We start from the raw sequence: 572,613 nt of genomic DNA, 5'->3' as shown, positions 1-572,613 counted from the left end.
TAATTCTTTTTGTTTTTTATTCTTTAGGTTAAAAATAGCAAGTTTAGAATGATTTATTATAGGTATTAATATAGCATAGGTGTGTTTTAGATTAGAAAGGTAAACATATTAATTAAAGAATATATAATTTTTAATAACAATGTAATTTAAAATGTCTAATAAAATTGAATAAAATTAAAACTAAATTTGGAAAAATCATCCACATTCAATCTAAAATTCAGACAAAATTCAGACAAAATTTGAAAAAAATCATCTAAAATTTGCCATAATTCAGACAAAATTCAAACTAAAATTGCTATAATTCAGACAAAATTTATCTTGATCAGAAAATATTTTTTAAACAATTCGGATCAAAAATTACTAAACAATTTGGATATAATTCTGACATTCTGATCGGCATCGATCGGCCTGCCAATCGGAACTTTTTTTGGATTGATAATTTGGCTATCTTTATCACCAAATTCAGCCTAAAATCGGACATCTGATTTCTAGCCGATTTGGACTATTTCGACCAGTGATGGCAAAGATCTTTAACTTGATCAGGGAAGTGCCAGGTAAGACCACGGTTTTTGAATGAGACAGTTAATTCTAGAGCTGAATCAAGTGTAGCTTGAGAATAAAAATTCATATAAATATAAGGTTTGGGTTTATAAGAAGTGAAAAATAAAGGAATGTTTATTGCTTTAGTAGAAACAACAGGGCGGACATGTATTATATCACAATGTCGATCACTTGCCGATCATGATATAAGTGATATCATGTTAAATTTGAAGCTTTATTCCAAGCAATAAATGTTCTGACAATTTATGTTAAATTATTTTATTTAATAGTTTCATTTATCAATAAATTAATATAAAAGTATTGTGGCAAAATAAGATGTGTTTCCAAAGTTAGATTTTACGTCAAATTTCAATAATTAATATATATGCTATATATATGCCGATCATCTGCTAACGTGACTTTGAAGCTTCGGGTGAAGCCACAGATCTTTGGGCGAAACTTGAAACTTTTACAGTATATTATTTAGGTATTCAAGAATCAATGGCTAAAATAAACCTGGATAATTTTTGATAACCCAAAAGTTATCATTAAATAAATGTTTACAATTATTGTAAAATTAATATATGTCTGATATTTGACAAATTTTTTATGAATTATTTTAAGAACTAATTTATTAACAATAAATAAAATAAAGTAAATAAAATTGAAATTTTTTACATTATTATGTAGAATTTGTGAAAAAACTAATTCAATGGTATTTTTTTATGTGATAATATTGGACAAGTGATCGGCAAAATAATCAGCAATTTCGTGATAATATGGGGATGTCCGCCCTGTTAACAGAAACTTGGTTAGCTTCTTTGATATTCTTAGGAATACCAGCTAAGACCGCAACAAATTGTCTTCGGGCATCTCGTTAGGTCTTTGAGTAGGCAGCTGGACTAATATTGCTTGCCAAAATCAAGTAGTTTAGGCCAAGACCGAAACTTTTTTAAAATTGAAAGTTTAGGCAATTAAAAGTAAATTTGCTGAAATTATACAATGCCGAAACTTTTACCAAAAAGCCGAAATTTGGTCGAAATTATTGGCCAACATTAATACTATAATTCTGGCCGGCATAATGATCGACATGTAAATTTCCTTTTATGGATATTTGTGTAACCTTTGTGCGACACATTTCTCCGATTTTACTGGAAAACAAAATTTCCTTTTTTGGAAATTTGTGTAACGTCATGTGACACAATGTCATAATTTCGGCCGAATTTTAATTTTGGCCAAAATTAAGACCGAGTTTTGGCCTAATTTCGGCATTTTCGGCATTTGATTTGATTGGCCAAAACCTTTCAGAATTGAGAATTGACTCTTTTTCGTTGCTTTTTTGACCAAAAGTGGAGCAAAAGTTTGAACTTTCTAAAACCTTTATACGTACTTTCTACCTTACTTTTTAGTAAATTTTTAGTCAAAGCTTCGGACTAGCGACTATGTCAAACAGCAAAACTTCAAAAAAAATGGCTCAATAGCCTGTCGTTATTATTGACAACCATAACTCAACTCTTCGTTCTGCTTCCTCCAGCAAGCATACGAACAAGAAATCCAAGGTCTCTTCTGAGCCTTACACTTTACAGAAACCAGCTCAGCCTACTTCGACTGAGATTGATAAAAGCATTATTAAAGACGCTTATGTTAAGGTTGCTTGCCGAAACCTAGGGGTTTAGGCAAGATGGCGTTTCGCCGAAAAGCGAAATTCTGCCGAAACTATATTAAAGTTATATTAAAAAACTGGCGAAACTTTGGAGAATAGCGAAACTGCTAAAACTTATTATAAATGCCGAAACTGCCGAAACTCTGCCGAAACTATAATAAATCTATAGTAAAATTTTGACGAAACTAATCGTAGGATTTTGAAGAGGTTTAGACAAGCAACCTTAGCTTATGTGCTTCCCCCTGGCACCAGCGATATTGCCAATACTCCTTTAACCTTGGACGTTTCGCTCAAAAATCCGCAGCAGCAAATTGAAACTGCAGACGCGTCATGTTCTACTGCCCAATCTGGTGGATCTGCACCTACCGATATGGAAATGGATCAACCCATTGATCTTGCATCTACATCTGTTCAACAAAGAACAATCCCCGTAGTACCAGTAGATCCTATTCTGATCTTGCCTAATCTGGTTATTGCAACTCCTGCAGATACGGTTAAAGACAAAAGTGCCTCTGACAAGAAAACTCACATTAGGAGATTTTTCAGAGTATATATATAAACTGTACAGTACGATCAGCTGAACTGTACTGTACATTTGTGGTTGTACGATCATTTATGTAACAATAAAATTTTAGTACAGTGTACAGTATAACACTTGTACAACATAACGATCTATGATCAGACTTTTTTTTTTTTCTCACTCTCCCAAAGAAACACGTTAAAGAAACACGTCTAAAAGTCAACAAAGACTTTATACATATAAATCTTACAACAAAAATGGCAGAAATTTCTACCGAAGTCAATAAAGAAATTATCGAAGAGGTATATAACCTGGGCTAAACATGCTGAAAAGGTCAAAATAGTTGTTTCAGCAGGTGGTCAATTTCGGAAAGTGCCACAATAAACCAATTTTAGTATTTATTTTTTGTATAACAGATATTTTACACGAATAAATTCCTTAGAAATATGTTTCTAATGCTAAAATTAGCATTTATCCTTGTATTTAGTACCATTAAAATTACCAAAATAATTTTTTAAATTAAACTTTATATTTATTAATTATTATTTCTATATTTTATATATTCAATAGTGGCCTACCCAAAATACTGCTAAATTTGGTAGAAATTTAACGGCATCTGAGGTTCACTATTATTTAGAATTTCAAGAATATCCTAATACATCTGAAACTGGTTTCGCAAGTATTTATAATGTATCAGGTTGGGATGAGAATGAAGCACAAAAAGCGTTTGCTATGAATAATATTCAATATTCATATGGAGGCAATGGTACAATTCGCAAAGTACAAAATTGTGATTTTTTTCCTGGAATCAGAGTATCCAAGGAACAACGTAATTGCCTTAGTATTAAAGTATGTGAATTTGCGTCCAAAGAATTAGATGTTGGTCATACATCTGTGGATTTTTCTAAATCCTTTTTCAAAAATATATTTGACGCCAATGAAAAATTTCATGAGAAAACAACTCTTTGGTTAGTAATTCATATATTTATTTTAATTTATAAATACTATATAATAATATATTAAAGTTCATAAAATAACCAATTTATTTTGTAGTGTGTTCGCTAAAGCATATGAATGTCATTGTGAATATATTGATCAAAATGGAGTAAAATGTAACGGTATACCAAAATTATGTGAATTTAATCAAGTACGTATAAATTATATAATAAGTTCTTTTAAAATTATAATTATTATTATTTAATTATCTAAAATTTATAATATTTTCAGGTGGCTGGTTTAATAACATCAAAAAAAAAGTTTATTGGATGTACTAATTGGAAACTAAAAGAAAAACACCAATATTTAACAATTCCAAATAATGTTGATCTGGAATTATTAGAAACGATGTTTAGTGAATATTCCTATCATCCTTATGGTATCGATTTTAAGGTAAAAATCTGGTGATCCGTTTCACTAAAAAGTAATTTTATACAAAAATGTTTTTAACTAAATTTGGCAATTAGCATAGTGGATTTTAATTCTAAATTCGATAGAAAATGATTTTTTATGTAATTTGATTTTTTTCGCACAAAAATTTTAGTTCAAATTTATTTTTATAAATATTTTTTTGCTGTGTTATACATATATTTTTAAAATAAATAAATTAATTTAATATTTAAATTGCAGAACGATGAAGTTAATACGGTAGATGAGTGTTTTATGGTACGACCTAATATTGCACGATCTGATGAATGTCGTAAGTAAATTAATTAATAACTGTATTCTTTTTGTTATCTAAAATAATTAATAATTATTGTTTCAATAGCATTTTTGCATAAAGTCAAAAATCGAATTGTTAAAGGATCTGTGAGTAAGAAGGCTAGTGCATGTCCAGTTACATTCTATCATATAATTCCAGAAAATTTAAAGGAATGCCCATTTATTGCAACTGTATCGGTGGGAAAACATAATCATCCACCTCCACCACCTTATAAAACCCCATATAATATTAAAAATCAACTTCAAAATATAATCAATAATGAACATACTCTTGATTTAACAAGAAGAAAGTTTTTAACTGGTAAGTTAAATTACACAAATATAAATCATAATTATTTATATAAGCTAATTAAAATAATATAAAATAAATAGGAACAATGATTCAAAACTACTTAAATGGAAAACAATTAAGTGAATTACATCCATCATTGAATAATCAATCTAAAATTGATTATTATATTGGCAAAACTCGACGTTCACAATATCCATATGGACAAAATATCTTGGGAGTTACACATGAATTTATGAAACATGAAAAAAGTGAAGATCTATATATTTGATCAATTCGTAAGTAAATTGTATTACGCGTAATACGTTTATATCACTTTTTTAATCGTAATTTAATTTTTTATATTTAATTTAATTTATTTTACAGGATTTCTTGATAGTGGCCAATATATTGTTGTATGTGCTACAAAGCAACAACTTAAAGCAATTCCTGAATTGACATATTTTGAAATTGATATGGCATTCAAAAGAATTCATGGTGTTACAAATGAATGAGAAGTATCAGCATATGTATCACGAATACAAAAAAGTGAGTTAAATTTTATTTACTTTAATTTATTTAATTTTTTATAATTTTAATTTAATTGCTTTAAAAATATATATAGCTTTAACTTTTGCACGAATATTTACAAATATTGAGACGGCTGATGCGTATCAAACCCTATTTGAAGACTTGTTTAATTGCATAGAAAAAGATACGGGTGATATATTTAATTTTTATCATATTCATGGAAGGGGTTTGGGATGTATTATCGCAGATCAACACAAAGGGCAAGCTTTAGGTAAGCTAAACTACAGTATAAATTCGAATTATTTGAGTATAGGTATTAATAAAATTTAATATTTAATTAGGTTTAGGTCGATATTTAAATTCAAAGTATCCAAATTTAACGCCAGTTGAGCATTTACAACATATATATAAACTTTGCCAAGTTCATTATAAGCGGTAATTAGATGCATTAATAATTTTTTATAATCTAATTGAATTAATTACTAATTTATAATCATATTTTATTTTTTTTTTATTTAGAAATATTGACAAAAATAAGCAGATATCAAGTGAAATTCGAAGTGCTATGTATTTAGTACCAACTTTAGATACACAAGAAGAAGTGTTAATAGTATTAGATAAAATACAATCTAGTGGCGAATTAAGAGCAGAAGGTAATCATTAAATTTAACTTTTCGTCAAAATTCAAACAAATATTAAAGTATTTTTTTTATAGCTTGGGTAAAAGATAAACGTGTTTCATGGGTACTATCGGGTATATCAATTGCATTTACCAAAATGGATCATATTATTTGGAATCAAACACCAAATAATACCAATGTGGGAGAAAGTGCACATGTAAACGTAAATCATGATGGACGTAATTTATCACTTCTTGCCAGAATTGTTAGGTAAAACTTTTTATTTGTTTGTATATAAAACTTATTAAATATTTATTAAAATTCCTTTTTTTTAGAGGATGTAACTTTGATAAACGACAGTGGGAAAGTGGAAATGTCTATGAAAAATATAATATTCCTGATTCTTATAGAGATAAATCTGAATTGGCACGATCAATTCAAGCTGAGAAAAGAGCGGGTAAGTATAATTAATTATTTTAATTATTTTTAAAATATATTTAACATAATAATTTGTATTTTAATTATTTTAGCAAAAAAGCGTAAATGTAAACAAACTTCATCCTTGAGTACAGTAAAAAAACAAAAAAGTAATTCTCATAATAAGGAAAATGATACTATTGAAATTATTGAATCAAACGGAGATCCATGTTTTGATCAACAAAGAAAAGTTAATACTTTGGCGCAAGAAACACTAGCTATTCGAAAGCAGGCAAATGATGAGCTTGAAAGGGAAATTGCACTGCTTGAGAAAAGAAACAAACTCTTAGGTTTATAATTTTTTTCAACATGATTTTCAATTACTTTTATAGAGAGTGCAGCATGTTCGAAGTAAAATAAAGTAATTTTCCAATGACAATAATAAAAATATTTGCGCACGTTAACAGTTAATATAACTATTTATTTATTTATAATTTTATTAATAAAGAACTTTTTTAATTGTGAATTTAATATAAGAATCACGTGATAATCATTTATTTTTACAATTGTACTGTACGAAATTTGTTACAATTTAACTGTACGGTACAATACAAGACTTATATGTATATATATATATATAAGTGCTGTACTGTACTGTATGGATTTTATTATAATTAATCGTACCGTACAGTTCAGCTGATCGTACTGTACAGTTTGTCTATCTACCTGATTTTTCAGTACCAATAGCGTTGCTACTGCTTCAGTACGTAACGTGGCCAGAAAATCCTACGTTTGCGTCCATTTCAGTGCACAGTCTGACGTTGATGATGCACTCAAAAGAGATACTGCGCCATTAACTAACTCGCAAAAAGAAGGTGCTTCTGCGCCTACCTTTACTTTATTTACTACTATCAAACCAGATAAAACTGAAGACAAAAAGGTCGCAGCAAAAAATTGTACCATCCAGGTCATTGATATTCCTTTATATAGAAAAGGTGCTGATGTTCGTGCTGCTTTCAGCAATTTCGGCAATATTGTAAAACTATCCTTGGTAACCAAAGGTTTATACCAGAATGCATATATTCAATTTGATTCGACTGCAGCATTAACTTATTTTACTGAAAATGCTTGGTCACATTTCATTTATGAGGACGCTGTTAGGGTTCTTCCCTTGACTTTACCCAAAAATGAACAAGAAAATAGACAACTACATTGTTTTAAATTAATAGGACTTTCCAGGAATACCAATGCTAGAGATTTAATGGAATATCTCAAATCTATTAATGCACGTTCTTGTTTTCTTCCAAGGAATGCCAAAAATTATCGCACCTTTAACTATGCTTATGTCAATTTTTTAACTGAAGAGGACATAATTAAGGCAGCTCAAACTCACCATTCATACAAAAGCAAACCACTTTATTGGACTTCTCCTGATGCCCAATGTTGTAATTTTTGTGGTAACCCTGACCATTTAGCAAAAAGCTGTAATGATCGTTTGCAACAAATTAATCAAAACAAGAAATATACAATTGTTTCAAACCTGCCTAACATAGAGGTAATCGTCAACAATCTAAAAAGAAATCCTTTGCTGATGCAGTCAAAGATAAAAATCAAGGTCGTCCTAGGAATAACAATGGATATAACCGTACGCCTAATCCCAATCTTCAAAATGGTACTGCTAGTGGTGGTTCTATGCATGATAATCAATTAGTCGATGCTCAACTTCACCAAGTTCGCCAAATGATGACTGAACTCCAATCAATGTTTAAAGGTCTCCAAGCTGAAGTGACCGCTCTTAACAGGAAAGTGGATGATAGAATTAAAAACAAATCTGTCTCTCACTCCCCTGTTAGTCAAAACCTGTTCTTTCTGTCCCTACTCCAGTTACCTTACAAACAATAAAACAAACTGCTCCGGCTCCTCACAATCCTATTTCCGTTGAAAACTCAACTTCTTCCGCCAAACGTACTTATACTGATGTTGAATTTTCTAGTTCTGGCTCTGATAATAATGACATTATCAAACAACAATCCGAAATCAACAGCTCGATGTCACTCATGTCCAGCAAACTCGATAAATTTATTAACTACATGGGCTTTGGATCTTTACCTGATCTCATCGATAGAGGTGATGATGATGAGGAACAAGAAATGGACTATGATCCATCTACTCATGACAACGAAACCGGTGGCGAATTTTAATTTGTCACTCCTTCCTTAACAATTCCTTTTTATGTATCTACTTTCTTTTATCAGTGTGTTATAATGAACGTTAATAATAATAATAATAATTCAACCCCTCTTCCTAATGTATCTACATTTTCTATCAATACTTCCTCTCTTAAAGTAGCAACAATAAATCTCAAATCACTAAAATCCGACAAACAACAATATTTGTTAGACATGTTGGAAAATCAAAATATTCACATTTGTGGTATTTCAGAAACTTGGCGCACTTAACGTGAATCTAATCTATTATATAAAAATGATAACAGATACCAAGCATTCTTTACCGCTCCTCCTAGCAACCAGGCTAAAGGTTCAGATACTGGGATTATAGTTTCCGCTGAATATGCTAGATTTATTCAAAATCACAAGGGTTTCAAAGGCCGTGTCATGAAAGTGGATTTTTTCCGTCATGCGTGGCAATATAAAGTTAAGGGTAATTCAAATTTGTGGCTATCCTGGCTACAACAAAAAAGATATCACTGAGTTATGGAATCACGTGATTAAACTTATTAAAGATGCTCAACAACAACATTATAAGCTTATTATAATGGGCGATTTTAATATCAACTACCACAAATTTTTGAAATCTCAACGGAAACCCAATTACAAACCTTCCTATAAACAAAAATTGTTACATTTTTTGACTTATTCAGATAATTTGGTGGATATTATTCTGCTCTATCATGATGTTACCAACAATAATCCATATAATACACATAAAAATAATTCAGGTCATCACACCAGGATCGATTATATCTGGATCTCCCAAAATTTAGTTAACGATACTTATACTAGTGATCAGTTTAATCCTCAATATTCCACAGATCATATGGTCATGTATGTGGAGTTCTGGACCAATAATTATTTTAAACTCCCTTCTCATGCCAAACAGCGACAACGTAATCGACAAAAAACTATTTATATGTATGATGATATGTCCCAAGATGACTGGTTAGAATTTTTTCAACATACTAAACGTTTATGTGAATTTCAACATCTTTTTAAAGACGAAGTTGATGATATCCACGATTTTAACAGGCTATGGGATGATACTCAGCGTTCTATTAAAGAGGCCGCGAAAACTTACATCAAATCTAGACAAACCACTTCCAAAAAAGATGGACATCCCCTAAGATCTTCATTGCTATATCGTAATATTTGTTTTCTACAAAAATTGGTAATTAGACTTACCAATAAAAAATTCTTGCATAATGAATTTCGCATCAAACTTCAAGATGATTGGTTTTATATTAAAGCTAAACTTTTTGAAATTGCTGGAACTTATGAATCTGATATCAATTTGGCCGCAAATCGCAAACAAATTAAAACGCTTTGCCGCTCTTTAATGGCATTATTTAGTATCAAAATGCAAGAATACAATGAAGAGCAAATGAAAAATTTTATTCGTAAACACTGCGAAGATTTTACTAACAACAAAAAAGCAATGATAATTCTATTGCTGAAAGAGAAATTCGTACTATCGTTTTAAACCGTATTGTACATGAAACTCCTACTGGAACTAGTGATCCGATCCTAAATCCATTTAATCCGGATAGATCCTCAATCCGGATTGAATTCGGATATCCGCATCCTATAATTTTTAAAAGGATGATCCGTTAAATAATCCGGATGACTATCATCTGGATGACCATCCGGATGTCCAATGTTTGATTTTTTCCCGAAGTTTTCCATTTTATCGTTTATAAAAAATTTCATGAAATAGGCGGTTATACAACCCCTTTTTATTTCCTTCTTTACTAATACTGAATTTTTTTTCTCCAATTCCTCAAATTTCTTTGAAATGTAATTACTCTAATAAATAAAATACAAAATATTAAAAATAAAATGGATGATTTTAACTATATTCAAAGTGATGATTTTAATATTGATATAATCGAACAAAACCTTTCAGAAAAAGATAAAGGTATCTAAATAAGCTTAAATTAAGAAATTTTTTTCAATAATAAAATTAATAATCATTCAAATTTTTATTAAAAAAAAAGAAACTGAAACAAGTTCCCTATTGAGTTCTATAAGCAGAAATCATGTAAATAAAAGAAAAAAATCATCGTTTACGAAAAATCACTTTGAAATAGGATATAATATAAAAGGAGAACAAACTCGTACTTGTATAATCTTAGATAAAATGGTAATCGATGTGGTAAAGTATATCAAAATACTGGAAGCTCAACCGAAAATCTTGTTGCACATTTACGAGATGTTCATCAAATTATCGATGAGGATAATGAAAATGCTCTGAAAAAGGTAAAATTTTTTGCTACAATTAAAAATTTATTAAAGATTTTTATTAATGTTTTAATTATATTTAAATTTAGCTACGAAATACAAAAATCACAGATTTTGCTCAATCTCGTCGACCTCATCCTAAGCATATTCAAAAACAACGAGAAGAATCAGTTCTTAAATGGATGTTGCTTACCGATCAACCTCTTGCTGCTATTACAAATCCAGCATATAAAGAAAAAATGTCCCATTTTGATCCTTCATTTGTAGTACCTGGAGAACAAAAAATTAAAACTATGATAGTTAAAAGTTATCAACATAATTATGAAAATTTAAAGAATATTCTAAACGAAACTGCTGCAACAGTAGTATCTCTTACCACAGACCTTTGGTCAAGTAGGGCTAAGCATGGATATATTGGTATTATGGCTGCATGGATTACGCCCAATTTTAAGGTCAAAGATGTAATGTTAGAGATAAAGTATGCACCATCTCCTCATACTGCAAATTTAGTTGCTAAATTACTTTATGATTGCATTTCAAGTTGGGATCTTAATGGGCGTGTAACAGCAATTATTACTGACAACAGTTCTAATATGAAGGCGGCATTTCCTATTTTAACTCAAAAAGATCAATGTGAAACTATTCAAAGACTTCCCTGTGTTGCACACACTAAGGTTGCTTGTCTAAACCTCTTCAAAATCCTACGATTAGTTTCGTCAAAATTTTACTATAGATTTATTATAGTTTCGGCAGAGTTTCAGCAGTTTCGGCATTTATAATAAGTTTCGGCAGTTTCGCCTTTCTCCAAAGTTTCGCCAGTTTTTTAATATAACTTTAATATAGTTTTGGCAGAATTTCGCTTTTCGGCAAAACGACATCTTGCCTAAACCCCTAGGTTTCGGCAAGCAATCTTAGCACACATACTTCAATTAGCAATTGGGAAAGGATTGGCACCTGTAGAAATTTTAGCTGCACGTACAAAATGTATAATCAATTTTTTTTCAAGACAAAAGCAGATAGAAAGATTGGAAGAAGTGCAGCGTAAGTTGGGATATGAGGATATAATGCGCTGTATACAAGATGTACAAATGTGTTGGAACTCTTCATACTATGCTTGGGATAGACTTTTTTATCTCAAAGATGCAATAATTCAACTTCAGACTGATTTATATACTAGTACAAATAGAGAGGATAAAAAGGATGGTACTAAACTAAAAAAAATCATGTTATCCGAAAAAGAATGGGAATTGTTAGACAAATTAATTGATCTTTTATCTCCATTTGAGGGAGCTACTCGATATTTTTCTGGAGGTACATATGTAACGCTTAGTAAAATGATGCTAACTATTAAGGAATTCACCTTTGATTTAGCTACTGACTCAGAAAACCTGCCATCAAATGATGCTGATTATCTTAATGAAGACACAATATTTGAAGAAGGTGATGTTGAAATCGATAATGAAGAGATTATAAGCAACATTACCAAAAAGAAAATCTCTATTAAAGATCAATTAAAGACTGAAGGAATTTTGGAAAAAGTAAAAAATAATGTTTACAATGCATTACTTTATTACTGGGATACCCCCAATGATACAGGATTAATGGCTACTTTATTAGATCCGCGTTATAAGGAGTTAGGTTTAGAACTAGAAGATAAAAAAATTGAAATAATTCAAAAACTTCGTGATGAGTTTAATGAGTTGAATTCTAATAACTCAAATAATACAACACCAATAGCACCTATAGCAGAGCCATCTAATCCAATCATACCTTTTTCAGATGCAGAATCTTCGTTGCGTTCACAAAAAGAATAACGCCAGCGCCGTAAAAGTAAGACTAAAAAACTGTTAACAACTGTAACTATTGATGAAGTTGATAGTTATTTGGCAATGCCAGCTGCATTGAAAGCAGAAGATCCATTAGATTGGTGGCAAGTTCGTGCAGAAAATTTCCCAAAGTTATCACAAATTGCCCGCAAATACCTTGGGATTCCAGCTACTTCTGTGTCAAGCGAAAGGTTATTTTCTCACGCTGGTTCTCTAATTTCAGCAAAAAGAAATCGTTTAGACACAAGTTTAGTGGGTCAGATATTGTTTTTAAAGAGGAATATCCGTTCAATGAAAGTTTTTGCAAAAGAGTGGGACGAAGTTGAATAATATTAACCTTGAATTCATGAATTGTTAAACCGTTTTTTTACTTTTTAGTATTTAAATTTGTAATAAATAACAAGAATATATGGAATAAATGAAATATTCATAAATATTAAAAATAAACTACTAATTTCTATAATAATATATTAGCGGACTAATTTTTTTTTTAAAAAAAAAAATAAATAAATTCTCCAAATGCGCAAGCTTCGAGTAAATGGACCAATAAAAATTTACGGATCACGGATGATCCGCTAAAATTCAGATTGGGATAGATCCGGATAGATCTTAAATTAATGCAAATAAGGATTAATCCGGATAGATCCTAAATTAAGGATCAATCCGTAAAATTTCAGATCTGGATGGAAATCCGGATCTGCTGAAGAGATTTGGGATTGGATCCGAATAACCATTTAGAAATAGGATCAGATCACTAACTGGAACAACCTTGGTTACTGATCCTATTGAAATTAAAAAACTTACAAATAATCATTTTCAACTTTGTCCTGGTGCTGTAAATCAAGATAAACCTATTCCTGATCAATGGAAAAATCAATATAATCCTCTATCTCATATCGATCAAGATATTTATAATAATATTATGGATCTGCCTTTTTGGGATGAATGGGTTCAAAGTGTATCTGAATTACCTAATGGAAAGGCTACCGGTCCCTCTGGCATTTCGAATGAAATGATTAAACATTTATCTGACATAATGCAACAAGTTTTGTTTAAGATAGTGTGTACGTGTTTTAAATTTCAAGAAATTCCTTCAGCTTGGAAATTAGCTAATGTATACCCTATTCCGAAGCCTAAACCTTGGGGGTGTAATTTAAACAATACTCGTCCTATTACACTTTTAGAAACTGTTCGGAAAACAATGGTTAAAATACTAAACAGACGTTTATCTACTGTTTTTATACAAAACAACATACTTCGAGGTAATCAATTTGCTAGTTTGCCTCATTCTTCAACTTTTGAGCCTATTTAGATTTTGAATGATGTAATTCAAAATGCTAAAGAAGAAAAGAAAGATCTTTGGATTTTGTCGCAAGATCTCTCCAAGGCTTACGATCGCGTTAATATTCATATTTTGCGGAAAGCAATGGCGCGCCTTAGTATACCTAAAAATTTTACTAAACTTGTGCTCTCTTTATTTACTAATAGAAAAAATTTAGTGTTTACTCCTGATGGTAATACTGATCCTTATGATGTAATTATTGGTATCGATCAAGGAGAGGTTATTTCACCGCTTTTATGGTGTATTTATTATGATCCTCTACTTTGTGAAGTCGAATCTAAATATTTGGGATATAATTTTCAGGCATCCTACAAAGATAATATATATGATTTACAATCTAATATTATTAATCAACACATTTTATCAATGGCTTATATGGATAACACTCAATGGTTATCAGAATCTAAAGATAACTTGGAAAAAATTTTAGAAATTGCGGATGATTTCTATAACTTTACTGATATACAAGTCAACAAACAAAAATCTGAACTTCTTTTACGAATTCAAAATCCCAATTTCAAATATAATGATGATATACAACTAAATTTCGAAAATCAACAAATTGCCATTAAACCAGTTCATCAATCTCAATCTGTTCGAATACTGGGTGTCTGGTTCAACATGAACTGTTCTCAACGTTACGTTATTGATCAGATTAAAGAAGAAATTCTTAAATTAGCTCTATGTATGAAATATAAACGTCTAACTGACAAACAGGTGCTGTATATATATAATAGCCTTATTATCCCAAGGATTGAATACCGCTCACAAATTACCATTTTTAACAAATCTGAATCTACTTCGGTAATGGCGCCGTTTAGAAAAATTTTTAAATACAAACTACATTTAGCGTCATCTATTCCTAACGCTATTTTGAATAATAATTTTATTTATGCTTTTCGTGATTTATATGAATTACAACTTCAATCAAAAATTTCAAATTATAATTTACAAATCAATTCATGAGGCCTTTTAGGTATTATTACTGATATTCGTATTAGTAAATTATAACACCTTTTATGGCTCCCTTCCTCTCCTTTATTAAATTTCCCCTTTGATAAATCCTTTTCTTTAGTTATTTATAATTTTTATTTTAGAATGATTTTACTTTGTAAACAATTTAATTTTTCTTTTAACATTAATCATTTGAAACATTATACAATTATGGGTGGTAATATTGAAATTCGCTTCCTTATTCCACTTCCTCTTTTTATTAAAAGTTTAAAGGTTTTGAAAAACCATTCCCTAATGTTTTTGGAATAGATTACTACTTTAGATGGTAAATCCTTAATTAACTGGAAAGATTTAAAATTTCGGCCTTATTCTCAATCGATGGCTTTGGCCTTATTCCTTCCTGGTTTAATTATATTAAAACTAATTCCCTTTTACCAAACTCATACTCTTTACCTCCTGAACTTCAAACTTCTTCAGCTCATAACTTTAAAGGTATACTTGTTACTCATCCATCTTTCGAAAATAATATTAAAGGATAGACCGTTTTTTGGGTAGATCATTTTAATTCCCCTTATTTTGGAAAAATTATTAAGAAAGATATTATAAAAAAGAAAATTTATGTTCAACATTTTTTATTATCTCGTCAAAATAACTCAACATTTTTTGATCCTTGTCATGGGTGTGTTCTAAATAATCACCAAAGTGGTGATTGTATTTTCATTATTCCTCATACAGATTTTAGTTTTAATTCCAAAAAACACGATTACACAGGCTACTATAAGACCTAGAACGTCTTTTGATCTTAGGGATCTTTTTCAACAAGCAAGATTTCTATTTCATTTTAATCGAAGATTAATTCCTTTTTATCAAGACTCGATTTTTGTCAAACAAACTAATAATATTATCACCAGATATATAGATTTTTCTGAATCATGAAATGATTTATTACGTATTCAACAACAATTATCAGATACTTTGACTCTTACTTTTTATACTGACAGATTACTTATAGATAGTGGTTCAGAGTCTTGTTCAATGAGCTTTGGTTTTGCTCAAGCATGCGACCTTTCTCCAAAGGTTTTATTTACTTTTACATGTCAACACTGGCCTTCTTCATATTGTCCAGAATCGTTAGCTATTCTTACCGCTATTATTGTAGCTCCTATTCACGCTGACATTACTATATATACAGACAGTCAAAGTGCTATCGATACTTAGTTAAAATTCAGGTCTACGAATTTTGATCCTCACTTACGATCTATTTTCAAATTACGAAGTAATCATATTGTTTGGAATCAAATTAATGAAGTTGTTACTTCTCTTAATCTGAAACTTCAACTTATATATGTCAAAGCACATTCTGGTGACCTTTGAAATGAATTTATTGACTCTAAATGTAGTGAAGTTCATAATAATAATAAGAGTTCTATCATTACGCTCTTAACAGAAAATATGAAAAATATTCATTATACCTTAAACTGGAACAATATTGAAGTTGAACAATCTCCTAGGAAATTCATATCTCAAGCGTCTAAAGTTAAAGGTTTTGAAGAATTTTTTAATCTTGCACGAAATGTCAAATATCGTCGTACTAATATTGATTGGAAATCAACATTTGAAGTTTTGTCTGATGATGATCCCTCCAATATTACCACTTTCAAATCTTCTCGAAGGAAAGCTGAAAAAATTAAATTTTTGATGGAAAAATTGCCTACCATCGAGCAAATAAAAAAATCTCTTCTGGACATATACGATAATTGGTTGTGTCCTATTTGTAGTGACGTTATTGAAGATTTTAATCATATATGGTTATGTGTTTGTCACGTGAATATACTTCAAAAAATTGTACGAGACTCTCAACATTTTATTTTGACGGTAATTAATAATAATATAAAGAGTGATTTTTGTCATGTCTCTCTCACAGATATTAATTCACTTGACAACTTTTGGAATTGGTCTATAGATAATAATTGTTTAACTTTTATTGATTTTATCAAAGGTTTTATTCCTATAACCTTGTCTAATTATCTTAAATCATTATTTTTTAATGATAAAGTCGTTTGTACTATTATTGGAGATCTACATGAATTTACATATAATGAGGTAATGAATAATATTTGGAAATCACGATGTGAGCTTCAAGTTGTGCTTGAGAAAAATCTTTCTATTACTAAAAAGAAAAAACTAGATAGTCGTTTAAATTTTTCTGCAAATTCTTCTTTTAACTTTATTAATAATACTAACTTTTCTAGTGTAGATTAGGCCATTCCAATTTAATAGTTTGTTTAATGTACCCCACCCCCCTCATTTTTGAAAATTTTTTAAAAATAAACAAACATATGTTATATCACGTGATTTATAACAATATTGCTGATCTGTCAATATTTAAAAGAATTTCTTTGAATCTCCCAGATCTATGTCTTTATAATAAAAATAAATAAAAATAAATAAAAAAATTTCTTATTCCTAGTGGTACAATTAATAATAGTAATATACATAAACTTATCAATTGCACTATCTGCAATAAACCAAGATGTATTTTTAGTAAAATTGCAGAGTGATAAAGAAAAAACTAATTTAGAAATTTTATTAAATAATATGATTTATATTTGTGGATCTCCTATAGCTCCTGAAATACAATCTTTATGAAAAAGTTTATGTTAGACAAAAAATCTATTGTAGTAGTCCAATTGAAGCTGTATATTATTCATGTCATCATTTAAAAACAGAAATTATTTGTTTTTATCATGGAGAAAAAAATGAGTTATTAGAGCCAGATGATAGCTTGAAGAAAAATTTACTACTATATATTCATTTTGCCAAACTAAAGGTTATTAATTTATATGTTTATTTTTAAATGTTTACTTAATTTGACCCTCCCTCAATTTTTATATAAAGTTAGGACGTTAAACAAACTATTAAATTGGAGCAGCCTTATATAGAGAATAGTTTAGAATCATTACGTAATAATATATATTTTGGTGGAGATATTTTGGGTTTTATGCTGCACGTTAACTACGTGTCGTTTATTAACTTTTATTATTAATTTTCAGTTCTTTAACAAATGGCCTCGTTAGCGAGCATTTGACACGGGGTTGGTCTGGGTAGTTGTAAAGCTTGGTTTAGTTAGTTTTACTTTGTGACGAAGACTATTTGGGCAGTGTATTTTACTTTAAATTCACCATATATTACTTTTTATTTATAATTAGTATATAGAATTTAATAAAGTTTAATAAACAACGTGCGGCTTTAATTTGAAGTCACTTTGCCGTAAAAAAAAAAAAGAAACCTTTCAGAATTTCCTTTTTAGTTTCGACAGGCAACCTTAAGCCAGACAAACATGTAGAAAATTACTGAGACAAAGGATAGCCCATATGTTGTCAAATTGGGCGATCGGATCAGCAGTGCTGAACTGAACTATGGCAGTATAATAATGTTTCTGAAGGGAAAATTTGCAACATACAATGGAACCATAACGGGAGAAGGCAGAATGTACTTGTGTCTCAGTGAGAAACAAGGGGATATCGGTGACAAACAAAAACTTTGCTTTCACGTTCTTTCTTGCATCTGCAGAAGAATAGGAAACAAAAACCAGATTAAGAAGATCGACACATGGGCCAGAAGTGGCGAAAGTGAGATTGTCAGGGTAAAAAATGAGACAAGGATTCTCTTGTCATCACCAGATCCTTCACAATATGCACGAGATCCACAAGAGGAAAATTTGGAGAAAGCGCGATTGATTTTGTCGCACATGAAACGGTTAGTGGTAAATTTCACTTTAAACGCATCAGGCGTGTTACGTAATAAATACGCAGTAGCGTGATAGCAAGAGAAAGTAGATTGTACAGAAGCCTTAGAGGCATCAGGAGAGGAAACACGGGTTGGTGCAGAGAAGTCAACAGCTTTGCCTTTTTCACTGGTATTGGAGGGAGCATGGATAGAAGCGTCAACAATTTCAACAGGTGTAGTGGTAGTTTGGAAAAAGTAACCACTTGGACTTTATTAACAGGAAGACCAAAAGGAATGCTGGAAATAAGGTTGGAAGTAGGAGTAGAGGGCGAAGTTATATTAACATTCATAGCATCATCAGAGACAGTACACAAACGTTTATTTGGCACGCCAGCAGTATTATTGGGAGACAAAGGTCAGTCTTCAGAAGGAGCTGAAGTATCAGGAGACGGTGACAGTGGAATATCTGGGTTAATAACAGAAGGAGCTGGAGGTGTAGTCATAGTATAAAGCTCAGTTAAGAGGAAAGCAACTGGGGAAATATTAGTATTTTGAACAAGCACTTAAAAATTTTCGAACGAAAATTTCAAAAATAATTTTTTGTTAGTAATTTCAAAAATCAGGGAAAGAGTTGCGTAGATCTTCACAATTCGCATAAAGTTTATATTAAAATTTTTCAAAAGTTGCGTATTACAGGGGTATTTTCAAAATTTCGTTATCCTACATTCCTCTGTTTTTAACATAACCAGTGATTCGATTTTAATAAAATTTATATCATTGGATTTGTCTCGATGAGAGGATTCTAATGATAGTAAAATCGAATCCCTAGCTTCAATATTGACAGAGTTATATCATAAAATGTATTTTTACTTTGGTATTTAAAGTTTACTTGTGAGTTATATTAGTATTATTCGGGGTCCTTGTGAACTATACATATATGGAAATATTAGTTTTGACAATAAAATAAAATTCAAATTTATTATTATTTATTTAACAATTATAAAATTACATTAATTTGAAATATTATATTTAATGGTTGCATTATTTTTGTGAGCTACTGTAAAATAAAAAAAAACGTTTATTACATTTTTTTAATAATTTCAAAAATTTTTTTTTGAAACTTACCTATGGGATTCAGTATTCCGATTTCCTATAATAAAATAAAAAAAAAAAATGTTTATTACTATTTTTTAATAGTTTCAAAATTTTTTTTTTGAAACTTACTTATAGGATTTAGTATTTTGATTCTCTACAATAAAATAAAAAAATTTCTTTTTTAATAGTTTCAAAAAAAAAATTTTCAAAACTTATCTATGGGATTCAGTATTCAACTTTGGACTTGATTTTCTACAATAATTGTTAAAAAAAATGTCAAAAACCATTTTTTTAATAGTTTTAAATAAATGTTTTTTTTTAATAAAGTTTGAAAGTAAAATGTTTAAAAAAAGTTTTTTTTTAAATTTATATTCAAAAATAATCCTTACAAAAAGTAAAAAAAAGGTTAAAAAAAAGTTAATTTTTGAAGTAAATTTCAATAGTATAAAATAGTCTAATTTAGTTTAAAAAAAATAGTTTATTGATAGTCTAATTGAAACAATAGAAATCAATTGGTAAATTTAAACTAAATGATAGTTATCAATCAGGTATTAACCTGATTGATACCTGATTGAAGTGTATACTAATTTCTAACTATTGAACAAATCAGTTGACTTTTTAAAAAAAAGTTACCAATCAGATATATACCCAATTGGTCAGCGTTTTACACTTTTACCTATGCAACTCTTTATAAATGCACCCTCTATAAATGCATACCCTCTATAAATGCATCTTTTATCTACAGTCAACTCTCTTTATAGTCACACATTTGGGACAAGCCATTTTTTGTGATTATAAAGAAGTGTGACTATATAAAAAACATATATAAAAATTAAATTTTTAATACATTTTATTATACTTTATTAAAAAATATATGTATATATTGTTAAATCAGCAACCAGTAATCGTGGAAAGATGAAACACAGCTTGTTAGAATCGTCTCATTGAGACGAATCGAATGGTGGTAGTTTCATCTTTTTACGATTACTGGCTGATGAGATATTTAGCGAAACGTCCAAAATTGGCATTTAATATTTCTTGATATATGTTTACTGTGCCACTAAACGTTTTGCTTAATTTCTCGGCATCTAGTGATTGTAAAAATATGATTAATAGCTCTTTAGAATTGTCTAATCGAGACGAATCGAATGACGATAAGATCATCTTTCTAGGTGCAATAGATCGAGACATACCTAATAATTTATCATTTTAACATTTTCTTGTATAACTTGCGTTCCATCTCATTTAGAAAGATGATCTTACCACAATTCGATTCGTCTCAATTAGATAATTCTAAAGAGCTATTAATCATATTTTTACAATCACTAGATGCCGAGAAATTAAGCAAAACGTTTAGCAGAGCAGTAAATGTAAATCAAGAAATATTAAAATGCTGATTTTGGACGTTTTGCTAAATATCTCGTCAGTCAGTGATCGTAGAAAGATGAAATTACCACCATTCAATTCGTCTCAATGAGACAATTCCAACATCTTTCTACGATCATTAAATGCCAAGCAATTTATTATATTCTTTACATAACTGTGACTATAAACAGTACTTATTAATATGAGATTTTTGAAAATAGGTGTGATAGTGACTATAGATAGATTGTGGCTATATAGGATAAATTTTAATAATAAAATGTTTTGAACATTCAACTGGTGTGACTATATAGTAGAATGTGACTATAACAAGAGTAACTATAAAGGGAGTTGACTGTAGTTCCAACTTGGATCTTAATGCTAAATGTATAGTTTTTATATATATGTATTCTGTAAATGCACCCTTTATAAAAAAATTTTATATAGTTTACTTATAAAATTTTTGTATTACCTTAATTTTAGATTAATATTATATAGATTTATATATATTCTATAAATGCACACTCTTTTTAAATGCATTCTTATACCTGATCCTAAGGAAAATGCATTTATAGAGAGTTGACTGTATTAGATATTTGCAAGTTATCAGAGAAAACAGAGAATATACAAGTTATTCATGTTAACAAATCTATCAAATTGAATCCTATAGCAGTTCTGAAAGCAAAAAAAGGTTAATTATTATTTAATATATCTTTTATTGTTTTAAATCTTTTATATTATAATCATTTATGATTTTTTCCTGCAGTCTCCTAAAAAAAAAACCACTTAAGATTACTTACATATATGCATGTGTAGCTATAGCATTTAACCAAAAATATGTAAAATTACATTGTAAAATATATTATACTTTGAAATAATAAAATTTGTAAAACACATTTATCAATAAAGCAATTTTAGAATTTTAAGTTTACTCAATAAGACTCAATTTTCAAAGATGCTTAGGAATAACTATATATGGGTCTTTGTAATACCAAATATACCTTAGTGCAATCAAATTCTCCTCACATAATTCTTTTTTAAGTTGATTATATATCAACTGCTTCTCAAAATCTTCCTTATTTTTGTAAAAATATTTTATATGTTGCTCATATTGTTTGCCCTGTACCTCTATAGCAAATCCATACTGCTGGAGTGTATTAGTAGCAAAAAATTGGTGTCACTTTGTAAAACAAGTTTATGTATTACCAAATCTTGTAATTTATTTTTTACATTAATAAATTAGTAATTCTGATTATGATGGTTTTTATATTATGGCATCAGCCAATTAATTATGGCTAACATCTTTACTTTCAGTTTTAGGATTTAGATATTCTAATATAGTAAATTTTGATTCAAAAATTCAAACCATTTTTTTTAATTTATTTTTTTTAATTTTTCTTTTCTTTTTGTAAATATTTGTTTTTTAACATTAAACTTTTAAACATTGACATCTTGAGCTTCTTAGTTAGATTTTTTAATATTGGACAGTACTTGAACATTTTTTTGTATCTTTTTTTTTGTAAGATAATTTTTATTTAATGTAAATCAATGTCTTAAAATAAATCAGTCCATTTCAATTCTTATAATATTTCATATTATTGTTACTAAAATTTTGGATATTTTCATTTATATAGCTTCAAATGTCATATAAATTCTTTAAGAACCTCTCATATTTCCTGACTAGAATTGTCAAAAATTATAATCTACATGATTTTTTTGGCATTCCAACACTTTACCTGGGCCTTTATCAAGAAATTTGATCAATTTCGAATAAAAAGTGTGGTTGTCACATGAACAACCCAATGCAGCACGTTAGTGTAACAATAACAAAAATGTTAATGACGTTTCTTTGGCAAAGTTGACGTAATACGTGACTACACAACCTTTTTAGAAGCACTTGAAGCATTATGTTCAATATTACCGCTCATTAATTTCAGTAGTTCGAGTAAAAATAATAATGGAGAATTACCAGCAAAAAATCAATGACCTTTTAAGAAAAGCTAGAGCTCAAGGTAAAACTATAACTAAATATTAGCAACAATTTCAAAGTTTCAACAGCAATTTGAAATATTTCTGATTGATTTACGTAATATAGGCGTTGCGAGAGCTGCAGGACCTAAAAAATCTTTTATTACTAATATTGTTGTTACACCGAAAGGGGAGGAACCAAAATCTTTAAAAGATATTTGGCGAAACACGGACTCAAAGAATCCTACAACTATTAAATCTCGCAAGAAAGGAAAGTCGACCAAAGATAAAAAATCAAAAACAAAAAAACCGAGTTCTGGTAATAGGAATCATCAAGAAGAATTTCAACGTACTAATGTGGTAGGAAAAATTATACATAATGTAATGTATTCAAAATGTTTTTACGATAATTCATTCATTTTTCAATATGTAGGAAAACATCCCGGTTCCTTTTGTAGGATTCCGTCGCAACAAAACATCATTCCGCTTAGAAAAGTATAAAGAAGATACACCACCTCGGTTTAATAAAAAATACACTTTACCAACTGATTCTCCTGGTTCGGACCAAAGTTCTGATACGAGCCCACTTAAAAATGTTAAAAAGCACGACATCACTAACTATTTCCAACGAATGGCAATTAAAACTGAGTATACTGATCACTCTGATACCATTTCTCCCAATTTCATTTCTCCCGATATCACTCGTTCTGATACCATTTCTCGTGAGATGGTTTCTTCGGCCTTTTCTGAAAATTCCAGTTTTATATCAGATGAAAACGGGGATGTATTAATGACGTCAGCTGTATCGAGTCCTGATAGGCAAGTAATGATTTTATCTGATGACGAAGAAATGGGTGTCAAAGAAGGTGAACTTCCGGTGTTTAAGGTAACCAAGAATACGACTACTACACACATTCATCTGCCTTTTTCTCCAAAAGTTACGCTCGACCAGACTTCAGAACAAAAACCGGATCATAGAATAACACCACCAAACAGAAACGCTTCAATGGTCGGTTATTTTCAAAAGGGCAAACGTAAACAGATATTTACAGAATTTGTTACTGGTGACAAATTAAACGGTACATCGCCCGATACTTTGCGAATTCTTGCAGCAGCACAATCTAATGAAGAACCTGATCGCAAGTTTGTGATGAAAAATGTATGTTTATTGGATCATTATGTTTTTATTACATTTCACGTGAATAACATTTATTTTATAAATTATAGCCATTTATCTAGGAACTTCATTATCTTATCACTAAATATTATTATAGGATAAATATATTTACCTTAAAATTTTGTCGAAAAGTGAAGTAAATTTGTGAAAGTTGATTATTTAAATTACATATAATAAATTAAAAAGTTATTACAATAGTAAAATGTGAAAATCTTGTCGGCAAAAGAAATATTTGTAACATAAAATAATACATTTTCAGCACGCAATATTATAAATAATAAATAAATAAATTTCATCGAATAAAATGAGAATATTTGAGAACGTGGGTTATGTGATTGATTTGATTGATATATATGCTAGTAATACAAAGAAGGGTAATTTTGCTACTGCGTATTACAAAAGTGATTGATGATGCATGCACGCATAGACTCATACATCAGTTACAGAAAAATAATAAATACAACGAAAACATAGATGAGATAAAATAGATAGCGGAAAAAATTAGACCTTAAAAGTAACAAAAGTGATTAAAAATAATATATATATTAAATATTGTATACTAAATATGGATCTACATTTCATTTTTATGTGTATATATAAAAGGGAATAATTCTATTAACATTATTTTTGACGACTCTTCCAAACTTTAATCCTTCAAGAACTTTTTCATTATGAAAAATACATCGAATACTTCATTATTATCATTGAAAAATGGATACGGAACATTTCCTGAATCCTCCGCTACCATTGCACTACAAAAAAATCTATCGAGAGCACTCGAGTGTGGTAAAAAATGTTATAGAAATCCTATATCTGGTTGTACATTTTGCAAAACTATACCTTTTCCAACAACATTAGTTGTAAAAAATGATGGATCCACTGCGCGTGATAATTGTTGTAAGTTATCCTTCTTTCAAATTGTAACTTACTTTTATTAACGTTTAAATTTCTTTAGCAATCGAAAGGAATTTTTTGTCATGGTTACGGCTTTCAGTGGCGCTAGGATTTATTGGAATATCTTATTACTTTCGTTTTGATATTATATCACCAGCATTACCATCTGAAAACGAGAAAGACCAATATTCTTATTCGATTTTGTTGGGTTCATTTTTCATATGTTTGGGAATTTTTGTATTGATATGGGCTTTATTTAATTATTTTCACTTTCAAAAAATGCTAGCAGAGAGGTATATTGCTGTTCAGCATGAAACCATTCATTTTTCTGTAGCTGCGCTTGTAGGATTGGCAATTTCAATGGCGTGCATTTTTAATATTGTACAAGAAGACGGTTAAGGTTAGGATATGACTATAATCTTGAAATACGGAGAATCAAGTTGTACTAGTTGTACTTGATTTTATCATTACGGAGAGTCCTTGTTTATTGATATACCGGGTATACCGGGATATACCGAGTAAATATCGGAGATCGTCGGATGACACAAAATTCGCCTTCGAAAGTGATAATATAGAATCTAGAAGAATAATAAAATTTAGTTTTAAAAAATTTGCATAATAAAAATTATTATGCTTTTTTATGGAAATTTTCAACAAAAATTACCTCTCGTGTTGTTACTGACCTACAATTTAGTGATCCGATAGTGGATATCCACAGATAGAGCTATATCACGAATCCGTTGTAGATATAAACTGTCTCTAAAAAGCGTAAAAAAAAAAATATTTCATTATTAGTTAATATTTAATAAAAACTTTAAAATATGAAAATATAATAACTATTTATTTTATAAAGATTACTTTAGTATTACTTTATAAATTTTCACAAAATAAGTATTTTATTTAAATTTTATATGAGTCAAAAAATATTATATATTAATTTAAAGTTAAAAACTTTAAATATTCTATTATAATTTAATATGACTACAATTAAACTCTAATAAAATTACTAAAATTTTAATTGCAAATTTTTCAAAAATACAGTCATCTTTAAAAATACAAATTTTTGATCCAAATGGATGAAATATAACTATTTTCAGATATATTTATTATTTAAATATATAGCAGATAAGATGAATGAATTTAAGGTCAATTATTATAATAATCAACATAATTTGAGTAAGCTGGTTTTTATTTTTACAAATATAATATTTGCAATTAATATAATATTTCTAATATACTTACTTAATAAATTTCTAGTTCTTATTTTTGCTTATATTTTTACTAATCATGCTATAATTATAGTATACCAAAGAATATTTAAAGCATTATTTAACCTTATTTATCAATTAACAGGTTTAATTCCCAAATTTAATCATATTCATAAAATTAGATAGAGTTGTATAATTGCAAATCTAGATATTGTGTAAGCAAAAGATCTTGAAATAATTCTAAATAATATAGACAAAACAAAAAGGTAAAAGAAGCATTTAATTCATATATTTAAATTTTGTAAAGTGCATTATCAAAGGCAAGTATTTTATTTTATTATTTAATAGTTAATTAGATTAATAAAACTTCTTTTTATATTTATTATATAGGAAGATTTAAGAAAAACATTATAATGATATAATAAAAAGTAATATGTTACTATGTTAGCACTTCTTATAGCAGAATCAGAAAATATAATTAATCAATTATTTGAAAATATCAAAACTGATAAAAATGGTATCAGGACATTTTGCCGAAAGCCATTTTGCCAAAAAATAATTTCTGGCCTGAGTTATTTATAATTCTGCATAATGTTAGCCCTATTTTTCAGCAAAACGTCCTTTTGGCAAAATGGCTTTTGGTAAAATGTACCGTAACTGATAAAAATATAGCTGAATAGTAAAATTTTTTAAGTATTTTACTATAACATTAAAAATTTTTAAAAAAATTTTTTATTATTCATTAGATTGGATTGTATGACTAGTCTGTTAGAAAATGGAAGTCAGTTATTTGGAGTGATGAGAGCCACTTTATAATATTTAAAAATGATAGTCCAGGTCGTGTTTGGAGAACTTCTAGAACAAGATTCAATATTAAAAACATGATTTCTTCAATAAAATACAGTGGTGAAGGCATAATGATGTGAGGTTATTTTTCAGAAAAAGGATTGGGACTACTGGTAAAAATTGATGAACCATCATAATTATATTCAAATATTTGAATCACATTTACTTCCATTAATTAACAATAATTTTAATGGAAAAAATTATTTATTTTAAGATGACAATGCTCCAGTTCACACTGCTAAAAATGTTAAAAAATAGATTGAAACAAAAAAAAAATAAAAATCTTGAAAAATTGGCCAAGTCAGTCATCTGACCTGAATCCTATCGAACACTTATAGTCAGAGCTGAAAAGGCATATTAGAGGACGTCTCAAACTAGTGTTTCGATGTGATAATTTTTCTTCTGAAATTTGATTCGATTGACTGATTCGACTTGATTTGACCTTTAAAAATTATTGTCTCAAAATCCAGTAATCCAATTTCAATGATCTTTTTTTTAATCGATAGGTCTCATTACCCTGATCAAAATAAAAAAAATCGTCAAAATTGGACTGCTAGATCAAAAGATATTCACAAAATACATTTTTATTATTCAGGAGCAATCAGAGTCACACTGTGTTATGAATCGATTCATGCGGAACACTATCTCAAACTTGCAAAAAATATGAGGGAATTGGAGTGTATTTTGTATGAAAAATGGAATAAAATTCTGAAGTACATTTTAACAAATTTAATTGAAAGCATGCCACGCTAGATAGAAGCGTATATTAAGAATAATAGCTGGCTAACTAAATATTAGTTTTATATATAGTTAACCTAATAATAGTTTAAATTTTAACTCCAATTATTATGTAGTACATTTTTGAGTAATTAGAGCTCTGAACGAGTTGAGTTGGCCTGTCAAACCGAATCGAGTCGAGTCGAATTAAATCACGTGATTTTATTCGGTTATGCTGATCATTTCCTTTTTTAGTAATAGCCATTCCACAAAATTCCATTTTTGTAATTTTCAAAAATTTTCGTCTCAGATTTTGTATAACATAATTTCCAAAAAAGGAAATTCCATAAATTTGGCCAGAATTATGTTTAATTCAGTTTAACTCGATTCGACTCAATTTTATTAAATTATTAACTCGACTCGAATCGATTCAATTTGATTGTAATTTTCAATTCGACTTGACTTGACTTGACTTGACCAACTCACGAGTCAACTTGACTCGTTTCGAGTACTATGAAGTAATTAATTAAAATAAAAATGGAAGGTTCGATTACTTTTTGTCCTAGGTGCAGTTGCATTATATTACATACATTTGCAAAAAGAATGATTTAGCGTGCCAATAGAATAATCAATTTTTCAAAAAATATTATAAAGGTGATAAAGCTGCAGCAATGTTAAAAGAAAAAGATTAAACAACATGAAATTAGTAGTGGTGATCTCAAAACATATGTTGAAACTAAGTGGACAACTGTATATAAATGTATACTTCTCCACTAATTAATTATGCCATATTTTGGTGAATAGACTAATTCACTATTTATTATAAAATTACTATGAATTAATTACGTCTGTCAAAATAAATTTAATTAGTATTTTGTCATTTTGACGAAAAGTATACATGAATGTGTTTTTTTGATTGTACAATTTAAAAATTGCTTAGACAATATTCAAGATAACCATTCTGAAGTTATTATAACTCCAGCTATTTTAACAATTCTTTATAATAAGGGATTTTTTAGTGATATGCAGCATCTTTCAGAAGTATTATTTCCAATAAAAAATGCAATATTAGCAGTTGAAGTGACTAATTCTACACTTACAGATACATACGTAAATCTAATGAAAATTGCAGCAGTAATTCAAAATCTTTTTACTGATGATGAATATAAGGGATTTTGTAATCATTGTATAAAAAAATTTAATCATAGGTTTAAAGAATTCAATAATCCTACTTACCAACTTGCATTTTTTCTTCATTCTGCATATAAGGGAGCAGAATTAAAATTTAGTGCATTTTTATTATTGCAAATTATGCTGGAGAATTATGGCAAAAAATGGGTAAATAAAAAAAAAGTTGTGAAAAACTATTACTGTACCATTCTGAAATTAAACAACCATTTTTTGAACTTAATTCCGGCCAATGTAATTATAATTCTGGTCAAAATCGCCATAATGCAGACTAGGGTTGCTTATTTTCGGAGGTTGTTTAATTTCAGAATAGTACGGTAGCTCAAATGCGCATTTATAAAGAGCAAATACGCATTGTAAATAGAAAGCTAAACCCTTATGTAGCTTCTTACACAATTGGTAATGATACACCATTAATATAGTGGAATATATATGAAGTTAAGCCAAATTATCTACAGTAATTAGCAATAAAATTATTTTCTATTACATCAAGTTCTGCAGCATGTGAACATATATTTTCATCTTTAGGATGGCTTTATGGAAAATATTGAACTTGATTAGAAATTGATAAGCTAGAAGGGTTGGCAAAGATTTATCAGTTTAATTTATTAACTGCTGCAGAAAAATTTCATAAAACTCAAACAGAAATATCTTCTGAAACAATGAAAAATGTTGCAGAGACAGTTTTTAATAAATTTGAGGAAGAAGCTTTTCTGGAAGAATCAGAGAATGCGGAACTGTCAACTGAAATCCAGCTGAACATCTTTATACAAATGAACATGACTTAAACTTAGATATTTCAAATATGATTAATTTTCAATCATCAATTTTTAATTCTAATGGTAATAATAATAAGCGCAAAGAATCAAGTAATGATGAATCCAGTGATGAAGATAATGAATATAATCACTGCACAGGTCGAAAAGTGAAAAATCAGGCATCAATCAGTCACCAATCGGTCACCAATCATAACCCTGATTGGTGACCGATTAGTTACTGGATTAACATTTTCGCCAAATATCGTAACCAATCAGGCAGTTTGCTAACTTTTGATCCAGCGATCAGAAAAGAATTAAATATAGTTCATTGGAATCGTCTCAGGCAAGACGAATCTAATGGTAGTAAAATCGTATTTCTAGGATTAATAGTTAATAAAAAATTAAATAAAATATAAATGATACATTTTTATTTTTATATTTTACTTAATTTCTCATCAAGTATTAATCCTAGAAATGAGATTTTACTACCATTAGATTCGTCATATTGAGACGATTCCAATGAGTTATATTTCATCCTTTTCTGATCACTGAATTAAATGTTAGCAAACTGCCTGATTACGACTGTGCTTTCGTAATCCAATCGGCATAACACATAATCCAGTACCAATCAGTTATCTGATTCTGACTGGATTGCTCCTGATTTTTCACTTTTTCGACCTGCGCTGTTTTATATTTGTATGTGCATTCATTTATTAGTTAATAAAGTTTTACATCATTAAATGCTAATAATCTTATTGTTTTTATTGAACGAATTTTTTTTTATTAAAAAATAATTACTCAAAATACAATTGTATGAAAAATTATTAAAATCATTAAAATTATTATTAATATTCTAAAATAATATTAATAAAATTTTGCACATAGCAGTTTGTTGTAAATTATTCAAAACAAATTATCAAAAAATTTATAATACTTGCAACAAGCTTAATAACATTTTTAAACCGAATATTAAAGAAAAAATGGCCTCCTCCTCAAATTTACCTTTCAGACATACAGTCAACTCTCTTTATAGTCACATATTTGGGACAGTCCATATTTGGTGATTATAAAGAGATGTGACTATATAAAAAATTTCTTATATTAGTATATCATAATTCTGGCCAAAAATTAACATAATTTTGGCCAAAATTATACTTAAAACTTTATTGTATCGTAACTCAGCCAATATTAATTGTAGAGAAATGATCTTACCGCCATTCGATTCGTCTCGATGAGACAGTTCTAATGGTATAAAATACATCAAAATCCAATCACTAGATTAATTTCTGAAGTTAAAAAATATTAATGGTTTTGTGTAATAACTCTGCCAATATTGATCCTAGAGAGACGATCTTATTACTATTCGATTCGTCGTGATGCGACGAATCTAATGGTATAAAATACATCGAAATCCAATCACTAGATTAATTTCTGAAATTAAAAAATATTAAATGGTTTTAAGTAGTAATTCCGTCAATATTGATTACAGAGAGATGATCTTACCACCATTCGATTCGTCTTGATAAGGGGATTCCAACGAGCTATTAATCATCTTTTTATAATTACTGGGTACCGAGAAATTCAGCAAAATGTTAAATGGCGCAGTAAACGTAAATCAAGAAATATAATAATGCCGATGCTTAACATTTTGTTGAATAACTTATCAGCCAGTAATTGGAAAAGGATAAAACTACCAATAGCGTGAAGGTACAGGGATTAGTGTAGTTGGACTGCATCATGGTGAATTAGTGTGTACGGTTAGGCCGCACATTTCAACTAAGCACACGTTCTTCAACGTTCCCTATGGTGCCATTGGCACGCGCGCAGTCCTGTCCTGAGGTCACTACTATACCTGGGGGGGACTTCCTATCTGGGTGGTCACTCTACGATACCGCTGGAAACAGTAACGGCTGATGGTCGTCCTCATGGTAAAGCTGAGGGTGCGGCAACGTCTTATGCGGTTAGCAGACCTTCTGCAGTGCCTAGACCAACCAAGCGTGTTCACGCACGTAACAGGTAGATGGCTATGGGGTTCGATTCCCTACTCCTTGGGTCCTGGTTGGTGATCCCTGGTGGTTGATACGCCCATAAGGGGTGATCCTGGACAGATGCCTGCTTTTCCTGTGAGTGGTCATACAGTATACCCCATGGGTAAACGACTGTACTATCGGTGCTAGGTAATCGCGGGCTGTAGTGGCGCTTTGAGTGAGACTTAGTACTAAAATGGTGGTATGGAAGGGTGCTTAGATGGTTGATGTTACCTGTCGAAAGTCCCATGTAAAGTAGATGCTCTCCCAAGGTCGTTAAATAAATTGAGTATCAGTATCATGCAATGGGTATAGGATGAGTAGGCGGCGTGTGCAGCTTCAGATCAACTAAAATGGCCCGATGGGGATGTCTTCTATAGTGGTGCTATTACTGAGGAATTAAGTCTTTCGGTATAATGGTTGCCCGTTGAAGATGATAGGAGCGAGGCCGAGATTAGATACATCGAAAAGGCAATGGGTGGTCTGGCCGTAAACGCTTGCAAAGGAAAAGGATAAAACTACCGCCATTCGGATTCCGATCACCGGATTGAGACGATTCTAACGAGCTATAGTACATCTTTGTACGATTATTAGATGCCAAGTTATTTAATATATTCTTTATATAACTGCGATTATAAACGGTGCTTTTTAATATAAGATTTTTGAGGATAGGTGCGATAGATCTATAGATAGATTGTGACTATATAGGATAGATTTTAATAATAAAGTGTTTTGAACATTCAACTGGTGTGACTATATAGTAGAATATAACTATAACGGGAGTGACTATAGAGGGAGTTGACTGTATTAAAGAAAAAATGACCTTTGCTTCAGATTTACCTTCCAAACATTTGTAAAGAAAGGTCCAAGAGGTTACTTCTATAAAAAAAATAATAATAAATGTTAATAACGTTCTTAAAATAAAACTAGTGTTCACCTGTTGTCTACAACAACGGTTAATAATGTATTAAAATGGCATAATTCCGGCCAGAATTAAAAGATCTGCAAAGAATTTCCTTTTTTGGAAATTTTGAGCAACACAATTTTTTACTTTCTCTGAAAAGTAACAGAATATAAAATTTCCTTTTTCGGAAATTCGCGTAACTGTCAATTTCCTTTTATGGAATTCTGTGTAACCCAAATTTCAGCTTTTCGCCAGAAATAAAATTTCCTTTTTTGGCTTTGTGTAACATTGGCGACAAATAGGAGTAGAGTTACACAATTCAAATGACTTATTTATATGGTTAATCTAAACATAACGCCCACCGGCCCACGTGATTGCAGTTTTTTAATATATAGATAGATATTAAAGAAAAAATGGCCTTCCCTTCAGATTTACCTTTCAAACGTTCATAAAAAAAGGTCTAAGAAGTTACTTCTATAAAAAAAATAATAAAGAACATTAATAACATTTTTAAACTGAAATATTAAAGAAAAAATGGCCTCTGCCTCAGATTTACCTTTCAAGCGCTTATGAAAAAAGATCCAAGAGGTTACTTCTACAAAAAAACAATAAAGAACGTTTAATAATGTTCTTAAAATAAAATATTAAAGAAAAAATAGCCCCCTCTCAGATTTACCTTTCAAATGCTTGTAAAGAAAGGTCTAAGAAGTTACTCCTACAAAAAAAAAATAAAGAACGTTAATAATATTCTTAAACTGAAATATTAAAGAAAAAATGGCCTCTGCTTCAGATTTACAAAAGAAGAGATGATGTACATAATAATAGAATATCAACCAACAAGACCAGCCTTAGTCAACATCAATGATATTATAATATATGATGTTCCTTTGACCTGAAAAAATGTAGAGTTACTTTACTACCTGGAAGCCTAGGATAAGGTTGTTTCCATCAAAGTTACTCAGTAAAAGAAGTACAGTACCATTAGGCTTAAATTGAAGATGAACCAACTTTGCATGCAAATATAGAATAATGGAATTTGGAGTCTTAAACAGCACTATTAGAGAACATTTCAGTAAGGTGGTTTTCTGCCACCTGGTTTCTTTACAAATGAAAAGAGAGGGAGAGATTCCAAGTGGTTTTCTATAATATTCTGGACTCAATGACAGCTGCATGCTATACTACTATTCTATTAAAAACAAATCCATCTGACTTTAACAGCAATTAACAGTTTTAAAGTTTTTAAAATTATTACTATAGAAGAAAGGAAGCGTAAACTCTAAGGTTGCTTGTCTAAACCTCTTCAAAATCCTACGATTAGTTTCGTCAAAATTTTACTATAGATTTATTATAGTTTCGGCAGAGTTTTGGCAGTTTCGGCATTTATAATAAGTTTTGGCAGTTTCGCCATTCTCCAAAGTTTCGCCAGTTTTTTAATATAACTTTAATATAGTTTCGGCAGAATTTCGCTTTTCGGCGAAACGCCATCTTGCCTAAACCCCTAGGTTTCGGCAAGCAACCTTAGTAAACTCGTAACTTATCTAGAAAAATAGGAAGATCTAAACAATCTTATAGAAAAAAGTTATGACATTGATGGCAAAACTTTAAATTAGTGCCGCCATACTTCTTTACACTTCACCAGAAAATCTAAAGATAAATCAAGTAATAAAGATAAATCTAAGGTTTTTAACAACTTTCAGAAGAAGAATCCCAATTTTAAGAATAAAGTCACAGGTACTAATAGGATTTTCCTGAATACTCGAACACAAAATAATCAAGAAAAGAAGAAAGATAACTCAAAGGGCACTTCGAACCAAAATTGCAAATCCAAGGACAAAAAGGATAAAGAAAAGAAGAGTCCTAGGATCTCCAAGCGAAAACTTTATAAGAAAATAATGGAATTGAAGGAGATGCTAAAAAAGCTAACGAACAGGATCTGAAATGGGTAACTTACTTTTAGTCTATATATGAGAAGTTAGTTTTTTATCTTACATACTGTGGAATAGTTTTAATTTTTTTTTTTTAGATAGAAATTTTGTTTCTTTCAGAAATTTTACTTACTCTATTTAGTTAGTATTTGGATTTAGAATAAAGTTTTTCTACTTTTACTGCTAACTACTAATTCCTTTTTTTTAACATAGTGTGTTATCTCATAGAATATATTTACCATTGCACTTCAGCAGGTAGTCAATTTTTTTTAATCATTTAAGGAATTTTAGAAACTTAGTCTCCCCTTTGTATTAATGTATTATAATTCCTTTGAATATAATAATAATAATAAAATATATACACCCACCTGCCAAAATATCGACACTTTCTAAAAAGTTTGACCTAATTAAATTAAATCACATTATTTTGACGTCCAGCGATCATAACTTTAACAATTTATGATTCATTGGATTTGTCTAATAGAGACGTATCTAACCGCAGTATTTTCAAGTCTGTAAGTTCAATAGAACAGAATTTATTGCTAAATGTCTAAAAATAGTAAAATGCAAATAACTTTTGATTCATCAATTCTAGAGATATGAAAATAATAGATACGATCCAATATCTTATGAACAAATCCCCAATAGAATATATTTCATCTTTCTAAGTTCATAGAAAAAAACGTTTTGAAATTTGTATATATCAAATTTTTAAAAGTGAATAATGAATTATTTGCATTTTTCTGTTAAGAATAACATTTGATCTATCAAATTTAGAGACATAAAAACACTGCAATTAGATGCATCTTGATAATATGAATTTATTGAATCATAAATAATTAAATTATGTTCACTGGTTATTGAAATAATGTGATTTAACTTTATGAAGTAATTTATTTTTTATCTTTAAAACTTTAGCAAATACAAATTTTACACCATTTTCTTCCCTATTAAATTTAGAATGATGAAATATGATTCATTAGATTTATCTTGTTAAGGTACATTGTATATATTATTTTCATGTCTCTAGAATTGATAGATCAAAAGTTATTTGCATTTTACTGTTTTTAGACATTCGGCAATAACATCTGATCTATTGAACTTATAGACTTGAAAATACTGCAGTTAGATGCATCACAATTAGACGAATCCAATGAATCATAAATCGTTAAATTCTGATCACTGGACATCAAAATAATGTGATTTAATGGTCACTTTTTAGAAGTCGTCCGAATACTTTTGGCAGGTGGGTGTATATACTATATATATATATTTAAAATATACTTAAAGTATACATGCCCAAATTAATTTGGGATGCCATAATTATAATTTGGAATACTGTAATTTATTCAGTTTATATGTAATTTACTATGTAAATTGTAAAGTGCCAAAATAATTTGGTATGCCATAATTGAATTTGGGATTTTATTTATAGTTATGGCAATTCAAAATAATATATATAATTTTAAGTATATTTTAAAGAGTGAATTTATTTACTGCACCCTGCGTTACAATGCATCCTTCCTTTTTTGTAAATTGTTTATATCGATCTTTAGTTTATACACCGCACCCCCCTTAAAATGGCAAATGATAAACATACAAATATATATAAATTTGTAATGCAGGGTGTGGTAAATACATTATTTCTATTTTAAATATATTAAAAATGTATTTTACAATTTTTAAATTAAGTATATTTTAAATATATTTTAGATATATTTTAAATATAATACTTTTTATAGGGATATAGTTTAACAAATTTTTTTAATTAAAATTATCAAAATTATCTTAATTCTAATCAGATTTATATAATTATTTACTTTTTTTTTAAGTATGTTAGAAATAGTTAAAAAAGATATAAATATATAAAAATACAAGTGTAAATTTACTCTAACTTAAAGGATACCAATAAACTATTTGTTATTCTATTTAAAATTTCACATAATATATACAGTCAGTAAATTACTAATATTTTACAAATAGGAATACATTTTAGTGACTTATCTTAGCAAAATACATCCTGTAATTTAAGCAAATAAACTTAGCAAAAACTATTCTACTATGACTAGTATTACCATATATTAGTAAACATCAAACAAAAATTTTATAATTATTTATATCTAATATAATTATTTATACACATTTATATATTTTCAAAAACCTATTATGAATTATATATTTATACAAATATAGGTTAAAAAGTTTTGATAAGATGTACTGTATTTAGAAAATGAAATAGTAATTTTATCAAGTATAACAGATTCTATTTGTCACGTGCTATATAAATTTGTGGCGGTCTTCTTTAATGAACCTTCCTAAAGAGACAAGTTCCCGACAAATTGATAAAAATAACAAAGTTAGTGTTACAGTAATTCATTCCCAGCGCGTGTAATCAATGCAGTGAAACACTTGCTTTTATGAAACAATGACCTAAACGAAATCCTACTTTCTTAGTCCTTCATGTTAAAATTTATTTTTTAAAATATATAAGTAAATCTTTTTTAATATGAATTCTCATTTTGAACCTCCTCGTGGGGTATTCACTTTACCTACACCTTGTGAGTTGGCTAATCCTTTTTGGGATGTAATAAAATCTTCTAAATATTTTACTTTACAAAGGACCAAAGCTTCAAATATAAACTCTTTTTATAGAGGTGTTATAGGTACGATTCAAAATGTGTAAGTGTTTGTATTCATTTATCTTCATAATCAAGTCTTTATAATACCATAAATTTACTAAATATGTGTTTTCAAAAAATCTTTTTTAGATTTGATACAAAACAACCACCTTTTCGAATTATCTTTAGAGCCGAGTTTACAAGTATTTCTTTACAAATTGCGGTTTCTCAAACTGAGAAAGGAATTAATGAAGCTTGGAAATGGGTTGAAGGTATGTTAATTCTATTTGTTAATCTTGTAAAATACTAAAATTATTATAAATATTATTGTAATTGTTATCAGATAATTTAGTCCTGGGATTAACTAAACTTGATGATCCCAGCGAGAAAGAAAATTACGTAGTAACAAAAATAAATTCATTGGTCACTCGCCAAGGTATGGCTTTCTTATATTTTTGTAATTATTATGATTTTTTTTTAATTTTTGCATTTGTAGATAAGGGAACTGATGAAGTATCCGAAGATGAAAGTGTCCGTTCTGCATCTAGGGCTTTTCGACAGACTTTTGATATTGCTCCTACGGAAAGGCTGGTTAACTGTAATAAATTTGGTTTTTTTCCTTGGGAAATAAAGTTGATCTGATCGGATTATAATTATAATTGAAATTCTGTTATTGTAGTTTATTCTTGTGCGTATCGCGGAATTATTCAGGGGTGGATGTATATCAGCGAAAATTATCTGTGTTTTTATGCGTTTATGTTGGGTCACGAAACAAAAATCTTTATAGAATTAAAGGATATTCAAGATTTATTAAAAGAAAGATCGAAACGAGGAATGGTTGCAGATTCTATCAAAGTTATCACAAAAGATGGTCAAGAGGTTTGTAATCAAAATTAATTACGATTCTATTAGTTACGTTCACAGCTAAAATAACCAGGCATTTAAACTATTTAGCATTTTTTTTCTAATCTTTTTCATCGGGATGAGGTAATTAAAATCGATTGAATTTTTTATTTTTTTTATTAACCATTAAATTAATTCTACTTGTTAAACGCAGACTTATGAGACTTTAATGCAGTTAATTACTCAGTCTATGCAGAGATTACTTAAAAATGCGGCCATAGAGCCAGCACCTGGAAAATTTATATTTGATTCCAATTTTGAACCTAGCCCTGAAAAAGAGAAATCCGAATTGAAATTTAATAATTCGGAATTACCACGTTCCCCAATGGTACCACCTTTAAGGAAAGACCTTGAGGAACGGAAAAGAGATATAGAATTTCAAACATTTTTTAATCTACCGGCAACAGAACATCTTATGGAAGAGTGTTCTTGTGATTTTTCAACTCCAGAGATGAAGGAATCTCTAAATGGAAAATTGCAGCTTTCTGAAGGTTATCTTGCCTTTGTGGCTGATGATGCAAAAAGTTGTAATTTTGTATTACCGTTATATACCGTGAGAAGAGTCGAAAGAATTAATAGCGGAACGCATAATTTTGCGCTTTCAATATTAAATTGGCACCAAATGAAATTAATTTTGCAAATTAATGGACATAAGGTTACTTTTGAAAAATTTTGTAACACAATACGCGACAACCTTAAAAACCAGGTACGCTATATGAAGAACTTAAGATCTTTTTTGAGTACATGTTTTTCGGAGGCTTTACTTGTAGATCCAAAAAAAGATATTTCAACTGGTGGATTAGGATTGATATTTGGATTTCCTGGTGATGTTAAAAAGTATGTGTAAAGGAAAAAAGTTACTTTGTAATGATTACTTAACTAATTCTTAACATATTTTTATTTATTTAGATTAAGAGATAGATACAAAACAAAGCTATGGATTGAATATTTACAGAGTACGCTACATATATTATGTTTCACTATTTATTTATAAAGCGGATGAGAAACAAACGCTTATATTTATAATTGTTATGTTTAGCAAATGGCAGGAATTTGACATTGGTAAAAGTTCCTTATTTTTCCAAACTTGTTCGTGTCGGATTACCAAACAAATTACGTGGAGAAATTTGGGAACTTTGTTCCGGAGCAATTTTTTTGCGATTTGTAAACGATGGGATGTATGAGAAATTACAGAAGGATAATGCTGGTAAAGTTTCTCTTTCAACAGAAGAGATCGAAAAGGACTTGAATAGGTAAATTTTTTTGAAAATGAATTATTATTAAATTTAAGTTAATATTTTGAGTTTTATATTTGAGAAATTAGATCTCTCCCTGAATATCCTGCTTATCAAACCAAAGAAGGGATAAATACTCTGAGAAGAGTATTAACAGCTTATTCTTGGAAAGATCCTGAATTAGGCTACTGCCAAGCCATGAATATTGTTGCTTCTGCTATCTTAATGTGAGTCACTATCATAAGCTAGACTTGAAAATTTTCTTATTAATGTCTAAGAATCATTGTTTCATTAGTTATATGAGTGAAGAACAAGCATTTTGGACTTTAAGTGTTTTATGTGACAGATTGATACCAGGATATTATAGGTTGGAAATCTTTTTTATGATTTTTTTTTATTTTAAAAAAAATCGGTATTTTAATATATCTATGTATATAGCACTTCAATGTATGGAGCTATTCTGGATCAAATAATATTTGAACATTATGTTCAAAATAAGATGCCTTTACTTTATGAACATTTTCAAAACGTTGATGTACAGCTATCTGTCGCTTGTCTTCCATGGTTTCTAAGTTTGTATATAAATTCCATGCCCCTTCTTTTTGCTTTTCGAGTGCTTGATTGTTTCTTTATGGAAGGTCCCCGAGTATTATTTCAAATTGGGTAAGTAGAATTTTTCATACCTTTGTGAAATTTAATTTGTATTACAATACCTGAAAAAATTAATTTTATTAATTTTTATTCTTAGACTGGGTAAGAAAACCTTATATATTTCGAAGATGAATATTGTCAATTAATAATTATGTTAAGTCTTGAAATTTTTTTGATCAATTCAGCTATCCTCAAAATAAATGGAGACGAACTTTTGACAATTACCGATGATGGGCAATTCATACATGTATTAAAAAAATACTTTAGCACATTAGATCAGCCAGCCCATCCTAATAATAAGAATCAAAAGATTCGAGAAATTACTAAATTTAATGAATTGATGATGGTTGCTTTCAAAGAATTTTCAAACATCACAACCGAAAGTGTGATAGAACTTCGTAAGACACATCAATTTAAAGTAATTCATAATATTGAAAGTTTCACAAAGCGAGGACAAATAAGAAATTTGAAAGATACTTCAAAATTTTCAAAAAATGACATTTCTATTATTTACGATAAGTTTTATAATGCGCAGTTTTATGGTAAACAAAAAAGCGTGCGAAATGATTCTCGAATGGACTTGAATACATTTTACCGATTTTTAGGAAGTATCTCCAGCTGGGCCAAATTAGACGATGAAAATCTTACAAAGGAAAATGGTTCACCAAGAGATAATCAAGGACGAAGATTGGTAGGATATGAATTTATCCATAAGCTATTTATTCATTTTGATCAAAGTCAATCTGGTGGACTTACACTTCAAGATGTTATATGTGGACTTGGAAAGATTATTTTTGGAGATCTTATGTCACGGATAGAACTATTTTTTAATTTACATGATAGTGATTTGGATGGATATCTTTTCAAGGAAGAGATATTGCAAATGTCGGAAAGTTTTTTATTCATATTTAGAAATCGAAATGACGATGGTCATTTAGGTTCTGTATCAAATTTTATAAGAAATGCTTTTGAATATACAGATTCTGTAGGAGATATTAATGATATATCAGATTCAAATTTACCTGAAAAAAATGAAGTAAATAATACATTGACGGAAAATGAGCATAATTTGAGAATGTCATTACCATCATTTCGTATGGTAGTATTAGCAGATGGTTACCTTGAAGAATTTTTTGATTCAGGATTTGCGTCGTCATTTCAATTTATTGAACCAACAGAAGAAAGATCAAAAGGACTTGGAAGAGAAATATTTAATGCATTAATGTCAGATGGTATGAGATTAGCAGAAAAATTTGGCAAAAGAATTAACCATGCAAAACCGAAATCACATATACCATCATCACCAGATCAGAATAATTCTTCAAATTCGAATAGAAATGATATGACTTCCCATGTTCAATCGTTAGAGAGTTCAAATAATAATGCAGAAAGTAATTATAATGATTCTTCATCATTAATGCCAAGAAATAATTCACAAGATTCGTTTATATCAGTTGAATCACAGAAATCATCAAAAATGCAAAGAAATGAGTCACCCGTTTCATTTGGTTCTGATGAAGAAGACGATGGACTTATGCAAGAAGTTGATAGATTACTAAGTGAATTTAGCATTGATGAAAATGGTAAAAAATTGACCTTTTTCTTATAGCATATATTATAATATAAGATCTAACTTTTGTTTCATTTAATTTATAGATGATAATAGCAATCCTTTGTCAATTGATATACAAGGTAATTGTATAAAATTACATTAATTTTAAAATAATTAATCTAATATCTTTATTTATTATATAGATAATACAAATATACTTGAAGACGAAGATGTTAATAAATTACTTGAAGATATAAATTAACTTGCTTTATTAATTCTGAATAATTTACTTTATATAAATGTTAATAGAATATAAAAAAAAAATTGTATTTAATTTTATTATAAATATTGTTTAATACATTATAATGTAAGTATTTTAATTTAAATATTATTATATTTATTTGTATTTTTTTTAGAGTAAAATAAATATAATATTTAAAATTATATAATCATAACCTTAAATCAGAATAAATTCACTCTAATTAATGTCCTTCGCTTTGCTTTGGAAAACGATTTAATGTGTATTAGATTTTTGAAGAAATAAATAAAGTGGGGCAGCAGCATCATGGGAAATTGTAAATTATGATAATTGTGTGGATTTTAAGTATTTAGTCCATCTTTTAATGAAAAATTACTTCAATCATCGTCATCAGGACATGCGAGGTAATATGAAGGGTATACGTTTGTTATGTTATCCCAATACCAAAACCCATTAGACAATTTATGAAAATCTGCAGTGATGAGAATTCCAGGTATTGCATAATTCGTTACATAAGAACATTCCCTGATATAAAAGGGTTCTATGTTGGCAACATTACGTTCACGTAACATTATTTTCTTAAGATTTGTTTCATCGATAACTTGCATGTTGTTATTGGGATCAGATGATTCACCATTAACTTTTTGGGTTTCGGAATTAGAGCTTTCAGCATTTGAAATGTTTGCTTGAAAAGGCTCAACCTCAATAATTTCACATGCCAAATTGTACCTAGAATCTTCTTTCACTTGTCTCAATTCTTTCAATTCGTTAACGTCAAATACTTTTTCAATAAGCTGTTTTCCCTCCTCTTTTGAAATTCCAATCATTGACGCTGCTAATTCTTCTTCACAAAAAGGATCGTCGAACGCTCCATACAACTCTCCCCCGAATAACAAAGAACATGCTTTGTTGAATTTTCCTGGCGCATTAAAGTCAAGTTCTTTACAGTTTGGTAATTCATATTTTGCTTTATGAGCGATTCGCAATGCCTCTTGTATATCATCTTCATATTCTGGACATACTTTATTTTCAAATAAATAATTTAAAAATAAAATAACAACTCGAGGTGCTTCCCTGAAAATATTCATTTGAACATAACCAGATTTGTCTATCAAAAAGCCAGACAAATAGACGCAGACATTATACGTAAAATCTACTTCTATGTCTTCTACATCTGCTATATCTATTCCATTGGCTTCGGATTGTTTTTTATTTATGTTGACTCCGCCAAAAGTTAGATATGAATTTAACAACTGATTTCGCAGAGTTTCGGATACATGCTCCTTTCTGAATTTCTTAACAGCCATTTCTACACGATGTGTTATTGGTCTAGACCTTTATTGGTAAAATACGTAGTAATATTTTGAAAAAATAAGTTCAACTATTTACATTCTAAATGTTTGAATAAAATTAATAAAATTAAAACTGTTCACATACGGATCATAGGGATCATCGCCGTTATCTTTCTTCGATCCAGTATTAGGATTAGGATTATTCTTTATCTTTTTTGTAGAAATTGCTACTTCAACAGTTTCACCTGTTGAAGCGAAAAAACTAGTCGTATCATTTTTGCTATCACTTTTATCTCCTTCCGAATTTTCGTCTTCTACCGTTACTCTCCTGTCATTTGACTTGTTTTGACTCATGTCATTCAGCTCTTTCTGTCGGGTTTGTTCTTCACTAACCTGTTCTGCCATTATCGAACCTCACTTGATGATCAATTTCATACTAAAAATAGGTGTGTCTAATGCTAACTAAGAAATTAACCGCAACAAATAAGGTTTTATTTTGTCTTTGCCGGGTTGATCATATTTCGATATGTTGATCATTTCTTTACCCTGGAATTGGACTTTTAATATAAATGTTTAGTAGATATAATAACCTCAAATTTTGCATTTAAAATTTTATCATAATTTAAAGTAAATTAAAGCTACTTTAGTAATACTGACAAAAACTTTATGATCATGTAATTTTTAGTCTATTTGGTAACAATACTACTGAGCTAATTAGTTAACAAAATTATATATTAATTATAAAATTTTAAGGTATTTTTCAAACATTTAAACTATATATTCCTGTTTTAACTAACTAATAATCCAAATTTAAAATTTATACTATTAACTAAAAGTTAGATAGACTATAATGTGAATTTCTTTTTTAAATATATTTTTGAAACATTCAGAATCTAATCTTAGACATCGGGTTTAACACTTGTCCATTATCACCATTTTCAATTTAGTACGACTTCCTAATTGTCCTGATTTTCTTTTATTTCTTCAATTACTTCTAATAAAGTTTCTTGTTAAGTTTATTCTTACAAATTTCCCATAATTTTATAAACTTTTTATGACAAACTATACACTTGCAAGGTTATAATTATGATATTTTACCAGGTAAAAGTTGTTTTTCAAATTATGAAGTTTTACTGATTTCTTTGATTTTCTTTTTATGCAAAAGTTATCTTAAAAGTTATACTTCCAAATAAAACATTACTTTTATTTAATTATATAAAGTTAAACAAGTGTTAATTAAGTATTTTTACATTTTATATAATTTATACTTTAATTAATATTATGTACTATATATTTAAATGGTTATAACTATGCATGTTACGTTAGATTAAGATAATTTAAAAGTATTAGACAAGCTTTTGCTTATTCTTTTAATATTAAAAAATATGGTACTATATATTTAAATGGTTAATAACTATGCGTAAGTTTATGTTAGATTAAGATAATTTAAAAGTATTAGGACAAGCTTTGTTTATTCTTTTAGAATATTAAAAAATATAGTTATTAAATTTTAAGATTATATCATTACATTTATTTAATTTCAAATAATATTCTGCTATTGAATCTTCACCTTAATGTAATAATCCATATCAGAAGTTCAGAACTTATCTACATTATCACCTATCTTGATCTCATCCCTATCAATAGTACCTATTTTCCAAAGAAGATGAATTATATCATACAATTCTATCAGACTTAAATTTACTTTTTTCTCATAAATATTTGAAAAAAGACTAGCAATATATTTTCCAAAAATTATTTTATTTTCCTATTCTGAAGATCTTTGATCAAAGGATGATTGTTTAAGTATTTTTTCTTGACTACCTTTGTTTTCCAATATGCTTTGATTTTGCCATTTCAGATATCCCCAATTTCAATATGCCAATGCAATTCCTTTATTGTATCTTTTAGCCATTTTGCTATCTACACTTTGCCAATAGATTGATTGATACACAATAGCCCTATGAAAAAAAATCATCCAATTTTTGTACAATATTTGTTCAAGTCTGTGTGGAAATTATACAATTATTGCAGATTTTTGGATAAAAATAGCTATGAAGTCTTTCAAAGCATATTAAAAGTATGCAATTTTTGTACAACTTAAATTTAGGATATAGAAAATGTTCAATTTTTGTGTGATCTTTATACAACTTAAATTTAGGATACAGAAAACATTCAATTTTTGTACAATAAAAATTGTGATTATTGTACAACTTGAAAATAGACTTAAATTTAGGATACGGAAAGCAATTTTTGGGTAATCCTACTATACTACTTTCCATCTTACCTGTATGGTTACATTTGACTACTTTTAGGGTCAAATAGACCACTTTTAACCATTACAAATAGATTTTCCTAAGTAAAGTGATTTATGCAGTAAGGTTACACAAAATTCAACTGCATATTTGCTTATAAACGGACATCTTCCGCACCTATTGGTGAAATTTTTGTATCATCTTGTAACTAAAAAAAAGTAAAAAACTTTTTATTAGGTTACATGATTAGTTCTGACTGGAATTATAATTTGGCCAGAATTATGCGGTAAAAATCAACTCTTAAAATTATATATATTGATCACGTGATCTGATCGTCAAAATAAATATGACAATGTGAAATGTTTTTGTTTATGTTTTTTTAACCTTTAACTTTTCTTCAACTTTCTTTTAAAATATCAGGTAAGAAAAACTTGTGTTCTTTATCTTTTTATTTTCCTAACTTTTTACATTTTAATGTTACTAACTTGCTTTCTTCACTAACTTCATACTTTTTTTTTTATTACTAACACTAATAATTTACTTTTTAACACTACTAATTTGCTTTCTTCACTAACTTCATACTTTTTTATTACTAACACTAATAATTTACTTTTTAACACTACTAATTTGCTTTCTTCACTAACTTCATACTTTTTTATTTAATACTAATAATTTACTTACACTAATAATTTACTTTCTTTCTTCGATACTACTAATTTACTTTCATGTTACTAACATACTTTATTTTATTTTATTTTCTTACAAATTTTTATATTTATGATTATATCAAATTTAGTATTTTATTTATGAAATATTGTGTATATTTTTTATATTTTAAGTCAATAAAAATTCATAATTTCACTTTATAAATTGCCTGTTATTACTGTAAAATTTAACCTATAATTCCTAAAATATGGCCTAAAATTTGGCTCAAAAATCACACAATAATTGTATAAATTCAGGTCAAAAATAGGATAATTATTGAATGAATTGCCATGCAATAATTGTGTGATTTATTGCAATTTTTAGCACAATTATTGTATGGTCAAATATACAGAAATCGTAGTGAATTTAATTGAATGATTTTTCAACAAAAATCACACAGACTTTTTTCATAAGGTAGTAAAGTAATAATTAGTATCACGTGATTTATTATATGTTTAACTGTTGTTCAAATGCACCCCTCTCTGATAAATCATAATTCTATTATGTTAGGACCCGCTTACTCCTAATAAAGGTCTCCAGGAAAAATTTCAAATTTACTAGTAATTTACCTTACTTTAATTTTTAATATTATTGGTTAATTGATTTAAAAGGAAAAAAATCATAATAATGCAGTATAACATTTCCTTTTTTAGATATAATTTATCTATTTATAGTAGGATCATCAAAATTTTTTTCTTAGTGATTTTATCTTAGAGTTACGGTAACCTTTATTATAAGTAAGTGGGGTCCTATTATGTTAAACAAAGTTTAGGTTTAATGCAGCCTTACCTGTAGTCTTGCATCAATTATTTCTAGATTTTTTAGCCATTACTGGCTAATTTATCCATTTAATTATCTTTTACTTTTACAATCTTAACATATCTTGATTATATTTTTCCTCTTTTTAGGATGATTGATTTTTTCATATTGTTAAAATAGAAATGTGGCGTAGTAATTTTATGTAGATCAATTTTGTAAATCATTTTGTAGATCCCTTGATTTTTTTGATTTTTTTGATTTATTTGATAAATCTGATAAATTTAATATATTTGATTTATTTATTTTATTAGTTTTATTTAATTTATTTTATTTATTTTATTTATTTATTTTATCAAATATTCTTCATTTTTATTTTATTATAAATAATGATAGGATTTTACCAAGTTGAAGGAGTAGTTAGTTAAATAGTTTCACAGATAATTAAGAATTGTATTGTAGTTTTTAAGTTATACAAAAAGAAAGGTAGTAGGATAATTGGTACGGTATGAATTTGCAAACCTGTACAGTACAGTTGATCACCTCATACAAAATTATAAAATTTGATTAACATGACCGTACTGTATCTATAATAAAAAGAAAATCAGTATGGTACATTTAGCATATAATTAATTGGACACTAATGTCCATTTTAATAATTGGACACCAATGTCCAAAATGTTCATTTTAATAATTTGGACACCAATATCCAAAATGTCCATTTTAATAATTTGGACATCAATATCCAAAATGTTCATTTTGATAATTTGGTCATCAATGTCCAAAATGTTCATTTTGATAATTTGGTCATCAATGTCCAAAATGTTCATTTTGATAATTTGGATACCAATATCCAAAATGTTCATTTTGATAATTTGGACACCAATATCCAAAATATTCATTTTAATAATTTGGACACTAATATCCAAAATGTCCATTTAAAATAATAACTGTACCGTACTGTACTGGTTCTATATATAGAGAGATTATTATAGAGCCAGTATGGTACAGTACAGTTGGTTAAATTTTATGGTTGATCATTTCGTACTGTACCGTACTGGTTCTATAATAATCTCTTTATATATAGAATCAGTACGGTACGGTACAGAATGATTATCACAAAATTTGATCAACTGTACCGTACAGGTTTGCAAATTCATACCGTACTGAATAAATATATATTCTGAAAAGAGTATTATTCTCAGTAGTATAATTCAAGATAGTTAATTTTGCAACCAAGAGATTATCTATATTTTTCGTTGTATTTAAAATCTTACATTATTTTAATAAAAACCTATTTTCTTTAACTAAACATCCAATATTATTTCACGTGATTATTTGTAATTAACTTAAGACTCTCCTATTAAGTTAAACTCCAGTTAACCTGTTAAAGCATTAAAGTTTTTTAGTCAGCTTTAATCGTTGACAGGATAACAATATATATCTGTACAATCATCAGATTCTTCGAATTTTTCAGATGATTTAGAGAATTTCATATAAATATATAATTATATACAATAAATAATAGATTTCTCATAAAATATTTTTAAGATTTTGATGTATTTTAATTATATTATATTTCAACTTTATAATGGACTCTTTGATTAAATTTGCTTGTTAAAATTAGTGAATTTTATCATATTGAAAATTTTTCTATTTTGTCATTTCATCATGTCAAAATGTTGAAATTATTTTTACAATTTTGGCAATAACCTTTTTATTTTCAAAAGTATTTTTATCCTTGATATTCTCAATAGTATATGATATATATATTTGATTTTTTCAAATTTGCGTAATATTTTTTTAGAAGGTATTTTCTATATCCAGAAAAAAATAACTAAATATTTATTGCACCAAAACAGAACTTATAATATTTATTTATGTTGATGTCTCTTTTCTGCTTACATATATGCGCTATTCACTAGTTTAGCTTATGGTGATGAACTAAATAAAAATATTGCTCTTTTTTAAATAAAATCTTCAATCTCTTGCATCAGTGTTGTCATGGGATACAAACATAGACTTTGGATGTCTGGAACAGGACAGTCTGTATCTATATCCAAAATTTTTATATTCCAGACATTTTGTTCAAAAATATAATCATATGATATTGAATTATTTTCTGATCTATTTTATAAATAATTAAATATTTACATTTTTACAACCCATTGTACTTCCTGCTTGACATAAAATAAAAATAAATATTTACACTTTTACAGTTCAGCTTAATCATATTTAGATAAAATTATATAAATTTTATTTTCACATTTTGACATCAAATTTTTCGTTAAAATGGCAAATTTATGTTATCTTTGAAAAGAGTTTCCATTTAGCATTAGCATCAATAGTAGGATGAATAATGTCATTTATATTTACTGTATTATTATCTGTACTATCGTTATCCTCATTAGAATTTCCATTAGATTTAGCATTTTTCTCTTTTTCTAATATTTCTATTTTCTACCCAACCCTAAAGATATTCACCAAATTCATTTTTAGGTTCATCAGATTCATTAGTTTTATTATCTGACTCTTCGGAATTATTTTTTTCTGTTAGTACTAAATTATCAGCCAGATTATTAATGTAGGATTTTAATCAACATTAATATCATCAATAGTAGGTTCAGTAATTAATAATGAATTATTATGAAGATGATGTCCATATGTAATTTCAGCTTTCAATTTACTTATTGAAAGAGCTTTAGTTGACTATATAATATAATAAAGAAAATATTAGAATACTATATTATGTAATAAATATAATAAATTAAAAAAATATATATTTAAACTTACCATCAATCGATTATGACATTTTGATTGTAATTTGTAAGAACCCCATATAGCTTCACAATCTTTCAACAGAAGCAATATTTATATAAATGCCAAAAACTTTACAAGCTACAAATTCCAGTTCATTTGTTAAAATACTAGCAAAATACTAATAACATTAAATATCATTGTTAAATTGTCTATATATATTAAGATCAAATGGATATTGAGCTAACTAAAAATCATTAAATTCATTAAGAATGCATTTTGGTTCTTTTTCAGACCATGCACAATAATAGCAGTCAGTGGAAATGTTCCCAAAAATTAGAAGGAGATTTTTTGTACTATGATATCTCAATATAAATTATTGGGACAGTATGGCTATATGGCATATAGTATATATATAAATTTAAGATTGGCCAAAGTTGGTACAAATGGCTAAAATTGACAATTTTCAGATTTTAATTCTGGCCAAAATTTTTTTAATTCTGGCCGAATTTGTAATGCCAGCCCAAATTACATTAAAATCGAAATTTTCAGGTCAAAAGTAACACCATATTTATGCAATGTAACATTTTTTCCAACAATAGTAAACATATTCGTTCAAGATTTGAAAAATATTTTTAAACCTTTTAAAAGTCAAAAACTTCACTTTATTCGGTTGCATCTGGCCAAAGAAAGTAGTCAATTATATGGTTATTTTAATACAACAAACTAATAAAAATTTAGAAAATTTATTTAATCTTATTCTTTTGCTTATTTTTTTTAAATATTTAATAAATATCTTTTATTTTAACACTACTTTAGATACTTTTTATATATATAAAAAAATATTTTACTTATTCATATTATACTATTTGTATTTATGACTTAACAAAGTAAATAGACCTAATAGTCAATAAGAATTTTTCTATGAATAAATAATTTTTGTTTTATTTTCTTGTTAAACGAATTAAAATTAAAAATTTTAAAGTTTTTTTTAATGTTATAATAATTTACATGATTACTATAATATTAAGAATTAAGTATTAAATGTCTAATTTAAATAAACAAATAAAAACATAATATTTAACTATTTTTGCGATTAAACCTCATTTATACCGTTCAAATAGACCTAATAATATTATTCTAATAAAAAAAAATTTTTTTTTTATTAACACTATAATTAAAAAATTCAACAAAATTTATAAATAACAAAACATCTAGCTTAATAATCACCATTCTAAGCTTAACAAAAGTTGTTCATTTCACCAAATTATACCTAAAAATAAAATAATTGCTGGTTAAGAAAGCTTTTATTAAGAGTTTTATTGAAATCAAGAAAAATTTTTTTTATTATAAAAATTGGTTTTTTGCAGTTTACACAAGATCTCCCTAAATAACTGCCCTTTTTAACTTAATAAATCTTTTTCTTCTCATAAAATTACATATATTTGTGTTATTTAAATTGTATTTTATACCCACTTTTAAGTTGCATTTTGAGGAAAACTTCATTTTTAAGACGAACTTTCTTGTAATATGTAAAGAAAAAAAAATATTACTAAAGAGGAAATGATGACAAATATTTATAGTACACATGATGAACTATTAATTTACTTAATTTGTATAAGCATTGTATTAAAAATTTCTTTTTTTAGCTACATGGTGATATATTCAATTATGGTTACACAAAATTATTTTAATTAATGATCGGCAAGAGAAATGACATTTCCACTGACTGATAGTACATGAGCTACTTTCCAAATTCTGAATAATTAATATTAGAAACTGAATTGTTGAATTGTTCCATCATATATTCAAAATATAGTAAATAAAAAAGTAAAAAGAGGGTTGTTCCCACTTTTTCTAATATTTTTCCAATCTATCAATCATTTTTGAAGCTAATATTGTCAGTGTTAGTTATTAGATTAGACCAGTCCAGTGGAATAGTACTGGACTGGATAGTCCAGTGCAGTAAACTTTTGTCAATTGGAACTGGACCGAGTAAATAAAATTTTTAAAAAAAAATTTTTTTTTTTAGTATCACTGTTCATGTAGTTTGTACCATTTATATTATTGTACATCTGCATACTTTTAAAATGGAAAAGTATTGACTAACAGTATATTTAAAAGTTCTTAATAAAAAAGCAAATACTTGTAATAAATATACTTTATGTAAGACATGTATAGTAGTGCTACGATCTGTAATTCAGTCAATTCAGATTGATTTGTTCATCTAAATTAACGTATCCAATTATTTTTGACGAATTAATCTGATTTTTAATTCTGACCAGCATTATAGTTAGCTTGGGCTAAAGTTGCTGAAACTCAATAGGCTAATGTCGAAATGTTGAAATTAAAATGTATCGAAATGCTGAAATGTTGAAATAGTTTCAACATGTCGAAATTGTCGAAATGTTGAAACTAGTTTTGGCATGTCGAAATTGCTGAAATTGTACGAAATTACTGAAATAGTTTTGACATATCAAAATTGTCGAAACTAAATTTACTAATAAATTAACTATATTTATGTTAAAAAAGATATTATATGACTAATACAAATTTAAAAATATAAAAATATACGAATTTTATTATATTATTAACTAATTATTATAGTTGTATCTGAAATTGTATTTAAGATTGGATTAATTAATTATTTATATTATTTATTGATGTTTAATATGTACAATGAATTGTTTTAAAATGATGTCTGACAACTTTATAAAAAAGAAAAGCCAAAAGAAATGTTTTAAAATAATGTTTCTTAAATAAAAAACACGAAAAATCCCTTTCCTGGTCCCTTTTTACCTAATTTAAAGTTTGGTTATAGTATTTGTCTAGCAACCCTACAAAAAGAAAAAGAAACGTTATTAACGTTTCTATACAATAAAAAAAAAACTTATAAAATACGTTCTCTAACCTACCATTTCGTTAAATTTCAAGACAGGAGCCATTGTAATTTTCTAGAGAAAAAAGAGGAATGTTAGAGGACCCCAAATAATACTAATATAACTCACAAATGATCGGCATGCATTTACTATTAACTCTACGCAACTTTTTTTTCATAGTAACGCTACGCAAATCCAAATCTTAGTTCAAAAAAATTTTTGTTACTAATATAATTCATTTCACATTTTTTCTATTAAAATATTAATAAAATCATGCCAACCTTATCATTTTATATTAAAATAGTGTGTTTCGCACTTTTTTCTATTAAAATATTAATAAAATGGTACGAAAATCACCATTTATTTGTTAAAATGGTGCGTTTCACACTTTTTCTATTAAAATATTAATAATATCATGCGAAACTCACCATTTATTTGTTAAAATAGTGCGTTTCGCACTTTTTTATAATAAAATATTAATAAAATGGTGCGAAACTCTCCATTTATTTGTCAAAATGGTGCGTTTCGCACTTTTTTATATTAAAATATTAATAAAATGGTGCGAAACTCTCCATTTATTTGTCAAAATGGTGCATTTCGCACTTTTTTATATTAAAATATTAATAAAATGGTGCGAAACTCTCCATTTTTTTGTTAAAATGTTGCGTTTCGCACTTTTTTATATTAAAATATTAATAAAATGTGCGAAACTCCCGATTTTTTTGTTAAAATGGTGTGTTTCGCACTTTTCTATTAAATTATTAATAAAATGGTGCGTTTCGCACTTTTTCTATTAAAATATTAATAAAATGGTACGTTTCGCACTTTTTTATATTAAAATATTAATTAAATGGTGCAAAACTCACCAATTATTTATTAAAATTGTGCGTTTCGCACTTTTTTCTATTAAAATGTTAATAAAATGGTGCGAAATTCACCATTTTTTGTTAAAGTAAGTGCATTTCGCACTTTTTTTTTATTAAAAAATATTAAAATAATGCGAAATGCATTACTTTTTATTACTATATACAATTAATTACCAAAATCCGTAATATTGCAAATTTCATAAATATATTACGGACCCATCCTTAATGGTTTTGCGCAACTTAATTTTTATCAATATTATACAATTGATTAACATATAATGCAATATATTTATAAACTCTACGCAAACGTGATATGTGAGTTATCCCAAAATTGACCGATCTACGCAAACTCAATTTATGGGTTTAAAAAGTAATTTCATATAAACTCTACGCAAACCCGTTTGTGAGTTATATCAGTATTATTCGGGGTCCTAATGTTAGTAATATTCCAAAAATAAAATAAAACACATTATCCCTCTCAACTTACATTTTCAGTATTTCAGTTCAAAATCTAAGTCTGGAAGCTTTATTTAACAAAGAATATTCGGTTTAAAAACTGTTTTCTTTAAACAAAAAAATTTTTAAAAATAAAAAACTAATGGTTTAAAAACTATTTTAAAAATAAAAAGTAATGGTTCAAAGAACTGGTCTTCTTTTTTAAAAAAATAAAATAATTTAACCATTTTATTAATGAAATAAAAATAATAAAATAATGGTTTTAAAAACCGTCTTTAAAAAAAAATTTTAAAAAATATCGATTATCAATTTTATCAATTGATCGGTAAATCTTTTTACTTCGTAGTACATTTTTTTAAGAATCAAAGAAATAAATAAAAAAAATTCAGTTTAAAAAAACTGAAAAAGAATTTATTTTTAATAAAAAAAAATGTTTTTTTTTTTTCAAAAAAAACTGAAAGATATCGATAATTAGAATTTTATCAGTAAATAGCAATGAATCTATTTATTATAGATTGCATCTTTACTACTGTAAGTGGCGATTTATTGTTGATTTATATTTTGTACAAAATTAATTTTGATGTTTAACAATTTCACAATTATTATTACTATTATTACTATTATTAGTGCTCTACATGAGTCGGCTCGAGCCGAGCTACAGTCTGGCTTGGCTCGGCTTGAAGATCTGTGCCAAGCCAAGCCTGAAATGAGCCGAGCCACAAAAAATCTTGGCTTAGTTCAGTTCGAGCCAAGCTGAGCCATAAAAATCCTGGCTTGAGCCAAGCTGGGCTCGAGCTGGCTCAAGCTTTATCATAAAAACGTTTTTGCACCGTTTTTACTTTAAATTATTAAAAAAAACGTTGCAAAACATTTTTTACTTTTATATTTATATAAAACGCCAAAACTATTTGTTTCAGCATTTTTCCTTTTGATTTTACATGTAAAAACGCTGAAACTGATAGTTTCGGCATTCTTTTTTTGATTTTACATGTAAAAGCACCGGAATAATTGGTTCCGGCGTATTTCCTTTTGGTTTTACATGTAAAAACGCCAAAACTGATAGTTTCGGCATTTTTCTTTTGATTTTACATGTAAAACGCCAAAACTGATAGTTTCGGCATTTTTTTTTTGATTTTACATGTAAAAGCACCAGAATAATTGGTTCTGGCGTATTTCTTTTTGGTTTTACATGTAAAAACGCCGAAACTGATAGTTTTGGCATTTTTCTTTTGATTTTACATGTAAAACGCTGAAACGGATAGTTTCGGCATTTTTTTTCGATTGTACATGTAAAAATGACAGAATAATTAGTTCCGGCATTTTTCTTTTTGATTTTACATGTAAAAACGCTGAAACTATTAGTTTTGGCATTTTTTTTTAATTTTACATGTAAAAATACCGAAATCATTAGTTCTGGTGTTTTTCTTTTTGATTTTACATGTAAAAACGCTGAAACTGATAGTTTCGGCATTTTTTTTTCAATTTTACATGTAAAAACGCCGGAATCATTAGTTCTGGCATTTTTTTCAATTTTACATGTAAAAACGCTGAAATTATTAGTTCCGGCAGTTTCTTTTTGATTTTACATGTAAAAACGCTGAAACTATTAGTTCTGGCGTTTTTTTTTCAATTTTATATGTAAAAACGCTGGAATCATTAGTTCCGGCATTTTTTTTCAATTTTACATGTAAAAATGCCAGAATTATTAGTTCTGGCATTTTTTTTTCAATTTTACATGTAAAAACGCCGGAATCATTAATTCCGGCATTTTTTTTCAATTTTGCATGTAAAAACGCTGGAATCATTAGTTCCAGCATTTTTTTTTCAATTTTACATGTAAAAACACCAGAATCATTAGTTCTGGCATTTTTTTTTTCAATTTTACATGTAAAAATGCCGGAATCATTAGTTCCGGCATTTTTTTTCAATTTTACATGTAAAAATGCTGGAATCATTAGTTCCAGCGTTTTTTTTTTCAATTTTACATGTAAAAACTTAAATAAATGTTTTCACAACGTTCTTTAATAAACAATGAAAAAAAGTTGCAAAAACATTTCGTTTATGCATGCATTATTATATAAAAACGTTTTGCAACATTTTTTGTATAATAGCTCATTTGGCTCATGAGCCAGCTCGAGCTTTTTGAGCTAAGTCTGTTACAGGCTCGAGCTTTTTGAGCTGAGCCTAATAACTGGCTCGAGCTCTTCCAAGCTGGCTCGTGAGCCACCAAGCCAATTTAATCATGGCTTGGCTTGGCTCAGCTTGAAAAGCTTGAGCCAGCTCATGAGCCAGTTTGGCTCGTGTAGAGCACTAACTATTATTACTATTAATAATATAATTATTGTTAATTCTCAAACTCTTTCACCAAATCATCAACATTATAATTTAATATATCCCTCCCCATTACTTCATTATCATCTTGATTATTTCCATTCACATTACCATTCATTTCATTTTCCTCTTCTTCTGGAAACTCTCCAAAATTTTCTAATCCATTTAAAATTTTTGGGTTAGACAGATCTAATGTATTTTCGATCCATACCATTACTTTATGATTTGGAATTATGTGTCCATCGGTTGTTCTTTATACATCTTGATCCTCTTTCAGTGTGGTTTCATCATCATCATCATTATCTTCAAACGCTGTTCTGCTAAGATTTTATTTATAATATTATTTAATTCGCTATCACTAAATTTCTGAGAATTTTTTTTAATACTTTTTCCATAAAAAGCTAGTTCGTGAGATACATTTGACCTATAATATGTTATTAATTTTAACATTGATTCTAATCGCTCTACACCAAGTTTGAGACGCCTTTTATTTGAGAGCCAACCACAAATTGAAAATCCACGCTCACAGCTGGCACTATTAGGGCAGATCGAAAATAAGTGAATTGCAAGTTGTTGTAAATAAGGTGGTTCTAATTCTATACTTGACCACCACTTAATTGGGTTATCTATTCCCTCTGTATATGGTTAATTAAAAGGACTTTCTTTATTTTTATATTTCAATAAATGAGAGCAAAGAGTATGAGCCTTAGTCAAATCCATCCCTAATTTTTGTGCTGTTACTTCAGCATATTTAACTATTCGCATCTAAATTCCATGTTTTAGGAGTTCAGCTAATTAAATATATTTAATTTTAGTATTATTTAATTATTATAGTGAGTCAAAATAATAATAAATAAAATAAATAAATCAATACCTCAGAAAAGAGGGTTAAAAAAAATGCCAGCAAGTAATCATTATCATCAAATTCATTGAAACGTGCATTAATTTTTTCAATACAATAATTACGAAATTCTGAATAAACTTGACGTGGTAATTTTTTTATTGCAAGAGAAATTTGAGCTAATTCTAAGTAACAATCGCTTAAATCCACTTCTCTCCTTTCTAACGCTAATACAGCTTTACACAATGGATTTAGAATAAATCCAAGAACCTTCAACTCATTAAAAAAATTCCACAAACAAATGATAGGTTTAATTTTATCATTTGTTAATAAATCTGAATGGTTGGCTGCCATCTATAGAAAAATTTATTATTCATATAATAATAGTATAAATAATAAAATTAGTTTTACTTACATTTTCTAGAACAGCTTTCACTCTCAAAATATTGTCAATGCTTTTATAAGTAGTCATCCACCTTGTTTTGCAGTAAAGCACGATCACACCACCTTTAATATTCATTGTGTTTAAAAGTTTTTGGAACTTAGCACCTACAGTAATTTTTTTTTGTAAAAAAAAAAAATTCAATTTAGCAATTATTAAAATAAATTATTACATTTGAGTTTAAAATATTTTTACCTACTCTAGCATTATTTCTAAAGAATGTTGCTAAAATATTCACTTTTTTTAGAAGCTTATCAGCAAATGAATGTTGAACTATGTCACATGACATTAAGTTTATATAGTGTAAAATGCATTGAACATTCATTATATTTGGAAATTTTTTTTCAATTAATTCATGTGCTTTTCAAATATTAGATCCGTTGTCACTAACAATAGCTGAAAATTTTGATACTCCAACTCGATTGATAACATCTTTAATCTTTTCTGCAATATATTCCCCAGTGTGTGAATCACTAGATGGATCAGAAAGTTGAAATATATATTCTTTTCTATTTGGAGTTAGTATAGTAAAATTCCATATAGATCAACAGGGCGGATATGCTAATTATCACCTTGCCGATCATTTGCCGATCATATATATTGATTATCACGTTTTTTTGAGGGCTTCAAGTAAAACTATATTTCTCAAAAAAATTTTATAATCATTTTGTTTGGTAATTTAGGTTATCAAAAATATACTATAAAATTATTGTGGCAAAAAAAAATGTAGTGCCAAAGTTAGATTTGGGCCGAAATATTCAATAATTAGTATTTACAAATCATATGCTGATCATCTGCTAATTTGACTTTGAAGCTTCGGGTGAAGCCACAGATGTTCAGGCGAAACTTGAAACTTTTATAATATATTATTTAAGTATTCAAAAATCTATGGTTAAAATAAACATGGATAATTTTTAATAAACAAAAAGTTATCATTAAAAGAATACTTGCAATTATTAAGGTTAATAAGGCTAATTTTTAGCCTAACTTTATGATCTGTTTTAAGAATTAATTTATTAACATTAAATAGAAAATTCAAATAAAATAATTAAAGTTTTAATATATTGTTCATTTTTTTATAAATAGTTTTAAAATTCACAAAATTTTTTTTATAAAAATAGCACCATTTTTAATACAAAATATTATTATTTAATTTAAATATAAAACAGTACTATTTTTTTATAATTTAATAAAAAACAACATTTTTTTTAATATAAATATTAAAGTTTTAAAAAAATTATTCAATAAAATGTCAACAGAATCTACTTGCACCTTTAATTCAACTGATTGCAAAGGAGTGATTAGGCAAATTACTAATAATATAAAAATTCCAATAACAAATAAAGAAATTATTTTAGTTGGAATGAAACTATGTCAAACTCACTTTAATAAATTTATTACTAATGAAGTACATAACCTTAAACTTAATGAAACTTGTTCTCATCCAAAGCATGATGAATATAAAAGCCAATCAAAAAATACAAATAAAAAATCAAAAAACCTTAATCTTGAAAAGGTTCCAAAGAGATTAATTTCAATTTTAAATTTAGATGAAACTGCTAAAATTTGTAGCTTATGCAGAAAAAGGACAGATAAGGATCCTGATTATAATAAGTTAGAAGAATATAATGCACCAATTTCTAAAAAAGAAAATGATGATAATATATTAAATATAGGAAATCATACTTATTCATTTAGAAAAGATGTTTTATACAGTGAAGAAGAATTAAAACAGTTTGAATCAGATTATCAAGAAATCATAACACAATTAACTATTTCAAATGAAATAAGTTTAAGTAATAAAATCAAAAAAATGTCTAGCATTCTTTACAAAAATCAAAGAGTATTAAAACAAAAAACAATTTATGATCCTGATGAATTTGAAATTATGTTAGAAGAAGCAGATGCAGATTTAATTGGTTTTTTTGATGAATTGTATAAAGGAACTAATCCTAATACAAAATCTGAAAAAACAAATAATAATAATAAAAAAAAGCTAGTTTCTTTATGTTATTTTTTAGCTAGTATTAATAACAAATATATAAATGGAATTAAAGCAGATATTGGATTATATTTAGAAACTTCTGGAGCATCAGCTTCTTCTATTGATACACTTGCAAATATAGGATTATCAGTATCCAGAAGAACAGTAAATTGACAAAAAACTCTTATTTCAGAAGATCATCAGTATACTCAGTGTTGTCATAGGGACGGGACATGTCCATGGACGGGACGGGATGGGACAGTCCAGGACACGTCCAAGGATTTTAGCAATGTCCGGGACATTGGGACATTAAAATCACGTGATCTTAATTATAAATTATAGCCCATTAGGTGCTGTCTTGATAAGACAAATTGTAAACTTGGACAATTTTTGGACGGGACATGGACGGGACATGGACGGGACAATGTCCGGGACATTAAAATTTTGGCGGGACATGTCCCATGTACAACACTGAGTATACTGTAAATGACTATTGTTTACAAAACATTGAAAATATGTTTATACTTAATATTGATGATTATCATAATATTCATAGAAGAAATCAACCAACTCTATTAAAAACACATGACATTAATCATTTTGTAACAATTTTATTAAACTCAAATCCTAATACTCCTAAAATACCTTATTACTCATTAAACAATATTCCAATTTATAATCCTAAAGGTGTTGATTTTAAATTAATTATAGATTATATTAATGTTAACTTTATGAGTAAATTAGGAAAAAGTTATTATCAACAAAATGAAATGTGGAAGCAGCATTTATCTGATGATTCTTATGAAAATAAATTGGAATTTCTTACTGTTCATAATTATGATGGACGTGTTCAAAATCAACAGGAATTAAGATCAATGAAAAATAGTAAGTTGGTAGATTTTATTTTACATCCTTTGCACAATACAAAAGATTATATTGAATCTGCAAATATTTTATTTAAGGTATTTGAAAAAATAGAACAAAAAGATTATTTTAATAACTTTGTAATACCTACAATTTGTGATTGGCCTGGTCAAGTCAATCTAAGAAGAGCTATTACATTAAAACTTAATAAAAAAGAAAATTCTGGAATTTCATCTCAAATACTAAGTATAATTCCTATGCATGATTGGACCACTACATATTTCTTTAAATAGTAGAGAAACATTATTTCAAAAATATCATTTTTTTTTTGAAATGATATATCATGATCTCTTTGGAGTTAACAAGATTTTAGCACAAAAACCAAAGCCAAGACTTATTAATCTTATATTAAATTTAACTTATTATGGATGGAAAAATATTCGTAATTTAATTGTTAACCGTTTTAAAAATATAAAAGATATTGAATATTTAATGATGATAGATTTATTAGACAATTCTTTACCACTTACTTTAGACATATATATTAAACTTTTCAGATGTGGATTTTTTGAAGGATATTTAGAAAGTATTGTAAAAATTTGGATTTTATTTCAAAGATTACATAGATATAATTATAATAAAGCACCACTTATATTTTTAAGTGATGTGTTTTATTGGACATTAAATAATCATCCAATACTAGATATTTTAAAAGATAATTTACCAATTTTTAATGATTATTTTGTTGAAAATTTTCATAGTTCTCTTAGATATCAAACAGCTGAATCAAATACTGATAAACAAATTATACAAAAAGCAAAAACCATTGATATTGAAAGAAATGATAATAGATTTAAAACCACTTTTGTTAATACAAGAAATGTTAATATTTCAAAGGTTAAATTAATATCTTTAGAGAAAAAGGTTTCATTATTCTTATTATCTCTTTTTGACAAAATTTATCATAATATTGGAAAATCAAATAATAGTAACAATAATATATTTGAACTTCCAAGTTTTAATAATAGAAATATAGATGTTATGCTTCTTCCTTTAGCTTGGAGTACTTCAAATTTACCTGATATTGATAAATTTTGTGATGCAGAAAATTGTTTATTATCAAATTCATCATCAAACATTATTTTAATATGTGGCCATAGTTATCATAAAGAATGTCTAAATCTACTTAATGAAAAATGCAAATATTGTTTTAATTATTTATCAGAAAGTATTAAAACAAATATTACTACTTTGAATAAAAGATTATCTAAACCATTAAAAGATAATGAAATACCTGAATTTTTAGAAGAAAAGGGTTTAGATGAAGATTATGATGATGAAAATATTGATAGTCTTTTAGAACAAAAAGAATATAATATAAATAATCAATATGAAATTCAATACAATATATGGCAAAACTATAATAATATGTAAATAATAGATAAAAATCCTTTATTTTATTTTAATTTTAATAAAAATACTTATTTTTTATTAAATTATAAAAAGTTGCCATTAGTAAAGTTGCTTAATAATATTCTGATTTAGGTGAAAATTAATATACTATAATTCCAAAGTAAAGTTAAGCTATTATTAAGATTTTAGTATAGATTATTATGTAAATTTTGCAAAAAAATAACTAATAATAGTATTTTTCTTATGTGATAAGATTGAATAAATAATCAACAAATAATCGGCAAAATAATCGGCAAAATCGTGATAAAATAGAGATGTCCGCCCTGTTATATAGATCTATGGTTAGAAGATGACCACCCGTCTAAAGCTAATATTAAAAATTAAATATAAATTAAATATATTAATAGATTTTTATCAAAAATTTTTTTTAAGTAACATACCTAGTGTTAAATTGTCTGACATTTGCAATTCTTTATGAATTTTAGAATTAACATTCCCTAATTCATCTTTAAATAAGCAATTGGCCAATAGTTCCTGAAATGGAGGGTCATATGCAACGTTAAGTTCATTGATAAAATCTGTAAAAAATGGTGATTCTACTACACGAAAAGATATTCCACAACATACAAAGAATTTTAACAAAGTTCTGTTGATTCTATCAATTCTTCTTTGAGAAAGTGGTTCATCAGCATCGTGATAATCATATAAAGATGTTTGATTAGAAAATTTTCTTTTTTTATTATTGTTGTTCGCTTTCTCTTCAAATACTTTTTGATAATTTTGAATTAAGTGAGGTAGGGCGTTTGGATAATGGTTTGCAATATGTCTCTGTAATGTAGACACATCACCTCTACTAAAAATTTTTTTACAAAATTTACAAGTCCCACTTGCATGCCCTTCTGAATTACGCTCGCCTTGCGTATAATGCTCCCATACTTCATTCTGCGGACGACCTTCTTTGCATTTATTAGTAGTCATTTTTATAGAGAATAAAAAAATTTTTTTTTATCAAAAAATGACACATTGTGAGGATTTTTTGGAATGATGACGATTTTTTAATCTAATTAACATTGCAGAATTTTCTTAATCGAGATAATTAAAATAAATTAAAATTACACAAATTTATCGTTAAAATTACACAGAACATCTCATGATAGACAACCCTCATTATCTTTATACTTATAAGTTAAAATATCACTCTCGTGATATATAAAATAAGATTATGACCTTTTTTTTTATAAAAACCCCTTAGTCAAGTGAAGGACACATTGTGACACAAGTGTTAATTTTATCTCCAAGAAATCGTCACTATAAAAAAAATAAGGAAAGAATGTTAGCAAATGTTCTGTAACTAAAGAAAAGTAAAACTCACATTTACATTTCACGTTCAAGTGCCGATTTCGTCTTCAAGAAGTTATTACTACAAAAAAATATATAGAACATTAGTAAATGTTCTATAACCAAAAATAATTAAAAAATCCTCCATTTCACTCACCTTTCACCAGATCTTTATTCCTAAAATACCAAAGACAAAGATCTAAAAAAAGAAAGAAAGACATTAGCAACGAGTTAGTATAGAAATGAAAGAAGCAACAAAAAAAGACTTAACCTTTCTTTTTCAGGTGCCATTTCGTCTTAAGTCCAATACCAAGAAGCCAGTATCCTTACAAACGAAAAAAAAGAAAAAAAGAAACGTTAAAAATGTTTCTTAAAACATTAAATTTTTTTTAAAAAACTTTCCTTTTACCTGTCCGTTTATATGTAAATTCCAGTTTCATCAATTCCAAGAAAGCTGGTATCCCTATAATATTTCATTTTTCGTTAGAAAATGTTTCTTAAAAGTTATAATAAATTTAAAAAAGAATACCTGCTTACCTTAATGTCCATGTTATCCATATCCAAATTTATTCATGTCCAAGTTTATCCAGTTTGGTGTCTTTACAAAAATAACAAAAATAAAAAAAAAATTTTTTTTTTTACATATTGATTATCAGATTGACCAATCCTAACCGAATAGAGTAATGCCAAACTATATGTATATCATATGATATACTATGTTAAAACGCCAAAATAGTTTCGACATGTTGAAACTATTACGGCATTTCAACAAATCGGAAGGCCATTGTCAAAATGTCGAAATAGTTTCGACAATTTTGACATGTCGAAACTCTTTAGTTTCGGCAAGTAACTTTAGCTTAGGCCAGTACTAAAAGTTTAGGCAGAGCTAACTCTTGTTATTGAAACTTTAATTCCGCCCAAAATTACAATTTTGGCCAAAATTAAGATTAGTTTGACAATCTGGATTGAATCTGGATGTGCTAATGAGCATCCAAATTCAATCCAGATGGTCTTTTAGAACTCAAATAGTACCTCTAGTGTATAGAATCCTGAAGAATACATATACAACTCAGATCCAAACTCAAAACTTTAATATAACTTTATACAGGACCCCAAACAATATATATAAAGGTAGGTTTTGAGTTTGCTTAACCAACATATAAAAATTTTTCCTATGTGAGATTTATTATTGCTTATTTGATAACATAATTTTTAAATAGTCAGATATAATTATGCATAGTTGAGTATTAAATTATTAATAGTCAGATATATATTTGCGTAGCAGGATAAATTTTTTTAATATATATATATAATATAATATATATTTACATTTTTCACAAAAAACTCTTCCCGCTGATTGTTCAGTCACAAATTTCACACTAGTAGTTTGAAGAAATATTTTTCGTTTATTACCGTTTAAGTCATAGAAAATATTGTTTTTTCGTTATAGAATTTGGAAAGAGTAATATGGAAGGAGTAGAATTTACCCAACCTTCAGAAAGTAGCACTTTGGCTGCTTTGACGAGCTCTTTGATAGCTCAGCAACCCATACAGACGAATAGTAATATGATAAGACAAATTGTAAACTTGGACAATTTTTGGACGGGACGTAGACGGGACATGGATGGGATAATGTCTGGGACATTAAAATTTTGGCGGGACATGTCCCATGTACAACACTGCCATAAGTCTTTAAATTTTTCTTCAACTTGTTTACCGTTGAATCTAACTACTACTTCATAGTATAAATTTTTAACATTAAATTTGAGGGTTTTAATTGGTTCAAAACTTTTCAAATATACTTTTAACATCTACTTGTTCACATCTAGTGGAACATCCCAGATTTTAATTTCATAATCATTAAGATTATCATTTTGCTGATTGTTGATTACTTCTAATTTAGCAAATCTTACATCATTATCATCTGCAATTTTCTTGGCACAAACTTCAGCTGCTTGTGCTTTTATTTCATATGTTGCTCGAATCACCTTAATACCTTTAATGGAAGTTGGTGTCAATGAAATTAGCCCAAGCACATCCGAAATTTTCCTATATGCAAAATTTTTTTTAGCAATAATATTATCGCCTGAAAGACTATCTCGCAGATGAAAATACTAAAATGTTGAGTCTTCTTAATAATAGTCCAACCATCATCTTTTTTCGCTTCTTTAAAAGTTGTATTCTGACTAGGGTGACTTGCGTTAGTTTGAGCATGTATAGAGGCATTTAGCCCTACGTTAGACTGTTAGAGACAGCAACTAATGGGCTATAATTTATAATTAAGATAACGTGATTTTAATGTCCAAATGTCCCAGACATTGCTAAAATCTTTGGACGTGTCCTGGACTGTCCCATCCCGTCCCGTCCATGGACATGTCCTGTCCCTATGACAACACTGCTTATAGTTATTGAGATTTGAGATTTTGCAAATATGCGTTTAGAATTTTTCCATCTAACTTAACGAAGGATGAAAGGAATTTACGTTTTAAATATGAGTTGAAATTAGCTAATTTACCTGTAGGTACATACGCTGCTGATTTGAAAGATATTATCATACAAATGAAGGCAAAATCATGTTTCGTACCTAAAAATAGGTTTTCAAAAAATTATGAGAAAGAAAGGTTCGCATTTGTCTTTTTGATAATGAGAACGACCTTAATAATGCTCTAGGTAAGAAATTCTCTTTCAACAATCGAGGCTTAGTTTTCGTTAATTATGATGCAGTCACATGCCACGTATGTGGTTCTCCTTATCATTGAGTCAGAACATGTCCGGAAAATTAGAGGAAAAGAAACATGTCATCAACACATGAAGTATATCAACAGATTTATAGTAGATATGGAGTAAAAGCATCCAGACCAAATATGGGGTTCAAACCATTATTCCCTAGAAACTCACAATATCAACCTGATAAGTCAGAAGGTATGCACAATTGGGATGAAGAAGTTGAACAAGAAATGCCATCATAAGGTCCTTCAAGTTATGCTGAAGCTGTAAAGAAAATTAAGACAGTACCCAATGTAAGAGCGAATGTTTTAACATCAAGTCAAGGCCATTTCAATCTTACAAAGGGAAAGGAAAATAACAAGAGACACAAGAGCCAGTAAGAAAACCTTGGAATCAACAGAATATTAATCCTACACCAGTTAATAATGAGGGTGATAGGCTGGATAGATTGGAACGACAAATGGAAAAATTCATGAATATGATACAAAGATTGAATGAGAGAGTTTCAAATTTAGAAATTAATCATATTAATCAAGCTGAGATTTTGAGTAATAGAAAAGTAGAATTATTGTTTGCTAATGATGATAATACGTTCATGAATAATAATAATAAAAGGGTAAAAGAATTTCAACAAACATGTAATGTGTATATCGATAAAAATGTTGCGCCAAATGTACAAACTCGTACATTATCTCCTATGGAAGAAGATAGTGAAGTAAATAAAACAGTTGAGACAGAAAAGTTCATATATGAACCATCAACCGCGTTGGGTACATCACCTTCGTCCCCAAATAGTCAAGAAGGAAATACATAACAATTAGACAATTTTGAAGTCAGAATGGGTCAGGCGTTTAGTATATTACAAGATATGTCTGGAAAATTTGACCACTTAATGAACAACCAAACACCATATGTCAATGAAGACAGGGCTATGGAATTCAATAACAGAATAACCAACCCCCAATATAATCAACAATGATAGTACAACTTATAGATATTCGACCATCTATTGATGGTATTATGGACATTAATAATACATTTAAGATAACAACAATTAATGTGTCAGGATTAAATACAATACTTAAGCAAGAACAAGTTTTAAATTATATGAAAATTAATAAGATTAGTTGTTTAATAGTCACAGAAACAAAACTTCAAACTGCTAGTGCGAAAATGATTTATAAAGATTATAAGGATATAACGACTTGATCGTCATGCGACGATGACAACCATTTTTTGACTGGAGTTGAGATTATAATGAATAATGATTATGCAAAATATGTTATTAAAAAAGATATCATTGAAGGTTGAGCTTTAAAACTTACGTTACTTTTGAAAGGAAAGATTCGTTTCACAATAATTGCAATTTATAACTTTTCGAATAATAGTTATAAAGATGAAATTTTGGAATTTTATACGAAATTAGAAGAAATTTTAACAGCTGAGAAAAAATTAAAAGCTAAAATAGTCTGTATTGGAGATTTTAATGCAAGTTATGATACAGCGATAGCTCAACAAAGAGCAAATCGAAAAATTTTCTGGAAAGATCATATTTTTCAGATATTAAAAAAGAACGTTATGATTGATATTAATTTAATTTACCATGATAAACCACTGAATACATGGAATAGATCAGATAAAAAATCTAGAATTGATTACATATGGGTCACAGAAAATTTAGTACTAGATACTATCTATGCGTCTACGAATAAAGTCCACATATTTGAAACCGATCATTCAGCCGTAACGGTATATTTCCAAATAGATGACCTGTTTCATACAAAACAATTATTTAAAAAGAAAAAACATAACAATAATAATTTGAAAGTGGATTATAAGAAAATAGATAGTCAATTATGGGAAACATATGCAGAAAAAATAGGAAAGTTATTGGATAAAGAAAAAGATATAATTGATAATGTAGAAATTTCGATCAATAATATAAATAGAATATGGAATACAATTCGAAATACGTTTAAAAAAGCTAATAATGAATTGCCGAAAAAGAAAGGTAACCCGAACAAATAAGTGTTACCAAAAACTATCGTGTTTTATAAGAGATTTTTACATAAATTATCATATATTTTAACAAATTTAACGGAAAAAAAGATCATGAGTTTGAACTTAACTAATTATAGAAAGTGTAAAAAATTTATAGAAAAGCATTATGAAACAATATCAGAAATATGTTTTAAATTTGCAATAGACATAGATGGACTGCTCAATAAAAATATAAAAGAGTTTAAAGAAATAGTCAAGATAGCCTTTAAATTAGTTCAGGTGAATTTTGCTGAAGAAAGTAAAATATATAAAGAAGAGAAAATGAAGTTTTATATCCAATGACAGTGTGAGGATCTACAAGATAATAAAAAAAGGTTCCTAGATTCTACGTTGAATAGAAAAAGAAGTAAAATTGTCCTGGATAAAATAGTAATAGAAAAAAATTCAGTAAAACAATTAATTTCAGATGAGGAATTGATAGAAAATGAGTTGATTGAACATTTCAAATCATTTGCAGGAAAAAAGTTGAATTCAAATGAAAAGTTAAAAGGAAGATGGATTCGTCAATATAGCCCTAAACAAGATATAAATTAATGTTGGTATAACGAGGTTATTCAACCTATTAGTGAGAGTGAATGGGACCATATGATTAGAAAGTTAGTAAATGATAACGCGCCAGGAATCTCCTAGATATCGAATGAAATGCTCAAACATATGGGAACTTCAATGAAAAGTATCACATTAAAATTAGCAAATTTATGTTTACAAGTTGGTGATATTCCTGAAGAATGGAGACATGCGTTATTGTATCCTATCCTGAAGACAATGGATTGGAAGTACTCATTAACAAAAACTAGACCAATAATACTCCTAGAAACTTTGAGAAAAATGTTAGTGAAAATTGTTACAAAAAGATTATCTAAAGTTATTGCAGAGCGTAATATATTAAAAGGAGGTAATCACACGGGACTATCTGGTGGATCTACAGAGGCGCCTCTAAGAATCATTAATACTTGTATCGAAGATGCAAAGAAGAATAATAAAGAGTTATGGTTGACTTTTCAGGACCTCTCTAAAGCTTACGATAGGGTAGATATTAAGATTATATATGAAGTTGAAATTAAAGCCCAAAAGTAGAAATATTTTGACTTGAGAAGGTCAAAAGTCGAAATTAAAGTCAAAATAGTCGAAATTACATCATAGTCATGTGATTTTTATAATTATAATTTAATATAAAGTTTTAAACGTGAATAACTCCGTCAATATTGATGCTACAGATATGAAATACATATCATTGGAATCCTCTTGATGAGCTGAATCTAACCGTGTAAAGATCATAACCATCGAATCACTGGATGCGGAGATCATTAACTTTGAATTTTAATATTATAAACTAGCCAGTATTTTTTTTGTTTCAGTACCCACCACAGAACATGGGACTGACGGGGACAAATTCGAGCGTATTAATTAATAGCATCACAGGATCAATAATCAGGGATCGGAGCATATTATTTTTTAATATTAAAATAATTAAAGATTATAAATTTTAGAAATGTAAGAATGCATTTGTTTATACGAGATTATCATAAATGTTGTAAATCATCATTAGAATAATGAAGAAAAATAAATTGTTTCATTTGATGTATTATTTTAATTTTATTTATTATTTAAAAAAAAAATACAATAAATTAAAAATTAATGTGAAAAATTTTATATATTTAATAAAGGAAAATAAGTTTAATGCAATCTCCGATACCTTTTTTGTTTATTATTAACTTTTTTATGCTCAGCAATTATATGGTTAAAAATATATATATATATATTTTTTTAAAAAAGAATAAGAAAATAAATTTTATTATTTAAGTTTCACTAGAGGTTTCGTTTTGGGTCGTGGTTGGAAGGGGGTTTTCTTGTAATGCGGATGCTAGTGATTGGCTTCGAGTCTTCCTGGTGGAAGATAGTTGTGAAAGTGTAACACGACCTCTTTTTAAACGTGGTGTAGATCCTCTTGGTGTACGAGGTGTGTTCCTTGAACTTGTTGATTCTTGGTTCAACCATGGTAGATTAATGGATTGAGCAGATGTATTAGGTCGGTTGCTAGAAATTAGTGATATATCATCTAATTTCAAGATATGTTTCCCAGGTATAGACTCTTCAGTTGTGCTGGTATCTATGATGGATTCTTGATAATAGAGTAGGCCTGATAAAATTGCCATCGTAGATCTCATGGTTTGATTGATAGAATTAGTTTTATTGGCCAAATAATTAATATTTGAATTATGTTTCATCTCTAACCAAAAATCCTTTGGTTCTCTATTTCCAAGATTTTCTTCCACGTAAAAGTTAAGAACAGATTCGTCACCTACATTTTTAACAGTTTGAGTGGTCAAACCCGTCACCATTATGTTTATGCCTACAGCTGGCATCATATCAAAATCAAGACTTGGCATAGGTTTAATTGATGTAGCGTTGACCTATTAATTCAATTTTTTCAAAATTAATAATTTGATACTAATTTTTATTTTATTTTAATTTTTGTTTTTTGAACTAAAAATAAGTAACATTACCGTGTACCATCCATTGCAGGCAATAAATTTACCTCTCAAGTAAATTACCTGGCCATTTTCAAATTCTTCAATTTGTGTATCAATTTCTTTATCCAATGGAACAAACGCTTTAATTTTTAGATATATGATTTTGGTTGGGTCTTCATCACTCAGTCTGGATATTCCAGTTATTTCTTTTATGCTATATTCCTTTGTTGACCTCTGGGCTGAATCGTGAATGTAGCATATCGTACTCAACTTTGCTGGCATTAGAGATATAGGAGGTAGAAAAGATATTGTAATTTTTTTTTTTTTAAGAATAAAACTGTATATTTGAAAAATATAAATATACGTTTTTTTTTTAAGTAAAAAAAAATATCAGAGTATTTATATACGAATATTCAATAGATGAAATGATAATCGGGTTTTAATTTGAAGAAAAAAAAATGCAAAATGTATGAATTTACGACATGAAATTTTTTTATTTTTATTTTAATTACATGAAATTTTTTTTTATTTAAAAAAATTAAAAAAAAAGACTTAAAAAAAATGTTTCAATTAAAATATAAGGAATTCTTTTATTAAAGTTTTTAAAAAAAATATGATAAAGAGTGGATTCTTGCACTCCAGAATAAAGATTCATTTTTTTTAAAAAAAATTTTTATTTGATTTGATTAACTAAAGATCTATTTTTTTTTTTTTTTCGATAATAAAATAAAGGAGTCTGATCGCCGCAAAAAAACCTATTTTAGGATTTTTTTTTTTAGAAGCACGAGTAATTTATGTAATATTGTAATTATTTAAGCCACATCATCCGAATCTTTCCTTTTTTTATATAGATAATATATAAAAATTTATATTATATCGTAAACAACTTATATATTTGGAAATAATTTATATTTTAATTAATGTAATATTTGTATTATAGCCACATCATCTGCCTTTTTGTAATTATTTATTTATTTATTTATACCTTTATGGAAATTAGAACAGTCAAATAAAAGTCACGAAAAAAAAATTTGTTTTTATACCAGTTTTTTTACATGAATTTATTCGATTTATTTATTTATGTAAATGTAAAAATTATGAAATTATGAAATTTGATTGAGTAAATGAGTAAAAAAAAAGAAATAGGAAACAAATAAAGATCAGTTTTTTTTCTTTGATTTAAATTATTTTTTTTATGAATAAATAAATTTTATACTGTAAAATACATTGATTGATTGAGTAATGTGTAAAATTTTTATGAAGAAAAAATAATTTTTACAAAATATATTTTTTGTAATAATTTTCGTAATAAGTTAATTTTGAAAAATTTTTATGAAAAAAATAAATTTTATATTGCAGTAATATATGGGTTTATTTATTTTTACATAAATTGACAAATTTTATATTATATAATACAGTATATATTGAGTAATACGTAAAATTTTCTTTATTTTATTTTTTGTAAATATTGCATAATACATTGAGTAATTTTTTATATATGAAGATAATGAAGAAAATTTTGAATAAATTGATAAATTATATTGGGTATAAAATAAAATTTTTTTTTTGCGTAAGTAAATATTGCGTAATATGTAGAGTAACCCGAAATTTATTTTTTTTTTTAAAATGAAAAAAAATGAAGGAAAAAAAATATATATAGCCCATCGGTTCATAAGGAGGGAGGGTGGGCGTTATACTCTTAGATTTAGGATTCATTATTCTTATTATTAAATCTATAATCTAAAATCTAAGATATTAAATTCGCAGGCAAACTTTTCGTGTTGATCACAACCAAAAAAGAGTATACTTTGCAAGTGTTTTGATGATCGTTTGACCGGGAGTCTATGTGGCACATTATTTTAAAAATATAAAAAAAAATTGTACCACTATATTTCAGAGAGTACGACAGATTACCGAATAGGAAAAGGCTATTGTCTGTTTTTTACTCTACGATAAAATTATAAGACTATTTAATACCAAATTTTAAACGTGAATAACTCCGTCAATATTGATGCTACAAATATGAAATACATGTCATTGGAATCCTCTCAATGAGCTGAATCCAACCGTGTAAAGATCATAAAAATCGAATCACTGGATGCGGAGTTCGTTAACTTTGAATTTTAATATTATTGTTTACTATAAAATCATATAACTATGATGTAATTTCAACCATTTTGACTTTTGGAGGGGCTCAAGTCGAAATCATTTCGACCATTTCGACCATTTTGGAGGTCAAAATTAACCAATTTTGGTTTCATGTATAATTAAGATGCTTAAATTAGCATTGCAAAGAATTAAGATCCCAGAGGTTTTGATCTGTTTGATGATTAACTTATTTACGAATAGTAAAAAAAGTGTTATAAAAGAAAAAGGAATAATGAAACAATATATGTCTATCATAGGAATAGATCAAGGTGAGGTCATTTCACCGCTGCTATGGACAATTTATTATGATCCATTGCTCGCAGAAATTAATTCATTAAAAATGGGATATGAAATTGAGCATTGCTTTAAAAGTAATGTACAATCAGACCAAGAAGAAAAACTCAGGATCAATATATCATCACAGTCATATATGGATGACGTCACGTGAATTACTAAAAGTAAAGCTCAGTTAGAGCAGATCTTGAAAATTGCAGATGAATTCAACACTATGAATAATATACAAACAAATTATGATAAGTTTGAAATGATAACGAACAAAAAGTTAAATAAAGATATTGTTGAAGTTAATTTTGGATCGTCAAAAAGAATGATTAAACCATTAACATCAAAAGAATCTGTGAAAATTTTAGGTGTTTGGATTAATTTAGATTTAAAAACTAATTATGTCTTTAATCAGTGCAAGGATATTATTAAAAGATATAATAAAACAATTAGCTTCAAACAAATAACGGATTTGCAGATGAAATATATATATAATCACGTGATCATTCTTTGTGTTGATTATAAAGCACAATTGTTAGTTTGGACAAATTCTCAAACAGAAAAATTAAATTCTACCTGTAGATATATGTTTAAAAGAAAAGCGTCATTGCCACTTACTACTTCTAATAGTATTATACATTCATCATTGTGCTACGCTATTAAAGATATTAATACGATTCAAGCTCAAAAACAGTTAAGTAGATTATATAATCAAGTGATATCAAAGGGTATGATGAAAGATATTTTTGAAATAGATTGTAAACAATTGCAAAGTGAATTATTGTCTAATAAATCTCCATTAGCAACATGGAATATCAGTCAGAAAGACTTACAAGTAAAACACTGTTTATTAGCTCGTGTTTTAGCACTTTTATATGACAATATGTTAACCATAAAATCAAGTGGTGTGAAAGTTAATCAGATTCAAGAGGGATTATTACTAATAGTAAAAATATGTACACATAAAGAAATATTTTCAAATGGAATTAGTAAGGGACTGAAAGGGAAAAATGTTTATTTCGTTAATCAGTTAATGTCGTCAGATGGTATACGTCTTCTGAGATATAAAGATTTGAAACACAGGACTAAGATAAATACACAGGGTAGAATCCCTAGTTGGTTCAAGTTTATAGAAACTAAACTTATTGAAGATCCTTTAAAATCTAAGAAAGTGAAAACTGATTATCAATTAGAATATAATATACATAGTGTAAATACAAAAATTAATAATTTAAAAACAAAAAATTGGATAACAACCTTTCATGATCAAATAGGTAAACCTATAATAGGGCGTGTTTTAGATAATCCAAATGAGGACAAATTCGTATAGAACATTGGATACAAAACCTAGAAAATGATCAAATATCACCATCAGTACAGTTACCAATCCTTAAAAAATGTGGAGGATGCGAAGTGAAAACGAATCAGATCAGAAATAAAAGAAGTAACACTAAAGTAAGGTGTATAGCAGATATTAATATAGAAAATTGTGTTAAAGTTAATGCAAATTCAATACAAAATGATCGTTATATAGCAGATATGGCTATTTATGAGACGTTAGTTCAAGCGGAATGTAAATACTGTGGAAAAACGTCTAAAAATGAATGTATTATTGAAAAAGTGAATGGCTTGTTCAAATATATACATCCAAGTGATTATCGTAATGCGTTAATAGAAATTGCAAATAGTTTAACGCAAAAAACTGATATAGAGATTTATACAGATGGGTTGATGAAAAATATAGCAACTAACAAAATAATGATGGGTTGTGCGTTCATAATTAGCGCTCCTATAAAGAAAAGTTTTAATTGTAAAATTGCAGATAATCCTTCCTCTAATAAGGCTGAATTAATGGCAGTGATATTAAGTTTAATGACCTGTCCTAAAGCTGCAAATATCGAAATATATAGTGATTCTCAATGGGTAGTTAATACATTTGATGATTTAAACTTTTTGACGATTAAAAATATAGAAAGATCAAAAGTTAATTATAAGGTTTTATGGTTATGTTTATTCAAGATAATTAGGATCTATAGTCTCAAAGTAAAGTTAAAGCGCATAGTGATTGTGATTATAATAAAGAAGCAGATAAGCTCGCTAAATCTGGTGCTGAGAAAAATGTATTAATAATAGAGGATAAATTGTTATTACACAATGGTACAGTTTGTTGGAGAGATATGCCTAAAGCTCCAAATGGGTCGGTTTGGTCCAGATTATAGACGGTTCGGATTAGAGCCAAAATCTGTAAGAACCGAACTGAAAAACCAGCAGTTCGGTTCAGTTTAATCTGATTTTTATAAAAATGCGAAAAATCAAATAGCCGGCCATCTAGTGATCGTACTAAGTCGAGCCATATATCATTGGATTCATCTCGACGAGACGCGTCGAATGGAGGTAAGATCATGTCTCTAGCATTGATAGATCACACGTTAATCCACGCTAAATGATTTATAAATAATTGGAATTAGCAAGCTATCTATCGGTGCTAGAGACATGATCTTAGTACCATTCGACGCGTCTCAGTGAGACGAATCCAATGAATATGAATTCGTTCGTGTACGACCACTGGATGGCGAATAATATCAAGTTTCGCATTTTTTAAAAATTTTCGAGCGTTAAAAATTAAAAATTCCGATACATAAATTTATTTGTCGTCCAATGGTCGTACAATTATGAAATATGACTCATTGGATTCGTCTCGATGAGACGAGTCGAATGGTGGTGAGATCATGTCTCTAGCATCAATAGATCGTAAGTTAATTCACGCTAAATGATTTATAAAAAATTGGCATTAGCAAGCTATCTATCGATGCTAGAGACATGATCTCACCACCATTCGACTCGTCTCATCGAGACGAATCCAATGAGTCCTAATTCATATTTGTGCGGCCATTGGACGACGAATAAATTCATGTATCGGAATTTTTAATTTTTAACGTTTGAAAATTTTAAAAAAATGCGAAACTTGATATTATTCGCCATCCAGTGGTCGTATATGAATGAATTCATATTCATTGGATTCATCTCACTGAGACACGTCGAATGGTGCTAAGATCATGTCTCTAGCACTGATAGATAGCTTGCTAATTCCAATTATTTATAAATCATTTAGCGTGGGTTAACGTGTGATCTATCGATGCTAGAGACATGATCTTACCGCAATTCAACGCGTCTCGTTGAGCCAAATCCAATGATATATGGTTCAACTTTGTACGATCACTAGATGGCCGGCTATTCGATTTTTCGCATTTTTATAAAAAATCAGATTAAACTGAACTGAACCGCCGGTTTTTCGGTTCTAATACCCGAACCGAACCGAACCGAATTTTGAGCCGGTTTCGGATCAGTTTTCCAGTTTAGCCCGAACTGTTCAGAGCTTTAGATATGCCTATAGAACGTAACCCTATTCTTATGATAAAAAGAATAAAGGACGCTCAATTTATAGAAGAATTCCTAATGCTACACTGTAATAAAGTTTATAGACAATCAGATCTATTAAGATTGATAGATTGGAAAATATCTTTAAAGTTAAATAACATAAATCAATATGATACATTGTTTGAGGATCATTATTTACAATCATTTATTAAGATTAAAATTTGTTGTAATGAATTACCAACTTGTACTAATTTAAAAAAGCGTAAGCCAGATCTATATGATGAAGATTGGAGATGTAATTTTTGTAAAATAGAAGAAGAAACCTTTGATTATTTTTGGAAATGTAGTAAGATTCAAAATATTGTGCAAGATATACTCAAACGATTAAAAATTTTTTTAGCTAAAATTATACAGAAGTATTCAAAAGATGATATAGATACACAAGAATTAAAAGGTAAAATTAATGAGCTTGGTATGTGGGATATTGGATGTTTATATGATTTTACATTTTTAATGAAGAATCAAGTCAGTTGTCAGTTAATAGAATTATTAAGGTGCTATAAAATAACTGAAGAAAAATTGTTGTATAAGGTACTGAAACAAATAACTGGGAGAGTTTTATTAGAATTCAAAGTGCTTATTTGGAAACCAAAGAACGAGTTACAAATAAAGGAAGAAAAGCGGTGCGGTATTAGCGGTAAAGATAAAAAAGCTAAATCACATAGTAAATGCACTGAAGTGGATGTTAAAAATGTTGACTGTAAGATGTTAGAAAGTAATTGGAATAAATGGAATGATTTGGCATTCCATCGAGGCGGTCATTGGGCAAATTTTTAGGTAGATCATGACAGTCACCTTTGAATTTGAGGTCGCATCATAGTTTTTAACAATGATGTGATTGTTTAGGTAACAGGTTGACTTGTTCTTTATGAAAAGTAGTCTTATTTCATAATGCTTAATTTTTATATGTATTTGTTTATCTTATATTTGTAAGTTTATATATGTAAGTATATGTAAGTAAGCGTGATTATAATGGGACATGATCGCATCTATAATAAAGTTTTAAAAATAAAAAAAAAAATATTTACATTTTTCACATTAAAAAAATCTAATAAAATATGTAAACAAAGTTATAAACATGTTTGTATAAAAAAAATTTAGTTATTAATTGTATACATAATACAGGAATCATTTTTAGACGTGATTGTGTAACGTGTTTTTGATAAAACAAATACGCGTCCGCATAACATTAAAATTATAATCATATACGTGTCTGTGTAACAGTAAAAAAATATATATTGAAAATGAGAGCAATGCGTGGATGGGAAGGAAAAATAAGTGTTTTTCTGTTTTTTTATAATTTTACACTATAATCTTTGTAATAATCAATAAAAGTTATTTCATTTTTACTTAGAAAATTTTTTAAAAATATTTTTTTTGACAAATTTTACAGTAAATTTTAAAAATAAAAATTCCGCGTATTGGTGGCGTTACAAAAACATGAATAAATCCATAAATATCTATTCAATCATGATAAAAATTTATATGTAAGTAGATTCGAACCTGCTAAACAACTTTACTTAAGAAGGTTTTGGATGTTTCCTTTGACTAAAGTGCCTAAATTACGCTCTGAAGTCACAGAACAGATATACGAAAATATTAATAAGAAACATTTATAAGTTGTAATATTACAAAAAAATAATAATAGCTTTATTTATACATTATTTCAAAAATTTTTGTTTTTTAGTTTTTTTTATATACATATTTTATAAAAAAAATTATATATAAATATATATGTCATAAAATAAATTGCTTAGCAGTGTAAAAAATTTATGGGTTAGATAAAAGTTTGCTTAGCAGACATGAAAAATATTTGCTTATTGATCTTAGTAAATTTTGAATTTTTTATCTGACTTATATATATATTGTTCGGGGTCCTCTTTATACGTCTAATTTTATTAGAAGTTTTATACAAAATCATTACATAAATTCAAATTTTATTATAAATTAAACAATTAATATAAATCTGAGTTTATATAAAAAAAAATTTTTAAAGAAAAATTTCAAATAAATTTTATTGAAAATTTTACTAAATATTATTAAAAATTATTTAAAAATTCTAACAGATACTTAAAAAATTTCTTAAAAAAAAATTATTAAAAAATGAATAAATGTATTTGTAACAGCCTGTTACATATCTTATTTGTAACATCCTTTTTTTATTTTTTTTTAATAATAAATTTAGTATGTAATTTACAAATAAAATTTTTATATGCAAAATTTAATTTGAAAAACTTTTACTTAATGTACTTAAGACAGTTTCATAGACAAAATTTCAAGTTATAAGCAGTTTCTTGAAATTTTTTAAAAAATTCTTTTGTCTTGGTTACATGACTGATCTTTTTGTTTTTGTTTACATTTCGCCTGATCTTAAATTTTAATTGGATAAAATTGGAGGTTGTTACAAATAAAATGCGTAACAGGCTGTTACAATTAGATTTATCCTTAAAAAATAATTTAAATAAAATTTTTAAACAAAATTGCATGTAGTATTTCAATCTGTTAAGATGTTATTCAGAAGATTTAACGAATATCTGTTATCTGGTAGATAAATGGATGATAGATACATTGATGGATTGAATATGTCAAATGACAGATAATAATGTATCAAATATGTCAGATAACGGATAATAATAGATTCATCTGACAGATACTTATCAGATTACACATAATCACGTGACATTACACAAATTTTTAAAAAAGGAAATTTTAATTTCTGTGAAAAATAGAAATTCATATTGCATGATATTTCCAAAAAAGGAAATTCCAGTGCTGATCAGTTAATTCCAGCCAGAATTATATCTTAATATAAATTTTAATGGTATTAATGGATAATTTAAGAATAATTCAGATAATCTGGATGATACTTATGCGTAGAGTTGGTAAAGTCCTTATTTCAGACTTAAAGACTCAGTCCTAAGACTGAGTCTGCAGATCTTTAAGTCCGATTTTTTGGACTAATAAGGAGTTAGTCTTAAATGAGTCCTAACCAATAAAAAGGGTTCTTATATTTGGTATATATATTACACGGTATTTTTAATTTTTGTTGTACAAACTTACACAATGAGTTTAGATGACGCGTTCGATTTTGTTGACTTGGAGAGTGATGACATTTTGGATAACATATTACGTACTGAAGGAAGTTCTCGAAAAACTTCACTTCTATGGAATTATGTAGATTGCAAAAGCTGGCGCTATTCAAGCGAGGTATCTGTATACAAAAGGTGCAATTATGTATTTTCTATTAAGTCAAGTAATACTACTATTGAATGGCATCTTTTAAATAAGCACAACATAATAATTCTAAAGGTCAGAAAGCAAACAACACTAAATTTCAAATGTACAGACCCTTGGCCTGCAAAAGAAAAATTGGAACAAGATAAAGCAGTTGTTATTTGGATTATTGATAACTAACAACCTTTTAGTGTTATGGAAAATGAAAAATTTATTGAAATGATGCATATTTTCGATCCTCGTTACAAAATTCCTGATCAACATCAAATAAAAGAAATGATTATTGATGAATTTAATGAACGTCGTTCTAATATTGGCTATGATTTACAAAAAATATCCAGCAAAGTTTCCTTCACTGCCGATATATGGACATCAACTATAAGTAGCGAAGCATACCTTGGCCTAACAATTAGTCACTATATTGACCAAAATTGAGGTTTTCAGCGTTTTTTACTTGATATTATTTCCTTTAAAGTTCGTCATACAGGAATCAATATGGCAGCAGCAATCACTAATGTTCTTAATGAATTCAACTTAGCAGGTAAAGCGTTAGCACTTACTACAGATAATGAATCTGCGATGTTAGTATGTAAACGAAAATTATCAGAAGAATTTGAAAAAGAATTAAATAATCTTACCTTCAGCCATTATCGTTGTTCAGCACATATACTTAACCTTGCAGTTAAGCAAGGAATGGAAATAGTTGATCAAGAAATTGTAGAAGTGCGACAACTAATGTCAAAAATTAAAAATTCAGTCTTATTATGTGATGAATTACGTGAATTATGTGTTATAGAGAAACTTGAGTACCTTCGGCCAGAAATAGACATAGAAATGAGAGGAACTCCACCTATTACATGCTTTGTAAGTTACAGCAAATGGAAACGGCATTGAAAATGCTTGCAGCTAAACATGATAGTGTGCGTGAATTAATGCCAGATGTTGAAGCATGGACGAAAATAAAGGTAAAAATGAAATAATATTTTTTTTTCAATAACAAATTTCTTTTTTTTTCGTTATTACTACTTACAAAATTAAATCCTTTTTAATTATTAATAAAGGAAACAGTGATCGTTTTAGAACCTCTTGAAAGAGCAACAAAAAATCTCTCAGGATCATTGTACCTAACTATTGCTGATGTTCGATTTTACTTTAATGAAATTTGTAATTATCTAAAGTATTGTGTGAAAAGGGAGGATAAATTCAGACAATACATGTTAGCGGCTTCAATAAATGAAAAACTTAAAGAATACTGGTTAATTATTGATAATAATACTACCATCTCATCAATATTAAACCCCCAAAATAAAATTTCTCTTTTTGAACCAGGTGAACCAACGACAAATGCTATTGCCGCTTTACGTGAACAATTTTCCTTCTATCTTTCCCAAAAGCCACAATCACAAACTTTCCTTCCTTCTACATCATCACGAGAATATTTTCGTCAACTAAAAAAACGTCGCATAGGAGTAACTGCTGAAACAATACTACCACCCTTACCTAGCCCTGATTTTGCTGAAATAGAAAGATATCTAGCTTTGTCATGTGATGAAAATGTGGAAGCGCTTCTTTGGTGGCAAACCCACTCCACTGAATTTCCGGTACTTTCACTAATGGCAAAAGACTACTTAGCACAATCCATAAGTGTAGCCTGTGAACAAGCATTTTCTGTTGCAGGCAATACAATCACCAAAGTTCGAAATTGTTTATGTCCTGAGACTGCAAGAGCATTGTTATGTACAAAAAGTTGGGTTGAGAATAATATTGGTGAACAAATTTGGTTGAAATAATATATGTTTTATTTGTTAAACGCAGTATTTAGTATTACGTTGTATAACATATTAACATATAATCAATTGATCATCATTTATACAAATAAAACTTTTAGTATATTTTTTTGGAGTTTTTGGAGTTTTTTTATAATGTTTTTATATTAATTTTAAGGAAAACGATAGAAAAAAAAGAAATTTTATACAGAATTTATAATAAATGATATACGTTAAACTGGTTTAAGACTGAGTCTTAGGATCTAGTCCAGAACCGGACTTGGTCGAACACAAGTCCTGGACTAATCATATATGGACTTAGTTTGTAGATCCATCAGATAGGACTTGCAAGTCTTAGAACTAAAACTGGACTAGGACCGACTTTACCAACCCTACTTATGCGGATATTCCAGATGATGAATTTCAATCAGATCAGATAAACAGATGACGGATATCTGTCAGATTGGAACATTAATTGCATATTAAAATTTTAAATACCTTATGCCCAATATGTATAATATAATAAGTTTTATGCAAAACTTTGGATGTATACTAGTACAAAATAAAAAAAACATATGGGCTGATTTGTCTACTCTGCATTAAAAAGAGTTATTGATTGATTTTTACAATTTTTGTTACTCAAAATTGTTTTGTAATACCAAAAAATCATCTGATTGATGATCACTTGACTAAATATTAAGTTGAACAAAAATTTACATTTGCGAAACTTAAATTATTAAATGTAAAAGAGCTGTGAAAAAACCCATTTCACTAATAAAAAACCCATTTCTCATATATATGGAATTTTTAACATATATTATTAAAAAGTAAGTATATTTTAATAAAATATATATAGCCTTAGTAGCTATAAATGTTTATAAAAGTATAATAAAAATATCATATAAAAGATGGTATCATAATAAATATTTTCAAACAATAAAAATAATTATTTTATGTCGAAGTTTGTATTACCATCTTTAAACGCAAATATATCAAGATTCACTGATCCGCTTTCTATAATTTTAGGCTCTTTGAAAAGCCCTTGTTCTGGACTTTATAGGCGAAAAAAGAGCTCACCGATTGAATTATTAGATCCAGAGATATTTACGTTTAAAGTTGACGTATGAACTTTTTAACATGCTTAAATGCAAATATCTTGGGATCCACTGATCCATTTTTTATAAATTTAGGCTCTTTGGAAAGCCTTTGATCTGGTCTATATGAACGAAAAAAGAGCTTGCCAATTGGATCACTGGATCTGGAGATATTTACGTTTTAAGTTGAGATACAAATTTTTAATATATATAGTAAGTGCTAAGAATTATATTAATTTAAAAGAAATATTTACCAAATTATAGTATAATAACATTAAATAAAAATTTTTTAATACTCATTTCCAATTTACTGTATATTATATAGTATTTTGTATAATAAAAATGTAATAAAATTAATATTTTAATTAAAGGTAGACAAATCAGCCTATATGATATGTATAGATAAAGTTTCTCGTAAATATACTTATAGTAGAGATCCTGGGCGAAACCAAAATATTTAGTCATTTGACTAAACTGATGTGAGCGGTTGAATACCTAGCATGAACAAATAATATACTAAATAGACAAATGTGAACATTAAGTATTAAGTACGAACGAACAAATCTTGAATCAGCGTGAATGGATAAATGATTAGCCGAAAAAGATAAACATTTAAGAAGAGAAATGATCTACATGATGTAATATTTATCGAATGATTAACAAGAAACCAATAGATTGAGTAGGGAGTCGATCAATTGTGACTTAGCAACCAGTTTATTGAATTCAACAATAAGAACAATTAGAAAGAATAATTATAAGCCACAAAAGGTAAATCATATAAAATGGAGGGATAGCGGATTAAAGGAACACGCATAATGAAAATACATAAAAACAATATTATAAAACATAATATAAAAGATAATATAGAAGATAAAAGATAATATAAAAGATGATACGAAAAGATATAAGCCACAAAAGATGGAATATAATATATTAAAGATAGAAACATATTGGAAGAAAGTATATTAAAAGATGGAACATAAAAGATAACATATTAAAAGATAGCATATTAAAGATAGCATATTAAAATAGCGTATTTAAAATATAGATAGCATATTAGAAAGATAGTTTAAAGATAATATCCCTATAAAAAGTATTTATATTTAAAATATAATTAAAAACTTTTTAAAATATATTTAAAATATACTTAAAATATATTTAATTTAAAAATTGCGAAATACTTATAATATACTTAAAATGTATTTAAAATTATCTTAAAATATATTTCTAATATATTTAATTTTTGCCCAAATACTTAAAATATACTTAAATTATATTTAAATTAAAATTTAAGTATATTATGATATATTTTTTACATACTTAAATATATAAATATTTTAAGTATATTTAGTAATATATATGTAAAAATATTTAATATTAAAATATCTTATAATATATTTCATAATATATTTTAAGTATATTTTAAGTATGTAAAAAATATACTTATAATAATCTTATAATATACTTAAATTTTAATTTAAATATAATTTAAATATATTTTAAGTATATGGGCAAAAATTAAATATATTAGACATATATTTTAAGATAATTTTAAGTATATTTTAGATATATTAAAAATATATTATAAGTATTTTGCAATTTTTAAATTAAGTATATTTTAAATATATTTTAAGTATATTTTAAGTATAATACTTTTTATAAAGTATGTAAAAAGAACATAAAAGATAGTATATAGATAGCACATATTAGAATAGAAAGTATCATAAAATTTGTATAAATAGAGGGCAGAATTCAAAGTAATTCCACAGTTCTCATCCACAGAACTCAATAAAAATATAAGTTTCATTTAATTATTTGTTAGTAAAGTTTAATATTAATTAAAGGTAATAGGTTCGCCCTAAACTTTAATTAATGTTTGCTTAATTAATTTTAATTGAATAAAATGAAAATTTTAAGATGAATTAAATGTACACTTTTGAAAAGTAATAGTTCATAGCGAGAGCTATCAAAATTTGAAATGAAAGGTAAAAGTGGATATAATTTGGGGAAAATTTAGAGAAGTTAAATTTTATTTTATATCGTTTGATGTTTTATATTACTAACGCTATTTATGTCGTGAACCAAGAATGTTGTTGTTATATGTTGTTGCATGTTGTTCATCGATTATGTTGTTTGTTAATTATGCTGTTGATTATTTGCTTGTTCGTTTATTTGTTCGTTCGTTCGATTATTCGTTTGTTCGACCATGAGAATGCCCATTCGATGTGGCAACTCTGTAAATTGATGACAGAGGGAATTGGGGGATCTCACCAAAATAGTTTAGACATTTAAAATTAAAAGACGAAATGCCGAAATTCAATATTCCATAGTATTTCCATGGATTTTTTATGGATTTCCATGGATTTTTAATTATAATAATTACTTATAAAAAAAAAAATAATAAATTTATATTAAAATATAATATTTTTTAAAGGAATTTATAAAACTATTTTATTTATAATATAATTTAATATATTTTTATAATAAAATTACAATTTTATATAAATAAAATTTAAACTTAAAAAATATTACTATATAGTTTAGTCAATGACGAAACCGAAACTAGTTGGTGACAAAACCGAAATTTTTGGCAAAAAGAGTTTAGCCAGGTATCACTAGCTTATAGTAATAAAATAGTTAATATAAAAAAATATGTTAAAAGTCATTTATCCAAATATGAAAATTTTTTTATAACCAACCCAATTTTTTTGTCATAATGTGACATTTTCAAAAAGATGTCATATTAGCAAAAAATAATATTTTAAAATTCTAACCGATAATTTTAATAAAGCATATCAAGAGCTTTTAAACTTATCAGGTTAGATTAAAAAATAATAAATTTTGCTAGTGTTACATAAGTTTGAAGTTCGTGTAATTTATTATGATGGGAAATAAGTGATTTTTGTGTAATATAAAAAAAAATAATCATTTGATAGTGCTTATTCAAATAAATCATTTTAGCTTATAAACTTACCCATGCTTTGTTAAAAAAATTTTGAAAAAAAATTAAAAAAACTTTGGTAGTTTTTATTTATTACAAATTATATTATGCCTATTTCTCAAAAAGGAATTGCAGGAAAACTTGCTAAAAAAATATAAATCCCATAGAAAAGTTCCTGATGATATACTTAATCAAATTACTTTTAAATAGTTATAATGAATAATAAATTATATATAAAAAATTATGCATAATTCTAATTAACATTAAGTATTACATTAGCCAATCAAATTTATTTTAAGTCATGTGATTTTGAACTACCCTAGCGTTACCCCAAAAAAAAGCACTGTGGCGTGTTCAAGCTGCAGTTTGTTTATGTAATAATATCACGTGCGATTAATTATTTTGCGATATATAGATTTGAAACATATTGTGAATATTATTATTATTTATTTTTTTTTAAAGAATTCAAACTACAGTCAGACCTATATGTACCGATATTTTATGTACCGATAATTGCCTGTACTGATAAATTTTCTATGTCCCATTTCACAATTAATAAAAAAATCTCGTTGTACTGATATTATATATGGTTTCATGATATAATATGTACCGATACTTTTCTTTGCCTCTTTATAATTAATACATAGTAAGATGTACTGATACTTTATGTTACACTGGTATTAATTTAGGTTAACACTATGAATTTGGCCAGAATTAACATAAAGGTTCCATCCAAATCACATAACATTTAATATATTAGCTATCTGGAGTTTACATAATGCTGGCAAGAATTGGATTTTGGCCCGCATTATGATTCACTGATGACGGTTATGTAATGATAATTTGATATACCGATATATTTTTTCCAAAACAACAGTATCGGTACATAGAGGTCTGACTGTAAATTTTTAATACTAACCTACATATAATAAACACTAAATTTAAATGGTAGTTTTTTATATTTTTATTTAATTTTTATGTTATATAATTATTAATACCACATTGTATTTGCAGGAAATAGAAATTTTAAGTGAAAGTAAAAAATGTTTGGGATGTCAACAGACCTGTTCATTTGAATTATTTTCAGGTTTAAATAAAACTTACAGTATATGTTCGATATGTCAAAATCAGAAAAAGGCAATTCATGATAATCAGAAGCGGGAAAGAAAAGAAATTGAATGCCAAATTGTTAATTTGATTGAATATGACGAACTTATAGAGAATTTAAAAATGGAGATGGAGAAAATAAAGAAAATGGGCTTGATTTTAAAAAGACTCTTAATATATGATGTTAAATGATAACTCATCCAAAAATATTGCAGAAGGTATAATAGAGCAAATAAGTGATGCAGATAATTTCAATTGGAGGTATGTGTTTTGTTCATGATACATTAATACTTATATGCTTATTAACTAAATAATAAATAAATATAGATTTCATGATGAGCGATATAGTGCAAAAAATAAGCAAGAAATTAATTTTCGATATAAATGTTCTCAAAGGTCTGATTGTGCAAAAAAACTCTGGAAATGTTTTAATCCAGAAAAGCAATGTGATACTCTTCCTATGAAACGATTTGATTGTCATGGAGAAATTAATATTGTCATTGATCTTGAAATGAAGATAACATCAGTAAATGTTATTCATAAAATATTGCATGAATTACCTAAAGAAATTGGTGTACCTAATTGTGTGAAAGATTTTATTAGTGAAAATATTGATCTACTGCCAAAAGAGATATATGCACGCCTTGTGGAAAATGGCCTAGATCCAGAAATTTGCTAAAATCAGATTTATTTTTGGTGGAGTAAATTGGGGGAAATTAGATATAAAAGAGATTCCAATACCTTTCTATCAGCCAAAGTTTTGTTAGAGGAATATAATTGTATGAAAATACTAGAAGTAGATTTTCCAGTACAAGCTATTGCCTTTGAAATAGGATTGTATCAAATGCTAATTAAAATAATATTTTAATTAAGGAATTTGGGATTGATGCTACATGTAAGTTATATATTATAAAATAAGTAATTATTTTATTATCTTATATATTATATGTACAAGTAACATTAAAACATTTCTAATATAGATAATACCAACAATTTGGGGTTTGAATTATATGTTATACATGTTGAAGTTGATGGAAGTGGACGGAACTGGACTTAATGTATTGGACTAGTCCAGTCCAATTAAATTTTTCTAAACTGGACTTAGTCCAGTAACCAACACTGAATATATCATCAAAACAGATAAGTAGGATATACTGAATTATTTACTTAAACTACTATCTAGCCTTCATTACCTGCTTTGCCAATTTGTCTTCAAAAGAACAAAATAATGAAAGTGATAAATAAAATAATAAAATAACGAATGTAGAAACTAACAATGAACATAACTAATGTTTACGGATTACCGTGATTACCAGTACCAAACGATTATCAGATTCACAAATATAATCGTAAATCAACAAGCCTAGAATTATTTTGAAAATCCTTGGTATATTGATTCCTTTCACAAAATTGAAATTTGTTTTCCAAATAAATAGTAAATAGTAAATATACTGTATATTTATTATTATTAGAATAAAAAGGCAAATTCTAATTCAGATGATTGGAATATTCCGAATGTTACACCGTTAAAATTGTACAATATTAAAAATATTTTTAATATTAAAATTGGATAAATAAAGAGTTTCTAACCAAATTAATATAATTAAAATAATACAAGTATATTCCAACTAATTAAATCCAGTGTAATTATTTACACGGATTGATAATTAATGCAACAAGGGGTGCAGGAAAAATTAAGTGATATATGTATGTACGTATGTATAATATTAAACTATATTATCACCTCCTTTAACAACTATATTATTATTAAAAAATTTTCTAGATTTTTCCAAAGCAGCAAGATAACGATGAGTCATATGGTTACGAATAAAAGGTAATAATAATCTTTCAATAGGTATTAAACTTGTATTATATCTAGGATCGAAAGAAGATTTAATATGATGTTTTTTATCATCAAGAGGATCATAAAGACCAAATAAACTTTTCCATTCATTCCAACCTAAACCATGTTCAAGGAATAATAATTCTTTATTATCACTAAAAATATCACGCATAGACGAAGGTCTAGTACCATCTTGATAAAACCTTATTTCATCACCAACATGAAAATAATTCATTATATGTATTTTTTGAGTATATCTTCGTAATTTTGGATTATTATGACCAATTGGAACACGTGGTACGATATCACTATCACATACAATTCTCCATAATGTTTTATATTCCTCAATTGAACGATTACATAATGATGAAAATTCTGCAGCGAAATCCGAATCTCCAATTGATGGACTTGCAAAAGTTGTACCATCTCTTAATATACAATGTTCACCTAAACATCGAGGATATTTTAATAATCTACCGTATAATAAATTGGCTAATGCACCACCTAATGAATGACCTGTGACATAAATATTTACTAAAGGGGTATCCTTAAGTTTTATATTATTTTTTTCCATGTTTTTATTTCTAATTTCTTCACTTTTTTGATTAACAGCTTTAATAATTCTTGTTGCAGGACAATTTCTATCAAGTTTTGCTGATTCATAATCGTTAATAGGGAAAAGTTGACTATAAAAACCTTGATGAACCTCACCAAATAAAAAAGCTCTTGCATCCGTACGTTGAAATGATGCATTTGTTAACCATTCACTAAAATTAGTTGGAGTTGTACCTTTACAAGCTATAGTTATAAAATTTCTTTCTTCAGACCAAAACATTCCAACATAAGGACCTCCAAGAGTATTTAATTCGGAAAGTGAAGTGAATTGAAGATCAAAATCTTTTATTTGATCTCTTATATTTTTTTCACTTTCTTTAAGAATTTTATAAACGGTTTGTAAATCTTCATCACTTTTATTATTAATATCCTTTTTCATTTTGGAAATCATTCGATAAGCTTTAATAACTTGTTTTTCGTTTCTCTCGTACATGATAGTTGAAAGAAATAACAAGAATTGTGTTCGATCTAAATTAAATCCTTTATGAATATCTGATGTAGGATGTTGATCTAAAGATTCCATTCCTGAACGAAGATTCGCCACTGCAAAAAAAAATAAAAATAATTAAGATTATAATCTTTTTTTTTGTTTTTTTTTTCAATATTATTATCATAATTTTATCACTTACATAATTCAGTTAAAGGTATTAATTTAGACCAAGATTGTAAAACGGTTTCATTATTAGAGTCCAAATTTAAAAAAGATATGAATCTTAAAATAATTTCAAGAAAGAATAATATTATAGCAGACGTAGGAAAAAATACAAAGGTTAATAAGAAATTTACGGGGTGAGTAATAATTGCGGTCCAATCAAATATTATTGTAAGAATTAAATGTTGTAAAACTTGTATAAAATAACTTAAATAATTTATAGAAGGGGAAATAAGAGGAACATTTTCTAAAGCTCTGGGTAAAACACTTTTTTTTGTTGAGCATAAATCTACTATATGTGGACGATCAACTTTAGAGATATCAAATATTTGAATTAATACATCATTTGATGATTCGCTATTATTATCTTTATCTTCAACGACGGAAGTTTTATCATTAGATGAGAATATATCAGCTTTATGTTTATCTTTTTTCGTAAAAATTTTTTCTGTATCAATTTTTTCTAGGAATTCTAATGTCATCTTTTTTTATGTTAAATAAGTTAAAAAAATGTATTTTTTGGAATTTTTTTTTTTTTGAAATATTTTAGAAATGATTTTTTAATCAAGTTATTCTTTTCTTTTTATCTATGAACGAAATTTTTATGAAAAGAATAATTTATTGAATTGCAATTTGTATAGTATAAATATGTGATTAATGGAGTACAAGGTCCTATTGAAAGCCGCATGAAAATACATACGGTATCAATTTTAATTCGATAATTTCCTTTTTTTTATTTTAAAAATAAAATAAATTAAACATTTTTGTTTTTGAATTCTTTAAAAGGATTTTGAGGGTATTTGTTTATTCTTTTGTTTATTCTTTTCATAAATATTAACGAAATTCGATTGGATATTTAATCATACAAGGTTCGCAAGTGATCGACATTCAACAATTTGCATCCCGATTCTAAAAGTAGATTATACTTATTTCAGTAATTATTACGAACAAAACAAACTGTGATCATTCATTCAATAACTGTGTAACTAATGAAATAAAAAATCTCGGCGACGGCCCGATTAGTAACTAATTTGCTTCTTAAATTCTTCTTTGCTGCGTCTTGCGGCTATCATATAACCCGATATTTCTATTAAAAACCTGTCATAATCTTATCCCATTCGAATGAATAAATAAATTAAAGTTAATCCCATTCCAATTATAAAAAAAATTGTTTAATAATAAATATTGATGAGGTTCTTAATTTAATCCAACAAAATAAATATAGATTGAAATTGCTTCTTGAGCTGAAATCTGAATTCTAAATATTGTGTACCACCTTTACTGCAAGTCCAATTCAAGAGTTCCCTACGGAGTTCCCAATCCGGCCAGAAGATCAACATATCCAATATACCGTATTTACGAAAACGTGTAACATTAATTCATTGAATTCAGTTTATTATATTTTGTTTACTATTTACATTTACAGTACAGTATATTATCTATTATATTATAATATTACCATCCTAGGAAAAAAATATAGAAATCAAAAATCTAAATATTCTTGTCGCATCTTTAGCATTCGTTTGAATGTTATCTATTGAATGGTAAATTGTAAAATGCTTCTCTGGTTGGTGTTACTTCGGGACTTGGATATTTCTTGACGTTGCCTATCATTTAAATATTGTATTATTATAATAAAAGTTTTATTATTTATGAAAAAAAAAGCAAAAGTAATTTAATTGTCGAGTTTTACAATAATTTTTATTTATTTATTTAAAATTATAGATATTCTTTGAATAATAAATAATTTTATTAAAAAAAATCTTTCCTCTCCCCAAAAAATGATAATTTAGGCTCTATTAATGAATATTACCTTGTAGACCGACATTTTCAGCTCCGATAAGATTATTAATAACATGCTCAATACTCTTGAAATATTTCACGGTTTTAACGTGCAATTCAAGTGTTGCATCTTCATCACAAACGATTAATGCTTTTGAGTGTAGTTGAATCGCCGAAACGGTAAACATGTGATTTACACCTGATTTGTCATTGTCGAGTTAATACAGATTTTTTTTAATCAGAAGATTTTACAACAAATTAAACACAATAAATCATAAATTACCTTCTTCAATACACTTGGCAAGAGCTAACGCCTTATGTGCTCCAGTTATAATAACTGCAACTTCGCGAGAATCCATAACAGTACTAGATTATATAAAAGAATTATGATAATTTAGTAAAAAGTTATTATTATTTGTTGGTTAAATGATAATCTATTAGACTACTGATGAATTAATAATCTTATAGTATTATAGTTCTACCCAATAATTCATTATTGTTAAATATGCATGAACTTATTTTGAATCATACCCAACACCAACGGTTAAAGCCATCCTTGGTACTTTGTTTATATCATTATCGAAGAACCTTGAATTCGCCAAGATAGTATCGTAAGCTAAAGTCTTAACACGAGTTCTTGACATTAAAGATGACCCAGGTTCATTGAAAGCAATATGTCCATCAGGTCCAATACCTAATATTAAGCGATCTCAATATTTGTTACATGAGAAATTTAAATATTTCATGTGTAAGGAAAACTAACCTCCAATGAACAATTCAACACCTCCAATGTCTTTTATTTTTTTCTCAAATCTAGCACATTCTTCACTAAGATTCTCGGCATTACCATCAAGAATGTTTACGTTTCTCGGTTCAATATCGATATGTTTGAATAGGTGATGCCACATAAAGGAATGATAACTTTCCGGATGATCCCTTGATGAACCAAGTGAAAAAAAAAATTTGAGATCAAACTTATTTAAATAATTTAGCGGATATTTAATTTAGAAAATTTTTACCTAGGCAGACCAACATATTCATCCATATTAAAGGTAACAACATGCTTAAAACTCAACTCTCCGTTTTTATGATACTTTACCAAGTTTTTATATAAACCAATCGGAGAAGAACCAGTTGGTAAGCCGAGGACAAAAGGACGCTCTTTAGTTGGTTTAAATTCGTTGATACGATTTTTGACATAAGTTGCTTAAGTTTTAGTATTTAATAAAAAAGAAAACATCTTAGAAAGTTATGACATTAAGAGAAAAATTCATGTAATAATGTAATAATCATTTATTTTATTTACATATATATTCTGATACTTCATTATAATCGGAACGAATGATTAGACGCATATTTTCTACTTTTTATTCCTAGCGGAAAATAAAAGTTTAGGATTTTCTTCGTAATAATTTTGAGAGAAATAAAAAATTTCACGCGAGACTTTTTTTTCGTGAATTAATTTGTATTTTTTTAAAGTTGATGTACATCTTTAAATGGTCAAATTTGAAAATTCACCTTGTGAGATCTGCATTCATATTACATCATAATTACACATTTGGAAAGATTAGGCCCGTGATTTATTTCCAAAATCTACGATAATTCATTTACGAATGATACATGTCGCGATTGTCGCGTGTCGTACAAATTGTACAAAGTCGCAAAGTCGCGTAAATTTAAATTACTGATCTTCGAATTACTCTCCTGACAATTAAAAAAATACTTTATTACGCAATTTCATTCGTACTAACTTTAGATAATTTGCCAAAATCTAGTGCTTTAATGGTAAACCCAATTTTTATTCATCCACATTCCACAGCTAAAAAATGCATATAAATTCATTGATGCATAATTAGTTTTTAATTAAATTTTCTTATATTCTGAATGCTTTAGCATATTTGAAATAGCATATTTTTCATAGATAGTCAAAAGTGACCAACCACCTAAAATTACAGTAAATAAAATCAGCTATTTTCATTAATAATTTATATTTATTTTAAATTTAGAAATGTTAAGACTTTTTTTACTTAATTAATAATATTTAATTTAATGTAACCTTTCAACCAAAGAAATAGATGCCAAAAATTGATTTTTCAACTAAAAATTAGCTTATTTTCAAAAAAATCAGCAGCAGCTGTAAAATTTTACAATTTTGCTAATTTCTAAAAATGGATTTTTTAGTAATTACTAATCAAATTTTTCTGATTTTTTGAAAATGAATTAGTTTTTAGTTAAAGAATTGATTTTTGGCATCTATTTCACTTTAGCTGCTTTGATTAAAAGGTCAAATTTTTTTTAGTTCAAATTAAATATTTATATTTTTATTATTAATTAAATAAAAATATTTCAAATAGATTTTTATTAAAATAAGTATAAAATTATTAATGAAAATATCATATATTATAGATTACAGTACTCTAGATATCTTGCAAATTTCAGAAGTTTGGTTTTGTATTCTTCTATTATATGAATTTTTACTATTAATAAAAGGTGTTTAAAACTTATAAAATAATCAGGGTATTATTAAATATTACATCTAAGATATTTAAATAAATAAAATCAATGAAAAATATAACTTCTTTTTAAAAGATACAATACATAAAAAAGTTTATAGTTTGTAATATATAATAACTGATTTTATTAATTTTTAGATAATTGGTTACTTTTGGCAACCTACTATACTGTATATATTAAAAATATAATAAAATAATATATAAATAAAAATCAGTAATGATTATTACTAGTATAATATATAAGAATAATAAATAGTTGTCTAAAGCAAAGCAAAGGATTATACATATTGAATTATACTGTTTATTTGCACATATCATGTTACTAAAATTTATATTATATTAATAAATAAATAAAATATAAATAAGTTAAAAATATAATAAAATTTGTGATATGTAATAAGCAATTAATTTATTTCTCATTCTAAATGAGATTTGATATTTCTCACTCCTTAATTATAAATTATCAAAAATGTTAAAAATGGTATTTATAATATTTTTTATTAAGTAAATTTGTAGAGTAAATATAAATTATAATTTTAAAAGTTATATAAAACTTATATGTATGGTACACTCAATTTAAAGTCAACCAATGTTTTATTTAGTAGTCAAATTTTTTTAGACTTATAAATTATAATCATATTATAAAAAATAAATTTTATTGGTTATTGGTTAATACTTAATATATATTTATAATTATGTTTTACAAAAATTTTAACATATACAGTGCGCAAAAAAAATAATTATAATAATATTTTATCTATTTGTGTAATGAATATTTATTGAAAATTCATAAAAATTTAAACATATATGCTTTATTACATTGCGAAAAAGTTTGACTATACATAATTAATAATTTATCTTATTGCCATTACCCTTAATTATTTGTTCTAATTTTGATGGCATACTTTTAATTAAATTAATAAAAATCTCCAGTTCAATTCCTTTCCACTCTTTTCAAATTATACTCTGAAAAATGTCTACAGTAATTGATTTTTTTTTTTACCACCATAGTGGTATATTGTAGGGAGTGGGATAGAGGTTAAAGAGTGTCATATGGGCTGATTTGATTACTCACCCAAAATTTAAATTTTTATTATTTTTTAATATTTAAGTATTACCAAAGCATCACATAATATGCAGAATTTTTATATTATTGACTTGAAAATAAAAATTAATACATGCTACTATAAAGTTAAGTTTTGGCTGAAATTATGTTAATACCGGCCAAAATTTACATTGTTTAGGCATTAGAAAGTGAAATTGATATAAAATTAATGCAAAGTAACATTTTGTTTTTTACTTTCATTTATTATTTATTTATTTAATTTACAATTATTTATATGTTGCTATAACTACAAGAAACCAACCAAAAATCCAACTAAAAATCCAACAAAGGATCCAATCCAAAAAAGAATGCATGTTTACTTTAGTCTTCTTACTTGTTGTTTATGGTGTGAATGTAATTCCAGCTGGCTTGACTCCATAGTTTTTTATTAAACTTTTAAATTCTTCACGACTCCAAATTGCAGAAATCCTTAGATCATTTTAATTTAGTCCAAATCTGAAAAATATGAAAAAGGTATTAATAATATTTATAATACAGTCATTACTCATCCGTTTACCCCCAAAAAACTTACTTTTATCACTTAATCTTCTAATCTTTCAGAAAATCTGAAACCTAAAATAAAAAAAAGACATTAATAAATGTCTTTAACACCATTATACCATCACATTTAGGAAACTTGTTTAATCTTCTAGAAAAGTCTGTTCAAAATCTAAAAAATAAAAAAAAGGGAGGATTAATGTCATTTATAATGCTATTACACCACATACTGCATATTCACTCCACTAAAAAAAACTTACAAGATTATTAATTATTTCTACAATTAACATCAACCGGTTTAAAGGTAAAACTAACCGTTCCTAAAAAAAGAAATTAAGTGTTATACTTCTTAAGTCAATATTGAATAAATGAAAACGTACTATAGTTCTTATTTGTTGTTCAAGGTGTGGACAAGTTCCAGTTGGTTCGACTCCAGCAAACAACAAAATACCTACTCGTATCCTTGGTACTCCCAACCTACCAATCCGGTAATATTTTCGCTGTCAAATCTTTCTTGATATCGCTACTTGTAATAGAGACACTTCAATCGCTCTTCTCTGTTTTTCATTTTCTGTCTAGCTAATATGGCAGTACCACTAACGGCTAACTTCTTAGGAGAGTTCCTTTCTTTTGCAGGTGCCTATCAACGAAACCCATTTATCACCATATTGGCCTCTTCCTCAGTAGCCTTAACTGTACCGTATACTATTTGGACTTACAACAATCGGCTTGCAGTAGAGTAGCCGTTACCTTTATCCTCGTTCTAGATATCTCTAAGAGAGTTCTTCATACTACTTCCTTTTCTTCTGTTAATTTTCGTACTAGGTATTGTTCCTTTCGTCATCCTAGATTTTTCTGTATCATCCCTTATTTATTCCAAAATCTCCCGTAGTTAGAACGGGCTAATCTAGGAAACTCCCTTTTTAACCAATACTTGCTAAGCAACGAAAAGGATAGCCAATAAGGAGAGTAGTTTAATAGTAAAATGGTAAGCTCCAAGCTTCTTGTTGGGGTTCGATTCCTCCCTCTCCTGATAGCATCTATTAACTTGATATTATTTGATTCCTAAGATAAAATCAAGGTATTCCTCTCACTGTTGCCAACCTTGGCTTGGTTACTTATAAAATAGTTACACTCTTCCTTATATCTACTCCCCTCACTAACTACCCAGTCTCTATCTGATGTACTTACTCCACTTTTATTATTGAAAATACCCCTTACTTATTGATTTATTTCCTACTTAGAAGTTAATCTTCCCAATCTGTTTAATATGCTATTCTTCTTACTGGAATCCTTCATAATTCTACTACCTTTGTTAGGGAGTATTGTTTTCATGACTCTTGCTGAACGGAAAGTAATGGCTTCTATGCAACGAAGGGTAGGACCTAATGTCGTAGGGTTTTACGGGATTCTTCAACCTTTTGCTGATGGGTTGAAACTTCTGTTTAAGGAAGCTGTAATCCCCAGTCACGCTAATAAGGTAATCTTCCTTTCATTACCCTGTCATTAGCCATTTTCATGAAGCCGCAGCGATTCCATTTGCGCGCGGGTTAACAGCCCTAGCGGATCTCCAAAAATCTAAGAAAAAACACATTAAGAACGATAGTAACGTTTCTTAAAGAAATAGTAAAAAAAGCAGTTTGTTTCACCTTCTACTACTATGTCATTTTTTGATGTTCATTTCCTAAGCATAATAATCATGTTCTTTTTTCGTTTTACTTGTATCAACCGGAAGATCTAATGAAAAAAGAATTTAGTGCAAGAAATGAAAAGTGAAACAAAATACAAAGCAGAAAAAAATACTTTACCGATCTACCTATTCAGTTTATCAGCCAACCTAGAGAAGAAAAGACCGGTAAATGCCGAAAATCTAAAATAAATAAATAAATAAATAAATAGAAAACGATCAGTGAGATATGATCAATCGATGATAGTCAAAAAAAAAAAATAGATACACTGCACATTAAAATCGCACTTTATCCTTACCTTGAAATGTTGTTAAATACTCCTCCCCCTTGCTAGTTACGTAGCTGACACCGCAAAATAGCTACGTAAAGTTTTCAGCACTCAAACTGAAACCCGAAAGATCTACAAAAACAAAAAAAAAGAAACGTTATTTTTATTAAAAAAAAAAAGAGAATAGTAAGGAAATTTACCATTTCCAAGTCCAGCGTTTCTAATCGTTACTCCGGAGGACCTACAAAAAAAAAAATAAAATTAAGAAACGTATAAAAACTGTTTCGCAACTGGATGCTGCGAAACTTAAATTTCAAGAGTCCCCAACCCGAATCTAAAACCTACGTAGAAAATCTCACGTGTCCAGTCAGCTGTCTAACAAAAAGAGAAAGTCGAAACGTTGGTAAGACGTTTCGTTATACAATTTCGCAAAGCTTACCACTATCACTTTCCCATTAACCTAAAAGTCCGAAACCTACAAAAAGGAAAAAAAAGAAACGTTAGATGACGTTTCTATTTAAAATAAAATAAAATAAAATTCCCAATTATTGCGAAACTTACCACTTCAATCTTGAACCTAAACTAAACTTATCTAACAAATTCTTTAGGCGTCATCAATTTCGTCGAGATCTATAAAAATAAATACATAAGAACGACGGAGAGGGTAATAATAATAATAGAACCGAAAATTTAGAAATGTTTTACCTGATTCACTCAATTGGCAATCAAAACATTCCGAAACTATAAAATTAAATAACCCGAAATCTAGAAAAAAAAAATAGAACGTTATAAATAAGCGTTTCACGATTTAAATAAAAAGAATATATATAACAGATAAGGCATTTAATAAGCCTAAAAATATGGATATTCGTACTACCAGATTTCCACACGTCCAAATACCTGAAGAGCAAACCGTCTAAGATCATCAATCCACCCAGAATATTGTTTTAATACGATTACGGATTGATATCTCAAACATTCCCGAGCCTTTCATTTATAAACTATATTTTTTTTACGAAACTAAAAAAAAAAGAACGCAGTAATTAGTTACAAAAAATGAAAGAAATAAAAAAATGCTCTTCTAGTTTTTACCAAGACTTACCCGTTGTTTAATAATATAGTCTAGTTGGCTTGATTCAACAAGATTTTTTTTTTTTAAAAAAAATTTATTTATTGTTATTGCATCACAACAAAAATTAGAAATTACTTACGTCTATACTGCCTTATAGGAAAGTTAAAAAATATAAAACAGTTTTCTTCAAAATGCTTCGGTACAATCTCACTCGCTTCGTTGGTATCTAAAAGTGATAAAAGAACATAGAAAAATAGTTAATGTCCTTTCAAAATGCAGTTATGTCACCATATATTACCAAACTATACTTGCCAGATGTTAGTTCCAGCATTAATACCAGTCTAAAAACGCTATGTGTCTACCCAAGTATATTTACCTCTCAAGAAACTAAGAAAATTGCGCTTTAAAAAAATAAACAGTATTAATATTAAAACTTTAAAAAAACAATAATAAATACTAACATTTACATACTTCGTTAAGTTTATTCCACTGAATAAAATATAGTTTAATGCTTTATATGTGCATTAAATTACTTAATTCTACAAGAAAAAAGGAAAGAAAAAACATTAAAATACATTAACTGAAAGTGTGGTTTCGTCAAATTCCAAAAAGCCGGTGTCCTTATAAATATAAGAAAAAGGAAAAGAGAATTGTTAGAATATTTCTTACTTAAAATACACGTCCTAACTATCCAAGCCATTTGTCAAAGAAAAACAAATATAACAAATTGTTACTAATATATCATTTATTTAATCAGTTCTATCACTTCTATGTAATACAAATAAATTAATTCTACCGCTCTAACCAAAAAATATTACTTTAAATTTATTTTTTTTGGTTTTGGTGTTGAAGTTTCAACATTATCAAATAAATAAAATAGAACCCTATTTTCATATTCAAGAATATCAGTTATTGCTGATTTTTTGTTTTTCCCTCCATCTTTCATTGTCTGTCTAAAAAAATGTGTTACTTGCTAGTGATTTTTTTTTCAACAGCCGCGCACGAAAATGCCTTTATGCCAAATTGTTTATGTCTTTCCATAAACTCGGACATATGGCAGACAAGAACATGCATATATGGAGTTATATCACTTGGCATGTATAATACCTTAAATAATTCCAACCAATCCTCGGCTTCGAATCGAAATTGTTGTGCATCAAAATTCTTCAATTTAAGATTGAGATAAATTTGATGAAAGTGATCCCATAATTCTCGGATTGCATTTGCACGTGAAGATGGTAATATACGCTTAAAGTTAAAATTTTTTAAAACTTTCTTTTTGTCATCACCCATCAATGATGTGTGGTTCCACGTATTGGATTTTTCTTGCCAAAACTGGAAATTAACACCAATCCTATTCATTTCTTTAACAATTTCATCACGACATATATCATCAAATTGATTAAATTCTTTTAATTCGGCTAAAACTAAACACTAGAGACGATCCCAAATACGAAGCAAAATATGAAGTTCATCTGGTACCTAATTATCCAGTGGAATCATATTAAAAAGTGGCTTCCTATTATGACCTGGATATTCATGAATGTTTTCCATTTTCTTACTTATTTTCCAATCATTACCTTGGTCATATTTTGATACTTGGCACCATGGGCAGAAAAATTTTGAATTTGCTGAATTGAATCCTAAACATATGGATAAAAATTTCCAGTCAGAACTGAAATAAAGTACAAAATTCCATATAATTTCGCCAATCATTAGCCCATTTTTTTTTATTTCATCTAGTTCTTTAATAAAAGATGCCATCATAATTTCTAAAACCTCATATTTCTCCACACCTGAAAAGAGAATGGTTGTATAGTGGTGGTCAGGTTTATGGATATTTTGTATGTCATTCAAAATTGCTATGGTTACCATTACATGCTTAATTTTTCTGCCTACATTCCGGCCATCGCCAGAAACTCTTAAGTGGATAATTGGATTATTAATATCCAATATTTCATTAGAAATAAGGGTGGGTACAATATACTTTAAAATGTCTTTAACGCTCCGAGTTCCACCTTTTTTGATATTTTGAACTATTTCAGAGTTTGAATATTCAGCAAAATCCAATGGAAGATTGATAAGAGTAATTGGTATTTTCTGATTCATTTCTGTTGTTAATTTAAGTCATTGTTTAGAGATGGCCCATTCACGTTGTAAATTAGATTCTACTGCAGCTAATGCTCGATAACCTTCACGAGGAATATAATTTAAATCAATAGCTTGTACTGCTGAAATAAGCTTTTTTTCTTTTATATCGTTTTTTTCCTCATAATCAATTTGGAAATCCATATCTCTAATGCTATAAGAAATTTGCTTAAGAACAACTTGATCTTTACCATAGATTTTGGATCCTTCAACTTGAACATGTTGTTTCAATTGATTTCCAAATTTATGCTGCCTTTTATTTAATGTTGATTTACTACAATGTTCAAGTGATATTAATTGAATATTATTTTCCTTTGTACTTCTTACGTTTTCTCTAGCTTGCTTTAATGTTATTAGATGAATGCCAAAAAGATGTACTCCAGAAATTAATGATTTTTCATTTAAGGGAAAAAGTTTCTAAAAAAAGATAATAAAATTTAATTATTAAATATATTTAATTCGATTTTAACACAAAAAAAATTCGATAAGCTAACCTTCAGAACTGCATTTGCTGCTGTTGTTGAAGATATATTTGATTGGACTTCTTCTGAGAAATTTATACCATACATAATTTTAAAAAGTGGCTTTCCTTCTACATAATTAATAAAGCACTTTACAGTTTTCTTTTTTTCCCCACGACCCCAAGTAGTTTCCACACAATATCCATTTGGAATTTTATATTTGTTTTTTCCTTGGGTATATGCCAATATTGGAGGTTGAGGATATAAACCTTCTTGCTTAATTTTGTAATTATAACTCCTTTTTCCATCTGTATATAATATAGAATCTGTTTTAGGATAGTCGGTAATTTCCTTAGGAACATTTTCAATTTTTTTACTTTTTACTTTTGGCATTGTATTTAAGAGTATTAAATACTACTTATAGGAATTTAAAGATTATTAAAAAAAAGTATTGACGAAGACTTGATAAAGATAAAAAAGTATTGATGAAACTTGATGAAGACAAAAGAGTATTGATGAAGACCTGACGAAAAGAATATTGACAAAGACTTGACGAAAATAAAGGAGTATTGGCAAAGATAAAAAATATTGATGACGATAACAAAAAAAATTATTTCTGCTAAATTTGGACTGAATTACATACTTTTTATATCATATAACTCTAATATAGCTGTATAAATAATCGTGTCAGATTCAATATTACCAAAAATAGAATATTTGTTTGTTTATAGACAGTACAGTATACATTATACGTAGTATTACAGTATAAGAAAATTTTATACTAGTTGAATATGACCAGTAAAAATAATCCAATTAAACCTGCATTTTTTGAAAGTCTAAAATAATAATAATAATAATAAATAATTACAATCTTTAAGAAGGTAATTTTAATTATCACAATATATTTTGTATTTACCACTTAATTTTTTTATTGCAAATAATGTTATTGGATAACATAACATAATACAGCATATTACGAGATGAATTTGTGGAGTATGCAAGGATATGAAAGCTGAGTTTGTCCAAAAAGAAACTTGTGCGTTTGTTATTTTGCTATCGAAATAGATGATGTTAGGTTTCGCATTTATTATTTTTGTTTCAAATTCTTAAAATTCTTATATGATTGAAAAAGTGTGAAGTAACAATCAGTATTTTTACTACAATTAAAATATTTACTAATCAGGTTTCAAAAACTCGGTATATAGAAAAGCAGGTTTTAAAACAAGTTTTCAATAAATAGTAATATGACACGTATAGATTATACATTTATACTTTATACGCTTTATACGTTGTTTATGCAAAAATTACCTTCTGACCCGTGTAACCAAATCATCACCCCTCTGCATAATATAAATAAATATTTTATAGCAAGGGGGTCAGTAGGGTGCGATGACTTATGCAGTGTTGATTCAAGAAGGTATTCTTCTGAAGAAATTTTCCCCAAGAACCCATTTTTGGATTAAGTTCAGACGTATCTATAGAAATTCAAAGTACCTACAATATCAGATATATCATTATATACAGTAATATTATAGAGTATCTCGTGAAATAAGAGTAATTCAACACATTATATTAGTTTTAATCAATCAATGGTATCTCGATTATATAACGGTGTTGATGTTCCTAAAACATTAACTGCGGTTAGAAATTGGATTAGTAAAGAGTCAGAAAAAATGAAAAAAACGAGAGAATTTAGGTTGGAATTATAATATAATGTTTGTTTACGTAAAATGAACAGGTTTGCACCTATTAACTCGGTAATCTTAGTATGGAACGAAAGAGTTGGAAATCCTAGTTTCGAATTTCACGGTAGTATGCAGGATATAAAATAATATAGTCTAATTTAATAACTAAATACTTGCAAAAAATTTTAAGTTCAATGTTTATTTATTAAGTCACGGGTTCAATCCAAGAATGGTAATTCTTAGGGTGAAATTTTTTCTTCAGCTTGTGTAGAATTAGGAAAATTTCTTCGGAAGAATACTGTACATGATTATAATTTTTGCCGCTGTCATGATGTCAGAGATTATTTAATTTTTTGATTGGCTGACTAAACTAAAAAGATTGATTATTGATTTATTCTAATTGTTTCAGATTTAACTTAATTATAAATCTGATAATTTAAATACATTAAATACATGAATCTTCGTTCGCACTTTAGATTGAATTCGTCATGTAAGGTGCGTAATGTGAATTATTGATAATCTGAGGTGCCTCAATTTCGATCTGAGGCAAAAAAATAAAATTTTAATAATTCCAGTTTTACGTTTTGTGGTAAGCTTCGAAGATTTTTTTTTACTTTTTTATTTTTTTTTTCTTTAGAAATGGTATTTAACTATACCTTTTCCTTTTCTTTTTAAATAGGAACGGGTATGTTTTTTTATGCCTTTAAGGTAAATTTTAGAATTTTTTTTCCATTTTTCTTTTAAGAACGGTATTTACCATTCCTTTTTATTTTTTTTAGATAGGGTCGGTTGGTAAACTTTTTATATACTTTCTTTAAGGTAGAGTTCAGATTTTTTCTTATTTTCTTTCTAGGAACGGTATTGACCATTCCTTTCTTTTTTTTTTAGCATTTCGTCCTGGACTCTTCCCAAGCGAACTTGTGGTGAGTAGTGGTGTTGGACTGTTGGCTCCTTTTCCTAAAATGATTACTAACCGTTTTTTTGTTTTTTAGAATTTCATTCTGGATTTTCTAAGCGGACTTGTGGTGAGTGGGTGGTGTTAAACTATTGAATTCTTTCTCACTTGAACGCTTACTAATTGTTTTCTTTCCTTTTTTTTTAGCATTTCATTCTGAACTTCTATATGGTGAGTAGGTTGGTTTTGGACTGTTAGTTCCTTTTCCTAGAACGGTTACTAACCGTTTTTTTATTTTATAGAATTTCATTCTGGATTTCCCAAGCGGACTGTGGTGAGTGGGTGTTTTTAGACTGTTGAATTCTTTCTCATTTGAACAATTACTAACCGTTTTCTTTCTTTTTTTAATAGGAACGGGTTAATACGTCGACTTAGGACTAATCTCAAGACTTTTTTAAAATTTTTCTTTGAAATAGTTAAATAAAAATTTTTATCTAATAAACATAGAAACGATATGGGAATTTTTAATTTAAGGTTAAATAATATAACACGAATTTACTTCAATATTGTCAGGTGATATGTATGATGCAAATACACATTTTTATAAAAACACGTTTATTACATTGCAGTTTACAGAAACAGATATAACTCTATTAAAAAAAAATTTGATGCTATTCATATGACTATATACATTATTTTTACTATACATAATAAAGTAATAACTAGCGGTAGGACTTCAAGGTAGTCATTTACACTGGTGATGCTAACCATAATATGCATACTTTGATTGAACCTACCAAGCGAGAGGTCCACACCTTCTATACAATCAGAAGTATGATATTCCTCCGTAGCAGGTCCTATTGACCCCTTCTCCTCGGACTGATGCTATTCACCACCTGTTAGACTTCATCGGAATATCATGTACTTCTATAATTCTGCTTCCCTAAAATGAAATGTTTATCCCCTTCCCACTTCTCTACCATTTAACTCAAAGTAACCTGAAAGATTGAAGTGTGAAATTTTGATAAATTGAACTTTATACGCCTATAAAATAGAAAGTAGGGATATTAATTGACTAGACTATATGGCTGTACTATAGTTATAGAACCGATTTTGGACTTTGTCTGTTCGTTCTTTTTCGTTCTTTAAAAAAAAGAAAAAAAATATTAATATATTCTTCATAATAAAAAGAAAAGTAAAAAAAAAATAAATGAAATGAACTAACTGTAGTTCGTTTGTTTGTTCAAAATTCCAGTCATTCTGAAAAATTAGAAAAAAAAATTTTATAAAAAAAAAATTGAGAAATAAAAAAAATTGGGTGGTGCCGAAAATAAATTTTTTTTTCTCAACTGAATATAATAGTGGCTAGTTAACGGCAAATTGCCTAATTAAGCGACAGTTTAAGTAATACACAAGGATTTTTATGGGAATACTATTCTAAATTTAGTAATATTATAGGGAATATTCAGTATTATATAACAAACATCATTACGTTATACCGAATGATTGAGTACGGTACTCTAGTAGTACACTGTACTCAGTAGTACGTACAGTTATAAAATTTTTGAAGTACACTAAAATATATAGCAAAATAGTACTGTACGTCTGAAAAAATTTTTTAATTTTTCCGTACTCAAACGGACTATTAAAAATAAATTTTGATTTACCGTACTAATAATTTTGCATCGTAGCATCATGAAATAGAACTTTCGATAATGAAAATGGTACAATTACATTTTGAATAACATAATTGATCTGATTAATTTATATATTTGTAATGTAATGATTTTAGCGTTTTATTTATTATATATTTGTCATAAACAATCTTTACTACTTTGAAGAAGAAAAATAATTGTAAATATGAATATTGATAATATATCCGACTTTATAATTGAATTGGTAAATCCTGAATTTGAACAGGTTTATATAATTATTATGACTTTATGAGTCAATTTATTATTATAGAACTGAATATTGTTAAAAAAAATGGAAATTTATGAGTATTATTGATATATTTATATTTTTTAACATAGTATTTTATTAAAAAACAAATCATGTATGAAAATTCAAAATTGTACGAAAATTCAAAGTCGTACGAAAATTTTTTAAAGCATTCGTACGTACTAAATTTATCTGTTAGAAACGTACGTACGAACAAAAAGGATTGAAGTCCGTCCGAATTTGTATTACCATACAGTACTACTTAACTTAATACCTGTGTACTTTTATTATTTAATTGTACATTATATATTCACAGTTAAAATATTCTATTTTCAATTCACGTTCTTTTTAAATGTTAGATAATTCTATAATACAAATTAAAAAGCAAAAATTGTTTAAAATTCAAAAACGAATTCATAGTATATTTTATGTACAATAGGTGTTTGTTATATAATATTACATAATAGTAGGTTTACAAATCCGGTAAGACAAAAAAGGAGTGGTATCGAGTTAACCAAAAAAGTATAGTATGGCGCGAAATCAATATTTGTGTATGATTTAGATAATAAAACTATACTCAACTGTAATAGTGTATATTATCAAACGAAAAAAATATTGTATATTTGTATTTATTTATACTCAACTGTGAATTTTTTTATTAAAATCTTTAATTAATACTAATTCTTAATTAGCCAATTTCAATTGACGCGCTTCTTTTAGCGAAATATTATTCTATATACACAAAAATAATATTTCTTTTACGTGGAATAAGAAAGACTTTTTTTTGACTTTATTATCGATTATCAAATCAGTTGCAGGAGAGTTTAATAAATTATACAATAATTATTTATTATACATACGCAATTTTACAAATCATATTGTTGAGTAGATTATTTCATGTGATATACTATACTTTTTTACACCACTCCTTTTCGTATTACTCTTACAAATCACATTTTCGTAATACTTCATATGACTGTACTCCACTCATTTGGTCAACCGGACTTCATAAAAAAATCAGAAAAATAGATATTCTTTTTAAATTACTGTTAAAAAGTTTCAAAAAACTGCTATGATGAATGAGAAAAGACTCTAAAAAATAAAAAAAAATAAACAGCTTTCCATAATCTGATATAAAAAAAAGCAGTGAAATTTCAAGCAGATTAGCTTAAAACGATTAATATTTTATTATATAAATATATAAAATAAGTTATGAATTGATCGTGATTTTCTATTTTTATTACAGTACCACATGGCGCATATGATACACATGACGTCTATGACGTCTCTTGTTTATTTTAGTTATTTGATCTGAACTAAAACTTTATTTTTTTAAACACACGGTAAGTTTAGTGATAAGTTTAAAGATATGCTGTAAGTATTTTTTCTTTTCTTATTTTTTTAACCGGTCCTTTTTTCTTCAACTTTTAGTTTCCGGGTTTATAATGAATAAAGAAGATGAAATTCCTCCTCTTCCATTTATAATTATTAATAACACTGAATGTATTGTTTGCAAAAAAAGTTTCAAGTCTAGTCGTGGTCTCTTTCAACATAAAAATATAATCCGTAAATACAATGAAATACCTGCAAGACAAGAAAAAATTCCAAGTTTTTTAATTAATAAATTTAAAGAAAATATTGTTTATTTGATTCATAGACGACTTGGAAAGAAAAATACTGGATTACAAACTGTATCTATGGATTGTCCAGTGGATTTATTTAAAGAAATTTTTAAAAATTATATTCACTATTATACGAAAAGAACTGGAGCATTAAAGTGTGTTTTTCGCGGATCTACAGGTTATCAAGAATTATCCAATATTTTTGATGATTCCAATTGGGGGGTGAAATATTATCAGCAAAATCAAAAAACATTTGTTCAATTAAGCAGTCAAAACCAAGAAGAGAGCCCATTAAGTAAACTTAGATTAAAAAAGGCAATCAAGAATCCAAAATATTCTTATGGAGAACTCATAGTTGAATGGAAGCAAAAAAAAGACATTGATGCTAAAAAAAATGTACATAATGGTGGATTTATGTACATACATTTTTTTGTATCAAGAGGATTGTATATTTGAAAAAAAAAAATAAAAAATAATTTAGATATAAAAATTTATATACATGTAATTAAACTTATTTTTTAAAGGTTCAACATTAAATTTATTAAATTTATATATCTTTCCCACAAAAAAAATTAACAAAAGACGCTCAGGAAAAGTTTCAATAAAAAGTGTTTTTACCAGTTTTTTTAATGTTAAATGAGAGTCTTTTTTAATCTAAAAATAAATGCACTTCTATATCTTCTTGAGAGGCAATACCCAATAAAAATCCATGAAGAACGATTCTATTATTGGTTTAAATATAAAAAAGTATTGAATGCGTTGTGAAGAGATCGGCTAAGTCACATATTGATCATATAAATAAAATAATATCCAATCAGATTTTCTAATCAAGTGATTATAAAATCCGTCACACCACCACCCGCTCTAATATAAAAAAAGTAATACAACTTATGAACGAGGACTACATGGCGAATTTTATTACCCTATCTGAAGACATGGGAAAAAAGTCTACCTATAGACATATTCTCCTTCATAAGAGGGAGTATAAATACTGAAGAATAAGGAGAAAGAATTATATATTTATTTATACTGATGAAATTATGGGATTTAAGTTTATGGAAATCCTCCACATTTTTTTTTTGATAAAAAAAAAAAATCTTTTTTAAATATCTGGTTCTTTATTTCTTTATTTTTTGTTTCCAATATGGGTAAACCTTCAAAGGCGTCACGAAGAAATGGAATCACTCGCCTACGACAACGACAAAAGTTAAAGAAAACGTCTCACATAAAACAAATAAAAGCCAAAGAGGAAGAAATAGGTGACTTGCAAATTGAAGTGCAGAAACTTAAAAAATTTATTGAAGAAGCTAAAGAAAAAGTAATTGATGAATATATGAAATCTGAACGTGAAAAACAAAATTTGTTGAAATGGATTGATTTCTATACTAAACAAATAAAAGATATGAAGGAAAAACAATATTTAAATAGTTTGAAAACATATATAAATACGTCACAACCATCTTCACAACAATCACAATCATCACAGTTTCCTCAACCATCATTTAAAAGTTTGGATGAGTATTTCAAGTGTGAAATGGAACAAAAGAACAAGGTAAATTTTTATTATTTATTTTTTGATAAAATTTTTTATTCATTCTATAAAATTCATATATAGGAAAGTAATACGAAATCTGATTAGACCACGTTACAAAGCAAGAGAAAGTTTGAAAAATTTTATCCTAGGTTTTGCTTTTGTTAGCTCTTTGTTGACCTCTTTTTTTTTCAATTCTATTTGATTAATTTGGTTGAGATTGGATCTCCTTTTTTATAATAAATAATAAATAAATCCATTTTAATTCACTTGTAGACTTCTGTATAGCTTAATGCAGTTATATTTTGTTAAAAGAGTAAATTCACTCATCATGCATGTAATGTTAGTGATGTTACTAAGTATACGATTATTAAAATTATTAATTATTTTCAAATAACGTCTACAAATTTCTGGGGTTTAGTTAAATAATCAAAATTCAAAGATGGAGTAAAAGATCAAAGTTAAAAATTCAAAAGCGGAATAAATAAGCTTAAAATGCCTTCTTCTCTTTTTCTGTCATTAAAAAACTTATTTTTAAAACCCTAGATCTCCTAAATACAATAACTTTCTTCAGTTATAAAATCACTTACCAACGAAATTAAAGAAAATTTAGGTTTTTTCTAATCTTTCATTAATACTTCTCATTCGGTTATTGGTGATCTTCATGAAAATCCCATCACAGTATATCAAAATCTACTTAAAATGGCTATCTATAATATGTTAGATCTCATTCGGCAAATATGTGTGTATTTTTTTAAAAAAAAATTCTTTTTTGTTTCCTTTTACTAACACTTCATTTTTTACTTTTTTAAGCGTCTTTGAGTATAGGATTTCGGGTAAGTAGTTTTTTCTTCATTTCTTTAACAAAACATTTACTAACTCTTCAGTTTTCTCTTTTTTAGACGGTCTCTAACGGGTATAGAAGATATAACAGGACTCATACTAAGGTAGAATTAAAAAATAGGTAAGACATTTAGGATTGGAGTTTATGTTATCATTAAGTGAGTATCCCAAGTAATCATTTTAATGGACCACTAACAAAGCAGAGGCAGCAATTGATAGACTTCTCACTTACTTTATCTTTACTATTTATTTTATAGGTAAATAAAGGCCACTTTTTAGTGAAAATTTATAGAAGGACATGATATTCCAATGAAGTCTAACAGGTGGTGAATAGCACCAGTCCGAGAAGAAGGGGTCAATAGGACTTGCTACGGAGGAGTATCATACTTCTGATTATATAGAAGGTGTGGACCTCTCGCTTGGTAGATTCAATCAAAGTATGCTTATTATGGTTAGCATCACCAGTGTAAAATGACTACCTCGAAGTCCTACCGCTAGTTATCATTTTTTATTTTTTATGTATAGTAAAGATAATGTATAGATGGTGAATAGCATCATATTTTTTATATTAAAATTTATGCCTTTGGACGAAAAGAAAATTTTACTTTATGTTTAGAACATATAATAAGTAATAATAAATAACAAATAATAATAAATAAATTAAATCTTAATTATAACAATCATTAGTGAATCAAAAAAATCAATTAATATATTGTTAATAGATTTTATTTCCAACGTTTAATAGTAATACGGCGAACTGTTAATTTAGATAATGAATGATCGCCACAATTAGTATCCAATCAGAATGTTGTTTATATGTTTATATTTCACAAATAATCACATGCCTGATTTTGACACTTCCGGGGATCCAATATGCTAATTGAACTTTGTGTCACGTATCAAGTAATCAACAGTTAAAACATCATCATCGATGCTTTTTTGAAAGCCTTCTCTTTTTCTTCGGGTCGACCTTCCATTTATTTCCTCTTGTTCTTCCTTCGTTTACCTTCTTCCCTCCCTAACTTTTCAGAAAATCCAGAAGTTAATAAGCAATTGAGCTGGAACATTCTTATATTGAAAAAAAAAATCTCAAATATATATACTCTTTCTCTTTCCCTTTCCCTTTCCTTCGTCTTCTCCCTCTTCAACGAGACATTAGGTTAGTGTTACTAAAGTTACGTTAGAGTCTTGTTGGGTGTGTGTAATTTCGGGTGGTTTCAGCAAATGATCCAGCTGTTAAAGCATTACAAAAGTTGCTCATTCACACAGTCAGTAACGTGATTTTCGGCGCAAGAAACTTGTCAACATCTTCAATTACCGCTCTATCATAGTAGCCGAAATTTTGTTAGTCTAAAACTTAACAAAGAGGCGAATCAACAGCTTCGTGATAGTAATGAAAAATGTTCCAAATAATGAGAACAATGGAATTATGTAAACGGATCCCTCACCTCTACAAAGATATTGTAATATACCTGCCGAACTTGAAGAACTTTCATTGTTCAAATTGGAGAGCAATATAAATTTAACTGGTAGAATGCTCTGGTGAAAACATTGTACGTATTTAGCCGCGTCCATCTCCCATTCGAAATGGTTCGTTATAGAGACCTTCTTAGCCTCACAGAAATCACACCTTTTCATGGATTAATTTATATAACCAATATCTTGTACAAATCAATGATGACCCTAATGATTTAATTGGACCTGTTGTGGATGATATTCAAGAAGTTGATGGTAACGATTCTGATGAAGAAGACGACGACACACCACAGGAAGCGTATGAACTTCGAACTGACTGGCTGAAATGATGCAAAATAGACAGACGCGTAGCTTAGATGACTTTAGTGCCCGTGATATTGATAGAATCACGACTGGGTTAACGAAAGTTTGTTATGATATCCTGAAATTGAAGAAGCAGAAAGCTTCATCCAGCAGGCAATTGGTAACAACGAAGTAACTCAAGTTGGAAATAATCCAAGAACAAGCCGTCTAAAAAAAAAGAGAAAAAAAAACGAAACATTAGCTTGTAAAAGTTTCGTCAAAGAATAAAAATAAAATAACACTTTCCTACCTCGAAGAACCGGCCAATGATGAACGAATTACTTATGTTATTTTATAGAACCATCGTGTGTGTCAACCTCATTTCGTGCAAGATGAACCATGTGTTTTAGAATTCAAAGAACTAAGACACCCTTACGTTACGCCTAGGTATGTTGTTTTTAATACTCCTAATCGCCTTTTTGAACGTGGATATCGGCATGGAGAGGGAGTTTTCTTTTTGGATATTTCTTTATTGGAAACTAAAATCAAGAATGGTATCAACATGTTTTTTAAACTTGGAACTTAGTTAATGAGAATAAGCTTTTTTAACGCAAAAATCTTAGTTTAAAGACAAATTATTTTCGAGTCTTTAAACACCGGTGGGTGGTTTTTATTCTTGAAATTATTTCTTTAAATGAAATGGTTGATTTTTCCTATTTAGAGTGGATTTGTTGGAAACTCGTGGGTTCTTTTTTACTTTAATATCTTAACCTTTAATATTTTAACAACCTGTTACTTACAGTTCATTTTTTTTTCATTTTTTTTTTTTTAGACGGCCGGTTCCGACTTTTGAAGGACAGAATCATAGTAAGTTTTCGTGATCTTTCGAAAACTTCTTTAGAAACTTACATCAATGCTTTTTTATTTCTATCTTGTAGGAACCCAGTCAAATTCCAATTTCGGACTCCTGAAGCGGAAAAGAAAGCAAAAGAAGAAGCTGATGGAAAGAAAGCTGAAGCAGTCCTTTGGCATTGGAACTTTGGATTTGGTAAGTTTCGTTCGAGACGAAATTTATTTTAAAAAAATTTTTTTAAAAAAATTTCTCTTTTTTGTAGGTATCGGACGTTTGTTTCTTGTTGGATTTCATGCCTTGCTGTAGATCGGATGGTAAGTTTCAAAGCATCTCGCTCTGTTCGAAACTTTTTTTCTTTTTTTAATTTTTTATTATTTTTTTTGCTAGTATCGCTTCCTGGATCCTGGGATGATAAGATCGTAAGTTTCGTAATGGTTTGTTTCGAAACGTTTTATTAATTTGTTTTGAAGAAACTAACCGTTTCTTCTTTTGTTTATTTTGTTAGCATGTCTTCGGCTTTTGGGTCAGTTCCTTGAGTAAGTTTCGAAGTAAACTTGATCTTTGAATGACTACTGAATTGTTTATTAAATAAGTTTTGTTCTTTTTTTAGGATTCGGCTTTAAATTTAGAGTTTATAATAAATAGAGGTAGATGTAATTTGTACATGCATAAAAGAATAAATGAAATGAAATAAAAATTACATAATAAATAGAATCAAACCACCTAAAAATCAGCGTTAAAATCTGATTTTTTTACTGCCAATTGCTATCTGATTTCTCACTGAACTGAAGTAGTTTGGTAAATTCGAATATCTATTGATTGTATAACCAGCATGGAGATGAAAAATACTATAAAAAATTTGGTCTTCGCTTATTATTCAATGTTTTTTTAAAGAATTTGTTATTAAGAAATGAAATTATTTAAATGCTCCTAGTATTTTCTTAGCGTCGTTCGTTCTAACTCCCTGATCGCTGCCTCGAATTAGTGCATGAATAGAACTGATGCGTTTAACAATCAAATAAAAAATTGAAATAATTAATAATCTGCTGGTTATTTTTAAAATACCATATGAAAAATCTATGAAATTATTCCCAATGCCAACGTTTAGGGCTGCATTATAATTGTCTCACTCCCATGTAATATTGATTCTGCTTCTAAACTATTTTGTTCCTTGTATTTCTAAGTTATTGTTTTAAACTCATTTATCTGGAGATCAAGTTTTTTGATAATATACTTCCAATTGCATTTTTTCTAAAATTCGATATAATATCATAGTGGAGAGAACAAATGCACATGCCGGGTATAATAAACATAAATTTACAGAGTTATATATTTAAGTTATGTTAATTTCTTTCTTTTTTATTAATATGTATTTAAAAAAAAACTTAAATGTTAAACTGACAGCTAACTACCTAAGCGAAGAGTGAGAAATGGGTTTTTCATAGGAGAAATGGGTTTTAAGCAACTATGTTTTGTCTGATTATTTTGGTTTCGAGATATAAAAATTTTTTATCTTAACTGATCATTAGTCAGATGATAAATCATCAGCTGGTTTTCTGTGCTACAGCATAATTTTGAGTCCGATTTATTCTGAAAATTGCCTACTTTAAACTTATTAATCCCAGATAGACAAATCCGCCGATATGTAAAGTTTTAGCGTCATGCTATTATGGGTATGATTTTCCTATAATATGGCTATCATTGTACAATATTGCACAAAAATTCTATATGCCATTTTACTATGGATAAAACATAACTAATTGTAAATGAACATGTAAACAAAAAATAATCAGCATATATATACTGTATATCGCGGGTCATAGTACCCCCCTATGCATAGTACCCCCCTTGAAAAATTTCATAGAATTGTATAATACCCGGGGGGATATTTTACAATTATTTCGTGATCTAGTAATCAGATTTGAGCCATCTTTTTTTGTTTGATAGCTCTCATTGAGCTCTTCAAAATAAAAAAAAAATCGTTCAAATTGGACTGGTAGATTGTGAAATATTTGCAAAAAACGTAATTTTTAAGCTTTGTTTAGTACCTGGGGGTACAGGGTCAAACCCCCGATTTTTGCAAGATACCTAGGGTACTGTGGCCCGCTATATACAATATATGTTTACTGTATAACCAGGTAAAATTATTTGCCGAATGGATGTATATTGCAGGAATTAAGGTTGCTTGCCGAAACCTAAGGGTTTAGGCAAGATGGCATTTCGTTGAAAAGCGAAATTCTGCCGAAACTATATTAAAGTTATATTAAAAAACTGGCGAAACTTTGGAGAAAGGCGAAACTGCCGAAACTTATTATAAATGCTGAAACTGCCAAAACTCTGCTGAAACTATAATAAATCTATAGTAAAATTTTGACGAAACTAATCGTAGGATTTTGAAGAGGTTTAGACAAGCAACCTTAGCAGGAATTATTAAAGTTTTTCAATATATAATTTTTATTATAATTATTTTTTCGCACACTGTAATATTAAATACAGATGGTATGATTTTATTTACAGTTTTTCTTATTCTAAATATCATCATCTTTAAAATTATTAAATATTTTATTATCAAACTTTTTTAGTAATTTGTATTTTTTTCTTAATTATTTACTTTTTGTAGTAGATTTACAAATTTTTTTTATTTTTAATATTAATCAATAAATAGAAAGATTACTTTTTAAGATTTATTGCAATTTAAGAATTTTTGGCTTAAATTATGTAATTTTTGTTTTTTTATTTTTTTATTTTTTTTGTAAAGATGTGATCATATTTATTTATAATAATGTTAAAGTAATACAATATATTTGCAAAAGTAAAATAAAATAAAGTATTCTAAATTAATTTAAACATTATTAATATACTGCTCCTTCTAAAGGAAAAGACTGATCTATCATCTTGAGACCAAAGGTAACTACTCATCATGATAAACATTTTATGTCAAAACCATATTTTTCTTTCTAACTAATGTTAGCTACTGACACATAAATACTATCAGATGTAGAATGATAAGATTTTTCCAAGATAAATTCTATATAAAAAAAAAGAAATTGTTATACTAATCATATTCTAAGAGCAAGCTAACAGTAAACTCTTAATTATTTACCAATTGAATTATTTACAATTATTACATTTATTACATTTAAATTGACGTTTAACTTCTATACGATTATGTAATTTTTGTAATTTTAAATTTCTTTATAATAATCAAATTTAATATATAATTAATAAAAATATCTGATTTTAATTTTATATATTTAATATTAATAATTATTTAACTAGAAAAAAACTCTATTATATAAAAGATAATAACCTGATTTATTATTTAATAAAGAATTTATTTAAAATAATTGATTTTTTGGTTATTTCTATTTTTTTGAAGTTATATAATAAAATGTGATTAACTTTAAACTATGGAAAATGATTGGTAAATAATCAGTATAATGTCATTTTTATATATTAAATTTAGAAAAGTGAAAAATCACTTTAATGAGAAATAAATTTTTTTATTAAATAATATATTTACAATATCTATAATTAAAATAAAATTTTGAATAACTTTAAAACAAGTTATAAATTATATTTTCAAAGTAAATATAGTATATAGCCTTTATCTTTATTAATAATATTTGAATTTACAATTAAAATAAAATAAAAGAAATAATAACAAAAAATAAAAATAAATATGAAAAACTAAATATCTTTTAAAAAATAGTATTATAGTAAATTAAATTAATAAAACTATTAATAACAGTTTACATTAATATTTTTTAAATTATTCTTCTGCAATATGTTTTAATTATAGTAGATGTAATTATACTAATAATTGAATAATTTTTTTTTTTATATGTTAAAGAATTGTTATATATTATTTATATATAGTAATAGAAATACAGCATACTAATTTAAAATAAAACTTCACGCCTTAAGACTACATCTTAAAATTAAATCAAATATCTTTTACTTTATTAAAGTATAATAATACTAAGAATAAAAAAGGAATACGAAATTAATAGTCCTTTAGTAAAAAAATTTTATAGAAAAAAAGGTCTAATTAATTAATAAGAAAATTCATCTATTTATATATAAATTAATAAAAATAAAGTAATATTAAAAAACAAAAAAATAATTATTTATATAGCAAAAAATTCCAGTTACTTGTATTCTTTAAATCCTGTTTATTATTTATTATTTTTTTAATATTTCCTTCAATTTGGTTATTTCCTGGTAAAGTTTTTACTTAAAGATCTTAAAAATCTTCTTTTTTTTCTTATACTTATGGTTGATAGATTCAAAATTGCAATTCTGATTAGAAAAACATCTTTTGTTATTTTTTTTAGTATTTCTATTCATCTACCATCAGGAATTCAAGAAATTTAATGTTCCAAACCATTAACAACATAGTTTAAAAAGATAAAATATTAGTATAATGCATATAATAAATAAAGAAATGATGTTTATTAATAAATAATATACAATACATAAAAATCAGGATATATCAGAATATAATTAATGAAACATCATATTTTGATAATATAAATATCATTGAAATATCAAGATACCAATATGATTATGAAATTTATACGATACGAGTATGATATACAACAACCCGAAATGTAACTTTTATGTAATCTATTTGTTTCAAATATAGATGAGACATCGGTATAGCAAATCATTGACATATCAGACCACTATACATGATATATTATACAGATATCAGGTATATGAAATCTGACTGATACCTCATCATTTGACCAGTGTTACTGTTGGAGATGGTCATATTACTTATGGAAAATAATTTATTGAACATTTAACTAAGGCTATATGGTATATAGACCCACACTTAGAAAAGTTACGCTCAAGAGGATGTCATCTTCCATCATTATTTAACTCTCTTCCAGTGTATCAGCAAAATGGCGTTTATAATGAATATTATCAAAGAATGAAGAAAAAAAAACCACAACTTACACGCCTAGAACTTTTTCAATTAGCTAATTCTATAGAGCTTTCTTTAGCTGAACCTTGGACATCTAAAAACTCTTGGCAAGAAGTTGTATTAAATGTCTTTGAATTCACATCCATGATGAAGAAATATCTTGATCATCTTGAAACTACTAATAATAATATGAGAACCCTTCATGAAAGTGAAAATCCAGCACGTGAACCATCTAATAACTGTAATATTCATCTGATTTCTAAATGTAATAAAGAAATTGATTCAAGATATTGTATATTAGATTTTGATCTTGCAAATAGAGAAGTATTTGATTTCGTTGATCTTAATCTCTATATATCAAATGATCCTATAAAGAAACATAATTTTATTCGTGATATTCAGTTATCTGTTCTTACGGGATTATACAGGTAAGATTCTTGTTTTATATTTGAAAATTTTAAAAGCATGCAATTACGCATTAACGCACATGATTACAAAAGCATTTTAATCTATAAAATTATTTATTTAGATATCCTTATGGTAATTATCTTGGAACACTTAATTTTATATGGAAAGCATCTAATACTGAAGAAACAAGTGAATATTATGAAACTCTTAAAGCACAGATGATTACTCGTATAAATGACACAATACCAATATATTGTATAAGACAAATGAGGGAAAATATGCTTCAAAAGGCAAGTTGTGAATATTATTTGTATTGTATATATTTTTTTTAATTAAAAATCTCATTAAAGTTTTGTTTATAGTACTCCCTAATTCGCAATCTTTCAAAACTGGTGCTTAGAATGTTGTATCATGATTTAACTGGTGATGCTTCATTATCAAATGATCAAATAAGTAAAGAGATAGAAGAAAGATTACGTCTTATGATGTTATTGGAAAATCCTTCTATAATAATTGATTTTAGGACTAATAATGGATTTCAAGGGTCAAAATTTGATATATTTTGGGATGAACTTGATGGATATTTTAACAAGGTATTAATTTGTATTAATTAAAAATTCTTAATTTCTTATAATAAATTTAAGAGTATTGCTAATCTTAACCAGGAGGATAATTCCCCCCCCCTAAAAATTTAAAAAAAATAAACTTTTTTTATGAAATATATAAAATAAATATAATTGGATATTAATCGCATAAAAATTTGGCAATTCTTGGTTTTAAAAAGAATTTTTATCATGAAAAATACAATTTAACTATAAAAATCAAAATTATGTACTTTTCTCAAAAATTATCTGAACAACTACCTTTTTTAACTTAATAAAACCTTTTCTTCTCATAAATTTACATATAATCTTATTCTTAGATTACTATGCAAGTCAATATTTTAATTAAAAATTGAAATAAAGGGAGAGAGGAGAAAAATTCCCCCAGGTTAAGTTTAGTAATTCTCTAAATTTAATATTTTATTTTTTTTAGCATAATAATACAGTTGTTAATGAACGCTGAACAGATGCTGTTTTATATATTCCATATGCTATATCTATTCGGAAATTGAGAGAAAGAATTATTACTCATTTATTGCCGTTTTCAGAAATGTTGACAATCTGAAATTTTGACCATTTTATACCGAACACACAGAACACACCGTGAACACATACAAAAAATTATGCAAACTTGAAGTATTCATGCATAACTTTATATAAAAACTATTTTTGTCACTTTTTAGATATGAATAAAATTGAAAATATGAAAATTTGTACCGAACACACACCGAACACAAACGAACACACCGAACACACCGAACATTGGCAAATACAAGCAAATACAAGTGAATACATATATGCAAATAATATAATTTTTATACATTTTTTTATGCACACTACCTAAAAATATATTACTAAAGTTTTAATTTTGCTTTTTTTAAAGGAAAATTTGTTTTTTTTTAATTTTAATTGCTGTGTTCGGTGTGTGTTCGGTGTGTTCGATTTATAGAAATGATCGACATTCTAATGTCAACATTTCTGAAAACGGCAATAAATACAAAATATCAAGGCTTACCTCTGCTAAGTGATGTTTCTATTCCATCAGAAGAATGGATAAGATTGAATTTTGCACCATCTAATGCATGTACTACCAAAGCCATGCAGTATACTGGGCATTTTAATGTGAAGTATAAGGTGCAATCCTGATTGTTATGAAAATCCAGTGAAGATGAATATTATTGTCGCACGATATTTAAGTATGAATGCGAATTTAACATCAAATATCAAGATTATGCATGTTTTATCTCGGCAGATGATAAGCACAAAGTGCCTATTAGTGAGGATGTACCAGTATCTACAGGCGTTCGCAATAAAAAGACTTTGGCACCAGCTGAAGGAGAAATTACAGCAGCCGATCACGACTTTACTAAGTTGTCATTAACACCATCTATTACTTTATTCATTAACATTCCAAATGATATATCTGAATCTTTCTATGATGAAAAAGTATATGCCTGCTTTAAAGATGCCATTTTTCAACCAAGTAGTACATTAAGGCATTCAACAGAATTTTTTAACCTGATGAATCGTCAGTATCCAATACAATTTTTACCCTCAATATTGTCACTCTATACTGATGGAGATCCCGATCACAGATGCACCTTTGGATCAGTTCAAGTAGCTTTAATATGTTTATTTTTAGCAGGTAATTTTGATATGTTAATCGCAGTTAGGACAGCTCCACATCATAGTTGGTGTAATCCTGCAGAAAGAATTATGAGCGTGATTAATTATGGACTTCAGGTGTTGCTATAGAAAGAGAAAAAATGCCTGAGGAATTTGAAGACGAATTTGAGGCTTTAAGGACATTAGAAGATATACGCGAAAAAGCAAAAGATAATCCATGCTTAAAGGTGGAATTAGAAAGAACTGCTTCACGAGCGTACAGAACATTTAGTTTGGAAAAATGAAGCATTCGAAACTGAAAATCCTGCATCTGATTTGAAAATTAATGAGATGTTTGAGGTAATACTTTAAAATGATTTATTTTTGTTATTGTTTTATTTTATTCTAATAATTTTATTTACTTAAATTTTGAAGAATATATTGCGAATTGATTCCACATTGACTAAAGATAAAACTACTCAACAACAATTGCGAAAATACAAACCCTTGGTAAAATTTATCAAAACTCATTGTCAAGAAAGAGTATACTCATTTCAGGTAATAAAATTGCTTTAATGTAGTAAAATTATTTTAATTCAAATAAATATTCATGTTTTTGTAAATTTTTTTAGATCAAAAAATGTAATCAAACTTTCTGTAAAGTTTGTTATCGAATTAGAATGCCAACAGATATCTTTCAAAACTTACATTTTTTACCTGATCCAATACCATCACGAGGTATTTTTTATATATTAGTTTTTATATAAAATGTTAAATATTATTAAATTGAAGTATTATTAACTTGAATAATTTTTCAAATAGATAATCCAGATCACTACGAAACATTTGCAAATTTATATAGCAAACCCACAACAGAAAAATTTCGTTCTTCTTTAATCAATTTAGAATCTAAAGCTGAATTGGTGCCAAGTAATATTCTCATTTCTGCTAAAATCAGAGAATATATAAAATGTAATTCTTGTAGAAAAATACGATGCCTTTATAGTAATTCCCATTTAATAGAACAACAAAAACAAGATTTAAAATTGGTGTTACAAACTTATACATATACGTGTGGATCACTAATTTTTTCAGATGATCATAATTTGGCTCAAGAGATTTTTGTTAGAGTTCAAATTTCTTGTGATTCCCCTATTGAATTGCTTTATTATTCTTCAAAAAAAATAGGAAATATTCCAATCTGCTATTGGTGTGGTGCAAATAGTGATTTTAAAATTGTGCCTTAAAATCTACAGGAAAAATTCAAGTTAATATATCTATTATGTAATATTTGTAATGAAAGTGGGAAATCATTTTATAAACGGTTGGAAAAGAAAGTTAATAGAAAAAAATAAAAAACAAATCATGTTAACTAGTTGATTTTTTGTAATAGTCTTAGTATGATTAACATTTAATATTTTTTTTCGTTAATAAAATTTCAAGTTTACATGTGACTTTATTATACAAAGTCACGGGATTTAAATTTTTTTTCTTTTTATTCGACCTCCCTCCCTCCTCTAAACTTTCATAAACAGTGTAATGTAAAACAGATAATTAATTTGGTTTAGCCTTATATAGGTTTTTTTTCCTTTATTAATATTAATTATTCTCTTTTTCTTCATTTTATTTTATTATTTTCACCTCCATTTTATTTTATTTTGTCATTTTTTGTAGATAATTCTTTTTACCTTTTAATGGCTTTAAAACTTTGTCTTAATAAATAATAAGTTATTTTAGATTTTTTGTTATTAGAAATTATTTTTTTTTAACTATTTTTTTTTTAGTTAGATTTTTCACTTCTTTTTGGATTTATAGTTTTTTGTTTTTTTCTTATTATGCTATACTATTCCTTTCTTTACCATTTTGTCTTTTATCATTTTTTTTATTACTGTTTCATCTCCTATCATTCTTTTTCTATTTTCATTTTATTCCATATATTTTTTTATTTTTATTCAATTCTATATCATTTTTTTTATTATTTGTTTATTCTATATTGCTTTTTTATTATTATTTCATTCTTTTAATCACTATTTCATCTCCTCACCACTATTTTTATTTTTTATTATTTTTTTATATTAATTTCAATTATATATATTTTTAAATATTCATATACAGTAAAATCATTTGAAAATGAATCTTCAACATTAAAAATTACAATATTAAAAAATGGGAGTTTAAAAATCAACTTCAAAATATATCATAATTTGACATATATATTATTTTATTAAAATTTGAATGATATTTAGGAATTAAAGTTTTATCAAAAGTAAGTAGTTTTTAAAACTGAATTAAAAATATTAAATATTTATTATGAAAAACTTTATTTTATCCAAAAAGTATTTGCTAATTTTGGTTTTATATTAGATAATTTGTCAGGTAATTAATATTGGAAAAGTTATACATGCTGCCCAAATTATTTTGGGATGTCATAATTATAATTTGGGATGCCGTAATTAGGACCCCGGATATCTAATATAAAGGTCATAATGGACTTTTGGCCAAAAACACCCCTTTTTGCTGAAACTCAAAAAATCGTTTTTTGTAAATATCTCAGCATCCAGTAATTCAATTTTAATGAACTTTTTTTTATTTTGTAGCCCTCATTTAGCTCTACAATTTAAAAAAAAGTTCATCAAAATTGGACCACTGGATGCCGAGATATTTACAAAAAACGATTTTTTGAGCCCCTGAAAAATGGGCCAATCTGCCGAAAGTGTGACTTATGACCTGTTTTGGAGATATCCGGGGTCCTCCGTAATTCATTCAGTTTATATATAATTTACTATGTAAAGTGCCAAAATAATTTGGGATGCTATAATTGAATTTGGGATTTTACTTATAATTATGGCAGCCCAAAATAATTTGGGTGGCATGTATAGGAAAAGTAATAAAAATATTTTCATTGTCAATTACTTTAAGGTTCCATATATTTTTTTTATATTGTGGGATAAACACTTCCTTTAAATTAGGATAAAATGCCATATCATTTGTCTTATACAAAGCAATATTAGTATTATATTAGTATAATATTAAAAACAAAATAATGATTTTCAATATTTTTCAAGTGATAATTTTATTCAAAATTAATATTTGAGTATTTATAAAACAAAAATCATTACACATAATATTAAACATTGTATATACTTATATGCCAGGAGTTTTCTTTTCAAAATTCCATTCCGGAACTTATTTTTAAAGTTCTCCTACACTTTTCATTTCTTCCCATCCTTCTGCATATTTTTAAGAAGACTAAACTTTCAAAACCTTAGAAAAATTTCAAAAATCCCAAAATTTGATCGCTACTGTGCATTCCTAATTTAGTTAGGCTAATTATTCTAAAAATAACTTTCTAAAATTCGATCTGCACTACCGTCTATTATACTTCTTTTAATCGTATCCTAGTAAATTTCTCATATTACAGCGTTGAATTCGGTCAGTTGAATCTACTAAAAGAGCACGAACTTTTCCAAATTTTGTTTATGTCTTTGAGAATGGCTTGTAATACTATTAATAGAACATGAAGTTGAAAAAAAAACTAGTAAAGTATATATATATATATATTTCATTAAGAATTTATCAGTACGTAAATAAGTTTAGAAATTTTAAAAGATTTAATGTACAAAGATAATTTAATAGCGAGATAATTTATATGTAAAAACGCATAATTATTATATATAACAAATATACTTAGTTGATTATAAAAATATTCGGTCATGTACAAAATTTTAAAAACTTTGTGCCCGCACACTCCGCACATTGATCAATTAATCTATGCTAAAAAAATTTTTTAATCAATTTGGTCGCCCTTGTTTTTAGCACTTATTCCATATAATAGTATATTCGTATATAAAAGAAGGATGTGATACTCGGAAATAATTAAATTTGTGAACTTATTTGTTTATCAATGTGCATCTAAGCACTTGCTCCTGCCCTTTTTATAACTTTGCGAATTTTGAATGAGATGGAAACCAAGATAAATTCTTCCGATCTACTGTAGCAAGACGAATCTAATATTCGCGGTCTTATTATTTCGACGAATAGGAGTCATCTTTTTTACATGATCAAAAATCACATGATTAAAATTCACACGCGATCATATGGGTTAGTTGGGTACGCGCATTGTAAATGACATTTGTTATTTTTTATCCAAAAAGTCAACTGTCTTGGTCTCATGAACTTCAGTTAGCGAATTATTGTCTTAAACCCGAAGACATACAGTAGATACAATTCCGCTATTTACCTATCTGTCCCAACATGAAATTCAAATATTCGAGAAATGTATTACAAAAGTTGAAAGATTATTACTTTATTTCTGGACAGCTTGGAAGCCAGAATATTCTTCATATTGATCACAAATAGGTTGAAAATATCACGCCTAGTTTTGGATGCGAAGTAAGTTCTTGACATGTCAATTATTCAATAAAGATACTAATCATTGGTATAATTCTTAGTTTTTATGCTAATACCTTATTTTTTTTCGTTTCGGGATTCTGAGAGTCTTATTATTTTACACTAAGTCTCTATGAGCTTCGTTCAGGTAGAAATATTCCAACAAAATCTCAGCAGCATTAAAAGTAACTCGTGAGTAATACTCTTTTTTTTCCTTATTTTTCTTAGAATATCGAACTGGGAAGTTCATACTAAACGAACGATGAAAACGAAAACAGGACGAGGCATTCAGTGATGATTATTAAGATTTTGATTATCTAGGGAAAGTCAGTCCGAGGATTGTTGAGTAGAGTGAAGGAAGGTTTATAAATAATTATAAAATCGTTAAAGGATAATGCGTATGAATTTATATTACTCGGAAAATATAAGATAGATTTTAGGATAGAAATGCTACTGAGTCCTGTTGATCAAGATATTCAGGCGAAATAGACCAATATTAGGATTGCAAACATTTCACCTGTTAAGACTACTACTATTTCATATGAATTTTGAGTGGCTACCCAGTTAATTTTCATGATTTATGTTAAACTACTATGGAGTAATATATTTTATGCAACATCACGTAAGGAAATAGCACAACTAATTCGAAGGATCAGACTAATGTAATAATATCTGGAATGATATCAGCATACCATTACGATACTCAAGTCAGTTCAAGAATCCACCAGAATATCAACAAAGAAGCGGGTTTGATCCGGACTTAAGAGTATCGTTATGCTGAAAGGTTTGAAATGTTAAGAATATTAGATATATCAACCAGCTAGGACGTGTGGATTATGAGAGAATACTATATATATATATTTTTATTCTTATTTTGCTAAATAAAATTATTTGTTATCTACAGAAAATTTTTTTTTTTTCAACTAAAAATTTTTTAATAATACCAAATTTTTTATATTTTTCAATTATTTTCATATTCTCATTATTTGTATCTAAACTACCACCAAAACCCTTAATAACAATAAAAGTAATTGATTTTGATGGTATACGATCTTTCCAACTAATGAAAAATGATTCTAAATCTTTTGAAAGTAAATCAGATTTTACATAATTATATAAATTTAATTCATGAAAATTTTTTGAAGAATTTTTAACAATAATTTCCAACATATCATTTTCTTTTAAATAATTACTACCACACCAAATTTTAATACTTTCTAATTGTTGACAATTAATAAGAATTAATTTTAATGTTTCTAATTCATTTTTCATAAATAAAGTAAATAAAGATTTTAAATTTGGACAAAATATAGCTATAGATAAGTTTAATAAATTATTACATTTATATAAATATAATTCTTTTAAATTATTTCCATTAATTTCTAAAAATGTAATTAAAGATTCAACTTTTGGACAAGCATAATCAAATTTTAAAATTTGTAATTGAGTAAATTTAATATAGTATTGTAATTCATTAAAATCTTTAATAATAGAATCATTATATTCAAAAGATAAATTTTAAAGTTGTTTTAAATTTTTGAATTTTGAAATAAACAATATTGATCTACAATCTTTTCCTTGTATAAATAATTTTGTTATTGTTTTGTTATTAAATATACAATATCAGTCCCATCTGTACATTTATAATAAGGTTGTATTAATGATAAATGTTTCAAACAATTTTGTGAAGAAATTAAATCTTTCAGATCTTTTGAAACATTACATTTAAATATTATATCTAGTGATTGAATATTATGACATATTGGAATTAATTGATTAAAAAGTTCTGTATGATTTGAATTACATTTTAATTCTGAAAGATTCATTAAACAATTTTTTGCTTTAGGAATATTATTAAATGATATAAAATTATTTGGTATATTTAAGGTTGCTTGCCGAAACCTAGGGGTTTAGGCAAGATGGCATTTTGCCGAAAAGCAAAATTCTGCCAAAACTATATTAAAGTTATATTAAAAAACTGGCAAAACTTTGGAGAAAGGCGAAACTGCCGAAACTTATTATAAATGCCAAAACTGCTAAAACTCTGCCGAAACTATAATAAATCTATAGTAAAATTTTGACAAAACTAATCATAGAATTTTGAAGAGGTTTAGACAAGCAACCTTAGGTATATTTATAATATTATTATTATTATTATCATTTAAACAATAATTTAATCTTTTTAAAGAAGAATTTTGATTTATAAATATTTTAATTATTTCTTTTGCTACCAAATAATTTTTATCTTTTAAATTTAATGAAATATTATTGGATTTTTGATTATTAAAAGAAATTTGATAGTTTTTAAGAACATCATTAATTAATGTATAAAGTTCAAGAATTGAAAGAACTTTGCAAAATGATGGATAATTAAAAAATGGAGGTTTTGAAATTGGAATTGAAATAAAAATACCATTTTTAATTAAAAGGTCTTTTGATATATTAGAAAGGCAAGCGATTAAGGTACCAAGAATTTTTAATTGATGTTTATAAGTAATAGAATTTTTAAAATTCCAAATATTCCTCCATAAAATTCTAACTGAAATTTCACTCCAAAAGTAATTAACTAATAAACATGAATATAAAGTGATTTTATCTTCTTCTAAATATTCAAATATTTCATTAAGACAATCAGCATGTAATTGATAAGCCATTTTGATAATAATAATAAAAAAATATATATATATATATACTATATACAGTATATACCGCTGTGAAAAATTCACTTTTTTTAAAGAAAATCATTTGTAACATTCAGAATATTCCTTAACGTATACATCATACAAATAATAACGTGCATATCATTTATTATGAAAATTATTGTTTATGTCTCAATGAAAAAAATATTTCCATTCTTAGTTTTTTTTTTCCTTCTTTTTAAATTTGAATTAAAAAAACAATTAAAATTATGGTCCTGCACATTGTTACAAATTTATCATTTCAAGTATAAAATTTGACCAATCAAGATTCATCATGACAAATTTGACGCTATATTTAATACATTGTAATGATTTGTCATTGTGCAAATCGTCATTTTGAAATGGTATTTACATTTTCTCATTTTTTGTGAAATTTGAATTTTTTTACGTTTCGATGTGTTTTCTGAATGTTTGCAATTTTTAAGACAATGTGGAATGCCAACGATTACTATTATGGTGCACCACATTTATAGTAATGTAACTAGAAAGAAATTTTGTTAAGTCCAGAGCTAAGTCTTACCGTAGAGAAGATTCTTGTGCAATGATGAGAACCAATCAACATTAACTCATTTATATCACAGTTCTAAGCTAAAAAAAAAAGAGCAAAAGAACAACTCATCAACCATCTCATATCTGGAATCTATAATATTACAAAGTTATATGATTTCTAACTAATATTATATGATTATATCGTCCAGGAGTCTTCTGTTAATGATGAGAAGAAGCGTAAGGGGACTACGCGATCAGAATGGCCACAACCAATGAGAAAGTTTTAGAGGAAATTTTAGTATTGCAAAAGTTGGTATATGGATCAGCAATGTGCTTCAAAGTTCAAATCTATTGAACTTCATAAATCGATTAGTTGGATAGATACAGCATCATTCATTAGGGTGATACAAAGCAGATATAAACATTAATATTCCAAACCTTAAGTGTAGTCAAGTTTTACTGCTCATCTTGTAACTAATTGTAGATAGCTACCTTTTTTACCCAGTGCGTTTTATTTTCATCTTTTTCTCTAGATAATTGTTATTTGCTAGCCTTTATTGAGTAGTTTAGTTAGGCCATGCTTTTTACGCTTAGTAAATAACAGGCGGAGTATTTTAAAGTTTTTTATGTTTTTATTGTAAGTCTTTTCTATCGCTATGTAATAAAAAATATTTCTGTATAAGATTAGGATCATAAATGCAAAACATATTCTAAAGAAGCTTTATCAGCGCCATCATTGATGTGTTAAACCGATCTAACTATACTAAGAAATGGAAACCGGTTAAGATTTTATTGTTGTACAGTACATCGTCACGTACAGGACGGACCTTGCGTAGAATTAAATAGTCCTTCGTTACACTTCGAACATGTCGAATATTCGGATATTGATAAATATAATCCCGATTATATTTTTTGCCAAAAATATTGAACTAATTATAGTATTCAGGTAGTTTTTGTAAAAATATTTATATTATATGACGCTCACCAACTTTATTAATTAACAAGATTAGTAATAGTAATATTCAATAATTAATAAAAGAAAAGGATTTCCTTAGATTTCCTTAAACAACAAGGTGTGTATTTTTTTTTATTTTGCAATGATAGGATAACCCCTAAGTTGATGCGTTGGCTTAAGGTAAAGCCGACAAGGGGTATCTCGTGTTACGTAATTTAACCGTGCCACTTATGTAAGATCGGTAATTATCTGGACCGATGATTTAGAGTTTTTACTTTAAATACAAATCATAATAAATAACAAATCATTTTAAATACAAATTATTTTCTTGATTTTTTTTTAAAATGATCACATTGTTATTTTTCGCCACCATTTTCGTTATCGTCATTTATCATGTTCGGAAATATAATAAAATACCAAAAGAAATCGAAAATATGCCATACATTTCTGCATTCCCCTTAATATGGGCATTATTAAGACAAAAACCTCATGATGAAATTCAAGATGTGCTTCACGAATCTTCAAAAGGCCGTGATATTTATTTAGTAAGTCATATTATGCGTATTCCAATTATTCTTTGAAATTTATTACAAATATTTATTATTCCAAAAACTTTAATCTTTTTAGAGTAGAATTGGTCCGGCTATGAATGTAAATATTTCAAGTCCTGAACATGTTAAAGATTTATTAATGGAATCAGGTAAAATATTATGTATATGTATATATATACTTATTTGTTTGATGTTTAATTTATAAAATTATTTTATAGAGGATATTGCACTAAAATTCGAATATGGACCCGGAAATATTCTTTATGACTTTTTTGGAAATGGATTAGTATTTTCTAATGGTGACGTATGTACAAAATATAATATTTTATTATTATTTTTTTGCAGTAGGAATATTACGCGTAATTTCTAAAATTAAAACAATTTCACAATTTTACAAGAAATGGAGAACTTATAGAAAATTAGCAACCCCTGCATTCAACAACGCTTTATCTCCAGAAATTGTGGGTGAAACTGTAATGGATCTTTTTTCTTTCATACAACAAAATTTGAACCGACCAATTGATATATTCGAAGTTATGCAACGTACCACAATTGAAGTATTGGGAAAATTGGCTTTTGGATATAGATTTGGTGTAAATATAAAAATTTATTATCGGGGGTTTTTTTTTTGACTAACATTTATTTATTACAGACATTTTCTAATAAAATAACTTTTGATTTAGTGTTTAGAGTCTGGGGAAACTCCTCATATTATAAACGTTTATAAATATCTTATTTCAACCGTTGAATCTGTTTATAATATTGTATTTCCATGGATTAATAAATTACCGACAGAACATAATAGAAAGTTTCGCCAAACTATTAAAGAATTTGATGGATTCATCTTTGATATTATAGAAGCAAAGAGAAATCAAATTAACAATAAGGAAATTTCTGATAATGATCGTGTTGATTTGTTAACCAGTATGTTAAAATCCAGTGAACAAGAAGGAATTCATGCTGACACAAAACAATTAAGAGATGAGATGGTGACTTTTTTTGTTGCAGGACATGATAGTAAGTTTAAATCAATTCTTATATAATTGGTTCTTGTGTCAATAAGCATAACTAATAATTTTTTTTTTAATTCAATTAGCTACCTCAATGTCATTAAGTACTTCACTTTATTATCTTGCAAAATACCCGGTAATTAGTTCACCAATAATTATATAAAATTATGGCTGGTTTTTGGTCCGCATTATAAGGCTCAATTACCAGACTTAAACTAAAAGAATCTTTTTTGTAAATAGGAAATGCAAGAGAAAGCACGAGCAGAAGTGATAAGGATTCTTGGTGATGAACCAGTCATCCCATCTTCAGTACAATTAAAAGTAATAGCCATTTAAATACATTTTACTTTTCATAATTTAAAAATCTTTAACTAAAATCTATTATACATTTAGGAAATGAAATATATTAACGCAATTATTAAAGAGTCTTTACGAGTATATCCACCAGCGCCAGTAGTAAGTCTTAGATCATTACAAAAACCAATTAAAATTGGCCCTTATATTGTGCCAAAAAATGTTTTATGCTCAGTAAATATTTGGCAAGTTCATTATGACACAAGGTATTGGGAAAATCCCAAACAATATAATCCTGAAAGATTTTTAAATAACGAAAAAAGACATCCATTCTCCTGGATTCCTTTTTCTGCTGGTCCAAGAAATTGGTATGTGACTATTGAAATTATTTAATTATTTAATATGTTATTTTTAAATTAATCCTTTTTCTTATTCCTTTTTTTACAGTATTGGACAAAATTTTTCTATAATGGAACAAAGAGTTATTCTCTCAATGATGTGTTAGTATTTACGTTTTATTATATGGTTGATTTATTAAAAGAAATTAATAAATTACTAATTTATATTTTTATTTAGTGCTAAAGTATAATTGGACTCTTCCTAAAAATAGTATTAATGAAGAAAAATTGTTATTAGATTCTCAATTTTTATTAAGGCCTGTTGATCTAAAACTTGTATTTACCGAAAGAAAATAAAATTATAAATTATCGATAATGTATTAAACCCCTATTACTTAGCCAAATAAAAATCAATACTCAATATCTGATATGTATTGTAAATAAATCTCAAATTTCTCCGGATTACAAAATATCTCTTATTGGTTAGATTTGTTATAACATAATTTAAAACCTGACTTGTTCTTTTGTTCCCGTGCAATTTTAACAATGCCTTTATGTAATTTAAAAAAATCAAAAACTTTTCAAGAGCTTAAGTAGCTCGGAAGTGGTTTATTGAAAATTGCTTGGTTTGAGTATCATTTTCTCTTATTATAATATTAGGTAAATCTCGTATAAATTATAATAATCTTTTAGTCAAGTTTAATTAATGAAGCTAAATGAAAAATCAATATTTTTAGTTGTTAGGAACCGGGTTCGAAACCGGTTCGGTTCTAAAATAGTTCAAAGCAATTGCACATTTTAGAGATCATTTTTTCTATCAATTTTTTAGGTAAAGTTACTTATTGGAGTAAAGTAATTCGACTCATCTGTATTTAATAATTTCAAAAATTGTTCAAATCACTTCCGAACTACTTAACATCCCTAAAAATAAAATGAGTAAAGGGACTAAAAAAAGAATATGATTATTTTAAATAATACTGTTTTGGCGGTAACGTCAAATGGTTGAATATAATAAAACTATGAAAAGAAAAAAAAATGATAAATATAATTTAAAATATAAATAATCTATTTTGTTTCGCTAAAAGTAAAATACATTCGTATCTAACGCAAAAAAAAATGCAACGCATTGATTGATACTTGTGAATTTGTGATATATTTATATATTAAAATGTAAAACTTTAATTTGACTACTTTGGATATTTTTATTTTATTAGCACGAAAATTATGTACTCGCCCAATCAAATATTGCGTACCCTAGAAAAATATCCGATTTTCCTTTTTCCAACTAGTAAAAAATAAGATTCTAAATCTTTTAATTCTGATTCAAATGTTTATGATTTTAGTTCATGAAAATTTTCTTTGGTAATATTTTCCAAAACATTTATTTTTTTTTTTAAATACTTATTAATAAATTGAAATCAAATATGTAATGATTTCAGGTTTGGGCAAATTTATTGTACTATAGTATTTATTATAGCATCCGCGAATCAGTCAGTAAAATCTAATTTCAAATACCGTATCTTAAGAACACTTTTTTTTTTATAAAAAATTACATTAAAATTCTGGATGGTGCTAAATTCGGAAGTCTTTTTAATATTTATATTATATCCTTTTTGAAAGTCAGGTGATTAAAATCGTGTGATGCTTAGAATCGGAAGAATACGATAACTTAATAGCAGAAATTTTTGAGTAATTCAAAATGGTTATTTCAACTTATGGATAGTAGTTTAGCGAAACTTACGCGAAAAAGACTAGCTAATGGTTGTACGATAGAATCGACCAATAGTATAAACGTTCAGAATAATATAAAATAACTACTTATTAGGAAAGATGTTTAAAATATTTTGGGAAGACATGTGATTAGAACATCTTTTGGTTCGATTGATACACATACAAATGGCGTGTTTAAATCCCGTTATACAACAAGTTTATTGCTATAATATTTCCAGGTCCTTACAGCATCCCCCTCTATTGACATTGCCTTCCAAAGAATTTGTAATAATTTTACTTATTAATTTAATTATCCAAAAAAAAAAAGATTAACGTAACCATAAATGTATTCAGAATTTTATAAACCAATTAGCTGGAAATTAACAAGGTTATTTTACTTTTTTAAGAAGGGGATCTAAAAATGAATGAAATTATTGAAGTCATATTACATGTTGCGTAGAAAATACCAAATCACGAATTTGCGATCATTCAGCTCGATAAACCCGATTCAAAATTTAGAAGTAATACATGTAAATTTTTAATTTATTAATTAATTTAATATATTATAATTATTTTCGCTGTAATGTTACATAATGTCTCTTTTTTCTATTTAAAACTTAAATATTACTTTTTTTTCTAATTTAATCATAATCTTTATAAATTTCTTTCACAATAAAGTTTACAGCATCACAATCAGACCAATAACTTAAATGTACTGTAATAGCATTAATATAACTAACATCCAATATTCCTTCCTAAATAAGAAAAAACAAATAATTTTAAGTTAATTTTCCTTTAAAAAATAAAATATTAAAATAATTGTATTGTTCAAATTATACAGACCTGTAAAACCCAATCAACTCTCCCAGATGAATTTAAACTTTTAATTCTAACAGCTCCATTAGGATCCTCAATATTCTCGGATTTGTCCGATTTTTCTAATAAACCAGGCGAAGAATAATTTGTTGGAGGGTAATTTGTTAATGCTGATCCGCTATTATTTTCGTTATTTTCTCCTGATGTATTATTAGGCATTGAAGTTGACCTTTTAAGTAATGAATTATTAATATTACTATTACTTTGTGGTATTATAGATTGGAATCCCTTTGTAAACATCAAGGAAGTTTTAACTGATGAAAGGATATTAGTAGCTTTGCTTGCAATCTCATTTCCAAATTCTTGAAAACCAAGATGCATTCCTTTTAATCCCCCTTTATGATATGGAATGAGAGCAGGTTTTAAACTACTACCATATTGTCTGGCAATGAGCGGCTCTAAAAAAACAACCTTATTACGATTAAATCTTTTTTTAAGAAAAAAAAACACAAAATTTTTTCTTACCCAATCTATAAGCAATTGGATCTAAAAGAAACCATACGAAATTAATTATATAGTATATTTTTATAAATGACAATCAACTATTCGTTACATACCTGCATTATGAAAAATGTTATATAGATTTTTAACAGCCGGGTAACATAACGGAATAGAATTATTTAAAGGTAAATCCATGCTAATTCCCATTTCCATCGCTGCGCCTGCTAATGTCTGACTAAAATTTTGTTTCATTTGATGGTTAATTCGATCTTTTCTAGAGGCTACTTTAAGACCTTTCAATAATAAAAACAATCCTACTGGCGATCCAGCTGCAAAAAAATTCGTAACTTCAAAGTCTAGTTTTACAGTATGTTGATGAAGTTTATCCATATCAGCTGACCCTTTTTCCTCAAAAATACCAGATGGAGCTGAAGGGATGATTGGAGGTTGATGACATAAAACATCAAATGCCAATACAGAACCAAGTGAATGTCCATATAAAGAAACCTTTCCTCTATTCTCAATAAATTTAGGATTCTTTTCAATAAATAACTTGTAAACTCTATTCATTTCTTTTGTAACAGTATTTATCATCATTTCCCTATATCTTGGTGTCATGTATAATAAAACTAAAAAAAAAAAAAAAGTTAAAAATTTTTAATTTATATTTAAAGAGAGAAGAAAAAACACTTATTACCATCCATTAGCACATCTGAAATCAACATTCTTAAAGTTGGTACACCCTCCAAAGTAATTTCATCTAAAGTGGTTTGACCTTCTTCAACTTCCGGCATGCCCAAATCTCTTTGAACATTCTCATCTTCAGATGCCATTCCAAACTTATTTTTAATAATGAAAAAAGAAAATTTAATATCATCTTTTACATAGTATCAAATAATAAAAAAATTAAATATTATTTACCTTGATTTCTTGTCTCCATTGAATAGGTAAAACTTGTATACCGCTTCCAAATTTACGAGAGTTATGGACGTTTCTTTCGGTTTTATCTGAAGTATTAGAACCACGACGATCCAGGCTAGAATCTGATTTATTTTTCACGTTCTTATTAAGAGTTTCGGAACTATGGGACATAGAATACGTGGTTTTTATAGTCTTCCTTAGCGTATTAACATCTATATATTAAAGAAAAATGTTATGGTCTTTGATGATATTAAATACTAAAAAGGTATTATATAATATTATACCATGAACAAAATTTATATATTCCATCCTCTCGCTTAGCTTTTGGCCAATACTAAATAAATTTGAATTAATTAATTAAAATTTACCAAAAAAAAAAATATCGCATATATATACAATTATATAATTTACTAACCCATGAATAACCAAAATTAAGTGATCAACGACTCTTTCTTCACCTTCGCTATCATCATCATAATCTTCACTTTCAATAATTTCTTTGACATCTCTCAGATTAGCTTCAGAATTTGGAGCACCTCTTTGACTAGAGTAAAGATTATCAAATTCATTCTTGTATTTTATTTCTTCATCAGTAGATTTTTTTGAAGTAAGTTTTTTAACTTCGTTATAACCTCGAATGAGTTTAGTTCCTCCCAAATGAACTCCATTAGTAAGTTTGGCGAAAACAGTTTTGGTTAATTTACCAGTCATATCATCACTATATAAAAAAGTAAATTAAATAAAATCATTATTATTTTAACAAACAAAATAAATGCTTACCTTAACAACCAAGCAGTCGCAGGATTTGTATAAACAACGTATTGAGAAAGATATTTTCCAAACAACTTTTCTTGAACATGTTCAGTCTGTTCCGTTGATTCTGTTTCAGGCGGTGGAATCCAAACATCATGTTTCCTATAACATATATTAATAAATAAGCGATGAAAGAAATATATATGAGACGCAGTCTAAACCGTAAGAAATAGAGAAGTCGAGACGTGGACTCAGGTTTCAATCTCAATTAATGTAATTACTTACTTGTATCCCGCTTCTATTTGAGAAGATAGGTTTTCATTACATGGGAGAAATTTTCCGTCACTTTGATAAAACCATGTTGCACGTATAACTTCATACGTCGCGCCTGACCAATATACGGGACAAATTTCACGATTAGGTATATCCACTTCAAATAGATAATCTTCATTACATAAAACTTTTGTATCGTCTCCAGATTTAAAGGCAGCTTCAAGAGCATTAGAGTCACGTTTAGAAAAGGGTTTCCAATTAGTTGGTTGTTTAGAGGAGTAAGTCTTATTATGAGAATTGGATAAAGTTATATTGGTTAAGCTAGTTAAAGAGCTGGATGATGACGTAGTTGTAGAAGAAGATGATGTTTGAGATCTTGAAGCTTGAGATTTTGGAGATTTTTTGTTTGGATCTTTTAAGGATACATCAATGGCATGAAACCTACATAAAACAATGAATTAAGTAAAAAAAAAATCTAATTTAAAATCGTTAATTAATATGTAACGTAACACAATACCAATGTGCAATTATTTCAGGATAATTCTGTTGCGAAGACATTTTTAGTTTAAAAAAAAAATTTTTTTTTTTTTTTTTTGATTTTTTCAAAGGTTATAAATTTATAGCTTTTTGTTAAAATGGCACTAGCTTATTCGGTAAATAGTTGGGTTTACCATAACGTCATAGTTACTACTTACTGTACGTCCTTGACGATCATATTTGGAAAATGAGACTAAATTTAATTACTGCGGTAAAACCTGTCATGGGAAGTTATGCGCATTATATGCATACGGTGATCAACGGGCGTAGTTACGATTAAATGTTCTCGACGTCATTATTACTTAATGAAATCCTTAAAAATTTTAAAAATTTAACATAAAACATAAATTCGTTATTTCCTTATTGACACGGATAATAAAATCTAATCATGATTGGATGAAGATAATCAGAAAAAAGATACGAGTCAATTATGAAATTATGAATTTCAGTTGGGTAAGTAATCTCGCTTAAACATTTAAAGTAAGAATTGATTTTTTTTATTAATGAAAATATATCAGAATTAATAATATTATTATTATCTATACAATCTTCTCTTTCTCTTCTTCATTTTCATTATAATCTTGATTATTAATTTGATTTTCTAACAAAATTTTTTCATTTTCAGCAAATAACTCAGCATCTTTTCTACCTTTATCTACATTTACAGTTAATATAATTAAAACAGGAATTAAAATTGAAAAAAACAAATACCAAAAAGAATTTCTAAGATCATGAGTTACATCACTAATAATACCAGTTATTAGAGGACCTAACCAACTTGAACCTTTATCAGTAATTTGATTTAAACTAAAAAATTCATTCTCATGACCTTTAGGTATCAAACTACTAAATAATACTGTACAAAAACTTTGTGTAGCACCAAGTAATCCACCATAATAAACAGCAAATAACCAAATTTCCCATGGATGTTTAAAACCAAATGGAGCAATAAATCCACATAATGCATAAGCTGGTGCTAAACAAAGTAATGAAGTTGTTATTATTACCATCTTTTTTGTACTCAAATTAAAGTATCTTTGTATCCTTAAAAAACCGTAAGCACCAAAAACAGCAGATAATGGTACAGTTATTGATACCAATAATAATTCAATTTGAGAAAGTTTTAGAACTTTCTTGGCAAATATAGTTCCCACAGTTCTAACAGTACCAAATCCATCTGATAATATAAACCAAGCAATTAAATATTTCACTATTTCTATTAATTCTCTTGCTGATTTTATAGTTCTTCCAACTCTTTTAAAAGATAATGTAAAATAACTTTGATTTCTAATAAATTTAGAGGGGTATGGGTTAATTCTCCAAGAGTGTAATTTTGAAAACTTTGGCCATAAATAAACTTACTTTGGTAAAGGGAAACCTGATCGGTTTTTCATCCATAAAACTGGAAAGGTTAAAAGTGCTATACACCAAATTCCAGATATTACACATCCAATTTTTAAGCTTAACATTTTATCTTCCATGAATATAGTAATTACAGAACAAATTGCCAAAATAAATATACCAGATGGAATACCCCAAAATAATGTCATGACAGATAATTGATTTGATATTTTTTCTTCAATATCATGAATTTCTTTTTCCGTACCACCATCTCGTTTAACTTGTAATACATCTGGATGAACATGTGCATATGATGGTATACATGCTAAAAAGAAAACTGAAGATGCACCAAAACAAACATTCCTAATAAAAAATTAATTAGTTAATTAATATGATTTAATTAAAAAAAAATTAATTAGTTGAATAACTTACGATAGTATAGCTAGTAATCCAGCTAACCAATACATGTTTGGATTAAGAACTAAAATATATCCTATGGTAAAAAAAGCTCCAGCATAAGCAAATCCTAACAACATTTTTTTTCTATTATTCCCAAAATCCGCCAATGATCCGCATCCAATATATACTAAACATTGTGCTAGAACTGATACTGCTATTATATAAAATGAGTAACTTGTTGAATCAACATACCACATTCCGAATTTTGTTACACATTTATAATCTTCTATTGTCTAAAATGTAAAGAAAGTGAGAATTATAGTCGCAACAGAAGACGCGTGAATTAATTCCATGATACGGCTTACGAACGACTTACGATATCACATGGAACATTTCTATCTTCTAATTTGAATCCTGCTTGACTTGAATAAGTTTCCAATATTACGGGAATAAAAACTAATATCAAAAAAAAAATGAAGAAATCCTATGGTTAATACAAATTTCCTCTCAAATATATCGTGTGTAAATATTTTAATCTCAATACCCGATAAAACTGCCACAATGTATGGCTCTGTCTATTAATAAATCATTCAGTAATTAATTGGTATTTAATTCTCTTTATATATATTAATAATAATAAAAAAATAAATAAATACCCCTGCAAAAGTTATATACCATGCTCTTAATTCTCTTGTAGTTAATTCTTCTTCTTCTTCATTAGCTGGATTGTGTGACGTCATAGTATAAAAAATTAAAAAATATAAATTTGTATTTTATTTATTTTATTTTATTTATTATTATTATTATTATTTTTTTTGAGAATGTGCCTGAAAAAGTATTTTCCTATCTTTAAATAATAAAAGTAAATAATTATATGCAAGTAAAATGCAAGCCTAATCGTTTCGCCTTTACGAGGAGCAAATTACTACATTTGTAATTCAAGTACTAATTATGGTGATTGACATTTTTTTATAATCCCAATAACCCAAATAGAGTTAATTATGAAACCTATTTATTTATTATTATTTATTAATGAGATTAATTTTAATTGACAAAAAACCAATGGATGACATTATGACAATGATGAGTTCGTACGACATATCACAAGTTTCAATGATTGTACATTTGTTTGTTTGGATTCTGACTAATAAATAAAAAAAATTATTAGAAAAAAAAGTAAATTATCTATACAAAGTACAAATAATGAAATCTTACAGCTGTTTCATTAATTGAATTCTTGACTCTTCGCTCTATTATAAGATATTAATTAATTTGTTAGTTTTAAAACTTTTCCACCTTGCAATAATATGATGATGGACTTACCATCTTTAAATTCGCATTCAATAATTCATTTTCAGTTTTCAAACAAAAATTTTGTTCTTCTAAACTTGCAATTCGTCCTTTTAGTTGGTTAATTAATAATTTTAATCTGTTATGTAAATATTCAATTTCATTTATATCAACTTGTAATTGTTGTGAATTATGAAATTCTTGAGCAAGTTTAGCTTTTAATTGAATATTCTCTTGTATTAATGATTGTTGACTTTGATCATCATTAGTATTAGTATCTAGAAGATTCTTTGTTTGATATCGATAATAATCATAAGTATTATTTGATTCTAAAAAAAATCTTGGTTGATTATTAATATAAGGAAGATTTTGATTAATGATATTAAAATTATTCAAAGAAGTTGAATTAAATTGTTGTTCTTGAATTCGATATTTTGATGTAATTGTCTGAGGGATACTATAATTTGGTAATATTGGTATTGGTTTAAATTCTGTTCCTATTTGAGATGATTTATTTTTATTTTCTCGAGTCGTCATATTTTTTTTTTTACTTGTCTTACTTGTCGCAAGGGGAAAAATAGAATTATATGGATCAAGTAGCGAGTCATAGTTTGTATATTTTTCCTATTTTGACAATCGTGAGTCATATGGATCGTATATTAAGCGGGGATCCCTGGATCCCTTTAATTATGATATGCACTGATCATCATGTCGTATTTTATTGTTACTTCGGAGTTCACAACTATTTATTATTAATATAATCGACATTATTATTGTAAATTATATTTTATTTATTTTATTTATAATTTTAATATGTCCAAACTTTAGAATATAAAGTACGTAATACTATCATGGCCTCGCGATGATATAATGGTCAAAAATATTGTTGTAACCATTTTTATAATTAATTTAATTAATTAGAAAAAAAAGTATATAAAAATTATTATTTTCTTTCCTAATAGTGAGAAAACACTTCAGATTAGTTATAGGATTTAATTAGGATTTCAAAACTGTCCGGTGAAATGGTTGTCGGTGAAACGTCTGCCGGTGAGATAATTGTCGGTGAAATAAGCCAGACCCTTAGACACAATTACGGATAATCACTTTATTCACCTTTTTCTAGATGATATAGGAAAACTTCGGTTTTCACGAATTTTTTGGAAATCGGCTATAAATAGAAAACGGCAATGACAAAAAACGTTTACCACTTTTGAGTACCATCGAACTAATTGAAAAGTTCGATATTCTACTTTACCGAGCGCACATGTAGAGAAGAATCCAAAAGTACCCAGACGTTTCATTGACAGAAATTTTGCCAAAAGTCATTTCATCGAAGTCTGCATTTCCTAAAATGGAAGAAATCCAATGACGCCATCCGCATTGCATGAGGCACTAAAGTTTCGTGGGCGCGGTTTGTGTCGATCATCACCATATAAGGAACAAGTGACATTTAAGTGTCACTGATCACGTGAAGCCACGAGTTCAAAAGCATTAAGCATCTGTGGGACTTAGTGTGTGTCAAAAATTTATTTGTCACCCCCGTGACACAAAAAACCACGCCCACAAAACTTGGGTGCTTGAATGAGATCGGCACTATCGCTATATAAACGTAGATTAACTTTTTTTAAAAAAAACAACGCGCATAATCCTATCAGTAAAATGAGAATTCGGTGAAATGGACTCAGTAAAACGTATAAATTTGAGGATTTAATTTGCTGTTCTTTATCACTAATTTCATAAGGTTGGATTATGAACTGTACAAATATGTATAATACTTATCTTTAAATATGTAATGTATATTATTTTATTTTAAAGGAAAAATATACAAGTATATATATAAATATTATTTATTGGATTGAAATTTACCTAGTCGTAAGATTTAAGCATACATAATATTCAGGCATAAATATAATTGAAATTTGTCTAGTCAGAAAATTTAAGCATACATAAGATTTAGGTATAAATATTCTAATCTAAAAATTGAAATTTTACTTAGTCATAAGATTTAAGCATATAAAATTTTTAAAAGTACATATAACAAGCGACCATAGGATTTACAGTATTTAATAATAATCAATTTAGGTATTCCAACTTGGAATACCAAAAACTATAGAGTTGACATTATTTTCCAATTCTATATTATAAACATTCATTGAAATGTCTTTTTGAATAGCTGTAGTCGCTTGTGATCGAGCCTTTTTCTTATTTATACGAAAATATTGAGACCTAATACATAAAATATTTGAATGAGTATCCCAAATAGTGGCGTGATATTTTAAAAGTAATAAAGCTTTCATTACTTTTCGGCTAGTATTTAACGTAAGGCCATTCTTTAAGAACATTTTCATGATGAGAATTTATAAATTGTTCAAATAAAAGATGTAATCAAATTAGCATATATAAAATGTTGGGTAAAGAGAATTTGGTGTTTAAAGTTTTATAAATAACGCCTATCATTTTATAAAAAAAAAATGTGTAGTAGGCTGAAAATGATCACGCAATGATCAACAATTAAAGAATTGTTCTAATGAGTTCATTCAATAGATATTCATTAGATCAATATATCAAAATGGTATTTCTATTAAACTTTAACTTCATGTAATTGTGCTACATCGAATTCAAAGTTTTCGTTAACAATATAAAGAAATACAATTGTCGCAATAGAACTAATTGTAATGAGGTATCGCTGATATTGCCTATATTCAATTTATTCAGTCATCAGTTATTTTAATACTGTAGATACGATCCTTTCTATTATTATTCGATTAATAGAATTATTTTCATAATCGAAGAATTATATTAGGAATTATAATAGATCATTTTTTCTTTTAAAGGATTTCAATGTCTTATTTTATAAAAGTAAATAAAGTTTTAACTATTCAATACCCCCTTTGATTAAATAAATTTAGGAACTGATTTAGGAACTCTCGTCGACACATCGTGAGACTCGAGCTGATTCTTCTTACTTGAATCAAGATGAAATATTTGACAAAACATCGGGCCTTAAATCCCAATTTTTAATCTCTGCCGTCAATTTTTCAAACATCGGGGCAGTCGTTTCTTTTTCATTTGTTTAAACTGGAGTCTGGCTGAAGTGACTTTTTTTTGCTAGGCCCGAAGATTCAAAAATCCTGAAACTTAATTATTCCCGACACTCATTCATTATTAAGTTTGAATTTTCGAGATTATGATTTGTCAGGATTGTGAATGTCTAGTTCCCCATTAGTTACACACAATTTCATGTGTCATTTTCAAGATCGTAGCCCCACAGAATTTAATAGACCCCTGAATACTTATGTTATCTCCGTATTCAGGGGTCCTGATTTAATAATAAGTTTACAATCACAAAAAAATCTAAAATATTTAATTAGTGCGTTCACATTGAGAATCTAAATGAATGACCCTAATAATTATTATTGATCTTTTCATATATCGTGTGAATATAACAGAATCAAGTTCATATTCCAAAATTTGGCTGTTTATTGTTCATATATAGCAAAAAAGTCTTTCATCTATCCTCTTTTTACATTAAACTCTCGCGATTTTAAATATTACGGATTACATTCATCATGAAATTTTAAATTTATAGCATATTATTACAAAGTAATATCAAAATCATTGAGATGATAAGTTGTATTCATTTGACGGTAATTTGCATTAAATTCAGTCCAATTTTTTTTTATGACTAGGGAACGGTGACCGTTGGGACCTTAATTAAACACGGATAAATTTAATTGAATCATGTCAGGGAGACTGTTTACGAACCCCAACACAATAGCTGATCTTAAACTATTTATTTATGTAATTACGTTAATAAGTCACGAGTTTCATATAGTAATAAAATATAAGCCACGAATTCGCATATTTCGCACAAATATAAAACTTTACGTTGATGAGCCACGAGTTTCACAAAAATAAAATTTCATTTGGTTTCGCACAAATATAGCATTTACGTTCGAAAAATTCAAAGTAATTAAAATTTAACGAGAGAAACTTTTACGAAAAATAGATAGTTTTTATTATGAATATAGAACAAAATTTCTTCAATGAATAAAATTTACATGCAATAAAGAAAACTATTACAATTGGTTATCTGCTAATGTTATATGTTGCTTAATAAATTACCTAACGACAATGTAAAGGATAACAATAAAGAATAACAATTTGTGTCGATTACTTAATCGAATTATTCTTGATTTAGTCATAACATCATTCATTTCCTCAATACCGCACGGATTGATTGTTCTTATATATATATATATATATATATAGCTTATAAATCAAAATTCTACAAAAATATAAAGATCGGATTTTTTTTAAAAAAAAATTAGATTTTGATTACAACGATATAAAGATCAAATATTTTAAAAAATGTCAGATTTCGATAATACGTACAAAAACGTTAGTCCAGAAACTATTCGAAAACGAAAAGCTAAAGCACAAGAGACGGCGGAACAACGGAAAGCTCGACTAAATCGAGAAAGCGAACGAAAACGTCAAAAACGTGCGCAAGAAAGTGAAAATAAACGTGAAGAACGTCTAGCAAGCCTTCGTAAAAGAAGAAACGATAAAAAAAAAATGGAAACCAACGAGGAACGTGTGCTTCGCTTGTCACAAGAAAGAAATCGTAAACGCGTGTTGCGAGCTCGTAATAAGAATCACCTACAAGATCAGCAAATAAACGAAACAAATGAGTGAAATGACAACGAACATTTTCAAAGAGAGGATGATAATCAAAACATACATATCAGGTGAAATTTTATAATTACTTCCAACTATTTTTGTTGTAAACCGGAATCTAAAGAGTAAAGACCACAATTTGTTCTTCAGTTAATATTTTGTAAATGTTAAATTGTCAATCATCTTTGTTAAATGTGTGTAGCTTACAGACTATTCGTTGTTTTTGATGATACTTTGCAATAATACAACGATAACTAATTTTATTTAAAATGAGCATAATACAAAATTTTATATTATATCCTACAGTGCTGGAGAAAAAATAGTCGGAAATATTTTAAAATTTTTTAAATTCCTAAATTCATGCATATATTCTATAAAATGAATGCATTATGGAAAAAATCTTTTTATTCTCATTAGTTCGGTACTCAAATTTTAGAGTTCCGACAACAAATTACAAAAATTATTAATTCGTGATCCACGAGTCAACTGCAAAGGATCTGCAGAAAATGGGAATCTTGCGGGCGTCAAATAAAAGTAAAAAATTATGTGAGAAATTTATTTTTAAAAAACAATTTGAGACTTTGGAATCACTTAAGGAATGAAATCGGGTATCCAGGAAAGAATACTAATGATCGACATAAATTTGCACCAAAATCATTACTAAAGCGATAATATGATATTAGGGTGAGACGTCGCCTAATTAATCAAAACTATGTCAGCAACATTGATTATATTACTATAATCAGATTTTATACTATGAAAACTATAAAATTTATTAAATAAACTTTTTTATAATAATTTATTATGAAATAAAACTCAAGACTCTAAAAGTTTCTTGCGAATATTGTGTACATTTTTCAACTTTCTTTTGATTGAAAACTGTTCTTAAGAACCATCTCAAAGTATTACGTTTTTTTATTTTACAAAGGTTTTAAAAATGATTTGATATATTTGCTTAAAAGAAAATTTGAACTAATAAAGCACCAAATCTCTAAAGTTTTATATGATAAAGAGAAATATTTGAACGTAACTTTGTTCTTAAACCATCTATAGACTTGTCATAAAAATTTGAAGGTAAACCCATGTTTTCATCATCATTTTAAAATGTGTCAATTGTAATATGATGCTATTCAGGAAAATATTGAAGGTAATGATCGTGAAAAAAAGCAAACATATTATTTGATAATTTATTTGGTCAAAAATAATTTAATTTTACGTTAAAAATGATCATTTAAAATTTGCTTAACGGACAAATTTAAAAATTTAAAAAATATTGATCCGTGTAACATGAAAAATCTGATTATAGTAAAATAATCAATGTTGCTGACATAGCTTTGATTAATTAGGCGACGTCTCACCCTAATATGATATGTTCTTGTGTGTTGATATCCAATAAAGGTGTTCATTTTTTTATTAAAGCTAAGTATCTTTTAATCTTACACTTGATACGACTAACCATTCTTTTACGGGAAATGGCTTTTATTTTGTATGTAAAAATTTTTTACATTTTACGTAATTTATTTTTCTAACCAATTTTTTTCAATGAATTTTACTTTCGCATTGTCTATTCCAACAATCATTGTATGTGCTGCATATAATTTTTAAACTAGAATTAAGTTTCTCATATAAAATTGTGAATTATATTATTAGGTGAAGAAAAGTATCTTCGTATTTAAAATTTCTTTCAATAAAAAATAGCGAAAAGGACCTTAACCGCCGTTAATTGTCTAAATTTCATATTTAATAATCGCTCTTAAATATCTGATATTATGATTCTCATGTACAATACTACTTGTTCATCTATGAAGTTATGCGTATTAAACTCAAACCCTGTAAAAAAAGTCGATCCGTTTTGAAAAGGCTCATATTTCCGGAATTAATAACCTTATAACTCGGAGTTTATCGAATTATTTACATTTTCCGTGAATGGATCCGCAAAAGGCTCATTTTTACGGAGTTTTACAGAAGTATAACGGATAAAATTTTTTTGTAGGAAAAAATACAATAGAATTGGTTAGCTGCGGTGCCTTCGTAGTACAAAAAAATCCTGAAACATAATCAATGAAGAGGACAACGAATAGAATTATCTAGTTTTATTACCGATTCCTAAATTTGGTGAATCAAATGGATAAAATCATATATAACGAACATTCGAACATATGGCTGAATAAACAAATAAATAAATCGCTTAATTTGTCAATATCATTTTTAAAATATTTTTTGGTTATATTTATACGTAACGATCGCCAATTATTTTTATTTCAAATTAATCTTTTAAACTAAGATATTTTAACTCGATTTAATAATCTCATAATGGTCTCTCCTAGTATGTTTAGTTAATTCAAATAAATTATGTCGAAGTCTCTATAATTAATAATTATCATTTTATGTTCTTTTAGACGAACTAGCAGCGCAAGCATCTTGTTATGGATTACCATACGGAATTTTCGGAATTTTTTGTTGGTGGTTCACATTTTTTAGTGCTTCTTTGGTTCATGCAAATTGTCCTATATTTGCTCCTTGGAGATGGGGTAAAAGTTATCGAGTACAAGGCCCATATCTTACGATCATGACGTCCATTCTTATACTAGGACCAGCCATCTATACATGTTTCAAATGTAAGTCGGATTGGATAATGATACTTGTAGCACTTGGCCAGCTCACACCTTGGGCCTTCAAATTAATGAATGATGGTTTCAAAGGCAGAAAAATGGATTCCGAAAAATTGAAGCTTGGTAACTCTTATAGAATTGCAGGTCTCATTTTTACCATCCCCCTTTCATCCGCGGGTTGGGTTGGAATGACAGCTCTAAGTATTTCGCTGATGAAAACAGAAAAAGCTGTTAGTATTTGGATATGGTCATTGTACGTGATAGCACTTATTGCAATGATATTAGCGTGTTGCATCAACAATACTACTTTTCGCCTTATAATGGCATACATTTTTTCATCCCTTCACATTATAGGGTCACATGTAATTTTTGCACTTATTTCTAATCATTGGAATGGATTTGCTACAACAGGCACTGGGATGGCATCATCGATCATTTTTTTTATCGGAAAGCGTCTTTTATTTATAGATACTAATAGTTAAAATTTGGATAGATTATTTTATTTTACTACTTTCTTATATAGACATAAATAAATTAATAGCTGTTTGAACTTCGATTGGTTAGCGATAAATATTTGTAAAACTGCCATTCACCGACCATAAAAAGAGCAAAACATTCTTGCTTTTTTTAATTTTTAATTTTTATGTACTGGGGGCGCTAAGATGCTGTGCAACTGCAAATTAATGGTATTATAATATTACCTTTTTTAGATGTCGATCAATTTTGCAGATGAACGAAAATTGATTTGCAAATTTTCTTATATAACTAAAAAAATATATTATTATTGTTGTTGTTGTCATTGAATTCGTTGTTATTATTATTGTCACTATTGTTATTATTGTCATCATTATTATTATTGTCATTATTATTATCGCCACCTTCATTATGACTTTCATTTTCGTCTTCGCTGTCCTCGCTGTCTTCACTAACTGGCGCCTACTGTAGGTGGAAGAAATGGCATTTCTTCTGTCAGTCTACTCTTATTATCAATGACATTATCTAAATGATGACGCATACGGATTAGACCAGTTCTGATACACTCCCCAATTTCATCCACTCTTCTTAGAATTCTCATAGCTAATCTAATTAAAAAAAAATTATTTATAAATGTTATATTGATAAAAAGAAATAACTTACATACTCTCGTAGATTTACATTTTTTTTTCATGTATTTTGATTACAGAATTCAATTTATCTAAACGTTCTGGTCTTTTCTCTGGATTTTTTTCTTTGTTAGCAGGATCTTCATCTTCTGATGACCACTCATCAGAATGAAGTTCCGAGATCACTACGACTTTTTCACAATCTTTCATTTACTCGTCCCAGGTAATTTCTTGAGGTTTTACGGTCATTTAAAACCTTGTCTTTTGTATTAATCATGTGTTGTAAACTGCATTTATGTCACGTCATTTTCTGTTAAAAAGTTAATTAATAGTTAATTAATAATGTTAATTGATTGCATAGACAATTAGAAATAATTGACAATTTTTGCATTTTATTAAATTTCGTATTTGGTCTTGCCAAAAAGTCATATGTTGACATCTACTGTGTACATCTAATTTGCCATCCTGGGTTATTTCTAGATATCTCAGTGAAACTTATGAAGCTGTTTGATTACATTAACAATCTCATATCGTATAAAATAGTAAGGATTCACGTAGATCCTGACTTCTAAAACATTACCGACGCACCGTTGCGTTCTTCAGAGTTAGGATCATTAGGTACCTACAAAAGAAAGAGACAAAAGAAATGAGAAATGCTAATAAAGTTTATTAACCTTCACTAACTCGCCTCTCCTTAATTCCTACCTTCCATTTAGCTCGATCCCAGGTTTTGAAGTCCAATATCCAAGGTGTCCGGTAGGTACCTAAGAAATTAAAAGAACATTAGTAAAATTGCACTAATGTTCCTTAAATCCGCTCTACACGCTCAATTCTCACCTAATTGTAAAATTTTGGCTTCAAAAGTGGCATTCTTATTCTGATTCTATTCTTCCAATGACTACTGACAGCTCACAAGTGAAGATGGCCTAAAGGTACTTTGCTTGGCATTATTAAACTGATCTACAGGTATATCAACAACCTTCTCAGGAGAAATATCTTGGATTAGCTATTTGTTCTCCACTACTTCAGTCTTTAGCTCAGCAAATTCAACATCACGTCTAACATTCTCAGCTGAAGAATCTGCCTTGTTTTTTTCTAACTCCTCAATTCTGGCCTTAAGTTCAACATTCTCAACATTACGTCTCTTACTCTCTTCCACAGCCTGTCTTAAAAGCTCAGCAATCCTGGTCTTAAGCTCAACTTTCTCGGACTCAATCTCAGCAAACTTCCTTTTAAGATCAGGGATCTCAGCATTCTTATCCTTAAGCTCAGCATTCTCCTTTTAAGTTCAGAAATCTCAGCATTCTCCTTCCTAAACTCGGCAATCTCAGCTAAGAGCTTGACATTTAATTCTCTCAATGAATCAATGGATTGCATGTTCGATAATAATTTTTTTATAAAAGATGGAATAATTCAAAAGCTCGTTAGCATAGTAATATCTTCATCGGAATTACTGATTTAATGTGATTTATTGATGTAAAAAATAAATTACAAGATTTGCATAAACTTGTTTATAAAGTGAAATAAAGTTTTTATGCTAATGCCTGCGGGTGTTTCTTTCGTCTAAGCTATCTATACTAAAACAATATCCTAGCATTAACTTTCATTTGTTTTAATCATCGATAGAAATAAATAAAAAATTGTCAGTTATATAAGACAAGCGATGCAAGCAATGCTAGAAATAAAGTAGCATGTAAAGCCTCGCTAAGAATTTATTTTGTTAGCACTTCCGTGATGCTAATAAGGTCCTCAGAATCTCACTGTACGAAAAGAAATAAGGCATTAGTTGGCAGACTTCAAAATCATTTTCTTGTGAATGTTCCGAAAAAAATATATTTCATTCATACCTGAACCTGAATTAGTATCCGATCAAAATCTCGACAGTCACTTGCACGACTAACACAAGATCGACAACAAAATCTCAACAATCCACAATCCAAACCCCTGACCAAGTCATTATGTTGACAATTTTGTGATGTGTGTTCTAAATAAAATAATTTGTTGCAATATTTGATATTTAATTTAAATGTGTTATAATTTTGTCAGGATTTTGACTTGTCAAGATATTGGATTGTCAAGATTTTGTTGTCGGTCTTGTGTCAGTCGCTCAAATGATTTTTGAGATTTCGTACCAAAACCACCTGAATCACGTATGTCTCGCCGGAGCTTCAATAATTCTTTCATCAACGCTTCTTTCAAACTGCCATTAGTTTTTTAAACACGGAGGAAATAATAATACGGCTTGGGTAGTCTGAGTAAAAAAGTTGATATAGAGTAAATTGTTCTGTAACACATACAGCTAAATAAGTTAAATAACAGAAATTGTTTGCTTTGATAAAAATTTTTTTCGTGTCAATATGATTGCACATTAAAAAAGATTTAATTATATTATAATTAGAATTACAAATAAAGAAAATACATCATATTTTAAAAACTACTTATCAAGAATAAAAAAAATAGAATAAATTTAATTTAAATATATTATATTATATGCTATTTTGTAGTTAATATTACTAAAAAAAATAAAAACAACGTAATATTAATGTCTACTATGTAGTGAAATATGAAGTTAGAAATAGAATATAAACTCGGCAATAGATAAAACTAGTATGTAGATAAGTTGGCACCTGAACAGCCAAAAATATCATGCAAATTACCATCTTCACCGAGGTTTTTCCCAACAGTAACAATAATAGCATAGAATAAAGGTAATTTATCTGGTGTTGAAACATTATCTACATCTATAGAAAATTTGGTTCCAGCTTTAAATGATTCAGTGAAATTCTTATTGTAGGGGGGTATTGCGGAAAGAAATTTCGAAGTATCATAAAAATCGATGTTTAGCAAAGTTTTATCTGCGGTAATATCATGCTTTAATGTTCCTGAAACAATAAAATGTTCAGGGTTTTGGCAACTGGAGGGTCAGGCGTAATTGTTATATCGACTCCGGGCCTTGGTTGGACTATTGTATAACATTGGTAAAATTCACTTTTATTAAATGGAATAGCATTGACTATAGAAAGTGTAGTCAATAAAATAAATACAAAAATAAAATTTCGGATCATGATTTTTTTGAGACTTGGAAACAAGAAATTTTAGATTTAATTTTAGCCAAAATTCGCCAAGATTTAGAAAAATGTGGAGTATACTTGCCACCCATATTAAATGGGATGGGAGAATCCCCTATCCCATCCCATCCCATATCCCATCCCTTTTGCCAAAATCCCCTCCCATTTGCCAAAATCCCATCCCAATCCCAAATCCCAATCCCACCCATATCCCATATCCCTTATCCCATCCCTTATCCCAAATAATCTCATTGGTCAATTATCACGTGACGTTACACAAATTTCCAAAAAAGGAAATTTTGCTTCCCGCAAAAATTGAGAGATTTTGGTTTCACAAGTATTCCAAAAAAGGAAATTTTTACGCCGATCATATAATTCTGGCCAGCATTGCATCCATTACCAGAATATGAGCAAAATTAAGATCCCGAACAGATTTACGAAGTTTATATTTTAACTCCGGCCGGAATTACAAATTATAAAGGTTTAAATCCTTATCCTACAAACCCAATTTTTAAGAGATTTACTGATCAGATTTTAATGAAATTTATATCTTTGGATTCGTCTTGATGCAAGGAATTAAATGGTAGTGAAATCATATTTCTAAAATTAATATTGACTGATTTATTATAAAAAATGTATTTTTATACTATATATTATTTGAAAGTAACATGTTAGCAGTTAGTATTCAGTAATATATTGATTATTTTATTTGAATTAATAATTTTGATGATATCTGCTGATATTGTTTTTTTAGATTAACAGTAAATTAATTCCTGGTTTGTAAATATTATTTTATTAAATATTTATGCAATAATAATAATATCTATCAAATTATATATATTAGAAATAAATAATCAAACTTTTTTTGATGAATTAATAGATAGGTTTAAGTTAATTCAAAGTTAAATTGTAATAAAAAATATAAAATAATAAATTGAATAAATATATTTTAAAAACTTTTTATATTAAAAGTAACCAATTATTGCTTGCTTTATACATGTTATTTAATAATATATATTATAAAATACATTTTTTATAATAACTTAGTCAATATTAATGTTGGGAATATAATTTCACTGCCATTAAATTCCTTGCATCGAGACAAATCCAATGATATAAATTTCATTAAAATCTGATCGGTAAATCTCTTGAAAATTGGGGTATGTAGGATAAGGATTTAAACTAAATTCTGACCTGAATTAACATTAGACTTCGAAAACCAAAATATTACGGCCGGAATTATGTGATCGGCATAGAAATTTCCTTTTTTGGAATACTTGTGAAACCAAATCCGCCCATTTTTTGCGGGAGGCAAAATTTCCTTTTTTGGAAGTTTGTGTAACGTCACGTGATAATTGGCCAATGGGAGAAATGTTACACAAGTATTTGGGATTTGGGATGGGATTTGGGATTTGGGATGGGATGGGATTTGGGATTGGGATTTGGGATGGGATGGGATATGGGATGGGATGGGAGGGGATGGGAGGGGATGGGAGGGGATTTTAAATGGGCGGCAAGTATAATGTGGAGTTCAATTTGATACCTTAATGAAAAAACTTTAGCAAAAATCTGCTTTTATAAAGATTAATTGTTAGTAATAAGTAACTTTTAATAACTTGACTTCAGAATTATTTTTTATAAGGGGAAAAAGTCTTTGGTCTCCATAAAATCCTTTTTGATTGAAGCATAATCGTTTTATATCGCAGATCGAAAAATGAATTCAATATTATTGATTCCGTTTGAATGAAATCTCATATGAAATTCAAGTTAAAGCCATTAGGAAATATCTCGACCTATCTAAATACTATCACTACATACAGTATCTGATATTCAGCTGCCGATTTACGCTTGCATCTTGGTGCCGATTACACTATGAATCTTTCATTTTGTAAATCCCCCTCCAAATCAAAAAAGATGGCCAAAAGATTAGCATACTGTACACATAACCCGATCATGCGAAATAATGTTTGCCAAAAATAGACGAAGACGCTTTGCATCTATATTCGAATATTGTTTTATTAATATGATAGTAACATGCCCGGAGACATGACACGCAAAAAATAAATACAAAGATTCGGGACTCTGCCCATATTATTTTTTGATAATTTTTTTTAATTCTAGCCCTGCTGGAACTATCTACACTAACCCAATCCTTCAACAACCAAACAATGATGCCGATTACACTTTTCACATTACTACGAATGTAATTCGGGATTTTCATTGACAGTCAGGTACTCAGGTACTCAGGTACTCACTATCCGCTTGTGGAGTAAATACCATGGGGGATGGTAAAAATGAGACCTGCAATACTATAAGATTTACTAAGCTCGGAATCACTTTTTTCAGAATTTATTTTACTGCCTTTGAAACCATCATTCATTATTTTGAAACTCCAGAGTGTGAGCTGGCCAAGTGCTACAACCCTATAAAAAAAGAAAATTCGGAATTTGTCCTGAAAAGTATGGAAAATGTCCAGAAATTTTCCGTGCGTCCGGAAAACATTCGGAAACGGTCATGTTTTGGAACATTTTCCGGACGCTCGATTCTGGACAAATTCTGGACAAATTCTGGAGTGTCAAGAAAATGTCTGGAATTTGTGCGTCCGGAAAGTGTTCCAAAACGTGACCGTTTCTGAATGTTTTCCGGACGCACGGAAAATTTCCGGACATTTTCCATACTTTTCAGGACAAATTCCAAATTTTCTTTTTTTATAGGGCAAGTATCATATCCAATCCGACTTACATTTGAAACATGTATAGATGGATGGTCCTAGCATGAGAATGGACGATATGTACTCGATATTTTTTACCCCATCTCCAAGGCATTAATATAGGACAATTTGCATGAACCAAAGAAGCACTAAAAAATGTGAACCACCAACAAAAATTCCAAAATTCCGTATGTTAATCCATAACAAGATGCTTGCGCTGCTAGTTCATCTAAAAGAACATAAAAATAAATATTAATTATAGAGATTTCGATATAGTAATTAATTTGAATTGACTAAACATACTAGGAGAAACCATTGTGAGATTCATCATGGCGGATTTATGAAATACCTCAAAATTTGTCCGTCATGTCAAATTAAATAAATATTTGACAGTCTTTTAGTCACCAAATTTCTATTTAAATCCCAGCTCTAAAAAATTTTTTTGTACCCCAAATCTTGCGTCTAACCAATTTTTCCGTTACCTAACCAATTTTTCCAGTGTTAAACTGTAAGTCAATTTTAATTCCAAGGCGCAGCAGGGTTTTTGCCAAATATCATAAATCCGCCGCAATGTATTAATTTCTTAGTTTAAAAGAAAATACACCAAATTTTAAAGTAATTTTACAAGATTGCACATATTTTTTATTGATATACTGTATATTAGATACTATTATTACTAAATAGGCTTTATTAAACGTGTACATATTAATAAAGAAGCTACTCTAAGAATATTGTATTCTCGTTATGATCCTTCCAAGTGCGTGGAAAAGTTATTCTTCTTGAATATAGTTTAATATCGTCAACTACCTCTTTCATTCCTGAAAAATTTTTAACTACCTAATTGGCCCAGCGCTAATTTTTTGCTTGGTATTGTATAACTATTTTTTAGCTTCATCTAAATAAATTTCCGGTTCAGCAAAAATTAATTCACCATCTTTTATTATTTCTTCATTATTTTGTATGCTGCCATTATTGATAATTAAATCATCTGTAACATCGTAATATTATAGTAATACGTCACATGTATTACAGGAACAAGTAATTGCGCGAAATAATTTATTCTCGCACATTCTCATTAAAAAAAAAGCTCTTGATGATCTTTACATTAAATTCTTTATTGTTAAATTAAGGGGAGTTAGTTGATCAGATGAGATCATTTCCCCCAAAAGCATATTCCGAAAAATTTTTTATTTAATATAAGTTCAATCCTTAACCAATATAAATATTTTGTTGTTACGTAACGTAATTTTGCAAAAGAAACAATTTTTACTAAGTCGATAGAGCTGGTTGTCTAATTCTTTAATATAAGTAATTTTTATTTACTCGTGAGAAGTAAGTTTATTAGGTGTATTTCGAGTAGCACACTTGTTTTAATCAAAAAAACACCAATTTCTCGATCGCTAATTTATAAAATTTTATTTTTATCTAATAATTAATATATATTAATTAATAAACACTTCCAAATATTCATTTGAAATATTTAAAAATACATTCTAATGTTAATTTCGTCTATTAAATCAACGTATTAATAATATAAATGTATTCTACTTTTTAACAATAAAATGATCGACAAATAAAAAAATCTTGTATAATTTACAAATAAGGTTAAGAAACTGGTAAAATATATGATGGCATTTAATTAGTATGGGCGTAGAATATTATTGGTTAGATTATGGTTACACAAATTTGTGCTTTTATTTGGTTTGTTGCCAATGTCTATCATCGCAAATGACATTTCATATCAGGTTATATCAGTCCAAATGATATTTCATATCGGTTTAAATGACGTTTTATATCAATCAAAATGATGTTTTATATCAGTCCAAATGATATTTCATATTCTTACGCCCACTATTCGGGCTTGTATTTTTTTTAGTGCATGATATTATTACAATTGACTAATAAAGAATTTTACTAAATTTTTCCTGGAAGGTGCGACTGACTAAAATTCTGATCCCAAGTATTGAAGCAGCTATCGAAAAGGAAGCGTGAAGAGATTATGAATGTATTGTAGATTATTTCAAGAAGTATTATACTTCAAATCTTCAATCTTAGACTTGAACTTTAGTATAAGTAAGGAAGGCGAGCATCGGATAGATGCCTAATTTATTTTATATTTCCACTATGCAGGAAAAACCATAATGTGAATGGTGGATCAATAAGCAAGGCAGTAAAAAATGCAATTATATCAAAGCCGGGGACTACTTGATAAGGTGTTAGAAGTGTATTCTGAGAATGCAGTCCTAAATCAGCTTACCACTTGGAGTTATGCCCTTAAGTTTCCAAATAAAACACAGAAGTGGAGGCGTAAATTGTCATTTGTATTGATTGAGCTTATCCATTTGTGTTTGGAATATTAAATATCGTATGATTCATATCAAGGCTGAAAAATAGATGTCATGATAACCTTCTATCTATTATTGGTAAGCAAAAAAAAAGTACGCCTGCTAAAAATGATATTTAAATCTCGAGTCTACTACAGTCAGAACTCAGATCTCAGCTCAAAACTCAGAACTCAGAAACTCGATATACTATAATTAATTTTATCATTTCATATAATCAAAACTCGTACACGATGAGGTAATGAAAATTTAGAGTTTTTTTTCTTACAAAATTTTATTATTATGAACATCTATTATTTTATAGTTATTGCAGTGCATGCGGTGGATGGAAAGGGACGGTTCATACATGTTCCGGGAATATGCAGGTGGATACTAGTTCGAACAGCTCGCAAAAGAATCAGACCAAAGGTGATAAGTATATGATTGATCCCAAATTCAAAACGGAATTAGATGGGGTCAATGATGTGAAGAAAAAGATAATTAAAACAACACCTTCAGGTTCCGATAATTCTAATCGTTCAGGTTCTAGATGATCCAAATCTCGTCTTATGGCAGTGACATTATCAGTTTAATATAACATGTAAGTTATAATGTAGCCAATTAAATTACAACGTGTAACGTAAGATTTTGCTAATTTCAATGATATTTATTACGTAATTTTTAGTAGTGCTCTTACCAATTTTATTTTTTTTTTCATATTTTATTTTCTCCTGAATTCTATTTTTTATATCAATTTTTACTCATTGTATCACTATCGGTATTTTATTAGTGAAAAATTATTTTCTGATAATTCTTCTATGTATTTTATAACATATATTAATAAAGCATTTGTATCGGGCTTTATTTTTTTACTCGTGTATAATATATGTGTGTTGTAATCGTTGCATTTGCTATTATGAATTTACGTACTTTGTTAGCATTTTTCTGCGGTGATATTAAATATCGGGTCTTTTCATCAAACATGTAAGCACAAATGACTAATGATATGTAACGAGTTATTAATTACATATTTAATTCAGCGTATAAATCTATTTGCGAAATTTACGAAGTGCAAAACTTACTTTCGATTTCTACAAGTTATAGCCCAATCTCAACAGTATAAAATTTATGCATTACTCAATAAGCAATCTATTGGAATTTTAGTCACTTGGACCTAATTATACATGATTCTAACTCATCCGATTTGACGCACCTCATTTGACTATATGAATTATGAAATACTTATAAATTGACGCATCTATACGATTATACCTGGGAAATTGGGTTAGACTTAATATATCTTCGCGCATATGCCAATTACATATATATGTTCATCTATATCTAATTACTATTATTATTCGAACTATTTTAGTAAATAAGATCCTAGATATATTGCAACTTTCACACCAGAAGACAAGGGCATTTGCTATGGTTTATCACGTTTCCAATCAGCCAAGGTCATCTACAGTTGCTTGTGGTCTACAAAGGAATCTCGATCGGAAATTTTTACTAATTTATTTGATTTAACTCATAAGAAATGCAAATATTCTTAATGTTGAGTGCGTAAAAATACAGAGAGGTTATGTAGATTATTCACTCTCCTATCTATTAAACCAACTAGCACTGCGGTTTAAAAATTCTCTGAGCATTTATTTTTATAAATACAAAAAACCAAATACAATTACAGTATATAAGGCTTTTAGATTTATATATTATACAATGCTAATGGTTGTCATAACCTATATTCTCTATATTCTAAAAAAAAATATTGAAAAAAACTAAACTGTGTTAAAACTTGAGAGCAAAATATATATGTTTCATAAATTGTAAAACTTTTGTTATTTAGTTATTGGCATTAATAGAAAAATCATGTCCGTTATCGTTATTACTCAATAACCTTTTTTTGAGAATGTACTTTTTTTGATTTCTGATTTCAAGGCTGAAATTCCCCTATGAAAAAAAATACTTAAAATGTACTTATACAGTATATTTTTAAAAATAGACTTAAAAAGACTTAAAAGTTTAAAATATACTTAAATTATATGTATTTTTAAGTATATAAATTTTTTTCGTGGAGGAATAGAGGATGGTTTAATTGTCAGAGAATTTTTTTATCGTATACCCCCTTGTTTAGAAGCAAGATTATCCTGAGAAAGAAAATATAAAATGTTGAATATTATTCCCGGTTGCATAAATCGCGTGAGTTATGATTGTCGGTGAAATTATATAGTATTTTTACGGTACTCTTTAATATATAACGCAAACGTTACGATTGACATTTTCAATTTATTGAATATTGTCATAAATTTGATTTGGTTATCAAGTTTCTTATAATGTTGAAAAATACTTAGCGGTAAAATATTTTTTAGTATCATACCATTATAGTGCATTATTTTTGCCACAAATATTTAAAATATTTCATGATATCAATTAGTAGTTTTTTTTTCTTGATTTTTAATTATTTATACGATAGATTTATTCATTTATTTGTAAAAAATCCAGAGTTTTATTTTTTCGTTATATAATTTCTTATGTCATTTTTAATTAAGTTTTAACGACGATTCTTTAATACCATTATTTTATATTAATTGAATAATCGAAAACTAGCTTTTTTTATTTTAAGTTCTGATAAAATTCAAGTTAAAAAAAATCACAATTTAGATGGGGATTATTTTTGCAGATTTGACACAACGAATATTACTAATAGCAAAATTGAACGCACACATTTAATGATAATTACATTTTTTTTTTTTTGAATAAAAAACCGTTAATTCAATTTCTTAAATATATTTATAAAAAATTTTTTAAAATAGTTATATATATTTGTAAGTAAAATTAGTATTTGTTTGATTTTCGTTATGTTCTACAAAATTGATCAACATCTAAAAAAGGTAATATTATAATACCATTTATTCGCAGTCGCACAGCATCTTAGCGCCTAGTCAATAATAAAATAAGCAACCCAACAGCTAATAATTTGATATAAAAAAGTAGTAAAATAAACAGTTCTATTGAAATTTTAACTATTAGTATCTAAAAATAAAAGACGCTTTCCGATAAAAAAAAAGATCGATGATGCCATCCCAGAGCCTGTAGTAGCAAATCCGTTCCAATTATTAGAAACAAGTGCAAAAATTACATGCGACCCTATAATGTGAAGGGATAAAAAAATGTATGCCATTGAAAGGCAAAAGGTAGTATTGCTGCTGCAGCAACACATTAAAATCATTGCAATAAGTGCTATCACGTACAATGACCATATCCAAATGCTAACAGCTTTTTCTGTTTTCATCAGCGAAATACTTAGTGCTGTCATTCCAACCCAACCCGCGAGTGAAAGGGGGATGGTAAAAATGAGACCTGCAATTCTATAAGATTTACTAAGCCCCCTTTTTTCGGAAATACTTTTTTTAGACTCCAAATCTTCGGAATCTATTTTACTGCTGCTTTTGCAACAACCATCATTCATTATTTTGAAACTCCAGGGTGTGAGCTGGCCAAGTGCTACAAGTATCATTATCCAATCCGACTTACATTTGAAACATGTATTGATGGCTGGTCCTAGTATGAGAATGGACGATATGATTAAAATATATCGACCTTGTACTCGATATTTTTTACCCCATCTCCAAGGCATTAATATAGGACAATTTGCATGAACCAAAGCGGCACTAAAAAATGTGAAACACCAACAAAAAATTCCGAAAATTCCGTATGGTAATCCATAACAAGATGCTTGCGCTGCTAGTTCGTCTAAAAGAACATAAAAATAAATATTAATTATTGAGATTTCGTTATAATTAATCTGAATTGACTAAACATACTAGGAGAGACCATTGTGAGATTATTAATTTCTTAGTTTAAAAGAATAATTGAAATTAGCGATTATTTATAAGAGATTACGCATAAATATAACACCAAAAAATATTGTCAAATTAAGTGATTTATTTATTTATTTATTACTCCTTATTAGCTATATCTTCGATTATACTCTATCTGAATTACCAAATTTAGGTATCGGTAATAGAACTCGAGTAATCGTGTATTGTGCCAGTTCATCGGTTTATTCTTTCTATTCGTTGTCCTCTTCATTCTAATTATTTATGTTTCAGGTTTTCATATCTTGAATTACTGTGCTACGGAGGCAATAGCGCAGCTAACTAATTTTCATTGTATTTTCCTTTCACTTTTTTTTGAGTTTAGTACAACTATTTATAATTCCTGGATATCTTCATAAATGAACAAGTAGTATTACCGTATATATGAGAATCATAATATCGGAATATGCAAATTAGGCAATTAACGGTTAAGCCGCACCTTGAAAAAAGAAATTTTAAATACAAGACCCTATGAAAAATTCTGAAAAAAACTCCGATAAATGATCATTTTTTTCTAGTTTTCATTCCGAACTCCGAAGAAACTCAGATGCGTGATCATTTTTCTGAAAATTTTTTTAGTAATATAATTTCCTAATTTAAGCACATAAAATGAAAAAAATTGTTTAAAAATAAATTACATAAAATGTAAAAAATTTTTACATAAATAAAATAAAAGCCATTTCCCGTAAAAGAGTTTAGAACTGATCTTCGCTCTTGGCGCTCCCGAATGAAGCGGAATTCTTTAAATAAGAGTTACAAAAAGCTAAAAATAAAATAAAATTAAGGGATATAATTTTAAAAAAAATAAATATTATGATGCTTAGTCTTTTAAATGGTCTAATATAGTAAATGTCCAAGAAAAATACCCGTAATACCAATTTTCTGTACAATATAAACTTTCGTAAACTTTCGTAATACTTAACAAAAACCACAAGTCTGAACTTTATTTTTTTAACTTAAAAAAAGATTTCTTATTTAAAAAAATTTTACGAATGTCTTGGCGAATGAGAAATAAAGAATATTATTGGTTCTTGTTTTTTGTTTAGTTTTGAGTCGACGTTGTAACAAATATTTTAAAGGCTTATTTTAAACATAATATTTAATATGTTTTTTTTTCAATTTTTTTTTTATAAAATTTTACATGTTAACTGTTAAGTTTTATTTCGTGGACAAAGTCTGTGAAGAATAAAGGTATAAATTAAGAATATTTTGGTATGTTTTGTATAATGATCTAACTGTATACATTTTCTTTCTTTTTTATGAAGTTTTTTAAAATATAACGCTTATTATATTTACTAAGAATAGATAAATCACTTTAAAGTACAGAATTTTAAATTTTTAAATACTAAAATAAATATATTTTAGCATTCGCGCTGGTTTTTTTTTAGTGTCACACAATTACTATTAACCAATCAATAACGTGACCTCATCTTTCGGTAAATTATTTAGCCAGTTGTCATGACCCAAATCCTGGTAGATAATAAAAATAGATTACTCTACCCTTAAAAAACGTAAAGTTAAAGAATGGTTAGTCGTATCAAGTGTTAGATTAAAAGATTCTTAGCTTTAATAAAAATGAACCAACACACAAGAACACATTCATATTATCGTTTAATATGTTAATTCGTGATCCGTGAGTCAACAGTGCATTCAACACTAACATATTTTAATAAATAATATTTGTTCCAAGGTCTCAAATAGTTTGTTTTTTAAAATAAATTTTTCATCATAATTTTTTTATTTGAATAATTTTTGTAAATTGTTGTTGGAACTCGGAAATATAACTAACCGAACTAATGAAATGAGAATAAAAAGTTTTTTCCCATAATGCATTTTATAGACTATATGCATAAATTTAGGAATTTAAAAAAAATAAAAAAATGCACTACAATTTGAACAAATTTATTGTCCGGAACATAGAGAAGTCTTTCTATTGTAGAGCACTAACGATTTTGGATTAACCCATGAAATTTCCTTCTGTCCATCCGCTGACGTCACCTCACTAATTACCCCTGCTTTTCCTTTCTTGATTTTGTATCACTTTTCTGGTGATTTTTCGTAAACAATTTTTTTTTATAAAAAAGATACAGAGCAAATAAGCGCGACGGACTTTAACGGTTTCCGTTTTCCTAGTTTATTTTTCTTCTATCGATATTTTCTAAATAGCATTACAAATAGATTTAATTGTCTGAACCTAATAATGTATAGATAATCCTAACCTTTTGACGCGATTTTTGATAGTAAAACTAAATTTATTAAACAAAATTTTATGTAAAGTAGCTGCAGGTTTCTAATGGAGGACACATATAAGAGTATACTGACAAATACCTGTGTTTTAGATTAACCATGATTATAATGACTCTATCAATTGATGGTTCTCTGTTCAATTGATGGTTAGGAAGCAGTATTTACTAATAATTGCATTGTTAATATATTGCAAATTAGCTATTAAAAAAATTTCCGCTGTGTTATTCTTAAAAAGAAAATTTTAACCTGCAGCATAATGGTTGGTGATATTTATATCTCAACTATGCAATTTAAAATTATATTAAAAAAAATAAAAAATACTTTAGGTTATTGATTAATATATGCAAGCAATACGTTCTTGACAACATTTGGTTTATAAAATCAAGTTATAATCACGAATGTCTGAATAATCTTTTATATTTTTTGCATTGCAAACCCTTTACATATTTAATCTACACAAGATTTGTATATAATTCAGCAAATATTTTTAGATGAATTACTGATGGACCTTTCCGTAAATTTTAGGCAAAAAGCATGCACATCATGTTGACTAGGACACAACATATATGCTGTAATTTAATGAAAATTTCTGCTGTTAAATAAACTTTGGCATAAAAAAAATTTTTTTTATTGAAAATAAACTCAAAAATTCGATTGTTACATCTAACTTAAATTCATGAGTGAATTTTCATCCTAATTATTATCCAAATATATATATATTTATATTTGATTAGGTGTAGTATAAAATATTTAAATTGTTTTATAATAATCATAATCTGTGATTTGATCAGATTTGTCAAAATTTTAAATTATAAATATTTTTTCAATTCATTTGGATCATTAAATATAAGTACGTCTTGTTTAAGATAGATACTAATTAATTATTCAAAATTATGCTAATTGAACCAAATCAAGAACACTTCCAAAATAATGATGCCATGCGAAAAATATGCAGGATGATGAAAACAGAAACCATGTGCGTCTTATGGCACAACATCCAGGAGTAAACCAAATAATGATAGCATTTATAACGGTAAGCCAATCGATAATTGTGGCTTTGTCAGTAATTAATGTCAATAAGAATGCAAATGGGCATGAAAGCATAACAAACAGAGAAATGCACTAAGGGCTAAACGTACACGATACCACCAGAGTCGAAATTGATTGAATTTCCCTTCGCGAGCTGCTCCTATCAAAGTTCCGATCGTACAATGCCACAAAAGATCACTCATACCAGGAAAGAAAAATGCATATAATGATAGGAGAATTGACCAACCCATAACTCCTTCGTATGCACCTATGAATATGACGGTTGACATACATACTAGTGTCATTATGACAGTTCCAGATAGTCCAATTGGTTCAAACTGTTGAAAACCATTTTCGAGCCAAGGGTCATCATTCCAAGATGACCAGTTTTCATAATGTATATCTCCCTCCCTATTAATTTCCCAACAAGCTGCAAGAGGTCCCGGAGCTCCTTTTTTTAATTTTCCCACCAAGAACCAGTTCTTCTTGGGAAGTCCAGCAGTACGATAAATATCTGTATCAATTTTATTATGATATATATGGTTTCTCAAAAGCTTTGGCGGTTTTCTCATATCATTTTCTGCTGGAATCCAATATTCTCTGTCAATGAGTGCGGAGAATAAACCCAAGTTTATACTATAAGCATTACTAAGCAAACGTATAAAAGGTATTTGCAATATAGCTTCATTTATGTTTTCCCAATAGAATACGCCTGGATAGGGAATTGAGTCGACCAATTCAAAATCGATCATGGTCGATCAAGTTAAGTGACTCGACTAATGATTTTGTGTATCGAGTACTCGAAAAATTAAAATCGATCAACGTATAATCGAAACACGTAAAATCGATTATATAATACTCGAATAAAATAAATCGATTAAAATAATTAACCATGCTTTAACGATAAATTGGTTAAATAAACATGATAAAATCTTAAAATAGCAACTTTGCTAATTTTTCTTTGTAACAAGAAAGTTTCTTTCTTTTACCCTCCCTGCTTATAGTATTAATAAACTCTTTTAACGTAAATAATGCCTCCAAAACGTGCAAATAGTTCCACTGAATCTTTACACACATCAAAACGTTTGGCAAGTGATATTACAGATGAACAAGAACCACAAATTATACCAAAAACTGCAAATAAAATGGGATTACTTTGTAGAGAAAACAGACGGGCGTGTGTATTATTAATATATATTATAAATAAATAATGCGAAAGTATAAAACTGCATAAAATTTATATAATCTATTATTTTTATTTTTATTAATTTTTAATTTACTAATAAAATACTAATTATTTATGACATTTAATCGATTAATTGTTCGATTAATTGTTCGATTTTATTAGATCGAGTGTACTTAATCGAACTTTAATCGATTACAGCTTGTTAGTCGATTTTGGTCGATCTTGCCTAAAAAATTTTAACCAATTAATCGAACAATGATTTTGGGTGTCGACTCAATTCCCTACGCCTGGAATATATTTAGAAAGAGCGGATACCCAGTAAAGCCAAAATATCGCTACGCTAAATTTTGATTCAGTCATCTTAAAAAGAAAAATTTTTTTTACGGAGTTATGTGTCCGTTCATTTAATTGATTTGCGATGTTAATGTAACACCCACCCTACTCTTACGGAAGATCTACTTGTTGAACGAATATATTTATAGCTACACTGTATTACTAATGAATCGATATCATGTGTTCGATGAGAAAAATAACATGTGATTATAATCAACAATTTTATTGCCAATATGAGTTGTTCATATTATAAGCAGTCTATTGGAACAAAAAAAAATTCGAATTTGAAGTTAGTAATTTTGCTTGATGATAGATTTGATTTTAGATAGTTTAATAATTTATTCATTTTTAGCTTAAATATAATTTGAAGATGAGATTATTGTACAGTATAATAACTTAAAATATCGGATTAGTGCGACCTTACCAGTTATCAGAGATTTGTTCGATTTCTCTGTTATAATTTTCTTTTCCCAATTTATTACAAATTATAATAAATTAACGCAAAGTGTTACTCATAGGATCTTATTTAATCTACGTTCTTTTTTTTAAAAAAAAAAATTTGTATAATTCTATTTTTTTTATTGTAAGAACCTTTAATATTCCGGAACAGATTTATATTACACAATATATAAATTAATTTCGATATATCGGTATATCAGATTCTTCTAATTGAACGGGTGAATCCGGTTTATCAAGCCTGCTTGTGTATATAGGTTCTAAATTAACGAAAAGAAATGATGAATTGAATTATGATGATTCTCTTTAATTATAAAGAGACTTAAAATAAAATGCGTTTGTGTGTTGTGCTTTTAAATTGTAATCTAATGCGTTATGCGTAATATGTACAGTGGTGAAATTTCTGTGCGTGAATCAAAAATGATATAATGATATGTTTACGGATTTGTTGTTGGCATATTTCTGATCAATTTAGTCCATTTATATGCGTAAATACATATAATTGTTAATAGAAAACAGTAATTGATGTTCCCATAATAGGACTTAATACTGCCGACGAGGGAAAGGGTCGTAATGATATTACTTCTTGTGTCGGTACTTGTGTCGGTAATGGAGAGGGTAAATGTGGCTCAAAATTTGTTGTCCATACATATTCTTGATCATTACTAATATCAAGTAATAAAATATCACTTTCAATTGATTGATCATAACAGCACCCTATTAATAATTAAAAAACATTTTTTTTATTAGTAAAAATCAAAAAAAAAAATTTCATCATATATTTATTACCAAATGATATAACCATGTATTTTCCAATAACATTCGCTTTATGCCAATACCTTGGATCTTGAATTTGTCCAGAAACTTTTGGAATATACCAATTAAAATTTGTTAAATCTAACTCATAAAGTGCTGTAAGATTTGTCGTCCACTTTCCTCCAAAAATGATTATTTTTTGGCCATCTAGCGCTTCAAATAAATAATAATGTTAACGTTAATATATTGACTAAAAATGCTTTAGTAACATCATATATAAAAATGCTCACAAAGTACAGCGGAAAAAGCAAATCTTCGAGAAGGTATGTATCCTGAAGTTGTCTGTAAATTAATAAATCATTGTATCATAAACTAATTCTTTGAGAAACCTAATTTTTTTAAAAATTCTAAGTCAACTATAATATAAAAAGACTTCATAAACTTACTTTTATACTCCAATTATCTTGGATTGTATCATATAAATATACCTGTTAAGAATTATTTTGATCAATTGTAATGTTACACAAACTTGCACGATAAACAAAAATAACGTAATCTTACCTCATTTAACGTTAAAGGTTCATTATTAATTATGGAGCCACCTGTTAATAAGTAAGTTTGTTGAATATATAAATATATAAAATAATTTTTAAAGTTACTTCTAACCAAAATCATAATTACCTAAATAAATAATGTTTTTATTTGGTAACAAAACAGCACCGTAATCAGTTCTCATAGAAGTGCGTTAACTAAGCTTCCGCTTGTGAAAGTTAAAGTTATGGTATCAAATATGAGCATATCATTTAATATTTCATCATTTAGCTTGTTTTTCCCACCAAATAAATACATTTTTCCATCATTATCAATAGAAGTTAAGAATGCTTTATTTGTTTTTCCGATTGCGTTTAAAGTGATCCATGAATTAGTTGAATTACCTCGCGTATCAAATATATAAACTAAATCTTTTTCATCATTATTAGTAGAAATTCCTCCATATAAGAACATATTTGCAACGCTTTGAGCGGATGCAGCACCTATATGTGGTGGAACCATATTAATATCTGTCAAGTTTTCCCACGATAATTCCCAAGTATTAAATGGGTTAGATACATCAAGACAAATGAATTCTTTTCCGATAATTTCAATAGAAGTATCAGTTAAATATTGACCTCCTATAATATATAAATTATTATCAATTAATGTGACAGTGTGTAAATATCTTTGTGAAGGTAATACTCCTCTACAATTTATTTTTTGAAATAATATGAATATGTAATATGTCGAAAATTTTTTCAACATAATTTTCGCTTTCAAATTATTTACAATAATAGAAATACCCAGGTTGCTTTTTGGGAAAAAGTAAAAACAGGAAAGTACTCATTTTTATTATGTTTTATCCTTTGTATTTATTCATTAGGCGAAGATAGATTTGTCGTACTAACTAAATTAAGAACAATTGTTTTTGCATATTTTTCCCAAAATAAAAAATAGTCCAATGATCTTGCGGTTCGTACCATGAATATTTTTATTACATTTTTATTTGTTTTTATAGCTATTTACGAGCTAGTTATGAAAATACAAAAAAAAACTAACATCATAACAGTTACACGAAAACGGAGTGACAAATTTGTTTACGGAAGAAACGGAAGAAAGTTCCATGATATGAACAATATGAACAGCTGATACTTATGAAAAAGAATTAAACAGGTTATATACTCAAAGTTTATTATTTAAATTATATGTCAGTTTTGACAGACATTAATCATTCAATTTTATTAGAGATTAACTAATTTTCATGATAAAAAATGTGTCATTATTGCATGACGGAAAACCTTTTCCGGAACACTTCTTTGATAAGTTTACTTATATATTCTCATTGCTTCCTAAATAAGCAGCATTCATGTTTTCTTATGATCCAAATTTAAACATCGCATGCCGATTGGCATATATTATTTGTTATGTATGCAGTAAGTGAGTAGTAAGTGTGACAAATAGACCTATCAGACAAGGTGCGTAACAAAAAGATTTGCAACATATGCCATACAAAAATGTTATTTAACGCAAGAGTCTTTCTTTTTATCCTTTGAGAACCCTTTAATAATTTGAAACGTGAATGTAATTTGAAACGTGAATGTCATTAAGCGCAGTGATTTTATGTCATAATTTAAAAATATTTTAGTAATTAAAAATCGGCATCCAAAAATAGGTTGGATATTTGCAATTACTAACTCCGAAGACATAATCTTCATAATTTTGTGTTAAAAATAATTTATTATGATTAAATAAGATATAATATTTATATATAGGCTCTAGAATAAATTAATTAATATCTAGGATAAACATGTCCTTTATAAACTACTTTAGGTTCAAGAGTTGTGGAATCAACATATTCATAGGTCATTACAGTATCATTTATAGTAGTATGTAAGAATCCCAATACTTTATCTGGTACACCCCAATCTTGTCCAGGACACCTTTCTTCCATTCTACTACCAGCTCCTGACAAGAAGTATGTAACAGGTTGACCAAGTTTTGCCAATTCTAATTGTAAAGTATGTGCATGTCCTGAGAAATAAGCCGCTACACGATATTTTTCGAAAAGCGGTCTCAACCTTACCATATAATATTGCATTGCACACAAACCAACAAGAGGATGATGACCTAAAAATAAATGTAATTTTTTTAAAAATATTATTGCATTAAAAGAAATTATTTCAATTATATATTTATTTACCAACAACGATTATCCATTTTGAATTTTGTTGTTCAACTAATCTATCTTCTATCCATTTTAATTTATCTTCCTTTGCTTGTAAACTATCCCATCCAAATTTTTTCAATTGTTGTTTCAAAGGTATTTTTTCTGTTTCTTCAAGATCTGTCGAATTATAATAGAAAATATCTGTATCAATATGAATCCATGCAATTTTCGTTTTATCTGGACCAATGTATGATTCACGAACATAATATGTTGATGGTAAAAAGAAACGAGAATCATAATTTAAACTATAATCAACTTGAGCCGTAATATTATTATACCTAAACGCATTTATATTTGTGAGTTAAATCCCATAAAGAAAAATAAATGAATAAAATTAATTCAATTACTTACCAATCATGGTTTCCTGCTATAGTATACCAAGGGATTTCAGCTAATCTTCCTTTATATACACCTTTCCATATTCTATTCCATTTTGGATCATCTACACTTGTAACCCCTTCGTGATCTCCAACATAACTAATATAAAAATTATCTAAATATATATACAAATAAAAAATATATTTTAAATCATATAATCCATAAATTCGCATTTAAAAACAATAATCTATTTACCACCGGTATTTAAAACAAAATCATCATGATAATATTGAGCCCATGCTTCCATAGCCTTAGCTACTTTATATTGATTTGTAACTGTTTGACCTGGTTCAGTCCCTTCATAACCCCAATCACCAACGGTTATGAAATTTAACTCTTTGTTTTCATAATTTTCTACAAAAGGTTTATCAATAGGTTCAACCAAATCACCCGTAAGAGAATTCGTATTGATCGGTAACGTCGTTAATAAGATATATAATATGACAAGAACTACATGTAATAAACACGGCTTCATTTTTTTTATCGGATTAAAAAAAGTAAAAAAAAAAAATTGTCATGATTAAATCCAAAATATTGGGTATCCTTTTATAATGTTTATTAAAGAATTAAACGGAGAAATGTTCCATAAATAGGTATAAAAATAAGCCAATCATTAATTTTTTTGAGATTGACGCCAACTATGAAAAAAAAATATTTCTTTACAACAAATGGTAATACCGTAATACAAGACATATCTCTTACATATTTGGTTGGGTTAATAGTTATTCTCATTGTTCCTTGAGCTTTTTTCTTTCTTTTTAAAAAAATCAGGGGTACTTTTCGAATATGATTCGCATAAAAAAAGTAAAGAGGAGAGGGAGATTTTCAAGCGGAATAAACTTGTACTGTACAACTTTCGAAATTTTTGTGTAACATTATGATTTTTTTTTAAGATTGCGTCTCGATTTTATTAAACGTAAAGACTACAACATAAAAAGAAAATTGGCTTCTTGATCTACGAATAGTAGAAAAACGTACCCAACCTTGCCTTTTTTCCCCATCGATGCTTACAAACTTGTTAATAAAATAGGTAATTATCGTCGAATTGTTTATACTAAACACAGCAATTGATAGGATAAACTTAAGGGAATACCTAAAAAGTTTTTCCGATCTTTCCAGCCTCTCTTGACTCAGCCAAATCTATCGATAATTAAAAGCGCACTAATATATTTACAGTACACTCAATATGATAGGTTTAAAATTTGTTGTGTTTTTTAATATATTAATTACAGTGAAAAAAATATTAGGATTTTTTTTTATTACAGTAATCAGGTGATATTATAGTACATCTGGTAAAATTATAATACAAAAAAAAAACAATACATTAATAATAAACTAAATAAAATATTTTTTTAAAAGAGTCCGTAATAATTTCTCTATTTCCCAACAACCCCAGATGTGATTTTTTTTACATTTGTGTTAATTTTTATCTACTCCCATAGTAGCTTTATTATAATTATTAATATAATCTTGTAATCTAGGTGATAATACAGATTTTGGTGGTTCTGTAATCTTTGCTGTTAATTTACCTTCTTCTTCCGTGTTTTCATTATTTCTTTTCTTTTTATTATTATTATTAGTGATTAAAAGTCTTTCTTCTAAATTGTTCTTTTCATTTGATGCTACAATTGGTTTAGCGATTGTAGTATTTATATAAGTTGTCGGAGCCGCTAATACTTTTTTAGGATCAATTGGAGAATTAGGAGGTGATAATTTTGTTTCGTTATTTTTATCATCAATAGGGATAGGGGAATTTGTTTCGTTATTCTTATTATCAATAGGAATAGAGGAATTTGTTTCATTATTCTTATTGTCAATAGGAATAGAGGAATTTGTTTCATTATTCTTATTGTCAATAGGAATAGAGGAATTTGTTTCATTATTCTTATTGTCAATAGGAATAGAGGAATTTGTTTCATTATTCTTATTGTCAATAGGAATAGAGGAATTTGTTTCATTATTCTTATTGTCAATAGGGATTGAGGAATTTGTTTCATTATTCTTATTGTCAATAGGGATAGGGGATGTAACTGATGTAGCCTTGGTAGATTTTGAAATAGATTTTTGTGGTACAGGCGGTGGAATAGCAAGTTTATATTTAGTAGGGGAAGTTACTTTATTAGTAGTTGGTAATTGAATATTTTCGTTACTATTTTCAATTTCATTTGAATTCTCGGATGTTTTTAACTCATTCTTAATCATTTCTATTTCAGGATTATTTTTTAGAAGAGAATTAAGTTCAACTGGTTTACGTTTAACGTTAAATTGTTTTGGTGGGCTAGTACTTAAAACTACCGGTGAAGCTTTCTTTGGAGATACTACCGGAGCAGGAGGTGGTGTTGATGACATTCCCAAAGGTTTTTGTCCTAAAGCAGCGAAAATCGATGCCTTATTTATTGGTATACCAGCAAGATATGAACGTTTCGGTGGACTTGATTGTTCAGGTGATGTAACTTTCAAAGGTGATTTCTGTTCTGTTGTTACGGGCGTAATTTTGTTTATTTGTTCAACATTTAATGGTTTGGTGATATCATTACGAGGTGGTGAATTTGAAATATAATTAGAAGTATTTTCCTCTTCCTCTATTATTGGATTATTAGGTGTTATTGGCTTCTGTGGAACAGAACTTGGAGGTGCAGGAAGGCTACGACGTGGTCTTGTTTTAGGAACTTGGTTTTCATCTTGCGTAGTAATAACTGATGCATTATCCGTAATGTTATTTGTAGCTGCTGCTGTTGTTGTAGTTGTTGTTGGTGGTGGTGGAAGTTGCCTACGTGGTCTATTCTTTGGATTTTCATTTGACGTATTCTCTTCGATATTTTGTAATAAAGTTTTCTCATTTGATTCAAAAGAAGTTTGAGATTGATTATTAGATCCACCATTTCCGTATCCAATCCAAGAAGTACCCCATTTAAATAATGATGATAAATTTCCCCCACCATTAACAGCATCATTAGTATTACTGGATTTAGATTTTTCTTGTTCAAGCCCAGGAACTTGAACAAAGTCTGGTTTTTTCTCATTATTAACCTCAGGTTCTTTAGGTTTTGGTGTTGGTGTTGGTGTTGGTAAAGGACGACCTTTAGGTACATTTTCGTAAGCACCATACGTATCATTGCTTGTTGTAGATACTATATCTTCAAACATATTATCTTGAATTCTAGGCATTTGTGCTTTTTGTTTCATTAATAATGTTAACCCCGAAGGACCAGGAGGTGAAGATGCTATATTGTCAGTTCGTTTAAATGATTCTGATGAGAAATCAAAATTTTGTGTTGGATCTTGACTATTTGCAATTTCCTGTGTTTGATTAATATGTGCCCAAGGAGATTTTCCACTAGGTGTAACAACAGGCTCACTACCTTCTGATAAAGCTGGACTTGATCCTTCAGATTGATTATCGTTCTGTTGTTTATCAAGCCATGTTTGAATATTTTTTGATGGTTCGGATGGTGCATTGATAAATTCATATTCCGAAGTAGGCGGTGATACTTGTGATACTTGTGATCCATTATGTTGTCCGATACCTCCCAATCCTGAAGTTGCAGCAAAAGGACGTTTTTGTATAGCACCTTGTTCTTGTGTTGAAAAAGAAAGATATCTAACACGTTCGATAGCTGGAATATATGCATAAGGTGATGCAGGAGCTAATGGGGGTGATTTTGCGATAAGTTTCGATGGATTCGGTGGTGACATTTGTTTGGGCCTTCCAAGCAAAGATGATGCAAAAGATCCAAGTTTCTTTGGACTTGCAGAACCAAATATATATGATCCAGCAGAACCTTTTGCAGGAGAATAATGTCCACGACTATCATCTTCTTCATTTGACCAAGGAAGTACTCTACCACCCTTTTTTGGAATATTTACTGGCGTTGAAACTAAACCTAAAACATCATCATCATCTTGTCTCGTATCTTCAACAAAAAATTCTGCATTTTCATCCATCATATTATAATGATTTGGAAATACGTTCAAGTCTGCATCAGCTATAGGAGCCGGTTGTAAAGACGCGGAATGTGCAATATATACGGGAAGATGAACAGTGAGATCCTTCCTATAAAATATAATAAATAAATTTAATAATTACGTTTTTTTTTTCACAATTAATTTGTATAATTACATACGTGAATGGTCCCAAATATAATGATACGACAATAAAACACACAACTTCAAATAGTGCAGTATTTCTTATCGTTCTTGCATTTCTCTGAGTAAAAAATAATCAAGAAAATCAAACATTATTAATTATAATTTTTTTTTAAACGACTTCAAAAAAAAAAAATCAATTATTTCACTTACGGGGACATTCATATGAATAGTAGTTGAACGATCCTCTCCACAATCAAATAAAAAGTCTTTATTTTTAAACCATTCTTCGGTAATTGTATCTCCAACGACTTTAACATCATCAATTTCTTTCTTATGTTTATTAGCTAAAATTAAAAGTTTGTGTGTAATGGCTACTTTTATTCCTTGAACCTAAAATTAATTGAAAATTTAGTTAAACAAAATTTTACAAATATTAAAATTAAGAAAAACAGGAAAATCATACATTACCCTTCTCTTAGTTTCATTTTTCACTCTCACTTGAACACTTACATTTCCACCACTTTGAAATAATGTTTCTGATAATGTTCCTTCTAAGGTAACAGCACCTGATCCACCCATCCATAACTGTTTCATATTAGTCTCATTTACGGGTTGTTTGTAAATTGGGTTTTGACCATCCCAAGCTTCAACGATAAGAGCTTCTTTTGATTTAAAAAGCGTATCTGCTTTATTATTGTTGAAGAATTGAACAACCCTGTTGTAATTAATTAATTTAAATTATTTTAATTTTATAAAAATAGACGATTAATTAAAAATAAAATAAAACATTACGATAAATTGCTTACCCAGTTACAACATATTTTAGAGATGCCAAACTTGCATATGTAACAGAACTTGGTGCATCAACAGGTATTTTAAAAGCAAAAGGAAAAGTTGTTTTCCCTTTTTTGGCCGTCCAATAACCATTATCTTTTGGACCATGTACAGCATTAGAAGGTGGTAAATTTTCACTTTGAAAAACTAATCTAGAAGACAAAAAAGATTGTGAAGCAGTATATTCTTTAACAGATAATTCTTCAAAAGCGGTTAATTCTACAGAAATTTCACCAAGTTTTATTGAGCGTGCAGTAGAACTTGTCAATGCCAATCTTCCAGTTAAAATACCACCAGCTGTATAAATTGTTGAATCCAATAAAACGTGTAATTTTAATTTAGATATTTTTGTTACTGCTGTTGTAGTAGGTTTAAAATTAATGTTCGCTTGTTCAGGTGGTAATATAGAATTTGCAGCTGTAACTGCAGAAGACATGACCGATTGAGCTCCTCCTGGATAATCCTGATTTATGGGATATGATACCACTGATGACGGACTACTACCAAAAGGAAGTCGATCGTAATCTGAGCCTCCGCTTATGACAGACATCTTGAATAAAAATGTTTATATCTTATAAAGCGTTCTTTGTGTAGTCAAAAGTCTTTCAAAGAAAATTAAAGTATTTGAATCACGTGTCGTGTATATAATATTCGTTAAATTAATGAAATCCTGAATTCGGATTTTTTTTATACTTTTTTTTAATTTCTAATTTATTTTTTTTTTAGTCGTTTCTTACTAAATTTATAAAGACAAAACAAAATATTAAAAATTCTTCGCTAAAAAAAAATTAATAATCATATAAAAGAAATTGAATAATACTAACAATACTTTTTTTTAATATATTTATTTTTAAAAATTTCATAGGGCTATTTATATTTTTTTTTTTGTAAATCAACTCCTTATTTGTGTGACCAATTTTTAACAATTTTATAATAATACATGCGGAGTTTGTATACGTAACATACATACGATTTTAAGGGGATTAATTTATTTTATTTAATTATTTTTAGTTATCCAAATGATTTGAATATGCTTAATACGGAATAAACCTGTTTTTAATGATATAAAGAAAAATCTTTTGATCGACAAAGGGTTAATTTAATCCATGAGGGTAATATATATGTCATTCTCAAATGTTAAAGTCTTCTCTCTAATACATGGTACGTGTGAAGATTAACATGGTTAGAATTACCTCCGCATTGTCAAGCATCAAACAAGGATTAAGTGATTAACGAGATTTACAAAAATCTTGTGTATAAGAAATCTTTTATTATGAAAAAAAAAGAATATGCAGTAGATGCATAGAATATTTTTGTTAATCATGAGATCATAATTTGTGCGTCATTTGTTAATTATATATAATTTATTTTTAGTGATATCGTGGATCATTTTAAAAAGAAAATTCCTTTATATACTGGTCTATTATTGATGGAAATTGGAGAGAATTTTTTGAAAAAATTTAAAATATACCGTTGGAATCGCTTAACTTTTATATAATGATAAGAAAACAAGAAATGGTACAAGTACTCGTAAACGTGATTTACATCAGCTGACCTAAAATTATTGGCCAATTTTTAAGGATGTAAGTTCATAACGATTTCTGATTATATTAGCGGATATCCGGTATAATTAGATATCCGGATATAGAATTTCGAGTTTCGGTATTTTGTACGGATCCCTTAGGAAGATATTGAAGGCGGGTTATTCGGGTTATTCGGATGTTCCGTTAAGTCTTCATAAATTCTAAGCTAATCATTTCTGCCAAAATTAACCGTAATTCTGGCAGAAATGTTATGATGTTAATTGTACATACTGGAATTTTGTATGCGAATCACTTGCAAATGACGGATTGGATCCGGATGCTCAAAATTCTTGACGGGGACGAAATTTTTTTTTATTCCGGAAACAATCACTAAATCCTATACGATTTGCAAACTGAAGTTATAAAAATATATTTTTTTTAATACATGATATGTTTAAGATTAAAGAACTGGAATTTATATTTGACGTATTATAATCACTATGATTTACAGTTATTTATCTGTCGTGACCCAATCTGAATTTTTCAAATTGTTTAACTTCTGACAAGAATTGCTTCAAAGAAATTTTGACGTTTGATAATATTTATATATCATGTTATCTATCGGTCCAAGAATTAGTAAATGATTTATGAAGTTAGTCATGAAAGAAATTATCATTTAGTACTAAACTATAAAGAATAGTTGTTTGAAATATACTCTATGGTTCTCATTCCTGTTTTTCTAATTAGATGAGAATTCTTAGTTCATATGGTAGTAGGAAATAATTTTCTTAAATTTAATATATTTGGATTTCATTTTTGATTGGTAAATAAATCTAGATTTAAAATATATAAATTATACTTTATTACATGCTATCATCCCCCAGATGGCCATCTATTTAAATCTCATGAATTATTTGTCACTTGGTTTCTATTTGTCACGAATCATATGGGTTACAGTACGATTTCCCGAATGCCTTTTCCTGAATATATCTTTTCCCGAAGTCATTTGCCTGAATGCCAATTTTTTGAACTGAACATTTTCCTGAAATATACAATTTCCCGAATCCTTATTTCCCGAATCCCATTTCCTGAAGTCTAATTTCCCGAATCCTAAATCCCAATATCCTGAATCCCAATATCCCGAATTCAAATATCCTTAATCCTAATATTCCGAATTCTAATATTCCGAATGAACAATTTCTTGAATTATATAATAAACTGTATATTTTCGTATGATTTATAAATAAACTATATACTAAATTTAAAAAATAAAGAACTATTGATAACTATAAGTTTTATTGTTCAAATACACAGTATTTATAAGCAGATATAATGTTAACAATTGTAAAAATTTTTTAAAGTACTGATTATTAACTGTTAAAATTCGATTTTCACAATCTATTAGATGCTTGCGTTTGTATGGTAAAGGTTCTCCACGAAGAATACTTTCTGCTAGCAAATGAGTTTGATGTTGCTCTTTGCGCATCTCTGCTATAATTGTATAAACGCCAACATGTTATATGTAATTTGGGGAGTGGCTTTTTCAAGCATCCCTTACCTGTACAAGTATTACGATCAATTGAAGTAAATAAGAAGTAAACATAAGGCAATATACAATCAATTAGGAAATATTACATTTTTAGCTAACAAAATTTTTCTCTGACCCACTGAGTTTAAGTGCTTGATAATATTTTCCTAAACATCAAGTAAATATAATTAATTTGCATTTTAGGAGAAAAAGATTTGGTACAGGTACAAATTTCAAACAGATACTTTGATTGATTTTGCATTATTTATTTTAAGTATTTGTTTTAATACAAGTTGTTTATTACATATTATATTATATGCATTATATATAATTTATTGATTAGTATAATAAATAAAATAAAGGTTGAGTTTATGAAATTAATAATTCTAATTCATGATGTAAAATTATACAAAATAATATTAAATTCAGTAAAATGTCCATTCAGAATATCAGGGTTCATGATATTGGAATTTGGGATAAAATAATTCAGGATAAAAGAATTCGGGAAATTGGATGTTTCATATAATTCCAGAAATTAAGATTCGGGAAATTGGCATCCGGTAAAATGGAGTTTCAGGAAATGATCAATTTCTGGAAATAGGCATTCAGAAAATTGGATTCGGGAAAAGGTATATTCAGGAAAATGGTATTCAGAAAATGGTCCGACAAGGGTACGATCTTAATGAAAAAGCTTATACTACAAATATTCGTTATGCAATTAATATATCAATAATGATAAATTAACACGAGAAACTGAAAAGATGTTGGACTGTTAATTTTGATCTAATGAGCAAAAAAAAATCCGTATTCGGATCTTGTTATATATATATTGGCTCCACATGTCAATATACTGGCAATACATACCACTATAATGATCACGGCGCAGAGTAAAAATGATCTCAGGAATTTATCAGCAGAGAATTTTTCACGTAAATTTCGGGGATAACCCGTCAAGCATGCTATTTGGTCATTTAGTTACATGCAGTAATCAAAAATTTTTTGTTCTTGTCTAGCTAGATTTGATGAATATTAATTGGATAAACATGTGAAATTGTAATACTTATTGTTCTTCGCACCCGTTAGGGTCTGTTCAATTCTGATTGATCGGATTTTTGATCGGTTTTGATTGTTGGATGATGTTAGCGGATTTTACGATCAAAAAACCCGAACAATTAGAATTAAACTGACCTATTGTTGGGTGCATTTATTTTTGCAGATTTCAAGATGGGCAATATAACAAGTAAACATAGAATGAAGCTCAAATATGAATCTCATAAGCTGAACGCTGAACTCCATAGTCGAGAATCGAGGTGTAATTATGAATTACAAATTAAGAAAGCCGATATCGAATTGATGATACAAATGAAAGATCAATCATCTGACAAAATGATTCCGCCTTTCAGACCGCCATTCCACTTTACATCAACTCAGTAATGACAAATTATCTGACTAAATTAAGAAAGCTACTGAAAGTGCTATTATTAAAATATATGAAGTACTATTTTATTTATATAGTGCTGTTTCCTACTAATTTACTTCGCCATTAACAATCTGTTGTTTAGGGTTATATGACTAAAGATCTTTTGGAATACTCATTAAAGAACTAATTGTGGCAATTCTCAAAGATTGCTTCTAGTATTTCTGTTCCATTTCTTGGAAATTTAGTATATAGTGATTTTAAGTTGGATTTAATGAATTATTACGTTCATACTCTTTCCATTATTTTCTAAAAACTTAAATTAACATATTAACTTCTGCTGGACAGTTAACTAATTTTAAAATTTATAAAAGTAATGAGTTGTATTTTATTAAAGTCGGTATTTTCGTAAATTTTTTGTTGTATTTGGATGTGTTTTTAATAAAGATACAATCTTTATCATTGAGAACTTACGACGGTGATCGTCATCAAAATAAATTTGAGTGGTCGATCATTTTTCATAGTGCCTAGTCTCCGGACAATCATAATTATTCTGGTAATATTTCTGGTAATATTTTATAAATCAAATTATTTGGGATAAGATTATATGATAGGGAAAGAATATTTTTTTCAAAATTCTAAATGTTCTTTCGTAAAATTTCAACAGAAATTCTGGATTTACTAGTAAGTATGAATATAAAGTACCTTCTAAACATTCAAAAATTTGGATAAGACATTCTGCTGTAGGCGTAGTTCAGTGATTTTTTAGTACTGTAATATCATCATTTATCATTTCCAATAATAATCGAAAATTACGATAATATCATCAACAAATAACATATATATAGTCCTAAGTAAATCGTTTAATATTATTACAGCATTTGTCAAAAAACACTTTTTTCATTTAAAAATTACAAACTTTTTCAAGTAGAATGACATCCTTTAAAAATCTTGTTTTTGATATGATAGGAAGAATGTGACGTAAAGGAATAATAATTTTCTGTTAAAAGATCAACCTGGATTAACGCATTAATTCCACATATCGGAAGTTGGCAAATTCAGAGAAACAATGAACATAACACCGATATATTTTTTAAATTTACGAAGTGAAGAAAATAAATATTTAAGATAGTAACTTAGAATAATATGACGTAACATTTGATTTGGCTACGCCATTTTATCACGTGATTTCGCAATAAATTATACAGTTTTCATAAAAAGCAAGGATATATGTCTTATTCACTTTGAAATAATAATTTTAAAAAATAAAATATTTCAATTCTGCTTTTTTATTATTGAAAACAAGACAAACCTAATTCATTATGAGTATCCATAAAAACGGTATTAGAACGGTACCTCAATATAATAAATACTATGTAATACGCGAATTAGAATCATAAGGAATTATAGCATAAATATAAGAGAATAACTTGATTTAGTCAATAATTAGAACCCAGTCAAAACAACTATCGATAAAATTTTCCGTGTTCATATCCTATAATATCAAAATTTATATGTAATCAATATACTATTTAAAACTTCAATAACCCTGAAATACTCGTGTAATAATTGAACGTACCAAAACATAAAAGTGTGTTTAGGATGCAAGATTCTCATTTACTATGGTAGAGTAAAAGAAAATTTTAACAACTCATGCAATTTCACATATAAAAGAAATTTTCTTACTGCTTTCAAAGAAATCGGACAATTATCAATTTACCGTATATACAAATGAATTAACAATTTAACGCATATACAAATTAAATCTATTTACTAGACAAGAAGTTCATATCGACGACAAACAGGTTTATATTGAAGAAGCGTTACATGATGAGTTTTATTTAATATCGGAGCTAGTATTAAATATATAAGATTTATCGGAAGTCATTGGTGAAGTAGCTCTGAGAGTCAAAAGATGTTTCGAACACATGATGCGGTGAGTTATTTCTTATGCCATATTATGCCCATATAAAAACAAAATGTGTTAAATTTGTAGCTCATGTGTAATAAATGTCTAAAAAAGCATCAGACATAAATCGGATAAAATGGTGCTTTTTCAGACGTTTTTACACGTGAACACAAATATAAAATGAATTTAACACATTTCATTTTATAGGAATGCTAAGAAAGGAAAGAATCTCTCTGTTATATTGTTCTACACAAGGTGCTCGGTCATTATAATTATCATCAATACTTTGCTTTTTACTAACTGTATGCCATAATGGAAAGCTACATATATTTACTTGATTGGATGTGAAGGAGCCTTTCATATTTGAGTCATTATTGTTCATATGACTCTGCAAGTTAGTTAGCATTAGTCATCTGAAGTGCAAGATATATCACCATACAATTTTTTTTACAACATTATTTTCTTTTAAAAAAATGATTTCAACACTTCCTATTGATTGTCTTAACCAAATTTTCGAGTGCTTAGAGGAAGACAAAGTTACTTTACATTCTTGCTTACTAGTAAATCGTCTTTTGTGCAGAATTTCCGTTGAAATATTATGGAGAAATATTCGAGAATTTGAAAAAATAAGGACTCTAATCGCTTGTCTTCCTAACGAATCAAAAGACTTTCTACTTAATAATGGAGTCACCTCAATTCCAATCTCAAAACCTCCATTGTTTAATTATGCATCATTTTGCAAAGTTCTTTCAATTCGATATCTATTAATTGAAGATAACGAAATTGAAATTTTATCTGATAATCCAAAAAACTATTTGATAACCAAAGAAATATTGAAAATGTTTATGAGACAAATTTCTTCTTTAGAAAAAATGGATTTTAGTTTTATGGAATATTATTATTATTATTATGGTTGCTATGATGATTTTTATAAAAATTATAATTTTTTAAATTTTATTAATTTTCCTGGAGCAAAAGATTGTTTAAAAAATCTTTCAGAATTGAAATGTTACTCATTCATGAATTCTGAATTTTTTCTTCAACTATCTAAAATATGTCACAATATAAATTATTTAGTTATAATATTTGAAGAAACTGCTTCAGTTGGAATAAAAGATTTGATTCTTATTCTTTCTCAAAATAATTTAGAATCCATATCATTCAGCAGGTATAATAGTTGTAATGAGAGTAATTTTGATGATATATTTAATTATTTCACATTAACAAAGCATTCAAATACTTTAACAAAATTATTTTTAAGTGGAATATCACCACCATCCATTTTTACTAAAATTATATTTTCAAACTTCCGAATTTTATTATTATATTTTTATCCAGTTAATATTGATGATATATTGACTAAATTTTTAGTAAATAATGGAAAGAATTTAGAAGAACTTGTACTACTAAGTGATAGTGTGAATTCAGTTATTAAAAATTCAATAAATTTAGCTATAGCTAAATATTGTCCAAAGTTAAAATCATTATATACAGAATTTAAAGGAATAGAAGAATTAATAATGATTTTTGATAATTGTCAACAATTAGAAAGTATTAGAAATTCTTGTCATAATTCATTAGGAGGAAAAAAACTGTTAGAAATTGTTGCTAAATATTCTCCTAAAAATTTTCATAAATTAAATTTACATCATGCAAAATTAAATTCAAAAGATTTGGAATCATTTTTTATTAGTTGGAAAGATCGCGTATCAAAAAGACCATTTTCATTTATCTTTGATGGTGATGGTATTGTAATTAATAACAAAATCAAGAAATTAATTAGAAAATACAAAGCCTTGGATGTTATTAATAAATTTGAAGAAGACGAAAACCCCGAACAATATATAAATAGGTCATAGGAAATTGGCAAAATTTTACTATTAGCTCTACGCATTTTTTCAGGGCCGGAATTATGATAATGTCAGTCAGTTACTAAATAAAGTAATATATTTCTTACCAACGTTATCAAAATTTATCTAAAAAAGGAAAGATTTTCATGATTATTTTAGCCTATTCTACGCGTTACCTATTTCAGTATTGCTCGGGGTCCTAGAAGACGTCTAAATTTTCTGAATAAAAGTGAATTAAGATTCAGTTATAATTATATGCTCCTATTAAATATATTAAATCATTTTAAAGTGATTATTATAAGTAAATTCGTGTATCCTATAGTACAAAGCAAAATTAAGAAATATACATCATATTTAACATTATTTTTGATACTGAGAGAAAATTTTATATGTGAATCATTCTCCCTATCTCACTTCTTTCTCTCTACCCTTTATACAGTCAAGCTTCGATATACCGATACTGGAACATCGGTACATATATATTATCTGTAGATTATAATGCGGGCCAAAATCTACGCACTATGCTTAATTCCGAAAAACCAAAAAAATATGATTTTGGCCAAACCTATAGGGCCAACCCAAATTAAAACCAGTGTGACCTAAATTACATCTTTATAACGCATGACTGATCGGCATAATTTATAATTCTGGCCAGAATTTAGTTTTTTTTTGTGGAATGGCTTTCGCAAATGATCGACATTCCCGTATGTGTTAAAATTATAACTTGGCCGGAATTACTGCCGATCAATTATGATCATGTGCGTATGACTGTGTATGACTTCGGAGTAAAAATGACGTGTTTTTTTTTGCAATAGCTGTAAAAATGACGCGACCTGAGAAAATGAATATTGTTACCTCTTTTATAGAGTAAGTTAGAATATGGTAAATTTAAATTCTCCGGCGGCTCGACCACGTAAATTTTTAAGTCTCCCGTCACTTCACACTTTGCGTCGGCATCGCCTAAAGGTGAAGGCAAAGACAATTTTGATATTGTGTCTTTCAACTCTGAATTTTCTGCTCAAAGGGAATCTATGACAGGTTCTTCACTCATATTTGTAAGCGACATATAGGCTTGCTCTAATAAAAAAAAACAGTTCACAAAACAAAACGTCCACATCTAGTACTAAAGTGGTAAGAAAGTTGAATACGGATTATTGCATTTTTTTTTGACCCACCAATGACCCGTCAAAAACAGATACATGAATATTTTGAACGAAGAGACTCCTTGGTGAGTACAATGTCGAACCATTTAGACGAAAGGTAAATTGCTACCTTTCCTTCCTTGAGAATATCGCAAATACAGAAGAAGGTCGAAGGTCGAAGACAGAAAAAAGCACAACAATTACTTAATAATTACAGGCAGGCAAGTATTTACTTATTTACTTTCTGCGTAAAAAAGAAGAATAAGTGGCATGAGGACCCTTCGAGCTTGTCTGTGTTCAAGTCTTTCAAGCCGACCCGCCAGAACACAGATTTGTCTGATGTTCAGTCGTTCAGTCTCGATCCTGCCTGGCGGGATGGAATCAAGCGAAATTCTGTATTCAATACTTTCAAGCCGACCTGACACTAGCCCCTCCAGAACACAGATGACCCATCGGGCTTGTCTGATGTTAAGCTTCGAGGCAACCGTGGACACAGATGACCCATCGAGCTTGTCTGATGTTCAGTCTCGATCCTGCCTGGCGGGACGGAATCAAGCGAAATTCTGTATTCAATACTTTCAAGCCGACCTGACACTAGCCCCTCCAGAACACAGATGACCCATCGAGCTTGTCTGATGTTAAGCTTCGAGGCAACCGTGAACACAGATGACCCATCGAGCTTGTCTGATGTTCAGTCTCGATCCTGCCTGGCGGGACGGAATCAAGCGAAATTCTGTATTCAATACTTTCAAGCCGACCTGACACTAGCCTCTCCAGAACACAGATGACCCATCGAGCTTGTCTGATGTTAAGCTTCGAGGCAACCGTGGACACAGATGACCCATCGAGCTTATCTGATGTTCAGTCTCGATCCTGCCTGGCGGGATGGAATCAAGCGAAATAAATGAATATGATATTTAAGAATAATAGTAACTTTCTAAATTTTTCTTTGAGGGAGCATAAACCGGCCGACATTTATCAACCGATACTCACGAATGGAGGGAATAACGTTAATATAAGCGGAACTACCGCCAGAACACAGATGACCCATCGAGCTTGTCTGATGTTAAGTTTCGAGGCAACCGTGAACACAGATGACCCATCGAGCTTATCTGATGTTCAGTCTCGATCCTGCCTGGCGGGATGGAATCAAGACCTTTATAAATTTTTCTTTAAACCGGACATTTATCAACCGATACTCAAGAGTGGAGGGAATAACATTATTATAAGCGGAACTACTGACGGTGGAACTTTCAATTTCGGACCATCTGAAAAAAAGGAGATCGGTATGTTCTTCTATCAACGTTTCTCATTCTTTGATTTTTTCCAATTCATAATTTCTAAATAATTCTTATTATAGCAGCTTGGAGTGTAGGATAACTTTAGAGCGAAGGCCACTTTTTTATCTAACAGTTCATAAGTAATCAAACTTTGTTTAAAAAATTATTGAAAAATGCGAGTGTGTGACTAAGAATAAATTTTGAAAAATTACTAACATTAGCCACAATCGTAATCTTTTTGTAGATAATATTTTCGCTTTCGTTCTCAGCATTTACGTGTAAGATTGTAGAAATACTAAGATAAATAAAAAAAAAGTTGCGTCAAAGAACATATTGTATACGATATTTAAATTTTTAAAGATTTATTCAGATACAAATTAAAATTAATCATAACAATTAATATATTTGTTCCTTTACATTCTTCTAATTTTATACAACTGAAGAAGTAAGAGATTTTTATATTACTTGTCTTTTCACTTTAAAGACCAATTCTGTCATTAGTATAACTGGTATTAGAACATATATCACATCTATGCTTGAATGTATTTAATAAGAATCCTACTCTTGATGATCAAAATCGCATTATATACGAAAAATTAAGATTATGTATTTAATATAATATAAAGGATATTTCACAATTAATTGTTTAATTATAAAACGAATATAATGTCATATAAAGTTTTTGGTATTAAAACAAGTAGCTATTTTTAAACTGAACCGATAGTTGTGGTTAGTCACAACAAATAACCCAATCTTTTTTTTTTTTTAAATTATTACATCTAACTTTTGATGGGATTGAATTCGAAAACGACCAGGATAACATAATGATGCTACAGGATAAAACTTTGATGGTAAATTATTATTACAATATAATACTTCAGGATATCTTGTACCATTGACTGTGAAAGCGCAAGTTTTTTTGTTCATATCTAAATGAACAGTAATTCTCGTGCCATCACCCAATGAAGGACAATAATCTTCTAAATAATTTCCAGAATTATAGTAACGACCTCCAGAACTCAATGCCCATCCAATAGGTTCATCATTATTAAAACTTCCTGGTGCACATACTCCAACCCAAAACCATTTACAAGCTTTCTCAATTATAAAATCCCATTCAAAAATACCTTTACTATCAATTAAAATTTTAGCTCTAACACCTTGATGTGTATGACAATCGTTTGATGCACTTACAACTTTTCCATTTTCTTCAATAATAAGTTTTGATCCACATGCTAACTCATCCCAAAACTGTGTTCCTCGAATTTCATTAAAATCCGTATTAAGTGATCTTGCTTTTTGTCGATAAACATCTAATATTGTCTTAGCTGGGATAATTCCTAATGGTTCGATAATATCGGTCAAAATTTTTCCTTTAATTTGATTAAAATCAATGAAATTAATTAAAGGTTCTAATTCCTTAGTAACTTTACAGTGATCGGTAATAGGTTCATTTTCTACTTGGATTGAATTCTTTATTTGTTCCAAAGTTGGCAAACATCTCATAAGAGTTTTAAAAGCACCATTAGATACTTGTTTTGCTGCTAGAATAGCACTATATCGAAAAACTTCATATTCAGGAGTTGCAAAGGACTTTGCTTTTTTATATGTAAATGATAAAAGACATTGAAGTCCGGCGATAGATAATCGATCAAATTCAATTGTATTTAAAGGAATAGTTGCTACTTTTTCAACCAATAAATTTTGAAGAATATTATCTTCTATAAATGGCATTATTTCTACAATATTAGATAATAATTCCGGTGAATAATTTTCTGATTCCAGTGTATTATTAACAACTCTTACAATATTTTCTTGAAGAGCAGTTAATTGAAAAAAATCTGCAGCATAAAATGCTTCAATTATATTATTTTTATTTAAAGATTCTTTTTTAATTAATCCTGTATAAATATATTCCAATATAATTTTCATTCCAGAGGAATTAATCTTTGGAAAAGAAATTTTATTTTCAAAACTTTCTTTCATTCCATTGTAAAGTAAACTGTCAAATAATTCGGATCTTGCAGCCAAAATTGCTCTACAACCATATAGTTTCTTTCCATCTTCACATAAAATTTCTATATCACTATATTTGGTATTATTTATTAACAAACTTAAATCTTGTTCTAATGAATATCCTCTCGTCATTTTTTTTTAACACCACGAATGATTAGATTGATTTATAATAAATTGGGTTGTACGCCGTAGTACCATGTGTACGGTGAAAAAATTTACTGTCACATGGATTTCCGATTGCCTAAAAAGAGTCTTTAAACGTTCATATTCAAACTATTTATACGTTACTATAAAGGGGCAAAGAAAGAGTATCGTTACGTGTTACATCGCGAAACTATATATAATATCGATACAACAAGGTTTTTTATTAATTATGAAATGGGATAATTGAAATTTATCGGTATAGATCATTTATCGGTATATAGAATATCGGTACATCGAGGTTTGACTGTACATGGGGGCGAAATATTACTGCACATTACACCAATTCGGCATTACACCGGTGTAATACTGGTGTAATACTATTTTAATAAATCTTTGAACAAAATTTGGTGTAATAAATATTCACCAATACGAATTATTTGAAATAATTACGCATGTATACCCTTTCTTTCTTTCGCATTTTCTCTTTTCTTTGCCTTTCCCTTCCTCTCTCACTTTCTCTCTTCACGCACCCTTTACCTCCTCACCCTTTTCTTCTTACTCTTTTCTCACATCATTTCCTCGCCTTTTCCCTTCCACTTCGCCCTTTACCCTTACTTTTCCTCTCTTGTCTTCCTCTTCTACTTTCCCTCTTACTTTTCCTTATCTCGTCCTTCCTTTCTGATTGACCTCATCAGGAGTTTTTAAAACAACATTTATTGAAATATTCAAATATTAACTATGTTCATAGCATAAGGTGTATAGCTCATGTTAAATTAGTAATTAGTAATTACTCACTTTTATTAATTTATTAAACTGCTTATTTGCAAAGACTTACATAGGATGTTGTTCTATTAAAACTAATAAATATGATTTATTAATTGATTTTATCCGATAATTTTAATTGCAAATTTTTAGTGAAAAGTAATGGTATTCGTTTTTAAAAATGTAATATACTGTATATGACTAATACAGTATATACCGTATTTAGAAAGAACAAGAAAGCTTTAAAAGAACCAAACATTTTTTATAATTTGCTAAAAATTGTATTGATTTTAATTCATAAAAAATAATCAAAGAAGGATTGATTGTTATAACGCAATAAAGTACTACTATTATAACGATTTCTACGAATTTTATTATAATTGATGTTGGTTAGGCGACAATTATTTAAATTTTCTTAACGAAATAGTTTGTTAATGATATTGATATAATATTTTGTGATAAGAATTTATTAATGAATTCAAATAATCAATTATTGGCGGCGATTCGATTTTATCATCATCCAAATTTGATCCGTTAATTCATATATATATTTAGGGGTACTGATATATATTGATACACTATATATTGTATATATTTTTCCGTTGCTTCGCACCGGGATTAATGAACTTGAACCATATAGTAAATTGTGCACACAAATAATATAAACTGAACTGTAGATGATCGACGTTCATCATACTAATTTATACAAGTATTTTAGCTATAAAAAACGCACTAAAGGAGAAACTGATATTCCCATTGGCAACGATAAAATAATCGGATGAATCGATTAATGTACAAATTAATTCTATAAATATGTACTGGAGAATTCACTGGAGATTATTTATCGATCGGTATTTCCGATAAACACGAAGATGAACAAAATTTTACCTCCAATTTAAATGAACAAAGAAAATTAAATGATAAATTTAACAGAAACATGTTACATTGTTACACAATTCAAATAATTCACTATTAATTTATATAAGGTAATCTAGATATGATCAAATTTTTTAATTATATATTATGGATTTGAATACTCTTATTCAAATTTTTTAATGATACCCAAATTTTTATATTTTCTAATTATTTTCTTATTTTTGCTATTTTTTATAAATTTACTATCATTAACAATAAAAGAAAGTGATTTTTGAGGTATACGGGTTTTCCAATTAATAAAAAACGATTCCAAATCATCTTTTCTTAATTTTACATAATTACATAATGTCAATTCATGAAAATTCTTGGGTGAATATTTAGCAACTATTTCCAATAATTTCTTTCCTTCAAAATATGGTTTATCACATAAAGTTTTAAAGCTTTCTAATTGTTGACAACTACTAAAGATAACTGCTAATGATTCTATTTCATCAAATTTGAATTGAGTATATAGTGATCTCAGATTCGGACAAAATTTTGCTATAGCTAAATTTAACGAATTATTACTATTACATCCATATACATTAAATTCCCTCAAATTCCTTCCATTATTTTCTAAAAATTTAATCAACATTTCAAATTCCGAATATCCATAATATAATTTTAAAATTTCTAAGTATGGAAAAATAACGTATTGTAATTCTTTAAAATCTTCAAATCCTGATGATAAATCAAGTTCTTGTAAATTTGTAAATTTTGGCAAAAATGATAATTTTGATATTCCTTGTAAAAATAATTTTGTCAGTGTGTTTGCATGTTTTGTTAATGAAGGTACGATCTTTGCGCAATCTATATCCTCTTTATCATCATAATCAATACACCGCATAACTGATAAAGATTTTAAACTATTTTGTGAAAAAATCAAATCATTTAATCCATCCAAATTAGTAATACTGAATTCTATAGTTAATGATTGAATATTATGGCATATTTTAGATAATTGATAAAAAAATTCAGAATTGATGTTCGAGCTACATCTCATTTCTGATAGATTTTTTAAACAATCTCTTGCACCGGAAAAATTAATAAAATTCGGAATTTTGCTGCCATAAATATCGGAGTAATAAACCAGTTTTTTTAAAGAAGGAATTTCTTTCATAAACATTTTTAACATTTCTTGTGCTATCAAATAGTTTCTTTCTCTTAGTAAAATAAAAGATTCATGATTTGTGGTAATTTTTTTAAATTCATCATCGATTATCATTAGATCAAGAATTGAAAGAACTTTGCAAAATGATGGATAATTAAATAATGGAAATTTCGAAGTTGGAGTTGGAATAAAAACACCTTTGTTAAATAAAAGTTCTTTTGATTCATTAGGAAGGCAAGCGATTAAAGTATTAAAAATTTTTGATAACGCGTCCAGTTGATATAATTGAAGTACAGTATCCCAAATGTTTCTCCATAATATTTCAACAGAGACTCTACACCAAAGACGACTAACTAATAAACATGAATGTAAAGCGACTTTATTATCATCTAAACATTCAAAAATTTTCTTGAGACAATCGATGGGAAGTACGGGAAGTTGGGAGGGCATTTTACTATTCATTTTTGAAAGATTTTATAAAAAGGGCTAAAAAAAAAAATTAAAAAAAATGAGTCATAAAGAGAGTAGTCCTTTTTATATTATTTATATTACTTATAATATTATAACAGTGTTGAAACAGAAGTCATGTGAATGTAAAATCATAATTAACAGATTAGTCAGATTATAGTTTAGTATTTATTAAAATCTATATATTAATATGACATATAATCTTGAATGATCTATACTTTGATATAATTTTAGATTAATTGATTTTTTTCTGTAGATAAGAAGATAGTAATTAATGTCATCAAATATTAAATCATTACAAAGATCATGATCTTTGATAGCAGCTGTAAAGTAAATTTGAATTTTCCGGCAATTTCTGTAAAGTACTGATTAATATAAGTTACTTTCCTGTAAATAAAATAATAAGTTAAAATATTATAACTAACTTCGAATTGTGCACAAAGTTACTTTAATTATTGCATTTGAATCTAATTCAAACCTAATGTATATGAAGTACTGATTATTATAAGCTACTTTTCTGTAAATAAACTAATAGGTTTTGATATTATCTAACTTCAAATACAATTACTAATCACAAAGCCACAACTTTGTTTGCTGTATTTAAATTTAACTCACATCTATTTTATTTAAAGTATTGATTATTATAAATTACTTTTCTGTCAATAAAATAGTATATTATAATTCTTTAAAATTATATATAAAGTTACTCTGATAGCTGTATTTTAAATTTAATTCAGATTTAAAAATACTGATTATTACTATATAAGTTATTCTTCTGAAATAAAATAACAGATAACTAATAATATTATAATTAAGTATTACTAATCACAAGCTCATGATTTTGATGACAAGTATTGATAATTATAGGTTACTTTTTCTGTCAATAAAATAATAGTTAGTAATATTATATCTAACTTCAAATATAATTACTAATCACAAAGCCACAACTTTGTTTGCTGAATTTGAATTCTATTTTATTTAAAGTACTGATTATTATAAATTACTTTTCTGTCAATAAAATAGTATATTATAATTCTTTAAAATTATATATAAAGTTACTTTGATAGCTGTATTTTAAATTTAATTCAGATTTAAAAATACTGATTATTACTATATAAGTTAATAAAATAACAGATAACTAATAATATTATAATTAAGATTATATAATATATTACTAATCACAAGCTCATGGTTTTGATGACAAGTATTGACAATTATAGGTTACTTTTTCTGTCAATAAAATAATAGTTAGTAATATTATATCTAACTTCAAATATAATTACTAATCACAAAGCCACAACTTTGTTTGCTGAATTTGAATTTAACTCATATTCGAAGTATTGATTATTATAATCACTTTTTTTTGTAAATAAATATTATATTATAATTCTTTAAAATTATACATAAAGTTACTTTGATAGTTGTATTCAGATATAATAAAAATACCGATATTTCTTCTGAAATAAAATAATATATTATAATTCTTTAAAATTATACATAAAGTTACTTTGTTACTTTAATAGCTGTATTTAAATTTAATTTACTGATTATCAGTAAGATGACATAAGTTATTTTAATAGCTGTATATAATAAATTTAATTTAGCTCAAATAAAAATAGATTATCAGTAAAATAAAAGTTACTTTAATAGCTGGTTACTTTAATAGCTGTATTTAAATTTAATTTAGCTCAAATAAAAATACTGATTATCAGTAAGATAACATAAAGTTACTTTAATAACTGTATTTAAATTTAATTTGGCTCAAATAAAAATACTGATTATCAGTAAGATAACATAAAGTTACTTTAATAGCTGTATTTAAATTTAATTTGGCTCAAATAAAAATACTGATTATCAGTAAAATAACAAGTAACTATAATAACCTTAAAGTACAAGTTTATAACAGGTGCTGATAATTATAAATTACTTTTCTGTAAATAAAATAATAAGTTAAAATATTATAATTAACTTCTAATTATGCACAAAGTTACTTTAATAGTTGCATTTGAATTTAATTTAAATCTAATATATGTAAAGTACTAATTACTATAAGTCACTTTTCTGTAATATTATACAAATACTGATTATTATAAATTACTATTCTCTAATAAGATTATAATATCATAATGTAAATTCAAAGTACTTGATTGTTATCTATAATTAAAATAATAGGTAATAAATAATATTATAGTTAACTTCAAATTAAAAGATATATGATGTCATAATTTTGATTACCTGATCTAATAATATATATGTTGTGCGTCAAGTGTCGATTTGCGTCAGATGCAGCCGACGTGCGTCAGACGTAGATTGATACCTGACGCACGTCACTTGTGATATAAAATATGCAAAATTAAGTTATAATTAAATTAAAATTTTCAAACTTAAACTAAATTTCTTTATTAAATAAGTTTATTAATCTTGTTAAAAAATATGTAACCCTGTAATATTAAATTGATTAGACTCAGTTTCATGGAAAACACTTCATTCAAAATATTAATAAATTACAAGTTTTTTCAAGTAAACAATATTTAATTAAACATAGATTAAATAGCCATAAAATTTTCACAATATGTGTAATTTATTGTAACAAACAAATTTACTTACGTAATAAAAAATAATTTTATTAGTAAAAAAAATTTTTTTACTATAGGAGAACTTTATTGTGTGATTCAAGTGACGCGTCAAGTATCAATTTACATCTGACGCACGTCAGCTGCATCTGACGCAAATCGACACTTGACGCACAACATATACAAAGTACTGATTATTATAAAATACTTTTCTGTAAATAAAATAATAGGTTTTAATATTATATCTGACTCCAAATATAATTCGTTTGCTGCATTTAAAATTAACTCAGATCTATTATATTCAAAGTATTGTTTATTATGAATTACTTTATTGTAAATAAAATAGTATACTATAATTCTTTAAATTTTACATGGCAATTAATAATATTATAACTAAATTAGAAGATTACTATATAACTGAATATCATAATTTTATATTAATATAATTACTTAGTAAGTAACTAATAATTATAAGTTACTTTTCTGTGAATTAAATAATAAGTTAAAATATTATAGCTAACTTTAAATACGATTACTAATCACAAAGCCATAACTTTGTTTGCTGTATTTAAATTTAACTCACATCTATTTTACTTTACAGAAACTTAAAGATCGTAGCGATGGCTTAATGCGCAGTAACTGCGTTATAAATACATAGTGACCACATTATGTAATCGTAAAGAAATTACATATATGCAGTTACTGCGCATTAAGCCATCGCTACGATCTTGCAGTTTCTGTAAAGTATTTAAATTATTGATTATTATAAATTACTTTTCTGTAAATAAAATAGTATGTTATAAATACTGATTATTGCTGTATAAGTTATAAATAATAGGTAATTATAATATTATAATTAACTTAAATTCATAATATCATTTAATATAATTACTAATCACAAGCCCATGACTTTGATAGCAAGTACTGATAATTATGAGTCACTTTTCTACGAATAAAATAATAAGTTAAAATATTATAATTAACTTCAAATTATGCAACAAAGTTACTTTAATATTTACAACTGAATTTTAATTCAAATCTAATGTATGTAAATTACTTGTTATTATAAGCTACTTTCTGTAAATAAAATGATAAGTTAAATATTATAAATAGTGCTACAAGTTATGCACAAATTATTTTAATAGCTGCATTTAAATTTAATTCGAATTACTGTAATACTATTCTAAAATTAAATAATAGGTAATAGCATTATAATTAACTTACTTTTTAGCTGTGTTTTCTTTTTTATTACAAATTACCTAAAGTATTATAATACTAGGTAATTATTAATATTTAAGCACTGTAAATACTATATAAACTAGAATTTAGTATTAAATTTTTAACAATAGTTTAAATTTATTAATATAAATGACAATAAATATTAAATTTATTCAAATTCAAATTTTTTAACAATACCCAACTTATTATATTTTCAATTATTTTCATATTTTCATTATTTTCCTCATTCTTACTATTATGATAAAGGAAAGTGATTTTTGTGACTTACGGTTTTTCCAACTAATAAAAAAGGATTCTAAATCTTTTGATTCTAATTTTACATAATTACGTCTCCTAATTTTAATACTTTCTAATTGTTAACAACTAATAAAAATTATTTTTAATGTTCTTATTTCATTTTTTATAAATCGAGTATAAAGAGATTTCAAATTTTGACAAAATTTAGATATAGTTAAATTTTAAAAATTATTATGTTTATCTATATAATTCTTTTGAATTTTTTCCATTGTGTTCTAAAAAATTTAATTAAAGTTTCAACTTTTGGAAATCCATTAACAAATTTTAAAATTTGTAATTTTGTAAAATTAATATTTTGTATTTCTTCAAAACCATCTCTATAATCAAATAATTTGAATCACATTCTAATTCTGAAAGATTTTTTGCTCCAGGAAAATTTATGAAAGCTGGAATATTTCTATCATAAAAATCAGAATAATAGGTCAATTTTTTCAAAATAGTTATATTTTTTTGTGCAATCATATTGTTATTATTTAATAATGTATATGTAATAGAATTTTGATTCTTAAAACACTTTTTGCTATAAAGACATCATCAAGTATTAGATTAATATCAAGAATTGAAAGAACTTTACAAAATGATACATAATTAAACAATGGAGATTTCGAAGTTGGAATTGGAATAGCTCCATTCTTATATAAGAGATCTTTTGATTCATTAGGAAGACAATTAATTAAAGTATTAAGAATTTATGATGATATTCCAAACCTATATGATGGAGATATGTTACGTTTTAAATCCCAAATGTTTCTCCACAAAACTCTAACAGAAATTTCACACTAAAGACGATTAACTAGTAAGCATGAATATAATGCAGCTTTATGTCCATATTATTTTTATAACAAAAAATAATGAGGTTCAACGTATTGTCAAAAAATAAAATCGTTGTTATCTTCTTATAGTAAGTTGAATTTAATCGTGTTACATACACCTGTTGTATAACAGATAAAGTAGATTGTGTAATGTGAAAAATTACGCCAATAATTTAAATAGATAATTTATACATTTAATTTTGTGACTGCAGGTTAATTCTTTAATCAATCTCATTGATCCAGGAAAGGTATTGTTTGTTATAAAAATGATCTTCGAGTTAAAGATAATTATTTCAAGCTATAGCACAATTATTTAAATAATTGAATATCAATAAAAACCCCCTAGAGTACATACCTATTAATAATATTCAACTTTTTAATAGTATCAACTTCCAATGATTATTATTATCTTTCACTAGAAAATTAAATGTCTTAAATATTAGTACAGTACATGCAAGTTCAATCAATAAAAATGATTCCAAATCTTTTGAGCTTAATTTTACATAATTTTAATTTTAATCTACGGAAATTCCTTGGTGAGAATTAATAATAGCTTCCAATACCGGTCCCTAGCTAGAGCCTGCTTTAGCCCTAACTTTCTCAGTTATTGTCGAAAGTCGACAACAGGAGTTAAGAAAACCTGAACAAATGATTTATATTGTGTGATATATTTTCTGGAGTATCATTCTAAATTTTTTTTGTTTGGTTTTACTGTAGTGAAAATCGGATGACATTAAAATATTTGTCGCCCCTGTTAGTTTGGATTTTGGAATGAAAATTTATTTGTCACAAAGTTAATATAAAAATCACGTGAACGAACACGACTTATCATTTTTTGGTATGATTCTCTGGTTCCCTTACAACCACCGTAAGGAACCTTTTGACGATACCGCTCATATACGGTGGACATCTAGTAATTTTTTACACTCGAGTTCTTGGGAATCACATAGAGACGATTTACTTTTCGATAATATAGATTTATTTTCTTTTTTTTATGATTTATAATTTTTACATTCTTTTATTGAAATATAATTTTTATTACATCTTATTCTTCCTTCTCACCTTGGATTCCGGCGGTGTTCTTAGAACATTCTCGTTTCTTTGTTTCGATTTTCCACCAAAGTGACATCGCCCTCGTAGCGACTTGGTATTCAATTTTCGAATTACTTTCGGTTTAGTGTTAAAATCTTTGTATTTTGTAGTGCTACTTTGTTCACGTTGTGTAATAAAAATAAAAATAAAAAATCTCTTTTAAAGTTGGCTAACCCTAGATCCCGAAGAATGTAAACCATATTTCGCTACCAATAGTATTCCATTTACGATCATATATTCATTACTAACCCGGCTAATTTTGTTTCATTCAAATTATATATCTGCCTTATCTATTTTGCCCATTTATAAATGTGTATCGGATAAAATATAAAAAAATAAGAATATCATTTTATTACGTTCTTCATATTAAATAAAAAGGAAAATTTTATAGTTTCATTCTCTTACAATTATAGGAGTGCAATCTACTGTTGTTAAATGTGGTGGTTCATCTTGTGAAGCCGGTGTTACAACGCGTACTGAAGCCCGGGCTATCCTAAATGTAAAGTTAAAGAGGACCAAGCTACTCTTTGATTAGAAAAGAATGACCAAATTGTCGTATGTCAGAGGCAGGATTGAAGATACAGTACCTGAAAGATTCAAAAGTGAAATTAGAGACGTGCTCAGAGAAGTAAACGCTGAAAATAAGAAACAGTAAATTGCTGGGGACGCACAAATAATTATAAAATGTATGTCTGGTTTTGTCTTGTGGGTTGAGTTGAGTTCTATTTAGATAGTTGTTTTGAAATATTAACTTCGAGTTTAGATTGGACATTATCATAACAATATTAAAGCAGAATCCTTGAAACTATTTTTGATATTGAAAAATAAAGGTAGAACCCTATTACAATCAGGACATAGTATTAACCGCATGGTAAAAATCATTAGTGGAAATTTTTTGTGTACAAAATAAATGATATAAAAAAATGTTAATAAATTCTCCAAATAAATTTTACGCTATAATTGTAATCAAATTCTTAGTAATTATTGTTTTCCAATTGTTAAAAACGGCTTTTCGCGATGGCGATTTTAAATAGTAGGAATTTTTAATGATTTTTATTACGGAGCTACTCCTATTTGATCGGGCGTAAGGCTACAGTATTTGTCTGATATATTAAATTTTGTTGATCATAAAATAATTAAAATAGTTAAAATTTAAATTTACCCATATAATCGAAGTGTCAATTACTTAATTTCAGCTAAGAAAAATTCGACTTTAGTCTTTGTAAAAGTTTAAATTTCATTCCGGCCTAAATTAACTGCTAACACATCGTTTCACGGGACCAATAGTAAAATTTATTTTATTTCTTTCGCTCAAGATGTTTATCATAAGTTAACGTCTTTACAGTATTGGTTTGACAGCAACATCATACTATTTATGTAAAAAGACTCTTTAGTGTTGGGATTAAGCCGAAATGGAATAACAGGTTAGTCGTGAGAAAGGTGTCAATATATAAATTCGATGAATAGCACGTTCACAACTACCTACATTTGGAGTATTATATAATAGTATTTCACGGGGAACTATGGAATCATTGATTTGCGCGGCTGCGTCGTGAAAATCATTGTGTGGTATAAACCAGTTATTTCACGGATCATGGCGGATCAATAGCAATTAATAATGATATAATGATGGACTTTTTATTCTATTCTAATATTAATTTATCCATCTTTTTAAATAATCATCCGTGAGATTACCAAATAAAAATCATCATGAATTATTAGGAACCGTGACCTTATTTATATTAATCACATTATTAGCATCATACCTATAAAAAAAAAGAAAAAGAAATATTAAATCCCATTCTACAAAAATAAGTAACGAAACAAATAGTACTTTTTAAAGAATCAGACATGTTTCCCTGTCCTTAAGAAGCAATGAATTAATATATTTGGTGAGTCATCGCGTCGCATCACTTATTTTCACGTGTTAGTATATAGCTGTGCCATTACTCATCATTATCATTTTGTTCTACAAATATAGCTAAAATCAACATGTGACCAATTAAAGTTAATTAAATTAACTATTCGCATCATTTTCATCATTTTAAACCTTTTTTTTTCTCTCTCCTTTTTATAATATTGTAAAAAAAAAATATTTCTCAAACTTCTCAAATTTCTCAAGCTTCTCAAACTTCTCAAGTTTCTCAAATTTCTCAAGTTTCTCAAAACACAATGTCTTCTCAACTTACTGTTGATTGTCTTAACAGAATTTTTAAGTGTTTAGAAGAAGATAAAGTTAATTTACATTCTTGTTTACTAGTAAATCGTTTTTGGTGCAGAGCTTCAGTTGAAATTTTATGGAAGAACATTTGGATTTTTAAATTTGTTGACTCCTCACCACACGATTTGGATGTATCATTAAAAGTATTTGAGACTCTGGTCGCTTTTCTTCCTAACGAGTCAATAGATTTTTTATTCGAAAATGGAATTTCTATCCCAACTACAAATCAAAGATCTCCATTATTTAATTATGTATCATTTATCAAAGTTCTTTCAATTCCACACCTCATAATCGGTAATGTCTCATATAACAAGATTCTTACTGGAAATTCAAAAACAAACTACTTGATATCACATGAAATTTTAAGAATGTTTATGAATCATGCTTCTTTAAAAAAATTGGCCTATTGTTTAATAGAAGATAGTCGTGATAACAATGTTTCTGATTATTTTAAGCTTATTTCAAATTTTATTAGTTTTCCTGGAGCAAAAGATTGTTTAAATAATCTTTCAGATTTGAGATGCGGCTCAGACATTAGTTCTGAATTTTTTCAACAACTGTCTCAAATATGTCACAACATACAATCACTTAGAGTACATTTTTGTTGTATTTCAAAGGAGTTAAATGAATTGTTTTTATCACAAAAAAATTTGATATCCGTATCATTTATAAAATATGGTGATTATTATTATGGTGATTATTTTCATAATATTGGTGATGATAAAGATGTTGATGATGGTGACGACGACGATGATGATGATGATGACTACAACGACGACGACGACGACAACGACGATGATGAAGTTTATGTGTATTCGTATAGTATTAGACTTAATAACAATGATGATGATGATGATGACTACGACGACGACGACGACGATGATGAAGATCATAAAATTCATCATAATGATCAAGATTGGCCAAAGATTGCATCTTTATTAGCAAAACATTCAAACACAATAAAAAATTTATTACTTGAATATAGACATGCTGACTTTAAGGAAATACAATATATCACTTTTCCACACTTACGAATTTTAAAATTAGTTATTTGTCCAGAAGTTAATATGTTGATTAAATTTTTAGAAAATAATGGAAGGAATTTGGAAGAATTATATGTGAATAGGAATGATAATTCATTACATCTAGCCATAACTGAATTCTGTCCAAACTTAAAATCATTACATACTATATTTCCAAGAAATGAAATAGAAATGTTAAAATTAATTTTTGAGAGTTGCCAACAATTAGAAAGTTTTCTAGGTATATGTGGTCATTGTTTTCTGGGAGGAAAAAAACTGTTAGAAGCTGTTGCTAAATATTCACCCGAAAGTTTTCGTGAATTAAAATTTCATAGTCATGTGACTTTAGGTTCAAATGACTTGCGATCATTTTTTATTGGTTGGAAAGCTCGTAAACCACAAAATCCAATTTCATTAATAATTAGTGAAGAGAGTTTTAAGTTAGATATCAAAACTGGTGAAATGATAGCAAGATACAAAAAGTTGGGTATTATAAAAAAATTTGAAACTGATGACCAATTTTTTCTAAATATGTATAATTTTTACTAGGATAATTAATAACAGGTTTACGTTTATATTAACATTTGTGCGGAACATACATATTATATAGTATATTGAAATATTGATCTAAAAAAAGCTATTTCAAAATGTAATTCAAAATATATTAGTTGAATAAAGAAAACTATTTCCTGCAATTAAAATATTATCTCCTATTTCTAGTACAATTACTACTGAAACGTTTTATGTTTTGATAATTTACATATTTTGGGATAAACACAACTTCCTGACTAGTAGATGTTGTTTTAACCATTTTCTTGCAAATGGAACACGAAAATTGTTAATTAATATGTCAATTTTAAATGCCTTTGTCCGTAGTTTGCTCACTCTAAATGAATTGTATACAGAAGAACTTCAGGAACTAAACTGCGCTACAACCAACGCTCATTTTTTTAAAATCGTTTCCTTCAAAAAATTGATTTTCTCATAAAATGATACACTATGCCTAGTACTTGCCTCAACTGAAATCACTTTTTAGTTTGTGGAATCCTATTTCCATTTCACCTACCACCGGCCTGAGGACCGATGATTTCTTCATTTGATTAAGGTGCCCGAACGTAAAATTATGATTTTCGCTTAATAATTTGTTTCATCTTTGAACCGTATCGGTGACAGTATCCTGAACTATAGGTTAATTCTGAAACAGTATCTCGCTCTATGAAAAATTGAAAATGACAATTAAATTATATTAACAATATTATCTCACATAATTTTTAATTAGTGTTTACTAAGTGCAGCCATACATCTATTCAACACAAAATGGACTTCCCGGTATTATCATGGATGGCAATACCACCAGATTGGTACAATGTTCTCAACTGTCAATTGTAGAAGTGTTCAAGACTCGCAAGGAATACACGGATTGCTATCCCCGATTGTATGGTTTTCAGACGAACCAACAACCACACTTCAGCCGAATTTACCCCCACACCGATAATTAATATAACCCAACCTCATGACTTATGGATCGATCGTTGGATCCCGGACTCGATCCTGAAAGATCAACTACCCTCTGCCTCATCAAATTTAGCGCACCGTCATACGTTACAATTTTATACAGATGGTAGCTGATTTTACCCTCGCACCCTGGTCAAGTACTGGATGGAAACGTTGTGGACGTTTCAATGGGGGGGCTGCTTTTATAGAAACACATAGTAATACACAGATTGGAGCTTGCATACAAGATTGGCCTTCTACCCGTGCGGAATTGATGGGCATATTTTTAGCATTGCTAGTTAGTCCTCCTAATAGCATTATCCATATTTATACAGACAGTCAATCAGCAATTCACTCTATCAACAATGTTCTACAACATAAGAATGCTAGGCGGTATAGATGGCTGACGGAGAAGAAATTACACTATTTCATGCATAAGGTCAAGGGACATAGTGGTGACGTTGGGAACGATAAAGCAGATGATTTCGTAAACTTAGTTTAGATTTAGATAGTTCTTATGATAATAGGTTTACCCATGGCAGTAATGAATTTAGGTTTATGCCACAATATAATCGCACTTCTATTGAACAGAATATTCGGAAATTCATTCATAAAGCATTACATTTTAGGAACTATGGTGCTTGGTCTCGAGTTTTGTTGATAAACGATTCGATTACGATTGGCACACAACTTGGACTACCATCAAACAAATCAAGTTTTTTAAATGTGCTTCCACCAAACGCAACAGCCTTTGGTCGTTTATTATCAAAGCCCTTCATAAGGAACTACCTATAGCCACGCGTTTGAAGCAACAAAAACCCGCTCTGTATAGCGACCTCAAATATCAATTTTGTCATAAGCATGAAGAAACAAATCATTTATCAACTTGCACACAAACGACGGATCAGAACTCATTTTAGATCCGAACTCATTCATTTCCTTAATAACACTGATGAATTTCAAAAACTACCTCCTCACATTAGATCATGCACCATATACTCACTCCTTGGCACTTTGCCGGACTCATTTAAATATACAAGTCTACCCTCTGACGCCATGCAGGCAAAGATTAGTACAACAGCTGAAGAAAAATCTTAAACTCTCACGAGCTGATAGTGTACGATTGGGATCCAAAATTCTAATGCAAATTATTATTCTTTTCAAAAACCACCTATGGAAAGACAGATGTGAACGCGTCATCAAATGGGAACAATAACATTACCGTTCAGGACAAACGTATTTCTATTCATAATCGTAGCTCTAGGACCAGACGTGCCGACAGACCTGTAATTACAGAGGATGAAATTATTGTCTTAGATGGCCCTGATCCCACTACACAGCCGATATACGCTCCGGTTTATAATTCTCCTCGACAAAGTTTTCAAGACTCTTTAGGCCTGATGCACTCTCAGCTTCAAAAAGTACCTTTTATTGCCTCAGGTTTATAAACTTTTATCATCACATTATTATTTTGATATAGGAATTTGATTTGGGTGATTAATTAATTTAAATATAGTGTTTATATGATTATTTATTTTATAGTTAGGATTTTTGGTAGTTTTAATTTTTATTATTTTATTATTTCATTTTAAATTATCTAATTTTATAGATTTTATTTTATGATCGTATTGTATATAGTTTATAGCTCATCGGGAACATTTGCTGGTCGAGTGGGGGTATTTTAGTGGTTAATGTTTATGATTACGTAAACTTATTACCATAATTAAATATCAATCCCTAATGAGAGTAAATAAAAAAAAAATAACAATCGATTATTTATAAAGTTAATCAGAATGAATTTAGGAGATTTGGAATGACTCTTTTCCTACACAAAGTGGTCATTAATTCGTCGGGATGATAACATTATTATGTAAAAGGTTTTCGAATTCATCAAGTAGACAAATAATCAAAATATTAAGAACTTTTATCGATATATTGGGTAAAATTCTAACAGAGATTTCGAGGTGTGAATAAAGTGCTCTAAATACTCATATATCTCGTTATGAAAATTGAGGCATTCCCTGTAAAAAATCTGATCCGTGTTTTATCTTTCCATTTTTTTCCGTGAATGTATCATTTTAATGGAATTTATAGCCTTAAATCATGGAAATTTTCATCTCGCTAACACGGATATCCGTGAATGTATCATTTTCACGGAATTTTTACGGAAGACACGGAGAAATAATGGAAATATTCGGATAAAAATTTTTTATAGGGATTTTGTTATTTATTTAATAAATTTTAAAGAATTTCTACTGAAATTTTTTCTCGTTGTATTCGTTATTCCTTTTAAAGTACTTTAAATGAGTCATATTGCAAAGCAGTAGACATATATAATTGAACCGTCTAGTCTGCATATAACTTATCTGGTTTAAAAATTGGATAATATCGTACGGTAGTTAATGATACTATGTACATCAGTAACATAGCAAAGGGATAATTTATGTAACGCTAGACTGTATTAAATATTCCGAACTTATACATTCCGAGTCTTGTACTTAAAATTAAAAATTTTAAATATTATTTCTTCATATGTGTCTCTAACTACCCTATAAAAAATTTTTCAAAAAAAAATGATCACGTGTCTGAGTTTCTTCGGAATAAAAACTAGAAGAATGATCATTTATCGGAGTTTTTTCCAGAATTTTTTTTTATAGACTGTCCAGGTAATGCCTGTACAATGTTCACATTTCAATACATTTTCTGGGCATTTTAAATTTTCCACGAATCTTATGTATTATAAAATGTAATCCATTAATTTATTTAATTTTATTTATATACAATTTCTTACAAATAAAGTTTGATATTTAACATAATAATATATACAACTTAAAAAAATACATAAATTTACACCTTTAAAATTTTAATTACGCCAATCTTTTCATATTCATTAATAATTTCCTTCATTTCATTATTTTTTTTAGAACCAACATTTTTAAAATTTAAAGTAAGTGATTTTTGTGGGTTACGCTTTTTCCAACTAATAAAAAAGGATTTCAAATCTTCAAACGTCTAATTCCGCATAATAATTATGAAATTTTAATTCATGAAAATTCTTCGGTGAATTTTCAGCTACAATTTTCAAAAGTTCTTTTCCGCTTAAATTTGAACCACGACGAAATATTTCAATACTTTCTAATTTTTTGCATTTCTTAAAAATATTTCTTAATAATAATCCTGATAAATTTTCACCAAATATAGTATGTAATGATTTCAATTTCGGACAATGATCGTTAACAGCACGATTTATTGATGAATTTTTACATTTACATCTACTTTGAAATTCTTCTAAATTCTCTCCATTATTCTCTAAGAATTTTACTACTATCGGTTCAAATTTTGTTGGAAGATTAACATTTAATTTTCTTAAATGTGGAAAAGTAAAATGTTGTAAATCTTTAAAATATTCGAAATCTTCGTCTTCATTAATGAAACTTAACGATATATTAAGTTCTTGTAAATTATTGAAAACTTTTATAAAAGATAATGGCCAATGATTTTCTTCCCCTTTGATGCTTAACTTGATTAAAGTATCAGAATGTTTCATCAACGAAGGTATGATATCTGCCCAATGATATGATTCATAATAAATTGATAAGGATTTTAAATTATTTTGTGAAGAAATTAAATCTTTTAACCCATTTGAAACTGTATCAGCATATTTGTTAAACCTAATATTTAATGATTGAATATTATGACATATTTTTGATAGCTGATTAAAAACTTCAGAATTAATGTTTGAAGTACAAGTAAATTCTGAAAGATTTGTTAAACAATATCTCGCTCCAGAAGAATGAACGAAAGTTATTCTATCTGATATTTTCAAATCTTTTATTTTTGAACTATAATCTACATCACAAGTATATGATAATTTGTTCAACAAAGAAACGCTCATAAACATTTTTAATATTTCTTGTGTTAATAAATTAATATATTTTTTTGTATTAATTGACTGTTGATTGTTAGTAAGAAAAAGCTTAACAATAGAATGAATTTTATAAATTGATAAAACTTTGCAATATGATACGTAGTTGAATAATGGAGGTTTCCAAGTTGGAGCCGAGATAATTTCCTTCTTACACAAATAGTCGTCAGGAGCATATAAAGATTTCAAATTTGGTGCTAAAATAATTCCATTGTTATATAAGAAATTTTTAGATTCATCAGGTAAACAAATAATTAAAGTATTAAGAACTTTTGTCGATGCATTGGGCTCCTTCCATAAAATTCTAACAGAAACTTGACACCAAAAGCGATTAACTAGTAGGCATGAATATAAAGTGGCCTTATCTTTTTCTAAGCATCCAAAGATCTCGTTAAGACAATCAGCATCAAGTTGAGACATTTTTTATTTCTATTTTTTTTAAAAAAAAAAATATATATATATATTTTGCGTGAAATTTCAGTTTTTCTAAAGCTAAAATCGTAAAGTCATTTATAACCATATTTATTACTTTATTAAGTCGTATTACAAAGTACAGATATCTTTGTTGTGTTACTAAAATTAGAAATTCTCACGCCACAAATAAAGAAAACGAGATTTTTGTATGATACTTAATTTATTTAATTTTATTTATACACACAATCACTTAAAAAGCATATTTGATATTTCAACATAATAATAATATATATACAACTTAAAAACATGCGTAAATTTACATCTTTAAAATTTTAATTACACCCTTCCTTTCATATTCATTAATAATTGCCTCCTTTTCATCATTTTTTCTAGAACTACCATTTTTAATAATTAAAGTAAGTAATTTTAGTGGGTTACGCTTTTCCAAACTAATACAAAATGATTTCAAATCTTCAGCGTCTAATTCCTCATAATAATTATGTAGATTTAATTCATGAAAATTCTTCGGTGAATTTTCATCTACAATTTTCAAAAGTTCTTTTCCGCTTAAATTTGAACCACGACGAAATGGTTCAATACTTTCTAATTTTTTGCATTTCTTAAGAATATTTCTTAATAATAATCCTGAAAATTTTTCACCAAATGTAGTATGTAATGATTTCAATTTCGGACAATGATCGTTAACAGCACGATTTATTGATTTACATTTACTTTGAAATTCCACTAAATTCATTCCATTGTTCTCCAAAAATTTTACTACTATCGGCTCCACTTTTTTTGGAAGATTAATATTTAATTTTTTTAAGTGTGGAAAAGTAAAATATTGTAAATCCTCAAAATGTTCGAAATCTGAATACCCATCGTCTTCTTTACTAACATAACTTAACGATATTTCAAGTTCTTGTAAATTTTTGAAATCTTTTATAAAGGATAATGGCCAATGATTGTCTTTTCCTTTGATGATTAACTTGATTAAAGTATTAGAATGTTTTGACAACGAATCTATGATATCTGACCAATGATTTGATTCATAATAAGTCAATGATAAGGATTTTAAATTATTTTGTGAAGAAATTAAATTTTTTAACCCATCTGAAACTTTATCAGAATATTTGTTAAACTTAATATTTAATGATTGAATATTATGACATATTTTCGACAACTGATTAAAAACTTCAGAATTAACGTTTGAAGTACAGGTAAATTCTGAAAGATTTCTTAAACAATATTTCGTTCCAGGGAAATTAACAAAATTTATATTGTTTGGAATTTTTACATCATCATTAGTATATGATAATTTTTTTATCGAAGAAACACCCATAAACATTTTGAATATTTCTTGTGTTAGTAAATTAATATTTTCTTTTGTATTAACTGACTGTTTGTTGTTAAAGAAAAGTTTAACAATAGAATAGATATTAGAAATTGAAAGAACTTTACAATATGATACATAATTGAATAGTGGATGTTTTGAAGTTGAAGCCGACATAACTTCTTTCTCGCAAGGAATTGTTGGTTTTAAAATAGTTCCAACTTTATATAAAAATTCTTTAGATTCATCAGGTAAGCAAGTAATTAGAGTATTAAGAACTTCTACTGATACATTGGGGGTTTCCCATAAAATTCTAACAGAAACTTCACACCAGAAACGATTAACCAGTAGGCATGAATGTAAAACGGCCTTATCTTCCTCAAAATATCTAAAGATCTCGTTAAGGCAATCAGCGGTAAGATGAGTCATTTTTGTTTATTTTTTATTTTCAAAAAAAAAAAACTTCAACTTTGAAATTTTATCCTAGGATTTGTCTCGTTTTTTTATATTTCTTTTTAAAGTATATCAAGTGATCGGATTTCATTATTAGATAAACAAATTTGAATGTAAACAAAGGGGTTTGTACTTTTTTTTATCACTCTATTTTTGGAGTAGTTTATCGTGTGACATGATGTCATGTGAATTTGCGCTCATTGAGAATAAACATTCTTAAAATTTTTGACAACCATTCATTATAAATGAAATGATCGCCGGACCAATTGATTTTTGGATACCCGGATAAATTAATACATTTACATTGACAATAATAAACCCTGCGAAATCATTGCGAATACCTTTCATTTATACGTTTTAAATTTCTTTTCCATTTATAGATTTTGCGCAACTTAATCTATTAAGAATTATAATTTTCAAAAAGCTCGTTTTTTGTCTGTTCATTTATTAGTGTGACGAGATTCTGTGTTACGGGTAAATGATATTTATTATAAGAAATTTGGCGCAATTGATAATCAATTATTGGAACAAAGACTTTAAAGATTATCATTTTATATTAAAAATTGTTGAAAATCACTTATCTATTGTAAACATTCTAAAAATTTTGGAATTTGCAACAAAACTTCATGTGAAAAACATGTACAGTATCTAGCCGAAACTACTGCTGGTTAGAATATGAGTTACCGTCACTTTTTTTTTTTAGAAATTAGGGTCCATCTTTAATTCTTTGGACAGTTATACTGGCAGATAATGTCTTTATAGAAGAATGACACTATTGAACCGAAATTAGCATCCGGAATAGCATGGGTCTCTCAAATACTCCGTAGATATCCCGATATATTATAGATTTCCTAGCCTAGTAGATTTGAAATAGATTTCACTTTTTTTTTAAAAAAAAAAAATTATATATGTACAAAATACATGAAATAGTGACTTCACATAAAGTTTTGGCGAAGAGTTTAATTGTTTCATCTAGAAAGTAAATTACAATTTCATTTTGTCCATTAAATATATTAATACCGGACCTCATCAACATACTTTCTAAAAAAGAAAACGTAAATTTGTCTACAGTACATTGTTGAGTAATAAATAACAAAATTAACCTTTCTCGCATAAAATCACCTCCGATAATTCTTAGGTATATATTAGTTAATATAATATTCGAGTTTCATTTGTCGAAAGATAAATTAACGAAATAATACACAATTGAAAATTCTTAATTTTAACCCAATGAAAAAATTTTTTATCAAAAATAAATCGCACTGAAGTAAACTATGCTATACAGTGTTCCTGAGCCCAGCCAAATTAATATTATTAGTTTTGACTTTTGATTTTCATTTGTTGTAAGATGTACCGAATTTTGATTAATCTTTCCAGCTGTCGTGTCTCCCTCCGACTTTACTATTTAGACAAGCTTTCTGCTGGAATGTTTAACCTGTCCATCTTACAATTACGATTGACTGTTTTAAGACCCAATGTACTGCATGCAGAGATCACAACGAAACATATCTTGAAATATAATGTGATCCCTAATTACGTATATTTTCATCACGACGGGTGAGTATCTCGGCAACGAGTTGTGTTTCTCCAAAATTGTTCGTAAGGTGAACATTTCACAGGTGTTTCCATTAAGGGACGTCATTATCTTTATAAAAAAAAAATTCTGGATAAAACTCAAACAAATGATCATTTTTCTAGTTTTTATTCCGAAAGAAACTCTGCCACGTGATCATTTTTCTGGAAAATTTTTTATGAGATATCAGAAATTCCACCAATCCTTCTGATATCGAAATTTGATCTCAAGTTCGTCATAAAGAATTTCAGGGGACATATTGTTTTATAAAGTCTTTAACTAAACAATATTTGAACTGTATTTGCTAAGAGAAATCATAATATCTGCTGTCGTGAAAAAAAGATACCTAATGTTGATTGTGAAACCTAACTTTTTTAAGGCATCCCCAAAATATTTTTGTTGAATAAAGTAGTAGTAAAAGACTGTCAGAAAGCACATGATGCAGGTCATGCAGGTCGGGAAAACCTACAACGAGTCCGAGTAACAAAGACACTTATTTCGATTATTCTAACATCTGCGCATAATTTGATGCACAACATATCACATGAGTCATTGAAGAGTTCCCATACATTATGATCAAAAAACAAGTGAGCATACAGATCCATAAACAGAAATACAGAATGTTAAATAAAATCTTTATTGACAATACATCACCCGATTTTTTTGTGCCGATGCATCGCTTTCAACAGACTATGAAAGCGAAATTTCACTCAATATGGGTTTTATTATGATCCTTGTAAAACATTTTTCTCGGAAATGCCAATTATCATCAGCCTTATTAACTTTCACATCTTCACAACAAAGGGAAAATATCAATGACAAAAAGTTGATATGGTAAAAAACAAGTGGTAAATTATTTTGGTTCCATTTCTTTCAAAATCAATCTTCATTTGACTGAATAATGATGAAATTATGAGACCAATAGTTAGACTTTCTACATTTTTTAGATGAAAATGGAATTTACGTTAATTTAGTCCCTTCCAAAATTGCTGGAAACAATTTTATTCATAAAGTTTATAAAATACATATTATCTGAAGTTCTTAATAATTAAAATTACTATAGTCAACACTCTATAAATTGGCTAGAACCATATGCATAATTTTCAAAATAGTGTATTTAAAGTAAAATAATTATAAAACATATAAGCTTGAGACAAGACTAAAGGATGCATTTATCATAGAGGGTATTTATAGTGGGTGTATCATTACTATTTGATATAGGCCAACTTGGGAGTTCTAGGACAAAATTTCCGAATAGGTATAAAATAGTGTGTGGCTCCCCGGCCACTTTCCCGATATACGAATTTTTGTAATCTTTATTGAACTCCAAATCAGTTGTGAGGACCAGGAAACATATCGAGAATCCTATATTAAATTCAAGCTTAAAATCGAGCTGGGTTAATTTCCTGCTATCCAAAAATTTCTGGTATCAAAATTGGCTTAGAATTAAGCCTGGGATACCAAAAAATAAAACTGTTTCATATAGCCATTCTAACCTGATTTTAATCCCAAATAATATAACGAAAAAGTATGCTATACTGCTTGCCCCTGAAAAGAATCTCAAGCACCAAGGACCGAAGTGTTCGAGTGTGCTTGAGGTTCGACCAATCAAGCATAATTAGCATACAAAGTTCCATGTTATCCTAGAAATAATTCTAGAGCTGATTCATAAGTGTAAACAAAATAAAAAATTTACACCTAAGCTCGTCTTAGGTGTAAATTTTTTTTGTATACGGATAACTAAACCAAAAAGCCATAGCATAAGTTCTATCATACCAGTATTTTTTCAATATACAGAAAACCATTCTGAAGCCAATTTCTCCACACAATCATTAAGACAAAAAGTCTAACCTCAGGTGTAAAAAAATTTGGGCTAGGTGTAAATTTTTTGGACTAGGTATAAAAAAATTTGGGCTAGGTGAAAATTTTTCAACCCTAAATTACCTCCCAATAAGTATCCAATGGCTCTATCTCCAAGCCTATTAATATACTGGGTTACAAAGGCCGGGTTCAGAGCTAGTTGGCTTATCACAAACATTACAAGGAAGACACTTTCTAGCTTTCCAATGTTCATGGCAACCTTCAGGCCGATGGCAGGTCCGCCCACAAACATCTCCAGTTCTGAATAAATAGCTGCAAGAATATTCGCCTATCATAGTAATAAGAAATAAATATTTTATTTTAAACAAAAGATTTCATAATATTAATATAAGTACCGGAGTAGCAACACCCAGGTGTAAAAAAAATTAAGCAAAGACTTTTGTAGTATTAATACAAATACCTGTATAGGTGCACCTGAAATAAGTAATTTATTTTAAACAAAAGTTTTCGTACTATTAATACAAACATCTGAAAGTATACATTTATATCTAAAATGATACCACCATGTCCACGATGTGGTAAAGATGATTTTAAAAAGACCCGTGATCTAACAGCTCATCTTAAAAGAAAGTTTAAATGCAAGCCAAAACCAGTTCGCCCAAAATCTTCTGAGCTACAACCACTCCCTAGACCTCAATCACCAGCTCCAGTAGACCATACCAAAAGAAAGGATCGAAGAAAGAATAAGCTACAAGTGATAAACCCAACTCCAGTTCTCGAGCCAGAATCTATTTCCCAAACGCAAGTTCCCTCTCCTACCCTACAAGATGTAAACCAAAGTCTAGACCAAGTAGTTGATAAACATGCAAGAAAGTCTGGGAAACATTTGAGAATAAGAACGTGATTTGCCACTAACCTTAAAAGATTGTCAGCTTCTACATCATGATCTATTACAGGCTGATGATGAGTCATTTGAAAATGTTCACAAACCAGAACAGCATCCCACCCAGCAGATCGAAGACCAAAGGGTAGTGGATCCTGAAGCCAGTAGTTTGCACAAAAAAACTCAGAGAGCTGAGAAGATCTACAAACTTCTCGAAAAAATAGGATTAGATAAAATCCAATATATCAAGTCATATAGTGCAAATGATGAAATCTAAAAGATTATGGATCATTTTTCAAATAAGTCCAGTATAGATTTAAGCAATGACCAGAATAATTCTATTAATGATGATGCCTCCAGTCAAACTGATGTCTCCAATTCTTCAGGTGATTCTTCCAGCTCAAAAAAATTGGATACCAAGGTAAAGGTGGTACCACCTATTCCTCAATCCAAGAGTCCACCCTATGACCGCACCTATTTTTGCAACAAAACATTAGACCAATATCCTGCTTTATATAGAGAATTTAGTAATGAAAATTTCGATTATTATGGCATTACTGACGAGACATCATGCTCATTATGCAGTTTAGATCATAATGACGAGGAAAGTATAGAAGGTATGTATAAATCCAGATCTTACTTTATTACATGTGAACAGCGCGAAATTGAGACAACTGCATAGCCTCCCCCTGTGGGAGATGATCTAACTATTTTTTTGGAAATATGATAAAAGATATTAGACAGCTTTCTATCTGGGAATTTTAATCTTTTTTCGAACTAAAGAGAAAAAAGGGATTTAAATTGATCTGTGATCATAGAAAAAAGGAAACATGAGCGAATCCAATAAAATATTAACTTCCGAATACCTGGATTGGCATGCCAAATTAACTGGGTTACCAAGCATTTTGACAGATAAGATTTGGTCTAACTTATACAAAAAATATAAAAAAGAAACTGGGCATGAGCCATGGCAATTATCAGAAGATTGCCTTCTCATAAATTTGAAGCCAGAAAATAAAGTATCCTATTTATCCTCTTCTGAGCAATGTGAAGAAACAGGGCTTATAACTTTTGAGGTCAGACCCGATCCAGAATTAACTATCAAATCTGTCTTAGAGCACTTCCCATACTTGAAATTCAAAAATAGTTTCAGAGGGATTGATAATTATGATTTTACATCACCTCAGCCGTGGAGTTCACCATATCCTATTTGTGATGGAAAACATGAGAATTATGGATTATATGGCTTATGGTACTGCGAAAATGGGAATCAGTTCCCTTATGATCCTGAATTAGCGAAGTTGCTATCCCAAGATAAGTTGGAATATTGTCTTACCTGCAACACTTCAAGCAATAAACTTAAGTTCGGAATTGTAGCATAGAAGCTTTATCATGTACTCTCGCGCTTGTATTTATCGTTTGCATGCATTAATAAAGTACTATAACACATTACAAACTAATAATGGTAATGAAAATTCCCCATTTTAGTAGATTGTAAGGGGTGTAATTTTAACATAGGAAGGAAATTAAACAAAGAAAAATGTATGATTTATATAGAAAAAGATATAGCTTTAACGATTAAAGGAAGGATCGTGAATGATGAAAAGGATCAGAAAGTGTATAAACCGTATATGACAAGTGAAAATATATATTTAAGAAATGAGATCGTAAGTAAAGATAAGATTACTGACTTATATGTTAAGAAATCAAGTGAAATGAAAATTGATAGTGTAATGGATGACATGGTTTTTAATAGTATGAAATGGATTGAATTTATCATGGAAAAATCTGACGCTTATGACATAATTAAAAATTTTGTATTGGGAAAAATGAAACAATTTGTAGATAAAGAAGTAGTATTACAAATTGGTGGAATGTACAGAAAGGAAATGGTTTATGTCTAGACGGTTTTTTTGGATTAGAAATAATTCCAAAAAACAGTGAAGTGGATAAATTTAATTTTGAAGGAAAAATTGTTTCAGTTAAAAATGAACGTAAAATTTATATTGTAGCGTTAATAATAGCGGTAATTATGCTACTATGTAATATTATGATAGATTTACGAACAGATTTAAAAATAGCCTTATGGCTATCGAGTTATAGTGAAATGGGAAGTACAAGGAGAGAACTAGACGATGGTCTTTATATATTTAAATTTGATAAATACAATCTTGGAGTTAAAAAATATAACATTAAAGGTAGTAAATGCCTAAATGGCGTGAAGGACATCAGGTTACGATGCAAGAAGTGAAACTACCAGCATTAAAAAAAGAGTTAAGAATAAAGAATCAATTGCAGAAATTAAATTGAAGATGGATAATTTAATAGTAGATGAATATAGTCTATGTTGGAATAATGTTCCAATTGAAGGAGCTTTTAGGTCATGGTTTAAGGGATTAAGTAATAATATTACAAAAATCGACGTGATTTTATTGGATTATGACAAAGATTGTTTTATTGAAGCAAATGGAGCTAATATTTTTATTAATTGGAAAGAAAGCTTTAGACTAATTAATAACGAAGTGACGACATCAAAGAACGTTACAAGTAGAAATGACGCTTCAATTAGAACTTGGCGCGTTAAAAACTTTCTTAAATTACTTCCAACGTATGAAACATTATGGAAAAGAGCAGTATGGGGAATTCCAAGTACGAAATACCCTAGATGCACGATTGAGGATGAAACATGGGAACATATATGGATATGTATGAAAAATAATGGTGTCACTGAAATGGCTTTATTAAAAAAAAGTATCAATAAAGTGTTGTCCGATGATTTGAATGTCAACGAAGCGTCGAAACAACGTCCTGAATTTGAAGAACAAATTTTGGATGTAGCATCAACTATATCAAACATAATGACCACAGAAGGTTTAGAGAATTGACGAGAGGACTAATCAACGAAAAATGGCTCAGAATATGTAAGACTGGTAGTGAAAAATCATTGCTGAGATTGGTTCTGGACAAATACTTGACCAATATTCAAAAATTGATATGGATGGAACGATGCAAAGAAACAATAGAATTAGAAAAACAAATGGGAATTTTTAAAGATCTAAAGAGAAAAAAGAAGAGAGTTAAAGATAGTAGTGACGAAGGAGAGAGAGATTTAGATAATATTGAAAAACAAAAAAAGAATAAAAAAATTAAAAACATTTTAAAAATAGATTTAGCAGAAAAAACAAAGGATGACGTATTTAGATTAGGCAATTCAGATCGATTTAAAATAGCAAATCAGGTAATAGGTAATTTAGTAAATACTTACAGCTTAGATTTATTTAGTTTTATTTTTACGTGAATAGCACGCTGGTTACGTTAGTTTCTACTTTAAACAATGTTTTAAAGTTTTGGTATGGAGAGGTTTAGTTTAATTTTAGACTAAATTTCAATGTAATTTTTTTATTTACTTACTACCGTAAATCCTGAGACTGTGACGCGCGTCACGATCTCAAAGTTTAGCACCTTTTTTATATGATTCAATCTGTGCGACAATCGATTTGATATATGTACCGGCAGGCCTATGTAGAATGAGAGAGATAACCGACCTAAATAACAATTATGTAAAATCTGCATGAACTTATGATAATATTAAATATTTGATTGGCAGGTTTCAAAGGAGGGATATAATATATAAAATATTGCTACTTATAAACATAATCTCAAATTCATTAATCAGATCACAAAACTGCAAAATTCTAAATAATTTATTATAATTATTGAGATACGATGATATATAAGATATATAATTAAAAATTTTATTAAAAAATATATATAAAAATGTAACCTTTTTTTGAATTATATTCGAAATAATAAAATAAATAAATATTTTAAATAAACTATATTATAGTCCATGGCCAATTAATAACATACATAATATTTTTGTACAAAAGAAAAAAAATTGATAAACGTATAAATTATAAGTAAATGTTTATTTGGTTACAATCTCTTTCGGTATTTCCGGCATTGGTGGTTCATCTTCTTTAAGACTGTTTAATATACTTTCAGCTTTCAATGCAATTGACATACTTCTTCCTATACGTTTTTCCCTTTCACCACGTTTTCTTCGAGATCGAGTATCCAAATCTCTTCCATCTCTTAAAGTTTCCAATAGATTGTCCATAAGATGCTTTTCTTCTATAGAATCTTGTGAATCTTGTGAAGTTGGAGTGACTCTGACTGGATTGACATGAGCATTTTTTCTGCGGTTCTCCAATTCCTATTTTTAAACAAAAAACCATTAATAAATATAAAATAGAAATCAAAAATGTAATTAATAACAAATACCTCTCTTCGTTTTTGAGCTAGTAATTCATGTTCACGCTGTTGCTTGTTATCATATCTTGCTTTCTGCAAAATAAATGTTATTAGAATTGAATACAATAATATAAGTTCGGAATAAATACAGCAATAAAAAACAAACCTCAAATGATGCAATGAAAGTTTTAAATATTCCGAAGAATTCATCAGGTTTAGTATTATTTGGATCTTCACCGAAGTATGCTACTACATCTTTGTAAGCTACTTCCATAGAAGTATATTTAACTTGAAGTTCTTCAAATTTCTGTTTTGACTTAATAACAAAGTCTTTCATTACAATTGGAAATCTATCATTTTTTTCTAATTCAACATCTATATAGTGCTTTTGAAGTTCAAAATCGAGGTCATTCAACTGTGTTCCCATCGTCCTATATTCACTAGTCATTTCTTGTTGTGAAACTAGATAAATAAACAAACATTAATAATGATATTAAGAGAACCACTAATTATAAAAAAAAAATTTTTAACCAACCTCTGCATGCGGATCCTGTGTCTTTTAAATCATCAGCAAACTCTACTATATGTGGTAACTTTTCTTCAACAGTATTTGAAAGGAAATGAAGTAATGTAACTGAACTACTATTAGATGCCTTAGTGTCAACAAGCTAAGTGCAATAAATCATTGATATTTATTAGATTTATTAGATGTTTATTATAAAAATATTAACAAATATCTAATATATTACTTACCTTATTAATACTAGAAATTTTGAACCCAAAAGCGCCACCCTTATGACCACTTCCATTCATATAATTACCAAATAATAAAATAAGCTAACAATTATTTGCCCATAGGTTAGATTATAATTAAACCAATTAGTGTAATAAACATTAATTAATATAAATTCATACAACTTACGCTTAGAAGTTCTTTGAAATGTTTAGACTCTTTGAGTGCTATTGAAGCATTCAATATCGAGACAACGGACTATAAATAATTAATAAATAGATACAAATATAATTATAATCGTTTCAAATAACAAGTACAATTATTTGTCTCGTTAATATACTAACGTTATCAAGACCATTAAACCTCTCATTAAAAGTAATATAGAAATACATGAATTTCAAACGTTGTTGATATCGATGAATCTTCATGATTTCAACAAAAAATTTATCTGGTCGAGCTAGATTTTCAAGCACCTCATCTGGTCCGTCTTTATAAACTGACAATTTACCACGCTATTAACAAAAATAATAATTAGAAAAACAAATATAAAAATATGAAATATTATTTCATTTAGCCATTGCTAACCTCTTCTGCAGTTGGTATATGTTGCATTAATTGATTAAGAAGGTTCTCTGTGCAGAACAATTCATCCATTTCAATGATTTTTTGATGAATTTCTTCAAATGTATAATTTTTATAACGACCAAGGATCAAATCTGTATACAAATAAGAATTAAGATATTTTAATCAACATATCGATAAAGTAGTGTTAATGAAAGAAATCACTTACTAATATTATGAGCCCGTTTAGAATCAAGAACGCTTATTTCATCTTTTTTTTCAGCTTTCTTTTCTATTTAAATTTAATTAATATTTATTTACTTAATATTTAGTCTGATATAAGTTGAAATATTCATAATAAAACATACTCCTTAAAGCTACTTCTTTAGCTGCAAATAATTCTTCAATAGTTCTAAAAACTCCATCTTCCCCGCCGAGCAATTCAAGAATTTCATCATCACTTAAATTTGCCCATAACGTCTTGTTTATTGTTAATTGATTTATCTTATCCCATTGTAACACTTTCATCTTCTTTTTGGCAACGAAAGGAAGCATTTTACGGCCATTATCTAATTTTAATAAAGTAAATAAGTCACTATTGAATTAAAATTTTAAAAAAACACCTTTCGCTTACTTGCTATAGGAGCAAAACGTCCTCCTGGTAGAGGGGGACCAGGTGGTGGTGGTGGACCTCCTTTAAATCCTGGTGGCGGCGGTGGTGGTGGAGGGCCTCCCATGGCTCCTGGCGGTGGTGGTGGTGGTGGTGGACCTCCCATAACTCCCGGTGGTGGGGGTGGTGGCGGTGGTGGTGGTGGACCTCCCATGGCTCCTGGCGGTGGTGGTGGTGGAGGTGGTGGTGGCGGTGGTGGTGGTGGTCCACCAATATTTGAGGAAGGTGGAGGAGGTGGTGGAGGAGGTGGTGGTGGTCCATCAGAGCTTGGTGGCGGAGGGGGTGGAGGAGGTGGGGGAGGTGGTGAGGGTGGTCCATCAGAACTTGATGGCGGTGGTGGTAATTCAGATGATTGTGAAGAATGTTTTGGACTTGTCGGTGATAATAATGTTTCTTGTGGTAATTCTGAAGCATCTGGTGACTGTATTGGTGGAGATTGTGGCTTCCCCGTAGGTCTTTCTTCATGGTCTTCCGTCAAAACTTCACCATTATGTTCTTGAGCCGCTTCGTTGCTTTTATTTTGTAACCCTTTAAGCTCATCCAAAAAGGGTGGCATCTCTGGCATTTTTAATACCCCATCTGAAGAAGCGTTTGCATAATTATTATTTGGATCTTGGGGGGGATTACCATAAATTGAATTATAATTAGGACCGGCGTTTGGTGTTGGGGCGTTTGGTGTTGGCTGTTGTGGAATTACAAAACCACCAGGAGAACCTTGACCATATCCTTCTTGATATGGATAAAATTGAGAACCAGTTGACTCTGAAGCATATCCAGTATTTGTAGTAGCATCATTTGTAACATTGGTAGGAGCGTTATATCGATATAGGTCGACATTAGGCATCTTTGTTATAATAAAAACAAATATTCATATCAAATAAATATAGGAATAAATTATATTAAATGTAAATATAATACTAACCCTGAATCCATCAAATGGTGTCCAAACTTGACCTTCTAAAATAGCTTCTGTCTTAGCTATTTCCTGCATCCTTTCCAACTTTTTAATCATTTCCTGCCGATCTAAGGAATAATCAGAGTCACGCTGTTGCTCTTTCAACTGGGATTCAAATTCTCGTATTTGTACATTTTGCTCAGACAATTTTTCAAGATAACTTGCTTCAAGATCAGCAAGTTTAGTTTGTAGAGTTTGTATGGTATGACGTGAAATCCGCAAGAGATCTTCAAGTGAATCAATTTTGTTTTTCAATTCACCAACCTTTCCATCTAGCCGATGTGACAATAAAATTAATATATTAACCTCAACTTCCCATACAAATTAACAAAGTCGTATAATTCAATTTATTCTTACCTGCTCCTAAGGAAAGCTCATTTTGCAACTCCTGTTTTTCACGTAATGCTTTTTCAGCTACTGCTTTAGCTTCCTTCGCCTCTTCAAGAGCAGTTGCAACTTTCTCCTGATCAGCCATTTTACTTAGAACTTGAGAAACGGTTATGCTAACTGAATTACTCCAATCTTGGTCAAGTCCTCGCCGATCAAGAACAACTTGAGTAATTAAAGCATCAATAAGTTGAAAATAACGTGTTCTATAAAATAAATCTCCTTGTGAGAAATTAATAATAATTTTAAACTAAATTTTATAATATACCTTGTCTCGCCGTCGTCACGAATTAACAACATATGTTGCAACGATGACAAAAAGAAATCATATGCTCGCGTTCCTTCAACTGAACTAAGAATACATTTAAAAACGTCATAAGGATCAGTAAGATACGAGTTAAGGAATTACTTAATTATTTTGTTAATTTTTTTTTTAAAAAAATAGTATTCTAGTAAATATAGAATATTAATGTTATATTCAACAAAAGCCAAGATAATAAAAGGATATGTCATATCCTTTAAAATTTGGTGATTATAGTAATCCAAAACCTCTTCATAATCTAATTCACTCTCTCGTTCAAATTTACTGATTTGACGATTAATTAAATCATAATTTAAAGTTTTCATTTTCTAATCAAATAAATAATTATTAGATGATTCAAATTATAAATTAATGCGCTAAGAGTGTAATAAATCCTCACTTCGATAATACGCGACAAACCGCATGCGTGCAGCTGATTCCTTAAGTGCACTCTAATTTCTACGTCATCACATACACCAATAATCGAATTCACCAAGATCATGTTGGCAAGCTAAGATAAAACAACGAAATTCAGAGATAACACAATATAAAATGAATAAAGTAAAATAATCATGTTTTGCTGGAAATTAATCATATAGAAAATGTTGTAAAATTTTACCGCATATTCCATTAATGAACCATCCATTCCTATACCGCCTTTTTTGTATTCATCACTTGCATTAACAAAACTACCTAAACGACCACGACCATCAATTGTATTTTCCAACACTCTCATCCATGCATCAAATCTACCATGCTCATTTTGAAATTGCATAAGCTGGTCAAAACCTCCCAATACCAAATTGTGACCAGTAGGAATTTCACAATAACAGAAAAAAGAAAGAACTTCGGCCACAAGTTTCCGTGTATTTAATTGAGGAGAAACAAGTGAGAATGTAATGCTATATATGCATGTTGGATGTGACAGAGCTTCTTGTGCACCCCACTATGTATGCGAAAAAGGTTTAATTAATAATCCTTTTGAATTATCCAACACAACTATAATATTCTTGTAACATACTCTGTTGTTTAATAATGACTTTAAACATTTGATAACTTCGTACTCCATTTGCAAATCCAATTCTTTCCTAGTTAAGAAAAAAAAATTTTAATAATACAGTATAAATGAATTATTATTACTAAAAAAAGATTTAGAAAACTAATACAACTTGACAGGTTTCCGTGTAATAATGTTTAGACGATTTGCAAGAACCTCCAGACCTTTAGCATCAATGAATGACCTCACCCACCTAAAGAACAAAATAAAATAATTACTTATAAATTCATATGCCACATTATTCAAACTTCTACACACTTTAACGTTAAAGTTCTTAGGGAAACACTAAGAGAATTCATATCTTTGATAGTTATTGTACCATCCAAAATTTTTTTGAGAAAATATTCGGGTGAATTTTTATCATGTGAAGATGCTATTACATTTGTCGAGCCTGATTTTGATGATTTCTATTTAAGGAAAATTCATTTAATAATAATAATATAATAATATGTAATAATTAAAATTAAATAACAATAAAACCTCTTCTTGTATCATTTCATTTTTTACTAGAATCCATTTTTTTTCTGTCGGAAAAGCTAACATATCTTTTCTCTGAGATACCTTCAAATCTCTTTTATTCTACTCAAAAAAAAAAAAGTTATAATTAAAGAATTTTTTGATAATTCAATTGTATTAATAAATTCGTATTCGTACCATTAAATCCAAAAACAAATTTTCAATTTCTGCATCAGAAGGCTTAGCAGGTTCCTTGTTTACACCAAAAACACTGCCTACCCAATTATGTATATCACTAGAGAAAGCACCTGAAGACCTTACGGAGGAATTTTCAGAACTATATCTTGTAATTGATGAAGCGCTATCTTGAAAACTATAGGACGATTGAGATTGTGGACTATGTTCTTGCGATTGGCTTCTTGAATGAGTCTGATGTCCCGAATTATCTGGAAAATATTGCTGATTGTTAGATCCTGGTGACTGTGGACGTTGACCATACTGTTGGGGATAATGTGAATCTTGGTAATATGAATGAGAAAAACTTTGTTGCTGATGTTGCTGGCCATATTGAGCATTACCATGATAACCTGAATTATACGTATTAGGAGTTTGTCCAGGCGAATGAACAGGCGGCCTGATTTGAGAATATGGAACCGAATTATTTACATCCAAAGGAATTTGTTTTTGTTGTTTTTTCTTTTTTCCAAACATTGTTCATTTGTATTAGAATAACAACTAAAAAATCAAATTGAAATCTCTGGATTTCAAATTAAAAAAATAAATTCGTTGAGATCACTAAACCTATAAAAAAACATGAATAAATAATATAAAGAAGGAACAGTTAGCGATTTTTTGGGGGTTCTCGACGGTAATATTTTGCAGCGAGAATGAGACTAAGCTCAAATCGAAGCAACCAACCGTCAATAAAAAGTTGCAATGGAAAAGAAAGAATAAGCGTAGAATAAGCGTAAAGCTTATTGTATTGCCTCGATGCACGTGATTTGCCGAATTTCATATGCCTATATCAGATATGAATACCCAACGAACAGGAAGCATTTGTGTTTTTGTTATACAAAAATATAAATTACCGGCGTAATTTTTCATTTTCAGTAACTCAAATATATATATGGTAAATTGGATTAAAAAGTAAATTTTCGTTATTAGTACTTGACAAATTTGTAACGATTCACGAACTTTTTACGTAGTAGTCATTCATTTGCCTTTGCGTTTTAGGTGAATTACACAAAATTGAGTCATACGCCATATATACACTATTCTGGATCATTCTGATTACAAATATCGTAATAAATATTTATATATAAATAGCCCTGCTCTCAGCTTCAGTCTCAAACAACCACAACCTTTTGTTCAACATACTTTTTTTTTGTCAAATACCTTTTTATTTTTTTTATACTGCGACTTTTTAAATTTTAAATTTCAAACATGCAAATCTTCGTAAAGACTCTTACCGGCAAGACCATTACTCTCGAAGTTGAATCTTCAGATACTATTGACCAAGTCAAGGCAAAAATCCAAGATAAAGAAGGTAATATATAAGTCTTAATATTCGTTATATTATAATAAATAAATAAATAAAAAAAGGAAAAAAAAAAGTGTTTGCATATTTTCCAAAAGTATACAAAGAGAAAGGACAATTACATTGTGTTCATCATAATATTTTACTGCGCCACTTTATAAATCATTTTTCTAATCTTACCCTATTATGAAAATTTTTTACAGGAATTCCTCCGGATCAACAACGCTTAATCTTTGCCGGAAAACAGTTGGAAGACGGACGTAGCTTATCTGATTACAACATTCAGAAAGAGTCAACTCTTCATCTCGTACTCCGTCTTAGAGGTGGTATGCAAATATTCGTCAAGACCCTTACTGGGAAAACCATTACCCTTGAAGTCGAGTCCAATGATACTATTGATCAAGTTAAAGCAAAGATTCAAGATAAGGAAGGAATTCCTCCAGATCAACAACGCTTAATCTTCGCTGGTAAACAATTGGAAGATGGGCGTACTTTGTCAGATTATAATATTCAAAAAGAATCAACTCTCCATCTCGTACTCCGTTTAAGAGGTGGTATGCAAATTTTCGTTAAAACGCTGACCGGTAAAACAATCACTCTTGAAGTAGAGTCCTCTGATACCATAGACCAAGTTAAAGCAAAGATTCAAGATAAAGAAGGTATCCCCCCAGATCAACAACGCTTGATCTTCGCTGGTAAACAATTAGAAGATGGTCGTACATTGTCAGACTATAACATTCAAAAAGAATCCACTCTCCATCTCGTACTCCGTTTAAGAGGTGGTATGCAAATTTTCGTCAAGACCCTCACCGGTAAAACAATTACTCTTGAAGTCGAGTCCTCTGATACCATAGATCAAGTAAAAACGAAGATTCAAGATAAAGAAGGTATCCCTCCAGATCAACAACGCTTGATCTTCGCTGGTAAACAATTAGAAGATGGTCGTACGTTGTCAGATTATAATATTCAAAAAGAATCAACTCTCCATCTCGTACTCCGTTTAAGAGGTGGTATGCAAATTTTCGTCAAGACTCTCACCGGTAAAACAATTACTCTTGAAGTCGAGTCCTCTGATACCATAGATCAAGTTAAAGCAAAGATTCAAGATAAGGAAGGTATCCCCCCAGATCAACAACGCTTGATCTTCGCCGGTAAACAATTGGAAGATGGCCGTACTTTATCGGACTATAATATTCAAAAGGAATCAACTCTCCATCTCGTACTTCGTTTAAGAGGTGGTATGCAAATTTTCGTCAAGACCCTCACCGGTAAAACAATTACCCTTGAAGTTGAGTCCTCTGATACCATAGACCAAGTTAAAGCAAAGATTCAAGATAAGGAAGGTATTCCTCCAGATCAGCAACGCTTGATCTTCGCTGGTAAACAATTGGAAGATGGCCGTACTTTATCGGATTATAATATTCAAAAAGAATCTACTCTCCATCTCGTACTTCGTCTTCGGGGTGGTCAATAGACGTCTTGTTATTTGTCAGAATATGTTGCAAATGATACGATATGCTTTCAAGGATAGTTATATTATTTTGCATATAATAGATTTGTTTATTAAAGAGTATTAATTATTGTACTTAGATCTTTTTAGCAATAAAAAATATAAACGTTAGTAAATTTAATAAATTTAATAAAATTGCATTAAATTTTTTTTATAATGATATTGAAGTTATTTTAAAAGTATTTCAAAGTAACTATAATAAATAATGATATGATGAATTGCCTTTAGCCGCATTGTCAAGAATAATTAATACATTATGATTGCGTGAGCAGAACTGACATTGGACATTGAACCGACACTCCCATATGTGTATATTTACGGGAATTTATCAATAAAACTACGGCCGCATCAATCGCATTATGCACAGATTTGGTTTACTAGAATTATGAATCCATTTTCGGTTAGTTTGGTTAGTACCAATAAATGATCGAAATATTATGTGCATTTATTTTATTTATTGTCTTCATCCTATTCTCTACCCATTATCTTTTATATAATAACACTACTTTGGTAATTAATAGTAAATGATTTGTCAACGCGTCTTTACCAAAGATAAACTTAATGATTCTTTCATTTTTATAGTTGTTTTCCAATTTTGGAAAAGGACATTTACCATATGAACTAGACAATTATAATAATCTAGCCAATATAAAATTAGCGAAAGAGAAACTACAATCGCTGTACTTTTATTATCAAAAAGTTCAATGTTTAAATTACAGTTATTCCATGAAAATTCCATGAGTAATAGGATGAACCATTCGAAAATTCGAATACAGTAATTGAATAAATTCTCACATGAATATTCGTTTGATAATCCACAATATTTTCCTAATAATAATGGGAGAAATTAAATTTGATTTTCCGAGAAAACGTTTGTTTTTTTTAAAAAAAACACATACGAAAATAATTAATAATATAATTAATTTTAATCTTAAATTCTGATTTGAATAAGAATCCATTTAATAAATTTTTAAATGTTAGACGATTCTTACCTTCTCATAGCTGATAGGTTATTCAGAATATGCAAACGAGTGGTACAAACAAATGCATAAACGTAAACGAACTGATTTATATTAAAAATAAAATAAATAAGCGTATAACCAATTAACAAACAAAATAAAACAACTTTCAAAAGGAAGAAGGAAGAAGACTAAAGGATTCTTACCCACCATTTTAAAGTCATCCTTCCTACAAATATCCAAGGGCTAAACACATTAAAAAGCCAACTTTCCCTATTTATTATTCTTACATTCTTTTAGAATTCTTTATTTTAATAAATATTAAACCCTTCTTTCCCACATCATTATTCGTATGACTTTTTAATATTATTCCATAAAAATTTGGCATCATGTTCACAAAAAAACAAAAACAACAAAAACAAAGTCCTTGGTCTCAAAAAACACTTTCTATATCGAACCCTTTTCCAAGATATGGTCATTCTATAAATCAAAGCGGCATTAATGACCAACTATATTTATTTGGTGGTGTATCTAATGGACGTGTAACTAATGATATATTTATGATAGAAACAAGTAAGTTTGGATGAATTATATGAAATTATTTCTATTACGTTATCAAATGCTGACGATGCTTTTAAAACAGATACGCTCAATGTTTGTGGATTAATGACGACAGGAGATATTCCACCGCCGCGGAGTTTTCACACACAAGTTAATATTGGAAATAATATGATCGGTACCTATATTTAGATTAATGCTCAAGTTTAATTACATTATAACTAAATATTTATCCCATTTTATTTAGTTTTTGGTGGTTTACCAATGAATCCAATAGAGAAACCTGATAACAACATATATATATTAAATACCGGTAAAAAGAAAAAAGTTTTAAATGTTTTCAAATGTGAGAATAATATTTAATCATGATAAACGTGAATTTTTTATTATGATTGTTCCTATTTAGATACGAAACAATGGTATAAACCGCCTATACAAGGCAATCCTAATGTTGGACGATTTGCTCATTCGGCCACTGTGATCGGGTCAAAAATGTATATTTTTGGTGGACAATCTGATGGATATTTCCTGAACGATCTATTCGCATTTGACCTACAATCTCGTAAGTTCTTTTTTTTTTTTTGAAATTTACTATATTATTTTGGGATTGAGAATTAAGAAACATCTTTTACATTTATAGTTAATTATGGTGTAGCTCAATGGGAATTTATTACTCCATTAAACGATCCTCCAGCAGGCAGATCAGGTCAAACAATATGCGCGTATAACGATAAAATTTACATGTATGTGATGTTGAAATCGTTTCTTAAAAAAAAAAAATAGATGATTATTCTTTATTAAAATAATAATTTTATTGATAGCTTTGGCGGTACTGATGGAGATAAATACTATAATGATACATGGCAGTATGATATACAAACCAATGCATGGAGTGAATTATCATGTATAGGTTATATTCCGGCTCCAAGAAAAAACCATGGTGCTGCTCTTATAGACGATATCATATATATATTTGGTGGAAAGGGTCAGGATGGAATAGAAATAGGTGATTTGGTAGCTTTCAAGATTTCCAGTTAGTATTTTATTTTTTATTACTCCTTTTTTTTTTTTTGTGAACGTTAATTTGAAATCATTTATTTATGTAGATAAAAGATGGTACATGTTTTCCGAAATGGGAATAGCACCATGTCCTAGACAAGGTCTCGTGATGACAACTAGCCGGGACAAAGCTTTAATTTTTGGAGGTGATTGTTTACAATCTCCAAAACCGGACGAAGATGGCATTATTAACATATTAGACACATGTATGTATCTATTTTATTAATAACCAAATTAATTTATTAACTGATTTTTTTTTTGTTTCTTTTGGGGGGTTTTGTTTTTTAAAAAAAAATAGCCAAGATAAAATACCCATCTCAAAATCAAAGAACAACAGTGCAACAACAAGCGAGAGCAATGTCAGGCCTAGAAAATAATAGATCTGCACCACAATCACCAAATCAACTTTCTAGTAATATTATGACTACAAGACAAAGCTCAATGAACCCTAATGGACAATTACCACCAAATGATTATAATTCTGCATATTATAATAGGTCAAAACAAATTTCACCATCTGGAAGTCAAAGTTCTTTAAATTCACCAGTACCTTCGCCAAAAATTATACCTATGGGACATCAACCTGGAAGTCCAAGAAATCAATTTTTTCCTAAACGACCACCAAATGGTTCACCATCTAGTTTATCGAATTCTTCATATAATAACAATCTAGGAGAAGTGTCGGAATCATCTCGTCCATTATCACCGCCAGCTGGCCATAAACAAAGTTTTGAAAGTCTCAATAAACAATCTCCAACTTCTGAATTAAGTAGACCATTTCAATCACAAGCTACTGGGAGTCCTTACGATAAGACAAATTTACCTATGTATATGGCTGGTGCAATTGGAGATTTTCAAAATCCACGTCAAGCACCCCGTCCTCCAAATTCTTCCAGCAACAGTTCGTCATCCAATCAATTCGTAAATCCCCAAAGTAACTATACAATATATGGTAATGGCGGTAGTGGTACCATATCATCACCAACTTCATCATCTATAATGAGTCAGAATAGTTTAAGATCTCCTACCTTTGATGCTCTTGATCATTTTCCTGCTCCTATATCTAATACGGAAAGAGATAATTTCTTACGTGAATTACAGAATAGAGATGTACAATTAAATCAGTTTAAGAATCGCGAAACTTGGTTGAAGGCTGAACTTGCTCTTGCTAGACAAGCAGGTTATGCTTTTGAAGAAGATCATGATAATAAATTACCTGACGGAATTAATACTGAAAATTTGATGGATATCGGTGAAGCAGGTTCTGATCGTAATAAAATTATGTTAGCAGTCGTCAAAATAAAACAAGAATTAAGAAGAGCAAAAGCAACAATTGCGAATCAGGCTCAAGTTGCTTCGCAAAAAATAACGGATGCAGAACGTGCAAGAACAGCAGCTATCCAAGAAGCTGTCTATTTTAAAGCAAAATTGAACGCTTTATTAGATGCGTCAGAATCAGAACTCGCTAGAATTGAAATTGAACGTGCAACAGATTTAGAAAAAAGGTTAAAACAAGCTCTTTTAGAAAAAGAATCACTGCAAAATAAAATATCACAACTTCAACAAACTTCAAATCATGATAAAAGTTCGCGAAAAGCAGCCGAAACACGTGAAAAGTCAGCTACAACAAGAGCTGAAGAAGCTGAAGAAGCCCATGCACGTGCATTAACGGAATTGGCTACATTGCAATCTCGTGCCACCGCAGCTGAATCTCAATTAAGAGAAAATGGTGCACGTTTAACCGAAGCTACGGCGGAACTTTCACAGTATCGTTCAAGTTCTGATAATTCACGTAACCAAGTCGATCAATTACAACAATCACTTGAACAACATAAAAGGACCTTAGAAAAGGTTAATATTGCTGTTTTAGCCGCTAATGATAGAGCGAATGAAGCAGAATCATTATGGATACAAGCTCGTCAAGATATCGTTAGTTTAGAAAAAGAAGCAGCAGGGCTAAGGGCTGAACTGGATATTAAAATGAGAGATTTAGACCGTACTCATGCAAGAGCTAATGAGATGGAAAGATTATTGGCTAAAGCTCAAAAAGAAGTTGATGCAGTGCGTGCTATGATGCAAGAAGGAATGACAGAGTTATTAAACACTTCACGTTTGAACAATGAAGGTAATAATAATTCTTCTGAAGCTGCAAAAAAAATAAAGATGCTTGAGCAAGAAATTGCCAATTTAAAATCTTTCAATGAAAATTCACAAAAAATTTCTCAAGAAACTTCAAATTCACTTGCGGATGCTATGGTAAAAATTTCACAAATGGAAGGTGCTGCTATGAAAGCAAGGTCAGATTCCGCTATGTTGCAACGTAAATTAGTTGAAGCATCAGATGAGAACGCAAAAACAAAAGATAGATTACGTGAAAAAGAATTATTATTAACGGAAAAAACAAGAGCTCTTGAAGATGCTGAAGTACAAGTGGGAATGATGAGAAACGTATTAACAGAAAAAGGGATTTTAGATAATGATAATAAAGGAGGAATTTTATCAAATCGATTTAAAGAATTAGAATTAAAATATGATGAACTTGAAAATGAGCATAATCAAGTTTTAAGAAAAGCTAAGGATGCAGAAGAAAGAGCTAAAATTCTTGAAATAGAATTGGATCGTGCAAGTAGCGCTGGATCAAAAAGTGTTACACCTGATAGCTCTAGGGATATTGAAGACGATCTTAAATTAGCGGAAAGAAAGGCCAGAGATGTAGAAAGAGAACTTAATGAAACGAGACAAAAATATCATCAAGTTCAAAATGACCATCAAACCGCTTTACGTTACGTTAATAATTCAGAAAAAATGCTAAGAAAAATGAAAGAAGAATTAACAAAAGGCAAAAAAGAGGTCGTTATATTAAATGAAAAATTAGCAGCAGCACAAAAACGTAACGAAGAATTAGAATTAAGATTATCTGAAACTGAAAACAATTTGTCAGTACGTAAAGAATTACAAAATTCTAAACTACAAGAATTGACTAATCGAAAACTTGAAGAACAAAGGACAGAATTTGTTAAAGAAAAAGAGAAATTACAACAAAGAATTGATAGCTTAAAATCACAACTCGAACGTGCTTGTAACGAAAAAAATATGATGGATGCAGAATATGAAATTTTACGTAAGGAATATGAAACATTACGTAAAGAAAATGAATCTTTACAATTGATTGATCAAGAACTCCGAGAATCATTAAAAGAATCCGAAAAAGCTTTACGGGGTACTCAAAATGAATTAGATGAACTATATTCCAATGTTAGTAAAGAATTTATTTCAATGAAATCTGGACCAAAAGGACCTATAAATAATAAAAATTTGGAAGGATCACGTGCAATGTTAGAACGACAAATTGCCGAATATCGTGCAACAAACGAAAAACTCACAAAAGAAAATTTAGATTTAGAACAAAAGTGGCGAGAATCCGAAAATAAAATTGCATTATTATTAGATCAAATGGAACATGCCGTTGATAGTTATCGTGAAATCGAAGATGATATAAGAGATTCAAGTCCAAGAAATTCTAATGTAATAAGTTCCTTAACTAATGAACTAGAAATGTTAAAATCTCAATGGAATACTTCGAATCAAGATATTGAATTAAGTGATGATTATGATGACGATAATGATGATGATGATGATTATGATGATGATGATGAGATTATTGGTGCAAGATGGAATAGATTACCCAATAATAACGCTGAAAAAGATGATAAGACTAGTAGAATTATTGCTGCTTTAGGTTAGTTCATTTAATTAAAGGTTTTAAATAAATTTATATTTTCTATTTTTTCCTTAAAAACATTTTATTTTTTTTTGTTTAATAGAAATTCAGAAAGCTGCAGCGCAAAGAAATATAAGTTCTGACAATAGTGGATCATTTAATACGGGAGGTAATACGAGTAATATGTTCATTAAGGACGATAATAATAATAGAACTCCACCAAGAAATTTTAAAAACTCGACAAAAGGTCCAACAAGAATGATTGATCAAATTAGAGGACAATTAAGTTTAACACCACCGCCTACACCACCAGCTTCTCAACAACTATAAATTAAATATATTTATTTATAAACATTTTTAAGCCAATTCCTATTTTACATAAACATTTTTCATAAAATCCGACTCAAATTTTCTATTAATTATAATTATTAAAATATCTATGCAAAAATAATATTTCTATTAATTATAAAATATTAAAGTATTATAATAATTTAGTTAATTAATTATCATCATTAAAGAAATTATTCTAAACTAATCAAAAATTTTAAAAATGTATGTGCCGCATAAATTTACTCTTTAGGAATAGTTGGGATTTAATGCCACAAAAAGCCGACGGAACCATTATTTGCCGAATAGGCCTTCGGATAAATGTTTTACAACTTGATTATTTATCATTTAAAAATAAATACCCTCTAACAATACCCTATCAACTCCATAAAAATGTCTCAAAACCTTGTTCGAATCTGGTATTCTTTTTCAGAACTTTCGATTGGTGAAATATCAAGATATAGAATAAAATTTGATCAACCTATTAATAATTCTTTGCCTCCTATTCATAATCTAATTATTAAAATAACCAATAAAACTCCATTAATTTATCGTGGAGCAGTTTTATCAGGACCTTATAATTTATCAGCATCTGTTGTCTCGACAGATTATGTTAAAAAGAAACAAATCCTTGACTCTATTCCTAATTGTAAGCCAAGTATTAGTTGTGGGGAATCATGGAAATTAACTTTAACAATTCCTTCAAATAGTATTGGAGATTGGACTATAGAAATAATTAGCGAAATATTATTTTCTATTACTAGAATTAAATATAAAATTAGCTTGTTTGCTATTATACCAAAAAATGTTGATAAAACTGATAATTATTCTTCTTTAATTACTCATGAATTTTATAAAACAATTGATATTTTTAGATTACCTGACCTCTCAATTTTAGATTCTAAAAACGATATTCATCTTGTAGTGTTAACACATGGACTTAATGGTTCAATCCTGGATGAATTATATTTAAGGGAAACTATTCAAGAAAGGTATTCAAATAATAATAAAATAGTTGTATATGCTTCAGATGTAAATCATTCTCTCACTGAGGAAGGTATAGAAAAATGTAGTAAAAGATTAGCTAATCATCTATTAAAATATATTGGATGGAATACATCTCATAAACCTTTTATTTCGAAAATTTCGATGATCGGTCATTCTTTAGGTGTATTATTTAATTTATTTGTTGCAGGTTATTTACAAAGTGTTACAAATGGAACTTTCTTCGAAAAAATAGAACCGATTCATTTTATTGCTTTTGCAAGTCCTTTACTCGGTTCAACACAATTAGCTTGGTATATTAAAATTCCAATGAAATTAGGTTTATTAGGTAAAACTGGTAAAGAACTGATTTTAAAAAAACGTAAAACAGATCAAGAACCTTTACTCTTATCCATATCCCAACTTCTCCATCTCATATAGCACTCATGAAATTTCGTAATCGTACATTATATTCGAATGTTGTTAATGATAATTTAGTTTTATTAAAAACTTCTTCGCTTTATTTTGTCGATCTCGATGAAGATGATATAATCAAAATAGGAATAAGAGAGAATTTAAAATTTTTTTTTGCATCTCTTAATCCTCCAAAGATCACAGAAGATTATCTTACCAGATCTTTTTCTGGTATCTCACCCATAATTCATGACAAAGTTTATACACCTGAAGATATACCTCCTCCTAGTCTTCAGAACAATTTATCGATTGAAGAAAAAATAGCTAGAAATTGGCATAAAGATATGACTTGGAGAAAAATTTTAGTGCGTATAGAAGGTGAAGCTCATATGACCGTAATTGTAAGGAGAAAATGGATAAATGCTGCGGGAACTAGAGTTATTGAACATTTATTAGATAATCATGAATTATAAAACAAGTAAAACAAGTAATATGATGTAATAAAAATTTCTATAAAAAAAAAATTATAATCTATTATCAATATAAAATATCGCTTTTTTAAAGTGCATATTGAAAAATCTTGATCTAAGTTTTAATAAGTAACACATCAGCATCATGCTACTAAATTATTATAACAGTATGCATTAAAATCTTACATCAGTACATTCTCACACACATTTTACAAAATCGATGCGAGAAAAAAAAAACCATCTTAATTCGAAAATTTTCTCACAATTCAAAAAGAAATAAAAAAGGCCCATTTAAAAATTTATTTTTTATAATTTCTTCTATATAAAATTTCTGTTTTTTTGTAAAATGTCTGATCAATTCATTAATTCTGAAATGTTGTGGTGGAATCTACTTGTTGAAGAAGAAACTTCTCCAGCAGTAAATTTATTTCTACCTCAATATTTTCTAGTTTCTTCTCCTCCACTTGTGAACGAAATGCCAGGAGATTATCTTGAACAATCTTTTACACCTTTCCCCGGAACCACTTCCACTGAACTCGATATTCCAAATAGTGCAAGTCCATCTCCTCCTGCTTCAAGCAACGGCAGTACGACTTCAACTGAAACATCCAATAGTCAATCGGGTCGAAGATCGCGTCGTAGATCCTCACTCGACGAAGCAGCTCGAATTGCCAGACGGAGAGAAAGAAATAGATTGGCTGCTAGAAGATCTCGCAATAGATCTCGTAACTACTATAATCAGCTCGAGCAACGAGTGGTGGAATTGGAAGATGAGATAACAAGGTTGAGAAGTATTTTAGGTCATGAGAGGTAATAATTGATTCTCAAAGTTCTTTTTTTTTCGTGCAATTACTAGTATTTGGTGAACTTTCTTTTATAATCTTTTTAATTTATAGAAATGAAGATTAAATCTAAATGAAATTATTATTAAATTTGGCAAGTTTTAGTTTTTTCATTTTTTCATATTTAAAAAAAATCTGATCATTGATTGGTTGGCAATTATAACGTAATAAAAAATACAAAATAAATAAAATAAATTTATTTGTTTCACATAATATCAAATTCATAAATTAATTTTCCTCCATAAGTATATGTAACACTCATGAATTAAATTAAAATTCAAAACAAGCAATAAAAATAAAGGAATGCATTTTTGTACTTTTCCCGATCGTCAGGATCTAAAGATTAGAGTTCAAATTATATATTTTTATGATACCAGGATCATTTTATTCCAATATCCACTTTTTTAAATATATCTTTCCCTATTGTAGAAATTGTACTCTAATAACTCTAATAGTAAAACTCTTTTGATGAACCAATAACTTATGAATTTACTCTGTTATCTTTCCTATGATTTTTTCGTCTTATCATTTGAAGATAGTCATTGTGAATTACATTTTTATCTTTTTATATAGAATCGGTTGTTTTTTTCATTATGGGATTATGGGATAGATTAATCAATTATTTGGGATGAAACTGCGGATATTCGGACATTTCGGATAATATTTTTAACCGTAATCCATTTAAATGAAAATGAAGATCATGCTTAAAGGAAAGATCTTCTAGCAATAGTAACTATTGTATTCTATGTATTCTATCAGATTTTACTTGGGAAGTAGGAACTGCAATCTATTTATGGTCAAATTCTTCTATGTATGATTATTACATATACTTACATTAAATTTTACTTTTATTCAAGTATATTATTCGCGATTATAAAATCGCGCGATTTAACATCCAATCAAGTTGTGTCCAGGAAATTTTGTAATTAGTAATACCTTACTGTTCAGTGTACACTTGTGAAACCAAACAATGTATTTCAAAGATGGAAGATGAGTTTTTATCTTTCCTTCAATCTCTTTCGTTATAACTCATTACCAGACAAAATTTTATGAAATAATAAATAACCATGAAAAATTTGCCTGTATCTTTTTCGGCCGAATCTCCGGGAAAGGTTTTGTTTTCCCCAACTTCTGGAATTTCTTTGTTCTCATTATTCCCTTTATTTTTATTCGTCCCGGTATTTTTATTATCATTTATAATATTATTTGGCACGTATAGATTAGTTAAACTTCGAACAATAGAGTATAATCCATTAATAGATAGACGACGGTTGTCGCCTTTATCCCGAATAATTTATGGAACAAGCGGTTTTATATTACTTTCTTATCTTGCCGATTGTGCCGTGATCATCGTTAGAGCATTAGAATCTAAAGTTTGGACCTCAAATTATATCGTTTTTTATGAAGTTGGATCATGGGCAGCTTGGGTTTTAAATTTATCATTGATGGTTTATGAAAGAAAGAAATTGGGAAAATGGTCATCAGTGAATTATTGCTTTTATTTTTTGTCTCTTTCTGCTGAATCGTTAATCTTTCATTATTGGATAACTCATTTTATATCTAATAAACCTGGTATGTACAATTAATTAATTATATTTACATACTTACAACGATTTAAGTTATTAATGATTCATATATGTATAAATATTAGGAGATGTAATTTCATTTTATGATCAAGCTCTTGTTTATATAACTTCCATTCGTTATGTTTCACTCATCATTGTAAGTTTTGCATCGTTGATTCATGCCTTTCGCTCCTCTTCTGGCCGAGAAGATTTTGAATCAGGTCGAGGACTTCTTGGTGACGATTCATCTTATGGTACCTTTCCATCTAATGAAAATGTTGATCAAACAGGTCAACAGCAAAGGCAACCTGAAAAGGGTGCCTTTTCTGATTTTTTTGAGAAAATGGGCAGTCTTTTACCATTTTTATGGCCCAAGAAGAACTTTCTACTACAATTTTTAGTATTTGTATGCGTTGGTTTATTAATTGCTGGACGTATTATAAATGTGTTGACTCCACAACAATTAAAGACTATTACAAATGAGTTGGTTGGTGAAGATGGTCCACGTAAGTTGTTTTAAATATTAAAATATTTTATCACGTTATTTATATAATCTGAATTTTTAAACTTATAAATAGCGAGATTTGCATGGGAATCGATTGCATTATACGTTTTACTTAGATTTTTGCAAGGTGGTGTTGGTCTAATTCAATCAACGCAAAATTTTCTATGGATTCCCATTGGCCAGGTAAAATAGAAAAATAAGTTTTTTTTTCGTTATATTCCATTTAACTATATTAATCTTTTCGTAACAAAATGATATGTTAATTCTAGTATACAACCCGTGAAATTTCTGTCAAAATGTTCGAGCATTTGCATGGGTAAGAATTATAATGTAATGTAATTTTAAAATCTTTATTATATTTTAAAATTTATAAATTTGTTAATTTATTTAGGCTTTCATTGGATTATCATATAAATCGTAAAACAGGAGAAGTTTTACGCGTTATGGATCGAGGAACGAATAGTATCATTTCATTACTTAATCAAATTATATTTCAGATTTTCCCTGTACTTGTTGACATTGTAATAGCAGTTATATATTTTGTTGTCGAATTTGGTTGGATTTTTGGGGTTATAGTTTTTATTACGATGGGAAGTTATATTTATGTCACAGTTTTGATTACTGAATGGAGAACCAGTTTCAGACGTGAAATGATTGATTTAGATAATGATGCGCGATCCAAAGCTGGTTTGTTATAATTTAAAATTCTTGGAAAATTAAAATTATAAATTAATATTAATTTATTATGTTTTTTATGTTTATGAATTTTAGTGGATTCACTTTTGAATTTTGAGACTGTCAAATATTATAATGCTGAGCAATTTGAAATTAGAAGATATGATGAGGCTATTGTCAAGTTTCAAGTCGCTGATTATAAAGTATCAGCGACACTTAACATGCTTAATCTTAGTCAAAATTTAGTTATTACGATAGGATTATTAGCAGGGTGTTTGTTATGTGCTTGGAAAGTGGCTCGTGGAGATTTTAGAGTTGGTGATTTTATTCTCTTTGTCACTTATATCAATCAATTATACGGTCCGGTAGGTTAAAAAGTCTACTTAATTCTTAACCCTTTGATTGAGATTAAATTTCATAAAGAAAATTAATATTTGATTTTTATTCTTTTGATTTGTAGCTCAATTGGTTTGGAACATATTACCGTATAATTCAACAAAATTTCATTGATATGGAAAAAATGCTTGCATTATTTAAAGAACAACAAAGTGTTCAAGATGCGCCTGACGCAACAGAATTGAAAGTTACTGAAGGATCGGTCGTTTTCGGTAATTTTATCATTTCAGAATACATGTATATATAGAGAGAAAGAAATTTAAAATAATTACCTTTTTTTTTAAAAAAAAACAGAGAATGTTGGATTTGCATATGATCAAAGACAAACGGCTCTCGATGGTATTTCGTTTGAAATTCCAAAAGGAAAAACAGTTGCTTTAGTAGGTCCTAGTGGTGGCGGGTAAATATTAAATATGAATGTAATGATTAAATTGCATGAAAACAAATTAACATAAGAGTATATTCTATGTAGAAAATCAACTATCCTTCGACTTCTTTTCCGATTTTATGACGTTAATTCGGGAAGAATATTAATAGACGGACAAGATATTCGTTCTGTTAAACAAGAAAGTTTGCGAAGAAATATTGGAGTTGTACCACAAGATACTGTTTTATTTAATGACACGATTTTCTATAATATTCATTATGGAAACATCAATGCAAGCGATGAGGAAGTTCATAAATCTGCAAAAGCTTCTCAAATTCATGATCGTATTTTAAATTTCCCTGATGGTATGTACAATGAAATATTAACAATATTTTTTTAAATTGCATTAATTTATTCTATCTTATTACGAAAGGATATGAAACACGTGTGGGAGAACGTGGACTACGTTTAAGTGGTGGTGAAAAACAGAGAGTTGCTATTGCTAGGACAATATTAAAGGTGATTTAGATAACCATATCTTTTACGCGAAATTTTATTAAAATTGATTACTAACATAAAAATAACATCATTCAAAATCAAAATCAAATCTTGCTTTTTAATTAGGATCCACCGGTATGTATCAAAACATATTTTATTAGCAATAATATTTTTTCTGAAAGGGATACTTACTTATAAACTATTTAAACTATTGAATATTTATACAGATAATTCTTCTCGATGAAGCCACGTCCGCTCTTGATACTACCACAGAAAGACAAATTCAATATGCTCTTTCACATATGACGAAAGATCGTACAACTTTAGTAATTGCACATAGATTGAGTACAATTGTTAATGCTGATTTGATTCTTTGGTTAGTCATTTATTTTCATAGTATTAAATTGGACTTTGTACTTTTTTTGAATTTTTAACTAATTATAATTATTATAATTATAATATTAACTAAAATTATAATATTTAACGATTTCATTAGCATTAAGGATGGAAAAGTTGCTGAACAGGTAAAAAAAAATTTCACTTTGAAAATATTTTTTCGTTAAATTACTAATTATAATTAATGAAATTATTCTTAGGGAACTCACGATGAACTTATTCGAAAAGCCGAAGAAAACGGAGGAGATGGTAATTAAACAATTAAAGGATTTGATGGTAAATTTTAAAAATTAAATTATATTTACGTATTAATGTATTTTATAGGTATATACTATGAAATGTGGCAAAAACAAATAAGAGATGAATCAGAAGGAAAAATCATTGGAGAAAATGAAGGTTCGAGTAAAAGTGGCGGCGATGATTCCAAGAACAATGAAACATAAGGACAACATCCAACATATCATGGGCATAATGGGCATTAATAATTTTACATATAAGAGCATTCTTGTTTCATCAATTTGCCATAATAGTAGTAGTATATTTTTAATAATTAATTGTACAATAGGTTATTAATTAACTTACCAATATACTGTATTTATTTGTATTTATTTGTACAATAAGTTATTAATTAACCTTAATAAATATAATAATTTCGTTATCCTACTTGAAGTAAAATCGCGTAATAAAAATGGAAATGAAAATTACAGTATATGCTTGTAACATTAGAAAAGGGGAAAGTATAAATTATAATTACAAAAAAGAATCTTTCGTCATGTAAAGTTCAATCATTAATTATAAGTTAACGCAAACAAATATTTAAATAAAGTTGGAGAACTAACAAGAATTTTTTGCGAAAAAATTATTATAATAAAGTTTCTTAGATATCTAACGAAAAATGTAAACGCTCTATCTAATACAATTATAATTTCCATAACCATCTCTGTTTTTATAATTATAAGACTATCCATTTTGTGGACATTAATAAAAATGTCAATTTGGTTCGTTTCATCTGGATGTATCTCTCGTTGTTTGATGTATGTACAAGAGCCTTGGTAAATATCCAATATAATAACATTTATAAACATAAAATAAGTCCAAAGCAATTATAATGATTATTTGATGGAAAGAGGGAGACCATAAACTTTATGCTCTTCATTCTGATGTTTGGACCGTTGAATTTAATTCAAATTGTAGGCGTATCCAGCTGTAGAAGGAGCTCCTTTACTGTACCTGGCCTTTCCCAAAATCTCGTTCTAAATTCTCTATAGTATCTTTGGCCGGTACGCGTCCACAGCCGCCGCCCAGGGACTCCATTACGGTAAAGGACAAAATTCTAAATATCAAATCAGTTGGAGTATTAGACAAATAAATTCAATTTATATGAATGTATTTTTATTTATTTACTTACATGGTAGTCCCTTACGAGGTTCCTCCATTTTTGGCTACACTGTTGCCCAGTAACCCTCGTACGAAATAATCTATTTATGCTGTGTATGGGCAATGGTGTTGTCGTTCTTGACCGTCAAACATTCGACTTAAATTTTCATATCCCCGTTTAATGAATGAATTCCACACTGTTGTCCATTCATCGCTTCATAGGGTTTGATTCGTAATCCTTTCCCAAATGGCTGTGTGGTCGCGTACAGAACGATCTTCGAAGAGTCTGGCCTAATATTAGAAATAAAAAAAATTATAACATTTCGAAAATGTTGAATAATAAATAGCCGTGTCACATACAATCATATACAGTACATCTTTTTGCGTGTGGGTAACTTGTCATCAAGATGGCTTGTGTAATAGATCTGAAGATAAGGCCAAATGGAGAATATTTAAGTTGGAGCTAATGCAGATTTCCTCAACGAAACCGTTTGTAAATAAGAGTCTTCTTTCCAAAATCTGAGTAATTCATCAATGATTGATGACAAATAATGATTTATGTTGTCAGCTTTGATTTCCCTAGAGTCCAACAGCAAACCTAATATCAACATATTTTCAAATTTCATGGGGGATGTTGTAGATAACATCATATATTACTTCTGTGCTATATACTGAATACCCAATCAATTGAATTGGGGATATTTCGTGTAGCTTTTACTTTGTTTAAATACACATCCTCACATATTGTTATCGCATCCAAAGCTCTCACTTTCTATTCCAATCATCGAAGTTTTTGCAACTCCCCATATAATTCGTGCATGAGGGTTTCCACATACTGTATATATCAACATCGGGTGATAAAACAATGTTGGGCGATATATATATAGCAATATCTGGTGAAGATTGTTTTCTCTTCCATGGTTTCTTCCATGGTTTATAGTGAGCTAATATAGGACATGAGAAGATTATTAAAACTGATAACAAGCCTAAGCAATCCAAAGGATTTTTTCTTACCAGAATTTGCCATAATGTTTATCGGAGGATTAATGAATAATGATAGCACCATCATCTTTGTCTTATCAAGTAATCAGTTGCTGCGCGGGATCATTCGATGGGCATAATTAAATTTTTTAATTAAATACGAATTATTTTTTTTAAAAAAGGTTGTTGATAAATGATTTTTTTGTTGTTGATAAAAAATTGAATTTTTTTTAATCAAAAACGTCAGACCATTAGGGATGTTAAAATAACTTTGAGCAGTCCAGCAACTGATGCATGTTTTGCTTTTTTTCACTTTAACTATAAATAAATTTCCTGTTAAATAAATACTCAAGTGTTTCAAGAAGTATCAATTTTTTTCACTGATAATTTCCAGTCTATCTGTAAAGGCAGACTACCATACATATCAATAATAAGTGGAACTTTGATCCATCTACGTGATATCGTGATGTCCGCTTACTTTTTCTCTTCCAAAGCCTTTACTATGCTCTGAAAATTCCATTCTAGGGGCAGAAATCGATTGATCATTTTTTAAAACTGTATTAACTGTATTTTATAGTTAATCAGGTCAAGGTTACACAATCATAAGGTTACGCGATCAAAATAATTTTAATCTCCACATGTTCCGATTTATTCACATATAAATATATTAATATAATTAATTTCTTCATACAATACCATTAAAATCATTAAATAGACTATGGCTAAACACTTGTTGTATAGTATTTATCTATTTGTGCCACTTACGCGGGCAACAATCTGGGCTGTCAAATGGCAAATGGCCTCAAGCACATTATTACCTAAATACAATACAATAATAATTACCTATCTAAATCTATATTAAACTATTCCAAAGATTATAATTTCAGTAATTACATGAATACTAAAACTTATTGTTGAAAACGGTGAAAACGATCAAAGAGAATATTTCTTTCTCCAGACTGTCGGGTGTTCATACGATAAATCAATTATCCACCAAATTATTTACTTAAATATTACTTTCGAACAATTAATCCAATCCATCTATTGTAATCCGTATTAATGTATCTCACTTGTACAAGATATCTCCCTTCTAAGAGTAACTCCTAAAAGTAACTCCACTTAAAATACTCCATTACATATTTTAATGGTTATTATAAATCAAATTCAAAATTTTAATATATTAAATATAATAAATCTTTATAGTACTGAAATTGTACCCGGGGTATCTCGTACGACATGTCTCACTTTTTGATATTGTAGTCATGGATTATATTTACCAATTTTTTTTTTTTCACAATATACTGTAGTATCACATCTTTGAAAACTTTAACGTTGTTAAGGATTTCTTTAACGAAATTGGTTATTTCTTTTTAATAGTTTTTATCATTGGAGAAAATGAAGATTCAAGTAAAAGTGACGGTGATTCAAAGAGTTTCCGACAACTATATCTCCGACAATTATATCTCCGACAAGCGTTTCACCGACAGGGTCATTTCGCAGACAAATGTTTCGCCAACGATCACAAGATTTGGGGTAAGGAAATTAGGGTTAGGATTAGGATAAGGTTAGGATAAGGGGTAAAGATGTGGCCGCAACTAAGCCTTACTAATCGCAACCCGCAACTCACAACCGCAACTCACAACCGTAATGGCTGTCGGTAAAATAATCTTGTCGGTGAAATGAATAATTGACGGTGAAACGTATCCCTATAAAAAATAAATGTCCAGAAAATGTCTACGAAAATGTCCGGAAATTGTCCAGAATAAATCTGGCATGTCCAGAAATTGTCCGGAAAATGTCTATTTTCTGCTACAAATTTGATACCTAAAATTTTGACATATCCGGACTTTGTCCAGAATATATCCAGAATTTGTCCAGTATAAAATTTTGGACAAATTCCGGACGGATAAACCTGGACAAATTCCGGGCATAGTAAAAATTCAGATAATTTGAGCTGGACAAATTCCGGACATGAAAAAATTCTGGACAAATTCTGGACGCTACTTCCAAAAAAGGATAAATTAATTTTGTAGAAAAATGCAAAAAGCACAAGACTGACATTCATAACCTTCTTTGTCATACTAATTAAATTTGCCGAGCAGGCAAAAATACTATATATCTATGATATAAAACTTTAAGTTAAAAGCAATTATAATGATGGTCACCTGTTGATCATCTTTTTGGGCCAAATTTTATGAAAAAATATTTCAGGTCAATTTCCGGACAAATTCTGGACAAAATGAGTGTCCGGAAACGAGTGTGTTTTCGGAACAATTTCTGGACATGGTACCTGGCATTTTCTGGACATTTTCCGGACAATTATTTAGACAAATTTTCCGGACAATTTCTGGACAATTTCCGGACACTTATTTTTTATAGGGGTAAATAATTGTCGGATGAAATGATTACCGGTGAAATGAACCTGACCCGATCCAAGGAACAATGAAATATTCATCAAATAAAGGTTCATCAAAGGTCATCACAGAAATCATGGGCTGAGTTGAATTTACATAACAAAGGCACTTTTTTGTTTCACCAAATTTGTCATAATAGTACCCGTATGTTGTGCCGTTTGCGGACCCTACCAGATCAAAGTACCCATTCATATCTTTAGCCTGAAAAAAAATAGTTCATTTTTTATTGATTTCATTATTTAAAAAAATCTAATTTTACTTATATATTTATACATAATTATACAAACTTTTATTCTATTCATTAATAAAAATTCGATTTATAGAGTGATATAGATATAATAATGATCAATTTGCAATTTGCAAGATACCCGGGGTACCATGTCCCTCGTCATACGGCGGTCTAACCTATTGTATTGCAGTACATTTAATTAGCTTACGTAATGTACGATATTATTAATAACAATATTCAATCAAATTTAATATTCAAATATATTAAATTTATTATAATTTAGTTATTATCCTACTAAAAAAAATAAAAACCGCGTCATACAAAATGGAAAATTGAAATTAGAAATTAGAAATTTCTATGCTTAGTAAATTGTAACATTAATTATTTCAAGATCTTTTGAAAGAGATTTTGTACCAATAAAAATAAACCTAAAAAAAAAAAAACCAAATTAATTATTAATTCAAAAATCCAAACAAATAAGTAATTAAGTATCAATTAATCAAAAAATAGTTAGAATTATGTTTAGTATAAACAAATTATTTTTAGATAAAGTTAGGAGACATTGCACAAACTAGTCTGTATTCGGATGGATAACCAATTTTAAAGTGTTGTTTTTTAAGAATTCGACAAAAAAAAAAAAGATCGATCGACATCGACGACATTTAATAAGTGTAAGTTGGTGGTGGTGCATGCACAGTTCGTCAGTTCGTGATCCAAAAGTAAATTATTTTTTTTTTTTATATAAAATTTTGAAAATTTTGAAAATTTTAGCAAATTTTTTTTAACGAGAATTTATTATTATTATTATTATTATTATTGAAATCTTTTTTCATATAACCAAAAAGATTTTTACATTTTTACAGTATTTTTTTCAATCTCATATATACAATATACAATATACAATATACATACTATATAATATACAATTATGAATTACGGGTTAATAAATTGTAAAATTGTTGAAAGTTGTTTTAAAGCAGGAGGAACAATAATAATAAATGAACAAGTAGCAAAAAAAGTTTTGGAAATTCTTGATAATGATAATTTATTAAATTCACAAGAAAAATTAGAAGCTAAAAAAGATATAATACGTGGTCTTGATACTTATAATTTAAAAGAAAATAATGATTTTAAATATTATTGTAATAAATGTAATTTAAAAGGTCGTACTAATTTAAATTGTGAACATTGTGTTAGAAATATTTTAATTGAAAATTTTAATAAATGGACATCAGGTATTATGGTACTTGATAAAACTATTCAAAATTCTCAAATTGATTATCCTTTACCTGGTCATTTTCCTGAATGGATTCCTTATAAAGATTTAGATGATATTAAAGAAAAAACAAGAGGTGGTTTTGCTACAATTTTTAATGCAAAATGGAAAAAAGGAAAGATTATTACTTTTTCTTCTGAAACTGATTCATTTCTTAGAACGGGTCCTATACCTGTTATTCTTAAACGTCTTCCCGATTCATATATGTATGATGAAAAATCCTTTAATGAGGTATATGTAAATTTAAAGCGAGATTTGAGATTTAAAGATTTAAAGTGAAATTGTATATCTAACATTAATAATTTGTTTTTTTAGCTTCAAATCCATATCAGAGCATCATTTTGGGGTAATCATGCGGTCACTTTATACGGAGTAACAAGAGATGAAAGTACAAATTTAAAGAATTTGATGTTAGTTCTTCGTCCAATGGTTTGCAATCTTTGGGAATTCTGTTCTGAAAGATTGACTTGGAAAGATGTTTATCAAGCATTCTGGTTTATTGCCAACGGTTTAACACAACTTCATTCCAAAGGATTATTACATCGTGATCTTCATCCAGGAAATGTTTTAATTCGAGAGAATCAATATTGGTTATCAGATTTTGGACTCTCAGGACCTCCATCATCATCCAATAATCAAATATATGGGAATACACCATTTATGGCACCTGAAGTACTTAAAGAAGGTAATTACACTACTGCTTCGGATATTTATGCTTTTGGAATGTTGATGTGGATGATTGCCAGTTCATCACCTCCATTTAAAGATTATGATGATGAAATACAATTGCATTTGGCCATCATAGAAGGTGAACGTCCAAGAAAGATATTAGATATTCCAATAGAATATAATTTATTAATGAAACGTTGTTGGAATGAGGATCCTAAAGAAAGACCAAATGCTCAAGAACTTTTAACATTTTTTACTGAAGTTATAACAAATGAAAATGAAGAAAAATATAATTTTTTAAAAAATTATATTAAAGAGAAAGAGGATAATAAATATCCGATTCAAGTTCAAAGTATTTGGGAAAGTCGAACACATAGCATTTATTATTCAAATGGTTTGTATATACTGATGTTTATAAATAGTGATGTTTATATATACTGATGTTACTGATGTTTATACATACTGATGTTACTGATGTTTATATATACTATATGATGTTTGATGTGTTTGATGTTTATATATGTTTACATATGTTTACATATGTTTAAAAGAAAGAATAATATTGATATTTTTTTTTATTTTTTTTTTAGATATAGATACGATGTCATCAATCTCATCATTTGAAGATTGTGCCATCTAAAATAATAAACTAATCGGTCAATACCGTTAACGAAATTTCGAGATATTACAAGCGTGGTATATACACTTTTTTTCATTCGTAATAGAAAGCAAATTACAAATAATATAAATAGTATACAAAGTGCCAGAAACTTAATATAAATCAACGTTTCAAACCGATTTTTTTTTTAAAAAAAAATTTTTTTTCTTCTTTTCTTAAATATATAACGATAATGAAACTTTCGTAATGAAATGAAAGTTTCGTAATGAAAGTTTTGTAATGAAAGTTCCGTAATGAAAAGTTCCGTTTTAAAAATTTTTTAACAAATTCTTTTTTCTAATAACAATTTCTTTTTAATAAATCCTTTAATAAATCCTTTTTTATAATAACAAAATCTTTTTAACAAATTCCTTTTTCTAATAACAAATTCTTTTTAAACAAATTCTTTTTTTCTAATAACAAATTCTTTTTAAACAAATTCTTTTTAACAAATTCTTTTTAATAAATCCTTTTTTAAATAATAACAAATTCTTTTTAAATAAATTCTTTTTTTCTAATAACAAATTTTTTTCTTTTTCCACACTTTTCCACAACATTAAAAATTAATATTAATACTACTTTACATATATAATAAATTAGTTTATAATAAATTTTTAAATTTTTTAATTTTATAATTTTATACATATATATATATATAATCAATATATATTTATATATATGAAATCTTCAAATCTTTGATCAAAATTGAATCTTACGATTTACAGAGTAATTTTTTCGATTATACAATTTTTCATACTGTACTTACATGTTGTAATTGCTGTATGTAAATCAAAAGCAGCTGAGTGCTTTCTCAAAAAGAATTAGTAAGCGATGATCCGTATGTTATTTTTCTCACATCTTCATTTATTCCCTGTTACAATCTAGACGACGATCCAATATTTTGAAGGAAAGAAAGAGAGAGATCTGAGATGATACACAGAGTCATTAAAGACTTTGAAACATTCAGTAATACTTATAATACCAATACCTATAATACCTACCTAATAAGACACAAAGACCTTATAATGCACCATAATGCACTATAATGCGCAAAGACCTAATGATTTTAAAGATCTCATAACGCAGAGACCATGCGGACCATGCGCCCTCATAACGCGCAAAAGTTAATAACGCGTCATTAAAAAAACATTATAGCACATCATTTTTATTTCGGCAAAAACCGAAATATTCGCGTTATACTAATTAGCCAATAAATAAAACGCGCGCCATTTTCATACAAACTTAAAGGTCAATTATTGCAAAAAAAGTAAAAATTCATGATATTCCAATATTTGGGACCACTTTCGATTGGAATTTTCCGAAACGCCTTTTTTTTCACATGTTAAAAAAAAATATCACGCCAAATTACGAATTACTAAAAGATTTTTTATGGCGCAAAAAAAAAAAATTTATTCATTTTATTAATGAGATCTAAAAGAGAAACATATATTTTTTAAAGAAAATTTTAATAGAATAATAATAATATAGAATAATAATCATAACAATCATACGATAAAAAAAAATAAAAATAACGTTATCATGATTAGATGTTTTTTAAAACAATCTTTTATTATATGTATAATTAATAACTTTTTTAATAAACTTTAAAAAAGGGGAGATGAAACAAATGTTCATGCGTGAGAAACCTGTTATGAATTTGTGTTATTTGTGCTTCCTTAAACCTTGCTCAAATTAGAAATGTTAGTTATTTAGGTATTTTAATTTTTTTCTTTTTTTGTGTTTCAAAAACAAATGCGCCCCGGATCCCCTTAAATTTTTTTAAAGAAAAATTCAAATTGATTTTTTTTTACCTATTATTCTTTTGATAAAAAAATACCTAACAAAGTTAACTTTATTTAATGGTTTTATTATACCTACAAAAAGTTCATTTACATACTGTCACGTAAAAATGAAAGCTTCGCGTTTCATAATATAAAAAGTATTTTTAAAATATTTTAATTACGTAAAAATGTTTACGTAAAAAAAAAATATTTATTCAAAAAAAAGAAAAAAAGAAAAAAAAAGTAAAAAAAATTGAACAAAAATGGTTCATTTCACTTTTTCGAAAAAAAAGAATTCATTCAAAAAAAAAAAATTTACGGGAATAATTACGCCGTAATGCAACGGGAATGATGCAACGGAAAAGTTTCAAAGGCAACGGAAAGTTTCAAAAACATTCTAAAAAATTTTTTTTAAACTTTAATCAAGGTTTCAAAAAAAATAATTAATTGAATTGATTTTCTAATTACATATGACTTTTTTTAAAGTTTTTAAACCTTCTTTTTTCTCTTTATAATCAAAATATGGAAATTTTAAATCGGATATTATTATTACAAGTTTCTATATTTGAAAATTCAATTCGGTGTATCGCGAACTTTTGGGTTTTTCATTTACCGAGAAATAGACTAAATAGACTAAATAGAACAAAGTATAATGCATTAAAATTATGAAAGAAAAAAAAAATAATAATTTTTTTTTTTCAAAAACCGCGCGAAAAAAAAAAATAATAGTAAATTACACAATGACACAATAACCTAAATCAATCATTTCGACCAATCAAGGTATGATAAGGCCGGTGGTGCCCGTTAATTCAATGTAAGAAATGCAATTATGCAGAACCCTACATAATTGATTGGGGATGACAAAGGATTACAGGGAATACAAAGGTACACAGGGAAATACAAGATTACAAGGGATGTAAGTTTTTTCAGATCCGCCATATCGTCATCTATTATGTAACAGAACTTTTTTGAGGGAAAACATTTTTATCACGAAAAAAAAACAATGTAATAAACCGTTTGAAGGAAATCATCATATGCAATTCTAAACATATATGGTATCTTAACAAAGATATCTAACCTTAAAATAATTTTTGGTCTTTCATTTAAAAAAAAATATTACCCATGTTATTATCATCATTACCCATGTCATTTATTATATTTCGTCATCAATTGAACTAATTACTAAACTAAATTTTTATCGCCAAGAACTTTTTAAAAGTTGTAACCGGCTCTCTATATATATATATGTACACAATTGGAAAAAAATCCATTATAATAATGAAATAAAAGGCGTAAGTCTAAGTAAGTCTTATTTTTAATATACATTCTTTCAATACTAGGTTACCGTTTATTGACGCTTAGTACTAATACATTCGATCATTTTTATATTAACTTTATTTAACTTTAAATATTCTTTGATGCCTTTGCCCAGACCACAATTAATACAATTAACACAATTAGCACAATTAGACAGCAATATCTTAAATTTTAAAATATTAAAGGTAATGTGGCTTTGTATCTGGCTTTGTATCTCATGCTATACTTGTCGTTTTATCGTATCTCCTTTTATCGTTATTAACATTGAGACTTTTTTTTATCTTGAAACTTTCTAAAATGGGTTAAATTGAAAGTAAGTAAAGTAAAAAAGTATTCGTATATAATAATATATAAAATCACGTGTTGAATGTTTGCAACACACGTAAAAACTTTAAATTAAAATAAACATGTGAATTAAAAATAAAAAAAAAAGTCTCACGAAAAAACTTTAAATAATAATATTATTATGTTTACATTAAAAAAAAAAATGGTTAAAAATGAAATTTTTTTCCCATGCATGAAAATGCATTGAACCATCATTTTATTTTAGGAACTTGGAATTTTTTTTTTTTAAACAAGTAAAAAAAATTGGATCATTTTTAAAATAGAAATTTCTTTTTTATTTTATTTATTGAAAAAAAAAATTCAAAAAGAAAAAAAATTCATGGTCGCAATGACGTTACTATTTTTGTGTAACGCTTCAAAAAAATAATAATATAGATATCATTCATTCTTTTTTATTATTGTTATGTATCACAATCAAACCAAATCTTTTAGCTAAGAAAAAAACAAACCTGCCGAGTTATATAATTGTATAATTGATAAGGTACAGTGTAAGTCATACTAGACCTTTTTAAATAATTCTCTGGTTATTCAAATCACGGATTCTGCTAAATTAATCGATCTTCCATGGAATTTTCATGGAAAATCGGATAGACAATAAATTGTCATACTAATGATACTAATAATAGCTTTTTTTTTTGTTTAAAAAAAAAAAAAAATTTTTTTTTCTCAGTTGAAAATTTTTTTTTCCATGTTTCCCCAAATGTTGGTTTTACGTTTTCTTTTGATAGCATTACATTTAAAACTTAAATTGATTGGATTTTAATTTGGCGTACATTTTTTTTTTTGATTATCAAAAATAAACCTTTCCGGTTATCATCAGTTATCATTCATTATCATTTTAATTCCTGAAAAGCTTATCTTTTATAAAAAAAAAAAAAAAAAAAAAAAAAATTATATATATTAAAAAATATGCAAACAATTCCTTCAACACTAAAAAGCGGTTATTGAAATTTTCTTTATCTTTTTTTTTGGTTATATTCGGTTAGATTAGGCGATTGTGAAAAAAAAAAAACAATGCTTAATCTTAAACCAATGAAAAAATTCCATTTTAAAAAAATCAGGTTTTTTTTATTAAATCCTTTGTATTAAATTAAAAAAACATTATAACAGGGGCTAATAATAATTTCAAAACATGACCAATCATAATTGAGATAGAAAAACTCCGTTTTTTTTTTCACCGATACGTGCTACGTAACACGTGCGTCAAGTTGGCAAGTCAAACGTCGAAAGAAATCTGCTCACGGACCGACTAAATGTTGTGTTTCTTTGTTTAAAGTTTATGAAAACCAGTAATTTGGTAAAACTAATATAATATATTCATTTCATTCATAATAATTTTAATAAATTGACGCTTTTTTTCAACATTTAACTCACCTTGCCTTTTCGCCAACCTCTTTTTTACGCACCGTTTTTTTTTTCGTTTAATAAATTATTTTTTTTTTAAAAAAAAAACAAAAAAAAAAAATTTAAAATATAAACATTAATTAATTTAAAAAAAAAAAATCCCTTATTAAACACCTTTTTAATCTCTTAACAAAAATAAAAAATAAAAAAATAAAAAAAAATAAAAAAAATAAAAATCATCAAACATAACCATTTAGACCCTATGGTAATCAGAAGTGAAAAAACTTTTCGACAAAGCATTTGTAATTCACTACGGGTTTTTCCGTTACAACCAAATTCTTTTAATAATAATCAATTGTATTTCAGACTTCTTTAATTGAATCCTTCACCAACGAGTTCAATCTAAACATGGGCAAACCACAAAGAATCTACTCAATCGATAACCATTCCGCTTCTTCATCCCTTGTGCCCTGTAAAATGAGGCAAAAACTTTATTACCTACAATCAAATTTACACGCGTGCGCTATTAAAGAGAGCGATTTTATGAATATATTGAAAGAAGGAGGTAAATCATTCAAAATACGCGCTCAATTTCGTTTTTTTTTCTTTATAACACAAAGCTCAAATATTTTTTTTCTTTATTTTAGTTGAACAAATGTTTGCAAGAGTTGACGAACTTGAAAGTGTTATGCACAAACTTGATGGTCAAATGGCAGAAGTTGAAGTTGATGATAGAATAAATTGTGGAAATGATGTAATGGATGATGAACTCAAGATGATTTATCAAAATGTTATCTACTTGATAAAGGGAATGGAAGAAAATATGGAACGATTGGAGAGGATATTACAAAAATGTTCATAATTTATGGGCAAAGTATTAGGACATTATTATTACCAATAATTACATCATTCTTATAAGCTTTTTTTTTTCTTATTATATATATTTTAATTATTTTAAATTCTAAACAATTTACTTTAAATATAGTTATTTATACAGTATATACGCCAATTCTAAGTTTTTTTTTTAATTATTATTACACCTAAAAAAAAAAAATCATAACTTTTCTTATACATGTATACATGTTTGGCAATTTATTATTTTAATTTTTTTTTTTTTTCCACCTAAAAAACTTTTTCGTTCAACCGAGATCGATTTTTAACCTATTCGTTCTTAAAAAAAAAAAAAATCTTTTTTTTTTTTTTATTATTATTTCGTCGTCGTTTTTTTTTCGAAATTTCTTTATCGTTTTATGTAAACATTTTTTTTGTTTTTACATAATTATTTTATTTTTTTTAAAATAGACGTAATTTACAACATATAGTCAATTACAACATATAGTTCAAAATAATTTCGAACATATAGTTCGGACCTATTATAATTCACACATCGCAAGTTGTATATATAATAATCACATAGGCTTTTTTAATATGGAAAGAATAAAAAAAAAAATTTATATATTATTTACTTTTTTTTCTAAAATAAAATAAATTAAATTCTTTAATAAGGATTAAATTATACAATAACTAACAGCTAACATTTTTTTTTTTTTGATAATTTTCAAAAAAAAACAAGAATATTATCCGATTGGTCGAAATATTTGACACTCTGATACACGTGATTGAAATAATCCCTAAAATTTTTTTTTAATCAAAAAAAAAAAAAAAAAAAAAAAAATTTTATTTTATTATTTGTACTTTTATTGCATTCGAAAGTAAATTGTTTGTTTGTTTCTCACGTATTTGTTTATGATGATCGGATTCAAGTTAGGAACCGATTATACTTATAGGTAATTCAAAATTAAACATTTGAATTACTTAAAAAAAAATTTTTTTTTCATATTTTTCTTTTTTTTTTCGCGTTTCAAATTATCTTATCATTTGATAAATAATTGATTTTCTTTTCAATATCATACGATAAATATTTGATCGATCCTTTTTTTTTTTGGCGTATATAACTGCGGTGGTGAATGTGGTGATTTACGGTGGAGAAAAATAGAGAAAATGGAGAAAAAAAGAATAATCCAAAAAAAAACCCTCAAATAAACTAAATAAACTAGTTTTTTTTATTGCTATTATAAATAAAGAAATTTATATAAAAATAACCGGTTAAAATTATTAATTTAATTATTAATAATTTAGGAATGATATAATTAATATAATGAATGATATAATAATATAATGAATGATATAATTATACAGTGATATAATTATATAATCATTTATATAATTATATAAATGATATAAATGATATAAATGATATAAATGATTCACGGATTAACTAATTAACAATATAAGTTAGAACAATTAAAATTTTATTTTTTTTTTTATTCATAATTCAATATTTTATTATTATTTTATATTCCCTAAAAATTCAAAAGAAGGTTTTTTTTATTCGGAAATTTTTTTTGTCCGGATCATCCTTTCTTATTTTTCAAATATCCATTCGAATTTGAGGGATATTATTATTCTATATCAGGTATACTAATTCTAAATATCATTAAAATTACTATAATTAGAAATATAATGTTTATTAAAGGAGTAAATATTATTTAAACATTTAATGGTTATTAATCATATAATGTAATGAATTTATTTTTTATCGTCATTCAAATCAATGTATCAATGTATCAATGTATATTAAGGTTTTTGTTAAAAAAAAAAATTGTATTACAAATATACTGTATTACGAAAAAAAAAAATGACAGATAAATTATGATCTACATATCATCCATCACGGATTATCCGCGTCTCATTCAAACATTCGGGTAATCCGCGTATTCCAATCAAATTGATAAAAAATGAAAAAAAAAAATATATTATATATATTTATATATATAATATGAAATAACAAATAATGAATAAATAACAGATAATGTAATAACAGAATAACAGATAATGAAATAACAAAATAACAAGATAATGAAATGACAGATAACGAAATAATAATAAATGATGAATACAAAAATATTAAAATTATTTTTTTTTAAAAAAAAAAATATTTTTTTTTTACAAATGTTTATTAATAAAAATTTGGAATGTCATTTTTTTTTATATTTGTACTGTATTGTTCTGTATCTTGTATCTATCTGTTCTTTGTATCTGTTATACAATAAATATCATAAATTCATACATATCCACCAATTCTGGTCACCATATGAAATTATTATTTTGCTGTTAATATAAATAAATATTAAAAAAAATAATTTGTAATCTGTTATTCCTTGATTCTTTATTAGTTTGATTAATTTGTTTTGCTTCAATTAAATTTAATTAATTTGGATTATTTACCCTATTCTCTATACTATAGTAATAGGGCTATAGTAATAGGTATAGCAATGCTTTGGCTTTTCAGAATGCATTGGTAATTTAATGTTGGTAATTTTAATGTTGGTAATTCAATGTTGCTAATTTAATGTTGCTAATTTAATTAATTTAATGTTTTGCTGGTTCTCCAACCTTAAAAAAAAATTAGAAATGTCTTTGGCAAAAAAAATCCGTTATATGGCGTGATTAATTTATATGGCGTGATTAATTGATTTAATGTTTGACGTTTTTTCTTTTAGTATTTGGTGTAAAAGTTTTTAAATAAACAAAAAAAAAAAACTTTAATATTCAATCGGTAGGATTCGGTAGATTAGATTCGGTAGATTAGATTTGTTTACATTGTTTCAGACTTTCAGTTTAAAATTTCAGTTTCGTGTTCGAATCATGTGATATCCTCTAGTACTGATTGCGTTACAAGTGTAGTATATATAAACATTGGGTTACAGCTTGTACCTAAAAATTTCGAAGAATATATGGAAATAAAAACAGCTGATCCTATTGGACAAGTGGATGGGATTCCATCATGCCCGAAATCTCAATATGATTTGCAAAATGAATCAATTTGATCAATTTGGTCAATTTTGGTCAATTTGGTAAATTTAGATTTAAAGAACCCCCATATATTCACTTTTATTATAAATAAATTATATTACAAATAAATTTGACATTTACTCTAATAATAAACTATATAGTTATGCTTTATTCCAAAAGGATTAGGCCCATCAGGTAGAAACATACCCTTTTGAATACTCAAAGACAGAAGGGATTTCATCAGATCATGAACATGTTCCACTACATAATAAACAAGCAGGATTGACCACCAAATCCTATTACATTGATGGGCGGTCTCAGAAAAAAATATTAACTTTTCAAAAATAATTTATAAAATAAACTAAATTAAATTTAAGTTTCAATAGTAGCCAATGCGCAAGCGAGGATTTGATCATGTAAAAATGTCATTTGTGGTGAACTACTATTTAAAATTCCCATAGTCAATACAATTTGATATGATTTAGGTAAAGTGGCGTTTAGTATAAACGTGCCTGATGTAGTATACTCGGTTCCTGAAAAAATTGGACAATCAGTTGCATTACAAACAGGAAATGCACTGGAAGTTTGTACTGGACCTGTAGCACCTATTGTAACAACAAGTGAGGCAAGTGGGCCGATAATTCGACCAGACACCTCTTTTCCAGTAACAGTAAAAGTTGTGAGATGTGGAGAAATAAGTGGATCAGGGTCCATTTTTACAGAGAATGTATCTTCTACGTTAGGACATGGTCCAAAGAAAGCCGTTCTTTTATGAAACGGAATGGCATTGATAATGGTAAGCGTAACCAATAATATGAATACAAAAATAAAATCTCGAGCCATGATTATTTAGTTAGAAGTTTAAGAGTTTTTTTTTTTATGAATGAAATTATCTGAAGTTTCTAAGATTCATTCCTTTTTATAGATTTTTGATATTAATCAATAATAATAAAAGGAGTTTTGTAACATGAAAGTTAAATTATTGATAGACTCAAAAAAAAAGGGAGTTTAATAATATGAATTGTGAATTGCGAAACAATTAATTAATGCGAGCAATTAAAAAATCTTTTAAATATTGTAACTAAAATATGTAAATCGCGTTTTGAATTTGTTAGTATCTAAAGGATCATCGTAATACAAATAGTTTTTCACCTGCTTAATAATAAATTTTGAGAAATTTTATGGGTCAATCTCAAAATTGGGAATACATTTAACGTTTAAAAATGGTTTGAATTGGTGGTAACCTCTATTAGAAATTTTCCCGGCCCTAAAAAAAAACTAAAAACTGAAAGTTATATAGCAGTTAAGGTTAGAAAATATGTATGATCATGCATTACTTTATATTTTTTTTAACTTGTAATTAGATCACGAAACAATAAATTCATTACATTCAAGCATCATGTCGCTTTCAAAAAGAGCGATCATATTTTATGCATGTAATTAATTTATGGCTTAATAATAAAATTGAATCCGATTGGTTGATCTGTAATTCATCTCGCTGATTTAATTAATAGGGAGATCTCATGTGATACGAATTTTTTATTGATACGTTAAAAATAATTTAGAACGTTCCAATCTATAAACATTGCATGTGAATCTACTATTAAATCGTTAAAATTCAGTTAAAACGCATAAATTACTTACGTCGAAAATTATATTGTTTGCATTCCATGATTCTAGTAAGACCCTCAGAAATCTGTACAAGAAAATATCATTCGTTTGCAAATCCTGGAATCGCTTTCTTTGCACAATCACAACTGAAAAAATATATTTCATTCATACCTTATTAGCGTAAGTCTCGTCCGGAACTTGACATAGATTCACTAATTTGGTAATAATTATGTCCGGAACAACTGTTAAGATCATTTTAGACAGTAATGCCGAATTGCCGAAATACTAGTAATAAATACCACAGTATCCCGGCGGGTATCTCGCAAATTTCGGAGGTTTGGCCCTGTACCCCGTCCTATTACGCGAATTTTTACTATTAATAGAGGTTATAAAATAATTAGGGTATTGTTACATGTCACACCTAAGATATTTGTTGGATTATCTAAATAAAATCAATGGAGATGTGATTCTTTTTTGAGGTACTATACATGGGGCTGTGATGGGGTACTATGGCCCGTGATATACGGTAATTATGCCTCCATGTACCCTTACAGCCTTATAGCGGATCCAAAGTTCTTGTATAACAGTATAAGTTTTTTCAAAAACTTTTTTCAACAGAAATGTGGGTGCTTTTTAAAAAGTTGCACGAGCGAAAAAAATTTAATATATATTTTTAGTAGTGATCGCAATTAAGAAAAAATTTAAGTGGAATAGTGCATTATCATCTATCTATTTATTAAAATTATCTAATTATGATAACTATTTATTATTTAAAAATTGTTTAATTGTATCTGAAATCTAAATAATTGCATAAAGTAAAACAAAATGGTGTTAGTCGTGCAAGTGATTGTCGAGATTTTGATCGGATATCAAACAAAATATATCTTCCCACAAATTTAAGTCGATCCCAATAGGGATGAGGGCGTTTGCTGAAATATTTAAACAATAATTTGGAATATTTGAGCCATTGCAAGGGGTGCTCCAGTTACAAAACCAGTTACGTTAGCACCTACAGCATTCTGAATAAATCTCACAACCAAATTATTAAGTTGTGAGATATTACCGAGACTGGCACTTTACTTTCGGAGTTGAACTTGTGCGTAAATAAAGCATAGCTACCATTGCGGTTAAACGATATTGAGTATGATATATACCTCCGATGTTGTATAGTATAGTTGACGGAAATCTATACAGTATAGTTTTTCTATACAGTATAATTTTTTATTTATACAGTATAGCTTTATCTATACAGTATAGTCTTTTTACACTATACTATACAACATCGGAGGTATATATCATACTCAATAACTATATTATCCTACCATTGCTCTCGCATTCTGATGAACGGTGAGTGGGAAATATTTAATAACAAGAAAAATCATGATTGTAGTTAGTATTGCGGGAAGGTAAATTGGCGCTAGTTCATGTAAATTACAGATCGATTAGCTAAATCCAACATCTACAACCATAGACCATAGTTGAAGATGGAGGCAGAGGAAGATACTTTGGTCTAATGGTGGCATCAATGAAATAGCTATTCGGACCAACAATATGATTTTCCTCGCAATTGATTGTTCCAGGCAAGTGTTGTAACAGCTTATTACTACTGCATGAGGGCCATTTCATAAGCTACGATTTTCTTATCGACTAAACAGATTTTGACAGGAAGTTTTTGTTCGGTTTCCATGGAAGACTTTGAGATAATCTTCGAGAGAGACATTTTCAGAATGATTTGTGTATCTTGTTCAAGTAAACGAACCCTAGCTGGTTCAAGAAGATCTTGGGTCAACACAAATTTTGATGACATTGAGGATCGGTCATCGGTGTGACGAGAAGTTGGGCTGTTAATGTGGTGTATACAAAAAAAAAAAAAGATTTTTTTCTTAATTCCGGAATTCTGGAACCTGCAAATTAATTTTTTGCCCTAATTTAAACCTACGGAACAAAAAGATGCAGCGTCAACGATAAGAATCATATGATGATAGACCGGTCATGTGAGATCAATGCACAGTAAATTTGCCGAGCTGCGTGACGTCATAAATTCACGGATATTTTTTAAATCACATTCAAGAATTTTGTTTGCGGAAAAGACTTGGGACTTGATGATAACTTAGGGTTGTGGGATGTATGCTAATCACATGATTTGAAAGGGGGGAATAATAAAATGATGAAAAAAGTGCGGAATGAAATTCCCTTTTTTCTTCACAAAAAAAGATAAAAAGACCGGGGGATATCAAGGATATTTTTCTTCCATAGGGGTTAATAGAGCTGTTGACCTATTACTCATTTACCCAGGTACATTTCGGATCATAAAATAACAAATGGTAATACCTTTTTGTAACCTTTTTACGTTGATCTGAGTATTATCCAAGTATTTATTATCCAAGTAATTTATAATCAAAATTATAATTCATACCACTGACAAAAGAGGATTTATGAAGCCAAAATTTTACTAATTTACTAATTTTATTTAATTAGGCTACTGTTAGAATAAATAACACTTTAATAAACATTATTTTTTTTTTTCACTGTATATATAATTATATAAAACTACTTATATATTTGAAAATAAAAATAACTTACACCAAAAAAATTTTCATAATGTAATGTAAGAATAACAACTTGATTATTTATAAAACTACCTTTTTTTTTAACAAGATGTAATTTACTTTTAGTTTCAATATTTTTCTTTAATAAAATTTAAAAAATTTCACTGCTTGGTTTTTTACAGTTTAGGTTCGGTCTTTAACTTAGTCTTATCTTACAAACCAAAAAACTGTTTTTATATAGTTTTAAACTAATTCTGAACCATTTTGAAATTTAGTTAAAGATTTAACTTTATTAAGTTTAATTTAATAAATAATGGAATTCAGATAATGCTGGCTAAGCCATTCATTATTGTATTATTATTTGATTATAGAGAAATTCTCACATTTTATTTTTAAATCATCATGGACCAGCAATTTTATTAATAATACTGGAATAAAAATAACAGATTTACTAGCTTCAATGCTTTGTTATTACATTAAGTTGGTAATGTTGTCATAATTTCCAAATCTATTTCTTATGGACTGCTCGTTGTCGTTAGTATAATAAGTAACTATTTTCCAATAAGGATTTCTATTATCTACGTATAACTACAGTAATAAGAATTGGTATTTGTGGAATTAAATGTAAGATGCGCTTGATATAGGGTTTTTTTCCGTCGCGCTCTCTAATAAACTTATTATTGCCTTTACTATATGCACGTACAATCTTTTCGATTTGTTGTGGATTAACTTCTGTTCTCTCAGTATATGTAAATTTTTTTGCGTGTTCTACCATTCGTATTGTAAGAACGTTCTAAAAACTCTAAAAACATATAAAACTTGAAGATTCCTACCGATTTTAGAAATAATATTTTCATTGTCACATTAAAAATCACATTAAAAGAATAAATTTGGGACCGGTCTGTTCCGGTCCTACTTTTTTTTAAGCCTTTAAAGGTGCAGGCTTATTAGAAAATATGTTATTTATTACTTTTCTGGAATTAGCCTACTGCGAATAATGACGATAAGTGCTGACATACTGTATAATAAATTTTTATCGCCTTAATTTGTGGTATGGTACCAAAATTTGAATTCATCTTTATGTTTAGCATTATATAAAAACTAATAAATTGAATCTCGTTCATTTTTTTTCTTGACAAATTTTGCTCAAAGGGTTTATTTAAGTGAAGAGTTAATATAAAAAGCTTATATAAAATGAAAAGAATAAAAAAAATTCTATGCAAAAATGCACAATACAAAACAAAAATCAAGTCTTTAGCCAGAAATACATTTATTACTCATTTCTGGGAATTAATTACAACCAAGTGTATTAGTATAAAAATTCATAAATAGGAAATTCATTTGTCTGAGTAACACTTCGGTAACAGCATATACAGTATCACGCTAATTTGTCACAGCATTTATTTTTTGTGTACCAGTACCGTGGCAGCCAACGGATTGTGGCGCAACAAAAATCAGATTTTTTCTAATAATAAATTGCCTTTAAAAAGCTACTAGCTAGGTGTAATTTTACTACTCTGCAAGTTTACTTAGAGCGAGAAAGGCGGTTTTAAATATCGTTATCGACTTATTTGACAAAATTTTTTCTTTCGCTAAATCTATGATCAGCTAAGACGGTAAAATCAATCATCTATATGTAAAGTCAAAATCGACATTCAAAACCTTCTTCCGAATCCTAAGTAAACTTACAGGGCATGTGAAATTACACCTACATTATAAGTTTAAAAGCTTTTATGCCAAAGAAAAATCCGGTACACAAAGAAAAAATTTTATTCGTTATTTCTGTAAAAACTCCGTAAAAATGAGCCTTTCCCGGGTCCATTCACGGAAAATGTGAATAATTCGATAAATTCCGTGATATAAGGTTATTAATTCCGGAAATATAAGCCTTTTACGGAAAAAAGAAGGAATATCAAAAACGGATCGACTTTTTTTACAGGGAATGACATCACATGAGTAAACCAAATTGTCTCACATCTATATATATATATTGATCATACAGTATATAATGCAAAACTATAAACAGAGTGGTAGCAGTTATGATGATGTTTATAAATAATTGTTTTCATTTGTGTCCCGTATTTTTTACATTTAGCCCCAAGAAATCTCCCCGCAATTTTTAGAAATAATCCAGTAATTGCAACCTTGTTCTCCTTGAAATAGAAAACGATAACGAAATGCCTGCTCTTCCATTCGATTGGAATATCAAGGGTTTTAATGACACAGCCGTTGCAAATTGTCCTAACGGAGTCGTACACCAAATTCAGGCCGCTATAATTGCGAACCTGGTTGCAAACGGAGCAACAAATCATGGAAATAAAAATATTTTATTTATTTTTTTCGAGACGGTAATGCGATTGGAGGTTGGGGTCGAAATGTTAATACCAATTTAAAATGGTACAAGTTAATTATCTGTGTTTTGGATTCTTTAGCGTTATTTTAATACATTATCCTTTCCTAAAGGGTTAAAACCAACCAGGAGTTGCGAACATCACTAACTCTGTAATTAGAATTAGCAGAGTTACAAAAAGATCGGGTAGGGTCTTACTCTGAATTCCTTAATAACAGCGTGAATGCGTGATATTACAATTTGTTACATAAAAGTTATAATATGTGATTATCACTTTTAAAATAAAAAACCAGCTAAACTATTTTACTGTGGGTTTGATGCTCCGTCTTCATCATTACTACTTGTATTATATTCATCATTAGATTACTAATAATAAAACATTCCCGACGAATTTAATTTGGCCGGTTTGTTTTAAAAGACATGGAAGTGAACAATATAGTATACAGTATTAAAACTGCTGAATAACAGGAACTCATTAAACGATGCGTTCATGAGATTTTGCAATCGTATGGTGAAATGTCATCATATAATTCTGATCTGTATGTATTCAATTTGCGTGTTACTCGTATTATTTGTGGGACCGTGAAAAGCCTTCCGCAATCTCGCTCTACTGCCTTCTTGATCTTGGATTTAAATTGGACAACCCAACCATAAAGTCGGTAATTTACCGGCTATCAGACATAGGTGAAGAAAGAGTTGGAAGTTATTATTGTTAAAGACCTTAAATTATTGCCCTTAATGATAAGATCATTTCTTTTGCTCTTCATGCAGTCATGCTGAAAGAGATGGGACTATAGGGCCAAGTACAGTACATATATTTCTGTTCATGAAACTAATTTATGGGGTAGGTAGAAGCTAAAGACAATCCAAATATTAGAAAAATATACTTTTCGAACACGTGTCTAGCAGGTCCGTTTTTCTTTACATTGAGAAGATACAAATGTTAGTAGCCACATCATTGGGATCATCTAGTTGTAAGAAATTAATTTCCAATGGTTTGGGCCAATATATATCTGGTTGCTCATCCTTTTGTTCCTTTTGTTTAAACAAACTAGCAGAACTTTGCTTGTTGATGGCATAATTTAATGTTCGATTATTCTTTTGATATGGCTACAAAGGAAATTGTATTAACAGCATGAAATAATGAATGCAATTTGCTTTGCCCTCTTATGGGGCATTGGCAACTAGCGCATCTACCATATATTTTATACATGCGAGTGTCGCTTCCTGAATAAGCTCTTGATTTTTCTTAGGTTTGATCGGTGATATTAGGTTTTATTTACTTATTGATATAAACATTTATATCATATGGGAAATATACTATAAAAGTTAATTTGACTGAAATTAATTTAGAAATTGAAAATTATCAATTAAAAATATAAACTGAACAATAAAAATAGAGAAACATAAAATTAGAAAATTTACTAAAAATATTTATCTTGAATCATTTGTGTAAAATAAAAAATTTCGTAAGATAAAAATACAACTGCAATTGGAAAAAAAAATCGAGGGTTTTCTTTAAAAATCAAAAACAAAGCAAAAGCAATTATACCCAGTCCAACAATTTCATTCAATTGAGGAGTAGTTTGTACTGATATAGGGATAGGTTGATCAAAAAATAATGAAATATGATCATTTTCAAAATCTATAGTTAAATTTGCATGTGCAATCTTCAAGTATTCTGTACCAAGAATATTAATATCATTGAAATAATGCGAATCGGACGGAGGTAAATGTATTATAGTAAATATATTGTTTAATAATATACTATGAACAGTTGAGTCTGATGTGGTCAATCCGAAGGATTCATACACTTCTTTACAAATATATGTTTTTGGAGAACCAGTATTTACAATAAAATGTACATTCTTTCTTTTTTGTTTGATTTGAACGGGTAAAGAGACAATGATTCTGAAATAAGGTCCAAAAAAGATTCCTTTCGCTTCTTTGAATTCTGAGGGGGAGGAATCTGATAGATATTGGATTTTAAGCCGTTTAGAGATTTGTTCGTGTAAATCTTTGGAATGAATGTCTACCAACAAATGGTCAAACCCATTTAAAATATCAATCATCTTTGTTTATGAGGAATATACTGTAAGTAATACTGGGAACAAGGCTAAATACAGAAAAAAAATCGTGAGAATTTGTATCATTGTTACATGAAAATTACATGTAAATCACATGAAAACCACATGCGTAGAATTTATTAATAATCAATTTATTTTTGGAATTTTGGCCTAAATTTGGCCATTTGTATTATAATCGAAAAGATTGTAATAAGTTAAATAAGGGATTTTTTTTCATAAACATAAAAACATTAATAATAGATGTGCATTAAAAAAAATCATAATACAAAAGTCATGTGATCCTTAAGTCTGAATTTTATTCGATTTCAGATCTTATAAAAAACCCTGCGTAGAGGTTTGTCTTAAAACAATATTACTAATTAAAAAAAAAAATTATGTATATATAATTTTATAAAAAGTTTTTTCGCCATCTGACCTCTATATAATATATATCAGATATATCATACGAATTGTATTACATATTTGATCTTCAAATTCTTCAAATACTTCAAATACAATATTTTTTTGAATTTTTAACTATTTATTATACTAGTTGTACAAATTATAGAATTTTTACAGTGAGCATTCTCATATTTGCAAAAAATTCTGAAAAGTATGAAGTGTAAGAGTTGGTTTATTATGACTGTAAGTATAATATAATGTTAAAATTTATATTACATTAATATATAATGATCAGCATAATTTGGTAATAGAAAAGTATCCGTATACTTTTGGCCGCCCTCTGTATTTGAATACATATTTGAAAATTATGGTTAGTTCATTAACATTTTCGAACTAATATTTTTTATATGACTTTTCCTGATCCCTATATCTGATATGATTGGCTTAGTATTTTGTTACATATTATCTATGCAAGAATAATAATAATGAGAAGAGTATCACTGCTTCATGATTCACCATGGAGCGTAAATTGAACATGGAATAACAGATAATGATTCTGGAGAATTAATTATTCACAGTATCGTATTAATTACTCGATTTACAGCTTTGCTAAATATGGATGTGAATAAATTTTTTGATACACTAAATTTCAACATGTCTACTTTAATTTTTAATATGGTGCATTTTCGTTAGTGTTAACGAGGAGGACAGGAATTTATTTACGATCGAGTTGAAATCAAAAGAGAAGTATTATGATATTCTACAACTTTAAAATGTAATTCGGTCAATATTAACCCAATCGATATGTATTTACCATCATTTGAATCGTCTCGATGAGATGAATACAATGAGATAAAGATCGTGATCCAAAAAAATATCATAGAAAACGTCTAAGTTTTTTAAAGCGTAATTGTACACTGAATATTGATCATGCAAAGACGGTTTTATTATCATTCGAATCCTCTCAATGAGACGAATACAATGAATATAAAATCATGAAATTTCAATCACTAGATAGTAGAGACCGAAATATCTTTAAATGTCCTCATAACATTGGCCGCCCTCTGTAGTATTCTCGTAAATGGTATAATACGCAATATATATTACGAAATCATAACTTTAAAATTTAAAGGTGCCGATTGGTAATAGATTATGAGTAACGAGTTCGTAACAATTTATAGCAAGTCAAATCACTATATGTCTGGTAGTTTAAAGTATTTCCAGTATCACCGGTTTTTACGCGACCTCCTGATAATTCAAAAAAGCTTTGGATTTCAAAAGCCACTACAATCAAAATCTCCACCAGTTCTAAAGATATATACATATATTGCTTGTCAATTATGCAAGGATTTTTATTCTTCTCAATTTTTAAAGCTAATCTCTGAATCAAACATTCAATCCAAGTCTAAGAGGAGGAGGAGGAATTCTTTTAGTGATAGTTTAAATTCAAATAAGAACTTGTTTTCTACTTCGAGTCATGATCAAAATTTCTGCTTTAAATATTTCAAGTTTAAGATTTTAGGTCGTGGAAGTGGAAAGACACTTTTATGTGAATATCATGAAGATACAATAGCTTTAAACTGATCTATCCAACCATTTTGAAAGAAATGCAAAAAGGAGTTAAAATTTATAAAATTCTCTCCGACATTCAAGGGGAATATATACAAAATTAGCATAATGTTATGGTTACTATGAAGATATGATGTATTATGTTATTGGTACAACTCTGATTTAGGTAAATTGGATTAATAATAGAACAACAAAGGGGTCTTTGTGCATTAAAAGCAATTCATGATAAAGGTGTACTTCATTCTGATATTCGTGAAGAAAATATTTTGCTTGCCGGTGATGATGTATATATTATTGACTTTGGAATTGCTAGTTATGATGCCGAAATAAATACAAAGAAGAGGGAAAAAATTGGACAATTTGTTTTTAAATAACCAAATATTCCTTTCAACGTGATAAAACGTGTGTTGTGCTATACTTACAGTATGCGAGTGTAATATGGATGAGTGATGTGTATGCATCGGAAAAATGTGATTGCCGATTACCGTATTATACTATAGTGCATATAATGCGATGTATAAAATCTCTTCACTTCGTGACTTAGCATATAATCCAGCTGTGAGATGAAAGTGTGGGGAACGAAGAGGATGCTTAATAAGTCACATTAAACTGCAGACATAAATAAAGATGATTAAACTACAGACATGAATAACAGTATTACCGAACATAAATGAAAAGTACGTAATCTTTGACTAAAATTACGATTAAGTAGATTAAGTAATGATAGAAAAAAAAAATTATATATTTTATATTATGAGTAATGATTTTGCAGAGGTGGATCATGCTTATTTTATTCACTTACTGAAACCTGTTTAATCCCTCATCTGAATCTAGTTTGTAATCAGAATCCCTTTGATAAAGTATACTGTATACGTACAAGTCTGAACGAGCCAACCTAGTACCAATAAAGTGCAAAGAATAGAGACAAACTTTTTTTTGCAAATCCAAAAAGAAACCGCAGAACAAAATAAAGATTTACTTTGTATTAAAACGCTTATCTTTGCGTCATAGTACAGAATGCAAGGAAAATCATATGAATCATAAAGTATACTGAGCCAATAAAAGAGTGATAATTGTTCCATACATTATACATGCAAAAAGGAATCAAAGATGATTCCAAAACTGGTTTTATTTTTTCCCTGCATGAACTGATGAACACCATCTTTACCACATGTCAGATAATCATTTCACAATTTCACATGTACCTTCAAAGTTTTTTTAGTTTCTTTCATGATAAAGACGTTCTATTAAGTAGTAAGTATTGGAACTTTTAATACTTTCAATGCTATTTCCTTAATATATTTATTATCTATGTTTATTGAAATGTTACGTCATTACGTCGTTATGGATATCAAAGATATCATTATCTACTGATCTTTGATTGAAAGCAATATATTAGGTACGGCCGTACGGGACACAGAATATTTCCTTTTATACATGCATACTCATGTGTTTCATAGTCATGCATATAATTCATAGTTAGCTTGTGCGTCTCCGCAAGATTTGCAGAGAAGCAGCAGGCAAAAATTTTATCCGGATCTTATCTTTTAAAAGCGAAACTACGAGATAAATGAAACGGAAATTTGAATCAAAAAACTATACAATATGATAATAGAAATAAGCTTAATTTGAATACATTTTTTTTATATTTTCATATAAACTCAAAGATACCAATGATACAGGTCAAGATTACGCAGTAATGTGTCACAATAATATTTTTTTTTTTTATTCGAAAGTTAGGTCTGGAATTTTCGAATCTGATCATCCTAATCATGCGTATTTAAGATACCAGCGATAGGGAATTTAGACTCGTTTTAGTAGTGTTTAGTTTATGGATTAGAAATACGACAGAATTACGCATAATCTTTTGAAACTTTTTTTATGCAGTTCTATTGTAAATCGGCGTTTATTTTTCTACTTTTATAGTTTGAAATAAAATCATCACATAATCGTACTATTTTTTTTTTCAAACTTTCTCTATGAAAAATATAATTTTTTTTTTTATCTTTGTGTAAAATTTGCATTGTCTCTTTTTTTGAACTAGTTTTTTTTTAAAAAAAAAATTGAATGACTTAAAAAGTTTGTGAAAGCGATAAAAAAATATCTTTTTATAATATCCTTTTCTTTTTTGTTAATATCTTCATTTTTTTTTAAAAAAAAAAAAAAAATATTTTTTTTTTATTTCGGGAAACTCCTTTCAAATATTCCATCATAAACGAAATAATAATAACTAAAATGGCAATAAAAAGTGAGATTCATTTTTATGGAGATGGAGATTGTGAATTAGTTGCAGAAAATTTATTATTTCGGGTTCACAAAAATATTTTGGTTCTTTCCTCTGCATTTTTCAATGGAATGTTTTCAGCCGCTCAACCATCTAGAGATGAATTAATAACTATATCACAAACAGGTAGAACAGTCGCACGTATAGAATTACGTGATGCAGCAAACGATATAGAAAAATTACTTTCATTTCTTTATCCAAATACGTTTTTTGAAATAAGTTGGGAAGATGTGGAAAATCTTTTACGTTTAGCAGATAAATATATTGTTGAAACTTTAACTTCAGCTTGTGTAGCATTTTTAAAAAGATCTTATCAAGATGAACCTTTAAGATCTTTAAAATTGGCTGAAACTTATTCTATTGCAACTGTATATAAAGAATCTTCAAAATTAGTTTTAGATGGTTTTGAACATTTCTTTTATGATTCAAATAATCTTGATAAATTATCAAAACAAACTCAAAAGAAATTAAAAGTTTCAAGACAACAATATGTTGAAGGTTTAAATAAAATATTTTGCGTTACCGTTGATAGAAGATTTCCTCCTTTAGCTACTGATCATTTAAGAACAAAATTTGAAGAATGTGTTAAAGATATTTGTACTTTTCCTTATCAATCTCCAAGTTATAGTTGGATGAAATTACATCAAGTCGATTGTACTCGTCATTTTGAATGTAGAGAAGAATTAAGAAGATTAAAAACTTTTATTCATGAAAAAATTATTGCTATATTTGGTTGTAAATATGAACCTTTGGCTTGGGCTCGTTCTACTTTTGATACTACTGAACCTTGTTATCCTTTCATTGAATTACGTGATGATTATGATTATTAAATATGACGAAGGTTAAACGAATGGGGAAGTGGGGTGAAATGTTATGATGATATTATGTATCAATATCAATATACTATACTGTATTTATTATTATTATATATATATACTTACTATTTTTTTCTTGGTAGATTTTTATTGTTTATAATTTATATGTAAATTTTTCATTAAAAGGAAAATAAATTTTAATTGATTTAATATAATTTGTAAATATTTTATTTATATATATATACCTCTGCGAAAATAACACGTGCTTGTTACTCTGTAAATAATTCTAAATTTTGATTTATTAAAATACAGTTAATGCACTCTTTCAGCCAATCTGTCACGTTTATATCATTTACTTTTCCTTTTTCTTTTACATTTAGATTCAAATAATTTGTCAAACTTGTCAAAATTTTTTGTCACATGTATTATCATACGAACATTCCCAAAAAAAACGTTTTGTTTCACTCTTCATACTACGAAAAGGTTTTGGTACCACCAGTAGTTTTTTTTTTTTAATAGGCGGGATAAATCTTTTCTTTTGTTCATAACCTCTTGAAATTTTTAACAATGAATAAAATGAAACCTTCGCAAGCTGTTCTTCTTAATGCTGATTTATTACCTATTATATTATCTGAATTTGAAGAGAATCAAGATGAAATGTTTCTTTATCTTTTCGTTAGTAAAACGTGGGCAGCGGTATTTAATAATAAATCCTTATTTTATTTTATTTATTAAAATTAATTATTTTTTTTTTGTTTAAAAAAAAATATATTTTAAATGTCTTCTTTTTATTTTTTCTTTATTTAAAAAATTTCAGACTCTTGTAAGATTGTTATGGAAATCACCAATCTGGAATTCACCTCGTTCGTATAAATCATTTTTACGGACATTAAAAAGATCTAATGTTACTTTTGCATACGGTAAACTTATACGTAGACTTGTATTTGAACCGATAAAAAATAGAGAACAACCATCATTTGCAAATGACGATCTAAAACTTTTTTCAACAAAGTCTGATAGATTAACTCATTTAACTTTTGGTCAGACAGATAATTTTTTTTCTGCTGAAGCTGTATCTGAACTTGTTAAAAACAATCCAAATTTATTGGGTTTTGCTGCTACAAAACCATGTTATAATATTGAATGGTTAAATATAGCTCTTTCACCTGTAATTAATGGACATTGTTTGAAATTATCTCAACTTGAAATACAAAATATGCGTCACTTTTTGATCTTTTTGGATTATTGGCCAAATGGTGATTATTCTGATGATGCTATAGGTCAAACGCGTAACTTAATTAAAGAAATTGGATTTAAATGTCCTATCTTTGCATTAGACATTAATGTTCATATAGATGATGAAATGGCTGATATGATAACACAAACATTTAAGAATTTAAAAATTCTTCATTGTGAAACAGTTTCTTGTTCAGCATTAAAAATTCTTTTACCTTATTGTAAGAAATTAAAATGGTTATCTATAGCTTTTTCATCTGAAAATCCTAATGAAGATATTCAACAAGATATTGGTTCTCAATTTCCAAGTTTAGATGCTTTAAATTTATTTTTACCTCCACATGATTGGTCACCTTTTACAAAATCTTTAGCTCCAAATCAAACAAATCTTCGTCGTATCAATTTATTTGGTTGTGATTCAGTTACTGATGAAGCTTTTTTACCTATTGCAAAGAATTGTTTGAGATTAGAATTTGTTGGTTTAATTTGTTGTCAACTTTTAACTGATGCATCTATTGCCGTTTTGGCGCGTAATGTTGGTAAAAATCTTAAGAATATTAATATTTGCAGAATTCCAAAATTAACTGATGTTAGTATAATTGAAATTGCTAATAGTTGTCATAATTTAGAAAAATTTGTATTAGAAAGTTGTAAAAAGGTGACATCACGTTCTCTAACATTACTAGTACGTAAATGTAAATCTCTTACAGAGTTAAGTGGTGATTATCCTCGTATAATTGCAGCAAAGATCGTTTCAACATTAGCAGTACAAGGTAATACAAAACTTCAAGTATTACAGATTCATAGTAGACATGATCCTGATTCAAACATTATAGAAGGAAAGAAATATCGAAGGTTTGATTTGGGTTTATTAGAAAAACTTGCAGAGAAATGTCCAAAATTGAGAGAATTGGAACTTAAATGTTATATTACCGGTTTATATCCAAATGTAAGTTTAAAAAATTTGTTTTTTGCATCTTTTTATTTTCAAATATATATATTTTTAATATATATTTGATTTTATTTTTTTATAGTTATTGATAAATGCATTATATAAGTTACGTAATTTAGAGAAATTATTCATGGAACCTAGACAAAATCAAAAATTAAACCGTGAACATATAATGAGATTAGAAAATCACCCTCGATTAAAAGAGGTTAGATTTGATGGAGGTTGTAGCGAAGATGCTATTTCATATATAAAAGAACGTAGCAAAAATAAAAAAGGAATGTTTATACATGTAAAACCAGTATATTAGGTATCTTTTTTTTTTTTTGTCCAATTTGATATTTTTTTTTAAAACACTATTAACTATATTAACACTATTAACTTTTTTTAGAAAAATAGATATATTATTTACAATGAAGTTTAGCCTATATATAGAAAAAACTTTATTCCTTTAAGAAGGATAGATATAATTAATTAATTTATTTTATTTATGAATATATATATATATTATATATATTTTATGTAAACAAGTATCTAACTTGTTTTTTTTTAAAAAAAAAAAAATTAAGTTTTCATAATTTAGATTAAGTGAATTACAAATTTTTTTTCCGGGGGTAATTTACTATGTTCTTCATCATTTGTATATATTATTAGAAATAAAGAAAAATTCTATTTATATATCAAAAAAAGGTGCAAATGTGTCAATGTGAGTTACAATATTTTTCCCGATATTATAATATCGTAATTATAAATAGACACTATGACCAAAATTAAGAGGTATACATCACCAGATCATTTACACCTCTTAAAAAAAATATGCTTATGTTAATATGACTTGATGAGATGTCTTTTTGTATTTCGTTAAAATATTTCATCAATTTTATTTAGGTAATAAATATCATAGTAATGCCATGCTTATTAAAGGTAATAAGTACGCGGTGAATCTAATCGAACATCTATTAACGAGTTCATCTTATTGAGATTCATCGTGCACTTATGCGCAAAAAAAAAATTTAATAAACGCACTACAGAGAGCAAACCCTTTTTATATACTTGGAATCCCTTTATTATTACTATATTAGATTCTAAATTTAGTTAATTAAACCGGATCAAATTTTTTTTTTTACTTAATCTGGAAGGATTTTGCTAGAAAATTTATCCTACATCAAACTCATTCTAACTATAAAATTGTTTAATTTATTAAATAAAAATAAATATCTTAAAAATTAATTATAACTTATTTATTTAAGCTGTAAATGCTTGAATTCCCGTAATGGCTCTTCCCAAAATGAGAGCATGAATATCATGCGTTCCTAATATTATTTAAAAAATTAAAGCTAATCCAAAATAGAATTAAATCATGAAATTAATAAAATAATTTACCTTCATAAGTATTTGTTGTACATAAATTCTGCTCATGTCTAATAATATGATATTCATCACTTATACCATTACCACCTAAAACATCTCTCATTGAACGTGCAATATCCAAAGCTTTGCCACAGGAATTACGTTTTACAAGAGAAATCATTTCAGGTGCTACTTTACCTTCGTCTTTTAATCGGCCTACCTGAAGACAAGCTTGAAGACCGATAGCAATCTATTTTTTTTAAAAAAAAACTAAGGTTACCAAAATTACAAACTAGTTTGAAACAATGAATATATCACCGAACCTCAGTACTAGCGTCGGCAAATTTTTTTTGAATTAATTGAAATCTAGCTAATGGCGACCCGAATTGGTGACGGCCAAGGGCATAATCTCGAGCTTGGGCTAAACAAAATTCGGATGATCCGAGAACGCCCCAAGAAATTCCATAACGTGCATTATTCAAACAACCGAATGGTCCCTAAAAATTAGATATAGAAAGTAAAAATCAAAACAAATTTGAACAAGTAATTTAAATCTATTTATATTTGCGTACTTTTAAACCTTCGACATTTGGGAATAAATTCTCTTCGGGCACTTGCACATTATCCATCATGATCATTCCTGTTATAGAAGCTCGAAGAGACAACTTACCTTTAATTGTTGGAGCCGAAAGTCCTTTCATTCCCTTCATTACGAAAGAAAATATTTTAATCAAAATTGTCAATAAATCTATTAATTAATTTGCAAGCATTGGTATACTTTTTCCAATATGAACCCACGAATTTTTTTATCTTCTTTTGACTTTGCCCAAACAATAAAAACATCAGCGATCGGTGAATTTGTAATCCAAGTCTTTGATCCATGTAAAATATATCCCCCATTTACTTTTTGTGCATATGTTTCCATATTAGCCGGATCAGAACCATGATTAGGTTCTGTCAATCCAAAAGCACCAACAAGTTCACCAGTTGCTGCAAAAAGTACAAAATGTGTTAAAATACTAGCTTAAACGCGTTTGTCAATATTATACTAAGAATCACCTAATTTAGGCAAATATTTTTGTTTCTGCTCCTCAGTACCATAAGCATCAATAGGATGCATAACAAGTGATGATTGTACGCTCATAGCGGATCGATACCCGCTATCTACTCTAAATAGGTAGATTCAGAAATCAAAAATGATTATGAAATAGCCATATTAAAAAAAAAAGTTTTAATAACGCATACCTTTCCACTTCACGAGCAATAAGACCATACGCGACTGAAGAAACGCCGGCGCAGCCATAACCCTGAATAGTGGATCCCAGTAGACCCAAAGACCCCATTTCGTTAAGAATTTCACGATCGAATTCTATTAAAATATTTTAAGCATATTAGCATAAATTAGTTAATATAGTGTTTTCCTATATTGCAACATACTTTCTTGTCGATAAGCTTCTAAAACTCGGGGGAAAAGTTTTTCTTGACAATATTCTCGTGCAGTATCTCTAAAAGAGTTAAATAATTGATTATTTATAAAAATATTATAGCGTAAAACAAAAGTATATAACGTTACCTTATAGCTTTTTCTTCGTCTGTAAGCTGAGACTCTAACAAAAGTGGATCTTCCCAATTATATTTTTTTGCTATGCCTAATAACAAAAAATGAAATTAAAACGATAAATTCACAATCAATGAAAAACGGTAAAAGAAAAACATACTTGAAGCTTTGACAGACATGGCTCTTAGAGACAAATTTCGAGCAGCATTTTTAAAATCTGCTTGTCTTAAGCATGATCTTAAGCATGAAATTCCAACGTTCAACATTGCGAAAATAAATTATAACAATTCGAAATATTATCAGAAACTGAAACCAAAGCGAAAGTCAAAGATAATGAATTGAACTCGGAGAAAAGAAGTTCTCCCAACAACACGAACACCTGATAGACGCGAATGATTTAATATCATGTGATCGTGAGAATTTTATTTATATTCAACTTTTCATGACTAAATATAGTAACGGAGAAACTCATCAAGTATTTTCTAAGTTCCATAATAAATAAAATAACTAACTAAAACCGTTCCTTATAACAGTGATCACGTGTCTGAGTTTCTTCAGAATAAAACTAGAAAAATGATCATTTATCAGAGTTTTTCCAGAATTTTTTTATAGGGCATAAAAGTGAATTTCACATTAGAACAATTTTTTTTTAAAAAAAAAAAGCGAGAAAAAAAAAGAAATTTATTCTAGATAAGATTCAAGCAATACACATATGACGATATTATATAAAATTAATATCTGAATTGAATTTAGCAAAAGATTGAAAAAAGGAGAATTGCATTTATCATTGATAATAACAAAGTGATCTGGTAACGGGTAATTCTCAACTATCGTGAATTCTAATTAATAACTAGATTTCATATTATAACCAACCTCCTCCTGAACTTATATTAACTGATGGTCAATATATGAAGGAGTTCCAATACATGCCATAACTGGTAAACTATAATTTATTTGGAACTTTGCTTGTACATTGAAGTATCAAGAATTTGTTTACCGCACATAGCACAAATTCCTTGTTTATAAGCACATCCTAAAAATATAAATATAAAGAGTTAGAAAATTTCCTTTCTACTTAATTACAAATTGGAAAAATAAAAAAAGCTATCTGTGAAAAATTCTAAACACGTGAGAATACTTTTATCAGTTGACTAACTACATGTTGTACGATAAGATGCCTCCAATACCTTAACATGAAACCCAACGAAGATTTAACCCGTGTATTTAAATAAAAAGAAAAAAAAGTATGTATAAAAAATAGATAATATTCTAAATAAACAAAAAATCAATTACCTTGACAATAATGTGAATGCTCTTGATGTACTCGAGATTTGCAAATTTTACATTTGTTTTCGTATGGTTTAAATCTGATAATATAAAAAAAAAATTAAACGTTAAAAACACTTGTAAAGCAAAAAGAAATTAATTTAAACTAATTATTTTGTAACGTACCGATTCTTTCCGGGTTTACTTAACAACTTGTTTTCGTGTAGTTTTCTGTCAGTTCCGACTTTTAAGGCATTTAAAAAATTGGGTTAGTTCGTAATAAGATTAAGTGAATCAAATCATAAAGTAAAAATATATTTGCATACCTGCTGTATTTCTTGATCCATCTTTCCATTTGTCAGGACAGATTACTTTTCCTAATTTTTTTTCACCTTTAAATATAATAACAAAGTTAGAGCTATAAATTAGAATTTAAAAGAATCTATAACTACCTACATTTTTTACAGACCATGTTTCAGCGCAATTAAAATGTGATAAAATTATAATAATTGAAAAGTTTGTTGTTTTTGAGGGAACAAAGATCCTTATATATTTTTATGGATATGTTACACAATTGCTGCATGCTGATTAAATATACAGGTATTTACTGATATCCGTCCTTAAATGTTTTACAGAAATTCAAATCTAAAACTTTATCAAAATGCTAGACTTTCCTATTCAATGCGAACAATCGTTGATACTACAAAAGTTGCACCTGAAAAATTTGATAGAACAAAGTTTTTAGAAGGAGATACTGTAATATTACGTGATACAACGAAAAAAATTAAAGGTCCAAGGATAGCATTAGTAGGACCTTTAATCAAAGGTTCAAAAACTGAAAAGTATGGTGAAATATTTTGTCATGATTCTATAATTGGAAAATCCGTACGTTCTATTGTTAAAACCAATAAAGGTATTTTATCAAGCAAAGAATTTCTTACAAAGTTATTAAATTCTTCTCAAGTGCAAAAAAATTCTTTTGATCTAGAAAAATCTTTTACGCTTCATTTTCCAACTCTGGATGAGTAAGTTCAGATACCTTAAATAACTTTCGCTGTTTTAATTAAGTCAATCTAATTTTAATTAATTTTAGATATATATTAAAGATTTCACGACATACCACGCCAATATATCCAAAAGACGCTAACACAATAGTATTATTTTTTTTTTCCTTAACACGCGCTCAAATTTACATACAAATAAATTCATAACTTCCCTTCCTTTATACTAGGTTGCGCTTCTTGATTTACATCCATATTCAAGAATATTAGAGGCAGGTACGGGAAATGGATCTTTAACTTTGTATTTAGCAAGAGCAATATACCCGACAGGTCATATACATACAATAGATATAAATTCAGATAGTATTCATAAGGCTCAGAAAAATATTAGACAATATTTTCGAGGAATATATTACGATAACATAACCTTTAGTACAGGTTCTTGTTCTAATATATTAAGTTCTTTACCCGGAAGTGCAGAAAAATATGATGGTGTAGTATTAGATATGCCAGAACCTTGGTTAGAATTATCTTGGATTATGCCAAAATTAAAATTAGATGGGTTCATTATATGTTATTTGCCAAATATTACTCAAATATTAGAGTTAATTAAAATTATCAGAGAAAATAAATTTAAATTGGCTACTATTCAAGTGTTAGAAGTTCAGTGGAGGCCATGGGAAGTTAGAGCTACTGTTATTAGAAGTAAAATGGGTGAGAATGTTCCTTTTTCAGTAAATAAGTTGATAATGGATAATAAAATACCCGAAAAAGCTTTAGCTTATGTTTGTAAGCCCGCTTATATGCCATCAAGTCATTCCGCATTTTTGGTACAATTAAAGAAAATCGAAGAGGATTCACTAGAAAAGGTGAAATTTCAGAATTTATATGATCTAGGAGAATCAGGATATTTAAAGAATTCAGAAGATTCGGAGGACTCAGAAGATTCGGAAGACTCGGAAGACTCAAAAGATTCGGAAGATTCGGAAGACTTGGAAGACTCGGAAGATTCAGAAGATTCGGAAGAATCGGAAGAATCGATAGATTCAGGGAAGATTCGGAGGATTCGGAAGATTCATATGGTTGATTTCTTATAAAAATTAAAAATAATAAAATGAGAAAATAACAAATCTTTACCTGCACAAGCTAAAAAAACCTTTATCGATAATGAATAGTGCTATTACTAATACGTGTCTTTTGTTCATTTTTTATGTAAACACGTAATTTAATAATTAATAGTGAATTTTATTTAATATTAAAATAAACGATTCTTTTTTTACAACCGAGTGGAAAATACGCGTAATATTGCATTATTTGGAGTAGAATTAATTGAATGTAAAGAAAATAAAGAAGAAGCAGGACGAGAATAATAATATAAAGAATCCATACTTAAACTATCGTTACTACTACCACTACTATCACTACTTTTGCTCGAGTTACTGGTGAAATTACATTTAGGAATTAAGGATTGTAGACTATCAATACTACTTGTAAATTGTGTGCTAGTAAATTGCTTAGGATTAAAAAATTTTGGAGGTAATGGAACATTTGGTAATTGAATATTAAAATTTTTCTGTATATTTGAGACGGTAATATGTTCTTCAACAATGAAATCGTTTAATCTACTAATTTGACCTTTTTGATTTGTATATAACAAACAAAAGTTTAGCAATAATTGATGAGTAATAGTAATATAGCGACCAGTATATGTTGGTAATGTATCGTTTGGTATATAAAAATTTATATTTTGAATACATTCTCCATCAACTCTCTCATGTTCAATATATTTCTTCTTTTTGTTGTTATCTTTTGATTTTATAAAATTAATATTTTTACGTGGTATAATCATTTTACTAGAAATTTCTTTAATATGCCTTGATTCGCTATTTTTTGTTCTGAAATCTTTTGATGTTCTTAACATAATTTCAATTCTCTCCAAATTTACTCCAGGCTCTAATATTCTAATCCGAATTGGAATCGAAATATACACTCCAATATTAATATTCTTATTTGGTGGTAACACCATCGTATAATTCAATACTGTAGGCATGTTAGTGTTGGTAATAACACTATTCCTATTAGCAGTTTTCTCTCCGTGCATAATATATGGAGGATTATTATCATTATTCAAAATTAAAGTATATTTAAGTGGAATTTTGATTTCACTAATATGTTGCTGTTGTAATATCGTAGATAATAATGCTCCACCGGTAGCCGAAATTCCATTTCCACTCCCAATACCATTTGATGTATTTATTATGGCTTTAAGTGTATATTCTACATTACCAATGTCTGTTTCAAAATTATTCGGTAAATTATATGGTAATTTCACTTTAAATGGTATCCTTATTATAGGATCACTTTCGTTAATTCCATTAATTCCATTAATTCCATTTGGTGATAATAAATCAATCAATCTAGATCCATTGTTATTCGATCTTGTTGACTCCCAAATTTTATATTTAACGTCACATAAAATTTGCTCTTCTCCATAAACTCTTTTACTCCTGGGTCCATCCTTAACCATCCATTTAACTTTCTCTCTTCCTTTAAACTTTAAATAAATATTATTAATCTTTATTGAAGAAGAAAAGGAAAGAAAATTTAAATTTAATAATCCTATTAAATAACTATCATGTTCTCCAAGTGGTCCCTGTTGAAATTTATATAAATATGGATGATAAGAAAAGGTTACATTTTTATTATATTTTATATAATCATTTATTGTTGGTTCTTCTTGAGATGCGATAGATTTGTTAAATTGTGTAGTTGCATCATAATTGATTTTCGTGAAATATGCAGTTGCCGGAAGCTGTAATGAATTATCCTGAAGAAAAGATGTTTGTGAGGACATCTTTTAATTGATTTTTGAAGTGGATTTTTTTTTAAAAAAAAAAAATGAAAAATGAAAAAAGAAAAAAAGAAAATATTTTTTATACAACAGACACGATATAAATTTTATTACATATTTTTTTTAAAAAAAACTTGTTTCTTGATTATTGTTAGTAATAATTACGTTATCCCAATTTTTTTTTTGTCGAAATCTGATTTGGATAAATTACGATTTTATCATCAATTGAAACGATAATAAAAAAAAAGCCACGATTTGGTACAAAGGTAAAAGGAGACATTGAAGAAGGAGGCTTAGAGACAAGGAGGCTTAGTACTGTACGCTTAATAAAAGGGCTTAGTATAATATGTCAGGAAATAACTTGAATTGTTAAATTACAATATTCGATAATTTCTTCTTAACCACAATGATTTGTGAAAGCAAATTTAATAAGATCATATAATTAGCTTAGTAATAAATTTATCCTATTTGTTTGGTTGCAAAATAGCAAATTGTATGTCAATTTTTATATTATATTGGCATCTGATAATCTATGCTTACTATGGTATATCCGGTATATCCTTTTTAACGTAGTGTAAAAATGGTTAGATATTAGGCGACATATTTTTGACTTTCACTCAAAACCAGCTCCATGAACATAGTTCATTCTTCAAATTTCGTTTCTTTACTTTTAACTTGATATCCATTAATCCAATCTAAAGTTGAGACTTCCTTTTTTCCTTCTACTTTAACACTATTAAATGTAATAACGTTACCATCAGCGCATATTGCATAAACAATTGGTGACAATTGTTTGGGATAATGGATTATAATTGTTCCAGGTTCAAGAGATTTACCAGGTTGAATTAATAAGTGTTGAGAAACAGAAGGTAATGAAATGTTATGTAATTGAATGATCTTATTGTTGAATTTGGTTGATAACGGGTACTTAAATAATAATAAAAAAAATAAAATTGTTTAACAGAGAATAATTTCGCTCAATCATTAATCCAAAATGATTTCTCTTACCTGGTGTGAAATAGCACGATATAGTTGTTCTAATTGTTGCGCAGAAATTTGTGACCACTTAATTTTACTCATTTCTTTTTTAATTTTTGGAGCTTTTGTAATTTTCGAGGCATCTTGTTCTTTCGCATTTTTTTTATAATAATTAAAATTTCTTAAAGTGTTGATTAATAACTCTGCTCCTTTTGTAGCAAGAAGAGATTCAAGTGTGATATAAGTTGAATTTTGTGGAATATCCTATCATAATGAACTTAATTAAGTAATTAACGTACATTATATGAATCAAATTAATGATAACAACAAAAAAAAACGACAATATGCCATACATGTGTTATTTGACGAAGAATTTTTCCAGCATCAAATATTTCATGGTGTAATTCTTGAATTGTTAATCCAGTTATTTTATCATTATTTAAAATCGCATATTGTATCGGTGATGCTCCTCGATATCTTTCAATATATATATATATATACATTATTTAAAGTAAAAATTATATAATATATAACAGGTTATGAGAAATAATTTATTAGTAACTTACTTTGGTAATAAAGATGGATGAACGTTTAACGCGCCTTTGCTAAATGATTCTAATATAGAAGGAGTTAAGAAATATCCAAATGAAACTACTACGCCGATATCATAATTTGTTGGAGTTTGAATCTTTAAAAGAATTCAAATATTTATTAGATTGATTTGTACAATAAGAATTAATTCTTTTTTTTTTTACCTTCCATCCTTCTAATGATTTTGGTGGTGCTTCATGAATTTTCAAATCATGTTCTTGAGCAAATATTTTCACATGACCTTTAAATAAGACAGTTAATTTTAATTTTATTCGGGTAAATTTTATGTAAAATTCAATAAAATTATACGTACTTGATGTTATCTCTTTATATCCTCTACCAGTTTTTTTGTCGGGTGGTACCACAACTTCAATAGACTTTACAAAAGTCTCCGGATTTTCTATTTCACATAAAATAATATATTTATAAATAATCAGAATTAATGAGTGGTAAAATTATGTTTAACATACTTGATTCATTTATTAACGCTTTTAATGATGCTACAGAAAATTTATCTGATCCGAAAAACAAAATTTGGTAAGCTTGGCTTTGATTTAAATTTTTCGATGTAGTAGTAAAAAATGATTTTAATATGTGAAATTTTTGTGAAAGTTTCGCCATAAATAACATTTTAAAAAGATTAGATTATCGCAACTTTAACCCCAAGAGCACCCCTGCTATCATAATGATCTTGTACCACCATATCAATTTTCTCTGTTGTATCGTAGACAAATTTATTAAAAGAGCATGTTGTTTTGTTAAACATGTTAAATATTAAAAGAGCAAGAATTTATTTTATTGAATAAAGTTCTTTTTCATTAAATTTTATAAAAAGAATAAGTTTTTTTTATTATTATCAAACAGATCTGTTAGCTTGTAATATTTTTAGGTCACGTGGGGTAGAAAATTTGTTGGTGTTACTATGGTGCATAACACCTAAAGGCATCAATAATCCGAAATTTATTTTTATGCCGATCATTACTAAATATAGTTGGATTATTACTAAATAAAGTTAGATTATTACTAAATTTGGTAATTTGATCATTTTATGTATTATAAATTAAATTAATATGATTGGTTAAAATCATTTTCACGTGATTAAAAATTCTGAATTTTTCCCATTTACATATAAAATTATATAAATTAATATGAAAATACATCAACTTTAAATCTTAATAGCTCCTGAAATATGACAGTTATGGAAAAAATAATCCGATAATTTGAAAGAGAAGAACTTAAAGTATAATATTATCAGTTTATATTTTTAATTATCATAAAATTTTATTAAGTAGTTAATATTTTAAAATCACTAATTTTATTTGATGCCTTTAGATGTTATGCACCATACTAACTACTGATCATACTGATCATCAGTTCATTCCTAGCATTATTCCCGGAATTCATACAAGTGGTTGATACTACACTACTCTTACCTATTATCATCATTAAAGAAGATCATCTGATCATCTGATCGTCATATTGATTGAACTCACCCTCCCTATGAACGCGAAAATGTGCTTTTGATCCTATTTGGACATATTTTAACTTTAAACTTTGAACGGATACGTATAACGGTATAAGATTTTAAAATATAATGGACGATTGGACATAAATGACAACGCAATACATAAATACTTCAAGCGAGAATATACAGAGTGGAATATTTGGGGTTCTTGGATGAAATCAAGGAAAAACATTTTAAAAGACAAATCGAAATTTATTGCCTGTCTCTTAAAAGCATTATCGGACAGGGAAAATTAAATCAGAGACATGGTAAAGCTCAGCTCTTGCTGGATCAGTATAAAAAGGCAAGTATGATAGTTTAGTGTAAAGTGGCGTGATAGAGGATCTGTGAGATTTCTATCATTCAAGTCTGCGAGACAAACCACAAAGCCAGTCTGGAGCGCAGAGCAAACTGCAAATTTCTTTGTGTTCAAATCTGCAAGATTTCCTAGTGCTAGTACCGCTGGTACACCAAATAAACTGCAAGTTACATTTGATGTCAAGTCTGTGAAATGACCAGTGGATATTTATTTATTTATTTATTAAAGATATTATTAATCTTTCACGTTTTTTTTCTCTAAGGGTAAGAAACCAGACTATAAGGAAGCAAGAAAATGGCGGAAGGAGAAGGAAAAGTCAAGAAATGTAGTTGACGGGACTTCGATTCATTTTCATCAACCCAAGTTTTTGGGTAACATAATTAATGGAACAAGTAATAATAGAACTTTCGGTATTAATCATCTATTAGAAGTATCAGAAAAATCTAAGAAAAGAACGAAAAGTCAGGAAGATGAAGAAGAAAATGAAGGAGTAGGTCCTTAAATCATGATTATTTTGTAGCTTTTTAGTTTCTTATTAACTCTTTTTTCTTCACCATTCAAGATTGATGACCCAACAATACTTTATGATAAACTGATAGTGGGAATTAAGGCTGTGCGATAAGATCAAATAGCCTGTTTGATGACGTAAGTACAAATTAACCTATTTTGCATCTTTTGAATCCTTCACTAACACGTATTTAAATTATAACCCGCTGTATTGGAGTGTCATAGATCTCAGAACAGAGAATGTCTCTCCATGCCCAAAACACTCTTGTGCGCAAGAATTTCTATCAAATTCAGAAGTTCAAAGACTCAAGCAAATGGCTATCGAAATTGTAAACAGAGAATCACATTTGAGCTTATCTGCTAAAACACTTCTGGAGGCACTTTAATGTAGTACTTTCAGTCTCAAAAAACTCAGTAAGGAGAAGAGGGCTCGGTCAATGCTTTTCTTATCAGTTTTACCCTTATTATAGATAGTATAAAGTTTGATTTTTTTATTATATATCTATAAAATGTTTTATGTATATTAATTTTAACTATTAAAAATTAAGGTAAGTTGTTTAATTATTAAAAAAATCATAAATTTGTAAAGCTTAGTAAGTATAGAATTATTTTGAAAAGTAATTGTATCGGGTTTTCCAAAATAATATACCACTTCTTTAGAGATAATATGCGCAAATAATTTTCCACCTATTTGGCAATCGTTTGTAAAAAATAATCCATTATAAACATCCATAAATAAAGATTCTGATATTATATATAACAATGCATCTAATCAAAAATCCATCTTTTCATCTTTTTCCAAAGGATTGTTTTTGGAAATATTAGTACAGTCGATATTTAAAATAAAAAATTATTATTATTTTTAAAATTGTTATAATAAATTGCCTATTATACTTAACTGTTTAATATATTTTGATTATTTATCATATTCTCCATTCTTTTTCGTCCTAACCATCTGTTAGTTCTATTATTGACTGCCTGTTTAATTGAGTAATTAAATGATTTGCAGTATTTCTGTCAACATTATTATTAGAACCAACGTTTAAATTAATACCAGGCTATCAATTCTATCTGGATCTTCTAATATTAAGAATTTGATAAACATCAGGTGAATTATTTTTTTTAAAAAATTTCTTCCAGTTCTTTTTTAGTTAGTTAATGAAAGTTGGTTGATTATTCTCTAATAAGTATTGGATTTCAGTATTTCAGTTGCTTTTATAAAATTTAAACATGAATCATCTATTGTATTATTTTCATTTTCATTTTCACTTTCTTCACTGTTACTTTTATCATCATCATTACTTTGTATAGTATCAAATATTTTCAAATTTTCATCTAATTTTGATAACTTTATAACTTTGGACGTTGCATTATTAATTTGATTTTGATCATTTATTAGTTCTAAATTATCGTGTTTGTTATCATCATTCTCATTCAAATCTGATAATTTTTTTAATTCTAAGTAAATTCATAAATGAAGACGCATTAATATATGCTATTCTTATAGCATCACCAATATCATCATCACTTGGCCAGCATCCTAATAATTCAATTTCATTTTGAGATAAAATATTATCATCAATATCAAAAATATATAACCTAAATTTTAAAGAAAATTAATTATATAAATTTATAAATTAAAGTAAAATCTGGCACAATTTGTCTAGCAAGTCCAAAAACATGTTCAATAGCTTTAGTACCATGTTCCCAAGGAAAAAAAGAAAAGGTTAAATAATATTTTCTATATGCCAATATTAATAATACTATGGATTCTACTAAATTAGTAAATATCTTAAAACTTTGCATGGTTTAAATATTAAATACCATTTATTCTAATATATTCATTACATTGTAATAAATATTCTTTTCACATTTGTAAAAGAAATAACACTTCATTACTTGATTTATGTAAAATGATATGATTTAAATAAACATTAAAAAGTTCGCCTATTATTTTAAAGAAAATACAGTTAATTATTTTATTTATAAATAAATTTGAAAATAAATAGTAACTTACCAAAAAATAAACAAATAAACAAATAAAACTAATCTTTCTGATTCAATATTACCATCTTTTTGATATTATGTCAAAATAGCTGAACTAAAAAATTTAAAAGCTGCTCTATTGTTTTGTTTGTCAACATTTATTACATCTTTCATATAAAATGCTGAATTTGGCAAAAGAAAAAATTTGATTATATCTAACTGTATTATTACCAAAAATTAATAATCTTACTTTACTATGAATATTATTTTGACCATTTTTTTTAGCATGTTTAGGATCTTGTACTCTAATAATTGGTATTTTTATAAACAGATGCTAAAAATTTAATATTATAAAAATCATCTTAATATTGTAAAAATTCTGTTGTTTTAAATCCTTTTATCAATTCAACTTATGCTTTAAATTTATTAGATGTCCATCTGATATGTACAGTATTAATCAATTTCAAATCAGCTTATTAAATTGTTATTTGCACCAAATTATATAATAAATTATAAATTTTATTAGTTCCATCCTTTTATTAGTAATAAAAAAATAATTATAAGAGGAATTTTTGTAATTGTAATCTATAATAAAAAAGAATTTTTGATTACTCTTATTAATTTTAATAACATTATTTCTAATTACCTTTAACAAAATAAATTGTACTTATAATGTAATAATATTTTTTTTTCTAATATCTTTAATAATTTGATGAATATTATCATATATTGTAATACAAGTAATCAAGTAGTATTTTCACAAAAAAAACTGGAAAACTATTCATATGATAAAAATGCATATTATACACCCAAATAAATTTAATTTACATTATATAAATTGTATAATAAATCTGAGACTCAAGAAGACCCTGCCTACTATTAAAATAGGTCATCCTGTGACCTAAGGTGAAGTTTACATATAAAACTCTTTGAAGATATTACTATAAAAGAAAATTTTATGTTACATTATTATGATTTTTTCCTTTTTAGTTAATTAACCAATAGAATTTAAGCAAATCCTAAGGTAAGGTTTCATATAAAAATGAAATTTCTACAAGTAACATATTTTAGTAGTAGGCAGGATCCTGACTCAAAGCTACATTTTGATTAAAGCTCTGAATGGTTCCAGTTTGAACCAGGAACTGATCCAAAACTGACCAAAAATTCGGTTTGGTTCTCAGTTTGGTTTTGGAACCGGAACCGTCCAGTTTAATTCAGTTCTATCCAATTTTAAGAAAAAATGTGAAAATCGAAATAACTTGGCAACCAGTAATCGTATAAAGACAAGCAATAGCTCATTAGAATCGTCTCATCGAGACACGTTGAATGGTGATAAGATCATCTCTCTAGTCTCGATATATCACGAGATAATCAACGCTAAACATTTTTTATAAAACTAGTGATAGAATCATATCTATTGATCCTAGAGAAATGATCTTAGCATCATTTGATAGGTCTTAATGAGACAAATCTAATGAGCCTTTTTTCATATTTTTATAATTACTACATAATGAGTTATCTTAATTTTCACATTTTTTTTAAATTTTCAAACGTCAAAAAATAAAAATTCCAATTTAAGATATAACCCATTTTCTACTGATTGTATTGGAACGATCTTTAGCTCATTAGAACCGACTCAATGAGATGAGTTGAATGATGGTAAGATCATGTTTCTAGCATTGAGATAGATATCTTTCTAATGCTGATTTTCTAAAATTGCTTAGCATAATTTATCTTATGATATACCGATGCTAGAGACATAATCTTACCATCATTCAACTCATCTCATTAAGTCGGTTCTAATGAGCTAAAGATCATTCCAATACAATCAGTAGAAAATGGGTTATATCTTAGATCGGAATTTTTATTTTTTGATGTTTAAAAATTTAAAAAAATGTGAAAATTAAGATAACTCGTTATGTAGTAATCATAAAAATATAAAAAAAGGCCGAATGATGCTAAGATCATTTTTTTAGGATCAATAGATACGATTTTATCGCTAGTTTTATAAAAAATGTTTAGCATTGATTATCTCATGATATATCGAGGCTAAAGAGATGATCTTACCACTATTCAACGAGTCTTGATGAGACGATTCTAATGAGCTATTGCTCATCTTTATACGATCACTGATTGCCGAGTTATTTCGATTTTCACATTTTTTCTTAAAATTGGATAGAATTGAACCAAACTGGATGGTTCCAGTTCAGTTTTCATTTGGTTTCAGTTCTTACCCGAACTGGAAAAAAACTGCACTGAACTGACCCGTTCAGAGCTTTAATTTTGATATCTTTTAAAATTATAAACACTTAATTATCATTTGAAAAAATCAGCAATAATTATTTATTTCAAATTAAAAAATATAACAGAAAATTAAATTACATTTATAAACCATTGGTGGATTAGATTTAATTTAAAATACTCAAATATTATTAAGAATAATGCCAAAAAATAAATATCAAAAAATTTGCAGTAAATAAACATTTATGATAAAATGATAAGAGTTTTATTCTTAAAATTACCACAATTTCAGAATATAGTAAAAAATGCTAATAAATGATTCAAATTACAAAATGTGTGTAGTTTACTTAAAACAAAGCCAATTTTTATCATTTAAAATGCAAAATAAACTTGAATATTGGGGCTATATTTTGACATTATTTAGAACTCTAGTACATTTTTACTTTTTGAGAAAATTAACTATAAATGTTGATTTTAAAGACAAAATTTGACATGAACTTCATAAATTAAAAAATGGATGCAAATTCACTAAAAATTTCTCAAATTTTATTAAGATAAATAGGAAAATTACGAATAGAAAAAATTTTTTTAATAATATTAAGTATTTTATGCAAAAAAAATATAAATTTACTCTAAAATAATTATAAAAAATTTTTAAATAAGAAAAATATAATTATAAGTTTAATTATAGAAAAATTACTAAAATAAATTCCATATTAATTTATTATTAATAAAATCTATAGGTTTCTATCTTTCAAATAAGCTATTTTATGTATAATTTGATAAGATCATCATGGTATTATGATCGAATTTTTAATTTTAATTCTTAAGGATATGCCAATTTTACATATACTTTTATGCAGTTTGTCATAGTAATTATAGGACTATTCCATTTTAAAGTATCAATAACTCTTATAAAATAAACTATATTTTTATAAACCATATTCAGATTAGTTAATTAATCTTTATCTCTAATATGCAAATACCTATAAATTATATGAATTAATAAATAAAAATATACTAATTTATTTACCTAATAGAATGGAGATCTATTTCAGCTAACATTTTTTTAAAAATTTAATATTTTTGACTATTATCAAATAATAAACTAAAAAAATAATGTAAATATTTAAAGTATCTTATTTTTTTTACTTTTTTCATATTCTTTAATTTTTTTTTTCATTTGAATCATTAATTTAACTAGTTTTTTAAATATTTTTTTATTATCAAATTTTTCTTATTTGCTATAAATTGATAATTATGATCATATATTCAATTCTTTCAAATAAAAACATTTAAATAATTCTTAAAATTTTTTATTTTATAATAATACATTATAATAATACATTAAATGTATTATTATGTAACTAATGTTTAAAAATATACTTGATGGTATTTGATATTACTTTTTTCTATTAAAATTTAGGTAGAATTAAAATGTAAAACTCTATATTAATACTAATGCAATAAAAGGATTTAGTAATATTTTTTTTTAATATATATTTAAAAGTATTGCATATGTAAATTTGATAACTTCTAGTTAACATTTATATTTTTATTAAAATTAATTCGGGATCCATCTCAGAACTAGTAAAAGGTACTAATACATATCAGGAAACTATTATAGTAAATCAATTATTTCTTAAATGATTTTTTCGTGCAAATTTATCAAAATTTTTTTAAATAAAAATGTTTGAAATGTTTAAAAAATATAATAAAATTTTAATATAATCTTTGTAACTGTTATATCTCTGAAAAAATTCAACATCTACACATTTTTAAGGGTTAGAAGAAATCTGACGTTGCTAAAGAAAAAATTTTTTAATTAATTATATTTAAATTTTTGTAATTTTAAGCCAATTATTTACATTACTTTTGGATTAAAAATCTTCAAATAATTTTAGCTTAATTCCAATTTCAAATTTAGTTATAATTTGTTATATTTGTAAATATGTGATTTCTCATCATCTAGTAATCTTATAAGGATGAATTATAGCTCTTTGAAATTCACTCATCATGACGAATTGAATGGAGGTAATTCTATATCTCTATGATCAATATAAAACACAATAATTTGCAATTATTTAATATTAACATATTATTAACCAGTTATATATCAATGATAGAAATATGAAATTATTACCATTCAATTCTTAATGATGAGAGGATTCCAAAGAGCTATAATTTATCCTTATAGGATTACTAGATGGTGAGAAATCACACATTTACAAATATAACAAATTATAACTAAATTTGAAATTGGAATTGAGCTAAAATTATTTGAAGATTTTTAATCCAAAAGTAATGTAAATGATGGCTTAAAATTACAAAAATTTAAATATAACAATATTTTTGTCATAGCACAATTAATTAAAAAATTTTTTCTTTAGCAATGTCAAATTCCAGCCCTAACTCTTAATAATGTATAGATGTTGAATTTGCCTAAAGATACAACAGTTACAAAGACTATATTAAAATTTTATTATATTTTTTAAACATTTCAAACATTTTTGTTTAAAAAAATTTTGATAAATTTGCACGAAAAAATTATTTAAGAAATAATTAATCTCTATAATAGTTCTCCAATATATATTAGTACCTTTCACTGGTTCTGAAACGGATCACGAATTAATACTAATTAACAACTTTTAAAATTAATATTAATATTGAAATGTCAAGATTTATAAAGACTATTTTAAATAATTAGTGCCAATCTTAAAAGTAAAAATTACAAATCATTTGGTATGGATTTACTTATATAAGACATTTACCAATTAAATGTATAAGTAATATTACTAAAGAGTTAATCTTAAGTTAATCTTAATGCATTACATATATAATAATTTCAAAAATATATGATTACCATACTAAGTTTTCCAACTATAGCCATATCAACAATCTTGTCTAACGATAAATTGCATTGTTAGCTTAAAATTTTTATAAATGTAATGTTACACATAAAGTGAATTATTCAATAAGGGTTCTTTTATAACATTTGACGCAGTAAAGGATTTACACTTGTACTTTATATAGTAATCGTACTTTATATAGTAAATAAAAAACGCCACAGTTCACGAGAAGAAAATACAAACATTAATCGTCTATTGAATTTTACGCAACATTTTTTCCACTGACTGTGGTGGGCTCCGATTTAACGTCCCCACACATAACTTCAGTTAGCCCCCACTTCTCTATTCAGTGGACGACCCGCCACTAAACCGTCCAAGGAAGCTCGGTGTTGTTTTTTGTTAGAGTTTGACGACTTTAAAAAAATATCCGTGACGGACATAAGTGGTTATTATTACTATTTTAACATCGATCTGGTTGTTTAAATTTTTGATCATCGATTTGATTCAATTTTCATAAAAAGAAAAGGGACCCATAACTCTTTTTTCGTAAAGAGTTTTTTAAAGAGTCTTAACAAGATAATTTTAGTGGAAACACATCTAGGTTATAACGGATTACTCGTATTTTGTTACCTAACATTTGATATATATACTTTTCAAAAAGACTTAAAAAAAAATATAATAATGACTTCGCAAAAGGATAACTCTAACTCCGTGTCTACGGAAACAAGCAAACAAATCGATGTCAACACGAATGTTTCTTCAAACGGAAACGATTCAAAGGAGACTAACTCCGAAAAAAAGGATAACGGGAAACCAACTGGGCATGGAGAATATAATTCGAACACAACCCCAAGTACTACTGCTCCTCATCCTTTATCACCGACTCCAAATTTTTATTATACCAATGGTGGGGCTCAATACGTAGACCAACAAACTGCTATCGCTGCCGAGGCATACCAGGCCGCTATGGCTGCAGGATATGATGTTAGTGATCCTAACGCTTTTGCCGCGTATGGTCAATATGGAATGCATCCACAATATTCCCAATTCTATTCTGATTATGGTGCTGGTTATCCTGGATCACCTCCTCTCCAAGGTCAAGCTTCACCGTCTCTACCTCCACAGCCTTTGAGTCCTTATTTTGCTGCTACTAGCCCTACAATAGCTTATTATCCCACGTCTCCTCAAGTTGGTCCAACCGGACTAATTCATTCACCTACAATGCATCCATATTTGTATTCACCGCAATCTCCTTATGGAAACTTGCACATACTTTCACCTACACTTTCACATACTTCATCTTCTGCTCCTAATTCTCCGCCCCCTACATATTTACCCGGTCCAGGAGTACCTTCACCTAAAGTTGGTCCTTTAAATAGTAATAATGGTCGAGGAATTAATCGCGCTCAACCTCACTATAATTATGGTAGAAGAAATTCTGGCTCTAATCAGATTCCTGCCCTTCCGAATTTTAGTAATCCTACAAAGACTACTAATATTTATATTCGTGGTTTACCGCCTACCACTACTGATGAATCCCTACATTCGATGTGTTCCATGTAAGTAGCTCAAATCCTCATTAAAAAATTTAATCTCTGCAAATAATTATTTAATATATGTATTGTTTAAGCGATAGTTGAAATTTACATATTAAACTAATATGCAAATTATAATTATTTACCAATTTTTTGTTTTGTAAAGGAATTGAATTAATTTTTTTTATTGTGTTATATACATATACGTTTTTCATTAGATATGATTTATAAAGTATTAGGTTCTAGATCTGAAATATATATTTTTTTTAATTTAACTATAGATATGGAAACATTACTTCTTCAAAAGCTATTATCGATCAAAAACAAGGTGATTGTAAAGGTTACGGGTTTGTGATGTACGAAACTGAAGATCAAGCCAAGCATGCCATTGATCAATTAACGCGAGTGGGATTGCAAGTTTCCTTCGCTAAGGTTGGTTATGTGAGTGTAACAGCATGATTGTAATTTTCTTATACTCGTTTATGGTTATTTTATTAAATTATATATATTACTAATAATATTACCAAAATTGTGATTAATTTGCAATTTCAACAATAACTTTTTGGTTTGTTTAATTTTAATAGGAATCTTTTAGCACTAGGCTAAAGAATCTTCAGGATTTGGCTTCAACAAATATATATTTGTCAAATTTACCATTGGATATGAATGAACAGGTTTGATCTATTATTTAGAGCAAATATATTATTTGTTTATGACATAACTTTTAAACTATTAAATTGTTAAACTGTTACATGCTTGTTATTATGTTAATAGCAACTTGAAGAAATATTCAAGCCTTACAAAGTAGTTTCTAACAGAATTCTCAGGGATACCAACGGAGCAAGTCGTGGTGTTGGTTTCGCAAGGTATTTTTATTACAGACTATTAAGCAATGCAGTATTAGAATTATCAAAGTATTTGAAAGCTCTATCAATTCATTTTATTCGGGCTATTTATTATGTTAATCGTTTTGGATCAACCCGAATTAAACCGGTTCTGTGAATTTTATCCAATAAATGCCACGTTTGCATAGACAACCGAACAAAGCAGGAATTGTTCGTAATATTACGTCTTGTGCAACTAATAATTGGCTGATTTCCGCAGATCCTATTATACTCGGGTTGATCTGGAAACAGAAACTCGATTAAAAAACCGAAGTTAATGAAGTGAACAGCGTTTCTCTAATGAATTTAATTTGTAAATTTAAATGTTTCATTAATTTTGAAAATATACTATTTAAGAATGGAAGATCGGGATTCCGCTTTAGCTATCATTCAAAAGTTCAATGGATATCAACTTCCTGGGGCAAACTTACCTTTGCAAGTTCGTTTTGCTGATTCATTGGAACAGAAGAAATTGAAAGGACAAACTGCTAGAAAACGGATGTGGAAAGCACGTGAATTCGCATCATTAGGCGGAGTGAGTGAATTTTATAAACCTTTGACAATTCTGTATATTGACATTTTTTAACAATCAAAACATATATCATGTATAGCGAATTATGTCACAAGTTCCTGTCACACCCGAACATATGTTGGGAATGGCCGCTGGTTCACCACCAGGAGGAGCTTTTCATCTTCAGTATTTCCCAGAAGGTGTTCAACCCGCTGGGTAAGGTTATTTTATGCAATAATTCTTTCTATTTTTGTTTTTTTCCTCCTGCTTACTAACATATTATCTAACTTTGTTTACCTAGTGCTTATCCACCTGGTTCGATCTCCCCACCATTCGGTCCACAATATGCAGCAAGATATTTTCAACCACTTTATCCCGGACCAGTATTATCACAACATCCAGGATCAGAAGGACAACATGCGACTCTTGTACCAGCAGTCACAAATCAGTCAGAAAATGCCAACAAAGAAGTTTCTAACTCTGGAGAGAGCAACAACGATGCTGCAGATGAGTTGAGCGAATTAGTCCAAAAGAAACTAAATGTTGATGGTGGTAGTGATAAAGATAGTAGTGTAGAAGGCGGCGATAAAAAATAATAATTGTGAATTCCTTATAATTTCAAATAGCGGAATTATCATTAGGTGAGATTTTTGGTGGGTCTCGGGTGGGTTATGTTTTTTCGGTTTTCTGATGATCCAGAATTTTTCGATTTTATGTAACATAATGTATTTCTAATATGTTATTTTTATGTGTTGTACTGTTTTTCTTTCTCCTTTTTTTTTGTTATTATATATATATATATATATATTCTTTGAATAGATCCAGCGCGACTAGTTTGCGTCTTAGTATCATTTATTGAACATTTTTTTATATTCATTCTTTTTTTTTGCTTTTTTTTCATTTACCTTTTTATTAACATTCTTTTTGTACCTTTTGTGGGGTTGTAACGGTCTTTTTTTTAGATTGGTGTGAGGCTTAAAGTTCTGAAATTTCGACTTTTTCCCTTAGTTTTATGTACCTATCTTATATTTGACAAAACGCAGATCTTAATAATTATTTTATACCTTCATCTTATCAACAATTGAACCTCAAAAAAGAGAACTAAAAAAACAACAGATAATTTTATATAATGATTCCAAAAGTTTACATCACAAAAAAAAGAACAATAATTTTTGTCCGGCGCATATTAACAGCAAGTTAATTTTACGAACTTAACCCAATTTTGTTTAATAATCCGCCTGTCCTTCCCTTTGTTATTCATTGATTTAGCTTTTGATCGGTAAATAATTGATGTTTTCTTGTATTCAAAAAAACTGACTGATAACTTTTGAATATAATTATTTTCCTTTCCTTTTAATAGATCGAAAATAATAAAACACGCTGTTTGGTTTGGGAGACTTGGTGTAATTTCCATGAAATGAGGTGAATTTCTATAACTTGCATCAGTTTGTTACTCTAATTACTTTATATCAAGTAATTAATATATATTATTGTTGTTATTTATTAAATACTTAAGGTAAAAAAGGGCAAGCCAAACAGCAAAAATAATAAAAATTTCACTAGACATTTTTTTCACAGTAATTTGAGATATTATTTTAATTAAGGGCGGGTTTAAAATAGTATCTAAAATTTGAAGTTTCCTTTAACACCATCTTCTCTCTAATGATAATGATTATTTTGTAATTCTGTGTAAAAATAAGATAGGATGTCCTTTTATATATTTTATATTTTATATTTTTTATCTTTTTTTTTTGTTTTTTTATTTTAGGCTATCAGTTTATTATTATTTCTTATTTCTATTTCTATTTTTTTTTATTTTATTACATTTTTATTTATCTATCTATTTATTTTTGGCATATTCATTTTATTTTTTATATGATTATTTGGTTGGTTTTTTATTAAAAAAATACTCAAATTAAAAGTAAAATTATATATTATTTACAATATCGGTTTGTTCAATTATTATATAATAGTTATTTTAGATTGAATATTTTTATATATATTAAAATAAAAAATGATTATTTTTATTTTTATTTTTCAAAAAAAATCAACAAAGTCTAATAAATCAACTAAGTATTATAGTTAAATTTTTTCTAATAATAATAATATAATAATGGTTATAAATATTAAAGAATATTAATGATGTTTTTGTTCAAACCTTATACCACCTAATAAATATATTTAAATATAAGATTAGTATAAATATATACAAAAAAAGAAAATATAATAATAATAATAATAATAATGATAATAATAATAAAATAACTCACAATAACCACAAGCATGAGCTCCTGGATGGTCCTATTAAAATAGGTGAAAAGTTTTTAATAATTAAATTATTTTTTTTTTAAAAAATAAAAATAAACTTTAAAAATCAACAAATAACAATATATTACCAGGTTTATATATATTTGTGGATGTCCTAAAGCACCTTTACCTGAAAAAAATAATTTAATTATAAATTATGGTGTATATGTAAATATATATGTATTTTTTTAAAAAAAAAATTTTACCTCCATGACAAACGGCAACTCTTCCTTCTACATAACGAATTGGTTCTTCAGCGATTAAATCAATTGCTGCTAATGGCCTCGGCTAAATAAAATAATAATAATAATTTTTTTTTAAAAAAAAAACGTGTATATAAAAATGTTGAAAAAAAAAAGATTGTTTTTAAAATGTAACCTGTGCTTCAAGATCAGTTTGTTCAAAGCGAGGTCCTTTAATAGCATCTAATCTTGATCTTTGACTTCTCGACCAAGTATTTCTATAATTTGGAACATCAACAGAAGTATTTTCTGTTGTTGCATTCATAGTAAGGGTATCAGTAATTTCTTCTGTTTTAGGACCTTTAGTAGTATAATATTTAGAATAATAATTAAATGAATATTTTAATAAATCATTCTTATGAGAAATTGTTCGTTTCAAAATATTTACAACATTGTATGAACGATTTAAAACATTCATGATGAAATCAGTTTGTGTAAAAAAAAAAAAAAAAAAGTGGAAAATTAGATTTATATACAACGGATCATCCGGTTCTTTCATTGGACAATATTTTTTTTCGATATGATCGACTAATTCACCAATAATTAACAAAAAAAAAAATTGAAACATAGAATTTTATCAAATTTAGACGAAAAAGTTATTTTTGGGTAAATGATAAACAAAAACATATTTAAAAACTTTCAAAAATAAATTTTTTTGTTTACGTGTTTACCTTTACCTTTTCACTGTTTTTTCACTATACCAGGAGATCTGACTGATGATCAAAAATGAGCTAATTTTTTTTAATAAATCTTAAAAAAGGATGTCCATTTAATGAAAAAATTTACACGGACAGTTATAGAGGCAGGGCAGACCGTGTAACAGAAATGTACGACGATCTTTAAAATAAGATTATTAATATTTCTTTTACGTACAACAGTTGATAAGCTTTTCCGCTTTCTTGTACTGTACATAAGTTACAGTATAAGCAGTATAAGCATCCACTAATCTTTTCCTTTCCTTTTTTTCAAAAAGTTTCTTTTGATGAATCAGTTTAATAATTTTAAATTAAATTTTGGATATTGTACTTTGATTGAGAATAAAAATTATTTACTTCGTACCGGAATAAAGACTCCGTTTCAATGACTTTTATTTGTGGCTAAAATAATGTTATCTATCACATTTTATATTGAATTGTTAAAATTTAGTTACGAGCCTAACATTTCAGTACATTTCAATATTCATCAAAAACTATGCATTTAAGCATTTTATAATAAGTTTATTCGTGTTATTCATTAAATTATTTACTATTTTTTTAAAAAAAAAAAATTTACAAAATAATAAAAAAAAAATGTCTAATTCAAAAATATAGAATATTAGATTAATCGAGTAAGACTACGTTTGTGATTATGTACAATTTTAATATTAGCACAATCAAGTCTTGTTTTATTCAAATCAGGTTTATGAATCACAATAGAACGACCTCTAATACCAAATGAGCCAAATATTTTAACGAATGGATCGTTAATTTGTTTATGAACATGACCTTTAATATTTGGTATTAAACCACCATATTTACCTTTTAAAAAATGAAAAAAAAAATGATTAATTAATAATTTTATTTTGTAAATTATTTAAATAATTAATTAAATAATAAATACATACCACTTAAATCACCAACTTCACATTTTTTTGGTTGGTTCGGATCACACATATACAATTTACCTTCTACAGCGGCATCTAGAAAAAAAAAATAAAAATAAATAAATGAAAATAAATTTAAATTAACCAAAATTTTGCATACTTACTTGTAGGGTCAAGATGACCACCGGCAGTAGAACAGTTATGATTTCTAACAGGGAATTCGTGAATATGAAAAGGATAAACCAATCCCACATCTAAACCATCTTTAACATTAACTATAATTTTCATTTCTCCATCAAAAATGAATTTAGCAACTCCCTTGATGTGTTTAGTAAATTCTGCAATCCCAATTACATTAGCACCAATTGGTACTAATAATATATTTAATAATAAAATAACAAGGAAAAGTGATTTCATAGAAGAATTCATATTGTATATATCTTTTATATAATAATATATATATATATCGTAAAGTATATCGTTATATAATTATCGTTAAAAATTATTATTACTTATTAATATGAGATTTCTCTCTTTTAGTTCGTTCTTTTAAAAAAAAAAAAGAAAAAATATTTTTTTTTTTTTGAGAAAGAGGAACAGAGAAAAAAAAAAGTTACGAAGATGTAACCTTTATATAAGAAATTTTTTTTCTCTCATTGATAAAGATTTTTTTATATATCGCAATAATATCAGATCGGATTATTTTAAAAAAAATTTATTATATATATGATATATAAGAATTTCTAAATAAAGATTAATACATAAACCTAAAAATACATGCCGTTATGCTTAAAGCTTATTTTGTACTTACTTAAATTGTGATCAGTGCAATTTTTTTTTTAGAGTTTAGCTTAAAAACGTAATACGGTAAATTCTATTTTTAATCATAAATGATGATTCAATTTTATAAATGTGGATTATATGATATATAATTGGAAATTATGGATCATTCCAAAGAATTACCAAATTTCTTGTCAAGGTTATATATAAAATCCGTAAAAATCTCCATTGTGTTCTGATTGTCTTCCAAAATAAAAATATGGTCGGAATTTGTCTTTTTTTAATGACCGGAAAAAAAAAGATGATTTTTTTTTTTTTAAAAAAAAAGAAATTTCATTATCTGTTTATCCTTATTTTTAGAAAAAATAAATAAATTTATGTTTTTTTTTCATGTTATGCAAAATTGAGTAAGAATCATCGTTTCACATATTCATTAATCTCTCCCTTTTTTTATAGTTCTTATATAGATATCATTTGGAAATTTAGAAATTCTATTTGTAACTTGTAAGCCACTTGGAATATTTTTCTTTATCGTGAGAACGGAAGAGAACGGAGACATTCTCCATAATAAGTAATTATCATATTAAATATTTTATGTAACGTATTACCCTTGCCTTTCGGCGAGAATTCTCTCGAAATATCGCGTTTGATTTAGTTACAGTATGATATTTGCGTAAAATTTACATAATTCTACTTATAAAAAAATAAGTTTGATTAAAGAATAAATTTTGTTACCCGAACTTTCTTGATTTCTTGTATGACAAATAATAAACAATAATGTACAGTACGGCTCCGGATGAGAAAAACATTTAATTAATTAAATCAGAATATCTTTTTTTTTTAGAATGTAAAAATAAAAAAAAATTGATTTTAAAAAAAATTGATTTAGTAAATATTTATTTTATTTTTACCAAAGAAAGTAATGACCGAATTTTATGAATGAATAATATTTTTGTCATTGTAGAGGACGGGAAGAGGAATTTATCAATGTCGTTTTTTTTTAAAAAAAAAAATCTTTATTGGTAACACAACATTTGATATTAATATAATTTCTAGATTATTTATCTATATATTATCTATTCATTAATCATTTTTATTTTGTTACATAAAAACTTAAACTTATTGTTCGGGGTGTTGCAGCATAAAAAAGATACGGTTATTGGCGTTAGGGAATGTGATGAGTATTTGATGACATGAATTGCATGAATAGCATTGAAATAATGAATAGCATAAATATCGTAAAATAGCGTAAAATAGCGTAAAAGACTCACATAGCATAAATAATGTAAATAATGCAATATATAATGTCACCGCATTAATTGTCACGTTTTATTTGACACCTGTATTGTGTATGGTGTGACACAAATAGCTTGTCAATGAAAATAACGGAGATAAATTTAACTCGCATCAAATAATATTTCATTGAAGTGATTACTACTAGGATAGGTAAAAATAATGGAAAGTTCCTATATGAACACCAAATCATGTAATATACATAATACATACAGTTTATAGTGTATATATTTTATACTTAATTAAGCAATCATAATATCTAATATAAGAATAAAAAAAGGTTATTTACATGTTACGATGCACTGCAATAAGTTGAGTTAAAATTCAGGTGATCGAAAGTTGCAATCAATTGCCATCCTCAAGATTAAAAACATTTGAGTTTTTGGATTATTGAAAATTGTATAATTCAAAACCAAATTTATATACGTATCTTTTTTTATTAAAGATTTTTCTTTAACTACTGTATTAGGATTTAAATTAATTGGTAGATGTCGGACAAAAGATGATGCATTTAAAATGAATGCTTTATTTGATACATTTATTGATAATTTATACTTTAATAATAATTATAAAGAAAAGATATTAAAAATAATTGGATGTATAAAGAGTGGTGACATGCAATTTATTGATGCCAGATGATTTTCAAATAAATGATGGACAATTCTTTCGATTAAATTATTCTGGAAAACACAGTATGGACGCTTATATGAAATAACTTTAAATATGCGAAAATTGAAAATCATTGATTTTAGGTTAGTCATTACATTCAATGCACAATCTGAATGATATCACTTTAGTGTAATATTTAAAATTTTAATAGCAAGATTTTTTTTTTCGTGCGGCGAAAAGAATCAGCTTGAATTTTATATCCTTGTTTGATAAAAAATATGGAATTTCCTATCTATCATCATATCGAGAAGTGATAAAACAATCTTTTTTGCATTTTTTTTTACTAATAATTATGACAAAACTGTTATTTGATAAACAAAATAAATCAATTTGAATTAGTTTAAATTCTTTTCAATATTCTACTTCTACAAAATTCACACACTTATTCAAATATATACTTGTAACAAACTAAGACCAGCATGATTACTTTGAAATATATGAGAAATTGTTATGTGGAATTAAATTATTAATAGCTTGTATGTAATATACAGTATTTGGTATATATTCTTTAAATAATACAATAAGAATGACTGAATGTGAACCAAGAATGACCATTATTTGTCAATATTGTACTTTAAATAATGACTAATATGATTTATTTTCTTTTTCTATGCTTCATCTAACCAAAGTGTGGTTTGTCATATCTACTTTAATGATGATAATTCAACTGAAAACGGATCAGATGATTAATTCCAATATAATATTAGAGTTCAGCTCTTTATTAGTAATTTTTATTTATTTATTTCAAGAAGATTATACAGAATTATTATTTCACATCTTTGTTATATATACTTTATATTTTTATTTTAAGAAAGATGTAATTGAGATGCAATTCTTCCGCTCTAGACTTTAGTATAAAGGCCGTTCAAACTTTGCAGTGATTGCTTCAAATATCAATGTGGTTCCTGACTAAGTAATTATTGACTTGGAATATTTCATAGGTGTAGTTCAATAGCAGAAAATGACAATGAATCATTTTCTTGTGAATCGTTGTCTTTATCATCTTTCATGTTTTGGTTAAAGCACATTTTTTGAAAGAAATCTCAAATTTGTTCTCTTAAAAAACTAGGATATATTCAATAAATCTGTCAGACCATTTTTTTATTCACATGCTAAAATTTCATTTCACTTTCCCTTTTTCGTTCTAACTGATGATTTCGATATGGCATTGACACGAAGTCACGAAGCTTCAGAATACAATACAAATGTACAGACAATTTTTATTACGCGAAAAGCATTTACGTGTCCAAAGGAGTTACTGTGCCACATTATTACATTATTATTATTTATCATTTTAAAATAAGGACAAGATCGTCATAAAATATGAATCATGGCTCAAATATTGCAAATATCACATTATCTTTTTATTAAACTACAATTTAAAGGCTTTTTTTTTTCTTAATCAAGATTATGTAAGAAATCATATTATAAGCATAAATATTATTAATGAACTTTACTGAAAACCCCTTTTATTTGAAGATTTTACCATCCGCGTATTTTTTGCCATCGAGATGACCATCCCAAGCCTATATATAATCAAAGATTATAGTAAGGTTATTTAATAAAGAAATATGATAATAATAATAATAATAATAATAATAATAATAATAATAATTATAACAATAAGCTTACAATATAATCCTCGAAACTTGATTTGACAGAAGGATCTGTGTGATCTACCTTATTGAAAGTATAACTTTCAAAATCCGCGGCATCATACACTAAAATAAACAATTAAGGATTTATTAATCAAAACATTTATTGATTTGAAAATAAAAGCATATTAACCTTCTTCAGGTACTTCTTGACCACGAATCACAAAGTAGCCAGCAATTGAATTCGCGTTGTCTACATAATTAAAAGAAAAAAATTTAATACTTTGAGACCTTATACGCATGTTATACGCATGAATAAAAGTTTCGATAAATTGATGCTTACCCTCGCCTAATACAACTAAACTTCCAAATGCATATTTCCGAGCTCTCTCCAATCGGTTGAAAAATCCACCAATGAGATTGGAACTCATAAACACTTTGGTTAATTCATCGTTATATTTATAATCCACGCGCCAAATAGAATAACCCTCTGGGTCAAAATTTTCCCAAAACCAATTGATGGCTGTCGGACGAGTGTCATTATTGGAATAAACTCTTTTCCATTCCTCTAAATTAAGTGAACTGGGAGGCAATGAATCTAGCTTGCTCTTAGGTTTAGGTGCAGGTTTTTCTTCCTCTTCATCCACATCAACTACATCAACTGCTTTAGGTTTTGCTTCTTTTTCTTTCTTGGGTTGTTCTTTCTTTTCCTTTTTCGGTGCTATTTGTTTTATATAAAAAGGAATCTTTAAAAACGAGATAATAATAAGAGAGAAGTTTAAAGTATAACATACGAGTATATTCAACGGCAACATCTGCAAGGGTTATGTCGCCCAAAACCTTCTTGAAAGAAGGTTGATTAATAAGTGTAGTATACCATCGAGTAAGATTCGGATGTCCCTTGCGATATCCTGCGTCTAAAACCAGCTTGAAAGGCAAATAAAGAGAAGTTGAAACTGCAACATCAGCTAATGTGATTCTTTCCCCGACCAAATAAGTTCTGTTTAACAAAATTTTTTCCAAAATATCCAGGGATTTCTTCAAACCAGCTACTGCTTGGTTATGAGCCTTTATGAACGAAAAACAGATTATTAGCAATAAGGATTTTATTTATTTATGTTAAAAAAAGGAGTATAATTACAGGTTTATTATATGGAGTTATTCCTAAAATTGGGTTAACCCAAGTATTGGCATGAGGAGTAATTTCATTTTCGGCGAAAAGAATATAATGTAAAACTTGCGCCCTCTCTTTACTGTTCGTTCCCAATAGGTGGGTACCTTCTTTATAATTAGCAACTATATTTTATTCAAATATATATCGTTAGTATTAACACAGAACTCAATAGTATAATAATATTTAAAATTAATATGTTTGCTTGCTTTCAGAAAAACTAAATTCGATCATATGAAATTTCAGCCAGGGATAACTGTTTTAAAATATTCTCATCATATAGAGCAAGTGTTCATTTATCATGAAAATTCATTTTAATTGTCAAAATTGTCTCAAAATTCCTTCATAAAAATATATATTTAATTAAATAATTGTGGTAATAAGTTCTATGCTTACCATAATACGCAATAGCACCGGACTCATTAAGATAGACATCTCCCTGAGTACTTTCAAAAGCGGGGACCTGTAATTTAAAGATTATACGCGTTAGTTCTTTCTGTATAATATGTTATTTGTAACGCGTAACCGTCATGAATAAGGTAAAATCAATTCACATGATCACTTTACATAAAATTTTTTTGATTTGACAAAAAATTAAAAAACAATATATTCAATTCAATAATTTATTCAAACTTACTTTTTCATTATGGAATTTTTCCAAGTGTTCGGGTTTTTTATTATCTTTACCGATTTCAAATTCGGCAATCTCTACTTCAAGTTCATTATAATGTGCGGCAATAAGAATCTTGAAGACACGAGGATTGTTAGGATAACAATAGATTTTCTAAATATATAGAAAATAAGTTATAAAAATAAAGTAAAGGTTAATATTTTATCCTGTTCTAAATTTACTACAAATTCTTATTATTATTTCGGTATTTCGGAATCTATTAACATAATTGAATTTATGACTCGCATTATTGATGCAAAGTTTTTAATATTGCTTGCTCACACAGCATATAATTTTTCTTTTTAGCGACTGTACAATCGGGACTCCCTACAAAAACCCAGTAAAACTTTTCAAATTACTTACGCCAATAGGTGACATTTCTCCGAATTATATTACAAATATCAAAGATCAAGAAAAAAATTTTTAACCGCAAAAATTAGATCAAAATTTCCCTACGTAAAAAAAAACCAGGCGTCCAATCATATATTTGCGAATTATGATTTTTTATTGGGCGGTTGGAACGTGTTCGGGGCACGTTTTAGATACTATTTAGATATTATTTAGATAATTATTTAATTATTTAGATCTGTACATAAAAAAAAAAAAATCTTTTTTTTTGAGAAAAGTTTTTTTCGCTGTAATTTTTTTTTACATAATTTACATATTAAAATAATACTAAAATGACCTCTGTTCGTGAAGTTGATACTTGGGTATGACATTATATTGTATTATTAAAAGTTTGATTTGTTTGTAAATTTGCATACTAAACTTTGCTATATCATATTTTAGAATAATTGCCTTAATGCTCCCTTGCAAGAAGATGACAAAGAAATTTATGATTTAATTCAAAAAGAGAAATATAGACAATTCTCTGGCTTAGAGCTAATTGCTTCGGAGGTATAAACTAATGAAAATTTTTTTTTATGTTTATGATAAGGAAAAATATAATATGAAATAATCTATCAAATCTAATTATCACAGAACTTTACATCCTTGGCGGTTATGGAAGCTAATGGGTCTCCGTTGACAAATAAGTATTCTGAAGGTCTTCCTGGGGCTCGTTATTATGGTGGCAATGAATTCATTGATCAAGTCGAAAATGTTTGTCGTAAACGTGCTTTGCAAGCTTTTCGTTTAAATCCCGAGGAATGGGGCGTTAATGTTCAATCTTATTCTGGAAGTACTGCCAATTTTTCGGCATTAACGGCATTGATCCAGCCTCACGATCGTTTGATGGGATTAGATTTGCCCTCGGGCGGACACTTAACTCATGGTTGGCAAACTTCCAAGAAAAAGATTTCTTCTTCTTCTATATATTTTGAATCCATGCCATATCAAGTCAATCCAGAAACTGGACTTATTGATTATGATCGCCTTGAAGAAAATTCTAATCTCTTTCGTCCAAAATTAATTATATGTGGAGCTAGTGCGTACGCACGTGACTGGGAATACGCTAAGCTTAGGAAGATCGCCGATAAACATGGCGCGTATTTAATGGCTGATATTGCTCATATCAGTGGCTTAGTTGCTGGCCAAGAAGCCAATAATCCCTTTGAACTATGTGATGTAGTTACAACTACTACTCATAAAACTTTGAGGGGTCCGCGTGCTGGATTGATCTTTTTCCGAAAAAAGGACGAACTAGAAAATCGTGTAAATAATGCCGTGTTTCCTTCATGTCAAGGAGGACCTCATAACAATACTATTGCCGCAGTTGCAGTTGCGCTTAAGCATGCAGCTTCTCCGGAATTCAAACAATATGCTAAACAGGTACGTGCCAATGCTAAAGCTTTAGGTGAAGCTCTTGTCAATTATGAGTATAAATTAGTTACTGGTGGTACGGACAATCATTTGATTCTCTGGGACCTGAGACCACTTAAACTTACTGGCAGTAAGGTAGAAAAAATTTGCGATATGGTTAAGTACGTATATCGAAATATATAATATTTTTTTTTTAAAAAAAAAAAAAATTTTTAACTTGTAATTATTATTTTAGCATTACTGTGAATAAAAATTCTATTCCTGGCGATGTTAACATGTTGGCACCAGGTGGTGTACGTATTGGTACTTCTGCATTGACATCAAGAAGTTTCAGGGAGCAGGATTTTGTTAAAGTTGCAGAGTATTTGCATCGTGCTGTTCAAATTGCCCTTTCAGTTCAAGTAAGTTCAACTCTCTTCCTCTACCTTGAATGTGTTTTGTACTTAATAAGCATAGATACATTTATGTTTCCTCCCTTTTTTTTTAAAAAAAAAGGAAAAAGCAGGCAGCAAAATGATGAAAGACTTTGTAATGGCATGTCAAGATAATGATGACATAGCAAATCTGAAAAAGGAAGTTGAAACTTTTTCTACATCTTTCCCAATGCCAGGTACTATTTATTTATTTTTGAATTTATTAAATATATTAAAACAGCATTACTAATATCAGTTTTATAGGATTCGATCCAAGCAATTTGACTAATTCAACTTCGTCCGAATAATTATCATAAAATGATGTTGTAGACTGGTTTATTATATATACACTAATTTATAAACTTCACAAAAGTATTAGTCCGTTTATATAATGTAAAATAAATGATTATTTTTGAACATTTGAAAAATTGTAAAAAAAGGATAAACTATTTTAATTATTAGTATAAATCATTTTATTGATTATTTAGAAATCGTCAATTTTGTCGCTGTATACGAGAAGAGTATTTATATTTTTCTAATTTGTTCTCTTCGAATAAAAAACAATACAATTATGTAAAACTAAACTATGTAAAATTACTCAATAAAGCAAATTACGCAATACTGTATCTCTAGAATATTACAGTATTTCAAGATTGTTCCAGATGTTGATAAGATTCCTAATATATTTAGAATAAATAATTTATTCAACTTCCTTTAAATTCCTAAATTATTGCCATATTAGTATATCATCAACATAGCAAATTATTAATGTTATCATTCAAAATATACGACATTATTATTTTAAAAAGAAAAAAAAAATTCAAAATAATTCAAAATAATTCAAAAATCATATAGTAATCAAAGAACAATTTTGCTCTAGATTTTCTTTATTTCAAAGTTTTAAGTTTTTTTTTTTATTTTCTTTTAAAAGATTTTCCTGTAGTTAAAACTAAAATAATATTAAATAATTATTTCAAAAAAAGAAAAAATAAATAACACTTATTGGAAAGTATTGGCCATTTCTTTAGTGGGCCTTCTTCTTGTCCTTTTTATCTTTCTTATCCTTTTTCTACCAAAGTAAATAATAAATTTTAGATATACATTTATTTATTTATTCTTAATAATTTATTGCACAGTTATAAAATCTAAAATAATATTTTACCTTTGTCTTCGGTTTTTCGACCTTTTTAACTTCTTTAACTGATTCTTTTTCCGTTTCTTTTTCCTTCTCTTTTTCCTTCTCTTTTTCCTTCTCTTTCTGCTTGCCTTTATCTAATTTTTTCTTTACATCCTTTTCTTCTTTTGGTTTTACTTTCTCAGCTTTCTCTTTTTTCTCTTCAGAAGATTCCTTTGATTTCTTGGCTTTCTTGGCTTTCTTTTCAGATTTTGATGTTTCTTTTTCTTCATCCTCTTCAGTTTTCTTACGTTTTTTTGAAACTTTTTCTTTCGGCTCAATAACATTTGTTGATGTAGCTACTGTATGATCAGATGCTTTCTTCTTTTTCTTTTCTTTTTTGTCCTTATCCTTACCTTCCTTAGCTTTTATTTTTTTAGGTGGTTGTTCCTTTTTTTGCTCAGCCTCCAGTTTTTGTTTCTTCGCCTTCTTTTTCTTGCTTTTATCCTTTGATTTGTCATCGCTTGGTTTGTCATCGCTTGATTCATCACTTGATTCATTATCACTTGATTTATCGTCTTCTTCAGACTCTTCTTCGCTAGTCGCATCCTCACTTTCTTCCTCAGCAGATATATCTTCAGCTTTACGTTTTATGCCAACAGTACTGACTTCGGCTGATTTACTAGAACCTGCTACACCATATTCAGCTGATTTACTAGAGCCAGCTACGTCAGCGGAGGGATTATACGTAGGTGCAGTTCTATATTATTTCCGAGATCAAAGAAAAAAAATTTTTATATTATCATCATTATGATAGGAAATCACACTACTACGTAAAAAAACTTACGAAACAAGCTTGAGGTCAGTCTTTTGTTTTTTCCCTTTATCTTTTTCTGTTTTTGTTCCAGAATCACCATTACGTCCTTCTAAGATTCGTATTCTTTTTTCAATCTGTTTACGATTTGAATGGCCCATTTCTGCTTGTACATCCTTTTCTTCTGATAAAGCATCAAAACGAGTTGCAAGTGAAGATTTTGTGGCGACCAGCCTAGCTACCTATTACGTAAAAAATTGTAATAATAAAATCATTAAAATTAATTTATTATATTGAATAAATTTAATGTTTATTCATTATATACCTTGCCTTTATTTTTAGGAGCTGCTTGACCAACCAAACTAGCATGGTAAATTAAGCCATATTTAGGCGTATTATTTTTTGTTTTTAAAGCTCTGAAAAGAGCCTTTTCTGCACCTAAAATCTGTACAGTACTAGCTGGATGTTTGGCAAGATTAAGCAGACTTCCCGAATGTGCAATCAATCTGGCACCAACCAATTCGCCTACTATAGTTGTCAAATTTGGTGCAATCGCCAGCATCCGATTTTTAAGGTATTCGTAAAGTTCTGCACGGTATTCAGTTAAGTTGATTACTTGTTCGCATCCCATTATAATATTATCAATATCTTCTCTTGAAATTTCGGATCCCATGGATATTTCGGCTGCTTCTTTCAATTCCTTTTCTAAATCTTCTGGAAGTATTTCTGAAAGATCTGTTGTCTGTGCATTAGATCTGAATCCTATCAATATACATGTATCAGATAATTTCAAAATTAATAATTAATGATCGCAAGTACATTCCAACGTAGAATCTACGTACCCATAGTTTTAATTACTTTTGCATATGCCAAATTATCAACCACAATTTTTGACATTTCTGGAAAATGCCAACCATACCATTCTTTAACTCTCATCGCGTAAGTATTTAATTCTTTATCCAAATCATCTAACAAACCAATTGCTTGAATGATCATATTATCAACTTTATCCGGTGAAAATTTCAATTTATGGCGAGACAAGGAATGAGAAAGACCCAAAGACATCTGACTTATATCATCAGATTTTATGCCGGTAATTAATGAATCAAGCTGTTGTTTAATTCCTCGATATAGTTCAACGACAGTTTCGTTAGATATAACCTGAATACCAAATTTTTTGCTAATAGTGGCACCTATAGATTATTTTATTACAAATATGAAGAAAATAAGATTATTTTGACGCGTAAGTAATTACTATAACCGATAAATTTCATCAATTATAAAAATTCGATTTAAATTATTACCAATTTTTGGTTCCATAACAGCAAGCTTTTCGCTTGATACCTCTATTTTTTCAAAAGATTCTTTCAAAAACTTTTTCAAATCTTTTGAAAGTTTCCCCTCTAAGAGATCACTAACTGAGGCTACTGCTTCACTCATGTTTTCGAACTTTTGGAAATCAACAAGTTTTACGCTTAATAATATGAATTAATTAATATAGTGAATATACTACAGGTCACGAAATCCACAACTTTAAACTTTGAAAAATACGTACGTTTTCTTGGCCGCCTCCGGTGTTTCAAAATCTTTCCATAGTTCATCTGGTTCTCTTAATTTACCTTCTTTTAACACTTCAAACAGCGCGTAGCCGGCTGCTGTTTCGAAAAGAACGAGCATTAATATTATTCTTAGAAGTGCCTCTAGAAAAAAAATGGGCAATAATATGCAGAATATGAAGAATATGAAACAGAACAGAATTAATGAAATAGTAGTATTCACGACAAAAAAAAAATTAATTTTTCAATCATCACTAGATGAGATTATACAGAATTACAGATTGACCGTCTTCTTTATCATCACATAAAAATTAAACAATAATATTGTAATAAAATAATCTGAAAATTAAGATAAAGAATGGCCCGGCTGGCGTAATCGGATAACGCACCAGACTTCTAATGAATGTAAAATTCAGTTGGGTATCTGGGGATTGCGGGTTCGAGTCCCGCGTCGGGTACAAGACGGATTCATTTTTTTTTCGAATAAGAAAATTGTATTATATCACGAAAATTATTTTATTTCACGAAAACCGTTTTACTCAATAATCTTTTCGAATCTTGCTTTTTAACGAGTCTATATTTTTCCTTTTTCTTTTTTAGATTTTTTGATAACTAAAAGTTTTTTTCCAAAAATGAGTAGCTCTTCTAACGCTCCCACTGAAGAAAATACAAATATGTCGTCATCGGCAAACATTACCCCACAAATCCACTATGAACTTTTACCTCAGAGTGCTCTATTACCAGAAGAGAATCTCTCACTTCCAGATACAATTAGACTTTTAACTGAAGAAGGAACTAAAGCTTTTAAATTGAAGGATTACGAAACGGCAGTGCTTAAATACGAAGAAGCTTCTCAACTTGCGTATGTATCTGATGCTTTTATAAGACTTTATGACTTTTGACGCGTAATCTGAAGAAATAATAATGAAACACTAATAAAATAAAAGATAAAGTCAATTTAAAAAGAATTCTTTTTATATTAATTGTCGATACTTAAAAAAAAATTCTCTCTCCTCAAGCGAACTGCACTATGGTAATTCGGAAGAATTTGCCGATGCTCTTTTTAATTACGGAAAAGCGTTAATTGAAAATTCAATATTTCAAACCTCTGTACTCGGGGACAATTCATTAGAAAAACGAATTGCGTTAGAAATTCAAGAAGGTTAAAGATAATCTTTTCGTATCGCCCTTTTTATTGTAACATTTTTTTAAAAAATTCTTTTTATTCGTCAATTATTGTATAGATGAGCTTCAGCATAATAATTCTCATATTTATTTCGAAGGAGAACCTAGTTTTGAAGATGAAATGGTAGAAGAGCTAACTGAAGAGAGTTTAGAGAAAGAAATTAACAATAATGATGGTGAAAGTCATGCCGAAACAACAAATGAATCACAAACAGATCAAGATAGTGATTTAAATGTGGCAAATGATGTTTTGATTATTGCTCGAGATATCTATTTGGATGTTGGCACTGAGAGATCAAAAGCGAGCCTTGGAGAAGTATTCATGAAATTGGGAGATATTTCCCTTGAACAAGGTAAAAAAAGTTATGGATAGTAACTAAATAAATTTTTTTATTAAAAAAAAAAAATATTTAATTAATTAAATAAAAATTTTTTTTAAAAAAAATTAATATATAAAATTAACTTAGAAAACTTCGATCAAGCAGTAGTTGACTATAGAGAAGCAGTAAAAGTAAAATCAGAAAGATTATCAGATGATAATATGGAATTAACAGAAGCATATCCTTTTACCTCAAGATTTCATTAGTTTTACTTTAACACAAAAAATGTGATTATATCCTTGACCTTTTAAAATACTCATTGGAGATTGGCTTTAGCTTTATCTGCAAGCACCGATAAAAGCCAAATTGACCAAGCTATCGAACATGTTGAACGAGCTATGGAAGTCTTAAACAAATGTAAAAAGAATTTGTTAGAAAAATTAGCATCAGTTCAAGAAACTTATGGTAAAGGGAAGCAAGTGGCTAAAAGTGATGATAACACAGAAGACATTGAGAAAAAATTGAATGAAATTGATCAATTTCTTATAGAAATGGAAGCCAAGGTATCACTTCTTTATTTATCTATTTAATTTCATCATTTTAAATTTTATTAACCTATTTCCTTCCGAAAAAGATCGAAGAGTTAAATACTGCAAAAATCAATCGTGACAAAGAAGTACCGACACCTAGCGAAATAGCACTTGCTGAATATGTTAAAATGTTAACCCCTTCAGCTGAATCTGGTAGTACTACAAACGCCGGATCTTCATCAATAACATCTAATGTACCCATAAATGATATAACATCTTTAATCAAAAGAAAAGTTGTTGAAGATATAAAGAGCATCGATGAAAATTTAACAAATACTACTACAAATGAAAATAGTGTAACAAACACAATGATGGATGAAGGAGAAGAAAAGAAGCGTAAGGTAGAAAATTTAATTGATGAGACAACTAGTGAAGGGAGTGGGGAAGGAAGATCTGGAGAAAATGATGAATCTAGTCCAAATAAGAAAGTAAGATTGTCAGGATGATAATATTACCTTATCTCTTTAATCTCTAAAGCATTGATTTTGTACCTATTTGTAAAGAATATGGTCTCTGATAATAATATTTTACATTACCAATAATCGCCAAAATTTTATTGAAAGAATGAATTTTGCACTTATCTATTATTTTCTTTATAATTGGTATTAGAACTTAATATGATAGAGCTATTATAATACAATCAATATACATAGGTTCAAATATTTTAATTTTATCATCATTATTCGTGGTGCCTTGGGGTGTGGTATGGGCTATTTAGTAATATTATATAACATTTATTATATTAATTATATCTAGCATTAGTGTTTTATCGCTTTTTTTTACACTTTATAATTTACATAATATAAATATAACCTAATCAATTATTATAAAAAGAGATTTATAATATACTTGCCTTTATTTAGCAACGCAATACCATTTTAATAATAAATTATCAGTACCAACTACAAATTTATCACCATCAGGACTCCAAGATATGCAAGAAACCTTATATTCAAAAAAAAAATAAACTTTAGTATTTATCATAGTTTTACCCATTTAAAACGGAAATCTAGTTACCGTTTCTTTATGTTCTTCAATGGTATCTACAACTTGTGTTTTCTCATTCTTTTCAGGAAGTTGCCATAATTTAATTTTACAATCAGTTGACCTAATATAATAATAAAATAATAAATAAAATTTTTTTAACATTAAATAATTCGTGTAAAAAGACTTTATTTTTACTTACCCGCTTACGAAATGTTTATTATCACTAGCAGCCGCAACACACATAACGTATCCTTCATGTCCAGTACATTTTGATATTTGATTACCATGTTTTCTATAAAATTTATCCAAATCTTAAATAATATACCAAACAAATAAATATAATATACTACATTAAGCGAAATTATGATATTTACACATCATAAATGTTGATGGTCTCGTCATCAGAACCAGAAATTAGATGTTTTCCATCTGGAGTAAAATCCAAACAACGTATAGGATTTCCCGAATGTCCAGTCAATTTGTGAAGAACTTTTGCACTTTCCACGTCAAACAAATAAATTTTGTCGTTATCAGTACCAAGTGCCAAAATCTTATTATCAGGACTCTTTTAATTACATCATAAATTTTTTCATTAAGAATAATTGATTCTGTAAATTTTCCATTTTAAATAAAATAAATAAGGATACAAAGCGGCAACATAGTCCATATTTTCCCTCGGATGTATAAGTTGCAACGATTTCTTCTAGATTAGAATCTTTTCTGAGATCAATAGTTCCATGCTGTGAAGCAGTAGCAAAGTAATTTCCATCTTTATTATATTGACCACAACAAACTTCTCCTATAATGTAAAAAACTGTTTAGTTTTTTTTTGCAAGTAAATAAAAATTTAATATAAGTTATTACCTGGCTTGGTCTCTATGTCGTTTATCAGGTTGCCTTCTAATATGTCCCACCTTTTAATAGTATTATCGAACGAAATTGATATGAGGACTATATGCAAAAAGATTAGAAATAAATTAATGATAGAAAAAGATAAAATAAAAGTAACAATAGTAATCTCTGTTTTACTTACCTTTACCTGTTGGATTTATATCTAAACCGGTAACAGCTAATATATGACCCTCGAGAGTACGATAATGTTCTCCAGATTGCGCTTCCCTGATTCAAGTATTCTTTAGAGTCATATATATATACACATACACATACATCCATTTTTTTTTTGCGACAATAAAAAAGATGCAAACCAGATTTTAATCTCATTATCCAAACCTCCAGAAGCGACCACATTACCACTTGGTGACCAACGAACCGACCATATTTGTGATTTATGTGCTACATTAATATAAATTAAAAAGAAATACCTGTGAATTAGGGGAATAAAGTATAAATATTTTCTATTTAATTTACCTTTTGGTTTTTCAACGAAGGATATAAATTGTAAACTCTATAATAATGAAATAAAAAGATTTAGATAAAGGGGAAAAAATATTGATAGAGATAGAAAATAACGTTTGTAAAGCAAAGAAAAAACCTAGATAAAAACTACTCGCCATTATTGAAATGCGTCTTTATTAAATACGAAAAAAAGAAGAAAGATTTGGTAATTTGAAAACAATTGAAAATCTAAAATTCGAGAATCGAGAGTGCGGATCGATTTTGATTGCAGATCGGTCGGATTTTGAGATCGATTAGATAACCAAATTTAGTTACGAACTTAACCCACGTGTATGACTTCTACACTATAAGGTCCCACTTCTAAAGAAAAAAATATTCAAATAACAAATAAGTTATCTTCTTTATATATTATTATTTCTCTGTTAGTATATTCGTTTATAAAAGCAGATGGAAAATGTGGATCTAACATTTAGCCAACAAATAGATTCGATAGATACAAAACTCGTTCAACTTCTTAACGAACGTGCTCGTGTATCTTTGAATTTAGAGAAGGCAAAAGAAGGAAGGTCCGTCAATGAAAAGTTTTAAGCCAATTGCACCAACATTAATTGTATTAAAAGCTATCAATTTTGATTTTGTTTATTACAGTTATGAAGATAATGAAAATAATGAAAATGTCTATGTTTCCGGAAAGGAAAACCAAATTTTTGATAGAGTTAGTTTATTAATAATTTATTAAAAACGTTTATTGTATTATAGTTACTAACTAAATAATTTGACCAAAAAAAAGATTCATCGTCTCAATAATGGTCCGCTTTCATCAGAATCTCTTGTTTCTATCTACAAAGAGATTATATCTGCTTCAGTCTCATCACAGAAAGATTTATCTATTGCTTACTTTGGACCACTAGGATCATATACGCACCAAGTATGTTGTTGTTCTATTTGAAATATTCGTTATTTTGTTTGTTTTGTCCATTAATCGTAATTAATTTATAGGCGGCAATTGTAAGATTTGGGGACAGTATAAATTATCTCCCAAAGTCCACCATAAATGGTACATATTAAAATTAAAATTTTATGATATAGTTTTTAAGCTAATTTAATTATTACATTATAAAGATATCTTTGATTCTGTGGAAAAGGGTCATACTACTTACGGTATTGTACCTTTTGAGAACTCAACATATGGATCAGTAGTTACAACCTTAGATAGATTCATATCTTGTAAAACACATATACTGGCCGAGACGTATTTGAGGGTATTCACTTTAGATATTTGTTATTAATCTAGTAAATCTCTTCAGTTTGACTAATGTGGTAAAATAATTTTTATAACTATATTTGTATTCTTAAGATAAGTCATTGTCTCCTTTCAAAATCCAAATTCTCTTCTATAAATAAGGTGTATAGTCACCCACAGGTATGCTAATCAAATGATTACTTAAGAGTATGTTATCTAAGAAATATTATAATCATTTTATGTTTTTAGCAATTGTTTATTTTCACTTAGGGGTTTGGACAGTGTCAGAAGTACCTTGACTCACATCTTAAAGAAGCTCAGCGCATTGATGCATTATCCACAAGCAAAGCTGCAGAAATTGCTGCTTCAGAACCCTATTCTGCCGCAATTGCCAGTATAACATGTGCTGAATTATATGGATTGGAAGTACTAGGGAAGGATATACAAGATGCAAAAAGTAATAAAATTGACATGTTCTTAATTTTTGATATTGTTTCTTGCATTAACAATTCTTCAAAAAATTAGATAATGTCACGCGATTCTTCATCCTCGGATCTTCTTCTGAAAAACCAAGTGGTAATGATAAAACTTTCATTCTTTTTACAGTAGATCACCAACGACCTGGAGCGTTATGTGATGGTTTAAGCGTTTTTAAAGATCACGGTATCAATCTATTGAAGATTGATTCGCGTCCTTCTTCGCAACAACCTTGGCATTATGTGTTCTTTGTTGAATTACAAGGACACAAGGAAGATGAAGTGGTGCAGAAAGCATTAAATAAAATCAATGAATTTTGTTTGGACGTAAAAATATTAGGAAGTTATCCTGATCAAAGGCCCTCTTAACACATCATTTTTTGATAGCTTTAAAAAAAAAGTATTATTTATTCTAAATAAAACACATTTTAATATACATTTCGTTATAATCACGTGAGAATAAGAAATGATGAAAATAATTCGTTTAAAGATCAGCTAAAGCAATGCATCTATTAAGGGTAACGACATGTTATGCAATTAAATTGCGTACGGCGTATTTACTGATTCTGATTGTTGAAAACAATCAAGATTGCATCTTCTATTAGTCGGTCTGGATTCACGACCATCGCCAAGAAGGACTTCATGAACTTGCTGAAGTTGATCGATTTCAGAAAGTTCATCCGAGAACTTTTGCAGGAGGAGCTGCGTAAATCTACGTCCAAAACCTTCATCAAAATCAGAAAATACTGTGTAATGAGCTTGGCATTCAATGATAAAATATTTAATTCAAAAAAAAATTCTTAGAAAAAATATATGAATAAATTTCAATTTTGTGACTTCATGAAGCAAAAAAAGTTTAACTCGGATTATATTCTTCAAAAGGTTATTATTCTTTAAACCACTTGATATATTCAGTCCAATTTACAGAAGACTTAAAACTTTCACTTACTTTTTTCAGTTGGTCTTCTGGAGGAAATTGAGAATAAGATATTATTTTAATTTTATGTAATTATTTGAAAGCTAATTATTTATCATTATATATGTAATTTATATAATATATAAATAATATAATTATTATACAATAACTTATTAAAGAAATACATCACCTTCATATATTAAGTCATCGGCAAATTAAACCTAATTAAAATAAAATTTCAAACAAATTTTACACCTAAATCCTAATAGAGATTTTTAAAATATAAGATAAAGTTTATTTCAAAAATACCAATCTAATAGACAAACCAAAGTAAAAAAGATTAAGCTTATTATATAATGACATAATAATTAATATTTAAATACAAAAAAAAGCAATATGTTTAAAGAGATATATTATAACTCTTTCTGAATACATTATAGGTAGAAATTTTAATATACTTTTAATTTAAGATTGCTGAAGAAACTGTTTTGGAAAGTTAGTGAAATGCCAAAATAATGAAACTTTGTCAAAACTATATGAAAGTCTTATTAAAAAATTGGTGAAACTTTAAACTTGATGAAACTTATTATAAATGGCAAAACTGCCAAAACTTTACCAAAACTATAATAAAACTATAATAAAATCTTAGTAAAACTAATCGTAGGATTTTGGAGAAATTTAGGTAAACAATCTTACTTTTAACTGGTATTTTTTGTAATAAAACATTTGAGTAAAAAAATATAAAAATTAATTTATCATCTAATATCAGAATTTAAAAAAGTAGTATTTTACCTAATTAGTAATTTTAATCCTTTACTTCCTATATGATTAAATTCTAATTAGTTAAAACATATATATATATAATAAATATATTTATTATATTATATATAATATAAAATAGAATTATACAATTATTTTCATATCTAGTGATCCAATTTAAATATTTTTTTGTAATTTATTTATAACTTTCTTTAAGCTATACAATATAAAAAAAAAATTCATTAAAATTAATTTACTAAATGTTAAAATAATTGCAAAAAACTTTTATTAATAAATTATTATATATGATATAATATTTATAATGGGTATCTTTACAAACTCTATAATTGAGATTAGGATTGAGATAGGGATTAAGATTAGCTTGAGATTAGAATTAACATTTCAATTTTAATTCACATAAAATTCAGATTAGGATTACATCTGCTAGTTAAATTTGTTAATGCTGGCCAAATTGTTAATGCAAACTAAAATTTGTGTAATACTAAAATAAAATTTTTACTTTTTCATTTATAAGTAAAAATCCAATCACACTTTGCATATTTCAATTATAATCCTTAATTTTATTCATTGAGTAAGATTGAAATTTCATATATAATTTTAATTATGATTAGCTTGAAATTGAAATTAATCTCAATCATGTTTTTTGTGAAATCAAATTAGTCCTAATTTCAATCCCAATCTCAATCACGATTACTGTAAAGACGCCTAATATAAAATATAATTATACAACTATTTTTATATTTAGTAATCCAATTTAAATAATTTTTTTTAAAAGGGACTCTTCCTTATAGATCTTATTTTCAAAAATTTATATGAAAAAACAGAAATACAGTCAAACCTTGATATAGCGAACCCTTGATATAGTGAATTTTTCAGACAACTATAATAAATTTCCCCTCGCTATAACGAATTAACCAATCAAATCTCTTAAAATCTTCGCTATAACCTTATAGCGAAGTTGAAGTCTGGACCCTAGAGTTCGTTATAACAAGGGTTGACTGTAGTTTTTTGCAAAAAGTGTATAGGAAAAGTTAATGCAAATAAAAAAATATTAATATATTTGAAGAGTTTACACATTTAACTATTCAATTATATCAATAGTAGATATAACTATTGAATATTTTACTGAGAAAATTAAGAAAGAAGTTATTGTACAACTTTACATTTCAGAAGTAATGGTCTTTTTACAATAAGATATCAAAAAAATACTGAAAATATTTTTGTTTAAATAAAACTACCTTCTGTTAAACCTCCAATTATAAAAATGTAAAAGAAAATAATAATATTTTTGAAGTATTGTTGAATTACTGCTGAAGTTGTTTGAAAATAAAGCTATTACCATCATTGCTCTTAAGGCTTTTAAACAATTCTATTTAAATATTAGATAATCAGAATCAATAAATTTAGCTAATAGGAGAAGTAGCAAATATGAACTTTACTTTGGATAATGATGACAATTGAATAATCCATCAATTGATAAATCAGATTTAACAAATATAATAATTTCTAATAATATAATATATCAATTATAAATAGTATAATATTCCATAAAGGAGCTATTTACATTTTCTCAAATTCCATTAAGATATAAATGCAAAAAGGAAAAATAAACTTAGTAAAAAGCTAAAACTGCTGATTTTTTTATTAATAAAATCTTTTTAGAATAGAAAATACTGTATTTGCAGAACTATTTAAATGATTTAAGAATAAGTGAATCAGTATCCAATATAAAATCAATTCTTATAAAAAAGAATAAAAAAACATAAAGAGTCAAAAATACTAAAAAGGAGTCTAAGATACTAAGTACATAATAACAAAATATTAACCAATAAAGACCAACCTTAGTTTATATCAATGATATTATAATATATAATATTTATTCAACTTGATTGAAAGTTTATTAAGATAAGATTATCTCTATTAAAATTATTTGGCAAAAAAGTATAATACAATTAAATTCAAATTGAAAATGTTTGAAGTATGTAAGTGTATTTGAAATAATAACTAATATCTGGATAAATCACTAGAAATATTCCAGTAAGATAATATTCAGTTATCTGGTTTAAAAAAAAAGAAAGAGATTTCAAGAATTCAAGTAGCTCTCTTTAATATACTGGACTTAATAACAGCTATTTCATTATTTTTTAACAATTAAACCCATCCAACTTTATTGATGATAAATAGTTTTAAAGTCTTTAAAGTTATTACTATAAAGAATCATAAGTATAAATTCGTATTTATCTTGAAAAATAGAAAGATTTCAACAATCTTATAAGAAAGAATTATAAACTTAATGGCAAGAATTTAGATTTATATTACTATGCTTCTTTTTGATTCATTAGAAAATCTAAAAATTAGTCAAAAATTAAAGACTTTTCCAAAGACTTTGATAATTTTTAAAAGAATTTTAATTTTAAGGATAAAGTTACAGGTACTAATAAGATTCCCATTAACTTTTATAAGTAGCAAAAATAAGATATTAAGAAGAAAAATAACATAAAAGAACCTTTCAAATTAAATAAGAAAAAAAAAGGTTCTATAATCTTTAAGTGAAAACTATATAAGGAAGTAATCAAATTAAAGAATGCTAAAAAAGTTAATAAATAGGATGTAATATCTGAAAGGCTGAACAGTCTATTTATTAAAGAGTTATTTTTTTTTCTAGATTAGATATTGGATTTTAATTTTTATTTGTTTTACGCCTAATATATCTGTAATATTGTTATTATTTAAATAAATAAAGAAAATATCAATTTTATTTTCTAAAAACTATATTAACTATTAAGAAATAAATTTGTAGTTAAAAAAACTCTATATTGTAAATATACTAAATTTTATTTAATATTTTTATAAAGTTTTTTTATAACTATTACAATTTGTTCATTTATTTCAAAATAAGCTTTCAAATATTTTTTTCATATCAGCTATAGATTTGAAGTTGAAAAAGCAATCCAAAGTTATATTTTTTAAATTTCAATAGTTTTATAAAGTTTTTATTTAAAGTTTAGCAAAAAATATATATATATTTATATTGATATATTGTGCTATTAGTATAAGGTTTCTGTGAAATTTTCTTCCCAAAAATTTTGGTCTAATAATTGTTGAAAAGAGTTCTCAATTCTAAGATTCAATATTATTTTATAATAATATTAGCATTAATTTTTATAAATGTATTATATATATTATTAAATAAATTATCTAAATAAATTAATTAATAAATTATTATATTATTGATTTTTTTTAAGTTTAATTATTATTTATTATCCAATTTTTATTACTTAATTTATTAGAAAACTATTATTTGTGCTATAAAAATTGCAATTTTTGCATTAGAATTTTGGGATTAAATATCATGTAATTAAAAAACTAACCAATCAATTTGGGTCAAAATTTATATTTTAATAGATTTAATATTATACTATTTATATTTGAAATTTCACTTTAAAATGAGAGTTGTTTTTTGCAGGGTATTATATACATGGAGAGATATAGCAAAATGTAATTTTAGGTATGTTTTTTTATTATCCAATAATAAAATAAGCAGATTTTGCATTTAATCCACGTGAATAAACATGTTTGATCCATTTTAGGATATAATAGTGCACTCATTTTACCAAACATATAAATTTAGTTTGATTTAATTTTTTCCCACAACTCTCTTTTCTCAAACTTTTTTTCGAGTTTTGATAACATAAATAATAAATAGTGAAAGAAACTCTAAAAAACTTCACGTAAGTTTGTATTCAAAGACCTTTTTTACGCGGCATAAAAACGCGCGAAATGACATTCACTGCGCCACTATTAATGATATTCATTTTTTGTGTTTCAAAATAGATAAAGGATGGAATCAGATACGAATTCAGTAATTTCTGTGGAACATGAATCAATTCCAACCACACCGGTTCAAACAAACGCGGCAGAAGTTACTGGGGACGAAATTATCATCGGTTATAAATATTACGTAAGATTAGAGAATTATGCGGATTCCGAAGACGAAATCCAATATCGTATTGGAGAAGTTTTATCGAATCGAGTAAATTATGAAGGAAATCGAGAATATTATATTCATTTTATTGATTTTAATAAAAGACTTGATGAATGGGTACCAGAAGATCGGATAGATACAAACGCAACTGTTATTATTGAGAAACCAAAATTAGCAACACCAAAGAGATTAAACATATCTTTAGAAGATCCATCAACACCACCACCAAAAGCTTCATCATTGTTAAGAGAAATGGGTTACTCAACACCGCCCGTAACGATACCAGCATATGAGTCACCCGGAAGTATTACAAGTGCAACATCAACATTTAATGAAGAAAGAACAAAAGGAGAAGCAGTTGGAGCAATGAGTTGTAGGCCGAATAAAAGACGTGTTAAAAATTTGCAAGAAATTCATTTTGGAGAATTTTGTATAGAAACCTGGTACTTTTCGCCATATCCGGAAGAATTTAATGATTCACCAATAATTTATATTTGTGAATTTTGTTTAAGTTATTTTATAAGTGAATTTCAGTTACGTCGTCATGTTAGTAAGTGCACTATAATGCATCCACCAGGAAATGAAATTTATAGAGATGATGAAATATCATTTTTTGAAATTGATGGAGCTCGACAATCAACATATTGCCAAAATTTATGTTTGTTATCGAAGTTATTTCTTGATCACAAAAGTCTTACCTATGATCTATTGCCTTTTCTTTTTTATATTATGTGTAAACAAGATCAATATGGTTATCATATTATCGGATATTTTTCAAAAGAGAAAAATTACACTTTAAATAATTTAGCTTGCATTTTAACAATTCCTCCTTATCAGCGTAAAGGTTATGGTAGATTATTAATTTCATTCTCATATGAATTATCAAAAATTGAGGGTAGAATTGGATCACCCGAAAGACCCTTATCAGATTTAGGATTATTATCTTATCAACAATATTGGTATGAAACCATTCTGGAAGTTTTGTGGGATACAAAAGAAATTGGTGATGATTACATTACTATAGACGAAATTACTGCTAAAACAAGTATAACTCAATCCGATGTACTTTTTACTTTATATGAATCTGGTATTTGTGTTTATCAAGGTCAAGTTTGTATTAGATTAACTGAAGCTATGTTAGATACAAGTTTAAATTCTATATCAAAAAAACGTAGGATCAATATTGAAAATTTAAAATGGTCTCCTCCCCATTTTACTGCAAATCAACTTAGGTATAAAAATTAAATGAGAGGAAGAGAAATTTGGGAAGGAAAAAGTGAAGAAAATAATTTTGAATAAATAAAAAAACCTGTTAACATTTGAGCAATTATCTATTTATTGATTGAATTATTATATATTTAATGGATCTTTAGTAGTGGTCCTATTCGAGATTTTTAATTACTTTTTAATTTTACATCTCGTATTAATCTAAAATTATTTATCTCAATTAAATAAATAATCATTACTATCATTGCATCCTACTAGATAACAATAAAAAAAAAATTGATCTCTGTTAAAAACTTATACATAATTAATCTTCACCGGCTGGCACTTCTTCTTCAAGATATTTTACTAATTTAACTCTCATTTCAGTTTGATCATCACCACGTAATATATCACTTATAAAATTTGCTTCAATTTGCATTTGCACCATCTCCAATGATCCTCTTAATACTCCACATAATATATTTGAATACCATAATTCATCTGCTGCTCCATCATCCGGTAATTCAACAAATTCTGCTAATGGATTTTCCTCAAAAATTAACGAAAATTCTTTATTATTCGATGACCAATTCGTTACCGTTGGTGTAATATTTAAAAAAATTTTAAATCCAATCTAATAAGAAGTAAATTCAACCAATTTAATAAGATTTCTTTTACGATTTTAGGAAGATATATTATATATACCTTGGAAATTACTTCGGCTGTTTCACGAAAATCTGCACAACGTCCTAAACTTGCTCTGGCAAGAAAATCTTCGATTAATCGAACTCCTATATTATATCCCCTAATTAAACAAAAAAATTAATTGAATTATTTAGAGTTGAAACTAAAAGAAATTATCTTGACATAGATACATTTTTTCTAACTGCTTATTCACTTCTTGATAATCCTCATAATCCTTAACAAGTTGAGCTACGACTGAACCGTAAGTTAAAGTAAATAGTTCAGCATTCTATTTAGTTATATTTTGTTAGTATTAATATAGCTTTTTATAAAATACAGGAAAAAAAACTTATTTCCGGAAACGTTTACAATTTTCTCTACACGATTCTTCCACACTTCATCGCCTATTTGTTTATATTGCTTATTCATAATATTAAACGTTTAATAATTTAACAGTTCAAAGAAAAATAAGGTAAATTAACAATATTTAAATTTTGAGCAATTTTATTGGCTTTTGCGTTACTTTTTTGATTAGCGGAACCCTATTTAGAAGGTGAGGCGAAGTTCGACTTGACACACGTGCACATATTTGTCAGTTTTCGATTATATTTATAAAAATAATTATATGTTTTATTCCTATTCTTCGGAAATAGCATCATGTGGAACAACGCCCTGATTTTCCGTTAAACTACCTTCGACAATATAGGTATAAGGTCCTGATTTACGCTTCTCCGTTACTTCATATGCCAAAAATAAATTACATCTTGGACAATGTAATCTATATTGTTTTTCATATCCATCGGATCTAATTGCACGCTTGTTAAATATTTTATTAGGAAACACTAAGGAAAAAGAATTTTTTTATATTTAACAAACCTTTTTAGAATAACTGGATTTGGCGCTTCAACCGCATTTAATTTATAAACCCTCTTTCCATTAGAAATAATATAAGCCCTGTCTGTTGTACGTCGCGGTAATCTTTCTAAACGTGCATCTAAATTTAACGAAAGCTTTTTCTTAAAAAACCGTGTTTTTATTAAGTAAAACTCTAAACAAACGAAATACTATTTTTTTTACCTATAACCAATATAAATTCACTACACAAGCAATAATAAACGTGAAGATGTTGTTCGGGATTTGCAACGAGTTGTTCTGAAGAAGAGACTGTTGAACTTGATACAATCTTTGGCATTATTTCTAAGGACTAAGGAATCATAGAAACAATGAATTTAGTGAAACATATTATATGTGACTTGCATAACAAAAGATGTGATATAAAATTTTGCAAACTAAATATCACTTTAAATGAACTTAATATAAATGCATGAATGGTTTGCCTTTATTTTAAAAAAGATTTGATTATTTTAATTATTTTTAAAATCGGAATCATAATAAAGTGACAAAACGATGTGAATTTTTTACAAGCTCTTTTAACATTGAAATATTGTATTGTATCGCAATAATGAAAAGAAAATTTTAAAATTTTAAAAAATCTGTAAAAATCTTACAAAATTCAAATATATGTATATAAAAAATAATAATAACAAAAAGAAAACTGAAAATAATATTTATAATTACACGGTGAAGGAAATAGAAATAAATAAATTAACCATCAAAACAAAAAAAAAACCAATAACTATATTTTTCAAAGATTAAAGGAATTTGACCTATCATTTGTTACTCAACCAACAAAATAATAATTATATATTACTTGTCTATATGGACTGTATTGTACTATTGCTAGAGCAACCATAACTAAAAGAATTAAAAACATAATATATTATAATTAACATTAAATAATAATTAATAAAAAAAAGGAATAAACAAAATATAACAAAACATACCGAATAATACTGGTACCCAGAATAAATACAACATTCTATCTTTCTTTAATCTTCTGTATTTTTCTTCATGATGTTCCATACGAGCAATTTGTTCCTCATTCAATTCACCAAAATCATAACCAACCTTACGACTAACACGTGAAGTATTAATAGAGGGTGATGGGGCACGAGGCTCTTCGAGCTCATGATGATACATTGGTACAACCGGTTGCTGAGATCCATTAAATGGCCAACTATAACCAAATTTACTAAATCCTGTGTTATCTTTCTGTTGATCAGATTGTGGTGGTTGACTTTGCCTAAGTAATCCACTCTTTTCATCCCATACAAAACTTGAAAAACCACCAGGTATTATCGTAGGGAAAGTTACTACTGGTAAAGTTGGAAATTCAATATTCATATTAAGCGATGGCATTGATGGTATGGAGGGTCTTGGGATTGATAAATTTGTGCCAAAAGTCATAGTAGAAAATTTTGGGGAAGAGAAATTTTGAAGGTTCGGTATTTGTAAATTGGGCATTTGAAGATTTGGCATTTTAATATAGGGAATATTAATCTGAGATGGTTTGCTTATATTTGGCATATGCATATGAGCAAATGTTTTTTGAAGCCAAATAGTAGAAGCAGAAGCCAAATCAGTTGCCATTTCAGAAAATGGCTGTTTAACATTCTTTTTATCGTCCTCAACCACTTCAGCATTCACGATTCCATCATCCTCATCCAAATTATTTTGTAACAAATCATTAGCAGTTATAGAATCTACCCAAGAAATGTTAGGTCTTATTTTATTTTTTTCACTACCACTGGTCTTCTCCAAATTTCTTTCCGGTCGTCTTTCACTATCCTCATTAAAGTCTTCTTCGCTGCAGCTGTCTTCATCGGATTCACCCAGTGAAGAATCTTCGGATGATGATGGTGATAATGATACTCCAGAATCGTGCAAACGATAATCATTGATAAGTGTAACAATATCATCGAAATTCCGAGAAATTGCAAGGTCAATAGCATATTGATCGTTGAAATTGGGAGTGATGTCACCAGAACCGACTACACAATTCGGAAATATTAATTCAATTCATCAAACTAAATAAACAATGTACTAACCTCTCATAAGCAATCTCACAACATCATCTTTTCCTGTCCACGCTGCATAGTGAAGGGCTAGTAAAAAGAACAAACAAATAAAATATTAGGCTAATTTTATAAATTTTCCGTTCCATAAAAAAATTCATACCAGTAAAGCCATATTTATCCTGTAAATTCAGATCAATGCCTTTATCAATCAGCACAGAGCATAATCTCGTGTAACCCAGCATAGCTGCTATATGTAACATAGTATGTTGTTGACGATTTTGTAACGAAATACTATTGTGTTCGGTCTCAAGCACATCCAATAAACCTATTGTTGTTATAATATGTGCTTCGAAATTATTTTCTCCCGTTTGAAGGGCAAGGGATGCTATATGGTTGTGCATCCCATTCATATTTCCGTTGCAATTTGAATGACCAGAATTATTATTGTTATTGTCATTGCCTCCGACAATACGCATAGCAATGTTACGAGCATCTTCTAATTTTCCAGTCATCTTCATTCCCACAACTTGCAGTGCTAATTCCATCAAAGCCCGATCAGAATCTAATAGTTTAAAAATTAATTATTTTTATCGTATGGTCATAATTTATTATAAGTAAATAAATCCTATAATATATTTAATAAAAGAATACCATCAGTGTAAGTAAAAAAGACCACTTCTTCCGAGTTATCCATCAAGGTCAATGGACATTCTTTGAAGCTTACAACAACTGGTCCTGGTGTTGGTGCCGGTGGCAAGACACAAACCAATGTATTCGGAGACCAATATTGTGTTGGAAGCGCCGGCGTTTCCCCGAAAACACAAGTAAGTCCCTCTAATAAATTGCAAATAAATTATATTGATGTTGGAAACGCCAAATAATCATTCAATATATATATATAATTAATTACAAACCAATAAAGTTGCTTCCTAAAATGGTCACTTCAACACCGCCATAAGTGGGGCCTTCGGAAGGAATCAACCTACTTATCCTTGGTAATGGGTACCCACTAATCGTGCCGTTTTGATAAATAGAATTCCCAGAAGTATTATAAAACGCCCTTCTCATCATTGAATTAGGATTATGATGCAACCGCATTGGACCTCCACCTTGATGAGACGTAAATCTGGGAGCACCAAGACTTTGATGTAATGGCGCCGTTTGATAAATAGAATTCATACTATTAATCGACGTGGGTGCCATGGACATATTCATCATAACATTTGAAGTAGCATTATTATTCACTACGGGAAAATTCACTTGTGAGCTTGAAGTAGCCAAATTAGCGCTCTGGTCAAGCTGTTGGTATGATTGATTAGGTGTGCTTGAAGTATTAGGTACATTAGATGTGATAGGTGTGATAGGCGTGATAGGTGTGACGGGCGAAATTTGTGAAATCGGAGATGTAGGAGACGAAGATGAATTAAATCCAAACGAAGGTTGAACTTGTAATTGTCGTAAATTACTGTTTTTTTCATGCTTAATCGTTGATTGTGGTGGAATCAAGCCAGAATTTTGTGTAGGTACTATAGCAACCGGGGAAGAAGGTCCCCCGCTGGGTTCTGAAGTAGAAGATGATGTAGGTTGTTCGCTAGATATGCTATTCGATAAAGATATTGCATGCCTTTCATTGACTTTGTTTTTTATAGAGTTTGTGGAATTGTTTGATGTTGTAGAAGCTCGACGATCATATTCAGCTCTCGGTCGTTTTCGTCCGACGCCAATCTTTGTTTTTGACGACTTGTGATCGTCTGTTATCATAATAGGTGGTGACATGCCGTTTGCGATAACCGTATTGGTATAATCTTTCATTACAAAATAAATGCTAGATGAAAAATTATATAATCATTTAATCAGTAATAAACCTAGTAAAATTATTGAGATTAGAATATTTTAATGATACGTACCAAAACCCGACCTTTTCATTGTGATGCCGACAATAACATGTTATTCTTGTTGGTAAGATAGTATCACCACTACTAAAATCTACAATTTCACTACAATTGAATAACAAAATTTTGCGCTGTTCTAATTGCATTGTTTTTTCATCATCTAAATCCATTGGCTTATTTGTATCATCAGCTGATGGTGCAGTACTTGAATTTACTTTCGCATTTTTATTTTCCTTTTTACGTTGTGATCTCTTTCGCTATAATAAATATGAATGACTATTTTTTTTAATCAAAATAAATCCTTAATATTACATATAAAATTATTTATTTCACACCCTACCTCACGTTGGACACAACCTAGGCAAGTGAGAACTTTTTTCGGAATATCACTCGCACAGACTACTGTAGCTTCTAAATTTAGGACCCCTTTTTCAGAAATATTCATTGCGTGATCCGGTGGATTTCTTGCATTTTTAGTTTTAAGTTTTTCTTTAGCAACCATATATTCGGGTAACCGTAAATGTGACCATAATGGTACTTTTTCTCCTTTATCTGTGACAAGCTGTAGGCATAATTTAATTTGAGTTTCCACGCGAGATTTAGCACCCGTCTGTGGGACTCCGAGAACACGAATCTGTAACCTAAATTTAGGTACAAGTTATCAATGATTACGTAATATAAAAACGAGTATTAACCGAAAAAAACCTAACCCTTTATCACTTATATCCTGCATTTGGCATGAACGATCCGATTGTGATGACGCAACACTCGTTTCTCTAAAAGAATACGTGTTAATCCTCCAAAATTACAAAAAAGTCAAAAAAAAACAATAAAAAATAAAAAAATAAAATAAAATAAAATAAAATATAGGACTAACATGCTATTATCCGATCCATTCATAAAATCTAAATAATTAACACCGCTTTGCGTAAAGCTCGTTATACCTTGCGAAAACGGCGGTGACATGAACTATTGAATGAATTAAAAAAAATCTTTATTTCTAAGACGATAATCCTTCTTTACATAATTAAATTATCGAAAAACTTTTTTACTGCAAAAATTGGCAAAATATAAAAATATAAGTACATTGTTTAGAGATTGTTGTCGGAGGTCACCTATAGTAGGCATTGTGTTAAAAACTGATTGGTGAACGTGATCTGTTTGTGCCGAAGGTTGTAGCTCTCTTGTTGGTGTTTGTTGAGGAGTTGTAAAGAAGAGAGGAGTATTTGAATCTAGTACTTCTAGCTTTGGATCCAGCAAAGTCGAAGGGTTATACAAGTTATTCATTGAAAAGTCGTCTGACGTAGGTGAATATGGAGAGTCACAATTATTTTCCTCAGAAGACGACGGCATATTATCCTGAACTAATAAAATTCGGTGTTATTTGAAAAAACAGTTCAAATAAATAAAAACTTTATTTTTGTTAATATGTACTTTTATGACGCATCTAAAACTCAAAGTTTTTATCTATTATCCAAGTGAGTTTAGCTATTATCTATTTTGAAGTATATTATTATCTTTCTTATTGTAATATTTTTTCTTTAAAAAAAAGTGTGTCAATTGGTCATCTGGCTTATTTTTTTTATTTATTTGTCGGACTTTTCTCGGTTACCTTGAAAATTTATAAGCGCATAATAAAAGGTCACAGATTCCCTTATTGAGAATGTAGCAGTCACATGGTATACAGTCTGAATTTGAGTCGTTAAAAAGAAATTCTTTTGGCAGATTGAGACTGAAATGAGGATTGACCTAGGATTTTCATTGTTTCATGCCTCCATAGTTTGAATATATATACATTTTTTTTTCTAATTAAACACAATTTACAAGGGTTACTAACATTCCCCTGAAAATCAGCGACAGAGGTTTTTAAAAGTTTCGACAAGGCTGATAAAACTTTGCGAGAATAAAACACTAGCTGCAGTGCTGCACTAAGAAAGTTTTTTTTTTTTCAAAATGCAAATAATTCCACAACTTTCCGAGCCTCGTTATTTACAAAGAAAAATTCAGATTTGGAATGATTTAGGAATTTATACCGGTATCAACTAAAATTTCTAACTTTATATGTAACCACTAATGTTTATAGTCGATCATTATCAAACGAAAAAAAAATTTCATCATTGAGATAATCTGGCTGAGACATAGATCATCAATGTATGCTAAAATTTCAAACTGGCTGAATATTTTGCAAATATTCCACCCAAAGTTTTTGGTAAACTAATAATTTCGCAAAACAACAAAACTATACTTGAAATTCTCTCTTTTTTTTAAAAAATCAAATAGTATTGTCTAAACCAAATTTTGTTGACTGATGGAAAGAGGGTGCTCATATAATTTGCTTGAATTTAAACTGAAGAAATATATTTTGATGAGCATTGGATATACTTATGTTGAATGTAAAGAGTTCTTGTTAAAACTTTATTACAAGAGAAGAAGTCATTTTAAAATGATAAAAATTGGATATTAGTATAGCTTCTTAAGGTCTTCCAAATATTGTTCTCAAACAACAAAAAGGCTATTAAATTTGACTGTACAACTACAGCATGAGTTGAAAAATTTAAAACATTTTTATCGGATTTTTATTATATTTTATTATATTACACAAATGAGGATCTTTAGATTATCAGCCAGTTGAGCCTATAGTAACCAACTAATTATTTATAATAATGAAAAGAAATTAATTATTTTAAAAGATATCCGAAAATCTCTTTATCTAATAACATTGCTCTGATATCAGGTAAGGGCATTGGAATAGTGATTTCGGTTTCTCCTGAGCGGGTTTTATTCAGAACAAAAATTCCATGTCTATAATAGTCCTCTAAGTAAAGATTAAAAATTTTCCATTCATGACAAATCAAACTTTCACTGCAATAGTTAAAGAATTTATTTAAATTCATGCTGTTCCAGGTTGTACGACCCCTTCTTCTTTTGGCATCGACAATATGATTTGCCAATATATAAAACATTTCACGGCGGTGAGTGTTAAACGACAATAGCACAGATTTTGCTTCGTTTTTCTCTAACTTGGAATTTTGGCAGGTTTTCTCCATTTTCTTCTTGTTTGCTATCGGCCCCGAATGTTTAGTTGCTTCAGCCCTTCGACTCAATTTATAATCTCTATAGCTCGTTACTTCATGAGCATGCCAATTCATTTTATCTTCTTCAATAAAGCTCCATGTGGAAAAGAAGCTGACTTTCTCACTAATAGCAAGCAAATGGATATTTGGAATGTCGCTAAGTAAGATTAATGCAACTCTGGCCTCCCGATTTTCAAATAAAGGACCATCGATATCATGGATCTAATAAATTTTAAGTGAATAAAAAAAAATTATTATTTACTTATTCATTTATTGCACAATAACTATAAGGATATATTAAAAAATTATTTACAATTATTTTGAAAATTGAATTTGCAACAGTAACTTTAAAATAATCACGGATAAGCTCTGCCTTCCTTATCAAATCAAAATTTAAAAATACGTGTTGAGAGTCGAATAAATTCTCCAGCAACATTAAGTAGATAGAATCCAAAGTTGATAGGTCATCATTACCGTAAAAATGATTCCAAGTGATACTTTTGTTTTTACTGTGGAAAGCTTGATATTGTTCTAAAATGTGCTCTTTCGACCCAAATCCGTAGAGTAAAATGTTTTTATTTCTATTTAGCTGAAATTCCCATTGAGTGAAGTGTTTTGTAATAGATCTCTCAAGTTCATTAAGTTCTTCGCTGTGTCTCTCAGTAATAAAAGAAAACTCAGCTTTATCATTATGGAAGTTCGCAATATCGTAAGACATATTTCTTACTCTGAATCTCCTTTTCTGTGGGGCATTATCTTCAAAAAATCTCTCTGATCCAGTTAAGATATCTCGTTCGACCACCGGAACAGGTTGAATTCGACCCGGATTCATTTTTATCTGTCGGGAGACGGAATAATAGGAGGGAGTTGACACCCCTAAAACAGGACTAAGATTTTTCGAGTCAATCATTTTAGTCTTAAGAGGGACTTTTCCACGTTTAAACGTTGCAAGAAGAGTTGTCACAACATCTAATTCTTCTTCTCTATTTTGCGTTTCTTCGCCCCCGCTTTCCCCTGTAACTGTCTCCTGCTCCTCGTGTGTAAACTGAAGTTCTTTTTCTTCTAATAGTTGAACCGTTTCAGGCTCCTCCTGTTGTTGAGAAGCCACGAAAAAGGTTTTTGTTCCAGCCTGTTTTCGACTTCTTCGCGGTCTTTGCTTAATTCTTTCGCCTATGGTGCCTTCTTCAGAGGGAGAGTTTGAGAACGTCTCATTGCTCTCAAGAAGGGAATGAGGTTCTTTTTTATGAGATTTGCACATGTGTATTAAAGTTTAAACAGTTTATAGTCAAAACGCGTCACTTAGAACAACCATTGATCTCCTTTACTATTTATGGTCTTGAAAATCTCGTGATTTACAGCTTTTTTTACATATTTAATATCTTTATGTCACGGGAAGATTGTGTCACGAATTAAGATGAAATCAATCAAGAAATGAACTGTTTCCGATACTAATATCTATAATGCAGAGACAAAACAGACCGATTGGATCGTTTGGTTAATGACAAACTTTTTATTTGGTCACATGACTTGATTTTAAACCCAATTTGTGAGACACTAATACTGTTATGGATAATTTGATGACTCCGACGTGGATCATGAAATACTGTATGAATGCGTAAGCCACCAATTATCTAATAAGATGTAACTAAGCCAAATGGTAAATTTATCATAATAAATTTTTCAAATCAGTTCACTATCATCTATCCCATCGTTTATCCTAGCATTTTTCGCTGCGTTTTTTAAGACATTAAAAATATTGCTTTTTATGTTTGGGTGCGAGACATTTTACGACTGTTCAACAAAAAGTATTATACTTTTATTATTACCGTAAACTTATTTGCAATTATACTTTACCAATCTTGGCCTATTCTATTCATATTCAAGGTAATCTAAGATTTAGCGAAACTCAATAGGTTAATTTTGTGTATACTTAATAGTAAATCTCATTATAAATTATCTTTTAGTGCTAAATATTTCGCTCTACAAGCTCAACGATTATTACGAACAATATAAAACGATTATACACTATTTATTAGTCGTCACTTTCAGTCAGCTCTGAACTCATCCTGAATCGCCGAGTTCTAACATCATAAAGTTGCTATGACCAGTAAAGGAAATAGCAAAAATTCACAACGAAAGGTTAAGCAAAAGAAACAAAATACTGATAAAAAAATGGTTACGGTTGATAATCACGTGAAGATGACATCCAATATTGAACCGGGGTTGTTAAAACAAAACGATATTTCACCTGTAAAAGGGAAACAAAATAAATCTTTGAAAAAAGGTATAAAAAGGAAAGCTGAGGATTCTCATGCAATTAACGAAACCTTTCAGGTCTCAAACGCAGCTGTGTCACATCCGAAAATGTCACAAAAGGTTGGGTGTAGACATTTAGAAAAATATAAAGGTGATCGGCCAGATTACTTGGACAATTTCAAGACTATTGCAGAGCTATCCATGAGATGGTACAAAATCGGAATCCCCAGAGAAAATAAGATGCTTATGCACCAAAAATGTTCAGAATGTAGTCTCAAGGGAGATCGATTACACGCATGTCTTGATTGTGTGTTTATCGGATGCTGGCGTGGTGAAAGTCATGCCCGTAAACATTACAAGAACACCCACCACACCTTTGCAACTGATGTGCAAAGATTGGAAATATTCTGTTTTAGATGTGGCGATTATATATATGACATTGACTATGATAATGTCAAGAAACATGAAGAAGTCCGCGCCGAGGAGAAAGAGTCCGATATAAAAGAACCCGCACGAAAACGAGCACGATATGTCCCTTGGAGACCAACTGAAGAAGAGTCAGAAAGAATCAAAAGGAACTCGACGCCTTTTCCTTGCTCAGGCTTGAGAGGGCTTCTTAATATGGGTGCAACGTGTTTCATGAACGCTGTATTACAAACGTTCATGCACAACCCAATAATCAAGAACTACTTCATGACGGATAAACATAATAAGAATATATGCGGTACTTCAGGATGCATGTGCTGTGAAGTTGACAATCTTTTTCAAGAGTTTCATTCGGGAGAGAAGAAGCCATATCCACCATGCAGCTTCTTACAGTCTATGTGGCTTAGTTCTAAAGAGCTTGCCGGATATTCTGAACAAGATGCACATGAATTCTACTTGGCTGCTATTAATAAAATGCATGGGGACTCGCACGAGACTAAGCATCAGGAATTAAATGCCAACATTCAGAATTGTGAATGCATTATGCACAAAACTTTTGGTGGTTGTTTTCAATCCCGGATAAAGTGCTCTCAATGTGACATGTCCTCCGATCGAGAGGAGCATATGGTAGAATGGCAGTTACACCTTCGTGGGCTTGTTACCAATCAGAAGAAGAAGAACGGTACCAAAGGTTCGCAAGAATCTAATAGTAGTGAAATGGATGTTGACAAAAACAGTCTTGAGGACTGTCTCGATAGATATTGTGAAAAGGAACAGCTCCCTGGTTTTAAGTGTGAAGATTGTGAAATTCGCTTGCTGAATGAAGATGACTCATCTGAAAAAGCTAAAGATAGTGTAAATTCATGTTCGAGGACGACAACTTGTAAAAAATTACCTCCAGTTTTGACATTTGTTGTTGAACGATTTCACCGCGCTTCAACAAAAACAAATACTATTAAAAATGAGGCTGAGTTTGAATTTCCTGAAGAAATTGATATGGCAAAGTGGACTAGTCGTGGTCATGATGTTCTTGAAAAAGGAGGAACCCTGGACGATTTACCAAATTATAAATATAATTTACTTTCTGTTGTTAATCATGAAGGGAAAATAAACACCGGTCATTATACGGTGTATTGCAAAAGTCGTGACCGATGGTTCTTGTTTGATGATCACGCAGTAAAGTGTGCAAGTGTTGAGGAAGTTTTACAAAGCAAACGTAAGGCTTATCTTTGCTTTTATGTTGCTGATACTTTGGAGTACGATCAACCGAATATTAATTAAAGTCGACGGGATAATAATATTTCAACCAAACAACGATGGCTTGGATAAATTCTTATACTGAACAATTGTGACGGTTTTAACGTCAAAAAATTTTAATTTTATATTTACAATATTATTCCCTTTTTCTTCTTTTTTCTTTTTTTTTTGATATTGAAGGCAAGGATTAATTTTATTAGTAATAAGGTTCCTTGCATTAATGTTTTAATTGTAAAAATCCTGGATGAATTTTAGTTAAAATAATATTACAAGATTAGAATCAACTTTCTGCATATAAAAAAGGGCATTGTATGCCATCAATAAAAGTATTATATAATCTATTTTCGTTTCAAAAACACACATATAAAAGTACTATATATGCTAATCAAATTTGTCTATTCCCATTTTGTAATTTATATTATGGATTTTTAATGTATAGGACAATCCTAATGATGTGAATTTCTAAATATTAAAATCGAAACCATTTTAAGCTAACATTTTGGATCAATGAATATTGAGTATAAGTCTTTCCATTGATACAACTATTTAGAATTTCTGAAATTATAACTTTAAACATTTTAAAGAATTTATTATCAATTTTTATAAATAACTTAGAATCTGAAAATTTTTTTTTAACATGCTAAAATTTACAAAAAAAAAGGTTTCTTTAATATAAAATACAAACTAGAATTTGCAAGTAAATAAAAAGTTTTTTTTTAGTTATACTATTATTTAACATCTTTAATATAATATATATTATATTTTATTATACCATCATAAAATATATTAAAGTACATATTAAATATTTTTTAATAATAGAATATATTTAAAAAATACTTTAAAGTATTTATTTAAAATATCAATATAATATTTATTAAATATTGTATTATATTAGTAAATACTAAGCATTTTTTAAATATACCTTATATTTAATAAATACTATTATTCTATTAATAAATATTTGGCCCCATCCATTTACCTCAAAAAAATTTCTGTAGTACATTATATTTGAATATACTTATATAATAACTAAATCATTTATAAGATTTACTTGCGATTCTTTATTATAAAAAATGAGAAAATAAGCTGTTAGTTATAAAACAAAATAGAAATAAAATATAACAGTAAATTTAACATATTGATAATTAAAAGGTTACAATGGTCGCAATTTATATATAACCTATAAAAATAATTTGCAACTACAGCAGTAAACTTTTACTAATTCTCAATTTTACTCTTAATATATTCATCAACTATCTTTTAAAACTTTTCCATAATCTTTTAATGCCTTTTTTTCAAAATCATTTGTTAACATTTTGTGTATATATAATATTTTTATAGTAAAAGATTTGCCTAGACTTGTTAAATACTCATCTTCTTCAGAATGTTTATTTTTAATGGTAATGGTGCCACTACTCAACCAGGCAATTTTGTATTGACCATCATCATTTAAATCACTAATATTTAAGTCAATAGAATCACTTTGAGTTTTTTTAATTTTGGAAATACAGTCAAATCTTGATATAGTAAACTCTTAATATAGTGAATTTTTTAGACAACTATAATAAATTTCCCCTCGCTATAATGAATTAACCAATCAAATCTCTTAAAATCTTTACTATAACCTTATAGCGAAGTTGAGGTCTAGACCCTAGGGTTCATTATAACAAGGGTTGACTGAGGATCCCGCTTACTTATAATAAAGGTCACTGTAGAAAATTAGCCCTTTACTAATAGTTTTTACCTTACTTTTTTTTTTAAATTCTATTGGTTAATTAGCTAAAAAGGAAAAAAATCATAACAATATAACATAAAATTTTCTTTTATAGTAGGATTTGCAAAGAATTTTATATATGATTTTTACCTTAGGCCTGGGGTGACCTATCTTATAAGTAAGCGGGGTCCTGTTGACTGTATCTTATAATGCTTATTATATATTTTTTTTGCTAGAATTACTCTAGCATTTTCTAATTTTTTGTCGCCTTCTGCACCTTCAAAGTATTTGATAATTTTGTCTTTATATCCAGACCAAGTTCTACTTTTAACTTTAAAACGGAATTGACCTGATCTTAATTTTACAGTACATTTAGTTTTAAGATATTGTACTAAACTGAATGTATGATAATTAATTAATTTTATGACATTTGGATAAGATGCTTTGACTAAAGTCTAAATTTTTGATTGAAAAATAATGACATCTATGTTATTATCCATTTTAAAGAATAATTATGATACTAGAAAATAAGAAATATGAAATAATATTTATAATAATTTTTTGTAGTTATGGTATTATAAGATCTTTCAAGAGTGTTTCATATAAATTTCTCATTTAAAAATTATTATAACATATAAACAGCATTAAATGTAAAATTTTAATTCCTTTGGTAATCTTAAATTTTCAGCCTTTTCATGAATGGCTTTTTTTCAGCATATATAGGTTTGAATAAGTCTAAAATAAATCTAATATCTCTTAATTTATAGACTTTCACATGTGACTATGATAATATTTTGTGCTTATATATAACATTAAAATGTTTTTAATTGTTAAATACATAGGTCACATGCAAAGTTTCTTTACTAAAAATGGCCAATTTTTTGAAATGATTTTGTAATAATTTTAAAATACTACAAAAATACATTTAATACTTTTATTATATTTTTGCTATTATTTTGTAATTGTATTGTATCTAGGTCTATAAAAATAACTCAAAATAATATCACAATAATTTTTTAATGTTTTTGTTATTATTTATTATTATAATATAATTAACTTTGATATTATTTTAATATTTTAATCTCAAAAATACCTTAAATATATCTTGATATATTTTAAAAATTTTACAAAATAATTGCACAATTGTTTTGAAAGCCATTGTATATAGGTCTATAAAAATATTTCAAAAAATTGGCCATTTTTAGTAAAGTTTATTTAAAATATAATGCAGTAGATTAAAAAAGCTAATGAATCAATCAGTTTCTTTCCGTTACTTTGTATCACTATCTAAGTTATTATTAACCAATATTACCTTATGTCTTAAATACAGTATTGAAGATTATCTCAAATTAAGGTATAAAATAGAAATCATTTAGTTGTTCAATTCTTTACAAAAACTTTAAGTTTTCAAGCAATATCATTTTGATATCATTTTGATTCAATATTAATTTAATATCAATATGATATCAAAATAAAATATTATTATTTTAATATCAAAATAGTATCAAAATGATATTAAAATAATAATAGAAATGACATCAAAATAACATATTTAAATTTAACTTTCGATGTCATTTTAATTATTATTTTGATATTATTTCAATATTAATTTAATATTGATATGATATCAAAATGATAATACTTCATTTCAGGACCCCGGATATCACATATATAACTCATAACTGATCTGCATGAATTTAAGTACTTTTTGCTCCTGCTAAAATAGACCTAATTTGCTAAAAATCAAATCAAATCTATACTAATTTGCTAAAACTCAAAATATGAGTTAATAATCTTTTTTTTTATTATCAATAAAAAAATAAATGATTAATATAAATTAAACTGCCAATTTTTATAATTAAAATATGTAGATTATAGATAAAATAATAATTAATAAAAAATAATAAATTAAATAAATAATTATTAAAAAATAAAATGTTGCGAAACTAAACGGACGGTTTTTGGCCCGCATTATGCTTAATTTTGGTCAGAATTATACTTAATTTTGGCCAAAATATGACCTGGACCCCAAAACTAATATTTTTAAAAATATTATTTATAAAGTTAAAAACAAAGGATAAGTTAAATTTAAAAAAAAGTACCAATTTGCTCAAATATAAAATATGACTTTGTAAAATCAATACAATTTGCTAAAACTCATAATTATGACTATTAATTAATTTTCAATCAATTTGCTCTTTCTAAAATTATGAGTTTAACCTAATTTTGATTGAATTTGCTAAAACTCAAATGTGAGTTATATATGTGATGTTCGGGGTCCTTTCATTTTGATATCACATCAATATTAAATTAATATTGAAATGATATCAAAATAATATTAAAATAATACCGTTAAGATAAACTTAATAATATTAATTCTATATTGATTAAAAATGTTTGTATGCATAATGACGCTATCATATATTTCTCTCAAATGAAAGTATAAATTAGAAATCATTTAGTTTATTATTATAAGAGTTAATAATCATATGAATAACACCTGTATAGATTTATATTTACATTAGCAAAATACATACATTTTAAAAATCAATCAAAACATTTTTTATTGCAAAGTAATACAGTTAACTCTTGTTATAACGAACCTTAGGTTTCAGATCCCAACTTCGCTATAAGGCTATAGTGAAAATATTAAGAGATTTGATTGGTTAATTTATTATAGTAAGGGGAAATTTATTATAGTTATCTGAAAAATTCACTATATCAAGAGTTTGCTATATCAAAGTTTGACTGTATATGAGAAAAGGCCAGTCAGCTAAGAAAAAAATAAAACTAATAAAAGACATTGAAGTAGATCTTATTTAAAAGAAGAAATTACGTTAGTCCCTAGATCATAATATGGCAGTTCCTTTTTACTATTCCGCATTATTATTTACATTACTTACATTACACTATTAGTAAATTTTTTATTTTTTATTCATCTCATAATTGATACCATTGTGCTAAATTTTGGATTCCCTTTATTATAATAAAAACTTTCTACAGTACTCTTTTCAATCTTTTCCCTAATAAGATATTAAATTTCACGTTTTACAATTTCAAATGCATAGTTATTAGTCTCTTCCACTTCCTTTCTTAAGTCAAAAACTCTTTTAAAATAGTTACTATTTTGAATTGGATAAACTGGATAATGGAGTAGAATTACGTGACTGATTCAAAGCTTCATTTTCTTCAAAAGGTGAATTGAATGAACCAGATGAAGAACTGGTAGAATTACCGCTTTCACATGATTGATTCGAAGCTTTAGATTCATTGAATACACTATATTAATCAGAATTAAGAAAAATAGGACTTTGAGCATCTGTGTAATATTAATTTATTTTGTTTTAGAGATTGTTTATACTAGCATCAATTAATACAAATCTGAACATAATGGATTTCTCTAGGGATTTAATTCTGCTAAAATCATTTGACAAGCTTCTTTAATGTTATTAAATCTTGAAAAATTTTCTGTGCTTTTGTGATATAGCCAACATCACGTACCTTAAAATTTTTGATTTCTGTAGTATTAAGTTCAGTATTAATTTTACTAAGCTTTACAGTTAAAGAGAATTGCAAAAAGTTTATTAGTGATTTTAGTATTAATTTCTGTAGTAAGTTTACTGAAAATGTTTTGATCTTTAATGTATTATTTTTTGTATTAAAATCATTGACGATTCTAATGACATGTGCAGAAAATTTATCAGAAATTTTTTATTTAAGATTTGACCATATAACACTAGCCTAATGAATAAAAAAACAGCGATTAAGGTTAAAAAAAGCATGATTTCTGAAGAGTTGAGCAATAACAAACTGGACATAATTAGATAAATTGATGCACAGTAATTTTATTAAGAGTGCTTATTAGTGGATCAAGTTTTTTAGATATTAACAATATCAGTTATTTAGAATGAGTTTTTTTGCATATATGTGCTAGGAACATAGGGCTCTTTTATACTTTATTATTTTCAATACCTATGGTAATGGATATTGCCAGAGTGAAGTGAAAATTACATTATTATTTCATAAGATGTTTTCACTAATTGTTAAAAAATTCAGTTTAATCGTTTTGAAATTAATCTGATGGAATTACAGGCTTTATGACAAATTAATATGATATTAGTTAATACTAATAAAGTAATAAAAATAAGTTATTTCTGAGAAATATATTGTTTATTGTTAAGATTACAAAGATCTGAAAATCATAGAAGATCACTCACATTTTTTTTTACATAATTACACGTTGTTTTAACTCCTATTCATACCTTATACAAATCTACTAACAACTCATAAATGGAACTTTATTTTATTATGTAAAATTGGTATTACTATATAGTTGCTATAATATTCCTTTACATTTCATAGGATCTGTAGATGATGAATATGAATCTAAAAATCCAAAAATCATGCATAATTTTTATTTCCATTATACTTTTAAAAATTACAATCTGCAAAGTTGTGTAAATTGGAAGAAAGCTTTTTATTAATAATTCAAGTTGTGTAATAAGAACTTTTGAGTAAAAAAAATGCATTATACAGTTTTGGCTATTGTTAAATAACTGCAGTTATATACAATCACATATGATACAGTGGCATAATTAAATTGTAAGAAAGTAGCTTAGGAATTTAATGCCACACACATTTTTAAAATATATACTGCAGATTACATAATACGTTTTCTTATTTTAATGATGTACAGTACAAATATAATATATATTGGTTATTAATATAGACAAAATCCACAAATAAAAAGCTATAATATTATTTGATTAACAAATATTGTCTTTTGATAAATTTTCTTAAAAAAGTTATGGTCACACCATTTCTAACAGTAATATTTGATAATTTAGAAATATCAATCCTATTTAAAAAATGGTATATCAATTTTAAATATTTGCAAGATTTGTGAAATATAATCATTTAACAACTTACTTTGATGGAAGATCTACTTGAATTTTGAATATAAATGGCAAAAGCTGAATTATCAGATTAGAACCTTCTTTCAGGAGTTTTGAGTTGCCTTCAATGGTTATTTAATTATCATTATCTCCAATAAAAAGTTCTAGATCTAAGCTCTTTTCAATTTCAGAAGTATTTACCTTGAATAAATAAGATTTTTACAATAAAAGAAAAATATCAATATATAAAATTTAATATTAATGATTCAAATTATATTTAATTAGAATAAATACAAATCCATTTATATTATATAAGTTGTATTCTAAATATATAACATGATTAGTTTTGGGATTCTTATTAAAAACTGAATCTTGATTTAAAGAACTTTCATTAAAAATCAAATCTTGATCTGAAGGCCATTTACAATTAGAAAAATCATTAGTGCCATTACTTTTTTCATTTAGACTGATTATAGATTGGAATGAAGAAAAAGCCAAATCAGCAGATATAGCATGAAATTTTTGTATATATTTTAAATTCTAAAAAAAAAAGAGTATTGTGAAAATATAAATAAAAAGTCTTATGAATGGCTTAAAATTACCTTTGCAATATCCAATATAAGTGTTGTTAATACTTTTTTTTGACCAAGAAAATGTTAACTTTATATCATGGGGTTCATTGATAAGTTAGTTTTGTACTTTCTTTAAGAAATCTTCAGTTTTATCTATTGTCAAAAAGTGTACATGTGCAAAACTAAAAAACATATAAAAACATTTAATTTATAATTAAAAAGAAGCAATTAAAAAAGTAATGATCTTTCAGAAGAAATTAAAAATCACTTATACACACTTATTACTTGGTCTTTTTAGAATATGAAATTGTTTTCCTTGCAAAATAATAGATATGGACTGCACTAGCTCTTTTCTTATTATGCAAATCATTAGAATTATTATAAAAAGTTAAGATTGCATTAGCTATATATTATAAATACCATTCGCTTTTCAAAGTTAGGAAACATTCATAGAAAAATTATTTGGAAGTACATTTCAAAAATTTATTATCCTTTTATGTGTATTGCTTATTTAAGAATTTACCATTTTGCAAAAAGAATAAATGTCTTTAAATATAAAAATATACATTTATCAACATCTATGATTGGCTTTTACCAGTTTGTTGAACTGTTTGTAGAGTTGGTTTTGACGTTTTGTAATATCTGATTTACTTGTATATAAAGCTCTACATGAGCCAGCTTGAGCCAAGCCAAGGGCTAGCTCAGCTTGGCTCAGCTTGGCTTGTTCCAAAAGCTCACAAGCTAGCTCATTTTCAAAATCATATAAAATTTATTATAACTAAAATTTCAAAACGAGATAACTTCGCCAATATTGCTCCAAATTTAATGATTTTACTACCATTAGATTCGTCTCATCAAGAGGAATCGAATGGTAGTAAATTCATTAAATTTGGAGCAATATTGGCGAAGTTATCACGTTTTGAAACTTTAGTTTTAATTTTCAATAAATTGAGCCAAGCCAGCACCAAGCCTATAATTGCAACTTGGTTTAGTTTGACTTGGCTCAGCTTAAAAGCTCATGAGCTGGCTTGGCTCATGTAGAGTACTACTTGTATAACAATATTAATTGCCAGAATATTTGGTATTCTAAAGATACGTTTCCAGTGGCTGCGGTGAGAGTATTGAGATTAAGGTTGCTTGTCTAAACCTCTTCAAAATTGTTTTGTCAAAATTTTACTATAGATTTATTATAGTTTTAGCAGAGTTTTGGCAGTTTTAGCATTTATAATAAGTTTCGGTAGTTTCGCCTTTCTCTAAAGTTTCACCAGTTTTTTAATATAACTTTAATATAGTTTCAGCAGAATTTTACTTTTCGGTGAAATGCCATCTTGTCTAAACCCCTAGGTTTCAGCAAGCAACCTTAATTGAGATTGAAAAATTTGAGCTTTCACATTATCTTGCAAAACAAGGAGTCTTCTTTGTATACAACTATTGTTTTCTTTTCATTTAGTAAGTAAATTTGTTTTTTTTGTTTTAATAAGAGTAAGTTTGTTAAAAAGGTTGAGGGTATAGAATAAATACATGTATATATACATTTCTTTATAAATGATAGACTCTTTAAAAAAATCATTTTTATTATGGCTTCCTTATATAGCAAACTATAGCTGATGCTGGGTACACCATCAACTAATTAAATCATTACTATCTTGTGATTATCATGTAAATAATAAATCAGCATATTTTGATTATATTGAATCCTTCTAGTACTGTCAGAATATGTACCCAGGGTACAGTGACACCTCTCTAAGTGCACCCTCCTTGGGACCATAGTAAAAAAATAGTAGAATGTGCACTTAGAGAGGGTGTGCATTTATAGAGAGTAAAATATTAAGAGCTCTTATAAGTTGGGACCAGGCCCACCGTGCACTTAAAGAGAATTTATATAGTGTGTGCACTTATAGAGGGTGCACTTATAGAGGTGTCACTGTATATACAATTTTTAAACCAGGTATTTTGTATTAGTACAGTACGGTATGATTTACTCTTGGATACATTTACACATTTTTTCCGAAAGGCGAATTCTTTATTGCGTATTTTTTAAATATTTATTTTTTTGAATCCTAATTAATGCAAAGTCAATGTGATGTTTATAAAAATCTTAATAAATTTTTATGATATTTACATTAATTATTTGATGGTACACCCGGACACACCCATCTACACATGTTTTTTTGAAAAATATAACTGATAATGAATTAACGATAATCCTGGTCCATAATACTTTGTAAACTAATACAATTTTCATTTCAGAATTCTGAGAATTTTGGAAACTTTTACTGTTTTGTGCTTTATAAAGAAATCTACATAAGCAAGAATTAATAATTTTATGATTGCATTGAGCTCATTGTGTTATTGGAAAATTTATTCTATTCTGCGTAATTCTGGACGAATAAATTATAGTTGAAAAAAAAATGTGAAATCGCAAAAGCATTAAATTTCGGGTTTCAATGAGACCTAACTCTCGAAGATGATTTGGGATGGACTATGTAATACCAATCATATCTTAAATCAATCCAATTCTCTTCGAATAACCGATCATGCACCAACTGCTTCTTAGAGTCTTCCGCATTTTGTGGAAATATTTTATATGTTGCTCGTGTTGTTTGCCTTGTACTTCTATAGCAAATCCATATTGTGAATAGTACATGTCAATTCTAATCCTCGAGGATGTTCAGACGTTTTTAAAGTCTGGTTTGCGAATATCAGGAGTGTGGGCCAAGAATTTGAGTTATGACTTTACGACATAAATTTTTGTGTTTACTTAGGCAATGTGGGTATTGGACACAGAGATTTAGATATTCAGACACATACCACCTATACTGTGAGTCAAGGAAAATTACCAGCACATTGTGGACTAAGAGGTACAGTCCATTCATGTCCTTTGGCACATCTCCAGTGCATTGAGGTATTTATGTTGATGTATTCTGTAGACAAGCATTCACCAACACGTTCTTATGCGATACTATTTGCTATGTCAACATCAAGGTATTGGTACTTTTGATAATATCCTTAGCCGAAGCCTTCCATTAATGCCCTTTAATACATTGCCATTCAAGAGGATCTTGTCTATTAATATACTTCAGTTGCAAGGCAAAGACTTTCCTTTTTTTTTTTTGCAAACTTCTTCATATCGAGTACAACAATTTTAACAGCACACCACGGACACCATGATTAAGAGTTGTAGATCATTTATGGCCTATGGCACACTTCTAAAGTAATAGAGTCTTACCATTAATGATTTTTTGGAAAGACACACTCCTCCTTTATTATATACGATCTCTGTAGACAATCATTTGGTTGGCATTTGTAAATAATATGCTCGGCTAATACCTCCCTTGAAATATCCGCTGCTCCAATATCTTTTTGCATTTACTTTTGTTCCTTTTCGCCAGCTTCTTTATTGTGTATTATCCTACAAAATTATAATAAAGAGCTTTGCTTTGAATTTTTAAATATGTGCGTGCGTGTTTTATGTGTATATGCAAGAAAAAATTTTTTATTAAAACAGATTTCGGGACGCGATCCATTATACAGAAGTACGAATACAAAAGTTCAGGATTTTGCCCGTGATACATGACGGCGGAGTTTCTATGTTAAGACCTAAACTTTCAGTTTTACACTCTTCCTGATAATATGCCACAACTGAATCATAGATTCCATTGTTTAATAAAGGAAGCAAAATATCCAATAAACTAATAAAACCTGAGATCTGAACATTGGTTTGTTCTTTGGTTCCCCTCAACTTCTCTTGTCTGTAAAGTAATAATAGGAATTTCTAATTCAGTTGAATAAATAATAATTTATCCTTTGATTTTTAGAAAACTTTTCATTTCTGGAAATTCCGATACCTTCCGGCTTTAAGAGCAATGAATAATTGTTAATTATAATTCATAATATATATTCAATAATTTAAACGAATAACATTACCTTAATCATTTCCTCGTAACCAAACATACTTGTACTTTTTTCAGTAAGAAGATTCCATTCACTTTTATCTATTTTAAATTAGTGAAATAATGATAACTAAGATAACCGTAATCCAAATCTAGATTAATTTCTTTTGTTGTTATTGTCAGATAATGCACGCCATTTTCTTTGTATTTTTCCCATTAACTAAAAAATCAAATAAAATCAAATCGTATTGAAATATGGTAAATCCGAATATAGTCGGCTACAGTCGGCCATAACGAAGTAGGGCATCCCGGCCGATCAGGCCTTCGTTATGAGAATGATTCGGTATAATGTGAAAATTTGGTATAATGTGGGAAAAATTTGGAAAATCAACACATTTGTAAAACATGAGGCAAAGAAAATTGCGAGATATAAATCATTAATCTTTTGATAAAATAGATTATAGTAAAATTTGCTTATTTGAGAAGAATATAATGAAATTGTATTGTTAGTTAAACGGTATATCACATTTAATTGGTTCGGTATAACGAGAATGTTTTCATATGTTAAAATCGGTACTACACTGAAATTCGTTATATTGTGAAATTCGTTATATCAAAATTCGCTGTAAGAAGGGCCGGTGATTTGGCTATATCTATTCAAGATAACTGAATTATAGAGTTTAAAAATAAAGTTGCATGTAAAGCTAGAATATATAATTTTAATGATGTGTAATTGAAGTTTTTAATGAAATTTGGATTTGAAACTCGATCAAATTTGACATTAGCTTCATAAAGGTTTTCAATAGAAAAGACTTATAAATCAAATATAGAATTCATGTAATACATACGCAACTATATGAAAATACTTTTATAAATAAAAAAAAAAATCACAAGTTAAAAAGCTGTTGTATTTTAAGAAAAGTCAAACGAAATTTAAGAAATCGATTAAAAATAATTACATTTTTAAATTAATGAAAAAAATGAATTAATAAATTATCACGAGAGAACGACTCCAGAAACTATTGTTAGGATCTAAATGTCATATACTTATCTGATATTTTTAAAAATTTACTAATTATGGAATTAGTCGATCCCATTATTAATAAAATCATGTGAAAGCTCCATGTCTAGATCATGATAAAGTGATTTATAATAAAACTCTAATGAATATACCAAAATATATTACTAAAATGTAATTGAATCTTTGAAATTAAAAAATTTAGACCGCCATTATAAAATTAAGAAATTTAATCATTTTAACTAACGATTTTATGATGTTTGCAAACCATTTATTTTTACCGAAAAATTCTTTATCGATGATCATACAAAAACAAGTTTTTTGATTTCCAAATATTTAAGACATTTAATATTGCCATTAATTGCTAGATAAGTAATAATTAATGTTAAAAAAGAATTTAAGAATAAAGTTTAATATAAAATTTAATTCTATCAGTTAAATAATTTAATTAAAAAAAAAAGAAAAAATTCATTAATTATTATAGTTCCAATTAACATTTCTTTCATCATCAAGTATACCAATACGATGATAATAAGTTTTAGGTCTTATGTAAGGATCTAAATCTAATTGAGCTTTTCTTAATCTAGCTTTTAATTGATTCCTTTCATTAATGATTTGTTCATCATCAGGACCTTCTATCCATTTTTTATTTATATTTTCGAAATCATGCTCCAATTTTGTCCTTATTTCCATTAATTCTTTTTTCTTTATTTCATCTTTCATTTTATAATTGTCTTCTTCTGTAGGGGGTATATATTCGTATTTCCATTTGTCTCCACCACCTAACTCTTCAATAATATGTTCTTGTGGTATGAAATTCTTAAGATCCTGGTCGGTTTTAGTAAATTGAATTTTTGATGCCACAACTGGATCAAGTAATGGCGTTATAAGTTTCCACACTTGAGGAAAAACCCATGGAGCTTTGTGAATAAGTAAAATTCCTAAACTTTCTGGATAATATGCTTCAAAACATTGAATCATGAATTTAACATATTGTAAATCCTATAATGAAAATTATTAAAATTATTAAAATTATATTACTTATAACGTATAAATTTCTAAATGTCCTTTATTTATCTTACCATATTAGCTAAACTGAATCCTTCCATATTAAATATGAGACAGCCTGTCTCAATTGGAGGTTGAATCATCAAGCGAACAGTTTCCATAACATAAATTGTAAACATTTGAAGAACCTCTAAATTTTGTTCATCTTTCTTATGAGCCTTAACATTTACATAACTTTCGATTCGATTATAATTATTAGAATTCATGTTAAAAGAAAAATTTGAAAAATACTAATTCACTTACGTTATTGGTCTACCTTCTTTATCAGTTCCTCTGACAAAACTCTTTCCACTCGTAAATTGAATTGACAATCCTTTAACTCCTTTTTCAGCAAAATATTTTTCCATGCCTAATTCACCCCCTTTAATAATGTTATTTACATCAAATTGTAATCGCCATTTTAAAGTTGATATTAACATAATAATAGCTTTCTCAACATCCCATTTTCTAGCTCTAAGAAATCGTAATAATAAAATATCGGGATCGTCAGCTCCAGTTAATATCCAAAACGCTTTACGTAAATCTTCCGGACTGTACATTTCCATAGCAGATATAAATTCTGCAGATTCATTATATTTATCATTATTTGATTTTGTTCCATTTGAATTTTTATTCTTATACCCATTTTTAATTTTGTCCTGAGATTTAGAACCATAATTTTGAAATTGTTCGCTTTGAATTATTCCATAAATAACAAACATATTAGCATAGCATATACGCAATAATTCAGCTTGTTCTTTTGTAAGTGTACTAACATGACCTGACTTTGAGTCTTCTTGTTGTTGCTTTAAAGCGATAGCGGTGCTCATCTTGGTTAAATGTTTTTAAAGTAAAAAGAAAAAAGGAGAAAAAGTAGAGAGAGATATTGAAGTATTAAATTGGTTTTATTATTGAAATATTTATTTATAATTACATGAAACTATTAAATACAGCCAGATTTCCCCAGGTTACACAACATCTGATTGATTGATTTGAAAATGTTATTCTGGAAAATGGAACGTTCAAATAAAGGAAATAAAAAAGCGTTAAAAATTTTCAATAAATTATACTTATTAGTACTTATTAATACAAAAGAAAAATTTTTATTTTATATTAATTACATTACAATTTGATAATATATTTAGTACCTTGCTCATTTGATCAAATAAAATAGGTTTTACATGCTATTATTAAATGAATAAATTATTAAATGAATAAATGAAAACAATCAAATTTTGAGTAACTCGGAGAAATTTGGAGAGTGAGTTCTCCAAACTTCCACGTGAGCTGTTGTGGAAACTAAACATGCATAAACATGTCAGATTGAGTACTAACTAGTTAGAATATTCTTTAGGAAAATTGTCGATTAATGAATATATTACTTAATGCGGATTAGTCTATAACTCTATATAACAAGTAATGGTTAATGTTTAAAAATATTCGGATCAGAAGAATATTTTATTTTTTTACTTTTTATTTTTATTTTTTTTTCTTTTTGAATTTTTTTAGCCTTTTTTGCTTTTTTAATAATGATTATTATAAGAAAATTAATACGCGAAAAGTAAATTCGGAGATATAAAAATTATAAATAGATGATATGAAACTTGATTTCCGATTCTTTTTTTTTTTCTTAAAAAAAGTCCACTGAACTATTTTTTGAAATTTTTGTACAAGAGATCAGCTTTTGTTTTACGATTAATATACAATTTACCCTTTCAAAATCCCTAAACCAAGAAAAGAAGCTTCTACATTATATGATGGATCGATGAGAGAAGTAAAACGAATTGCTGAATTTTTTCAAAAGATGTATTTTTACATAAAAAAGGAAAAAAGTAAAGGGATAAAAAATTTTTGAAGTTCAAACTAAGTAAACTAAAATGATTATTTTTTTTTTTAGTTATGACTAAATTTTTTTTCTTTTCTTTTTTTTTTATGCGGCCGCAGCATAATATCCGGATAAATATACTGTTTCCTGACCCAAACATTCCTTAACTAATAATCTCTTCAATCTTTCACAACTTGTTCTACAACCTGAACTTGCTGCTTTTTCAAACCAGTATGTTGCTCCTTCCAGGTTAGCTTCACATCCGATTCCTTTCTCAAGGGCATTGGCTAAATGATACATGGCTGTGAGATGATCTTGTTCAGCAGCCATTCGAAAGTGTTCGAATGCAGCTACTTCATCTTTTTCACATCCAATACCTAATTGAAGACATACTCCAAGTTTGTCTTGAGCTCTCGCGTGGTTTTGTTCCGCTGCTGCACGATACCAACAAACTGCCATGGCTTCATCTTTTTTCACTCCGATACCATTCGCATAACAAAATCCCAAATTACATTGTGCCCATGGGTTTTGCGCGTTAGCGGAAAGTTGATACCAATATACAGCTTTTTCTTCATCTTTTTCAACACCAAGACCTTCTTCGTAACAATATCCCAGAGAATTTTGTGCCAATGCATTACCTTGTTGAGCCGCATGTGTAAACCATTTTACAGCTTCTTGTTCATCTTTTTCTACACCGATTCCATTGCGGAAGCAATACCCAAGACTTAATTGAGCCGGTGCATGATGTTCTTCAGCAGATAAAAAATACCAGTACACTGCTTCTATTTCATTAACACTAACACCAATACCATTTTGGTAGCAATATCCAAGGGAATGGTAAGCAAAGATGTTGCCACGTTCAGCTGATTTAGTGTACCAATTTACTGCTTCAGCTTCATTTTTTTCTACACCAATTCCGTTCTGATAACAAAAACCAAGGTTATGTTGAGCACGAGCATGGCCTTGAAGAGCTGCTTTATTATACCAATAAGCTCCCTCAACATCATCCTTCGGTACACCAATGCCATTTTGATAACAATATCCAAGATTACATTCTGCCCATGGATAACCTTGTTCTGCTGATTTGCGATACCATTTGGCAGCTTCTACAGGATCTTGTTCTACTCCGATTCCATCCTCATAACAATAGCCTAAAGAATTTTGAGCAAAAGCATTTCCCTGCTCAGCGGATAAACGATACCATTTAACAGCTTCAACTACGTCCTTTTCTACTCCAATCCCATCTTCGTAACAATAACCAACATTATAAATTGCGACAGATTCACCTTGTTCCGCTGCTTTTCGATACCATTTCATCGCTTCAACCTCGTCCTTCTTAACTCCAAACCCCTCGCCGTAACAGAATCCTAAAATTCCTTGACCACGTGGATGGCCTTGTTCTGCTGACTTTTTATACCATTTAAAGGCTTCTGATTCCTTTTTATCCACACCTACTCCATCATGATAACATACACCTAATGAATACTGTGCAGCAGGATGATTTTCTTTACAAGCCGCATAAAATAGCCAAGCGATTGCAGTTTTTCCTTGTTCTTTAACTTTTTGCTGCCACATTTCTGCTTCAGCACGATCAATACGAACCGAAGGACGTCCATATTTTCTTAAAAATGCAAGCCTAGCTTGAGCCAAACCATTACCAAGTTCAGCAGCAGGTATATAATGTAGTTCGGCTTGTTTAAAGTCCTTTTCAACACCTAAACCAAATTCATAACAGAATGCCAATATCCCCTGAGCCTCTGGATGATTTAAAAGGGCAGCACGTTGGAAAAATTCAAAAGCTTTTTTTTCGTCTTTTGGTTTTCCGGTACGTCCAAACATGTATGTTTCACCCTGCCTATAAAGATACTGAGCATCTTGTTCTTGTTGACAAGTTTTGCTACTACTACTGCTACCGCTATTTCCGAAAGTATATCTTTTGTTTAGTTTTGACACTAATTTTTTTGATCGATATAAGAAGTGTGCCGCGGTTTGTGAGATAGGATGAACTGCCATTATAGATTATTTCAGTATGACAAATATTACTGGTGTTTCAGAAGATTAAAGAATTCAAGACAGGAGAAAAAAAGTAATCAATATAGAGAAATGAAAAAAACGACAAATATGTAAAAAGAAATATTATTATTTTGTGCAAATGAATAATTGTCAATTTTTTGTAATTGAATAAAACTATATAATAATGTATTTTCTATATAATGAATGATCTATTGAAGATCTATGAAAGATCTTTCTAAGTATGCTTGGCATAAGAGAGCAAGCATACACTATGCCTTAGGCAAAATATTAGGATTCCTAAGATTCCTGTTATTGATAATGTTGAAGGTCCAGCGGTAATTTAAGACTGATTCGTTTTATTTCGTAATTTATTTTACCTTTTGCTAAGGACGCGCCAGAAAATTAGGGAGGGAAGGGCCATTTTAAATCATTGGTAGGTTATCCGTGTATTACCCGAGAAAAAAAGAAAACGGAAAAGGATAAATAAAAAGTATACAAAACCAGTTATTTTTAACAAATATCGAAATAATAAAAAGACAAGTCTTCACTTTTAGTACGATGAGCATGTTACAATTAGAAAACAGAAAAAAAATTTTTGTTAGGTTGCTTAATGCAATTAACAAATTTTTACCTTTAAAAATGAGCTTAAAAGAGCCAGACGAAGGATCTTAGCGGATATAGAGAACGAGAAAACCTTAGAATATGATGTGAACTATAGTATAAGATGGGGTATTACTTATTTTACTTATTTATTTTTTGTATGTAGGAGAATTTACTTTTAAAGGTGCTTATTTTCTTTGTTGTCAAGTTATATTTATTAAAATAAACCAAAAAACTGAAAACAGCAATGGAAAAATATATTAAATGTATATAAGTTACTTTTGTTTCAACTTAGTGGAGAAAAAAAAATCGTAATGTTTTATAATAGAAATATGTTTAGTAAAAATTCGTTAGATGTTCATCGCCTTTTTGATATTTTATTTTAAAAAATTGTATCTCTCTTTTATACAAAGAAAAAAATTTTTTTATTGTCGTCGAAGAGTGGCGGCGGAAGGATCTGAAGGGGAATAGATAATTTCAAACGTGTAGTACCGATATGTTCCAATAAGTTATTCGGAAAATTTTTGATTGGATATTTTTGGTTATATGCACTTTATAATTGATTGTAGAACATAGAAGAACGTTACAATAAAAAATATATAGATCCGAATTCCGCAGTAATAATTTAGATTATTATCGCATTAGATCTTTTGTCAACATAAAAAAACAAGAAGTTTTATTTATAACAATATGCCTGGTGCAAATCCCTACGATCTAGATCCAGAAGTTCGAGCGCTTTTGAAGATTGAAACTTTTCAGGTGTGATTTTGAAAATTATTGATCTTCAGTTATATGAAAACTTACTGTATAATTATTTGTTGCAAAAGCAAGGGAAATTTACCACCAGAGAATTTGTCGAAAATATATCAAAAAACATTCTGAAACGAGCTAATCCGAAAGGTTATTAATCTAATTCTAGATATTTACTTCGTTTTTAGATGTTTTTGTATGTTAACATATAGTTCTATATTTTAATCTAGAATTTGATCCTAAGCCGTTTATAAGAACGTTTGAAAGATCTATTGACGAACTTTTGAAACTTCGAGAATCAGTTAAAAAAGAAAGTAAAGATTTAGAAGCAAGTGTACAACTTATAGAAACGGGTCACAGAAAAAAGTTGGTCGAATTGAAAACTACTTTTGAAGTATGAAATTTAATGAATCCATTATATTGATTATTGATAATCTATTAACAGATCATCAATATCTAGGACGTTGTTAACTCATTTGAAACTTTAGAAACAAGAATTAATGAAGTTGGCAATACGGCAATCAGGATCGGTACTATTTTTTTCTTCTTTTGTTTAACAAATATGGTATCTTGTATCAATTATTAATAATAACCTTATCTGTTGATTTATCATTAAAGGCGAGCAGTTAGAGACTATTGATAAACAGAGATCACGTGCTTCTGAGTCTAAAGAATTAATAGAGTATTTCATGGCATTTAATAGAGGCGATATTTCACAATTGGAATATTTACGGACTCAGAATGGAAAAGAAGGACAATTTAAGGTAAGATTTATCTGATAACACATTGTGTTAATTTGTAATTCTAATTGATACATATGGGAAAAATTAGGCTGCTACTATATCAAGAAGATTAAATGCTATAGCAAAAGAAGTTGATATACCAGGAGGTGAAGTTGTGAGTGTCTATGTTTACTTTTGAATTATTTGAATATAAATTTACCTGTATTATTAAAATGCTAGGCTAGATCTCGTATTGAGAAATATTGTGAAGTTTTAGAAAAAGAATTGCTTGAAGAGTTTGACAAAGCATACAGACAAAAAGATAAGGAGACAATGAAGGTTTGTACATTATAGTTTTCTCTGATTATTATTACACATTTATATTTATAATCTTTTTTTAGCATTGTGCAAAAACTCTCCAAGAATTTAACGGTTGCGAATCTTGTATAAAATTATATGTTAATCAACATCAATTTTTTATTACGAAAGTAAATTTGAGTCAAGCAAATGAATTTTTAACAAGTCCAAGGTATTTGAGATTCTATTCAAAATAATGATGAATTTGACATATCCTTGACCAATTTAACGAATACTATAGTTTTGAATCTTGAAAGTTGGAATGATTTACCCAATCCTCAAGTACCACCACCAGCAGTTGACCAAGGACTTGTTGAACTTTATAAGGAGATTAGAGCAACTGTCAAGCAAGAAGCAGAAATTATAAATGCCGTTTTTCCCAATCCTATTAACGTCATGCAAGTATTTTTACAACGAATATTTGCTCAATTGGTATGTGATAAAATATAAATGTGAATAAAATTTTTAAGGGCATTCATATTCTAACTCTTTCCTTAATAGGTTCAAACATACATTGAAAGCCTTTTAACACATGCAGAAAATGATTCTACACTTGCTTACTTGCGTTCTTTAGCATCAGTTTATACTGCAACAACGGAATTAGTTGATGACTTGAAAGGACTTGATATGAGGCAAAAAAGAAACGTGGCTCCATCTAAAATGGTCGAAGAAGGTTCTCGCAAGAGTAATACGATTGCAGAATTGTTGGATCAATGCATTGAAGATTTATTTGTTCCATATACTGAGGGTGATCGTTACATTGAAAAAGAGAAGAAATCCTTGAGTGAACTATATTCATCCTTACTATTGCAATTTAATGCTTATCACGTAAGCGAAAAAATTTATAATTTTATCGATTTTCGTTGCATTGATGTTTATATGTTTTGTTGATATTTTAGATCCAACAACAAAGTAGAGCACAAGCTGGAGGTTTGTTTCAGCGTGCTGTTAACCAAATAACAAATCAAAGTGGTGGAAGAGATATTGCTGATATAGTGACTACGGAAGAGGATGGAAGTTTATCCGTAAGTACAGCTATGCTGATACTTAAAATTCACGTTGAGGCTATAAGACGTTCCGTTAAACTTAGTCCTCCTTCTGAACTGTATGTCGATATAATTAACTCCGTCTTGCAAAATTATCCTGTAAGATATTTATTGTTTAAATTTTAATTTTACAGACCCAAGTTTACTAGTGCATTATTCCATGTCTTATTGGACAGCATCGGTAAACAATATGTAGATACTGCTTTAGATACGTAAGTAATTTTACATGTAATTTTTTTGTAAATTACTAATTTCGAAAGCTGATTTATTTGATCCTTATTTTATAGATGTTTGGATCAGATTACTGCTATGGATTCTAAGTACGAGCCTGATTTTAAACCTTTTAGAGTTATAAAAATAGCGAAGGATATTATACATTTGGCGCAAAATCATTTTCAAATGGCCATTGTAAGAATTTTTTAAATTCTATTTTAGTTATTTAATTTTATAAACTATTTTTTGACATGTATATTTAATATATAGCTTCCTTTGGCTTCTCCATCATTGACAATACACCGAGACCTTACTTCAGATAAGAATAGATTTATGATGGGAGTGGAAAATAAAATGAATTCGGCTGTACAAAAGATGATTGATGGTACTTGATTTATATAGTTTTTTCAACTGTGACCTATAAGGATAAATTCTAATTATATTTCTATTAATTAGTCATTATTGCAAGGTTAAGTTATCTATTGTCACGACAAAAGAAAGTAGATTTCAAACCAAAAGATGAAGATGACATAGTCGCTAGTTTGGCGACAACGGTATAATTTTATTAGTTTTTTAAACTAATTTTACAATTAAAAAATTCATTTCTCATTTTTCTCAAAATTTTAATTTTATAGCCTTGTAATAATTGTGTTGAATATTTGAAAAAAATACACTCATCAATTAGTCAATGCCTTGATGGCAAAAATTTGGAATATGTTCTGATTGAAATAGGTGTAACATTTCATAGGTAATTAGTTTTATATCATTATTTTATTTTTGTATTCTTGGTATTATTTTATTAAGTTCTAAATTTTTTGCCATAGTATTCTTTTGGATCATTTCAAAAAATTTCAAGTGAGTGCGGCCGGAGGTTTAGTTCTGACAAAGTAAGTTTTCATTTCAAATTTAATGTAGGGAAAAACAAACCGTTAAAATATCATTTTCAATTTAGGGATATAGCAAAATACCAAGAAACTGTTGCATTATTTAAGATTCCTCAACTTGATGATCGCTTTGAAATGTTACGTCAATTAGGAAATCTTTTCATCGTTAAACCTGAAATCCTTAAGTCTGTACTTAATGAGGGACATCTTGTTAAAATAGATGTTAAATATCTTCTGCCATACCTTCAGGTTCGTACAGACTTTAGGTCGGCTGGCATTGACGCTTTATTAGGAACAACTGCTGAAATTGGTTCCGGTGAAAGAAATTTTAATGAAAAAGCAAGAGCTAGATTAGCTGCTATGGGACTTAATATTCATATCGGATTAGGAGACATGCCATAAGGTGTTAATAGAATAACGAAAATTAAGATAGTTTTTATTATATTATTATTTAAAATAATTTATTAATATTGTAATAATGTATTTTAAAAATAAAGATCTACCACAAAATTTATATTATGATGATTGGTCATTGATAAACACCAATTTTAAAATTTTTTAACTGGTCTGATAAGAATCAGATGATACTGTATAGATAAAAAATTATATACTGTATAGATTTTCGTCAACTATACTATACAACATCGGAGGTATATATACTCAATATTGTTTAACCGGTTGATAAAAATCAGTTGTAGTTGTTTCTATGAAACCAACCATGAATTCTGCGTTAAGTTGGAAAATTATCGCAAATTGTTCAACAACAAAAGCCAGAGTAGGAAAATTAACTTTGCCACATGGACCAGTTGATACACCAGTATTTATGCCAGTTGGAACTCAAGGAACATTAAAAGGTTTAACACCAAAACAACTAGAAGAATTAAATTGTCAAATAATGTTAAACAATACGTATCATTTGGTAATATTCGTTTAATGATGCTTTTTTTGTTGCTTTTGTTACATTCAATAACGATAGAATCATGGTATATTTTTTTTTAGGGTTTAAGACCTGGACAAGAATTAATTGAAGAGCTTGGTGGATCACATGAATTTCAAAATTGGAATAGAAATTTATTAACTGTAAGGGAATCAAATTTGATATTTTATGAAGAAAATTTTTTGAACAATTATAAATTTTACTTTATTTAGGATAGTGGAGGATTTCAAATGGTATCATTATTAAAGCTTGCTAGAATAACAGAAGAAGGAGTAGAATTTCAATCACCGCATGATGGATCTACAATGTTGCTTACACCTGAACATTCTATGTCACTACAAAATTCAATTGGAGCAGATATTATTATGCAACTAGATGATGTTGTATCATCGCTTACAACAGGGCCAAGAGTTGAAGAAGCAATGTATAGATCTATTAGATGGTTAGATAGATGTATAAATTCTCATAGAAAACCCGATACGCAAAACTTATTTGCAATTATTCAAGGTGGATTAAATATTGATTTAAGAAAAAAATGTATTGAAGGTAATAAATTAATCTATGTAGGTATATATATATTGTTATATTTAACGAGTTTTATTTTATAAAAGAAATGGTTAAACGTGATACCCCGGGATATGCGATTGGTGGATTAAGTGGTGGCGAAGAAAAAGACACTTTTTGGAGAATGTAAGAAGAATGAAATAGGCAATTTTTGATCATGATCTACTTTATTAATTTAAATATTTACTATTCTTTTAAAGAGTGACTTTTTCTACTGATTTGTTACCAAAAAGTAAACCAATATATTGTATGGGTGTTGGATATGCTGAAGATCTTGTAGTATGTTCTGCTTTAGGAGTCGACATGTACGATTGTGTATTTCCGACGCGTACTGCTGTAAGTTATTTATATGTGACTTATCAAACATTTCTTCTTTTTCTTACAAAATTATGTTAGTAATTTTTTTTTCCACATTATATATCTAGAGATTTGGTAATGCGTTAACTTCAAAAGGACCATTAAATTTGAAATCAACAAAATTTGCACAAGATTTTGAACCAATTGAAAAAGATTGTAATTGTTTAACATGTAAAAAATATACAAGAGCATATATTCATATGCATGCAACGAGAGAAACAGTTGGATGTCATTTGATTACATTGCACAATGTATCATATCAATTAAGACTTATGAATAGCATTAGGCAAGCTATTTTAAAAGACGAATTTCCTACTTTCGTACAACTTTTTTTTAAAGAATTATTTGGTGGTAAAGATAATTATCCTACTTGGGCCGTCAATGCCCTAAAAAGTGTTAATATTGAACTACTTCCGTGAAAAATAGAAAATGAAAAGAATTTAATTTAGTATTTCATAAATAATATAAATAATGTTTTATTATAAAATTAATAATTTACTAGAAAATTAATAGAATTTCTATTTAATATTAATCAATAGAATAAAATATAAATATATATACAGTATATATATATGTAAAATGTTAAAATAATTAATCTCTCATATGCATTCCGAAAGAACATGCTACACTTGCTGCTAATTTTCGTCGTTCTTCGTCTGATAATGATTTGCTTTTCTCTAAATAATAATATTATATTAAATTTTAAAAATGCTGAAGAGGAAATCGATAAATATTAAAATGATTCTAACCTCGTAAATTATTTAATCGTACAATTACTTTATCTAGTCCATCCTCGTCGTCAAAATCACAAAAAATTTGATTATACATACTTTCAATTTCTCGTTGCGAAGGTAATGCTTTATCGATGAATCACGTTAAAAGAATTAACATAATTTAAAATATAAACAACAAATGTGATATTTACCATCACCAAAAAACTCGGCATCATTATCATCAAATGGAGCTGAATTATGATCATGCAATTGAGGTGATAAAGATTCCTGCTCCTCATCCACTTTCAACTTTGCTTGTGAAAGAGCTAAAAAAGGATTTACCATTGTTTTAATTAATTTATAATCTTTAAATTACAAGAAAGCTAATAAAGTTTCGTTAAAAAAAAACTATCAATTTTCATAGATCAGTGATTAATGCCAACATAGATACACGTGAAATACCTTCAATGAGCCCATTATGACAATCATCATCATCTATGTTCGAACTTTTGCTAGCGGTTTGTGAAACACGGGTTAATCCTTCCCACATATTAGACTGAAGTGCTTCGAGAATTCGCTCTATACCGATGCGTTCTATTCAACCAAATAAGAAATACGATATAAAGAAAAAGCTGATTAATAAAGTTTAATTAAGTTTAATCATAATAAATATAACCACCATCTATATTTTCTTTCTTTGTATCCATATCTACATATTCAAACCCATTCTCTAAACACCAATCTTCATACGAGTCATCATTAATGTTGTGAACATTTTTTCCAGTTCCAATAGCCAACGTTATGGCGGGATCATATTGTTGTATAAAAGGCAAGAAAACTTTTATATCGTCAAACGTTGTCGGCTTTTCAAATAAAAAATTAATTAAAAAAAATTTTTATAGCTTATAATATAATAATATTATTAAATATAAGTACCTCATCTTTCTTAAATATAAAAAGAATGGCATCTACAACTTTCCCAATGCCGTTTTCTTCATTTTCATAGCCTTGTATCACCTCTTTATTCACATGATCTTTATGTAGAGTTTCATCAATCCAAAAATCTACTTTTGCATTATAATATTTGGTATTAATGTTCAATGGTATTTTGATTCCTGAATGATTTTTGTCTTCTATGTTAAAACTATCAATTGATTGATTTGTAATTGATAATAATTCTGTATTATTACCGAAATAAAATAAATATTGAAACTCGAATATCAAATATAACGAAATAAACATTTGATTTTATAGTTACGTTTTATAATGGATAATTTCCCCACTCCACGACGTCCTAAAACGAGAATTTTATTTCTTACAAGCTTAGAAGTTGACATAGTTAAAAATTACAAAACTTTAATTGTGACCGATTTTAAGTTAATTTAACAAGCCACATTTCTATTAGCCACTACATCGTTGATTTTTGATCACCAAAAACGGGTGATATAGATTATCTTTTTTTTTTTAAAAAAAAAATTATTTGGCTTCTTTTATTTATGTAATAATAAATAATAATGTTGAGAAGGTCTTTAAATAATATATTTTATTTATCTCTACAAAATCATGGCATTACACGTTTTAATACTATTAAATTACAAATGAGAGGGTCTCCAGTACGTCTGTTTACTGGCAAGTTATAAAATTTTTTTTATTAACTGTAGAGTCTTGTAATTCCTTCGTATCATAACAACCATTCTTTTATGGTCTTTTTCATTCACGTGCCATAATTACAGCAACGAGCAAACTTAAAACTACTGAAATTGTATCTTCAAATGATATCGATACTTCAAATATAAATCTCTTGAGAAAAGATTCAAATAAAATTGAAGATACTAGAGCTGAAGATACTAGAGAAGAAAGGATATTTATTGGTAATTTTCGAGAAGAGATGGACAAATTTTCAGAAAGAAAACATTGGAGAGCAATTCTTAAATTATGCGAAGAAGTTAAACAGTCAGATCGTAAACCTGATATATCCATATATAATACAATACTTCGCGCTTATATACCTTTGGGTTCTATTAAACATTCTTTTAAGATATTAGAAGATATGAAATTGGCTAATGTCAATCCAAATTTAACTACTTATCATTATTTATTGAGGGTAAATTAATAAATGAATTACTTTACGAAAGAAGGTCCAATAATTTTATTTACTTCGTTTAAAAAGTATTAATTATTTCATTTTTTTTTTAAGACATGGTCACAAGCTCCTACTAGTGAACAAGATCCGTACTTAAGAGAACAAATTTTCGAAATGATTGTTAATGATGGTCTTCAACCTGATTTAAAAATTTATGAATGTTATATAGATTCATTATTAGCTGGGGAAGAATGTGAACGTGCATTTGAGATTTTTGATTCTTTGAAAAGCAAGAATATTTATCCTCAATTGGAACTTTATATTGCAATGATAAGGAAAGCAATTTCAATAAATGAACCAAGGATAGCATTAAATTATTTGAAAAGTCTTGAACAAAATCTATTTTATGCTCCAACTTCATTGTATAATGATGTCTTAAGAATATGTGCTTATGAATATTATGTGAGTAACACTCGTATACTCTCTGTTTTGTGTTTATAATTTTTTTAATTGATTCAATAAAATGTTTTAGGCTGATGGCATTCTGTATTGTTGGGATAAACTTAAACATCGTGGATTAAATCTTGACGAAGGAGTATGTATCGACATTTTATATTTCGCCGGAAGTCATGGAAAACCTGATTTAGTCGTACAAGTCATTGAATATTTAATGGATGTTCGAAGATTAAAACTCGAAAAATTTCATTTTAGTCCACTTACACGGGCTTACGTTAACGCTGGTGATATTAAAAATGCCATGGAATCGTTAAATATAATGCGGCAAGCAGGATTTCAAGTTGGCTTTTTTGATACGTCAAGTACCGGATTATATTCATTAATCCGAAAAGATAAAAGAACTATTGATAATGCATATTATTGTTTGGAAGAGTTACATAAAGAAGGGAAGATAGTTGATGTATCAGCTCTTAATGTTGTTATTGCAGCCTGTTCAAATATTGGTTACAAGAGAAATGTTGATATGATTCGTGCATTGGAAACTTATAAAGCGGCCGAGAAATTGGGTGTTCAACCCAATGTAGAAACATTTAGTTCCATTTTACTAGTATGTCTTTCTGCAAAACGGAAAGATTTGGCTGATCAATTGTGGAAAGAAATGCTTGAATTAAAGATTGTTCCATCATCCTTGGCATATAATCGTATGATTGCAATCATTTGTACTCAAGATGATTACGAAGAAGCATTTGCTTATCTTGAAGAAATGAAAGCACAAAATTTATTGCCACCACGAAGTGTTTATGAGAGGATCATAAATAAATGTGTGCGTCATGGCGACTCAAGAGCAATATTAGCTTTGGAAGAAGCGGAAAATTTTGAATATAAATTTCCTCGATCATTTTATCAAGATTTGGAAGATCAAGGTTTTGATCTGGGATTGGCTAAAGAAATTATTAAAAATCAAAAAAAGAACTTTAATCAACAAAAAATAAGTAGTAATGTAAACAATTCAGATGTTATGAATGAGTTTGTGGACATAATCAAAAGCCAATGAAAGTGAACAAAAATAAATTAGAATATCAAATCAAAAGACTTCAAATTGAAAAAAAGAAATAATTATTTACTATTTAAAGAATTTATTCATATTTGATAAAGTTTGAAATGAATACATTCAAAAATTGATTGTAAAAGAGAAATAATTTATTCTACGCGATTATTACTTGATATGTAACTTAAACGCAAGAATAAATTTTATTTACATTTAACTAACGACAAATCTATAATCTTGAAAATAAAATGAAAAAAAAAAATCTAAGCATACAATATTTGCTGTACAAACTAGGATGCCCATATTCTAATCTACCCGTAAGTTCGTGAAAATTATTATTTAGCCGAGACCTCCCCAAACACCACGAATTCTTCGCGCCAGTTGAATGTCTTTTTGCATTATTGTAACTCTTTTTGCATGAATTGCGCATAAGTTGCTAAAGAATTGTTTCAGGTTTGAATGTTAGATTCATATATATAGTCTTAATATGTAATTTTCTTTAAAAAAGCATTCAATAATAAGCAAAATATATAATACGTACGCGTCCTCGAATAAATGAACCAGATAAGCTTCAGTAGCTAAAAGATATTTTATTTTGTTTAGTTATTTACCACATTAATTAATTAAAATTGTACAAAACAAATCATTTACCTTCTTGAAGTGCTAAAATGGCAACTGACTGCCATCGGTATCCTACGTTTGAATGAGGTCCTAGGACCTCGATGGCTATCTCTCGAACCTAAATAAAAAAGCGTCAATGATAATAAACAGTTATAATCATGATAAAAATGATTTATTATACGTACAACCCGTGAAAAAGGCAACTTCCTAATTAAAAGATTAGTAGTCTTTTGAAATTGTCTAATTTCACGTAAAGCAACAGTACCAGGCCTATATCTTCTCGGTTTTTGTGGTCTGATTGGATCTCCAGCTAAGTAAATATAAAAAGAAAAAAAAAATCATCCGACAAACTTGACGGTATTATAAAAGCGCCCGCGTTTTATAGTGAACTTACGTCTAGATTTCCCCGTAGGCGTGGTTTTACTGCCTGAAGCCGCGGGTCTGGGCAACTTTTTTACTGTTGCCAATCGACGTTTGGCTACCCTAGTTCCAGGAGAGGTTGTAGAGGTGGTTCGTGGTTGTCTGGCCATAGTGTTCTTTTTTCCCTCACTTTGCAATTTACACACACAAAAGTAATTTGTTAATAGTAACGATTTGTTAAAACAACTTCTACGTCAGATTATTTCAACTTCTCTTGGTTCTGTTAAAGAGAAAATTAAACGCGTATTTTGACTACAATCACCTATGACATCACATTTTATTCCTTGACCATTATGTCATGTGATTTACCATTCCTGTTGGGGAGGCCATTTGCATTTTAAAACTTCACTCTCACATGATAAATAATGCAAATAATGTGACTTGATCATGCGTGTCATTTAATTAATAGCTTTTAAGATCAATATTGTAAAAATACTAAAAAATACTTTATTGAGGATAATATTTAGTAAAAAGCTATATCTCTTGATTTACAGTATCGTTTCATCAATAAAGAAAGAATAAAGGAAGAAAAAATATTCCTTAATAATTAATTATGCTCTCTTAATTCAATTTGTAAAATTTTATACATCAGTAACAGTAAGCCCTAAAAAAATTTGTTCGATCAAATTAAAATTTTTTTTTTGAAAAAAAAAGAAAAAAAAATGTTCAAAAATATCAATAAAAAATTATTAACCTGGAGGAAGAGATTTTTGAAGTTTCTCCGCCTTTTCTGCATCTTCGATAACAAAAGTATAAAGATACTTAGAGCATCTAAGCTTAAATTTTACTTTTGATGGACCATTCTTCTTCTTCTTCTTTTTAATACGAACAGCTATCAAAAATTATTTTATTAATTATGAAATCAAACTTTTAAAGAAGACGTTAAAACTTTAGAATATTTACATTTTGCATCCTTTCTGCGGGCGATTTCGAGAAAATATTTAATATCATCAATCTGTTTCGGCTATAAATTATAAATTAACGAAAGTTATTTTAAAAAAGCATTAGATTACTAACTTCTAAATGTTTAAATAGATCTCGGAAGACTAAAAAATTTTTTTTTTAATTCAAAAAATCTCTATATCATCAAATAAGGAATCATTATTTTACTATAACAACATCCCATCCACTTTTATTAAAACTTTGTAAATTAAATTATTTTAAATTAATGGATTGCTTACCATCGTGAAAAACTTTCTACGACCAAGCCGAATAAACAAAATGAAAGAATTGTTTGAAAAACGAAAAATTTTATTTATATGATCTATCACACGAAAGTCACGTGGATGATCTGCTTTTTTTTAGGAATGAAAAAAAAATTTTTAGTTATGCTCCTTATAAGGATCGAACTTATGACCTTCGCGTGAAAACCCACTGGGTTCTATTAGCACGACGCTCTAACCAACTGAGCTAAAGGAGCTTGATTCTTGCTTGATGGTTATAAAATAATTATATAAATATTAAATTGGATTTAAATAGTAATATTTATTCGATTGTGTACAGAAATAGAGTCGATTTTAAAATAACAAAATTTCTTTCTTTAATTGTTAACTATATATTTATTTAATTAAAAATGCGGTATAATATTGCGTTAGTATTAATTTTTTTTTCATTTTCATTTTATTTTTGAAATATTAAATTTTTGAACTCCTTTTTTTATATAAAATTTAATTTAGGATGGTATCGGATTTCTTTTATCCGAACATGGGGGGAGTAGAGAGTCATTTATATCAATTATCACAAAGATTAATTCAACGCGGGCACAAAGTATAAATGAATTATTAAGTATTTCTTTTTTTTTAAGAAAAAAAAAACAAATAAATTTTTATATAATTTCCTATTTTATTTAGATAATAATAATAACTCATTCATATGGGAATCGTACTGGAATTCGATATCTCACCAATGGTTTAAAAGTATATTATGTGCCTCATATGGTTATATATTCAGAAGCAACATTACCAACAATTTATGGATTTTTTCCAATATTTCGAAATATTGTGAAGCGGGAGAAAATTGATATTGTACATGGACATCAAGCATTTTCCTCATTATGCCATGAAGCAATATTACATTCTCGCACAATGGGAATGAAAGCATGTTTTACTGATCATAGTCTATTTGGATTTGCTGATGCCAGTAGTATATTAACGAATAAATTACTGAAATTTACTCTAAGTGACATTGATCACGTTATCTGTGTTAGTCATACAAGGCAAGTTTAATAATTAATTTAAAAAAATGCCTACTTTTATTTATTTATATTTTTATTAGTAAAGAGAATACAGTGCTTAGAGCAGCATTGAATCCTCAAATGGTATCAGTTATTCCTAATGCTGTTGTTGCTTCACAATTTAAACCAGATCCGGGTGCACAAGATCCTAATTTTAGTAAGTATTTTAATACTTATATTAAGGGTTTTGCACATTATTTATCGATATTTTATTTGTGATCAGTTACAATAGTAGTTGCAAGTAGATTGGTATATAGAAAGGGCATGGACTTATTGGTAGCTGCTATCCCGAGAATATGTCAGATGCATTCCAAAGTCAAATTCATTATTGGTAAGAAATTTACTAGCGATATTTCAGATTTATTATCATATATTTACTGAAGCTACATATTTTTTTTTTAATTTGGTAAGGTGGGGATGGGCCAAAAAGAATAGATTTAGAGCAAATGAGAGAAAAATATTTACTTCATGATCGTGTTGAATTAGTTGGTACATTAATGCAACACGAAGTAAGAAACGTACGTGTCAGCTTCAAAAAAATTTTATTAGCATTTTTTTTCCTGAAGTCTACATTAAAATTTATTTAGCTTTTAACAAAAGGACATATATTTCTAAACACAAGTTTAACAGAAGCATTTTGTATTGGAATTGTTGAAGCAGCTTGTTGTGGATTGCTTGTAGTAAGCACAAAAGTTGGAGGAGTACCAGAAGTTCTTCCAAAACATATGATAATTTTTGCTAAACCTGAAGAAGATGATTTAGTAAATGCGGTAGGAAGAGCTATTGAAATGATTAGACTTAAAGAAGTTATACCAATTAAATTTCATGATGAGATTAAAGAAATGTATAGTTGGGTTAATGTTGCTGAAAGAACTGAAAAGGTAAGTAAAATTTTATAATCTTTTTATTAACATAGACTTAAAACTTAATATATTATAATTTAGGTTTATGACGCAATTTGGAAAATGAGGATTCCCCCTTTAATGGAGAGACTCAGAAGATATTATGGATGTGGATTGTGGGCGGGTAAAATATTTTGTATATTAATAGCGATAGATTATCTTATATGGAGATTTTTAGAATGGTTATTTCCTGAGGAAGATATAGAAATTGCTCCTGCATTTCCTTATCAAAAATATAATAAAGTAAGTAAATGTAAATCAATTATTAATAGGATTAATTCTTAATTTATTAATTTCTATATATTATGTCTAATATTAGATGTGTCAAATGGCAGATAAAGATGATGATGATTAATAATTATTTTTATAATTAAAAAATAAAAATCAAAATCCTTTAATCTTTCCTGTAACTTTACCAAAGGTCCACTTTTCATTTATTTTTATAAAAATTGAGTTATAATAGCTCAACATATATATAAGCTTTATATTTAATCATAATGTAAAAGGAGTTTCATATTAGTCAAAATTTGTTTTAAAGCATTTGTGTTTTGAGAAAATTAAAGATGTACTGTACTGTAAAATCTAGATTTAGACGTGCTTGCACTTGTTTTATGTCTTCATTAAAACAAGTTAATAAAAGGCCATTGATAAAAGCCTTTATAATGAAAACAAAGAAATTAATTAAAGGTTTGAAATTTGATGAAAAATTGAGGTATAAAAAAATTAGCAATACAGTTTAAGCAATAAATTAATTGATTAAAGATAATTTTATTAAAATAGATATTTATTTGTTAAAATTGAAACTTTCCTTCATTTTATTTATTTTTCTATTTCTAATCCTTTCTGTTAATACTTGAAATTAATGTTAACTAACTTTTTCCATTCCGGCTGAAATTTCAATCATGTGATTCTATTCTTCTTATGGATCTTTACACCTTGTATCGTCCAATGACGAAGTTGAAAGCTCCCAAAGCTTTTTTCGCTTAATCTCATTACTAACCTTTATCTCATTCTCCTCATCCAAAAATTATCCGTCTCTCTTTCTTCTAACGATTTGACATTGGCGTCATCACAATGCTCTAGTGCTCTATAACGGAGCAAGGTATATATGATCCTTCGGATACAGTAAATCACATTGCAATTACATAACAGATGATTCATATTTGATTATGACTTGTGGTGTCCTGCCTTAAAGCCAGAAAATTTAATTAAATAATGACCAAAATTTATCATAAGCAGGAAACAAGAGCATCTATAATAATACGTTGAAAAAAAATAATATTGATAATAAATAAAAGATACCAAAATCGAAAAAACTTCTGCTTAATAGTTCTTCAGTTAAAACTGCAAATTTAAAAAATTCAACTTCTACAGCCGAAAACACTTGTAGCTCAATCAACGATGCTTTTTTGTGTAATCTAAAGAAAAAAAATCTACCACTCTGTCACGCCAGATAATTCCCGAATGGTCATAACAAAAATTCCATAGGAACCCATTTAAATACACGACCGTAACAATCCGATATGATCGAAATCATATCTTTTAATGTACTTAAATCAACAAGAAGATTTTCTGGAGGAATTCCGCTCTTGATTTCTATGCTGACGGAGAATCGGAAGATGCATCATTGAGGCGATCAGATTCAATCTTTTCAACTAATATTAGCGGATTTTTCGGAATTTTGACATTTCCATGCAATTCGCCATCACGTCATATGTGATGACCGTATAATCCTCTAGTCTTATCGTACGTATACAGTTTCTTGGACTATCATGACCGGGATATGACGCATAAATAAATGCAAATCAAAGTCTTAGAAAAAATAATGTGCAAGTCTTAGCCAGAGGCGTTTCGCAAGGATTTTTCCGGGCATTTCAGGCCGATCTATTTCTGACTTTTAGATTTGAGCTCATCACGCCTAGCATTCTGCAACAACCTTTGATTCTACTCCTGAGTTTGGCATTCTCAGCTTCGTGCTTGGTTCTCTCCTCTGTAACCTGCCTTAAGAGCTTGGCTTTCTCAGCCTCAAGCTCATTGAAGCATTGTTTAAATAATTCAAAGTTATATGACATATTTGATAATTTTATACAAGTGAAAAGTTAGTTTGAATCAATCAAGTAACAATTAGCAAAAGAAAAATTTTTTATTAAATACAAAGTTTTGGGGTTTGCTTAGCAACAGATATTTTATTAATTCTTATTATTATATTATGATCTATCATAAAATACTTTTGTTAGGTACGAAGCTATCCCTTAAACTGTAAGGGCTAATATTAATTTTAAAAATTTTGAATTTTCAAAATATCTTAAGATCTATTGATCATAGAAAGATGAAATTAGGTTTGTTAGATTCCTCTTATTGAGGTGCATTTAATGGTAATAAAATCATAACTCTAAAAATTAATAGATAGAAAGTTATATTAATTTATAAATTTTTAGATTTTATATGATATCCCGTTACATAATATTTGTACATGTAGAACAACAATTTTTATTCTCATTAAGACGCATCAAATGATGGTAATTTTATATTTCTAGGGTTAATAGATAATAAGATATTTCAATTTAAAAGATTTAGCTACTATTTGTTATAATTTGCTGATCATTTACTTTTAAAAAATCATTAATCGAATTGAACTTTTTTTTCGATTTTTACGACTTAGAAAATACTATAGAATTTATTACAAAAATATTGGTTTATATAATAAAATATTTTAAGACATTTAAAAGTATCTTTAATTAAAAAACAAAATTGCAGGCAAATTTGCCTGCAAAACATTTAAGGGATTGTTTAAGAATCAATTCTTTTGCGACATTAAGACCTCTTGTTGGATGTAATAAAGATCAATAGTAAAATTAGCACCAGGATTAATTCCAACTGGCGCAGTAGGAATGTATTCAGGAGGTGGGATTGTTAGCGGATTAAAGAAATCTTGTTAACTGGAATGTTTACTACAAAAGCGGACTGATACATCCAGTGGTGGGAATAGGTCTGGTTCAGTGAATACAGGCCCCTCTTGGAATTGATCCAAAATCCTACTGGAAATACATTTTAAGAAATGGTGAGAATTAGGGTTAACACTAATTACAGATAACAAATAAGCTTACTTCTCTATATCCTGCTCCTTGCGTCCAGAGTCTTGCTGTCATCGCTCTACATTTTTGACCTTGGGCATCTTTTGCACTATTTAGTTTATGCGGACGTAAACCACCTGCAACCACAATTGACATTTGGCTGTCCAGTCGTGGACTGATTGATGATTTCCTAACTTGACTATTATTCTTGCATGCGAATTACTCTAGAAATAACTTTACTAAAAATGACCAATTTTTTGAAATATTTTTATAGACCTAGATACAATGGCTTTCAAAACAATTGTGCAATTATTTTGTAAAATTTTTAAAATATATCAAGATATATTTAAGGTATTTTTGAGATTAAAATATTAAAATAATATCAAAGTTAATTATATTATAATAGTAAAATAATAACAAAAACATTAAAAAATTATTGTGATATTATTTTAAGTTATTTTTATAGACCTAGATATAATACAATTACAAAATAATAGCAAAAATATAATAAAAACATTTTGATGTATTAAATGTATTTTTGTAGTATTTTAAAATTATTACAAAATCATTTCAAAAAATTGGCCATTTTTAGTAAAGAATGACATTAAGGAAATCACATTCTAAAATAAATATGCTAATGCATTAAAGTCAATATACATACATTAGCATCGCTCAAAGGAGGGTTTGAATAGGGAACAGTAGATTTTGGGACGTAAGGTTCATTTGGAACTATTGCAAAGTCAGGGGCCATTTTCCTCCTTCTTCTTAGTATGCCTTTTATTTTCAATATATATTTTTTTACTGTTACATGGACGCGTATATGATTTATAATTTTAATATTACGCGGACACGTATTCGTTTTATCAAAAACACGTTATACGATCATGTCTAAAAATAATTCCTGTATTACGTATACAATTAACTTATTCTTTGTATTAAAAATAGTAAATTTTTTTTACACAAACATGTTTATAACTTTGTTTACATATTTTATTAAATTTTTTTAATGTGAAAAATGTAAATATATATTATATTATATATATACACTACTTGGACAAAAGTAACGGGAATTCATATTTATTAATTACTTGAAAATGTACATAATAATAATACCTGAAATTTTTATATGTGATGACGTAGACAATGCAGAATATATATTCAAAATTTCATTATTCTAGCATTCATACAACTACATTAATTAAAGAAAACTCAGAAAGAAATTTTAATAATTATCTATATATTATATAATAAAAATAAACAAATAGTCTGATACTGTCAGTTTATTTGGAATTATACATAATAATGATACCAGAAATTTTAATATGTGGCAGTACAGGTTCTTAATTAATATATATACATCAAATTACTTTTTTCTAGTTTTTGTTTTTATATGGATTGTATAAAAAATTGAAAGAAAATTAAATTTTAAAAACAATAATACTGTTGCTAATTACTAAATTTCTTTTTTTAATTAACATAGTTGTATGAAGGCTAAAACTATGAAATTTTGAATATATATTCTTTATTATCTATGTTATTACATATTAAAATTTCAAGTATTATTAATATGTATGTTTTTGAGTAATTAATAAAATATGATGAATTCCCGCTACTTTTGTCCAAGTAGTGTATATTAAAAAAATCTATCCTGCTACGCAAATATATATCTGACTATTAATAATTTAATACTCTGCTACGCATAATTATATCTGACTATTTAAAAATTATGTTATCAAATAAGCAATAATAAATCTCACATAGGAAAAATTTTTATATGTTGGTTAAGCAAACTCAAAACCTACCTTTATATATATTGTTCGGGGTCCTATCGAAACATTGGTTTGTTAAATTGATTAAATAAAACGTTAATTCAAAAATCTTTGGCGTCTGTGCCAAATCAAGTGCCAAAATTTTATACTGTATCATGCCGATGGTGTGATGGTATAATAATAATATTTTATTAAAGTTCTAAAAAAAACTGTAATTATCTGTTTATTATTTTCTTACATGAGTAACAAAATGATGCAATTTCAAGAAAATGTTATTCTTTCAAATCTATTAGAAACAAAATTTGATAGTTCAAAATCTTTATTATTACATTTTTTATCAAGATATAATTGAATACATTATCTATTATATCATTTGATTCTATTTGTCATATTTTACAAGATTTTACTGAAGATTATGATTTATTAATTACAAAGTTAAACCAGTAAATATACAAAGAAATTTTTAATTTTTTTTTTTTAAATTGATTGCTATTATTTTTCAATTTTTAGATTGAATCTTCAACCTAATGATTCTAATTGAGAAATGAAACTGGCATGTAAATATGTTGAAAATTATGTTAACAGATGGTCGTTCTCCACAAAGTAGAAAAATCATCCAATAGATATACATATATATATTATGATTTCTATTTATATTTTTTCAACAACTAATTAAAAATGTATATTAAAACAAGAATCTCAATCAATATAATTTTATAATCCATCATGGAAATTACATATAATATGTTTAGCTGATATAGTAATAAAAAGTGAACATTCTCAAACAACATCACAAATTCTTGAAGAATATAAAAAACTATTAAATTGTCAAATTCCTTTAAGTATAACAAAAAATTATCAAAAAGGTGTTTATACACTTGAAAAAGTGATGTATTTTGTTATTTACTTTATCCTTATTTTAAGGACTCAATTTTAAGCATGATGGATATAATTTTTGAAAAATATTGTATCCTTTTTTTAAAAAATATTTAAAATAGATTAATAATGAAAAAAATTTTTTTTTTTTCTTTTCTCCTTAACGAATTATTTTCTTTTTAAACAGTTTTACTATATAAAGGATTACTTTTATGTGAGCAATTACGTTTTCTGATTAAAGTATATCCCATTCTTCCTGATGTTGCATATAGTAAACATTATTAATTTAATTTTTTTTTTTTTATAATAATTTCTTTGATATTTTATTGATCCTTCTAAAGTACATGATGTTGTAAGAACTTTGTCCATTGTAGTATTTAAGCCAAGGGAAAAATTACTTGGAGAACCTTCTATTTTTTGATTATGAATGTTCGTAGATGAAGAATATAATAACTATTGACCAGGTAGGTAAACAAGGGACTTTTTTCTTTTCTTGAAATTATCTTTTTCTGACACTCTCTAAGACGTTTGAGTTGGAATGATTTAGGATAAACAAGTACGAAATAATTCTGAATATGTCTCAGAAAAAAAAATCATATCGCTATTGTTTGGATGAAAGGAGATACAATTGAATCACCTCCAAGTATAGATAATCAAGAAGATCCAAAGGAGCATGATTTATGTAAGTTTTTATATGAGAACGTTCTGTACGGTGTAAATGGTCAAATATCAAGCATGAAAAAAATGATAAAATTTAATCACCAAATGTAATTGCCAAATATTAAGAACGAACAAATTAATTATGAATTGGCGTAGATGGATAAATAATTAGCCGAAAAGGATAAACATTTAAGAAGAGCAATGATTTACATGATGTAATATTTATCGGATGATTAACAAAGAACCAATAGAATAATTAGAATCGATCAGTTGCGGCTTAGCAATCTTTAACAATAAGAACAATTAGAAAGAATAATTATAAGCCACAAAAGGTAGATCATATAAAATGGAGGGATAGCGGATTAAAGGAATACGCATAACGAAAATACATACATTCATTCTCATGTTTTATTATTTCTTGCAGACATTTGTCTTTCTTTCTTGAAAAATCTTTATTTAATATTTCTTTTATTTCAAAGATTTTTAATTCTTTCGAAAAGTATATTGTTTTACAAATAAGTTTTTGTTCACAAAATTTACAATATATCTTAAATTTTACTTCCATAAATAATAATATAAAAAGATAGTATAAAGATGGAACATAAAAGATAACATATTAGAAAGAACATATATAAAAAGATAGCATATTAAAAGATAGCGTATTTAAAATATAGATAGCATATTAGAAAGATAGTTCAAAGATAATATGTAAAAAAAACATAAAAGATAGTATATAGCACTGGTAAAAAAATGGTCTATCCTACACATATCCTACACATATCTTACATATATCGGGTACTCAAAATGTAGAAAATCATACACAAATAATACACATATCATATACATATCGGGTACTTATATATATAATATACCTATCAGCATGCGATATATGTATGATATATATATTAGTATCCGATATGTGTATGATATGTGTATTATTTGTGTATGATTTTCTACATTTTGAGTACCCAATATGTGTAAGATATGTGTAGGATAAATCATTTTTTTACCAGTGTAGATAGAATAGAAAGTAGCATAAGATTTGTATAAATAGAGAGCGGAATTCAAAGTAATTCCACAGTTCTCATCCACAGAACTCAATAAAAATATAAGTTTCATTTAATTATTTGTTAGTAAAGTTTAATATTAATTAAAGGTAATAGGTTCGCCCTAAACTTTAATTAATGTTTGCTTAATTAATTGAATAAAAATGGAAATTTTAAGATGAATTAAATATACACTTTTGAAAAGTAATAATTCGTAGCGAGAGCTATCGAAGTTTGAAATTAAAGGTAAAAGTGGATATAATTCGGGGAAAATTCAGAGGAGTTAAATTTATTTTATATCGTTTGATGTTTTATATTACTAACGCTATTTATGTTATGAACCAAGAATGTTGTTGTATGTTGTTCGTTGATTATGTTGTTTGATAATTATGTTGTTCGTTTATTTGTTCGTTCATTCGATTATTCATTCGTTCGACCATGAGAATGCCCGTTCGATGTGGCAACTCTGTAAATTGATGACAGAGGGAATTGGGGGATCTCAACGGGAAAAAATATATATATATATTTTTTCTTAAAAATTTCAATTTTCTTTAGTTATGTATTTCACTATATATAAATCAGAAAATGGAAAGAATTTATTATCAGAACTATCAACATCAGTAAACCCACCACCATTACCAAAAAGTTATGTCACTGGATATAATGTAGATTTACCAACACCAAAACATATTTGGGTAAACATATTGAGGTATAATGTTAATAATTCATTTTTATTTTACAATATATAATAAGTAAAAAGTTTTTTTTTTTTAGTCTATTAAATAAGATATCGCATTATCTTACGAATTTACCAAATGATGCTGTGAAATTAAAGAATGTGTAAGCGAGTTTAAATTATATCAGAACTCAGATTAACTTGTATGTTAATAACATCTCTTTTCAACATTAAAGGTTGAATAAATGCAAAAATTATAGAAATTTTCAGTTATAAACCACTCGGAGAACATGTTGTAGATAAATTACATAATGTTAGGTAAATACAAAAAAAAAAGGATTAAATGTAATGAATATTTTATTAAATATAATTTTATTTTAGAATTCAAAGTGTGGAAATTGAAAATAGATAAATATTGACCAAATGCTTAGTAACTTTAAGTGAAGAAACAGTGTTAGAAAATGATGGATATGAAGTATTTGAATTTAAAGAAGATAAATATGACGATAATGATGAAAATAACCTAATCCTGCCTTTATCAACCCATTATCTTTTAATAATTTATTAAATTGATGAAAGTGAGAAAAGTGAGATGATGTTCAAATAAATTATTTAACAATTACAATTTGTAAATAACAAATAATTATAATAAAATTTTGTAACCTTGTACAATCATATAATTTATCATACTATTTTTTTGTTTATTTTAACGAAATGTTAACAAACATTTCATTTCATTTTCTTTTTTTTAGATATCTTTTTTTTTGGGTACTTGAATGTGAATTTTGGCAAGTAAAACAAAGAAATTTTTTTTATTAACAAACATTAAATGTGCAAATAACTTTCTGTTTTATTATTTTAATATGTATTTATTTATATATAATATATTATAATGCAATTTTATATATTATTCAATATTATAGTCATATTATATAAGTAATTTTAAATGTTTTTCTTATTTTTCACTGCAAGAAAAAAAATTATAGATAGTTAAATATAAAAGATTCAAAAAAATAAAAAATATATTAAAATTTTTTTGCTTTTAAAACCACTATAAGATTTATTAATTTGACAAATTTATTTATTAATATGAACAATTTGTATATTCTTTATATTTTTTTTTGAAAACTTGTAAATGTTTATTAAATAGCTATTTAGCTTAGATCAGCTATTTAATTTAAAAAATGTTGCAAAATATTTCAGTTAAAAATAAAGAGAAAAATCAATTAAAAAGCAGTTAAAGAAAAAATTATTTACTTAATGAATTAAAAATTTATTATATAAAACTGTTATAATAATAAAATATTTTTTTTTTAAACTTATATTTTATTAATAAAGTCAAAATTTAGCCCTTTATATAAATAGATGAATAAATAATTAGCTGTTTTATATAAATATTAGCATATATGGGAATTATTTAAAGTAGGAGTAAATTATATAATTTAATATAACTGAATATACAATGCAAGAAAAAAATAATTATAATAATATTTTTGTTCATTATGTAATGAATATTTATTAAACATTTATAAAAATTTAAACATATATACTTTATTATACTGCAAAAAAATTTAACTAAGTTTAATTAATAAGTTATCTTATTGCAGGATCTCGCTTACTTATAAGATAAGTCACCCCCAAGTCTAAAGTAAAAATCATATATAAAATTCTTTGCAGATCCTACTATAAAAGGAAATTTTATGTTACATTGTTATGATTTTTTTCCTTTTTAGCTAATTAACCAATAGAATTTAAGAAAAAAGTAAGGTAAAAACTATTAGTAAAGGTTAATTTTCTACAGTAACCTTTATTATAAGTAAGCGGAGTCCTTTTATTGCCATTACCCTTAATTATTTGCTCTAATTTTAATAACATACTTTAATTAAATTAATAAAAATTTCTGATTTAATTCTTTTTCACTCTTTTCAAATTATATCCTGAAAAATATTTATGGTAATTAATTTTTTTTTACTACCAGCTTATTATTAACCTGTCTCTCTATACATCTCTTTAATATGGGGTCTTTGCAATAGAAAGGTATGAAACTCAAAAAATATCAAAAATTGAATTAATATTAAATTTGCATTTATTTCAGTAAAAAAAATATAATTAGCATATAAAGTAAAATTAAACTTTTTTTTGAGTTTTGTACTTTTCTATTGCAAAAACCCTATATGTTCCACAAATTCTTTATAAGATAGAGACCATTTTTCCATAAGCTACCTTTGTATGATATTACGCAAAATACTATAAGTTATATTATTATAAGTAAAACATAACTAATCGTAAATAGACATGTAAACAAAAAATAATTATCATATAATATGTTTACTATGTAATCAGGTAAAATTATTTGCCGAACAGATGTATATTGCAGGTAAGGTTGCTTGCCGAAACTTAGGGGTTTAGGTAAGATGGCGTTTCGCCGAAAAGCGAAATTCTGCCGAAACTATATTAAAGTTATATTAAAAAACTGGCAAAACTTTGGAGAAAGGCGAAACTGCTGAAACTTATTATAAATGCCGAAACTGCCAAAATTCTGCTGAAACTCTGCCAACATTATAATAAATTTATAGTAAATTTTTGACGAAACTAATCGTAGGATTTTGAAGAGGTTTAGACAAGCAACCTTAATTGCAGGAATTATTAAAGAATTTCAACATATAATTTTTATTATAATTATTTTTTTGCACACTATAAGTAGACTAATTTTTTATAAATTAAAATTAATAAACTAAAAAATTATAAAACAAATATATTTTAGCTTATTTTACAAGTTTACTTAAAGAAAAAAAGTAGATTTTAAATACTGTTTTTGACTTTACATAAGCAAAAGATTTTTGCTAATCATATTTAAAAATAAATAGACAAAAAATAAAAAGTCAAATAAATTGAAAATGGTATCAAAATCTTATTTTATACTTTAATTAAACTTGCAAAACAGATCAAAATACATTTAGCATATATATATAGTGAAAGGTTTTATTTAAAAAATTTTTTTTTATTATTATATAATTTATTTTTACTTTAAATATTCTCTCTATATATTTTTTAATAAGTTTTATGAAACTATTTCTAAATCACTATTGATTTGTATTAAAATATAAAACCAGATTTTTATTTTGATTATTTAAAAAAAAGGAATCAATACAAACTTTAATGTATTCTTAATATTTAAAAGGAGTGAATTGTACTCATTTTCTTTTATGCATTTTATTTAAAAACTAATATATAATTGTAATTAAATAATATTTATAATATTTAATCAGTAATACTTTTTTTATGATAATTTTTATAAGTAGAATTAATATTTTCGTCAATACTAATTTATTACTATTTCTTTACAGATTTACTATCAGCCAATTTATCCAATATATTTGTACTAAATTCCAATCAAAATAAAATTTATTTAGGACTTTTTTTACTATAAAAAATTGTCAATTATCTTAGTAGAATAAAATTAATAAGAAATACAGTTTCTTATAATATTTAACTGTATATTAACAGTTCATTTTCTATTAGTTGTACTATTATATATATATACCTAATTATGACTATAATAATTATAAAATTATAATTAAAAACTTTTAAGAATCTATATATTCTTCAATTTGTCATATATCTTCATATTGCTGGTATTTATATTAAGTAATTTTAATTTCTTAAGCACTCTTCTTATTGAGTTTTTTAAGAATTGAAATATAGTAAATTATAATTTAAATGCATATTAGTGAAAAATTCAAAAAAATAATTAATTTGTACAACTTGTATTTATATTATTAAACTTCAAACAGACTATTTGATTTTTTGTGCAGTTTTAATTTCAACTATCTGTCTTGTAAAGAAAAAAAAGTTAATAAGAAACTAAAAAGTTATAAAACAATTATGATTTAAGAATCTACCCTTCATTATTTTCTTTATCTTTCTGATTTTTTTCTTTTTTTAGATTCTTTAATAAATAAATATCAAAAGTTCTATTATTACTAATTCTATTAATAATATTACTAAAATTTTAGTTGATAAAAGTGAATTGAAAGCCTACCAATTTCTTTGAATTTACTTTTATTTTTTATTTTTTATTTTTTTGTTTCTTTATAATTAGGTTTCTTAAGAAAAAAAAAATGTAAAAGATCAATAATATCTAATAAATAAAAATCTAGTATTAGCATTAAATTATTTTATATATTTAATATAAAAAAGTTTGCAGTTTGTTTTGTACCTCATATTGACTTTGTAACTTGTTTTATAAATTTAAATAATAGAAGTTTTACAGATCCTTTATTATACTACTTTATACTAAAACTATTATATTTGATCCATAAAAGATACTGATTCGGCATAGTTTCTCAAAGGATGATTGCATCTTATTAAATTTTTCACTATTAGGGCAATATTCTTGATACTACTTTAGTGTTAAGAGCCCTCAATTCTGCTGCCAACTTGTTGTTTTATTCTTTTTCGCATGTCTAATATCTTTTCTATTTTACCAGTACGGATCAAAACCTGAACATACTGTACATTTTTATTCATTTTTTGTCGTTTCTAATATTTTTTTCATGAATTTTTTTGTTGAAATGTTATATTTATTACGGTCAGGAGCTTTCGTATCAAGAAAAAAAATATGTCTGTTAAATATGTAGTACAATCTGATAGTCATCATGATTTGCATTAAAGCCACCTAGTTTCTGGTTTTTTTATTTTTATTGCGCGATTAATATCTTTAAATATAAAATGATTATCTGCTTCATTTTGTATTTCCCTTCGTTATGATTGATTTTTTTGCATTCTCACATCTGAATTCCACTTATTAGATACAATTTTTTATGAAAAAATGATCAGTTTAAAACACTTATATTAATATTGTTGTTTCATATACAGATTTCTCAGAAAATTAGAAAAGGTGGTAAGATTTGTTAATTATCTAAAATATTGAATATTATGTAAAGTTTTTGGAATAACTTTCATCAGCCCTACAAGGATATGAATCTGAAAGTAAAATTGCAAATAATGAACAAGACTTCATTCTAGAGAAAATTCCAAACGTGTCATGGGTTAATCTACATGGAGTTCCTGCATATGCCGCTATTGTGGATATATTTGCTACCAATGGCCTTCTACAAAATCAACGCTGGGACAACATCATCGTCTTCATCATCGTGGCAAAAACCTCTTGGCATCATTATTGCAACAAAGACCTCTTGCGACAACAACATCTTCATCATTGTCATCATCACGGCAAAAACCTTTTATAATAATGACATCATTATCATCGCAGCAAAAACCTCTTGTGACAACTTCTTCATCATCACTAAAATCACAAAAACAACTTGTGACAGCATCACATCACGGAAATCTACATCAACCATCAATTTCTTCAACTTCTGCAGCTGTTTCGCCATTGGTTCCAGAAACCAAATTTATCATGTAAACACAAGGGTGAAAATAATTAATAAGGAACAAATGTCCAAAAAAAATCATATTAACGAAGTTGATATTTTTCTGAAGATGATAAGAGGATTTTGATATAACTAGTAATATTCTACTCAAATGCTACTTCATTAACTTTTACTTAATTGTTATTGCTTAACAAGGGAAAAAATTGTGTGATATTTTGATAAATGAACCAACAATAAATGAATCAACTGATAATGTGTATGATGCACTTACCATCAAGTTCCACCAATTGCTCAAAACCCTCTAAATATACAACAGATACAAGTTGCTGAAGCATGGATTGTATCAAAAATTGGAGCCACTTTTAGTGACTACACAGAAGAACGTCATTTTTCTACTTCTAATAGCGTACTGAATTTTATTTAGAATAATAGTACTTTAGCTTGTATAATCTATAAATCATTTTTTTTTTTTATTTTGCTTTATACTATAATAAATTGATCATATGCTTACAATATTGTATAGTGTATATAATTATATAGTCCTTTTACATTTCGGACTAATAAATCCACGATTTTAAAATCAATTGTAAAAAACTATCCTAGTACTAATTCTCTCTTAGTTCTATTGTATATATTTTGAAATTCTATTTAAATTTTCTGTATTCTAATATAAATATTTTATAAAAAATTAAACAAAGAACCATTTTTATAGTTATGTGTTTTTATTGAAAAAACAACTATCCTTGTAATTTAAACTAAATTCTACCATTTTTCATCTAAAATAGTTATATTTTGCTAAGTTAATTATTATAATATCAGAAAAGAAAAGACGATTCTAATATTACTATTATTTCAAATTAAAAGCATGTGATAAATTGTATCCGTAATGAGAACTTTTAAGTATGGCATTATTTATCTATCACGACTTCGTCCTCGCTGCAACCAAAGAAAAGAAAAAAAAGAGATTTAACTTGCTGATATTCGAGCACAATTCAATTGAATATCGTACAAACCTAGATTTTTCTCTTTCATCAGCGCTGTCCCACTGAGAATTTTTAGCGTCCTTGTTTCTTTTATCATTATCATTACTATCTCCATTTCCGTTATTATTATTTTTCTTGAGATTCAAAGAAAGATTTCGATAATTTTGAAATCTTCCACCCCTATTATGGTGTCGCTATTAATTATAATATAATATCAAATAATTAAAATGAGTTCTTTTCATTTAAGTTATGAAAGAAATAAAAATGCAAAACTAAACTGGATTGGTAGATACTAAAGGATATGGCCTAAAAAGCTGGTTCATTGTTATATATAAATAAAAAAAAAATATATATATATTAATTTCGTCAGCTATTTTTAGTTATTTCAAGACGTCAATAATTTACCTTATTCTCTCCTCGAGTCTTCTTTGATTTTACGATTTTATAATAAATGACGAATTTTAAGTACCCAACTTTACAAAAATTTTTTCTTTATAAAGAAAAGAAAGTTTAATAGAGAAACAAACCTTTTTACATTGTTCAATTTTTGGTTCATCAACTTGTTCAGTTAACTTCTTACGAAGAAATTCACTCTTAATAAATTTTTTATTTTTATTTTTTATTTTTTATTTTTAAGATCGTAATCCACTTTAAAAAAAGAATTTACTCGTTTAATTTCTTTACCTCATCTAATTCTTTCCTTAGATGTTCGTTTTGGGCTTTTAATGATATAATTTGTTCACAACTTTGGTCGTATAGCCATTTCATACGATCAGTTTCTCCACTAAGATATCCGACTTCAGAACATTTATGAGTATAAGCTTCTCGTAACCAACTAACTTCTTCCATTAACTAAAAAAATAATAAAATATTTCTAACTCGAATTTTTTTTTAAAAAAAAGGTTTATAAAAAATATACCTTATCCCAAGCTGTAGGACTGATTTCACCTGCTTCTTCAGACATCGAATTTATTTGTAATTTTAGAAAAATATTCGTTGATTATAATGATTAGTGATTTTTTTTTTTTTCGTTGAGAGGATATGAGGGAGATAAAGAAGAAAATGTGGAGAAGGAAATTTATCTAATTATGATCTCAATCGTCCATTGAATTCTTATAAAGGCTTTTTATGGACTTATCCCTTATCCCTTATTCATTTCCAAACCAAAATCTCCATAATGACTATAATGACTAAAGGATTTTTTTTGCATGAAATGATCATGAATAATTGCGTCGCGATTTTCATTATAACATCATGATTCAAACATTTCGTATTTATCACATAAAATATCAATAAATTTTTATATATTTATTTGTTATATATGATTTTTTTTTTTTACATTAACAAATCGCAGAACAATCTAATGTGAAATATTTAGTTATATAGTTATATATACTTTATAATATTCTCAGCATAACTAATACTTGAATCGAAATTCGGACATTCAAACAAGAATTTACTTTTTGGTTACTTTTCCGAACACGATTCGACTTTCATAATAAGAGATTATCTACGAAAAGAAATTTTTTCTTTAATTAAATGTCAAAATATACAACGATTTTAATTTAATGCATTACCTTTTGAGGACATTTAATGTTAACTTCTTTATTTGGATGCGTAGAAAAAGAACCATTCTTCCTAAATAAATTAATATTAAAAATTTTAGCAAATTGTAAAAATAAATTTTGGTAAAATTCCAAAGTAATTTTATATTTACCATTTCAATAAACTGAACCATTCTCCAGTAGGTACATGTCTGAACATACTTTCTACTTCTTCAACTTGATCTTCCCAATCACCTTTACGTAATTTTGCAATTTTTGTATTAGGGTTACATTGAACATCTTTATAACCAGCCTTTCTAAATTCGTGAAAGCTTTTTTTGTTATTTTCTTTTTTAACAAAATTTGATTTAGTTTCTTTCATTGCTGATCCTTCATTCTTGTCAAGAAATTTTTTGATTAATTGCTTATCACTAATAAATTAATTATTAGTAGCTAAAAGTGGTTTGATAATATATAAATTGATTTACAAGAACGCGAGATTTTACCATTTATCTGCTTCTATCCATTCTGCTTCATCGATTGTTTTCCATTTTACGAGATATTGAACTTTACCCTAAAGAATTTTAACGTAAACATTTATTAATTTTATATATGTGTACGTTACCATTTTATACCTTTCGGTACCGCATTCCCCTAATATCTTCCATTGTAATTTCTTCAAACTTTGAATCATCTGTAACTTCAATGTTAATATGTTGGGAATTATCTGGCACTTGATCTATTTTTAAAGAAAGAAAGAAAAAAAAAATTTTTAACCCAATTTGTTATAAAACTAAATATTTTTAATTATAAAATTACCAGTATCATAAATGATAGATGCATAATATTTAACATTATCTTCATTTAGTTCATGAATTGATATTTTAGAAATACTCATAATTGATGAAAAACAAATTTAATATTGTAAGAATGAAAAGATTAAAAAGTACAGAAAAAGTATAAAAAAAAAAAAAGACTTTTTTTCTAAAGATTTTTGTATTAAACTTTATAAATGGAATATGTCATTTTAATATTATAGTTAAATAATGATATCATGCACTTATTCAGTCATTGAAATATTTGTTAAGCCTCAGATTATCTAAAAATTGTGCGCAATGAGTGCAATGAGTTGATTGGTTATTTATTTATTTTTTTATACTGAATTAAATAGGGACATATGAAAATCTAAACTTCAATGGAATCATTGGATCTTTTAAGTTCTTTCATGTTAACTAGTGCATACTAACCAATAAATCTAATAAAATATCGCCATATGACATTTTTATGCGATTAATATAACATCAAGATATTGATTATTTAGAAATTATGTTTGATAATACAACTTGGGAAGTGTCGCTCGATTAAAGTATCTCCAAGTTACCGTACATTGTAACTGAATAATCTCTGGAGACAAATATTAGAAAAATGATGTAATTTATTGTTATAAAATTGATCCCCTAATTTCAAGTGCTTTATTTATTTATGAGAAGATTGTAAATTTCTATGCCGCTGTAAGTTAGCAGGGTTAGCAGGTTAATATATGTGTGAATAAATTTCAGGTAAAGTTGATTACAATAACTGATATAATTACAGTAATCTCAGAAATCTGTACGAAAAAAATAGTCATTAGTTTATAAACTTTAAAACTATTTTCTTGTACAGCGAGCATAAATTTTATATCACGTAGTCAAATGTGCAATCATACAACGGCTTGAATGGAAATATCGTTATGCATCGCGATTATTTTCACTGGATTAATAAATTGTGTCACATAAAGTATCAAGAAATTCAACTGATGAATTAATCATGTAATAACAAAAATTTCTATTAATATTTTTATATTACTTTAAATATTAATTATCACAATAATATTCCACTACTATATGATTGGATTTCATTCTGTCCGTCTTATTATTAGTCATTATGTATTCAAAAAAATTATGTCTCATTTATTTCCTTCTATTCTTTCTTTTGCCTAATTATATCGTCATTTAGATACGCAAGAACGTAATGAAGTTTACGTTAAAGAAAATTGTTTACTGAAGAATTATTTACGAATAACATAGTAACATTGTTTCTACTGGCAAACTAAAATTATATAAATACTCTCTAGAAACTCAATTTTTAGAAAATTCTCGTTATCATTCCTTCTATTGCCATTAGAAAGATATGTCTAGATGCGCAAGGATGTTAAACTCATATACTTCAAGAAAATTTTTTTTTGACAGTAACACGGCTTTTTCTGTAAATACGGCATCTTTTAATAACTCGCTTAATATTAATAACCTAGTTAGATTTTTTAATAACGTTATATTAAAAAAAAATTTCACTCGGTAAATATTTTGTATGGTATGTTATCAGTTATAGTAACAAGGAATAATTATTTACTATTTAAAAGTTAGGTTGGCCACCTTCAAATGTGATAAATGTTGTGGGAATGGGACTGGCGGGTGAAACGTTCATCGTCGTATGGAATGTAGGTGGAACTAATTTACGTTAGTTGAAGAAGTAGATGCTATCAGAGGAACTAGATACGATCAAAGAAATTTATTTTGCAATAGGCACAAACCGCAATCGTAAATTTTGATCAACCCGTAGCCGCAGATATTGATCAAATCAGAACTGGAGTTTCTTCGTTTTAATCTCTTTATAGGTAATACTTCTGTGTAAATGTAGCACAAGAGGTATTGATATTGACTACTTTTTCTGATTATTTTTCATTGGAATTAGATCCTTTTTGAAATCACTCAAACAGCGGTTGATGAGAGTCTTCTTTTGCTATAATATAATGTTTATCAAAAATCGTAAAATGAATTATAAATAGTAATATTGTATGTATTATTTAAATAAGAAACTTACCACAATGAAAAATTTATAAATAGTTAATTTGCTTAGAAGCTTAACGTCCTTTGAATTTAAAGAAATTTCTATATTTTTAGCAAAAGGTTGAAAATAAGAGTGTAATTTGCAAAGGTAACAATGTTTACAATTTATACTAATTAACGATATGATTATAAATCAGGCGCGAATTCGTGATTATAAACATGTATTATGTCATCATCATTATATTATATTTAATATCAAGATTAGATTGAAAAAAATTTTTTTCTTATTTTTTACTCTCAAATTTTTCCTTCACAAAAATGGCAACCCTTAATAAAGATATTCTTTTATATATTTCTCAAGAATTTGGAAATAATAGTAATCCTTTATTCTCATGTCTTTTAATAAATAAACTTTGGTTTGAAACTTTTGTATCGATCCTTTGGAAAGAACCTTGGAAATTTCTGAACGAAAGTCAGGAACGTGTATTTCTTTTGTTCAATACTATTATATTACATTTATCTGAAGATTCAAAAAAACTTTTAGCAAGTCAAGGAATTCTAAATTTATCATCTTTACAACAAAAACCTTTGATTAATTATATCAGTTATTGTAATAAACTTGATCTAAATTTTGTTAACATATATATTCAATTATTAACTGGCTCTAGTGAAGAATTTGATTATCAACGTTATTTCATTGAACAAGAAATTTACAAACTTTTTATGAGTAAATGTTTAAATTTAAGATATTTGAAATTAGAGAATCAATGTTTTAATCATCAATTACATCATTTTCCTGGGGCTAATACATGTCTTCCGGAACTTGTTCATTTACAATGTACTACAAATGTTGATTCTGAAATTTTTTTTGGATTATCTTTAATTTGTAAAAAAATAGAAAAAATTAGTATAATATCATTTTTAAATGAAAATCTTGGATTGAATCGATTAATTGATGTTCAAGAAAATTTGAATTATTTCAGATTTGAAATTGATAGATTTAAAGAAAAAAATTATAAAAGGAAAGATACTTGTAAAGGTTTAGGAAATTCAATTATGAAACATTCAAATAATATTATTCATTTTAAAGTTACTTTAGATTATGAAATTGATTTCCCACCTATTGAATTTTATCAAAAATTTATAAATTTAAAAACTTTATCTTTATATAATAATGGACGTATAAGAAATTGTTTTGATTCAAGATTTTTATTTTTAAACTGTCCTAAATTAGAAATACTTCAAATTGGTCGAGTTTCACAATTCGTTTTATCAAATATAATTTCCAAAACTGAAGGATCACTTTGGTATATAAGAGCAGGATATACATATGATGAGAATCAATCAAAAGAGCTGATTCGAACAATTTATCAATATTGTCCAGATCTTTGTAATATTTATCTTGTAATAGATGATCAAGATTTTGAAGAATTACAACAATTATTAATGAAATGTAAAAATTTATTTGAGATTATATTACAATCTCATAAACGTGGTAAATTAATGTCAAATGGTAGTATTTTATTAGATTTATTAGTTAGATATGCACCAATTAATTTAGAAGAAATTGAATTAGTATCTAATTGGGAAATTACTGTGAATGATTTGGAAAAATTCTTAAAAAATTGGGCACATAGAGAAAATCCATTAGAATTTAGAATTCGACATGTTCCTAGTATCACTGATGAACATTTAAAAATTCTTGATACATATAAAGAAAAAGGAATTATCAAATTATTTAAGAATATGGAAAAAAGTTAAGGAATAATATTAATTTCTTTGTATTAAAGAGAAAATGTTCTACAGTATGTTTGTTTTCGTTCGTAATATTATTATAATTTCTTCATACTATACAGTATGTAAAATTTATATGTAAATTTTAATTTTATTTTAATTTTATTTTTAACACTTAACAGCGGTTACAGTAAAATAAAGATATAGCGTCAATAGTTTATAACGTCAATTTCCTAAAAAAGTTATGAAAGTGCAAAAGTGCAATTTGTTATAATAAATTAATAAGGAACGCGTCAGGGCCGGAATTTTGTAATTCCGACTGGCATTATCCAGGAATTATCCCAAAAGCAAGGATCTACACATTATCGACCGACGCTCGTTTTGAAATGGAGAACAATTTCAAAAAAATGTGGCAAACTTTAATTATTTTATTTACCTTAAGGGGCGTTATTATGGATAGTTATAAATTATTTTTTAGTGATATTGTATACTGTACCGGGATATATACTAGCAATAATGTAATCCTACTGTACAGTGTACAGATTCGAATATTGAATCGTTTTAATTTTTCAATTTAAATCAATCAATCTTTATCATTAGATATTATTTAATTTAGAATAGGAAAAATTATATGATAAATTTAGTGAATAATCAAGAAATTACTAATAAACGAGTTTACTGTAATTCTGTAAATATAATAATGATATAATTTACAATTTTACATATTATATAATATATAAGTTTCCTTAATAGCAAATTGATTAAATTATTAGTTCTTGATTTGTAACGAGATTTCATTGTCATTGTTCATCGCATATTCATATTGTTACATAATGGTAAAATAATTCGAATATTTTTACCGTAAAGTATTACCAATTGAAATTTGCATTATGTACTTGGAAATACTTTTTGGAAATGTTTGGAAACACAAAATCTAATTGGTGATCCTCCGATCCTTATAAATCGTTGTAATCCTATTATAGAAATATTATATAACCATATTTGAGCAAACAATGATTTTTGACTAAAATAACAAAATAACAATACATCTAAACAAACATTAATCACACCAAAAAAATGAAAAGAATCTATTCTTATAAGTACATATTATTGGATATATCAGTCATAGGACTGAACTATTGGATGAAAATGGGCCACGTAGTGGCCATTTTCACCAATCAATGAAGGTCCCTGTGCCCCACATCCAATAAAAGTGTTATCGTTCTGACATTTTTGATCATGCATTAATTAATAATATCATAAATAAACTTTCTATAAATTTCATTTTAATCCACTTTATAAGCTTTATTTAAACTTTTCCTACAAAATATTCATTTACGCCATTTTTTTTACTCCATTTTATTATATCAATCATGTGTTATTGCTATGGCTAATAAAAATATCGGTCTATGAAAATTTGCATGATCCTATTTGGCTGAACGGTAATTAATAATAATGTAATTATGTGATACCTTTTAACTTTTAAGAAGTAACCGTAAATATGTATGTATTATAAACGAGAAATTCCGAATTTAAAATTTACTGATCATTCATTTGAAGAAATTTTGTCATACGTCAATTTTTTTTTCGGAGTAAAAATAGTAAGTATCGGGTTTAAATAGGACGAAAAAATTAATTGGAATATAATTTGGTTTAGTAATTTTGTAAAATGGCATTACTTCAACCTCCAAGATCTTCTTACACTAAAGCTAGTAAAAAAGTATGGTTCTCTTATGTGGAAGGTTCCAATAAATTCCAACATGATTTGTTAGGCATTACAAACTCATATATAGCTGGGAACTTACACCTTCAATTTCCTGAGGAAGAACCCTTGAATGCCAAACAAATTGAAGTTTCCATCACGGGTACAGAGTATGTTCATTGGACTGAACAAGTAATCAGAACTTGTCAAGTATATAATGCTAGTACCAATTCATTTTATACTCATACCTATGTAGAAACAATTCATTATATTCATGAAAAGCAAATTCTGAATAGATCATTAATATTATGGCAAAGTAGTAATTTGAAAAATAATGTAAGATCGAAAAAAGAATTATATGAAAAAATTACAAATATGCATATTCCATTTCAAATTTCATTACCTAATGATTTACCACCATCAATGAGTTTGGATACTGGAAATATTTATTATAATGTGAACGCAAAAATTAAAAGGAAAATGAATTTTTGGAAATGTCAAGGTTCAAAGAAGAAGATTAAATGTATTTGTAATATTACACGTTATAGTCCAATGCCAATGACAGACCCTTTTCGATGGGTTGAATGGGATGATCAGAAAGCTTGGAAACGTGGTTTAGGTTATGATGTTTCAATGAATTATAATACCTTTGGACCTGGAAATCCTATTTATTGTAAAATTGGCTCTTAAATTTTTTAAATATGATTTAAAAATAAAAGAAATATTTGTTGGTTTAAAAGAGTATCATATATTTAGAGCTTCTGGAAATGTAAAATCTATCAAAAAATATGCAGAAGAAAGAAGTGTATCTGGTGATCAATTTCCAAATATTTTGAATACACATAATGAATGGTCACATAATTTTAGAATTGAAGTATTGAATGATAAGGTTAATTGGACTACTGATAGATATAATATTAATGTACATCATAAAATTAAAATTAAGATTAAATTTGGATTTTTTTCTGGAAAGAAAAATATTAATTTAGAAAGAATGGTTAATATTGAGAATATTTTAGAAGAATCTTAAAATTAATTATGTAACGTATTACGGTTTATCTTATATAATTTTTTAATTATTAATATAATAAAATATAATATTTTTTTGCCTTTTTATTTAAAAGACCAGTTAAAATAACGTTAAAAAGGTTTTTTAATAAAGATCATATCACGTTCATCACGTTCATATGTAGTGTTATTCTACAGCCAAATAGGATCATGCTTTTTTTATCATGCTGATATTTTTTTTTTAAGCTATAAATAAACTACCATTGCATAATTATTATTGATATTTTTGACGTTGTTTAATCAATGGTTTATTGTATTTATAGTATTTATAAGATGATCATTGGCGGCTGCAGAATAACACAGTTATTTGATAGGGGTGTTAAAATATCATCCGAACTGCTTCGCAGTTCGGTGATATTCTAACCCCTCTATCAAATAACTAATATATATTTAACAAGTTTAACGCGTTAGGACGTCGGGTGAGTAATTGCATATGATACAAATCACGATATTTGGCTGAACTACTATACCTTACCAAATGCATCATATACATTCAATACCGCTTAGTAGGCGTTTCTGTAACGACCGCTAAATAAATAACCTGAAATTATTCTTCGGTTTCGTAATTGATTTGATTTTCACGGCTGAGCTTAGAAAATCAACGATATCCACAGTTCCTCGTGAAATGACTATTGCATATATATCACGGTTCTGTTTAATACCTTTTTAAACTAATAATGATTTTACTGTCAAATTAATAAAATTAATGTTAATATATTGACCCTAAAAAATTAATTATTATGATAATACCATTGTAATATTAAATTGATATCATGATATCAATTTGCATATTCACTCATTACTCCCATACTTTCCGTGTCTTTCTAACATAACTCTGTAAACTCATGGTAATTCATTTGTACGCTTGGTAATGGCGGAAAACTTAAAGAAAAAAATGGACGATACATTGATAGAAGAGTTCGCTCGTAGAACATCTATTTTTAATCTATGCGGTATTTGAAATGATAGGTATAGTTAATGAACATTTTTATGTAGAGTTTACAGTCAAATGTTTATGCCGTTTGACTCTGAGAACCTAGTAGTACCATCTCCGATCAATTGGTGAAAAATTCAAAAAAATTTATTACTTTAGAAATATTTTATTAATGAAAAATTTGGGATTATGACTATATGGGAGCTAATGAGCTATAAGCCTCCTTTGTACAATATAATATATTTTTTTTTAATCACAATAGGTTATTTATGCTACAAAGCTACATTACATTTATTCATTTTGTTTATTGCACCTATATATATATATATTAACCTTAAATATTAGAACATTCTTTCAAATCTTCTACAGATTCTTCTGGATTAATCGATTTCACTTCAATATTTCTTTTGATTTTTCTATTGCTAACTTTTTTTTGTTGCTTGATACTTTTTCTCAAATAATTCTATCATTTCCACAACTACATTTTGAAAATCAACAATTATAGACAATAATTCAAATCTCTCAAATTTTATTAGGTTCATTTCAATATCTTTCAAATTTTGTTTTTAAAAATATTAACCAACGTAATTGTTGTTTCATTTATTGTATTTTTTATAGTTACTAATCTTGCAATAATATGGGAATTAAAATATGAGAAAATGTACTCATTAATAATTTTGCAAGTTTCCGTATATTTTGCTATTCTAGAACGTACTGATGATATATTTTCATCATAATAACGCTTACAATTTAAAAGAGGACCAGTAAAAAAAGTATTACTATAGTAATTTACCCGATTACTCATTTCATATATAAAATAATGAAGATATGTTTGTTTATAATGGTCGATAAGAGTTAAATTTGTAATGCATTGTGATAATGATTCTGATCTTAACGATTTTTCTCCACCAACAAAACCAAATTTATCCTTTTTCTTTCTATTATTACTCTCTAAATTAAGTTTCTTTAATATAGCATTTATAACTTCAAAATAATCATCAATATGTCTATCATCATATATATCAGCTTTTAAAGTTAATAAAAACATTTCTCCTGTGATAACATATCCAGCTTCAATTAATAAAATACATAATCTTGGATGATATTCAAGATAATTGAGAAAGATTAATTTTGTTTCCGAATAATTATACCAATCTTTTAAATATTTAAATGCATCTTTTTTATGACATTCTTGTTTTAATCTATTAAGAATTATTTTTAATTTTTCTTCTGATTGTAATTCATCTTCATTAGTAATAATAAAATCAAAATTACGATATCGATATGTCATAACTTTATATAAATCAGAAATAATGAAGCTGCCTCTTTTTCATTACTCTTCTCATAATTTAAGTAAAATTTTTTCCAAGCCCTTTCATCTTGTGAATTTGGAATTTTGGTATCTTTGAATATAATCGTATATTGTTTACAACATTTACATTTATTATGCCATATCATATCTTCAATATAGAATAAGTTCACATTTTCTCGACATTTATAACAAATATGTTTCAAATTTTCAATATGAATTATCATTTTGAAAAATTTTCCTATTAAATTTAAAGAGAAAATCCTTCTTTTAAAAAAAATTTGTATATAAAAAAAAGAGTTAAAGGAATTATTATTTTTTTTTTTCGTTTATTTTTTTTTTTTTTGCGTCTTTTTATAACTTATTTGATAATCTCGCAGTACATGCGCAGTCGGCATAGTTTTCTATTTCCACTACGCCATTACGCCATAATTTGCAAACTTGTAAAAAAATGAATTAAACTGCGTACTGCGGATGCAATTGTTTTTCAACAAAACAATATAATTGGGTTTAAAGAATACTAATACTTATTTAGTTAGCTCAATTCCACGAAAATTACTAATAACAATGAATTGTTGAGTTTTAAAGAAATAGGGCATTGTCGAACCAATTATACTTGATCATTGATTGAATTATTGCACTGCGGTATGTTTGGGCTGGATCAAAATTCAATTTGAGTAGCATTGATCGATTAAATTAATCACTTTTGACAAGTGCGTGATATTTAGCCAATAAAATACGATTCACGTGATCAATTAAACGTGATTGCCTCTACTTCTACTTCGAATATATAGAAAGTAAGTAACGGAAATTGGCTAAGTAAGTAACGTAAAGTCACATGATTTATTTACGTTACTCCCCTTATATAAGGCACGTAACGTAAAGTGAAATTTATTTTATCTTACGTTACGTATCTTATATGGTTCACGTGATGACGTAAGGATTTTTTGTGGCACATCACGATCAGCCTATTTGTTTGTTTACATTTTTCAACAATAATTTCGCAACTCTCCCTCATTTTTTCTTTTTTCCTTCTTTTAATGTCAAACAAAATCTTATAAAAAGATAGAAAAGTCAAGGGCATTAGGTTTGAACATTTATTTAGGTATAAAATTTGTTTATTAAACCGCCTGTCATATTATTAACTAATAACTGTTTTATTTTTTGGTTATTTTGTATACAATAAATTTATAGTTTTGATATCTTTGTCAAAGTTCATTGTCTTTTGGAGATAAGTAAAGCCGTTTAATAGGTATGCATTACTCAAGGATCTATTTTTACTGGGTTTGGCTTTCATATTTGTGGAGTTGTTAATAATATTAGGACGCGTTACACGTAACGCGTTTATTTACTGTATTTTAATTTATAAATAATAAAGACATTAATTAAAGCTTATCTGTTATGTTTTTATTTATTTTATGTTTATTAATAAATTATTAAAATAAATAATTTTTATAATTTTAAAAGTATAAAATCAAATTTTCTTTTGTATTTAAAGGCATAAGAAAATCAACTCTAATAGTATGAAAAATTCTTTTTTAAAATAAATTTTTTACTAAGATAAATATGCAAAAATTGATAATATAAATCACGTGGTGCTAGATATGGTGAGTAACGTAAGGTAAAAAAATTTTATCTTACGTTCCGTGCCTTAATTAAGGGGAGTAACGTAAATTAACCTAAATTAGTAACTTTACGTTACTCACTTAGCCAATTTCCGTTACTTACTTACTACCTACCGAGTATACATAATAATGGCGATCCCAATAAGTGCACTGATTTCTCGATAAAAAAAGACGAGGTAATCACCATAAATGGGATATTTTCATTAAAATTGATTAAAGACATCTGTAATGAAAAATCGATCAATATATTTCCCGTAAATGATTCCTAGTCAAAACCCGAACAAACTTGAATCAAATAAGTAGCAGATAACAAAGTTATTTTTTATGTGAAACAGATCAATATCAATATTTGAAATGCGTTAAAGTTTATCAACAGTTTTGTTCGGAGCAATTTTTAAGTGATCAAGCAACAATTTATTTCAGTGAAACTGGGCAAAGCCCACATTTATATTTCTTTTTTACGTAGAACAAGCTAACCGAGTTTAAAAAGATGATATCAGCCGGAGACTGCCCAAAGGGCAAATGTACGTTGAAGAGAAGACAATAAAGACGATCAAGACAATAGATTATTAAAAAGTTTATTTTTATTAATGACATAACAATCAAAGAATATGATATCATAGTAAATTGGTATTCCCCTGATCATCTTTGCAAATCTCGGCATTACTAGGGTAAAATAGACAGGTATATGGTCCAGTGCAAAAAGATTTGTACATCACTAAAAAAGGACAAGATTTACGCCAAAGAAAAATTTTGTAAAACTAAACATAACAGGCTGAGATTTACATATTTATTAGTAGGGAAGCTTGACATGCTTTTAAAAGATCTTTTAAGTGAAAGTTATTGTAAAAAAAAATGACCAATTTATAAATCTCCTTTATAAATAAGCTTCGTTAAAATAAATAAATTTTTTAATCTAGCTTTTTCTTAAAATAAAATGAATAAACAAATGATTTTTTCTATTTATAATGAGTAAATTAAGTATAGAGAAATGGCAGATTTTGGTTTATTATAAGTTTACTAAAACGTGATCTGGGCAATTGTCGCTTGGGGGTTTTTTTCCAAATACAGTATGTCACATGATGTACAATATATATTAAACGGCCGACTGATTTTTTAATAGCTAATTTTTGATCAAAAAAAACTCTCTCTCCTTTCCGTCAGATTTCATACAATTCCGCAGTACACCCAAATTTTTATATAAATAAATTTTTATACCTTTCTTGTTGGCAAAAAGGAGAGAGGACCACTTGGTGGCCTCGACGGAAAGTTCTCCTTAACATACCCCGTTGCTTTTAGAGAGTACTATATAATAGTTACCAAATACTTTTATTATTATGACACCTTTGAAAATTTTACCTTCCCTTGGGAAAATAACACCCTCTGACGCTTCTGTCTTCACATCGCACGTGACTGTTCTTATTAAGGATGGTTATAACAAGAAACTTTTACACAAAATACGTAATATTTATGCTTATTCGTTTCAAACTCACAAGCTTAATCCATATATTGTTAGCGACACACGAGGTAGTGGTACCTTGTATAACATCAGAAAAAGCAGATACTTCCTTATGGAGTTACACCCAAATGCTGATCTTTGTTTAACAAAGAAAAATTCTTTCAACGTCTACACCAATGATATTGACATGCCTAATGATCATCAGAGGATCTTCAACTCAACTAGTAAAAAAATCAATCTTAATTACTTAATAGGGACATATCTCGCATTTGTATTTTCTATCAATAGACAATTTTCACCTGATACTGTGAAAAAGTATTTTAAACGTTTACGCCAACTATTAATAGATAAATTAGTAGCGATTAAAAATAGACTTTCCCATTTGGCTAAAAATAGACAAACCAAAACTTATATCCGGTTCAGTTCTGGAACCCACGTGATCTATCTTGGATTTTATTTTCGCTGTAGTAATTCTTGTACTCAACCAGCGGCCTTCGTACTTCCGAACAATCAATGGCAATGTAATAAACATTTTACTCCTGTACTAGGGTTAAAAGGGAAAAACACTCAACGGAAAGATAAAGACTATCAAACTGTTAATTTTAATCCTTGGAAAGAAGTTCACTCAACACGTTTAGGTTTAAAATATCACGTAATTGTTAAACGTTATAATGAATGGAAAGGAAAGAGTAATTCCGATTTAAAAGAAGTGATGAAACCTATCACAACTAATAGAAAAGGTACATCTACAAGTAGACCCTTTTATAAAGAATACAAAAATATTGAGTTTTACGATAATAGAACACCACAACAAGTCAAAAGATGGAATCGTTTAAAGAAGTTAACCATCAAACATGAAGAATACTTATATCATAACAAACCTTTTTTATTAAAAGAGGATTCTACGGTATATAAAAAAGTATCTCATCTTGTGGAATGGGGTCCCTCATATGAGAAATCTGAGGAGGATAAATTATCGAACCAACTTACCCGGAAATGTGCCAAAAATTGGCGACGGCGCGTTAATAATCGTAATAAACTCAAGAAAAAGTTGCCTACACTACCTGCTGATTTTAGTGGTGATGCTCGGAACTATTATTTCCAAACATATAACATCAATTTATTCGCTTATAAAGTTAGAAGGCGATATGATTTGTCCAACATACCTCAATGTCGATATGGATATTTAAAAGCCAAGAGGCTTTATAATAATTATATGGATCGGAAAATTTTACATCCTCCTACTATTAGACAACCATCTCCTCCTGTTATTAGAAGAACATCTCTTTCCCAAATCATCAATCCACTAAGACAACCCCAAATTGATTCTTTGGCGGATTTTGCTTCAAGGGTCGCTCAATATGAAGATGCACGATTCCGTTCAAAATCTTCTCACAATTCTACCACTTCGGAGTCACTTGCTCCGTTACTTGTTAAACCTACATTGTTGGGAATGGCTTATCCTAGTGCGAAAGAAAAAGCTCGTTTAAACGCTTTGACTAATGATGACACACCTTCACCTAATTCTAATCTATATACTAACAATTTACTTCCGAGACAAATAGCACGACCTAAATCTAGAAAGAAAACCCCTTCTACGGATACCGTAGACATTTGTAATACACCTCCACCTGATCCTAGTCGATATACTACTGATTCACCTCCGAGACCTATTGCGCGACCTCGGAGAAGGAATAATGATTTACCACCTACGCCTGATTCGGTTATTCACTCTTTTAAATAATAGTACACTCAAATTAGAATAGACACCCAAATTGTAAATGACACTCAAATTGTAAAAGATACCCAAATTTTATATAGATAATCAAAATTTTATTGACACCCAAATTTTATATAGACACCCAAAATTTATTTACACCCACAAAAAAACATTTACGGACCTTTTTATAGTATATCATTTTGTATATGACAGTATTTACATACAATAGCTAGTAATAGTTAAAAGAAAAATACGCATGATAGATTAGAACTCTTTTTTTTAGTTTTGTTCGTCTTCGATTTCATGGTACCTGTTCCTTCATCGGTCGTGTTGTTGGACCAGTCTATATATAACAATTAGGTAGGGTCCGTTCTATGGAATGGATGATGGAACTAATGTTGGGCCTATTCTCATGGATTAATGCTCTCTTAGATAGTTCCTTCCGACTTTACATAAAATAAATAAATAAATAAGCTAATTTTTGATCGGCTAAACTTAAAATTTTATTGCAAAAGATATTTTAAAAAAATTTTGCAAGCATATTTATTTAAAATTCAAAAAAAAATAATCTTATCTAATGAAATTTTATTTGCAAATATTAAAATTTAAGTTACACATTTACGATTTTAAAAGAAAAAAATCACCGTATTTTTAATGAAGTGATACAAATAAAGAAACAATAGCAATAAATAAAAAGATAAGTAAATTACAATGATCAAGAAGAAAGATGCTAATAATAAAATGAAATAACAATAAAGTAATGGAAAGTAATGGAGTAGAGTAGTGAGAAAGTGATAGGAAACGAAAAGGAGAAATATGGCATGATGGTAGATGAAAAGGATGAAAAGGAGTAGATGAAAAGGAGTGATGGGAGACGAAAATGAGTGATAGGAGACGAAAAGAAGTGATGGGAGATGAAAAGTAGTGATGAGAAGATGAAGAGGAATGATGGGAAAATGAAGAGGAATGATGGGAAGATGAAGAGGAATGATGGGAAAATGAAGAGGAGTGATGGAAAGATAAAGAGGAGTGATGAAAAGATGAAGAGGAGTGATGGAAAGATGAAGGGGAGTAATGGAATACGAAAAGGAGTGAAGATGAAGAGGCGTGATGGGAGACGAAAAGGAGTGATGGGAAGATGAAGAGGAGTGATGGGAGACGAAAAGAAGTGGTGGGAAGATGAAAAGGAGTGATGAGAAGATGAAGAGGAATGATGGGAAAATGAAACGAACGAAAATAATAGTGATGAAAATTAATGTTATACTTTAATTCTATATTCTTCAAAAATAAAATAATGTGGTAAATATAACTAGTAATTAATATAATTATTGTATATTATAATTGTCATAACAAAGTTTTTAATTAATTTATTTTATTAAGGTTATCCACATACTCACAATGGGAAAGTCATGCGTGGAACTATAATTGAACAAAAATGCAATGTTAAATTCATTAAATTTATTCCATACGATTTGGTTGCATGTCTCTATATTGCATTAGTATGCATAGGTACGCATAATCACCCATCACCGCTGTGACACCGCCTGAACACACTGCTAAAGATGAATTACAATCCATGATTCAAAATATTATCTCGTCAGATCAATTATAACAGGTAAGTTTTTAAATATTTATTAATATAACAGCAACCATATAATCAATTTATTATATTTATTTTATAGGAAATACTATTAAAGCAACTTTTGATAAAGATGCGTTAGCAGAGATAGTACATGCATCTTCAAACAATATAGATAAGCTTCAATCTCTAGTTGCGAAAATATACATAGCGTTCAATACAAAAAATTTGATATACATAATTATGTGCGTTGTATTGGTAAGTACTCACTTCTAGCTAGAGATTTACCAGTTAGCATCATTAATCCCATCTATTTAAGAAGTTTATTATTGTATTAAAAAATAGAAACTTAGTAATGATGATTGTATCATGAGTAATTTTTTATTGTTATTAGTTTTGTTTTAATTTTTATAATTTAATAAAAAAGCTTGATTATTAATTTGATAGATTGGGCCAAATATTATTGTCAACCCTATGTCCCTATGTCTTAGCATCATTAAATAAACATGTTTCAAAATTGGAAAACGGAATTTGGGAACGCCATGCAAATAATACAAATATTGCTGAAGCAGCACATACTCGGAAAGGAAAACAGTTAAAAACTTCTTACAGCAATTATGCGGCAATTTTTTTTATTTTTAAATTATAATTTTTTTTTTAAATTTTTGATTTTTTAAATCTTTACTTTTTATTTAGAGTAGGCGTTTGGATGAAAGAATTTTTAAGATAGCAGAAACTCATGATAGGTATGGCATACCTTATACTAGAAGAGATAAAAGTGAAATTAAAAACAAACAAGAGCTATGACGCGAAAAAGTAATGACTGATGAGTAATAAGTAGTGATTTATTTATTAATTTAAAATTTACTTCATTCATAGGCAGAAAACAAAAAGAAATATTCAAAGAATCAATAAAAAGTAAGTCTTTATTTTCTAGGATCTAATACTTAAGGTTTTATTTCATAAATCTATTAATTTACACAATTTTTGTATTGTACTAGAAAAAGTTCCAATACAAGATATAGTAAGCAATCAAGAAAAGCCAGAAAAAAGGGGAGTAAAATAAAAGGCAGCAACAAGCAGAAATATAAAAACTAAAAAAAGTAGAGTTGATGTTATTGAAAATAATAGTGATCAAGAAAATGAAGATCAGGAAACTGTTTCTCTTCCTGTATGTGATATTGAACCTCGAGAGTCGTAAAAGAAAAGGTTTTTACTCTCTTTAATAAACCTACATTTATATTCTGTAAAATTGTATGCTGATTCCATTTTTGTGGTTATTTTTGTGTATTTGTATAATAAAATTTTTCTTTAATAACACTTTTCTGTCTCCAGAAATTTTTAACCGAAAGATCAGCGGAAAGAGTTCCTTCCTTGTGACTTATGTGATATTTTGCGAAATGCCAAATATCATCATCCCCTGAACCAGGTATTTACACACAAAACATTCAAGAATTACGAAAATCTATATATCACAAATTTTATTATATTTTATCTTGTTTATATTTTTTTTTGTAGCAAGATGTAGCACAAAATTTCATTTTTGGAGATAAAAATAGTTTACTTGACCTTAAAATTAAGCTGTACTGGGATTTTTTGTGTAAAAAAATTTTTTCAAGTGTTTTTTTTCGTTAGAACTTAAACTTTTTTCATGTTTTTTAGTCTTTTTACTCAATTACAAATAGAAGAGGCTTATGTACTGTATATAAAAATTTTATGTTTTGTGTCTCTTTTATAATGGTTTTATAGTTTTTTAATACGCAATTTTATAAAATTAAAATTGATTTATTTATATTGTAGTATTATTTTCTTTCATTAGTAATTATCATTTTATAATAATTTTTTTACATAAGTAAAACCTATTCCAGATTAATTTTGAGGCGAATGACGTAACGCGTGCGGATAAAAGATTTTACCATGTGATCCAATATGCTCATAAACATATATAGTCCTTTCACTCCTTCGCTTTGCTCTGGACAACTCTCCACTCTTCGCTAGACAATTATAATTTTTTTTAAAAAAAATTGTTTCGAAAAAAAAAATAAAATAAAATCTAAACCTAACTGCTTTAAACCCTTTATTCCTTCTATTTTTTTTAACAGATCATAACTATAGCCTGTCCTTCCAGAAAAGTCTTGTAGTTACAACTTACATGTTTATATTTATATCGGGACATTTTTTAAGTTGTCTGATCTCTATTTGTCACACCCGCCCATTGAGTGTATATGTGTCACCATAAACGTATCTATATAGTGGCATTTCTTGCATTACTTGCATTATGCCACCAGCCCACCCGCATCCGTCTTCAAAGATCGAAAATTACTATGTCCACCTTCTTACTTCATAACAAAATTTGCAATGAGCACTATTGTACTGGCGCTTGATACTCTCAAAAGAAATGTGAAAATGAAAAAAACAAATATTAATTTAACTTTAATTTAACTTTTAGCTAATAATGATCGACAAGAAAGTTGTATTTTTATAATTTAGTGATACCATTGACGTAACGTCATCGTAACGTTATAACGTCTAATTAAAGCACGTCTGAAATGTGTGTCAGGTTGACGGCGCAGTGTGGCGCAGTAATTTCAAAAAAATCTAAGTTAAAGATTTTCTTTTTAATATAATGCTTTCAAATTTACACAATAGATGTATTTTCATCTGTTTTACAAAATTCACTTATAAATGGAAGGAGGTTTTGGAAGTAGATTTTGACTTTAGTATATAACAACTGATTTTATCGTCTTTGCCGATTATTTCCAAATGGAAATTGGATTTGTCAAAAAAACGGTTTTTGTTAAATAACTCGAAAATGGCCTTCTAAACCGCCCGTATATACTCTAAATAAATTTGCAGAGAAGACGAAAATACATCTAGTGCAGAAATTTAAAGGTTTTATTTTAAATAACAAAATTGCAATTTAATTTTTTTTGGAAAAATCGCTGCGCTACACTGCGCCGTCAACCTGACACACATTTCAGATGTGCCTAATTGAATATATTTGGAACTAAAACCTGAAAAATTGGTATCTGCATTTTGCATAGATAATATTACACAAACAACTATATATGCTCGAATAAAGGAGTTTAATTTTTTTACCCTATTTTTTAGGAAGAATTCCAATAAAATTATTTAGTAATGGCTCAAAATAATAAAGGTAAAAGTATATAATATGAATATAGATATCTAATACAAGTTGAAATTATTCTAAAATTTTTTTCAAACCAATTTGCAACATAATGAAGATAAAGGTAAGAAAATTGCTTAATAGCTTGCTATTAAAAAAAATTATAAACGTATAACTAACTATTTCTAAAATTATTTTTACTATATTAACTATATTAGCTCGTAAGTAATAGATTATCTTATAATTAAATTACTTCTATTATTTTATATAACTAAATAACTTATTTTATTATTTAATGAATAATATTATAGTTGGTAAGTTAATAGCAATTTTTTTATTGTATTTTACATGATATTTTAAATAACTAATTTTTCTATTAATATAATTGTTTAATAATTATGGTACTAATATTATAGAAAGTAAGTAATTAATTTTATATTAATTTAAAAGTATTTATATATAATTAAACTAATAATAATATTTATTTAAATAATTAGATTGTAAGTTACTGTATATATTTAATTTTTATATACAATTATAATATTTTATCTAATTGATTATAATTACTTTACTTTATAATTATTATTAATTAATAATGCTACAGGGTGTAAGTTATTTATTTAATTCTATTATATTTATATAATATTTACATATAATTTAAACTAACTAAATTCTTTATTTAAAAAATTATTCAAATATTTTAGATCGTAAGTAATTCTATTATATTTATATAATATTTACATATAATTTAAACTAACTAAATTCTTTATTTAAAAAATTATTCAAATATTTTAGATTGTAAGTAATTCTATTATATTTATATAATATTTACATATAATTTAAACTAACTAAATTCTTTATTTAAAAAATTATTCATTTAATAATATAGGGAGTATGTTATTTATTTAATTCTATTATATTTATATAATATTTACATATAATTTAAACTAACTAAATTCTTTATTTAAAAAATTATTCAAATATTTTAGATTGTAAGTAATTCTATTATATTTATATAATATTTACATATAATTTAAACTAACTAAATTCTTTATTTAAAAAATTATTCATTTAATAATATAGGGAGTATGTTATTTATTTAATTCTATTATATTTATATAATATTTACATATAATTTAAACTAACTAAATTCTTTATTTAAAAAATTATTCAAATATTTTAGATTGTAAGTAATTCTATTATATTTATATAATATTTACATATAATTTAAACTAACTAAATTCTTTATTTAAAAAATTATTCATTTAATAATATAGGGAGTATGTTATTTATTTAATTCTATTATATTTATATAATATTTACATATAATTTAAACTAACTAAATTCTTTATTTAAAAAATTATTCAAATATTTTAGATTGTAAGTAATTCTATTATATTTATATAATATTTACATATAATTTAAACTAACTAAATTCTTTATTTAAAAAATTATTCAAATATTTTAGATCGTAAGTAATTCTATTATATTTATATAATATTTACATATAATTTAAACTAACTAAATTCTTTATTTAAAAAATTATTCAAATATTTTAGATCGTAAGTAATTCTATTATATTTATATAATATTTACATATAATTTAAACTAACTAAATTCTTTATTTAAAAAATTATTCATTTAATAATATAGGGAGTATGTTATTTATTTAATTCTATTATATTTATATAATATTTACATATAATTTAAACTAACTAAATTCTTTATTTAAAAAATTATTTTGAATTTCTTTTAGTTGGTAAGTTTTAAGTTATTTATTTAATTCTATTATATTTATATAATATTTACATATAATTTAAACTAACTAAATTCTTTATTTAAAAAATTATTCAAATATTTTAGATCGTAAGTAATTCTATTATATTTATATAATATTTACATATAATTTAAACTAACTAAATTCTTTATTTAAAAAATTATTTTGAATTTCTTTTAGTTGGTAAGTTTTAAGTTATTTATTTAATTCTATTATATTTATATAATATTTACATATAATTTAAACTAACTAAATTCTTTATTTAAAAAATTATTCAAATATTTTAGATCGTAAGTAATTCTATTATATTTATATAATATTTACATATAATTTAAACTAACTAAATTCTTTATTTAAAAAATTATTCAAATATTTTAGATTGTAAGTAATTCTATTATATTTATATAATATTTACATATAATTTAAACTAACTAAATTCTTTATTTAAAAAATTATTCAAATATTTTAGATTATAAGTAATTCTATTATATTTATATAATATTTACATATAATTTAAACTAACTAAATTCTTTATTTAAAAAATTATTCAAGTATTTTAGATTGTAAGTAATTCTATTATATTTATATAATATTTACATATAATTTAAACTAACTAAATTCTTTATTTAAAAAATTATTCATTTAATAATATAGGGAGTATGTTATTTATTTAATTCTATTATATTTATATAATATTTACATATAATTTAAACTAACTAAATTCTTTATTTAAAAAATTATTTTGAATTTCTTTTAGTTGGTAAGTTTTAAGTTATTTATTTAATTCTATTATATTTATATAATATTTACATATAATTTAAACTAACTAAATTCTTTATTTAAAAAATTATTCAAATATTTTAGATCGTAAGTAATTCTATTATATTTATATAATATTTACATATAATTTAAACTAACTAAATTCTTTATTTAAAAAATTATTCATTTAATAATATAGGGAGTATGTTATTTATTTAATTCTATTATATTTATATAATATTTACATATAATTTAAACTAACTAAATTCTTTATTTAAAAAATTATTCAAATATTTTAGATTGTAAGTAATTCTATTATATTTATATAATATTTACATATAATTTAAACTAACTAAATTCTTGATTTAAAAAATTATTCAAATATTTTAGATCGTAAGTAATTCTATTATATTTATATAATATATATAATTTAAACTAACTAAATTCTTTATTTAAAAAATTATTCAAATATTTTAGCTTGTAAGTATTGCATTTTTTTTTTAATTACAATAATCCTATATTTTTTTATATTTAATTTAGGATTTTATAAAAAATCGCCATAGCGATGTGTCGCAAGTGTCACGTGACTTTACATATGTGAATAATTTGTCATCCCGCGTCACATCCTCTAGTTTTCCATTTTTATTATTTATTCTGGGAACTTAAAATTTTTTCAGTGCAAAAAATACTATTTGTCACTCCCTATACATCACATGCTTAATTTCAGTAACGCTGGCCAAAATATCTTTTTTTGGAGCTTTAGGTAACGTTACACAATCCAAAAAAGGCAATTTTAATTTTCAGCAAAATTCAAGTTTTTGTTACACAAAACTTCCAAAAAAGGATATTTATTTGACGATCTTTTAATTCCGGCCGGAATTATAAAATCACGTGACACTGGCGATGCATCGCCATGGCGATAAAAAACAAAACCCTTTAATTTATTATAATTATATAATATTTACTCATAATAATTAATTTATTTTAGTTGGTAAGTTATAAGTTATTATATTTTATTTATTTAAAATTTAAATTAATAAATTATTTATTATATTAAAATCTTACAATTTTATTAGAGTAAGTATAATTAACATTATTTAATATTTTGTAAAATTTATTTAAATTTTAATTTTTAATATAATTTCATTTTTATATTTTAAAGATTTGGTACTAGTGGAAGTGAAATTATGGATCAATTTATTTCTGAAAATATATTAAAATGGATTCCTTATAATAAATTTAAAAATATTGAATATCTTGATAAAGGAGGATTTGGTACTATATATAAAGCAAAATATAATGAAGTTAAAGTTATTCTTAAATATTTTGATTATCTTAATAATTCAGATGAAAGTTTAAATGAATTTTTAAATGAAGTATGATTAAATATCTTTTTTTTTAATATTATAATTTATTTATACTATTTTATTAATAAATATTGTTTTTTATAGTGGAAAATTATTGATTCATATGATTCATATGAAATTATTAGAATGTATGGATTTACAAAAGATCCAGATACTTTGAATTATGTATTAATAATGGAGTATACAAATAAGAATAGTTTAAACAGATGTTTAACAGAAATAGCAAAAAATTGGGAACAAAAATTATTTTGTTTATATCAAATTATTAAAGGTCTTAATAATATTCATGAAGAAGATCTTATTCATTATAACTTTCATAATGGTAATATTTTATGTAACAAATATGAAGAAGACATATATGGAATTTTTATTAGTAATTATTTAGGATTATATCAACTTACAAAATCTTTTTTAAAAGAAAATAATATCTTTGGAGTTTTACCATTTATAGCACCTGAAATTTTAAAAGGTCAACCTTATACTCAAGCTAGTGATATATATAGTTTTTCTATAATTATGTGGGAATTTACATCTAAAATTCTACCATTTAATGATAAAGCACATGATCTTCAACTTGCTTTAAGTATTTGTAAAGGTGAACGTCCTGAAATTATTGAAAATACTCCACAATGTTATATAGATTTAATGAAAAAATGCTGGGATGAAGATCCATTAAAAAGGCCATCTTCTAAAGAAATTTTAAATATTATTAAAAATTGGATTTTCCGTCCTGATGATAATAATGAAATTAATGAAGAATTAAAAAGCAATATTATGGAAATTATAAATGCACCAATTGAGCATAATAATCTTATTGTAAAATCTCATCCAAAAGCATGCTATACAAGTCATTTACTTGATTTTACTAGTAAAGAATTAAATAAAATTCTAGAAGGTTCTCAAGAATTTCTTGAATTAAAACAAAAATATCAAAGTTCTCAAAATGAATTACAAAATATTCAAATGGAATTAGTTAATTTACAACAAAACTCAACTTTACAAAATGAAGAATTTGCAAAAAAAGTAACAAACCTTCAAAGTGAAAAACAAGCTTTAGATAGTAAGCTGACTGAACAGTTAAAACAAAACAGTCAGTTAAATCAAGAAAAAAATAATCTGCAAAATAAATTAGTCCAAACAGAAACCATTATTCAAGAATTAAAATCTCAGCAAGATCAATTTAAAAATCAACTAAATCGATATCAAATTGGTCATAAGCAAGTAGAGGAAGAAAATTTTAAGTTAGAAAAGATTGCTGAAACTTATTATCAAAGTTCTCAAAATGAGTTAATTAAATTACAACAAAGAAATTCTCAAACAGAAGAAGAAATTCTTAAGTTAGAAAAGATTGCTGAAACTTATTATCAAAGTTCTCAAAATGAGTTAATTAAATTACAACAAAGAAATTTTCAAACAGAAGAAGAAATTCTTAAGTTAGAAAAGATTGCTGAAACTTATTATCAAAGTTCTCTAAATGAGTTTATTAATTTACAACAAAGAAATTCTCAATTTAAAAATCAATTAATTCAAACAGAAGAAGAAAATCTTGAGTTAGAAAATGAATTATTTGATTTACAACAAAGTAATTTTAAATTTGATCAAAACAATCAAAATCTGAGACTCAATTTAGCTAAACAGTCTAAAGAATTTGAAGAAAAAGAAGATATTTTACAAAGCCAAATTATTGACCTGCAAAATGAAAATCAAAACTTAGCTGGCAATTGCACCAATTTAACTGAACAGTTAGAACAAAATAAAATAACTAACCAGCAAGTTCAAGATCAGGTCAGCCAGTTAAAGCAAGAAGAAACTAAATTGCAAGAAAAATTAGCTCAAACAGAAGCTAATATTCAAGAATTAAAATCTTATAAAGAAAGCTTAATTGAACAAAAGGAGCAATTAGAAAGTAAATTAAGTCAGTTTCGAGTTAATTATGAACAGATAAAACAAGAAAAGATCAGGTTATACAATATAGTTGAAGGACTTTCACAAGAACAAAAGCTTACAACTAAATTGAAAACTAAGTTGGAAAAAGAAATTGCTCAATTGGAACAAAAATTAATCATTGAAGAACAAATCAAAATGCAATTAACCCAAGCCTTACAGATTAAAGAAGATAGAATAAATAAATTAGAACAAAGGCTGATTAACCTTGATCAAGAGCGTATTAATAAGTTACAAGATAAAAGAAAAGAATTGGGTGAAATTAATAAGGAATTATTAAATGAATTAACTGGTGGAAAAAATACTAAAGAAATTCATAAAGAAAAAGAAGCTAAACAAATAGAGATGAATGAACTCCAACAAGAATTATTAAGAACTTCAACTTCTTATAATGTCAATAGAAAAACTCAAGTTTTCAAACAAGTCAATAATTTTCTGAAAGTTAAGGGTGAATTCTTAACTTTACGAGAAGAAGCTATTAAAAAATTACATAGTGTCTGTAATCATCTAGTAAGTTCTATTAATAAGGAAAGAATTACCATTGGCTCTATTACAGATATGAAAATCTCTAAATTGACTGATAAGTATACTAAAGAATTTCAAAGTATTCTTGTAAAATATAATGATGGATTATTAGAGTTGAACAAAAATTATTATTCCTTAAAGAATGTTATTCAGGAAAATAAAGAGTTGGAAGTTAGCCTCATGATTGAAAATATTCTTAAGTTGAATTCTTTTAATCTTGATAAATACAAAATTTTTAAACTTGCTACTAATTCTCAGGAAGGAACCAGAATTCAATTAAATTCTAATATGATGGAAGAAGATATAAATTCATTAAGAAATAATTTGAATGAATTGAAATTAGAATTAAACCAAGAAAAAAAAGAATTAAAAAATTTAGCAACAGTTTAGATTTAACCATATTGATGGATTATAGTACGGTTCATAAAATAGCTATTGATTCATTGAAATGGAATTAAGTATATATATATTCTAGAATTTATTGAACATTAATAGTTCTAGGAATTTTGATTTTTTTATTAAATTATAACTATATTTATATATATATATTTTTGTTTTTTTATCAATAAAGAACCATTAAATTTTTGAAAGTTCTTTGTATAAGTCATTTAAATAACCATTTATATTGTAAAAGTTTATACTTATATTTAAATTTAAAATAAATAAAACATATTAGTATATAATATAAGGACTGTTTTATTTTCAATATCAATTCACCATTTAAAAGCCAATATGTTTTATTTAAAAGAATTATTACATAGATGTACTTGATAAAAAAAAGTTATACTGTATGTATTGCTATATCATTTTTTTGATAAAATAGTTTTCTTGTTGAGTCTCATTAACAATAATTAAAATTGATTTTCCATAAAAGCCTTCCTTACATTTTGCTCAAATTCTTATGCTTGTTCATTGAGATTTTTTTTCCTAAAAATAAGTACCTGATTGTAATCTTTGTTAAGCAAGATTATTTCTATTGAAATTGTATATATCAAACCAAAAATCAGCCTTAAATAATAAGTAACTTACTCTAATGCATATCCAAATTCTTAACGTACCCTAACTTGACCTGGCGTACTTTAGCACACATATCCTAACTATACTATATGCAATATGATGGAATGTTGTTATATATTTTCGTTTTTCTTCATGAACTTGTCAACTAGAGCTAGAGCAAATTGAGTCAGTGTAGAATTCAAGATTATTTGGTTGAGGTTATCTTAAGGTATTTGATTTTGTGAGTACTGAGTCCCTATAAAAAAATTGGATACGTTTTTTATAAAGTTTTTATACGATTTTTTTTCCTTAGAAATAACGTATCATAATAGGATACGGAAAAATGCACAATTCCGTATCACTAAAAATATGGTTTGGATACGGAATTTGCACGGGATTTATATGGAATTTACATGATTTGCTGATTTCGGTATTTTTAGCTGGGCACGTGATCCTGAATTTATTTACAGTTTACTATAATTGTATTTACATAAATCTAATTGTACTTTGTTTATTTTTTATTTTTTATTTAATTTAATAAAAGTACAAATACATTATGAAAATTCCCTCCTTATTAAAACCACCTATTGCAACCAAAATTATCTATAAGTTCAGGTTCATTTGGAGTCAAACAACCTAAAAGAACAAAAAAAAAAGATTGGAAACAAAACCCCCATATAGTATCTGCAATCGTCCAAGTCACCAAAGGTCAGCATTCCTACAAAAAAAGAAAGAGAACTCCAGAATGTCTGACCTACATAAAAGAAAAGAATTATGAGGCGTCTAATGAAAAAGAAACCAAAACAACAAAATAAATCCAAAACTGACCTACAAAAAAAGAAGACTCTGAAGCAACAAAACTGAAACAACCTACAAAAAGAAAAGAATCTGAACCCAACTTACAAAACTAAAAAAAGAAAAAAATCCCAAATCATCCTACAAAAAAATGACTCCCAAACTGATCTACAAAAAAGAAAAAAGAAACTGAATATTCTCACAAAAAAAAATCTGCTGGCCTATGAAATTAAATATAAATAAAAAAGAAATGGGAATAAAGAATAAACAAAAAAAAATATTTTTTTAAAAAGAGGGGTAACGAAGTTAGGAAAGTTAAAAAAAAATTTTTTTTAAAGGGAGGACGTCAAAGTTAGAAAAATAAAAAATTTTTTATAAAGAGGAAATAGAAATAGAAAGAAGAAATTTTTTTTTTTAAAAAAAAAGAGTGGGAATAAAAGAAAATATTTTTTTTTAAGGGACGAAAAAAAATTTTTTTTAAAGTGAGGTACGAAACAAAAAATTATTTTTAAAAGGGGGTGACGAAGAAAGAAGAAAAATTTAGAAAAAATAACAAAAATAAGATAAGAGAAAGAGAAAGGAAAGGAAAGACAGAAAAGAAGATCGGTAGATCAAACTCATCAAAGTAAGGGTTTATATAAAAAACAAAAAACGTATCATAACAAAACAATAAACAATCATATGATCTCGTGTTATGATACGGATTTTTGTAAAATTATCTTCTAAAAATATTAAGTTTAAAAATTCCGTATACATTCCGCATGATTAATTTTTTCCGTATACATTTCTTATACATTAGTTTTTTTAAAAAATGTTCAAAAATGAATTGCTTATTAAATATACGGAATTTGTATGCGGAATCTATAGAAACGTACAAAAAATGTATACAAAATGTATCCTTTCCGTATACATATTTCTTATAGGGAGTAATAATAAGAGTTTTTCTGTGTACATAGTTGTACTTAATTTGGTCATGAGTACTAACAGACTAGTCAATTTAGTTTAGAATAATCAATTATAGGGGCGAAAGAGATGAGTTTTTAAGAAATTACTGAAATGTTTACTTGCTAAGAAAAAGCCATTTCCTTAATAGTAAATTCGTTGCAAACAAAAAATTCTTTGATATTATTTTATTGAATTGTATTGGTATTAATAAAATTTGTACTTTTATTGTATTCTCTTACTTTGGAAGAATTTGCAATTTAATTTTATGATGAATATTAAAAATTTAAGAACTATATAAGATTGATCTTATGAGCATCACTTTTGAAATTAATTTTATTGGTAAGCAAATGTAATTTATTAATTGTACTCTGTATGTGATTAGAAAGTATCTAAATATCTACTGTATAACTTAAGTTATCAATAATACTACTGATTTTTTAAAATAAATTAGAAAATAAAAATTTTTCTAATAGGATTGCATTAACAAATAAAGAAATAATTGTATGACTATAACAGATAAATAATTTTTTTTTGGATTTTTTCCAATAATTACTATTTAGTTTGAATAAAAAGTGAAATTTTATTCAGGATAATATTCTTTTTAAATTTGTGATTTTAACCTGAAAAAAAAAGAAATAATATTATTGAAATTTGAAATTGGGTTAATAATTTTAATATACATAAAATACATTTGACACAAACAGTCAATTTTTTGATAGACTGCATATGATTATTAAAATTTATAATTAAATGTTATTATTATTATTGTTGTTGTTATTATATTTACTTGGTTTTATAATTTAATAAAATGAAATCCTAATATTTAATCCTATAAAAAAATTTATCCAAACACTTTATTATATTCTGCATAAAAAGGTTACGATATTTTTATACAAATTGGCTAAAAAAATAAATGAGAGAAGCTTCAATAAATTTTAATAGGGTGACAAATACATGGATAGTTCAAATTTAATATCTTTTATATTATGACAGTATTTTAAATCTTGTTACTATGTTTAATGTACTAAGTAAATGAATTTTAGAAACAAGTTTAGCTAATGTATAATTTTCCAGTTTCTTAAAGGTTATAAATTATGTATTGTGCATATTTTCTTTTTTTATTTCGAAAGTTAGGATTCTTAACATTAATAATATCTTTTTTTTTTAAAAAAAAAGATATTTTAAATTTATTGTACAGATCTTTAAAATAAAGAAACACTATTTAAAAAAATAAACATTTTCATAAAAGTTATTCTTTATCAAAGCAAAGTACATAATTATTTTCTTTATTAATTACACAATATACCATACCAATAGCTATAACTTTACACCCACATTTTTTAAACTTAAATATAGTAAACCAAGACTAATTTAATTTCTTAGTATCGCAATTTTTAATAAGAAAAAATGTTCATTCCATTTGATACAAACCGTTTTACTCATAAAATATATAGTGTTATTTTCTAGATTATAATCACCTCAACTGGTTTATAATCAATAAAGACATTGAGGTTAAAATAAAATAAAATAATATTGTCTCGTTAAGAATTTTTTTTGGTTATGTAATACTACTGCTTATGAAAGATGCATTAAAACAAAAGGGAATTATTTTTGCAAAATATACAAAAACAAACTTGATGAATTTTTATATAAACTTTTATAAGTCATATTTTTTTATTTGATTTTTATTTAAATATTTTTGTTAATATACTTTTGTGATCTATTTATAATTTGTCGTCGTCAAAATTATTATGAATTCAGTTAAATTCGTATGTGTAACACGTGATAAATTATCAAAGTTTATAATGTTATGGATTTAGGAAACGGATTTAGGAAACCAAATGAAACAATTATTCGGCAAGTCAAAGTGAAAGGAAAACAAAATAAATTATTTGTACTAAACTCATTAATATTTAACTATCGCAACAAACTCTATTAATCATAAAGAAGTTAATGCAAGTAAGAAAAAAAAATTGTATCATTCATTCGGAAAGAATGAGAAACAAAAACTTTATTGAGACAATGAAAAACAATCCTACAGGATCTTTTTAGTCATGGGCGTTACATTTGATGTGTAACACATCATATTCTTATTAATGCATACTAACTATAACAAGTAATGAAGAAAGATAAATAAGTATTCTCAATGATCTTCATAATCATAAAATTATTATTATATTATATATAGTATTTCTAAAGGAGGGCTGTTACATAATTCCCATTTCAATAATTAATGAAACATAATCTCAGAATAATAGTTAATGAATTAGTGAACTCAAAAGTCAAAACCTTACAAATTAAATGATATCTACTAAGGTGGAAATATAGTTAAGTGAAAACTACATAGACTTTTTTTTTTATAAAAGAAAAAAAAATGCTCTGACAAGTTAAATTTCCATGTGACATAACCAAATTGTCAAAGTAGAAGTAAAATTTGTATGGTTATTTAATTTCTGATCAAGAAGTTTAAGTTCAAGTTAAACCATAGTAAGTAATCTTTATAAATTTTGAGGTTCTGCTATGTAAACTCTTCTATCATAAAATTTTTCTTCCTTAACACATCAGTCACTTTAAGAAATTTTTAATGACAGATAAATTAAACAAATATAAACTGATGTATCCACCTTTATTTCTGCCGCACTTTCTAAAACCTTAAATGGAATTACAAAAAGAGAAATTTGACAAATTTTACTGATCACGTACTAGAGAGGCTTCCGAAGTTCATATAGAATATGAGAGTTATTGCTGAAAAAACCATGATCCAGTTTTTTCAAAGCAAAACATCAAGTTTTAATGTATTATAGTTATTGGATGGGTAAAAATATCAGTTGATGTTTCTAATAAGTTATAATTGTTTTTAATACAACTGAAATAACGTATTTTAAATATTAATTCCCAAAAAGAAAAATTAAAAATAATTATTTTTTTTATACAATATTCTCAACTAAGAAAGATATTTATTATTATTTGATTGGTAAATACTGAAATTACCAAATTGCAAAATTTGTGTAAATAATTCTTTTTTAGATATTTCTGGTGAAATCTATTACTTTTATCTTTTGGATACTGACTAAAATTATCATAATTCCAGCCTTTATATACAGTATTTTGGGGTCCTTGGTAAATCAAACAAAAGCTGCTGATATATAATTTTGGAATGATCATTTTTAATCGTTAAATTTAAAAAGAGATAATCTTTATTTTCTAGTGGTTCAAATAGTGACTTAATCTGTATTAATCATTATTTTAGAGTTTCTTGCTGATTGAATGCAAAGCTTAATTCAAGATTGGTATATAAGAAATCATTAGTCGAAACTAAATAGAATGAAAGAATCAAGGTGTTTAGCAATTTGCCGAGTTGTCAATTATTTGTCATCTAATATGTAATGAAAGCATTAATTGTGACTTGATAACATAAAATAATTGTCTGTAAAATTGAACTTGTTTATATTTTTTTTATTTTTTTATCATTGATCATTTAGTTATCGGCTTAACGGCTATAAAAGAATTAACAAAGTAATAGACTCATCTAGTTTCGTTCTACGATAATCTCTTAAAGTGAGTTGTGTAATCTCTCGCAGTCAAGTAAAAAATTGGTTATGAAAAAAAAAATATCATTATTAAATGAATTTATCTAATTGTATTATTTCATTTATTCAAAAAATCATCATGACAATAACTTTCTTTTTTTTTAGCAAATAATTGTTTTTTTAATATACTGTAAATACCCAACGAATATACAGTTTATAATCAAAATAAAGTTTTAATATCTACTTACTAAAATTGTTAATTATAATAAAAATAATATATATATACATAATTGAAAATTTTTATTGAATAAAAAAAAATTTCAGAATTCGTAATACTTTTTAAATTTCTAAGTAAAATGTGACAGAATTACTCTCAATTGAATGTAATGCAACTAATTTTATATTGTTCTTATTGAATTAAATAACTTGTGAATTTAGGGAGAAATCGGTGAATGAAAAAGCATGAGGTAATTATGAGTTTGGTTTAATTATGTTTGATTAATTATAAATTTTTTTTATAAAATTTTTTTCAAATGAAACATAATATAAACATTCAAATCTTTATTACTAAGGAATAATAGATAACTAAATAATAATCATGAACAAAGAAATTTCTTTTAATAATTTATTTTATATATTAAAATGTTTTTTTTTTCCCCTCCCCGATCTTATTCTCTTATCAAAATGCACGATTAACAAACTTTGTACATATCTTGCTTTCATTATTTAACTGGAATTAAACCTTTTGAACATATTTCATTAATTCATTTTTTTAAAAGATTAATTTTAAATTCTTTTTATTGTTTCTTGCGTTATCGTAAAGTTTCACATTACAAGTTTATTTAAAAGGAAATTATCGCTCACATGACATGGCTAAATACGCGCTGGTTACTATTTTATTTGAATCATTGTGTAATGAATAAACACAGCATATTTGTTATTATACATTATCATTATCGCCATTTTCAAAATGATGTGGACAGTTTATTTGTGATTGTATATTCGAACATCAATATTCGTCCAGTTTTCATCATCCAGCATTCGTCTTCTTTTCTTTTTATTCAAATATAACTGAATACACCATCTTGATAACGGTGATAATCTAACTTAATAATATTACAAAAAAAAAAAATTTTTTTATTATTCTTATCAAATTTTTATTTAAAAATTATAATTGATCGAAAATAAGTTTTGTTTCATGATACAGATTTGACTTCATTATAAGTTATAGCAATAATAATAATATTTTTGAAACTTATTCGTAAAAATGAAAATTATTGCAAAGAAAGAAATTTAAATAATTTGTTCATAAATTAATTTTCCACATAATTTACAATCTTATTTACTTTTAATAATCTTTTTCATAATCACAAATCTATTATTATTAGTTATTATTATTATTTGTATTATTTGTAACTATTTTATCAAAAACAAAATTGCAGTGCAAATTTTTCTGAGTATAAGCTATGTTCAAATTACTATAAAATTTCTTTTGAATGTGTTAAATCAACTTTGATTGAAAAAACCCATTCTAAATTCTTTATTTACCATGGTGGAATGCTTATAATCAATGTATAGTTTGTAATAAACTCCTTGAATTCGAAAGTGATTGTCAGAAATTGTGCTCAAGCTGCTTTATATTTTATACTGGATGTAGATATTGTTTGACAACAAACATTATTTTTGGATATACAAACCAATCTAAATGTAGTAAATGTAAAAGAATTTTTATTATTGAAATCAAGTGGAAATTATAATATTGATAAATTTTTATATTTTACAAATGTTGATAATAATGATAAAATATTATGAAATTTCTAATTATATTAATAATAAAAAATGTTTTCGTAACATTTTTTTTGTTAAAATAATTAAAAAATGTTTCAAAATATTTTTTTTATTAATCACTTATTACATGTTAATACTACATTCTTGAAAAAATAAAAAAATTTTTTTTTTGTGTTATAATGAATTGTGAATTTTGTCAATTAAAGTGATTTGTTTTTTTTTTTTAATTAAACTTAATATGACATAAAAGTACCACAGGAAGCTCTAAATCACAAAATTGTGGTTTAAGAGTTCTGTCCATGTTCTGTCCTGTTCTGTCCTGTTCTGCTCTGTTCTGTCTTGTCCTGTCTAGTACTATATAAATAAGTACTATAATACTTCCGGAAAAATTGTGCAGATCATGCCCATATTTTGATAATGACAAACTAACCAATCAAATTGCTAATACCAAAAATAGGATCAACAAATTTTCATACCAAATCTAATCTGATCAGCAAATTGAATTCTAAATTTATTTTTGTTTTTAAACATTATATAGTGGTGTCAAAATAATTGCCCAAATTTGCTGCTAAAAATTTTTTTATTATATGATACTTTCTTCTTCCTTAAAATGAAGTAGCATACCACTAACAGACAACAAAAAACTAATGATAATAAAGTATGCATAATTATCTTTCAAAGACTAATTTTACAAAAGAAAGTCATCTGGAGCTTAAATTACGCAAGTAAGTTGCTGAAACACTAATTATACCAAGAGTACAGTTGAGAGCATTGCATTAGACTGGAATAAGTACAGTGATTGCATATTTACACCACATAAAACACTTTGGATGGCTTAATCCAACTTCAAGCATAAAAAACTGGAAGTCAATATTGTTTTTCAAATGAATTATAAAAACTAGAATTATTGGAGCTGGTTTAAATGCACAAGAAAATAGTACCATTTTCTTGCATTAAAATAGCAAAAAAATATGATCATGAAGTTTTTATATGTCACCTATTACTATGAACTACAGCCAATTGAAGGTGTTTAAGTTACTTCATTTTTTAATACATTTAAAAGTGTATTTCAAATAGGCAATAATTTAGGATCTTACAATTTCACCTTTTACAACTGCTTAAAGATTATAATGAATTTTAGAAAAAAGTGCTTAAAATACCAAGGCATATTTTAGATGATGATGCACAATTTGGTGTAATAATGAAATTATAATATTTCTGAATATATACTAATAAGATTTATATAAAAAAACATGAAATTTAATTTATAAAAAATTTTTATTGACATTTTTTTTGATGTACAAATCTTTTGCACCAGACCATATTTACAATTATTTTCTTCTTCAAAGCAGAAAAGATTAATAAGAGATATTTATGCATTAAAATCATTACATTACAAATATATAAATTAATCAGACCAATTATGTTACTCAAATATTATGTAATTGTAACATTTTCATTCTCGAAAGTTCTATCATATAATGTTATTAATACGAAAAATCAAAATTTATTTTTAATAGTCCATCTGAGTATGGAAAAATTAAAATTAAAAAAAATTTTTTTGAATGTCTGTCCAAATTTGTATTACCGTACAGTACTATTTACTATATATTCGTTAAGTACAAAGCTCCATAAACCTCCAAACAACTGAACGTATATCATTCCTTAATTAAACAGTAACGGATCGCTGATACATTTTTTCAGAATTACCAAAAACAAAAATAGGTTCATTAGTTTAAGTTACTACAAGAAAAAATATACAGCTTATTTCTTGATGATATGGCATACATATTAGATAATTGGAATATTCAGGATAGTGCTCCTACTGGGTCAAGTCAGGTCAGGTTTTGAGGAAATATTCAACCCGATCTGAATAAAAAAATATAAGACTCGTATTTATTCGGGTCTCATATTTTCGTAACCCGACCTTAACTCGACCAAGTATAATTTAACTCGTGTAACCCAGGTTAGACCCGAACATTTAAGTAACTTATATTATGTGAGATTTTCTTATAATAATAACAAAATTAATTTTTTTTTATTTGAAAAAAAGGCAACTTAGTGATTAACCACTAGTAGCCACCTAAAATTTGTATCATGAATGGTTATACAAAACATGTAACACTAGCTCTTATTTTTTCCTAGACTAATTAAATAAAATAAAATTAAAAATACGAATTTTGAACCTGGTTTAATATAATAAAAGTCAAAGAATTAGGCAAAATAATTAGCAGATATTCAAATCAAAGATAAATTGGAATTCTAAAGCTATCAGAAAAATATTATTCTCAAAAGCCAAAGGTTAATTTTTTTTATTTTTCTGATTAAGCTATGTTAATATTTGTTAAAACTAATTATTGGCTTAATTTTGGCAAAAATTATAATTTTGCCAGAATTAAAAACATCCGGGTCGATCCGGGTCAAACCCGGGTCAAACCTGAGTCAAGGAAATTTATAACCCGACCCAGCGGGTCGGGTCATGCGGGTCATGCGGGTCACGGGTCATTAAAAATCGTTAGTACCGACCCGATTTAAAAGTCGAGTCGGGTCAAATTAACCCAGGTCGACTCGTATCATTCGGAGCACTAATTCGGGAAAAAAAAATTGCTCAAAATTTTATTAATATGATACATGCGAAATTTCATAATTACTATAACAAGTATTTGAAATTTTATTAATACAGAAATAAAAAATGATCACTTGAATTTTTGCGAACATGTTCACTGAAAATTTTTTATTAAAACAGATAAAATAAATACGAGTGACCCATTATACAGGTAAGTAAGATAAATACAAAGTTCGGGACCTAGCCTAATACATGCAAAAAATAAATATAAAAGATACGGTGGCCAATGGTCAGCTGATACATGACGATTTTTTTATGCTAAGACTTAACTACAGTATCTGATTTCCCGCAAGATTACTTGATAATTTTGCTCTTTTTATTTACCTTGATTCTTCCTCAGCATCTTTTAGCTTTTTTGCCTTCTCCAATAACCATACAACTGATATGACCAAGAACCTTTTACATCTTATCTTGCCAATTCTCATCTTTGTACACAAAGGTCAATTGTTATTATAAAGAAATTGATGTTCTAAAAAAGGTCACATGAAATTTGGATTAAACCCTAAAACTTTTAATACATTTGATTATAACTTTAAATTTAGAAGAAAGAAAAGCAAAATATAAAAAGTATGATCATATTGTATGTGAAAAATATAATAATGAAATCAATAAGCAATATTATAAATTGTAATTATTGTAATAATCAAATGATAATTAATAGATGTAAAGTATGTTTTATAGGAAATACTAATGATGATTGTTGTTCATTTTAAATTGATTAATGAAAATAATGTATTCATAGAACCAAAAGTTGGAATTTCAGATTATGATTTAGACGAAGATGATATACGAGTAAAATACAAGAACTTCGATTATATTTTATGTGAGAAATGTAATAAAAAGTATCATTATAATTATTATGATAAGTGTTTTGATAAAGAAATAAGAGAATTAAAAGAATTATTCTCTAAATTACAAGATTATGAAAATTTTTATTTCAAAGAAAAAAGAAACGAAAGAATGAAGAGAATTAAAAGAATTAAAATCTATTTTAATATGTTTATTTTAAATTAAATGGCAATTTAGGAGTATTTAAACAAATTATACAACAATTTGAAAACGCAAAATATTATGTAGATAATAAGAAAATTCTAATAAATAATATAAGATATAATGTAGTAAATAATTGTTAGCGTGAACTGTTCTTATTGTAATTGTTATGATAGGGAAAGTGATATTATTGAAAAAAAGCGTATGGAATTTGGAAAATGTAAAGAATGTCTTAAGATACATAAGAATATGGATGGTTGTTTATAAGAGATTTTGATAAGTGGACCAGTATGAATGAGATTATTGATAAGTTGATACTTGATACAAGAAAATCAAAATATAGTCAGAAAATACGGATTATTAGAATGGATTCCATATGATAAATTTACAAATATTGAATTCATTGGTAAAAGAGGGCTTGCAAAAGTATATCCAGCTATATGGATAGATGAGTCAATTATAAAAGTGGAGTCAATTCTCTAATAATTGAAAAAAGAAACTCTCTATAAATCCACCCCTTGGGACAAAGGGTGTGCATTTATAGAGTTGGCTGTATTGTGGTATAAATGGTAAATAATTAGTAACAATAATGTTATTAGTCCAAAGTGTAACAAAGGACTATATACTTCTACGCTTGATAATTTGTATGTTCATACATTAACTGATATATTATTTGGGCAAGTAACATGAGTAAATGAAATCGTGCAATTTTATTATTTCCCCCTTTTTTTTATGGTAGAAAATAGCTCGTGAGAATCCAGAATTGTTTTTTTTTCACAATCGATACCAATCTGCCTTATATGATTTGGAAATATTTTTGCATCATCAAAATAATAGACAAGAAGAGAAGGCAATATAATAAAGGTATATTATTTTTTTCATAATTTAATTTTTTTAAAAAAACTGTCCTTTATATAAATATATTTTTTCTTTATAGGATGTGGTGTCTGGTCTCTCGGAACTCTAGAATCACAATATAGGTAAAGTTTTGAATAATAACTAGAGTAACTAGGTAATTATTAGTGAGTTATAATCATTATACTGTCAGATTGACTCGAAAATTTTGGGTCGGGTCATCAAACGTTTTTATAATTAAATATAAAAAAAATTGATTTTTTTATTAAAAACGTCAGACTTGACGTTTTTGTAATTAAAAAAAACAAAAAAATGACTTTTTTAGTTAAAAAACGTCAGGCTTGACGTTTTTGTAATTAAAAAAACAAAAAAATGACTTTTTTAGTTAAAAAACGTCAGGCTTGACGTTTTTGTAATTAAAAAATCAAAAAAAAATGACTTTTTCAGTTAAAAAACGTCAGACTTGACGTTTTTGTAATTAAAAAATAAAAAAAAAATGACTTTTTTAGTTAAAAAACGTCAGACATGACATTTTTGTGATTTAAAATAAAAAAAATGATTTTTTTAATTAAAAACATCAGATTTGACGTTTTTGTAATTAAAAAATCAAAAAAATGACTTTTTTAGTTAAAAAACGTCAGACTTGACGTTTTTGTAATTAAAAAATCAAAAAAATGACTTTTTTAGTTAAAAAACGTCAGACTTGACGTTTTTTAATTAAAAAATTAAAAAAAAATGATTTTTTTAGTTAAAAACGTCAGACATGACATTTTTGTGATTAAAAATAAAAAAAAATGATTTTTTAATTAAAAACGTCAGATTTGACATTTTTATGATTCAAAAAATTATTTTTTACGTTAGATTTGACAATTTTGTAATTAAAAATCAAAAAAATTGATTTTTTTAGTTAAAAACGTCAGACTTGACGTTTTTGTAATTAAAAAATCAAAAAAATGATTTTTTTATTAAAAACGTCAGACTTGACGTTTTTGTGATTAAAAATCAAAAAAAATATTGGTTTTTTTTAATTAAAAATGTCAGACTTGATGTTTTTGTGATTAAAAATCAAAAAAATATTGATTTTTTAATTAAAAATGTCAGACTTGGCAGTTGGCATTTTGTAATTAAAAATCAAAAAAATATTGTTTTTTTTAATTAAAAACGTCAGACTTGATGTTTTTGTAATTAAAAAATCAAAAAAATGATTTTTTTGATTAAAAATGTCAGACTTGATGTTTTTGTAATTAAAAAATCAAAAAAAAATGATTTTTTTGATTAAAAACGTTAGACTTGACGTTATTGTAATTAAAAAATCAAAAAAAATGATTTTTTTGATTAAAAACATCAGACTTGACGTTTTTGTTATTAAAAAATCAAAAAAATGATTTTTTTAATTAAAAAACGTCAGACTTGACATTTTTGTGATTAAAAAACGTCAGACTTGACATTTTTGTGATTAAAAAATAAAAATTAAAAAAATATTGGTTTTTTTTTAATTAAAAACGTCAGACTTGACGTTTTTGTAATTAAAAAATCAAAAAAAATGATTTTTTTAATTAAAAACGTCAGACTTGACATTTTTGTGATTAAAAATCAAAAAAATATTGGTTTTTTTTAATTAAAAACGTCAGTCTTGACATTTCTTGTTAAAAAAATAAAAAATGAAGAAAAAACGTTTTTGTGTTATTTTTTTATAATTTTATATGGAAAAATGCCAAAACGTTTTTTTCTTAATAGTAATGCAAAAAAAAAAGTTTTTGGCAATTTTTTAATAATATTATATGAAAAAATGCTGAAACGTTTTTTTTACAATTTTTTTATTTTTTTGCAATATTTTATGAAATTTTAATGATCAACAAAAAAATGAAATTATGCAAATATTGAATGATGCAACAATTTAACAGGGACTTTTAGTGGCACAGGAAGAGTTTTTGCGAAAAGTTGGCATTAAAAGTTTTTTTCATTGTCATTGACATTGACATTGACATTGACATTGACATTGTCACTGACATTGACATTGTCATTGACATTTACATAAAGTTATATAAGATTAATCTGAGAGTTTTTTACCAAAAAGGAAATTTTTTTATAAAAAGGGAAATGATTTTCAATTTCGAGGCAATTCAGCAGGTGTTTTAATAACAAATTGAGAAATAATTTCCATAGAAAATCTCGTGACAAAATTTATAATAAATTTAAAATAAATGATCAACAAATGATCAACAAAATCGTTACTAGTTTTATAAAAAACGCCCAATAATATCTTTTTATTGTTTTAATTAATATAAAGTTTATTTATATGAATTTGATTAACGACTTTACTAATTATTTTTATAGTACATAATGCATTTACAAGAGAAGGATGGAAGTTGATCGATTTGACGCAGCAGTCGCAGCATGTAAATCTGCGTCGCGTGATATTGTTAGATTTTTTTTTTTTAAAAAAAAGTGATTTTTTAATTTTACATTACTTTTGTTTTCGTTACAATTTTTAAAAAATTATGACAACTGATTAGGGTTCTTTGTAATTAAATAATAATTTGCATTTGAATTAATTTTCTTGAAATTTGAGATATGCAAAAAAACGTGAAACATGTACACAAAAAAAAAGATTATTTATTTATTGTGCTATCAATATCATAAAGTTTGTATAATCAATTTAATTAAATAACTAGACCAAATTTTTAATGCAAAAAACCATATTTGCCACACCCTAATTGTCACTTTAAGCAAAATAAAGTTCTGTGGTTCAAAGATATTATTTACATTAATGATTTTTGATTTAATTAATGAAATTAAATCCATACTTTACAATATCCAACAATTAAAATTCAATTGTCTGGTAAGTATTTGTAAAAATTTAGCATCATTTAAAGTAAATATAACTTTACCATCATTTTTCATTGCAGTCACATGACAGTAACAGAATATAATAATGAAATAAATACTTGTTATACCGTCTTATTAATGACAAAAAACTATGGCGACCTGCAATATTCCAATAACGATAATGAAAACAGGCAAGTAATATGATAATTAATTAACTTCTTCATTTTCTCCTAATTTTTCGTTATGACAAATAACTTTTTAAAAAGTATCATCTATCCTATAAGCTCTTTTCGTGTCTTCTCTTTCGTTTCTTTTCTTTAGGTATCTTTTTCTTTAAGTCTTCTCTTTCTCTTTATTAGGATTCTTTCGTGTATTTTCTTTTCTTTAGGTCTCTTTTTTTTCCCTTTATTTTTGATCCTTTCTTTAAATCTTCTTTTAGGTATGTAAAAGGGTAGTGTGGATGTGTGGGTATGTGTGGTGTTTGTTTTCCCTCGTTCTTTCCCTATCCTTTTCCTTTCCCTTTTCCTCGCTCTTTTACTTCTCTCTCGTCCTTTCTCTAACCCTTTCCCTCTTCTTTTCCTTTCTCATCCCTCCCTTCGCTTCTTTTCCATTCCCTTTTCTTCTCTCGTCTTTTTCCTTCACTTTTTCCCTCCCCTGATCAATGCACCTCAACGTGGTGATCAGATGGCAACAAGTTTTTTAAAAATTTGGCTAAGTTAGCAACAATATAAGCCATTATAAATCAGTTTAAATTTGTTAAAGTATGATTATTATGGTGTGATTTTATTGATTTGGATAGAGAGACACTCAACAACCCTAGCGTCTCCCAGAAAAAATGATAGCCAGATTGATTTGCAGGTTATACTTACGATAAAATGAATTTAATCAATTTATAACAAGGAATTTGCAATTATGGTTTAATTATTATTCCCTGTGTATTATTATTAAATCTTATGTTTTTCTATTTTTTTTCTAGTGTCATGATGTCAATATTCAATGTTTTTCCGATGATTTGAATTTGAGATTAGCCATGTTACACAATTCATAGGGAACCAGCTGGCTATACTGTACATAATCTAATCAGTATTTATACAGAGTAATCTAAATATCCAAATTTTTTTTTTAATTACCGTAGGGACCATCCCGCACCTTTACGTACATGATTTGTTAAATCATTGCCACCAGATGGTATGCAAAAGATAAATTTTATTAATTAGTGCGTTTTCTGAGTTCAAAGATAAAATTTCTTTTCTTCCTTGAAATTTTCATTTTTAAGTTATGTTAAGTAAATACTCCCAAAACCTATTTATATGAAAACCTATTCTAAAGGAACCAATTAAAATCAAAAGTTCCCCTTTCCAGAATTAATTAAAATAATTAAAAGAACCAATTAAATAAAAAAAAAAAAAAGTCGGTTTTGAGGGCCTTGATGAACCGGTATCCTGTTTGTACTCCTAACGATCTACAATAAATCACCTACATCATTACGGACCACCAATGGTCATTAAAATAATAAGTTTAAGGTCACTTTGGGCCTATAAAATTAACGTCATTCAAAACCGCAGCAAATTTAAGACTAAAAATTTTATACACCTAAATTAAATATACTAATGCTGCGCCCCCAAATTTAATAATATCACTAGATAAAGTCGTCTTTTACATTACCCAATTTATATAGAAACCCTAAAAATTTAAATGATCAGATGATAACTTAACAATAATTGCGAACATATTTATATGTTCCATTTTTGAATAAACAATGATTTGGCTGAAATATAGTAACATGACAGGTTAAAAATCAATGACAAGTTATACCAATTTTTTTTTTTTGTTTTATATTTTGATTGTGACCAGAACCAAAGATCATGATTTGTTCTTTAGTTAATATTTTGTAAATAACTAATAGATGTCAATAATCTTTGTTAAATGTTATGATACTTTGCAATAATATATTAAAAATTTTGATAAATAAGGTGACGCAAAGTTATAAATTCAGTTTTCATATCACAATTTGCCTTTTTTGACCCAGCCACCCAGATTTTTATTTAAAATTAAATTTTTAATCAATAAATTTAGCTATCCAATCAATAATATTCATATATTAGAAGTTTTAGGTTAAATAATATTGTTACGATAAAAAATGATGTGACGAAATCACGTGATATAACCGTTGATCATTTATCGGGACGATTAATATTACTGTTGGATGATCAACGTCATATGACGGGAGGATCAATGTTCAAAATGTTTGATATATCAAATATATCAAATATATCAGATATATTGCACATATTAAATATATCGCACATATTAAACATATCAAACATTTTAAACATTTTTAGCTTAGTGTTTTTACATATAAATAGATGTGTTATTTTTCAATGTATTCAAGATAGGTACCCAAGTCACTAAGATATTAAGTGATAATTTATTGATATTAAATAAAATATTTTATTATTATAAATATCTTTGGTTATCTCATTGTTAATTGTTGTCATATACACCTAACCTATTGTTTTATTGTCATTTATTGTCATAATCCTTTATTTGTGTCTGATCGTATTTGCCATTGGGAGTGCAATACTTTATTCACATCTGATCAGATTTGAAGTAAATTTGGTCAATTGTAATTTAGAGATATTAATTTTATTTATTAACCCTGCATTAACTATCGTTATATTACATATACACATATACCTTCTGCTTACCCTAAATAATCTTTTGTTTATATTAGTAAACGATAAAAGAACTGATACTAACAATTGGTGCCTTCTGCCAGAAATCATCCGAATCCTTATTTTAATCCCTTCTTTTTATGTTCCAAAACCACTTTAATCGCAACGCTATATACGACGCTATACATAGACAATTAGGGCTAAATAATATAGCTGCTTATCATCGTGATCTATCGTGTAATAATTGTTACCCATCTGAGATCCCCTTAACCCCCACTTTTCAACACTTTTTGGATTGGATATCTTTTAATTATCCGGTCATAGAATATACCCGATACACTCAACAATACTTTGAAGAGGTTGCTTATTCAATCACTAACGCGGATATTGACAACGCCATACATAACCTATTGATCAGCATCCGATACACTGATATAGAACCAATAGATTATACTCTTTTACGTCAGGATCTTATTAACGCCTATAATCTAACCAACGGTTTTCAACAGGATCCTAACGAAGTTCTCTATCAAGTCAGTGAGACTACCACCTCGCCAGAACCGGAAGCTTTAAGTGATACTACATCAGAGAATTCCGAGGAAGAAATTCCCCATTTACATATTCCATTACCACCTATATACAACACACCGAATAACCCAGCTCCAGTAATCCCACCGGTAATTAATATGGCCCAACCTAATCAACAGGATTTTCAACAACTGCGAGTTGCCATTGCTGCTTTAACCCAAGCGTTGCCTAACACTAACAATGCTTTGGTTGGAAATACCCAAGCTATTAATAATCCTCCACGACGAGAAGGTAAAGTGGCCGAATTACCATATTTCTATAGTGGTAATCAGGACCCGGTCGCGTGGTTAGAAGACTTTACTAGATCTTGTAATGCAAATAGTATCGCAAACGGACAAAAACTGGAAGTTGTACCAGCCTATCTAAAGGGTGCCACCTCCACATGGTGGAATACTAACCAAGCATTACCGAATGGTAACCCAAATAAAATTATCGCATGGACTGGTAACAACAATAATACCGATTTCATCCAAAACTTCCCTACGGCATTTAGAACTCAAACGTTGGTTGAGATCTGGACCACAGAGTTAGAACAAAGACGTCAACAACCTGGCGAGGACGTCAATACATATGCTGCTGCGTTACAAGAATTATATAGGAGAGTTGAGACGAACGCCTTCGCTTATCCTGACGCTATAAAAGCACGGAAGTTTGTCAACGGTTTATTACCGGATTTATATGTAACCGTCAAACCACACAATGACCAGACGTGGAATGGCGCTGTGGACCGGGCAAAAGCTTATGAATTAACTCATAAAGATCAACATGCCGTTAACGCCTATTTAAATAAATTTGCGCCGTCTGGCACCAGCAATCAATCAGATGATCTTCTTAAGGCGATTAACGAGTTAACTAAACAAGTTCAAAACTTAAGTACTGGAAATCGTGGTAATAGAGGTTATAATAATAGTGGTGATTTTAGAAATACGAGTCAATCAACGGCATATACACCAAACCGTCAAAATTGAGTCGTATGTTATTCATGTGGTCAACCCGGACATATTATTAGAAATTGTCCGAATGGTAACAATATCGGTGTTCCTAATAATCGACAAGCACCATTTATTAATAATACTAGTAATAGCAATACGACCGTCCCTCAACCAGCCAATGATAGTGGACAACAACTGGCACAAATCCAGCAGATGTTAGCCCAATTATTACCTCAAGATAATACTAGCGACCAATCTTTAAACTAAATGGCGTACCTTCGGAGGGTAAGCGTACATGCCAAAAGACAATCCCCTCAAACCTTACATTATTGGAAACGTACCCCGCTACTAGGACAACCCGTAGCATGTCGAGATTAAACCCGTTGGAAGGAACATTAAAGGAGAATCCTACTGAAGAGGAAAATGTATTACGGGCTATGCAACAAGTGAATAAAAGTAAACGACCGATAAAGACATCGGAAGTAAAACAAACTGAAGCTAAAAGGGCAGTACCAAAAAGAACCAAAAAGAAATTGGTTACTGTAGCCCCAATTAATAGAATGGTTGAGCCGTATACCCCTCAACAATTCTTTGACCAAAAGGCTGATATTACCAATGGTCAATTGTTGGCTATGAATCCGAAGTTTGGATTGACAATTGCCAAACAATTACGAAAACCTGTAGTTAGAAAAAGGGACGACGACCAGGATAAAAAAACGACTAAGATGGTAATCGACGAAGTGACTCAAGAAAATGGAAATACGCCTGAAGTCAATGATTTACTACAAGTAAATCTTTCAAAACCAAATGATGATAAAACCTCGGCGTTATACTGCGAAGCCTCGATAAACCATATCAAGTTCCCACTGATAGTTGATTCAGGATCAGCTGGGAGTATTATATCCTTATCGCTATTGAAGGATTTAGAAATAGAAATAACCCAAGCGTCGAAAACTGTTATGGTCAATGTAAACGGTGAAAGACGAAGGCCGTTAGGGGCAGTGACCAACCTGCCACTAAAAATACATGGTTGTATTATCCCTATGGACGCCATCGTTACGGATGCTAACTCATATTCTGCAATTGTTGGTAACGATTGGTTACGAAAGACTAAGGCTATCTTAAATTATGATAGCAATGTAATGGTAATTAAGTGGCAAGATGAAACGTTTGAAGTCGCCACTGAATGTAGGGAGATGCCTCAACACATAGTAAGTATTGAAGTACCCGACCTGGAGATAGACGAAGATGAAGAGGAAGCCGCTGACGAATCCGAAGAAGAAGAGTACGAAAGCGACAACGAGGAAACGCAAGATCAATTATTTTGCAATGCTCAATTTATAACTAAAGAACAAGCGCAAGAAATTGAAGATGAATTGAAAAATAATAATTTTATTAAAAAAGAGTTTTATTATCAATACGAGGAAATAGAAAAGGGCAATTTTCATACAGGAAAACTGAGTGAAGAACAACAGCAGAAATTTCAAAAGTTTATGGGGCGATATCAGAACTTATTCGCCTGGAATCCTGATGATTTCAGACGAACATCGGTAATTACTCATAATATCGATACCGGAACTGCCGCTCCAGTTAAACAAAGGTTTTACCTAACTTCATATCAAAACCAACTGTTTATAAAAGATGAAATACAATGGCTTTTAGAAGCAGGACTAATTATACCGTCAAAAAACCAATGGACTTCACCAGTAGTAGTGGTAGAGAAGAAAAATGGTAAAAAACGCCTTTGCGTGGATTACCAAAAATTGAACAAGGTTACGAAGAGGGATAATTACCCGTTGCCACGAGTAGATGATATGTTGGAAACCTTGTCAGAATCTCAATGGTTTTCATCCTTGGACCTTGCCAGTGGTTTTTGGCAGGTTGAATTGGACCCAAAAGACCGAGAAAAATCGACCTTTATCACCAGATTCGGAACATATGAATTTACGGTGATGCCCTTTGGTCTTTGTAACGCTCCCGCCACTTTTCAGCGTTTAATGGATACGATATTATGGGATATACTATGGCAATTCATCGTAGTATACATAGATGATATCAATATAGGTTCCAAGACATTCGATGAACATCTCCATCATCTGGAACAGGTTTTCTATCGATTGGGACAGGCCGGTCTCAAATTAAGCCCGGAAAAATGTTTCTTCTTTAAAGAAGAAATCCCCTTTTTAGGACATGTTGTAAGCTGAAATGGCATACAAACCGATCCAGAAAAGTTGCGAACTATCAAGGAGTTTCCTATACCACAGGATTTAACGCAACTAAGGGGATTTGTCGCCCTAGCATCTTATTACCGAAAATTCGTAAAGAATTTTTCATCTATCGTTGAACCGCTAAATCGTTTATTAAAGAAAAATGTCCCGTATGTGTGGAGTAAAGAACAACACGACGCTTTTGAACGGTTAAAGTGTTGTTTAATGATACCACCAATATTGGCGTACCCTAATTTCACCAAACCCTTTATTCTTTATACGGACGCCTCCACTTTCGCCATTGGAGCTATACTATCGCAAAAGAATGAAGAAAAGAAGGAACGAGTAATTGCTTATGCGAGCAGGACTCTCAATAAGCATGAGCGAAATTATGGCGTTACTGAATTAGAGTGTCTTGCCGTCATATGGGCAGTAAGACACTTTCACCATTACCTTCACGGTCAAAAATTCCTTGTTATAACTGATCATGCAGCGTTGAGATATTTGATGAATATGACTAACCCGGTCGGCAAATTTGGCAGATGGATAATGACTTTAAACGGATATGAATTGGAAATTATAAATCGCCCAGGAAAATTACACACCAACGTCGATACATTAAGCCGAATAAGAGTTTAATAAAACCGATATATTATATTTATCTTTACACACACCGGATTTACATTTTTGACACCTCTTTAACGGATTTCCCATCTTTGGATTAACGGAATGGATTTAACAACGTATTACTCACTCATCCGATATTTGACAGATTTCTCAATGCCGACCGATATCTCAAAAGAGCAGCAGGCTGCTATAAAAAGAAAGTCTTGATATTTTATAATTTTAAATAACCAGTTATACAAAAAGAATAAAGATAATCCTAACAGGCCGATTAGAGTAGCTAAAGAAAGTGAAATAGAGGAAATTTTATATCATACACATTCAGATCCTTTAGCTGGACACTTCTCAATTGACGAAACCTATCGAAGGGTAAAAATCCGATATTACTGGCCGCAAATGTTTGAGGATGTTCGTAGATATGTACGAACATGTGACGAATGTCAACGCAGAGGAAAAAACCGACGCGTAGAACCTCTGCATCCAATTAAGGTCAGACAACCTTTTGACAGAATAGGTATGGACATTGTTGGACCGCTTCCTGTAACGAAAAATGGCAACAAGTATATAGTGGTTGCCACTGAATATCTAACTAAATGGCCTGAAGCGAAAGCCATTCCTGACGCAAAAGCATCCTCAGTAGTCACATTTTTCTATAATGATATTATATGCCACCATGGCTATCCCAAGGAAATATTAACAGACCGTGGAAGCCACTTTGTAAACGAAATGTTGAATTCTCTATGTGATAATCTCGGTACTAAACATAGACTATCAACGGCATATCACCCACAGACCAATGGATTGGTGGAGCGTTTTAACCGAACGCTATGTGAAGCATTGGCTAAATATGCCAATGAAAACAAGGATAATTGGGATATATATATACCATCTGTCCTGTTTGCCTATAGAACCAAGCGGCATAATACTACACGCCATGAGCCTTTTTACCTCATGTATGGTTGGGATGCAGTATTGCCAATTGAATTTGCGATAGAAACTTCTCAAGTTAATTATCCTGAAGATAATTGGCAAGATGATCTTACTAAGCGCATACATACATTAACCGGTAAAGTAGTAGGTGATAGACTTGAGACACAGGATATGATATACAAATTGCAGCAAAAGCAGAAACAACGTCATGATGCTGATCTTAAGGAAATTATCTTCAAGATAGGTGACCTTGTTCTATTATACCAAAGTCAATTTAAAGGAAAACAGAAGTTACAAGAACGTTGGAAAGGACCATATTATGTCCATGAGATTATAGGGGATGGGCATACAAATTTAGGACTATGGAAGGAAAAATTTTAAAGGTCCCAGTAAATGCTGATCGGCTGAAATATTATCACCAACGGTGATGACTTAATTAGTTTATGTTGCATGAATGACATAATCATAAGATGAAATGCATGTACATGCATAAATTAGGATTATCGAAAAAAAAAAAAAAAAAATATATATATTTTTTTTATATATATATGTGTGAATTTTTTTTTGATTATAGGTTATATTAGGTTATATTATTTATTGTTTATTTTAAACTTATTATCGATATTTATCTATGGCAGATACAGTGAATGCACACCAAAAGATTCTTGAAGACCTTTATCAAATTTTCCTAATTGAAGTTACGCCACTAGTGCCTCCATATAACGAGGAAGCAAGTATGGATAGTAAATTCGAAACATTAAGGGAGGCTATGAGACGCTCAAAAAGAATGGGTGACAGACGAATGCATTTGGTAAATGCATTTTTCTTGGGACAATTTTTGGAAAAGAAAGTAAAAACCAATGCTTTGCGAAGCCACTACACACAACAACTGACGCTACATTATCGTATCACATCCCAACGAGTATACTACCTGTTTGAAGCCTTTGGCGTAAGTCAAATTATGAGGACCGTTAATATTACCTTAACTTTGGTCAGAAAGTTGAGCCAGGAGGAATATCAAGATCTGGTCATGAGATCTTTGGAGATTTTCAACGGGGTTGAAAATTAAGCGGAGGGTGATGTTACGATAAAAAACGATGTGACGAAATCACGTGATATAACCATTGATCATTTATCGGGATGATTAATATTACTGTTGGATGATCAACGTCATATGACGGGAGGATCAATGTTCAAAATGTTTGATATATCAAATATATCAAATATATCAGATATATTGCACATATTAAATATATCGCACATATTAAACATATCAAACATTTTAAACATTTTTAGCTTAGTGTTTTTACATATAAATAGATGTGTTATTTTTCAATGTATTCAAGATAGGTACCCAAGTCACTAAGATATTAAGTGATAATTTATTGATATTAAATAAAATATTTTATTATTATAAATATCTTTGGTTATCTCATTGTTAATTGTTGTCATATACACCTAACCTATTGTTTTATTGTCATTTATTGTCATAATCCTTTATTTGTGTCTGATCGTATTTGCCATTGGGAGTGCAATACTTTATTCACATCTGATCGGATTTGAAGTAAATTTGGTCAATTGTAATTTAGAGATATTAATTTTATTTATTAACCCTGCATTAACTATCGTTATATTACATATACACATATACCTTCTGCTTACCCTAAATAATCTTTTGTTTATATTAATAAACGATAAAAGAACTGATACTAACAATATCATAATTATTAAATTTTTGGCGTGGGAAATCAATTGTAATAAAATTGCTAATCTTTTTTTTTCCCATTTATCAGAATATAAAATTTTCTTTAAAGCAATATGTCTGTCTCAATTTATGATATTGATTTCTGTAATAAGTGCGGTTATTACATGATATTATAAAATATAAATTATTTTTAACTTGGCCGGGATATGAAAACTGAATTTATAACTTTGCGTCGCGTAATTTTATTTAAAAATGAAGCAATAACTTTTAATGTTATATTATGCCTAAAATACTTATAAACATTGCAATTAATTTTTTTCAGAAGTTCACGTAATTTTCAGAGTAGGTTCAAACCAATTATTGTAATAATTTACGGTTACCTACTGACTTTTTTCCGGCTGGTGTATATCATAAAGTTAAAATTAAGATTAGATTTTGATTATTCCTGGAAAAAGTTATTTGTTTATTAGAAAGAATGGTCATTATTAAGAATATTTTGGAAGAATCTTAAAGCAATTATGATGCTTATCTCTCTAACTGTAACTTTTCTAAAATTATTAATAAATTCCAGGCAAATATAGCCAGAATGCAATTAAAGGGAAATGTATTATTACCCTTATAATATTTATTTAAATTAATATTTTACCTAGTGCTCCTACCGGGTCAAGTCGGGTCGGGTTTTGAGGAAATATTCGACCCGATCTGAATAAAAAAATATAAGACTCGTATTTATTCAGGTCTCATATTTTTGTAACCCGACCCTTGACTCGACCGAGTATAATTTAACTCGTGTAACCCGGGTTAGACCCGAACATTTAAGTAAAATGGGTACTAACTTATATTATGTGAGATTTTTTTCTAATAATAACAAAATTAATTTCCTTTTATTTGAAAAAAAGGCAACTTAGTGATTAACCACTAGTAGCCACCTGAAATTTGTATCATGAATGGTTATACAAAACATGTAACACTAGCTCTTATTTTTCTCCTAGACTAAATTATCTAATATAAAATTAAAAATATGAATTTTGAACCTGGTTTAATATAATAAAAGTCAAAGAGTTAGGCAAAATAATTAGCAGATATTCAAATCAAAGATAAATTGGAATTCTAAAGCTATCAGAAAAATATTATTCTCAAAAGCCAAATGTTAATTTTTTTTTATTTTTCTGATTAAGCTATGTTAATATTTGTTAAAACTAATTATTGGCTTAATTTTAGCCAAAATTATAATTTTGCCAGAATTAAAAACATCCGGGTCGATCCGGGTCAAATCCGGGTCAAGGAAATTTATAACCTGACCCGGCGGGTCGGGTCATGCGGGTCATGTGGGTCACGGGTCATTAAAAATCGTTAGTACCGACCCAATTTAAAAGTCGAGTCAGGTCAAATTAACCCAGGTTGACTCGTATCATTCGGAGCACTAATTTTACCTTTTTTTAAAAAAAATAAAAATAGGTATTGCGCTTAAATTTTTGTTTTTAAATTTAAAACAAATTTTTATTATTATTTTTATTTTTATTTCACAGAGTGAACTAGTTCCAGTACAGATTATATACAGTATAGTGATAATTAGTTTAACGCGTCAGGTGAGTAATTACATGTGATTTGATGTACGATCTCTGTACTGAATATAGAATGAAGTAAGCGCAATTTTAAAAACAATATGCATCATTTACTTTTAATTCTGCCTTAGCGTGGCTGTAACGGCCAGCTAAATAAATATTACTAAGAATCGGCAAGAAATCTTAGATTGTTATTTGGTTTGTGTGACATATATAAGTTTTGTTAATTTTTAAAATATATACTGTAATAACGATTTCATTTCTTAAAAATTAGAGTTATGATTTTTTAAAAAAGTGATAATGGTCGAAATAGTTGCTAGACACAAATTGGATATAATCAATTTTGCGTCAAATTATGAAATTGGTATTAATTTTGGACCTATAATAATACTTAGTTGTATAATGCTACATATCATTAAAAAGATCATGTAAACTTTATATATATGAAATAATGTAAATAAAGAACTACATTCTGTAATTAATTTTTTATTAAGTCAGACTGTACACAACGTAAATAATGAAGAAATGCTTTTGGGCAGTATTAAAAGAAACGTGAAACATTTTTAAAATATTTAACTCTTTTTTTTAAACGTCTTTGGCCGAAATTTCTCTGCTTTTTCAAAATAAAACTTTAATGAAATATATATAACCTATAATACAGTAAAAGGAGTGAAAAAAAAACTCAAGTATAGTTTGTCTTTTTTTTTAGTTGAATGATTGATAAGAATTAAAAATAAAAGTCAGCATTATAAATCAACTCTTGAAATGAGTATAAAAAATTTTACATTATTTATTTTTAATTTTATACATGAGAAATGGTTTTATATACTCATTATTAATTTGATAAGTTATATTTAATAATTGAAAGTTATAAATAAAAAAGATTTATTTAAATTACAAACTAAGAAATTTGTAAAATATTTACTACTCTAACTTTAGTGTTTAAATAATTCTTAAAATATAAAAAAGGAATTATTTAAATTACAAACAAAGAATCTTGTAAATTATTTACTAGTACTCTAACCTTTAGTGTTTAAATAAATCCAAAATGAATAAAATAAAAAACAATTTCTGTTGAATGCATGATATCAAATATCACTTAAAAAACTATAAATCTTTTTTAAAAATACACATACAATTAGTTAATTTTCATCTGTTTTAATATATAAATAATTAAATAAATAAAGTTAATTAATTTGCAAGATTAATTCTTTTATATATTATAACACATACCTAATGACTAAAATCTTTAATTATATAATTATTCAAATCTTCACTTACTAGCATTTGCTTTTACACTAGCTTGTGAACCTTCACTTTCAAGAATTTGATTCATCTTTTTACTAGTATTTTCATCTAAATAATTAAATAAATAAATTAATTTCACATAAATAATTTGCAAGATTAATTTTTATATATTATAGTACATACCTAATGGTCTTGAATCTCTAATTGCACAATCATATGCTTGTGAATATTCACTATCAAGAACTTCATTCAATTTTTTACCAGTAAAATCAAGTAATCGACTTATATAACATGCTTTAGGATGAGATTTAGTAGAAAGGTTGTTATGTCCAATTGGTGCATTTATAAATTCTATAATGTTGCTTTTTAATTCTTCACTGACTCCATAAGAACGGAAAATCCAATTTTCAATAATTTTTAATACTTCTTTAGAAGATGGTCTTTTTAATGGATCTTCATTCCAACATTTTTTCATTAAATCTACATAACATTGTGGAGTATTTTCAATAATTTCTGGACGTTCACCTTTACAGATACTTAAACTAAGTTGAAAATCATGTGCTCTATTATTAAACGGTGGTACTCCAGATGTAAATTCCCACATAACCATAGAAAAACTATATATATCACTCTCTGTAGTATAAGATTGGCCTCTTAAAACTTCAGGAGCCATAAATGGTATAACACCATAAATATCATACTCTTTCAAAACCGATTTTACAGGTTGACATAATCCTAAATCACTAATATAAAATTTGTCCTTATTCTTATCATTATGATTTAAAATATTGCCATCATGAAAATCACAATGAATAAGACTTTTTTCGTGCATCTTACTAAGCCCAGAAATAATTTCGTACAACATATATAATTTTTGATTCCAATTATTTTCAACTATTCTTGTTAAATTTTCTCTTAAATTACCTTTATTTGCATAATCCATTACTACCATATATTTTGAAGTTTTTGGATCTTCTGTAAATCCATAAAAATATATAATATCATTTGAACTTAAAACAGTTGTATGATATTCCCACTATAAAATAATAATAATAATTTATTAATATAAATAAATTCTAATTTAAATTAAAAATAGAAAATAATATATTATATTATCATACTTCTTTTAAAAATTCATTTAAATTTTCATTTAAATTCTTATGGCATTTAAGAATTACTTTTTCATCTTTATTATTCTTTAACCAAGTAGCTTTATATATAGTACCAAATCCTCCTTCATTAAAATATTCAACTTTTCTAAATGTGTTATAAGGAATCCATTTTAATCCATTTTTAAGAATAAAATCATCTATAATTGCATTTTCACTTTTTCCAAATCTATAAATTTAAATTATATTATAGCTTATATTATTATAATTACACTAAAATAAATTATTACTTACTCTAAATTTAAATAAGAATTTAATGTAATATAAGTCTTAGTTTTTTTTGATAAATATATATAATAACCTATAATTTACAACTTACCAACTAAAGTAACAGATATTTTTTTAATGAAAGAATTCAGTTAATAAATAAATATTATTTAAAATATATAACAATAGAAATATAAATATCTTACAAGCTATATCATAAATAATTTTTTAAAGAAATTAGTTTAAATTATATATAATATTATATAAATAAGTAATAATAAATAACTTACACCCTATAATATTTAATAAATAAAGAAGTTAGTTAGTTTAAATTATAAGTAAATATTACATAGATAAATAATAATAAAATTAAATAAATAACTTACACCCTATATTATTTAATAATTTTTAAAATATGAATTTAGTTAGTTTAGGTTATATGTAAATATTATATAAATTAGTAATAATAGAATTAAATAAATAACTTATAACTTACGATCTATTAAATAAAGAAATTAAAGAAATTAGTTTAAATTATATGTAAATATTATATAATAAATTAAATAAATAATTATATATAACTTACGATCTATTAAATAAAGAAATTAGTTAGTTTAAATTATATATAAGTATTATTTAAATAAGGATCAAATAAATAACTTACTCCCTATATTATTTAATAATTTTTTTAAATAAAGAAATTAGTTAGTATAAATCATATGTAAATATTATATAAATAAATAAGTAATAATAGAATTAAATAAATAACTTATGACTCACCAACTGAAGTAAATTACAAAATAATTTTTAAATAAAGAAATTAGTTAGAATAAATCATATGCAAATATTATATAGATAAGTATAACTTATGATTTACCGACTAAAATAAATTACAAAATAATTTTTTAAATAAAGAAATTAGAATTAGTAGTTATATGTAAATATTATATAAATAAATAATAACAGAATTAAATAAATAACTTACGCTCTATATTATTTAATAATTTTTATAAATAAAGAAATTATTTAGTTTAAATTATATATAAATATTATTTAAATAAGTGATAATAGAATTAAATAAATAACTTATAACTTACGATCTATTAAATAAAGAAATTAGTTAGTTTAAATTATATGTAAATATTATATAAATAAGTAATAATAGAATTAAATGAATAACTTACTCCCTATATTATTTAATAATTTTTTAAATAAAGAAATTTGTTAGTTTAAAATTTAAATTATATGTAAATATTTTATAAATAAATAATAATAGAATTGAATGAATAACATACTATGACTTACCAACTAAAATAAATTACAAAATAATTTTTTTAAATAAAGAAATTGGTTAGTTTAAATTATACAGTTCACCCTCGCTATAGTGAATTTTTATATAGTGAATAATTTTCTATAGTAAAGAAAAGCTCAGGTACGGATTTTCTATATAAATAATAATTCTTAATACAGTTCACCTTCGCTATAGCGAATCCCTTACTATAGTTAATCTTAACCTTCAGCCCATGAGCTTCACTATAGCGAGGGTGAACTGTATGTAATTAGTAATAAAATTAAATAAATAACTTACTCCCTATATTATTTAATAATTTTTTTAATAAAGAAATTAGTTATTTAAATTATATGTAAATAATCTAAAATAAATAATAATAGAATTAAAATAATAACTTATGACTTACCAACTAAAATAAATTACAAAATAATTTTGTAAATAAAGAAATTAGTTAGTTTAATTTATATATAAATATTATATAAATAAGTAATAATTGGATTAAATAAATAGCTTACACCCTATATTATTTAATAATTTTTTAAATGAAGAAATTTGTTAGTTTAAATTATATGCAAATATTATATAATAAGTAATAATAGAATTAAATAAATAACTTACGCTCTATTTTAACAATTTTTTAAATAAAGAAATTAATTAGTTTAAATTAGATTCAAATATTATATAAATAAGTTAAATAAAAATAACTTATAACTTACGATCTATTAAATAAAGAAAATTAGTTAGTTTAAATTATGTGTATATATTAGTATATAAATAAGGAATAGGATTAGATAAATAACTTATGACTTACCAGCTAAAATAAATTACAAAATAATTTTTTAAATAAAGAAATTAGTTAGTTTAAATTATATAAATATTATATAAATAAATAATAATAGAATTAAATAAATGACTTACGCTCTATTATGATTTAATAATTTTTTAAATAAAGGAATTAGTTAGTTTAAATTATATGTAAATATTATAAATAAGTAATAATAGAATTAAATAAATAACTTATACTTACGATCTATTAAATAAAGAAATTAATTAGTTTAAATTATATGTAAATATTATATAAATAATTAATAATAGAATCAAATAAATGACTTATAACTTACAATCTATTAAATAAGAAATTTAGTTAGTTTAAATTATATGTGAATATTATATAAATAAAATAATAATAGAATTAAATAAATAACTTACTCTCTATATTATTTAATAATTTTTAATTAAAGAAATTAATTAGTTTAAATTATGTGCAAATATTGTATAAATAAGTAATAATAGAAATAAATAAATAACTTACTCCCTATATTAATTATTTAATAATTTTTTAAATAAAGAAATTACTAGTTAGTTAAATTATATGTAAATATTATATAAATGAGTAATAATAGAATTAAATAAATAACTTACTCTCTATATTATTTAATAATTTTTTAAATAAAGAAATTATTTAGTTTAAATTATATGTAAATATTATATAAATAAGTAATAATAGAATTAAATAAATAACTTATGACTTACCAACTAAATTACAAAATAATTTTTTTTAATAAAGAAATTAGTTAGTTTTAATTATACGTAAGTATTATATAAATAATAGAATTAAATAAATAACTTACTCCCTATATTATTTAATAATTTTTTAAATAAAAAAGTTAGTTATATGTAAATATTATATAAATAAGTAATAATAGAATTAAATAAATAACTTGTAACTTACGATCTATTAAATAAAGAAATTAATTAGTTTAAATTATACATAAATATTATATAAATAATAAGTAATAATAGAATCAAATAAATTATGACTTACAAACTAAAATAAATTACAAAATAATTTTTTAAATAAAGATACTAATTAGTTTATATATTTTAAAATAAGTAACAATATAATTAAATAAATAACTTTTGACTCACCAACTAAAATAAAATTTTTTAAATAAAGAAATTAGTTAGTTTAAATTATTTGTAAATATTATGATATAAATGAGTAATAATAGGATTAAATAAATAACTTACGGGCTATTTTATTTAATGATTTTTTGGATAAAGAAATTAGTTAGTTTAAATTATATGTAAATATTATAACAAGTAATAATAAAGTTAAATAAATAACTTACGAACTATATTATTTAACAATTATTTAAATAAAGAAATTAGTTAGTTTAAATATTGTATAAATAAGTATAACTTATAACTTACGATCTATTAAATATAAAGATTAGTTAGTTTAAATTATATGTAAATGTTATATAAATGTTGTGCGTCAGATGACGGCTGCCTAGTAGTAATGCTGGCCAACCCACTTAAGGCATTATAATACTGGGCCGATAATGTAGGCCGGCGTCATCTGACGCAAATCGGCAGCTGACGCACAACATAAATAATTAATAATAGAATTAAATAAATACTTACTCTCTATATTATTTAATAATTTTTTTAATAAAGAAATTAGTTAGTTTAAATTATATACAAATGTTATAATAAAATTAAATAAATAACTTATGACTTACCAACTAAATTACAAAATAATTTTTTAAATAAAGAAATTAGTTAGTTTAAATTATATAAATGATAGAAATATCAATACCATATAACTTACACCCTATAGTATTATTGATTATTAATTAGTTAGATATAAATATAATATAAAAGTATTTACTGTAAATTATATATATTACTTACAATCTAGTTATTTAAATTAAGAATATAATTAGTTGAATTATATAAAATATTAAACAAATAAATATAATATATATGATATTGTAACTTACCATCTGTAATATAATTAATTATTAAATAGTTATTTAAATAAAGAGTTTAGTTATTTGAATGTTATGTAAAATAAATAAACAAAGAATTAAAGATTTAAATAACTGATAACTTTAAATTAAGAATATAATTAGTTGAATTATATAAAATATTAAACAAATAAATATAATGTATATGATATTGTAACTTACCATCTGTAATATAATTAATTATTAAATAGTTAGTATTTAAATAAAGAATTTAGTTATTTGAATGTTATGTAAAATAAATAAACAAAGAATTAAAGATTTAAATAACTGATAACTTACCAACTATAGAATTATTAATCATTAAATAAATTATTTAGTTATATGAAATACAATAAAAAATAATGAGTAATTAGCTATTATTCAATTATATTAACTTACGAGCTAAATATTTAATATAATTTTTATATAATATAATTAGTCTAAATTATATTTGCATATTATATAAGGTATAATTATAGATATTTTATAAATAATAATTTAATATTTCAGCTTGTTTGATATACCTCTAGATTCCTTGGTACTACTTCCTTCAAATTCCTCAATACTTCTTCTTTCAAATTCTTCAGTGCCACTCCCCTCAAATTCTTTAGTGCCTAGTTTTGTTATATTGCAAATTTGGTTTAATTATATTTGATTATTTACAATTAATTTTTTTAATAAATAAAAATCTTAGTATTTCATCTTTATTCTGTATATTATATTTACCTTTCGGTTTCTTGATATTATACAAAACTAGTTTTATTATATTGAAGTTTGGTTTAAAAATTTTGAATAATTCTAATTTATATTATATATTTATGCTATATGCTTTACCTTTACCAATACGTTGACCCATTACTATATTAAATTTTCTCTAATTGGAAAAGACAAAAGTAAATATTTTTTTTTTCTTTTTCTTTTTATTATTAAACGTCTTTATTAGTATAAATAAATATGGTAATAATATTTTATGCAAATGTATGATGTTGATCACAACACTGCATATATACAGTATGAAACAATCGGAATTCGGAATGTGTCAATCATCAAACAAAGTTATTTAAAGTGTAAAGATAATTGTAAATATCGTCAAATGATCTGTATAATGCATATGGTTGCATTTTTTTACTATTTTACTTTTATTTTTATTTTTAGATTCCACGTGAACTAAGTCACGGTACAAATTACAAGGAGTCAAGGACTTATGCAGATACATATGTTTATTTTTATATCACAAAATGAACCAAGTTACAGTAAAGAATACAAGAACCCTACAAACTAGGGCCTAAAAGTATACTATATAAACTGAAACCAAAACCCGTACTACCCTTGCGGAATCAGGGGTTGCCACCTTGATTGTAAAAATATGTGGAGGGCGGGAGAGGGATGAACCCTCAACCGACCTGCACATACATATTTTATTATATATTAGTACTTACAAATATATGTAATTTAAAATCACGTGATCGTATATCTCTAATTTTTCGCACGGAACGTTTATCTTGAGAAAAAAAAGAAAATAACAAATATTTTTTTTCTTAAAATGCATAAAATAAAATCATTTTATTTCAAGTTAGCTTGATAAAATTAATATTTAAGTAATGAATTTTACACTTGTTGAACACTTAATTTTTTTAAGCCTATTTAATTTAGCCAAATATATAATCTATAAAATTGAAAATAAATATGGCACAATAAGTAATATTAATGTTCTTTTATTTCACTTTGTTTCTGGTTGTTTTTTTCATTATTTTTTTGTCATTTTTTATTTATTTATTTGATTATTTCTATCAACTTATTAATACAGTTTTCCTTCTTATTATTATTATTGTCAGGGTTTCTGAGCGTCCTGAAATTATTGTAAATACTCCACAATAGCCCTGTTCATTTCCGGTCGGTCGCATTTTTCGGTCAGATTTGAGTTAATTTTGATTGGGCTGATCAGTTTGTACAACGCAACCATTTTCTGAACTTTTATCCCAATTTTTTTGGGGGTTTTTTGGTCGAACGCCAAAAATAACCAACCAAAATTAGATAATTTCTGTTTACGTGACAATTAAGATAATAATGTATATCAATAGAAGGAGTTCGAACTAAATTTCATCTAAAGCAGTTCAATTTGCGATCGAAAATAAAAATATTTTATTGGATAATTTTTGTACAACAAAATCCGACCGAAAAATGCAACCGACCGGAAATGAACAGGGCTAATGTATGTAAATTTGATGAAAAATGTTGGGATAAAGATCCATCAAAAAGACCATCTACATCAGAAGTGCTAGATACTATTAAAAAAATGGGTTATTCTTCTTCATAAAATGGGGTTAGTGATATTGATAAAGTAATATATTATGGAATTTATAAATGCACCAATTGGGCATAATAACCTTATTGTAAAATCTCATTCACAAGCATTCTATACAAGATTTTACTAAATGAAATTTTAGAAGAAACTCAAAGATTGAAATTTCTTGAATTGAAACAAAAAGATACTGAACAGAATCTTATTAAATTAGAAACAATTGCTGAAGCTTATTATCAAAGTTCTCAAAATGAGTTAGAAGAAAAATAATTGACATGTCAAATATTCAAATGGAATTAAGATTTAGCTATACAAATTAAAGAATCTGCAGTTGGAAGTTAGTCTTGTGACAGAAAATATTCTTAAGTTGAATTTTTTTAATTATGATAAATACAATATTTTTAAATTTACTACTAATTCTTAGGAAGGAACTAGAACTCAATTAAATTTTAACATGATGGCAGGAGATATAGAAAGAATTTGAATGAATTAAAATTAGAATTAAAACAAGAAAAAAAAGAATTAAAAAATTTAGCAAAAGATTAGAATTAACAATATTGGTGGATTACTGTATAGTTTATAAATGTACATTTATTGATTCATTGAAATGAGATTCTTAAGGTACTTATTAAAACATACAAATATATATTCTAGAATTTATTGGACATTTATAACACTCATATTTTTAACAAAAAATATATACCGTATTTGCCCGAAAATAAGCAACAAGTTTTTGCACATAATGCCGGCCAAGTTTTGATAATGTGGGCCAAAATTTGTTATAATGCGGGCCATGTTGCTTATTTTCGGTGATTACTTATTTTTGGGCAAATACGGTAGTTCTAGAACTTTTTTTTTATTAAGTTATCATTATCTGTTGTGATTATATTTTTGTTAAAGGTTTTAATAAAAGAACATTAAAAAAACCTTTTTTAAAATGTTTATAAATGTTTTTACTTATATTTAAATTAAAACAAGTAAACAGTATACACTATACAGTATGTAAAGTAATTTTTATCAATATTTATCAATTTCTCATGTTTCATAAACTTTAGCTTCTCATGAGACTTATTTATTTTTAGGGTCGATTGATTTAATTTTTGGAATAATAACGAATTTTTTAATTAACAAAAAAAGTATGTTATATGATCAAGCATTTTTAACCGAGCAAATTCCATAGTATCATTTTTATTTATGACTTCAATGATTGATAAATTTGATGTATCAGATAAATCTTCAATATTGTCAGAACTCTAGGAATCACGTTATTGATATCAGATATAGCCGGAAACCACTAATTTTGTTTTTTTTTGTAGTGTTTTTTTCGTAAAGTAATTTTCACGTAAATTCATCTTCCCAAATCTGATTCATAGCAAAATCATTTTCTGATGCGTCAAGCATATCATATCTTCGTATTGATCTGCATCATCAGTATTATCATTTATCATTATCTTCGTCTTGATACACACAAACGTCATATTAAGCACTTTTCCCATTGTTCCTAATTTTGCCGACTTAGAGCAGACCGTATTACAATAATTTTTGCCAACATTACATATCACGTGCACTCGAGAGTCAGTCACACGAAGGCGAGCATTTTTGGGTTGGGCAACTTAGTCAAAAGTGTATTCAATTAGAACAATACCGGCTGTTTAGGGCTGCTCGGACCAGACACTGTACAGGACTATATAAAATTATTTATACTTGATTCTTCTTCATAAAACATGAATTTACCTATTGTGAGTTTGTGACAATAAATATGATTGGCTTTTTTTGGCGGTTAACCCTGTACATGTGCGACTCAACCTATCTATTTGTACATCATCTTCTGTTACAATTACAGGGTACTTAATGTGGGACCTGCTAAAAAAGTAAGGCTTTTTCTAATATAGAGTTTTGTGTAGTAGACAAGATCATTTCCTGAATGGGGGAGTAGTATAAGTCCCCCTTTTTTATTCATTTTAATAATTATAATAAGCTTTTACCAAAATTATCACAAAATTTTCTTAAAATTTTAGATGATGAAGAATATTATGATATTTGAAGTTGGTAATGATCCTAATATAAAAATATTTTGCGCTCATATGATTATTTTAAATTATCGTTCTCCTTATTTGAGAAGAATTTTGTCAACTAATAAAAAGAAAAATGATGAAACCTTGGTACATATTAAATTATCGAATATTTCGCCCGAAATTTTTAGTGTGATTTTGAGGTAAGAAAAAAGATTATAAATTAGAAGTTAATAAGTATTTTTTTTTTAATTTGTAATCATTTATTTTAGGTATATTTATGGAGGAAAGTTATCATTGGAAGAATATGATAATTCAGATATTATTAAAATCTTGATCGTTGCTAATGAACTTAGTCTTCAAGAATTGTTTCCCTATTTAGAAACCTTTTTGATTGAAAGAAAAGCTGATTGGATGGAACAAAACTTTGATTCGATATATCGAACGAGTTTTGAAAATAATTCTTTTTTACGACTTCAAAATTACTGTACTGATTTTACTGTACTGATTTAATTGCTAAAGCGCCAATAAGATTTTCAATTCACCAAAATTTTCTTCAATACCAGAAAAACTTTTGGTCTCACTTATTCAAAATAAAGGTACTCAAGCAAGTGAAGTACAAGTTTGGGAACATACGATTAAATGGGGAATTTCTCAAAATCCGAAACTTCCCTCTAACATTGAAAACTATTCAAAAGATGATTTTAACGCTTTAAAGAATACCTTACAACAATGTATTCCTTTAATTAGATTTTATAATTTAACTTCTAAGGAATTTTCGGAAAAAGTTTTACCTTATAAAAAAGTTTTTCCAAAAGAATTATATAAAAGTTTAATAAAAGATTTTTTAAATAATGATAGAAAGCCAATTGAACAAGTTGAAAAAATGGAACCATGTGTAACAGATGAGATTATAGAAACAAATTTAAAAAAATATTGATTCTGAAATCATTACATTTCAACATTCCAAATTAATCACAAAATGGATTGATAGATTAGAATGTACGAACGAAATTAAAAATTCGCATGAATTTAAATTAATTTTTCGTGCATCTTGTGATGGATTTAATCCAAAAAATTTTCATAATGTTTGCGATAATCAATCTCGTACTGTAACGATTATTAAAGTTAAAGACAGTAATGAAATTTTGGGAGGGTATAATCCACTTAAATGGAAATCTGATAATAGCTTTGGTATTACCAAAGATAGTTTTATATTTTCTTTTAGAAACAGTAATTATATTTTAAGTCATGTAATCAATGAAAGGGAAGCCATGAAAAATGATTCATTCAATGGTCCATCATTTGGAATTGATTGACATGTGTTTATTTTTAGTTTTTGGATTAAGAGTTCGTTGCAAAAGAACTAATTATGAAAAACAGATTAGAGAAAATGATGAAAGTTCTTTTGTAAAAGATTTTGAAGTATTTCAAATTTTGTAGAATTACGTGAATAATATTTATTTATAATTATTACTTTAACGCATATTTTTTTTAATAAATAATCTTTATTTCTTAAAGCTACAAATAAATAAATTTATATAAGTATTTATTTTTATAAAATTACGGTTGAGAAATCAAGACTGTATGTTTTATTTTCAAATTTAAATCATAAAATAACAAGAAAATATTATATGAATTTGTTACCGTTAATTGTGAAATGTGAATCCTTGGATAATATCTTGAGGTTAGATAGTTGCGAACAAATGTGTTATTTAGATTATCTATGGTATCAATAATATTTTAATTCACGATGTCGCGTTAGAATAGAGGACGGAAATTCCGTAATTAGTATTTTTTTTTTGTCTTATCTATTTTTATTGTACGAATTTTGTTGATACTGAAAAATTATAAACCGACGTTACGGTAAATTTACCATATTAGGAAAGATTGCGTAATGCTGCATATGAAAAAAAATATAAATTCAAGAATGATCTGCACGATTTTTAGACTTTTCTCATTCTCATTTTTTAAAATTATTATAATGATCGATAATAAACTTTTACCAAAATTATCACAAAATTTTCTTGAAATTTTAAATGATGAAGAATATTATGATATTACAATTGAAGTTGGTAATGACCCTAACGTAAAAATATTTCGTGCTCATATGGTAATTTTAAATTATCGTTCTCCTTATTTACGAAGAGTTTTATCAACAAATAAAAAGAAAAATGATGGAACTTTGGCGCACATTAGTGTGGTTTTAAGGTAAAAAAAAAAAATAAAAATAAAATTTATTAATAAACAATTAAAAATTATTATACTTTATTAAATTCAAAACGTTTATTTTTAGATATATTTATGGAGGGAAATTATCTTTGGAAGAATATGAGGTTTCGGATATCATCAAAATCTTAATCACTGCTAATGAACTTAGTCTTCAAGAATTATTTCCCTATTTAGAAGTCTTTTTGATTAAGAGAAAGGCGGACTGGATGGAACAAAACTTTGATTTTATATATCGAACGAGTTTTAAAAATGATTCTTTTTTACAACTTCAAAAATATTGTACTGATTTAATTGCTAAAGAACCATATAAGATTTTCAATTCTCCAAACTTTTCTTTAATTCCAGAAAACCTTTTGATCTCACTTATTCAAAATGAAAATGTTCAATTGAATGAAGTACAAGTCTGGGAACATGTGATTAAATGGGGACTTGCTCAAAATCCGGGACTTCCATCTGACATTGAAAGCTTTTCAAAAGATGACTTCAATGCTTTAAAGAAAACCTTACAACAATGCATTCCTTTAATTAGATTCCATAATTTAACTTCCAAGGAATTTTCGGAAAAAGTGACGTCTTACAAAAAAATATTTCCAAAGGAATTATATAAAAGTTTATTAAAAGATTTTTTAAATAATGATAACAAACCAATCAAGCCAAATGAAATATCAAAACCTGAAATAAGATCAATAAGTTCAAAAAATATTGATTCTACAATCATTACGTTTCAACATGTTAAATTAATCTCAAAATGGATAGATAGGTTAGAGTATACGAACAAAATAAAAAATTTATTTGAATTTAGATTAATTTTTCGTGGATATCCTAATGAATGTACGGCCAAACAATTCCATGAAATTTGTGATAACCAAGCTCATACTGTCACATTTATTAAAGTTAAAGACAGTAATGAAATTTTGGGAGGGTATAATCCGATTAAATGGAAATCTGATGATAATTTTGACAGTACTAAAAATAGTTTCATATTTTCCTTTAGGAATAATGAGTATATTTTAAGTCGGGTAATAGATGAAAAGAGAGCTATACGTAATTTTTCGTTTGATGGTCCATCATTTGGATATAGTGATTTGAGTTTTGATATTTATTCGTCTACAGTTAGTTGCAATAAAAATAAATATGAAAATCAGATCAGAGAAAATGGTAGGAAGTCTTATGTAAAAGAATTTGAAGTATTTCAAATTTTTTAGAATTAGCGTGAATAATAATTATACATAAATATTTTTTTTGTTTACTTAATTTATTATTTCCAAAATTAATAATTTATATATTTTTTTTTTATTGGAGTAAATATTTACTATTTTAAAAATTATGTAGTATTTGATTATAATGATTGTTAGATTTGACATATATCATAAATACAGTACTAGATGAATTGATTTACGTTGAGTACGATGTAATTATGGGAAGGGTAAATTTAATCTTTAGCACAAAAAATGATCCAAATGTCGAATTCTTGAATTCTTGACTGAAAATACTATATGTAGTGAAGAATCAATTGACAAGATATAAACTATACAATTTCTGAATAAAAAGTGTTTTTGTATCCTTGAAGTATGTCCTGGATTTCATAAACTTGTAAAAAAATTTTTCTTTAAAATCAAAAAAGTGGAGGAAATATTTGAAGCCAAATTTTTATAAATAATTTACAATAAATGTTGATGTAATTAATTTTTATTTGAATCTTCAAGGTAAGAACTATTTATATTTTTGATTTATATAGTACAGTACGAATTTTTTTTTTCGATTTTCCAATATCAATTTCAATAACGTATATATTGAGAAATTATGCCGTACTTTTGACTTTATTGAATTTTCCATATTCAGAAAGATTGCGTAATGCTACATATGAAAAAATACCTGGTACAGTATTATTAGTATTATTAAATTTTTATTACTAGCTAAATTAATATATCACTGATTAATTTATTTTTATGTACAGATCAAGCCACTTTAATGTCATGTAGTACTACTTCGATTGTGATCTATATCAAAAGATGACCATTGATAGAACATCTGATAAAGTTTCAACATCTGGATTGCAAGTTGCTGAAGATGAAATATTATTTATTAGTATCATATTTTAAATATTTGAAATATTTATTTTTATTTGAATTATTAGTAAAAATACTTCTTTGCAACAAATTAACGTTAACAATTAAAAAATGAAAGTGCTACTACAAGTAGACGAAAATAATAAAAATATTTCTAGTTCAAATGTTAATATTGAAAGTTAACTAACTTTAAAAATTACTTTTCATAATTGCTCATTTAATTTTTAAAAAAAATTATGTATTTGTGATTTATATTAATATTCATTTATTATGTCTCTAATAAAGCTATTCAATAAATATAAGAAATGTACATTGTATTCCATAAAGAAAAGTATCATTTGTATAATATAATCACTTATTTTTGATTATTATGAAGGTAATATTGCTAATGATATTAATGACTTATTATAGTATCCTACAGATGAAGAAATTTATTTGGTTATTAATGAAGCTCATGAGTAATCAAATTGCATTTTCTGAAATTCTCGAATTTGTTAAAATAATATGAAAAACTTTTTTATGGTAGGACTTATAATATGTCAGTTTATGAAGTTTCTTTATTAGAAGAGAACTTAAATCAAAATGATGATGAGAAACTAATGAGATTGATTATAAACTAAGAGAAATTAGTAAAGCTGTAATATATTTTTGATTTAGAAGAAAATACTAATAACTTTGATAAAGAAGGTCGAAAGAAAATAAATTTTATGCATAAATAATTAGTTGGGTAAAGTATTATTTGGGAATATAACAATAAAACGTTGAAAACAGGCGCTTTGTTGTCAGGAAAATTAGAAATTTTACTTTTGGTATCACAACATCAAAAACATGAAGCTCATTCTAAGGATGAAAAAAATTCGGTTATTGAAATCAATTCAACTTTAAACCTTAATCCTTATAACGTTAACATAATAACTCGAAATCTGGAATTTTAAGAATAAAAAGATGGAAAAATAAATGTCATTTAGAAACATTGAAAAGATATCAAAATGCTCCAGGAAATTATTATCTGTGTTTGTAAAAAGATGGTTCATATCAACAGTTATTTCATTAAATTATTGTTCGAAGCGTATTGAACACCACGTGTATGCCAACATAATTTTAGATAATTTAGAATCAAATGTAACACGTTAATATAATAATATACTAATAATCATGCAATTATAATGCCTCGGACGCCCAACGGCTAGTCGGCTAGTGTATATTTTTTTGAAATTTTCATAGTAACGTGAATGTAACCTCTATTATAATTATCTAGGGTCCTTACGCCGTGTATCACAGAAAATTCGAATATTAAGTTCTAGATTCTGTAATTTATTTGTGTGACCGCTTGATTGTTTCAACCTCATGATGCATGCATAATGTATTCTTTGTGAAAAATCTCAGATATGTACGATGACGATTGATAAGAAACAATATTATTCACTTTTTCTTTTCCAAGAAAAATCATGTGATGCAAATGAGTCAACAATTTTACACTTTAAAAAATATTATCACAATTCTATAATTTAATAATAATAATATGTTTTATTATAAATAAATACAAATAAATTTAGGATAATATATAAATAATAATATAATTATTTATTATTTTTTTTTAATATAAACCTTTTACATTAATCTCAAATTTTTTAATAATACCCAAATTTTTATATTTTTCAAGTAATTCAATATTTTCTCTTTTAACATTTAAATGACATTCAATAATAAAAGAAATAGATTTTAATGGTACCCGATCTTTCCAATTGATAAAAAAAGGTTCAAAATCAGATCCCGATATATCGAAATTATATAATTTTAATTCATGAAAATTTTTTGGGGAATGAATAGCAACAATTTTCAAAATCTCTTTTTCAGTTAAATAACCTTCACCACATAAAATTTTAATAGATTCTAATTTTTGACAATTATTAAAGATAAATTTTAATGTTTCCATTTCATTCTTTGGAAATAAAGTATATAAAGATAATAAATTTGGACAATATTTAGCAATAATTAAATTTAAAGAACCATAACCATTAACATGAAATTCTTTTAAATTTTTACCATTATTTTCTAAAAATTTAACCAAAATTTCAAATTTAGGACAACCTCCATCAAGTTTTAAAATTTGTAATTGATCAAATTTTGTATATTGTAAATCTTTAAAATGTTTATTAAAAGAATTAGAAGAACCATAAGATTCAAATAAAATAAAAAGTTCTTGTAAATTTTTAAATTTATTAATAAATGATAATTCCTTATTTCCATTTACTTGAATATGTAATTTTGTTAATGTAATTGAATGTTTTGTTAAAGATGATATAATTCCTGACCAATCCATATCTTTTAAAAGAGGATCTGTTAATGATAAATATTTTAAATTATTTTGTGAAGAAATTAAATCTTTTAACCCATTTGAAATATGACTATATTCAATTTCTATAATTAATGTTTGAATATTATGACATATTTGTGATAATTGATTAAAAAATTCTGATGTAATATCTGAACTACATCTTAATTCTGTAAGATCCATTAAACTTTCTTTAGCTCCGAGAAATTGTGTTAAAGTTATACTTTTTGAAATTCTTATTTCCCCATCAATTGAATAATAAATTAATTTTTTTAATGAAGGAATTTGTTTCATAAACATTTTTAAAATTTCTCGTCCTATTAAATCTCTTAAACTTTCAGAATGAATTAATCTTTCACTTTCAAGAAATAATTTTGTCATTATAATAATTTCACCAATTGAAAGAATTTTACAAAATGATGGATAATTAAATAATGGTAAAGTTTGTGTTAAAATAATATTTTCATTCTTATATTTAATAAGTTCTTTTGAATCTTTAGGTAAACAAGAAATTAAAGTATTAAAAACTTTTAATCGTTGTTTATTATCAAGTCCAAAATAATTCTTCCATAAAATTCTAACCGAAATTTCACACCAAAAACGGTTAACTAATAAACATGAATATAAAGTCATCTTATCATCTTCTAACCATTCTAAAATTTCGTTAAGGCAATCAATAGGAAGTCGAAGTGTCATTTTTTAATTTTCAGGAATTTTTTTTTTTTTAAAAAAAAAAAGAGTTTCTTTTATGTTATAAAATGTGGTACAAATGTTACAAATATTTGCTATTAAATATACCAAAGTAAGAAATTTGTGTTTAAGCTAAAATTTATTTGGATTGAATTAAATGATCAGCTGAATTTAAAAGAATTCTGTCTTGTAATACAGTACTAAATTTTGTTGTGCAGCTCTAGCCAAATTTATAGTATCGGAATTCCTACCCGTCCCAAAATTCAAGTGATTATATAATCCAAGTTCGAAATGTGTTCCAAGATTAGTAATATATTTACATGATTATCTTATCCACGGAATAACTATTCCCGTTTACTAAAATCGGACTGAAAATTAACCATCAAAGTAACGTATGACACATAATCTACTTATAACGTGATCATTTATGATTTTACGGTAAATACATATACATATTACTTATAATCAATTATTGCCGTTTTCAAAATGGTTGAAATCTATGTTGAGCACGTAGGGCGTGATCACTGGTGACAAACACAGGATAATTTGTGAATGTCGATTAGCAATCACGTGATATTTCATCAATCCTTTGAGAGCGTTTGCGTAAAAAAGTGTTCCATGATCTTGTATTATTTTACATACAATACATATATTTTTTTATATGTGAAAAAAATTTTTTTTTTTTTGTCACCACTACCTTACATGAGACGTAATCAACATCAATTTCAACCATTTTGAAAACGAATGTATTGAAAAATTACGTTTGATAGAATTCAACACTTTGTTAATTTATTAAATTACTATACCTTCAATAGTGTCGAAGAAAGTATTTTATGTATGAATAGAAAAATTTCATATATTAAAAAGAGATGTTTTATTAACAATAATTGTAATAATTATGACTTGATTCCCAATTTTTATAATTTATATAAAAAATATAAAAAAGCAAAAAATAAAAGCATAAAAGTTTCTCAATAATTACCTATTGAATGCCAATGTCTAATTTAAATTTAGAATCTAAAAATTTTGTATAATCTATTTATGACAATATATACCAGGAATAGCAAATATTACAATCTCTCTGGAGTATGGTCACAATTTCTAAAAGGTGAAACTACTTGCATAAATAAAACATAAACTAATAAATCTGATAAGTGACATAATACAAATAAAAATATGTGACACTGGTACTAAGCACCACTGGTGTTTCATAGTAATTTTATAATAATATTTAATTAAAACCTCTACAAGAAACCCAAAGGAAAGTGGTTAGAGTGTCCAAAGGTAATCATATGGAAAGAGAATACCATGATCTTGCAGAAATGTCAATCGATCCTAAAGGTTTCCATTACTTCCATGTAGTAGTAAAAGTTATGGGTAACAAGTTGATGCAGCAAACAACACCAATCTTAATATTAAATTAAAACTTTTATCTAATTCTTAATGTAATATACAGTTATGCTAATTTAATGTTTTTATTTTAATAAATTTAAATTTATAAAGGTAATGGAACAGCAGCTTCTGTTTTGGATGTTTATATTCTTCATTTATTGACTTCTGTAATAAAAGCAGAAGAATGCAAGGAAGCTATATGCAATTTAGACAAATCTGACATCTATTTAATACAATGCATGCTTGGCCAGCAGCAAAAAATTGGTTATCAAGACTTACAGAAACTTCTGGTAAAGTTAAACTTGTGTTTTATGAACTGTAAGTGCAAATGCATTTTGTAAAGGAAATTGATATCTACTCCTTTAATCATAAATGCTGCAGTTTCTTTTTTAATTCCAATATTAATGATACTACCCTCTACACTAAAAGCTATTCTTGTAAATCAAGATCAATTATTACTACTACAATAGTAACATTATATATATTTTGATCTATTAGATTATTTTTAGGATATATAACTTGAGCACCTTTTTTGTAAATATAAATAACTAGAAAGTTAGTTTTCTTTTAAAAAGTTTTTGTGCATCATCTGGATTGTATTGTTGATTATCAATAAAATCAATAGCTGAACTAATAGGGCTGTAAGAGTTGAAGGAGAGCAGAATATTTATGGATTTACAGAAGACTAGTGTGTTGTTCTTTATTTATTTTCATTTACTGGTAACATATATATTACAAATAATGTATCTGATTGGCAGTTTGATTATATCCAACAATATTTTTAATATTAAGAATAGTATTAAGAAGTTTATGATAATTAAAATTATTTTCCTTTTTATATAAAAGAGTCCATGTATTCATAAAAAATATTGCCAAATTTAATTTCTTGTAAGGCATGATAATATTGCATATCTTGATTTTGTCTTGTGATTTTTTTAAAATAAAGAATAAAAGTATTTCCATTCTGATGATTTATATACTGGTAAACCAGCAGTTACTGGAAGTAATATGTGGGGGATATATATATTTACGAATTGATTTTTAAAAATGATACAAATCAATTTTGAAAATGAATAGATTTTAAATACCAATTTTGGCATTATACCACTTTACAAAATAAAAAAATCCATTAAAATTATATTGATGAGCTAAATCACCAACAACTATAACATTTAATCCTCCAAATGCATTAATTTGTTGCTGAATGACAGAAAACATATCAGAGATAAAATAAAAAAGAGTAGATGTTATAGGAATTTCATAAATAATTAAAGTATCTCTAGTTTTCAAATATTTGAAAAAATTATGCTTAAGATTTAAAACCACTGACTATGTGTTTCAATGAATTCTTAATGCAGAACATATAGTTTCACCTCCAATATTTGTGCCAGCTATACCAGTTGGAGCTAGTAATAAATAATTTGACCTTTTACTTTTTAAATCATTAGTAATTAAATTAATTAAAATAATTTTCCAGTACTAGTTCCAGTAATGAAAAAATATGCATATTTGTTTTTTTGATAATTTTGGAATAAAAATATTACAAATTGTAGAAAGAGCATTTAATTGATCATTGGAAGATTTAATGCAGAGGATCAATTAATTAGGAATTATGTTGGATACTATGGTAAGAAATTCTGTTATAGAAGCTGGTATTATAAATTGTAAATTATTAATTAAGTTACTAATAGATTATTAAATTTGAAGATTTAGCTTTAGTTATTGTAAATATAAAAAATCTTAGGTAATTTGTTGTATCAGATTCTTGAAATTCAGAATGATTATATGACCAATGTTTAGTTAAAAAACTGCTAAGTAATTAGGCAATTCTTCTTTATTTCTGCAAGGAATTTCAAGTAGAAGTTTTTGATAAAAAAATAGAGTTTTCTGTTTTCTAATCTTAAATATCTAATTTTTGATTTGTTCTTTTAATTATATAATTTCCTAATTTATTAATATAAATAATTGTTAAGTTGTTAGTCTAGTAAATACTACTTCATAATTTTAAGAGTATTCTTCTTCTGGAAGGTCAAATATTTTTCAATATGATTGCATCCAACTCTGGAATTGTCAACTCCAAGACCTTAAGAATATTCAAAGAAGAATCAGAATTACAAGGGAGTGGCAAGGAAATCTCCATTATGTTATCCATTTTCCTTTTCCTTGATGATGTAGTTATTGCTATTGCTGTAGTTTTTATTACTGATGAAGTTTGTGTTGGATTGATCATCATTTTCATTAATTAAATAAATAGATCAAATAGCTTTTTATCTACTTATAGGAGAATCAGTAGTAAGATAAGTAATAGTACAAAAAGAATTACAAATAGTTTTCCAATATTAAGAGCATTAATTCCACAGATCCTAATTTTTAAATTTCAAGCTTTTTCCAAGCTTTTTTGACGTCATCCATGTAAGAAATGCCTTCTGCATAACATTTCTTTTCATAAAATGCAAGTTGAGCTACTATATGTTCTTTTAATTTATATATCACTTTTTTGTATATTAAAATATGGAATGATTTTGATTTGCTATATATTTTATTAAATAAAAGGCTAATTTTCTAGAACTAATATATTGTATCATTAAAGTTAAAGAATGGTATGGTACTATTCATTGATCTTCAGTTTTAATACATCTGTAAATATAATGTTGAGTATTAATATCAAAATATGTATTGTGAAAAAATGGATGAGGAAATTCTAAATTCATCTGGCATTTGCTAACAGTTCATCAATAATTTTATAATTTCCATCGATCCACCATTTTTTCTCTTTGTCTTGCATCAGCTTTATTAGTGATGAGTTTGAAATTATTGTGATAGTAATAGTTGTAATTATCTACTTTTTTACAAGTATGATTTAAAGTAGCTAGACCCCAAATTTTGCACTGCAATATATAAACTTAATTTGCTTTTACTTTTTCATATAAATCAGATTCAATATTTGGGTTAAGTAAATCAGATCTTATAAGATTTTATCAATCATTTTTGCAATAGATTTAAAAATTCAATATATACCATGTGTATGTACTGTACCATGATTTTGAAATTCTACTCTTTCAAAAAAAGTTAGTTAAATTGCCCATTCTGAATGTACAGAATTTTTCCAATGTGCTTTTTAAGTTGCATATAAAATGTAGTATGTATTTGTTAGAATAGTATCATAATTATTTATGTCTTTTAAAATTTTGTGACAGTTTAATAATATTATAGTAAAATTTAAGATTTGATATTTAAATTATTAATTATAACTTACAATTTTTCATAAAGTTTTAAAATTCCAAAATCATTCCCTTTAAACAATAAGCTTTCTGGTATTGATTTATGTGCCATTAATTCTTTAAGTAATGACAAATCTGAATATTCAATCATTTTTTCAGATGTTTCATTAAATTTTTGCTGTTTAGAAACTTATATAATTTAGGATAATTTTCCTTCAATGCTCTGGATAGATGATACCATTGCATAATGTGATTGTTTTTGTGAAGCTTTCTCTATACTAATGACTATTTGGTATATTGAAAAAATGATAACTACCTTTTGGTAACTTGTGATACATATAAATATCTAATATATGCTTTTGTTGTGTCATTAATTATGCCAGTAGCAGTTTTCCCAAGATTTTTTTTTATCATTGAGAATATTTTTTAACCCAATTAATTATAAAATCTTTTTTGTTGTAAGAGTAATAAATAGAGATGGTAATCCAAATGTTGATATTATTATATTTATTTACATGAAGTTCTTTTCATGAAAATATGTATCTCCATTATGATACTTTATAGTTTATTTTATTTCTTTGACAATTTCTTTATATTGAATTTAAAGATTGGATATAATTAATTTCAGCTCTGATATTATTATTGGCACAAGATTTGCAACTATAAAGAAAAAGCAATTAATGATGCTATTGCTTCTTCTATCTATACCACTTCCTCTATCACCTTACCTTATAACCAAAAGTTCTGCTCCTCTTGCATCTTTTGTTATTGTTATCATTTTATTATTGTTTTGGAAGATGATTATACAATGTTGCCTTTGTAAGAAGCATACCTAATGTTAGTAGTTTTGAAGTTACAGATTCCATGGTTAAGTGTTGAAAGTATTTAGTAATTAAAATCAATATATATATATGTTACTGATATTTCCATCTTTAAATTTGTTAAGTGTTTTTTTTTATATTTTGCTGACAGAGTAAGCAACTTCTGGTTATGAATTATAATTTCTTTCTAGTATCATTTCAAGTTAGTCTGAAAATAGACTAAGTGGATAAAGTTGATAATCCAAGAAAATCCTGCAAGTGGAATTCTATTGACATGATTACATACCAAATGCAATTCTTCAAATATAATTATATTGTTCCCTTGAATGCAAATTAAATAATCTGTTAATTGGTCCTTTTTTTCAACCAATTTCTCTGTATTCTGCTAAAGAACTCTATTTTGTTCAGTTATCTCCTAATAATGACCAATGTATTTGTATCTTCTAACTATATATGAATTTCTAGGTTATTATCTATAAAATGCTGGTGGCTTTAATGACAACATGCATATTATAAACTCCATTTCATAATGAATTTCTATCTATAGCTCTTATTAATCTGTTTGCTATATTATTATTCTACGCATTTTCTACTTATTATTTTCAATCAATTTTTATGATTTATGTAGCTTATTAAAGAAATTTGCATTCTTTCTCCTATGATTTGAATAAGATTTTTAATGTAAGATTTATCTTAATATTCCTTTAAACATTAAATAAACACTTAAATTCTTTTAATTATTTATTTTCACTATAATTTAAAAGATCAATAGGCCTTCCTTAAGAATTTGAATACATATAATGTGGTTAGCCTTTGCACTATTGCCCACCTGGCAACCTTTGGTGATTTTTTTTAAAAAAAATAGGAAAAAAAAAACAAAAAAAACTCGCTCACTCGCCCCTATCTTGTCCATCATTGATTGGACTAAATCTGCAGGATTAATAAAATTGTTTTTGTATGGAATGGCCACTTTAGCCCTTCTGCAATCTGTAAAAACATGATTAGGTTTCCAATAATAATGTTATATTATTCTAACCAAAGAGTAATCTTGCTGGGTTGGTGATATCCAAAAGAGTTGAGCAAGTTCATTTTCCACTCTAGGCGGTTATAAAGTGTCCACTCACCATTTCTCTTTTTCTTTTATTTTTTGAAAAGGATTTATTTTTTTATTCTTGTAATTTGGCTTGGCTTCTTTTGCATATTAGTTATATACCTACGTTATACATGTAGTTAATATTTGAATATTTCAATAAAATGTTGTTTTAAAACCTTGTTTGCTTCTGGTGAGAGAATGATTCATATGTAAAATTTTCTCAAAGTATCAAAAATGATGTTAAATATGATATATTCATTAATTAAGTTTTATTATATATTTACTAGTATAGGATACATGAATTTATTATATCAAACTAAATAATCACTTTTTTTGCTACATAACAACAATTAATATGATTTAATATACTATTTAATAAGAGTATAACTGAATCTAATTCACTTTTATTTGTTTGAGTACTCAAATTTTTAATAACACCCAATCCTTTGTATTTTTCAACTAATTTCCTGATTATGTTATTATTTAAAGGACCCTTACCATTACCATTAATGATAAGTGATAATGGTTTTAGTGGTATACGATCTTTCCAACTACTAAAAAATGATTCCAAATGATCTTTTGATTTTAAATTTACTTCACGTAAGTTTAATTCATGAAAATTTTTAGGAGAATATTTAGCAACAAATTCTAACAGTCTCTTTCCGCTTAAACGTGAACCACTAGAAGTCCTAATACTTTCTAATTGTTGGCAGTTAACAAAAATCATTTTTAATTCTTCTATTCCATTAGATGGAAAATTAACATATAATGATTTTAAGTTTGGGCAATAATTAGCTATAGCTAAATTTAATGAATTATTATTACAGTCAAATACAGAAAGTTCTTCTAAATTCTTTCCATTAATTACTAAAAATTTAATCAATGTATCAACATTAATTGAAAGAACTAATTTTAAAAATCTTAAGTTTGAAAATATAATTCTAGTAAAAATGGATGGTAGTGTTACGATGAAAAACAATGCAACGAAGTCACGTGATATAATCGTTGATCAATGGTAATTTCCGGGATGATTAATTATTGTTGAATGATCAACGTCATATAACGGGAGGATCAATGTTCGAAATGTTTAATATATCAAATATATTAAATATATGGCATATATTGCACATATTGCACATATGGTATATATGGCATATATTAAACATTTTAAACATTTTTAGCTTAGTGTTTTTACATATAAATAGATGCATTATTTTTCTATGTATTAAAGATAGATAATTCTGTTATATTTTAATAAAGCATTTATTAAATAAATTATCTCATTGTTTATTTTATAGTTTGTTATATTTGTGAGTCATATTTGCGTCTGAGTGTATATGCCCGTGTGTGCAATACCGTATTCGCATTTGACTGAAATTTCATTTTATTTTATTGTGTAACCTTCGTAAATTGATCGACAGTGATACATTTACTAATATTTACATATAGTTATTTTCACTTTGCGTTCATTAATATTATTTAACATTTATTTTATTCATAATCCTTCTGCTTACCATACACCCATACGCTTATTTTTATAAGCATACAAGAACTGGCATAACAGTAGTGATATTCCAAATAAGAATAATTCTATTAGAGTATTTGAATGTTTGTTGATGCCTTGAAACAATTAAGTATATCATTATCAAAAATATTACTACCATCATTACAGGTGAATGATATGGATTTCAAATTATTTTGACAAGATATCAATTCTTTTATTCCAACTACTGAAACAGTTTCTTCAAATTTTATAACTAAAGAATTTATATTGTGACATATTTTAGATAGTTGAAGAAAAAATTCAGAATTTATGTATGAGTCACATATCAATTCTGAAAGATTTTTTAAACAATCATTTGCTCCAGGAAAATTAATAAAATTTAAAAAATTATATTTATTATAAAAAAAATCAAAAACATAATCATCTTCAATAAAACTAAAATCCATTTCTTTTAAAGAAGAAATTTGTTTCATAAACATTTTCAATATTTCTTGGATTATCAGATAATTTTTTGGATCTTGAGTTAGAATTTCAATATATGTGCAATAGCCAATTAATAGATGTGGAATTGAAAGAACTTTGCAGAGTGATACATAATTAAACAATGGAGGATTTGAGATTGGAATTGAAATGACTCCATTATTAATTAATAAGTCTTTTGATTCATTAGGAAGGCAATCGATTAGAGTCCTAATAATTTGATCAATACATTTAAGATCCCAAATATTTCTCCATAATATTTCAACGGAAATTCTGCACCAAAGACGATTTACAAGTAAACAAGAATGTAAAGTAGCTTTGTCTTCCTCTAAGCACTCGAAAATTTTGTTAAGACAATCAGTAGGAAGTGTCGAAATCATTTTTTTTTTTAAAAAAAAAAATGGTGTAAAAAAATTTGTATGGTTATTCATATATTGTTATATATCTTGCACTTAAGATGACTAATGCTAACTGACTCTCTTATGATAACAAAATCATATGAACAATAATGACTCAAATATGAAAGGTAATGATTATGTCAGATTACTGAGATTCATTTACAGTACTAATGATTAAAAAGACCTAAAAAATAATTATATACAATTAAAACTGATTAACTGATTCACAGTCCCCTTTACCTTATTAGTAAAAATTTCATTTACATTCACATTATCTAATCCAACCAAATTATAAATCCAGGATATATTGGGCGCAAGTTGGGTATTCTAAACGTCAGAAGGATTTTTTATAAACTTATCTGAGAAATTTATTATACGAATTGTTAATCATATCCTGAAATGCATTAATCATGTAGTTTTAGTATTTTATGGATCTTTAATCAACTTTTTATTTTTTGATTTTTAACTTATCAATCACTGCGCATGTAATAAAATTTAAGGGCAAATTTTTCTTATTATGATAGCCATATTAAAAATTATGGTGCCGTATAGTTATTAATTATATAATTATGTATGTAGATCAAAATCGGCTAAAATAAATTTTATTGGTTAAAATTGATGATTTTCTAATCCATAATTCTGGCAAAATTTTGCTTAATTCCGGCCAATTTTATAATGCCGGCCTAAATTTTATAAAAATTGAAAATGGCAGTTCAAATGTAACATCACATTTATATAAAATAACTTTCAAACTAAATATAGAAAATAATACTTCTTGACAACATCTAAGAGTGTGTTGAAAAATTTCTTCAAATACTTTTTGTTTTTTAAGGTGGATCTTAACTAGAAGTTGGTACATTTTATTTGCTAAAAATAAGGAATAATGAGAAAACCTTGAAATTTGTCAAATATAGTAAATAATTTAAAACTCCAAATTAAGACAGAAAGTATTTTATATAATTTTATAACAAAAAAAAAAGCTTAAAAAAATATTAACTCAAATAAATTTTCAAATAAACCCAGAATCTATAAAGAAAAATTTCCCTTTTTTTCATTATATTTGTATAATAGTATTATAAATTATTTATTATTTCAATGGTTTTAATTACAAAACAAACTATTTTCTAATTTAAAAAACAATTTGAATATTAAAATAAAAAAATTTCGTGATGAAATAAATAGGAATCTAATATTAAAACATGATTGGACAAAAGTGGATTTACTAAAAATAATGAAAATTTTGTAGTTTTTTTTTAATTTAAAAAAAATATATTATTCAAAAATAAATCTAATAATACTCTTCCCTTCCTTTTTTCCTATAATAAATAAAATTTTATCATTATTTCATATTAAAAAATAGAGAAAATTTGATAAATTCAATAATAAACAAAAATCTTATTGGGTGACCGACCTTATTAACTTAATAAAAGCTGTTTCTTTTGAAAAGTTACACCTAAAAATAAAATATTTATTATTAGTTAAAGGATTCTCATTAAAATTTATTGAAGTAAAAATTCTTTTTTTTATTAAAAAATCAATTTTTTTGTGTTTATACAAAAACTACCCGAATAACTACCATTAAACCCTTAGAAAATCTTTTTTCTCTTGCAAAATTACATATATTTTTGCTATTAAAACTATATATTTATCCAAACTTTTAAAAGGATCTCAAAAAAAGTTCATTTTTTAACGTAAACTTCTTGTATATGCGAAGAGAAAAAAAAATTTTCAAAAATGGAAAATTAACTTCAGAGACTAGTAAAGCACATGATGTTCTATCAAATTACTTAATTTGTATGGGAGTTACATATTAAAATTGACGGTTTATCATAAAATGAAGTGACTCAAATATGGTTACACGAATTTTTTTTAATATGAAAATGATTTGCATATTACATGCGCGGTGATTGTTATTCTTTTCGTGTTAAAAAAAACAAAAACTCAAAAAAAAAAAAATGACCATTTTTTTTATTGACCTTTTTCTGAAAATTTATCTATATCTTTATACTACTTTTTGCAAAAGAAAATTCACTAGAATTAATCACGGTTACATTAAATTTATAAAAATTTCAGTTGAAAAGATCTTATTTTATGATTTATTTAGGATCCGAACAATATCATATAAAGAAATTGTTTAAGTATAAAATATGTTAGTGTAATTACGAAATTTCACCCGAAAAAGAATTTTTTATACACTATCAAATAAATATAAAAAAAAAAGAATGCCAAATGGGTTTTAACAAAAAAAATATGTATTTCATCCATTTTATTAAAGAGTGACTTTAAATATGAGCTGTATAAGAATCATTCATGTTTTATTATCAACATATCAAAATTGAACATAATTGTGCAACGCTGCTATGATAAAATGACTTCTAGCTCCCACAACAAATTTTCTAGTTATATATATAATGCTTTTTTTTCGTTAGACATCGATCGAATTTTTCTGATCCTTTCTTTAAGTCATTATCTTTCATCAAGGGGAATAGTACTTCCTTCAGCTAAATTAACTCTCGAACTCTTTCGTTATCTTCTACTTCTCTTTTATTGATCACCTTTATACTTTCTATTACCTCCGATTTCACTTTCACCTCTTCTACAATTTATTCCGTTATCTTTATTTTTGATTCTTTAACCTGTTTTCTCATATCCACTATAGCCTCCGGTGAAGTATACTATTTTATGCCATTGATCTTGTTCGTCAATTAGACCTTTTCTATATTTATTAACCGTCTCAACTACCTTTTCTTCGAGGATTACTTTCGTACTTTCCTCCTCTTCCATCTGGCTCTACAACTTTACTCTCCCCCTTGTTTTGATATTAATTGAGTGTTCGACGCCGATGAATTCTTGACGCTTTCCGTACAGAAAATATTTGCCTCCGGACCATTCCACTTGAGGTTAAAAGGTTTAATTTTATTTTTATTTTCGAAGAAGAATTAAGTCCTTTAAAATTTTATCTTTCGATTTTCGCCCAATATCACTTAATCCCGAATAGTTAATGAATATAAATCTGATTTCGGATTTGATATAAATTATAATCTCATAATCCTCGCATAAACCAATAAGAATTAAAATCATTATTATAAAATTTAGCTTTTGCTAACTTTTAATTCTTTTAATATATTACCACTACCACTATTATTTGTAATTATCGATAATATACTTTATTTTAATTTATCATCCAATCACCTTTGAACTATTACGATCCCTACTAAAAAAAACTTTTTGAAATCTAATCTCCTTTAAAGAACAAAATTATTAGTAACATAATCCATTATAATTTTGATTTTTAAAAAAAATATTATGAAAGCAATAATAATAGTAAAATTAGAATTAGATTTCATTAATAAAAAAATTCAAATTCTTTTAAAGTAATTATAAAATTAAAGTAAAGAATAGGAAGGGATTCAATCAATTTAATAATATTATCTAAAGATAATTTATGATATTTCGAAGTATTTAAATAAAAAATATTTAAAATTTGAATTTGAATTTTTTAAAATGACAAGAACGGGTTATCTCATAGACAGATTTTTTTTTAAATCAGAAAATTAAAGCTAAAGTGTTTCCGAAAATGGTCAAAGAATTTATTTTATTAAAACATCTATACTAAATATGCCATTATTATGATGACGAATAAATAGTAACTACTAGTAACTAGTGTACTTTTGAATACAGTGAGTGAGCTATTTATATTTAATCTTGTTTCAGCTGGATAATCAAATGGATTTAAAGATCCTTTAGATTATCTGGCCAAAAGGATTTATTCTTTATCAAATTTGATATTTTAAACTAAAAAAATCAACATTTTATACTTAGAAACTTTAAGTTCAACATTTTTAATAAATAGAAATTAATTTTTTTTATTTTTTTTTTTAACAATATATTAAGTTTAGATCCATTTTTATAACAATTTGTAAATATAAAATTTATTAACTGTTTAATTGTTAATTATTATCTATCTGTTAACTGTTAACTGTTTAACTGCCTGCTTCAGTTTTTAAGAATAAAGTCTCTTTAAATACGTTTTTTTTTATAATTTTTTTATGGCAAATTTTGGGAAATTCCATTAGTCTAATGATCTATTAGTCAGCCAATCAGATGATCAGCACTTCCAATTTTTTTTTGTTTCGGTCTTTTAAGACCGATTTTTTTATATTATTTTTTTTCGATCTTTTTTTTTAGACCGTATTGTTATTTTTTTTTCACTCTTTTTGGACCGAATTATTGTCCTTTTTTTTTCAGAATTTTTTTCAGTACTTATTTTTTTTTTCGGATTCCTTTTTTTTTCGGAAATTTCTCTTTTTTTAAACCGGTTTCTTTCTTTATCCTTCTTCTTTCCCCCAAATTTTTTTTTAATTTTTTTTTCTTTTTTTTTATCATTAAATTAAATAAAGAAATAAAATATTATATTAAATATATTTACAAAATTATTGTTTTTTTAAAAAAATCAATATAACATGTAGGCCAACGCTGATAGAAAGATAATTAAGATTTCTTTTTCAATTAAATTGAACGCTGGATAAATAGTTTGATTTCCAAATTCATAAAAATCAAAAAAAATTTTGATATTTTTATAATATTATTTTATAATTAATTAATTAAAGAAATTGTTGATTCTATAATTGGATTATTATAACCAAATCAATATCCGGAAAACAAATTTCAATACATTTAATTGTTCAAATATTTTTCCCAAGTCGGTTTAAGGTTGACGTAATATAAAATAATAAGAAATAATTATAAAATGTTTTATAATTAATTAATAAAGATATTTGCAGTATTTTCATATAAATATTAAAGTTTTTTCGAAAATACTTCTAAAAAATTAATCAATTTTTATTGATAATTATTTTTTCACAATTCTTCACAATTCCTTACAATTCCTTAATTAATCCGAATTTCATTCCACTCAAACGTCAAATCATTAATATATGGGTGACTGCTAGTTATAAACTAAAAAAACAATTATAAAAGAAAGAATTTATAAATTTTACATTATGTTTTATCATAAAACAAGTTCAAAATAAATTATATTGATATTTCCTATATTTTACATTAATTATTAGTCAGCAGGTTGAAGATCACAATGTGCTGACTCATTTCTTTGTTATGTCGGATCATTAAAATTACAGTAGATTCATATAAATTATCAATCATGTAAAAAATATTTGTCACATTATTTATTATGCGAACTTTATTGTGGGGTAATTTTAAAAAGCAAATCAAAAAAAATTATTAGAGGAAACATTACTAACGTTTCCTATATTTTTTTTTGTAGTTTAGCATGTTTTGACTCATCAAAACTTAAAAAAAACAAAAAAAAGAAAAATACTTTTTTTTATAGGACTTTCAGCATGTTCGACTTTGGAAAATGAAGTAAGTTTCGAAGTGTTATTTTTAACTAAAAATAATCTAAGTATCAGTGACCACCTTTGATGGTATAAGTGACGCGTAACTTTGTTTTTAAGTAAAAATGGTTAGAAGACACAGTTTTAATCGTAGAGCACGACAAGATCTTAGAGAGTCCATAGAAGGTCAAGGAGAAGGGACCAATGTCAAATCCAAGGTACGTATGACACATCTTTGGCGTATTTACGTAGCGGCAACCAGCGGCGTTTGCGTTAGAGGTAGTCTTACCATTTGTATCTTTACGTGTTTATCATAAATGGTACCATGTAGGTCTATGACCTTGTACCTTCATTTCACCTTGTCTACCATGTAGGTCTTGACCTTGTAGGCATTGCAGACGTTAAAAATACTCGTGATATTGATGATGTACTCAGTTTTACTGACCATACATTAGCTAACATTTCTAGGGAACCCCACCCTCTTGTTTAGAGGCTACCACTGGTTCTGGCTTTGGATGCCATTATATGAAAAATAGTGGTATGTGTAGATTTGCGTAACTCAGTTTTTAAGTAAAATGAAAAAAAGATTTATAAAGTACATTATGATAGTAATGGTAATAGGACAGGTTTAAATTATTTTTTTTCTAATTTCTTCTTTTTAGGAAACATTACTAACGTTTCCTATATATTTTTGTAGGTTTTTGGCGTGTTGGTAAGTTTTGGCACGTCTAAACTTTTTAAAAAAAATATCTTTTTTTTAAATTTCTTTTTAGGAAACTTTTCTAACGTTTCCTATATTTTTTTTGTGTAGGACCTTCTGCATGTTCAACTTTGGGATCTTGGATATAGTAAGTTTCGAAGTGAATCATAAAACTTTGATTTTTTTTATTAGAAAACGTTTTTTAAACGTTTCCTTCATCCTTTTTGTAGGATCAGAGAGTTCAGAACGGATTAGTAAGTTTTGTAATATTTCATTTCGTTTTGAAACTTAATAATATTTTTTTTTTATTAGAAAACTCTTACTAATGTTTCCTTTATTCTTTTTTTTTTAGTTTTGACAAACTTAATATTGGAAAAGGGACTTTAAATGGTAAGTTTCGTACAAAACTTCCTTTTTTTTCTTTTAAGAAATATACTAACTCTTTTTTTTTGTAGGCCTAGATTAAATCTTTCGGCTCTGGATTTTTCTTTTGTAGGTCAACTTGGATGGTTAATAGGTAACTTCGACCTGGATTTTTTTCAAAACTTTAAGCCTATTTTAATTAAAGAATCAGGTTACTTTAATAATTTTGGAGGTTCGTGCTTTGGATACTCGGTTGATGTTTTGTGTACCTTTATTAATATTTGCAGTTAGTATGATTTTACTACAGAGATTGTGAACCGTAGTTACCTATGACAGTATGACATCTAATAAATAGAAGTCTGTTTCGAATATTTCCAACTGGCATATAAAGCCAAGGAAGGGTTACTTTTTCTATTTTTTTAACTGCGTTGACTTTGTTGTTGGATCTTGGTGATGACTCACAAATAAGTTCATGTAAAATACAGTATAAATTACTATCACGTGTAATATGATCAATCATTCATGTGTTCACGGATAAAATCGATTTATGATTTTACGTCAATTTTTTTAAATTTTCGTACGTTTTTTTAAAATAATTTATTAGCTCTACAATAATAAAATTAGCGCATCTAGCGTTCAATTTATAAAGGAATATAAGCATAAGTTCTTGAAAATAGCATTATAAAAAATTAGATCCCAAATTTCCTTCTTTTATGAAATTCAATTTGGGTGGATTATATTATAAAAAAAAAATAAAAAGGGAGGCCTCTCTAAATATGTTGAACACCAATATATTTTCTGAGCATATGACGATTCTCCCGTGTGTTTTCGTGCTTTGGTAATCCATATGATATCAGGAGAAAATCTATATCGGTATCTTTAATATAACAAATGATTTATTTAGTAAATGATTTGAATTTTTTGATATTTCATTAGTATACAGACCAGACATATCACGAATGTGATTGACAGTTTGCGGAAATCACTGTGGTACATCTCCATTTTCGTTTGGAATCTGTACTAAATTCGCGTTCGGATCGATTAAATGAGAGTTAGTACGTAATCTTGAAAGATTTCGTGAGTCCCTAAAAATATAAAAAAAATTCAATCACTTTATCTATTTGTATAAAATTATCATTAACACTTAAAAAATCTACATTTCTGAGAACTTTCGGTTGGTGTCGGAAAACTTTTTGTTGGTATCAGAAAACTTTTGGTTGGTGTCGGTCTCCAATCTGGAGATTTTATCATTGATTTGAGTGTAGAATGCATTGCTATTTCCTTTCTCATGTCGTCTAACACTTGTTTGAATAGTTTATTGTTGTTTTCTAACTCTTGTTGGACTATTTGTTGGATTAGTATATTGTTGTTTTCTAACTCCTGTTTGACTAGTTGAACTAACTCTTTTTTGACAATAGAAAAGAATTGCTCAACTTCAGTAGTTTGTTGATTCTACAAATAGAAAAAGCAGTATTAAGTTTCGTTTTTTTTTCTTTTACAAACATTTTTGGTATTTACCATTTTTTTATTTTTTATTCTTTATGTATTATCGTAATTGAATTGGAAAATTTTATGAGTTTAATGAGTTTAAATAGCTTTTTGAGGAGTACAGACTTTTTGATAATAAAATGTTTCATACGGTTTATAATTCCTATAAATGGTTTTGAACAATGTAATTGCGGTAAATCTCGCGTAGTACAGGTGATGATTTTGTCACATGGACACGTGATAGCGGCAGCCGCGTCTCAACAAGAAATTTTTTTGTGGTCTGATAAGTAAATTCATGTAGTAATTGTAGTATCCTATAGTACATAGTATATAATAAAGCCAAATTAATGAATATACATATTTAACATCATTTTTGATATTTTGAGAAAATTTTACATATGAATCATTCTCTCAGCATTAATTGAAATATTCAAATATTAACTATGTATATAGCATAGGTAATTAGGTATATAGCTAATATTAAATTAGTAATTATTCACTTTCATTAATTAATGTTGTTCTATTAAAACCAAATAGACGGCAAATTCGTGCAATTGGATGGCATCTCAGTCCGACTATATGTATGGCGTAGCAAAATTATTATACTTTTTTATAAATTGTACACGTGTAATAATTGAAATTAATGATAATCTATCGATGTATTTGCCTCTTCTCAAGTAAAAATAAAAATAAATAAAAATAAATATTTTTATATTATTTATAAAGAGTATATTAAAATTTTGAAAAATATATATAATACTAGGAATTAAGTTGTATATAAATGAATGAATATTAGAATGTTTGCAATAAATAACATTCCCAATCACGAGATTGGCGATTTTTCTGCTAGTAAACTTACATGTAAATCAATATCTTCAATGAACTTCCACTATATGACTGTTATAGATGATTTTGTACTCACTAAACCCAAGATATATATCTAATAATTGCATAATCCTGTAATTCATTAACTCGAGCAGCAGTATATGAAGAACCACATCAGCAATTGATGAGTGAATAATGGAAAATGAATGATTGTTAAATTATGGATTGATATTTATTTTAAAAACATATTTTGTTTAACTAAAATCTAAAAGTACATTTTATATTTAATTAAATTAATAAATTTTATCAATTTACTTCTGTATTTCGATTATATTTTAGTGTTTCATATATAGATTTAATAAAATGATATAAATTACAAAATATTTTCTAGCTAGTGATTTAAGTATAACAATGTGATAAAAATTATCTGAAAAAGTTAATTCTGAATTTCTTAAAAGCAAATCTTAACGCTTTATAATCAAAGTGATTACACTAATTCACTATTATGATTTACCTGAATTAATGACATAACCACACACATACAGTATAATAGTAAATAATACTGTATTAATTCTAAATTATCTTATCATCATCCATTGAAATTGATGTCAATCACCAGAAAATCTCACATCAATGAGTCAGAATTTTTCTATCTTCAGTTGAGAGATGTTCCCAAAGCGATACTGTGGCATAAATTGTGAAAAAATTTGCCACTGGTCAGCTGTAAAGTTAGAAAATCCTTTCCCGCAGTCGATTTTGCCAGGAATTCGCACCGTATACCAAAAAATTTTGACATTTTACATTCTGGTTTTTAATAATGTGTTACTAATATTGTCATTATACATAATTTTTAGATGTTCCATATCTAATAAACATATCCTCCACAACTTGTTTATTACACTTGAATATTTCCATAAATTTTTCTACATTATATTTCTTTAACACATCAACATCCTCGTGAGTAACAAGAGATTCATCCAGTACTCTCAGTATTACACCTATTGATCCATTATAAATTCCTTTAGAAAAGTATTTGTTATTGAGAAACATGACTCGACATCCTTCCTTTAAGATGACCTCAGATGGATAATTTGTGTGTTTGTTGAACATTTTATCAGTTTCGTTAGTACTTTTAAGTTATCCTCTAAGTTAAACATGATTATCAATCGAACCCGTGGTCAAATTTAAAGAACAAACATTATCAGCTAAACCAGTGGTCAAATTTAAAGGAACATTATCAACCGAATCAGTGGTCAAATTTAAAGATTCATTTCTTAAATGAAAATCTTTACCAAGTATTTCTTCGTAACAAAGGTCAGTCTTCGGATAAATGATGCACTAGAACGTGAAGAGCGATGTCGCTTCTTAAGTTGTTTTGGCATCTACACAAGCAAAATGGGTGTTAGCCAGAAAAATTTATTGCTAGCCACCATCCAATATTTCCTATACCTGTTTTATTTATATCTTTAAAAATGATTGTTGTTTTTTCCGGATATATGGCGCACTAGCACGTGAAGGACGATTTCGTTTCTTAGTTGTTAGGTGTACATCAAAACCACCATGCAACGTATTCCTATCCTAGTGACACTATTTTATTTGTACATTTTAAAATGATAATAAATATAATATGAAGTATAGAAAATTAATTATCGTTATGGAGTAAAAGTGAAATATAGTAAAAAAAAAGTGATATATATATATATATATAATATTTTTAAAATAAAAAATAGTGAAATATATTTTTAAATAAAAAAAAAGTGAAAAATAAAAAAAAAGTGTTTGATTAATTGATTGTTAAAAAAAAAAAAAATCTCTATTATATATTACTTGGAATCCCAAATTGGCAATGAAAGGAACGAGGATTGATTGATTGATTGATTGATAAAGGAGTATTTGGGCTGATCCGCAGGACCGGAGAAATTTTTATTATTTTAAATAATATTATTATATTTTTCTTTTAAAAAAAAAAAGATTCTTAATTAAACATATACAAATTATTTAAATTTAAACGGGACGCGTTATATCTTCAGTGGTATCATACCTGCTTAATTAAATTTTTATTTCATTTTAGGATAACTAGAGCAGGTAAATTAACAAATTTGATTGGAGTGACAATTATAGTCTAGATAACGAGCGACTTACGATGTGATAGTGATGGTAAAGTTCAAAAGTTATGATTTGGAACTACCCTATAAGAGTATACAGATAGTTTATATTTCATTTAGAGATCAAATAGATTTTAATGCGAAAATTGGTAAATGTGATTGCTATATAGGGTGGTAATAATAATGTATTTACCAGGTAATCAATGATATTCTTCAACAAGTTCTAATTATTAATAAATCGAAATTGATAATTGAAATATTACAAGTTGAAAAAATTATGGGAGAAATAATATTACTTTATTTTTTTACCGAGAAATGAAATATCATTATTAAAATATGAAACAAGAGGGTTGACACTTGATACATTCGATAAACTAGTTGTAGCCTTTTTAATTTTTTTTTTCAGATAGGACAGAATTGAAGAATAAATATACTTTTCTTATTTCAGAGCGGAAGATCGTGAAATGAGTTTATTATATAATAGATCAATTCATTAATTTTAACAGTTCTAAAAGTTCTTATAAATCAATCACTCGTATAAATCATATAAACATACTATGCACGGCCGTAAAGTTGGAAACCATGTTTTTAAATTACACATTATTAAACTATAACTATGCATGGTAAATCATTTTAAATGTATTGCAGATATATCACTATAACTATTGTAAATATATCATAACATCACAAAATTATCTCGATCGGTTAATTGAGCATGTGGTTATCTACCTAACTGATAAGCTCCGGACTACGTAGCGGTTTACCGTTTCCCTAGTTATGTATATTATTATGTAAATCACATCTAACCCATTGTCTAGAGTATTGATGCGAGTATATATACTAGGTAACAGGAACTGTTGGAGTGTCTGAAGCGTTATATTCTTCACATGACCATCTAAAAAAATATCACTAAAAAATGTATCACTAAAAAAATGCTTCACTAAAAAATGTATAGTTAAATGTATCACTGAAGTTAAAAAATGTATAGTTGAAAATTTTTGAATGCCAAACCATTTGAAGACTGACGCCGTATGACAAGAATATCAAGCAATGATGGATTTCGAGGGAGGTGTGTTGCAAACTCTAATACATCTTGTGAAGGCAATATACCAAAGCAATGGGAAATATCTGGGCAATTAACATTTCTTCTATTTCTGTTAATCCTTTTAATTCCTCTGGAACTTCGCCCTGGTCCATATTATTATCTGCAGAAAACTTTTTCAATGTATTGTTCCCTGTATTGTTCACCTTCCTGTTATCACTATGGCAGCGTTGACAACATTCTCCTTTTATAAGTTCAACGGATGGAAATTGTTTGTTACATTTAAAGCAAAAAGTATGTTTAAGTTTATTCATCTCTGTTTGAAACTTATACAGAAGTTCTCGATCAGTTTCAGAAAGCTGCTGGTTGACAGCATCCCGATTCTGGTTTTCATTCTGTCTATTGATGTGGTCATTATTATTTTCTAAAACACCTCTCGTTCTCTTACTACTCTTTTATTTACGTTCTCTGCTCAGCCACGCGTCACGCTGATCTGGTGTTTCTGGTGACCTTTTCATTTGTTTATTTTCTCGATTTTTTGAATGGCGTATTTCATGATGTTCAACAGTTTCATTTTCTCTGGATATACATTTACGAAGTGTTGACAGGTTTGTTATCTGTTCATTTGCTTTTTCTATTTATCGAATTGTTTAATTATTTTTTATGGATTATTTATTAATTTTTTTTTGAATGTACAATTTATAGACTGACACTTTAGAAGCAACGGTTTATTAGCAAAAGAGATATTAATTTTCAAATTTTTATTTATAATAGTTTTTTCTACATAAAAACCATAAAAACATTAGTTTAAAAAATTTATTATATATAGTACCATTATACTATATATTAAACTATTTAAACTATTTTATAATTAATAAATTATTTACGCGTTTATCTGTTACACTGATCCTAAAATTTCATTGGTTATATACGTGGCGTGACAGACGGACATTGCATGATATCGAGTTCAAACTACGCTACGCTTCGGACAATAATAAATGTAAAGTGGTCACCAGAAGTATATTTAAGTGGCGTTAGTTTAATTTATTGTCCCCAAAATTTTAGGGACTTCCTCTATCAGAAGTATAAAAAGACCCACCCAAAAATTTAACCTGAATTTTTCGATTTATTACCTTGGTAAATAAAACTCTTAAAATCCTCCAAGACATTCCCAGTACAAAGAAAAAAATTGGCCTTCAATATCATTTCTGAACGAAATCATATCCGTTAACAATAAACATAAAGGGGTAAGAGAGTATTTTTCGATTTTTTGCATTGTCTGGCGTGATAACTTTTCGTTTTTTTACTTTATGTCCAAAACAGGTACATAAATATTTCGACTATAAGCCTTCCGAATGGAACATCATTGAGTTTTTAAAGGAATGCGAGGTGGAGCCATTCGACCGAAAGATAGACCATTACACTAAGGACTTAGAGAACATTGCTAATTTTGAAACAGGTGGCAGGCGCGAAAGAGCGCAGATATTGCTTGATAACTATAGGGAGGCGAGTATAGAGTTTTTTATCATTAATAGCAAATTAAATATAGGAGGAATTTTGGTTTGTGACAACGGCTTGCTAGGTCGTACTGTTACGAAGCACAGATGGCTTGCTAGGTTGTCTGTCGCTCAATATTCCGATATTCCGTCAGGGCTCAGGTGGCTTGCTAGGTTGCCTGACGTTCAAAGGCTGATAGCTGATTTGATGGGATGGTTAATGAAAGGAGAATTTTACATAAGTTCGTCAAGAATATCGCTAATTAGCTAAATCTTACATTTTAGGGCGTTCGGCTAGATTATCATCTAGCAAAAGCATGGGATAGTGGACGACCATATAATCAAATTCACTGTCACCAACCGACATTTATGGACGGTGGGACTATTAATGCTGTTGTAAATGGGGCTATAACCGGTGGAACTTTCATTTCCGAATCATCAGATAAGAGGAGTCAGGAAAAGGTACCGATGTGTATTTTTTTTTATCAAGTCGAGAAACAGTGGAGCTAATTATTTTACCATTTAATCCTTTAGGAAGATGAACAAAAACAAACAAAACGAGTTAGATTTCATGAAGAGAAGCCTCCATCCAAAAAGAAATCTAAATCAGGCAAAAGAGTCAGCATATAACTTGATTTTGGTTAAAAAAAAACATTTTTCATAAAAGGGTAAATCGAGTTATTTTCATTATAGGGTACGTTACCTGACGGTACGAAGATTACGAAGCCATCACCTATAAATTATGTTGTTGAAGGTGATGAAACCGATGATGGGATTCCTTCGAAAGAAGCTAATGACTATAGCGACGATGATGAAGAGGCTTTACCTCCAGAAGACTCTCTTTCTTTTGCCCTTTCAAACTCAAAAGTTTGGACTTTGCCTTCGGGAAAGAACGTCGGTGACATCTATTCCAAAAAAATATCTGAAAACGCACGCACAGTAAAAAATAAGAAAAGACTTACGGCAGTCGAAAAGGCTATATTGCGATACGGCGCCTCGAGGATAATTGATTTATCCGCTCACATGAAAAAGTGGTTTTGCGAAAACGACAAAAAGTTCATTAAGAAAGACTACGAATCTATGTTGCGAGTTCCTGAAATGACAGATGAGGAGAGTTCATTTGTTCTAAAAGTCAAGGATGTATGAGTTTTGTTTTTCTTAAATTATCTTATTTGCCTATATGGATGCATATACTTATGAATTCATTACTCTATGTAGATGGTATATAAAGGACACGTAAGCCAGGCATATAAGTACTGTACGGAAATCCATTCAAGTTCAATCGAAGATAGTTACTTATATAAAATAAGTAAAATATATGGAGATTTGTGAGTTATTTGATTGCTATCTAAGATATTTATTTTTTCGTGATTCTTATCCTCACTATTCAACATACACAGCATTTACAAGAGCAAAGACCGAGAAGATATTTTAGATTTTACCACAAAAAGTGCACACACAGAATTAGACGTAATCCTAAAAGCTTGTGCGTACATTGTCGAGGGGCTTAACAAGAGCCTCACAATTTATCCAAGATGGTTGGTATAATATTGTTTGCTTTATATTCAAAATAATATAGCCATTTCACAAGTCATAATTTATAATTTATGCATTCAAGGGGCGAATCATTTTGTCCCTTAAGTAGAAGTGCGGATTATATTAATGGGCGCGAATGTGACGTTCGTTTCATGACAATATTAGGAGTCGATGTGGGAGAATGGGAGTTTTCCGCCAAGGCTACAGCAACAAAAATGATTGGTGATCGTTGTCGTTCGGCCAGAATAAACCAATCTATATTGAATGGTTTATTAGAATACAATCTCGATGACAATCAGGTCAAGGATATCCGAGTTCCTTTCTTACAATTTGCCGGAACAAACGGACAATTATTGATTGAAGACCTGATGGAAGGTTTTTATGTCGTTTTACCCGGACCTAAATTTGAGTTACCGACGAAACTCAAGAGTATTGGAAAATTAAAGACATGTATTGGCGTAATTAAATTAGTTATGGTGAGCTTATGAATTCTATTTGTCATCAAAAAAATTTTTTCCGGGACATAATGTCTCAGAAATTTCAGTCACATGACTTTGATCATTACAGTTTCAAAGTTACATGAACCCGATCATTAACATAATCTATAATAATATTTTGAATTCTGCATCACTAATCTATTATAATATATTGCGCAGGAAATGTATGTCAAAACATGCAAAACAATAGAAAATGTAGAAACATCACATAACGATTTCGATGATATTTTCGATGTTGATGTTGATGATGAAGACAAGTCTATCACTCATAATAATAATAAATACAATTATATTTGTAAACCGTGGTGGACCCCTAAAAAAAGTAATAGTCCGTAATTTCTTAGGGTGCATTTTATTGCTATCTGCTTTGCTTTTCTCAGAATTCTTCTTCCGTGCAAGTAAACTTTGTTTTTATCTTTTGAAACTTAGAATATTTTAATGCTTCCTTTAGAGATATTTAGATTCATCCTTTGCTGTTTTTTTTTCTTTCTTTCTCTATTCTTTTTGCTTATATCACGTCTGAATACCTACTTTTTTTCTAGTATGTATATCAATCAAAATTTGTATGCTGTCATGAACTAAGTGACCGGTGTTTCAAAACAGAACGCGCACGTGATTTTTAATCCGGATTAACTGATGGTTTTTTTCAGATCTGCACCTATATAATTTAAATAGATGGGTATCGTATGATCTGTTTGTCTCACAATCACTTTATTTTTATTTCAGAATTTTTACATTTATAATGATATAATGATCATATAGTAACATTAATAAATTATATTTATTGGGCATCCCTATAGGATCATGTTATTTAATTTCCGCTCAATATTGCTAACGCATTACGTCATTTACCAAATATCATTTACATTAGTTTAGCTTAATACTGTACAGCAATTTGAAAAACTGTTACTTAAACTATATTAGTATTATCTATTGAATACAAATGTACAATTATTGAAAATTGATCCGTTTCCTTTAAAAATATCCTGTAAAGTTTCAGTTTCATTTATTGTCAATTTGTTGGATTTGTTAGAAAATGGAATTCGGCTTTCTTGATTGATTTCAGCTAATTTTATTAATAGAAATCAATAAAATAAAATAAAATAAAACAAACTATTAATAAATTACCTTTAAAAATTTCGCGTGCACTAGTAAAAGTTGATTTAAGTTCAATTGGTGTTAATGCTTGCTTATCTGGCATTGAAAAATGTGGCAAAGGTTCTAAAACATCTAAAATTCCATATTGTATAATTAGTATATTGAAAATCAATTTAAAAATTAAAATTAAAACTCACCCGAGCCTTCCATTTGATCATTATCTATAAGAACGTTCATTAAGTTGTTTAAACTAACATTCTGCATTTTTTCTTTAGTTCTTTCATAGCTAGTGAATCCTGAATTTGATTTATGCCGGGTAATTGCCATAACTTCATTGTCACTAGTACCAAGTTCTTTCAATATTCCTACTAAACTTTTTCGGGCGCTATGGTTGCTGATCTTTCGATTGCCAATATCAATACCACATTCTATTACAATTTCATGTAAAAAATTTTTTAATCGCTTTTCACCAACATGAAACTTTTGAAACCAACGATTATAAATAATATAATCTATAAATAAATAAATAAGTTAACTAATAAATGTCATATTACTGAAAAAAATAGCATAAAATGATAAAGTACATTGAACTCACCATCTTCAGACACATATTCTCTTAAATAGAATTCTTTATCGGCATTACCTGGTCTTTTAGAAAAATATTTGTTATAAGTTTCCATTATCATTGGATGATATGGAATTCTTAATTTTTCATCATTTAATGAGCCATTAATACCCCTTTGATTTGTTTTACTTCGAGGAATATTTACATCAAAACCCTGACCATCAGCTCTAAACTTAAAATGAGAATATTGTAATGAATAGTGCTCACCACCTCTAAGAGCTAAGAATAATGCATTTAAAAAAAAGACTTTTTTTAACAATCCAGTGGGTGTGTCAATGTTTAATACTGGTGAATACAGTATTTTTTTACATTCTTCAACAGAAAGACCATCAGCTCCTTGAACATTGGCCTTTCCTTGTTCTGCTACATGTTTCATTTTGCCATCTAATACATCATATAATATTGGAAATTGTTTTCTTGAAGTAAAATCCATTGGAGATAGTGATGATAAATCATTTAAATGTCGGTTTAATGCATGTATAGCACTGAGGATAGATCTAGCCTTGTATTCTTCACCAGAATTAGTCTTCATAACTGTTACGAAACTACAGATTTGACTTTCTAATTCCTTTCTATCAGTAATATCTATGCTTTTACCAGTAAATCCAGCTTTTTCACGAAAGTTTTCAAATTGGTGAACCCAATTTGCTGTGGATTTATCTGTATTTACTACTCTTGACTTCTTTTTGAAAAAATTTATTTCGTCTTCTGTAGGTAAATAAAACTTGAATAGAAAATATTGTATTAGCAAATTAATATAACAATATTTTGGTAATAATAACAACATACTTTATCATTATTTATTTTATTTTTGTTAGTTTTTTCCTTCATTATTAAAATAAATAATAGAATAGGTTGAAAGAAAAAAATGTGTAAAGAAAAAGTAGGGTATTTAAAAAGTGTATATAAAAAAGAATGTGTAAAAGAAAAAACGCGTAAAGAAAAAATGTGTACAAATGAGTGGATTTAAAAGAAAGTTTAAATAAACTTTTAAACGCGTAAAGAAAAAGACGCGTAAAAATTGAAATTTAAAAGAAAGTTTAAATAAACTTTTAAAACATGATCTTGGTGGTCTGCCACAATAAAATCATTATTAGGTAAGAAGTATTCAATATTACCATTTTGACCATCAACATTATATGATTGGCCATTGTGCCACTACGTGGCACAATAACGGCCAATCATTTAACATCGACGGTCATAAATCTTCATATTGAATACTTCTTACCCAATAACTATATAATATATAACTTCAGTGATAAAATATACGTCTCAAAACCGGTACTCAAATTTCTATGCATCAATTTCTTAATTTAGATGATATTTACTATATCAAGCAATTTTATCCGATATAATGTCATCATCATATGAAATCATCAAAAGAAATAAAGACTTATGATATAGCCAATAAATTATTACATGCGAGCCATGGGTAAAATGCAATAAAGGTAACTGAATATATAGAAAGTAAGTAACGGAAATAGTAACGTAAAGTCACATGATTTATTTACGTTACTCCCCTTAATATAAGGCACGTAACGTAAAGTGAAATTTTTTTTATCTTACGTTACATATCTTATATGGTTCACGTGACAACGTAAGTGATTTTTTGTGGCACATCACGATCAGCCTATTTGTTTGTTTACATTTTACATAACTCCCTCGTTTTTTTCTTTTAATGTCAAAATGTCAAACAAAATCTTATAAAAAGATAGAAAGTCAAAGACAATTAAGTTTGAACAATTATTTAGGTATAAAATTTGTTTATTAAACTGCCTGTCATATATTAACTGTTTTATTTTTTGGTTATTTTGTATACAAAAAATTTAGAGTATAGTTTTGATATCTTTGTTAAAGTTAATTGTCTTTTGGAGATAAGTAAAGCTGTTTAATAGGTATGGTACTATTGGATTACTCAAAGATCTATTTTTACTGGGTTTGGCTTTCATATTTGTGGAGTTGTAATTATTTTCATAATAATATTAGGACGCGTTACGCGTAACGCGTTTATTTACTGTATTTTAATTTATAAATAATAAAGACATTAATTAAAGCTTATCTGTTATGTTTTTATTTGTTTTATGTTTATTAATAAATTATTAAAATAAATAATTTTTATAATTTTAAAAGTATAAAATCAATTTTCTTTTATATTTAAAGGCATAAGAAAATCAACTCTAATAGTATGAAAAATTCTTTTTTAAAATAAATTTTTTACCAAGATAAATATGCAAAAATTGATAATATAAATCACGTGGTGCTAGATATGGTGAGACAGGTGAGTAACGTAAGGTAAAAAAATTTTATCTTACGTTCCGTGCCTTAATTAAGGGGAGTAACGTAAATTAACCTAAATTAGTAACTTTACGTTACTCACTTAGCCAATTTCCGTTACTTACTTACTACCTACCGAAGGTAACTGAAGTTAATAACCCTAATCCTTTTTGAACGAATAAATACAAAGAAATTCAATTAAATAGATTCAATACATTCAATAACCTAAATAATGAACAAATGAAAGTGATTATACTAAATGAACTGAAATTTACTATTCTTGAAATTCCGTATTAATTTCGTTACTAATTTTAGTATGCTTTCCTGTTTTTGTAAATAATAAAAATTATTACTTTATACGTATAATATTATAATTAACCTTATATATAAATAAGAAGTTACTTACTATTAACATGAGTTTCATCTTCAAAATTCCGTTTTCCTGAAGGATTTACTTTTGAAATTAATTCGCTTAATGGTCTGCTGGTATAAATTGCATGCTGAGTGTTAGAATTTTGAATTATAGTGTCTCTACTTGGCCTAAATATGATTTAATTATAATTATTAGTTCGATGATATCAATAAAAAATAAAAATCTTTATATAGCTTTATTCATACCTCTGAATATCATTTATATCAAACTCAAATTCTTTTGTTACATAATCTAAGTAATGTGTTAAATAATAATTAATTAATAATAAGTAATATTTGCGATTTTTTCAATTAATGCTTTTTTTTATAATTTAAGATATAAACTAAGTATTGCATACTTTGCCTCAATGAATTCATCAATGAATTAGATGAAGATTTGGAAATAAAAGAACTTAATGATCTACTTGTATAAATTGCTTTTGAATGAGCTTTTTCACTAAATTCTTGACCAAGCAACTTAGATTGTATTAATTGTAATCGTATTTCTTCAGCTTGATTAAACTGATTGGCATCTTTTCCCATATTAGCCCAAAGGTTAAGACTTTCACAAAGTTTTTTTGCTGAAGGTCTCTTTTTAGGATCAGAATTCCAACATTTTTTTATTAAATTCGCAAAATCTTCAGGAGTATCATTTGTAATTTCAGGTCTTTTTCCATCAATAATTTCATATATTAAATCAGTATCATGTTCAACATTGGCAAAAGGCTTACAGCCAGTTGTTAATTCCCACATAATCATACTCATACTATAAATATCTGTTGCTTTCGAAAATGCATCTCCCTTGAAAACCTCTGGAGCAACATATGGTATAACTCCATATATTTCATTTCGTGATAAAGTATTATTTGCAGGTTGTGATAATCCTAAATCTCCAATTAAATATTGATCAATTTTACATAATTCATTTTCAATTATTTCAACCAATATATTTCCACTATGAAAATCTCGATGTATAAAATCTTTTTCATGAATAGTTTGAAGCCTAAAATAAAACAATTAAAATAATTAATCAATATTATAAAATATAGTAAACTTTAAATAAATCAAAATTATAAATACCCATCTGAAATTCTCCATAAAATACATAATTTTTTCTTCCATGTAATCTCTGTAAAATTCTCTTGTAAATAATTATGTAAATTTCCTCCATTTGCATATTTCATTAAAAACATAAATTCTTCTGTAATAGGATTTTTTGAAATACCATGACATTTAATAATATATTCAAATTTATCATCATAACATTGATAAAGTGATTTGATCTAAATTTTTAAAATATAAAATAATAAACAAATATACGAATTTCAAAACAAAGTTTTAGAATTAATAAAAATTCACCTCGTTTAAAAAATATTTACTGGGATCTTGAGAATTTGAAAATTCTTTTATAGCAATAATCTTTCCACGGATTGACGCTTTATAGATTTTTCCATATCCACCTTCTGCTATTTTCTCTAAATTTGTAATTTTCGAATATGAAACCCATTTTATTTTTAGTTTTGAAGAAAAGATAATTTATATTACTTTTAATAATATTATATATATTTAATGGACTGTAAACCCCGTTTATATTATTAATATAATCAGCAAACTGATTACTGACAATAAAATTGACATTTGTAAGTTGCAGAAATTGATCTACACTATTATTTCCACTGATATTAATAGCTATAATTCTTTTGCATTTTTTACATTGAGATTGATCAATAAATCCAAAGATAATATTTGTTGTTAAACAATATCTACATCCAGTATAAACTATAAAACAATTTAAACATATTTTTTGACAATTATATTTTGATTCTAGAGGCTTGTGACAAATTATACATTCATTATAAGCATCTCACCATGGCAAATGAAGAACCGGAATATGCTCTTCAGTCAAAGTCGATTCTATAAATTCAAAAGAAATTAAATAGCAATCTGGATACAATTTGTACTTGAAAATATCATTATGATCATAAATTAACTTAATTAACTTTTCCATATAACTGAAATTAAATTTCTGATTTGTAGTTATTTGCTGATTTGGAACTACTATTTGTTTGAAGTGTGAAATCTCAGAGCAAGTTTCACACCATTCTTGAATGCAAAAATCTAAATTCCTTGGTTCATGTTTATTACAGCTAGCATTGATTGTTATTACACATGCATCCAGGTTACCAATTGTAGTTTTAATATCCGTATTACTAGTTGCATACTTAATATACCATTGTTGCAATATTTTTGTTTAAATAGTAGTGTTTCAGAATAGTCCTTTTTACAACAATAACATCGATCTATATCATTTCTAAAAGGGATAAACATAATTGGTATAATTAAATCTAAAGAATATTCATTATTTTCATTTGCAATGTGAGAATATAAAACTTTTAAAGGAAAATAATTAAGCTTCTTCATAAAATCATATATCTCCAGTAAATTAGAATTTTTATCAATATTCTTTACATAATTAGCAATTTGATTATAATTGTAAGCATTTAGTTTTAGAAAATATTTAAAAATATTTTTCATGTCAGGCATGTTAGAAATTAATGATACTCTTTTACATTCTATACATTGAGATTGATTTGTGATTCCAAAAATAATATTTGTTGTTGAACAATATCCACAACTGGTATAAATTATACTATAGCACTCTAAACATTGTTTTTGATAATCTGGTATAAATTTTAATTTTGAATCACAAACTATACATTGATCATGAGTATCCCACCATGGCAAATTTGAAATGAAATAATACCGAAAAATTCCGAATTATCACTAATCACCGCCTTATCATGAGTATCCCAACATGGCAAATGAAGAATTAGAACAGTAGAAATTGATTCTTTGCATGTAAAAAAGATTAAAGAACCTTCGTTAATTGTAAATTTCATAATGCAATATATTGTACCTTAAGAAAGTTTCGAAAATAAAAAAAATTAAAATTGAATTAAGAAAGCTTCAAAAATAAAAAAATTTAAAATTGAAATACGGCAAAAGGCCCTAAATACACTACAAAGAACCTTTATAATTGATGTAATATCTTCTAAGTTTTTAGTGTTAAAATGGCAAAAGAGTATGGTTACACTTATGTTATTCAAGAAATTTATTATTAAAGTGTACAACCAAACATGATATAAATAAATAAGGTGATATAATCGTATTCAGGGGCAATTTTATTGAAAAAATTATTTCCTCATTTAGTGTTATTATAATGAATTCTATTTGTGGAATTAGAATTCTCCATTATTCGAATTAAAAATTCCAGAATTATATGAACAAAAATTTAGTGACATACTTTTAAATCATCACAGGCCACCAGATTTCCACTGTCTGAGGGACTTGGATTTTTTTTTTGAGTATTTGTCTTCGTCACTGTTTATTTCACGTGTTCGTGCATAATGCCGTAACGCTGTCCCTGCGCTAAATTTTTGTCGGTGCGACCGAGAAGTTCGATCAATAGAAGTTACTGCGCTAATTCGAAATGAAGTAATACTGAATTGTCACTAATCACCAAAATTATATTATCATGAGGATGGAAAATGAAGAATTGGAACAGTAGAAATTGATTCTCTCCATGCAAAAAGATTAAAGAACCTTCGTTCTATAATGTAATACAGTCGGTGTACCTTAAGAAAGTTACAACTTACAAAATTAAAAAAAAATCTAAAATTCACATCACTAAATCACTAAAATTTTTATATATCCATTCGAAAAAATTATTTCTCCATTTAGTGTTATTATAATGAATCCTATTTGTGGAATTAGAATTCGAATTATTCCAAAATTCTATGGAAAAAGTGATTGCCGATCATTAGAAGTTACTGCGTTAATTCGAAATGGAGTAATACCGAAAAATTCTGAATTGTCACTAATTCACCGCCTTTTGGCGCAAATTATATTTATCGTGGTGAAATATTACGAAAGTGACATATAGTATTAGCTAATATTTTAGGGGCGAGAGGACGAGAGGTTAAGCAAAATCTTATGTGACACAAAATTAAACATATTGAATATTATTGGTTAAACTCATAATGGCGGATTTATGAAGTACCTCAAAATTTGTCTGTCATGTCAAATTAAATAAATATTTGACAGTCACAGTGAAATTCGATAAACCGGATCTTCGATAAACCGGATTTGGGCAGCTATAGTAAAAATGATTCGATAAACCGGATCACATGATCATTAACCAATAAAATTTAAGTAACGTGATGCGGTGAATCTTAATTTTGGCCAGAATTATAAAAATCTTAATTCCGGCCGAAGTTATATATTACTTATATATTCAATTTTTAAAAATATTTTATATTCATTTTCATGACCTCTATGACGTAAAACTAAGATGAAAAATTAAAATATAGTGTATATTAATTTTATTAGCATGAATTTTTTTTTAAAAAATTCAGTATAATAGATTTTCAATATATCGAAATTTTTTCGCTATACCGGATATCCTGATAAACCGAATATTTTTAGTGGAACTGATTGATCCGGTTTATCGAATTTCACTGTGTATTTTAGTCACCAAATTTCTATTTAAGTCTCAAATATATTAGTGAACAGTCAAAATTGAGCTCTAAAAAAATTTTTTGTACCAAATCTTGCGTCTAATCAATTTTCCCACTATCTAACCAATTTTTCCAGTGTTAAAGGCGCGTCATTATTTGACATTTTAGTAATTAGTATCACATGTTTTCTGTTAATTTCCGAGGGTTCTTGCCAAATTTCATAAATCCGCTGCAATGTAATATTAGCTAATATATGTCTCTGCACTGCCCTAATGAGATAATTACAATTTTTCGGGTATTACTGGATAGTTGTCTATAGAAATTTTATTAAGATATTTTGTACAATTTACCTGAGGGGGATAAAAAAAATTTATTTTCTTCTTTTGAATAAATTTATTTTAAAAATATAATTCACCCTTACTATAGCGAACATTGCGGACTAGAAATTAAAATTCGCCAAATTCTCAATAACTATGGAATAATTCACTACATAAAAAACACAATAATACATACATGGCTTGAAGAAAAAATCAACATATGTCTTTTACTTTATTGATTAGTATGCTGCCAATGTGTCCTCATTTTTTTTTTAACCTCATCCAGGTTAGACACTCTTAGACCAGGTCTAACTTTACGAGGTGACGCAGTTATGTTTAGTGGCTATACATTAGTGAATAGTTTAGATTTTTTTACTTTACGTTATTTCTAGAATGCGTCATTGTAAAAGTTTCATCCTAAAATAAAAATAAAATGTTAAAAAAAAAATAATAGGTACAGAAAACTTATTCTCTAACTTTTTAATAAAAGCTTATATAATAATATCTTTATTTTAGAATAATATACGTGGTACCAATGGTAAGGTATTAGTAATTTTAAAATTTCGGGGAAACATTTATTACGAATTGTAATAGCTCAGTTATATACGCAATCTATTGGGACTTTATTCTTATGTCGATAATAGTATTATAATACGTGACACATTTTCATTCAATCCCTCGGTCCAAATGACTACTACAATAAATACATTCTTGTACGGGGGGATCCGATATTGAAACGCCCCTGCCCAATAACTGCACGTTATGACTGAATCGTGTGTAACGAAAAAAAATTCTCTAAAATCCTTCTTGTTACCGTTATTTCAAAAAAAAAAAAAATTATCTAGTGAAAAATATTTTACGTGTATTTCCTAAAAAAACATTCAATATATCCTTACGTAAAGGTTCTATCATAACATAATATTTTATAATAATGAAAGATATGTAGAAATAGACAGATAAGGAGAATCGTAAAACACTTCGTGACTAAAGATCCAACTGTCGTGATCCTGAGTAAAATTATCTTGAACGTACTTCTCTTAATATTTGAGTTGAATCTGATCTGACAATGTTTATCAGGAAATTATCGTCATCGTTTAAGTGTTCAATGTAAAGTTAATATTGATATTTATTTATAAATTACAAATAAATATAATATAGAACTATTTATAAGCAATCAATACAATAATTTTGTTCCATAATAAGTATTCTCTACCCCTGCATAATTATTCTTCAATTTTTATTGGGGGTCTTGTTAATACTAAATTATAATCGTGAATTTGTAATATCCAAATGGAAATTTCTTTCATTCTTGGCATTATACATTATACGTGCCGATTGATTGACGCACCTGTATTGCTACTGCGGGAAAAGGATTTGCATGTTATGCTGCTATATATCTTATTGATAGAATTTTATTTTTTTATTGTAAAACGTTATTACCCAATTAAAAAATTAAAAAAAATATAAAGTTTAATAAATGCATGCATGCGACCATGGAATTTTCTGATTGTTTGTAACTGAAAAAATAAAAATAGGAAAAAGAATGATAACAGATAATATAATAATTGAAACATATTATTTTTTTTCATTTTAAAGTTTCATTTAAAAAAAATAAACATGATTAAAAAGAAGTCTTTTAAAGAAATCTTTGATAACAAAGAAAAAAAAAAAGGTCCTTATTCCCTTATTCTCCTTGCAGATCCATTATGTTCATATAAGATAATTCATTGTTTCACATTATTATTAATAACTGATTTCGGAATACACTTTTTTTTTAATCGATCTACTAAAAAAACTTATAAACTTAACGTTCAATCTTTAATCAAAAATCCTTGAATTTTTTACTCTATTAGTTTTTTTAAAAAAAAATGTATTCAATTTATAAACATACAAATCCAAAATTCTTGAAAAATCCTATATCGTCATAATAAAGCCACAGATCAAGTGAGGTGCTTGCCAAGAAGTATTACAATGTAAATTACTTTTTGAATTTTCATAAATACAATATATAATATTAATTTATTATCATTTTATTTTATTTCTTTTTTTAGTGTCAAACATTGAACACCATTAGGTGCCAAAGAATTAAAATGATGATCTTTGATAATTCTTTTTATCACTTTACGGAATCTGTTATTACAAATATATTTTGATTCTTGCGTCATTAAATTGTATACTCTTGGGACGCTTGTTTATGGAATTTCGTAATTCCTGAACCACTGACAAAAAATTTTTCATGTTCTTTTGTTGGTGGTTCAGGTATTACGAAAATTTAAATCATTTTTTTTTATATAATTAATAAAAATTTTATCCATTAACTAAAAAAAAAAATTTCAAATGAGTCCATTTTATTTATACATGATATTATCCATTAACTAAAAAAAAAAATTTCAAATGAGTCCATTTTATTTATACATGATATTGAAAACATTTCATTATGTAAAAGTGTTAAATCGTATCGTTAAATAATAATATGTTGTTGCATGACGCTTTTTATCGTACCGACGTAATCTTATCATTTACCATGACTCTTATTACGTTTTAGTTGCTGAGCATGCTTAAATACTGACAACGATACAACATTTAAAATTTAGCGATTAATTATTAGCGGTAAAAAATGTTTCAAGATGAATCACAAAATTATTTAGTTGTGTAGTAATATGAATAAAGAAATATTCATTACACGGATTATAAAAGGTATACAAAATGATTCATCTTTAAATATCAAAATAATACCATAAATATACTTTTAGTATATGTATTAAACACTTACTACCATTTTTAATAAAATATCTTTATTATAAGATATATCGATATATTTTCTCGAAAGGATTTATTTCGTCATTCTATATAACAATCCCTTTAGTAATAATTTTTTTGATAAAACACCGTCATTGGATCACGCCTTTCAAGCATTTTTTTTTAAAATCAAGATTAACCTGGATTCTTTTATTTAATCGATAATTATAATATAAAAAAGTGTTGATACAATTTAATAATTGGTTCTGCCCTATCATTAACAATTATGTCCAATATATCACGTGATGACGTGACGACCGCAGCCGGCGTTATAAATAAATAAAAATAAAAAAAATCTAAATCTATATAAATTATACATAAATATATCTGATATATATATAGATTAAATATATAAATTATAAATTATCTTCAAATAATAAATTCCTTCTCATTCCCCTTTTAATATTTTCGAATCATTTAATATAGTTTTCACCAATTTTCTACCTTTCTTATGATCTTCAACAGTTCTACCAACACGAGATTGAGGTCCATATTGTTTTTGAAAAATAAAATTCCAATGAACCATAAACCAAGATGTATGATATGCTAAATTATCATAAAATTCTGGTGCAATCTTACGAATTTCTGGTAAATTTGACCATGGAACCTAAAAATAAAAATAAATATAAATATAGGTTTTAAAAAATTTATAAATTCCACATTACGTTCAATCAATTACCTTTGCAAAATCATGATGTTCATTATGATAACCAATATTCATAAAGAATAAATTTAAAATTCCATAATAAGAATATGTTTCTTGTCCATCATCAAAAGTATAATGTTCTTGAATAAAATGAGCAGCAGCAGGATGTATACTATAACCAACCCATAAACTTAAAAATAAATATAATAAACCTCTCATCCCACAAAAATGATAAATTAAAACATCAAATGTTATAGTAAAAACCCAATTAACATATTCCCAAAAACATGGTTCTTTTCCCATCGCTAAACCTCTAACAACATACATTATAGGATAAATAATTATCCAAATAAATTTTAAAAATGAATTCCCACGAATCAATTTTTTTTCCCATTCTAAAGGTAAATCAGGATCAAATCCTATTACACCTTGAAAAGTATGATGTTCTAAATGATACCGACGAAATGACATTGCAATTGGAAATGGAAGTGCAATATTTGCTAAAAGTCCTATAAGACGATTTTGAAATGATGTTGCTGCAGCTAAATTATGTGTTGCTTCATGAATAATTACCCCATAAAGTTGAGTAAATGATGCTCCCAAAAAAAAACAATATATCATCATAAATATATTCCAATCAACTAATATTTTACCGAAAATGTAAGCTGCAAATATTTGCGCTGCTGATGAAAATGTAACTATTAAAATAGTTGAAGTATCATAACCATATAATTTTTCAATTTCTGGATATCTTTTTAAAATTGAAAGTTTTCTTTTCATATGTGGTTCATCTAAATTATCTATTGCAATATCTTCATCAACATATGGAATTGATTTCTTCCACTCTCCAATATATAAAGGATTTCTAAAATCTGGATTACTTTCTTCCTTTGCAGGTAAAGGAATATCATTAGAAATTTTTGTAAATGGTGGCATATTTTTAAATATTAATTATCGTTTGGATAAAAAAAATAAATTAAATAAATGAAAATGTTTAATTTATTAAAAAGAAAGAGAGAAAAAAAAGATGTTGCATGTACAAACAATACCAAAAAAAAACTCGCAATTACTATATAGGGTAATACCGTAAGATCATCAATCTGTTGAATTACCATGCCACACACAATTTTGAGTAACATTTTACTATTCTACTTTCTAGCGTGTAATGTTAACAATTGATCGACAAAAGCATAATAGATTTAACTAACTTTACTTGGACAAGAACGAAAAATTTCAGCCGCCTTCCGCAAGATGTTTTATTGATAAATTTAGTTTAAATCATTATGATTTTGGTTTAATTCCGGTAATAAATCAATGAAATAATATGGTATGATATTTTATCAAAATATAATCTATTAGTCATAATCTGCGGTCTATATAAATAATCAACAAATACACCAAATACACGTGTTATATATATATATATACAAATTTTTTTGAGTAACATACATTTTAAACATTTACGTATGGATTTTTTCGATTTTCAAGATTTTCTTGGTATTCTCCTTGGTTAAAAAAAAAAAAAATCCCTTTAAAAATATTTAAGGTTTAGATTAAGATGTCTTTAAATAGAATAAAAGTTTCAAATGAATATATTTATCTAACAAAATCATCCCCTACAATATTATACCCCTCAAAACTCTTAACATTTAATCATACATATTTAATAGATACGCTTCATCATTCTTCATTTTCTCCATTTTCTCCATTTTCTAAAATACCAATAGAAATACTTCCTTATATATGTAAAAATTTAACGCCAAAAGATTTAGCCGCGTTAGCATTGGTTTGTAAACAATTTAGTGAAATAATATATTTAAATAATGAAAAATCTTCTATTTGGTCTATATGTCAAGCTATTTGGAGAGAGAGTAGATTATACGTTTTACCTCAATATAAAAAACCTCCTTTACATATGAGTGAAAGAAAATATACTATTATGATGTATGGAACTAAATGGGAATGGGAATCATTTTATGAGAATTCTTCAATTTTATTAAAGAATTGTCTGACATTTTCCAAAAGTATAATTTTTTTAAATTTTTTTTTAAAATTTTTTTTCTTTTTTTTCTTTTTTTTAAAAAAAAATATAATTTTATTTTCAATTAAATACTATTTTATATACATAATTAATTTATTAATCAATTTATTCCTTTTCTTATTAGTTGAAAAACCTCATATTCATCCGCAAAAAAATTAGAAGATTCAGTTATAGATTCTTTATAGGAAGTTTTCTTTGAACTACCAAAATTACCTGTCATCCATAGATCACCACATCCAAAACAAGGTCCATTTGAATTAGAACAATAAATCGCGTTACTTGGATAATTAATTCTACTTAATTTAAAATTTCCTATATCATCTTTAACGTTGAAAGAAAAAATAAAACTTTTCGTTGTATTTTGATAATCTAAAGAAGGACGATTGGTCCAAGGATCATCAAGATAAGATCGTTGCCAACTACAAGGATTATACCCTCCAAGAATTTCTTGACTTTCTTTCAATTTGATTAAAACTACAGTTCCAATTTTATAATCACAATTTGTATGAAATATTGAAGAATCAAAACCATCTTTACTACCTCTTAATAATAATTGAAATTCGTGAGGAATTTTATTAAAATCATAATTTTTTTCTTTATTATCAACCCAACTACTTATTAATGCTGCATGAGTTGATTTTATTATATTTGAATTAATAATTTTAATCCTATTTGAAAAAATTCCTTTAGGAAATGTTGGCTTTGATCCAGGTTTCATAAAATATTTTATAATATCTTCATTTAATTCTTTTGGTAAAATTTTTTTATATGGTTTCCTTACTTTATCATATAATTCCGTTGAAGATATTTGAAAAAATCTTATTAAAGGTATACAATTATGTAAAACTTTTTCTAAATCTTTAAAATCTTGTTTAATCCAATTTGTTAAATTTTCTTCTTTAAGATGATTTGTTTTATAAATTCCCCATTTAATAAGATAATTCCATATATCAATTTCTTCCATTTCTAAATCATCTCTTTTTAATAATTGTATCATAATATTTTCATCCAATTCCAAAAATTTATTATGATTACCGAAAATTAATTGTGGATTACTACATATAATTTTTAATAAATAATCAAATAATATTGTAAATGTTTGATGATTTGAAAGTATTTTAAGTATTGGTAAAAGATTTTGTAATAACCATTCAGATTCTTTTTCAATTAAAACTTTTTGAACGTGTTTACATAAATTAAAAAATTCTAATTCATCTGATGCTATTAATAATTCAATAGCTTTGGATCCATGATTATTCTCAAGTGATACTTTCCCACTATATATAAATCTTTTTTATAACGTATTTTTTTCAATAAAAAAAAAACAAAAGAATTAAATTATTAAATAATAATAATAATAATAATAATAAATAAAATATACGATTACCTTAAGATGATTTCAAATACATCAGGAGAAATATTCGGTTTCTTAAAAATATAAATATCATTTTCTTTCTTTGCCCAATTACTTGAAAGTGCTGTACGAAAATATGATGATCTACTCCTTAATATCAATGTATGCGCTTTGAATTCTTTCATATTTATTTCTTCTCCAACTTTAATAATAACGTTCGATTCATCTTTATCATCAATTAAACGACCAAAATCATTTGATAATTCTTGTAAATATTCCATTTTTTTTCCCTTATTTTTTTTATCTTTTTTTTTTTAAAAAAAGAATTTTTTTTTTTCTGACAAGTGAAAATAAGATTTTGTTTAATAATAAATATCGTGAGAATTGATTTACATACAAAGGAAACTAATTTGACTAGTCCGTAATTTAAAAATTTCATCGTCAATCATTATCTTACCTACAAACGTTTCACCGACGGGAGCAATTTCGGATAAGGTTAGAATAAGTAGATTAAGGATTTCAAAATTGTCGGGGAAATGACTATCAGTAAAACTTGTCCAGCCTTAATTAACCAAATCTGATAAGTATCAAAAAAAATTTTTTTAATCATAAAATCACACCACCTCTCGAAAAAACGAGAGAATAAAAGCATTTATATAAAACTAGTAAAAAAAAAATCATTCGAATATTTTATTCAAAATTACATGTGAACGCGAATTTCTTTTCATTAAACGTCATAAACGCCATTGAAATATTTATCATCTAAAAACTTTTTTTTAATGATATAAAATCAACAAATCACACCACTTTACGAAAAACTTGAGAAAAAAAAGTATTACATTATACAAAAATTGCACATGAACGCGGATTTCTTTTCATTGAACGCCATAAACGCCATCGAAAGATTTGTTATCTAAAAACTCTTTTTAATGATATATAAACACTACTTTACGAAAAAAAGCATTACATATACAAAAATTACACATGAACGCGGATTTCTTTTTAATATACGCCATAAACGCCATTGAAAGATTTGTCATCATTACGGTAATTTCAAAAAAAAATAAATAATTTTAATAAATTATTAATTAATAAATAAAAAAAACGGTTAGAATTGACTAGTAAATTTCTTTATCTCTAAATGTTTCAGTTATCCAATTATTCAATTCTAACCATAAAATTTCATTGAAAAGCGTAAGAAATAAATTAACACCAGTTAAGCTCACAAAAATTTCAGCTACTAATAATAAAGTATAATAAGGCATAAATTTACTTGCAACAATATTCGCGCAAAAACTTTGTCCCTTTCCTGATTGAATACAAGTTATCCAATCTCCATCATGAATATTTCTAATAACTTTAACAACCGAATTTAATTCGATGTGATAAAATAACCAATAAATTATTACTGTAACAAATAATAAAACGGATAATAAAAGTTCTCTCCATTGAATTTTGATAGGTTGTAAAATACGAATAATAGACCCTGAGAAACTTGTATTTGATTTTTTTCCTTCTTTGCGCGAGATCTAAAAACAAGTATATTTTTTTTAAAAAAATAATATATAATAAAACGATCTTAAAAAAAAATTTTTTTCACTTTTTTTGAAAGGACAAAAAAAAAAAAAAAAACTCGTACCCAATATATATAACAAAATGTAATCATATGTATAAAGAAGATTGCCACAACAATAACAACCAAAGGATAGAAGAACATTGCATTAGAAGCTTCTACTTTGACAAAACAAAGTGTAGCAAATTGATAATTGATTGAATTAGTTTTCAATGCTATTATAGTTAAGATAGCTGGAATTCCCCAACCTATAATATGAAGATATACACGTTTATCGTCCATTATATTGGAATTCCACACGGTTTGGACGTGAAGATTAAGAATTATAAACCCAACCCAAATTGCTGTAGCAAGTGAAGAAAAAATAAGTAAAGCTCCTTGAAGACCACAGAAAAAAGGATTATTTGCTTGGGTGCTAGGAATTATTTCAGTTGCACATTGAACTCTTTCTGGATCCATAATAGAGAAAAAAACATTGGAAGAATATAGGAAAATCGACAATGAAGCAAAAAGAATTAATATATTAGGGTGAGTTCGGTATCCTGGTAGTACTACATATGAAAATAATATAATTCCTGAACCAATGACTGAAAGAATTCTTAATATTTGAGTTGCTATGAAACCTTTTTTCATTTGATTGGGTGGATATAAAGCATAGGGTTGAGGACAAGGAACACAACAACCATTTCGACAGAATTCTTTACTAGTAATTTCACTTTTATTAGTTTCAACCCATTTATGATCCTCGATAAGAGGTTTGAAACATTTGGGCCGATTAGAAAGTTGTGAAGAGCTATTACACCCTTCTGTCGGATATTCATAATTTAATGGTGGTGACGTAGTAATATTGCCGTTACAATCACGAGGGAAGAATATATGTGATAGAATGTATTCTTTGATGATCTCTTGAGTTTCGGCTGACGCGTTTTTAGAATTAGTCACGCAGGATTCTATAACATTCGTACAAGTAGATTTACAAGGAGGTATTATTTCGACTTCTAAATTGGCTGTGAAATTAAATTTTTCTTGAATCAATCAGGCTTTTCTAATTAAAAATTTTTTTCAAAATACAGTTACTCACGGGCAGAAAGTTCTTCCATCCGTTTACAACTTGGAAATGCAGTAGCACATACAAAACTTGAGAAAGCTTGTACGCAATTATTAAGAATTAAATCGTCATCTTTGAGTGTTGATAAACCTTGAGCTATAGCAAGGGATCCAAAGGAACTTTCTACACTTAAAATATTCTGTCCTTTAGCATAAAATACATAATCTTCATTTGATTTGTAATTCTTCGTTTAGAAAAAAGTACGTAAGTGAACGAAATTTAATGTGTGTACATATATATATATCAAATTACTATACTTACAACACAAATTCCACCATTTTGATAATAACGACCACATTCTGTAATATTCATATTATTGATTAAAAGTATATCGAAAAAAAAAAAATTTCATTGTAGTAACTTACTTTGTCCATGGACACCAAATAACATACAAAACAGCAACAAAACATTTGGGCACCAGAAAAGTCTCATAGAGAAGCTTATTAATTGTTTTCAATCGGGTAAATAAAATTATAATCCTTTCTAGAAAAATAAAGGTATGCATCAAAATTTTCTCTCTCTCTTTTTTTTTTTGGTTTTCAATACGGTTATGCGAATTTTTGAAGCCCAAAATAGAGAAAAATTAAAATTTGTTTTTTTTTAAAAAAAAAAGCGTCTGTAATTATATAAATTTTCTTTATCTGAGCGAATTCGCATGTTTGATTACCTTATCATATAAAATCTGAAAGATTTTCATTATGACATCTGAAAATTCCCTATATCGTGTCTGACGATCTTATTATCCGGTCAGGAGTATCAAAATATCAAAATTTGCAAAGATAATGGCATATTGTGACTTTTTTTTTTTTTTTTTTGCAATATTCGGAAATGATCTGTAATGTCCCTTATCATTTGCCAGAAAAGTTTCAGATCATCGAACAATTTAACATCCTTATTGATAATGGTTTGATTTCTTTATCATACCAGAAAAGTGAACAATTAAAGATCTACAGTACGTAGTACAGTATTCTTTATTTCCCATAACTTACAACGAAAAAATTTTTCTACAATCATATTGAACAAATGAAAATATTAAAAGAGAATTAAAATTATAGTTCATTGTTTATAAATGTTTTTTTAATCATTATATTATATCTCCGAGTAACTATTACTCGCTGGTTCTACAAAATCTATTGTCATCGGAGAATCATTATCCTGCGTTATTAAAGATGCCACTGACATAACATTATTTGATGGTTCTTTGTGTTCTTCTTTTATATCGTCTCTTTCATCTGACTCTTCCTTTTCGTTATTTTGATCATCAATCATTTCTTCATCTATAATTGGTTTTTTCATCTCTTCAACGTGCTTATAAGCATCTGCCAATTTCGTTTGTATTATATCATCTTTAAGTATTATGTTGGAAGCTTTTCGAAGTTTTTCTGACATTTTATTTAATAAATCGAAATCCAACGTTGCCTTTGCAAGGTCCATGAAAAATGATATATACTCATGAACATAGATAAAATGCCTGCCTGACCTATTAATAAAGTTTTAAAAGCAGGTTTAAATAAATAAATATTTCAAAACAATATTAACAAATACAAATGTTCTCACCTTTCAAATTCAGGTTTCCAGACATTCATAAACGTTTTGGATGTCAACTTTAGATGAAATAAAGGTGATAATATTGTTATGGCAATTTCAGGTTTTTGTTCCACATTAAAGATTAACCACGCATGCTAATCAAGTATCATAAATGTGTATATATTATTAATAATAGTCAAATGTTATTGAGAGTAAGTGAGAGTAACTTACTCTATATACTGGTCGGTGATGCCATTTAGTTTTATCAGCCTTGCGTATATCTTCGAGTTTGGAACAAATAAGGTCGTATGCATTACGGTATTCGGGCTTTTGTATATCGAAAATTCCAAGTTCACTTTGTGGCTCTTTATGTACAACTTCTCCGTTTTCCTCGTCAATACCAAGATATTTTTCGACAATGGATGGCTTTAAGTGTAATGAATTAATGTTATATCTTTGTATTGTATTTTATCAATATTCTGAAAAAAAAATATACCTTTATTTTGTTTTCCATTAAATATTTAGATAATGCCGAAGTCATTTTATATTCAGCATCCAGTATTTTTTCTTGGCCAGAAACACCGGATTTTTCAGGAGTTCGATCTACAGCCAGTTTATATAATTGTATAACCACCTAAAAATATTTGAATTAGTACATAATAACTAATCTTAAATAGCTCATAATTCGAATAATAGTCAGATCAAACCTCTGGGTTTCTTTGAAGTTTTTGGTAACATTTGCCAAGCATATAAGGTATCCTAGATAATAAATTACGTACAGGTAATACATTTTAAATTATAAAACAAGTATAAAACATAATTCAAACGAATATATATTGGAATTACCTCCAATCATGAATTGTTGGTATTCCGTTTTCTTTATCGGGTTGATTCTCAATTAAATATCTTTCATGTTGCATTGCCTTTCCAAAACAAAAGGCTGCAAATGCGCAAGCATCTTCGAAACTTGGTTTGCGCCATAACACAGCATGATAAGGGTTTAATTGAAAGGCATCCATTGACATAGGCTCGGTAATCATTGAATAAACCTGATAACCAAAATCTCTCCAAAAATTAACTTCTTCAGTTGGTACCGATGGTGATTGTTGTCCCGAAAACCAAGTAATCACTTTCGCAGCTCTCGCGTAACAAAGAAACGATTTCTAAGAGAATTGATAAAAAAATTACATGAAGTAAGTTTTAAATTAAAGAAGGGAAAAATTTTTTTCTACAAATATGATAAAATCACCCTTTGATAATTTGCAATCTTTCCTCGGTTATTTTTTATTTCTTCGGCATTCCATGTTAAGTTTTCATCAGCCAAACTTGCATAACAAGCTCCCAATGCATACCACGAAGCAAATCTTAATGGGTTAATGGAAAGGTCATACTAATAAAAAAAATGTATAAAAATTCCATTTAAATATAAGTACATCTTTTTTACATGGAGTCTCATTTAAATATCAACATACAGTAAACTGTTCAATAGCCTTCTCCAAGGTTTCGATCGCCCTTGTTTGATTTGACTTTGTACGAGTTTTGAATTGATACTGTAAGATTTTTCCACGAAAATAATAAAGATCCGTGATGTCTATGAGTTTTATAATAGAACAAGTTAATAATATAAACTAATGAATAATAAATAGAAAAAAAGTAAAAATAAATACCTTCCCCACCATCTCTGTAAGAAACTGCACCAAGGTCACTAACATAATGATCGTGTTCTTTATATTGGATGGCTTCGTAAAAATTAATTTCACTTTCAAGGAAATGTTGTGTTCTCCAACTGCATTGATCAAAACCTGTTGAAGAGAAAAAATATTAATAAAAATAATTGTTTCGGTAAACATTAAATAGTAAAATATAGTAAATTAGATTTTACGGTCATCTCGCGGAGGAATTACTATATTGGCTATCTTATCTAAAGTATCTTTGACATCATTCTTGATCTGCCATGTTCGAAATGGTTTTTCATTAATATAATTTCGAATATTCTTGAAAAGCAATTCTGCAGTTTTGATATCGAGCTCGACAGGTTGGGTTTTGTGATCCCATGGAAATTCAGTATCGACCTAATCAAATATAATATGTAAATAACCAGTGAATAATTTGTAAGGTCTCTTAAAATAGAGAAGTAATGATTACATACACTAAGAACAACTCGATATAGACAATGACAGCATTGATATTCATATACACGGTTTTCTGATGGGTGAAGTTCCGTAAAAGTTTTGATACAAAATTTCAAAAATGATCCTAAAACAACAGTAATTTATAAAAATGTATAGTAGAATATTTTGGAATAATTAGTTATTATAAATCAGCGTACCGTTATCCGCTCCACATATAAAACGCTCTCCAAGTTGGTCATGAACAGTCACTAAAAATTCAGCAAAGTCTTCTTCGTCCAAATCGGAAGGCTTTTCCTTTAATAAATGATAAAATAATATCCATGTACGAACACATAAAATATGAAGCGGTTCACTTAATTCGGCTTCTGAGTTAACTATCTCCTCGGTTTTTGGAAATAAAATTTCAAAACTTGTTTTATATAATATACGGAAATATTTTTTGAATTTTTTGTATTCATTTGCTGGAAGATTCGCTGTTATTATTATTATTATTATTATTATTATTATTATTAAAATTAGTTATAATATAAAAAAAATAAATACTCATTGACATGATATTTCAAGAGTTTGCTTACCTACTGAATGTCCATTCTCCATAAATTCGGTAACTTTTGATATAGCTTCATTAATCTAAAATAAAATAATTGAAAAATTAAAGGAAAAAAAGAAGAAAATAAGGATAATACGATTTCGACAATTTAACTAACCGAATGAATTGTGGTCCAAAATTGAACAACTCGGTCTTCGTCAATATTATCAGAAACCCAATTTAGCAAAAACTTTATTGCATCGGCAAAATGCGTTATTGCACGTGACCAATCATCTTCCGGCAAATCTTTGCGAGATTCCAATGATCCAATTTTATTGTTTATTATTGTAGTATTGATAAGTGCATCAAACGCGCTGTGTTAATAATAAGTCCATAAAAGTTAATTAATATGAAGTCTAATATTAAATAATAAAAGTTTGTAGAAAAGATTTATTATTACCAATTCATTATTATAATGTCGCCGCATCCACCTAATTCAAGGATTCTTTTACATTCTTCAAAAGAAACCTTAGCTTTATCTAAATTTCCTTGCAAAAAATCTATACGAGCAGTACACCACCAATAACTATTTTATAACAAATGTTAAGAATAAGCATCAATTCAGAAAGAATAAAAATATACGTAAATTATTTAATGCGCATACCGTGCGTTTAATTGACTTGACCAATTTTCCCACATTTTATGATGATTCTTCCATTTTTGCTCATACTCTTCAGATTGTGGCACTTGAGATTTAGCAGTTGACACAAAATCCATTATATTCCACGATGAACGATATATTAGTAATTTACACATATCTAATGTCATCTGTAAATTCTTGAATAAAAAAATATATATATATATATATATATAGTTTTCAAATTAAGCATCCAAAACGTGATAACGTTGATTCATAAAAAAAAATTATCTTACAGGTGGCATCTCTTGGCAATGTCCTTGAGGATCTTGATCATCTTCAGGAGTTGTACAACCATTCCTTGATATTTGAGAATCAAATAGAAATTCGCATACCCCCATCAAGACCTAATAATAAGTAATATTGATTATTAAAAAATCTATGAATGTAATGTAAATACAACTGATTATACCTCTGACTTTTGCTTCATCTGTTGAAAAATATTATTGCTACTATCTTCCATGATTACGTTAGCACAATTGACTGATTCATCCCAATCGGTGCAAGTATTCTCAATCATAGCTAACATTTGATTGTCCACTCTTTGTAGAATTTCTCTAACTATTTCTTTCAATCCATCCGGCCAGCGACAAAGCCATAATGGACTCATTTCTCCTTCAACTTCCACGAATTTTCCAAACAGGTGTATAATATACATGCATAAATAGTCTGTAATTCCTGAATTTTTGTTATTCATATCATTAACGAATGATACAAATGATTCTTGTGCTCGGTAAGTATCATGAAAATGAGAATTAGGTAGAGGGGGATCGGTGTGTGGAGTAAACATATAGAATCGGGGATCAGATGCAGTGTTCGACCTATTGTAAAACAAGCCAATAAATTTATACACCTTATCATAAAATATTTATTAAAATGTTAATAAAACTACTTACGAACCTCGGATTATTTATGGCCTCTTCAATATTTGTCCCATGATATTCACTTAGAACATGTTGGTTCCAAACTTTGCTAAAATATAAAAGAAATTTATCGATTTCTGCATCATCATCCTGTCTAGTGCTGATCAAGTAGTCTTGGTCCACCTTTTCTATAATTGATTCGACTTTTTCAAGGAGTTCAGTTAATGCCTCATCTCGTTTTTGATTAAAAGAATCAATCTTTGACGTCATTTTTGAGGTAACGCGTGATGATCTATTTTTAAGGGAAAAGAGCATATTATTTAGATATATTTATTTATTAAATTGATTGGGTCGCTGGATGACATTTTTAATTACGACCTAGGTTGCAACCATAACTTTAACTACGACAAACCATAAATCAAGTGGTTGTAATATTATAAAACATATGTTGTAAATGGTTGTAAATATCACGGTAAACCACACTATTATGGTTAGTTGAAAAAATGATGATTTTTTAATTTACTTATAATTACATGATTTTGAATCAAAGGTTGCAACCTTCCACCTATTAGGCAACACTAAAATTGATTATAAATATCTTACATACCGTGTTGGTGTTGTTTTATCGTTATTATAATCATTTGGGGGCTCCTTCCTTTTCCGCTTTTGCACAGGACCATTAGTTTCACTTATATCCGGACTTTTGACCACACTACCTTGAAGTTCTATTATGATATGTCGACTTTTAGCCGGAACTGGTGAGTCGTCATCCACATTAACTTTACTATTTACGTAAAATTTAGTGAGTAGAATTAATTGCTAAGTTATTAATTAAACTAAAAATGAAAATGAAATTATATTTAATTACCATGACATGATCCTATCATATATATTTATCAAAAATTCGCCTAATCCATTCCAAGTACAATTTTGCAAATTATATCGTAATGATTTCATTGCATTTGGACCAAACACTCCTAATTGATTCATAATAGTATTTAATTGAAAAATTACAATAATATCTGTAATTTTATAAATTTGATTACTAACCGGATGGTTTCAACCGTCTTGGTATATCTTCCGAATATAAAGGCCTTATTATAGGCGGAGAATTTTCAAAATAATCGCTAATGGTTGAAATTTTATAAATAAAAAATTAAATAAATAATTAACAAAAGGGTTCATATAACCTATCCTACCTTGGTAATAAAGATCTAACCCAAGTGTTTTCTAGAAGTTGAATTCGAAGTTGATTAAGCGTTCGATTGTAAGGATCCACTTTCAAACCTTTATCAATTGCACGCAAACAAGCATAAAAGTCGCCAGTATCATACAGAAGCTAGAAAATTCGAAGAAAATCAATATTCCCGTTCCAAATAATATTTAAAAAAGTGGTTACTTACCCGACATAATTCACTTAAAGCTTCTTGATGAATCGGTGAAAGAAATACGGGAGGAATTCGCGTTTCATCGTTTTCATCAAAATTTGGATACGTTTGTGCAACGTTAAAGTCTTCTAATGCTTTTGTTAAAGCTGAACGAGCATATTGAGGATCATTGATCTCATCTGACATAGCGAGTTTTCCTATCCTTAACCAGATACTATGATCAGATTGGTCAATCCTTAATGCCTAAAAAAATTTATTAATAATGAACAATATCTAAAAATTGCATTTTTAATGATAAATCTTGGTTTACCCTATGATAATATTCTATTGCATTTTGCGCATCTATTTTAGTCCTGTGAATGTGATGTTCATGTTCTAATAATTCTGCATAATTCTTCAATACACAGTATTTTAATCGAGTAATACGTTGTGATAATGGTATACCATTGTTTGGAACCTAGATAAGAAATAAAATTTTGAATTCAATTAAAAAATAGAAAAGGAAAAAAAGAAATTACTAATCAAATTACCTGAAACATTTGATTTTTCATTAGATCGTGTTTTAGAAGTTTAACATATAACTCCTTCGCACTAGCATGATCGCGTCGAAGCGCCAAATTGTATAAAGTTTCGCATTGTTTCAACTAAAAAATTAGCGGTTAGCTAGTGGAAATCTCTAATTTAACGCTCAAAGTTAAAATTTTCATACCGGTGCATCAAATGGATCTACTGGCTGCTCAGTTGGCTGAACATTTGTCTCATTTAAAGCAGTGAATTTAATCAACTGCAAAAAATTAAAATGATAAAAATAAAAACAAATAATTAAAACCTTTTCAAATAATTTAAAATTTCAAAAAAAAATAATAAATAAATTTTTATTTCTTATTAAATATTAAAAAATACATACAACCATTACTTTGGATTATTTCTTAATCTAAAAATTATGAATAAAACAGTTATTATAAAAACGCGTTTTTTCCGTTAAATATTAGAAAGAACTCGTCATAGATTTATTTCAAACCGAAATAAAACGAAAACTTACGGTGTAATAAAAAAATTAATTCAACGCTTGTTTCTAAAGGTCCAATCGACAATTTAGGTCTTCTTGGATCCAACGCCTACTTGACGTTTATTTTATGGCAAAGTTAACGTTGATACAGGGCCAACGCTATATGTTCGAAAGGAGCAAAAATAAAACGAACTTTGCCGTAATAATCTTAGAAAACTTTTTTTTATTTTCTTGAAAATAAACTAGTCGAAAATCAAATGACAGATAACCTTATTAAATAGGTTCTTATACCAAATTTGTATTTATGAATGCAAACTACGAAGATTACACAACAAGTTGAGCGACTTTTATTTACTAGGTTTCACATGAGAATTATTGTTAACTGAACATTTTGCTAATCGGGACAATGAATTTTATTCACGTGATATAAGTAGTAACGAATCGAAAAAAAAAAAAAAAAAAATATAAAAAAAAAAAAAAATTTCGAATAAATATTATATGACAAATCATCAATTTCAGATTCGAAATTGAATTGCTCAAGGCAATTTGAAGTCCATAATTTATTTGACAAGAAATGTGACTTAATTCCATCTAGATTACGTAATTTTCAATTTGTAAATTGTCCACTAATCCATCAACCTCAAGTTTTTACAATTTTTATTCTTGAATTAACTCTATTTGTACCCTTTTTTGCTTTAATTGCATTCCGCTTCTTACTATTAAAAGACTTTATCACAAATGTTCCTTTTTCAGATGACCATAAGTATTCATGTCTAAGTATTTGTTGCAATTTTTTATACGCTTCCAAATTTGCATATGGTACGCCAGATTTTGGATCCTTATATTTTGCAGGTTCACCAGTAATGGGACAAATTGCCTTTTCAACTTCTAAGAAATTAAATCAATATTGTATTAAAGTAAATTATATATATAGAAATTATAAAAGAAATCAAAATACCTTGAGGTTTCGTTCTCCACTCCTGAAATAATTCAGCTTCATGTTTTCTATCAAAATCCTTAAATATAATTAAATTTTTCGTATTCCTTTTACACTCTAAATTATCGCTAGACACTTCCTGACCATTTTGACTATTTATATTATTTGTATCTTTCGCATCATGTATCTCTATTGTAACGTTATTCTCATCTTCGTTCGCCGGAACTTCCGTTATTAATCTGGGTTTCTTATTTATTTTATCATCACCACATACGTATGAAATTTGGCGTATAAAAGGTCCATTAATTCTAACTTTATTTAGTTTAGTTACTGTCCTTTTCTTTTCTGCTTCCTTTATTTCATATGCATGTAATGAGGCTAAATTTTTTTCTTCTGTTATTTTTGCCTGTGCAAGTAACTCTTCCTGGGTTTTTGGCTTTTCCGGAATCTTTTCTTTTTTTGGAATTAAAGCCTAATCAAGTAAAATATATCAGTAAGCAAGTATGAAACTTTTGAATTTTAACATGAAAAAGGTATCATTTTAACCTTTCTTGCTTCATACTCTCTCAGTTTCTCAGCCAACATTTGTTTACTTTGCACTGTATGTGTTCTGGATGAAGAACGAGTTCCAGATAAGAGAGGAACTATATAAAGTTAATATGTCGAATATTAAATAGTGTAAAAAATAAACATTATATGAATGTATTAATAAATACCTTGAGAAGCTTGTTTCTTTTTCCTTTCTTTAATTGATCCATTTTTAGCCACTTTACCAGGAACCACTTTCGATTTATCTGTAGATTGATTTTTATTCCTTGTACGTAAAAATGGAGCTAAAGGAGTTAACGTGGCTTTCTTTGCTCTCTATAAAAAGAGATCAAATTAAAAAGCTATGAAAAATAATATTCGAATTAAAAAATATTTCTAATTTACCTTTTTTTCTATTTTTTCATCTGCTAATATTTGCTTTTCTGCAGCTTCTTCATCTTCGTCTTCATCTTCAGTACTTTGATCGAAGTCAGAGTCAATTATATCTTCCTCTTCTAAAAATTTTTAGAAAAGATTGTAGTAATGCTTTGTCTTACAATCTTACTAAAAGAATTTTTAAATAGGATAAAACCTTGGATTGCCATAAAATCTTCATCATTCGCTACTTCCACGAACATTTCTTCTATTTCCAATTCTCTTTCAAGAAGCTCCTTCATCCTATAAAAATTATTCACATTAATTATTGATTTGAAATTTTAAAGGAGAAATAAAAATAATAACGTAAAGTACTTTACCTATTTCCGGCGTTAGGACGCCGTGATCTCGTTGCAACAAGCGACATTTTACAACAAGAAAAAATTAGGAAATATAATAATGGGTGCTTTTGTAAAGACTTGTATATATATATATATATATTAGAGCTTCAACTGATAGAAGTAGAATAACAACGCAACTTTAAATTAAGCAAACTAGTAAAAGTAGCAGTTAAAGTTGAATAAAAAAAAAAAAATTTTATTTGCATATTTTATATAAATATATTTGTGTAACTGAACATCAATCTACATCACGTGAATAAACACTGACGCACTATACAATTATACCTATACAATTATACACAGTCTGATCACCATTTGTTCATTCTATATGTTACGGCGGCAAATGGTACAACCGCGTCTGGTCTATAAACTACATATTCTTCATAATTCAACCTATGTCCTACGCGTCCATGAACAGAATGACAAGGATAAGGAGGCTCCGATAATCTTGGCATATCATCAACAGTTGTATGGCATCTTTATTTCATTTTTTTTAAAAAAAATCAGAATTATGAAATGAATAGAATGAAAATATACTTTATACTATATAAATGATAATTGCATACCTTCCCAAAGCTACAAAGCAAAATAAAATTGTAAAAAGATCTTCTGAGCCTCCTCTAGGAGCAGCATAACTGTGAGCTTTAGAAGAATTTGGCGCGAAATAAATTCCTGAACCGAACCTAATAAAATAAGAATGAAAATTTTATGTGAGTGAGCGTTAGAGAGTGTGTGTGTATGCATGTGTATAAATACCTACCTCTTAAATGGATTAGCTGACCCACTTTTACTAATATCAAATCCTTTACTTAATATATTACATCCAGCACAACTATCTGTTGAACTTGGATCACAAGGCTTATCATCAAACTTGCATTTAACAGTTGTTCCATGCCATAAAGGTTTTACATGTGGATCATCTAATATCAACAATAATTCCGACATATATTCATCAAATCTTTGACAAACTTTCTTGTCACTCATCATAAATGATACAAATTCTACATTTGGTACACCCATATGCATAGGATGTCTCCATGTAGTGTGAAAATGGTCAACAATCTTCTCGTTGATTTTGCGTGTTCCAGCAAATATAGCCGCTTGACGTAATAACTTTTCAGAAGTAAATATACTTAGCAAAGCTGTAAAGTCTGGACGAACTGTTGGATCAATTGCTATTGTAAATTAAAAGAAAGGAGTAAAAATAAATTTTTTTGAAGAACCAAACGTTAAATCTTCCTCAAAAAATGAATTATACCTCTCTCACAGTCGTCACAAAGACAACCTTGTCGAGTTTTATCCTTGATCTTTTCATATTCTTCTTTTGGGAAAGAATGCCTAGAACTCTGTACGTCATCTTGCGTTGTACTTTCTTCATCCGATGACTCTATATCCCAAAGACTCGTTAACTTTGAAGGTCTCTTATATAAAGACATTTTTAGAAAAAAAAATTTGAATTAAGTATTTCAAATCATTTGGGGTTACAGTTTTGTCTGTCAAAAAATCTAAAAATAGAATAAATGATGAACCCATACACAATGATTGATACAAATTTATTCAAATAAACGTTTTAAATTGATCCACTAACCTTTTTAATATTAAAGCGCATATATATTTTATAGAATGCATGGGTCAAAATAGAACCACTTTGAAATGCACAAAAAAACATATGATACACACACATTTTTAGTTTTTTTTTGTATTTGGTTACTTTTGTTACATCTTGGAGGATTGTTTCTCTTTACTCGAGGTTTTCTTCTGTCACGTTTAGTTTTGAATAATAAAAGTCAATGTTCTGAAACACCTTTTTGGAACAGCACAGATAATCAATATGAAACGACTGAAGAATTGCGACTCGATAGTTGCTGGTATCCTACACAATTCAAAAAAGTTGTCATAATTATAATCGATGCTCTTAGATTTGATTTCGCGGCTTCTCATTCAAGTAATACAAATTTGGACTTAGATCACTCACATTACTTAAACAAACTCCCTATTTTTCATGAACTTATAAAATCTCAACCTCATAATTCTTTATTGTTTCAGTACATAGCCGATGCTCCTACTACCACATTACAACGATTAAAAGCTTTAACAACTGGAACTTTACCCACTTTTATTGATGCTGGAAGCAATTTTGCTGGATCATCTATCAATGAAGATAATTTAATAGATCAGCTGTCTAAGCAAGGAAAAAAGATTGCCTTTATGGGCGATGATACTTGGGTTTCTCTTTTTCCGGACCAACTTGAAACAAATATGACACATGCATTTCCATCTTTTAATGTTTGGGATCTCCATACCGTAGATGAGGGAATATTAAATTTGTTAGTTCCAACTATCAAGAAAGAAAGATACCGTAAAGGCTCATCTTTTTCTGGAACAGATTGGGATGTTTTGATCGCACATTTTTTAGGAGTCGATCATTGTGGACATCGTTACGGTCCAGATCATCCAGCAATGTCAGATAAATTGAATCAAATGAATAAGATGATTCAGAATGTTGTAAATTCTGTGGACGAAGATACAATTGTTCTTGTTATGGGAGATCATGGAATGGATCCCAAGGGAGATCATGGTGGTGATAGCGATAATGAAGTTGAGTCTGCACTTTTCGTGTATAGTAAAAAGCAGCTGACAATAGATGAAGGGATAATGGCTGTTCTTCACCGAATATTACAAAAAGTTGATGATAATGATTTATATGGGCAAAAATCTTTTACGACAGATTTTGGAAAATGGAGAAGAATACCTCAAATAGATTTTGTACCAACATTGTCGTTGTTACTTGGATTGCCAATTCCTTTTAATAGTTTAGGTAGTGTAATTCCGGAATTATTTTTATTGAATTCTAAAGATGAAAATTATCATTCAAGTATTGAACAAAAATTATTAAATTTATTAAATGTTATAAGTCTTAATACGAGACAAGTTTATCAATATATAATTGAATATTCGCGACAACAGCCGTCTTCTGAACTATCCGAGGAGGCGCACCATTCTTTAGGAGATTTATTTGAACAGGCAGAAAATCAATATAATATACTGAAGAAATCTTCAAGAGTATCATTGGATGATTTAGAAAATTTGATCGTAAAATACATAAGTTTCTTGAGGATCACTTTATCTATATGTCGTCGAATATGGGCGCAGTTTGATTTACCTTTAATGATATCTGGAATTAGTATTTTATTAGCAAGCTGTGTTATTATGTTATTCCATTTATTTGCTGACAATCAGATGAGTGTTTTGTATGCTTTGATAGGAGGAATCGTTGGTGCAGCATTTGCAATATCAAGTTTAACGAGATTCTTACTTGAACCGTTTTTGAGTGACTCCAATTTTTCAACTTTAGATTTTATTATTTTAAGTGCATCTATTGGTTCTGTTTTTAGTTATTTAATTTGGTTTATTAAGAAACATTTTTATTCTTTTGCGCCATTTCATTTAGACAATCATTATTTCTCATTTGACTCATTTTTAGCAATTTTATTTCTTGTTCTTCACACATTAATATTTGCGTCCAATAGTTATACAGTTTTTGAAGATCGAATTAGTGTGGGATTATTGCAAACATTTGGAATATATATGTTTATCAAGGCATTTAGTACTAAATATAAACGATCTCGGATGAAACTTTTAATATTTACATTTATATCTTTAGTTGCAATACGTATAGCCGCATATTCAACTATATGTCGTGAAGAACAAATGCCATATTGCGTGATGACATTTTATGCATCATCAGCAAATTCATTATCTTCGCCAGTAGTATTATTATTTTTAGTAGCTTTTTCTTTATTAATACCTTTTATAATACGTAAAATAATTTTTACAAAGGATTTTGATAGAATTGCTCCAATTTGGATAATTTGGATTGATTGGGCTTTAAGGGCTGGATTGATATTATCAGCAATATATTGGATCATGGATAACAGAATAACAAGTCCTTCTGAGGATACGTTGTATAGCTCAAATTTGATAACTGATCAAGGATTTAAATGGGCCAAAAATTTTTTAGTTAGAATGGCTTTTGGAATAGTAATCTTTGGGAATATTATATGGTGGAAAAATCCTTTGTGCATAGATAATCCAAGGGAATCATCTAATGACGTGGAAGATTTAGAAAATATATATGGACCCTCTTATTTTATTTTCCTAACAATAGTTTATTTATTGTTAGTTATCACTCAAAAACCCATGGGTGGATTGATGCTTTCCGTTGCCTTATATCAAATAATGTCATTATTAAAAATTTTTGACATAAAAAGAGATGCCTCTCAGGAAAAGGATACATCATTTCTTGAAACTATAATATTTTCATTATGTGGAACATTATTTTTCTTTTCTACTGGACATCAAGCTACTATTTCATCCATTCAATGGTCAGTAGGATTTATTGGAATAGATGAAGCAAATTTTACAATAACGCCAATATTAATTACACTTAATACATTATCATCACAAATTTTATTTACATGCGCAATACCTTTGCTTGCATTCTGGAATAGATCATCTAATAATTTAATTTATTATTCACTTACAAGAACCATAATTTATTATAATTTATATAATTCTATAATAACAACAAGTACAGCAATTTGGGCAGCATGGTTTAGAAGACATTTAATGGTATGGAAAATTTTTGCGCCTAGATTTATGTTGGGTGGTATTAATTTATTATGTATAGATTTTGTTATATTTTTTATTGTTGTTTCTTACGCCTGTACTAAAGTTATAAAAAGAGGTGTTGGTAAAGTTTCTAATACTGAATGTGAACAAAAATTAGAAAAAATTAAATAGAAATTAAATAAAAAAGGATTCGTGACCGGTCCGTGACTGTGGCACGTGAATTCCTTACAAAATAAATTTTTAAATGTTCTGAGTACCCTTCATAAATTTTCCACCTTAATTTAATTAAATTATTAAACTTATAATCCAGGATATACGATTAACTACAACCTTGTATGTGTTTTCCTATATATATTTGTTCTTTTATTTATTTTTTGACATCCCTTCCATGGTTTATCGCGGGATTTCTCCGTGAAACAATAATTTATTAATCGATTCAAAGAGAAAAAAAAAGAAGAAATAGGAGAGATCTCCGAAATAGTGAGTGTTCGTAGAATCATGCAATTATGATCGAGTTTTTTTCCTTCTTAATTGTAGATAGATTGGATGGATTTTTGAAATTAGATTCCAATAAAATTTTAAATCTTCCAACAAAAATTATTAATTATATTCGTTATCGTAAACAAAAAAAAAAATTAAAATCGGATACTCACTAAAATTTAACTGACCAAAATAAATAGTATTTCTTTTGGTTTAGTTATGAATAATCCATATAAAAAGAAAAGTAAAAAATTTATGATAGAGTATTGAATATTGACAACTGCAATGCGTAAATTTGAAAATCCCGACAATCCTATTCATTTCTGATCATCAGGTTTTTGATCGCAAATCCAAACACGAGATCAAAATCAGGGACTGATCAATTAACATACTTATTTTTAAATTGCGATCTACTGTTTTGTAGGTCTGTAAAATCGGAAGTTGCACGATTTCATCCTAATGTTCGAGGTGAGATCGGATTATCCGAGTCGGAAAACAATAAATGTGATTGGTTATATCGGAAGTGAAGTGAACACCGAGATATTTCAAAAAAAAAAAAGCAAGCGATTGTCTAATTGCTCCAAAAATTTTTCTTTACTCTAACAAGTAATTTATCATTTCACAACGGAAATAATTTGTTACATAACTTTTACTTTATTAACATAAGAAATTATTTCATTCCATTTTCTCCAAAAGATGTTAATTAAAATTAAATTATAATAAAAATTATAAAAGGATTAGCTTTTTATTTCAGAATTTCTATTTTTATCTATAAAACTAACGTCAGCTTTTGGAATACCAAATTAAAATTACTAAACATTGTTGGTTCAAAAATAATAGCATAATACACCACTAACGCTGCAAATAATTTGAATGCGACTATTATTTTATTGTGATGTTTTCATTAATATAAAATTTTCTTTAACGTTATTCGTTCCTTTCTTCTAAAGCATTCCATTGTTAAACTTTCCAAAGTCCAAAATAATATAGCAGAATTTATCTTTGCCCAAGATTACCATTTGTAACTGGTTGTCGATCGCTAGTTATATTTTCATTTCCGGAAATAAGCATCACACCACGTTTTTGTTTGCTTTTATATAAAAGAAAACATCCAACCGCTATTGATAAACTACCGATTAATGATCCTATGACCGCGGCAACTATAATTGGTGATGTATTATTTGTATTATTTGGTGGTGGAGGTGAAGATGTAGGTGGCGGTGGTAGAACTTCAAAGCTCGTTGTCCACTGATATTCATCATTATTACTGATATCAAGTAATAAAATAGCATCTTCACCATCAATTAACTTAGAATTAACGTTACTTATTCCTATTAAAAATAATTATTATAAAAATCATAACCAATTCAATTTTATAGTATTTCTTTATAAAAGTTTATATTTACCGAATGATACGACCATGTATTTTTCAATTACATTTGCCATATGAAAATATCGACTTTCTGGAAGCTTGCCAGAAATCTTTGGAACATACCATTCAAAGTTTGTTGTATTTAATACATAAAGTGCATCTGTAGAATCAATTTTATTTCCTCCAAAAATTATTATTCTTTGACCATCTAATCCTATTGAATAAAATAAATTTATTAATGATGAACTTATATTTATTATTACTATTTAAGCATACATACCAAGAATAGAAGAAAATCCTATCCTTGTAGTAGGAATATCTCCAGAGGTGTTCTGTAATTATTAGTAAAATATGTATTAGTTACAGTATATTAATTTATCGTCCAATATTAACTTACTTGTACACTCCAATTATCTTGAATTGTATCATACAAATAAACCTATATAAATAACAAATTTAATATCTGTAGTATAAATAATTCAAAATTTAATAATTTACCTGATCTAATTGGAAATTATAATTACTACTATTACTACCACCTAAACAATAATTTATTAATAAAATGAGAGAGAGATCAATGGCATTTTTAAAAATTATTTGCTTACCAATGTAAACAATCTTATTATTGGGTAAAAAAACGGTTCTACAATCGACTCTTGGAGCTGGTGCACCAACCAAATTCCCTGATCCCCATATAAGATTTATTGTATCCAAAATATATATTTCATTAGAGAATAAAATAGAAGGCTGTCCACCCCACAAGTACATTTTTCCGTTGTAATCTATTGTACTCGTTGAATATTGTCTAGTAAAATGATTCGTACTAAACAAAGTTATGGGGACACCCCATATATTGCTTTGTGGAGTAAACATATAGGTAGCAAGCTCATAACCTTTCGTCGCTCCATATAAAAACAATGTATTATTCTTTGGACCACCTTTAACAGATACAGCAAAATCATGCGATGGAACGGTATTAATGTTTGATAAATTATGCCATAATAATTCTTGAGTATTAAATGAAGCCGAAACATCTAGATAAAAGAAGTGTTTTCCAGTATCATTAAATTTACCATTGCTGTTTCCACCTAAAATATACAATTTTTTGTCAATAAGTGTAGCAGTATGACCATATCTTCCCATTTGACAATTTACTCCAATTATAAACCATAATATAATAATATTTACTAAAGAGTTCATTATTAGCACTATTATCAATAAAAAAGTATTCGATTATACAATTTATTTATTTTTTTTCTTTGATTTCATTTCATTTTATTTTTTTTGCGAAAGATAAAAATAGAAAAATAGAATAATCTAAAAACAGAAGAGTTTTTTTTTAACTTCAATAGAGATAATTTTGGTTATCTATTCTATAATAGTGCATATTAGTACATAATTACCTTTTTCGTTTAATTGATTAATTGATTTACGGAAATGACAAAAAACGGATGTGAAACAACCGAACCTCTCCCCTACATCTATTATAAAATGCTGCATCGAGTTAAATAAAAAAAAGAATTAATCGAGTTAAATCAATATTTAAAAATCAACTGAGAAAAAAAGGTAGTTAAACAATTGATTTATATAACTCTGTTACACCAACAAAATCTGAATTAGTAGCCCAACAAATTTTCTATCCCTCGTGACCTAAAAATATTCATCACCGGCATCACGTTTTTCAATGTCACTGATCACGTGGAGTAGAAATTTTAAAATTCCGCATTGTGCAGGCACTTTTTTCTTTTAAATAAAAAAGTATTTGATTTTAAGTCTGGTTTTTTAGTGTTTGTTATATGATAGATTCTATTTCAATATATATATATATATAGTTATTAGCTGAAAATTTTCTAATCATATCTTAAGTTAAAGCGATATGCCACGAAGCCCACGATTGCCACGTTCATTGATAATAAATCATGGAATCATTGATGAAGATAATAAAATATTATTGATATACCGTACAGTACATTGATTCAGGTAATCGGTTTGTCGATGTGATTATATTTATTCGAAGTTAATGTTAACAGCAAATCGCCTTAGAACGAATACAACCACAAATAAAGCACTAACTAATACGAATGCCCTCAACCAGATTTTCAACACACCTCAAAACTTCATTCGCTGCGCCATTTATATTGGTGAAAATAATGTGACTGCTGCGACTGATAATCAGGAATTGCTAATCGAATTTTTATTTAAGCCCAAATAAAAAAAAAATTACTATTGGTTGAAACTTCAACAATATTATTATTATCATATCGGCTGATCAGAAAAGCCTCCCATAATTTTATACGCTAATGACAATAAGTAACCCATCAGTTATATAATGAACCCATCAACTGAGCTTAAATATTAATTGGCTTGATTTTTCCAATCAGCCGATATGTGCTCATTCATTACTCAATTGTCTGATGATAATTAATTGTTTTGCTAATCATAGCCACAAATCCAAAGCCCAAAGGTAAAAACCTTGTTACTAAATTCATTTTATCTAATATTTAAAGAATAATAAATTAATATTTTAGAACATTGGATAATTAATATTTATTTAAATCATTTTATTCTTCACAGAAGGGAAATGATAGAGTAGAAAATTTTTACGCGAATAATTTAGTTTTTTGTTCCAGATTCAATACTCATTAGGGAAACTATTAGAGTGGATCAAGTTTTTTAGGGTTGAGTATAACAGATAACCTTAAATTTTAACATGAAATTTTAATTCAGTTATTATTTGCTAAAATATTATTAATATAATACTAAAGGCATCTTTGCCTTGCAAAATTTATAATTTCTCATTATATAATGATCAAAATAATATATACCGACGAAAAAGACGTTAAAAGAGAAGTTAACAAACATTTCAAACAGTCGCAGGCGCTGTTACAACGCCCATGTTATATTTCTTTAACTGATAATAATCAAATGCATTAAGGAAAAATTTTATCAGAAGAATAATTAATGAAATTTTTTCATAAACAGCATTTGTTGCCATGCAAGCACGTATGTCTGATAGTGTAGACTTATTGAATTGACGAAATTTGGAAATTGTTTCAAAGAATGCTTGAACAGAACAGATTTAAATATACAATCTACCATCAAAGCTTTATTCAGTAGCATCATTATGCTTGTATGATTATAAAAACAATGAACTTAATAATTATATTTAATATCAGGAATTCAAAGAGTTCGGTAAAAATTTTGATTTCTATTATGCCGCCAATTACAGATGATAAATTAGGAATATTCCGGAAACTCTTTATTCCAATATTTATCTTTAGATTATCAGCAGTGATATTCAGCATAACATGATAAATGAGATTTACCTACAAAATTAATAAAGAAATTGTAATTAAAAAATTCAATAAATTTTTTTTAAATACTTTTAGTTGTAGTACATACCTCCTTTCAAAATTTTCTAATTCTTTGAGCACCATTGTCGCAAGTACAGTGGATATTAACCTAGTAATTACTAAGCTGATTCTTTGGCAAAAGTAACTTCTTTTATAAACAGAACACATTTTTTACAAAATATTTTCTATATTTTACTGGATAATTATAATTGACACTTATTAAACCCAACAGATCTATAGTATGACAATCCTGTTGAAAGTACTGTACATACCGTATATCATACATTATATTTATATTTTGATTACTATAATTAATATAAAATTAGACTTATAACTCGGACCATTAGAATACGCTTAACAAATTCAGCTCCAGCAATTGTTGAATGGTTATACTTAGTGCTTCGATCCGGATGGGTTTTTAACGGATCAATCCGCGGTTTACTACGATTTGTCATCGGTTTATTTTAGTTGGAGCTATAAGTTTGGCCAAAATTAATAAAATTTGTAGAAGAATAATTTTTTAAATCTGACAAAAATTATAGTTTGACAAAATAATAGAAAAATGTTGTGATGCTAATCAACGGATCAATCCGGATCGAAGCACTACTTATACTGATATATGCAATACAGATAGGATGAGCTGATGTTATTAAACATCATATCGTTACAAAAGATGCTGCTCTTTATATTCCCAACCTAATCAATGTAGTAAGAATGGTGGATTGATGGATATAATAAATGATTATGAATACCATTAATCTATAATTAGAACTCCATAAAAAAAGATAATTGCTTGTTCTGTAAATCAACTGGCCATTGGGTGTGCCCGAAACTCCTTATGAATATAAAAAAACTTGCTTACCTCCTTATTGTGGAAATATATTGAAGAAGCCAGCTATGCAACAAGGACTTTTGATCGAAATTCTTTGAACCATGAAAAGGAAGTAGGTGGGGAACTAAGTTCTGCAATTACTGAAACCGTCGTGAGTTACGCACTCGGTATTAATATTAATACCTATTATGTGGAGCCCGATTAGGTGTGCCTAATCTTGGTAATTAAATCCCTCTCTCGATATTAATGTTAAGCATCATCCATTGAGGGGATAAATAAAATTTATTTCTATGATCCTATTTCTAAACATGCAATCAAGATCGAAACGCGATTTGTCACTGATAACGTCCTCAAGTGGTTAATAAAATAACGAGAATTTAAAACTTTTCTCTTCGATTATCTTAATCCCGATTTAAGAAGAGCGTAGAGAGTTTCAATTCATAACCTACGGAAATCATTCAACTCAAAAACTACGTGTCTATGTACTCGAATTATTGAGGAAGGAAATTTAGTTACAAAGACTTTTTTTCCTCATTTCAAGATTGAAAAAAATATGGTGTTTAATTGTATTAAACATGCTTAGATACTCATATATGTAGCAAGTAATAAAGAAAATTGATGATACCTAATATATATTAACCATTCACATAAATAAATGCGCGTTTGTAGAAACATTTATGCTTTTTTTTTATCAATTGTTAATTACAAATTTATATTTTCGCAAATATCAACATATATAATTAGAACGAGTAATAATCAAATTTAGATAAGAGTATGAGAACACATCTAAATAAGAACTGATTATTCCCGATTAACATTAATGTGACCGAACTCGAAGATTATAAATTTAAATGTCATTGCGGTGATCGACATGCGGTGACTGATAAAAATCGAGACTTTGTCATGTGAAGAAGTCATTCTAAATTTATTTGGTATAAACAGACATCAATATTTTATTATAATTTCAATTATTGTCTTCTTCATCAGCTTCTTCAGCCAATTTTGATTTTTTTTTGCTTGAATGGTGACTAGTATTGTTTGGATGGTTATCATCATGTTCATCGATATCGTCATCTCTATATTTCTCTACCATTGATTCGTCAGGAAGTAATATGCATTTAAAAGAAATATGAAAGAACTGTCACTTGGGATATTATAGCAACGTTACTTTGAAAAAATATGTAGAACGCGTTTTTTAACTTGATGTTTAAGAATGATTCTTTAAATTCAAAACAAAGCTGATTATATTAATTTATGATTTATTATATTAACAGGACGCTGATATTTTGTGTATTCAAGAAATAAAAGCCAATAAAGAAGTTGATTTTAATATCTTTGGTTGAGAAAAGAGACATGGTAAATTACAATATGCAGTTGTATGAGGAACAGCTGTTTTAGTGCTTATTTTTTTTCTCTGGAGTAGTTGTTTTAAACCATTTTCTACTTCACGTACTAGATTCTCTACACATCCGAATCCTAAAGATAATAAAGACGAAGTATTACACTAGAATTTGAGTCATTATATTATGTAGTATGTTTATATGTTCCTAATGGGGTGATAAGCTTGCAAGATTTTAAAAAAGAAAAATAATTTTGGACAAAGTTACCTGTGACGAACGAATGATTTTAACCAGGTAATTATAGTTTATTTTATTTTTGAAAATAGGATTAATCATTTTTAATGCAAATTTTAAAGAACTCGGAAATATTCGGTAAAGCTCAAAATGAGATAAAATTATACCACTATTCTCAATAAATAGTTAATTCATTTTATTTGTATTTATATAGAGACTTGACCGTTGCACGCAATCTATTAATTATTTAATTCTAGTATATTATTAACATATTATCATATATCATTGCAGGGCACATCAGAAGAATGGAAAGATACCATTTTCAATGGAGGAAAAACCATATTTATTTATCTTCAAAAGCCTCAAGTAGACGTCGAAAATCCTGAGAGAATAACTACGTGTCGCGATCTTCCTTTGAAATATTCATTTAGGTAGCTTTTATAACATGATCATTGATATACGCGTAGAGTAGTAGACAAAATGGGATGATGATTATCCAAGATAGAGATTCTATAGATACTATAAATTCTGAAGATTCTATGAAGAAGTCAACTTCGTGTCAATAGAATTTGATGAAGAGTCAATTATAGTTTACTTGTTACAACAATATAGACAATATAGACCATCCAAACTCTGAAAACTACATACGTACTACTTTTATAAATTTCAATTACTTTGTCTAAGATCTATTGCTAACACGCCAACCGCGACATTTGTAGATTTGGGGATAACACTTTATTCTCTAGCAAAATTATTATAATGTATGCTACCAATTACACATATAAAATATGTATAGATCCTTATCGATCTTTTTTTGCTTTCGAATTATGAAGGTTATATACACCTGAATTTTGAGGTTAAAAAATTCTTAAAAATTCTTTGGGAATAATAACAATTAATTCATGGATCCGAATAACTTGATTAATTTTTTAGGAGATTGTAAAGTTTTAATTATTTTCATAGTTAGTAGCCTTTATAATAATTATCAAGAGCGATAAACATAAATATGCTTATTTAAGTTATGAGGATAAGTTATCAACTTTATTAATAAATATAAAGAACAATACTCTAACCATATATCTCAAGTATATTTATATAAAACGCAAAAACAAAAAAAAAATTTTATACGTTGTTGTATCCGTTAAACATTTGGTTTTTTCTACACGTAGGCTTATGGGAAGGATGTTTGTATAGGCATCTATAAAGAAACAAGTATAAAGTAAAATTTTAATTTAAATACAAAGATTTTTGATAAATAAACAACACAGTAAATACTTACAACCAACAAAATTCATGGGAACATTTGGTACAAGTTATATGATCACAACCTCCATCCTTCTCAATAGGTATAGAACATCCAGGACATCCCTTTGTTTCTCGTGAAATATAATCCGCAGTAGCAAAATCTGATTGTTTTATACTCTCATCGTATTCCTTGCAAGTTTGACCAGTATGCCAGGCAACTTCGTGTTTGTAACACGAATGCGCTCCACAACCCTCACAGATCACAATTGGAGCTTCATCTGTAAAAATTAATTGAAAAAAAGAGAATATGTTCTAATTAAAATTTTGAAATAAAGAATTAATATAGTATCTTAAATGATACCTTTCCCAATATGGATTTGCCCAGCTCCACAAGGTGCTTTGCACCATCTAAATTCCGGGATTCTTTGAATCGCAATTTTGTAAGCAAGTTCATCATATCTGAATCAAAAGGATATTAATAAACATAAATAAAAAATACGATATGATAAATAATTAGATAATTTTTACGCTTCAAAGACTTGTTTTGTTGCGATATTTTTGATATCATGTCTTTCCATTTTTTTTTTACATCCTTTTGTAGGACAAGGAATTTCGAGGATTTGTTTCTCATTGCTTTGATTTTTAATATGTTTGTTAACACATTCTACGCAAACAACGGCTCGATGAGAACATTTTGAAGTTATTTTACGAAAATCTCTATCTTCTGTTTCGTAACAAATGAGACATTCGGACATATCAGACATTTCATCCATTTTTTATTTAATATTCTAATAATAATAAAAAAAGAATAGTTTTTTATCAGAATAATTTTAATAATTAATATTAAATTTGTAATTTAACGTCAATTTTTTAAATCTTTCTCACACAAAAAAAAAAATTTTTAAGAAATGATTGTTCAAATTAAGGTTTAAATTTGTATGAAAAGATTTCATCATTTCTATTAGGCAAATAAATGAAATCTTATTTTGGTTTCATTTTGTTATTATTTAAAAAATTCAATAATAATGAAATCTCCATAACTAAACCAAATATTACCAAATATGTTTAGATAATATGAAATAGAAACTCATTAAAATTGCCTTTTTAAAAATCTCATTTCAATAAATTCTATGGAATAGTTCTCCGGAATTGTTGGCCCCGTCTTCATGTAACACAAGCCTTTTATACGGAGAATTTCACTTTTTTTTTTTAATTTTCAAAACAACAAAAAATATTATTCTTTATTTCTTGTGTAACGATTAATAAAAATCCCTCACTCAAATATTTTTTTATATAAAAAATAAATTATTATTATTAAATTGTAACACTAAAAAATAAAATAATCTAGAAGGAATGACCAAATATTTCTCTCAAAAAGATTCTGCGTATGAATTAATATTTAATATAAATAATAATTTTTTTTAAAATAATTTTACGTTACGTAAAAATGGACATACTCCAGAAAATTGACGATAATTTTCATGTATCCAATAAAAGAAATAAAAAAATGCTGCTTTCTAAGTCTTCAACGAGAGAAATGAAACGAATTTAACTGATAAATTTATAAAAGAATGATTGGAATGATTGTGAAATAAAATTTAAGATCATATATAATATATTTTGATTTGAAAATATCTTAGGAATTAACTGAACCGAGTATTTTATTCATTAATATATTATCACATATTAGACCGGATACTGATAATTCATTCTCATTTATACAGTATGTATAAAAATTTGAAAATGAGTTTCCCATTATAATTATATAAATTCGTTTGTTATTTCGGACAAATCTGAAAATATTTCGTAAGCAAATAAGAATAATTCAGTGGTTATATTATTCGTTACATTTTAATATACAAATAATTATTAATGACTTATTTTCTGATAAATTTGTTAAAAAAACATCAAATAATAAAAAAGATTTATAGGATTTATTTATGCATTTGTAATTATCATTAATGAAGTAGTACTGGAGAAATATTTTTAAATTCAACAATAAATTATATTATTTTTTTATAATTTGATTTTCAATATCTCATAATTGTATTTATTCTACAGGATATTCGACATCAAAACCTCATATAAATTTTACACTCGCTATAGATGTAAATATAATGTCTTACGCCTTGCTCCAGATAATTATGAAAAGAAATATATTACACAACTTAAAATCGTATCTTTCAAATTATTCTTGTTTTTTAAAGAAAAATGTAAAATTGTCGTTAAGCTCATCACAGGTTCAAGGAAGACCTTAATTTATTAAAGAATATACTTAATAAATCCAAAATGGTTCTGAAATAAATCTTTATTCTCAACTCAAAATTGTATGGCAATTGTTATTTTTTGAAAATGCAAAATTTCTATTTTATTTATCTAGCGATCAGATTTCGAGAAAAAAAATGTTGTCTCATTTAGTTTCGAGAATCAATGAGAAATTGGGGACTTTAGATTTGTTTAAGAAAACAAATAATAAAATGGGAAAGGTCATACATCCAATTAAATGTAGACATCGTTCAAAGTATTTTTATTTGTTTTAAAATCATTAATCACATAAGTATTAGAAAATCTAGGATTGTTATTTATACTAAAAATTATAATAACTAACATTAAATATTAAAATTAATTTCGATCAAGCTGGTTGACGTTCTTGAAATGGTATAAAAATTATTTCTTATTTTTTCGTGATTTGAAATACCTCATAGTCTTCTATATTAAATTTATCTTCAGTATCCCTTATTCTTTTCTCATAATTAGTTTGTTTACACCAATTATAATTAAATTGATTAAGACCTGATAATCTAAGATCAGAATTACCAAATGTGGGATCATAATTAGGATGATAATATAATGCATTATCCATATTTTTTACGCAACTTAAAATTGGTCCTTTAATCTCATTTTTACTCTTAAAAGAAAATATAAAATTATAATAACATCGACTCCAAGAATTAGAAGATTCCCATATTGAAGGATTATACCCACCTAGAATTTCTTCAGTTCCACTTACTTTAATAAATGTAATCGTATTAGGTTTATCATCACATAATTCATGAAATATATTAGGAGTAAATCCATCTCGACTACCTCTTAATAATAATTCGAATTTGTATGGTAAATATAATTCTCTTAAATATGAATATTTACTATTATAATCCACTTTATCAGTCCATCTTGAAATAATTGAAATTATATTTAAATTAACGATATTTGATTCAATGTCATCACTTATTTTTAAGTTTCTTGGAAGTGGTATGTTGCTATCATTTGGCTCAATATCAGGATCCATATAAGAATTCAATAGATCTTTATAAAGCTGATGGTTTAAAAGTTTTTTGTATGGACTCACTTTGTGTAAAAATTCCTTGGATGATAAACTAAAAAATCTAATTAAAGGTAAACAACTTTGTAAAGTATTTTCCATCATTTTAAAATCATCATCTGTCCAAGTATCGGGATCTGGAATGAGAGTTTGATTTTGGGCAAGTCCCCATTTTAACACATGTTCCCATATTTCAATTTCTTTCATTTGTAAATCATCTCTTTTAATAAGTGAAATCAAAGATTTTTCGGGTAACGAAGTAAAATCAAATGATTTAAATATTTTTTCGGGTGATTTAGCCATAAAATCTGTACAAAATTCTTGAAGTTCTAAAAAATTATTAGATTGAAAACTTGTTCGATGTATAAATTCAAAATGTTGTTCCATCCACTCAGTTTTGTTTTCAATTAAATACTTTTGTAAATAATCAACTAATTCATGAAGAAGAAGTTCATCAGCTCCAATTAAAACTTTAATAATATCTAAAGTATCTTGTCCATTTAATGAAAGAATTCCACCATAAAGATACCTATATTAAAATTGAATATAAAATATTAAAATTTTTGACATTTTAAATTATTATTGAGTATTATTACTTTACCTTAAAATAATTTGAAAGGTTTTTGGTAAAATATTTGGTAATTTAATATGAGCTAAGACATCATTATTCTTTTTATTCGAAGTTAAAGTTCTCCGTAAAAATGGAGAACGATGACATAGGATAATCATATGTGCACGAAATATTTTTACGTTAGGATCTTTACCAACTTCAATAGTAGTATCATAATATTCATTATCCTCCAAAATTTCGATATAGTTTTGACTTAATCTTGAAAAAAATTGAATAGACATTTTTTCAACTTTAAAAAAGAAAAAAAAAAAATTTAACCGCATGATCGACTTTAAATTTGCAAGTGATTTTATTTGTGTCACAAATATTACATACGATCATCAATATACAGAATTTGAAATATTTTTTTTTACCAGGTAGTGTAAAACTAAATAAATAAATGAAGCTAACAGAATAGTTTTTTTAGTTAAATGAAGATTTTCTCCAACTAGCAATAATAATATGTTACTATAAAATCCGTTATTAAAGTGCTACACGCAAAACATTTATTAATCTATGCAATTATCACAATATATGTGACGCAGGAGGAGAATACAGTATTGTTATGCCAGTTCTTGAATGCTTATAAAAATAAGCGTATATGTATATGGTAAGCAGAAGGAATTATAAATAAAATAAATGTTAATAAATGTTAACAAACGCGTAGTGAAATAAACTATATAAAAACACTAATAAGTGTATCACTGCCGATCAATTTACGAAGGTAACACGAACAAATAAATGTAAATTCACTTGTAAATTCAATCAAATGCGAATACGGTAATACACACACTGGGATATACACTCAGACGCAATTATTGATTCACGAATATAACAAAACTTAAAATAAACAGCGAGATAATTCTTTTAATAAATGCTTTATTAATTCAAGACGCATTATCTGTTTTTACATTGACTTTGAACACATATATTTATAACAATAAAATCTATGCTAATCATGTTTAACTGTTAACATATTGTATAAATGCTACATGTTTAATAAATGTTATGTTAAATATATTAAATATGTGCTATATGTTTTTTTTATTTTATTTTTATTTTATTTCAAGAGAGGAGTAACCAATGACTAAACATAATAGAAGTTAACAACTACAGGTAGCGAAGAACTATACTATTAGGGGTACTGTGGTTATTAATCCCGCATAACAGGACCTCACCCTCTGGGCGAAACTACTCTAACAGTAAAACTACGCTACTGATAAAGGACTAGAAAAGAAAAAAATATAAAAGGAACATAAAAAGAATTATTTATAAAAATAAAAATTAGTAAATAATCAGTAGCTAGTTAAAGTAGAAAATTTAAATGCCCGTTGGGCTTATATAAGAAATAAAGTGTTGTTAAAAATATGTAAATGAAATGAAGATAGATCATCATTCAATGATGATAACCAAGGTAGGTTATGTAAGAAGTTTGATGAAGTTAGGTAAATCCATAATGTGTGATTTTTGATTTGTCGTCTAGTATCGTTAAGAGGACATCTATATCCATTAATGTTATTGATATTATTAAATTCAGATTGTCGTAATCTTCGTGTTGAGTCATGATGGTGATTTCGTCTGTAATTGGTAAATGATTTCTTTGTGATCTCATGATCCTTTTTAAATTGTTTCCAAGCTATAGCTCTAAGTTTCCAAATACTTTCATAGATGTCTTTGTGAAGGTCGAATAAGAATTTTAGTAAAATTTTTTTTGTAATATCCTTACTAATTTTAGCCGCTTTAAATAGATAGGTAAGGGATGTAGGAATAAAATTTATAAGTAAGCAATATAATTCTGGTATGTCGATAATTTGTTGAGGAAGTTTTTTCATCCATTTAAATATGGATTTCATGTGATGGAGTCCAAGTATAATGTGTATAATGAATTTGACTCTGAAGTGATTAATGTTTTAAATTTATTGTAATGAGTAGCAAAAATAGGTGTAATAATTTCTAGTACTTTCGGACAATTCCAAAAGTGTTTGTTAGTTTCTTTATATGTGCTATATGTTAAATATGTTGCATATATTAAACATATCGAACATTCGTAACATTTGCAATATTCGTAACATGATCATTGGTTACATGATTATTCGATTAACACCATTCCCTCCCAAATTTTCAACCCCGTTGAAAATATCAATTGATTTCAAAACCAAATCCTTATATTCCGCTGTACTGAGCTTCCAGATCATGGTGGTGGTTAAATGGATCATTCTCATAATCTGTTCTACTCCAGAGATTTTGAAAATGTAATATGTTCGAATAGCAATCATCCAGAAATGTAAAGATAATTGCTGTAAAAATTGTCCACATCTTGTATTATCCCATATTTTTACTTCCGAAAAGTGTCCTGAGTAATAGATATTTACTAGCATTAATATTCTATCATCAATGCGTTTAGCCCTTTCTATAGCAGCATTGATCAAGTCAAATTTTTCTTCCAATCCTGCAGTAACTGTATAAGGTGGTGGAAATGCCACAACTTTGGTAGGCTGTAATCATCACAAATCTTCCAGGATTCTTTGATAAGCATTTACTTCAGCTATTATAAAAGAAACAATAAATATAATAAAATCAATAATAATAATAATATGAAAATAAACTATATATAATGAAAAAAATAAGTAAACTATATAAATATATATAAAAAAAATAAATTTTTTTTTAGCATGTATTAAATGCATGCATTCATTATGCCATCAATCATGTATTCATGCATGATAGTCTATATACGTTGATGATATAATTTTAATTGTTCTGAATTTACCAGAACTTTCAAAATTTTTCCTTTAATCGTATGCAATTTATATGCACCATTTCTTATAAACATTTTGTGCACATAATAGGAGTCTTTCCATCTTTCTTGGAGTTTTTGTTTACCTCTCAATTGACTTTGATATAGCAACACAAGGTCTTTAATTTTAAACTGCATTTCAGAAAGACCTGCATCATGTTACTCCTTTTGCTTTTATTGCACTTTGCATATATTATCTTGTATTTTAAGGCGATCAACTATCACTTTTCCAGTAAGTGTGTAAATACAATTAAAAAGATCATCCTGAAAATGTTTCCCAGTGCAATTGCTCTGCGCAGTTGAAACAGCAAATTCAATTGGAAGCACAGCATCATAGCCATACATCAAATAAAAAGGTTTATGCCATGTGGACATGTGGTGTTATGGCCTTTTATCCTGTATGCAAATAAGACAGACGACAGGTACAAATCCCAATCATCCTTATTTGTATTGGTGTATTTTGTGAGCACTTTACATAATGTTTGATTGAAGCATTCTACCAATCTGTTAGTTTGTGGGTGATATGCCGTGGATAGCTTATGCTTAACTCCAAGATTTTTGCATAAAGAGTTTAGCATTTCATTTACAAAGTATATTCCACGGTCAGTTAATAGTTCTTTCAGGCATCTGTAATGACATATAATATCTTTGTAAAAATATGAGACAACCGATGAGGCCTTTGTGTTATACGGATTAAAGATATGACTACAACTGATCCTTCTCATCCTAATATACTGAGCCACCTTTCAATTTGAACAGGTGTTGCTGTAATAATCTTAAATTGTACTGAATTAAAGCAGTCCAATATTAACTTGATCACTTATTATTTGAATAAATTAATTATTAATACTCATCTATCTGTCATTTTTCATCATTGTCAGTTAAAAGGGATGAAGCAAGCATGTTATCTTTTAGACTTTTGAACTCTTGAACTCAACTTGAAGAGAAATGTTTGCATTAGTCAGCTTTTGTTTACAGTCATTCAGGTCATAATTGATGTCCTTATGCAAATTTTCAGCCATGGTTAGGGAAACAGTACTATTAAGTTTCTCCAAATTCACTTTTCTAACAGTATCTATTCTACCAGCCTAAACTGGTAGAGTTTTTTAGCTTTGTCATAGTTAGCCTTATGTTTTATAATGATTAGTATTGATGGGAGAAAACAACCATCTTTCTTCATCAGTCTGTTAAACCAAATCTGCATATTTAAGAAGCTATTTATTCAAATGATTATTAATTTTTGGCAATAAGATTTTTAACTAGTACCTTTATGAAGAATTTCATGAATGTGGCCAAATGCTTGGGTCAGATTAAGCAATTCATTATTATTAAAAATAATATTTTTAATATCTTCACTATTATTTAGAGTTTTGTTAAGATTGGGCCTATGACAGGAATCTTTGAACTTGATGAATAATTGAATACATCTTAATGTTCTTGTTCACCTTAACATAGTCACTATAATTATTAGAATCATCTTTGGTGTCAATATCCTTCTGTTGTCCTACAGATTTGAGATTATAAGAGGCTTAAAATATGTAAATCAGCCATAAGCCAACCAGAAATATGACTTACTATGTTTTATTTCTTTGATGAAATTTGTGAGCCTTTGTGTAGAACCATCAAGATTCTGTGAGCCATGAACTCCTCATTGCTGGTTTCAAGAAAGTTACTGCCATTTACTTCTTGTTTATGCAGTTTGTATACAGTGGTATTGCTAAGCTCCAGATTCTTCTTTACATTCCACTCCTGCAGGAATATAATAAGTTCATTCATACTACAATTTTGGCAGTGAATTGAGACATAATAGTGGTAGGAGATGTAATCATTTTGTCATACTAGGCAGATGACAGAATAAGGCTATATTTATATTTTTGATTCATAATCTTTTTTTTTCTCATAACAAACAGGTTAAAGGTAGTCAAAAGTGGTATACAATGAACGATTTTAGCCAATAATTCTGATTATTGTTCTATCAATACAACAGATATTTAGTCCTTTATCACATACTATGAAGCTGAGAACTACTATTGAATTATGATCAAACTATAACAGAACTACTATTGAATTATGATCAACTATGACAGAACTATGATTGAATTATGACTGAATGGTGACTGCATGATGATTGAACTATGATGAACTGAAACTGGTATCTTATTGAACTTTAAATGAAAAAATATCATATGAATGATATTTTATGTCCTGGATGCATTCATTGTGAGACTATAATTCTCATAATTGATCAGAGTAGATAAAAAATGGAAAAGTGCCATAAAGTGCTATGTCAAATGGGATCACTTTTCAGATAGGTTAACCTGAGAATCCTATAAGACCTTGATCAAAAATTTGATTATATAACTGGTTTACTTGTCATCTGCATGATTTTCTGATACACACTCATTTTTGTATAGGTTTTACTTCTTGTACTGCCCAAAAAGTATCATCCATTATGTACATGGAAATTATCTAGTGAACTGCTTATTACAGTTATCTACATCCAATTACAAACTTTTTTAGCTAACTCTTGCAGACTACTTGCTATCTCATTGATTCAGATGATGTTATCTGGTTTTTGAATAGTTTTTAATAAAGGCTAGTAATGAATTACTATTAAAATGGTGAATTGATTAATATATACTAATTTAGGGAGTAGGACTTTGTTGATAATATATATAAAATGGCCATAAGTGATTTTTAAATTTCATCATGTACATGAAATGAGAATAATTTTTTTAATTTCTTAATCATAGGTGTGTGTAGTAAATGCATTGATGTAATGCCTAAGATTCATTTTAATGATAATTGTGAAAAAGTTCTAATTGTGATTTCTTTATTTTGTATAACCTTAACTGTGATGTCCTTATTGCATTATTTTGGATTATTAGTATTTGTTGTGATTAATTGATATATTTGCCATTTTGAAAAAAAGAGTTTGCTATTTGTAAATTAGATTCAATTTGCTGAAGTAATGGGTTTTCCAAAGTCTGAGTGCATCTTTTTGAATGTGTTCAAATTGTATATCACAAATACCTAATCCTTAATAAACAAGTATAAATAAATGTTAAATTATTTTTTTTATTATGGAGATTACAAACCACCTGCCTTTAAATTTGAATTAATTATTAATTATAGCCTACCAAAAACACCATTCATCTGCTTGAATGAAAAATACCAAAAAGAATATAATGAGCTATAGTCCTGACAACATTTTTTAATATTTTAGCATAAATGGAGGTTCAGTGTGATTTTTCTGGTCCATAATGTTTTTTGACTAAAATTGCAACTTTAAGTAACTGTTCATAAACTTCTGTTATCATATTATTATCAATTATTCTATAAACCAGTGCTGTATTGAATTTAATTAATTTATCTGATGTAGGATTGTAAATGTTAATGAGTTTTGTGGTTGTGGTAATGTAGTGTTATGATTAAAGATAATCAATGTATGTAAAGAGTGGGTTGTAATAACAAATCCACAGAATCCTTCTTCTTGATTGATTCCTTGCAATAATTTGTAAGTTGTTGATATTTGATCTAGTAAAATGATATTGTTGGAACAGTCAGTGAAAAATGAAATCAAAATGTTGGTGATAGCTTCTGAAAAGTGGAGTCTTAGTAAAGTTACTAATTGAGATAAACATTTACATAATCATAAGCCTTGCTTTTATATTTTGATTTTGGTTGTTTACACATTCTATTACATGTTGTATGGTTTGCAAAATTTGTAAAGTTGATTGGCCTATAAGACCCATTATATATAAAAATAATTAAATTACTTATATTTATATTTAGATATATAAATGCCATGTAATATATATAGACTTGATTTGAAGCTTGACTTCCCCATCCCTTTTAATCAGCTGATTCTGGCATTAACAGTAGTTCTACATCAAAGGTGTAGGCTGATATATATAAGATTATAAAATTGGATTAACATAAATATTTCTTTAAATTGTAAAAGATTATAAATTATAATAAAGACTAAGTATTTTAGAAATTTTAGTTAACAAAAAGTCACTTATCAATTCCCTTCTAACTTTTTTTAAATTCTCATTTATTTGCTTGATTAAAGAATTTAACTTTTATTTTTCTCATTTTTGAAATGAATAAATCCATGGTTAAAAAGTTTAACTTTCATTTAATTTTCATTTAATATTAAAATTTATATATAATTGATAAGTTTATATATATCTTGTTTTTTGAAAAGTTATATGGATTTGTTTTCTTTAATTCAACCTTTAACAGCTATTGATGCAATACTAGCAAGTTTATCATTTCTGTTATAATATACATGAAAGTGTTTAACTGTCTAAACAGCAACAAGGTACTCTAATTTAGTAGAACTAATGGATAGAATATTTACATTTAGCATTGTTGCAAGTTCAATTTGTATATACCATAATTACTCTTATCACAGGAAATTGTATTATGTAACTTGATCTATATTGATCTGCTATATTCACACCTCCCATAAAATGATTATAATCATCAATAATCTCTGGTATAGGTAGTTCTTTTTTTGAATTATCTCCAAAAGCTCTTTTTACAGTTGATGAATTGGTGTTATTTATTCTTGGACAATGATGTTAAGTATTATTCAAAGAATTAAATTAATCAGTTATTTTTGAAATACATTTAATTAAATTGATCTTATTTTCTGTAATCCATGTATAAAATGATTATCATCAATTGTGATCTGGCTAATTACTAACTAATGATCTGTGATATATCATCTGAGAAAAAGGAATAGAACTCTTTTTTTTTAATCCAATTTTCAATGTTTATTGCTGTAACTCCAGAAAATTTCTCATCCCCTCCAAAAAACAATATGCAATTATCTGGATGACAACACTCTGTTTTTTCTTTAAAAAAAAAAAGAAAATCATAATCAATCAATTATCTGTGATCTGGTCAATTAATCAATGAACTGCTTAATAGATGTGACACATCAATATCCTCTGAAAAAAAGTTGTCTTCAAAGTTAATTATCTGTAGAAAATTAACATCTTAATAATATGATCAAGATCCAAATAAAACCATAAGTATATTGGAGTAACACAAACTAAAATTATGGAATATCTAAAGCAATTCTTGAGCCAAATAATAAAGACCACTCATATTAACATCTTATGGTAAAAATGGAACTGGAAAAGATAATATTGACTATGAAGGTGGCTAGTGAAATTAATAAAAAAATCAATATTTCAATATCTAAAGCTTTTTCCTGGCTTTGGAATTGGGTTAGGCGCCATCTTATCACTAAAATATCTAAAACTTGTCTACTAGTCTGCTAGTCAACAAAAATCTTTATATTATTGTTTTCAGTTTATAGGATACAATATCTTTATAAAAGCCATATTTTCATCAGAATCTTCTATTTAAATTGTTAACTAAATGATTATGATATAAATTAGCTTTATTAGTTGTATAACATCCAGATATTAATGCTGCTGCTTGAACTCCTCCATTAATTCCTTTGAGAGATATTCATTAAATTTATTGTTTTTTTTAATCTATTGTTATTGTGTTTTATATTGTAAAGTTAAAGAAATTAGAGAAATTATATATAAAATGTAAACCTTATCTATTATAATGATTGCTGATATCTGCTAAGTTAAATTATATTGATTAATTGGTTAGTGAGACTTGTGGGTACCATTTATTAATAAAAAATTTCATTCATTTTGAATTGAAGAAAAAAGGATTTCTAAAATGTTTTTAAACATGTTTGAATGGTTATTCTGTAATAAATATGTAAGATGATACCTTGTACTCTATTTGATAATTATTTTTTAACAAATATGAATGACTTAAAAAAAATTTAGTGAATGAGTGTTGTTGAAAACATTATTATTATAAATTGTTATTTAATAATATCTATTGTGATTCCAGATAAATATTAATTATTAATAAAAATATGGACTAGTAATGTTTCGGTATTAACCTTTAAAGAATTATAGATATGAGAGTTTGGCGCTCTGCACTTCAGAAATAACAATTTGAGTTCTTCAATTAATAGTTTGTCATCCTTATTTTCAACTTTCTAAATAAATAAATAAAAAAGGATTACTTAATTATAGTTTAAAAGAATTTGTGAATAAATCAAAAGTTTAATTTTAAAGGATAATACAAAAGAAAATTAAGGAAATGTTTAAATAAAAAAAATTTATATATAAAAAAAAAGTATATTAAGTTTTGAATATAAAATAACAATTAGGCTTTTTATTTGATGGTGGCTGTGATCAACTAGCTAAGCACTTTGCTTAGCTTGATTATCAGAAATTGATTATCAAACATCAATCATTAAACATTGAGTATGGTTCGGGAAAAAGCCCTATTTTTTTAATGTTTCACTCCAATAACTTTTTACAATATGTTTCGTACTACGTAAATTTAAATGAACCGCTAATTTAATCTATGTGATGTATAATTAAATAGCAAAATGGAGTTACGGATTTTATCATCATATATTTAATTACAACATGATCATGTTTATGAAAAACCAGTATTAAATATAATTAACTATGTGACTTAAATGTCGCAGCAAACTTTATCATTCATTTCAAAACAAAAATCATAAATATATAATGTACTGTGTCTGGAAGAGATTGAAGAAGTCTCCTATTAATTTGTGTAATTTTGCGCAGAGATTGGCTATAGTAGTGCTACGGTTCGCAAGATAAAAAGCCACACAATGAATAACACTATGTGACTATCGATAATCTATTCCATCAGTATTGTACCATGATGTATTGTATCTGTATAAAAATTGAATTGACGAGTGAAAAAAACACTAAAAACAAAAATGTGTACGAACTATTCGTCACATGACAATTTAACATCTAATTTCTACGAATTACACAATTTCAACTTTCATCATAAATAAATTGTGCATGTGATTTAACTTTTTACGTTAATTGGGCTAATAGCCCAGTAGAATGATTATAATATTTTCTTATAATTTTAACTGTGATCACAATCGAGTGTACTGCAACATAGGTCGAGATAGACCTTTGTAGGATTTGTGAATATCGGTTGAATGAAATATTTGATGTATTGTACTATATATAATTTAATAACAAGATGTATTTGAATAAATTTACTGGATGCGAAGAATAAAACTGTTGCATCGGATATCTTCAATATATACCTTTTCTCTTCTTCTCTTTCCCTTCCCTTTCTCCTCACTCATTCGCTTCTCCCTGATCAATGTTTGCACCCCAACGTTGGTGATCAGGGGACAACAAGTTTTTAAAGACTAGGCTAAGTTAGCAACAAATAGTCTCGTGTTTGTCATTACGAACAATAAATTTTTTTCAGATTATCAGTCAATATATAGAACCCGAACTTGAAACGAAATAATGCGCAGCAGATCCTTCCTTTTTGAATAATTCCAGAGACATTATGTAATAATAGCATGGCTAAACGGCAATCATAAAATGCAAATATATAATTTTTTTTCAAATCTTGATATTTTACTTAAAACGTTTAAAAAGAGTGATTTCTTTATTTATTAATATTATTTTCAGATTCTTAATAAAATTTTATATGATTTTGAGGTATTTTCAAACAGTCGATCCAAAATTTTATGTATCTTTTTATCAAAATCTCAAAGATTAAAAAAACCAAAATTCTAACTTTTTACTGCCAAAGTAAACTAAGTAACCAATGGACTAAACCACTTTGTCTATATAGTATTAACATAAATAAACACAACTTTTTTGAATCAGCTGCTTTTTTTATGTATTCTCGTTGAAAAACTTGAAGAAAATTTTCGCGCAATTCTTTTGAACCAGCCTGGGTATCTGTGTAACTTTGAGTTTGCCCGTTAACCCTAAATACGAAATTATTTATTCACATGATAAACCCCAATGAATTTTATTGTAATACAAAATTCGTCGACTGAAAAATTTTTTTACAGATTCTTTAAATTTAGATTTCTAATTATCATTTTTCCTCCTTTTCTTTCTTTCCGGTTTTTTAATACTGGAATTTTTTTCCTTTTTTTTATTTTCCATTCTTTTCTCCTTTAGGTTTGGAGGTACACGATAAGGATCAATCTCTTATTAAGTTTAGATCATTTTTTTAATTATTTTTACTATTTTTTTTTTGATTTTTTTGTCTTTTAGATTCTGCATAAATTTTTTTTATTTCATTACTTTTTTTATTTAGTTACTATTTATTTATTTTTTTCGTTTCGGGTTTGGCAAGTTACTGAGCTACAGTTTATTTTTTTTTTCATTTAAAAAATTTTACATAATACAGTAATAAATTACATTGTCTTCATTACATAACGATGTTCACATGCCAAATACATCACGTTTTTGATCCGTTGCAAATTTCTAAGAAACATAATTAATTTTTATGTAATGAAAATTAATAAAATAGAATATTGATTTAGCGACTATGTAACATTCGAATAAATAATTAGCAGAAAATTGTAATGATTCATCATTTGAGATGCGAACAATGTAAAACAAGAAAAAAAAAATAAATTCGATTTACTATATATTATTTGTATAACATACTATAGTTCATGTGTGTCATGCACCCATGCATGATTAACAAATTGATTATTCAAAGAAATCTATTTTCTTACTTTGGAAGTAAGAAAAAAGAACATTGAAAATATTTTTATTCTGATTTAATATTTATTATAAAAGTATTTTTATTTTGTGAAAGTAACACTCATTACATATCTGTAATAAATGGTTTTTTTTCGCTTCGATTAAAAATAGTTTTTTCATTTGTAAAATTTTAAAAATAATGACGTTTTGTTTGTACTAGTTAATTTTGATCTGATTGTCATGATCTATCTATTTAAAACACTAAAAGATTTGTTGGTTGCCGATCGTACTAAAATAGAAAAGCTTGATTTGAAATGTATTTATATAATCAGCAAATCAATACCAAAGATGGGGGATCAGCATCTTAAAATGGAAATCACTTAAAAACTAATCTTATGTTAACGTTAAGTTAACGTTAACCTATCATGACATGTCAATCATTTCAAGGCATAACAATAACGTGACGCGCCACCCACCCACCCATAGGGTGATATTGCACTTATATAGAATGATCTTTTTTGCTTAATAATTATGGGATAAAATTTTTAGCAAATCATGTGAAAACTGAATAATTTTTTTGTTAGCCAAAAATGATCAACAACCGGATGACAAATTTTAATATTATGTAAATAAACAATTTGTTTGTATTATTACTTATTTAAATATAGATACATTTTTTTTTTTTATTTTGAACAAAAAAATAAACAATAATCAAATGGTAAATTTTCATTATCGTCGTCATTACATTATCGTTATAATTAAAGTTGCCTGCCGAAATTAGGGAGTTTCGGCATGTCAAAATTGTCAAAACTATTTTGACATGTCAAAATTGTCGAAACCTAAAAATATTACGTTTCACGTAATAACTCGGCATCCAATGATCGTAGAAAGATGCACCATAGCTCGTTGGAATCGTCTCATAACGACGAGTCGAATGATGGTTAAATCATCTTTCTACGATCACTGGATGCCGAGATATTGAGCGAAACGTCAAAAATCGGCATTTTGTATTTTGCGCTACTGCGCCGTTTGACGTTTCGTCTATTATCTCGGCATCCAATGATCGTAGAAAGATGATTTAACCATCATTCGACTCGTCGTTATGAGACGATTCCAACGAGCTATGGTGCATCTTTCTACGATCATTGGATGCCGAGTTATTAAGTGAAACGTCAAATGGCGCAGTATCGCAAAATACAAAATGCTGATTTTTGACGTTTCGCTCAATATCTCGGCATCCAGTGATCGTAGAAAGACGATCTAACCACCATTCGACTCGTCGTTATGAGACGATTCCAACGAGCTATGGTGCATCTTTCTACGATCATTGGATGCCGAGTTATTACGTGAAACGTAATATTTTTAGGTTTCGACAATTTTGACATGTCGAAACTATTTCGGCATTTCGGCATTTCTACAGGTTTTAGTTTCGACATTTCGACAATAGCCTGTAGAGTTTTGGCAGGCAACTTTAGTTATAATGCTATAATGAAAATTTTTTCAGGGTAGTAATTCTAAAAATGATTAACAATCAGATAATAAAATTGTTGTTTATTATAATGTTATCATAAAATTTTTTTTCTCAACAATTGGATGATAAAATTAAATAAATGTTATATCAAGTAATTTTTTATTTTGAAACAAAACAATAAACAACAACTAAATGGTAAAATTTCATTATCATTGTCTTATTATTATGATATTCAGTTATCATAATTTTCCAGAACTAAAAATGATCAACAATCGGATAGTAGAATTGTTTTATTACAATATAATCGTGAAAAATTTTTTTCCAGAGCCGTAATTCCAAAAATGATGATAGTAAATATTAAATAAATGCTTTATCAAGTAATAAACAATCTTTCTGTATTGTTATTTAAAGTTAATCACATATTCTGATATATATATTTTTTTATTTTTAAACCAAAAAATAAACAACAATCAAGATAATTAACCTTAAAATGATTAACAAGTGAAATAACTAAGCCAAAAATGATTAACAAGCAAAATAAACCGAAAATGATCATCCTTTACCAAATGAGAAAAAAATTATGTTAATAGCTAGTTAAGAGTAATTTCTCATTTTTTTTTATAGATATGTTAAATATAATCAAAAATTTTGCAAATAAAGTGAAAGTTATGGTTTGGCTAGAAAAGCCCGGCGAGCGAAGCGAGCCAAATGAAATTGCATCATCATAATAAATCACATGAATATTTAATACACAATCACATGATCTACCAGTAATTTTTCCACCAGTTAAAATTTAGAAATTCTCTTTAAATCTTAAAAACTATTTATCATAATTATGATACTGTATGGTAGTATAAACCAACTTAATTAAAAAAAAGTCAGAATTATTACAGTTCTAATTATACTATGACTATAGCTCCCTGCCATGTTTAATGTTAACTTGTTATATAATACAATACTTTACTTTCGTCAATAAACTGGTTATTAATCAATTAAATAAATTAGCGCAGGAGAATTTTAGAAGATAAAATTCTTCAAAAATTCTTAAATCGTGAATATATAACCTGTTAAGCTTATTGTATTGCAAAAATAAAAGAAATAATGTGATAAATGAATATTTTCTTGAGGCGATTACTGCGGATACCGAATGCAGTTTCTGTTTCATGAAAAAAATGTACGATTATTTTAACCCACCTCAAAATAATTTTAGATGGATCAATTAAAGACTTAGTAAATAATTTTAAAATAAAAAAAATATTTTTTTATTTATTTAAAACATATAAAAAATATTAATAATAAATATAAAAATAAATGACTTTTAAATATAAAGAATAATTATTTGTTTGTTTGCAACTTTCTTAATGTTTAATAGACAAGCTAACCTAAGATTTTTCTATCATAATTTTTTATTGTGATATCAGAATGACATTTTCCAAGCATTCCGCTTTCTAGCATTTGTAATCAAAATTGTGCGTCTCTTTTTTAACAAGATATTTTTTTTTTGCTTATTTGATTCTTCCATAAAAGTTTCCACCATGATATAATACTAAATATAAACCAAGTTAAATAAAAATTTTTAAATATTATTCTGAATATTCTGATATATAAAACAAATTTGTTATTTAAGGCTCATCATTCAAATCATTTTCTTCTTGGTTAATTTCAGTGAGATCTATTATTAGTAATAATGACGAATTAGACGGAAACTAATTAATAAATCACTCCAAATAAATTATTTACCTGATTCTCTAAATTTTACAATCAAAACATTCTGAAACTATAAATTAAACAACAATATAATGTTAAAATAAATATAATTTATAAATACAAAAAGTATTTACACTTACTTAGATTTGCTGATACTGATTGGACATCATCGATTATTAAAAAGGTTAGATGTTATTAAAACTTGAACTTTTTTTTCACAATTAAAGTTGAAGATTTACCTGAATTAACTTGGAAAGATGTTAAATCTGATGAATTTACTGGTTCTGGAAGATTTTTAAAACTTAAAAGTCTACTGGTATAGATTGCTTGAGGATGAGTTTTAATACTTATAGAATTATTTCCATTAGAACTATTTTTAAATTTTTTTTCTTCAATTTTACCCTCATATTCCCACATTTGAGAATAATAATCATATGATTCGTCCAATTTCTTTAATGTTTGATACAATTCTTTAGCAATTGGTCTATTTTCTGCTTTAGCATCCCAACATTTCATAATTAAATCTACAAGAAATTTTGGAATATGTTCAGAAATTTTTGGTCTAAATCCTTTACATATTTTAACAGCTAAAATATGATCATGAGGAATATCATTAAAAGGGATTTCTTCAGAAAGAAACTCATTCATAATTATTCCAAATGAATAAATATCTGCTGCTTTTGTATATTGATATCCACGTAAAACTTCTGGTGCCATATAAGGTAATACTCCATAAACTCCTTCTTTTTTATCTGATTTCTCTTTATTATTTGCTGGTTGACACATTCCTAAATCACTTATATACATAGCCCCACCTTCTAATATATTACCTGAATGAAAGTCTTTATGGACTTTTTCAGCATTATGAATACTTAACAGCCCATTTGCAATTCTTAATAAATCATAAAGTTTTACATTACAGGAATTATTTAAGTAGTAATTTCTTAAATTTCCATTTTCACAATAACGTAAAACCATCATATAATCTTTGGTATTTGGATCTTGAGTTATTCCATAGCAGAAAACAACCCCCAAATATAAATCTGAAAATGAGATTTGATCTAACAATTAATATTAAAAAAAAGTTTAATAAAAATTACAATGACAATTTAAATATAACATGATAAATTAATTTTTTTATTTAGTTACCTCATTTAAAAAATCTGTACTAATTTCAGAAGAATTATCTAAACTTTTTAAAGCAACTTTTTGGCCCGTGTATCGGTGCCATTTTGATTTTCAATATCCCAATAACCAATAAATCCTTCAGGCCATTCGGCTGAATAAATTTTACCAAAGCCTCCTCTGGTAATATAAGTGACATTTTGAAATTTCTCAAAAGGTATCCATTCAAGACAATTTATACAATATACAGCATTAAGTTGTGAATGTTGTATTAATTCATCAATTTCTTTATTTCCACTAGTCCAATTTTTAAAATTTTCTTCAAATCTTTTTGCATTACAAGGTTGACACCAATATTCTCCTGTGCCAGGTTCATTACATTCTCCACATATACCATATACTTCTTTTCTTTTTTCTATTTCGTCCATATAGATTATTTTATCATCAATTTCTTCTGATTTGATAACTGAATCAATAGAAGAAATTGTAACATGTTTCTAAATATGTAATAAAATTTATTTACTATTTAATTCATATTTTTATAATAAATTATAAAGTGAAATTGCATTTACATGATATTTATCAGAATCGACATATTTCCATAAATTTTTTGGCTTTTCTCTGGATGCTTTATTTAAAATTTCCATATTAGTATTTCTTGGCTTTTTTTAAAATATCTTTTTAACGATTCTATACTTATAAATGTGTGTTGATTACAATAATTTTAGTTATATGTGTAATACTGTTATTTACTTTATAATAAATGAAAATTATTAAAACAAATTTAGTGAACGTAAAATTATTTTATTTTATTACAGAACTCTGTACTAAATGTATGCAAAAATATGCATGCACACTGCACATCTGAGGCTAAAATTCATACCAATCAAATTCAACAATTTTTACATCCGCACATTTTTTATTTTTCATTACCCAATTGAAAAATTGAGAAACCATTTGGATAAATAAGGAATCATAACCATTCATCATATAAATAAATGGTGTTTGTGTGACTAACGTTTAGATTAGCCTGTATAATTAATTTTGAATTGCTGATCCGTATACATCTAATCCAATTCCGGTTAATGAAATTTTAATCAGAATTTCAAATATTTATTTTTTTTTCCAACTTACAAATAGTTCTTTCTTTTTTTTTCATTCTTTTCATCTTTTCACCGTTTAGAAAACCGAAAAATTATTATTATTTTTTTTTTATTGAATAATCTTTTAAGACTTATATTATTTTTTTTTCGGTCTTTTTTTTAGACCATATTATTAATTTTTTTTTTGAATTTTTTTTCAATCTTTTTAAACCGAATTATTGTTCTTTTTTTTTCAGAATTTTTTTCGGTACTTATTTTTTTTTTTTAAATCGATTTCTTTCTCTTTTCTCCCAAAATTTTTTTTCTCTTTCTTTCGAATATTTTTTTTATTTTTTCTTTATTTTTTCCTTTTTGGTTTCTTTTTTCAACCTGACTTTTCTCTTTGTCCCTCCCCACAAATTTTTTTTTTCGTTTTTATTTTCTTTTTGTTTTTTTCCGGTTGGCTTTTTTTCCAATCCGAAAAATTTTTTTCCCCTTTTCCTTTTTCGGTTTGGCTTTTTTTCTTTCAAACCGAATTTTTTTTTTCCGAATAAATTCTTTCACCATTTAGGTTTGATCGGTGATCAGATCAATGCTGTTGCACCACGGCAATTGCCTTTTTTCCCGATTCTTATTATTAATAATAATATTATTATTTTTACATCAAGCTCAAAAATAGACTAACATAATTACTTATTTATTTATTGTAACAATTGATCGTTATAATTAATTTTTCTGGGAATTTTTTTTCATACTAAGTGAGATATTTTTTTTTCTAGAGGATGTAATTTTTTTTAATGCTACAATGGAATTTTTTTAAGATAAAAAAAAAAAGATTTTTTTTGTAACAATGTAACAATAAAATACTTATACATATTGTTTTTGTAATGAATTTGTAAATTTCGCAGTACTGCAACATTTGTTTCATGTGATAAATAAAATTTGCATTTAATGATAATATTTCATATACTGTATAACACTTGCACACAAATCATTATCATTTTTATAATCGTATAAATTGTGTAATTTATTACATTTATCACCTACTAATATCATCATAATAATAGTAAAAAACTAGACCTATTCACGCTGCATGGCAAATGAAATATAGGTATATTATCATTACTCTCTTACTTGATGAGCAAGTAACATCCCCGGCGCAACGCGACGGGTTACGCCTAGTTAAAATTAAAAATTAATATATAATATTTGAATGGATTCTACACAGCCAGTTAATTACATTAAAGAAATAGGTAAAGGTGATTTTGATAAAGTATATTCGGCAATGTGGGATGGTCCGTTGTATTGGAATAAAAAGGAAATATAATGTACAAGAGTTTTAAATAAAACAATGGCTTTAAAATGTTTAAATAATTCTTAAAATATTTTCGGTAACTTTCTAAATGAAATATGAAAATATTTTTATAATTTATTTGAGTATTTTTTTCTTAAATATAATAATTAATTTTTTTTCTTTAGGTTAAAACTTAAAAGCATATTCAACTAATAATATTAATAATATTGATAATTCTGGTGAAATTCTAGAAATATATGGTTTCAAAATCCAGATATAAAATCATGATTCCTTAATATGCAATAGGGGGAAATCTTAATGATTGGTTAATAATAATTATAAAAACTTTAGTTAGTCAAGTAAATTAAAATTGTTAAATAATATTATTGGTGAGTTTAAAGAAATCCATCAAAAACGGATGATTCATCGTGATTTTCATCCAGGAAATATATTATTATTCATCATTGAGCTATTTCAAACTATATTTCAGATATCCAAAGCACACGGATGATAATATTGATTATCCCATCGGTATTATGTATACACCGATGGATTTTTTGTAAATTCCATCGGTATAAAAAAAGTATAAAAAAGTATAAAATTCATAGGTATATACGTCATACACAATGAGATAATCTTGTTATTCTATGGATATCTAATAAATACTCCATATACACAGATGCTCCCCTCCCTTCGAGGGCCCCAAGGCATCGGTGAATATTTTTGAATTTTGATACCCATGGAATAACAAGTATTCTCTTAGACTGTGCTATCTAAGATAAATTTTATAATTAATTGATTATTAAAAGACTTTGTTAAGCCTATAATGAGAAATTATTATTATTATGTATGTATATTTATTTTAAAAAGTAATTTTGATATTATAACTTTTGTTCAACACTGATTATAGAGTAATACGTAAACTTTTTGTTTACATAAATAGAACAAATAAATGTTGTTGTTTTAAATGAATAACTCAAATTGATATAGTAAATTAGTTAATAGTAACTTTAACAGAATAATATTTTGCACAAGAAAAATTATTTCTTATGCTGGCTGATTATTTACAATAAGCCATACTACTTCTAATACATAAAAAAAAAGTACATACAAAATAATGTGTGTACCGAAAAAATGAATATATATGTATATATATATATATATTATTTTGAGGGAACATCCAATCAATTATATTACGCGTGAACCAATTAAACGGAAATTCTCGACCATCGATCACTCATTTTTTGAATCTAAAAAATTGATTTTTTCCGGTATATATTGAATCTTACTATAATCGGTTATTTTTTTTTAAAAGAATAATTATATTTTACGTCAAAAGTCGTATGAATTTACGCCAATGACGTAACACTATGAAAACTTCACTTAAAATTTATTAAAATCGTTAAATTTTATTAAAATTTGCCAAAATTTATTAAATGTCGGTAATTCGTGAGAATCAAATATAATCAATTACTAGTATTCTTTTTTTTTTATAAAGTTTCAATAGCGGATCAACGAATTAAATTTACTATAAGAATTTTCGTAAATCCATGTTAATGAATCAATGAGGAAAATTGGACTTAAAATAGTTAAGTCCACCGATCAATCTAAATCACGTTAATGAATCAGTGAGGAAAGAGGAAATTAAAAATAAATTAAGCCCGCCGATCAATGTAAAGCACGTCAATGATGTCAAAAATAATGATCACTTAACAGTGATCTGCAAATTATATTGATCTTTGGCCCTTTTTTTCAAAAAATAAAGTATATAAACCCATCATAAAATTACAAATTTGAAGAACATTTTTTGTCTACAAAAAAAAAAAAGAAATAGAAAAAACAATTTCTTGACTATTAACAACAATGGCATTCACGTCAATAGTTTTAGAGATAAATTTGATTACAACTATCAATGTATTAATTCTCCTATATGTATTGAGATATTATTACAAATATTTTACACGTAAATCGCGAATTCCTGGTCCATTTCCACTTCCATTAATTGGTAATTTGCATCAAATAGGATTAAATCCAGCACAATATGCAAAGGATAATCATAAAAAATATGGTGATATGTTTGAAGTTTGGGTTGGAAGTAAAAGATCCGTTATTCTTTGTCATCCTTCGTTACTCGATCAGGTTTATGTTACAAACTCACAAACTAAATTTTTTCCAAGAGGTGCAATCAAATATGTTAAATCGAATGGATTAGCATTTAATGACGATCTTACATCATGGAAACGAAATAGAAAAATTGTTATGCAATCAATAAGTTCTCACAGATTTCTTAAAGACTTCACCCAACTTGTACAATCATTATTTAATGAGAATGAAAGTTATTGGGACAAAAAAGAATATCAATTTGATTTTGTTGAATGGATGAAATGTTTCATGACTGATATTATCTTACAAACTGTTACTAACAAACCTTCTTATTGTCTTAATACGTACTTGTTCGGTGAAAATCAAGATGATCCGATTAGACTTGAAGAAATCAAAAGATCCTTTAAATTTACTAAAGCTTCAGGAACATTTTTTCCGAACATGCTTTTTCAAGCTTTCGTTCCTGAAATATTTAAAAATTTACCAGGATATTATCATTTGAACAAAAAATACAAAAAGAGCTCTGATTGGTTAAATCAATTTATGCTTGAATTTATCAGTAAGAGAAGAAATGAGATTAATAATAATATGCAAAGTGATGGAAATATTGGTTCAAATTTGTTGGATAATTTATTGACATTAAACACTCCACTCGATCCTAACTATGATGGAAGCGAAGCTCCATTAACTGATCAAGAAGTTTGTTCCACCATTACGGATGTCAGTGTAAATGGTACAGAAACGGTATGTTTTATATTTTAAATTATTGAAAATATAATATTTTCATTTAAATAACTAATAATTTATTTAAATAAAAAAAAATGATTTAATTACCATATTAGACTATAAATATGACCTGCTACACAATTTGGTTATTAGCTAAACATCCTAAAGTTACTGCACATTTTCGAAAGGAAATAAGCGAAATTTTAGGTGATGATTTATCAAGACAAATAAGCTATGAAGATTTGGAAAAATTTACATACCTTGACGCAATTTTAAAAGAATCCGTACGAATATACACAGTTGTACTATTATCACCACGTGTTTCAACACAAGCAAGTATTGTTGGAGGAAATCATTTGGAAGCTAATACAACTTTCTTTGTTGGTCATGATATAATTCATAAATTACCTGAATTTTGGGAAAATCCTGATGAATTCATTCCAGAAAGATTTTTAAATAATGAAATTGCTAAGAATGCTTTTATACCTTTTGGAGGTGGTACGAGAATTTGCCCTGGAAAGAATATATCTAATGTACTAATGAAAACCTTGTTGATTTTGTTGCTTAGAAAATATGACGTTGAATTGGTTGATAAAGTATCGGAAAAACCTAACTTTAAATATTCATTATTTTCTCAGTGCATTGATATGAAAATTGTTGTACGTCCTAGATATTAACAAATTATGTGATATCATCTTTTCTTTTTTATTTTTAAATTGATGTTAAATTTTATTCTTTTTTTATTCTTTTTATTATATCATAGTACCATTCCTAAACATGTTAGAATTTAGTATGATGTTCTTTTAAATTTTGTTTTTAAATAAATTTCTTTTACATAATAAAATATATTTCGTTAAATTCTTGAGTGATAAATTTTATTAACACAATAAAAAAGTTCAAATTGTGGTTTTTAGATATAAAATATCATGGAATAAAACTATTTCTTAAAAAATTTATATATTTGACTGTAGATTACATATTAGGCCAAATTTACTTTATTGGCCGGAATTAATAATGTCACATTGTCACATGCAGCTATTTTTATTGGCAGCTGACGCCACCTTTAAAATAAATGATCCTGCGGTTTAAATCATTAAAAATCACGTTTTAATATAATGAACAAAAGTAGTCATTCATAGAACGATTTTGAATTTATATTAATTTCATCTCGTGATCGATTCATAGCAAAAGCCAGAAATTGTCATGTGATCTTGTAATTCTGGCCAAAATTATTGTGCTATTTTAATTTTCTTAATTTTTTTTTATCCATAATTTTGACTATTTTTAAACTTTTACATACTTTACATTAAGATCGAAATGGTTAGCTTTATAAATGATTTAAAATGACAAATGACCAGGTCATTCGAAAGGTCATTTAAATGGTCAGTCATTTGCCATCATCTATATTGTTGCATTGGGATGGAATTTCTAAAAAAATACATTTATTGATTTAATACATTTATTGATTTAATATGTTCACATAATAATTGTTCATTAACAGAAAAAAATTCATGTGACAGTAAATATATCATCGGCTTCATGAGAAATTATGCCAGTAATACCCATACCACCAGTTTCTTTATATTTAAATTCATCTTGGCCAAAATTAACTTTTAAACTACAAACACAATTAGAACCAATTGAAGGATACCAAGTATAAAATAATCCGATATAAGCGATACCTAAATATTTACTATTCATTATAAAAAAGATTTGTCCAGTATTTAGACAATAACCACAGCCCAACACATCATTTACTTCACCCATTTCTCATCATATTTTGAGCCTGTATACCTTCTACCTTCATCTGAATGAAATCCAACTGAATGTGTATTGCACCCGGGTAATCTTCAATTAAAGAGAATTGGAAATCACTTAAATCATTTAAAATTAAAAATCAATAAAGATATAAATATATAATACCTGTTTGTTGAATATTTTTTTGGAGCAAAACCAACAGCAATTATTGTTTTATTATTACTTGGATTTGATAGGATTGTTATTTCATAGTAATAAAACCAATATTTTACTGGTAATGAACTAGATGAAGGTATCTATTATTACGGAAATAATAGCAATAATTTAGTATAGGAATTTGTTTGTATTTTGACATCTGATTCAGTATTAAAAGAAATTTCAATATTCTGTTCTTTTTTTGAAGTATTTTTACCATTTTCATATTTATCACTATCTGTATGTTACAGTTTCATCAATTTTTTCATATTTAACGCTTACAATCTCTAAGAATGAAACATTTGCTTTAGGTACAAATTTCTATTCATTCGCACTTTAAATTTTTTATATCTAACTTTGGTTCTTTTTCTAAAAATTTTAAAAATTTTCCCAAAAGCTTTTTTTTAGGAAATAAGCGGAGCTTTCTAACAGAATCTGTTTATTATTTATTATCATGATATACTAAGAAGGGAAACAAAATACATTACAGAAACAGGTTAAATAGCGGCTTTGTGGCCACTACACATCTACTATATATATATTAAAAAGTAGTAGGCGTACCACTATTTTATAGTAAATATAGTGTAGTGATGCAGTACTTCCATAGTTAGTATATAGAAAATTAGTATAAATGTAAATTTACCATAATGTAAACATATAGTAGCGATGTAACAAATTAACATAAATGTATGGTAATTATAAGTTCTAATAAAAGTAATTGTGCAGTAAATACAACTTTTATTTGTAGTAATTATGTAGTAAAATATAGTACATTTGCAGTAAGTATAGTACATTTGTGGTAAACATATAGTACATTTATGGTAAATATATAGTACATTTGCATTAAATATATACTCAATTGTAGCAATTAAATAATTTTATCCTCAAATATAAGTAGTTCCGAGCGATAGCTCTTCCAATAAATCACATGATGTGTTTTTACGACATACCAAAAAAATTATGAATTAAACACTGACAACATTAAGCAAACCTTCAAGGATAAATTGCGCTTCAATCCTTTATGTTTCGAATTTTCAAATCGAAAATCGAAACTTACCATATCAGCATATCCAAGTCCCAAAGTCGAAAACCGATATCTACAAAAAAAAGAGAGAAATTAATGTCCTAAAAAATAAAAGAAAAAGAACGGTTAGTACCATTCGTTAACGTTAATATTAAAAAAAAGAAAAAAAAACCAAGCTTACGAATCTTGTTCTTCAGAACTCAGAAGTCCACCTAAAAAAATAAAGAAAAGAACGGTTATTAGTAACCGTTCATAATAAAAAAAAATTAAATAAAATTAAAGTTTCGTACCGTAATAGTACAAAACTTTGGTTTTCTGCTATTCGAAAGCCACCCGAAATACCCGAGACCTAAAAAAAGAATAAGAACGGTTAGTACCGTTCATATAATAAAAAAATAAAAAAAAAACTCCAAAAAATTCGTACTTACGAATCTTTGAAGTTTCTGTATTTCGGAAGCCCACCAGAGAGCCGAACCTATAAAAAAAAGAATAAGAACGGTTAGTACCGTTCATATAATAAAAAAATAAAAAAAAAACTCCAAAAAATTCGTACTTACGAATTTTTGAAGTTTCTGTATTTCGGAAGCCCGCCCGAGAGCCGAACCTACAAAAAAAAAAGAAAAAAAACGGTTAGTAACCGTTCTATTAAAAAAAATTAAAAAAGACTTCAAAGAATTTGTACTTACAAATCTTTGGAGTTTCTATATTTCGGAAGCTCACCCGAGAGCCAAACCTAAAAAGAAGAAAGAACGGTTATTAGTAACCGTTCATTAATAAAATTAAAAAAAAAAACAAAAAAAAAACCAAGATTCGTACTTACTTATGAATCTTGGTTTTCCGTTCTTCAGAACTCGTAAGCCTTCCCGAACCTATAAAAAAAATACAAGAACGGTTAGTAAACCGTTTGTAATAATACAAAAATACAAAAATAAAAAAAAAGTAAAGATTCCTTACGAATCTTTGGGGTTTTCCATTCTTCGTAACTCGGAAGCCAACCCGAACCTAAAATAATAAAGAAAAAAAAATGGTTATTAGTAACCGTTCGTTAATATCACAAAAAAAAACAAAAGAATAAAACCAAGATTCGTACTTACGAATCTTGGCTTTTTCCGTTCTTCGGAACTCGGAAGCCCACGATCCTAAAAAAAGAAGAAAAGAACGGTTATTAGTAACCGTTCATAATATTAAAAAAAAATAAAAAAAAAACAAGATGAATCTTGGCTTTTTTCCATCCTTTGGAAGTTCATCCCCTTTCATTTTCCCCTTTCGTTTTCCCCTTTCGTTTTCCCTTTCTTTTTCCCCTTTCATTTTCCCTTTCTTTTTCGTTTTCCTTTTCCTTATCATTTTTACTCTATCCCTTTCGTTTTTCCCTTTCCCTCTCGTTTTTCGCTTTCTTTCATTTTTCGCTTCTCCTTTTGTTTCTTTTCCCCTTTCATTTTTCGCTTCCCCTCTCGTTTTCACTTCCCCTTTCATTTTCACTTTCCCTTTCGTTTTCTCTTGCCCTTTATTTCCTGCGAAACCTATATGGAAAACAAGAATGGTTAGTAAACCGTTCATAATATTAAAAAAACTACTACGAAGAAGATTACACCATCATTTGATACACTCAACTTTCGGTATAATAACCATATTCCATATATCCGTTATTTGTTTTTCTGTTACATTCTTTTGCTTCATTATTCTCGTTGCGTCATTTATTATTTCATTTATTTTTTTCACATAAATACCTGCAAGTAAAAGAAAGAAAAGAAATGTTAAAACGTTTCTAAAATAAAAAAAAAACTGACTTCCCCTCCCATTTACCTTATTATCCAAAGTCTGGTGCGTAGTTTTGACCGGCATTCTGGGAAGGGAAAGACGAAGCCACACTAAAATTTTAAAAAAAAATAAAAAAAAAAATTTTTTTTTTCCGCGCCTATAGAGCCAAAGGACGAGGAAAGGAAGGAATAAAAGTTTAAAACAGAATGCATAAGATTCTTTTTTAAACTTTTGATACGCGTAATGGCCATAACGCGTGACGTAGATATTCGACCAGCATGAACTGATTGAACTGTGCAGTTTTATTGTTAATATCACGTGATAAATGATATACAATTAATCGTACAATTGGAGAATACAGTATGTATGATCTTAAAAATTTTTTTTAGTTAAATTTTTTTTTCCAATATAGATGCAATTAAAAAAGTCTAATATAATATTTTATTTATATATTGTACAAGACAATTTACAATGAAATTAATAAAATTATACTTTAAAAATAAAATATTGAATATTACGTGATCAATTCATTACTATTTACTACTGCCAGTTTGATCTTAAAAATTTAAACTAAACTTTTTTAAGCAACTCCCTTTATTCGCTTTTTCTCATTCCTTTGTTTTATCCTTCTTCCCTTCCTTCATTCTTATAAAAAAAATTTTTTTTTATTTATTTTTTTTACGGTTTTTAACTGTCATATTTTTATTTATAAAAAAATAAACCATTTTTCTTCCTTTATCCTTTCCTCCTCTCGTATTTATCATATTTATTTAAAAAAGCCCATGAAAAAAAAATTTCAAATTCTATAATGAAACGCTATAACATTTCAATTTTTTCTTCTTTTGCTAGGTGTATTTCATTTTCTGGGTGTACATTTTGTAAGTTTTCAAAAAAAAATTTTTTCTTTAATTTATTTTAATAAATGGTCACCACTAACAGTTCATTTTTTCCTTTTTTTTTTAGACAAACTTTTGAGTCTTTGGATGCGTTGGAATTCAGTACTAGGCAAGGGTTTTTTTATTATCTTTTTTATTTATAGTCATAGTATTAAGGCTAATGGAATTTTCATCTTTTTTTTAGACAGGTCTGGATGCGTAAATCTCAGTAAAATTCAGAAAATTTTTTTTAGACAGGTCTAGAATGTGGATTTTGGTAGGAAATGGTGAAATTGAAAATTTTCTTAGATGAGTATAGAACATGGATTTCAAGATTTGAACATTTTCTAATGTTCATCTTTTCTTTTTCTTTCAGTAAACAGTCCTAGACGCGTGAATTTGTTATAAGAATTCTTTTAGAATGATCTGGTCATAGAATTATGGTGAGAAATTAAAATTTTTTTTAAATTTTATTTATTCAAATTTTCTTTCTTTAGACAGGTCTGGACACGTGAATTTTGGGTTTTGGATTTTGAATTTTAACTTTGGATACGAGATTTTGGCAAGTAAATCAGATTTTTTTCTTTATTTTTTTTTAACAAACTTTGCTAACAGTTCGTTTCTTAGGCAATTTTTCAGATTTTTGGATGTGTGGGATAGATTTTGATAGGGAGGTTTTTTGTTAAATGATTTCTTTACGAAACATTTACTAACATTTTGTTTTTTTTTCTTTTTTATTTTAAGATTCGATGAGGTAGGTACCTTTGGAACATCATAAAGTTATGTGAGAGTTGATTTAAGTCAAGTCAACCTGTTGATTGTATTGAAGATAAGTACTGTCATTCAAGATCAAGACCAAATTCAATAATCTATCTTTGACATATCAAGTATGACCTGAGTAATGGTCTGACACATTAAGTGCATAGGATTTTGGTGAGAAATTGGCTGATTTGTTCTCTTAATGAAATGTTTTCTAACATTTTGTACTTTCTATATTTTTATATGGTTGTCTTTAGATTTCTTTGATGTGCAAGAATTTGCTATTCTTTGAACTATTTATTTTAATGAAACATTCATTAATGTTTCAATTTTTTCTTTTTAGATGTGGGATAGGTAAGTTTCAAAAAAAAAAAAAATCAAACTTTAAAAAATTGATTTTAACTTTTTTTTTGTAGGAACTTCAGCTACAACTCTGAATGGCTGAATCGGGTAAGTTTTTGAAAATAATTTGAGACTCTTAAAAAATGTTCTTATTAACACTTTTCTGCAATTATATAGGTCCTGGCTTTGAAATTTTGAAACTTTATCTTCTGCAGGACTTCGTTCTTTTTTCTTAGCTTAAATTCAGATTTCAGATCAATCAGGTGATACTATAGATTCCCACCTTGTTATGGTTGTATCACCAGGGGCGCTATGTCAACGGAAATTTAGTACGTTGATCGCTTAAAAATCCGCGGCTATCCAATTATAACAAGAGGAAAAGGAAGAAGGTTGTTGGCATAAATCATCTTCAACATCATTCTACATGTCAGATTATAGTATATATGATAGAATTATTTTTAGAATTTAGACATAGACAATGTATTTGATGTATTTGTAAATTGTAATGTAATTTTATTATTAAAATTGCACAATAAATTTTACGATGAATTTATAGGTATTTTTTAATATGATCATATAATTTTTTCAAATTATTAGATTAATAATACATTATAATAAAAAATTAAAGAAATACTGCATTATAAAAATTTATCAAAAATTCATTAAATTCTTTATAGCATCTATATAGCTGATGTGAAGTAATGAGAAAGAAACTATATAGTCAAAACAAAAAATTGCCGCTAGCACTTGATCATATAGTCATGTGACAGTAACATGCAAGCGGTGCTAAAGTCGCCAAATCATAAGTTTCAGCAATGTAAATTAATATATAATAATATAAAAAATGAAAGATAAAATTTTCAGTTACTTACTTTGTGAAATAACTTTTCGTCAATGTATATCTGACATAAAATAATGTTAATATTTAAAATTACTAAAAACAGCATAGTTAGTAAAGTACTAAAGCTAAATATAAATTATTATTATATATGTTAGTATATTAAATTAGATTAATTTTTTTTATTAAGATTTTTTTGCCGATAGTAAGTAGTTCTCTACAAGAAATATCAATAATAAATATAACTAGAATGTATTAATATTAATATATATGGTTAATATTTAAAATTATTTGAAAACTAGATTATCCGATTTTTTTGAAAAAATAAATAAATAAATGACCGTACCGTATTGTTATATTAATTAATTCAAGTAAACTTGAAAAATAAAATAAAGTTTACAGAATTTTTGAACATTTTCGTATCGGTAAAAAAGCTAAAAGGACTAGTATAATTAAAATAATACCAAATATGTCAATGGTTTATTTCAAAACTGTGCCAAAAAATCCTTTTAGATTTCCATAATTTAAAAAATATATTTCTAATATCCAAATTCCAAGAAATGAAGTAGTAATGACTCCTCAAGTTGATAAATAATATGGACATCTAATAGAAGAAATGAATTAATGCAATAAATTGAAGAGAATTTTTAAATATAAAAAAAAAAAAGATAATACTTTTACTGTCGTTATTTAATTTAGATTTCTTAATCCATTTCCAAGATCTAAGAAAAAAATAATAATAATGCTTAATTTTTCTATATAAAAAAAATTTAAATTTAAAACCCAAATATATTTTTTTATTTTTATTAAACAGTAATAGTTAGCGAAAACAAATTTTATAAACATATCAAAAATGAAAAAGTAAAATAAAAAAATGAACTAAACTATCAGAAGAATCTACTTCGACGGTGGGGCAATTAAATACGAAACTATTAAAGATATAACCAACTACACCTAAAAACCATTTCTTTAATTAACCCACTACCTCCCATACACTAGCCGAAACTTGGTAAGTTGAAGCCCGCCCTGCATTAAAACCCAAATATATTTTTATTTTTATTTTTATTTTTATTTTTATTTTTATTGAACAGTAATAGTTAGCGAATACAAATTTTATAAACATATCAGAAATGAAGAAGTAAAATAAAAAAAATGAACTAAACTATCAGAATTAAAACCCAAATATATTAAAACAATAAAAAGATATTATTGGGCGTTTTTTATAAAACTAGTAACAATTTTGTTGATCATTTGTTGATCATTTATTTTTAAATTTATTATAAATTTTGTCACGAGATTTTCTATGGAAATCATTTCTCAATTTGTTATTAAAACACCTGCTGAATTGCCTCGAAATTGAAAATCATTTCTCTTTTTATAAAAAAATTTCCTTTTTGGTAAAAAACTCTCAAATTAATCTTATATAACTTTATGTAAATGACAATGACAATGAGAAAACTCTCTCCCATTCCTTCATTTCGTTTTTTTACAAAGAAAAACTTAGAAAAATTCTTTTCGATATTCTCATAATTATTTTATTTCGTTAAATATAACGGTATGTCCATCTCAGCTAGGACTACTCGTAGTGCGGCCCAGAAGGGTATAGACAACCAGGAGCAGGGAGAAACTATGGAAGGAGTTGTTGGTACAACTTCTACTGCGCAAGATACTTCGAATAATTTTACTTTCACTCCTAATGACGAGGAGTTTACTACAGTTAAGTCTAAAGCTACCTTACGTCAAGAAAACAAGAAGAAAAAAAAACAACAACACCAAGCAGCGGCTTCTGCAAGGTTACCATATAATAGAAAACAACAAGCGACTTTCAAACGACAAGAACTTGACCCTTTCGTTGCTTATAATCCACAAAATACGCAGCAAAAAAAGAAAACCAAACCTGCCGAGACCCCGAAAAATGTTGATCCTATTGTGACACAATCAACCTCTGCAACACCAACTGCGAACAAAGGAAAAGCTAATGAAGATCATTCAGATGTACTACGAAAGATCAACACACAAGATCAAGATGATCAGTCGATGCAGGATGACTCACATTTTGTTGATCCATCTGCCGATAATCAATTGCCTGAAAAAGAAATGGCTGACGCCGAATTTTCACCAATCGTCTTATCTAAACATAACACATGGAAAGCAACTTGTACGATTCCGGAGGCGCCCAAAAGTACACAATTTTGTCATTATATTGTTAAAATTATCAAATCAAAAATTGACGTCGTTACCACTTTTGAAGAAAAGAAACCAATTAAAATGACTGATGATACCAGTCAAGAACAAAAATACTGTCACGTGATTAGTATTAAAGTCAACACTGAAGTCGATTTAAATAGCTTATGTAATATGACTTTTAAAATGCCTAGTGCAACCGATGGCGATGAAAATAATGTCGTTTACTCCTTTAAGAAAGTAGATAATTTACAAGAAAAACGAAAACAACTTTTTCAAAGTCGTGAAAGCCGTACTATCAAGGTATTCAATATACCGTTATATATGGAAAATTATAATTTAAAGGCTGTTTTTAGTCGATATGGAGAATTAGAAGAAGATGGCATTACTACACGACTTAAAGGTATATACAGACAAGCTTTTATAACCTACAAAGACGAACTTAGCGTACAACCTTTTTATGCTCAATGGAGTGTATGGGCGTTTAAAGAATGTCTCTCAGTGGTACCTGTTTTGCTATCTGAAGATAAAAAATCTGAAAGGTTCCAATTTGCAGCAAAAATCAATGGTTTACCGTTCAATACTTGTGCACGTGATTTACAACCATTGGTTACTGAAACCAGCGCTGCGTCTATCTTTATTCCACGCAACCCCGTGACGTATAAACCTATGAAATATGCTTTTGTATATTTTCGAAATGATGAAGATTTTAGTATTGCAACCAATAATGTATATGAATATGAAGGTCAACAACTAGAATGGTCCCCGTTAGATACCAAATCTTGTCATAGATGCGGATATACGGGACATGTAGCGAAGGAATGTCAAACGGAATTACGACAACGTTCAAATAAATTAAATCGTAATCAACTGCTCCAACAGTTTAAAAATCGTAATAAATCTAAATTCAATTCATACGCCGATGCTACTAAGGGAAATAGATATCCTAATAATCGACAACGACATTGGAATCAAAATAATATTATCAACCGACAACGTAATAATAATACTTATACCTTTAGTGAAGAAGAAATGCAAGCTTGGGGTGACGAAGAAGATATAAGTGACAACAACCACAACCCAATTCAAGGCGGTACTAGGAAAGGAGGCTCTATGCATGAGCCAAATAACAACACACATACATCTTCACAAAATGATTTATCAGAGATCAAAAAACAACTTACTACTTTAAATGCAATGATTACCGAATTTAGAAAAGAAAATGATATAGTTAGAAAAGAAATTAATTCAATTAAAGAAACCTTTAAAAATAATAATAATCGTAAAGGTCTCCAACAAAAGCCTGACAAATTACCAATTGTTAACGATAATAATAAGCGTGCCAAACCTGACTCATCTTCAAGTGAAAATGATGACAACAACTTAGTGCTTAACTTAGAATCAAGAGTAGAAAAACAAGATAGTTTATTAAATAATATGTTCAATATGATCACAAAACTTACTGGACAACTTTCCGATAAAGAACAAAATGATTCTACTACAACTAAAATTGCAAGTATTGGGGGTACTAGCAATTCAGCCAACCAGTTCGAATCCACTTTTTAAATCTTAATGATTGTACAACCCAATAATAATAATTTAATTAATAATTATTCTAACAATCCACCCCCACATTTAATTAATTATAAAAGAAAAAAGAAAAAGAAGAAAAAAACAAACTTAATGGAAGATAATACAATTCCAAATCAAATTAACAATAACATAGATATGTTTAACGAGCACGATAATCAGAAATATTTTACAAAAATAGCGGTGCTTAATATATGTACCTTAACAGAATATAAATTGAACAATATTTTTGACTATATAAGAAAAAATGGTGTCGATATAATGGGCATTACAGAAACACAAAAAGCTGATAAAGAAATTAATTTTTTTAATGCAGATAAAGCTGGATACAAAATTATTTCACATAATGATAATAAAAATGCTATTGGAAAAGGAGTTATGCTTATAATACGAAATAATTTAGAAAAACATATATTCAATATAGAAAAAATTAATGGACGAATATTAATAGTGGACTTTTCCTTTAAAAATAATAAAAAATTACGCTTAATATTATTTTATAATTTAGCTAATCATCGTACGGGTGTAGATATGAACAACAAAATTAATATGAATACACATGTGATTAATCATATTAAAATAGCTAAATCTAAAAAAATGGAAATCATTTGTTGTGGTGATTTTAATTTACAATATAGAAAGTTTAAAAAACGACTTGATAATAAACAATCTGTGCCAAAAATGTTGAAAATTTTTCAGAAATTAGAAAATCTTAATTTATGGGATGTTCATAAGGAAACTTATGACATGGACAATACAAAAGATATAATGACTTACTTTGGTCGTTTCAAATCAAGAATTGATTATATATGGATATCAGAAAATCTTTTTACGAAAACATCGAAGGCAAAAATTATTAATATAAGAGATATAATTAAAACGGATCATGCCTTATTAACTTTTGATTTTATTAATGAAGATTTGATCTATCCGATTTTACAGACAAAAAAAATGAATACGACTAATGTAAATTTAATTAGATATATTTTTGATTTTGATAATACTGAAGAAAAAGATCTTTTAAATTTTCAAGATGACTTAAAAAAGGTTGCTACTTCTTTTAATTTAAATGGTTCGATTGAAGAAAAGTGGTCGTTTTTTAAAAATAATTTATTGAAAATTAAACAACAACATATTCGATCTAAAGAAATTATAGTTAATGTTGACCGTGACAAAACATTTCAACATACACAATTATATAAAGATTTACGATATATTGTATATTTAAGAAGAAAATTTAAAAAGAAATTGAGTTTTGAAAAACTCGCTCTAAATTGGAAATACTACAATAATTATTTAAAACATTTAGTTAAAAGACATTCAATAGATGAAGTGAATTCAACATATCTCTTATTACAACATAGATTAAGTCGATTTTTAATAGGTCAATATGTTAAGGAATTAAATGAGATATACGATACTTTATTTTCAAAATTTTCATTGGAAATGTTTAATCTAAAAAATGATAAAATTAAAGAAGCCATAGATAAACGTTGTGCAGATTTGGCAGATAATCAACGAAGAATGATTGATAATATTACTGAAAATGAAATGAAAAAAATTTTTATAGATAGAGTTTTAATTGATGACGAAGATGGAAACAGTATTTTAGTTACTGATGAAAATAAAATCAAAGACATAACTAAAGATCATTTTCAAAATGCAGCAGGGTCGAAAAATCGTACAATAGATGATTTACAAGAGTGGTCTGATGAATATGAACCTATAAGATCAATTAATGAATTAATTTATAATAATTGTCTTGAACTAATAACCGATGATGAATGGGATATCGTAATCAAAGATTTACCAATTAAAAAAGCAGTGGGGCCAACAGGAATTGCATATGATGAAATTAAAAAGGCTCCGTCAGAATTTAATCATTTATTAAGAGATATTATAAATGATGTTTTACGTAATCAAATAATGCCTGAAGACTGGAAACTAGCAAATATATATCCGATCCCAAAGCCGAAACCTTGGGGGTATAGATTAAATAATACTAGGCCAATCACGTTATTGGAAACAGCTAGAAAAGTTATGATGAAAATAATTACAAAACGTATCTCGAAGATAATGGTAGAACATCAAATTTTACAAGGATACCAATACGCGGGCTTGCCCCTAAATTCAACTTTTGAACCATTACGAATAATTAATGAGATAATTCAACATAGTAACGAACGTGATAAAGAATTATGGATTCTTGCTCTTGACATGTCAAAGGCTTATGATCGGATTAATGTTTTTATGCTTGAAAAAGCAATGAAAAGAATTAAATTTCCAGTAGAATTAATTAATTTATTAACAGGTCTATCATTTGGACGGAAAAACAAAGTTTTTACACCTTATGGTTTAACAGACGCCTTTAATATGCAATGCGGGATTGATCAAGGGGAGATAATTTCACCGCTCTTGTGGATTATTTACTACGATCCTTTATTGACAAAAATTAAGAATTCAAATCTAGGTTACGATATAGATGGTTTTAAAGTTAATAATATTTATGATAATGTCGAAGAAAAGATTAATTTTAACTTTCCAGGTTTAGCGTATATGGATGATACAAATTTCATGGCTGGAAACCAGGAAAATTTAGAAAAAATTTTATCAATTGCTGACACTTTTTATAATCTTAATGATATAAAAATCAATAAGGATAAATCAGAATTATTATTAAGAAAAAAATATATCCCAGAATCATTATCTTTGAGTTTTGGAAAATCGATAGTTAATATTAAACCTACTAGTAAAAAAGGATCAATTAGATTACTAGGAGTGTGGTTCAATGCTTTTAATCGAAGAAATCATGTGATTGATCAAATTAAAAATGAAATTAATAATTGCTGCGATTCAATGATCTTACGAAAAAAATTAACAGATAAACAAATGGCTTTTATCTTTAATGTCTTAATCATTCCAAGAATTGAGTATAGGGCACAACTAATTATTTTATCAGAATATGAATGTAACAAAATTATGGCTAAATTTCGTATTTTATTTAAACATAAGTTAAAATTTATGAAAACTACACCGAATTCAATAGTTTACTTAAAAGAAATGTTTAATGTTAAAAATATTGAGGATAATCAATTACAAGCAAAAACGACTAATTTTATCTTGCAAATTAATGATAAAAATGAATTGGGAATGATCACAAAAATTCGTTTATATAATCTTCAACAATTGTTATTTTTAAACGATAATCCTATTTATTCATTACAAGAAAAAGATATTATTAGATATAAGAAAATTTTCACGACGCAATTAAAAAATCATTATATATTAGAGTGTATCAAAATGTTAAAGACTCAAAATTTTAGCATTGCTATTAACGATACGATAGATAAAATGGAAATAATTGGAGGGAATATTTTAATTAAAGATATTTTACCTGAAGAAATTTATTTCAAAAATTTAAGATCAATAAAAAAACTCAATATTATGTTTGCAGATCAAATTTTAACGTTAGATGGAAAAAATTTATTAACGTTAAAAGAAATTTTGGGAAAACGATTTAAAAAATTTTTTAGTCCAAATAGATCTTTAATTGAAAAAAGTTGGAAAATTATAGAAGATTGTATTTTAGATAACAATGAAGTTATAAAGAGACGAATTTCTATTGAAGCTACGAATAAAATAGGCACTAGTTTTGCTCATAATTTAAAAGGAACAATTTTAACTAAAATGAATTTAGACTCAGAACCTATAAATAATGGTTTTATTTTTGGAAAAAAGAAGTTACATAACGATATAATTTTAGTTTATGGTAAAAATTACAATTTGGGATCTAACAATATAGTATTGGAACATTATATAACGGTTAATAATCCAGATGACTTATTTATGGGTTTAAAAAAATGTTTAGGATGTTTTTTGGATGAAACAAGCACCCTTGGTCCCCTTGAAAGAATACATAAGCAAAGTAATTGTTTAGTTAAATTGAGAATAGAAGATGTTTATTTTCTTGAAAATTATTTACATTCACATGCAATGATAATACATGAAACTGATTCATATATAGTACCAGATATTATTCAATCACATATTGAGTCAAATATATGGCATGAACATAATTTTATTATAGAACCAATGCTTTTTAAACAAGATGATATTAGATTAAATATTTTTGAATCTAATATGCAAAAATCAACGCATAATTGTATAGAAAAATATGTTAAAAAAGAAAAATTTAATAAGAACTTAACGATCGAAAAGTTAAACGTCATCAACTACAAATTAATCCAACAATTGGGAGAACAAATTTTCGTATATATAGATGGTTCTGTTATAAATAATGGAACAGAGAATATTGATGGTATAGCTGGTTTACATTTTTACGATAAAGATCATAAATTAATTGATGAATTTTACGTTAACATTGAACATTGGATTTCTCCAAGTAACACTGGTCGAATGACAACATATCAGAGAAAATTCAGGTACCCGATTCTTCACTAATTCTTCACAGATATATATATTATACAATCCCGATACTTATTCCCGATTGGGCTCAGGTTCTTGTTGCATTTCTGGATACAACCGGGCATAAATACTTCATAAGTATTGGATTTCTATTGGTGAAGAATCGGGTTTCTGTTATTTTACAAATAAACGCCCAATATTTACCAAATTAATAACTGAATCTTTTGAAGTTTTAATAAACTATAAGGTGCAAATCGGATAAATATTATGTTAATATCGGATTTCTGATATTTTACTTATATTTATATAATATTTAAGTATTTATTTGGGTTATCATAAAGTATCGTTAAACGATACAATACACGCCGGGCAGTAATTGAAATCACGATATTTCAAATTGTTTTAATCAATTTATTACTATTCGTTGCAATATATTATATAGCAATATACTAATCAATTTTACAGTAATACATTTGCTTGCTATATTTAATCGTTGTTATATAGAAATAAACTACAAATCATTCTTGCGTAATAAAAATATAAACTACAAATTATTATTAATATACGTGCTCTTTTAAATCTAACATTGCATTAATGCATTAATTAAACCTGTTCATCAAGTTCGTTAGGTTCATCATTAATATTATCGATATTATCGATCTCATCTTGTGGTTGTACGTCGGATCCGTACGACTGTGATATCGACCAATCAGGGGCACCTTCAGGCGGTTTTGACTCGTCGATCCACGTTTTATCATCATACCAACGATGTCGTGAAAGTTTTACATGACTTATTTTCTCACCAACTCGGTCAGCCAAGCGAAGTAATTTACGTCCCTATAAAAATGAAAAAGAGATAATAAGCAAATGTATACAATAACTATACAATTGTTTTATTTGATACTTACACGACGTGACCTCCAGGGCTTGTCATAAACATGAAGAACATGTTTATCCGTTTCAATTTTATTCTTAGGATGAACATGATCTTCGATTTCTTTTTTGGTGAGCTCTTCATCAGTTTCAGAAACTTCATCACTGTGGAATCCTCCTTCATTAAATATGGTTTCACAGTCTTCCTTGAATTCTTCCCAAGATAATGATGACGGTTGAAATTCTTTAAGCGAGGCATCATTAATATTGAACATATGCTCGATGCCTTTCTGACGTCGCTCTTTTTTCTATTGCAATCAGATATTAGTGATTAGGATAGAAAGGAACAAGATCAAGGATTTTAATTTCATATTTCGGATGTCTTCAGTACTTACATCTTTTCTTCGAGAATTCGTTCCTTTTCTCTTCTTTTCAAATCTAGTCTTATCCGGATCAAGGCTAACCATCCAGCTTTCTCTACGATGGCGGTGTAGATTCTGTAAGACCCATTTCAATTCTATATCTTTGTATTGAAACCTTCCGGTCAAGACTCTAGCGATCTCCTTCATGATGTGTTTTGAAACGTGTGGTGCAATTTCTACCCATTTTTTGGTATGATCCAATTGCAATGAATCATCGAGACCGCTAAGTATCTGCACGACCTCATCCTTAATTTTATAAAAAAATATCGATTAAAAAATTTTGCTGAATAACCAATAGTTACTTGATACTCACATGGAACAACTTATATTGATCTTCGTCCATATCTTCAAGCAAAACCCGAGCACGTCGACGATATCCAGTTTCTGGTTCTGGCGTGAGTGATGTATTTTGTCTACTCCTTGGAACTGGTGTTGTCTGAGGGGTTGATGGCCATTCAGCTTGTAGGTCGTTCCTTGTTTGAGATTTCTTGAGGGTCCGAACTTCTTCCGTAAGTGCAGTGATAGCTCTGCTTAGGGCTTCGATATCTGTAAATTGAAATCATGACATTATATTCAAAATATGTAAAATAAAAAACATAATTATTATATTATAACCATACCATCATTCCTATTATATCTTGTAGTTGAACACCCTCCTTGTTGACTTGGTGAACGACTATCTGAATAATTAGTCCTATTATGTCTTGTAGTCGAACGTCCTCTTTGTTGACTTGGTGAACGACTATCTGAATAATTAGAATAAGAAGAACGTCTAGACTTGTTCCTTCTTGAACGATAACGGTGACGACGATGTGGTGACATTGAGTTTGTTTGATGATGGTTGTAAGAGGTTAAATTTGTTGTAGATAAGCGTCTTAAGCTTATTTTCTTAATTTTGAAAGGTCTTCTTCCACGCATTTTTACCAAAATTTGTTAAAGGATAAAAAAAAAAACAATACAATAAGGTAAAAGACGTTCTTTTATACCTTTATTTATTTCCACAATTAAAATATTATGATTATTAATAATATATTTTTTTTTCCTATAATTAGATTAAATGTAATGATTACGATTTTTTTTTTAATGATTTAGATCAAAGTATAATGATATGGCAGAGAAAAAAAATCAGTTCGTGGGAAGAAAGGGGTCTTTATATATATTTTTTTTTTGTCATATGAGGACCGATAGGTCTGTCGAAAGTAACGAAATAGTCTATTAAATAAGCTTTTTTTGATTGAATTTTTTTTTCCTTTTTTTTCATGCCGATAAGTCTATTGAAAATAACGAAATAGTCTATTGAAGTATAAGCTTTTTTTTGATTCAAATAAAGGAACTTATATTGATTTAAATACAATAAATACAATAAATTGATAGTAACCTAATATGGTCAACAATGTCAATTATCAATCATACTAATATATCCGTTCATCGAAGAACCGGAAATTCATTTTTAATAAAATTTTTTTATATTATTATTTACAATGACGAGAAAATACCGAAGAACAAAAGCTGTCTTTGTAAAGAAATCCTATAATTTTAAACAGAAAACATCAAATAAAGTTCCGTGTCATTGCAATAAATGTAAAGGTAACATGGTTGATCCACGTACAAAAAATAGTCATAGTTTAAAAAGGGATATTAGACCAAGAGGAGTTATTGAAGAAATTATAGATTTAAATCAAGTTTCATCTGATGACCTAAACCAAGATACATCGGTAGACCTCTTGAATGATCCAATGGAAATAGAATCACATAATTCAGATGATGGTCATCATGAACCTATTGTTGATGAGGAAAATTATTCGTTTCTTCCCAAAAAATCGAAATCATCAAAAGCCAAATCGAAAGATAAACGAAAACATATCGGTAGTGGAAATTCCAAGAATGTATCATACCCTATTGTTGTTATTGAACAAAGTATTTCAGATGATGATACTAGTGATGCTGATGATGAAGAAAACGATCAAGTTGATAATGACTTTGATCCTATCGAAGAAATACCAAATGAATCTTCATCCGGCTGGTTTGACGCACCGGAAAATACATACGGTGATGATCCAGAAGCCTCCTTCATTGATTTTACTGAAGACTTTCATTGGATTGTTTTATGGATCTTATTATATCAAGAGAGATATAAGTTATCCGATGTCACTACCGATTCTTTAGTCAAATTTTTTAGATATCTTTTGGTTCTTTTGGATGCAAACACGTACAATTCTTTTCCTACATCTTTGTATATGGCACGTAAAAAACTTGGCGTCTGTGCTCATATTGTCAAATTCGCATCGTGTGAAAAGTGTTGCAAATTGTATAATGTAACAGAAGTATCAACTAACGACCCTTACCAAGTTCCAGCCACAATTCATTGTACCTATGTAGATTTTCCGGATCATCCGATGGCAAATCAAAGAAAAAAGTGCAATGCTACACTTGCTAAGAAAGTTCCGGTTACTAACGGAACAATCTATCGACCTTCTTTAACGTTCCCTACTGTTAGTTTAAAACACCAATTACAATTAATGTATAATCGAAAAGGATTTGAGAAATTATGTAGAAAATGGGCGGACCGTAACGATTCTCAATTTTTGAATGATATTTATGACGGAAAGATCTGGAAAACCTTTCAGGATCATCGTCAAAATATACCATTTTTCCGGAAAGATGTCTCAGACCGCCACTTAGGCATCATGTTAAATATCGACTGGTTCCAACCATTCGATAATTCAACTTATAGTATAGGAGCTCTATATGGTGTAATATGTAACCTGCCTCGAAATGAAAGATTCAAGCCATCAAATATTTTGACAATGGCTTTAATTCCGGGGCCAAATGAGCCTAGTTTACATCAACTAAACCATTATATAGCTCCCATCATCGATCAATTAATCGAGTTATGGAATGGGATTGAACTATCGAAAACATACGAAAGCTCTACCGGAAAATCTATTCGAGCCGCAGTAATATGCTGCTCATGTGATATTCCAGCCGCGAGAAAACTCTGCGTCATATCTCTGCGCGAGTGCTTGCATAGATGCTTAAAAAAGGCTCAATATGATGATCGAAATCAACCGAATTTTGGCGGATTTGATGATATTGATGAATGGTTTGTCGAAAGAGATATCAACCAGGTTCGAAGGGATGCGCGAGAATGGTTGAATTGCAATACTAAAGATGCTAGAAATAGTCACGTCCATAATACTTTAGTACGGTGGTCAGAAATGTATCGACTTCCGTACTTTGATTCAGTGCGATTTCTCACAGTGGATCCAATGCATTGTTTGTTCTTGGGTATTGCTAAGTGGATCGTGACCAGACTGTGGATCGAGGAGGGCCGATTGACACAAAAAGATTTAGAAACAATGCAAAAAAGGGCAAATGCAATAAAAGTTCCAGCAGATATCGGTAGAATTCCCTACAAAATTGCTACAGGTGAAGGCTTTTCAAGGTTCACCGCTGATCAATGGAAGACTTTTATCTTAATTTATGCCACTTCCATAACATGGGATCTGCTTCAAGAATCGGATAAATTGATACTCGCCAATTTTGTCCGTGCATGCAATATTCTTGTATGCAGATCTATAACAACGAATGGGTTAGAAGAAGCTCATAAAAATCTTCTAGAAGTGGCAAAGCTCATTGAAGAAAATTACGGCGCAGAAAAAATTACGCCGACATTTATGCTTACATATTTGCCATTGTGCGTTAGACTATGGACCATTATACGCGTTCTGGTGTTTCAGTTACGAACGCATGAACGGTCTATTAGGTAATTCCAGATTTCCGAACTTATCAATATAATTAAATCAATTTATTAAATAGTCTATATTTATAGGATCGTATCATAGCAGTAATAGAAGAATCGAACCAGAATTATTAAAAACCATTCAATTCAACTCTCTTCTTGATCAGTTTTCTTCATGCGCCCAAGACCATCAACATTTATCGACTTGTATCACACTAATTACACCGAAAGAAACTACCGGCAGTCTTGTAATTCATGATGAAATTAATGGAATAGATTACCGGGAATTTTTATCAATGTCTAGAAACGTGGAAGAAATGGCCGGAACAGGTTCGGAACCTTTTCCAGGTACTTTTCTTAATCCTAAAAGGATAGACACCAACCTTTCAAAAGAAGTATTAGATTTGTTGGTTGAATATTACCGCAATGCCTATGGAAAAGATTTCGCAGCACTATCAGATATCCATGCTGCTCCTTCTGCTATACCGGTATTACCAAAAGTGAACACTTATGGACGACTAAAAATTGGATCCGAAGTTTTTGGGTCAATGTATTCTAAAAGGCACGTCACATCGGCCAAAATATTATCCCAATTTCTCCATGATAATACTAAAGATACTTATCCCGGTATTGTTCAATTTTATTTTGAACATATTATACATTTTCCGGAAGGTTCTGTAAATCATTCCCTAGCATTTGTAAAGTGGTACCTTCCGGCAGAAAATCACAAGACTAGATTTCATTGCACAATTAATGGCGATGAAAATTTGTGCAATATAGAACTATGGAAAAAAGAATTTTATGATCTTAGCAGGGATTGTATTATCCCTGTACATAGTATACTGGGTCGGTTTGTTGAAGGTTCTTTTTCAATAGGACGAAAAGAAACCCGGAAATATGTGTCAGTAATACCGATCAATAGAAAGTTTCATATTTAAAATTTATAATAATACTGTAATATCAATCATGTTTTATATTATGAATATTATAAATATACAAATAAATAAATATATAATAATTATTATTAAACCTTTAAATTTCTCACCGTCTAATATCAATGTTCTATCAGTATTATTATCGGACATGTGATGTTTTACCGATGCTTATTTATAAATTAATGACAGATCATGACAGATCGGGTGTTTATTTATTAGTCATCGGAAAATCCGGAAGGTAATCAATTTGTTACTTATTATCAGCTGATCAAATTTGATATACGTTTAGAATCTATCGGCTTCTTATATAATAGAATCAATAGGCCTATCGGGATACTGATTATTTAATGATAAAAAAAATAAGAGCCGGTTAAGAACCGAAACCTGATTGGTCCCGATTCTTAACTGGCTCTTAATACACCGATTCTTCATCATTTGACCAGTGTAAAGCAGAAGTGACAAGTTTTATAATCGCATTGATTATTGTTCATAATATTAGTAATGTTGAGATAATTACAGATAATGAATTTATTTTTAATTATTTTAATGATATTATATGCAAAACTGAAATTTATAATACACGTAAATTACTAAAAACACAAAATAACATTTATATTTGGGCATTAATTCGACAATTTATAGACTTAAATGAAATAATTATACCAAAAATTACTAAAATCAAAGCACATGACGATGATTTATATCACAATTTTTTAGATCAACAAATTAAAGGTCGTTATTCAGATAGAAATAGGGTATATTCGGTTAATTTTAATTTTTTTCAACTCGATAAAATCGAATATATGCTTACATGGAATAATATTATTATCGAAAAACCGATTAGACGTTTCATACGATATTATAATGAAATTTTAAATTTAGAAAAATTTTTTAATCTTCGAAGAAATCGAAAATATACAATAGATAGCGTAGAATGGGCAATTACTTTTGAATTCTTAAAGGAAAATGAAAATGTTTTACAAACTAATTTTCACACAACTAAACGACGTCGTTATAAAATTAAGAATTTAATTGAAGAAATTCCAACTGTAGAACAAAGAAAATTGACTAATTTTGATATATATAAGGATTGGAAATGTCCGGTCTGTGAGCGTAAAAAAGAAACTTTTGGACATGTTTGGCGTTGTTATTCAAATCGTAAAAGAATGAGAAATATTATATATTATTCGATTATATGTTTAATTGAAAAAATCAAAGAATACGATATATATACCTTCGATGAAGCTAAAATAATTGACTTATTTATAAACGAATCATTTGGGGAAGTTAAAGTTAATAATAATAAATTAACTTTCGTGGATATTATTAAAGGCTTATTTCCTAAATTATTAGCTGATTTCTTACGACAAGAAATTAAAATGACTAAAGTTCATATATTTGAAACTGGAGTTAAATTTTTAGATTTCGTTTTTGATTCTACACATAAAATTTGGGTTGATAGATGTGATTTACAAAAAGATAAAGAAATAAGTTTAGGTGTTACTAAAGAAGATAAAAAACATTATAGTTATGATAAAAATATAGTTAAAAAAGATATTAATCATAAAGTCTATCAAAAGGTAGAAGGGCTTTTGAATAATATATATTTTAATATAGAACCTTTGGATTTTATAGTTCGTGTTAATCAGTATACTATTCAAATAATTTTTTCTTTTATTTTATTTTATTTTATTTTTTAAATATTTTCTTTTATTTTCGCCCAAATGGGTTGATTTTTTTAATTTTTTCTTATTTTTGTTTAGTTATCCTGGTTCATCAGGAATATAGTAATTTTTAGTATATTCTAGATGTTTAGTTTTGTATTATTGTTATGTAGATTTATTCTATTACTGTTATCAAACTAATGACACGTGCTGTAATGTTTCTTTTTATAATAAATAAATTTTTCGTTAACCAGTAAAAAAAAAAAAAAAAAAAAAAAATGACAATGACAATGACAATGTCAGTGACAATGTCAATGTCAATGTCAATGTCAATGTCAATGTCAATGTCAATGACAATGACAATGAAAAAAACTTCTAATGCCAACTTTTCGCAAAAACTCTTCCTGTGCCACTGAAAATACCTGTTAAATTGAGACATCATTCAATATTTGCATGTTTTCATTTGTTTGCTGATCAATTTCGCTATTATAATATTATTTACTGTTGTAGCATTTTTGCTATAATTTAAAAAATTTTTAAATAATTTTAACAAAAAACATTTTATTGTTAATTAATAAATTATAGTTTTTCAATTTAATTTTTAAAATGTTAATTTTAAAATAATACATGTATTATGACAATTTCTCTCTATAAAAAAAATAAAATAAATAAAATAAATAATAAGTAGAGGTTAGAACCATCCAAAAAAACCTTACTGGGTAGTAAATTTTATATGTATTTATTTATCCATTCCTAGGAGATTTTGCAGTGAAAATTAACTATTGATTATACTATAATAAACAGATTTGAAAATTTGAGTAATTCAGAAAGATTTGCATTTTTCAAATTAGAAAAACTTTTAATTTATTCATAATTTTAATATTATTTTACAATTGTAATAGCAGGAGATATAATTTGGCCTATCGGTCATATATATGTAATACGTATTACCAATTTAAATATAGGATTTCCGATTTTACATGTGATCATGTATTACGGTTATTAACAAAGAATTTTTTTATTTTTTCAGCTGATTATTTTTTTGTCTTTTCATTTACAAAAACCTAATAAAATAGAAGTAAAATTTTATTTTTTTTCCTTAAATATAAACACCAACATATTTAAATTAAATAACTCAGAATTTAAATATAAACAAATATTATAGTTTGTTTACACATATTTCAAATTATGGTTTGAGCATTTTGGTCAAAGTAAATCTTGCTCTTTAATTAAAAGTAGTTCAGCAAGTTTGAAGCTGTTAAGATATTAATCTACATGAAAGCACAGTTAATATTTTTGGAGTTATTTACATTTTTACATGATAGTACTAAGTTACAAATTTTTTTTACCTTCAGAGCATATTTTGGGCAGTTTAGTCAAAGTAAATCGACTTCTTATATTAATTGAAAGTTTTTTGGCGGGTCAAAATCTGCTTGGATATTAATTTTCATGAAGGTACAGTTAATACTTGAAGGGTTATTCACGTTTTTCACAATGGAATTTTATTTTTTCTGTTTTATCACTTTAGAGCGTATTTTCGGCACTTTAGTCAAAGTAAATCGACTTCTTATATTAATTGAAAGTTGTTCAGCGAGTAATAATCTGTTCGAATATTGGTTTTCATGAAGGTACTGTTAATACTTGAAGAGTTATTCACGTTTTTCACAACGGTACTCATTCACGAATTTTATTTTTTCCGTTTTGTTACTTCAGAGCGTATTTTGAGCACTTTAGTCAAAGTAAATCGACTTCTTATATTAATTGAATGTTGTTCAGCAGGTGATAATCTACTTGGATATTAATTTTCACGAAGGTACAGTTAATACTTGAAGGGTTATTCACGTTTTTCACAACGGTACTCATTCACGAATTTTATTTTTTCCGTTTTGTCACTTCAGAGCGTATTTTGAGCACTTTAGTCAAAGTAAATCGACTTCTTATATTAATTGAATGTTGTTCAGCGGGTCATAATCTGCCTGGATATTAATTTTCATGAAGGTACAGTTAATACGTGAAGGGTTATTCACGTTTTTCACAACGGTACTCATTCACGAATTTTATTTTTTCTGTTTTGTCACTTCAGAGCGTATTTTAGGCACTTTAGTCAAAGTAAATTGACTTCTTATATTAATTGAAAGTTGTTCAGCGAGTTATAATCTGTTTGAATATTAGTTTTCATGAAGGTACAGTTAATACTTGAAGGGTTATTCACGTTTTTCACAATGATACTCATTCACGAATTTTATTTTTTCCATTTTGTCACTTCAGAGCGTATTTTGAGCATTTTAGTCAAAGTAAATTGACTTCTTATATTAATTAAAAGTTGTTTAGCAGTCAAAATCCAATTTTCATGAAAATGCAGTGGAGTAATTTATATTTTTTATGATCATACTATACTGAATTGCAAATAAATTTACATTCTTTAATGTATTTTTAAAATTTAAATTTTTATTTAATATTACTTAATAAAGCATTATTATTTAAAATTAAATTTAATATTACAATATAAATTTTTCTTTATTTTTTACCATACAAAAAAATTGTATATGGATTATGGAATCTACATTTTTATATTGGTCATACACTAACGATCTATGAAATCGGCTGTAAAAGTCACAAATTGGACAGATGTAGCCAAAAATTGGCTATCCGATTTTTTGCCAATTTTTACTTATTCTGATTCTTTTTTTAACGCGTTTATTTATTAAGTTCATAAATGATTACATAATTAACATACTTATTCTGATAATAGGCAGTATATATAAAGTAAATTGCATGTATACAAAAGGTTAACAACAAATGTGAATAAATGAAACTTAATAAATAAATGCAATGTATGAAACATTATAAATTAATGAAATATATTAGTATTAAAAAACAGATGCTATTCTATTATTTGAATTTAATAATAAATATATGAATTTAATTAAGTACTTTAAAATGTGGAATATTAAAAAATATGGAGATTTTATTTTTTTATAAGCATACAGTATGAATATACAGTATAAAAAAAAGATATATCATTTTATTGTTTCAAAATATAAATGGATTAATGGAGTTTTTTTCTTTATATAAATCATGTTAAAATCACATCGCAAAATATCTTTAACAAAATAAATATAATTTCGTCCATATTATGTTTCTATATTTTCATATCAATTTTTATTATTTTTTTTTTTGCCACTATTTTATTAATAGAAAATTTAAAAACAAATTTTTATAGTGATAAAAAAATTATTAAAAACACTAAATAAATAAAAGAATTACAATGATGGAAAAAAAATTGGTTTTGACTGAAAAAGGAATAATATTCATTTAAAAAAAATTTGTAATTACAAAAACTGAAAATAACTGGATAGCTGCATCATTCATTCCAAGAGGATGGGAATAGAAAAATTATTATTAATACAAACTAAGTTTTTTTGTAAAAAAAGTGATTAAAATTTCATTAACCGGAAAATTATATTAGCAATAAAGAATTGTGTATAATATGACCCGACCGCCAATCAAATAACATGGACAGATCATGTTACATACAGATGGTGGCCTAAATGATCCGGCCACTTTTCAAAATTAAAAAATTTTTTTATGTTTTATAAAATGAAAATAAAAATTTAACATGTTCATTACGCCTTCCTTTATTGAATTTTACAAAAATTTAATAATTAATTCTATATCCATTCGCGAAAATAACAGCATTGACCCTCTGAGGCATACTATCAATTAATTTTCGATAATATTCAGGAGGGAGATCATCCCATGCAACCTTGACGTATACTTAACATTATCATCATATCTAATATTTTATTAAAATCAATACAAACTATTATATTTATATTTATCTTTATATTATTACCATTTAACATGTTACAGGATTAATTCATTTTGATCATTAAATATAATATTTCTTTAATAAAACTAATAAACTCAAAATAAACCATAAAATTTATTATTTGATAAATATACAAAATACAAATCAACTTTTTAATATAAACCCTATTATATTACTTAAAATATATATAAATAATTACTGAATAATGCAATAATTATATTATAACTCACTAACAATACCAAATTACCCTAGTTATAATTTACTAATAAAATGCAAAATAATATAAAATAAGTTGAAATATTCCTAAAATTACAACCACAGGTGTACAGTATGTTGTAATATATAATATTTTGATGTATTTTCATTTATTTCTTTTATAATTTTAAATAATTCGTCACTGTCAATATTACTTTTCGTTTTTTTTTTACTTTCGGAATTTATCTTATTTATCTTGATTATAATTTGGCCATTAAACGCTTATCATATTATATAAAAGACGCATTTGCTTCATTAAAATTAATATTACTAGTTAATTCGCTATTATAATAGGAGCAAATTTTACGATTAAAATGCTATTTAATATCTGAGTGCGGCATCGAACCTTTTCAAATTTTTAAAATTATTCCTAAATTTTTGAATTAAATATTCAATATTATTGACATATGTAATGCTTGCAAAGCTGCAAATTTTGAAATAAATCCAGTTAATTAAGTGTGTATGAGCGAATTATTTTATTTTATTTGCATTATGAATTTGACAGTAGATAGGAGCAATCAAGGGTATAGAGGATCGGCATGCACCACACTAATAAAAATTTTTATCGTCCGTCTCTAACAGAGTTATTTCTTGTCCCTTAGCAAAAACCGTGTGAGTTTGGCTCTATTGATCAAACAAATCATTACTAAAAATACCTGTTGACATTTTCACGAGCTTTGCAAGCTTCACGTTCACGAGCAAGAGATTTGCGTTCACAAGATTCCTTAAATTCTAACTGTAGATCAAAAATTACAATATCAAATAAATAAAGATTCCAATTTATCTAATTTATTGAGGATTCAAACCGTGAAATGATTATAATTACGTAAATGTTCAAATAAATAGACGAAAAATGCATTTAGTAGTACTAGTAGTATATATGTGAGTGATGTCACAACGAGGAAATATCTTTTGATAAACTTACAACTATTTTTGTTATTTATTACTTAATAAAGATATTATTACTTAAAAATGATACATAATTTTATAGCGTTCGTGTAAAATTATTAGTTTAATACAAAATTCGTAATAAAAATAATAAAAAATATATACTATCGTAAGAATACTGACATTAAAGTGTTACATAATTTGAAAATACTTCAAATTCTTTTACGAAAAAAAAAAGAAGTTTTTCTATACGATTCATAATAAACTGGTAGTAGCAATACCATACTTAAGTACATGCTTCCAAACTTGAATAACATTTATTTGAAAGTTATCATGTTAAATAAGAGAATTTAAAGATTTTTCTTAAAGTGAAATAATAAAATAAATCAATTAATTTATACTTTTTTTCGTTATATCTTAATTATAATTATTATAATTCCATTGATTTCCATTTTCCGAATTTTTTAACTCCGAATTTGTTTAATCCGAATTTTATATTAATTCCGGATTCTTTTTTTTTCGTATACTTTAATCATAGCCGGCTTTTAAAATCTTGATATTTTTTTCTATTTTTTTTCTTTTCAATATAAATATATATATCGATTGAATTAAAAAACAAAAATGATTGTAAATGAGTGATTAATTCTTGAAGACTAAGTTCATTGAAAGTAATCAAGATTTTAATAATATCCGAAGTATCATATTCTTCCAAAGAAAGTCTTCCTCCATAAATATATCTAAAATGAAAATATTTGAATGTTTTCGTAAGAATTAAAATATATTCATATATATTATACATTTTTTTTATAAAAAAAAAAAATCGTTACAATTTTTTCCTACCTTAAGATCATTTGAAAAATTTCAGGTGAAATATTTGGTAATTTAATATGTACCAAGATTCCATCATAGCGTCAGTCGATAAAATTCTTCGCAAATAAGGAGAACGAAAAACCTTTACATAAGGTTCATTACCAACTTCAATAGTTATAAAATTTCAAGTAAATTTTGAGATAATTTTGGAAAAAGTTTATCATACATTATAAACCGACTTTGGATTTTTAAAGAAATTTTTTTTTTCTTCTGTAAACTCATTTGGTTTTAAAAGAAATGAAAGAAAATGGTAAAATTGTCCCAAATTTGTTGAATGAATGAATATCCTTATATGTGAGATCGGGAAATTCTTCGGCCCGATAAACACGAAACATCTGATTCGATCATGTGATTTTTTATGAAAATCCACTTTTTGTGTGATCGTCTGCTGTAAAAAAAAAGTCCAAAAAGGTTTCGAAAAATTTTATATCTTTTTTATTGTTACCTTTCTTTCTTTATTCTTTTTTTTAACTCTTGTTCCATACTTTCTGTTTTTGCCTTTTATTTCCTAAAACATCTTATACATTTATATATTGACTTATTTTATTGTTGTTGGTAAGTCCTCTAATAAATTTTATAATATGAACAAGAAAAAGTGAACATTTTTTGGTTAAATTAGAAATATTTAAACAAAACGCCATGAATTTCTTTAAAAAGTTTATTATATAAAATTATAAATCTAGCACGCTTTACAAAATCCTATGCGCCTTTATGAATTTAAGTTGAAGTGAATTTAAATTTTATACACGAAACAACTTTCGAAAGTTTGTCGATCGGTTCAAGCTATGATTTAATTATCTCGCTAAGTCCTTTTGACCGTTAAGGATTTTATCTATTTATGATTTTAACTGCGCCTTATGGATTCAAATTTAAGCTACTTCGACGCTACTTCAACTTTGCGAAAATGAGCCATTTCACCAAAGCTAATTGAATAATATTGCATAATAATAAAAAAAAAGAAGATACATAAAAAATATTAAAAATAAAAATATATTATTATATTTATACGAAAATTTTTTCCCATTTCTTATTTCTTCATTATTGTTCTTTGAGAAGTTCTCAACCTA

At 27.4% G+C, this 572,613-nt stretch overlaps 138 protein-coding genes across 146 annotated transcripts in view; 69 read left to right on the top strand and 69 right to left on the bottom strand.

The window, feature by feature from the left end:
• The window catches only part of OCT59_011463 (uncharacterized protein), a gene marked incomplete at both ends in the record, with an annotated part of 1,477 nt that extends 1,408 nt beyond the window's left edge, over positions 1–69 (top strand). The window contains one exon of the mRNA XM_066136522.1: positions 28–69. Within this exon, the coding sequence (XP_066001133.1) occupies positions 28–69 (42 nt within the window). The remainder of the gene's footprint in view (positions 1–27) is intronic.
• A 2,112-nt stretch (positions 70–2,181) lies between these two features.
• OCT59_011462 (uncharacterized protein) lies at positions 2,182–2,762 on the top strand (the record flags this gene model as incomplete). The annotated part of the gene is made up of 2 exons (XM_066136521.1): positions 2,182–2,189; positions 2,399–2,762. 2 exons carry the CDS (start codon positions 2,182–2,184, stop codon positions 2,760–2,762), a joined length of 372 nt encoding a protein of 123 aa, XP_066001132.1.
• A 218-nt stretch (positions 2,763–2,980) lies between these two features.
• On the top strand, positions 2,981–8,479 carry OCT59_011461 (uncharacterized protein; the record flags this gene model as incomplete). Its single annotated transcript, XM_066136519.1, has 17 exons — positions 2,981–3,025; positions 3,294–3,344; positions 3,678–3,691; positions 3,777–3,870; positions 3,951–4,112; positions 4,350–4,419; positions 4,489–4,529; positions 5,098–5,126; positions 5,466–5,512; positions 5,583–5,676; positions 5,761–5,894; positions 6,272–6,318; positions 6,392–6,400; positions 6,671–6,699; positions 7,026–7,762; positions 7,876–8,063; positions 8,132–8,479. 17 exons carry the CDS (start codon positions 2,981–2,983, stop codon positions 8,477–8,479), a joined length of 2,139 nt encoding a protein of 712 aa, XP_066001131.1.
• A 14,481-nt stretch (positions 8,480–22,960) lies between these two features.
• Positions 22,961–24,407, top strand: OCT59_011460 (uncharacterized protein). 2 transcript variants are annotated; one of them, XM_066136518.1, is made up of 5 exons: positions 22,961–23,073; positions 23,157–23,389; positions 23,463–23,848; positions 23,968–24,188; positions 24,257–24,407. In XM_066136518.1, exons 1-4 carry the CDS (start codon positions 23,019–23,021, stop codon positions 24,005–24,007), a joined length of 714 nt encoding a protein of 237 aa, XP_066001130.1. In that variant the 5' UTR covers positions 22,961–23,018; the 3' UTR covers positions 24,008–24,188; positions 24,257–24,407. The 2 variants fall into 2 exon arrangements, with proteins under 2 accessions (XP_066001130.1, XP_025171582.1); XM_025320350.2 differs by having other exon boundaries at positions 23,463–24,188; positions 24,257–24,405.
• A 428-nt stretch (positions 24,408–24,835) lies between these two features.
• OCT59_011459 (uncharacterized protein) lies at positions 24,836–25,752 on the top strand. Its single transcript, XM_025320349.2, has 2 exons — positions 24,836–25,103; positions 25,162–25,752. Exons 1-2 carry the CDS (start codon positions 24,878–24,880, stop codon positions 25,497–25,499), a joined length of 564 nt encoding a protein of 187 aa, XP_025171581.1. The 5' UTR covers positions 24,836–24,877; the 3' UTR covers positions 25,500–25,752.
• Positions 25,753–37,179: 11,427 nt separating this feature from the next.
• Positions 37,180–40,186, top strand: OCT59_011458 (uncharacterized protein; the record flags this gene model as incomplete). Its single annotated transcript, XM_066136517.1, has 14 exons — positions 37,180–37,352; positions 37,442–37,563; positions 37,644–37,727; positions 37,788–37,889; positions 37,971–38,170; positions 38,246–38,278; positions 38,349–39,031; positions 39,104–39,150; positions 39,234–39,447; positions 39,519–39,656; positions 39,725–39,796; positions 39,868–39,993; positions 40,068–40,092; positions 40,178–40,186. The coding sequence occupies 14 exons, from the start codon at positions 37,180–37,182 to the stop codon at positions 40,184–40,186; spliced, it is 2,028 nt and encodes a 675-aa protein (XP_066001129.1).
• A 45-nt stretch (positions 40,187–40,231) lies between these two features.
• On the top strand, positions 40,232–42,091 carry OCT59_011457 (uncharacterized protein; the record flags this gene model as incomplete). The annotated part of the gene is made up of 3 exons (XM_066136516.1): positions 40,232–41,663; positions 41,737–41,772; positions 41,836–42,091. The coding sequence occupies 3 exons, from the start codon at positions 40,232–40,234 to the stop codon at positions 41,892–41,894; spliced, it is 1,527 nt and encodes a 508-aa protein (XP_066001128.1). The 3' UTR covers positions 41,895–42,091.
• Positions 41,879–43,618, bottom strand: OCT59_011456 (uncharacterized protein). Its single transcript, XM_025320346.2, has 2 exons — positions 43,329–43,618; positions 41,879–43,226 (listed from the first exon to the last, which is right to left on the bottom strand). Exons 1-2 carry the CDS (start codon positions 43,586–43,588, stop codon positions 42,269–42,271), a joined length of 1,218 nt encoding a protein of 405 aa, XP_025171577.1. The 5' UTR covers positions 43,589–43,618; the 3' UTR covers positions 41,879–42,268.
• Positions 43,619–56,201: 12,583 nt separating this feature from the next.
• OCT59_011455 (uncharacterized protein) lies at positions 56,202–56,402 on the bottom strand (the record flags this gene model as incomplete). Its single annotated transcript, XM_066136515.1, has 1 exon — positions 56,202–56,402. One exon carries the CDS (start codon positions 56,400–56,402, stop codon positions 56,202–56,204), a length of 201 nt encoding a protein of 66 aa, XP_066001127.1.
• A 2,318-nt stretch (positions 56,403–58,720) lies between these two features.
• On the top strand, positions 58,721–59,629 carry OCT59_011454 (uncharacterized protein; the record flags this gene model as incomplete). Its single annotated transcript, XM_025327386.1, has 1 exon — positions 58,721–59,629. The coding sequence occupies one exon, from the start codon at positions 58,721–58,723 to the stop codon at positions 59,627–59,629; it is 909 nt and encodes a 302-aa protein (XP_025171575.1).
• Positions 59,630–59,970: 341 nt separating this feature from the next.
• On the top strand, positions 59,971–60,425 carry OCT59_011453 (uncharacterized protein; the record flags this gene model as incomplete). Its single annotated transcript, XM_066136514.1, has 2 exons — positions 59,971–60,340; positions 60,418–60,425. The coding sequence occupies 2 exons, from the start codon at positions 59,971–59,973 to the stop codon at positions 60,423–60,425; spliced, it is 378 nt and encodes a 125-aa protein (XP_066001126.1).
• Positions 60,426–60,652: 227 nt separating this feature from the next.
• On the top strand, positions 60,653–61,753 carry OCT59_011452 (uncharacterized protein; the record flags this gene model as incomplete). The annotated part of the gene is made up of 1 exon (XM_025327385.2): positions 60,653–61,753. The coding sequence occupies one exon, from the start codon at positions 60,653–60,655 to the stop codon at positions 61,751–61,753; it is 1,101 nt and encodes a 366-aa protein (XP_025171574.2).
• Positions 61,754–69,657: 7,904 nt separating this feature from the next.
• OCT59_011451 (uncharacterized protein) lies at positions 69,658–70,614 on the bottom strand (the record flags this gene model as incomplete). The annotated part of the gene is made up of 2 exons (XM_066136513.1): positions 69,658–70,272; positions 70,366–70,614. 2 exons carry the CDS (start codon positions 70,612–70,614, stop codon positions 69,658–69,660), a joined length of 864 nt encoding a protein of 287 aa, XP_066001125.1.
• A 6,000-nt stretch (positions 70,615–76,614) lies between these two features.
• Positions 76,615–76,977, top strand: OCT59_011450 (uncharacterized protein; the record flags this gene model as incomplete). Its single annotated transcript, XM_066136512.1, has 1 exon — positions 76,615–76,977. One exon carries the CDS (start codon positions 76,615–76,617, stop codon positions 76,975–76,977), a length of 363 nt encoding a protein of 120 aa, XP_066001124.1.
• Positions 76,978–86,523: 9,546 nt separating this feature from the next.
• OCT59_011449 (uncharacterized protein) lies at positions 86,524–87,021 on the top strand (the record flags this gene model as incomplete). The annotated part of the gene is made up of 2 exons (XM_025332469.2): positions 86,524–86,603; positions 86,670–87,021. 2 exons carry the CDS (start codon positions 86,524–86,526, stop codon positions 87,019–87,021), a joined length of 432 nt encoding a protein of 143 aa, XP_025171572.1.
• A 334-nt stretch (positions 87,022–87,355) lies between these two features.
• Positions 87,356–90,067, bottom strand: OCT59_011448 (uncharacterized protein; the record flags this gene model as incomplete). The annotated part of the gene is made up of 5 exons (XM_025320345.2): positions 89,430–90,067; positions 88,087–89,343; positions 87,647–87,705; positions 87,536–87,552; positions 87,356–87,461 (listed from the first exon to the last, which is right to left on the bottom strand). Exons 1-5 carry the CDS (start codon positions 89,932–89,934, stop codon positions 87,356–87,358), a joined length of 1,944 nt encoding a protein of 647 aa, XP_025171571.2. The 5' UTR covers positions 89,935–90,067.
• Positions 90,068–90,626: 559 nt separating this feature from the next.
• Positions 90,627–92,742, bottom strand: OCT59_011447. 3 transcript variants are annotated; one of them, XM_066136511.1, is made up of 7 exons: positions 92,541–92,742; positions 92,334–92,440; positions 91,998–92,170; positions 91,766–91,928; positions 91,518–91,600; positions 91,266–91,433; positions 90,627–91,059 (listed from the first exon to the last, which is right to left on the bottom strand). In XM_066136511.1, the coding sequence occupies exons 1-7, from the start codon at positions 92,559–92,561 to the stop codon at positions 90,983–90,985; spliced, it is 792 nt and encodes a 263-aa protein (XP_066001123.1). In that variant the 5' UTR covers positions 92,562–92,742; the 3' UTR covers positions 90,627–90,982. The 3 variants fall into 3 exon arrangements, with proteins under 3 accessions (XP_066001123.1, XP_066001122.1, XP_025171570.1); XM_066136510.1 differs by having other exon boundaries at positions 92,254–92,440; positions 92,541–92,694; XM_025320344.2 differs by lacking the exon at positions 90,627–91,059 and having other exon boundaries at positions 91,130–91,433; positions 92,254–92,440; positions 92,541–92,694.
• A 6,450-nt stretch (positions 92,743–99,192) lies between these two features.
• Positions 99,193–101,380, bottom strand: OCT59_011446 (uncharacterized protein; the record flags this gene model as incomplete). The annotated part of the gene is made up of 5 exons (XM_066136509.1): positions 99,193–99,327; positions 99,486–99,805; positions 99,959–100,489; positions 100,571–100,943; positions 101,021–101,380. 5 exons carry the CDS (start codon positions 101,378–101,380, stop codon positions 99,193–99,195), a joined length of 1,719 nt encoding a protein of 572 aa, XP_066001121.1.
• Positions 101,381–106,953: 5,573 nt separating this feature from the next.
• On the top strand, positions 106,954–107,586 carry OCT59_011445 (uncharacterized protein; the record flags this gene model as incomplete). Its single annotated transcript, XM_025329366.2, has 1 exon — positions 106,954–107,586. One exon carries the CDS (start codon positions 106,954–106,956, stop codon positions 107,584–107,586), a length of 633 nt encoding a protein of 210 aa, XP_025171566.2.
• A 688-nt stretch (positions 107,587–108,274) lies between these two features.
• OCT59_011444 (uncharacterized protein) lies at positions 108,275–108,769 on the top strand (the record flags this gene model as incomplete). Its single annotated transcript, XM_066136507.1, has 2 exons — positions 108,275–108,682; positions 108,746–108,769. The coding sequence occupies 2 exons, from the start codon at positions 108,275–108,277 to the stop codon at positions 108,767–108,769; spliced, it is 432 nt and encodes a 143-aa protein (XP_066001120.1).
• Positions 108,770–116,763: 7,994 nt separating this feature from the next.
• OCT59_011443 (uncharacterized protein) lies at positions 116,764–117,480 on the top strand (the record flags this gene model as incomplete). The annotated part of the gene is made up of 2 exons (XM_066136506.1): positions 116,764–116,832; positions 116,932–117,480. 2 exons carry the CDS (start codon positions 116,764–116,766, stop codon positions 117,478–117,480), a joined length of 618 nt encoding a protein of 205 aa, XP_066001119.1.
• A 2,534-nt stretch (positions 117,481–120,014) lies between these two features.
• On the top strand, positions 120,015–120,910 carry OCT59_011442 (uncharacterized protein; the record flags this gene model as incomplete). Its single annotated transcript, XM_066136505.1, has 4 exons — positions 120,015–120,023; positions 120,099–120,221; positions 120,296–120,401; positions 120,486–120,910. The coding sequence occupies 4 exons, from the start codon at positions 120,015–120,017 to the stop codon at positions 120,908–120,910; spliced, it is 663 nt and encodes a 220-aa protein (XP_066001118.1).
• Positions 120,911–123,906: 2,996 nt separating this feature from the next.
• OCT59_011441 (uncharacterized protein) lies at positions 123,907–125,878 on the bottom strand (the record flags this gene model as incomplete). The annotated part of the gene is made up of 2 exons (XM_066136504.1): positions 123,907–125,533; positions 125,692–125,878. 2 exons carry the CDS (start codon positions 125,876–125,878, stop codon positions 124,947–124,949), a joined length of 774 nt encoding a protein of 257 aa, XP_066001117.1. The 3' UTR covers positions 123,907–124,946.
• Positions 125,879–126,142: 264 nt separating this feature from the next.
• OCT59_011440 (uncharacterized protein) lies at positions 126,143–126,706 on the bottom strand (the record flags this gene model as incomplete). Its single annotated transcript, XM_066136503.1, has 1 exon — positions 126,143–126,706. The coding sequence occupies one exon, from the start codon at positions 126,704–126,706 to the stop codon at positions 126,143–126,145; it is 564 nt and encodes a 187-aa protein (XP_066001116.1).
• A 1,923-nt stretch (positions 126,707–128,629) lies between these two features.
• Positions 128,630–130,853, top strand: OCT59_011439 (uncharacterized protein; the record flags this gene model as incomplete). Its single annotated transcript, XM_025320343.2, has 10 exons — positions 128,630–128,740; positions 128,823–128,895; positions 128,965–129,050; positions 129,145–129,339; positions 129,430–129,763; positions 129,843–129,892; positions 129,997–130,077; positions 130,150–130,418; positions 130,498–130,550; positions 130,627–130,853. 10 exons carry the CDS (start codon positions 128,630–128,632, stop codon positions 130,743–130,745), a joined length of 1,371 nt encoding a protein of 456 aa, XP_025171564.2. The 3' UTR covers positions 130,746–130,853.
• A 1,763-nt stretch (positions 130,854–132,616) lies between these two features.
• OCT59_011438 (uncharacterized protein) lies at positions 132,617–135,920 on the bottom strand (the record flags this gene model as incomplete). The annotated part of the gene is made up of 11 exons (XM_066136502.1): positions 132,617–132,853; positions 132,942–133,372; positions 133,440–133,460; positions 133,532–134,044; positions 134,113–134,254; positions 134,337–134,548; positions 134,621–134,670; positions 134,752–135,054; positions 135,117–135,251; positions 135,375–135,803; positions 135,880–135,920. 11 exons carry the CDS (start codon positions 135,918–135,920, stop codon positions 132,740–132,742), a joined length of 2,391 nt encoding a protein of 796 aa, XP_066001115.1. The 3' UTR covers positions 132,617–132,739.
• A 457-nt stretch (positions 135,921–136,377) lies between these two features.
• On the bottom strand, positions 136,378–138,379 carry OCT59_011437 (uncharacterized protein; the record flags this gene model as incomplete). The annotated part of the gene is made up of 6 exons (XM_025323601.2): positions 136,378–137,186; positions 137,262–137,603; positions 137,673–137,932; positions 138,016–138,095; positions 138,184–138,214; positions 138,296–138,379. 6 exons carry the CDS (start codon positions 138,377–138,379, stop codon positions 136,439–136,441), a joined length of 1,545 nt encoding a protein of 514 aa, XP_025171562.1. The 3' UTR covers positions 136,378–136,438.
• A 370-nt stretch (positions 138,380–138,749) lies between these two features.
• Positions 138,750–139,466, bottom strand: OCT59_011436 (uncharacterized protein; the record flags this gene model as incomplete). The annotated part of the gene is made up of 3 exons (XM_025327380.1): positions 138,750–138,783; positions 138,855–138,889; positions 138,963–139,466. 3 exons carry the CDS (start codon positions 139,464–139,466, stop codon positions 138,750–138,752), a joined length of 573 nt encoding a protein of 190 aa, XP_025171561.1.
• Positions 139,467–145,922: 6,456 nt separating this feature from the next.
• On the top strand, positions 145,923–146,703 carry OCT59_011435 (uncharacterized protein; the record flags this gene model as incomplete). Its single annotated transcript, XM_066136501.1, has 2 exons — positions 145,923–145,935; positions 146,009–146,703. 2 exons carry the CDS (start codon positions 145,923–145,925, stop codon positions 146,701–146,703), a joined length of 708 nt encoding a protein of 235 aa, XP_066001114.1.
• A 443-nt stretch (positions 146,704–147,146) lies between these two features.
• OCT59_011434 (uncharacterized protein) lies at positions 147,147–147,534 on the bottom strand (the record flags this gene model as incomplete). The annotated part of the gene is made up of 2 exons (XM_066136499.1): positions 147,147–147,303; positions 147,377–147,534. 2 exons carry the CDS (start codon positions 147,532–147,534, stop codon positions 147,147–147,149), a joined length of 315 nt encoding a protein of 104 aa, XP_066001113.1.
• An 8,143-nt stretch (positions 147,535–155,677) lies between these two features.
• Positions 155,678–155,977, top strand: OCT59_011433 (uncharacterized protein; the record flags this gene model as incomplete). Its single annotated transcript, XM_066136498.1, has 2 exons — positions 155,678–155,682; positions 155,749–155,977. 2 exons carry the CDS (start codon positions 155,678–155,680, stop codon positions 155,975–155,977), a joined length of 234 nt encoding a protein of 77 aa, XP_066001112.1.
• A 2,465-nt stretch (positions 155,978–158,442) lies between these two features.
• OCT59_011432 (uncharacterized protein) lies at positions 158,443–159,260 on the bottom strand (the record flags this gene model as incomplete). The annotated part of the gene is made up of 2 exons (XM_066136497.1): positions 158,443–159,176; positions 159,248–159,260. The coding sequence occupies 2 exons, from the start codon at positions 159,258–159,260 to the stop codon at positions 158,443–158,445; spliced, it is 747 nt and encodes a 248-aa protein (XP_066001111.1).
• Positions 159,261–162,621: 3,361 nt separating this feature from the next.
• Positions 162,622–163,329, bottom strand: OCT59_011431 (uncharacterized protein; the record flags this gene model as incomplete). The annotated part of the gene is made up of 1 exon (XM_025311441.2): positions 162,622–163,329. The coding sequence occupies one exon, from the start codon at positions 163,327–163,329 to the stop codon at positions 162,622–162,624; it is 708 nt and encodes a 235-aa protein (XP_025171556.2).
• Positions 163,330–163,608: 279 nt separating this feature from the next.
• Positions 163,609–164,022, top strand: OCT59_011430 (uncharacterized protein; the record flags this gene model as incomplete). The annotated part of the gene is made up of 2 exons (XM_025332468.2): positions 163,609–163,754; positions 163,926–164,022. 2 exons carry the CDS (start codon positions 163,609–163,611, stop codon positions 164,020–164,022), a joined length of 243 nt encoding a protein of 80 aa, XP_025171555.1.
• A 1,035-nt stretch (positions 164,023–165,057) lies between these two features.
• On the bottom strand, positions 165,058–166,689 carry OCT59_011429 (uncharacterized protein; the record flags this gene model as incomplete). Its single annotated transcript, XM_066136496.1, has 7 exons — positions 165,058–165,269; positions 165,342–165,521; positions 165,599–165,650; positions 165,755–165,796; positions 165,870–165,989; positions 166,059–166,548; positions 166,646–166,689. The coding sequence occupies 7 exons, from the start codon at positions 166,687–166,689 to the stop codon at positions 165,058–165,060; spliced, it is 1,140 nt and encodes a 379-aa protein (XP_066001110.1).
• Positions 166,690–167,631: 942 nt separating this feature from the next.
• OCT59_011428 (uncharacterized protein) lies at positions 167,632–168,922 on the bottom strand (the record flags this gene model as incomplete). The annotated part of the gene is made up of 4 exons (XM_025320338.2): positions 167,632–167,969; positions 168,043–168,347; positions 168,421–168,562; positions 168,643–168,922. 4 exons carry the CDS (start codon positions 168,920–168,922, stop codon positions 167,632–167,634), a joined length of 1,065 nt encoding a protein of 354 aa, XP_025171553.2.
• Positions 168,923–169,675: 753 nt separating this feature from the next.
• OCT59_011427 (uncharacterized protein) lies at positions 169,676–173,920 on the bottom strand (the record flags this gene model as incomplete). The annotated part of the gene is made up of 5 exons (XM_066136495.1): positions 169,676–172,501; positions 172,572–172,654; positions 172,747–172,926; positions 173,005–173,251; positions 173,343–173,920. 5 exons carry the CDS (start codon positions 173,918–173,920, stop codon positions 169,867–169,869), a joined length of 3,723 nt encoding a protein of 1,240 aa, XP_066001109.1. The 3' UTR covers positions 169,676–169,866.
• A 3,725-nt stretch (positions 173,921–177,645) lies between these two features.
• Positions 177,646–177,855, top strand: OCT59_011426 (uncharacterized protein; the record flags this gene model as incomplete). Its single annotated transcript, XM_066136494.1, has 1 exon — positions 177,646–177,855. One exon carries the CDS (start codon positions 177,646–177,648, stop codon positions 177,853–177,855), a length of 210 nt encoding a protein of 69 aa, XP_066001108.1.
• A 2,365-nt stretch (positions 177,856–180,220) lies between these two features.
• OCT59_011425 (uncharacterized protein) lies at positions 180,221–181,606 on the top strand (the record flags this gene model as incomplete). Of its 2 annotated transcripts, none has more annotated exons than XM_066136492.1 (1): positions 180,221–181,606. In XM_066136492.1, the coding sequence occupies one exon, from the start codon at positions 180,221–180,223 to the stop codon at positions 181,604–181,606; it is 1,386 nt and encodes a 461-aa protein (XP_066001106.1). The 2 variants fall into 2 exon arrangements, with proteins under 2 accessions (XP_066001106.1, XP_066001107.1); XM_066136493.1 differs by having other exon boundaries at positions 180,767–181,606.
• A 799-nt stretch (positions 181,607–182,405) lies between these two features.
• OCT59_011424 (uncharacterized protein) lies at positions 182,406–184,342 on the top strand. Its single transcript, XM_066136491.1, has 3 exons — positions 182,406–184,025; positions 184,103–184,159; positions 184,264–184,342. The coding sequence occupies exons 1-2, from the start codon at positions 183,644–183,646 to the stop codon at positions 184,117–184,119; spliced, it is 399 nt and encodes a 132-aa protein (XP_066001105.1). The 5' UTR covers positions 182,406–183,643; the 3' UTR covers positions 184,120–184,159; positions 184,264–184,342.
• A 442-nt stretch (positions 184,343–184,784) lies between these two features.
• Positions 184,785–186,167, bottom strand: OCT59_011423 (uncharacterized protein; the record flags this gene model as incomplete). The annotated part of the gene is made up of 1 exon (XM_025317756.2): positions 184,785–186,167. One exon carries the CDS (start codon positions 186,165–186,167, stop codon positions 184,785–184,787), a length of 1,383 nt encoding a protein of 460 aa, XP_025177760.2.
• A 1,813-nt stretch (positions 186,168–187,980) lies between these two features.
• On the bottom strand, positions 187,981–189,429 carry OCT59_011422 (uncharacterized protein; the record flags this gene model as incomplete). The annotated part of the gene is made up of 1 exon (XM_066136490.1): positions 187,981–189,429. The coding sequence occupies one exon, from the start codon at positions 189,427–189,429 to the stop codon at positions 187,981–187,983; it is 1,449 nt and encodes a 482-aa protein (XP_066001104.1).
• A 5,965-nt stretch (positions 189,430–195,394) lies between these two features.
• OCT59_011421 (uncharacterized protein) lies at positions 195,395–196,220 on the bottom strand (the record flags this gene model as incomplete). Its single annotated transcript, XM_066136489.1, has 4 exons — positions 195,395–195,560; positions 195,698–195,738; positions 195,854–195,941; positions 196,036–196,220. The coding sequence occupies 4 exons, from the start codon at positions 196,218–196,220 to the stop codon at positions 195,395–195,397; spliced, it is 480 nt and encodes a 159-aa protein (XP_066001103.1).
• Positions 196,221–197,516: 1,296 nt separating this feature from the next.
• On the top strand, positions 197,517–199,397 carry OCT59_011420 (uncharacterized protein). The gene has a single exon (XM_066136488.1). The coding sequence runs from the start codon at positions 197,621–197,623 to the stop codon at positions 199,238–199,240; it is 1,620 nt and encodes a 539-aa protein (XP_066001102.1). The 5' UTR covers positions 197,517–197,620; the 3' UTR covers positions 199,241–199,397.
• A 3,792-nt stretch (positions 199,398–203,189) lies between these two features.
• On the bottom strand, positions 203,190–204,530 carry OCT59_011419 (uncharacterized protein; the record flags this gene model as incomplete). Its single annotated transcript, XM_066136487.1, has 1 exon — positions 203,190–204,530. One exon carries the CDS (start codon positions 204,528–204,530, stop codon positions 203,190–203,192), a length of 1,341 nt encoding a protein of 446 aa, XP_066001101.1.
• A 310-nt stretch (positions 204,531–204,840) lies between these two features.
• Positions 204,841–206,286, bottom strand: OCT59_011418 (uncharacterized protein; the record flags this gene model as incomplete). Its single annotated transcript, XM_025332066.2, has 1 exon — positions 204,841–206,286. The coding sequence occupies one exon, from the start codon at positions 206,284–206,286 to the stop codon at positions 204,841–204,843; it is 1,446 nt and encodes a 481-aa protein (XP_025177757.2).
• A 3,971-nt stretch (positions 206,287–210,257) lies between these two features.
• OCT59_011417 (uncharacterized protein) lies at positions 210,258–210,608 on the top strand (the record flags this gene model as incomplete). Its single annotated transcript, XM_066136486.1, has 1 exon — positions 210,258–210,608. One exon carries the CDS (start codon positions 210,258–210,260, stop codon positions 210,606–210,608), a length of 351 nt encoding a protein of 116 aa, XP_066001100.1.
• A 262-nt stretch (positions 210,609–210,870) lies between these two features.
• On the top strand, positions 210,871–211,269 carry OCT59_011416 (uncharacterized protein; the record flags this gene model as incomplete). The annotated part of the gene is made up of 1 exon (XM_066136485.1): positions 210,871–211,269. One exon carries the CDS (start codon positions 210,871–210,873, stop codon positions 211,267–211,269), a length of 399 nt encoding a protein of 132 aa, XP_066001099.1.
• A 148-nt stretch (positions 211,270–211,417) lies between these two features.
• Positions 211,418–211,969, top strand: OCT59_011415 (uncharacterized protein; the record flags this gene model as incomplete). The annotated part of the gene is made up of 1 exon (XM_025310866.1): positions 211,418–211,969. The coding sequence occupies one exon, from the start codon at positions 211,418–211,420 to the stop codon at positions 211,967–211,969; it is 552 nt and encodes a 183-aa protein (XP_025177755.1).
• A 162-nt stretch (positions 211,970–212,131) lies between these two features.
• On the top strand, positions 212,132–212,491 carry OCT59_011414 (uncharacterized protein; the record flags this gene model as incomplete). Its single annotated transcript, XM_066136483.1, has 1 exon — positions 212,132–212,491. One exon carries the CDS (start codon positions 212,132–212,134, stop codon positions 212,489–212,491), a length of 360 nt encoding a protein of 119 aa, XP_066001098.1.
• Positions 212,492–212,899: 408 nt separating this feature from the next.
• Positions 212,900–213,472, top strand: OCT59_011413 (uncharacterized protein; the record flags this gene model as incomplete). Its single annotated transcript, XM_066136482.1, has 1 exon — positions 212,900–213,472. The coding sequence occupies one exon, from the start codon at positions 212,900–212,902 to the stop codon at positions 213,470–213,472; it is 573 nt and encodes a 190-aa protein (XP_066001097.1).
• Positions 213,473–213,624: 152 nt separating this feature from the next.
• Positions 213,625–213,958, top strand: OCT59_011412 (uncharacterized protein; the record flags this gene model as incomplete). The annotated part of the gene is made up of 2 exons (XM_066136481.1): positions 213,625–213,825; positions 213,890–213,958. 2 exons carry the CDS (start codon positions 213,625–213,627, stop codon positions 213,956–213,958), a joined length of 270 nt encoding a protein of 89 aa, XP_066001096.1.
• Positions 213,959–214,322: 364 nt separating this feature from the next.
• OCT59_011411 (uncharacterized protein) lies at positions 214,323–220,672 on the bottom strand (the record flags this gene model as incomplete). Its single annotated transcript, XM_066136480.1, has 22 exons — positions 214,323–214,803; positions 214,872–214,934; positions 215,008–215,303; positions 215,377–215,509; positions 215,595–215,678; positions 215,764–215,832; positions 215,919–216,086; positions 216,160–216,290; positions 216,365–216,427; positions 216,504–216,704; positions 216,770–217,649; positions 217,728–218,032; positions 218,118–218,353; positions 218,416–218,499; positions 218,557–218,777; positions 218,849–218,959; positions 219,068–219,394; positions 219,470–219,536; positions 219,618–219,698; positions 219,764–219,912; positions 219,986–220,084; positions 220,160–220,672. 22 exons carry the CDS (start codon positions 220,670–220,672, stop codon positions 214,516–214,518), a joined length of 4,569 nt encoding a protein of 1,522 aa, XP_066001095.1. The 3' UTR covers positions 214,323–214,515.
• A 637-nt stretch (positions 220,673–221,309) lies between these two features.
• On the top strand, positions 221,310–223,185 carry OCT59_011410 (Polyubiquitin). Its single transcript, XM_025323509.2, has 2 exons — positions 221,310–221,507; positions 221,702–223,185. The coding sequence occupies exons 1-2, from the start codon at positions 221,405–221,407 to the stop codon at positions 222,970–222,972; spliced, it is 1,374 nt and encodes a 457-aa protein (XP_025177752.2). The 5' UTR covers positions 221,310–221,404; the 3' UTR covers positions 222,973–223,185.
• A 686-nt stretch (positions 223,186–223,871) lies between these two features.
• On the top strand, positions 223,872–229,635 carry OCT59_011409 (uncharacterized protein; the record flags this gene model as incomplete). Its single annotated transcript, XM_025309318.2, has 8 exons — positions 223,872–224,540; positions 224,611–224,838; positions 224,932–225,087; positions 225,166–225,268; positions 225,347–225,558; positions 225,632–225,790; positions 225,883–229,323; positions 229,409–229,635. The coding sequence occupies exons 2-8, from the start codon at positions 224,790–224,792 to the stop codon at positions 229,633–229,635; spliced, it is 4,347 nt and encodes a 1,448-aa protein (XP_025177751.2). The 5' UTR covers positions 223,872–224,540; positions 224,611–224,789.
• Positions 229,636–230,025: 390 nt separating this feature from the next.
• Positions 230,026–231,503, top strand: OCT59_011408 (uncharacterized protein; the record flags this gene model as incomplete). Its single annotated transcript, XM_066136479.1, has 2 exons — positions 230,026–230,974; positions 231,058–231,503. 2 exons carry the CDS (start codon positions 230,026–230,028, stop codon positions 231,501–231,503), a joined length of 1,395 nt encoding a protein of 464 aa, XP_066001094.1.
• A 343-nt stretch (positions 231,504–231,846) lies between these two features.
• OCT59_011407 (uncharacterized protein) lies at positions 231,847–232,409 on the top strand (the record flags this gene model as incomplete). Its single annotated transcript, XM_025317749.2, has 2 exons — positions 231,847–232,310; positions 232,397–232,409. 2 exons carry the CDS (start codon positions 231,847–231,849, stop codon positions 232,407–232,409), a joined length of 477 nt encoding a protein of 158 aa, XP_025177746.1.
• Positions 232,410–232,601: 192 nt separating this feature from the next.
• Positions 232,602–237,413, top strand: OCT59_011406 (uncharacterized protein). The gene is made up of 15 exons (XM_025317748.2): positions 232,602–233,914; positions 233,994–234,413; positions 234,486–234,595; positions 234,682–234,728; positions 234,804–235,099; positions 235,184–235,452; positions 235,548–235,695; positions 235,778–235,883; positions 235,956–236,215; positions 236,284–236,369; positions 236,475–236,483; positions 236,576–236,724; positions 236,845–236,872; positions 236,945–236,993; positions 237,069–237,413. Exons 1-15 carry the CDS (start codon positions 233,410–233,412, stop codon positions 237,185–237,187), a joined length of 2,601 nt encoding a protein of 866 aa, XP_025177745.1. The 5' UTR covers positions 232,602–233,409; the 3' UTR covers positions 237,188–237,413.
• A 1,160-nt stretch (positions 237,414–238,573) lies between these two features.
• OCT59_011405 (uncharacterized protein) lies at positions 238,574–239,148 on the bottom strand (the record flags this gene model as incomplete). Its single annotated transcript, XM_066136478.1, has 3 exons — positions 238,574–238,719; positions 238,958–239,065; positions 239,136–239,148. The coding sequence occupies 3 exons, from the start codon at positions 239,146–239,148 to the stop codon at positions 238,574–238,576; spliced, it is 267 nt and encodes an 88-aa protein (XP_066001093.1).
• A 3,525-nt stretch (positions 239,149–242,673) lies between these two features.
• OCT59_011404 (uncharacterized protein) lies at positions 242,674–244,330 on the top strand (the record flags this gene model as incomplete). Its single annotated transcript, XM_025330395.2, has 3 exons — positions 242,674–243,252; positions 243,337–244,084; positions 244,281–244,330. 3 exons carry the CDS (start codon positions 242,674–242,676, stop codon positions 244,328–244,330), a joined length of 1,377 nt encoding a protein of 458 aa, XP_025177744.2.
• A 5,213-nt stretch (positions 244,331–249,543) lies between these two features.
• Positions 249,544–249,997, top strand: OCT59_011403 (uncharacterized protein; the record flags this gene model as incomplete). The annotated part of the gene is made up of 2 exons (XM_066136477.1): positions 249,544–249,700; positions 249,783–249,997. The coding sequence occupies 2 exons, from the start codon at positions 249,544–249,546 to the stop codon at positions 249,995–249,997; spliced, it is 372 nt and encodes a 123-aa protein (XP_066001092.1).
• Positions 249,998–253,362: 3,365 nt separating this feature from the next.
• Positions 253,363–253,833, bottom strand: OCT59_011402 (uncharacterized protein; the record flags this gene model as incomplete). The annotated part of the gene is made up of 1 exon (XM_025329155.2): positions 253,363–253,833. One exon carries the CDS (start codon positions 253,831–253,833, stop codon positions 253,363–253,365), a length of 471 nt encoding a protein of 156 aa, XP_025177743.1.
• Positions 253,834–256,204: 2,371 nt separating this feature from the next.
• On the bottom strand, positions 256,205–256,408 carry OCT59_011401 (uncharacterized protein; the record flags this gene model as incomplete). The annotated part of the gene is made up of 1 exon (XM_066136476.1): positions 256,205–256,408. The coding sequence occupies one exon, from the start codon at positions 256,406–256,408 to the stop codon at positions 256,205–256,207; it is 204 nt and encodes a 67-aa protein (XP_066001091.1).
• A 2,919-nt stretch (positions 256,409–259,327) lies between these two features.
• On the top strand, positions 259,328–259,543 carry OCT59_011400 (uncharacterized protein; the record flags this gene model as incomplete). The annotated part of the gene is made up of 1 exon (XM_066136475.1): positions 259,328–259,543. One exon carries the CDS (start codon positions 259,328–259,330, stop codon positions 259,541–259,543), a length of 216 nt encoding a protein of 71 aa, XP_066001090.1.
• Positions 259,544–260,924: 1,381 nt separating this feature from the next.
• Positions 260,925–261,572, bottom strand: OCT59_011399 (uncharacterized protein; the record flags this gene model as incomplete). The annotated part of the gene is made up of 1 exon (XM_025317747.2): positions 260,925–261,572. One exon carries the CDS (start codon positions 261,570–261,572, stop codon positions 260,925–260,927), a length of 648 nt encoding a protein of 215 aa, XP_025177742.1.
• A 3,825-nt stretch (positions 261,573–265,397) lies between these two features.
• On the top strand, positions 265,398–266,856 carry OCT59_011398 (uncharacterized protein). Its single transcript, XM_025317746.2, has one exon. The coding sequence runs from the start codon at positions 265,773–265,775 to the stop codon at positions 266,649–266,651; it is 879 nt and encodes a 292-aa protein (XP_025177741.1). The 5' UTR covers positions 265,398–265,772; the 3' UTR covers positions 266,652–266,856.
• Positions 266,857–267,203: 347 nt separating this feature from the next.
• On the top strand, positions 267,204–269,276 carry OCT59_011397 (uncharacterized protein; the record flags this gene model as incomplete). Its single annotated transcript, XM_066136474.1, has 5 exons — positions 267,204–267,332; positions 267,454–268,821; positions 268,907–269,029; positions 269,124–269,131; positions 269,213–269,276. The coding sequence occupies 5 exons, from the start codon at positions 267,204–267,206 to the stop codon at positions 269,274–269,276; spliced, it is 1,692 nt and encodes a 563-aa protein (XP_066001089.1).
• Positions 269,277–269,858: 582 nt separating this feature from the next.
• Positions 269,859–271,995, bottom strand: OCT59_011396 (uncharacterized protein; the record flags this gene model as incomplete). Its single annotated transcript, XM_025317744.2, has 10 exons — positions 269,859–270,134; positions 270,205–270,421; positions 270,495–270,668; positions 270,744–270,875; positions 270,950–271,161; positions 271,231–271,340; positions 271,417–271,540; positions 271,609–271,676; positions 271,745–271,820; positions 271,890–271,995. 10 exons carry the CDS (start codon positions 271,993–271,995, stop codon positions 270,067–270,069), a joined length of 1,287 nt encoding a protein of 428 aa, XP_025177739.1. The 3' UTR covers positions 269,859–270,066.
• Positions 271,996–272,380: 385 nt separating this feature from the next.
• OCT59_011395 (uncharacterized protein) lies at positions 272,381–273,506 on the bottom strand. Its single transcript, XM_025317743.2, has 5 exons — positions 273,452–273,506; positions 273,322–273,387; positions 273,182–273,239; positions 273,023–273,096; positions 272,381–272,762 (listed from the first exon to the last, which is right to left on the bottom strand). Exons 1-5 carry the CDS (start codon positions 273,465–273,467, stop codon positions 272,680–272,682), a joined length of 297 nt encoding a protein of 98 aa, XP_025177738.1. The 5' UTR covers positions 273,468–273,506; the 3' UTR covers positions 272,381–272,679.
• Positions 273,507–273,619: 113 nt separating this feature from the next.
• On the top strand, positions 273,620–275,093 carry OCT59_011394 (uncharacterized protein; the record flags this gene model as incomplete). The annotated part of the gene is made up of 4 exons (XM_025317742.2): positions 273,620–273,908; positions 273,984–274,020; positions 274,089–274,149; positions 274,227–275,093. The coding sequence occupies 4 exons, from the start codon at positions 273,620–273,622 to the stop codon at positions 275,091–275,093; spliced, it is 1,254 nt and encodes a 417-aa protein (XP_025177737.2).
• A 128-nt stretch (positions 275,094–275,221) lies between these two features.
• OCT59_011393 (uncharacterized protein) lies at positions 275,222–276,901 on the bottom strand. The gene has a single exon (XM_066136470.1). It carries the CDS (start codon positions 276,848–276,850, stop codon positions 275,273–275,275), a length of 1,578 nt encoding a protein of 525 aa, XP_066001088.1. The 5' UTR covers positions 276,851–276,901; the 3' UTR covers positions 275,222–275,272.
• Positions 276,902–277,489: 588 nt separating this feature from the next.
• Positions 277,490–279,046, bottom strand: OCT59_011392 (uncharacterized protein; the record flags this gene model as incomplete). The annotated part of the gene is made up of 7 exons (XM_066136469.1): positions 277,490–277,774; positions 277,856–278,089; positions 278,179–278,302; positions 278,392–278,513; positions 278,581–278,657; positions 278,730–278,816; positions 278,887–279,046. 7 exons carry the CDS (start codon positions 279,044–279,046, stop codon positions 277,490–277,492), a joined length of 1,089 nt encoding a protein of 362 aa, XP_066001087.1.
• A 1,140-nt stretch (positions 279,047–280,186) lies between these two features.
• On the top strand, positions 280,187–280,861 carry OCT59_011391 (uncharacterized protein; the record flags this gene model as incomplete). The annotated part of the gene is made up of 4 exons (XM_066136468.1): positions 280,187–280,189; positions 280,289–280,417; positions 280,502–280,729; positions 280,802–280,861. The coding sequence occupies 4 exons, from the start codon at positions 280,187–280,189 to the stop codon at positions 280,859–280,861; spliced, it is 420 nt and encodes a 139-aa protein (XP_066001086.1).
• A 1,065-nt stretch (positions 280,862–281,926) lies between these two features.
• OCT59_011390 (uncharacterized protein) lies at positions 281,927–282,449 on the bottom strand (the record flags this gene model as incomplete). The annotated part of the gene is made up of 3 exons (XM_025326124.1): positions 281,927–282,186; positions 282,260–282,345; positions 282,427–282,449. The coding sequence occupies 3 exons, from the start codon at positions 282,447–282,449 to the stop codon at positions 281,927–281,929; spliced, it is 369 nt and encodes a 122-aa protein (XP_025177734.1).
• Positions 282,450–288,090: 5,641 nt separating this feature from the next.
• OCT59_011389 (uncharacterized protein) lies at positions 288,091–292,694 on the top strand (the record flags this gene model as incomplete). Of its 2 annotated transcripts, XM_066136466.1 has the most annotated exons (10): positions 288,091–288,264; positions 288,344–289,381; positions 289,639–289,798; positions 289,942–290,031; positions 290,132–290,223; positions 290,599–290,776; positions 290,853–290,968; positions 291,054–292,031; positions 292,113–292,174; positions 292,269–292,694. In XM_066136466.1, 7 exons carry the CDS (start codon positions 288,504–288,506, stop codon positions 291,346–291,348), a joined length of 1,809 nt encoding a protein of 602 aa, XP_066001084.1. The 2 variants fall into 2 exon arrangements, with proteins under 2 accessions (XP_066001084.1, XP_066001085.1); XM_066136467.1 differs by lacking the exons at positions 288,091–288,264; positions 292,113–292,174; positions 292,269–292,694 and having other exon boundaries at positions 288,504–289,381; positions 291,054–291,304; positions 291,379–291,393; positions 291,715–291,731.
• Positions 292,695–292,732: 38 nt separating this feature from the next.
• OCT59_011388 (uncharacterized protein) lies at positions 292,733–293,737 on the bottom strand. The gene is made up of 5 exons (XM_025317738.2): positions 293,438–293,737; positions 293,266–293,347; positions 293,149–293,189; positions 293,023–293,053; positions 292,733–292,920 (listed from the first exon to the last, which is right to left on the bottom strand). The coding sequence occupies exons 1-5, from the start codon at positions 293,717–293,719 to the stop codon at positions 292,889–292,891; spliced, it is 468 nt and encodes a 155-aa protein (XP_025177732.1). The 5' UTR covers positions 293,720–293,737; the 3' UTR covers positions 292,733–292,888.
• Positions 293,738–294,472: 735 nt separating this feature from the next.
• On the bottom strand, positions 294,473–295,481 carry OCT59_011387 (uncharacterized protein). Its single transcript, XM_025317737.2, has 3 exons — positions 295,048–295,481; positions 294,905–294,979; positions 294,473–294,818 (listed from the first exon to the last, which is right to left on the bottom strand). Exons 1-3 carry the CDS (start codon positions 295,310–295,312, stop codon positions 294,616–294,618), a joined length of 543 nt encoding a protein of 180 aa, XP_025177731.1. The 5' UTR covers positions 295,313–295,481; the 3' UTR covers positions 294,473–294,615.
• Positions 295,482–298,714: 3,233 nt separating this feature from the next.
• OCT59_011386 (uncharacterized protein) lies at positions 298,715–301,516 on the bottom strand. Its single transcript, XM_025317735.2, has 9 exons — positions 301,425–301,516; positions 301,029–301,175; positions 300,788–300,854; positions 300,362–300,516; positions 300,015–300,288; positions 299,564–299,941; positions 299,414–299,473; positions 299,258–299,346; positions 298,715–299,151 (listed from the first exon to the last, which is right to left on the bottom strand). Exons 1-9 carry the CDS (start codon positions 301,437–301,439, stop codon positions 299,095–299,097), a joined length of 1,242 nt encoding a protein of 413 aa, XP_025177729.1. The 5' UTR covers positions 301,440–301,516; the 3' UTR covers positions 298,715–299,094.
• A 127-nt stretch (positions 301,517–301,643) lies between these two features.
• On the top strand, positions 301,644–303,819 carry OCT59_011385 (Serine hydroxymethyltransferase 2). The gene is made up of 6 exons (XM_025317734.2): positions 301,644–301,771; positions 301,851–301,958; positions 302,043–302,983; positions 303,058–303,223; positions 303,318–303,432; positions 303,500–303,819. Exons 1-6 carry the CDS (start codon positions 301,742–301,744, stop codon positions 303,541–303,543), a joined length of 1,404 nt encoding a protein of 467 aa, XP_025177728.1. The 5' UTR covers positions 301,644–301,741; the 3' UTR covers positions 303,544–303,819.
• Positions 303,820–304,088: 269 nt separating this feature from the next.
• OCT59_011384 (uncharacterized protein) lies at positions 304,089–307,378 on the bottom strand. Its single transcript, XM_066136464.1, has 7 exons — positions 306,719–307,378; positions 306,468–306,637; positions 306,006–306,356; positions 305,489–305,925; positions 305,197–305,405; positions 304,398–305,109; positions 304,089–304,304 (listed from the first exon to the last, which is right to left on the bottom strand). The coding sequence occupies exons 1-7, from the start codon at positions 306,838–306,840 to the stop codon at positions 304,260–304,262; spliced, it is 2,046 nt and encodes a 681-aa protein (XP_066001083.1). The 5' UTR covers positions 306,841–307,378; the 3' UTR covers positions 304,089–304,259.
• Positions 307,156–309,768, top strand: OCT59_011383 (uncharacterized protein). The gene is made up of 7 exons (XM_066136463.1): positions 307,156–307,213; positions 307,320–307,581; positions 307,739–307,881; positions 307,964–308,257; positions 308,372–308,462; positions 308,541–308,787; positions 308,859–309,768. The coding sequence occupies exons 2-7, from the start codon at positions 307,352–307,354 to the stop codon at positions 309,258–309,260; spliced, it is 1,407 nt and encodes a 468-aa protein (XP_066001082.1). The 5' UTR covers positions 307,156–307,213; positions 307,320–307,351; the 3' UTR covers positions 309,261–309,768.
• On the bottom strand, positions 309,344–311,315 carry OCT59_011382 (uncharacterized protein; the record flags this gene model as incomplete). Its single annotated transcript, XM_025317732.2, has 10 exons — positions 309,344–309,759; positions 309,832–309,922; positions 310,001–310,093; positions 310,176–310,366; positions 310,449–310,600; positions 310,666–310,752; positions 310,835–310,920; positions 311,007–311,094; positions 311,170–311,206; positions 311,313–311,315. 10 exons carry the CDS (start codon positions 311,313–311,315, stop codon positions 309,670–309,672), a joined length of 918 nt encoding a protein of 305 aa, XP_025177725.1. The 3' UTR covers positions 309,344–309,669.
• Positions 311,316–311,535: 220 nt separating this feature from the next.
• On the top strand, positions 311,536–313,311 carry OCT59_011381 (uncharacterized protein). Its single transcript, XM_025317731.2, has 8 exons — positions 311,536–311,723; positions 311,806–311,872; positions 311,948–312,085; positions 312,157–312,214; positions 312,280–312,419; positions 312,515–312,580; positions 312,671–312,857; positions 312,926–313,311. Exons 1-8 carry the CDS (start codon positions 311,605–311,607, stop codon positions 313,243–313,245), a joined length of 1,095 nt encoding a protein of 364 aa, XP_025177724.1. The 5' UTR covers positions 311,536–311,604; the 3' UTR covers positions 313,246–313,311.
• Positions 313,312–313,413: 102 nt separating this feature from the next.
• OCT59_011380 (uncharacterized protein) lies at positions 313,414–313,988 on the bottom strand (the record flags this gene model as incomplete). The annotated part of the gene is made up of 3 exons (XM_066136462.1): positions 313,414–313,601; positions 313,826–313,842; positions 313,978–313,988. The coding sequence occupies 3 exons, from the start codon at positions 313,986–313,988 to the stop codon at positions 313,414–313,416; spliced, it is 216 nt and encodes a 71-aa protein (XP_066001081.1).
• Positions 313,989–318,225: 4,237 nt separating this feature from the next.
• On the top strand, positions 318,226–319,802 carry OCT59_011379 (uncharacterized protein; the record flags this gene model as incomplete). Its single annotated transcript, XM_025323508.2, has 2 exons — positions 318,226–318,303; positions 318,407–319,802. Exon 2 carries the CDS (start codon positions 318,414–318,416, stop codon positions 319,800–319,802), a length of 1,389 nt encoding a protein of 462 aa, XP_025177723.1. The 5' UTR covers positions 318,226–318,303; positions 318,407–318,413.
• A 67-nt stretch (positions 319,803–319,869) lies between these two features.
• OCT59_011378 lies at positions 319,870–320,928 on the bottom strand. Of its 2 annotated transcripts, XM_025317730.2 has the most exons (4): positions 320,817–320,928; positions 320,639–320,736; positions 320,469–320,568; positions 319,870–320,397 (listed from the first exon to the last, which is right to left on the bottom strand). In XM_025317730.2, the coding sequence occupies exons 1-4, from the start codon at positions 320,874–320,876 to the stop codon at positions 320,089–320,091; spliced, it is 567 nt and encodes a 188-aa protein (XP_025177722.1). In that variant the 5' UTR covers positions 320,877–320,928; the 3' UTR covers positions 319,870–320,088. The 2 variants fall into 2 exon arrangements, with proteins under 2 accessions (XP_025177722.1, XP_066001080.1); XM_066136461.1 differs by having other exon boundaries at positions 320,639–320,928.
• On the bottom strand, positions 320,916–321,661 carry OCT59_011377 (uncharacterized protein). Its single transcript, XM_025317729.2, has 3 exons — positions 321,525–321,661; positions 321,324–321,441; positions 320,916–321,252 (listed from the first exon to the last, which is right to left on the bottom strand). Exons 1-3 carry the CDS (start codon positions 321,637–321,639, stop codon positions 321,084–321,086), a joined length of 402 nt encoding a protein of 133 aa, XP_025177721.1. The 5' UTR covers positions 321,640–321,661; the 3' UTR covers positions 320,916–321,083.
• Positions 321,662–321,766: 105 nt separating this feature from the next.
• On the bottom strand, positions 321,767–326,815 carry OCT59_011376 (uncharacterized protein; the record flags this gene model as incomplete). 2 transcript variants are annotated; one of them, XM_025317728.2, is made up of 12 exons in its annotated part: positions 326,692–326,815; positions 326,344–326,621; positions 326,135–326,226; positions 325,968–326,033; positions 325,598–325,898; positions 325,273–325,514; positions 324,280–325,190; positions 324,017–324,199; positions 323,526–323,927; positions 323,396–323,452; positions 322,292–323,338; positions 321,767–322,202 (listed from the first exon to the last, which is right to left on the bottom strand). In XM_025317728.2, exons 1-12 carry the CDS (start codon positions 326,702–326,704, stop codon positions 322,129–322,131), a joined length of 3,666 nt encoding a protein of 1,221 aa, XP_025177720.1. In that variant the 5' UTR covers positions 326,705–326,815. The 2 variants fall into 2 exon arrangements, with proteins under 2 accessions (XP_025177720.1, XP_066001079.1); XM_066136460.1 differs by having other exon boundaries at positions 322,129–322,202; positions 326,344–326,815.
• Positions 326,816–327,802: 987 nt separating this feature from the next.
• OCT59_011375 (uncharacterized protein) lies at positions 327,803–330,030 on the bottom strand. Its single transcript, XM_066136459.1, has 2 exons — positions 328,645–330,030; positions 327,803–328,553 (listed from the first exon to the last, which is right to left on the bottom strand). The coding sequence occupies exons 1-2, from the start codon at positions 329,587–329,589 to the stop codon at positions 327,936–327,938; spliced, it is 1,563 nt and encodes a 520-aa protein (XP_066001078.1). The 5' UTR covers positions 329,590–330,030; the 3' UTR covers positions 327,803–327,935.
• Positions 330,031–330,033: 3 nt separating this feature from the next.
• Positions 330,034–332,763, top strand: OCT59_011374 (uncharacterized protein). Its single transcript, XM_025334347.2, has 2 exons — positions 330,034–330,215; positions 330,296–332,763. The coding sequence occupies exon 2, from the start codon at positions 330,432–330,434 to the stop codon at positions 332,292–332,294; it is 1,863 nt and encodes a 620-aa protein (XP_025177718.1). The 5' UTR covers positions 330,034–330,215; positions 330,296–330,431; the 3' UTR covers positions 332,295–332,763.
• An 11,858-nt stretch (positions 332,764–344,621) lies between these two features.
• Positions 344,622–346,239, bottom strand: OCT59_011373 (uncharacterized protein; the record flags this gene model as incomplete). The annotated part of the gene is made up of 3 exons (XM_025310865.2): positions 344,622–345,364; positions 345,445–345,604; positions 345,674–346,239. The coding sequence occupies 3 exons, from the start codon at positions 346,237–346,239 to the stop codon at positions 344,834–344,836; spliced, it is 1,257 nt and encodes a 418-aa protein (XP_025177717.1). The 3' UTR covers positions 344,622–344,833.
• A 676-nt stretch (positions 346,240–346,915) lies between these two features.
• On the bottom strand, positions 346,916–350,507 carry OCT59_011372 (uncharacterized protein). Its single transcript, XM_066136458.1, has 2 exons — positions 349,879–350,507; positions 346,916–349,630 (listed from the first exon to the last, which is right to left on the bottom strand). Exon 2 carries the CDS (start codon positions 349,245–349,247, stop codon positions 347,340–347,342), a length of 1,908 nt encoding a protein of 635 aa, XP_066001077.1. The 5' UTR covers positions 349,248–349,630; positions 349,879–350,507; the 3' UTR covers positions 346,916–347,339.
• A 30-nt stretch (positions 350,508–350,537) lies between these two features.
• OCT59_011371 (uncharacterized protein) lies at positions 350,538–354,338 on the top strand (the record flags this gene model as incomplete). The annotated part of the gene is made up of 18 exons (XM_025317725.2): positions 350,538–350,606; positions 350,675–350,747; positions 350,828–350,991; positions 351,058–351,127; positions 351,216–351,361; positions 351,429–351,494; positions 351,560–351,658; positions 351,721–351,848; positions 351,934–352,108; positions 352,178–352,504; positions 352,576–352,781; positions 352,857–352,934; positions 353,010–353,130; positions 353,206–353,320; positions 353,392–353,489; positions 353,571–353,683; positions 353,760–353,822; positions 353,888–354,338. 18 exons carry the CDS (start codon positions 350,538–350,540, stop codon positions 354,219–354,221), a joined length of 2,445 nt encoding a protein of 814 aa, XP_025177715.1. The 3' UTR covers positions 354,222–354,338.
• A 199-nt stretch (positions 354,339–354,537) lies between these two features.
• On the top strand, positions 354,538–356,096 carry OCT59_011370 (Queuine tRNA-ribosyltransferase catalytic subunit 1; the record flags this gene model as incomplete). The annotated part of the gene is made up of 6 exons (XM_025317724.2): positions 354,538–354,738; positions 354,819–354,899; positions 354,969–355,302; positions 355,368–355,446; positions 355,521–355,656; positions 355,746–356,096. 6 exons carry the CDS (start codon positions 354,538–354,540, stop codon positions 356,094–356,096), a joined length of 1,182 nt encoding a protein of 393 aa, XP_025177714.2.
• Positions 356,097–356,268: 172 nt separating this feature from the next.
• Positions 356,269–357,727, bottom strand: OCT59_011369 (uncharacterized protein; the record flags this gene model as incomplete). The annotated part of the gene is made up of 7 exons (XM_025317723.2): positions 356,269–356,354; positions 356,427–356,534; positions 356,603–356,716; positions 356,853–356,984; positions 357,070–357,253; positions 357,327–357,568; positions 357,649–357,727. The coding sequence occupies 7 exons, from the start codon at positions 357,725–357,727 to the stop codon at positions 356,269–356,271; spliced, it is 945 nt and encodes a 314-aa protein (XP_025177713.1).
• A 108-nt stretch (positions 357,728–357,835) lies between these two features.
• Positions 357,836–360,202, top strand: OCT59_011368 (uncharacterized protein). 2 transcript variants are annotated; one of them, XM_066136457.1, is made up of 4 exons: positions 357,836–358,019; positions 358,124–358,494; positions 358,588–358,935; positions 359,006–360,202. In XM_066136457.1, exons 1-4 carry the CDS (start codon positions 357,905–357,907, stop codon positions 359,981–359,983), a joined length of 1,812 nt encoding a protein of 603 aa, XP_066001076.1. In that variant the 5' UTR covers positions 357,836–357,904; the 3' UTR covers positions 359,984–360,202. The 2 variants fall into 2 exon arrangements, with proteins under 2 accessions (XP_066001076.1, XP_025177712.1); XM_025317722.2 differs by having other exon boundaries at positions 357,836–358,494.
• Positions 360,031–361,263, bottom strand: OCT59_011367 (Histone H3-like centromeric protein hH3v). Its single transcript, XM_025317721.2, has 5 exons — positions 360,993–361,263; positions 360,784–360,908; positions 360,629–360,716; positions 360,519–360,555; positions 360,031–360,413 (listed from the first exon to the last, which is right to left on the bottom strand). The coding sequence occupies exons 1-5, from the start codon at positions 361,126–361,128 to the stop codon at positions 360,317–360,319; spliced, it is 483 nt and encodes a 160-aa protein (XP_025177711.1). The 5' UTR covers positions 361,129–361,263; the 3' UTR covers positions 360,031–360,316.
• Positions 361,264–361,416: 153 nt separating this feature from the next.
• On the bottom strand, positions 361,417–362,279 carry OCT59_011366 (uncharacterized protein). Its single transcript, XM_066136456.1, has 4 exons — positions 362,200–362,279; positions 361,922–361,982; positions 361,713–361,850; positions 361,417–361,622 (listed from the first exon to the last, which is right to left on the bottom strand). The coding sequence occupies exons 1-4, from the start codon at positions 362,200–362,202 to the stop codon at positions 361,600–361,602; spliced, it is 225 nt and encodes a 74-aa protein (XP_066001075.1). The 5' UTR covers positions 362,203–362,279; the 3' UTR covers positions 361,417–361,599.
• A 312-nt stretch (positions 362,280–362,591) lies between these two features.
• OCT59_011365 (Phosphatidylinositol N-acetylglucosaminyltransferase gpi3 subunit) lies at positions 362,592–364,508 on the top strand (the record flags this gene model as incomplete). The annotated part of the gene is made up of 9 exons (XM_066136455.1): positions 362,592–362,608; positions 362,695–362,785; positions 362,869–363,233; positions 363,293–363,408; positions 363,475–363,582; positions 363,663–363,769; positions 363,839–364,132; positions 364,196–364,396; positions 364,473–364,508. 9 exons carry the CDS (start codon positions 362,592–362,594, stop codon positions 364,506–364,508), a joined length of 1,335 nt encoding a protein of 444 aa, XP_066001074.1.
• Positions 364,509–372,135: 7,627 nt separating this feature from the next.
• On the top strand, positions 372,136–372,422 carry OCT59_011364 (uncharacterized protein; the record flags this gene model as incomplete). The annotated part of the gene is made up of 2 exons (XM_025317720.2): positions 372,136–372,287; positions 372,353–372,422. 2 exons carry the CDS (start codon positions 372,136–372,138, stop codon positions 372,420–372,422), a joined length of 222 nt encoding a protein of 73 aa, XP_025177708.2.
• A 5,086-nt stretch (positions 372,423–377,508) lies between these two features.
• OCT59_011363 (uncharacterized protein) lies at positions 377,509–378,074 on the top strand (the record flags this gene model as incomplete). The annotated part of the gene is made up of 2 exons (XM_066136453.1): positions 377,509–377,655; positions 377,967–378,074. The coding sequence occupies 2 exons, from the start codon at positions 377,509–377,511 to the stop codon at positions 378,072–378,074; spliced, it is 255 nt and encodes an 84-aa protein (XP_066001073.1).
• Positions 378,075–378,558: 484 nt separating this feature from the next.
• On the bottom strand, positions 378,559–379,597 carry OCT59_011362 (uncharacterized protein; the record flags this gene model as incomplete). Its single annotated transcript, XM_025326122.1, has 5 exons — positions 378,559–378,586; positions 378,664–378,827; positions 379,161–379,226; positions 379,318–379,485; positions 379,553–379,597. The coding sequence occupies 5 exons, from the start codon at positions 379,595–379,597 to the stop codon at positions 378,559–378,561; spliced, it is 471 nt and encodes a 156-aa protein (XP_025177706.1).
• A 492-nt stretch (positions 379,598–380,089) lies between these two features.
• Positions 380,090–381,075, bottom strand: OCT59_011361 (uncharacterized protein; the record flags this gene model as incomplete). Its single annotated transcript, XM_025317718.2, has 6 exons — positions 380,090–380,143; positions 380,211–380,271; positions 380,351–380,608; positions 380,684–380,751; positions 380,813–380,916; positions 380,997–381,075. 6 exons carry the CDS (start codon positions 381,073–381,075, stop codon positions 380,090–380,092), a joined length of 624 nt encoding a protein of 207 aa, XP_025177705.1.
• A 2,245-nt stretch (positions 381,076–383,320) lies between these two features.
• Positions 383,321–384,763, top strand: OCT59_011360 (uncharacterized protein; the record flags this gene model as incomplete). The annotated part of the gene is made up of 1 exon (XM_066136452.1): positions 383,321–384,763. The coding sequence occupies one exon, from the start codon at positions 383,321–383,323 to the stop codon at positions 384,761–384,763; it is 1,443 nt and encodes a 480-aa protein (XP_066001072.1).
• A 1,642-nt stretch (positions 384,764–386,405) lies between these two features.
• Positions 386,406–387,468, top strand: OCT59_011359 (uncharacterized protein; the record flags this gene model as incomplete). The annotated part of the gene is made up of 2 exons (XM_066136451.1): positions 386,406–387,057; positions 387,158–387,468. 2 exons carry the CDS (start codon positions 386,406–386,408, stop codon positions 387,466–387,468), a joined length of 963 nt encoding a protein of 320 aa, XP_066001071.1.
• A 1,525-nt stretch (positions 387,469–388,993) lies between these two features.
• On the bottom strand, positions 388,994–389,731 carry OCT59_011358 (uncharacterized protein; the record flags this gene model as incomplete). Its single annotated transcript, XM_025326121.2, has 1 exon — positions 388,994–389,731. One exon carries the CDS (start codon positions 389,729–389,731, stop codon positions 388,994–388,996), a length of 738 nt encoding a protein of 245 aa, XP_025177703.2.
• A 2,980-nt stretch (positions 389,732–392,711) lies between these two features.
• On the top strand, positions 392,712–394,577 carry OCT59_011357 (uncharacterized protein; the record flags this gene model as incomplete). Its single annotated transcript, XM_066136450.1, has 3 exons — positions 392,712–392,901; positions 393,382–393,831; positions 394,027–394,577. The coding sequence occupies 3 exons, from the start codon at positions 392,712–392,714 to the stop codon at positions 394,575–394,577; spliced, it is 1,191 nt and encodes a 396-aa protein (XP_066001070.1).
• Positions 394,578–395,962: 1,385 nt separating this feature from the next.
• OCT59_011356 (uncharacterized protein) lies at positions 395,963–396,939 on the top strand (the record flags this gene model as incomplete). Its single annotated transcript, XM_066136449.1, has 3 exons — positions 395,963–396,062; positions 396,236–396,390; positions 396,829–396,939. The coding sequence occupies 3 exons, from the start codon at positions 395,963–395,965 to the stop codon at positions 396,937–396,939; spliced, it is 366 nt and encodes a 121-aa protein (XP_066001069.1).
• Positions 396,940–402,982: 6,043 nt separating this feature from the next.
• Positions 402,983–406,021, top strand: OCT59_011355 (uncharacterized protein; the record flags this gene model as incomplete). Its single annotated transcript, XM_066136448.1, has 3 exons — positions 402,983–403,171; positions 403,247–403,484; positions 403,803–406,021. The coding sequence occupies 3 exons, from the start codon at positions 402,983–402,985 to the stop codon at positions 406,019–406,021; spliced, it is 2,646 nt and encodes an 881-aa protein (XP_066001068.1).
• A 27,339-nt stretch (positions 406,022–433,360) lies between these two features.
• OCT59_011354 (uncharacterized protein) lies at positions 433,361–433,934 on the bottom strand (the record flags this gene model as incomplete). Its single annotated transcript, XM_066136446.1, has 4 exons — positions 433,361–433,364; positions 433,445–433,451; positions 433,523–433,567; positions 433,643–433,934. 4 exons carry the CDS (start codon positions 433,932–433,934, stop codon positions 433,361–433,363), a joined length of 348 nt encoding a protein of 115 aa, XP_066001067.1.
• Positions 433,935–443,241: 9,307 nt separating this feature from the next.
• On the top strand, positions 443,242–443,745 carry OCT59_011353 (uncharacterized protein; the record flags this gene model as incomplete). Its single annotated transcript, XM_066136445.1, has 2 exons — positions 443,242–443,435; positions 443,505–443,745. 2 exons carry the CDS (start codon positions 443,242–443,244, stop codon positions 443,743–443,745), a joined length of 435 nt encoding a protein of 144 aa, XP_066001066.1.
• A 1,456-nt stretch (positions 443,746–445,201) lies between these two features.
• On the top strand, positions 445,202–446,669 carry OCT59_011352 (uncharacterized protein; the record flags this gene model as incomplete). The annotated part of the gene is made up of 2 exons (XM_025317715.2): positions 445,202–445,443; positions 445,529–446,669. The coding sequence occupies exons 1-2, from the start codon at positions 445,217–445,219 to the stop codon at positions 446,667–446,669; spliced, it is 1,368 nt and encodes a 455-aa protein (XP_025177696.2). The 5' UTR covers positions 445,202–445,216.
• A 2,461-nt stretch (positions 446,670–449,130) lies between these two features.
• OCT59_011351 (uncharacterized protein) lies at positions 449,131–450,564 on the bottom strand (the record flags this gene model as incomplete). Its single annotated transcript, XM_066136444.1, has 1 exon — positions 449,131–450,564. The coding sequence occupies one exon, from the start codon at positions 450,562–450,564 to the stop codon at positions 449,131–449,133; it is 1,434 nt and encodes a 477-aa protein (XP_066001065.1).
• A 6,837-nt stretch (positions 450,565–457,401) lies between these two features.
• OCT59_011350 (uncharacterized protein) lies at positions 457,402–457,812 on the bottom strand (the record flags this gene model as incomplete). Its single annotated transcript, XM_066136443.1, has 1 exon — positions 457,402–457,812. One exon carries the CDS (start codon positions 457,810–457,812, stop codon positions 457,402–457,404), a length of 411 nt encoding a protein of 136 aa, XP_066001064.1.
• An 866-nt stretch (positions 457,813–458,678) lies between these two features.
• OCT59_011349 (uncharacterized protein) lies at positions 458,679–459,449 on the bottom strand (the record flags this gene model as incomplete). Its single annotated transcript, XM_066136442.1, has 1 exon — positions 458,679–459,449. One exon carries the CDS (start codon positions 459,447–459,449, stop codon positions 458,679–458,681), a length of 771 nt encoding a protein of 256 aa, XP_066001063.1.
• A 5,497-nt stretch (positions 459,450–464,946) lies between these two features.
• OCT59_011348 (uncharacterized protein) lies at positions 464,947–465,987 on the top strand (the record flags this gene model as incomplete). Its single annotated transcript, XM_066136441.1, has 7 exons — positions 464,947–465,039; positions 465,153–465,191; positions 465,290–465,359; positions 465,519–465,533; positions 465,633–465,669; positions 465,874–465,911; positions 465,977–465,987. 7 exons carry the CDS (start codon positions 464,947–464,949, stop codon positions 465,985–465,987), a joined length of 303 nt encoding a protein of 100 aa, XP_066001062.1.
• A 1,034-nt stretch (positions 465,988–467,021) lies between these two features.
• Positions 467,022–467,405, bottom strand: OCT59_011347 (uncharacterized protein; the record flags this gene model as incomplete). The annotated part of the gene is made up of 2 exons (XM_066136440.1): positions 467,022–467,336; positions 467,403–467,405. 2 exons carry the CDS (start codon positions 467,403–467,405, stop codon positions 467,022–467,024), a joined length of 318 nt encoding a protein of 105 aa, XP_066001061.1.
• A 5,648-nt stretch (positions 467,406–473,053) lies between these two features.
• Positions 473,054–475,209, top strand: OCT59_011346 (uncharacterized protein; the record flags this gene model as incomplete). Its single annotated transcript, XM_066136439.1, has 8 exons — positions 473,054–473,056; positions 473,126–473,302; positions 473,375–473,458; positions 473,534–473,980; positions 474,059–474,168; positions 474,241–474,378; positions 474,459–474,852; positions 475,033–475,209. The coding sequence occupies 8 exons, from the start codon at positions 473,054–473,056 to the stop codon at positions 475,207–475,209; spliced, it is 1,530 nt and encodes a 509-aa protein (XP_066001060.1).
• A 3,935-nt stretch (positions 475,210–479,144) lies between these two features.
• Positions 479,145–481,816, bottom strand: OCT59_011345 (uncharacterized protein; the record flags this gene model as incomplete). The annotated part of the gene is made up of 2 exons (XM_066136438.1): positions 479,145–479,194; positions 481,513–481,816. The coding sequence occupies 2 exons, from the start codon at positions 481,814–481,816 to the stop codon at positions 479,145–479,147; spliced, it is 354 nt and encodes a 117-aa protein (XP_066001059.1).
• Positions 481,817–487,039: 5,223 nt separating this feature from the next.
• Positions 487,040–488,496, bottom strand: OCT59_011344 (uncharacterized protein; the record flags this gene model as incomplete). The annotated part of the gene is made up of 2 exons (XM_025317713.2): positions 487,040–487,521; positions 487,594–488,496. 2 exons carry the CDS (start codon positions 488,494–488,496, stop codon positions 487,303–487,305), a joined length of 1,122 nt encoding a protein of 373 aa, XP_025177691.2. The 3' UTR covers positions 487,040–487,302.
• Positions 488,497–489,045: 549 nt separating this feature from the next.
• Positions 489,046–490,212, top strand: OCT59_011343 (uncharacterized protein). The gene is made up of 2 exons (XM_066136437.1): positions 489,046–489,584; positions 489,726–490,212. Exons 1-2 carry the CDS (start codon positions 489,119–489,121, stop codon positions 489,758–489,760), a joined length of 501 nt encoding a protein of 166 aa, XP_066001058.1. The 5' UTR covers positions 489,046–489,118; the 3' UTR covers positions 489,761–490,212.
• Positions 490,213–490,567: 355 nt separating this feature from the next.
• Positions 490,568–491,236, bottom strand: OCT59_011342 (uncharacterized protein; the record flags this gene model as incomplete). The annotated part of the gene is made up of 4 exons (XM_066136436.1): positions 490,568–490,578; positions 490,637–490,656; positions 490,750–490,890; positions 490,989–491,236. 4 exons carry the CDS (start codon positions 491,234–491,236, stop codon positions 490,568–490,570), a joined length of 420 nt encoding a protein of 139 aa, XP_066001057.1.
• Positions 491,237–492,073: 837 nt separating this feature from the next.
• Positions 492,074–493,948, bottom strand: OCT59_011341 (uncharacterized protein; the record flags this gene model as incomplete). Its single annotated transcript, XM_025317712.2, has 4 exons — positions 492,074–492,484; positions 492,595–493,535; positions 493,610–493,820; positions 493,898–493,948. The coding sequence occupies 4 exons, from the start codon at positions 493,946–493,948 to the stop codon at positions 492,074–492,076; spliced, it is 1,614 nt and encodes a 537-aa protein (XP_025177688.2).
• Positions 493,949–494,570: 622 nt separating this feature from the next.
• Positions 494,571–502,100, bottom strand: OCT59_011340 (uncharacterized protein). Its single transcript, XM_025317711.2, has 29 exons — positions 501,815–502,100; positions 501,680–501,706; positions 501,482–501,556; positions 501,303–501,416; positions 501,083–501,229; positions 500,788–501,015; positions 500,584–500,723; positions 500,435–500,511; positions 500,253–500,361; positions 499,992–500,168; positions 499,422–499,676; positions 498,934–499,342; positions 498,758–498,868; positions 498,489–498,661; positions 498,285–498,410; positions 498,003–498,198; positions 497,871–497,925; positions 497,493–497,768; positions 497,313–497,419; positions 497,046–497,235; positions 496,831–496,965; positions 496,636–496,754; positions 496,413–496,553; positions 496,010–496,326; positions 495,871–495,922; positions 495,660–495,797; positions 495,395–495,589; positions 495,194–495,318; positions 494,571–495,116 (listed from the first exon to the last, which is right to left on the bottom strand). The coding sequence occupies exons 2-29, from the start codon at positions 501,683–501,685 to the stop codon at positions 494,726–494,728; spliced, it is 4,584 nt and encodes a 1,527-aa protein (XP_025177687.1). The 5' UTR covers positions 501,686–501,706; positions 501,815–502,100; the 3' UTR covers positions 494,571–494,725.
• Positions 502,101–502,421: 321 nt separating this feature from the next.
• OCT59_011339 (uncharacterized protein) lies at positions 502,422–504,048 on the bottom strand (the record flags this gene model as incomplete). The annotated part of the gene is made up of 7 exons (XM_025317710.2): positions 502,422–502,669; positions 502,740–503,190; positions 503,265–503,362; positions 503,435–503,582; positions 503,652–503,761; positions 503,839–503,924; positions 504,002–504,048. The coding sequence occupies 7 exons, from the start codon at positions 504,046–504,048 to the stop codon at positions 502,422–502,424; spliced, it is 1,188 nt and encodes a 395-aa protein (XP_025177686.1).
• A 138-nt stretch (positions 504,049–504,186) lies between these two features.
• On the bottom strand, positions 504,187–505,481 carry OCT59_011338 (uncharacterized protein). Its single transcript, XM_025317709.2, has 4 exons — positions 505,281–505,481; positions 504,783–505,197; positions 504,589–504,705; positions 504,187–504,499 (listed from the first exon to the last, which is right to left on the bottom strand). The coding sequence occupies exons 1-4, from the start codon at positions 505,456–505,458 to the stop codon at positions 504,331–504,333; spliced, it is 879 nt and encodes a 292-aa protein (XP_025177685.1). The 5' UTR covers positions 505,459–505,481; the 3' UTR covers positions 504,187–504,330.
• Positions 505,482–505,675: 194 nt separating this feature from the next.
• OCT59_011337 (uncharacterized protein) lies at positions 505,676–508,894 on the top strand (the record flags this gene model as incomplete). The annotated part of the gene is made up of 1 exon (XM_025317708.2): positions 505,676–508,894. One exon carries the CDS (start codon positions 505,676–505,678, stop codon positions 508,823–508,825), a length of 3,150 nt encoding a protein of 1,049 aa, XP_025177684.2. The 3' UTR covers positions 508,826–508,894.
• Positions 508,895–510,130: 1,236 nt separating this feature from the next.
• Positions 510,131–511,649, bottom strand: OCT59_011336 (uncharacterized protein; the record flags this gene model as incomplete). The annotated part of the gene is made up of 6 exons (XM_025317707.2): positions 510,131–510,465; positions 510,541–510,720; positions 510,787–510,838; positions 510,904–510,945; positions 511,005–511,045; positions 511,112–511,649. 6 exons carry the CDS (start codon positions 511,647–511,649, stop codon positions 510,131–510,133), a joined length of 1,188 nt encoding a protein of 395 aa, XP_025177683.2.
• Positions 511,650–517,284: 5,635 nt separating this feature from the next.
• Positions 517,285–518,464, bottom strand: OCT59_011335 (uncharacterized protein). Its single transcript, XM_066136433.1, has 5 exons — positions 518,396–518,464; positions 518,039–518,298; positions 517,872–517,969; positions 517,545–517,788; positions 517,285–517,463 (listed from the first exon to the last, which is right to left on the bottom strand). The coding sequence occupies exons 2-5, from the start codon at positions 518,281–518,283 to the stop codon at positions 517,388–517,390; spliced, it is 663 nt and encodes a 220-aa protein (XP_066001056.1). The 5' UTR covers positions 518,284–518,298; positions 518,396–518,464; the 3' UTR covers positions 517,285–517,387.
• Positions 518,465–520,184: 1,720 nt separating this feature from the next.
• On the bottom strand, positions 520,185–521,684 carry OCT59_011334 (uncharacterized protein; the record flags this gene model as incomplete). Its single annotated transcript, XM_025317706.2, has 2 exons — positions 520,185–521,361; positions 521,434–521,684. 2 exons carry the CDS (start codon positions 521,682–521,684, stop codon positions 520,185–520,187), a joined length of 1,428 nt encoding a protein of 475 aa, XP_025177681.2.
• Positions 521,685–535,902: 14,218 nt separating this feature from the next.
• On the bottom strand, positions 535,903–536,635 carry OCT59_011333 (uncharacterized protein; the record flags this gene model as incomplete). The annotated part of the gene is made up of 4 exons (XM_066136432.1): positions 535,903–535,952; positions 536,040–536,057; positions 536,128–536,142; positions 536,227–536,635. The coding sequence occupies 4 exons, from the start codon at positions 536,633–536,635 to the stop codon at positions 535,903–535,905; spliced, it is 492 nt and encodes a 163-aa protein (XP_066001055.1).
• Positions 536,636–536,994: 359 nt separating this feature from the next.
• OCT59_011332 (uncharacterized protein) lies at positions 536,995–537,759 on the bottom strand (the record flags this gene model as incomplete). Its single annotated transcript, XM_066136431.1, has 4 exons — positions 536,995–537,048; positions 537,137–537,192; positions 537,453–537,609; positions 537,685–537,759. The coding sequence occupies 4 exons, from the start codon at positions 537,757–537,759 to the stop codon at positions 536,995–536,997; spliced, it is 342 nt and encodes a 113-aa protein (XP_066001054.1).
• Positions 537,760–541,561: 3,802 nt separating this feature from the next.
• OCT59_011331 (uncharacterized protein) lies at positions 541,562–542,994 on the top strand (the record flags this gene model as incomplete). The annotated part of the gene is made up of 2 exons (XM_025329154.2): positions 541,562–542,335; positions 542,434–542,994. 2 exons carry the CDS (start codon positions 541,562–541,564, stop codon positions 542,992–542,994), a joined length of 1,335 nt encoding a protein of 444 aa, XP_025177679.2.
• An 832-nt stretch (positions 542,995–543,826) lies between these two features.
• Positions 543,827–544,496, bottom strand: OCT59_011330 (uncharacterized protein; the record flags this gene model as incomplete). Its single annotated transcript, XM_066136430.1, has 4 exons — positions 543,827–544,010; positions 544,076–544,165; positions 544,241–544,371; positions 544,488–544,496. 4 exons carry the CDS (start codon positions 544,494–544,496, stop codon positions 543,827–543,829), a joined length of 414 nt encoding a protein of 137 aa, XP_066001053.1.
• A 6,927-nt stretch (positions 544,497–551,423) lies between these two features.
• OCT59_011329 (uncharacterized protein) lies at positions 551,424–553,616 on the top strand (the record flags this gene model as incomplete). The annotated part of the gene is made up of 1 exon (XM_025320877.2): positions 551,424–553,616. One exon carries the CDS (start codon positions 551,424–551,426, stop codon positions 553,614–553,616), a length of 2,193 nt encoding a protein of 730 aa, XP_025170321.2.
• Positions 553,617–558,668: 5,052 nt separating this feature from the next.
• OCT59_011328 (uncharacterized protein) lies at positions 558,669–560,278 on the bottom strand (the record flags this gene model as incomplete). The annotated part of the gene is made up of 5 exons (XM_066136429.1): positions 558,669–558,902; positions 558,974–559,246; positions 559,334–559,606; positions 559,674–559,906; positions 559,981–560,278. The coding sequence occupies 5 exons, from the start codon at positions 560,276–560,278 to the stop codon at positions 558,669–558,671; spliced, it is 1,311 nt and encodes a 436-aa protein (XP_066001052.1).
• Positions 560,279–560,841: 563 nt separating this feature from the next.
• On the top strand, positions 560,842–561,695 carry OCT59_011327 (uncharacterized protein; the record flags this gene model as incomplete). Its single annotated transcript, XM_066136428.1, has 2 exons — positions 560,842–561,569; positions 561,683–561,695. 2 exons carry the CDS (start codon positions 560,842–560,844, stop codon positions 561,693–561,695), a joined length of 741 nt encoding a protein of 246 aa, XP_066001051.1.
• A 1,703-nt stretch (positions 561,696–563,398) lies between these two features.
• OCT59_011326 (uncharacterized protein) lies at positions 563,399–563,838 on the top strand (the record flags this gene model as incomplete). The annotated part of the gene is made up of 2 exons (XM_066136427.1): positions 563,399–563,729; positions 563,807–563,838. The coding sequence occupies 2 exons, from the start codon at positions 563,399–563,401 to the stop codon at positions 563,836–563,838; spliced, it is 363 nt and encodes a 120-aa protein (XP_066001050.1).
• Between the last annotated feature and the right edge of the window lie 8,775 nt (positions 563,839–572,613).

The sequence above is a fragment of the Rhizophagus irregularis genome, chromosome 19 (assembly GCF_026210795.1).
Source record: "Rhizophagus irregularis chromosome 19, complete sequence".
NCBI classification, from domain to species: Eukaryota; Fungi; Glomeromycota; class Glomeromycetes; order Glomerales; family Glomeraceae; genus Rhizophagus; species Rhizophagus irregularis.
Note: the sequence above shows the minus strand (reverse complement) of the source record. Positions and strands in the feature narration are given on the sequence as shown.

Coding starts and splice junctions, on each gene's coding strand:
- OCT59_011460 (XM_025320350.2), top strand. CDS start 23,019: ATGGAGAATTACCAGCAAAAAATCAATGACCTTTTAAGAAAAGCTAGA. Junction 23,074..23,156: donor AAGAAAAGCTAGAGCTCAAG/GTAAAACTATAA, acceptor TACGTAATATAG/GCGTTGCGAGAGCTGCAGGA. Junction 23,390..23,462: donor AATTTCAACGTACTAATGTG/GTAGGAAAAATT, acceptor TTCAATATGTAG/GAAAACATCCCGGTTCCTTT.
- OCT59_011459 (XM_025320349.2), top strand. CDS start 24,878: ATGAAAAATACATCGAATACTTCATTATTATCATTGAAAAATGGATAC. Junction 25,104..25,161: donor CACTGCGCGTGATAATTGTT/GTAAGTTATCCT, acceptor AAATTTCTTTAG/CAATCGAAAGGAATTTTTTG.
- OCT59_011456 (XM_025320346.2), bottom strand. CDS start 43,588: ATGGCAGAACAGGTTAGTGAAGAACAAACCCGACAGAAAGAGCTGAAT. Junction 43,227..43,328: donor GGCGATGATCCCTATGATCC/GTATGTGAACAG, acceptor TTACCAATAAAG/GTCTAGACCAATAACACATC.
- OCT59_011447 (XM_066136510.1), bottom strand. CDS start 92,589: ATGCGTCTAATCATTCGTTCCGATTATAATGAAGTATCAGAATATATA. Junction 91,601..91,765: donor GCTTTAACCGTTGGTGTTGG/GTATGATTCAAA, acceptor TATATAATCTAG/TACTGTTATGGATTCTCGCG. Junction 91,434..91,517: donor TGCCAAGTGTATTGAAGAAG/GTAATTTATGAT, acceptor ATGACAAATCAG/GTGTAAATCACATGTTTACC.
- OCT59_011424 (XM_066136491.1), top strand. CDS start 183,644: ATGAATATGATATTTAAGAATAATAGTAACTTTCTAAATTTTTCTTTG.
- OCT59_011420 (XM_066136488.1), top strand. CDS start 197,621: ATGTCTTCTCAACTTACTGTTGATTGTCTTAACAGAATTTTTAAGTGT.
- OCT59_011410 (XM_025323509.2), top strand. CDS start 221,405: ATGCAAATCTTCGTAAAGACTCTTACCGGCAAGACCATTACTCTCGAA. Junction 221,508..221,701: donor AAAAATCCAAGATAAAGAAG/GTAATATATAAG, acceptor AATTTTTTACAG/GAATTCCTCCGGATCAACAA.
- OCT59_011406 (XM_025317748.2), top strand. CDS start 233,410: ATGAAAAATTTGCCTGTATCTTTTTCGGCCGAATCTCCGGGAAAGGTT. Junction 235,884..235,955: donor GTAGGTCCTAGTGGTGGCGG/GTAAATATTAAA, acceptor TATTCTATGTAG/AAAATCAACTATCCTTCGAC. Junction 236,873..236,944: donor ATGGAAAAGTTGCTGAACAG/GTAAAAAAAAAT, acceptor AATTATTCTTAG/GGAACTCACGATGAACTTAT.
- OCT59_011398 (XM_025317746.2), top strand. CDS start 265,773: ATGGCAATAAAAAGTGAGATTCATTTTTATGGAGATGGAGATTGTGAA.
- OCT59_011395 (XM_025317743.2), bottom strand. Junction 273,240..273,321: donor TGGATCAAGAAATACAGCAG/GTATGCAAATAT, acceptor ATGCCTTAAAAG/TCGGAACTGACAGAAAACTA. Junction 272,763..273,022: donor GCATTCACATTATTGTCAAG/GTAATTGATTTT, acceptor TTATATTTTTAG/GATGTGCTTATAAACAAGGA.
- OCT59_011393 (XM_066136470.1), bottom strand. CDS start 276,850: ATGTCCTCACAAACATCTTTTCTTCAGGATAATTCATTACAGCTTCCG.
- OCT59_011388 (XM_025317738.2), bottom strand. CDS start 293,719: ATGAATGTTTTAAATCGTTCATACAATGTTGTAAATATTTTGAAACGA. Junction 293,348..293,437: donor AAACTGATCTTGAAGCACAG/GTTACATTTTAA, acceptor TATTTTATTTAG/CCGAGGCCATTAGCAGCAAT. Junction 293,190..293,265: donor AGTTGCCGTTTGTCATGGAG/GTAAAATTTTTT, acceptor TATTTTTTTCAG/GTAAAGGTGCTTTAGGACAT.
- OCT59_011387 (XM_025317737.2), bottom strand. CDS start 295,312: ATGAATTCTTCTATGAAATCACTTTTCCTTGTTATTTTATTATTAAAT. Junction 294,980..295,047: donor TGGTCATCTTGACCCTACAA/GTAAGTATGCAA, acceptor TTTTTTTTCTAG/ATGCCGCTGTAGAAGGTAAA. Junction 294,819..294,904: donor TGAAGTTGGTGATTTAAGTG/GTATGTATTTAT, acceptor ATTTTTTAAAAG/GTAAATATGGTGGTTTAATA.
- OCT59_011386 (XM_025317735.2), bottom strand. Junction 300,517..300,787: donor CGGTGCTATTGCGTATTATG/GTAAGCATAGAA, acceptor AATAAAATATAG/TTGCTAATTATAAAGAAGGT. Junction 299,347..299,413: donor TCAAGAAGTACCTGAAGAAG/GTTAATATGCTT, acceptor TGTTTATTTTAG/TGTATGATGCCGCGGATTTT.
- OCT59_011385 (XM_025317734.2), top strand. CDS start 301,742: ATGACCTCTGTTCGTGAAGTTGATACTTGG. Junction 301,772..301,850: donor TTCGTGAAGTTGATACTTGG/GTATGACATTAT, acceptor ATCATATTTTAG/AATAATTGCCTTAATGCTCC. Junction 302,984..303,057: donor AAAATTTGCGATATGGTTAA/GTACGTATATCG, acceptor TTATTATTTTAG/CATTACTGTGAATAAAAATT.
- OCT59_011384 (XM_066136464.1), bottom strand. CDS start 306,840: ATGCTCGTTCTTTTCGAAACAGCAGCCGGCTACGCGCTGTTTGAAGTG. Junction 306,638..306,718: donor CCGGAGGCGGCCAAGAAAAC/GTACGTATTTTT, acceptor CATATTATTAAG/CGTAAAACTTGTTGATTTCC. Junction 305,406..305,488: donor CTCCTAAAAATAAAGGCAAG/GTATATAATGAA, acceptor TTTACGTAATAG/GTAGCTAGGCTGGTCGCCAC.
- OCT59_011383 (XM_066136463.1), top strand. CDS start 307,352: ATGAGTAGCTCTTCTAACGCTCCCACTGAAGAAAATACAAATATGTCG. Junction 308,463..308,540: donor AATATGGAATTAACAGAAGC/ATATCCTTTTAC, acceptor CTTTTAAAATAC/TCATTGGAGATTGGCTTTAG. Junction 308,788..308,858: donor TTATAGAAATGGAAGCCAAG/GTATCACTTCTT, acceptor CTTCCGAAAAAG/ATCGAAGAGTTAAATACTGC.
- OCT59_011381 (XM_025317731.2), top strand. CDS start 311,605: ATGGAAAATGTGGATCTAACATTTAGCCAACAAATAGATTCGATAGAT. Junction 311,873..311,947: donor AAAACCAAATTTTTGATAGA/GTTAGTTTATTA, acceptor ACCAAAAAAAAG/ATTCATCGTCTCAATAATGG. Junction 312,086..312,156: donor TAGGATCATATACGCACCAA/GTATGTTGTTGT, acceptor ATTAATTTATAG/GCGGCAATTGTAAGATTTGG.
- OCT59_011378 (XM_025317730.2), bottom strand. CDS start 320,876: ATGAATAAGCAATATAAACAAATAGGCGATGAAGTGTGGAAGAATCGT. Junction 320,737..320,816: donor AGAATCGTGTAGAGAAAATT/GTAAACGTTTCC, acceptor ATAACTAAATAG/AATGCTGAACTATTTACTTT. Junction 320,398..320,468: donor CAGCCGAAGTAATTTCCAAG/GTATATATAATA, acceptor ACTTCTTATTAG/ATTGGATTTAAAATTTTTTT.
- OCT59_011377 (XM_025317729.2), bottom strand. CDS start 321,639: ATGCCAAAGATTGTATCAAGTTCAACAGTCTCTTCTTCAGAACAACTC. Junction 321,442..321,524: donor TGAATTTATATTGGTTATAG/GTAAAAAAAATA, acceptor CGTTAAATTTAG/ATGCACGTTTAGAAAGATTA. Junction 321,253..321,323: donor AATCCAGTTATTCTAAAAAG/GTTTGTTAAATA, acceptor GCGTGCAATTAG/ATCCGATGGATATGAAAAAC.
- OCT59_011375 (XM_066136459.1), bottom strand. CDS start 329,589: ATGTGCAAATCTCATAAAAAAGAACCTCATTCCCTTCTTGAGAGCAAT. Junction 328,554..328,644: donor ATTCAATTTTCAAAATAATT/GTAAATAATTTT, acceptor AAAATTTATTAG/ATCCATGATATCGATGGTCC.
- OCT59_011374 (XM_025334347.2), top strand. CDS start 330,432: ATGACCAGTAAAGGAAATAGCAAAAATTCACAACGAAAGGTTAAGCAA.
- OCT59_011372 (XM_066136458.1), bottom strand. CDS start 349,247: ATGGCAGTTCATCCTATCTCACAAACCGCGGCACACTTCTTATATCGA.
- OCT59_011368 (XM_066136457.1), top strand. CDS start 357,905: ATGTTGAGAAGGTCTTTAAATAATATATTTTATTTATCTCTACAAAAT. Junction 358,020..358,123: donor TCCAGTACGTCTGTTTACTG/GCAAGTTATAAA, acceptor CCATAATTACAG/CAACGAGCAAACTTAAAACT. Junction 358,936..359,005: donor TATGTGCTTATGAATATTAT/GTGAGTAACACT, acceptor AAAATGTTTTAG/GCTGATGGCATTCTGTATTG.
- OCT59_011367 (XM_025317721.2), bottom strand. CDS start 361,128: ATGGCCAGACAACCACGAACCACCTCTACAACCTCTCCTGGAACTAGG. Junction 360,717..360,783: donor AGTTGCCTTTTTCACGGGTT/GTACGTATAATA, acceptor TTTTTTATTTAG/GTTCGAGAGATAGCCATCGA. Junction 360,556..360,628: donor CATTTTAGCACTTCAAGAAG/GTAAATGATTTG, acceptor AATATCTTTTAG/CTACTGAAGCTTATCTGGTT.
- OCT59_011366 (XM_066136456.1), bottom strand. Junction 361,851..361,921: donor CCGCAGAAAGGATGCAAAAT/GTAAATATTCTA, acceptor AATTTTTGATAG/CTGTTCGTATTAAAAAGAAG. Junction 361,623..361,712: donor TCAAAAATCTCTTCCTCCAG/GTTAATAATTTT, acceptor AAATTTTTTTAG/GGCTTACTGTTACTGATGTA.
- OCT59_011343 (XM_066136437.1), top strand. CDS start 489,119: ATGTCTTTAAATAGAATAAAAGTTTCAAATGAATATATTTATCTAACA. Junction 489,585..489,725: donor TTGTCTGACATTTTCCAAAA/GTATAATTTTTT, acceptor TTTTCTTATTAG/TTGAAAAACCTCATATTCAT.
- OCT59_011340 (XM_025317711.2), bottom strand. Junction 498,411..498,488: donor TCAAGTCAATTAAACGCACG/GTATGCGCATTA, acceptor GTTATAAAATAG/TTATTGGTGGTGTACTGCTC. Junction 495,923..496,009: donor CCAACAATTCATGATTGGAG/GTAATTCCAATA, acceptor TTTATTATCTAG/GATACCTTATATGCTTGGCA.
- OCT59_011338 (XM_025317709.2), bottom strand. CDS start 505,458: ATGTCTTTATATAAGAGACCTTCAAAGTTAACGAGTCTTTGGGATATA. Junction 505,198..505,280: donor TTGTGACGACTGTGAGAGAG/GTATAATTCATT, acceptor AATTTACAATAG/CAATTGATCCAACAGTTCGT. Junction 504,706..504,782: donor TCAGCTAATCCATTTAAGAG/GTAGGTATTTAT, acceptor TTATTTTATTAG/GTTCGGTTCAGGAATTTATT.
- OCT59_011335 (XM_066136433.1), bottom strand. CDS start 518,283: ATGGATGAAATGTCTGATATGTCCGAATGTCTCATTTGTTACGAAACA. Junction 517,789..517,871: donor GCAAATCCATATTGGGAAAG/GTATCATTTAAG, acceptor TAATTTTTACAG/ATGAAGCTCCAATTGTGATC. Junction 517,464..517,544: donor TCCCATGAATTTTGTTGGTT/GTAAGTATTTAC, acceptor GTTTCTTTATAG/ATGCCTATACAAACATCCTT.